This window comes from Aphelocoma coerulescens, chromosome 1A, assembly GCF_041296385.1.
Source record: "Aphelocoma coerulescens isolate FSJ_1873_10779 chromosome 1A, UR_Acoe_1.0, whole genome shotgun sequence".
In the NCBI taxonomy this organism is placed as follows: Eukaryota; Metazoa; Chordata; class Aves; order Passeriformes; family Corvidae; genus Aphelocoma; species Aphelocoma coerulescens.
This window is the reverse complement of record NC_091014.1, coordinates 68,946,585-69,523,300: the sequence shown is the minus strand read 5'-3', so window position 1 is coordinate 69,523,300 and position 576,716 is coordinate 68,946,585. Positions and strand designations below refer to the sequence as shown.

At 43.2% G+C, this 576,716-nt stretch overlaps 2 protein-coding genes and 1 long non-coding RNA gene across 5 annotated transcripts in view; 2 read left to right on the top strand and 1 right to left on the bottom strand.

Annotated features, from left to right (window-relative positions):
* LOC138104311 (uncharacterized) overlaps positions 1 to 8,827 on the top strand; it is a 14,722-nt gene extending 5,895 nt beyond the window's left edge. Inside the window, exons 2-7 of one of the 3 annotated variants that reach the window (XR_011148010.1) lie at positions 1,142 to 1,327; positions 1,500 to 1,593; positions 1,985 to 2,086; positions 2,176 to 2,359; positions 7,200 to 8,090; positions 8,728 to 8,827. This is a non-coding gene — a long non-coding RNA (uncharacterized lncRNA). Of the gene's footprint in view, positions 1 to 862; positions 883 to 1,141; positions 1,328 to 1,499; positions 1,594 to 1,984; positions 2,087 to 2,175; positions 2,360 to 3,538; positions 4,630 to 7,199; positions 8,091 to 8,727 lie in introns of those variants that run through there. The other 2 variants (XR_011148009.1, XR_011148008.1) reach the window with 2 other exon arrangements.
* Positions 8,828 to 74,776: 65,949 nt separating this feature from the next.
* CDKN1B (cyclin dependent kinase inhibitor 1B) lies at positions 74,777 to 78,883 on the top strand. Its single transcript, XM_069003422.1, has 3 exons — positions 74,777 to 75,713; positions 76,260 to 76,390; positions 77,634 to 78,883. The coding sequence occupies exons 1-2, from the start codon at positions 75,239 to 75,241 to the stop codon at positions 76,379 to 76,381; spliced, it is 597 nt and encodes a 198-aa protein (XP_068859523.1). The 5' UTR covers positions 74,777 to 75,238; the 3' UTR covers positions 76,382 to 76,390; positions 77,634 to 78,883.
* Positions 78,884 to 131,471: 52,588 nt separating this feature from the next.
* On the bottom strand, positions 131,472 to 573,580 carry LOC138104308 (potassium voltage-gated channel subfamily KQT member 1-like). Its single transcript, XM_069003421.1, has 17 exons — positions 573,504 to 573,580; positions 571,637 to 572,204; positions 554,674 to 554,764; positions 541,216 to 541,342; positions 534,563 to 534,641; positions 532,675 to 532,771; positions 527,703 to 527,843; positions 522,524 to 522,634; positions 522,126 to 522,221; positions 521,213 to 521,341; positions 519,143 to 519,305; positions 482,454 to 482,568; positions 325,259 to 325,334; positions 321,621 to 321,715; positions 320,596 to 320,636; positions 313,859 to 313,920; positions 131,472 to 133,786 (listed from the first exon to the last, which is right to left on the bottom strand). The coding sequence occupies exons 2-17, from the start codon at positions 572,017 to 572,019 to the stop codon at positions 133,631 to 133,633; spliced, it is 1,962 nt and encodes a 653-aa protein (XP_068859522.1). The 5' UTR covers positions 572,020 to 572,204; positions 573,504 to 573,580; the 3' UTR covers positions 131,472 to 133,630.
* Between the last annotated feature and the right edge of the window lie 3,136 nt (positions 573,581 to 576,716).

Below are 576,716 nucleotides of genomic sequence, written 5' to 3'. Positions count from 1 at the left end.
ACCGAGCCTCATCCTTCAGTGGAGCCGCACGAGTGATCTTTAAGGCAAATTTGGAGATGTGCAAGTGTTCACAGCACAGTACATGCATACACACGTACACGTTTATCCAAGGAAAATTTCCCCCAGCGCCGGCGTTGTCCTGTTCTACACCTCCAGCTCTTTCTCCCCTGGTGGAGGAGAAGGGTGAGAGGTCCTCCTCTGGCTGCTGCCTGCTCGGGGGGCGAGATGAAGGTTTTGACCCCCTCGGTGTGCAGGATGCTGCAGACATCAGTTGTGTGGCAGACTCAGCAGAGGGAGCCTCGCGTTCAGTCCTGGAGCAGAGCTGATGCAGCTCGGAAGGAAAGGTCGCCTGCCTTTTCCTCCCTCCCCGGGGAGCCTGCGCTTGCCGCAGGAGTGGGAATGCCTCGGCAGGATCGCACGGTTCCCTGTGTGAGTGCTTTATGCTGCCCGTGCCGTTTTATGAAGCACTCGGAGCCTGTCCCTGTGACGCTGCGCTCCCAAACGCAGCTCTCCCACAGCATCCCTGGGGCAGCTGTCATTCTGCTGGAAAAAGTGATGGAGGAGGAGGAGAACTCTGTGTGGAGTTGGTCTGCATTGTCCGAACTTGTTTGTAGTTCTGTTACTCTGAAACTGCCCAAACATCCTGCTGCCTGGCAGTGGCTCTGGTGTGTGCAGGCTGGGGAGGGAGGTGTTTCTCTTGTGTGGCAGCTCCTGAGCAGCCTCCCCGTGTTAAATATTAACCTGTTGCTGCTGATCTTCTGGGCCATTTTACTCTATCTCCAGTTCTGTTGACACACAAGGAGAATACTTGAAGTGTAATGTGAATTTTCTATGCCTGGCTGCTTCATTGTTGGTTTTTCAATTGAAAAATCAGGTTTTCAGGTAAATGAATATTTTTAAGAAAACTCCTTACTACTCATAAAATATTTTTGGTCCAAACCTAACATGTTTTAGCTTTCATCTGCAAGGCTTTCGTATTTGTGACAGTCGTGTGAAAACATTTGCTTCTCATGTTAACAGATTTTTTCCCCCCAACAACAATTAGGACTTTATTTTGGAAATGTCCTGTTTTCCAAGGAGTTTTCTGTTTGAGCAGCCTGTGTGCCCAGCCCTAGTTCAACAAAAGCTGTTCTTGTTCCAGGCCAAGAGGCAGAGGAGAGGATGGGCAGCAGTGGTGTTTTGTGGCTATGCATTGTTCAGGACAGCAATAGTTAAGAAGAAATGACTTTAAAACAGAACAAGCAAAGAACCAACTTTGGCGACAGGTGTCATGTAAAACACTTCCTGCTTTTTCATCCCAGAACTTCAGGGTCTGAGACATTTTCAGGTGGGTCTGTTTTGTTTGTTTCCATGTCCATGTCTTACCTGAGTTGAAGTAGTTCCTGTGTCCCTGGTGGGCAGGAGGTGAAGCCCCAGCCCAAGGGGGTTCATCAGACATGATGTTCCTGTGAGCTCACTTTTTGTTTTCCTCACTTCTTCCCTCTCTTTTCTCTTTGCAGTGAAGGGGGAGCCTGTCCCCTGTGGGGTCCCAAACCGAGTTTTGACACAGTCACCCTGCAACTTGAGCTAAAACCAGTTTGCCTGTTCCAATAGGTAAAGGTGAAGAAAACAACCCCTACTAGAAAATGTATTGGCCTTGCCTATGATTTTAAACACCATTTGGCATGTAATTTGATTCCCTTTCAAACAGGCCAGCTGGTAAAAGTCTGGCTCTAACAGGCACTTGAGAGGAATCTCAGCAAGTTAACATGCTTTTAACACATCCTGCTCCATCATTCATAAAGACCTGATGGAGAGCAAGCAATTGTGCTCTCTAATGGTGCTGTCTGATCTGCTGGAGCACTTTCCAGTCTCTACCACCACCCTCTCTACTGAAACAGAGAGCACTAAACCTGAGGAACAGCTCGTGAGCCTCTGTCTCATGTGCAGTTGTGACCTAACTGAACAGGACAGCTCCCACCCTAAAGAAGTACCATCCATGCAGGTGTGGCTGCTTTGATGGATAGACCTCCCTGCAGAGGTTTCACCCTTGATCAGAGCAAGGCAGTCATGACCATCGTGGGCAATTGCTGTCCTGGGAGGACAAGTAAGTACTCCAAAATGCTGATGGGAGAAAAGAGGGACCTTGAAGCCCCTGCCCCGTGTATAGTAATGCAATTTAATTTTCCCTGCAAGCACACCAGATCTCCTCAGGGGACCACAGCAGCTCTCTTAAGTTGAACCAGCTGAGCCCATGGGCTAAAATCCTCCTGGGCACTCTTGCCTGGGCTGGCAGGCGGCTCAATGCTCAGAGAGTAACTGCTTTATGGCATTCCTTCCTGGATCTGGAGAACTGGCAGGGGTTTCTCCCTCAGAACAGGTAAAGTGGGAGCACTGCGGTGGGCTGTATGGGAAACAGAGGAAATTCAGAGGGGCTGCTTGGATAAACAGGAATGAACAGCTTTTATTCCCAGAGCCCTGCTGGTGCTGTGCCCCCTTGGCAGAGGAGCTGTCTGAGGCAGGACATCTCTGCCAGACCTTCACCACCTGCTCTTCTCTGCCCTTCCACCAAGCCAGCCAACCCCAATCCCAATCCAACTAAAGATGCCTTTGAACTTCACCCATGCCAGTCCAAAAGTCAAAATAAAATTCTGTAGGGCTGACTTGCACCCTGTACTCCACCCCCATGCCCTACATATCCCCTGCACTGATGGGCAGACCCCCAGGCACTTTGGCAGGCCCTGCAGCTGTACTGCTTTGGGGTGAAGAGCACAGCAATGGGGTGGATCTGGGTCCAGGGCCATGGTGGTGTGGTCATCCAGCTCCCAAGCCCACCCATATATGGCAGTCATGTAGCTGAATTACTGCTGGAAACCCCCAAGCTGATGGGGATCAAACCATTCTCTGGGTCCTGGAAAATGTGAGGAAGTGACCAACAATTCCAGGAGGAAGACAGGGGCATTTTGAGGTGAATAGCAGTGCATACCACCAGTCCAAATCACTTTCTTTAGCCAGGCTGACTACCAAGGGTGAAGATGATGGGCTTGAACCAGGGAGACCAATCTCCCCAGCTGCCTGCAGCGAGAGCAGCCCTGCTGGGCACCCCAAGGCTGGCAGGGCTCATTTCCAGCTCTCTGCCTCACGGGAGAGTGCCTGCTGCTCTTGCTCGAGGGGTGCTCATGGTGAGCAGCCCAGCTGGCTGAGGCCCCAGCACGGTGTGGGAGGATCTCATGGCACCAGCACGGGAAGGGGGAACAGCTGTGGGGCGGGTGCCACCTCTGAGGAGTGCTGGTGGGAGGCTGAGACACGCTGAGGGTGTTTGGCCCAAAGCCTGGTGGCTGCATTAAGTGTAGCCACTGGGAGGCCATTTATCATCCCCTGTGCAACCAGCCACCCATCAGCAGCAAAACTGCTCTTTAACAGCTTCCAAACAGTGTTCCCTGCAAGCTGTGCTTGCTGTCATAACCTAAAAAACAGACAGAGGATGAAAAATCCCAAACCTAACCAAACAAAAACACAGCTTTGCAGGGATTTTGTGCTTTTCTTTTAAAATCAACAGGTGTTCCTGGTCACTCTGCAAAACCACAGGGAAAATATCTGCATACCACTGAAATGAGCAACTCCAAACCAAGCTCTGTGAAGATAATCCCATCTTTTGCTTTTGTTTGGTAGAAATGAATGGGGGGGTGGGGGAAAAAAAGGTTCAACTCTGGGTTTTCATGATGATAGAGTGGGAGCTTTCACCACCCTCCCAGTTTTGGACTGCATCTGATGCAGGCTCATGGAGACAGGGGACTGTTATTAGAGCTGCGTGAATAATCTACAGCAAGTAACTGAATGGAAGTGTTTGGCCTTTTATCAGTTTGCAAACTATCTGTGAGCCTGCCTGGATGTTCTTGAATGTGTTTGTTGTTTGAAATAATACTGCCCATAATTTCTGTGAACAATCATTTATTTGTAGCCTGCCTACGAGCATTTAGATAGTCAAAATGTCATTTCTGTTCCATGAGTGCAACCCTGAGATTCCCACCAAGAGTACCCACAGTCAGGAGTGGTAAATTCACTTTCTATAAAAACCTATTGAAATCTTCTCAGGAAATGTGAGTTCATCTGCAGTAGTTATGGGGAAAAAAAAGGAGGAAAATGCATTTAAATAAGAGGGAGGGCCTGGTAAAGTGTTAAAAAGCATTTCCTCTAATTCTTTCTATGGCCAATTGGATGATTTAAGTTTTTATGGTTTGCAGTCTGGAACCACTCAATTAGAAGTAAGTTTGCTTAGAAGATTTCTGCTTGAGCCAGACATGGTGGCCTGGTCCTGTAACTCTAAAAGTGTCTCTGCGTGGCTTAGTCCAGATCTGACCCACTTCCAGATTCCAGAAATTGTGTGCTGACACACTCAGGTCTCCAGCTGCTAAAGGACTGTTCAAAGCTCAAAAGAAGAGCTCACCATTTGGTTTCTGAGCAGGGCCATCCTGGCTGTTGGTGTATTGGGTTTGTGTGGCATGGCTTTGGTAGCAGAGGGGACTACAGGGCTGGGTTCTCTGAGAAGCTGCTGGAAACTTCCCCCAAGCCCAGCAGAGCCAATGCTGTGGGCTCCAGGATGGACCTACCACTGAGCAAGTCTGGGCCAATCAGGACTGGTGGTAATGCCTCTGGGATAATGTATTTAAGAAGAAGGAAAATAAAAGTGATTGTGTGGTTGGGGTTGTGGCCAGAGAAGAGTAGGGTGAGAACATGTGAGAGGAACACTGCAGACACCAAGAGCAGTGAGGAAGGAGGAGCAGGTGCCCCTGCAGCCCATGGAGGTCCATGGGGATGCAGAGATCCACTTGCAGCCCCTGGAGGAGCCCACACTGGAGCAGGGGGATGCCCAAAGGAGGCTGTGACCCCCTGGGAAACCTGTACTGGAGCAGGGTCCTGGCAGGGACCTGCGGACCCATGGAGAGAGGAGCCCACACTGGAGCAGGTTTGCTGGCAGGACTTGTGACCGTGTGGGGGACCCAGGCTGGAGCAGCAGTTCCTGAGGGACTGACCCTGTGGAAGGGTGATCCTCCTGGCAGCAGCTTGTGCAGGGCTGTTGCCCATGAGATGGACTCACACTGGAGGAACTCATGGAGAACTGTCTCCCATGGGAGGCACCCCATGGTGGAGCAGAGGAAGGACCCCTCTGCCTGAGCAGCAGCAGGAGCAATGTGTGATATACTGATGGTAGCATTCCCTGTCTCCCTGCAGCACTGGGGTAGGGGAGGAGGTAGAGCTGGGAAGGAGGAAGTGATAGGGGGAAGGCATTTTTTAAGGTTTTATTTAACTCCTCCACCATCCTGCTCTGACCTTGTTAGGACTCAAGGCAGTTACGATCTCCAATTCAAGCCTGTTTTGCCCGTGGTGGTATTTGGGGAGTGATTCCTCTCTGCCCTTACCTCAACCCATGAACCCCCAGTTACATTTCCTCTCCCCCGTCCAGCTGTGGAGGGGAGAGGGAAGGGGCTTTGGTGGGTGCCTGGAATCCAGCCAGGGTTGAAGCAGTACGCGGGGTGCTGGTGTCCCAGCAGGGGCTGCTGCCTGCTGTGCCCCCCAGGTCTGGGCACTGGCACGGCCGGGAGGTGACCCCGCCCAGCTCGGCACCCGCAGCTCGCCGCTGCTCCCGGCCGCGCTTTCGGGAGCAGAGAGCGTTCCCTGCCCTGGAGGGACCCGCTGTGCTGGGGTGTTTGCCATGTGCTCATGGCAGAGACAGAGCAAACATTCCACCCGCGTGCTCCATGAGCCACCCTAAGGGGGTTTATAACCATCTTGTGCTTCAAAAAATTGGTGCAAACGGCATGCCTGGAGCACACTGAGCCCGGTCATGCTGTGACCACTTGTCCAGGAGCACCCCAGGCCAGGTCTTTGACAGCCACCAAACTCTGCTAGCAGCTCTGAGAGGCGTTTCTTTGGCAGCAGTGCAGGCAGGACCAAGAAAGGTTTGCAGGTCAGGAATCCCTCTTCTCTTTGTCTTCCTCCACAGTTCATGGGTTCCCCAGCGTGGCTGGATGGTTTTGTGATAAGGACATCTTGGGGGATAAACTGCATAGGGGTAGTAAGGAAAAAATAGTTAAAGCTATAGGCAGGCATTGCAAATGGAGATTTATTTTCAGGGGAAAACCAATATTTTGCAAACAAAACAGGGCATGAATCCATTTTGGGTGTCTGTAAAACTTTCTTCTTTAATTCCTTCAACAGAGGCTTGTTGTTTATCTATTGCATTCTGAAAGAAATGTACTACAGAAAATTATTTTTTCTGCAAATATTTCTCAAATCCTGAACCCTCTGTTTCCAAACAGCTTTTCTCTGAACTATTCTATGTGGGTAGGCATTTCCAAAATATTAGATCTCTTTTGGCTCCCCAAAGAGCAGTGTGGGCTCCACCTTTCCGTTATCTTGTTACAGGCTGCTTAGAAAGCTAATGGACAGCATGTCAGTGACAGCAAAACCTAAAGTTGTGTGGGCAAAGGTGTGGGCTCGGGTTTGGGAGATGAAAGAGGCTGTGACCTCATGCAACTCTATTCTGTTTCCTTTCCCAGGCTTTGTCTTTACCACTTAAAACCATAAACATGTGGGGTTTTCTACAACAGATGAAGAAAAGAAAATTAAACTTTCTGTAATGGAAGGGGGAGAAAAAAATAACACTGTTCTTTCTTTCACTCTTCCTGCTCTCCCTCTCTGTGTCATTTTGCTGAGTACTTTCATCCTCTTTTCTTCTGTTCTACGCCTCGTTGTGACTCCTTTATTGCCCCTCTTCCTTGTTGTATTCTTCCTTCCCCAGGCAAATTCTAGTGGAGGGGAGTAATTGGAGGGAGTAAATATCTGCCCATCCAGCTTGTGGCCAGTACAGACTGAGATGAGAGTTGCACTGAAGATGAGACTTTTTTGTGGAAAATGAAAGCAACAATAAGTTTTTCTCATATTATTGACATTTTTCGGAGGGTATCGTCATTGGTAGAGTGAACTAAAGCCAGAATTTAGGCTTTGGCTGTTGAAATGTTTTGACGAAAAATTGCCAAACTCTTAATTTATTTTTCCAATTCTCCAATTAAGGAAAAAACCCCCCACGATTATTTAAAGCATCTTGCCCACACATCTCCCACAGCTCCCTCCTTCCCCTGTTGTTTTTTTTTTTTTTCTTTTTGGTCAAAGAACCAATTTTCCACTTGCACTAATTCAATACACTTGTTTTGTTTCAGAAGCCACATTGCAGTAATGCTGAGAAAGGAGTCCAGAACCAGCTGATTTATTGCTTTGCTCATGGTTGTTTGTACCCTTCTCGCTTTGCTTTACCTGTTTTTGAGCTGCATTTGGTGAGGAGTGTTTTATATGCTCAAGTACAGACAGCAATTCTGTACTCTACAATTCTGCCTTAATGCTGAGCTGCATCACCTGAGCTGTGGCTGCAGGGGTGCATTGTGAGGTCACCCCATGCCTCAGCCAGCTGATAGCTGATGGTGGAGGTTCATGTATGCATGATCTGGTTTTTTTTCCTCCTCTGGAGGAGAAAAAAATCTTTTAAAATTGTTCTCAACGAGTTAGGCTGAAAGCCAGTCTGTCATTTTGGGCTCTACATGATATGTGTGTGTGTGGAGGGTAATGGAGGGTTGGGATTGATTTAGACCTGACAAAAAATTGTGTGAAATGTTGGTAGTGAAGTCATGGAGCTCCAGACCAGTAATTAAGCTGTGGGAAGGCTTCATCCTTTCCCCTCCTGCAGAGGAAATTAATTAATGTAATTTACTTTGAAAATCTCAGGTTGTTTCTTAAGTGATAAAAGGTCTTGGGGTCATGTTTAAAGGTGAGTGCTGTGAAGGGATGTGGTGATGGGATCCAAAGCTGTTGTGAAGGACTGCAGGGGATCCTTGGCCACAGCATTTCCATGGGGGATGAAAAAGATGTTTTTAAAACCAGCATTGATTTGCACCTTAGACATGCTGCTGGTGTGCCTGTCTGTCCTTGCCTTGCTTCAGGACATCACCAGCTCACAGCACCCAGCCTGGTTCCAGGCTCTGGGCTCTGCCTCAGCCTTTAAACACATGAAGATGCACATTCTTCGAGCAAGATAAAGGATACTGGTTCTGGGGGAGGTGGGTGATCCTTTCTTGGTTGTAACCCTGAGGGATTTGGGAAGGGAGACCTGAAGTGGAGCACAGCCTGAGTGCAGGAAGTGTGAGGAGTCAGCAAGAGGGGAGTAGTGGCTCACTGCCAGAATGTCCTTAGCAACTCTTGATATTTAACAATATATTGGACAGAACCAACCTCAGGACAGACCTCTTTGCCCCAGTGGGTTGGGAACAGTGACTGAATGGGGCTGCAGACAGGTTACAGAGCTTTACCCAGGTCCTAAGGCATTAAGTCACCTTCATTTGCAGCTAGGACAATGATGCCAGTGTCATTTTGCAAAGAAAGAAATGAGCTGGCTGGTGGGGATTAGTGCACCTAGGCACACCTCGTTTGTGGGGATGCCATGGTTAGGTCACCAGGAAGGTTAAATTCCATTTTTTAGGCATGACAGAGGCTTGGCCCAAGATGCCTGAAGGGTCTGGCAGCACCCAGGACAAGGAGTTAGCAATGGAGCTGGGAAAGTGGGTGTCTGGCTGCTTCCTTGTCATTAATTAGGGACACCTGGTCACAGCAGGGCAACTCAGGCCAGGCTAGGAGAGTTAGCTGCAGAAAAAGGTTTGACTCTAACCCCTGCTAAGAATAACTGTATTTCTTTCACAGGGAATATGCAAGACTGAAGCAGATTTTTCATGAAAAGTGTTCTCCACCTTTGTAACCTTAGGGATTTGTGGCACGATCTGGAAACACAACAAGGAGAGGCTCTGGGGCTCTGGGTGCCTCTGTGCTCCTGTGACTCTGAAGCAGTATTTAAACCCTGCTCAATTCCTGGCTTTTGCAACATCATAAATTTTCTTAATATGAATCTAAATATCACAAACTTCTATCTTAAGCTGCCACTGATTAGTTAAAGATACAGTCCTGGAGCAGAGTTGAAACACATGGACAGGATGGTCAAGGCCAAGATATTCAATAGTTCTCATGGTCTGTCTCCAGACTTTCTCCTCACAGCCTGTCCCAGCATGGGCATTCTGTAAAAAGTCCCTTAGGATGTGCCCAGCATGGGAAGAATCTGGAATAATCGTTCATGTTGCAGTCTTCTACCAGATGTATTTACACCTGGAAAACAAACTTTGTTATCCTTCTGGTCACTGTCTAGGTGAGACTATGCAGGCAAGGTTTATGTGCCTGCAGTTATGTCTCCCAGACCTTCAGTTTTCAGCTGCAAAGACAAAAACCAGTGGCTGAAACGCTCCTCCTGAAGACCCTACAGATCTTGTGTGTTGGCACTTCATGATCCTAGAAATGCTGTTGAGCTTGGCAGGACTGGCCTAAAAGCAGCAGTGCCTCAGACCAGGATGGAAGTTCACTGGCCAAACAATGTGGAGGAATGCTTGACTGTGCTTTGATTTACTGTCTTGCACTGCTAGCAAAGCCAGGTGCATAAATCATAGTGATTAATACATCTGTTATATCCTCCTTTACTTCCTATTTGCAAACTGCCCAAGCAAATTTCTCAGCTGCATTTGTTATTGGGAATTTTTCACTGAGTAATTTCTGGAGATAATTCTTGTGTTTTTATCTTGTCTGGGAAGTTGTGCTGAGCCTGACATTGGAGCTGTTTTCATTAGAGACATAAATCTTTCTTTTGTTGTTTCAAAATCACATTTCCCATGCTACCATTTGCAATTACAGATATGAAACTTGCTTTCTTTGACTGCTCTTCAACATCCATTTATCACTGGCTGCTTCAGCTGCTGTTGAAATGCTGGTAAACTGTATCACCCTCATATTTGGGACCAAACACTGTACACAGAAGCATGAATTTACTTGCACAGACGTTAAAAATGTGAATGATCATCTGTGAAATTTTGGGGATGGGGCGGTGGGTAAAGAAAAAAGAAAGTGAACATTCTGTGAACTGCTTCATTCTGTACTTTAAAAGAAAATGTTGGCTACCATGGCCTTCTGGAGGGAGGAGAATCCTGAAAATATACCCTGAGAATGGTTACTAGGTCAGGAGTCTCAGGGAAAAGCGGAGGAGAAATGTTTTGGTCCTTGCCCATAACTCAGATTAGGCACTAACCTGCTCAGAGAACTTTGGGAATGCAGAAATGGAGATGTCTTGTTTCTGGGATCAGGATTCTGCTGAGAAAAAGGTTATCCAAGACAGTTTTTGTAACTGGGTGCCCAAATTCCCCTGATGTCTCATGGGCTACAGCCTCTTTGACCTTGTCTGATATAAGTGTAAGGCTTTGGGACACACTTGTGAAAGGAGAGACTGGGATGGAGAAACTGCAGGAAAACACCTTAGTTGAGGAATTTTATTGTTGCATATTTTAGTGGGGTACTAGAGGGGAAATCTCCTGACAAGCTTGAATTCTAGGGCTTTCACCTTGAATTAAGCAAAGGGTGGCAGCAGCAGTTGGTGGAATAAGAGTCTCTGAACTCAAAAGCAGGCCAATGCTTGCATGAAAAAACATTTGCAATTGTTTAGTGGAACAACGACAGCCTTAATAGTACAGCATTAGGCAGAGGGCCAAGAGGCAAAAATATTTGTAAATAGGGTTTGCTAATATTTTCCACTGGCAAACATAGCAAAAGAAGGAGGGGGGAGTTGGTGCTCTGGAGAGACAGTCAGACTGGGAGCACAGGTCCCTTTAGGTTTTTGAACAGAATCCCTCTGCAATCCACTTCCCAAATGCAAATAAGAAGTTTGTCTCTGGGTGTTTGTGGGGTTTTTATTTGTGTGTGTCTGTGTGTGTGCATAGCAGGGGGATATAAAGAAGACATGGTAAGGAGACGTTCCTCCAGCTCAGAAACAGGAGCTGTAGGATAGCAAGAAATATAGAAGGAACTTTCCTTTCCCTAAAAGGATGTCAAGGATTAATTGTGAAGCAGGCAATGCTGGGTATTTCTTCCTGGAGACCTGTCTTTGGAAGGTTCTCTCATGTGTTGGTGGTGGGAAGCTGATGGGGTGGCTGTGTCCCTACTCCAGCTCTCCTCCCTTCCCTCCACGGCTTCCTCCTGGCTGTGGCTGTGGAAGGAGTTCTCATCTTAGAGAGGCACTCTGGAGCACACTGAGATGAAGGGATTTGGGAGATCTGCAGCAGAATCCCTCAGCAACTGGGCCTGGAGAAAGTTTTCTGCCTCCCTCTGACACACAGCTCAGAGATGTGTCTTCCACAACCCCTTTTCATTTAGAAAGAAGATTCTCTGCACAGGTTCTGTCTGTTCTGTGGCTGCTGCACCTGCATGGTGAACCTGAGCTATGGGCTGTGGGCAGAGAAGCTTGTGGAAACAATTCCTCCACATTGTCATCAGGGGTGTCACCTCTGTAGAAATCAAGAGATTAATCATCCTTTGAATACAAGCTAACACAGCTCTTCCAGTTTGTGTATGGTGGCAAATAGAAGGGCTTTTCACAGGGAGTATCAAAGTGTGGGCTGAAATTTTATAAGAACATTCATTTGTCTCCATTCTGACGCTTGCTCATCAGATCTACTTTTGCACCCACCTGTTGCTCCTTGCCACAGTCAGAATAGGCTCGGCTGAGACACAACTTTACTGCAGAAAAGGACAGGCTATATATATATATTTTTTTTTTTTTTTTTAATTGCACTATCTTCTCAAATTCAACATTCTACTGTTAATGTTTCTTCTTGACCTTGAGGCACAATCATTCACCTCTTTGATCTGCACACATTTCAGTATCCAAGCAGGTGATACTTGTATCTGAACTGCACAAACTGAAGCCTTTTGAGGTTCCCTTTTGAGGCGGAGCTTATCAGAAGACTGCAATCGGTTTGGCTTCAGATTAGACAAAACTCAAGCTGCGAATAATTTGTATCTAAACAGTGAAAAAAGGAATCTTGCAACACTCACTGTTCATGTGAATCGTATAAACTCTTACAAAAACCCAAAGGTGGTTAATGATAAACCTCCTGTTAACATTTACCTGAAAAGAAAAAAGGCATCTTAAAGGTGATGAGAAGGAACTAATGGGTGTTTTACACAAATAACGCCAGCAGTTCAGCAGAACTCTCTAAATCAGGGTCTGCCATTCTTCCTTCTTCTGAAATAGTCTGACCACGTACAAATGAAAAAAGAGAAGGAAAGAAGAGTCCAAGCAAGAGCTTGCACATGTAGCAGCACCTTCAGAGGGGACTGGGAGCAGAGTAAAACCAAAATGTGTTAAGCTAAAATCACCACATGATGGTTAACAATGCCCTGCTGGCATGTTTAGGTTTTCTGTAAAATGTTTTGCACCACCAAGTCCTTACTTGCACAAGAGCTGAGAAAATGTGTGACTGTGTGGAAGAGCTTTGGGTGCCCCTCCTTTTTAAAACCAAACACTGTGCTGCATCCTCGACAGTATATGGAAGTGAGGAGAGGGTTCTTGGGGCAGTCAGACATTTAGTGAAAGTTCAGGCACAGGTTTTCACATCTCCTTTTCAACTTGTCGGCCACATGCCTGAAGACTTCATGTTTTACCTATCTGGTTGTGGGAGGATGAGCCAAACTCCCTCTCCAGTTCACTGATGTTGCACTAATTAGGTGAGCATGCAGCATCTTTGCACCTTCCCGATTTGGGAGGGGATGTGGGAGCCACGCAGGAACGAGGCAAGGTAGCTGAAACATATCTGGCCTCCACCAGCCCTCTCCTGTTCCTCCTGTTTGGTCTGGGGGCTCTGCCACTCATGTTTGCCTGCAGACTGGGGCTGCAGAAGCCTGGAACTAGATCCTGGGAGTTCAACTTGTACTGATTTAATAATACATTTAATAAATATTGAAAGAGGAAAAGGTCATGGGCTGACCCTGATGTGAAGGTTGTGCTCTTTCCAGAGAGTACAGAAAGTTGCTAACAGGGAGATTGAGAAGTAACCCCCCAGCTCACTGCTTTTGTGGCTTGTGACAGAATCCCACTAAAAACAACTTGTGATTTATTTCAGCTGCATAATAATATTACAAAGTAATAAAAATAAAGGCATATTTAATGATGTCCTTCCATTAAATGGTATGCCCTGGCTGTCTACCAATGGCTCCACAGACCTACTGGCGCCTGTGTGAAGACTCTTTCTTTCAGCGTGGGGAGAGACATTAAATACCATGATCGAGTCCTGCGTACCACCAGGTTATGCTGCACAATTCATTTCCATTAGGCAGGTCATTTTTTCCTTTCCTTGGCCATTGCTACTTCGTTATGCTAATAAATATGCTTGTGCAGTGGGACCCAATTTAAACAAAGACTTGACACAGTAACTTTGCTGGACACATCCAGAATGGGACATCTGGGGCTCATCACAGCCAAAGGTCTCTCCCCTCACCTTCTCATCTTCACAGCATATCAATGCTCTCAAGCACAGCTCTCTTCAAGTCTCCAGAATGCATTTGTTATTTTCATTATTAGCTGGAAAAAAATCAGGCAATCCCTGCTCAGAAGAGGACAGGGAGAAGGATTTTCAATTGTAAAGGAAACTGGAGAAAAAAAATGATGAGAGGAATTACTAAAGTGGGATAGAAATAATTTATTGACATCCTCCTTCTCAAAGTTTTCAGAAGCATTTTACAAACTGCATCATATCATTTTTCCAAAACACAAAATGCTGCTATCTCTTGGGCAAGAGCACTGAGGCTGTGCTTGGTGTCCTGGTGTACAATGAGATGCATGAGATGGATCCTACCCCAAGCAGCAGTTCAGCAGGGGAGGGCTGAGCAGGCAGGATTACAGCTCACCGAAGGTTCAGAGTGCCAAAAGCCAGTTTCTGGGGAAAGTGCACTTGCATGTGCTCGTTAGAATCACCATTTTCTGTCTTTTCTGAGCTATCTGGGGAAGGCTGGAAATCTCTCTCAAGCAGTCAGAGTGAGGTGAACAGCTTGTACTCCCATGTGCTGACTGGCTGCAGAAAGAAATGGAGTTGTGTGTGCTCACATCATCCCATCCCATCCCATCCCATCCCATCCCATCCCATCCCATCCCATCCCATCCCATCCCATCCCATCCCATCCCATCCCATCCCATCCCGCTGTGTCCCACCTGGACAGCACCCTGCATCCCACACTAAGGCTGCCCAAGCCGTGGGGTTGAGCTGCTTGACCAGCCTGCTCTGTTCTGAGGGGCAGCACAGCAGACAGGGAGGTGCAGGGGTACCTGGAGGTCAGAAACAGAGTGTCTGAGGATGGCTGTGCTGCACTCCCCCCACCGGAACAAACACAAATGCACGGAGGAGGGAAGCAGGGAAGAGGGCAGGCAAAGGTGGATGAGTCACACACAAAACCTCAGCAGTTTCCTGGAGCTGCTGTTGGAGTTTTGTGGTGTAGTTGTTGTGCAGTGTGGCGTTAAAGCTACCGCCAGGAATGGTAGTGCCATGAAGGTCCTTTCTGCTGTGTAAAGGGCTCGGTTCATCTCCAACTCAGGGATGGTTCCCCACAGAGTTGCCAGAACCACTTCGGTAGTGCTTGTGCTTTTCTTGAAGGTTTCCCATCCAAGGATCCAGCAATATTGACCTTGGTTAATTATTCCCAGAGGGAGCCTACATGCACAGCATCCTCCCGCATGAACCTGCACTGCCAGATGAATCCCAGCCTGTTTCAGAGGAGGAGAACAAGGAGCCTGGGGGCAGGGAGAGCAACTCTGCCCACTTGCTGAATCCCGGCTTACCCCATTCTTAAGCCTGACCTTGAGCTACCCATGTTTTTGGGCTGAAGAGGAAGTGAGTTTGGCACCTGCCACTTTTCCATTTACAAATTAGTAGCCAATGCTGAATGTGTTCTATTCATTTTTATCCTCTTCTCGTAAGATATTGTTTGTTTAGTCATAGGAACGAAGCATAAATGATTACAACAAAGTTTCTGCCAAGCGATTTTGGTGCACTCCAGAGAGAGCCCCTTCTCAAGCCAGGATTATGTCCAGTTATAGGTAGTGGAGACCTTTTTGAGAGAGGCAAAAAGATGAGTTCCTCAAAGAGTCTTCCGGCTTTTCAGGTCCTCAGCAGTGGATGAGGAGGAGGCAGAGGAGGAGAAGGAGAAGAGGAAAGGAAGGAGGGGATGAAGAAGGAGGAGAGAAATAGAAGGGGTAGGAGAAGGAGAAAGAGAGACGGTGGAAAGAGGAGAAGGAGAAGAAAAAGTGAAAAAGAATGAGGAGAAGAAGAAAGGAGGAGTAGAAGGAGGAGAAGGAGGAGAAGGAGGAGAAGGAGGAGAAGGAGGAGAAGGAGGAGAAGGAGAAGAAGGAGGAGAAGGAGAAGGAGGAGAAGGAGAAGGAGGAGAAGGAGGAGAAGGAGGAGAAGGAGAAGGAGGAGAAGGAGGAGAAGGAGGAGAAGGGAGAGCCCAGCTTTTTTCCCTTCCCACTTTGCATGTTAGTGAAATTGCAGGTCTGTCCAGTTCTTTGATAAAAACCCAAGCTCCCGAGCAGGGAGGGGGTGTGTGACTCAGGGAGATTGGCTCGCCTGGTGCAAGGCCTAACCTTTAATCTGCCTTGATCCCTCCTCCACGACCTCTTTCAAAAGCTCTTTTTCTGCACTGTAATGTTCTGCCAATCATAATTTGCATTTCTGAACGCATGAAAGAACAGTTTCCTGTCGCTGGTGGAAAAAGGGGGGCGGGGTGGGGGAGAAGTATTTAAAGTCAAAACGAGATTTTTCTTTTAAAGCCTACTAGGGGAAAACAAAAGGCGTTTCCAGTCCGGGCACGGCTCAAGAGCGGCCGCAGCCGGGAGGTGTTAACAAGCGCGGGGTTGCACCCGCGGTCCCGCTCGGCTGCTTCGCGATCGGGGCGGGTGGGAGATCCCTGGCGGAGCGCATCGCACAGCTCTGATGTCAGGGCACTCCATCCATCCATCCATCCCCGGCCCCGCCGCTCCATCACTGCCGCGGAATCGCCGGGAGGGCAGCGCGGAACGCCCCGGGCTGCAGCGCTGGAAGCTCTCCTCTCTCACCCAGCCACCGAGCGCTGGAGCAGGTCCTGGGCACCGGCGGGGAACAAAAGCTCTTTGACGGGGCTGGGATGCCAGGCCCCTGCTCGGAGGTGCCGGTGTGTGCGCAGCAGCTCCCCCCAGCACTCGGCTAATCTCTATTACATATCTACAGACAAAACAGCTACTTGGCATCGTGTGGCGGATGTCTGCAACTTCTGCCAGGACGCTGAACAGGGGCCAGGAACTTGGGTGGAGACAGGAGCCAGAAGGTCATCTGGGGTTGCTGCTCTTTGTTAGAGCTAAATAACGTTGTGAATGTATTAAGCTCCTTTCCACACACCGATTTTATTTTTTTTTAATGCCTTCAATAGTCTTTTTTTTTTTTTTCCACTGGGCTGGATTCATGTACAAATATACAAGGCAGAGCAATCTGCTCATTTGCACTTAGCATGAAACCCTGAGTTTGACTTTTTTTGAGAAAAATGAACCAATATACTCACTGCAAAGGTTTGCTCTGTGAGAACAACAACTTGGGTGCTTTGTCATTTCCTCACTTTCAGACACTGATCAGACAGTCACCTTCACAAAACTATCAGGTGATCTCATTATTGTTCCCTAAGAGAAGAAGTTGTTTTTCTTTTTTTAAATAAAGCTGAAAGTGGGCCAAAGCAAGTCGTGGCACCTGGAATTGCAAAGCTGCAGCTGGATCCCAAAGCCCTGCTGAGCACGGGCATGTTGCTGGAACCTGTGGGGACTGAAAAATGGCACGAGTACGATCTGCATTTTATACAACTGATGCTATTAAATGAGTTCTGTGGCTGCATGGATGTATCTGCTTGTTCTGACCTGTCAGATGCCAGAGTTTATAAATATATAAAAACATGAATAGAAATAGGAATAAAACTGAGTCATTCGTGTGGATCTCCTTCTTAAAACAGCCTGCAGATGATAGGAGGTTAATAGCTCAGCAATCCAAAGTGCAGTTTCTTTCCATGTCAAATTACAGGAAAACAGTTACTTACATGGAAATAGTAAACCATTTGCTATCAAGAAAATCATGTTTTCTTTTGGACACCCTGAGAAGTGCCTGGGTGGGTGAACACGTGGACTTCAGGGTTTCATGGCAAAGACTCCTCTTCCCTGCTGAGACTGATGCTCCTGTGACTTCTTCCTTTTTTTGTTCAGGTATTCTTTTACCTAAACATGTGCTGTCTATTGAATTTCACCTCTTCCCTGCTCCCCTGACTGAGGTTCACAGTCATGGGAGATGTGTTGTTAAAGTTGACATAACCAGGCTTTTTGGTGATGGGCAACAGCCCTACACTTCTCCAGACTGGACAACATAAACGTGAACTCCCCCATTCTGTTTTTCCTTCAGCCCCTGTTATTTTAACCAGTCCTTTCCATGTCAGATAGCACAAAGTAAGACAGAAAAATCACAGGCCCTTAAAAAAATGGTGCTCTCTGCAGTCACCTCTGCTGAGCCTGGCATGATGTGCTTGGGCTGAGATGCAAAAAATGCCACTGGACACCACAAAAATCCCATCATGGATGCCCTTGGCAGTCCTGGGGGAGGTCATAGCACATCTTCTGCGAGGCCCCTCTCTCAGGAAAAGCTTTGTGCTGCTTCCTTGTTATGTAAAAGGCATCACAAGCGTTATGTGTCACCCACCTGCTGCTCCAGTTCACCCTTGGAACAGGATTCCTTTGTATCAGGCCAAAAAGTGTTTGGGTCTGAGATGCAGATACATCTGTATCTCCATATGTTTATATAATGATATGAAACATCTTATTATTTCTTAGATAGTAAATGAGTGCTTTTATAGGTTTTTTCCCCCTGGAGCCTTGCTGGATGAAAGGTGTTGTTACATAAAATATTTTATTCATGGCTGTGTTTATCCAGATTGTGACACCCTTTTCCAGGGATGTTATCTAATTCTAGCATCTGAGAGAATCTTTGAATAAGATTTTGTGGTAACCACAAATAACAAAGGGAGGAAGACTGTGGAAAGGTAAAAAGGCTGATCTTGATTTGCAGCAGGTGAGCTAAAAATTCCCTGCAGTCCCTCAGTCCTACATCCCAGTCTCTTTGTGCTTCTTTGCTCTTTAATAATGGCTTTTTTTTTTTTTTTTTTTTTTTGAGGACAAGACAAATTGTCTAGCCACAAGAATTTAAACAATGCTTTTAATCTAAGTGAAGAAATGTACTGCACTGCTCGGCTGCCTTTAAAGTCTGCTATTGCAATATCTCAGCAAAAGGTGTATTTGTAGAAGAGAGAGCTGTAGCTTAATGTAGCTGCACCATAAAGTTATTTATCCCTGCTCTGCTTGATTTACAGTTCTCAATGACATCCTTGCCATTTTTTTTTTTCAACTGAGAAACCTTGAGGTGGTGCCTACAGTGGTGGAAGCAGGGGGTGATTCACAACTCCTCACCCCTGGTGCTGCCCTTATCCCTCAGCCAGACAAGCTGGTTGATGATTAATTTTAATTCTTCTTTAAATAACTGAGTTTTAAGAAAAAGGAAATTTCACTGCACCTTTTCACTCTGAAACCATGGGGAAATGCACTGAACAGCACAAATTTTCCTTGAATGGAAATAAACCTTTGCACCCTAAGGGCTGGTGGCATTTTGATGCTCTTTTTGCACAGATCAAGTGCCTGACATGAGCCTCTGCCCTGCTGGTGTCCAGCTCTGTCCTTCCTCCCTTGGCCCAAGACAGTCTTGTATACAGGGCCCCCACATCACTGGTGAGATCTTGTGTGCACATCTCTGTCAGGCCACACGAGTGGGTTGTGGAGGAGATTCCATAAAACCGTGCAAACGGACAGGGAGTGATGTCTCATTTCCCATCAGGGGACACCGTGCCAGATGCTGCTCTGGGACCCAACCCAGACCCAACACCAGCCCTGACAGACTGGTGGGAGCAAAGGGGATCAAAAAGTGTTTCCCATTAACTCCTGGAGTCCCCAGTTTCCTTGACACACCAAAATGTGCATCTTGTGGTTCACAGCCCCATGAAGAACTTGATACATGGCTTGTAAGGTCAGAAGTTTTGGCTGTTCCTGGGTGCACACATTTTCTTACCACACATTTGGGAGGGTCTGTGCACTCTGTTAGTGAAAACAGCTCTGCACACAGATATAAATCCATATATTGGAAAGCAGGGAGACAGATGGCCTCTATTACCCCGTGTAACCAAACACAGGATGCAGATGATCTGAAACAATTAGAATGGGAGTTTTCCTATCTGAATTTTAAAGAGATGTCATTCATCATGTGCTTAGTGGCATGGCTCCAGCTCCAAGGATGTATCTGAGGCAGAGATTTTAAAACATTCATAATAAAGCTTTTCTGCTCACTATAACCTTATGATTTTAAAGCATTACTTTGCTTGAGCCCTTACAACCAGAAGCAACTGATATGCATCACCCGAAATCCTGTGAGTTTCCCTTTTGTGGGGGGGTCATGAGAGTGTTCCTTCACTTCCTTCCTGCCAAAACCCACCTTAATTTTTAGGAACAGTGCAGCAAAACACTTGTGTGGGGCACTCCTTTCCAATGGCCAGCTCTCCTTGGCCCAATGGCGATGGAGTGGGGAAGGCTCCTGTTTTCAGGCCTAATTGTGTGGGAAGAATTGTTGTTGCCTGTTCCAAGCAAGCTGGGGAGAATGTTTGTTTAGCAGGTGTGTGTGTTCTGGCTTTACCCCATCTGCTGAGGCTGCTCAGCACTCTGGAATGCTCCTTGCCTGCACCGAGGGGATTACTGGGCAGGGGGAAGGTTTTTATCCTATAAACACAGCTGATCACATGGAGCCGCCACTTCTCAGCACCGCCTTATAAGACAAAAGGATAAGTTGGGAAGAGATCATCTGAAAGAGAGACCTAGAGAATCAGAATCCTGAAATCCATATTTAGTTCCTGAGCTGATTTTTTGTTTTTCAGAAGAGTTGCTTCTGAGTAACTCCTCCTGTTCAGTAGAAGTCACCGTAAAAAGAAAACCAGTGTATGTGCATGCCATGTACTATAAATCACTTCATCACACATTGAAGCATGGCCAGTCCTGGGTGAAAACCAGGCAGATGTTTAACATGCCATGGCACAGCAGCTCCCCAGAGCAGATTTCAGCGGGGCAGGAAGAATGCCACAAAACTGCAAAGAAAGGTTGAGTTAGGCGAGATGTAATTACCAACCCTGGACTATGTCCAGGACACCGGGGCAAACCCTCCTTCCTCTGCAAATTTGATTTTAACAACTTTAATTTTAAACACCTGATAGTCGTATTTCTTGCCAAGTGAACAGATTGCTGAAGGTAAGAGAGGCAGCGTTTCCTAAACAGAAAAAAAACCCCTTAAAAAATTAGGAAAGGGAAGGAAAAAAGGAACAAGAGTTTCATCCTATAAGATTAGTGACACCTCCATGGGAAACCATGAAATATCCACTGCAAAACCACATTTTCTGGGTGGTAGGTAAGCTTAACTTACAGCACCCCACAGACCAGGCCAATATTTTGTGTGTGGAAGTGATGAATTGTATAAAGTGGAACCACACAGGGGCATCAGCAGAGGGAGTCCAGGTCAGAGCAGTACAGAAACAAAACAAGAAGAACCTGCGTAAAATAAGAGGAACACTCAGCTTCTTTTCCTATTGAAATGTATTTGTGCACCAGCATTTATTGATGATTGCAAATATCCACCTCTGACAACCAAATGGTTTGACACACCAGGTTGCTTATGTGGAATTCAACTGTGCCTACAGCCCCACAACAGAACAAACAAAGCAAAACGAGCACCTGAAAGAAAACCTCTTGTATAACACAGACCCTCGGGATATCGGGAGGAACACTGCTGACCTTGGCTACCCCTGAGATTTGCCACGTGAGCAGAGGAAATCAAATCAGTTCTCACAGCGGTTTGCAAGCTTTGGAATAAGCAAGTCCTGACCCTGCTTTAGCACAGGGGGATGGAATAGGTGATTTTCTAGGTTCCCTTCCAGCCAGAAATTTCTGTGATATTAAGGCCCACTCCCAAAGCCTATAAGCCAGGATCCAAAAGATAATGGTAAAATAATAAAGCATCAACTACTGCAAGCTGGTGGGTGCTGCAGGAAGACAACGTGACCCTGCAGAAGGGTGCCCCAGAGTAGTTTGCAGAGGAGTGTCTTTAAGTAGAAGAAGCTGTACTTGCATCACCCTGAAGTAACTAGAAGCACATGGAGAATCTATTTTCCTGGCTTTTTCAACCAAGTGAAACAACCTTCTCGAGTTGCTGCTGAAAGGAATTTAATGAAATAATCTATAAGTGAGATTATTTCCATATTTGCACAAAACATAAAACAAGTGTTTGGGACTTGCTCTGTCCCATTTTCAGGCTCTGATTGTGTTGCACACATTCATCTCAGATGGAAAAAATCTGCAGCACTGATTTCTCTAATGTGTGTGCCAGTCCCACCGGGGTGTTGGATACCACTGTAAGAGCAGAGCCTGAGCTGTGGCTGCTGAGCACATGGCCCTGAGTCACACTTGAACTTCCATTCCCAAAAGGGGAAGAGGAGGGCTCAGGCAGGTGCAGCAGTACCTGTCTGTCAGCGTGCTGAGGATGCCGTGGGCTCCAGTTGCAGCCTCCTGCTGTGTAATCCTCAGACCTTGCACCAGCGCTGCCACCCTGTCCTGAATACCCTGAGTCTGAACACATCCACCATGAGAAAGTGCCACTTTGGGCTTTAAGGGACGGCCACAAAGCCCTGCAGCCAACCAAAGCCAGAGGTCAGCACGTAAACCCTCAACAGCTTTGTTGTGGGGTTGGGCTTAGCATGTCCAAGGCATTTTTTGCCCAGGGAAGGCAGCAGACCTAGGCTGTGGGGTATTGCATTTTTAATCAGCTCTGCTGCCTCATTTCAAGAATAGGAGTGTTTACATGGACTATTTAAAAAGTGTTATTATTCCAGCTTTTCTGCATACTGGCACATTGCCAGCTGCACACTCTTAGACAAGAAAGTGCAATTCACAAGTTGAACAAAATAGCAAAACATTCCATGTTCCACAGTCCCTCCAGCAGCCTGGTAACAAAACACAGAGATACTTTATCCACCCTGCCGGTGATGAAGCTCAGACACTCGTCAGAGGTTTGCTGTTATTTTTAGCCGTGACACAGAGAAAACTATAGCAGAAACCATTTTTCTTTCCCTTTCAAAACCCTCGTATGTGGAAAGGAGGCAATGGCTTTACACGGCTATTTGTCCATTACACAGCTGCTTGTCCATTTTTTCTGAGCAGAGTAAGGAAAAGCACCAGAGCAAAGCTCCAGCTGCAGTTCTCCTCTGGTGTAAATCAAGACAGTTCCACCACAGAGCAGTGGAGCTGTCGTACAGTGCACACCAGGGTGGGGTTAGGCCCTCTGATACAAGTGTAAGATACCAATTGTAAACACTGGAATGAAAACAGTATTTCCCTCTTCATTTGTGTTACTCTATATCCTCACCTCCGATATTCTGTCTCTCCTAGAACTATTAATGAGTTGGTTTTTTAATGCAAAAATGACTTTAATGAATTGGCAAGCAAAAGACATCACCTTTTCTAATTAGCAGGAAACCCTTTTCTACCCTAGCCCTGAGCTCTCAGTCACCATCACAGCTGAGATTGTCTATAAACACAGACAGGACCAATGTCCAGCCATGGTCTGCACCTTTCAGTCTCAGGACACTGAAAATCCACTCTAAGCCCATTACCTGCATTGGTATCCAAAACCTGTGTTATCGATAAAATTAACAAGTGTTTTACTAATTCCTATGACACTCCAGTGTCCCAATTGCAAAACATTTAAGGACATAATTCCTTTTAAATATAGGCCTCAGCACTGAGGTGTTTTGGCATTAATATGAAAAACAAAAATACCTTTCTTGTTTTTCCAGGACAGCAGTGCATTGAGTCATTATTTCTCCTAATAAAGGGAAGCATTCCTTTTTCACTTAAAGACTTCAGGATAACCTTGTGCATGGCCAACTTTAGGGTTTTTATGCACAGCTCATGTCACCTCAGTCAGAAAGTAATTCTGCAATTAACCTTGCTACAACCCCAAAAGGTGCATAGTGTCATTGGTCTGCTTTAAAATCACAAACACATGGAGAAACAGGGGTGTAATTTTTCTTAATTAGTGAAAATGACCACACTTCAAAAAAAGGAATAGTAGATTAGACTGTTCTAATCACAAGCAATGTTTAAAAATTAACCCAAATATACAAAAAAGCCCAGTCCTGCACCTTCATGCTACGTCCCAATAATCTGAAAAGCTTGTAACAGACTGGCCTAGACCATGAAGTCTGTTCAGAAACAGACTAAAATCTTATATCATTTGGGGGAAACCCAACTAACTCCTTTATTTATGTCTAAATAAAGAAAAAAAGAAACACAGTAAGCCCTTGCGATGTTGCCTGTAATGTATTGCTTCCACCACTTCTCATGCACACACCTGACACACACACACAAGCATGTTAATTTTTACTGCTCAAGGGAAGCCTTAGTTTGTTTAGATTTGAGACAAAAAGCAGCAGTCCATCACCTCATGTCGTTCTAAACCCCTGACATTTACAGAGCTCTTTCCAAACCAGTTCATTAAACACTGCATGCATCTTAGGGCCATATGCAGCAGTATAATTTAGAGTGTATATTTTATAGGTTTCTTTTTCTGGTTTACCCGCTGATTATTATGTGCTGTAAAATTTCAATTATTCCAACCAGTCAGGGGAATAAAAAAGGGAAATAAAAAGTAGGTGATGGAAAAGTGTGTGTTAACAAATGCCATAAAAAAGAAGCCAAAGGAACACTCAGATTTCAGTGTTATTAATGCACTTTTCTCACAGACAGATTAGCAATATGAATAAAAAGCACAAAATGACAACTAAATAATCTCCCTCATTCTTACATGTGGCAGACCTTTCAAAACACAGTGGACAAATCCGTGGATGAAATTTATCTTAGCTTTCACTGTGCAAACTCATAGACCTGGGAGGAGCAGCACAGCCCAAATTAAGGGCTGAATTTGGCCCAGCTAGTAACAGGAAAGACTTGAAGGAGACAAGAATATGCCTGCAAATTTTCCACATAACATGCAAGTTAAACAACCCAATTCTCGTGTGTGAGGCAGATGTACAGGGCTAGAATGGCTGCTGATATAAAGGGAGATGTTCCCAAATAATTTCAGCTTTGTCCATTTACATAATTTACATTGATACCCAATGCAAACACAAAATGCTGTACCTGAAAAAAAAATTATCACAGAAAGGGCTGGGAATTTGTTTTGCAGTGTGCCAAACCTGTAAAGCTGGGAAGGTGAAACTTGGTAAGCTGTCCCTGCTAAATCCAAAAAGGAGGATGTGTAAACACATGGCAATATGAAAGGGCCCAACTGTACAGGGACTTGTCCAAGCACATTATTACACACATAGTTATTTTAACTCTGTACCACTTTCTCATGCACCGTGATTTTTCATGCATGTTAACCTGTAGTCTTAGCCAATTTCTGTAGTGTCCAAACTTGTTAAGGCAGACAATTTCTCACCAAAGTGATTCCAGCCTGACCCCATGGCAATGGTGTATTTGCTGTTGTCACTGCTGCTGTCAGGAACACACCTCTGTGGGATGCCCCTAAGTGTCCACAGCCTGCACACAGAGTTTTTGAAAGCTGAGGAAGCTTGGCAGATGTTCCAATCTCTTACTGCTTTCAAGAAGTTGACTTCTTTGCAGCAGCTTGCACATTCCTTCTTACTTGCTACTTTGCTGAGTAGTAACCTGGAAAACACACCGTACTAGTTTGAAAACAAACCAGTGGGAGGCACCAAATCAGAATAACAATTTAATGGAAATTAAAGAAAAGGAAAAAAAAGTAAAAGAAAACACTGGTTCAAACTGACAGAGTCAAGATACAACCTGAGTCCCTGTTAGGCAGGGTGGTGGTAGCAGTCCTCTGAAGTGGTGATCCTGTAGTAGAAGGGGTCTGCTCTTCCTCAAAAAGTCCAGTGGTGGCTGTATAGCTCCTATCCTCTGGAAATCCAGTGGAAAGGGTTGTCTCTGGTGCTCAGTCTCAGATTATATCCACGATGGGATGCTTGGTTCCTCCCTCTGGGTGGAGCATCTCACAATAGGGTAATGAGTCATGAGGCCAAGTGTTGATTAGGCTCATTAACAGAAGATAGTCCAGAGGGAGTTATCTCTGAGTCATGCAGCAGGACAATGATGGGCCATTAACAGAAAGATAGTCTGGGGGGAGGAGGCAAGGAAACACTGCCCCACCTCATTTCCACAGCTCATGAGGATGGTAATAGAATACACTGCAACCCAGGACACAAACAGAATGAGGTGCGACACTGAGAACAGCTGCTCTTCAAGAAATCTCTCAAATCTCGTTTTTGTGTCGAAGAAATCATTTTGACTTCTCTACAGTTCCTGAATGAACACAACTAATACCTTTAGTGTGTCCCACATAAAGTTATGTAATACCAAGCAAAACAAAGGAAATGTGCTGGCTTTTATCCAGTTGAGATCAAAAGCATTTGGACCCTCTTATGCAAGATGAGCAATGCAACATTTCACTCCAGCTTTGACATCCTCTGCTGCCATGCTCTCCTGGCAGAAATAGGGCTGGGGTTTTTTCCTCTTTAAAAGTAACAAAACTTACGCTGTAAAACAACATCAGAAGAACTATGTATAGGCAGCCCTTTATTTCTGCTTACTATCTCAAACTGCAGATTCAAGGGCTGCATCGAAACTTGCTATCATTGAGTTATAACTAATTCTTTGCTCACAGATGATGAACTGTGGCTCACAGGGACAACAACATCCTTTACATTTTCATGTGTACATGAAGTTGAATCTTTGTTTCAGGTGCGAACTTAAATCATCCCTAACCATAGAAATGTGATTATAACACAGGAGTTCCCTTATGAGTTCCTTCTCTGCTTCCCAATCTTGCAGAAAAAAACCCCCAAACATACTTTTTTCAGGCCATAGAGCAGAACTAGCTGAAATGGAAGCTAGGTGAGTATTTATCTTTAGAGTTCATGGCATTTACCTGGTGTAGATTGTTTATATGCATAGCAATGAATTTGTTTCAATTTCAGTTCAGGATGATATTTAAACCTGAGCTTTCTACACAGTCAAATTGGCAACAGCTATCAGGTCCTCTCAGCATGAAGTCTCACATTAATTTCAAAGCAGAACATTACTGGCAGCATGACTGGAATTCTGTAGGCTTTAACTGCCAAGTTTGTGCAAAGAGATTCCTGCAGCCAACTTCCTTAAGGATGTGTCTGCACAGCACAGTGGTACGTGAGCTAGCCCTAAGTCAAATTTCTGGAGCAGGATGTGACCTCAAGGAGAATGCGCTGTTAACTCTGTTAACTAGGTAAAAAAGCTAATCCTGCTATTACCATAACCCTCTGTAGTCTCTTGGTGGAGCAGTAAGCAAAAATTGCCTGAATTACTGAATGTGATCCTTACTATTTATTTCTTCCATTTAAAAAGCTTCTCTATAACTAACCTTAATTTTGTTTTGGGGAAAGAAATGCATTAGGAACTATGTTTAGCAGGTGAAATTCAGAAAAGACTAAAATAGTTGGTATTCCTGTTTCTGCCTGTGGAGAATTTTAGCAGGAGCCCAGCTGCTCAGATGCCCACATGATGGAGCCTGGTTTCAAAACTGAGCAGCCAGGAGGATGCAGGTTCCCCAGAGCCATGTTCAGGTGGTGTAGCCTTCATCTAAGATGCTACACAGAGTCCGTGGGAATTGGCTGGTTTGCCTAAGGAACCCCAAAGAGCACTTGCACTGGCACAAATAAGTGAGGGTGCTGGAGCCTGTCAGAAGTAAAGCCTGGCTAGAGAAACCTGGTAGGGAAAGATTTCTGTTGCTCAAATAAACCTGCCCAAACAATTGCTTTCCTTTCCTCCCCATTTTCTCCCCAGCCATTTTGCATGGGGTCTCTGCTTCACAAGTAAGAGAGCATAACAAAAACATAGGATTTTTACCAATTTTCTCTTTGACTTTTAGCAGAGGAGGCAAGGATTTATGAATGTCTCCTAGGAGAGCCAAGGTCTAAGTGTAACAGGCAGAGGCAAGCCACAAACTTTGGAAGAGAAGAGCTGGCATGGAGCACCAATCTCGCTAGTGGCAGGGGAAAAAAAAGGGAAAAAAGGAAAAAGGCCTGCATTGGACCTACTTTTTGAATTTCAGACTCTCCCAGAAAACAGAGCAGAACCATCCTGGGTCCACATTGAAAAAGAGAGAATGGAGGTGGAATACGTCTATATAAAAGAGTTGGGAAGTAGAAGGAAAGAAGGAAAAGCCTACTTTTGTGCTGGTTGTCTCTCTGCATGAATGAGGAGTCAAAAGCAGCAGTAAAAACTCTGCTCCTTCCATTCTGGAGGCTCCAATGTCCATGAAACCCCATGGCTGGGTTCAAATACATTGGTATTTATTTGGAAGTCTAAATTAAATACACATTGCTGGATCTCAGTGTAATGCATTACAGTGTTCTTGACCAAAGCAGAACACAGATAACCAGGATCAAATCCAGCCTCAGATCCTAATCCCAAAGTGATCTTCCCTTATGGGATGGCAGAAGATGAACAAAGGGGTGGTACCATGGGGTAAGACCCTGTCTCTAGGTGTGACTTTCCCTGGCTCAGTTTTGCCTGAATTACTTCAGTTGTGCCCAGAGGGACAAGGTGACACCAGAGGGAAACACCCTAATGCCCCCTTCAGCTGGCAACGAGAAGGATCTCTGTGTGTGAGAGAAAGATTAAGAGGCCTGATCTCCAGGCCTCACCAAAAGAGTAGACTGCAAATGATCTTCCTGGCCCATCTTGCACCCTACAGTCCTTGGGGACAAGAGGACTGGTTGCTAGACTAAAGTGCTTTCTCTTATGAAAACACATGTGGGAAAGTGTTAAACTGTGCAGTGTGGTATTTTGGTTTCTACATCCCCTGATGAAATGTTTCTTGCCTGGGGAAAACAAAACGGAAGAAAAATATCCCCTGGAAATATCTGCATAATTTACTCCCACACACCTAGTGAGAGATTTACAATTGAACAGCAGCTCCCCTGAAACCATCACCATGTTGTGCTCTGAATTACACTTCTGTACTCCTACCTGCAAATTATACTGTTAATTAGTTAATGGCTGTAAAGTGCTTTGGAGAAGAAAAGAGCACTCATTAAATACCATTGTTCTGCTCTCCAGTGTGCAATGTTCCACTCTTCATTAATCTCCAACCTCTTCCCAAACCTCTTGCTAGCAATTAAGTTTCATAATCTCAAGTAGCAAATTAGTCTGAGATCAACATCACTGTTCCAAAACGTGTTTCCTGAAACTTTAGCTTCAATTACATCCTAGAAGATTTCAAGCTGGTGTCTTACATGAAATTCCCCAAACAAAATCCTTGATCTATGTCCTGAAAACCTCCCTTTGGATAAACCAAAACCTGCTTTCCTTTCCTTGTCCTTTCCTATGGACAAGGAAAATCTAATATATGGGACGAGATTTTTCAAAGACGTTCAAAACCCACTGAGAAGAGCAAACAAGGGGCAAGATGCTCAGAAGAGCTCAGCATGCAGAATACTGAGAACTAAAGCTTTTTTCTGTGTGCTGGAACCCACTCCTGGCAGCATATCCTGGTGAGAGGCATTTGAAAACTTAGCCCCTTCTGCCACCCAGCCAAATTTAAGATCGATTTGCCCTTAAAATTCCTGGATGCCTACACTGAGTATAATATCCAAGCTGAAGTTAGCAGGAGACCTGGCTGCTTTCTCTAGTTTTGGGTTTAGATGGCTGAACTGTGTTTCTTGCTGTAGGAAAAGATGGAAAAGATGCCCACAGCCAAACCTATAAGCAAGCAAAAAACCAAAAAGGAAGTGAAAAATGTCCTTTGAATTGCATGACCTGGAGCAGGAAAAGGCAGACAGCACATAAGTGGCACCTGGAGAAAAAAAACATGACTATCACCTTAAACAAGGGAAAGGGCCTGAAAAAAAGATTTCCATGGCAACAATGTCTGATGGCAAACCAGTGAAGTACAGAAGACATGTTTAATGTACAGCTGAGGTGGTATCTCTGCCCTGACTGCTTTTACCACAATTTGCTTTGCAGTTTCAGCCAAGTTGGGAGTTAAAGATGATCTGGGAAGTCACCTGATTCTTGCCTGGTATTTTCATTCCCTTTTCTTGAAGCAACTCTTGCCTGAGAAACGGTCACAGTCAACAAAAACACTGCCTTTCCTACAATGGCAAATCCCATGCAAGCAACCAGTACCTGGATTTCCCATTTCCCAGAGGCTGCCACGGGGACAGAAGAGATCAGGTTTTCACCTCCTCCTCTGGCAGGTAAGGCAGGGGCATGGCAAGATAGAGAAAATCTGGCATTTTGCAGGTTTCATAGATCAGAAGGGTATAAATATACAAAATGCATTCACATACTAATGCCTGCACCAGGAATTCTTCAATTTCTGGAAGAGCTTAAAAATAGATCTTAAAGGTCATTCAGTTCTTTCTCTCTCTCTGGATCCACAAAATTCAGCCCCTGCTCACAAGCAGTGGATAGTTTAAAAAAAAAAAATCTCAGAGAAATATTAGCAAACAGCCAGATTCTGGATTTGTTGTGCTACTGAATTCTAAAGGGCATAAAGCGTCTGGGAAGAGAGCTGAGAGGTATGAACTGGTGATTTGTCTACAGACCATGCAGACAGGCAGAATTGCTGCAGAACCTGAAGCTTCAGCTTTGTTCTTCAAGATCTCAAAGGGTGCTCCAGCCACAGCAAACACAAATCCGGGTGTGACCGGAATAATCACCACCCCATGTTATCTTTGCAGGGTTGTATCTGAGCTCCGAGCATCCCCTCCCAATCACACACCAAGTGCCTACTCTGAGAATGTCTCTTGGTGGTTTTGGTATCAAGAGCTTGTCAGGGACAGGGCAGTGTTGGCACTTAGGTAGTTCTGCACAGAAAAGTGCCACAGAAAACTCAGATACTGAGGGATGGGGCTCCCTGCTCCTAGGCAGAAGCCAAGTGTCAGTTCTGCAGCTGATAAGACTGATAACACACTTAAGCAGGAGGCCCAAAGATGGCTCCTGCATCATTTATAAATCTTATTCCCTGCCCTTAGTGGCTCTGAACCAGTGTCCTGCAAACACATGGCCCAGAGCCACAGGAAATTAAACCAAGGAGTGTCAGGTCTGGGTCACCCTTCTGGTACATGCACTGATTTCCAAATCTTGTTCTCTGGAGGTGGATGGAGCTCCAGGGTGGAAAAGAGCGTGAGACACCATCTGGGGCTGACCATGAGGTGTAGTGGGACTGCAGTGGCTCCTGGGCCCCAGCCAGGTCCCACTGGTGGTTCTGCATCCTTCTGCGTGGTTCCACCTGCTCATCCAGCGTGAGCCCTCGGCGCTCCGCTGCCCACGGGAGCAAAGCTGGCAGGGCCCCACCAGATGCTCCCTGCCCCCTGCAGGGTCCAGGAAAGGTGGAAAAGCACTTTTCCTGAGGAAAAGCCGCAGAGAGCACAAGGACAAGGATAATCCTCTAGGTGGCATCCAGAAACTCCAAACTTCGCACAAAACCCTTGCCGGGGCTGCGCACAGCCTTGTCCTTCTCCATCGGGATACTCGGCGGGGCCGGCTGTCATTATAGCTGGTAACAATCACACCTCCGATGCTTCTTCACCCCGTGCCAAGCCCTCGGCAGCTTAAACTGATCTCAGTCTCAGTCAATCAGCTCTTAGGAAATGGCAAGAGGTCTAAGGAAAGGTGCTTTACAGGAATCTCCATGTTAGAAATTTTCCTCATTTGTAGGAGGAACTGATTGAAACCAGTGAATCAGGGTAGGGAAGAAAGGGGGTATTTATCAAATAATTATGGCATTTCCTATTAGCACACTTTAATAACATACCAGAATGAAGCAGAAAAGTCCCAGTGTTGCTCTGTTAATGATTATGTCTATTCCAATGCAGCTTGTGAATCCAGTGCCTTGTCTTTAAGACTGTCTAATTCCAGGTGTTTCAAAGGAAGATAAAATGCCTGCAGAGAGGATAATTATAGAACAACCTTTCCCTGTGGAAAGTTTCCTTCTAATGTGCTTGGTTATGTCATCAATCACAAAGGTTCTAACTCCTCTAAACTTACATCATGTGTATATAATGCCTGTTGTCATTGCCATTAATTTACGGTCACATCCAGGGTGAAACCACGGCCCTATAGAGTCAGTGCAAGTTCACTGCAGCACAACCAGGATGTGGCTCCTCACTTTTTTCAGGACTCTTTTCAGGTCTGGGCTCCAAAGCTGCACTGTCACTATTCCCATGGCTCGGTCTGGGCTGTGTGGGTGTATTAAAACATCTGTAAAACAAGACCAAAATGCTTCTGAAATGCAAAGGCCTTACCGGTGGGGTCCTTTCTCAGCCCACGATTTCTGTGCCACCTAAGAGCACGCTGTCAGGTGAACTTTGTGGGTTGAGATATGAACAGGTGAATAATTAAAACAGGGTAAAATCTATTACTACTACTAATTGCAATGAGAATGAGAGAGAGAGGGAGAGAAATAAAACCCAAAAGAAACAATTAATTACCAGTACAGTTGCACCCCGCCTGCTGATTGATGCCCAGCCTGTCCCTGAGCAGTGGTCAGTGGCTCTCAGCCAACTCTCCCAATTTCTATACTGACCATGATGTTCTGTGGTGTGGAACATCCCTCTGGCCAGTGGAGGTCAGTGTCCTGGCCGTGCTCCCTCTCAGCTCCTTGTGTCCTGCTCACTGGCAGAGCATGAGACACTGAGAAGTCCTTGATTGCAGTGAGCCCTGCTCAGCACCAAGTAAAACATCCTTGTGTTATCAACGTTCTTCTCATCCTGAATCCAAACCACACCACTGTACCAGCTACTAGGGAGAAAATTAACCCTATCCCAGCCAAAACCAAGACATTATCTACCCCTTATTCCATGCCATGTAAGTCATGCCAGTTCCCACACTTTCCAATACATGATCATCTTTCCTGTCTTTTGATATATAGATATATAGATATATATAATCACAGAGGTAACATTCCCACATTCCCTCAGTCATGGACCCTACCTACACAAGTCCATTATGTTCATTTAATTCTTAGTTCATAACCTGGGGTTCCATCTGTTGTTAACAGTCTTTCAGGACAGGAAAGGTGGTGCTGAGCAGCTTAACAGTATTCCTTCTGTTAGAGATGGAAAGAAAGGTGCTGAGAGTATTTTTGTGGATTTTAGTAGCACCTTGGCTGAGATTATGGAGGGTCTGGACAAGCTGAGGTGCTCCAGGGGCACCAGAGCCCCTCTGGGTGTGAGTGTCTAAGCCAGGCTTGAGTACCTGGAGATGCTGGTGATGACCCTTGTGGTGTGTGCATGGGGGGGGGTTCACATTCTACATCAGCAGAGGAATGATGAAGGTACTGCTGTGATGGACTGATCACTGACAGTCATGGTCAGATTTGGTCACAGACAGAACCCCAGAGTGGGTCAGGTTCAAAGGGACCAGAGTGGGTCATCTGGGCCAACCTCCCTGCTCAAGCAGGGTCATCCTAGAGCACACAGACATTTATGTCATAATCAACATTATATTTTCCGGGGTTTTAGTAATCTAAAAAATTTCTTCAGAAGTAAAGTGTTTTAATTTCCATGTTGCTCTCAGCAGACTTGTGAGGCAGGTTGAAAAATGCCTTTGTGGGAAGGTAGGACTGTATTATTTACTCCATTTTTCAGGTTATGATACACATCCAGAAATGGGCAGAGGATTTGTTTGTACTGGTGGTGGGGAGGGACTCTGCCTTTGGAATTTTCATTTGGCCTGGTTGTTTTTATTCTTCTCTGTTCCTGTACTAATGTTCAAGAGCAGGAAGAGAGGGAAGAACTGGAAAAAGGCTACAGCGTTCCTTAGTTTACAAACCAGGAAGTAAACTATCATTAATGATCAGAAAGATGAAGATTTCAACCGAGAAAGGCCCAAAAATATTAATTCTATGAGACATGACTGTTGTTAAATTCAGGCAGCAGAGCCCTTTTTTCCATCTTCCTCCACCCCCAATGATAAGACTTACACCATACTTTCATATTCTATCCCTTGGTATCACCCCTGCAAAGGCAGAGGATGAAAATTTGCTTTACATCTCCCCCTTCCAAACCAGCTCTAAGCTCTTGTGGGGTAAACTGGGCATGGACTGGGGAGACCCTTTTTGCTCCATCTGTGCTGCAGGTGCTCCTGTGCTAGTCCAACATTTCAGCGTGGGGGGATGCAAAAGGGGAGCTTTCTTTTTAAAAGTCTAATGGCAATTTCAGGTGTTAAGAAAACCTGCCTCTATCTTCATTGTTACATCTTGCAAAGTGTTTTTGAGGTTGTTCCTTCGTCAAATCACAAACTATGAAACCATGTGTTTTGCTGGCAACATTTGTTTTTCTCGTAGTCTAAGCAATTTCCTATGGAAGTAGCAATGTTAGGGCTTGGGTTCGTTTCACAGAAAATTGAACTATTTGGAAACAGAATTCTGGGTTTTCTCACAGAATTTTTCCTTTTAGGAAGCTCAAATTAATAATACAGTTTCTGGCATAGCTGTGTGTAATCACATGCCTTATCTTAGGCACGTGGAGGTATTTGTGCCAAATGCTATGAATCATCTTCTTAGCCATTTCCAATCATGATCTGAGGTTTCACAAGACTTATAAAGGCAATTCATGTTTAGGCATCACCTCAACCTCAAGGTTCTGCTCTTGGCTTACAGTGTGCTTTTTACAGTGGATTACTTCCTGCGGGACCATTCCCTGAGCTAGGATTGCCATCCATGCTGAATTTCTGGAATCACTCGTGCTTTGATATCTCTCACTCTCAATTTGATGCACAGCTACTGCCTTACAGTTCATGACAGCAAGGGGATGAAGCAGGGGCTTGCAGCAGAAGGTTGTATGGATGTGTCTCTCTTCCAGCCACATACCAGTTGCTTCCTTCATGCCCTTTGATCCATTGGGATTGTCACTCTGAGATGTGATGCTGCCTTTATTGTTGGGAAAAGTAGACTAAGAAAGGAAGGGGCACCAACACAGTAGGTCTTTATAAACACCCTTTTTTCCCCCTTACTTGTGGCTGTGTAGAGTTTTGCAGCTTCTTATTTCTTACGCCAGTAAGATTTAAATGATAATTAAAAAGTACAGCGTTTGTATTCCTGAGCATTCTGTGACAACCCAGACTAAAACCCAAAGAAAAATGAAGGATGATGGCAGGTTTGGTGGGAAAGGATTGTTAACTTGAATCAAGTGTGATAAACGTGAAGAGGGACAGCTACGTTATTCTATCAGTTCTGGTGTCTGTGCAAAGCTAAGGGCTTGGATATTCTGTAGCTCATAGCCTTTATGAAGTGCCAGTGAACCAAAAGACAAATTGCTGCATGACGCCAGTGCTTTCTAATAGTGTGTGCCTTGAAAAATGGCACTGAACGAGCTCCTATTTTCAATTAACTCTCTAAGTGAAAAGATAAATGGAGACAGAAGAATCACCACTCCATTATCTATTCACCTGTTCACTGGAGATTAATTTTCAAATAGGCTTAGGAGTATTGACTATAACATAAAACCCAGATGTAAACACAGGAGAAATTAGGGGCTAGGCAATCTTTCACACTCCATTTATCGTCCTGCACTGCATTTAAAACTCAGTCACAGAAACTAGACCCTCTAAGATTTTGAGGAAATAGAACTTTTTCTTCCCCCCACCCACCCCAGAAACAGATTCCCCATTAGTTTTCATATCTGCAGTGTCCTTCACCTACTGAAACAAAACTACTTTTGCCTTCTGAAGAGTGTGTGATTTAGTTAGCCTGTAGAAAACACAGCTAAGTATATTTCTGAGCAAGTATACCCCATTTTAGGGATGGAGCAGTTACTTGGCCTTTTGCCTGTTGGCATATCCCTGAACAAATATTGAAAAAGAAAGCATATATATAAAAGAAAGAGGAAGGCTGTTGCTAGAAATTTCAAAAATACTTATGTAGAAGTAACATAGATGCTAGTGCAGGGAAAGCTGACACTGTATGGAGGAGAGGAAAAATGCATGGTCATGTGGAGAGGTGGTAAATGTAAAAGCACAGCCAGGAGCCTCTGTTTTGGAAGGGAGGTGGGAAAAGCCCTCATTGAACCTGCCCTGCATATCCTGGCAGGACAGCTGAGATCCAGGCAAACAAAGGCAAAGTTCTCTTCTGGCCATGGACACAGGGCTTTCCTGGGACTGTGAGTGTTTGAAGGGGATGTTTGTAGCTGCTCAATGCCACCTTTAAAATGAACTTTGGCTCTCAGTCCTTAAGCAGCAAAATTCAGTCACCTCTGCCTTTTGGTCAGCTTTTTCTCAAGTGACAATCAGCAAGACTACAAAATAAAGGTGTGTAAATTAATAGTGTGCTTCTGGAGAGGAGTTCTTGAGCTACATATTGTAATTCTATCTGTCTTCATTCACTTCTGTGCAGAGATGTCAAAAGTGTGAGCAGGAAATGGAAACACAGTGCTCCCGAGCTTTTGCTTTTCTTCTTCCCCTTTTTGGACAGCAGGAGCTCTAGCTGCTCTATATTCCAGGCCTTTTCTGCTGGGAAAAAAGGAATGGACACACCATGGAAGGGGGTGTGCAACCTCTTAGCCATTGCCAGACAACAAAGCATCAGAAATAGATACAACACCCAAGGAGGCCTGGGCACCTGATGCTCTTTGCCAGCTGTGCAGCTTTAGTGAGACTCTTTGGATCTCCATAATGTTTAGACTTGCAGATACCCCAAGAGCTTTCTTTACAAAACCAAGTTGTATAAATTCGGTGTTGCTGTGTCTGCAGAACTCACTGTGAACATCACACAGTAGTTTCCACCTTATTAGAATGGGTTAAATGTTAGGTTACAGTATTGAAAGTGAAGGTAAAAGTAAGAGTATTTCTAATAAAGAAACGAAAATGCAAACTATAGCTGATGTAATTTCCTTGCTGCCATTTCATACTGGTCTCCTGAGGAAACAAAAGGCCTAAGAGGTCTGGCAGTTGTCCCCTAATCACTTTTAAGCTCATGGCTCAGAAGCCACTAGCCTTGAGGAGCAATGGGAGGGAAATTTTTCCAGGCAGGCTTTGTGCCATGTTTGTCCTGCAGTGAGAGGAAGTCCACAGCTTCTGTTTGTTTCCAGTACAACAGTCAAATTTTCCCAGAGAAGCTGTGGATGGCCCATTTTTGGAAGTGTTCAAGGCCAGGCTGGACAGGGCTCAGATCAGTCTGGTATCTCTGACCATAGCAGGGGGGTTGGACTAGATGATCATCAAAGGTTCAACCTGACTCCAACTGTTCTTTTCTCCTAATCTGACAGTATTTTTGGCCCTTTTTTACCCACTCTCCCAGAGCTGGTAGGAACCTAAAGGATGTGGAAAGCCAAAGGGTTTCAGTCATTTTCTCTCAGCTGGACACCAGTGCCACCAATGTTCCACAAGTGTCAGAAGTGATGAGCCTGCTTCTTAAGGATTTGAGCCCTTTGCCTATCCTCTTGCTGAGAGAGCTGTGACACAAAGGATTAAGGCTAAAACTGTGCATGCCTTGCCTGAGCAGCTGGATGTCACTAGATTAGAATACATGACTGAGCTCTGTTTGCCTTCTGCACTGGCACCTAAATTTGGGGGCATTTCCTTTATTCAGCTGCCAGTTTTCACAAAACTTGTGAAAACATCTTTTTTTTTGGTATGTTTTTTCCCTTTACACCAAATGTGCCAAAGCTGTGAGGCGACGTTTGGCGTCAGTGAGGAGAAATTTCACTGGCTGTTCAGCTGTCATCCTGGATTTGTAAGGCCAAACTGTGCTTGGCCACAGTTACCTGTAATCACATAAATGAGCCTATCTAAACCTTATTAAATATATTTTGTACAACCTCAAGAGCTAAACAAATTTCTAGTTAAATAATAATTAAGATGCTGCATAGGGCAACCTAGGCCAGTGTTAATGCTCTGAATGAGGTTTTAAGTGATAAGGGGATAAGGATGCTTGGTGTGCACACAGCCTATAGCAACCTGATCTAAAACTCTGGGAAATGTTCTCACTGCAGTTGTTGTCCTGGAATTATGTGCCCAAAAGGGAAGGATTGGTGTTTATTACACATGTTAAAAACATGATTTCTTTGAACCCCAGGGATCTGAGTTCAAAGTTTTTGGTCAGTGTTTGTAGCTCTGTTCACACCTCTGTTTGTCTCTGCACTTAGGAGGTGGTTGTATTTTAGCAGAGTGGATGTGTTATTTCTCACATACTGTGTTTCTGCTAAAAGGGCTGTTTTCTGTGTGAGATGGAGTAAAATGGGCCATATAAACATAGGAGACAGCTTTAACCCAAGAAACACTGTAGTTTAGAGCCTGTACTGCACTCCACGATTAGGCCTTTGAGGGACTTGGGAGTGAAACTGAATTCCTCAAAGCTAGTGTGGATGGGATGGGTCGAAAAGGGAATAAAGGGAGAGAAGCACATGGTGAAGAGGTGACCTGCTGTCTTGTACAAGCTACAGACTCTGAGAGGCAGAGGACATCCTGGATGGTCACCTGAGGCTGACAGAGAGGTAGGGAGCTCACAGTGCAGATCTCATTTTGGCCAGCCAGAAGAATTACAGTTTCTGTAACATCCTTGCTATGGAAACAGCCCCAGATCTGTCAAGTTATTGGAGAAAGACCTGGTCCTCAGAGATCATAGACTCACAGAATCAGAATGTTAAGGGATGGGAGGGACCTTAAAGATCATCTAGTCACAACCCCCCTGCAGTGTGCAGGGACACCTCCCACTATCCCAGGTTGCTCAAGGCCTTATCCAACCCAGCCTTGAACTCTGACAGGGTTGGGGCAGCCACAGCTTGTCTGGGCATCCTGTCCAGGTGCATCAGGGCTGCCACTGGGAGCAGTACCAATGTCACTGGGAGAGCCTCTGCTCAATTCTGACCCTTTTCCATCAATTTTGCTTGCACCTGGGGCTGGGGTGTGCCTGCTTTTGGCCAGCAAGCTGCACCGGTGGCTGTGCTGGCTAGAGTGGGGTTCTGAGGGCTTGCTGTCTTCATGCCTCAGCACAGTGCCTGACAGGGCAGGGCTTCCCTCCTTGCATGCTGCTGTGCAAATAGGGGTGTGGGGGGTGTTTTCTCCCTTCCCCTGGAGCACCTGGCCCTGGTCACTGTGTGGGACAGGCTGCTGGGCGGGTGAGGCACCGCGCTGCTCCAGCGCTGCAATGCCGACCTTGCTGTCTCCCTGGTGGGCTGGAGTCCTGTGATATCTTTCCAGCTGGGAACATGCCCAGGACAGAGTTTTAGCACCATCCGCCACTTGAGCTGTTTGCAGCCTCGGTGTAGCATTACCAAAAATAAGGCTGTTTGAATGAAACAAGTGTTGGGAAACGAGCTGTCTCTCTCCCGCCCCCTTTATCTCTCCCCTCCGAGGGTGGCCGAGTGTGCAAGAGTGGAGGGAGGAGAGGAGCCTGGTGAGGGCTGACCAGGCACAAACTCTCCCTCTTTTTCCTCCTGTTCCTTCTCAGGGAAGCAAAAATCCTTACACCTCACAGAACAAGCTCTCTAAAAAAACCTGATTTCCTGATTTCCTCTGCCAAAAGGAGCTCTCAGGATCAGGTTCCCATCCCTTAACCCATCACCCGACACATTGAAAGAGAAGGGAATCAGGAGCCAAACACAACATTAATCAGATTAGGACCTTTCTTGGGACACCTTTGTTTTTACTTTGGTTTCCCCGTTTCAGTTACTTACCTCATCTCTCCTGAACGCCAGGGGCGGTATCCCAGACAATGGCCTGTAACATCCTTTTCACAGCGTAGATTTTCTAGTCTCCAGCCCAAATGTTTACTCCTAGGTCTGGCTAGTCCCCAGCTGAAGCAGTTAGTCCGTTGGCTGGACATCTCTTTGTACAGTTCATGCTTTCATCAGGGGCTGCAGTGAGCCTGCACTGTCAAGGGAGACAGCAGGTTTTTTTTATTCTATTTTCACATTATGAACTCTGAAACAGCTCAGCTGGGACAAGTTAAGTCTTTGAGGCATGTGCATTGCTGCAGAAGTGTCAAGGAAGATTAAAAACAGGCACAGAAGTATGATTGCTAGACTAACCCCCAGAAAATGCTAGAGGGGAGCTTTTTGTCTCGGTGCAAGGTAGATGGAGGTTAAAAACTCTGAGCAAAAGACCACCTTCATCTGCTGCCTTTTCATTTCTACATTGTGTCTTTAGGTTACAGGCTGGTTATTCATGCTTGGTAGTAAAAGTCAGAAGCCAATTTTTGCCTGTAACAGGGAAAAAAGGAAGAGCATTCAGCCAACTGTCCAGGATAGAAAACACCACGGCAGTGGTGGTGCCATCAGTTTATTAGTGCAGGTATGTGATGGAAACACTGCTGTCCCTGGGTTCCCTGTCTGGCTGAGCAGCAGAGGTGGATGAAAAGTGACATCAGCACCATTTGGTTAAGAGAGGATGGGCAGGAGAAGGGAGCAGTGGGAGGCTGGACCAGCCTGCTGGCACTTGAGTGTATTGAGGCAGAGGCAAAGCGGGGAGTGTTTCACATCATGAGCAACGAGGAGTCAAAGGCTGGGTTAGAGGATACGCAAAAGGAAAGTTTAGTCTCGCTCTCAGGAAAGATGTTCCGTCAGCTGTTGTATTGTTGACGGCTTTCCCAGGGGAAATCATAAGGATGGGATTTTTTAAAACCAAATGGGGCAAAGAACGAGAAAATTCACAGTCAAAACCAGTCCTAAACCAGCTCCTGCATGAACAACTGAGGTCCCTTCCCTTTTTTATTGACCTCTGTTGTTCCTGCTCCCCAGCTAATTCCTCCCTTTAACCTGTTTATAAAAGCAGCCACGGTGTCTCAGATGCCTGTGGACATGACATGTTGGCTCCTGCTTGTCCCTCTTCCCCTCTGCTCTGTGCTCTCCATTCTCCTTCCTTCCCTTGCTCTCTCATCCGCTCCCACCCTGCTGCCTGCCACCAGAGTCCAAACTTCTGGGGACCTCCTGCTTCTGCTTTCATCTCTCCCCCAGGTTTCTGTGAATTTCTTACTGCGGAGGACTGCAGTGTTCCCAGTCATGGGTCACTGGCCAGGAGACAGAATTTTTCATCCCTACAGCTCCATGCACCTGGCTAGGAGCAGGGGAGGCTGTGATCCATATTTTGCTTATATGAAGAAGCTGAGAGGCAGCCAAGAGAAGAGGTTTACTTGAAGTGGGACACAGGAATGGGCTGACTCAGTTCTCTGGTATCCCATCCCAAATCCTTTCCACTGGCTCGTGGTTCCCGCACTCCTGCCTGACCTATTCGTCAGGAAAGCCTGTATTGTGAGAGCACTCCCAGCATGTTAGGCAGTACAGAGGAAAAAACATGATAGAGAGGGAGATTAGACTTAGGTGTGAGGCTGGAAACTTCCCTCTGGATCAGGAATTGAAACCATTTTTGGCATTTCTTTCAACAAGAGACATGGCACTAAACAATAAACAATAAACAAGGCACAAGTAGCATTATTTACCAATTAAGGAAGTCGGAAGTCTCCATAAAACATTCCCCACATTTGAAGTAATCATGTTTTTCAATTGAATATTTTTTAAAAAAATAAAAAATTGGCACACAGCATCTTTCCTGAAATCTAGGCTAGAGGCACATATTTATTTGCAGTAGCAGCACAGACCGTACTGAATGTAACTAGGTGAGAATGCTAAACACACCCAGTTTCCTTGCTGGCCTCTGAAAACAGGGATAAATTCTTCTGCAGACAAAAGACAGATGGTGTGGGCATTGCTGAGATCCTGGCTTCCCAGAATCAGGAGGCTGTGCAAATCCGGAGGTTCAGAGTGTGAAAGATTGTCAATTAATTATTATCTTTGTTGGGATGTTGTCATGCTCTGCCAGCGGTGCTGAGGTCTGGCAGAAAGCTCAGCCCTATGGCTGGGCAGGGTATTTCTGGGATGGTCTTAATTTATCCTCCCTGGATGACTCATGTGCTATTTCTTGTGCAGAGGAAGAGCAGTCGGGCTGTTGTTGCCACAGAAGTAGGGGATGCTAAAAACGATCAGAAAGCAGGATCTTTGACAGCTCTTGTCTTCTGGAGCATTTGACTGCACTGTCAGAGCATGAATCAAGCAGCACGAAGGTGGTGAATAGGAGCAGGTGGTTAAAAGTGAAGCTGAATCAGTGGAAGGATGACTGATGGCCAGGCTGGGGAAGAAAGCAAACTGAAGATGGGCAGTGAAAGCAGAAACACAGAGGGAGAGTGGGAATAGAGCTGGGAGGTCTGGTTGTCTTGCTGGGAAACAGAGATGAGAGATCTACTTTAGCTAACTGGGAAAAAATGGCCTGGAAGAGGGAACCAGAAATACAGAAGAGATAAAACAGGACAACACTGGGAGGAGCTTATGTGCAATGGTTTGCAAGAAATACTTGTCCAAGGAGTACAGCCCCCTCAAACCTTGAAGGGAACCAGAGTTTGCTGTTCTCCTCCAGCTGACAAGTCTCAGTGAAACCTGAGGGCAGCATGTCCTATCTGTCTGTGGTACAGGGGCAACTTTCTGGCTACCTGATGCTTAGTTCAGGTGACAGAAGTGTCCTGGGCATCGGGAAACTGTTTTACTATGAGGGTGACTGAGCACTGGCACAGGTGGCCGAGAAGGGTTGTAGAGTCTCCCTTCTTGGAAACACACAAAAGTCATCTGGGCATGGTCCTGGGCAACTGGCCCTAAGTGGTTCTGCTTGAGCAAGGGTGGCTGCACCAGAAGATCTCCAGAGACGCCTTCGGACCTCAAGTAGTCTGTGACTCTGTGGTTCCTGAGGCTGTCTCATCTTCACACACTCCCCTCCTGCCTCTCTCTACAGCATGAACTGTTACACCAGCTGACCTCTCCTCCTTCCTATAGCTGGATTTGGCAGGCTGAGGTACTTGAGAGGCCTCGAGTGTTGAGGAAGACTCTCGAGAGGTCTGTAGTACAGATGGTTGAGCAAGTGCATGTGTATGATTCTAGTTGTTTCTTTGTGTGGTCAGCAGTGTTTCTGGAAGGGCTTGTTTTACTTCTGTGCTCATAGATAAAATAGCATCCAATCCTGGTAAGGGGTATATCTGGAAACACATTAATCATGGCAGCCAGATGGCCAATTTCAGTGACTCACAAGGGCTTCCCAAAAGGCTTCTTAGTGCACATCATGTGACATAAATATTCCTTTGATCCTCTCAGAAACTGTATTGTGATTTCTCCCTTGTTTGATTTGAAAAGAGCATTTGTCCCATTTCTCAGCTAGTTCAGGCTTTTGCTGCTCCTGATTTTACCGCATATTAGAATGCTGAAAATTTACACGTGGCTCCCAAAATTTGCACAGATTACAGGATGGGGAGGAGGTGGGAGAAGGAAATACATCCTTTCACCACTTCTTCTAATGCTGGAGGCTTCTTTCCAGTAAAAACATGGCATTGTCAGGTTTACTTATCTCAGGGATCTTAAACGTGTTGTGTGTGCTTCAACAGCCTGCAGGCAAGAGACCTCACTCTGCTGTGCTGGAGGGAGGCTGCTGATATTCTTGGAGCCTGATGACTGTTGCTCCACTTGAGAGCTTTTACAGCACCAAAACATTGGCTCATTTGCCACCTGCTCCCTCCCAGCCTCTAAAGGAGGGCTGTGGGCTACTGCTGTGCATCAGTTGTGTGCAACGTGACTGCTGTGGCACATCACTGTTGTTTTCTTAGTTCTTTCTGTCGGTGTCCTGAAAGCTTTTCATTACTCATCCTGGAGGGGGGAGAAACCTCAACCCTCTCTCTTCACATTCTCATGGCGAATTTTCCAGCCTGACTTTTTTTTTAAGATGCAAGCTTTGGATCCACACATGAATTTTTTTGCAGTCGTGAACAACCAGGTCAGGAAACCATGGTTTGTAAAAAAATGGGTCATTTGGGCTTCCAGGTTTGTGGCTCACTTCATTTTGCTGCCAGACTGCATAGCACTGTCTTGGCTCTGCCATGTGAGCCACGACTGCTCAGCACTTCTGGACATTTGGGCCATTTACTGGTAGGGGATTGAGAAACAGATTTAGATTCCTGATTCTAGCTCTCTAGAGAAGGTATCTTTGGTTTTTGTGCAGGACGCCTAACACCGAACAGTCCCTGCTATTTTTAACAAAATCGTAAGAATAGGTTAAAAACCTGGAGGCCCCTTTGAGGTTCTTTGGAAAATCCAGGGGCTATAAACTGAATTTTTATCTTTCTCAAAGGGATCCTTAAGTATTTTTTGCACTAAACTGTGGAAGATTAATCTCCAAGCTATTCTGCATATAATTCCCTAAGGGAGTCTGGGCTTGACAGGGCATTTTTAACCAAAGAACACCACTTTCCCTCCCAGACCATTTTGCTGGATGAGGAGATGTGCAAGGATAGAGACACCCAGCAGGTCCTAAACTCTGCCCAGATCCTTTTTCATCTCCAGAGTGGGCTGATTCCAGGCCTTTACAGGTGGCTGCTCATGAGAAATATTAAGTGTAGTGCGTAAGGGGAGGTTGGGGTGGGCAAATGGGGCCCCTGATATCCCTGGCTCAGTAGGGTATGGATATCCAGCTTAGTCAGGCTCCCTTGGATAGTCCTGGCCAGGAAGCAGCTGGAGACCCTCAGCCATACAAGGTCCTGTTTGCACTTGCTGTGATATGAGTCTAATCTGGTCATTGATGCCATCAGTGCTGTGGCCATCCCACAAGGGGGTCAGCTCACACTGGAGATCTGGCACTTGGCTGCCATGGCCCTTGGAGGTGGCTTGGTTTCCCACAGAGACTTCCAGAGAGGTGCTGGGGAATCAACACCACGGTTTGGAGTGGGCACAGGTCTGGGATCAAGCAAAGAAAGCAGAAGCACATCTCAAACTTGGGCATTACAACACAGAGGTTCAACTCTAGAGCCATAACTAAGGGGGACTTTGTTCTTCTTGTTGCTGTGGTGATCCTGTTTTTTGACTGAAGGTACTCTGTGTCTCTTCCTTATGTGTCAGTCTTCAGCCCCCCTGTCTGGGATCTCCCCTGGCTTGATCTTTGCTTCACAAACACCATATTCAAAGCTGCTGAGGTCTCAAAATAAACCACGAAAGGAAGGAGCTAATTTGCTATGGGGTTTTGGTTATCTCAGAATAGGTCAGCACTGCTGACCACCACCCATTTCCAGGTTTCCCCCCACATTGCCAGTTTCTCTCTTCTCTGCATCCCCTCCACAATTTTCTCATACTTTATGTCCTGCCTGGCCACCCTTCAGTCACCAAGTCCTGTGCAGGTGGTGTCACCCCATTCTGGCAGCGGGACAGAAGCTGGGTAGGAGTGCATCAGGGGCCAGGAGGATGCTGAGACCTGGTGCTGCTTGTTCAGACAGTCCACGGGGCAGCAGTGGGTTAGGGGAGCCAAGCTCTACCTGTTTTCATGCCTGTGTTCCCCTTGCACTGGGCTGTGTTTGGGGTGTGGAAGCCGCATAGCTGTGTTCCCACTGTGCTCCTGGGACATCTGGCTTGGCCTGGTATCAGCTCATGGAATCCCTGCAGACCACTGCAGGGATGTCTGTGTCCTTTTGTTTTTTCCTTTCCCTCTCCCTGGACATTTGCAGGTCACATAGGCTTGGTACATCATGGCTTTCCTTGTTTCAGGCTTTTGTTTCGGGAAAGATTTCACAAAGTGGCCCAGCTCCTGCCTTTGTCCCCTCTTTGGGGGACATGTACTCTTTGTAATGGGAGGATGGTGGCCCCACCATGGAGGTGTTTCCCTCCAGCATCACCATTTCCCCACATCATCCCCACCATTCTCTCTCATTGCCCATATGATTCAGTGGGGACTGGGAGGAAGGTGCTCATTGTCTCTGAAAATGGGGCGTGTTGTGAGCAGAGAGAGGGAAAGAAAACCACCAGTACTGACCTCCTCGCCCTGCTAAGCCATAGCACCACCAAATAATCAGCAGGAAAGTCCCCATTAAACTCTTGGGATCACGCAAGGATTTGTGTAGTTGGTGCAGGAAGTAAAAGGCAGAAGAGCATGTCTCAGCAGGAGACCTGGCTAGTGTGATGTAAGGACAGAACAAAAAGGAAACCCAGCCCTCCCTGGTTTTTCCTTAGAAATATGCCCATGAGTGAAAGCCTGTCATCCCCATGGCACAGCTTTTTTGCTGGGGGTGAATTCCTTTATCCTCCTGTGAGGTGGGTGCTTTGCAGTCATTGGAGCACACTTGTGTTTCCAAACCAAGCCTCTCATGTGAGACTCTGACATCCTTCACTGAACACACAGGAAAAAAAGATCCCCTTTCTTCTCACTGCCTAAGACCAGATAGGGCAGGGGTGGAAGGAGAGGTAATTCAATACCCCAATTCAACAAGTTTTTTTTTAAGTCATAAGGTATCTAAAGGCTATTTCTAAAATTCATATTTCCACATCCCTGCATGTGTGCCTTTGCCCAGTCCTGGCTCCCCTGTGACCTGCTGGGCAGTTGTGCCTGTGTCCCTCTCTGTGCCCCACATACACTGAGGGCATCTCCCCAAGTTCTGGGTCAGAACCCTTTCCACTTGTGGGTAACTGCTCTAGGACAGGCTGGAGCCTCAGAAGGAAAGAAGGAAGATAGTATCAAAGCCTGGAAGGAAAGCTAATTTTCCATTTAAAGCCATCTTCAGTCTGGAATTGTATTTAGTGTCTTATTAAATGACACTACTGAGTACTATTCTAGCACAGAGCTGCTTAGAAATAGCTTTAAAGAAAAAAAACAGGAGAATGAGTTACAGAGCCCAAGGTACAGATGTTCAGCCAGCAGAAATCATCTTTCTGACATGGGAGTCCATTGAATTGAACTCTTTTACAGCTGCTGATCTCTGAACATCTAAATTGATTTGCACAGAATTAAATAACAACAATAAATTAGAATACTTAAACAGATAGCTGGCTATCCTTTAATTACTGTTAGAAATCTGTGGTGAGCTAGAACAAGACCCCGTCACCTGAAATTGGTATCATGGCTGTGAATGCCAGTGAGAAGCCCGTGGAGGAAGCCACTGTGGACTATATTCCCTCAGTTCTAAAGAAAAGGGACCAGATTTGACAACTGCAGTGCTGGAGGCAGCGATTTGTAGGTGCTAAGTGAACACGCTCTTCATCCTGGCACAAAAAGCAACGGCTTGGGCATGTCTGCCACTGCAGCAGCAAGGACAAGGCTGGGTTTGGTATGTGCTATGGAAAAAGCTTTTGCTAAATGCAGGAAAAGCAGGGAGGAGGAATCTGTTAGCTCCTGGAGGATGAGTTTGCATGACAGAGGTGGGGTTAGGGTGGGCAGCAGCAACGGAGAGCAGAGGAAGAGGTGAGTAAAGACAGGATGGGTTTGGAGGAAGGAAAATGCATTTGGTCTTGGCTGTATTAACCCTGATTTGTCAAGGAGAAGCATATGAAGGATAGACAGAGACAGGGGGCTGGCACTAAGAGATGGAGGTGGGATGGGGAGGCCTGTGCATCTGTGGTCCATCAGCTCCAGGGGTGCAGCTAAAGCTGGGAGAGGGTGATCCTGAGGGACAGTGAGGCTCCAGGGCAGGGCCGTGCTCCTCCAGCTCCCCTTTCTGCCCTTGTGTCCATCTCCTCCAGCCCAGTGAATCACTCCTGGTGCCCCCTCTGCAGCCTTTGGCTTGGTTTCCATCACCTCTGTCACTGGCCATCCCACCATCTGGAATGGAGGTGTTTTCCCAGCAGGTCTGATGCTTTTCAGGGCGCTCTGCTTCCACACGGGGGTTCAGATCCTGGAATTGTCTAATTACTGGGGAGTGTCAGGAGCACAGATCCCTTTGAGGGTGCTGGGTCTCCCCTTCTGGGTATGCTGTGGGTACAGGGGAACAGTCTAGAGCAGCCTGAGTGATTTGTTCAAAACCTCTCCCAGTCTGAAATTGAATTAGTGGGAGATCTGTGCTTTGTTTTGGTTCTTAAGTAGAAGCAGCTGGGTTGAAGGGCTGCGGAGGGGGAATAAAAAGAAGCTACTAAATCAGCCTTACTTTTGGGCAACTGCTTGGAGATCTCCCCACAGGGCTGGGTTCCTGCTTCCCATACTCATCTACTGCCATGTCTTCCTGGGGTTTTTCTTTTTCAGTTTGAGAATGTGGGTCATTGATAGAGCAGAAGTTACAGCATGCTGGAATATGTAGGTCAGGAAAACTGTACTGAGAAAAGGAAAAAAAAAAAAATTTACAACTGCTTCCAGCAGGAAAAGGCCACACTGGGATTTGTGCTTTTGAATGGGATATCCTCTCCTGATCCAAGTGCCCTGGCTGAAATGCCCAGCAGCTTGTGGCCAAGAATAACAGGAAGATCAGAGAAGGGGGAGGGGGGAAAAGGGGAAGGCAGGGGGTCTGACCAGCTCATATGACCCTCCATTAGAGACTTATAAAAAGGGCTGGTACGAGCTCATTTTTCATGAGTTTTAATCCCTCCTGCTTATGATGCTGAGCCAAGGGCTTTCTGGAGAATCTGAGTCACAAGGCTTGCAGCTGGAAAGAGAGGATTGATAGCAGTGGCTCAGCAGGCACAACCACGTCTGGAGAGCTGGGAGGGGAGAAGCAAAGCCACCGGTTTTCAACACCACCACAGATGTCTTTGAAGGAATGGAGGAAAAGTGGGAGGAACACACCAAAAATATTAGGAAGGGGAAGACAGCAGTAGTCCTTATGTCACTGTTTCTGCTGCTCTCAGGAGCTCCCGGAGCAGAGGATTTTTACAAAGAGTGTTGTGCATGTGTGCGTGCATGCAGGAGAAGCTGGAGTTGTGATTTCACAGTAGGCTTAGCCAGAGGCATGTTTGGAAGCAAGGAGATGTCTTATGAAGTTTGGTGTCCCAGCTTGTATTTGTCTGTCTTTGGTTTTACTTAGAAATTGATGTCAAAGTTTTTGGGTTGTTGTTTGGGTTTTTTTCCATGGAGAGAGGGTTTTTTGCTGGAGCTTGACTGACTGGAGTCCTGTCCCCTGTGCTGCCAAGTCTGATATCTGAGCAGGAGAAGGGAGGAGCAAGGAGAGATGCTTTTGCCCTGGCTCAGCCTCAGCACATTCCCTCACGGTATGGGCTGGGCTTCCTTTAGGCAGGAGAGCATTAAAGCTGTTTGGAATGAAACACAAGGCGCTTTCCCAGTTCCAGTTGGGGTTTCGTGTCTTTCAGTCAGTATTTCATTAACGTGTTCCATAGCAGATGCTGATGAGGGACACGAGGTGCCTTCTGTCCTGTTACATCTCACTGCCTGCTCTTTCTGTCTGACAGTCCCAAATCTTATTTTCTACTATCCTTTTCCCAGGATAGGTGGCAAGCAAAGGCCACTGTAATAGTTAAGTCTTGTTAACTCTAACAGGAGTTGCCCGCGTGAATGACTTTACTATGGGAGTGGGAAGAACATCCCCTTGGGTGTTAACCAGAACATGTCTCTCCTCAATCCTCACTGCAGACTGATGTGTACAGCTGGTGCTCTTCTAATTCATTTTTAGTTATGAAATCTGATGAGGGGTATCTCACAGTGTGCTGGCAAAGGGCATTTACACAACGGCAGAGCCCTTTCTAGAGCCCTCTCTGCGGTGAGCATTGCTTACAGTGAATGAGTCCCTGACGGGTGGGGCACTTAGCTTCCCTGGCCATGGTGGCATTACTGTCACCTGAGCAAAGGAATATACCCAGACAAAAACAGTCTGCAGCTCTGTTCAGACATTCTCTGGTTGAATCACTCTTTTCTGCCCTTTGAAGGAATTTCAGTTCATATGGAGGAAGGAATTTCACTGTGCCATCAGAGCTGGTTAAATAAGGCAAACTCCAATCTGCAGCCTGCCTTCATTTCTCTGCAGGACCTGGGAATGCCTGTGGGTATTTCCTGCACCCTGCTATCCAGGCAAAGGGTGCCTGGGTCGGGAGGGGCTGCTGCCTCCTCTAGCAGGTCTGGGGACTGGGACACTCCAAGGGTCTGTGCTGCAGTGCAGGCACAGTCCTAACTCTGGACTATGCACAGCAGTCCCTTGGCTCTTCCCACAAACCTGGATCCTGCTCCTCATCTCCTTTCTATGCCATACCATCACAGCTGACATCTCCAAAGCATCCCGTCCTACAACTCAGCTGTGGTGCTCTTCTCATGCCAGACCTTCATACCCATCCACACCATACCACCACCATCACCTTCACCAGAGCTTCCCCTGTAACACTCCCAGCTCTGCCCTGTGGGCTGGCATGTTTGATCTCCTTCCTACTCTATTTTGCCAGTCTTGGAGCTTTTAAACAGCTCAGTTATCCCACTAAACATCCTGAATGAGCAGGCTGGTTCCTTTGCCCCTGGTTCAAAGGCAGCTGTGGCTGTGGTGCTCACTGACAGATGTTTTGGACCATCAAATATCAAGTCTCAAGAGCTCAAACAGAGCCTTTTCTCCTAGTTGCATCCCTACCTAATTAAATCCCTTTAAAATGTGGACCCAAGTCCCTTCTGAAAGTGGGACATAGGCTCCTAAATCACGGAGAGATTGTTTGGAAATGTTAACTCGTGTTAGGAGTTTGTGGCTAAATGAATCTGTCCTTACATATGGACAGAGGATTTGCCTCTCAAGTCTGTTTTGCAAGTCAGGGAGGAAAATTGACCTGAAGGTAATAGACTGACAGTGGTGTAAAGCTGAGGTAAAATGGAGTGAACATCCAAGCCTGCATCAATTTCCTTTGAGTACCTGACTGTGCACAAAAAAGCATAACAAGCAGAAATAGCACGGAGAACAAAAAAATGCAGATTCTTAAACTCTGGAGAAACTAAAGGCAATATCAGGGGGAAAAAAACGCCAAATGGTATTATCTGAACATCCTAAAAATGCATTGAAATTGAAGCCATGGTCACCAGGTAGCCTGGTGGTGTGCATTTGTATATTCATCTGCAAATACCCATCTTCCAATGCTGAATGTGAGATAAAATCATACAATGATGGTGTTGCATCCAGGCTGGACTGTTGTGATACTCCAAGCACTCTACTGGCAGATCATCCTGAAAGGCCTGATTTTGAACTCTTAATTTTACCCCAGTGTCTTTTGAATTTCAGTGGAACCAATCATGTGCTTATAAATTAACCACAAACAGTGTTAAGTGTTGGCAAACTTGGAGCTGAATCATTTCCCATAAGGAATGGAACTGGTGCATGGAAAGACATTCAAACCAGAGTTAATAACAAGGAAAAGATATTTTACATCTGCTTCTTACAAAGGTGGAAGAGTCCTACAATGCAAAGCTGTGGAGAATGAAGTTGACTTGGTTTTCCTGTGTTTCATTAAATCAGACTCCTCAGTTACCTTCCAGAGCAGCAAGGAAACACTGTAAGATCTCATGGCAGAGGCTGTCTGGTGCCTCCAGCTGTGTGACACAAGCTGTGATGTGTCACTAGTGGGTAGCTGTGAATTTCACCTTCCTGGATGACTCTTCCCAGCATTATCTGTAAGTGCCATTGTCACCTGCAGTTCTCACACACAGTTTTACTGTGTGGAAATGACACCCTCATTGCACAAGTCATGTCTCTGGGGAATCTGTGCCAGCCTTTGAATGCCATGTCTGGGATCCTGTGTGCTGGACCCAACCTCACATCCTTCCAGTGTAGTGAATACTGATTTACACTACTGTAAAAGTGGGTAAAATTGGTTCACTCATCCATCTAAGGGCAGAAAATTTTAGGAAAAAATGATAACTGCAGTCAGCCTGGAAATACCATGATGCAAACTTTCCTAGCATTTATAAACTAAGTTCCTAGTTTATCAGTGAGAATGGCTCAACCTCTGTGGGTTTAAAACCAGATTCATTTAGCAGAGTTTAGCTCAGAGGTCTACTGTTTTACACCAAGTGCTGAGGTAGATGTAACAGTGGTAGCTTTCTCCAAATACCAAAGAAATTCAGGTTTGGTCAGAGTTGTGAACAAAGCTTTGGATTGCTTTGACATAAACCAGGTTAATGGAAGTGGTCTAAGCAGTGAGTCCTTCCTGGTCGCTCTCCTTCAGGCTGGAAAACATTTGGAGCTGCTCATGGATAGGTAACTGGGCTCACCTTGGGGCTGGCAGCTTTGGCATCTCTTTAACAAGCAAGTGTCCAGTAAGTCCAGTGTCTTTAACAAGTGTCCAGATATGTAGATGATACCATTGCTGTACATCTAGCTGGACAATTTGGATGACTAAATAAAGTCAGAAAAGAGGTTTGAAGTTACTCCTGCCATCCACAGGTAAGGTGTAAGTCATGTCTACTCCTGCAGACACCTTGGGAGGCTCCTCAGGAGGTGTTTGTTAGGGGGCAGAAGATGTCAAGTGAGGAGAAACTTCCCCTGTGGTTTGTGACCCTCACCAAGAGGTCAGGGGCACCAAAACAACAGCCATGAGCCAGGCCATGGGAGAGTCAAGAGAAAGCCCACTTTTCTCTAGGTTGTTTTTTTTTTTTTGTCTCTTACTACAGAGGAAAGCTCAAAATAATACATCTTCCTCAAAGCAGCAGCCCACAGGTTCCTTCACCGCCCAGCTGGGCATACCCTTCCTCTTAAAGCTCCACTGCAAATGTCTGTCAGAGAGACCTGAAATCTCAACTCTTTCATAATTGTTTTACCCAGGAATTGTTCAATGGTGGGAATATCCTGATCTTTTTTTACAATTTTTTTGACTGCCCATGCCCTTCTCTTCCTGGCTTTCTCACCTCAGGTTGCCTCTGCCCTGCAAAAGTAAAAAATTACACCCTCAACAAGGGTAACAAGGATGTAAGAAAAAGCACTAATTTTAGGCTTCTCATCCTGCAATGAGCTCAAGATTTACCCTGTAGAGAAAGTCTCTGCAAACACTCCTGGTTTTGACAACAGCAAGACAAAAGAATTCAAATTCCCTTGTCATCAGCTATCAAAAAAGATACTTCTTTCTTTCCTTCTATTTTCCCAACTCTGAAAGGAGTGAACTTGCCAAGAAGATACAGACCCTGCTGCCTGCAGTGGAACAGGGCTGCAAGGTGGGTGAGAATGGCCTGAAGCAATCTGCACGAGTTCAGCTTGCATTTCTATCCAGGGAGGTGGGGTAAAGTCTCCTTTCACATTACTGTGATGAGATTAGAGGGGATGCAAGGTGTTAATTAACAACCACTTTAAATGATTTTGATGTTTTTACTTTACAAGGCAATGATACTGAAGCTCCTTGATCTGATATGAAAATCAGATCAAAATGGACATCTATATTTCTCTGTTGGCAGACAGAATAACAAGTTGGGAGTGTAGCTGCCAGGATGATGCCTAAATGCCATGCAAACCGAATTTTGCTTGAAAGTGAGTTCAGGCTGTTACATGCATGAGATTTTTCAGAACTGTCCTGAAACAGATTAACCCAGTTTCACTGAGAGTGGGATGGCAAAGGAGCTTGGAGGAAGGTCTGGTCCATCCATGTTATGTGTAAATGCAGTAACTGGCGGCTTGTTTGGGAGTTGAAGGGAATTCTTGGTACCCATGAAGGGAGTGGTTATGTAGTAGTTCTTATTTTCAAAACAATTACCCATCCTCTCTGCACACACAATTTGTAATGTGTATTGTATTGTTTACAACTCATCACCCAAAAGGGAGCAACTCCCTGAGGAATGGAAGCAGAGGGGGAAGGTAAGAGGAGAACACTGTAAATAACTAGGTATCTTCTCATTCCCAGTGTCTGCAAGGCTAATCCTGAGCTACTTGGGGTACTTGGGGTAGGGATCCCATGACATAAGGGGGATTTTTGCTGCAGCAAAGAAAACAGAGTTCAGATCTTTCCTTTAGTGTAAATAAATATGTGGGGGAACTTCCAGAATCAGCAGAAGCAGCAGGCATTGTGGAGCTGAGCAATTTTCTCTGTTAGGAAGATAATATCTAAATGGACTAATTATAGCTCCAGTTCAGCTTACCAGGGGAATCCCCACCATTACTTTTTAGTAGCTGCTACTGTAAAGCTTCAGGATCTGAGCCATGACCTGGCTTGATAACTTACGTTTACTACAAGCCTGTCAAACTACAAATATTTCTGTTGTTGAAAAAATCCTCCTTTGCTGACCCATCCCTTCTCTGTCCTGTATTGAGAACAGTCTGCATTGGGAGCTGACTGAAGCTCAGTTTCCACGAGCACACACCTGTGGCCTCAGGATTCACAGAAGGATCACACATATACTGATGATGTTGTGCCTCCACTTGTCACACAGAAAGCCTTGAGAGCTCCTCAGGGCACTCAGACCTTCAGGCCATGTGTATGGCAACCCATTCCATGCCTCCACTGAGCTTTTCTTGCCTTCCTCAACTCCTCTCTCGAGGGTGGATCATTTTAGTGGTGGTGCCTGAGAGCTTCCAAAGTGGAGTGAGCCACCTTGCAATCACTGGACTCAGTTGATGGAGGACTCCCTGCCCTCGTTTCACTGCCAGTATTCTCCTCTCCCTCCCTCCTCCATAGCGAGGTGCGAAAGCAGGGCAAGCCATGGGACCAAAGTGCTCAGGGCTGGGTTTGGGGATGTTGTGGGGCTGCTGAAGCACCAGTTTGACCAAGAGATGATTCCAGAGTCTCACTTATGCACCGAGATGCAGCTTTCACCATGAAAGGAAGTCTCCCATGGACAGATCCTGACCTCATGGAGAGTAGGGGCTTAACTGAGGGAGGGACTGACCACCCTTTTCCGAGCCCTCCTCAGGCCCACTGATGTTTCCTCCAGAAATCCTTTGCATGGCACTTGCCTTATATCTCCTATTTCATGATCCTGTCAGTCCCCTGGGGATCCCATAGGAATAGCAATCCCAATAATAATAATAAATGCAAGCCCAGAAGAGCCTTTTGGCAAGGCACAAGTTCTCAGACCAGTCATCTCTGTTCAGGCCTTACCCTGGTGAGTGCCTCAGTCACACACAGTGCTGTACTTTGCCCCTGTTATCACCTACTTGTAGAACAGGAGCCTAAAACCTGAAGGGAGACAACAGGGCTGGCATAGGGTTCTGTATGAACTGGTTGATATGAAGTCAGTATCCATACTGGGAATTTCCACTGGCAGAGTCACTGAGGTCCCATTGCTTGGAGGGTTACATGACAGGGGCCTCTCTGCTTGTCTGCCTTCCAAAGCTGCCCTAGTGCAGTGGACAGGGGAGGCACAAATCTCTTGTGTAGACAAGAGGAAGGAAGGCATAGTTACATGAGCATTAGATCTGGAGAGTCACCGGATCATTTTGGACAAGTCACTTGGACATCTGAGTTTCTGTTCCCTGTGAGTTAATGGGTAAACAGGACTGCCCTGCCTCCCAGGAGTGTTTTCAGGATAAATATAGCAGAGATGTGTGGGTGGCACAGCACATTTACCCTGACAACATCATTAGAAAGGCCTAAAATCCACACAAACCCTGAGTGCATCACACAGTTTAACAGCTTTCTTGTATGAATTCCAAACGACCTACCAGACACCGCTTGCTTAAACTCCTTCAATAAGTCTCTTTGGTGTTTAGATGTTGGGATTTTTTTGTTGCCATTGTTGTTATTTTGGTTGTTGGGGTATTTTTTGCTTATACCTTTGAGGAGAGGGGAAGCAGCCCAGTCAGAAGCGGAGGGTGCACTTGCACTGTCTGTGTCATTGATGCAAATATTGAAGAGCCCCGGTCTTGAGCCAGAGCCCTGAGAGCCACCACTTGTCACCAGCCTCCACCTGGACACAGAGCCCTTGACCACAGCTCTCTGGCTTTGCCCATCCAGCCAATTCCTTATCCACTGAATGGTCTACCCTTCAAATCCATGTCTGTCCAGTTTGGGGATCGGGATGTCATGTGGGACCTTGTCAGAGGCCTTAGTAAGCCTTAGGTCTAAGGAGAAGTCTACTTAGGTGACACCAGCTGGTCTTCACTTGTTGAGCAGTGCAGTCACTCCCTCAGAGAGGACCACCAGACTGGTCAGGCACAGTTTGCCCTTACTGTGGATCTGCTCCATGACCTTCCCAGGCACAGAGGTGAGGCTCTGTAGTTCCCCAGGTCTTCCTTTCTGCCATCTCTGAAAATAGGAGTGGTGTTTCCCTTCTTCCATTCATAGAATCAACAGAATATGTCAAGTTGGAAGGGACCCAGCAGGATCATTGAGTCCAACTCCCAGCCCTGCACAGGACACACCAACAATCCCACCCTGTCCCTGAGAGCATTGTCCAAACACTTATTGAACTCAGACAGGCTCACTGCTGTGACCATTCCCTTGGGAGCCTGCTCAGTGCCCCACCACCCTCTGGAGGAAAAACTCCATTCACCAGGGACTTTGCCTGACTGCCATGCCTTTTCAAATGTGGTGGAGAGTGACTTGGATCCAACATAGCCAGCTCCCTGGGGGTCCTGGGATGCATGTCATCAGGCCCCATAGACTTGTGCCTGTCCAATTTCATCAGATGGTCCTGAGCCTGCTCTTTGCTTACAGAGGGAGACCATCTGGTCCCAGCAGATGATATCAGAGCAGGGTCAGCTCAAGCAGGTTGCACAGGGCCTCATCCTGTTGGGTTTGAATACTTCAAAAGGATAAAGCCTTCTGACTTTTAGGGGGGAAAGTATAAACTTTAACTCTCAAGCAAAACAAAATCAGATCACCTGAGCTACTTACACAGTGAAGCCCTATCTTTTAAATTTACATTCAGCACAAGACCACAGTGGGTAAAACAGTTTTGATATCTGACAGGAGACTACTGAGTGAGTGTAGTCTGTTAACTGACTAGGTGGGGTGAAAATCCAGGGACAGGAAAAATAAATTTTAACTTCATCCTAGACTCAGAGAGGATGGCAGGTGGGAGGGATATTGAGGTGAGCAGCATTGCTTTCTCCCTGGATACCCACCTGGGCAAAGCAGAGCTGACCCTGTTGCTTCTCCTCACTGGCAGCTCTCTCCAGGGTTGTAGTTACACAACATGTCACGAGGAGACGAAAAACAAAGTTCTTTTTATATCTCCTCACCCATCTGTACTTCCTCTTTCTGAACCAGTACTGCAAAGAAAATTATCAGAAGCATCATGTTGGCAGTATTTTTAGTAAACAGCCAGAGACTCGTGAACTTGTTCCTCCTTGTCCTTGTCCCTTTTACAGACAACAGATTGGAGAGTTTTCTGGGCAGAATCTTTTGAGGTTCTCCTATTTCTGCCTTCCAGGCAAAACAGCTGGATTGTTACAGCAGGCCTAGAGCTGACTGGAGAGGCAAGTGCTTTTGAGGTCTAAAGAATAATTCCCCCCTTGAATGGTAATACCAGGTTAGGATTCCCAGAGTTCCAGGGATTGACTTGCTGTTGGATCATGAATGGCTCTGTACACAATAGCTGGCAAAGGAAGATGATGGAAATCCACAGGGGAATACAGAAAAAGAAAATAGAAAGTATGTTTATTAATTGGGAATGTTCCCAAGGGTTTCCAAATTGTCCTAAAATAAGCAGACGCATTCCTAAGGACAGTGCAAATGTGGGTGGCAAGATCCTCCTGCTACTGTTTGGGGAGAAATGGGGAGGGAGGTAGAAAAAAATTTGAAAAGGTATTTTCATTTGGTTCCCTGTCTTGGCTGAAGCAAGGAAACCACAATCAACTTTTAACCTGCACTGTTCCAAGAGCATTTCTGCCAAGAGCTGTGTCCTCACACTGATTTGAACTTTGCCACTGGTCTGACCCTCAGCCCCACAGAAGGGAAGAGTTGGCTGGGCCAATTCTTGCCTGGTGCTTCAGGAATACAGACTGAACTGCTCCCTGTAACCTCTCTCCTCTGTTTCATAAAATCCCTTTTTTTTCACATTTTGAGCTGTCACTTCCACAGCACCTCTGGTTTTATAATGGTACCCGTGCACCCAGCCATAAAGTTCCTGATGTGGAGGGTGGTTGCTTTCCCCCACCCCACCTTTATGTGGGAAATTTTATCTTGGTGGTCTTCATTTTCCTCCCAGTCTTTTCCTTCCTGTTCTCCAAAGTTTGGATTGACACCTACTACCTGGGACAACTTCTGCAGGGCTCTGCTCCCTCTCTCATGCCAAAACACTTGCTTTATATAAAGAAATGTAGGCCTTGGGCTGGAGGAATTTATCCAGAGAAGTTGAAGGAGAACCTTGGCTTGCATCTCCTTCTAATCTACAGTTCTCCATCCATCTCCCTGTGAAGCGAAAATTTCTTGATTTTAATATGTCAGGCTACCACTTAAAAAGCCCCATTATTTCCTCTTCCTTTTGCTCCTAGTTTTTAAGGTGCATCTTCCTGTGTTTCACCAGAGAAATTCCATGTGTCTGCATGGAATTTGTTGGTTTTATTTTGCAGAGGTAGTAGGTGTTCATAAATAATGAGCATAGTCTGGGCTAAGCTAATTTTCTGTTGTTTGCTCTAATTTTTGTGTTTCGTGTTCCCTTGTTGAATTGTTTTAAATGAAGCAAAACAAACGAAAAAGTAATTACTGAGCATTTCCCCACATTTCCCAAGCTTCCTTTCTGAGTCATTGTTTGTGTGCCCTCCTTGGGAACTTAACTCTGAACTCTTCTGCTTCCTTGCTGACACGGTCTGAAATATTTTGAAATCTGCAGGATAATTTACCCAACACACATTTCTACCCTGGCCTTGCATTTGGTATCACAGTAACTTTTAAAATGTGCTACTACTCCTTGCCACTGCCTTTTTTTTTTTTTTTTAAATCCTGCAGTTTATCAGTAAACTGATTTTCCAAGCTTACATTTACCCACCAAATCACTTTAATGACTTCATGAGTATGGGGGGAGGGATTGGTGGGGGTGATTTAATTGAATAAAGATTTGTGTCCTATTTGGCTTTTATCAGATTCACTTTGAAACGATACAGATGAGATATCTTACAACATATGGGTTTTCTTTCGTTAGTCATGTTTCATTCACAGAAAAATGGATCTTGTACCAAGTAGTTCCCATTTATGTGTGCTGTAAAATTAACTGAGTAGTCACTCTACACATAAATAAAGCATGTGCCTACGACACAAATTAAAAACACCCCCAAATACTTCATGTCCTATCTTAGCATCTCTTTTTGGCATGCCTAGCCATGAAAAGCCTTTTTAAACTTATTGGATTTGCCATGTGTCTGGTAACTCTGGTTTCTCTATACAAGCCTGGATATCTAAATGTGGCCAGAGATATCCCCCAGCCCCAATGCTCCAGAGCAGGGGAAAGAAAAACAGCTCCATCTTTCCAATGGAAGCACTGGTCCTGGGCTGTGCTGATGGATACAGCAGTAGCTGAGTGGTGCTGAGCAGGGGTTGTAGGACCCTACCAGGAGCTGGTCAGTCTGATTTTCATGGATTTTCCATTTGACCCAAAGAGACAACAAGAGGTGCAAATCCCAAGAAAAATTACTAGTGTGTAATAAAAACCATTCAAGTAAATTGGTGACTCGAGTAGGCAGAGTAATGGGATAAAGGTGGAAATGTGATGTTTGTAACCATGGCCATTTGTTTCTGAGAGCATCTGTCAGAGAGAGAAGTCCAAGAGCAGCCAGTTGCCTTTACAGGCTTTGGTCAGAAGTGTTTCATTCTGGCTGAGCTGTGAAGAGCAGGGATGGGAGTAAAGGGTCAGGTAAGGGGGGATGTGAGCCCGAGGTTCTGTCTGTACCTGATAGTCGTCCCCACTGTTACCCCTGGGCTGGGCATGCTGCCTCCTTGCCTCTGGCTTGGTACCTGGATGACAGCCAGCCCTTGAAGCTGCAGCTTGCTCTGCAGCAAGAGGGACAGGGAGCTGTGCAGGAGCACTGGGCTCTGAACAACAGCGTATGAACGAGCTGAAGAGCAGCTCAGTGGGAACAGGCAGCATGGATACATTATTAGTGTCACTGTGCATAAACACAGAGTGATGCATATGGGAAAAAGCCTCCCATGGAAACAATGGGTTGAGTGCTCACTGCTGTCACGGAGGAACAGTTGTGGGCTGTAATGCAGGAACAGGGGTCAGCCGGGGTCAAAGACCTTGACTCATTTTAGAAATGAAATCTTGTCAGAAATCAGAAATCTTCACCCTGCCCCTGTGCAAATCTGTGGTGTGCCTACCTCCACGAGCAGTTCTGCTCTTCTCAGCTTGGAAAAGACTTGTGGAAATGGGAAACGTTCAGAGAAGGATGACAAATGTGATCCAAAGTATGGGATGGCTTGCCAATATGCAAGCATTAATTAGGCTTTTTCTTGGAACCTTCCCTAATTCTTCAGCTTGGAGAGGATTGATTGAAGACATCTATGATAGATGCCAATAAAATCATGAATGTCTTGGCCACTTTCTCTTCCAGGACAAAGCAAAGAGCTGTCAAGGCAACAGTTGAGAATAAACAAAGGTGAGCAGTTTTTCCCAGTTCCCAAAGGTACATGTTTCCAGTGGAATTCCTTCTGATAATCACCCTCATTTATCTGAGGTGCTGTTATTTTTTCTAAAAATCAACAAAACTGACAAAAAAGCAACAGTCTAGAGTAAAATATGACATGGAAGGGGATCTCTCAGGTCCAAGTGTCTCAACTTCCCTCAGAAAAGTTTTCTGCTGTTAGACTTATAGTCAACAAACACATTTGGTCAATTCGCATGAGTTCAGACCCAAATGAGTTCAGACTCATCGTTTCCAAATGAGGGCTTTTCATCTGCATATCCTGGCAAATGCTATTGGAAAGCAGGAGGATCTAGTGGTCTTGTAGCAACAGCCTGGTTCCCTCAGTGGATCTTTCTGATGCTCCTTACTTAGATACCCCCAGCTCCTAAAAGGGGAGATGGAAAAGGTCCAGTAGTTAAGCCTTCCTGAGGTGGGATGTCCCAAAAATGGCTGCAGCAGTTCCACAATGACACCAATGACTCTCCCAATTCCTGCCCACTGTCAACAATTGTCATTTAATTTTTTAAGCTTTCTGAAAGCAGTGTTTAGCCCACACATCCTTCAAACACAATAAGTCTACTTCGCTACAGTGGAAAGCTGGGCATATGCTCAATTGTTTTTCTTGATACAGTATTAAAGGCTTTTATTCTGAGCACAAGTGTGGATCCACTGTGCAGCCTTGTCACAAATCCGGAGCAGAAATTGTCTTTTCTTCCTCTGCAGGAAATCTAACCGATGTGAGTGTCGAATACTTACAAGTGGGGAAAGCCTGTGAGCTTGGTCCAACACCCTTAACCCCTGGCAAAGCTTTCATTTTGCAATGTGTCTTGGAAGATAAATACTCTCATAGGAGGTAGGAAGGCAAATTAAAACAGGGGTGTTAATTTGGGGTGGGTGTGACTCTTTTGAAATGGCTGAAACTGCCCTTCCTTTCACGGAGTCTGGATTTGCTGCCTTTCCCCTCCCCATGCCTGTGGAAGAGCAGGTGTCCCACTCAGCTCAGGTGGGAGCCTGGGTGTGTGTCCTCAGCTCTCAGTCCTGCCCTTACCCTGTCTTTTTACCAAGTCAAAAACAAGCCCAGAGGAATTTTAACCTGCTGTTTTTGTTCTGTTAACAAATACCAACCACAAACCTGTTTTTCTTGCTTCCTTGATGGAGAGGGAATGACAGTATATGGAGAGGGAACTTATGTTTGTGCTTGTGGAGGTCAGGAAGGCTGGAAGGGTTAAATAGGCCTGGGTTTGAAAGCAGTGAAAAAAAAGAGCATGACAGCAAAAAATATTAAAAATAAAGCCAAAACAGGAAAAACTGGCTGCAAAGACAGACTTGGGCAAAAGCTTTTTATTGGAAGAGTCATATACACATATGGGATAAATTACAGAGAAAGGGCAGGGAAAAAAAGCCCATCTTAAATATATATTTAAAAGCAAAAGAGCAAGGGGGGGGGGGGAGAAGAAGAGACACGGGATGTTGCTAAAGAAATATGATGAGAAAGACAGTGTAGGAGCCAGCAGGAAATGGTAGCAAAAGAGCTGCTAGCAAAGGACTGGTGGGGCCAATGGTGCTCTGCTGCCCTGGTTTGTCCAAGGCTTTGTAGTATCTTTCCTGCTCGATTTTATATGGATGCACATGGAAAAGAGAAGCAAAACACCTGATCCCTCTTTGGGGGAATTCCTGTGGACTGCAGGGCAGGGGGGAGAAGTAAGAGGAAGGGAGCACAGTACTCATTGCAAAATATTCCCCTTGGCTGCCACCCAAGAATTCCTATGGGAACCTAAGGTGTTTTTGGCATGTGTGGTGCTAAAACAAACCTTATCTTGGCCACAGAAAATTAGATCAGCACTGATTATCTGCACACACTGACGAGGGCAGCTGCACCGTGACTGCTCTGGTTCGTACCTGCTCTGCTCCCCAGGTTTATCCCTGCTTCCAGCCAGGTCTCATCGTGGCTGCAGCAACACTGCTGAACTTAGCTTGTCCTTGTCTACACTTGCGGCTAATTCACATTCAGCCCTGGTTCAGCCGCTCCTGTTGCTGACACCTGTTGTCAGCAGTCGGTAATTTCTTTTTTTAGGACCAGCCTACATTGCCCTGGAGCTCAGAAAGGGCCTTAAATTAGACTTAATTCTATTCAGATGTAGTTAGCAGTATTTAATTAGCACAGTCCTAAAGCAAAAGTCAGTCTATTCCTTGGATCACTGGAGTACATTCTGGATACCTTCCATATTGCTGCAGGAGTATGACCTTTTTTTAAAATTAATTTTTTTATTTTTTATCTTTAGTCCAAGAAATGTGCTGGGGCTTTTCGAGCACTTCCAGAGTAGGGGCCACGACTTAATAGACAGATTCCTTTGCAGATGGCTTCCTGCTCGTTTGCAATTGCAAAACTCCACTGAGGCAATTACCATGATTGCAGACATGGGAATGTGACATTAGGAAAGCATTTAATGTATTCTCAGCATCTGTTACAGTGCTGCTGCAAATGGAAACCTCGGGGAGATGCCAGCACTGTGGGCAAGACTCGCTTACATTTGGCTGACTGGAAGTTCACATCCAGTCTGAACTCGACATGCAGGTACTCTCCGAAGCCCACGAACAGACACGGGCACCTCCAGAGGGTGACTCACCTATCCCAGCTGGTGTCCCAGAGAAGAGGGATGACTTGTCCTCTGATGGTGCTCCATCCTGTGGGAAAATGAGTAGTTTAGATGAGGAATCCCATTTTAGGCAGCTAAAATGAGGTGACTTGTACCCTGTCCTCTGTGATTGCTGTGATTTTCACGGACCACTGGAAACTGCCCCAGAAATGATGAGCCAATGCTATTTCACTGCCATGGACTTGTAAGCTGACAAACTAGGAGATCTTCTGCTTGCCAGAAGAGCTCAGTTTCCCACAAAGTGATGCAGGAGCTAGCAAGAAGATACTCTATGGGAATAAGGAGAAAGAGGGATGTATCAGCAGTGATGAAGACAAATCCCAGCCTTAAGATTAAAAGCCTTAGCTGTGTTATCCAAGTAGAGAACAATGCTCTGGGAACTATTTCTTTTAACTTTGCTGCTTTTTCATCCATTTTCTCCCTTATTTCTATGAAGATGCCTACACCACATGGCTAGGCCATCATCCTGCTTGAATCCATTTTTAAATGGATATTCAGAGAAGACTACTGAACTGCTTATCTTAGAGTCTCTCTGATGAAATATTTTCATTTTGCGTGACATAAGTAAATATGAGAACAAAAGAAACAGAGAGAATTAATAACATATATATTCATTTTAAAAAGACCTATGTTTCAGGCCCTGAACATGAAACAACCCCAAAAGACAAGGAGGAAGCCCCAGGCTGGGTGACCTGGGAGAGCTTGTTGGTTGGGGTGCAGGTGGGATCTGAAATGGGGGTGCTGGATGAGCTCTGTGCTGTGGGAGAGGACACAGCTGTGCTTTGATGGGATTGATTCCTTGTTTCTGGAAAGGAAGAGTTTGGGCCCCTTCATGACTGCAGGTCTTAAGAGGACAGGCTGCTGAAACAGTGCAGACTCACCCAACCGAGATGGGTCTCCCAAACAGGCTGAGAACCACAATTTAACGAGGTTTCACTTCCCTCATCCCCTCCTCCTGTGGGTTTTGGGGCTTGTGCAGAGCTGGGTGCTCCTTGCAGTTCCATGGTTTCCAGAAGAGCCTGCAGCAGGCACGGGTGGTGACTAGAGCAGGTCTTGAGAGCAGCAGATCTCAGGCCAGAGCTTCCCACCTCAGCCTTTGCTATTACTCACCTACTTGGATCCTTGCTCAAAGTGCTGCTTCAGCTCCTCACACGTCCACTCACATTGTGGAGGGCAGTGTGATGCAGCGACCTGACAGCTTGTGAAAACATCTCATTTGCTTTGGGGGATCTCCCCCTCACGTTGCATGGAAATACCAGCTGGCAGGGACCAGCCGAGGACTGGGAATCCCCTCCGTGGCTGAGCACCTGTGGCCAAGGTTCAGTGCCTACCACCTACTGACCTGTGGGCCCTGCCAACACTGCTGTTGGTGGGGTTGTGCTGTGAACCAGACCTGGGAGCTACGCTGAATATTAAACACACCCCCACTCTGTCCCTCCTTTATTGCTAGTTTAACCCAAGGCACTTCCCAGGCCTAGCTAAAACCTTGCCAAAGAGGAGCATCCACTCCACTGAGGGAGAAGGTGAAACCAGGGTGAAAACGTGCAGCTGGAAATGGTGATGGTGGAAAAAATGCAACTTTAAAGCAGATCTTAAAAGTTTTATTTTGGTGGGCTTTTTGTAAGAGTCTAGGCCTAGATTTTAAGAAGTTAGCCTGAAGCTTGGACTAATGTGATTAGTTTCATATCAGCTGTTAGGGACAAACACACTGCTTCTTTGAATTGAAAGTATCTTTGAGTACTCAAAGTACTTTAAGTACTTCTGAGCCTTTGAGTATCTCAATCTGTCTGGCAGAGGGAATCCCATCCCCTACAAACATTCTGATGGGACACTGCCACAGAAATCATCCAGCTCACCTTCCCTCTTCTCCAAACCCTCATTTCCTCTGTTGTCACAAACATTAGCATGGCTGTGTGCTGGCACAGGTTGGGGAAGCAGTCCTGTGGTTACTACTGAGTTTAGCATCTTCTTTCCTGCCTCAGAAAAGGCCACTTTTTGACCTCCCTCTTCCTCAGCAGTGAAAGTGCAACAGTTTGTAGCAGTACTGCAAAATTATCTGGATTATTCCTCCCTCACAATCCTTTTATTTTTGTTAATTTCTTTTCTTACTTTTCAGTTTCATTTTAAAGGCCTTGCTTAAAGCTGAGGTGAGAATAAGTGGCAAAGGATGGAAGCCTCTTAAATTGGCTTTGTGATATTGTAGTTCTGGAGGGGATGGTGCAGCAAATTGTATTGTTCAACCCTGCCCTGCTGGGGCCAAGAGCTCAGCTAGGGGCTGCTTTTGGCACTGGAGCCCATCCCTTTGGTGTGTGCCCATCTGCAGGACACTCCATGCTGCCCACTCCTCCTCCAGGATTTTGGAGAGCTCTGTCAGGGGCACACAGGCTTGCGACAACTCACTTATGCAACACAGGCTGTATCTGCTTGCTGCTGCCAGATTGTGGAAATCTGCAAATAATTGCAAAGTCTGCCAGTTTAATTGGATTGTGGTGTATTTGCACAGATGGGTGAAGTCTTCCAGGCCAATATTTTCCAGAGTGACTTAGCAGTCTCTCAGCTTTAAGGTACTCAATATGAGAGAACATAGAAGCAAAGGGTTTCTGCAGCTTTTTTTTAAGAGAAGTACCCCCAAACTGAAGTAATCCAAACCATCAATAACCCAGATATCCCTTGCCACAGAGACCTTGAGATGGGGGATCTTTCACAGTAGCTTGATGTAAGCCAAACTAAATTCATAAAAATAATACAAGACATCCTAACACATCGTTTGTTCAGCAGAAAAATCCAGTGTGAATGTGTATGTGTGCAGGCACTTTTACAGGAAGCATAATGAATAAATGAATATTTGTAAAACAAGAGGAGGAGGAAAAGAAAGACGTTTTATTTCATGTGCGAGTTGGCTGTTGTTGTTGTTATTTTTTTTAATGAGGCACAAAATGTTACTGTGGAACATTGTCCCTGTGTGCTCTGGCCCTTTTCCAGGCCTAGAGCTCAGTACCTACTGGGGAAAAGAAAGCCTCGTACTTGACTTTCTGAAAGATAGGCTGGTATTGCTTGTTAGAGGCTGAAAAGGAAAAGAATCAAATTACTTATTAATTAAATACAAACTCTGTAAAATTGCTCAGAAGGAACTAGCCCCCAGGGCCCAAGCTACAGATGCCCAATATCTGAGTGTACAAAAGAAAAACAGTTGATTAGCATTATCATCAGCTTTTTCTACCAAGATTTCACAGGGAGACAAGAAAGTTGTAGAAGGTGCTGCTGTTCTCTCTGAGAGGGTCCACTAAATCACCCTTGCAAAAATCTGCAATTTGTAAGAAGAAATAAATGGCTATTTTACAATATTGTTAGGAACATTCACAGAAGCGGTAGGACCAACTTAAAATCATTTCAAATAAATCAAAACATTTTTCACAGGCAGCAAAATGATGTAGTTACTTGATCTTGGTGTAACTACTTCTGAGAACGTGACCTTGGAGGTCTGCACGGCTGTAATGAAGTCAAAGTGCCCTGGTGCTAAAGTCACTCCTGAACACAGAACTTCAGTAGCTTTGAATGTAACCAAGTTGGCTTTGGAAAGTCTTCCCAAATACTTCTCCAGATCGTATGTCCAGAGCTGAAGTAAACCTTTCCTTTGTGTAGCCAAAGTGGACCTCAGCTCCTGGTGTGAGCACTTCTCACTGTTTTGCTGTGTCAATTAGCTTTTGCCTTAAAGCTCATGGTCCTGAAACCATGTTACTGCCAGGATCTTTGAATCTTTCCTTCACAGAAAAATAAGCTTCTGGTTCTTGTGGGTAAGGAGGAAGCCTCAAAAAAGCAGAAGAAATGATAAAGAGCCCCAACATTTATTTTTTTGAAAATTCAGCATTATGAAGTCCCTGAAGTGACTTTGCACCCTCAGAGCCGTTAGATCCCAACCTCCCCCTTCCCACCAGGCACCCTGAGAAGGTTTCTTGCCAACCACCTTCTAGAGCATTAGAGACAGGTTTTCAAAGATGCTTAGACACCTGAATGCCTTGGAGGAGTTGGCCCTGACTTCTCAGCAGGCTTAACCTGGCCTGGTGTGGGGCTGACCAGCCTCTTCTGTGTGCTCAGAGTTGGGGTTTTTGCTTCTAACTCTGGGGCTGAGCAAACCAACCACATCAGAGCGAGGCAATCCCAAGGCAGGGTCTAGCAAGGTCTCGCTGTTTGCTCTGAAGACTTGCAAGAAAGGGCTCCCCACTGGCCTGGGAAGCTCTGGCTGCACTCAGGTTGTTCAGTCCCCTTTGAAACGACAGGGTGCTGTAGGCTCAAAAAGACACCCACAGGGCCAGATGAGGGCTTGGGTTAATTTTTGGTAGTTTTCATTAGTTTTGAAGGGCAAAGGAATTCTGAGAGGTTGGCAATGGCTTCAGAGTGCTGGAGATCACCAGGAATAGAAGAACTTCTTTTAGGACCTTGTTACAGAGATCCAAGGAGCAATTTTTGAGTCAGACCATAGCTTTTGCTGCTTTTGTGATTTCCCACCTGTCTTTTGCAGGGGTGGGGGGGCAACAGAAGAAAAGGGGAATTGCCAGGGCCTCTCATAGTATTAGCCATGTTTCATTGTTGTCAGTAAAGCCAGTTATTAAATATAAACCGTGATATTTGCAATGCTAACTTTGCCCTTTGCAAACATTTTGAGTGGAAGTTGTTCTCAAAAAGGCTTTCAAACTAGAGATAACAAGGTGACAAATCCTTTAAAGTGATGCTTTCAGGTACTCCTCTTTGAATAGATGTCCCAGTTTAGCTGCTGGCAGCCAGAACAAAGGGAGTAACCAGGCAGCTTTAGAGACTCAGAATCACAGCAGATTAGGCCTCTGCTCAGAGAAACCTTAACTCCTTAGGAGGGAAACCCAGAACACACGCTGGTAAATAAAAGTCCTCTCTTTTTCCATCTTTCTCATCAGCCACTGAAATCATGGCCACAGTGCATTTTGCAATAGACCGGCTTCAGTGAAATAATGTTTGCTTTTTGGCTTGCCAGCTTGCTCTACTTTTTTAGGCTTGGCTGGTTTAGGTCAGCCATGAACAGGCTTAGGAGCACTGATGCAGCCCTTTGGTAACTGGGCTCAGGAGGCTCTTGGCCTGGCAGGACCATCCTGATGGGCACAGCTGGAGGGATGGTGATAGAGCACTTCTTTTTAGAAGGGCATGGAGTGATAGGACAAGGGGGAATGGCTTCACACTGACAGAGAGGAGGTTTAGATTGGATTTTAGGGAGAAATTCTTCCCTGTGAGGGTGGTGAGGCCCTGGCACAGGTTGCCCAGAGAAGGTGTGGCTGCCCCATCCCTGGAAGTGTTCCAGGCCAGGCTGGACAGGGCTTGGAGCAACCCGGGATAGTGAAAGGTGTCACTTACCATGGCGGGGGGTGGGACTGGATGGGCTTTAAGGTCCCTTCCAACCCAAGCCATTCTGTGATTCTGTGATTCTCTGAAATGCCTGTCACCTGCTTCATTACAATTTTCTCATTGCCAGATGCTTGCAGAATCCACTTTCAATCTTCCTCTGTAATAACATCCCATTACTGTAGGTTAATGCCCTGGCTTTTGCATCCTGGAGCTGTACAATTCCCTTGCTAGGTTGGTTAACACAAACAAGATGTGGTTCTGTACAAAGAGAGTGTTTCCAACAGCTAAAAGTCTAAATAGATTAGGAAGAGGGTGAGGGAAGAAATGTAGGTGCCAAGAGTTACAGCAATGTGCAGTGACATGGCCAAGGGAAGCCAGAACCAGAACTCAGATCCCAAACCCTGATAGTAATCTGTTACTTAATGCCATCATTTTGGTATGTGAGATGGGTCATCTTCCTTAAAGGGTTTAGAAAGTAGCCAGACCAGTTCCTCTGTTTATATAAGGAAGATGTTTGTAGATCTCTTGATCCTAAGGCAATTAATACAGCCCATTGGTGAAAGAAAAAAATAAAAAAGGGGAAAGAAAAGAAAAAGAAAGAAAAAAGAAAAAATAAGGAAAAATAATAAAAAGGAAAGGAAAAAGAAAAATAAAAGTAAAAAAGAGAACTGGCTGAGATTCTCATGTAAACAGCACCCAGAATGCCTAAAATTCTAACAGATGCAGATGTTTTTATGTCGGGGTACTTTTTTTGTGAGCGGCCTCTTTGTGGTCAGCTGTAAGCATCACATTTACATAGTTCTGTATTTCTGAAAAAGCCTATTGCATGAAGTTGGGAACCTACCAAATGAAAACAAAACACACCAACAAAAAATAACAAGCTCTTCCAACAATGTTCAGTAACTGACTTAGAGGTTAGTGCTGTGTTCTGGGAAAAAAAATTATCCAGGCACCATAGAATTTCATGCACTAAAAACTTTCAGCATTTCAGAGGAACATAACATACGACACAGGGTGTTTTTATTTAATGAATGGCTGTAAGAAATGGGGCCAGCATCCCTTCTCACAGATGAATGCCTTGTGCCAAGAGCGTTGCTGTACAATGTGTCATCACTCGGGAACCTAAAGAATTGTACTTGAGAAAACATTGCTACAAAATATCATCCCCTTCCCAGAAAGGTTCACTTCAGGCTTTGTAGAAAAACAGGACAACTCATTTCCACTGCACATAATTCTTCTGTTGGGAAACTTTCTTAAAGGCATAGGTGGCAGAGCAAGGGGCTGGAAAACTGTTTAATTTCATAGTGACAATAGCAGTTCCTGGTTGCTGTTGGTAATCATCTCCTGCTTTGGGCTTTTAATATTCAGAACTCTACAAACATGGAGCAGGTTAATCCTCTACACACCCTGAAAAGGGGGAGGGAGAGGGAGAGAGGGAGAAGGAAAGGGAAAGAGAAGGGGAAGGGAAAGGGAAAGGGGAAGGGGAAGGGGAAGGGGAAGGGGAAGGGGAAGGGGAAGGGGAAGAAGAGAGGAGCAATAGGGAGGGGAGGGGAGGGGAGGGGAGGGGAGGGGAGGGGAAGGGACATGGAAAGGCAAAGGAAGTTTAGTTGCCATAAGAAACCTCTAGTTAAGACTCTTATGTCAAAAATTTGCTATTCTAACAAAGTGGTGTGGGTTATGTGATGTATTGAATGGGAAGTCTTACAGACACAGAGTTAGACTGGCCTGAAAATGACTTTTTTTTTTTTTTTATGTGTTGTGTTTTCTTCCGAGAAATTAGGTCAGTTCACAGCAAGTAATCAATTTAGGCCTCACCTCTACAACAGTAGTGTTTGCTGGGATAACGCAACATAATCACTTGTGTGTGTGTTTATTTTTAGGGATTGTATATTAACATCCTCTTTCTTGTTCCTGATTTGAAAAAGGAGAAGCTGGTTACCCAGAATGGTGCATCCATCACTGCTGGCTTTAGGACACTCCTGGCTTCACCTGCTTTAAGAGCAGTTTAAGCTTGCTCCTATTTTGCACTTCAAACAAAATGAAAAACAAAGATAAAATTGTCTGAGCCATACCAGAGAAGTCTTCCCTGAGACCAAATCAGGGTATTTTGGAAGGGCTGCTCTTTTAGCAAGTCAAGGGAAGGCTGATGACAAGCAGAGAGCTCCAAAGAGAGAAGAATGAGTACTTCCAGTGCTAGTAATTCAACTTGTATCTTCTGCAGACATAACTGTTTGTGTAACCTGCCCAACAGTTATAGCACAGAGAAGGCGTTTCTGACACAGCACCCGCTTTTTAAAACAAATCCCATTAAGGACACCCCAAAGCCCATTAAGGACACCCCAAAGCCCATTAAGGACACCCCAAGCTGTACCTGCAGCCAGCACCCTCTCAAGGACTCAAAATCCCCTGGGCCGGTCCTCACACCTGAGCCCTCCCGAGGCTGCTGCAGGTGGTGACGGGGCCGGTACCCCTGGGCATGGCTGCTCCCCGCCTGCCGAGAGGGGAGCGGGAGCAGAGCCCCCCGAAGCGCCGGCAGCGGGGGTGGCAGCGGGGATGGCAGCGGGGATGGCAGCGGGGATGGCAGAGGGGATGGCAGCGGGGATGGCAGCGGGGATGGCAGGGGGGATGGCAGAGGGGATGGCAGAGGGGATGGCAGAGGGGATGGCAGAGGGGATGGCAGCGGGGATGGCAGAGGGGATGGCAGAGGGGATGGCAGAGGGGATGGCAGCGGGGATGGCAGTGGGGATGGCAGCGGGGGTGGCAGCGGGGATGGCAGAGGGGATGGCAGCGGGGATGGCAGAGGGGATGGCAGAGGGGATGGCAGCGGGGATGGCAGAGGGGATGGCAGCGGGGATGGCAGCGGGGATGGCAGAGGGGATGGCAGAGGGGATGGCAGAGGGGATGGCAGCGGGGATGGCAGAGGGGATGGCAGAGGGGATGGCAGGGGGGATGGCAGCGGGGATGGCAGAGGGGATGGCAGCGGGGATGGCAGCGGGGATGGCAGAGGGGATGGCAGGGGGGATGGCAGAGGGGATGGCAGCGGGGATGGCAGAGGGGATGGCAGAGGGGATGGCAGGGGGGATGGCAGAGGGGATGGCAGAGGGGATGGCAGGGGGGATGGCAGAGGGGATGGCAGAGGGGATGGCAGCGGGGATGGCAGAGGGGATGGCAGCGGGGATGGCAGAGGGGATGGCAGCGGGGATGGCAGAGGGGATGGCAGAGGGGATGGCAGAGGGGATGGCAGCGGGGATGGCAGAGGGGATGGCAGGGGGGATGGCAGAGGGGATGGCAGAGGGGATGGCAGCGGGGATGGCAGAGGGGATGGCAGGGGGGATGGCAGCGGGGATGGCAGCGGGGACAGCCCGGGGACAGCCCGGGCGGGCAGCGGGGAAGCTGCCAGCTGCGAGGCCAGGTCCTGACGCTGGCCTGATCTCTGTCCTTAGGCTCCCTCTAGAGTTCACAGCAAAGGAGCAAAAGGTCTCAAACGCCGCTTGCACAGGAGGGTAGCGTCTCCTCGCCCCCCTAGGCAGTGCTCTGGTCCTGGGCACTGCTGGATTGTATCCCAGGGCCTTTGTACACTCAAATGGCTCTTTCCTTCTTGACAGCCCCTGCTGCTGAACCTCACGGGGTCCTAATCCTGCCAGGAGGAAAGGGCTCCTGTTAAGTAAATGTTATATGGTGAATACTTGGGGCCTGCACCTCGAATCTCATGGCAGGCTCGCCCCACATCTCTTGAAGAAATTGGCACTTGGCCTGGGAACTGGAGAGCTGGAGAAGCAGCACTGGCTCAATAACAGCTGAGGTGGGTTAGGAACAAATCTCAAACCTCCAAATGGGTCATGCCACGTCCCTGCCTTCTTCATCCTCAACTCTGGAAGACACATCCTGTGGAGGAGCTCCAGTATTATTCCCAATTTCCCCGCTATTTGCAAGGGAATGTATAAAATCCCAAGCAACCCAGATGCTTTATGTGTGCGGTTCAGATGGGCTTTGCTGGTTCCCTGGACAGCCTTATAAAGTGCTGGGGAAGGAGGGTGGCCAAAAAGAAGACGGGAAGCTTGCCTAAGCGATTCTGGAGGAAAGAAAAACAGCGAGCAGCTTTGCCAGTGGAAAAGCCCAAACAAGAGCGAGGAGAGGGGTAATGGGAAGAGAGGGGACAGGGTGTCCAGAGCCTGTTAGAGAAGCCAGGACATTCTTCGCCCAGACCTCCCTATAAACACTCCTCCCTCCTTCCTGGTTCACTCCAAGTTTTGTTGGGCTTGGGGTTTTTTGTTGTTGTTTGTTTTCCTTTCTTTCTCTAATCCTCTCCTCCGATCTTTGGCTGGCCGCATCTCCAGCCGAAGCGGCCGCAGAGCGGGGCAGAGCCGGCTGAGGGAGGCTGGAGCTCTGCGGGGGAGGCTCAGCTCTCGCCCCCGTCCCCACCCCGCACCGCCTCCCCCGCAGCCCCACTGTTGTGCCCCTCTTTTGCAAGACGATGGCGCTCTGATCTTTCCACAGCTTCACTCCGGGACTTTCGAGTATATTTTTTTCCTGTATTTTTTTTTTTTTTCCACGCTTCACTGCTACTACGGGCGGGCGCCTGCCTCTGTCCCGATTTGCTGCAGCCATCGGGGGTGCCTGACTGTAAACAAAACACTTTAGATCATGGCAAGGTCGCTGCAGACACAGCCTTTTTTTTTTTTTTTTTTTTTTTTTCCCTTTGCAGCCGCAGCGATTTAAGGTGGATTGCCGAGATCGCCTGGAAGAGGAGGGAGGACGAGCCGAAAGAGCGGCGGGGACCAGCCCCGATCCCCAAGCATGGCCGCGGATGCTCCAGGACGCCGATGCTCCCACCCCGGGGCAGACACTCTGATTTTTTCCTTTTTAAAATTATTTTTCTCTTTAATTTTACCCCCTTTCCTGATGATTTGTCCCAGCGCGACCCCAGCGTTTCCGGCTGCGCGGGCTGGGGGCTGCGCTGCCCGCGGAAAGACGCGCAGCTACCGCGGCTGCGGGGGTATACCCCCGCCCCTTTTCCCTTTCCCCAGCCCCTCGGAAAGCAAGGCAGGGTGATAGAGGAGAAGGGATAGAGGGATAAACCAAGGGGCAGACGCTTTCTTTCATTTTTTCCATTGCTTCCCATCAGTGGCTTAAATTATTCGCGCCCCTCTTCTCCTCCCCCACCCCCCATCCCCCCTCCTCCGCCCCTTTGGATTTAATTATTCGTGCTCAATATACTTGTACAGCATCCAGGGACTCAGTCTCAGGTCCTTGTGCTAAGGGAGGTATAAACAGAACAACAGCAAAAAACCCCCAGAAGGTACTTGTCCTGCAGTAACTTGGTTTTTTTCCTTTTCCAAAGGCTTCAGATAAATCAGTGCTCTCTGTTGCACTGCCATCATGCTGCTGCTGCTTTACTCGTGGGGCACAGAAGCTATTCCAGTATTTGGAAACCGACACTCCCCACTTCTTTTTTCTCTTTCCTAGTTTGTGCTTATACTGTCATAATCCTACGCACAAGAGGGTTGCCTTTCCCTCGTGGATTAGGGAGACAAGAAGTGTCTCCCAGGGAGCAGAGAATAGGAGGTCCTCACCTAAGGGGTCAGGGGTGGGACACTCAGCAGGTTACCAGCAGGCAAGCCCCCATCATCAGGATGAGCCCTGGGCAACCTCAGACATATTCTGCACATCCCTTTGTTACAATGCCCTTGTGTGGATCAACAAAACAAGCTCAGGATCCCTCCACCTGACAGAGAAAACGAAGTGTGAAATGAAGCTTCCTTGCTGGTGGCAATGGAAGTCAAAGACAGGAAAGCCTAGAGAAATGAAGATGAAATCCTGCAAATACAGCAGATGCAGGCCCCACTTTTTCCAGCTGATGGAGTTTTATCATGGACTTGCAACTTCAAAAAAACATCTCAGGTCCTGCAAACATGTGAATATTAGCTTTAATTTTCTGCAAGTGAATTGCTAGAACTTGTGGTTTCTGAGAAGAGCTGGAAAACAATTCCAAGTATTAAAATGCCCAGCATATAAATAAAAATAACATGGCTAATATTGTATTTCAACCTTGTGGTTTTTAAACTAATCTAATTTGTATTTCTTTTTTTTTTTTTTGCTTGTACACATAATTTTTTTGAGCTCGGGTCTGATGATTCGAGATTACTCTGCTGAGTGGTATGAGCAGAAGCTGGAGGCCTTGAGTCTGATGATGGCCAGCAAAGTGCTGCCCTGGGCTTGAGCACTGTGTAAAGGTTGTGTCCTCTCTCCAGTGTGTAAAATCTCCACGTCTTCAAGGCCAAACGTGCTGACTCTCGTTTCAGCCAGTTAAACCCAATTGTGTTGACCCCTGCCTTGTTGAGATAGCTTGCTACTTGTGTAGCAAGAGATCTCAACCCCTCCTCACCCCCCAACCCCGAAACAAAGTTTGCACAGGGTTGCTCTGCTTGCAAAGGAGACCTGGCCAGATGGACTGGTGTGAAGAGCTTTCAGGGCCCTCCAAAGATTCAGGCACAGGATCTGGGCACCTGGGAACCTCATAACATTTAGTGCCTGAGAGAACCCGCAGTGTCACACAACACACTGAGGGGCCTGCCCTGCCTGCTGAGGGAATATGGCTGTGGAAAGGGGCTGGAGAAAAGGGGGCCAGAGAGGAGGGCACAATTGCTTTCATGTCCACCACACCTGCTCTAACTGAGGAAGTTGCTTAGAAAATCCCTGGCTGTGACTCTTTGCTCATCTAATCTTTTGAGTACACAAACAGATCAAACCCCAATGGTATTTTTTTTTTCTTTCCACGGGTTGCTGATATCTGAAATCTCAGCAGAGGTTATTATAGAGATATTTCTTAACCTAGTCCTTTCTCTGCCGAGAGGGCAGGAGATGATCGTCTCGGCACCAGGAGCCGCCAGCCCATCTGCACAGGCAGTGGGGTCAGGGTGCTGCGGGTCAGGGTGCTGGTCCCCGCTGCATGCCCTGGGGTGGCCATTCTGTCCATTAGCCCCGAGCTTGCCCCCAAGCCCGGACCTCGGCGGCGATGTGTCGCCAAAGCCCAACCCGGGCAAACCAGAGCGGTGGGACACTCCTGTCACAGCCCAGAATCAAAGCCAGCCGACACCATTCCTCAGGCCGCTCGGGAGAGCAGCGGGATGGGGTGGGTGTTTTTGTGGGGTGGCACAAACCCCGCGGGGCTTTGCGGAGGGCTGAGGAGAGGAGGCCCCGCGGTGCCGTCCCACCCCTCTCGTTTTCTCCTTCGCTCCCGGGCTCGGCTCACCGTGGCCGGCCGGGCTCGGTCCCGCTGGGCAGCACCCAGCTCGCCCCGTCCCGTCCCACCTTTAGAGCCGGTGGCGGCGGCGGGGCAGGGCGGGGAAGGGCCGGGCGAACGGGGCGGCGCCCGCCGCCATAACCAATGGTTCGGCCGGGCTGTTTAAATAGACTCGTCCTGTCAATCATTTTCTTCTTCGTCAGCCTCCCTTCAATCGCCATATTGGGCAACCGAGAAAAGGGCTCGTCTGCTCTTGTTTTTTTTCGTCTCACTTTTACTACGCGGCGGCGGTGCGAGCGGCAGGGGCATCATCAGCGCCATCGCCATCGGCGGCGGGCCGGCACCGCGGAGGCAGCGCCGCGCTCCGCTCCTCACCCGCCCGGGGCTCCCCGGCAGCGGCGGCTCTCGGGGCTCATCCCCGGGCCGGCGCTTATGCAAGGGCGCCTCCTCGCCCCTTCTCCGCGGGCCGAGGGCGAGCGGGGCCGAGGCGGGGCCGCAGCGCGGGGCAGCGCGGAGCGGAGGCGCGGAGCGGAGCCGCCGGGCGCCGGGCAATAAAGGGCGGCGGAGAGGCGGCGGCGGCCGCGGAGAAAGAGCAGCGAGCGCAACAACCGCCGCCTGGAGCCACACGGTGCGGGGAGATGTCAAACGTCCGCATTTCTAATGGGAGCCCTACCCTGGAGCGCATGGAGGCCAGGCAGTCGGAGTACCCGAAGCCGTCAGCGTGCAGGAACCTCTTCGGGCCGGTGAACCACGAAGAGCTCAGCAGGGAGTTCAAGAAACACCTGCAGGAGATGGAGGAGGCGTACCAGAGGAAGTGGAATTTCGATTTCCAGAATCACAGGCCGCTGGAAGGCAGGTACGAGTGGCAAGCCGTGGAGAAGGGAAGCTCGCCCGACTTCTACTTCAGACCCCCCCGGCTACGGAAAGCCGTCTGCAAGTCCGCCGGCCGCCAGAGCTTGGATGTAAACGGGAATTGCCAAACCGTGGTTTTTGTCGGTTCTCAGGGAATCTCAGAGGACACTCACTGTGTAGCTCAAAAGACTGATGTTTCAGAAAATCAGACGGACTTAGCAGAGCAGTGCACTGGCCAGAGGAAAAGACCCGCGGCCGATGGTAATGTACCCCATGGCTCTGCCCCGCGCCCCACTCGTGTCAGCGCCGGGGCTCCGGCCCTTCCGCCCCTGCCACGCGTGGCCCCACCGCAGCCCCGCCGGGCACCGGCTCGGCGTGCCCCCCCCGCCCCTTTCCCCCTAAAAAAGCCCGGGTAGTGTTTGCAGTCCCGGGGGGCCCGCCTAGAGCGGGAGCCGGTAGATGATTTGCAAGGAAGAGCCCTTAGACGCGGGTCATCCCCCTCGACCCCTCGCCGCCCCTCCGCGGGGACCCGGCCTCCTGCCCAGGTGGGAGGAGGTTCACAGCGCTCAGCAAAAGACGAATATGGATTTTAGCCGAAAAGAGGGAACTCGGATCTCCTACCTAGGGAGAAGCCCATCTCCCCACTCCCTGCTCGCTTCACGCAGCCGATACCTGACACGGGGATCCGGGAATGTTCCCCCCTCGGCTCCATCTATCCCCCCTGGATGCCGAGCAAACATCTGGAAGGAAAATATTTTAATATCTTTCCCCCCATCCCCCTCCTCGTTTTTAATTTTCCCCTCCTAGATTCCTCTCCTCAAAATAAAAGAGCCAACACAACAGAAGAAGAGGTTTCAGAAGACTCCCCCAGTGCCAGTTCAGTGGAGCAAACACCCAAGAAATCAAGCCCGGGAAGACATCAAACGTAAAGCGTTTAGGTCAGTGCCCTTTAGGGTCTGGCATTAAGATGCAAAGAAGGGAAAGAAGGGGTAACCGAGTGTCTATCCCGCGTCTCTGAGGGGGTGGGGAGGGGGCTTCGTGCCTCTGTGGGCTCGCTGAGGGGTGTTTTCTTCGAGGAAGGGTAGCTTTCCCCCGAGCGCTCGGGAATGGGTGTGTGTTGGAGGGTGGGGAGTGGGAGGCGTAGGGCTTGAAAAGAACAAAACAAGGAGCGAAGCCCAGCCTGGGCTCGGCAGCGTCAGGGGCTGGGGCAGGGGCTGTAGTGGGACTGACCCTGCCTTCCTCCGGGATGGGCACCGGGGGCAGGGAGGGCCCTTTCCTAAGGACCGTGCGGGTGGAGGGACGGAGACGCGGCTGGTGCATCATGTTAGATGCTAGAGGATTTCGGGGGCTTCCCCTGTACCCCGCCCCCGGGGCTTTTTCACCTCCAGTGTCAGCCTTGCCGTCGCATGTCGCGGCCACCTCCCACTGCGGGAGAAATAAGTCAAGAAGTTGGGTTTAAGGGGAATCCGGGCACTTTCTCAAAATCCGAGCGATGAAAGGTTGTTTTGGTTTTGTTTGGTTTGGGTTATTGTTGTTTTTTTTTTTTTTTTTTCCTCCCCCTTTTTTGTTTCTGTTGTTTTGGTTTGGTTTTAGAGGCTGGCAGGGGGAAGGGAGCGGGTTAATGGGAGGTTGGGTTGTGCAGCTTTTTTTTTTTTTTTCCCCTTCTCCCCTACCCCCTTCTTGTTGTTTTGTTTTAAGGCGAGGGCTGGGGCGGGGAGTGCTGGTAAAAATTGCGCCGGCGGTTTGGGAGCCGAGGTTAGGAGCGAGGTTTACAAAAACGATTTGCGATTGTGCAGAGAGAGATTAAGCTGTAAAGCAGAAGTTGCAACAAATTAGTCCCGCTGGGGTGAGCCGTGGCCGAGCGCGGCCATGCGAATGCCGCTACTCCCGCCCGCTTTTGGGGGTGGGGGCACGGGAGGGGCCCCCCCGCGCTGCCCGCCGAGGGATGGAGGGGCCGGGGCCGCTGCAGAGGTGTGGGGAATACGGCCCGGCCCGGCCCGGCGGGGGCGGGGGGCGGCGGGGGCCCCGCCCGGGCTGGGCCCGCCCGCCCCGGGGATGCGGTGTCGGTTTGAACCGGTTGCGCCGCGGATCGCGTTTCTTGTCGATGTTTTCTAATCGCTTTCCCCCTCCCCGTCCTTTTTTTTTTTTTTTTTTTTTTTCCCTTCATTATTCCCGTTGCAGAGCGGAGGATGTGCGCGTCCTCGTTCGTCGAGTGCGGCGGGCGGCGATGAAGCGAGGAGGATGTAAAGTTGTAGTGGGAAAGAAAAAACACATATCGCCGATCTCTGTGGGATGGAGGTCCTGTAAAAGCACTGAAAAAAAAAAAAAAGAACAGCAACAAAAAGCAAACAATAACACTAAATTTTAGGCACTCTTAAAAGACCTGCCTCTAAAAGCATTGGATGTAGCATTGTGCAATTAGGTGTTTCCTTATTTGCTTTATTGTACTACCTGTGTATATAGTTTTTACCTTATGTAGCACATAAAACTTGTTGGGAGGGGGGAGGGACTGGAAGAGGGTGACCGATTGGAACTTGCTTTCACAATCTAGCAAGCAAAGAAATCTATGAAGAGAAGCAGTGTAGGTTTTTTATTACTTAAAGATGTATTGTCCCTTTAAGTGGGTCCGCAGTGTTTTTCTTTTTAATTTTTTTTTTTATTTTTTTAGTATTTTTAAAAATGTATAATTGTGGTAACTGTTCAGAGCAGATTTTTGTCAAATTTCTTCCTACTGCATTAAGCTGAAGAGGTGGGAGCTGTGATGATTCCGTTATGTTATGTAGTAGCAAAAGTTGCCCCCCAAATCCATATAGCAAAACTGAATGCCTGTAAAAACTTGTGTAAAATCATCCCACCTGATTACATTGCCTGATTTTCTTTTTTTTTTTTTTTTTTTTTTTTACCTAATCTGGAAGGCTTTTGCTCTGAATCTGGAATATTGTTGTTTTCTGATCTGACCCACTTCCCAAAGTGCTTGTGTGTGAGGGGAAAAGGGATACTACATCTTTAAACAGTATTTCTACGTTGCCTGTGTACCTGTATGTAAAAATAAAAAAAAAAGTTTGAAGTGTACCTGTGTACATAACTCTGTAAAGACACTGAGAAATTATACTAACTTATTTATGTTAAAGATTTTTTTTTTAATCTAGAAGACAATATTTTTTCCCCATAAAGCCAAAGTGGCATGTTTTTGTGCATTTGTAAATGCTCTATTTGGTAGACTTTTTAGAGGGTTTTTTCCGTTTGGGTTTTTTTTTCTTCCTTTTTTTTTTTCTTTTTTTTTTCTTTTTCTCATAATTAATATGGCTGTGCTTAAGAGATTGCAGACTGAGCCAATTAAATTTTTTTTGTAATGTGTGGGGAAAAAAAAATCCAGATTGATATTGTTTCACATCAAGCAATCAATAAAGAAAACTGCCATATATAAGAAATATGGTCTTCATTAGTGTGTGTTTCAACCTCCCTCAGCCTGGCACAGGAGGAAATAAGACTGCAAGAAATAACAGCACTTTTCCTTTGGGTATCCATTTCTTCACGGGTCTGTGGCGCAGGTGAAAGTAAGGGATGCGGCACCCTTAGTGCAGCGATGCCATTTCTTCATGGAAGGGTGCTCAGGCATTGGAACGAGCTGCCTCGGGCAGCGGTGGAGTCCCCATCCCGGGAGGGATTTCAAAGACGTGTAGATGTGGCACTTGGGGACAGCGTTTAGTGCTGGTTAACAGTTGGATTCAAAAGAGGGCTTTTCCAACAGTAATGCTTCTGAATTCCTCTGTGATAATTTGGAATGATGGTGCCCTCCTAGTGCAAAAGAGTGGAGTTTCCTGTGTTATAACGCTTTTTGGGTTTGGGGTTTGTTTTTTTCTGAAAGAGAAGAGGTATTTCGAGGTACTTCTTGCACTTAGTCCTGTGACTCCTAAGGCTTCAAACTCGAGCCCAAAAAGCGCACCTCCTGGGCCGGGACCGGAGAGCCAGCGCATCCTCGGGATTCCCGGGATCGTCCCTCCGTCCCTCGCTCCCGGGGCCAGCGCCGGTGACCGGAGCCCCGGGACATCTTCCCCGGGCGGTCGCTCGTGGCTATCAAAGATGGCGCCTCGCACGCCCCGGTCCCGGCAGATGCTGGCGGAGGCACCGGCCCCGCTCCCCCGGCCCCGCAGCACCGCCGGGGTTGCTCAGGGCCGGGCGCCGCCGGACAGAGGCGAGGGATGGCACCGCAGGGTGGAGGAGGGGATGCCCGAGGTGCGGGGGATGGCGGGGGCTACCCGGCCCTGCCCGCCACGCCCGCCAAGGTGCGAGCGGCCCCCTCCGCCCGGGGATGCGGGGGAGCAGCGTTCTCATCCCCAGGGCTTGCGAGAAATAAGTAAACACGTAAATGAAGAGAACGGGGGCGCGGGGGGGAGCACAGCTCTCTGCGAGGCTCGCCAGGGCCTTCCCCCCTCCCCGGTGCAACGCGATCCTGTTGTTTATCCCGGCCGCACCCGGGCTCGCCCTCGCTCCGAAACCTCCCCGAGAACGCGGGGCTGTGCCGGGCTGGCGCTGGCGAGGGACGGGGAGAGGGGGCGAACCCGCGGCCGCCAGCCCCACTTCAGCGTCGGCCCCGAGTCGGCCAGGGAGGGGCCGGAGCGAGCACGGCCGGCGCTGGCGCTGCCCTTGCCCGGCTCCGCCGGCTGCGAGGGATGGCCGGACACGCTGCCGCCCGCCGCCGGCGCGCTCCGTGTCCCGGCCTCCTGCCCCACGCGCAGCGACTGCAGCCGCCCCAGCGGGGCTGCGCGCCGTGTGCGCAACTCAGTCCGCTGAACGTGGACAACACTCGCGTAGAAAAACAAAAGTAAAAAAAAAAAAAAAAGTTACGTGGTGGAGGTGTTTTTTTTGTTTTTTTTTTTTTGTTTTTTTTTTTTTTTTTGCCCCAGCACGAACAAAGTGATCTCGGTGGAAAATAAATAGCGGCGCCTTCCCGAGCCGGCCTATCCCCGCGGCCGGCGCAAGCCAAACCCCCCCGGGCGGGGGACGGGGGCAGGGCGGGGGGGGGCCGGCGCTGCAGCTCCCGGGCCGGGGAGGGAGGCGGCGGGCGGGGTCCAGCCCGCTTCTCCGTCACGTAGGGTTTGGATGTGCCCTCTGACCGCCCCCCCCGCTATTATTTTTGATATTTTTTTTGTTGCTGCTGTCGTTGTTGCCGCGGCCGGTCGATGCCGCTTCTCTCCCTGCGCGGCAGCCGAGGGCCGCCCCGGCCGCCGCTTCCACGGGGGCCGCGCCCGCCGCTATCGCAACACCGCGGGGGTAGCGCCGTGCCGCCGCCGCCTCCTCCTCCTCCCCCGGTGACCCCCGGGGCATGCGCGGGGCCGGAGCCAGCGGGGGGAGCATCCCCCGCCGCCCCACCCGCAGCGAGGGGGGCAGGGCGGCCAAGGCTCGGGCCCGCCCCGCGCCCCGTCCCTCAGGGGCTGCTTGTGGCGGCGGAGCCCGCGACCCGCACGGCCGCAGCCCCGCGGGGAACTAGAGACGGGGTCGGAACCGCGCGGCGGGGGCAAATTTTTAAATTTTTATTTCCCCCCTCCCTTTCCGCTCCTCGCCGCAACGTTTCCTCCTCGGGCGGCTGGAGGCAACCTTGCCTCGCTGCTTTCCTGCGCCTGGCAGCGCTCCCCGGGCGGGGCCGGGCAAAGGCCGCGACGGGGGAGGGGAAGGGCGGAGCGCGGCCCGGCCCGGCCCGCCCCGTCTGATGCAACCGCCCCGCGGGGTGCGCGCGCAGCCTCCGCGCTCCCCCTTTGCTTTTCCCCTCCCTCCCTCGCTCCCTCCGTCGCTCCGCGGACACACGTACGCGCAGCTGCGCGCACCCCCCGCGTGTGCACACGCACGTACCTGCGCGCACACGGCCGCGCGTCCCTGCTGTGCCGGGGCCGCTGTCGCCGCGGGGCTGCGGCGCTCCCCCGGGTGGAGCCACGGCCCGACGCGCGCCCCGCCGTGCGCCGCGCTCGGGTTCCCGTCCCGCGCCGCTCCCGGTCTGCTCACTGTGGGAGCGCGGCTTCCCCTCTCGGGGCTTCCATGCGGGGCCGTGATGCAGGAAGAGTTGGCTTTCCCTTCCATAAAACCGCGTGTTCCCGTGCCAGAGAAGAGGGATATGACCCCTTCCTTAGCAGGAATACTTTGGACGTAGATCTGACCGTTTTTCACTGGAGACGTTTGGCTGGAAGTACTAACTATGTGTCCTTAAAGTCAATATTAACACCCATTGCTTTTCAGCTGCAGAGCCAGCCTCCTCTTCCTCGCGTGGGGAAATTAGCTGGAAAACGGTGTTTTCCGACATCCATACCCATCTGTACTTCTCAGTAGCTTCAGCTGAAAAAAACCTGAATTTCAAAAGAAAACATTCCACTTCAGAAATGTCAACATGTTTTGTTTCAACATTTTACAGCATTCTTTTTAAGTTGAAAAGTAATTTACTATCCTCATTTATTTTTGTTTTTAAATACTCTCAAAAATAAAAAGGCCACAGTAGAATGACTGAAGCCAAAAGGTTATTAAGTTAAAGAATGCAAGTTGTTGGTTATATGTGGCGGTGTTTTTGCTTTGGATTTGTTCTGGTTGGTTTGTTGGGTGTTGCTGAGTGCTGGGAGAGGGGCGGGGTTGAAGACCTGACTGAGAGGGAGGTGGGACGAGAGGGGAGGGGAGAGAAGGGTAGGCGGTCGGGAGAGAATGTAAGTTCCCGAGTAGCCAGCCAATGGGCAAGGGGACAGGGACCGCCCCGGCCGGGACCGGGCATAAAATGTAGCCATTTTGTGGGGAGGTGTGTGTGTTCGGCTCTCGGGGCCGGGAGATGTACAGTCGGCTGAGCGGAATCGTTACTAATAAACAGTTTTATTTTGCTTCGACGGCTTTGTCCCCATTCAGTTGTATCTGAAAGTTAGTTACACTCTAACAGTAGCTTCAGCTGAAAAAAACCGAAAGCGAATTTCATTTTCAGAAGAAAACATTCCACTTCAGAAATGTCAACATGTTTTGTTTCAACATCTTACAGCATTTTGTCTGGTTTTTTTAAAAAACATTGAAAAGTAGTTTACTACCCTCATTTATTATTGTTATAAATACTGTCCAAAATAAAAAGGCCACAATATTGTGGCTTTAACAAAATGTGTGATCTGCAGTAAAATAATAAGATTATACTGTATGAATTGTTTTGCTCTGTCCCTAAATTAGATGTTTTCTGCTTTCATTTTGCTGGAAAAACTTTGGAGACTTTCTGTACTTTTTTAATACTGATTTTTTTGCCCCATCTCTGATGTTTCATTTACTTATGGAGCTGAAAAAAGGCATTTTTTTTTCCTGCTGGATGAGTTGTATTTGCACTTGTGGTTTGCTGTGCTTCATCCAGGCTCAGCCACCTCCTCCATCCAGGCAGCTTGTGTGCCTTTCCTCTCCCTGCTTGCTTTCTGTCTTGCCCTCATCAGTCATTGCAGGACTCAAAATTAGGCCAAAAAATAGAGGGAATGTGTTTTTCTTCTCTGTTTTTTTTTTCTTTTTAATAAAAATAATTTCCAATTCACTTCACTCAAAAAAGCAAGCAAAGGTATCTTTTCCTATAATATAAAATTAATAATGATAAGAAAAATATGAAAATAACATGTTAATATATAATGATAATATACAAAGTGCAACTGCCTAAAAACAAGCCAGCGTTGCACTCTCTGCTTCTCCCTGGAGTAAGCAAAGCTGCCACTGCTGCGGGTGAAGAGGCCTTGGAGGGTTTCAAGCTGCATCTCCCTGCTTAGAAGCAGCAGTATGGGATGTGATGGCTTCACAGGACAGGTGGAGAAGAGCAGGGTGATGCCTGTCTTTTCGTGGGACACTGCCACTGTGTGCACCTCATCCACAGAGGAGCTGTGAGATAATGGAACTTCTCTGCTTCCAGAGGGGCCAGCTTGTGTTCACACAGGTCTGTCTGCCATTGGGATGTACTCGAGTTAAACAGACACAGCTGCTTTGCCTTTTCTTTTTTGTGCTCCCACCCCGGCCAGGGGTGCAGCTCTGCATCAGTGGAGTGTCTGCCCTGTGAGATGGGGCAGCTCCTGCCCGCTCCTCACTGCTCCTGCACTCTGCTGGCACTGAGGAGTGGGATTGGGGGTAGCCTCTCTGGAATCCCGCCATTTCCCAGCTGTGCCTGGCTGTGTGTACCCTCCCCATTTTAATTAACCTGCAGATCCACAGGTTCTCCACAAGCCATGGGCAAAAGCATTTTGTTTGCTTTTGAGGATCCTGTGGGGATCTGCTCTCAGGCCTCTGGGGGCAGTTCCCTGGCTCTGTGTTTTGGAAAAGTTGCTGCTGCAGCTGACACATTGAGGGATGTCACTGGAGTGGAGGACACCAGTCCATGGCCCAGCTGGACCAGAGTGACCTGGATGGTTGCTTGTGGCAGGCTGTACTGTGCTGTGGTGTGTTTTTCCATGCTGTTCTGTGCTGTGCAGTGCTGGCAGGGGCTGCCCCGCTCCTCCCAGCAGCTTTGGCACCTGCCAGCCGGCTCTGGGTGGAAGCAGGGAGCAGCACACCTTGTGGTTCAGCGTTCCCCATCTGCAAAGACAGGCTGTGCCAGCTCAAGCTTTTATACCTGGCCATCCTACTGCGCCTGCAGCTGTTTGGAGGAGACAGCAGGCGGGAACATTAGTTTCATTCCGGTTTTATCCTTGGCCTCACATCTGAGGCTTCAAGCAAGGATTCCAGTCGTGGGCAGACACCCCATTTTGTGTGCTCCAGATGCTACTCCCACAAACACCCAGCAAGTCCTTTACATGAAGGCCAAAAATCCAACTGTTGCCTGATAAAGCCCTTCTGTCATGACTGGCTCTATCCAGAGTGAAACCGGGCACCTACAAGTGCAGAAAGGGCTCCTATCCCCTGCTACCTGGGCAGGCTGGAAAAGCTCTGCAAGCAGGTGGCTGTGTCCCAGCAAGCACAGTTGCAGCTATGGTCCTCACTTTCTTTGGGGAGAGAAGCTGGAGGTCTGGGACTGGCTGTACTGTAAATTTTTCCTGCCAGATGTGAAGCCTGAAGTTGATAACCATGAACTTGGTAACCTGGTACCCCACACCAACTTCCTTTTTTTAAACTTTTTTTTCTGGAACAAAGTGTTCCCATCTGAGCTGCTGGCTGCTGGGTGTATATATTTTATTCTAGTTCGAGACTGGGGATCCCAAGTGAGGACACATGCATATACAGATGAATAAAGATATTTATTTATTTTTATTAGTGGAAGAGAGACCTCTACTGGCTCAGCTCACAGAGCCACTCGACTGACCACAGCCGAGCTCTCTCTCACCTTCTCTTCCCTTACTTGGGAAATCTCCTCCTGCATCACAGCCATCTGCCAAGGGAAGCTAAGAAGCAACAACCTTTCATGTTTTCTCATTAAAAGATCCAGCGTGTGGGGAGTCCCTCAATTGCGATTGCTAGCACGTGAATTTGTGAGAGCCCTTGGTGTAGTAAATCAAGTAGCTTATTTCCTTTATGAGGAGATGAATCTTGGGCACTGATGCAGAGCAGAGGATTAGAGTGCTATTGGTGCTGGAGGACAAGTCAGCAGGGTGTTTTCATCCGCTCCATTGGTTTCAGTCGCCTTTTATTCTCTTTATGTTCTTCCTCCAAGCTGGTTCTGTGGCACTGCGATGAGGGTGGCTTCAGAAACCATCTCTTGTGGGTCAGGGCTCTTTAGCATCTTGCCTCTGCTATCAGGTGGATAGGTATTGACTCCTACCTGGGCCATACCTGGGGTTGATGATCAGTTGTGTGCTTCTCTTCCTGGGTTGGGGAAGAGTTAATATATAGCGTGTTTTTTCTAGCAAAGCTATCTTTATCTGAGCACAAGTAATGCAAAACAGGGCTTGGTGCTTGCAAACAGGTGGAGCTGGGTGAGCCAGTCGTGTAAGGTCTGTAGGTCCTGAGCTGCCAGTCAGGCTGAAAGCAACAGAGGCAGTAGTTCCACAAAGTTGATCAGGGGCCTGGAGCATCTCCCTTATGAGGAAAGGCTGCGGGAGCTGGGGCTGTCCAGCCTGGAGAGGAGCCCCAGCTGAGAGGGGCCCTCAGCCCTGTGTGTCCCTGTGTGCAGGGAGGGCTCCGAGCAGGGCCCAGGCTCTGCTCCGTGGGGCCCAGCAATGGCACCAGAGGAAGGGGCAGGAACTGATCCCAGGAAGTTCCACCTGGACATGAGGCAGAACTTCTTCCCTGGGCAGTGCCCGAGCCCTGAACAGAGACCAGAGAGGGTGTGGAGTCTCCTCACTGGAAATATTCCAGAACTGTCTGGACACAATCCTGTGCTGTGTGCTCTGGGATGGCCCCACTGGAGCAGGGAGGTGGCATCAGATGAGCCACTGTGGTCCCTTCCAGCCTGACCCATCCTGGGATTCTGTGATTCTCAGTACTGCTGAAATGCTGGTTTAGGCATCCCCTTCCTTCCTCATCCAGCCCACTCATTCCTGCCCCTGGCACTGCTGGTGAAGTTAGTTCAGGAACTGGAGTAGGGAATGGATCTTGCAAAGATTTCCCACCTTCCCTTCTTTGTTGTTGGTTTGTGTGTTGATATTTTTTTCTCGCCAGCTGGATCCATTTCTGGTCTCACTCCTCACGGAGCTGGCACTGAGACCTTGGCCACAGTGGGTGGGAAGGAGCAAGCTGGCTGCGCTTCCATGAAATCACAGCCTTGGAGCTGGTGTGTCTTGCTTGTTCCTTGCAGTAGAGCAAAAATTAAAGTCTTGTGTGGGACAGCTGCTGCCCATCTTATGGCTATGAGGCTTGCTGGAAGGTGCTGGGCAACCTCTGGTACTGCAGCCCAGGGCTCTGCCTTCCAGCTTTTTCCTCACGTCTCTGGCCATCAAAATCTGCTCCACAAATGACCTGAGAGCTGCTTAGCTGGGGAAACAGAGGTTGGTGTTGATAGCCTGGAGTTTCTGTGTTGTTTGCCAGGGGATCCCCATCACAGAGCTGTTCCAGAGAGATCTGCTGAGTCACAGTTGTTAATTTTTTGTGGGAAAGTGGCCTGGTGCACTGGATGCAAAGATAGAGGAACATGCAGCAGTGGTTTCTGGAGCTGTAGGCTGGTGGAGTAGGTACTCTCACTGTGCCTTTCCTGACAGATCTCTGTAGCTAAAGCACTTGCTTTGTTTCAAAAGAAAAAGTTGCTCTGCAGCCACCTTTTATATCTTTTCCTTTCACCTCTCTCATCTGTACCCCTTTTCCAGTCACTGAGTGGTGAGAGCACCCACTAATTTGCAGACATTAGTTACCTCTTCTTACCAAATTTCTTTTCTCTCTGGAGAGCGTTTTGGGTGCTGTATTCTTGGCTTGTCTGGGTCCTGCTGTCCTTGTGAGCTGCTTCATACTAAAGAAAAAAAAAGTGTATTGAGTAGAAATCTTTTGGGGAGGAGCTAGAACATTGTTCTGAGATGAGTGTCCCAGATGCTAAGTACTGAGCCTGTTTTGTTTTTGTTTCCCCTTTCCTTTCATCCTTCCTCTCTCCTTTCAGATCTTTGAGGCCCTTGTGAGAAGGAAAGCTTGACAGACCTGATCAGTTCAGGTCCTAGGATGTGAAAGTCTCCAAGACCAGCTAAGCTCACTGCAGCAGGTGAAGTCCTCTGCTGTACTCATTTAAAATCTAACTAAAAGCATACCTCTAATTTCTACACCTTACTGCATCACTCCCTCCTGATGCCATTTGCTGCTTCATCTAATCTGCATTTGTACTGGCCTGTTTGTTTGAAATTGCTCTTGGTGCCACCACATCCATAGGACCATGTCCTACCTGCCACTCTCACCTTAAAGTGTAGTTCTTGTCTGAAAACAATTATCCTGAGGGTATTTTATTTAGCTATTGTGTTCAACACAAAGAAGTAAGAGGGTCTCTGGTTCTTCTCCTGAAGAGCAGTGGAGCAGTTTGCATTGCCCTCGTTCATACCCAGTGGTTAGCAAGGGTGTTGCAGGGGGCTTTGCTGGCTGGTGGTTTACTGGGATTAAAGGAATCACTGTTGCTTCTTACAGAAACCTGCCCTGTCTTTCTAATTGCAATGGCTTGGAATGGAAGACTTGCATCAAGCTTGTGGCTTCTGTCTTTATGTTCCAGATGTTTGGTGGCTTGAACATCTCCTATCTATGAAAAATCTGAATTTCAAAATCCTGCCTTTCAGAAGGGATTGTAGAATCACAGGATGGTTTTGGTTGGAGAAGACCTTTAAAGATCATCTAGTTCAACACCCCTCCCGCAATGAGCAGGGACGTTTTCAGCTCGGTTGGGTTGCTTAGAGCCCAGTTCAACCTGGCCTCAAATGTTTCCAGGGATGGGGCTTTTGCAGCCTCTCTGGGCAACCTGTTCCACAATCATCATAAACAATTCCAGATCAAGGGGAACTGTTAAACTTACCTGTCTGGGAGACAGACAGTTTCTCAAGGACCAGTCTAAGACCAAATGGTGGAAATTGCACCAAGGAGAATCACAGACTTCCATCTTTCTGCTCTCTGTTTAAGGTATGCTTCCTGGTGCTGATTTCTCTTTGCTAGAAAAGATCCAGAAGAACCTTAAAAATAAAATGCCAAAATGAAACAGGGAACTGAACACACAGACCTTCCCTGGGCAAGAGGATGGGAGTGAGCAAGCAAACCACATGTGGAGAGTGTTAGGCATGTCACTGAATGCAACTCTGGAAGCTGCTCAGATGCTGTGGTCAGGTGGGTGGGCATTACAAACGTATCTGGGCTAGAAAAGAGAAACATTTTTTTCTAGAAAATGAAAACTATCTGGTGGACAGAGCACTGAGAGGTAATAAACATGCAGCAGAAGCCCTTTTGAGGTAAAGCTGCATCATTGTGGTGCCTTATAAGCAAGCAGCCCATCACTTCAGAGTTAGGAGGTACCAGATGTGCTCGTGGCAGTGCTGCTGAGGCAGGAAACATGAGAGACAGAGCTGCTGTATCTCGGCTTCAGACTGGGTTTGCTTCTTTCCAAACAGCCAGAGATTTCTGAGAGGGTTTTTTTTCCCAGTTCCTGGATGTCCTGCATGGGTTTTGCAAGAAGCCCCGAATGAAGGGCTTGTTGTGAGTACTTGCTTTGAGTAAGAGTGCTTTGTGCTTGCTCTTCAGTTTGTCTCTTTCCTGGCTGAAGAGTTCAGTGCAGTGAATTGCTCTTTCTGTAGATTCTGTGTGCCTTCTAAAAAAGACTAAAAATATTGTTTGGTGAAACAATGTTTTGTAACTGTGGAGAAATTATGGAGGCTAAAACTGATATACAAGTTAGTGTTTTGTCTGAGGAGATGAGAAACTGTGATTCAGAAATCCCATGGCCATTATTAGACCTTTCCCAGTACAAATCTCAGTGCTGAGGATGCTGTCGTGCCCCTGGGAAAAGCTCTGTAAACCAAAACCAGGTGCGTTCCTCTTGCCCCCCCAATGATCTGTACTTTGAACTGAGCCTGTGAACCTCTGTGGTGATGGGACTTTCATTAGGGCATTTGCTTGCAGAACCTGGGACTTGAGCAACATATGGGAAAGTAGCCACTGCTCTAGGTACACTGTAAGAAAAGGGTGGGAGAGTACAGGGAGAGACATGGGGAGACCATCTGAATTTGAAGTCTTTGATCAAATGCAAATTTTTTGAGAGGTCAGTGAACAGAAACAGGGCAGAAAAGCTGTAAGAAGCCATGATGCATGAATATTTTTGGGGTTTTTTGTTTGTTTGCATTGGTTTTGAAGGATAAGTTAAAGTTTTCTCCTATATGACACATAAAATAGCACACAGGATGATGGAGTTCTTTCAGGCTGCCAGTCTCCCTCTGTCTGGAGATAGATAATTTATTGTCATATATGACCTTTCACTAATATCTGATGGCAATTAGGGTGGCAATCTCAAAAGACCAAAAGAAACTGAGGACACCAAGATTATGCTGAAGAATCCGAACTTTTTTTTCTGCTTTTTGCACCAGCCACAAAGAATTACAGCATTTCTTTGGTCAAATGAGGGGCAAATAACCATTTTTCACTTTTTCATTAGTATCCCACCAGAGGCTGGATGTCTGTAATTTTACAGGAATACTCAGAATTGACAGATGGCCATTGGTGTTTTTTGTGGGATCTCACTGGAGGTAGGTAACACTCCATCTTTAATCTGCCCTGAAACAGATTAAAAATGACAAATGGGCCTGTCCAAAGAAAGGGTAAAAGTTTTCCTTCTTTAAGAAAATTTGCAAACAACCTATCCCCTCCATCTCTTCCCTCTTTGCTCTGCAATTGTTCTGCAGTCTGGGCCAAAGCCCTTCCAAGGACTTGCAGGAACTGTGGCCAAGGCTGGGGAGACCACTGATTCTCCACTTCCCTAGTTTGCTGCCTCTTTGAAGAGCAGCTGTTGCCTAAGTTTGAAGTGAAGTTTGAAGTGAACTTTTCTGAGCAGATGACTATCAGAGAGGGTGAGATTTTGGCTGGAGATGGACGGCAGAAAATTCCCTTCCAGAGGGGAATTGCAAGATTGAGGTTCAGCTGCTCCACCAGCCCCTTCTCACTGGGAATAGACAACAAGTGGGGATGAAGCAGAGGCACAACAGAGCTGCTGTGTGTGAATCTCCTCCTGGCCTGAAGTCCTTGGGAAGGAGGGAGCTCGCTGTCCTGTGTAGCTCCAACCCCTCAGTCTTTCTGCTGCATTTCTGAGCTGACCTGGAGCTCAGGTAAACGCAGAGTTTGAAGTCCAGGCTAACCTGCCTCCAGAGCAGGATGGAGTGCTGTGTTGCATACATTTTGTCTGTGTTACAGTGGCCTTACTGGGCAGGGTTGAGTCATTCCAGAGAAGCACCGAGTCCTGCAAATGCCCAAATGCCTTTGTATTACCCTTCTGCCCCCTTTTGTTCCTAGTGGTTTTTTCCATATCCAGTTATGTCTTTATTCTCTGCAAGATGTCCTTGTTTTCTCTACACTTCTCATCCGACCTGCCCCTGACCTCTGAATCCAAACCCAGTCATGCTGGTGGTTTGTGCTCATATTCAGGGCTATTCCCTGTTTCTCCTGAGCATCTGGTACATGCCCCAACCCTGAGTGGCTGCCTCTGGCTGTGAGGGAGGTGGCAGGTTAATGTATTAGAGACTGGAGCCAGAGCCTGACTTTTCATGTTAGGTGCTTAAAACCCAGATGTCTGTCCTTAAAACTCTGTTGTCTGTTGCCTGAATCTGAGGGTGCCTCAAGTTCCTTGGTACCTGCTTTACATGTGATGCTGCTGAGGTGTCAGGGTCAGGAGTCCTGAGCATGGCTGGCTTGGTCCCGTGAGATCCTCCTGAAGGTATCCCTCTGTCACTCCTGGGATGCTGGCACTGGGTTCAGACTTTGCAAATATTACCAGGAGGGCAAAGACTGAGAATTCAGTAAGGGAAAATGTCACTCTATAACTTAGTTTGGTGGGATAATGGCTCTGTAATACAAACTGTCAGGCAGGTGTGGGTATGGGTGTATATTGCTGTACATCACACACTTTGCTGTGCAGGACTTGCCCTTTGGAAAGTCAAACCTGGAACCTGCTGCGTGGCTTTATTGATTTTTGGGTTTGCTTTGTGCAGGGTGATTGCAGAAACAAGACTTGTTTGTGGACATCAGGCCAGTCACAGCACTGTGTTTTTATGCTGCTTTTCACAAGCACTAATAGAGAAACAAAGCAGTCTTCATGACCACTCAAATTTGTCTTGACTAAGCACACCATTGCTGAATAAAGTATGCACCTATTGTTTGCAGACAGCTGTAATCCCTCTGCAGACTTTAGGGTAATTTAATCTCTTGACATGACTGTGCAACTCCTGTTATTTTTAGGCACATACATTAAGAAAAGAAAAGGTTCATTTAATCTGAAAACATATTAGCAAGCATTCCTGGTTTCACAAATCTGAACCAGGTACCGCAGGGAATAAACTGAAAGTCATTAACAAGTGATTGCTGTTTGATGGCCAGAATGAAGCAGTTTCAGACCTTCTCCCTACCTCCTTTTGCAGATACTGCAAAGTGAATTGCTACTCTTCAAGATGATGTCAGCAAAGGTTAAAAACTCATTGCAGATTGTTCTTTGCTGATACCAGCTGTCCACAATCTGTGTGTGTCAGCCTGCTGGCCATGTGGGTGAGCTGGTGGGGATGAGGGAAAGGCCTGAAGTCCTTTTGTGTCAGTGATGGTTGCGTGTCAGTGCCCTTCCCAATGATGCCTGAGGGTGCTGAACTCACCTGGCTGCCATCCCCGGTGTTGCAGCCCAGAGGACTGTCACTGCCTGCTCTCCTCCTCCTCCTCCCAAACTCCTGAGTCACTCAGGACAAGTGACAATGGAGACTGTTAGGCTATGTGATGAAGCTGGTGGCTGTGGGCTTGTAGCTTCCAGATGCTGGAGCTGAGGCTCTAAGTCTCCTCTTTGGCACAGCAGGGAGCTCCTGTACTGCTCACCATGGTCCTTGTGCAAAGCTGTTTCCCTCCCCAGCTCTACAGGGGAGATGGGGTTACTAAAACCACTAAAATCAAAGCAGTTTCCTGAAGGAGGTGAGGATTTAGTTTCTTTCTGGGTATTCCTAGCAGCATCATCCAACGGGCACTGGGACATGTGATGGAAACTGAGGAGGATGTTGTTCAGGCCTCCACAGACTCTTCTAGGCTTAGCTTGGGTGGGAAAGTGAGGTTATGCTCAGGCTCTGCTTATAACTGTCCTCTTTGAGAATGAATGAGGGAAGGCAATGGCGAGGGACAAAGTGAGGAAAAAACCTTAAACTGTGGCATTTCATGCGGTGGACAGCTAGCAGGAGATTGTTGACTGTTTGTTGAAAAGCCTCACTGGCTGTGTTTGCTTTGGATACCACAAGTCACTGGGTCCTGGTGGGGACTGTGAGTCATGTTCCTCCTTGCAATGGAAAACACGGATTCATCGCCGTGGTGCTGCGCTCCTGGCAGGGCGGATGGCCCCTGGGGAAAACGGGAAGGTGGCACAAGGCAGGAGGCGTGGAGGCCTTCCCTCCAAAGGGTGTAGGAAAGTGTTTCTGAAATGCTTTTTTCCCTTTGGGCATCCATCCTTAGTTCTGGGGAGAGCTTTGCTGTGGCCTCGAAAAAGGAACATTCTGGAGTTCTTGTGTGTTTGTGTTGCTGTGGATACAGGGCTCTATTTTTGTGCCTCTTGCCTAAGTTTTACCTGCATCTTGCAGTGCTTTAAATGCATTTTTACGGTTTGGGGACCTGGGTAGCTCAAAGCATTGAACTTGGATCTTCTGTGGTCTGTGTGGGAGTTTTGAGAAGGTTCATCGTGACCACATTCCCTCTGCTGTCTGTTCCTTTGGCAGAACGAAACCAAGTGGTGGTTTCATCTAGTTTATAAAGGAGAGATGCCTTTGTCAGAAAGGGATGCTAGAACTCCCTTTCTTTGGCTCACAGAGAGAAGCCCTCAGTAGAAGAGAAGAATAGTGCCAGCAGCTGTTGGAGGGCCAGCATGGGGTCAGTGTGGTCCTACACTGCCAAAATACCAGCGCTAGTTCTGGCCCGGAGCACACAGAGCACACAAATCACCTATGACTCTTGGTTTTCCTTGTACCAGTCCAGATTCAACCCTTGATTTTATTCCTGCTGGAAAGGAAGCACAGACCTGCCATGGCTCCAGGTGTGGGTACAGTCTGTCACTGGCCTTGCCTAGCAGGGGAAAAGGACCTCTGTGCCAGGTGGTGGTGAGCTGTTAACTCCTTCCTTTACATCAGGGACAAGAAATTCTTTCCCTGCTCAGGGACCAATAAGTCTTTTGTTCTGCTGCACATTAACACGTGCCTTAGTGTTACCCAGTAAACGGTGGAATAATAATAATGTGGTCACAGGCCATCTGAAATGAGGCTGTGGCTGTAGCTGTCCCCATGGGCTGCCTGCCCCTGCCTCCTGTGGAAGAGCGTGGGGCTGGTAAAGAGGCTGTGTGTGGTAAGAGAACAGGTATTTAAGGAAATGGGGTTTAAATGAGAACTTAATTACTCGCTTTTGGCCTTGTATCTGAGCAAGAATAACATGAAAACCTGAAATTAAGCACTTGTTGCATTCCAATACAGGGAAGAATGCCTCCAGTATTTGAAAATAATTCGAAGATAAATAGAATTAATACTTAACATATAAAAGAGACAGCTAATGTTTTGACAGACGAGCTTTCTCCTCAGAGCCAAGAACATGCATTACCTAAAGGAGGAAAATCCTCATTTGTACTTCAGGTTGCCAGGAGTCATAATTAAAGAACAAAATTAGTTGAGGAGAGGGTGGAATGAAGAGCAAAAAAGATTGTTGTTTCTTAGATAACTGTGCAGGTGTTGCTGAAGGAGCACACACACATTTCCGTGTGGGTTTTTTTTCTTGATCTGTATCCATCAGAACATTCACTGTAGGTTTCCTTATATTAAAAATAAAAATAGAAATGTTCTGCTGAGCAAGCTGTTCTGCCATGGGTGGAGATAAGCCAGCTTGCCCTCTGTTGTGTAGTCTCTAATGTCTAATTAGGGGCGAGGTGGTTTTTCTTGCTATTTTAGTGAGTCCATCATTAGTGTTTCTTTCCTTTGTCATCCACTTGAACAAAGTGTGAGGGTTCCTACAACCTTGGATACAACTGCCCCTCTGGCACATTTGATGGAAATTTCCTGGGCTGCTGTAAAGCTCCTGGAAGGGTTAAGGGGAAGGGCAGATAACCAGTAGTATGGACCCACCCACAGGCTGTATAATTGCTCATTTCTGCAGGAAACCAGCCTGAAGTTTCACAGAGGACTGGACCCGTTTGTAGGAGATTTGTTACTCTGATATTATTAACACTGGCATTGGTTACCCAGATCTTCCCAAAAGGCAGGGAAAGGTAGATAACAGCAGTGCCATGGCCAGAGAAATGGTTAGCTGGAAAGGAGAACCTGAGGCATTTTTTGTCAGAGAAAAACAGTGTCTCTCTTAGATATATCAAACACAGTCTTCTCCACCTTGCACACCTTTCATAGCTGCAAATGTGTAAATCTTTTCTTCCAGAAAGGAATCCAGATGCTCACTTGCTTTAATTTGAGTCAAGACAAGGTGGCCACATTTTCCCTGCCTGACACATCTGCAGAAATGCCACTGAGGGATTTTGGCTTGCTGTTTTAGTTAGAGAATTACAGAAGTCCTCCCATTTTCTCCTCTTTCGAGGTTAGACCAAGAATACATTCAGCAGTCATAAGCTGTGGCATATTAATAGAAAGATTTTCTCTTAAAAATGTCCACTACTCCTAGAGGGAGATTTATACTATATAATCCACCATTTCAAAGGCTAAGGTCACCACCAAACATGTCAGCCCACCGGGATATCATAACACATAAATTACATAATCAATAGCACATGTTTTCCCCCTTTCTCTACCAATTAATGGATTTTTGAGGTAGAGAGCTTGTCTTATATTTTTCCAACCATGCTGTATGGGGAAACGCTTCAGATGGAGGATTCAGAAGGAAAAAAGCTGGTGTTTATGGTGTTCACATAAATTCTTTCTTCAGCATATGCACAGGAGCACCAGCTGTACTTCAATTCTGCTTCCTGCCTTCTGACAATTTTATTGATTCTTCACAAAAATGAATGTATGTACTACCAGAAGATACTCAGATTTTTAAGTTTCAAAATTTTAAGTTTCATCTCAGATTTGTAATGTTCTCCTCACAGAACCATCTCATTATCCTTTACCTCTTCAGTTCTTCTTGCAGATTCTGATTAGAGCATTCCTCTAATTTTGAATGGGATTAGGATAAGATAATGAGTGATTTATATCAAGTGATAGGTTGTTTCCTGCTGTTACCATGATGTTTTTGTATAAATTAGGTATTTCTTTGTCAAGGTAATGGGAGTTTTTGCCTCACTCAGCTCTTTGCACTAGTTTTTCTTCCTATTGATTTACTTACTGAAGTAGAGGTATTTGGGACTGAACTGTGAAACTCACTGTCACTTGTAAGGATAGTCCCATAATCATACTTACCAGTTCAGCTTGGCTTAATTCTTGTTTGCTTGCAAAAACCATCCAGAGCAGTGCAATATTTCATGATATTGATACCTGATCATGTCATGTGAAATTTTTAAATGTGCATAGGGAAGAGAGACAAACACAAGCTCCTTTTCCTGCTGGTTTTCTTAACTGTTCCAGGCTTGTCTTTTTCACCTTCACTTTCTGCTTAGGATTTTGTGGATATAGAGTTAGTGTTCTTAAATGAGAAAAAACTAGAGAGAAACCAAACTCCCCAAAGCAAACTGTTTGTGTTGTGTGGAGGATTTCCTGAGTCCCAGACTCAGCATGTTTCCCAGAACATCTTTCCTAAGGCAGCCAGAGGCATCAGGGGCACATTTCTCTTGGCTAGCCTCTCTCTGGAGAGATCCCTTGGAGGAAGCCCATGCTCTGGTAGGTTTTGCTCTCAGATGAGATGAGACTTAAGGAACCAGTTCCTGCTCCAGAGGGACAGTCCTGTCCTTTTGTTTTCTTGTGGCAATGGTTAACCACCGTTAATGGAAGATCTGCTGTGCAGTGCTTGGCAAATGCAGAGGCTGAGCATGTGAGAGGGCATTGCTTCTCTTCTGGGGAGTGACTGGTTGGTAGCAACTCACCTTTTGTGAGCCAGAAGCTTTTGGACAGCCCAGAGCTTGGGAAGACAGGCCCCTCATAGTTTGTCCATCGCTTCCCTGCAGCCCCTTATTCAAATGAGACATCGTCCTTCGTTCCACCATGAGCCAGGCTCTTGGTTAAAGCACACAGGTGGAGTTTTCCAACCCTAAAAACTCCCCCCTGAGCCTGCACAGACTGAGGTTTCTGGAAAGCTTATAATGTGGCTGATTTGGGGAAAATAACACAGGGGCAGCAGGAGGTCTGGTATTGATGGCACAAATGCCATATTCCTTTTCCAGTGTGTGGACCCATCACAGAATCCCCCAAACAGCTCTTTTCATACATATAGTCTGTATAACAGGGTCAAAATGTGTTTTTTTCCCTAGCCTTGTGCTGAGAAGCAACTGAGCCATTTTGCTGAAGCTTTCCCAAAAACCACTTAGCCTGGGGCAGGCAGCAAGCGTGGAAAAAATCCAGCCCAAACAGCTGAAATCTGGCAAAGTTGAACACAAACTGAAACACATTCTTCTCATGGAAAAGTGTTGGGTGACCTCTGATGTGCAGAGTTCCCTGCTCCACCTAAGTGGGACACACAGGCAAAGAGTGCAGCTCGCTCTCTGTGCTCCTCACATTGGGTCTGTGTGCTCTGAACTGCAAGTCTTACATATAAAAATGTACACCCTTCTCTGTATACATAGAGCTGCACAGCTCCCTGCTGCACAGGATTCCTGGCTCCAGATCATTGCATCACTCCCCTGATGTCATCCTGGCATATACCACCTCCAGCACTCTTCTCTGACCAGAGGAACAGTATAGTCCATGCTGGGTTTTATAGTTTTTCTTTTTCTTTTTCTTTTTCTTTTTCTTTTTCTTTTTCTTTTTCTTTTTCTTTTTCTTTTTCTTTTTCTTTTTCTTTTTCTTTTTCTTTTTCTTTTTCTTTTTCTTTCTTTTTTTCCCCTGGTTGGTTGTTGCCACTGCAGAAAATCAAAGGCAGCCTCACACATTTGTCTCTGTTTTTCATTTTGTTTTGCTACAGAAGTTGAAAAGAAAAGCTTTGGAAGGACTTTCTCTCAGCGCAAGTGAGGAAGCAGCTGTTTACCATGAAAAAAAGCCCACAAGTTTGTGCTTCCTGAGCTAGGAAATAGCTGCTGCTGCTGCCACCACTACTGTTTCTCTAGACATTTCTTGTGGCCTGGGAGATGACACTGTGGCATACAAGGCTGGAGGACAACACTGGGGTGGGGATGGGAGACCAGGCAAAGTCATATGGCTCTGACTCACTGGAAGTTATTTTTCAAAACCTTTACTGAGACCTTATGTCCAACAGTCTTTGCCAAGCCCAGTAAGAAATCTACCCTGCTATACTTTCCTTGAAAGAAGAGTGGAAGGAGCAAATGCTGTGGGAATGTTGGTCAGCAAAGCCTGTGAAACTGGTGACAAGGAAGGGACATTTTGCTGTTTCTGCAAATTTGAGAGAACAAGATCACTGCGATCCACTATCAGTGTTGGCACTCAGCTAAAATCTGTTTGTGTAGAAGACTGAGCAAGGGAGCTGGGGCAGGAGGTACAGGCCTGCACGTGGTATGTGTTGCCTAATGTCACAGAATCACGGAATACGCCGAGTTGGGAGGGACTCACAAGGATCACTGAGTGCAACTGCCAGCCCTGCACAGACACCCCAACAATCCCACCCTGTGCATCCCTGAGAGCGTTGTCCAAACACCCCTGGAGCTCTGGCAGCCTTGGGGCTGTGCCCATTCCCTGGGGAGCCTGTTCAGTGCCCCAGCACCCTCTGGGGGAAGAACCTTTCCCTGATACCCAGCCTCACCCTCCCTGACACAGCTCCAGCCGTTCCCTGGGTCCTGTCCCTGGTCCCAGAGAGCAGAGCTCAGTGCCTGCCCCTCCTCTTCCCCTCACGAGAAGCTGGAACTGCGCTGTCTCCCCTCAGTCTCCTCCAGCTGAACAGAGCAAGTGTCCTCAGCTGCTCCTCACACGCTTCCCCTCAAGGCCCTTCACCATCCTGGTGCCCTCCTTTGGACACTGGCTAATGGCTTTATGTCTTTCTTCCATTGTGGCACCCAAAACTTCACACAGTATTCGAGGTGAGGCTGTCCCAGTGCAGAGCAGAGCAGGACATTCCCTCCCTGGCCTGGCCAGCCATGCTGGGCCTGGTGCCCCCAGGACAGGGATGTCCCTCCTGGCTCCAGGGCACTGCTGCCTCATGTCCAACTGGCCATCGACTGGGACCCCCAGGTCCCTTTCCCTGGCACTGCTTTCCAGCCTCTCATTCCCAGTCTGTCTGTACATCCAGGGGTGCCCCATCCCAGGTGGAGAATCCAGCACTGTCCCTTTTGAACTTCACATGGTTGGTGATTGCCCAGCCCCGTCATTTGTGGAGGTCTCTCTGCAGGGCCCCCCTGCCATCGAGGGAGTTGACAGCTCCTCCCAGTTCCGTATCATCTGTGAACTTGCTCAGTATCCCTTCCAATCCTGCATCCAAGTCATTTATGAAGATGTTGAACGTGGGTGTCCAAGTGTGTATGGAACTGTGAAACCTGTGTCAAGGGCTGTGTAGGCATTTAAGATGTCTCCACATGTGATGTTCTTTGAGTGGCCTGCACTCAATGGTGCTCTGTGGCCCTGTGTGGGATGAGGGACCCACTCTGATGGCCAAAGACCTGTTGCCTGTAGGTTATTTTTGAGGCCATTGAAGAAGTATGCTGCTGGACAAGGTTTTGAAGGCAGGCCCCACCTGCTCTAGGCTGGTGTTTTATGCATAGTCCCTTCTGTGTTCTTTCATACATGCAAGAAGCTGGGCATGCAGTGGGGTCTGACAGAAAGGGGATATAAGCACAGGTCTCAGACATGCTCTGATTTAGTAACTCCACTACTGCCACACCTGAAAGCAGGAGATCAAAGAGAACTTTTACCTCACGTTTCTTCTGCTCTGCCCTTGGGAACTGGCTCTCCTCAGCAGATGCTCCCTGCCAGGCTCTGCAGGGGCAGTAGGTGCGTTTCACCTTCAGGTCCAGTGAAGGTGAAAACACTCACCATTTTCCTTTCAATAAGGGAGCAGTACTAGACAGGGACTGCCACAAGAGCGTCATTGATGGGCTTGGGGTTGCTGTCACTAGAGTAGCACCCAGCAGTGAAGACCACCTGGGCAGTGATGGAAATCAGCCAGGTTTGTGGGAGAATTTTGTTTTCTATACTGCTGAAAGCCCAGTACTTTTGAGTATTAATTTCCTTTCTTGCTTTGGGGGGGGGGCAAGAGGGTGAAGTGTTATATATGGAAAAGGAGCATAATGAGGTTACTTTTTTCCCCAGGAGGTCACAGTGACAAGTCCTTGAAGGACACGGAAGTTAAGTGCATGCCAAGAGAGCCCAGGAGACCAGGTTTGGAAAAACCTATCCTGTATTTTTTTTCTGGAGAAAGGGGAGAATGCAGGAAGAAAAGGCTTTTACATATAAAGTAACAAATTAGCAGGACCAGAAGATTGTCTGTAGGGCAGGAGGAAGCGGGGGGGGGGGGGGGGGGGGAGCGGCTGGTGCCTTTACAAGCTGCTCTGAACAAGGTGCCGAACTCCCTGGGAAGCTGTTTGGGGTTAGCCAGTTTTTGCAGCCGTGCCTCTGGCTCGGGATTTTGCCCTTTCCCTGTGGGCAGTTCACGCTCTCCCTCATCGTCCGGCCAGTTTACATCGCTGGTTAACTGGGAGGAGAAGTAGTTCCCTCCTTAGCTTCCCCTCCCAGAGTGGAAGTGGGAAGCTGGAGCCCTCCCTTTCTTCTCGGGGCTGGGATCCTGGACCCGTGGCTCAGGCTGAGTCCCTACAGCCGTGGATGGAGAAGTAGTCGGGGGCAAATGAGGAAGCGGTGGGTTGAGCAAAACCCTTGCGCTATAGAAATCTGTCTTCCAGAAAAGCGGGAAGGGGGCGGGGCGGGGAAGGCAGGGCACCAGCCACCCTTGCCGCAGTAGCAGCGTGTTTTCATTGTGATGCAAATCTCTTCATGTAATTTGGGTCACATTCAGGTTCACCCAGTTCTTGTGGCTGGAACTGAAACCAGCACGTTTTCACTTTTGCTCACAGCTCTCAGTGCTCTCCTCTCTCACGATCCCAGAGCTTGTTTTGCGACAAGGCTTCTGTATCCCCGGAGCGGTGCCGTTCCATGGAGGATATCGGCGACCACAGGGAGCCGGGAGGTCACCCCGCCCCTCTCCCCCTCGCAGGTGGCTCTTTGGGGGGATGTGCCCAGGCACTCACGGGCGTGCTCCGGTGCTGTGAGGTTTTGAAGAGCGGTTTCGTTCAATCAGAGTTGCTCACACCAAAACCTTGCAGGGCTGACACTCCGAGCAGCGCCTGCAAACACAGAAAGCAGCCCCACAGCACCCGGATGCAATCGCCGAGACACTGCCCTGCACCCCAGTCCGGACGGCTCTGAAAACACTGCCTTTGCTTCTGGGAGCCTGATGTACAGATTGGAACAGGAAATTTACAGCCTTCTTGCACAAAACTTGACTTCTCCTCACCCCCCCGCTTGGAGGGAGCCTGTAAATGTTTAAGTCACCTCACTGTTATCCTGTGTGGGGTCTTTGTTCCTCGCCTCCCCTGCTTAAGTTGACCTTCTCTTGCTGCACAGTCGGCATTAAATTCTGGGGCACAGGGCAAAGGCAGGGCTTGGTCACCTCTTCCCTGCCCCCCTTGGAAGGGCTGACTTTTGCTTCTGTCTGATATGGATTAGTGGGGCACCCCTCTAGTTTTGGGCCCTGGGCAGTCACCTCAGTTGCTCTCTCCTAAATCTAATTCTGTTCCGCTTTGTCCGGAATATAATGCTCCCTGGAATTCATTTTAAATGCAGAGCAGGGTCAGGGGAGGCTTCAGGGACAGCTTGGGTGCTGTTAGGACTCGGGCTGTGCTAAAGGCACTTCAGGCCCATTTTGTACAATTGGCTGTTAAGCCATAGTGGTTTTCTGAGCCGGCTGTTAGAAAATCACCTTCAGCAGGCTCGGCTCCCTGCAGCTGCTGCTGTCTCTTCTGCTACCCAGGCTCACAGGGTGGGCTCTGTGCATGGCTCCTCCTCCCATCCACGCCAGCTCAGACCTAAAAATCTATGGTGTCCATCGGTGGAGGGTCCAGCCTTTGGTACTTCTCCATCCTGATCCTGTCCCTTGTGCTTTCTGGCCTGGCTCTGACTCAGCTGACAGGAACCTGCCTGTGTTCAACACTCATCAAGCCATTTTGGTGCACTGAGTGGGGAGTGAGCACGGTGGAAGAGGCACACATCTCAAAGTCTTGCATTTCAAAATCACCTCTTGCTTAGAAAGGATCTGATCCCGCTTTAGTCTCACACTCCCATAAGGCAATCTGGTTTCCTTGCACTTCACTGCAGCTGCTTCTGGTGAGAAGTATGGCAGCTGCTCCACACTGCATAAGAGAACACTTTGGTAAAAGAGACCTAATGATTGTGCTTGGCTGAATCTGCAGAGGAAAATTAGGGAGAGGGAATGTAATTATTGGAGTTTGGCCAGGACACTGGGATAAAACACCTGCACTTGTGCCGTGACATGATCATTTGCACCAAAGGAAAGGGTACACAGTCAGTGTTAGGTCACTCTTCTGCATGCACAGCGTCATGAGGAATGTTCTACCCTCTCCATCCACGGGGAATGGGTTTTAATTCTTTGTACATGACAATTGCCTGAGCCAGCCATTTCCCTTACATAACTCATAGAAAGAGGTAGTGGTCCTCTCTACTTTTGTAGGGGCTTTGGGGAAGCTGTTGGTATGTTCTTCTGAAATAACTCTGGTTTCCTGGTCTTTGGTTTCACGTATAATCAGAGAAATAAAGGCAAAACCAGAATCTTGGATCTGTACAGCCTGAAACAGTAGGGATGGAGGAATAAGGGTTTCTTCATTACAACTGTGTTTCTTCAACCCTACCCCAGCTGAGACCCTAAGAGGTGAGGGGCTGAGTTTGGGTTTTGAGGCGGTAGTGCTCAAGATGCTGAAGTTCTAGTGGATTTGGTGTGGGACAAGATGGTGCCCTGCTCAACCTGAAACTGAAGTTAAGAGAACAGCTTCTTTGGTTTTTCTGTTGATTTGTATCATCCCTAACCCATAAGCAGTCCCAAACCCAACTGAGGGGAGAATTTTGCCTTGGTGACCATCTTTGACCTTTCACAGTTATTTTAAGATCCCTTGGAGATGAAGATTATAAGATCATCACAGAGGAAAAAAATTTTTTTGTGTTGCATTTTGGCAGTGGCTAACCTGAGGGGGTGGTGAAATCTGTAACCTAACTCATGGATGTGACTCATATCAAAGTACAGATGATAAATGCATGTAGCTTATATTGATCCCAAATTTGACATCACTTTGATCAGCTTCAGGATTAGCTGTGCCTGACAGCATTAATTCTTGGAGCTGGACTCCTTATCGAGGTGAACAATAGCATCAAATGATCTTTTATTAAGTAAAAAAAAAGAAGAAAAACTCCTCGAGGCTCACTGCCATCCCTAAGAAAACAATCAGCTTGTTTGGGATGAGCCACAGAACTGCTGTGAGAAGGAGCCACTGACTTTTTCTGATGGAGGAGGAAGTGTTGTGTTGCTCAGAGAGCATGAGGAGCCTACAGATAGTGGCACTAGCTCTTGGAAACAGCTCTACTAGTTTTTTTCTCAAACAAATTCAGAAACATGTAAGGGGATTTCCGAAGAGGAGAGTTGTGTCTGTAAAGAATAGGGGCTGCTCCAAGCAGTCTCCAAACACAGTGATCCCCAAGAGAAATTGTGCTGTTTTCTCCCAGGTATTAGTGAGATAACTATTAACCCCCACAAGAAGGTTAAGAGGAAGTTCTTATGATGCAATGTTTACAAACAGGAAAACCCCATGGACTGTCTTCTTAGTACCTAAAGAAAAGCCCAGTTCTGCTGGGGGGAGGTGAAAGGCATTCCTTAAACCAGGGAATGAACTGCGCATTCTTTCAGCTCTTCAGACCTTCAAAGGGGCATCAGGAAACCCCTCAGCCATCAGGGGAGTTGGGCTGCAGGATCCCTGTCACATGTGGACACATGGCCCCACTGCTCCACACTGTCAGCTCACAACTGGTTGATTTTATCTTTGTTCCCTCTTGGAGGAACCGTGTGTGATACCCAGAACATCCCAGAGAGTCAAGAAAGGCAAATGCCACCTTTGCCTTGAAATGTTGAGCAATAGCAGCTCGGACCTTCAACATTTCTTGGAAGCTGCTTTCAGTTTCCAGAACTGCTGCTTCTGGCTGATCTGCCATGTATCTCCGAGGCACACATCTCCTGTGCTGTGTGTAAATCTGCAGCAACGCATCCTAGATTCCTGTAAGCTCAGACATCCCCCTGCCCCCATTCGATTAATAGAAACCCCGAGTTCCTTTTTTAGCTTCCTTTGTTGACCACAACTCGCGTCAGCAGTGAAGTCCCGCCTGCCATGCTGCCTGCCAGCATGTGTGCATATGGTCTGCAGAACATGAATGCACCAAACCACTTCACAGCATTGTTGTTTTCTTTTGCCTGTTTTTTTCATTCTCTCGGTGGAAACTATTAAGGACCGAAAGCCTTTGCTAATAAAATTCACACAGCTGCTGTCGCTGCAGATGAAATCCTGACACCACAATAGGGATTTCGGGCCATGGCTGCCCCCCTTGCAGAGTGCACTGAAAGAGGACAACACATTTCGAGAGCGTGGAAAGCCCTAGCAAAGACAGGTCACTGTGTGTCTGGCCACCAGACCTGTGAGGCTGCTCTCTGCAATCGGTGCAGGTTTGCCATTTCCCCCCTCACCCCTGCCCTTCCCCCAGGCACAGCTTGGTTTGGTGAAGTCAGATTCAGATGCCAATTCTGTCCTGAAGGTGCAGGATAATAGAGTTCACCCAGGGCTCACACTTGGCCTGTCAACAGCTGGCCACTTGTCTTCCCAGCTTCCAGTTGTCTGATAATGAGATATTGTAATGAGAGTGCTGACACTTCAGTGTGGCTCTGCTAAAGGGCAAAGGTAGGGGGCAAAATGACCTCTGTTATTGCTTTTCCCTTTCTCCTAAACAGAACTGAAGGTGCTGTTTAAAGGAGCCCAGCTAAATTAATTCACAAGTCTGAGAGTGGCTCCATTTCAGGAGGAGTGGCTGGCTAGGCTACAGAAATAACATTTTATGTTGCATCCAGCCATGCCAGGCTGAATGGCCTTTGTAGGGTGGCAGACACCTCACACTGGGCAGGAGTGTTTAAAGGGCAGAAGAATGTTCAATTTCCATGGAGGTCTCTGTTTCTGAACTTCCTTCTCTTTTTCAGTACAAGCCAGTATTTCTCCATTGGTTTGTGGAGGACAAGCCACATCTGAACCAGTACCTTTTGGTGCAAATATAGCCTAAATAGCCACAATGGGGAATTGCTCTTATTCTGTCTGACTATTCAAGCCATCAACACACAGACATAAGATTTCCAAGCCATGGGGCTTTCAGTTCTTGTGTGTGATAATTTGTGCCAATTGCAATAGGGGCTGCTTGAGGTGGCTGCTTCTAGTAACAGAGTTGGGAGTGAAGGAAGGTCTTGATGGGAAAGAGAGCACTGCTGCCCTGTTTGAGGGCCAATAGAGCTTTTACAGAGCCTTCCTGAACTTTGCTTCACTATGCATGTTGTCCCAAGTGTGAGATGTATGGCTGAGCCATGAGGCAGGGCTGGATCCATCACTTAGGGGAAGAAAGAGTCTTTTAAACAGTCCTGGCTGTTTGTGTTGTTAAAAAATAAATAACTCTAGGGGAAAAAATTCCCCTCCTTCTCCTCAGTAGTGTTTCCCAATTTATTCAAAATTTTGTCCCTGAGCATTTTGCTGTGTTTGTTAGAAACCACACATTCATGAAGATACTCCTGCAAGGGTTAAGGCTTCTGCTCCTGTGGCCCAGGAACGGGATGTGCCAGAGGGGGTCTGTGGGGCTTGATCCTGCAGCTTGTGTTCACACAAAGGTCTCCATCTTGCACCTGTGCAGGGGTGCAGTGCAAACCCTCATCCCATTCAAGCACGATGTGAATGTACTTGTTCAATGCTCAGCCTTTCCCTGGGTTTGTGGGTGAAGGGGTAAAGGGAAAAGAGGACTAAGGGAAAAGAAGTCTTCATTGACTTCAGGGGGAATAGGCCTTCTGGCTTGATTGGAGACTAAATGTGAAGGTGAGTGTGAGCTGGTCCTGGCAGTGCCTGTTGCCATCTTCCATCCGTAGTAAAAGACCTCACCATGCCAGCAGCTGTTAGTTGCTTACTTATAAATAACTTATATATGTTGGCCTGATTCAGTAAAATTGGCTATTCAAAATTATAGCTCTTCAGACTTGTTGCCTTCCAGCTCTGCCCCTCCCATCACTGCTTTTTCCCTGGAGAAATGGTCCCTGTTTTCTTGTCTCGGTCTCTCTGCCCCCCCATCCTGTTCCAGCCTGGATGCAGGAGTCTTTCCTCCAGCCCCAGCTGCACCAGAGCTGCTCCTGCCCAAGCCCTGACAACCCCAGACATTTCAATTCTCAGGGGCCATATTCTGTTTTTCTGAGAGCAGAGGGCCACTCAGCTCAAAACATCTGAGGTGAGTGGAGAGATCTGCTACCTCTCTAGGCCTTGCTGACCTGTTGAAGAAGAGCACAGAAGTTTATTGCTCTTTCTTTTGAGCCTTTTAGGCACGAGCTTCAGGCTGCTGACAAAGTGCTGTTTGGCTTAGTACTAATCTGGCAGAGAGCGAGCCCCATATCTCTTATTTACAGCTGCACTCCTAATTAGTTAGCAGCAAAAATACATAATAAAATACAGCTTGTACTCAGACGAGTCCTGGCTAAAGCCAAGCTGAGATACAGTAAGGTAAAAAAACCCTCAAGACTCTAAGCCATGCTTAAGGTAAATCCCACAGAATACAGAAAATTACCTCAACCCTGGGAAAAGCAGGAATTTTAAGGTGTTCTCCATGCAGAAAGCCCTGAAAGTAACAAATCAGAGCCAAGACTAGACTAATACTCATAATGTGCACATAATGAAGCCTCTGGATATTGAACAGGCTGGAGCTTGAATCTTTCCCACTGTGGCAACTCCTGCATAAAATATATAGTTGTGATGATGAAGTCAGAGGATGTTTTGTTTTTAAAATATTACTTTCAGATGAGATGTACAACTTTTCCCATGTTTAAAAATAAGTGTGTGTGGTACACCACCTTTGGTTTTACTGCTCTTCTATCTCTTTTGCTGGGTGTTTGCTAGCAGGGCACAGAGAATGCAGAATGACCCAGATACTTGTGCATTTTAACCTCACACTTGTGTTTTGCTTGGAGACCCACAGTAGGCCTGTGCTGGTAACATCCCAGACTTGTCCTATGGCTAGAGATGTGCAATACCCACAGTGCAGGGCTGGGAGGATTCCTATCTGTTTCTACTAAATCAGCCTTCTCCCATATTGCTTGCTGTGACTTGGCTTTCAGGACATGTCAGACCTTGTTTTTGCCGACATGAAGTGCCCTCTTGTGCTTTATCCCAGAGCCTCCCTGGGAGGGTGTTCATGGATGCTGTCAGAGAGTCCTCCTTCTGCCTTCAGGGACTTTGGCCTGCCTCTCCCAGGTGGCTGTGGTGACATCTGGGCTTTTGGGGGCTCAAGCCTGGCTTTTCTCAGCACCAGAAATCAAAGCACTTGTGCATCAGCCTTAGCCAGTTTTCAAAATGGAAACTGGATGCCAGTTGTCTTAGTCCTAGATGAGTGCCCATCCTACTCGACTACTGTTGGCACTGGCTTTCTTCTCCTCTCACTTTTCCCTCTCTCTCTCCATCCCTTTGAGCTATGTGGATGTGGTGAGGGCTGTAACTCAGGGCTGTGAATCCCATCAGTCAGCAAACATTTGGAGTGTGGTGGCCTGCTTTGTGAACTCACTGAGTCCAGCTCACCAGCCTTATTTCTTCCTGAGGCCCTGCAGAATGTTGTCTAAGAGTCCTTGGGATGTGGTGATATGTTGTGGTTTCTTTTTATTTCAATTAAAAAAAAAATTATTCTGTTTTATTCAAGCATTTTCCAAAGCACAAGCAAAACAACCTTTTAAATTTCTTTTTAGCTCTCTTGTGCATGAGTGAGTAATGCTGAAAGAGGAGCTCAGGGCCAGTGCTGTGTCAGGTACTTTCTCTCAACATGAATACTGCTTGTAGATGCTCCTTGTTGCTCTCAACCAGACACATCCCCCCCTTGCTGGTGAGCCAGAAAACGTATTTAAAAACCTTCTGCTGGCTATATTATTCCTGTACCTGTTAAATGGAAGGGTTACCTTTTCATTAGAAGTGACTTTCTATGTGTCTTGAGGGATGTCTTTGCCGACGCAGAAGGCAGCAGTGGTGCCAGACCAGAATCAGACCACACACTTGTGTCTGCCTTCGTCTGACCCCAACCTGCTTTGTCAGATGAATAAACATCAACCTCAGGGGGACTCCAGTGCACCAACTTCCCCATTTTCAAGTTTTGAGGAAAGAAAAGAAAAGGTTTCTCTGTGATTTCTGATGAAATTGGCTGTGTCAAGATCAGCATAAATGCTGCTTCCTCTGTCCCCTTTTGAGGCTTAGCAGTTGCTGTGATTAGGGCAGAGCTTTCACCCCTGATCTGGAGAAGTGCACATATGAACACTGTCATAAACAATGCAAAGGTGCATGTAATTCCCTTCCCTCCAGGTGAGGCCCAAGGCAGCAGGTGTGCTGGGAGCATGAGGATGTCTGTGAGGGAAAAAAAACCCCCAAACAATCACAGAGGAAAAATACATGGAAAAATTAGAAAGTGATCAGGAGATCAATTAAATAACCAGACAGTTAGAAAAACAGAAAACCCCAAAGCAGTTTGTGTATTTTTATCTCCTTCCTTATGATAGTGATGTTGGTACTTTCCTCTCCACAGCAGTGGGGCTCTTCTCTGAGAGCTTCAGTGACAGGCGTCGCATTTGGGACAAAACTACAGCCATCAACAAGAAAGCCCAGAAATAACCTCTGCAGGCTATAAAATTTCAGAGGAAATGGAGAAAAGATGGCTCCCAGACAGGGGAATCAGGCTTGGCTGGGCTGTGCCACCCAGGGAAGACATCCATCTCCCAGTCCAGGGCTGCCTCTAGAAAGATGGATGAAAGAGGGGCAGACCTGATGTACCCATCCCATGGAGTGGCCACTCATCCTAACATGGCTGCTCCTTGAAAGGCCTGGCCTTCCCCCCTGGAGAAGCAGCAGCAGCTGGGCAAAACTGGGCAAAGGCATTTCTGCATTTTGTCAGCCTGGGACAGGGCTCGGCCCTGAAACTCTTGTCCTGGGAGCTGGTGGTGATGTGGTGTTGGTTGGAAAGGGGAGGCTTCCAGCAAGGTGTTAAAAAAAAAATTTAAAAAATGGAGAAAACTGCAAAAAATCCTGGTGAGAAAGGCTGCAGGAAGAAACCAGGGCTTCCCCTGGGGAAACTCTCTTTGGCCCTTTTAAGTCACGTGAGCATCTTTCTTGTCCACAGCCCCATGCCCTCTCCTGCAGTGCAGTGGGTCTGTTGTTCTCGAGGCTCCCCCTGACCTCTCCCTGCCCTCCTGCAGGGCACCACTCATGCACAGAGAGTCATCTGCATGGTTTTGGCCACTCTCCTTTCTGCAGTTTTCTCTTAAGCCTCTCCTTTTGATGACTGCTACCAGCACCACCTCCCCTCTCTCTTTGCAGGAGGGTCTTCAGCCACAGCCAGGGGCATCTGCAAACCAACAGCTCCTTGTCCCTCTCCTCTGCCCTGGGATTTGGACATGGAGCTGGGACATCACCCATCCAGAGGGTTTGCACAGGTCCACAGTGCTGGCATAAGCTCCAGCTGCCAGAGCCTTGCCACAGTGCTGTCTTCCCATCCCTTTCCACATCAGATAATGTCCTGAGGCTTGGAAATCTGAGTCCAAGCCATTAGTTATTGTAATCTGTTCCTGCTACAGCTGCTTCCCATCCCTGCTTCCCTCCCCTTCCCCAGTCTTTTATTTCTCCTTCCTGGCATGGGCTTAGGTGGGCATGCATGACTTACGAGTTTTAATTTCCTGTGGGAAACATGTCTCATGGCCTGCAGGTAGGTGCTTTTTTTCCACCCTCCCCTGCCTCCCCCATTAAGCTTTTCCTTAACTTTAAAGCTTTTCTGTGTCCCTAAACTGCCCCTTTTAAGATCCCAAACCCCTTTGCATCTCATTTACTCCAGGATGTTACTTGACTGGTTTCAGTGGTGTTAGTGCTCATTCACATACTGTATAAATGAGGGAAAAACCTTTTTCCTTGGTAAGTGTAAAACAGCCTGTCCATGTTGATATTTGCAGCTGGGAAACTTTCAGTACCAGTGCATCCTTGCACACAGCATTTAATGGTCTGTCTGGTATGGGAGACTCTGGATGGGGGGAAGAAAGTGAAATGAAAACTTCTAAATTCCATGCTTACCGAAGGGGCAAGGGATGGACACATGGGTGGGGTGTATGCTCTGCATGATTGTGTATGCCAGTGCCTAAAGAGGCCTATGCATATCCATACACACATAGAGACACATCTAGAAATGCCTACACATAGGTCTGAGCTTTGAAATGTGTCTCTTCCCGCCCAAATTTTTCCATCTGGGATCCCAAAAGATACTCCTTTTTCATTTCACTCCCACTCACAGATTCCCTTGGCTTTTAGGATGTAGGGTAGGACTTCATAAAATCATCCTTCCCCAGGACTCTTGTGACCCACAGGCCATTTAACCATCACTTGCAAAGAGACTCATGGCCAACACATGTCCTGCTGCTCCTGGGGTCTCTCCCAGCAGCCAGAGAGCCAAGCACATGGGTTCTCCGGGGTCTTGGTCTGTCCACCAGAGCCTGAGACTGCCCCAGCTGTGCTGACTGATTCCCTGAGCTCACCTCAGCATCATGGGGAAAGCTGTGGCAGGTCTGTGCCACAGCCTGCTCTCCTTGGGAGTGTCAAAGAGGAAATCACAGCCAGGGAAGGAGCTCTGGCAACCTGCAGGTTCGGGAGAGTCCAGTGGGGCAGCTACTGAGGTGAGAAGGGCAAGCTGGACTGATGTTTACTCCTTTTTTTTTAGGGCAGCCCTCATCCTGACATCCCATATATTTAGCTGGTTCTTTTAAGAACAGTTTGGAAATACTTGACCTAGATTGAGTAAAATGCTTGACTAGTGAAGCACAGAACTCAGTGCTTTGCATTGGGAAGAAATTTGGAGGTTTTGCTGAAAACTGAAGCTTTTTTTTCTCTCCAGTCCTTCCTTTCTCATTTATTAGCTGCCTCTGGCTTGGGTGCCTACATAGCCCCACGTAGCATTGCACAGATGCTCTCCTTGCTCAGCAGCCCCATAAAATCCTGATTTTCAAACGAGCCGAGTGTCTGAGCAGGTTCCACTGGCTTCACCTTATTATCACAGGGCTCCTGCACCAACCTACCAGTCAGACCCACCAACATCAAAGGCCTTGGGCAGATTCACAGCAGATAAAAGCCTGGCCCAGCCCTCGTGGGATACACCCATTCCCTGCCCACGTAATGCTGCTTTTCCACCTGGCTGTGGGGTGGGAGGAAGGGTGGGACCACTGCTCAGCAGGGCAGCCTCTGACCCCGTTCCCTCTCTGCTGGAGACACCCACAGCCCAAAATGCTGCCTTTGGCCTGGGCCTGGCAGTGCCCTCCCTGGCAAGAAATGCCACACACTGCAGACAGGCACAGCGGGGTCTTTTCCTGTAGCCACACAGTGCACTTTTCCAGGGACTATTTGGACAGTAGCACTTTGCCTACGGATTTGTGGGAATCCAGCACGAAGTGTCTGAAATCCTCTTTGTTTATGCCCATTTTTTAACCTGCGGGTTGGAAGAGTCCCAGTCCCTGTCTGCCTTGCATCCTCCCCATCTTCCAGGGTAATGCAACTTGTCCTGGACTGCAGTTGTTCTGGGCAAAACCTAGAGCTTTGCTCTCCTTTCCTGGGCACAGGACTCGCCTGGATGCGACCTCCTGATTGTATTGAAGTGAATTGGTTTTAAAATCCTGGATTCCACTGGGTTTCCTGTGAAATTGAATCCTGAAAGAAGGCTGCACCTTTTCAAGAAAAGGCCCTGCTGTCAGCGAAATGCAGCTCGGAATAGTGGGGCGGCATCCCTGTGTGGTGTAACAGGCTGCCTACAGGCTGGAAAGGGATGAGTTTGCACAGCTTAGCTTATATAAATTGAACAGCAAGTGCCAGCAAACTGCAGCCATACGAGAGAGCTCAAAAGGTTTGAAGTGTTGCAGAACAAAGCTACTTTTATGATTTATACACTTGCCAGACAACCATCAAATTCTTTGCTGAAACTGGAGCTTCCCTGGTAGCACCACGAGGGCTGGCCAGCCTGTGAGGAATTCTTGGCATCGGAGCAGCTGTCCCAGAGTGGTACAAAGGGCTTTGCCAGTGTGAGATGGAGCTATCAATAGGATGTCTATCAGGGCAGGCAACAAATGGGCCACTGATCTTGGCTTCCTCTGACTCTCCAGCCCCAGAGAGTGTGATAGACAGTGGTAACAACCCCTAGACAACTGTCACAACATTTCTGGGCAAGGTGTGGTAGCCCCTGAGCAACCCCTGTGCCTCATAAGGAGCTCTGGGCAGAGCTGAGGGGCCGGAGCACAGGGAGAAGCCTGCGGGGTCTGATGCCCTTGTGCAGACAGGCTTTGGTCTGGCCCTGGGGCACAGAGTGCTCAGGCAGTGGGAAGGAGCTGTCTCTATGGGGCAGGACGCTCTTGGGCCATCCTGTGGACTGTCCCCCAGGTATGTAATCCAAGGAAATGGTCTGGAAGCCAGGCTTATGTAGGATTTTGTTCATGAGGAGAGTCCTACCAGGCTTGCAGCTTCGCAGTACTTCTGAGCTCCTGCATTCCCAGTGGGGGGGATCTCAGCTGTGACCTTTCTGAGGGACTGTTCTCTCCTGTGTAAAATGGAGGTGATAGCAATTAATTACTTTACAGCCAGATGCAGCCTTTTTCATAGGGAGAACAGGAAGGGTGAGGACTCCTGGAATTTTGCGACTTGAGTGAGCTTTGGTGACTGTACCCACCTGGGTGTATGGCTTCATGAAAGGAGCTTGTGCACCAGTGCCTCCCTGAAGAGGGGTAAGAAACACTGGTTAGAGCCTTCAGCCCAAGGTCTCTTTGCTAATGCTAAGCTTGTATGCATTGAGACATTATTTATTTAGAGAACAGCTCTTATTGCTGCTGTTTTGCCAGAAAACATCCTCTGGTTTCCGCTGGCCTCTGCCCCTGCAGCATTAGAGATTATTTTCCACATTTGTTTGCACATTGCTCTCATTAACGCTTCCAGCAGAAGTCTGTGGGCACTAAGTGAGGAGACAGGGCATGAAACCAATGGCAGACAGGCAGAAGGATGTGGCATGTGAAAGCTCTGCAGGAATGTCTTTGAATACCACCATAGGAAAGGTTTTGGAGGTTTTGCAGTGGTTGTAATGCTACACAGCCGTGGTGGGGCTGTCCCATTAGAACTGTGTCCCATTAGACTCCTCGGATGAAGGGACTTCACCTCAAGTAAGGAGCTGTGTCTGCTCAAAAGATTTTACAGGGCTGACAGTATCCAGGGATCTCCTGTACCCAACAAACTGTCACTGGAGTGCACCAGACAAGTGCACAAAATAAATAGCTGATTTTACTTTGGGCATGGACTATGGTAAGCCCGGCCAGTTCCTTCCTCTGGCTTCTCCTTACAAAGTGCACGTCATCTGGGATTTCTGTACCAGCTGGAGTGACTCATTTTGCAGGAGTGTAATGGTGGTGGTGCTCTGTAGTGAATAGGGGCAGGGGGAAACCCATGCCAGAAGAGAAACATGACAGGTTATTCTGGAACCAGGTGGGGTGGGGGACTGGTCCCATTTCAATAACAGATTTTGGCTCAGACTCCCAGTGCATCCATTCTTTTTGGGTGAGGCAAAGAGGGAGGCCGGTTAACACATGGTGAAAGAACTGGTCCTTCCTGTTGGGAGCAGTTGGTTTTGCCCTGCTCATCCTGTTTATTTGCAGGAAGCTGACTTGTCTTCTTGGCTTTCTCTTCACCCAGCTAATGCAGACTGGCCATCTCTTCCATTTAAACAGATTCCAGCAGTATTTTGATGCCAGGGAAAATACTGAAATGTTGCTCTGAAAGCCACAAAGGGTTCAATTATTTCCTGGAGACGATATGAAGCCTATTGAATTGCAAGTGATGGTTATCGGCTCTCACTTGTGGAAGAAAAGGGCTGAGAGTGAGTGGACTAGAAATCATTGTGCAGGCAGCTTTTGCCTATGAAAGTCACCCAGCTCAGCTGATAAAATTAGGTTAAGCATGGAGTGCAGGATGAGAAAAGGGGGACTGAAAAACTTGGTGCTTTCTTATTGTTATCTCTTCTGGTCTGGACTGGGTCTGGGCTCCAGGGATTGAGGACTGTAAAATGGGAGCATGCTCAGCTCTGGATAGCAGGAGAGGCAGGGATGTTTCCAGGAGTCCTCTCCGCTGCTCCTCCTGGAAACCAGCAGACCCCAGTAGGGCAAAATTGCAGGAACGAGAGGGAGCTCATTAGCTGTCTGAATGTTTTATTGGGTGGAGGAGAAATGCTGTTCTGGGAGAGCAAGGGAGGAGGACACTAAGAAGTCATTTTTAGGCCACTGTTTTTTACCCCACTTGCTTATTTTCTGTAAGAACTGTCATTTTCTGAAGATGGAAAACAGGAGATGTATCAAGAGACCATCAGGGAACTGGTTTACGTGGCTGTGCCTGGTAGTAAACAGGAGGCATGTGGAAGCATGTGTGCATAATGCCTGTTGTACAGGACTGTCTTTGTGTAGGATTTCAAAATAGTTCAGAGACTTAATTGTGGTAAAAACAAGTAATCTTCAGTGCGTGGTGTGGAGGAGCTGGGAGAAAGTGCAGTTGGCTCTTTGAGACAGCCTCCCTAGCAAAGGCTGGGGAAGGAGAGTTGCAGTTATTTCACCAGTTAAAGCACCTGCATTTTGGCTATTCAGTGACAAGAAACTCAGGTTTTATATATGGACTTTGTAGACTCAGCCAAAAAAAAGCATTTGTTAGGTAGCCCAGTAACAGAGTCTGGTACAAAGGGATCGTAGCTTCTACAAAGAAGCTCAGATAAGCAACAGCTGATTCCAAAAGCATTGCCTGAGATATAGCCTTTAATCCTATTATGGCAAGCAGTGGCCTCTCCAGGTCTCTTTCAGTTTGCTGCTGCTTTGTATTTTAAACAGGCAGGATTTTCAGTTTGCTGCATGGGAAGACACTCTCTTTTTTAAGGAAAGAGGAGGAAAACAGACTTACATGGCATGTACACGTAGGTTCTTCTGCGTTGAAAGAGCTGTTGTGGTCACAGCAGGGTTAAGGAGAAAGAGGAAGGTTCCTTTGTGTGCCAATAGGTGGGGATTGGAGCTCAGTTTTCAAATTAAGAGTTACTAAGGAGAGAAAGCAATACCCTGATATAGAGTCCAATATGGTGGGAGAGTCCAAGAACAAGAGCTGCTGGCTTGGCTCAGCCTCACAGAGTTGTTCCTGCAGAGGAATGTGAGCAGGGATAGAAAACATAGCTCGCCTCTGCTCCCAGCAAGATGCTGAGGGCCAGGGAACTGCCCAGAGCACTGTCCTGGCCAGAGGGGATGAGGCACTGGTGCCAAAAGGGCTGCTTGCCACTTTCCTTCTATCTCTCTTAGCATGGTCGCAGTCCTGCAGGGGAGCCCTCAGCTTTGCTACTCAGAAACCAGCAGCATCAGGTAATCCTGGGGATTCAGGAGGGTGCCCAGGCTGTCTGGTCCCACAGCTGACTCTTCTGGCCATGTGGGTGCATGTGCTTCTCTCTCTTCAAGGTTTGCAACCTAAGATCCTGAACTGTAGTGTAAAGCACAAGTTCTCCTCTCCATCAGAGCCAGTCCTGTGGGTGTTTTGGTGTGAGAGCCCCCCAGAGTGTCTGGAGCTGCAGTGTGGATTGCTGGTGGCAGTTTGGGCTTGGGATGTAGCTTTAAGCATTTTGTTGCTCACCAAGGAAAGCGGGGCATTTCTTGATTGTGGAGATGTCCATTCATTGTTTGTCTTCCTACTTCAAGGCTTAATACAGTAAACACTGAAAATGTATCAGCTGGTCCTCCTGCTGCCTACCTCCCCACCTTCACTTCCTCCAGCTGTTTGCTTTGAGTTATTTGCTCAGGATTTGTTTTCCCTCTGATTTTACAAGTTTGCCTTGCACAGCAAAAAACCTGCTATTTTGTTCTCTCTGGTATTTGGCAGGAAAACAAAAAGAACACAAAGAAGAAAAGGATAATAATGTTTTTTTCCAGATGATTTAACACACAAGAGTTCTTTTTAGTGCTACTGTTGCTGCTGTGTCAAAGCATCTTCTTTTCTTAGGCATGCCAAGAGCTACGGTGGAGAGAAGAAAACAGGGTATCTCTTAACTGTGCTTTGCTGGGCTGGCAGTGGGCTCTGAGCTGAGACCTGCCCATCTGCCTGGTGCTCGCTTGCAAGGCTCCCTCACATGTTATTTTGATCCAGGTGATGGAATTGGACAGAGCAGCTTTTGTGCAGGGATTTGCAGAGCTCATCTCTGTGCTGTTCTACTCCAGTGGAAGTTGAAACAGGTGTGCCAGAGCCACTGTGCTCACTGCATTTTTTTTTTTTTTTTGAGGTTCATGTTCCCATGCATTATTTTGCTTCATGACACTCCTTATTTCAGGTTGGGGTAACCTTCATCTCCTCGGGACATGCAAAGTGCTTGGTAAAAGATCCCCAGCAACTTCTTCCAATTAAGTGGGAAGGACTGGTTTGACAGCAGGGTTGGTTCAGGAGGTTCAGGAGTGTAACTGAGCAGTTTGATCCTTTAATTTGGGTTGCATACTTCCTAGTTTCAGCTTGTGAGACTTGCGTCTTTCATGATATTTTTGGTTTTTTCTTCCCCCACCTGCTGAGAGCAGATGATGCACAGGGAACACTGAACGAGAAGGCAACGCAGCAAGGCCAGTGAGATCAACTCTCCTGAAGGACTCTTCTGAGGGCTAGCAGGAAGAAGCTTGAGGGTACAGGCTGTTTTCTCACCTTTCTCTCTCCAATGTTATCAGTCATTCCCTGGCCTCTCCTGTTTGCACAAGAAAAAGGAGTCCCTCACCTTACTCTTATTGCCCAGTGGGTGAAAAAGGCTCGGTCACAGAATGACAGAAGAAGCAGGAAGAGGAAAATAAACAGCTGAGTCATTGCTGCAAAAAAAAAAAAAAAATAACCAAACCAACAAAAAACCAACCAAAAACCTACAGGAAAGGGGAGGACTAGAAGGGGCTGGCCATGAAGCTTTGAGAGAAACCACAAATGCAGCAGTGGACCTTTACAGAGGCATCCTTCCATCTGCTAAAGGAAGGCTACAAGGGCTCCCACAGAGGATGTGGAGGGTACCAGGCAGCACTTGCCCAGGCACAGTGGCAGCATTCAGTGGATTCCAGCTGCTGAGAAACATGTGGAAATTACACGCTGTAAGTCAGCTAAATAAACCAGGCGGAAAAATGGCTGAGTCAGAAAAACTGGGCCATTAAGTTCAAATGTGTTATTAATTGGAAAACTGCTTAACACAGCTGGAGATCCTCTGGGTATGGGTAAACAAAAATATGATGGTGAGAGAACCAATTAAAACACTAATTAGTCCTTTTAGGAAGTTCTCCAGGTCCATTAATGATAACCCTTAATTGTGAGCTATGGAAGAGAAAACTTATCTATATTGCTGCCGCTGCCTGGAACATTAGTGCTCTGTGTGTGTGTGTGTGTGTGTGTCTTGCCTTTTTGTGTCTATACAAAAATCATTAACTCAAGAAACTGCACACTTACCAGGGGCAAGTGCAGGTTAATGAAAAATTAGAGACTTGGTCTCCCAACCCCCGCCACAGTAGTTCAACAAAGAATTACATACCGGGATATAATTTATGCAGGCCCACTTTTTGAAAGGAAGGACTACCAATTCTTCCCTCTCATTCTCACAGCAGCAGAAACAAAGCAGCAGCACTGGAGCTGAAACGGTTTGCAAGAGTTTGCATTAAGTGTTAATAACCAAGTAATTATCATACCAATAACTAATGAAAAACACAAGGTCTTGCTTCCAGAAGATTGTGTTTTGGAGAGATGGAAAGAGATCTCATGTGGTCCATTGCCCTGGCTTACAGAATACAGTTTCTAGACTGAGGAATTCAGCAATTACTGAAGTGAATGTTCACTTAATCTTGGCCTCTGCAGCTCTGCCTTCACCAATAAAAGCAACCTTGCAATGAGTAGGGTGAGGAAAAATGCTGATGTGCTTGCAAATAAGAACACCAGCCCCTCGATTTCTATGTGGAGCTGTTTTCCTGTTCAGGCACCTCTAGAAGAAAGCAGTCCCACATTTGTATCTTATTTGAATGAGTATGTGCGAAGGGCCACTTCTGCTCAGAGGCAAAAGAACATCTACAACAAACAGCAAAATTACCAGGACACCAGGAGCCCTCTTGTACATTGGTGAAACTTTTCTCAGACCATCATGTTGGCCTTCTGTGTTTTCCCAAATCTCTGATTCTTAAGTTTTCTTTTAAATACTAGGTTTTATGCTCCTGAGACAATTTAGGTTGCCATGCAAGTTGCTGAGAAGGTTTTCACTAGCTCTGATTTTCATTTGCTTCACTGGTGCGTGAGCTAAACTGCACATGGACCTTTGCATTCACCCCTTTAGTTTGCAATCTCCAGGGCAGGCAAGCAGCACCTTGCTCTAAGTAAAACAGTTATATTGTCTGGAGTCCTGCTGCTAGGAACTGGAAATGAATGCTCTGTTTATCCAATGACTGAGGCTTATTTCCCTCTTTCCATGACTGGGTGGTTGGTCCTCTGCATCCTTCTGATGCTTGGCCCCAGCTAAAACTGCACCACAAGTGCTTCAGTAGCTAAATTGTCCACTCAAAACATGAAGTCCAGAGATGCCCAGTTTTCTCATGCTGCCTGGTATCTTGAATTTTGTAAAAAGTTCTGTGGAGTCCACCAGCATAAGGATTTTACCCTGGATCTCACACATTGTACTAGTTTGAAAACAAACCAGTGGGAGGCACCAAGTCAGAATAACAATTTAATGGGGAAAATCAAAGAAAAGGGGGAAAAAAAAAAAAAAAAGAAAGACTGAAAGAAAACAGAAAACACTGGTTCAAACTGACAGAGTCAAGATACAACCTGAGTCCCTGTTAGGCAGGGTGGTGGTTGCAGTCCTCTGAAGCGGTGATCCTGTAGAATAAAAAAAAAAAGGTCTGCTCTTCCTCAGAAGGTCTGGTGGTGGCTCTGTAGGTCCTGTCCTCCAGAGATCCAGTGGAGAAGGGTTGTCTCTGGTGCTCAGTCTCAGATTATATCCACGATGGGATGCTTGGTTCCTCCCTCTGGGTGGAGCATCTCACAATGGGGTAATGAGTCATGAGGCCAAGTGTTGATTAGGCTCATTAACAGAAGATGGTCCGGAGGGAGTTATCTCTGAGTCATGCAGCAGGACAATGATGGGCCATTAACAGCAAGATAGTCTGGGGGGAGGAGGCAAGGAAACACTGCCCCACCTGATTTCCACAGCTCATGAGGATGGTAATAGAATACACTGCAACCCAGGACACACATTTTTTGAGATATTTTTGAAGACATCTTTGCATTAATGCATTTGAAAAACGCTGGAAATAAAAGGTTTTGTAACTTTCAAAGCAGAGCTATAAAGATGTATTATGCCTTTTTTTTTTTTTTAACTAGTAATTGGGCAAAAGTACTGAATCCTTAGATCTTCTTCATATCTGAAATTTTATGTTGAAACCAGGTGGGATAAATTGTCTCTCAAGAAGCATCTGTCTGTCACTGGTGGCTGAGTGCATGATTTAGAGCAGATGCCCAGCTTTTAAATAGACGGCTCAAAATAGGTGAGGCAAATCCCACCCACAGGGAAGGCTTGTGGTCAGTTGAAGCTTGTGCAAGATTATGGGAATGGGTGTTATATTTTCCATTGTTGAGATTTAAAAAAAAATACTGGGAAAATCAAATATCCAGTAACTGTAGAAAAGATAATAGCCTAGAACAACCTTGCAAACCACTGGCTCATTGAACAAAACATCATCTTACAGCTCTTGTGTGGTGGAGACTCCTCTATTTGCTTTCCTTTCGAGATGCAGCTGCAATAACAAGGCATATGTGATTTTAATGTGCAGCCATAATCTGTCAGCCCTGAGAACCAGGGAGCAGGCCCATATAAGATAACTAGCTCACCCTAACAATGATAAACATGTCAAGATACAGAAATCACTTCTTCCCTTACAAATGAGAGAAAGATGTCATGTAATTGGAGATGTCATGCTATGCTGGGATGAGCAACATTCCCACAATTAATCATACCAAATACATTATGTAGTAGTTGCTGCCTGAAGACAAAGGAGGAATAAATACTCGTGTAAACATGCCAAATATGAACTCTCCACAGATGTTTGATTGCTGCTCCATATTTAGCATGAAGCACAGCCGTACGTGGAAGATTTGCTCTATATCCAAGCAGAAGGAGAGCTTGGGAAAGGGCTTATGATGCTGCTGGAAACGTGGCTGGTGTCTTTTCTAGGGGCCTTAGGGGACTGGTTGGTAGGAGCTCCCCCATGGACACCAAAGGAAAATTTGCCATTTTCTTGAATTAGGCCTTCATCGGAGTCCTGGTTGAACAAGAAATGTTTGGCTGACAGTGCAGCAGCTTAGAAACTGAAGTTCCCAACAACACTTCCAAACAAGAACTTCGTGAATACAATGCAAAAGCCACCATGCATATTTGCTGGAATAAAAAACCAAATTAGCTTCAAACTGGGTTTGTGATTCCTCCCTGACTTGTATGTTTACTTTTCATTAATATTGATTCCTTCTGACCTTCCAGTGCCTCTTCGTCATTGTACTTACTCCCCAGTGAATAGCTTACTGGCAACAATACTAACAGCAAAAGAAAATGTTAATGATAGAAATGACTTGCATGGAGGATTTTCACCTTGTGAATAAAGATTTTTATTTAATCAGAAAACCTAATTTGGAGACTTCAGATGATGTACTGTGTGTGACCCCATATGTGGTGAAGCTGACTGGCATTGCATGAATTCTGATATCATAACAAATGCTTGACAAGCAGTGCAGAGACATATGATATATCCTGAAAACAGCTCAGACATGAGATCGATACATAAGATTAGGAAGCCATAACCTCTAGGTGACCCATATGGAAACAAGAGCAAGGCTACATTCAGTGAGTAAGATGCTGGCTTAGATCTAGCTGAAACAAAGAAGTTTTGCTCTGAATTAATGTTTGCCCTGGCTGTTTTTTAATGCTTCTCTTTGATTTCCTGGTCAGCAGCAATGTTTCCCTTCTCATGACCAGCAGTGATTTGGGAGTGTTGTTGAGGAGGGCTTCTGAAGACACTCCTCCCTTGGCATCTGCCCCGGATTCTGTGGCTGTGTTAGTCCCTTCCAGTCTTTGGCCTGGGTTTCCTTCAGCTGTGTCTCTCTGTCCTCATGAGAGGCAGCTAGGAACAGCAAAGGCTGCTCCCTCTGTTCCTGAAGTGTGTATTCCATGATGGGATGCTCCCCTAGGTGCCATGAGATCCTAGAGATCAGCATCCTGCAACACATACCCAGAGTTATGCAGCATGCACCTTGGTGTTCCTTTGCTGATTGATTTCTGCTCCTTGTGCTGGCTTGCTCAGTAAGTGAAACTCTCCTAGAAGGAAAAACTGCTTTTTGTTCCATCTTTTCCATGGGGAGCTGTTGCAGAATTAGGAGTATGGAACAGCTTACTCTGAAATAGCTGTGCCAGGAGTCCTTTGGCCTTTCTTCCAGGGTGAAATTTGGTTTTTGTTTTCTTTGTTTTTGTTTTAATACTATGGAAAAAGTCCTCTTTCCATAAGAAGCAGCTAAACACAGAAAACTTTTACAGTCCCCCCATACAACTGTAATAAAGCTTGCATGAGAGAAGAAATTGTGCTTGTTTATTTGGTGCCCTTTATACCCCCTATGGCCTAGAGCTAGCACATCTGACAGCAATGATGAGCTGTGGATATGGGAATAACAGTGCTGTGAAATCTTCCCCAAAACAACAGCATTTGTGGTCTGGTTCATAACTGCAAATGCTCTGGTGTGGTATCCACGGCATAGGAGCCGACTCCAGGCTTTAAAAACTGGTTTAAGTTTAGAGTCGTGTTGAACGTGGGAATCCATATTAGGTGTGATTCTTTGAGCAGGATCAGGCCAGCAGACAAAGTGTGATGGATGCCCCACTTCCTTGGAAGAATCCTCAGCCCCGGCTGCCGCAGCAGCTACTGTGAGCTCTGGGCATTTAAAAATCCTATCGCTAAAGATGTGGATGGAGGGCTGAGATTTTCCAGAGCCTTTAAGAAGTGCTATACGAGGCACTTAGATTCCTGTGTTATTAAGATGCTTTTGAAGCTTTTACCCAGGAGAGACTAATTTTAGGCACCCACTTTTGAGAATCTTAGCCAGAAGGGAAACAAACCACTGATAAAAGTTAGACAGAGTCTGTGTTTTGGAAACCTACCCACAGTTATTTACATGTCTGTGTAGTATCTTGTATTGGTCACTGGTTTTTTGTATGTGTATGTGTGGTTTGTTTGTGTTTTCTTGTTTTGTTTTGCTTTTTTACAGTGCACCTACCACAAACCTCAACTCAAATACACCCCAAGCACCCAGGCAGTCCCCAGCGTGTCGGGACCCCATCCAGGGAGAATGTTTTGTAGAGGAGGAGCACATACAATTCAAGCAGCAGTCTCTTGATGCACAGATGCACGATGGGGTGCCAAAGGTTACCTGGCTCAGTTCTCATCTCATGGCAAGTTCACAGCTGCTCCCTGAGTATTGAAGGTGATGTGGTGAGTGCTCAGTGTCAGAGGCACTGAAGGCAGCGAAGAAATCTGCTATTGCAGAGAAACTTGACTTTGACCCTTCCCCATAACTAAGCTTCTTTTTTTTTTTTCGTCCTTTACATTCTTTCAAGAATTGTGAGGCCCCAGAGACTTGAGGGAAAATTCATACAGCTCAGGTCATTTTACCAGTCTGTGCAGCCATTCAGTCAGTAATAAACACTCTAGCAGGGCAATGATTACTGGAATAGTAGGGGGCATTCTAGCCAGCAAGCCACATGAAAATGATAGACAGTTGCTGAAATCAAGAGAACTACAAAGCAGAAGAACAAAAGCATAAGTAAGTGAATCAGTAGGCTGGGCTCAGAGACGTGACATACCAAGTGCTGTGCCTCCTATAAATTTGGTGAGTTGATGATTTACCATAGCAGGGCTTTTCAGTAAAGAAAATTAAAACTTCAGGAGGGCTCTTCAGTTCCAAGAAACAGCACCAAGAGAAACATACCCTTTATGTCACAACAGCTGACTTGGTATTAAAAGCATTGATACCAGTGAATGAGCCTGGAAGAGGCTTCAGACTCCTATTAGGGTTTAAGAGCACCAGTGCCAGATCCTGCAGTTCTTACTCGAGCAAAGCTCCCATTGATGTGTTCTTAATCTGGAAAAAGTCAACATGGATATTTATGGAGCTGTAGTGCCTAGGGGCTCTAATAAAAACTGTGCTAGACATTGTACCTATATTTAGTAGCAGCCAGTTCATGTCTCATAGAATTTGTGGTCTGCATAGACAAGACTGATAAAGCAGATATGGAGTAGGAATTGCTGTTATTCCTGTTTTACAGATGGGAAATGAAGGTTGGAGATTGCAGGGGGATTTTCAAAGCCACATAGTGATGCTGGATATTTATTTCCTGTGAATTTTAAAGGGAACTGGACGTACAGATGCCTTGGTGGTGTCGAAAGGCTCAGCCAAACACAGGCATCCCAGTTTTGGCGGGATGACGGGAAGTCTGTGATGGATGTGTAATTAGTTTAGATCTAGACATTCCAGGCCAGTCTACTACACCAAAGACATCCATTTTTGGAAAGGGTTTGCCTCAAGTTAGGGCTGTAGAATTCTGACCTATGGACAATGGCTGCTGCCAGTGCATGGGTGTAAAACCAAAAGGGTAGAAACAAGAGTGAGAGGGAAAGGGGAATCCTCAGATCCTCAACTACTCTGAATCATCCTTTGTCTTTTGTTCAGGTGGCTGCTCCTTCTTGCCTTTTCAAAAGCCATGTGAACCCAACCAAGGCTTGGATGTGTCACATCTGGGTACCTGAGCCCAGGCTGGTGAGCTGTAGTGAACACTTTTAAGGGGAATTTGGCAGCTGTGCTTGGAGCATCTCGGTCCATAGAAACCTCACCTGTCACAGGAACTTCCAGGCCAATGACAATCACCATGTGTTGGAAAGACACCATCAGGGCTGAGAAAAGGGCTTGGAAAATTGGAAAGGGTTCAGAGAAATCTGCCTTGCATTGGGAGTCATCAGAAGCTCCATGTGTTTTACTCAAGGGAAGACTGTAAAGTGATTTGGTAGAAATGTCTGGGAGGGCAGTGACTTTTGAAAAGAAGCAAGATGATTTACTCTTAATTTATCAGACTCCTCCCTATAAGACTCTGTGACTGAAAAATGCTTTTGGACCAATTTGGTCACAAAATCTTATTTACTTTGTGAAGGATTAATTTCACCACTAGAACAGCAGATTGTCCACCACTGAAAGACTTGACAGCAAATGTGAAGCTTTTCTCCAAGCTGTGGCCTTAGCCAGGCATGATGATCGCTGCACTTTTTCAACTCACAAGTTGAGTGAAGGTTTGTTTATCTGTGAATATTGTATTTTTAAACATCTGATAAAAATAACAGCAGAATAATAATAATAGTAAAAGTCTGAGTCAGCAAAAAAGAGGATTAGGTGCATGAGTAAAAATAATGAACTACATTGGTTTGTGAATAAAGAGTCATGGAATTTTTATTTTGCCTTTTTACTGTGCATTTGGCTGCTCCAAAAGTGCCCACTGCCTTTAGTGGAAAAGCCTTCAATCCTAGACAAAAAGGAAAGACTTGTCCTTTTAATGCCTTTTTTCCCCTTGTCCCAAAGGATCATCTGGAAGATAGAAGAAGGGCAGAGTTTTTCCACAGGGAGAGAGGGAAAGAAAACCAGCATCCCTCAGATACCCATCCAGCACCCCGTGAATACCGAGGGAAAAGCAGGGACGCTGTGTGCTGTCAGTTGCTGGGTTCCCCTCCACTTGCCTCCTCCCCACCTGTCCCCAGCCCCCCTGGAAGTGGGAGATGGGATTTCAGGGAGCGGTATCCTTAGGGGGTGAGGCAGCAAGGCTGACACAGCCAGGATGAAATGTCCAGGTGCAAGGAGTGGGGACAAAAACATAAAAAAAAATAAAGAAGAAAAGATGAAAATGCTCGTGTGTGCCTGCACACAAATCAATAAAAAGTGTAATGCATCTTTCTTTAATTAAATCCCACCCTGAATTGGCCAGGCAGCCCTGACCTCTGCCCCTCCAGTTTGCTGACTGGCACAGCTGTTAGTAAATCACCTGCTGGGGTGGCTCTCCAGGGCTTTAAAGGTCATCTGTCAGCCACTGCTGGGGAGAGATAAAGAAGGAAAAGAGAACCAAAAAAGTCTGGAAAAAAAAAGGCACTTTATGAAAGCAGAGCCATTTGAGCGCTCCAGCCTTTCCAATGTTTACGTTGCTGGAACCTGGGGGTGGGGGACATTTTATTCATCCAACTCCCCTGACTCTTTTGTATGCGTTTTTCCAAATTTTTAGATACTTTTATAATCCTTTTGTTTTAAGCTTTTCTTTCCTGCAGGGAATATGAACAGCTTGAGCCTGGCTTTAGTCCTGTGGGTCCCTGTCAGTGACACCACGGTCTCTGCTGGCCTCCTTACCCTCCGTGGGCATCTCCCCTTCTCACACAGAGCAGTCAGCCTTCATACCCCTCACTCCCTGCTCCAGGTTATGCCAGGAGCAGCCAGAAGAAGCTGTGCAAGCTCAGCCTGCTCTTTCATTTCCAGGCTCCAGGTTCTCCAAAGCAGTCACTTCAAACAGGGCTGCCTGTTGAAGGCCAAAGACATGATTTCACCTACACTGGAGAGTAGGCTGGGAGCACACAGAGCAGCTTCGTTCCAGAACATGAAAGAGCATGATTGTCATAGGTGATTCCTTGCCACAAACCCCTTCTTTAGCTATTTCTGCTTGAAGGGACAAGCTGGCTTTATGCTTATTCAACACTTGCACTGTCACCTTAATCTTCAGCCTCATGCAAAATGTTGCCAGTGAAAATGATGTTATTTTTTGCAAAATGGGTACATGGGCAAGACCCAAATAATTTTGGAGCTTTTCCCCACCTGATCATCAATGAGATATTTTCAATAACTTACCATTTTAATTCAGCCCTGAACATGCAGCAACCTTCTCAGACACTGATCCATGTCAGGCAGACTGTGCAGGTTCTGCTGCAGTTGCCATTTTTTTGCTTTGGGTTCATTCATACACTAAACTCAGAGGGAAGCTCAGGGATCCGAGAACCCACTCAAAGTAGTGCCATTCACAAAATAAATCACAGTCCCTGGGCACCTCCATCGTATCTGTCTCTGTGTCCAAACTCGGGTTTTCTGTGGAATGAAAACTACTGTCTGCCGTGTAATATACAGGTTTGAAGGCCACTGGAAAATTTTTACTCCAATTCAGAGCTCCAGTAAGGTTAGTGAAACCAGGGGCTTTTTTTAAGCCTCCCAACTGCTTATTCAGACACGTGGTAAGAGAGATCAAGCCAAATTCATCTGTGGTGTAAGTCCATGACTCCGGTAGGTTCATGTCTGCATTGAATTTTGCCTGCTTTGAGCACAGACCCATCAAGTACACAACCTCTCAGTGGTCTGTGTCTGCAGAAATTTTCACTCTTTTCCCTGATTCTCTTCCCTGGAAAGGAATGACTGTAGCCTGTCAGCTGCAGCCCTTTGGACTAGTTCTGGGTTGATGCTGAAGTTTATTGCCAGCTTTTGTAATGCAATAGCCTTCCTCATCTGGAGGACTGGCTCAACTGGACTGTGGTGAGGGGAATAATATGGTAACGCAGAGGGGAGAATGCACCAGCTCAGTGAAAGGGACACACGTGGCTCTGAGGATGGAGACTGTTGCTCTCTTACTGCACTCTGCCTGTCTCCAGCCAAAGCAGCAGCTCCCTGGGAGTTGGCCAGTGGGGTTGGTGGAGTCCAAGAGTGATGACACTCATGGTGTAGCCAAACTGAAGAGTTTGGCACAGCACTGATGTGTAACAGGAGCTGTCCCTCGCTCTTCTTGGCCTCCTGACCTGCTATCAAACAAATGGAAACTTGTACTTACAATACCAACCATTAGAAATAGAAAGGAGGGAAAAATCAGTAGCTGGCAGGATCATTTGTTTAGATTGGAAGAAATGAGCTGTTTAGTGTTTCAGAAAGGGGAAAATTCTCAGCAAAGAAAACAAAGGGAATGAGGACACTGAATCAGGCAATTGTTCTTCTGCTACAGGAACAGTGCACAAGTGGTCCCCCTTCCCCCTCAAGTTGAGGATATAAACCCCAGCCCCTCCACCACAAACACTGGCTGCTTGAAGATCCTTGGTGACCAGGACGGATCTGTCTCTGTGCCAGAGATTGTGTGAGCTTCTGTCCATAAGGAGGACTGGGGTAATTTGGATCAAATCTCAGAACCAACTGGTGAAGTGTCCCAAGTCACCAAGCCTCAGGAGCAGAGTGACTTCACGTTACACTGCGGGACGATGACAGAGGGAAGCTGTAGGCACAGAGGGACCCACACACTGCCCTTGCCTGCTGTCACAGCACCCATGGTGCCAGAGATGGCTGAACCATGAGCTGGGCTGCCCTTCAGAAAACCACTGCTTGCTTGACAAAGCAGAGGCCGAGAGATGTGGCCAGAGCCCATTCCTGCCTCTTCTGCTGCTCAAGGACTCTGGATGTCTTTGGAGCAAGTGAAACTCATGTGCTTATCCTGCTGTGAGCATTTCCATCTCTCAGGGCCTGCTTTATGAAGCATTTCTTTAATCTTTTGGCAGAGAAAACACCCTTTTTGGTGAGGGTCATCTATAAGGTGTGAGCTGGCCAGAGGTCACTACATTTGAAGCACCGGGGAGGTCATTGCTTCTCTGTAAAGTGAAGTAGGTGTCAAATGCTGCTGGGCTGTTTGGCTGCATGTAACTCTGCTAACAAGAGATGTGACAACCCAAGGTACGTGGCAGTAAAGGAGAAAAGCTGCATTTTAGCTAAGCCTAAGTAATGCTCGACAGGTATTTTTGAAATGTGAATTTTCTTTCCCCTCTAAGGCTGAGGTGAGTCTCAGACAAATGCTTCAAGGCATTGTTCTTGAAAATTATGATTCTTTGGTTAAACAAAGAACAACCTTTGCGTGTCTGATTGGCCAGACAAGATACAGCAGTTTCATTAATCACAGAGTTCAAAAATTCCCTTCCCCTCACTGCTTATGTCAGGTCGGTCCTTTGCACACAGTTCCACCCACCCCAAGGGGAGATCAAACAACATAATGAAGATGAGTTAAAATTCTGTTCACAAACCCATGTGTGCCAAATCCAAGCCCTTAGACGAATGGGTGTTCAGCCAGGAATCTAAGTAGAGACACTGTACTTTTACAGAGTCATTTGGGAGCCACTGTAACCCATAATGAGGGCTAAACACAAGGTAGTAAGTGTTTTGGCAAAACAGCTCCTTGTAGGGAGGATGCTCTTTTGCTGTTTCTCTTTTTCCTGTCTGACAGGCAGGGAACACATGCACATCCCCAGCACCAGTAACATGAATCCAGTCCGGAGCTCAGGGTCCTCTGGAGGTTAGAAAAGCATGTGGGAAAAGGGATAATGACCATTAGTTAATTAGACTTTTTTTCTCTCTTTTGGTATCTAATATTTCCAGCTACCTTGGAGTGTCTCTTGACTAAGAGCAGAGGTCACTTTAAGTGAGAAGAGAGGTTTCTCTTTGGGCTGGTTGAGAGGGACTCAAACCTTTTCCTACCATGGAGGTAGCACAATACCATCTTGTCTACTTCTGCTGGCTGGGCTCTGCTGCAGCTAGAAATTATGTCTGAGAAAGATCTACCCTGGGCCCTTCACCATGCCTTTCCTTGGCCATTGCAATGATTCTAGCATGTACTCCTTCTGAGTACTAAATAATGCAGTTTTGATGTTTGGGATTCTTTACCCAGCGGCATTTTTCTCCCTAAACCATGGTTTTCTTTTTAGACACATTGTTCAGATTGTTTGAAAGAGTGCTGAATGAGCTCTGCTGTTTAGGGCTGCACGAGATACAGCACATCCTAAATGTGTTGTCACTCCAGACCCTTCAGGGCTTAGCTTGGAAACATCAGTGAGAAGAGAAAACTGCTTGAGCTACGGAGAAAAGAGGCACCAAAAGAACCCTGCACCGTAGCTGCTGAGCTGGGAATTTAGCTGTCCTGGTCCTACAGAGATTGGAGGGGCTTCCAGCACAGGTTCCTCTGGTGATACTACATCAAGGCAGCTGGATGGAAAACATCCATGGCTGCTGGACAGGCCCACTTCTGAAATGGGCAGCTGTGTCTGAGAGTCTTTTCTCACTTTTTACTCTCCAGAGATGAAGAGAGTGTTCTGGATGAGGCAGCAAATATGTGATCTGTCACCCGTATCATCTGTTCTGGGGGCACAGTTACCTTTTCTCAGGAATGAAAACCCCCAGCTGACGGAAGCTGGACATTCATCTCCCCACTGCTGCGGCCTTATCATACACAGGACTTTAATCCCACACATCACTTAAGAAATATCCTCATCAAAGATCTGAGTACACATCACTTAAGAAATATCATCATCAAAGATCTGAGTACACGTTTTTGTTTTCAGATAAGATTGGTTCATGATATTATTACTGACTGTGTAATTATGGAAATGAGAAAATAATCCCCTCGGGCTTTGTTGTAATGACTTCTGAGCATCTTGCATCATCGAAGGCAGACAGCAGACTTCAGGATGCCATGCATTATTAGAAGGAATGTGGAAAATCTTGTTTTAGTTGGTGTCGATTTCTCTGGTAAGGGAGGACACCATGTATCTTCCACAGTGAAATTGGATCAGGCAGAAAACCATGTGATCTTTTGGGAAAAAAGTAGCTCATCTTTACTTGATCTCCTGCACTCTTGTCTTTTGATGCCCTGGTAAACTGCACTCCTGACAGCTACCCCTACTGTTCCTGTGGCCTTGGGAGACCTTGACTGCCTGGGCTGTGCCTCTGTTCTGAGTCAAAAGGCAGTGTGGGACCACTGCAGACCTGGCTGCACAGTGCTGACAACTTCATGGGCCATGTCCAGTCATGGCATTGTCACTATTTCACTGGCGTGAGAGGAGGTGCTGTGGGAGTGACCTTCCTGAGTGTTCCCTGCTCAGCAGCTGCACTCCCATCCAGCAGAAATTAATAGGGTGAACACCAGTGCACCAGTGTCAGCACAAATGGAGATAAAAACACACACACGGACTTCCCTGGGAATGCTTTCTGTAATTTTGGCTTGCGATAGAGCCACCGCCGGGGGGAACACTTGGTATCACATGTTTTTACATGGGGGAACAAGCAGGACCCTGGGACTGCTGACCAGTCAGCCTCACCCTAGTGCCCAGTAAGATCATGGGACAGATCCTCCTGGAAGTTCTGTTGAATTATATGGAAGACAAGGAGGAGATTAGTGAGAGTGACCATGACTTCAGCAAGTGCAGTCATGCCTGACCAATCTATTTACCTACTACAACTGTGACAACTGAGATCATTTACCTGGACTTCTTTAAGGCCTTTGATAGACTCCCCCTTGACATCCTTAGCTCAGAATTGGAGAGGTATGGATGGAAAATTAGATGGACAAGGAATTTTCTGGATGGTTGCATCCAAAGTGTTTCAGTTTACAGATCAGTGTCAAAATGGAAACAAGTAATGAGTGATGTGCTTCAAGGGCCTGTACTGGGAAAACCACTATTTAATATCATCCTCAGTGCCCCAGCCTGCGGGATGGAGTGCCCCCTCAGCAGGTTTGCATGTGACAGCAAGCTGAGTTGGGCACGGATGGGCTTGAGGGAAGGGATGCTATCCAGAGGGACCTGGACAGACCCAGGAAGTGGGCCCATGAGAACCACATGAAGTTCAACAAGGCCAAGTGCAAGTGTATTAATATACAATTTGTTCCCTGTACCAAACAATCTTTGCTCAGAAGAAGGGTCAGGAAGTGTCACCAGGTGGTCACATCAGTGCCAATTCTGTGTACATTTCCCCCTGGGCAATAGGAAAGATTTTGCTGGATGGCAACTCCTGTCTTAGCTGTGGGTGTGGAGATTTTCTTAAGTATGGCTAATCTATGTTGCTTGAATTTTTTTACCATTAATCTCTTCATATGGTGTCAAAATGGGTGTTTCCCACCAGTCTTCTTCCTTCCTCACTGCAATTTTCCCAGGCTGCACCCTCATCTCTCTGTTTTAGCAACAGGGAGTGTTGTGGTCACAGGTTCTGCCACACTGTGGTGTCCACAGCACCAGCTGTAAAGTGGATGTATGTCCAGCACTGCTGGATTTTAAAACCTGAGAAGTTCAGGCTCTGGTCTCACTCAAGACTTGCTGGGGAAACCCTGGCTTGTGTTTAAAAAAGACATGTTTGCACACACAGATGCATACACAGTCTGGGACACATTCTGTTTTTCTGGAGGGACCACCACGTGCCTCTTTGTCCTTTCCTCCCACCCACTCATCCCTTCTGACACTCACCGTAGCTGTGACCACTCGTATTCTATTTGGCTGGATTTTCCAGGCACTTCAGAGTAGTAGGTGTTGCTATATATATAGTGCCTGAACACTTCTGTTGAGGCTGAATAGTAAGTAAAACACTGTTGCATTACTTGTTCCACCAAGTGATCAGGATATCCCTCACACAAATATCTGCAGGGTTGCAGAAGGAAGTGTCACCTTGTGTTGGCCACAGCAGCCCCTGAGCTCTTCTGCTGAAAGCTGCACTGCTCCTCTTATGAACCTCCATGGCAAAGGGGTCTCCAGGCAAATTTATTTTCTTTTAGCTGTGGCTGATGAAATGATGTTAGCCCTAATCTGGTGTCCAGTTGCCCATTTAGCTCTGGCTGGCCAGAGTCAGGGAGATTTAATGAAGGACCGTTGCAGAAGCTCACAACCCTGACTGAAAGCCAGGAGCAAGTCAATGCTCTGGCAATGATTATTTACTGTTTTTCCCATGTTACATGCTGTATTTGGTCATGTTCAGTAACTCTGTAGTAATCAGACAAGATGGAGCGGCAGCTTGTCAGCTGATTTAATTAAAACCACATTGTTTCTTTTTTTTTTATTGCCTCTTACACATCATTAATATTCTGTCTAAGACGCGCCTGCAATCTAAAGATTGGAATCAGTCTCATTGTGCTCTTTCCAAGCTTGAATTCCCAGACACACAAACCTGGGAAAGAGTTTTAAAGGGACAGGTAATAGTTAGAAACTAATTTGATTACATTGAAATGGACCACTCATTTGTCCAAATAAATGCTTATTAAGGGACCAGTCTTTCAGGTTGCTTTTTAAATGCAGTGCAGGCTTGGCTTTCATGGATATGAGTGGGAATAGAATATATTTAGGATTTCCCAGGACTCAGGTCTTTGCTCTGCAGTCTTCTGCTCATTCAAATTGTTGGTTATGCAAATATATTAAAAAGACTGGAGTAAGTAACACTGCACCCATTTTAGCTTGGTTTATTATTTAGGTCTTTAGCAACAGTGTTGTATTGTCCCTTTTCTGAAGTGCCAGGTAAGATCCGTTTTACGGTGACACTGTTAAGGAAACTCCCCAGCTGGACCATTCCCAGGGCTCCCTGGCAGTGGCACTCCCAAGGTCAGGAACTTTCTGGGACCGAAGGCCCTTCCCTGGCTCCAGGGACCAACAGGTCCCCGCCTGGCTCCCCACACATCCCCCTCACATCACACCAGGTTTGCATGGCAGAGGTGGCAGAGTCCCAGATGTCTCATTCCATAAAGCCATTTATTCCTGGGGCAGTGACACACAAACAGCCGAGCTGGTGCCTCCAAGGAGGGACCCCAGCAAAGGAACCCCTGGGGTTTTATCTCATCACAGCCTCCCCGTGGCCAGTCTCGCTCTTCCTCCCGAGTCTTTGGCTCCTGCCTCTGTCTCTGTGTCCATCCACCTCGCTGGCATCACCCATCTTCATCTCCCTTGTTGTCCAAAAGGTCCAATTCCCGGCTGCTGCTGTGTCTCAGTGTCCAGTCACCTGGCTGGCATCACCTGCCGTTGTGTTTTTGTCATCCCAAAGGTCGGCAGTTCATCCTCTTGTCCCGGACTCCCACCCAGATCTCAACCTGTACTTCAATCTGCATTTAAATCTGCATCTCAATCTGCATTTCCATCTGCAGCTTGCAAGCCCAGCTACCTGCATGTAACCCATGACACTGCACCAGATGTGTTCCTCAACAGCAGTACATCAGCCAGCATATGCACTCGATCTACAGCCAGATTACAAGGCAAAAAATAAATCTAGCATTTAAAATTATATACAGCAGTTTATTTAAACAGCGATTAACTTTCATCAACAGTGCGTGCATTTCTGTTTTCCTTAAGAAACCCTGCCACTCTCAATCACAGCTGCAGCCCTCCTGCAGCACCCTGCTACTTGGTGGCTAGAACCCAGCTTCACAGATAGTCACAGCCAATTACCATGCAGGTTTCTTACGTTAAAATTAAGGTAACTGGAGTCAACAACCGCTGCTGAATGAAGGTAAAAGCTTGAGAACATTTTGCATAACAGTCATCAGCGTAGCTGATAGCTATTACAGTGTTCTGGTGCAGTAAGCCTACGCAGATCCTATCTCTCCTGCCTGTCTGTTCCAACATGCATCTCATCTCACTGGCAACCCTTTGCTTTAATTAGCTGAAATCTTTGCTTCAGCCTTTCATATGTCAACCAGCCTGTGTACACTTCCATATTTTTAATCAGTAGCCTGTTGTCTTTACTTTGTCATTCGCACTAGCATATAAATCTGCCCTTCTTATGATCCTCACTGCTTGGTAGAAGTCAAAACATGCTGTTTAATTTTCCTGTTCACTGATTTCCATTTGTTTCATGTTCAAATGCTGGCTCCTTTCCCCCTTTCGGGCATGCTGTGAGCATTAAACTTAGTGATTAAATGCCAAAAGAACAGTTCTTTTCCCCTTCCGTGCCCACAAATGGGTCATCCTAACCCTGGCTGGGATGCTTCCCTCGACAGCGTGCCCGGTGCCTGTGTGCTCAGCCCGAATGGGGCTGGGGGGATGGGACTGCCGCGGGCTGGCAGAGTTTAGCTAACGATGGCTAAAATAAAACAGGTGCAAAACTTATGTGCTCTTCTAAGGTCGTGACTGGCTTCTTGCTGTTTCTTCTCTTTTTTTTTTTTTTTTCTCTATTTTTGTTTTTCCTCATTAACCTACTACTGCAGAATATTTCATTTCACCCACGACACAGATGAAGACACCAAGACTGAGAAATACTCGGACATGAAAGAACAAGAGGGTCACATGTGAGTGTCCACTGGCTTTCACATTTTCTGGTTCACTGGGGGGGACTCTGTGGTTGTCTGCAGAGGTCTGACAGGTGGGATGGCTGGCCCTGGCATCTGTGCCTGGGACTGATCCCCCAGCTGAGCCTGGAGCGTGCTCAGGATATCATCCAGCTTCTGGTCCATCTGCATGACCTGTTAAGGAATCAGAGAGCAGACGAGCTGTCAGATGGTTGCAAATGCTTCTGGTGACTCGCATTCCGAGGTCAAAAGCAAGGAAAAGGCCTGGCAAGGGAGCATGGGCATCTGAGAACCACCAGCTCCTGACTTTTGTCCAGCCTGCTGCTCTAGACCAGATGACACTACAAAGTCACAGGGTAAATGGCAGCAGAATGACAGGACATGGCTGGCCCAAGGACTCAACTCAACCATTTTGTCTCTCAGCCTTTTCCCAGGGTTGATGATGGTGATGCATCTTGCAAATATCTGCCCTGAAACTCCCCTTCACTCTTTGGTTTATTGTGAATGTTTTTTTCCCAGTACCTCTCCCAGCCTTCACCACCCTTGGTTGTAGGACATCATGCTTTCCATTACTGTCTTGGGAAATGAAACAGCCTCCCCTCCCTTCACACTGTAAATAGATGCCTCTGTGATACATGTTACAGTCAGAGATCCTACCAGATAGGGTGTTTATTCCCATGCATTTTTAGGATAGCCTACTAAAAACCACATAATGACACCAATGACTTCATTAAAAAAAAAAAAAAAAGAACAACCATTCTATTGGAAGACTGACATATTAATTCCTTCTATCATTTCTTTGCTTTCTAGCTGAAATTTCTCAGCTGTAGTCCCTAGGTAAATGAGTCTTTCCTAATTGTTATTATTATTATTACCACTAAGCAGGAAAAGGCAAATCTGGATTGTTAAATGGAAGCTGCACTCATGCTTCCCTGTATTTTTTTTAAAGTTCTGACCTTTTTTTAGGAGCACACAGCAGGTATTTCCCCCCGGTGCTGGTAGGGCTTGCCTTCACTGCAAATGGCTCCCACTTGCCTTAGCATCACCCAGTGGGACAGGCTGGGGGCGGGGGGCTGCTTGACTTTGCTCCAAAGGCAGAACTATGGCCAGCATCATGTAATCAGCTGGGACCACTTCTAATGATGCTTGAACACAGTGCAGCTTTGTGTTACAGATGAGCCCAAGAAAAATGAGCATTTTGAAGAACATTGAATGGTTCACTTTACAGTTATCTGCTGTGAAACTATGAGCCTCTGCAAACTGTGATCTGTCCCAGTGGGTCTAATAAACTTTGATAGCAAACCTTTTAGAGTGATATCAGATCTAAACTGAGCTTGCATTAAAATGTGAGGCAGAGAGAATGAGAGAGAGAAGGATTCCAGCCTTTTTCTGTGCAAAGATAACTTTGGAAATAGCCATTGGCAGCATGGACTGAAAGCTTAGCAGGCTGAGATTGCTTTAAAAACCAAAGCAAGGAAAATCACCTTATCTGCTTTTGCCTCTTCTGTCTCTTCTCACTCCAAGTGTTGGCTCCCGTGGGGGCCCCTCAAACCTCAAGGTACCAGGAGCTTATTCAAGTTCTATCTTTTTGGCAAACACTATTCTCTCCTAAATACAACCTGCTGGGGGAAGAAGGAGTGGAGAACCTCTCCTACAGCATAGAGGGAGAGATGTGCTGGTCTCCCTTCCATTCCTACATTTACGACTGCTAGCTTCTGGTAGAAAAGCCCTTCTCCCTGCCTCTGTTTTGGTGTGGGTCTGGGTTATCTGAGGCAGGGTTTACAACCAAGAAGGGAGTGTTTAGGACATGGGCTGGACAGCAGAGACCTTCACTACAATTTCTGCCTTCCAGGTGCATGGCCAGCACTGCCTGAGTGGTCAATCACTGACAAAAAGCATTGACATTGCTCTGTCTCAGGCACAACAGCCCCAAATACTGCTCAGCATTAACTTGGCCGAGAGTCTGCAAGTCACTAGTGGTTTAAGGGTTAAGCAGCATGGAATTAATTTAAAAACCACAGCCTTTATTTTCTCCTCCATTCTTGAAAAGCCTGTTTGGCTGATGCTGGTAATGACTCAACAGAATCTTTCTTAAGCAGAAATGTTGCTGCAGAGCACAAACTAAAGCAGAACTAATGTATTGCAATAGGATAAAAAGAGGTGTAGGCAGGGAAATGGGATCAGGCAGATGAAAGCTTTTCTGGGGCTTTCTTTTGTGAGGCTTTGTTGATTTCGATCTGCACGCTTTATCTTAGATAAGCTATGCCTGCATATTCCATATCATTTTAACTCACTGTATTTCACTGTGTTTTGCCAGCTCAGTGAAAGAATGTGACGGGGAATAATTTTATGCACTTTTCTTTCCAGGAGAAGAGGAGGGTGGAGAATATTCATTTGTAGGGATGGAAACTGAGAAATTCTTACATAGGGGAGTAGAATACACTACACTTCTGTCACACCTTCCACATGAGGATCAGTAAATATTTCCTGAGTGTCAGCAAACAAAACTGCAAAATTCTCCTGTGTCAATGGTACACACAGGAGGGTTTTCTTGATAATTTTTGAGATTAGAAGCAGGACTCTGCAAAATTAAGTGGCCCATAAGAAAATGTAATTAGTGGCAGATCTGTTCTAATCCTTAGCTTTGTATTTTATACACAGGCTCAGGCCACCCCTTTCTGGCTTCAGATGCTCTAAAGTATGCCTTACTTGTAAACAAGCAACCAGGCTGGTAAAACTTTAGTCAGAAAGACAAATTCTTAAGCACCTTGTTGAATTGGGGCTTTTTAAAGAAGGGTCAGATTTGGAGGCTGGGTAACTGTGATCGGGGAGTGGCAAAAGAAGAGCTGTGGACACTTTGCCCGAAGTCAGTAGGATGACTTGCAGGGTTAGAGGAATTTTCATGTGGGTGAAGGGTTTTTTTTTCCACAGGAGGGTCCTGATTTCAGGTTTCTCCAGATCTACCTCACAGCTCTTACTTTCCCTAAGCCCAAACAGAAGTTGCCTGTTTCGAGCAACACCCCCAAGCAAGTGCTGGGAAAGGGTTAAACTGAGCAACGTGTTTTTCAGATGAGTAAAGTGAGAAACCATCCAGAGCTGGCCGAAGAGTTTCCAGAGAGATGTGATATGGCCCTGGAAGGCTCGGTGGAGACAGGTGAGCTTGGCAGCTGTCCATGAGCAAATGGCAACAAAACTCCTGTTCTCCCACATCACAATAGCGCTCCGGAGATGATCTATAAAATTGTTAAAATGCTTTAATATCCTTTCAACTGCCCTGTAGAAAAGAGACTTGCAAAAGCAGTTTAAAATATTGCACGGTTGTTATTGGGACTGTGAGGTGAGCTGAAGGAGTGTTGAAATGTGTGTTTATTCTAACATCCCCCCGTGAAAGCAGGCTGGACTCCATGGTGACATGCAGCACTGTTAGACAAAAAAATAAAAATGCCCCACCACCAGCTCCAGCGAGGCACAGCAAGCCACAAAGTCACTCAACCCATGGAGCTCAAGGTGTCCCTCCCCTTCACCTTGAGCACCAGATTGGCTTTCAACACCTATAGGCTGTTTGAGGATACTTTTGAGCCTCTGTTTGCGAGAGCTGGTGTTGCTTAAATACCTCTTTTTACCTCAGTTGACTCCTGCTGCAGAAATGCCTTGTGGAGAAAGACCCCTGGAATGGCAGCAGGATGGAGGAGGAGGGCTGGGTGATACTGGGGATTTGCCACATGCTGGACAGATTCCTAACTGCCCTGAGAGCTTTTTTTTCCTGACATATTTTGCGCACACAGACCATGAACAAAATGCATGTGTGGAAAACTCAGTTGGACTAGCCACATGGTCTCCCCAGCTCCTGTCACATTAGGCCAGAAAAATCCCTCCCCCTAGGTTTTGTCTATCTTTTTAATATGATTTCTGGAGGCTGGGAAAGCCAGTACCAATTATGTGCACAACACACTGACTTGAACTGTTTCCAGAGAAGCAGCAGAAGGGGAGGATGGTCTGCTGGAGCACTGGAGTAAATCTGTAAACCCACAAACACACTCACATGTTGCCAAGTCAGTGAAGCTTTGTATCAAAACTTAACCCCATTCATTACATAGAGTCGCTGTCACCTCCTGGAGGCTCTGCTCTGTCCCTCCCTGGAGCAGTCCTACCCGGGCTGCTGGACACGGCTGAGCAGGGCAGCCTTGGTGCAGTTGTCTGCAGCACCTCTGGGCTGCTGGTCCCAGGGATGCAGCACGAAATGGAGGAGGGAGAGGGGGCAGCCCAAGTTGTGCCACCAATCAAAATGTCATGGAGCAAGTTCTGCTTTTGGTTGAGCTGGATTGACTTTGGCTTCCTGTTTGCCTCACTGCAGTGCAGAAAGCTGTGAGCCTGCAGGACAGCCCAAGGTGTCCTGGCAGGGGTGGAGGATGGAAGAGACCCTGTGTGGCTGAGCCCCATCCCCTGCTGACAGAGCTGCTGCATGAGTGGGGCTTTGTCCTGGGAGATAAACTGTCCAGACCTCCCCTCCTTGCCAGGCAGCCCTCATCCCACAGCAAACTGCAAACCTAAGCATGGACAGCCCAGAGCCACCAGAACCCAGTGGAGCTCAGCAAGGGCATCCCCAGGGCTTTGCCTGGTGGTGTGATATTTTCCAGCTGACACTGCAAAGTCAACCCCATCTGGGGCCATGCAAACATTATATCCCAGCCTAGGGTTTCCAAACCACCGGAGGCCTGAGCTCAGCCCACTGAACACCCCTTCTCTAGCAGTGGCCCAACTCTGTGCTCTTGGCTTTGCCACTTCCTCTGTTTCCAGCCCTTGCTGCAGCTCCTGCTCCCGAGGTAGCTCCAATGAATCAGGATCCACTCTCTGCAGCTCTGACTTAAACACACCTGCCTGGAGGGTTTTAACACCAACTGCTTGGAAAAGAGTCATTTGATAGGTAGGATTTATTTCGTATGGATAGAGGTGTGCATATGAACCTTAGTCTGCCATGAGCTATTTCTACCTGCATGTAATTGTTTCTGATACTCCCAGCTTGTTATTTGTGATAGGTCACCTAAGGTCAGTTTGTAGGAGAAAATGGTGTTAATGTAGTAAAATCAGATGTGATTTAGTTGAACTGGTGTGATCCATTTTATGGATACTTCCATTTCTGACTCACGTGACATACTGATTTAGCTTAAGCTGGTTATCCTGAAATTTGTGCCATTTTCACATGTTGACCAGGTCTGTCACATGATGTTTCTTCTCATTCCAGATGGTGGACTGATTTGATTAGATTCTGTAAAGCCCATGTTTAGCTTTATATGCACATCTGGTCTTGTAGCTTCTCTCTGCCTACAGTTACACCCAATTATTCAAACTAATTGCCTATTGTACAGTTCGAAGCCTGAATTGTTTATTTTAGGAATTGCTTTATTTTTTAGCATGTGGATTTATTGCTGCCCAGAGACTGCTGATTCTGGGAAGGAAAATCTTTTCTCTACAGCACTGCATGCAAAACTGCCTCCCTCTCACCTTGCTTGTATTGCTGGAGATATTTCACTGAGGTGAAATTCTGAATCCACTGAAACTTTTTTCCCTTCAGCAAGGCCAGGCAATGTCAGTGTTGACATAGCTTGTTGGTAGCTGTGAGGAAGCCACTGGCCACACCAGCCACAGAGACTGGGACTGGCTTGGGGAGATTTCTCTTGTGCAAGGTGTGGCTCTAGTGCAGCCTCTGAGCCCGCTCCAATGAAGTGCTTATGGATGTGTTAACTTGAAGCATGTGAAGAATCTTCCTGAGTCCACCAAATATTTAAGTGCTTTGCTGGAGTAGAGCCAGAATGGTCAACAGTTTGCAGGATTATACCTTTAGGATAAGCTTTTGGAGTCTCCTAAGTACTCATACACACATATGCCCAGAAATATATCTACACCACCATTTTTCAAGTCTCTGAGGAGCAATAATTGCCATCTATCATGATATCCTTCTTGAAAACACTTTGGCATTCATATTAGCAGAGAACTAGCAGGTCATGTCTCTTAAACAACAGGAAGGCTTTGATGAACAGGATCCCATTAACTGTCTGGTTTTGGGATGAGTTGTAACAGATTTGGAATTGGCCTCAACTCTACAATGATGCTGTAAGAAAAAAAGCCAGGTGGCACAGACACAGGGAAACACCTCACTGGGGGACATCAGTGTCCTGTAGCCAACTTCCAGCACTCCCTGGCCCAGCACAGAGCTGTGCACCCCTTGCTGGGCTCTGCTGAGGGTGCAAACAGCACAGAAGCACCAGCTCCAGACCAGGGGAGCTCTTGCCAGTAACTTCAAAGGTCTGGTAAACAGGTGCATGAGTAGAACCTAGATAAGCTCCACTGCCATGGCAGTTGTTCTGGCAGACCCAATTCTTCATGAACACCAAAAAAATATATGAACCACCAGACTGTCTTGTTTGACTTATTCCACGTACCCCTTAGCAGATGCCAGCTGTTTATTTTCATTCCATGAAACTTATCTAGATAATGCCACAATTTTCCAGGCCTCCCTTCCTTTATCCCAAACATCCCCACCCATCCTTAGGTCAGGTGTTACAACCTCCGTCGGCCTAGAGTATAGTAATCTTTATTTTAAGTATAGCTTCATTTATTTTGGTTTCCATCTACCTTTCCTGTTTCAATGGTAGCACAAAGGTCTATCCCTGTGCCCTGTGCTCCTGGGGTATTTCCTGCTGGTACCCTCTCGGTGAGCATTTTATTTTTGTATTTCCCATGCCACAGTTGCACTGATGAAGCTCCCCAGTAAGACCTGTGTCTGTGGTTGCTGTTTCTGGTGTAAGATGCTGTTTGCTTAACTGCTAAGCAACTATCACAAGTTGAGCCCTGGCTTTCTAAAGCAGGCCTGGTCAGCACACAGATCATGTGCTACTGCTTTGGGGAAGGTGTGATTTATTTTTTTAATATGAATCCTCTCTTCCTAAACAAATGAGGTTTGGCTGAAGATGTATCCGTGTGTAGACTGCCACAGCAGCTTTGGATCAAGCTGGCCAACTTCAGGCAGGTTTGCCAGAGAGTCCTTACAGATAAAAAGTTCATACAGATTTCTGGAAGTTTGGCACTTGTGCAGAAGACAGACATCCAAATTAGAGCCTCTTTGAAGGAAAGGCAGAAGAGGAAGGTGAACTGTATTATTAGACCCTGGAGAATCCACACAGGATGCCCTGACCACAGGAAAAGCTTTATTCAGCTCTTGCCCCTTATTAGCCTCAGATAATCAACCACAAAATAGAGAGTCACAGGAAACCAGGCAGCATAATTTCTACTGCTCCCAGAAGTACTGGTTTCTGGCTCAAGAAATTCAAGTGGTGCCACTCTTTGAGTGGACACTAGGGTAACTTCCCACAGCTGCCATTCCACAGCAGCAGCACTCGGCCGCTGGCTGAGCTGGACCCTTGTGAGAACTTGTCCCATTCCAGCTCTTTGCACACACACCTGTCTGTCTTTGTGTCTGCAGCCAGTGCTTTCTGACGTTTGGAATTTGTTCCCCCCAGTAGGTGAATGAGACTTTGCAGAACTCTCTGTCTCCTGAGTCACACGCATAAATGGATATTTCTATTGTTGCAGGGCGTTTTGTTCCTCACCCTCCTCCGGATCCTGCTCAGATCCTCCCTGTAATCTTGCCATCTCTCTCTGTGACATCGCTCCTCAGCCACACCCGGGATGACGCACTGCCATTTCTCAGCTCATTGCACTGTGTGGCTACAAGTCCTGCTGCAAAACCAGCGTGGAGACAAACAACAGGCAAAAATAGAGCCAGGCTGGCCTCAAAGGTGGATCTGCAGCCTCTGTGAGTCACGCTGCAATTTCACAATAAAGCCACCTTGGAACTTATGCTCCAAGATGCTGATTAATTTAATTTTTAAATCTCTAAACAATACTGGGCAGAGAGGAACAATAAGAGGGAAAAGCAGCACTGAGTATTCAGATGGTACCAAAGGAGCACTGAGAAAGAAGCGACCTTATGCCTTTCACTAGATGGGTGTGATAACTCAGCATTTTAGATGGGTGTGATGAACTTGGTGTTTGCATCTCACCTAACCCTTGGAAGAGATGGTATCAAGCCTTCTATGCTCTGATTGCTTTGCCTTCACTTTGGCTTTTTTGAGCTCAAATAAATCCCCTCTGTGAGAACAACATCTAACCACACCAGCTCATGGCTAGATATGGTTCACCAGTTCCTGCAAGGGAGAGGTCACTTTGGACTGATTCTTCTCAGCTTAGTTGCAAGAATAACTTGCTGATACTGAACCCAGTCAGAGAATTCCCTTAATCCAGCCCTGGTGACCTGACACAGATGATGGACTGCGTGTGCCAAGGTAACTTTCACACACTTTATCACAGGTGTTGATACACAACTGCCCTCCATTCACACACACACACACCCACCCACACACACCTACACACACACACATCCCTGCTTCAAATTATCAGCCCATCTTTACTTATAGGTTGGTGAGAAGGGCAAAGCAAGAGGGAGAGAGGGAGTGCTGTTATTGGGAGGAGCACAGGCATCATGGTGATGGAGATTTAGATAGAGACATGTAGGTACTAGAAGAGTTCCAGGTAGCTCTTGTAGGACTTGACCAGGAGCTCAGAAACCCAAGATCTAGTCTATAGCCCAGCCCAGCCTTTGTGCATTGAGGACAAGTCACTTCCTGGATGAGCCTTACCAATATTTGTTAACCACGTGGATCACATAATCTGTCATTTCCTGTGTTTCTGATATGAAATCACTTGAAATTGGATAGGTTTCAGTCTTGGAACAAAACAGAAGACCCAGACCAACACAAAGGTAAGAGTAATATAATTTGGAGGCTGAAATGTTGGCTATAGGAAGGAAGGAAGTTGTGTTGGAAAAAGAAGATCAGTCCCTGTTGGCAGAGGACAGGAGAAGAGAAGGTGGTGGTGGTACTTTGTCTTTCTTAGTGTTGGCTCTTTGAGGATTGACATGGACACAGTAGAACAAGGCTGGAAGTGTGGCCTGCTGCTCATGCCAGGAAGAAAAAAGTGATCAGGAAGCAAAAGGATGACTGACTGGAGGTCAGGGAGTGTCACTGGGAGGCCACTGCCTGGGTCTCTATTTTCAGCTTACACCATTTTAGCCAAACGCTGTAGCCAGAGTAAGGGTTGGTCTGTGTGCAGATTTGTGCTGCTGTCAGAAAAGCCAAGCTCACAACATGTCCTGGGCATTGTGGAGCCTGTCCTGGGCCCTCATTCTGCTGTGCCCTGTTTCAGTGAAAGCAATGCAGGAAACTTGGGAGAAGCTCACTTGTGAGGGTCTTGGGAAGTGAGAGCTGGGCCTTTGCACCATGAGCTGTCAAACAGGTTAAATGAAAACTTGTGCCCTCATTCCTTCTCTGCTCAGCATGGGACGAGTCCCTGGGGTTGCCTTTACACAACACACTCACTGAAACTCCCATGGGCTCTGAAGGTGCCACAGGACTTTGCCCAACGCTCATGAGGCGATTGGAGGGAGAAGCTGCAGAAGCACAGTGTGCTGTTACGTGTTTAAACAGCCAGGATTACAAAACACCATTGTTTCCTCATTAAAACACAGAAACCCAAAGCAAGTGAAATATTATCAGGCAGTGCTGACTGAGGGTGTAGCAGTTCTTGATTCTGACTGACTCAAACATGCTCTGCTGAACTCTTTGGTTTTAACCTGTCTGGCTTATCTGTCATTTGATGGATTTTACTGGCTTGATGGTGTAGTCCAGGCCTGGTTAACAGCACTGCCACACATATTTTTAATGAGTTCTTGAAAAAGCCATGGCAAGTGGGTAGACTCTGGACTGCCACATCCACATTTGGGGCCACAGTGACCTGGTGCTGAGGGTGTCCATCTGTCTGTTCAGTGACACCAAGCAACAGCATTTTATCCCAGACCAGCAAAACCCACAGGCATCGATGGTGCAGGAAAAACAACAATGCAGCAAGAAACAGTTCCTGACTTGAGCTGGGATAGCTGAGCACCTGGAAGGGCCTGAGCAATGTGTGGGGTGTGACAACACAAACCAGTGCATGAGCAGGCTGTAGCTGCAGTACCGTGTATGCAGGACAGCAGAAGAGGTTGCAGGGACAATGAATTTGGCTGGATGTCTTTTTCTCCTTCCCAAGCTAGAGAATTTATTATGTTCTGTAGCTAAAGAGATGTCCATGGGCATTTAAAACACTGACTGAGAACAGAAGACTGAGCAAAGCAAATTTCCCAAATCCAGAATCTCAACAGCGGCCATTTTCCATTTCTTTTGTGCTTGAAAAATAAGCAAGAATTTTGAAAAATCAGCAAGGCTACATCCCCAGGGGAGACTCAAATAATGCATTAATTAAAATGAAGAAAGGGAGGTGTCTTACTTGAACTCTGCTGAGCTGGATGGATTACCTATGAGAGCTGGCAGTGACAGGACAGCTGTGTGAAGAAGCCTGTGGCAGAAGCACCGGCGTCTTACACAAACAACAGGAGACAGGGCGGGAGATGCAAAGCCATAATTGCCAGATAGATTTCTTCCTCATGAGGCACTTGCTAAGTCAGCAGAAACCTGCCTCAATTTTCTGTTGCAAGGCACTGTGCTGTTAATTAAGGGGAAAAAAATATTCAGCTATGACTACTATCACTTTTACAGCTCTTTAGCCTTATCCTGCAGGGAATGCTGCCAGGGGAGACGAGTATATACCATATATATATATATATATATAAAAAACTTTTCTCCTCCATGTTTCTTCTTTTTCATATATCATTGCAGAGAAAAAGTACAGCAATAAAAAAGGACGTGTATTAACATGAACATGGAGGTGTAGGAATATGAGAATGGCCTGGTGAGATTTCACTGTCCCAGCATTTAGTAGAACAGTTTAAACCAGTGCTGCAGTTTAATTAAGATTTTGGGTTACTGGGTTTCTTGAGGTTCTAGAGGTGGAACTGGGAAGCCATGGAGATCTTTACGCAAATTTCTGCCACGAGGGAAAACATATATTTTTTAGGTCAGAAAGCTCAAATCCATTAATAAAAGAGGAATAAGCTAAAATTCATTAATAAAATAGTGAAAAAATTCATTTAAAAAAGTCGTTAATAAAACAAAACTTGTGACTACTGAGAACCCCACAGATTTAATTGCTTACAATAAGTAAGTAGCTACATCTACTTACGATAGAATTGTAGAAAACTTTAGGGTGGGAAAAGACCTTCAAGATCATCGAGTCCAACCTTTGATTTACTTTTACTCACCATGAGCTGTGACTTTGATCTACTGGCTCAATATAATCTATATGTCTAAGCCATATTTAAAAGTGCCCTGGGTTATTTGCTGGAGCTGCCTCCAGTCTGGATCCCAGGGCCACGGATGCCTCCTCCTCCATGCAGAAGTGACCATTTTACTGCTGGCAGATTACACAGAAGCAGAGGGAAAAAGCAAAAGCCCCAAGGAGAGAGTCTTATGCTGTGCTCCAGCTGAGGCATGGTGCACCCCATCAAAAAAAATGGGGCTCCTCACCCTTACCTCTGCCACAGTCAGCTGAAATGTCCATGGTAAGGCACAAAACTGCTTTTTTTCTAGGAATTTGAGCTAAGGTTTTAATTACTGTTAATAAGGATGTGGATTTTATGTCCTGCAAAAAGATTAAGAAAAAATTCTCCAAGCCCCCAGACTGTGCCAAGCCTGGGTAAAAGCAAATAGTTTCTTTGCCATGCAATCTAATTTTTCCCCTTTATTGTTTGCTAATGATCTGCAGAAGAGAAAAATCACTGTGAAATTATCCCCTCCCCTTTCATTTTGAAAACACTGAAAAACCTCCATTCAAATCTTTGTTTATCATTCCTGAAAAATTCATCAAAATCAATACAATTTCTTGCAGCGCAGCAGATCCTGAAGTTTTGCCTGGGAAGGGACTTCCTGGTGTAAGAGCTCCTGCCAGCTTTAATTCAGACACTTGAGACTTAGCACATGCCCAAAGCACACGTCCTGTTGGGAGCCTCGGGAGCCAGCTCACAGAGATCGTGGAGAAGTCTGGAAGACAGGAGGTTCTCTCCTTCCCGAGCTGCTGGATGTCCTGCTAGGAGCACCAGGCCACAGCACCCTCACGGGCAGGTCCAAGGTGTCCACATTTCCTCTCCCCTGGCCAGAGCTCTGTAGAGCCTGCTGCTCTTTATTGCAGGCACGGAGTGGAAGTGGCTTGATTCATAATGCTTTTGTATGATGTATTTATGGACAACCAGCTCTTTGGAAAGCTCTCCTATACCCTGTTAGCTCCAGGTGGAGTCCTGTGTACATCTGCCCCGGGTCCAGGGCCTCTCCCAGTCTGGGGAAACCCTGACCTTCCCCTCCTCTCTGATTTTGTGGCCTGTCCCTGGTGCTTGGTGTTGCCCCACTAACCAGCCTTGGGCTGTTTGGCTGCAGAGCCATCACTGCTGTTCTGGGGCTCGAGCCCTTCACCTCCATCCCCAGGTCTGGAAAGAGAGGCAGAGGGGAGCAGGACCTGTGTGCACAAGGGGGTGATAGTGAAGGCCTGCGTGTGTGGTGCCAGCCAAAATGCTGTGCCTTCCTCAGCCCTACGCAGCGTTTCCCAGGGCCTTCCCCAGGGACTCACAGGGATTACTCAGCTCACAGTGGTTTCAGTGCCATACCCTGGGTTAGAGCAGGATTTTGGACACAGCTCTATTTACCCACATTACTTGGGCATGGCCAGTGAATGTGGCAATCTGAAACACTGTTTTTGAAAGCCAGATGTGGTGCTCATGAGTGGATCTGCACTGGCAGCTGGGGAAGATTAAATCATCTTGTTAGCCACAGGGCAGCATGGTGTGGTACTTGGTATGTTAGGCAGAGCTGAGAGAGACTTTTGTAATGAAACCAAAAACTTTGCTGGCCCCCAAAGTCTGAAAAGGTTCAAGAACCTTTCAGTTCTTGAGCAGATTTATAATTTCAAGGAGGAACCTCTAAAAACACCCCGGTATGTGCACGATTTTGAGCCTGGACCCAGCCACACTTGGCACTTTGAGAGTTTTGCTTTGGGTTTTTTGCATACAAATCCAAAACACAATGTAGACTCAGCAGGGAGGAACCAATGCAGACCAAAACTGCTGAGTTTTGCACAGCTCTAATTATAATCTCTTCACAGTGCTGGTTTTATTTATTATTGTTTGTACTGTGGTAGCAGCGTGGGGCTCCAACCAGCTCTGGGGCTGCACTGTGGTAAAGGCAGGAGAGGGAGGCAGCATCCCCGGCCTCAAGAGTGTATAATCTAAATAAACAAAGATAAAGAATGAGGGAAAGACATAAAGCACGTAAGCAGAGCGATTGGGAGGAGTGTTGGCAAGACAACGCTTCTCTTTGCGTCTCTCTCACCCACACACAAAATCATGTTTATTTATCCTGTAAACCCTTTGGGGTCAGGGCCGCATTTTCCAAAATGTGTAGGGAGATGGGATGCAAGAAATGTGTGGAGAAATGAAGGTGCTGAAGGCAGCAGCAGGAGATCAGCAGCCCATGGGTCTGCCATGCCAGATTTTGGCAGCGAGGGTGGGAGCAGGAGGAAGGTGATGGGGAGGGAGGGACAGAGCAGGAGACTGACTGCCCTCCTTAGCTTGGGTCAGGTCAGAAAGCCCACTGTGACAACCTGGGACAAGTCACCAGGCCACTCCATGCTGCAGATTCCTCTAGAGTTGAGCAGAGATAAAATGGCATAATTCTTCCTTGGTGTAAACTGCTTTGAGATACTCAGGTGAAAGGTGCTAGAGGAATGCAAAGATTTATTTTTCATAAACCTCTTCACATATTCTTTTCAGTGCCAAGTCAAGGCCTGAAGCCAGGAATTTTGGAGAAACAGACTTCTCTCTAATTATATATATATATATATATGAATATAAAAATATATTTATGAAAGAGGCCAAGGTATATTTTTTCAAAATGAGGGCTTAGGTTAGATTTCCTAAATCTATATATAGGATCTTAAATGAACAACCAGATTTAAAATCAGGACACTTCATTAAAACTGAGTTCAGGAGTCTAGCTATAAGTTCTTACTTGAAAATGTTTAGCCAGAAGCTAGATGGAAGTTTCATATCTTAAAAGAAGTTTTTAATGTCTGGTTTTGTTTTTTATTTTTTTCCTGTAGGATTTAGGTGAAAGTTTGGGCCATTATTCACCATTCTGCAACTATTAATTAAAACAAACAGCTCTCTGAAGCTATTTCTCACAATGGGGAAGATTTATATCTTGAAACTGAAGCTTGTTTTTTTCACTATTTTCTACACTGCGTAAACATCCAAGGTTGTTATTGCAGCAATCACCAACACAAGCTCTCAGAGCTCCTTGCCAGGCTTGTGATATTTATTGCTTGAAAAGCCCCAGCTCCCGGAGTGAAGTGATTAGATGAGAACCTCAGCTTTCAGTTCAAAAACAAAAAGTCATTTTGAGAGAAATGGGAAACCATGAGCAGAAGGCAGAGTCAAGGGTCCAAACATCAGAAAGGCAAGCAAAAAGAGAAAACCCCACATGTATTATTATTTTTTAAAGCCTAAGGACACTTAAACCAACCTCCCCCTTATAATTTGGCAGAGGGGGGCTGACTCATGGCTTGTGGCTGCCAGGGCATGGCCGTGGCAGGGGTTACTCATCGCCTTGGAGTGCCCAGAGGTTTTTCCCCAAGGAGCTGCTCACCCTCTGCTGGGCTGCACGTGTTTGTACTGCCAGGTGCTGGGCTCCAGCCACTTCTATTTTCATGTTATCTTTTTCTTTTTCCTTTCAAACCAACTTTACTGAGGCATTTGTTTATGAAAATATCCTGCACAAGGAATTAGCACCGACTTGGCAAATAGAGACAATAGGTCAACTCCTGGTCCTTCCAATTCTGACAGGATCTCTTTAGCTTTCAAAAAAAGAAGAAAAACAGAACTATTCAAAAGTCTTGGCCGCCAAATAGTCCATAAGCCCATAACAATGTAAAGCAAATGTAAATATTATATGATGAAATGCATTTTTCAAAAAGCCCACTTTTCTCAGCAGTTAGATGGGCTTTATATACAATGGGAAGATTCATTCCTGAAGGTAACTCCAGCCCATGAAACAAACCCCTACATATCATGGTCTAAAATATCTATTTTATAGAATGCTTTTACCTTGTGAAAGCTCATTCAGCCTCCTGATTTATGAAGGCTGTACTTCTCCCTGCTCTGCTCTCCACACACCCTCTGGGGAGAGGAGAAAAATACAAAGAAACCTGGCTAACTCCAGTGTGACTAAGGGGCATTAATATTGGAAAACCCATGCAAGGAGTGCAACAAAAACACAAGCAGGATAAAAACAAGAATGTTTGTGCATGGCAAAATAGCACATGGTGAAACCTTTTGTACACAAAAGGCAGGGTGGGGATGCCCAGGTGAAGCAGGAGAGAGGAGTGTGGTCTTTTCAGCTGGCTGGAGGTACAGCCCATAGCCATGTTGCACTTCGTATGGTTTGCATTTATTAATTTATGGGGTACAACTCCCACCTCTCTTCAGGGTGCAGTCAAACCTGATTTCTTCAAATGGTGGCTTCAGGAATCAGGACAGCTATAGACCAGCAACAGATACAGCTCAGAGGAGAGATAAATCTCCTCCTGCAGGAGTGAGTAGATGCCAGAATACTCTGAGATGCCCCTCTTTACCAGAGAACCTTGCATTATGAATGTGGCTCTCTACTGGAGCTTGGGCTGTGCCTCAATAATGACCTGGTGTTGTCCTTTCTGTTTCAGACATACTTTGTGAGCTGGTGGAAGACAAATGTTGGACACACCAGTGCTGTCAGCTGCTCCAGCACTCTTCAGGAACGCCATTCTTCCTATTGCTGCTGTTAACTCAGCCACACACCCTGCCAATAAACCATAGCAAGAGCTGCCTAACAGGTCATCCTCACTGCACAAGAGGGGGCAGTTTGCCAGCACCAGACAACTTAACCACCAACCGTGGCTGTTCTGGGATAGCCAAATTCCCGAGGGTAATGGCAGCCCCTTCTGAATCGATGTCGTATCCCACTGAAGTCCTGGGGCTTCCCAAACTTTTGGAGTCACAGCTGGTGAACACAAAGGTGCAGCCTGATACAGTCCTACTGTTCTGGGCGTGCTGTTGTGGTCCAGAGTGAGCCAGCACTGGGGTGTCCACAGCTGGTGAAACCCAGGCCAAGTGTCTCTGCTCTGCCACATCTCAGCCTGGGTGAGCCGCTGAGCACTGTTTTGTCAAGGTTACAAGGCAGGGCTGAAGTGGCCTCCAGCCAAATCATCACCTACCCAGTCCTTACATCCAGAGAGATGCACAGAGGCAAACAGCTGGAACAACTGGGCACTCGCTGGAAGGGAGGACATGACAAACCAGAGACTTCTCGTTGACTTTTGCAGACAGACCAAGGGACAAAGGCAAGTATCCCACAATAACTTGGCAAATACCTCAGTACAATGCTCAAGTCTGTGGGATGTGGCTTCACAGAAGAGCTCACCACCTAACGCAGCCCAAAAAGCTTGGCACAACCATATGGTTCAACTCAAACACTGCTCCAGACTTTGGAGGCTGAAACTCAAGAATGCCAGGCCCAGAAAAATTCTGCTGCAAAGATAAAGTCAAAGCAACTCAGGCAGATTTGTACATTGAAAAGGAAACGCCCTCACCATACTGATTACTTAACGCCATTTTATTTCTTCCTTCCCCTTTGAAGAGAACTGTTGTGTGAGCAAACAGAGCCTCAGTTCTCTTGTTGAAACTCCTGACGCCAGTGATCTCCCACTTCCATGCAAAGCAAAGCTATGTGGAAGTCATAGGGTCAATTTGTTTACCTTGCCTGTGGCAAGACTTGGGTTCATCAGGTTAATTCCAGTAGTTGCTAAAAGGTCTTCAAATTTTTTTCTCTGGTGTCATATGGCTTCTGCATTTTTTTTTGTTTCAAAGCAGGGGGTAACCATGAACTGTTCAAAACACACCGAAGTAAACAACATTTTTCTGCATCAAGCTCATCCTGTGGATTAATTCATTTGCATTTCTGGCCCTTTCAAGTGAGGGGAAGTCATACAGATGTGAGCAGTCATTTAAGGATTTTAAGGGTTATGGTTCACATCATCCAAAATTGATACCAGGACTACTCATTCACAGGAAAAGGAAAGATTATGGTGGACATACTGATGTTTTGGGAAAAATAGGGGATTTTTAATAATAAAAAAATGTATTTTACAGCTGCTATTATTTGTTTAAGTTCAAAGCCTCTGGCACATCCACACTGATCTGTTGTGAATTGCTTCTTTGTTTTTGGTGGTAGAAAAGTTGATTTCATATTGCTGATTCATCTACTGGGTTTGGATTACTCTTGTTATCCTTTCAGATAATGGACCATTGAGCCTGCAAACAAGTCTGCTGTCTGGTACCATCATCTGATTTACATCAGATTTCTGAAATTGAGTAGTTCCAGTTCTTGGGGCTTGCATGTATGAAGGAAAAGTAAGAACTTCATGACAACCAGGGCAGCAAAACACTCTTTTGCTCAAGGACCAGCACATCTTAAATATTGCTAGGGTGAACTAGGCCTGTATACAGGAACGAGTTAATCCTGAGATAACTGTCAATAATTTGCCATTAGCCATGGCTATTGATTCTGCAGCCTGGCCTTAGGTGAAAATGTAAAAAACCCCACAGTGGCAATAGCAACAGAGTGCAGTGTTTTCTGGCAGGCTCTGCGAGCCCCTTCAATGCAGGAAGCAATAGATTATAAACAACTTTTATTTTAATCCCCACAGGACGCATTGTGAGAGTCCAAAAACAGGACCTGTTTTTCTCAAAGCCCTCCCGAGAAAAAAAAGGTCTTGATATCCCAATACAATATCAAAGAGATCAGCAAGGAAAGAAAAACTATCTGTTCCTGGCAAGACATCAGAACAGTTCCCACAAGTTTATAGTTGTCCAACTGATCATCAAAAAAAAAGTTTTGGTTGGGTTCAGGACGTTTTAGTGCCAAGAGGTGTTGTTGATTGTGAGACGCCTGGTATTTTCAAGTGTGCCAGCCAAAGGACTGTTGAGGGAACATAAAAGGTCCTTACTATGTGAAATGTGTTATCTCTGGGCTATTTTATGCATAAACTGGTCTTTCTGTGAGCAAAATGTTCCATGGTGTGCTCAATGCAGGCAGCTATTGTGCACACAGAAGCTTCTACTTGCACACCCTGCCATTCACCTAAAAAGTGTGCACAGATCTATTTCCTGTGAAAAACCCCTAATATCCAATTCTTAGAAGTACACAAGTCCATCAGTTTTTGCAGTGCTCACCATGAGCACATAGCAAGGGTTTATTTTCACAGATTTTTTAGGCAGGGACTTAAGGAAGCCAGCTTTTCCCTTGCACCAATGGCTGGATATGGAGTTTTTCTTTCTCTCCTTCTCTTTTCTTCACTCTCTTCCCACCTCCTGCCCGCTCCCCAGGCCAGTGACAAGGGCTGATTGAGTGGCAGTGGCCAGGGGACAGCTGCAGGCTCAGCACAGCTCTGGTCCCCCAGCAGCAAGGGCCAAATATGCAGCCACCCCAGGGTCTGTGTTTTGCTCGCAGCCATCGTGTGAGCTGGGCTGGGAGCTGGGCTTTCACACTGAATGGGGACTCAGAGCAAAGCAGCCAAAAGCAGGAAAGGGTCTTCTGGCTCTAAAGGAAACATGCATTTGGAAGGTCAGCTGCAAATGCTTCTGAGCTCCCAGACAGTCATGAGGTGAAGCTGTGCTGGGGAGGGCTCTGTGCTGAAGAGTGCTGCTGCCTGGGACAAACACAGTGTCTCTGGGAGCACAAGCACAGGGATTTTGGCAAATCTTCCTCAGTGTCAGCTTAGGCTTTGACTCAGATGATGCTGTAAGGCCATTTTCATCTTAACACACAGCCTTGCCATCCGATCTGAGTCATTTTACAGTCTGTATTCACCCTTCTTACAGACTAGCAGAGTATGTACTTCTCTAAGGTGACCAAAGTGGTCACCTGAATGCTGATCATTCCCCCAGATGGAAGGGAGGTCTGGGGGCAGCCCACTATCTTCTCAGTACCTTCCTTCCTTCCCTCTCCCCCACCTGCTCCCCTCCAACCATCCCACAAGTTGTCAGGAGAGCACCTCGGCTCCCAGAAGCACGAAGCAAATGCTGTCCTGGCAATGCACAGCTTTAATGAAACACCAGGTGGGGGCTGGCGCTTGCACATCACTCTGCAAAGCTGCTGGAGGGACTACAACACCTGGCCTAACTCTGAGGGAAGCTCATTGTCACTGCAGGGTGCCCCATGCCTTCCTATCTGTTCCCCACACACCTTAGTCGTGGTCCTTGCCCCTCCAGAGCTGGAAGCTGGTGCTAGATGATGTCTGTCCCCACAGCTGCTTTGTGCACTCCGAGCTTCTGAGCCACCACCCAGCACAACTCACCCTAAATATGTCCCAGACAAAATACTGGCAGTGCCAACATTCAAACCCTGTCACTTAAAGGTCGTGGTCCCACAGAAGCAATGTCCTTGGCGAGGCTGCAGCCCTCCTCTCTTCAGGAGAGTGGAGATTTCAGAAAAGCACAGCTCTGACAACAGGCAGTGCTTACTTGAAGGGTTGCCAGCAATTTGGTGAGTTATTAGCTTTGCAAATCTCCTCAGCCATAGCTGCCCCATCATCCTCCTCAACACAAATGTTCCTGTCATCTGTCACAGGGTCCTGCCATTTTGCTGCAGCCCAGACTGTCGAGATAGGAACTGGACTTTGGCAGGAGATCTGTGTGAGTGGGGAGTGAAAAAAAATCCCGAGGTGGAAACAAGCCAGCAGGAAAATCACACTGCACTGAGAAAGCAGAGGTGCAAAATTTCTGAAAGCAAGGGGACAAGCCCTCTTCAGTGTCTGCCCTTCCCAGAGTAAGGTGGTTTGCTGGGAAGTCAGACTGTTTGTTGTGAAAGCCAGATCCCAGTGGCCACTGCTGTTAGGCATGACAGGGAGTTTTGGAAACGGCACGAAGCAAATTCCAGCTCTCGGAGCCGAGCACGGAGTCCTGCAGATTGCCACGAATGCTGACCCTCAAAACTGATTCTAACTGTGCTTCGTCCTCAGAGATTCCACCTGCATTCCTCGTGACCAGAATCCTGGGAGGAGAAATTCAGCTGGCGATTTTCACTAAACCGTTTCCTACGTCTTTGCAAAGAATGCCTTTGCAAGGGACTTAATGAGATTTTGTTTTGCTGCACAACTTTTTTCATACATGCTAGTCATTTGAAATGGTAAATCACCAGCTCTGGATGTGCAATCCTAAAATAAAACAATAGAAGGGTTGAAAAATATTTCTGTAAGTGTTTTTCACTGAATTATACTGCTTAATGATTTCTTTTTAGTGATATAAAAGGTACTCAGAATTTTCTTCTTTCCTTTTTAAAGCTAAGTTAACACTCTAAATTTCCAGCCTTTGATTTTTTTAAAAGTCTTTTACTAAAAGTGTGTGTATTTTAACCAAACCCTTTTCTAAGGAGTTAAAAAAAAGTTAAAGTTTTTATTAAAATGGAAGAAAATTGATAAAGATAAGGGAACCCTCTCCACTCCACTGTTCCATTCATAATTGCCTTTTTATTTTAAATCAGCTCAGCAACAAGGGCAAATAAAAGCCTGAATCCCAAGCATCTGTGACTTAAACCAACAACACGGCACGACAAAGTGTGCAATTACACTAGATTTGTGCAGTTTTTAGAGAGGCAAAATCTCCTGGCCCTTTGCCACATCTTACAGGCTGGGAGAGGGCTCTGGGATGCCTTGGGGTGACTGCTGGGGGGTGCCCAACCTCCCACCCACCTCGATGGGCCCAGGCACAAGTTACTTGCCTGGCCTTTCCACTCAGGCTTTAGCAACTGGCTACAGTTTTCAACTGTTGTTCAGGATTTAAAATGACATTTTTATTTGCCTGACCAAATTCTGAATGTGCCTTAATCCTCCCCCACACCAGAGCTGTGTCCTCTGCAACAGGAATAATGTTTAGGATTCGATTCATAGGCCACCAGGCGAGTATAATCAAAGCGACTTGGCAGGGTGTGGGGGGGGAACAAAAAACAAAAGGAAAAATCCCAAACAAGCCACTCCTTCCCCCCCCCCCCTCCCCCAGCCCTTTCCTGGTACAGAACAGAGTGTCTTGTACTCCATTCAGGTGGCCTGGCTGCAATGGTTTTGTGCACAGGTACAGTGACCTGCCGCTGCTGCTGCTAAACAATCGGGGGAGGCCCTGTGATTTTGGGGATGAAATTCCCTGATGGATGTGTTTCCCTGGGTCAGCCCAGAGTGACAGCTCCTCTCTGTCCCTGTCCTGCCACGCTGTGCATGCTCTGTGTGTGTGTGTGTGTGTGTGTGTGTGTATTTCTAGGGAAGTATTAAAAAGAAAGAAAAAAAGAAAAAAAGAAACATTTTCAGGGACTGCACAGAAACGGCTGCAGGAGTTGCTAGAGCAGTGTGCATACGCTCGAGAGGAATCCCTTTCAGTTCCTCTTTTCTTCAGCTTTATTTAAAAAGGGTTTGAAGGCTGGTTTAATTACGAAAACCAGCTCTCTAGACACCAAACAAAACGGCAGCCTAGCCTAAGTTGGCACCAGGACAGATGCATATTTTGCTCCCTTCTCCATGCCAATCGGCTGTAGCTCATCCAGTATGTCAATCCAAGTTGGCTGTCTGAAATCCGAGTTTAGTGGTTTGAAAATATCCCGGTCCGGCTTTGTTTCATGTGGTAAACAGCTTGCTCAGTTTATTTCTTCAACGTTCAAAACAAAAATCAACACACACCCTTCCCCCCCCCCAAAAAAACCCCACATTACTACATATTTTGGTAATAGCCTCTCTCTGCATTTCACCCCACTGCAGGATTTCCCTTTTTCCCCTCTGTATACACTGACCATGAAACGCTGGCAAAACACACTGCTTTTGAAAAGATAGGCCCGATTCTGCCGGGCACTGAGCTCTGGTGAATGGGCTCGAAGTTAAGACGGAAACAACTGAGTTCTGCAACAAAAATCTTTGAGGCTGTTTAGCCCTTGCAGCTTTGCCAGCTCCTCTGAGCTGCCTGGCCATCTCCTGGATTCAGCTAAAATTGGATCTGGCCACCTGTGGGAGCAGGCAGGGCTCAGGGATGGTGGCTTTGCAAAGCTGGGTCTTTGTGGAGCCTGGTGGCTCCGTGGGGTTCAGCCCCCCACCCTGTAAAGGTTTGCAGGACAATGTGCATAGGGCAAGAATAGCAGGCAGTAGCAGGGAGGGTTTATCGTGATTTACCATTGATGCAAATTCCCTCCCCTCCCTTCCCCCTCTGCCATTTTAGCACAAATAAAGGGGCCCAGGCTCCCTAGTCAGCCAACAGGATCGGGACTGCCAAAAGAAAACAAACCAAGTGTGGGGAGGCTGCCCACAAAACATGGCTTAGTCAGTACTGTGGGGATGAGAAAAAACCCAATAGCCTCCCAAAGGCCAGGGATGGAGTATGGTTTCCTCGATAATTAAACTTAAGCAAGGACTCATCTCTCCAGGTTTCTTACTGCCTGTTTCCTCACAAAGGAGATTGGACATCTCTGAAAACCTGAAATTGGGTCTCACCTTGCCAGCTTTCTAAGCAGAAGCAACAGTTTTCCACAGGGTACAGCTAAACCCCAGGAGATGATTAACAAGTCACTCATCTAATTTTCACCTTTCCTGATAGCTTTGCAATTGACCCAGTGTTTACCAATACATTTACGGGTCACTGAAGAAGAAAAAAAAAGAGAGATAGAATGTGAAGGGATGAAAGAGATATATAGCTTGGGAAAAAAGGAGATTAAAAATGTCAGGGCAGCTGGAGAAATCCCTAGGAAATCAAGAAATAGCCCCAACTGTCACCTTTCTTCTTCTACCTTCCTAGTGAGGAGTTACATGGTCTTCAAACAAGGCAAGAGCATGCCACCTTTTAATTACCATACTTATATGGGTGCTTTATATGGGTACTTCATGTAGTGGAAATGCTGGGCAAATATTAACTTTGACTCTTTGGAGCCTTTGGTTTAAAACAAAGAAGCCTGGGAGGCATGGGGAAGCAAACACTGGGAGAAGAGGCTCAGTTCCAGCTTTTAACCCATCAGTGAGTCCAGCTGCAGAGGAAGATGCCACTGAGCACGGAGGAGAATTCAGCTGTGCTGAGAGCACTGCAAAGCCATATGTTCTGTCCTGCCCTGTGCCTTCTGCCCCAGTGCAACCCCTGCTTTGTGTTTACATCGAGAGGCCATAAGAACAGGACCTGAACACAGGCAGCCTCTGTCCCTCTTGGTCTGGGCTTTCCTGAATATGCTTTTCCTCTTCCAAACTGCAAGGCAGGGACACAGGACAGGCACTGCCTCTATTCCAGGGCAGTGGTGCTGTTAAACTTGGCAGGTTTGGTTAAAATCACCAGCAACAGGCAAGCAGCCCTGCCCTGCCCTACCCTGCCCTGCCTGTGTGTGCTGGGATGGAGAGGCGTGGATGCTGCATGGCTTGGGAATATGCCACCCCATTCCCTGAAAACAGAGCATTTCTGAGACTCGGGCCATTCATCCTGATGCCACACCACAGTGGGGAGAGAGGGTTTTGGGGAGCAGGAGGGGAGGGCAGCCCAAGCAGCTCTGGGAGGCACCATGCAGGCACAACCCAGGGCCCTGCCAAGCCCAGGGGAGCCGGGGCAGCACAGGCAGGGTTAATCCTGACCACAGCACACACTTCCCCTTTCCCCTCCCCGGAAAGAAAATAACATATTTCCTGTAAGGGGATGATGACTTTGCAGTGCTCCGAGCAGCTCTCCCAGTGGCCAGGGGATTTTCTAGGCTGGGAGGCTTCAAAAGCCTGTGTTTTTCCACCAAAAGGCTCTCTCAGTATCTCTTGGGTTCAATTTCAATTGCTCCAATGAGGAACACACAGGTTCATCTGGCTTCTGTACTAACCCAACAGGATAAAGGCACGGAGGGTTATGCTCCCAAAGGCATCTGCCTATTTGCAGGCATTTCTCAGGAAATGCACATCAGCACATGTAGACAGATACATGGGTGCATGGAGAAAATGCCTGCTTGCTGGATAAGTCTGGTGAGCCTTTATCTCTTGTGCAAAATGATTCATATGATAAGCTGCCTACTGAAACTCATGGGCATTTGATTTCTTCGCTGCCTCCCAGGAAAAAGAGCAGAAGCTCCTTTTAGATATTTGAGGAGGAAAGAGGAGGAAGAGGAGAGGAGAAGCAGAAGAACAAAGAAAGGAGAAAAGGAGGGTGGGCATTATTTGCTGGTGAAATCTTAGCACAGAGACTTGATGTTTTCTCACTGGAAGTGGAAATTCCATGGTCCCGCCTTTGAGAGGGGGGATGGTGAAGGCTGAAGGAGCAGACATCTGCCCTGGTGAGCAGGGGGGTTGCTGTGTCACTGCCAGGCAGCCCCACTGACCCCTCAGGTGTAGGCAGCCAGGCCTTGGAGGGTTGTCAGCAGGAGGGTGGCAATGGGAATGTGTCTCCTGGAGGACCATGAGACCCTCGGGGATACAGACCCATCTCCAGCTCAGGAACATTTTGATACCAATGGGAAGCAAAAGCAAAAGCAATTTGCTGCCCTGGGTACAGCAATGCAGCTGTGTTTAACAGAGGCACAGACATCCAGAGGACAGGGAGGATTGCCAAACCCAGGCTTTTTCTTTCTTAGCAATACCTGGCATTTTCTTTTTGTCTGGATGCTGTCCATCCAGTCTGGCCCCCTTCTCTGCTCTCAAGTTTCCCCCCAGGATTTAGATCTTAACACCTCCAAATGCAACTTGGCTTCCTTCCTAGAAGGAGCAGGCCTGTGGGAAAGGGGTTGCACAATGGCAACACCCTGGTTCAGTAGGGACAACAGACCTGCAAACCTTTTCAAGCCCAAAAGCCAGGGCGATTTCCCTTTATACTGGAGGGGCAACCCAGTGTCACTGGAGCAGCTTCCATTCCCAGAGCTGCAGGACTTGGGCTCCCTCTCTGTTTCACATCTGCACAGATGGAGAGGGCATGGTGTTCGTACTTTATGTAATAAGGTCTTATTTGCACAGTAATCTCAGCTGTGGAAAGGAAACGTCTTCTCTGGCCCAAGTTGTGAGCTGTTAAAAATCTGGCAGATCCCATGCTGGAGGTGGCTGCATTTCAGTGGTGGGAAAAGTGATTTTCATATTGTTCTGGCATGGTTCTTGTAAACTGAACTTCTGTAACACTTCTCTTTGAGATCCATGGGAGTTTTTGCCTTCTCTAGGCCTGTGGTGCAGGACCATCAGTTTGTAAAACTGACTCAGAGGAATGCTATAATGAAATTTGTTTGTCAGAGGTTTTCTTTTTGTCCTTCTGTTTCATTTCTCTTGAGATAATCAGAGTTGACTTTTGCATGTCACACTTGAATCTTTTTTCAAAACTATCTGCCCTCAACAGGACACAACTCACTTGTACAGTTATGCCAGTGAAGCATGTTTTTGATACATGTGCAGATGCAAATGACTGTTTTGTGATGACTGTCTTGTGTAAATGACAATGACTTTGCCTGCTAATGAGGTGTGCCACTGGGTGCCATTCAAAACCAGATCCTTTCCAAGGCTGAGGTGAACATTCAGCATGAAAACTTCATGAACCAACTTCAGCAGCTCTTTTTCTCTGCTCCTGCACTTGTGGGCACTTTTTTCTGCCTGTCACACTGTGGGCCCACGTAGCTGTGTGGCTACACAGGAAACGGATAGAGGAAACTGATGCAAGTTAAAGATAGTTCAGAAAACAAAAATGGTTATTATTCAGAAGGATCTATTCCCTGACCTGCTCTACTGCACGGCCCCATCAACAGTTGTGCTGGCACAGTGCAATAAGGTGGTGCAAGGGTGGAAACAAGGGGGTCAAGGCTTCCCAGAATCACAGGATGGGTCAGGATGGAAGAGACTGCAGTGGGTCATCTGGTCCCACCTCCCTGCTCCAGCAGGGACAGAGCACACAGCACAGGATTGTGTCCAGACAGTTCTGGAATATCTCCAGTGAGGAGACTCCACACCCTCTCTGGACAATCTGTTCAGTGCTTGGGCACTGCCCAGGGAAGAAGTTCTTTCTTCAGGTGGAACTTTCTGTACATCAGTTTCTGCCCATTCCTCTTGTCCTACTGCTTAGCATCTCTAAGAAGAACCTGGTGCATCCTCTGGCTCCTTCCTGCAGATACTGACAGACACTGATAAGATTGAAGCAGCTGCAGCCTGGGTTCCTTCTCAGATATTCCCAAGATTTATTTAAGATTATCTGTTTGCAGGGTCTTTTCCAAGAAAAGATCTCACCCTCAATGACTTAACAGAGGATCAGATGCAAGCATGGACTCACCTAGACACGTCTGAGGCTGCAGCTCAGGCAGTCCTCAAGGTGATGTCCTGTTCTGGGCCCTCAACACAGTCTGGCAGAACAAGGGCAAATAAAGAGCAGCCTGTTTCCTCTGGCTTTTGCTTGTACAGCTTAAACCATCAATGCCATTAGGGACAGGCTATAGTGGAGGCACACAGTAATTTCCCAGTTGGCATGTGAGATATGCTGTACAACCTTGTAAGATCTCATGGGAAAACCATTTAGTTCCATCCACGTTTTGCGCTGCATCTCGTCCCTCTTATGCAATTCCAGGGAGCAGCTGAGTTTTTGCTCGTATAATAATACTTAAAAAAGCCCAACCACCCCAAACCCAAAAAAACAAAACCCAAAGGAAATTAAACCACAAACAACTATATTCAAAAAACAAAGGGTCTGGCCGCTGCCCAAGAAAACAAGGAAATTTAAAGATAAAGCAAAGTGTCCTTATTTCACCCTGTTGTGCCTGAGGATGGCTGGGATTTCCAAAGAAGGCAAGACACGGCTTGTCCCACTCTGCCAGGGAGTGGCCAGCAAAGGCCAGGCCCTCCCAGCAGATGAGCTGGACTTATCCCCACTCCTTAATGGGAAAGTCATGCAGCAACGTTGAAACCCAGACATCGGAATCTAAAAGACCTCTCAGCCATGTGTGCGGCTGGGATGGATTAGGACTAAATGAGCCCGGACTCACTGATGGACATGGAATAGGGGCAGGCTCAAATGGGATGAGTGTCCCTCAAACCCACTGATGGGGGTGATGTTTTGAAGGAGCAAGTGGGCCCTTTTTAATTTTTATTCTTTTGTGATACCAGTTTTACTTCTATCACAGTTCTCCAGAGAAGCTAACTCTTATCATTTTTATTCATAAGTCATCATCAATTTAGCAAAATCTATTTGATTTGTTCTGGAATAATTTGAATAGCAAAGGATTTCCTCTATCCTCCTTCTGAGCCTACGTGGCCCTGGTGAATGTCTGTGCTTTAATTTATGATGAAATTAAAAGGCATAGGCAGTGGCCTGGAATGGGAAGATGTTCCAAACTGTTGGGAAACAATATACCAACCCCCACCTGTGACATCTGCATCCTTGTGAATGCTTCTTGCAGGTGCATGTCCTGGGACAGGGTAAAATGCACACATCTGATTTTGATGTTCACGTTGCTCGCTGAAATCCCATTAAACAAATGAGCTGCATATTTTTTTCTGGTCTTCTCTCAGTGTCATGTTTAGACTCTACTAATTCCCCTGTGCTCACTTGGACCCATCAATATTTTATGCCATGAAGTGAAAGACCAGCAACAAAGACAGTCCTTTCAACCCTCCTATGTCTTAAAGACTGAAATTGTTTCCAATTGGTCAGAACCTTTTGCCAACTTTTCTTTTTGATAATGCCTTTTTCTAATCTAGGAATCAGAGGTGGATCCAGGTCTTAGAGCTGACTTCATTTATAAGCACATTTCCTAAAGGTAATGGGGTGCAAAAGCTACCTTCTCCTTGCAGCTGCACTGACAGAACCAGCTGCCCTGAAATCCAAGCTTTTTGGCAGTTTCCAGGGGTGCTGGGAACCTAGAGGCCATCTCCGAGGCTCCCCCCAAGGTTGCCAGCCAAGAATACTGGGGAGCCTCAACTCCCCAGCAGGCTGGGAACATGGGGAGCTGAATTTGGCCTCCCATGTCCCAGCTGACAGCCCTAATTTCAGACCTGCTGATTATTCTGGGGTCTGGCTTTCTTTTTTGCCACGCAACACTTCCAAAGGTCTCAGTTTCATGAGTGAGGGAAATTTGATGGAAGCTTGAAAAAACTTGGCAGGATGGAAAAGCTCTTTCTCACCCATCTAAAGTCTTCTGTTTTCTCCTGGATGAGTGTAGGAGTTTTTGAGCTTATCTAAATTTTCCCACTGGAAGTGAAGACTCCTGCCCAATGAAGTAGTGAGAATAGCTTGCTTCTCTCTTATCTTTTGTTGAGCCTTCAGAAGTGGCACACAGTCTCTCTGAGCTGGATGCTGTTCAGTGAGAGGGACAAATGCTGATATCCAGGATGGGCACTCCTGTGTCCAATTCCTCCAGAGGGACTCCTTTCCTCTGCCCTTTGAAATGTCTCTATCGCCAGTTATTTAAAACTGCACCTTTTCTTACTCTGGCCCTGAGGAATCAATGCATCTGGCAGGAGACTGCAGCACTGTTTCAGAGCCATTTGTGTGAAATACTGATGTCCAGACTCCTACTAGTTCTTACCAGCTGCTAAATAAGAACACCTTTTCCAGTGAGTCCTAATTCCCTGAAGCAGTGTAGTGCTGCCCAAGCCTTTTGGAGACTGGGCCCTTGTACATATTTTTCAGTAGTCAGGGCGCAGTGCAGGAAACTGTTGGAGAATTAGTTTGAACTGGATACACACACAGGTAACACTGCTAAAAAGTGCTTCCTTGTTACAGCGGGGATACTGCAACATGCGAATCAGACAACGAGGGCCATGGAAGAGAAATATCTATGGACGGATTCTTGCTAGATGTTTCAGAGATGTTTATTTCTCCAGCCGCATGGCCGGGGCTCTGCCGAGGAACTGCTCAATCACGGGACCCGAGGGTCCTTGCCCACGCAGGGAAACACAAACCAACCAATGGGGAACGAGGCTGACCAGGGGCAGGGAAACCCCGTGCCTCCCCCCCAGGGCCCCTCTCCCAGGGCTCCATGGCAGGGGGGGAAGAGCCCCAACACTTCACCCGTTTATTTTTAACAAAAAGATATTTAAAACTTAATTTTGAAAACAACTGGATAAACATAACAAGAACAGTTTCAAAACAAAACAAGCCACCCTCCTGAGTCTTTAAATGTCCAAACAGATTCTCTGGAACATCTTAAGGCTGACAGAAAGGAGACAGGACTCTCTGGGCATGCTTTGTGGGGAAACTGAGGCAGGAGAGGGTTTCTTCCATTTGTACCTGTTGGGACGCTAAACAAAAACAGTTAATTTCTTCCCTCCCTCTTTTCATCCCCCCCTCAGCATCGGAGAGGGATTGTAGGGAAATGGAATTGTATAGGGAAGCCATGGGGAGAAAAACAGATTAGGAATAAACTGGAGATGGGGTAAATTTCGGAAAAGGTTCATATTGGGTATAGGGTAAAAGGGGAAATTAGGCTGTGGGTAGGGAGATTGCTGCGATGGATGTTGTTTATAATTTTGTGCATAATGGCTGCCTTTGACGGGAATACCTCCAGGCCCAGTAACATTCACTGCTTGTAAACCCTTCTTTCCTCGCACTATATCAAATTGAACAACTTCCCCATCTCCTACACTTTGCAGGTAATTTTTAGGGTTATTCCTTTTAATGGCAGTTCTATGGATGAATACATCTTCCCCTGTATCATCTCGTGTTATAAATCCATAGTTGTTTTTGACATTGTACCATTTCACAGTTCCTGTGATTTTCGTTGCTACAACTTCTCCTGTCACGTGCTTGCGTGTCTGTCGTGGGTGCCGGTCCCGCGTGGCTGCCGGCTCGCTGACTCCGACGTCTCGGCCGGGCCCCCGCGTTGCGGCTGCTCTGCGCTCTCTGAGCGGCGCTGCTCTGGCGCGTGTCTGGGCTCTGCGTGGCCCTGTGTTGCCATCAATGCTGGCCCCGTGGCTTGTGAGTGGTTCCGCTCCGCCAACTCCACGCTGCTTTGAGAGTGGCCCCGTTTCGGCTCGGCGCTGCACGGCGCGGCTTCTCGTGTCGCTGTGGAAACCGACGCTTCTCCCTCCACAGAGCTTTCCGAGCCATGTGCTCAGAGCGGGCTTCCATGCCAACCCCCAGTTCCTGGCTGCTCCTGGGGGCCGCCTCTCTGCTGCACATGGCCCATGGCACCCGCGGCGCCTGCGGTGTCTCTCCCTCACTCTCAGTTGAGCGGCCGGGGACCCCGAGGCAGGGATGGGGTCCGCGATAAGGCACAGGCTCCCGAGGGGGCCAGGCGCATCCAGCACAGGCACCTCTGCTGGCACGGCTGCAGTCATGCGCTCCTGGGAAGGCGGCCGCGCGGTCTCGGCCATGGGATTACGGCCATCCTCTGCTCTAGGGGTAATGGGACCATACAAATGCTCCTCAAGAGCTTCGCTGATTACAAGGGATGCACAGAGAGGTTCTATCACTAGTGCATGTTTTGTTTGATCCTTTATCTCACACAAGATCTCGGACCAAAACCACCCGTGACTAATTCCAGGAGGATCAATATCAAAAAGTAAGTCTCGAGAAATATAAAAGAAATTTTTGAAAAGCCAGTTAAAAAAATGTTGTAGATCTCCCGGAACAAATACTTTCCTGTTTTGTTGTTCAAGGATTCCTTTAACTTCAAGATACATTTCTTTCTGTGACTCAGAGAGCCACATTTCCCATGATTCTTCCATAGTCCAGAGAGAATATCCAAACCAAGGCGAGAAGAGAGAGATCTAGAGTGGTTTTTACTCATTAATTTCCTGTCCTTAGGGATCGGGGATCCTTCTGCCTGCATTCTCTGCCATTTGTTACAGCGGGGATACTGCAACACGCATATCAGACAACGAGGCCCGTGGAAAAGAAGTATATATGGACAGATTCTTGATAGATGTTTCAGAGATGTTTATTTCCCCAGCCACATGGCCGGGCTCTGCGAGGAACTGCTCAATCATGGGACCCGAGGGTCCTTGCCCGCGCAGGGGAACACAAACCAACCAATGGGGAACGAGGCTGACCAGGGGCAGGGAAACCCCGTGCCTCCCCCCCAGGGACCCTCTCCCAGGACCCCACGGCAGGGGGTAAGGGACCCTGACACTTCCTCTTCCAAGGACTTGTGTCCTTTATGCCTGTTTGCTTGATAGTTTGCAGCATGGACTTTCTCCAAGGAAGCCTCCTTCCAAGTCCAGTCTCTGTGTGGAAGCTGGCATGGAGTCCCTGCTGTGGGTGACTCAGTGGGGAGTGTGCACAGCTCCATGTTCCCAAATGTCAGCTCCTTGCCTGCCAGCAGCATCCCAACTGCACTTCCCAACAAGAGAAGGACTAACAGGGTGGGCATCTGTCTCACCCTGACATTCATCAACTGCCTGAGAGGCACAGCTCCAGTGTGTAAATGCTCTGCTTGGAGCCAGGGCTGCAGCTTGCCTGCCCTGTGGCTCTGACTCACGGCACCACCCCTGCAGCGGGGTGGTGGCTGTGAGCTCGCATGGGATTAGGCAGCACAGGTGGTACCACCTGCTGCAAAGCTGTCCTGCCCCAGCTCACTCCCCAGTGGCTCCCAGACGTGTAAGAGCCGGCTCAGTTGCTGAAGGGGAAGTGGCCAAGGGGACAATGGGCTCCTTGTAGCTGTTCAGCAGCATCACTGCCCTTGCCACTGGCTGGCATTTGGCACAGCTCCTTGGGCTGGGTGCAAATGGGGCCAGTGGTTTTGGCTGTGCCCCTCTGGAAAGGTGGCAGGATGAGTCACAGGTTTGTGTGGATCTCTAACACAGACCGGGGCTTTCTCTTTTGCCATGAGATCCACAGGGATGTGAACCACTGCAGCCTCTGTCACAGCCACTGCAGGTCAGTGGTTTATGGCTGCTGCTCTCCTTTATTCCCATGCTTTCCTTGCTGTGCTTTCCACTCGTTTGGATAAAGTACCCAACTAGGCATGTTTCCTGGAGGAGAGCCTAAAACCTCCCTAGAGCCAAGACACTGCACCCTGACGGTGCTGCTACCTTTGCCTGCAGCCTAAGGGTTTGAACCACTGGAGTCATCTATTGATAAAGCCACTGCCGATGTCCCTGTCGCTGTCACTGCTTACCACAAGACCTGCTTTGAGCAAGTAGGGTCCAGCACTGTCAGAACCTGTAGCTCTACTGTCCTTAGCATCTTCTGTGTTGGTAGATGGGAACTGTGTGTGGCATTTTTAAACAAATCCCATATGGAGGCCAATCTAAAGTCTGTGAGTCTCATTACACACCTCACCTCTCTGCCCCCTCTCCCTTACATCCCTCAAGCATACAAGAGGTAGAACCCCCAAGCCCAGACCCTCTGAACTTCACCTCTTAGCTGGCTGGCTGCACTGCAGAAGAGCCTTGGTGTTCAGAGGATTTAGGGGAGCCTTTTGTTTGTATTCTGATGCAGCTTTGTTTTTTTTTACCAGGGCCCCAATATCTCGTGCAGATAAATGCTGTATGCTCCATGGGCATGTGTTGTTTGGCTTTAACAGCCAATAAAGTGACCACAGAAATCAAAGTGGATGTGACTTCCTCTACCCCATGCCACAGAGGTCACTGCCACAGTCACCTCTCTTCTTAGGGCAGGCCACACCATGAGCTTTGACAGAAGGCCAGGTACCTGCAGACTGACCCCAAAGCAAAGCACAAAACCTGCTCTAGCACACCACTGATGTAATTTCTTGTACTGTGCCATCCCACGGTGCCAAGATTACACATGGAAAACCAAGATTAAACTCTGCTTCTTGTGGCAAGGGCCCTTTGATAACTCCAGGAGGAGGTCTGTAGGTGAAGTATGGAGTGCAAACATCCCAGACCCCAGTCCAGCTCCAGGAAACTGGGAAGAAGGACTGATAAATTTACCCATATTCATAGCTTCAAGCTTCCTCTTTAATCAAAAGAAAGTTCAAGTGACTTTCACTCTACAGCCCCCAAATGATAAGACTTTTCTAGTGGTAGCTTGTCCTCACACACTGTAGATGTGATTTGGGTATGTAGTCCAAAGAAAGCAAGGGTTTGAAACTTTTGGAGGACAATCTGTGCTCACTTAAAAATTCCAGAGTATCCAGACATGATGAGTATCCATTGTAATGCCAAAGTCAGGAGGAGCAATTGGCACCAGTTGTCAGAGTTCATCCTTCAGACAGTTCACTTGGGATCAATTTTTTTTCAGGTAAGGCAGCTGAGGAAAAAGGACCTGTGTTCCCTGCAAGTCCATTTTTAACTGCAAGGACATTCTGATCTACATATTTGTGTGAGTCTAGAGAGAGCTTCATTCTGTGGGGCTTTTGTGCAGTTTTCTTCATTTCCTGAAAGCACATCCTGCAACAAATGCTCAAAACCTAAAAACCTGATGACATTAAAGTACCGAGATTCATTTACTTCCCTGAATGTCATGCGGTGGAAAGATGAGACAGATTTTCTTGCCTCTGGCCTAGTCCTCCCTTTCTGGTCTGGAGATGTTGGTACTGCTAAAGCATCTTGGTTTGGCATTTGCTTTATCTGTTGTTTGCACAGATACTGCTCTGAATGGTACTTTATTTTTTGTGGTACCAGATGGCTGGATACTAAAGGAGGAAAGCACTAGTGGAATAGACATTTGTCTTTTCTGAAGAACAGCAAACAGAGCTCAGTGTTGACCTACAGCCTCCAACTGTCTGGTGGACTGGCTGCCCCAAGCTGCAGAATATCCATCCTTACTGGAGCCAACCTCCCAGCATTCCCATGCACTCCCACACTGGCATTCACACCTCACTGCTTGGTTCACTTCAGTGCTGATTCTTCAAATTACTCAAAAGTACCCAATGAAAAGTAATGAAAATCATAACAATGTTTTCAGCCCTTGATTGAGCTACTCAGTTTCTACAGCTGGTGTGTACAAGTTTTTGTGTGTGCTGTAGGGTTTCTAAGAGTGTCACTAAATTGACAACAAGTGTCAATCAGGGAAGCAAGAGGAGGAAGAAAAGGTTTCTGCTGTCACACAACAGGTTTAATTGAACAGGAACAATGCATGACTTTTAAATGCTCATCTCCTTAATGCTGCATTGACATATTAATGTCTCTTTAATATATTACAGTTAAAAAAGAGAGATTCCTTAAAGCTCCAGCCATCCTTCTGCTGTCTTAAAACCACAAGAAGTCAGGAAAGGGAAACTTTAAGTTATGTATCTTAATATAGTTTACGTTGCACACCTGATAGCAATCAGTTTGAAAATGTTATGCATTAGTACGTTTAAATTATCTTTTATTATTTGATCTATTTTTCATTATTCATTGTTATTAATTATTATACTTTAAAATTATTTTTTATTATTTATTTCATTAGAACCTGGGAGTCTCCTGAAATCAGCTGCCAATCCTTTCGCATCTGAAGGACCTCACTAGGACCACGTCTTTCATCAGAAGTGGCTGCCCTGGAGTGCAGCGACGGGCTGGTTGTGCAAACCCCAGTGGCTGAGGCACCCACTGAGGAGAGGTCAGTTTTCTCCTTTGCCCAAGGAATGCAGACTCACATCTCTAGTGGTGACTGCTCTCACAGCTGGGAAGGAAACTGTGCCCCCAGTGACTCCAGCTAAATGCATCTTTCATGGCTGGGAGTCATGTGCAGTAGGCTGAGTAGGAAGGCTGGGAATGACCTTCCCCTCTCAGGACAGCTCAAGGAGTTTGACACTTGGAGGGGAGAAATCTGTGTCTAGCCCTCCAGCCCCAGAAGCTGGAGTCAGACCCCCCATACTCCCCAGAGGAATGCAGGCATTGTTGAAGCAGGAGTCACGCCACCCTGTCACCCTCTGGGCTCGGAAGGAAAGCCACCCTGACCACAGTGTCTCATACAGAGCATCATTCAAGGGGCTGCTCAGTGATGGCTGAATGAATCGAGCCATTTGTGTGAAATCTGTAGAAAAATGCCACATCTGTGGTCATGATAGGGCCTAGGACTGAGGCAGGCACTGAGCAGCACAGTCCAGGGGCACTGCTGGTCACACCCTGGAGCACAGACTTAAGTACATTTGTACACTTCTGTGCACAGAGCTGTGGGTGCTGGGGATGAGTGTTGAGCGCGAGGTGCTAAAGTCTTATTTTGGGCACCTAAAGCCTCGGCTAGCTCTAGATATGCCTACAAAAAGCCCATTTACATCCACAGAAATGCCTTTGCAATGACAAGGAGAGGCTGCCAGTGCTACACTAACCAGGGCTGGGGCCAGAGGGCTCTGCATCACAGGAAGGAGGCCAAGGGCGAGGACTGGAATGACACTCCCTGCCTTCCCTGGGACACTCCCAACAGGCAGATAGAAGGCACAGAATTCTCCAGCCTGTCTCCACCTGGCTGAACACACTTGAGGGAGAGGGGACAGGGGTGACAAGTCCCTGCCCAGCACAGCAGACGTGTCTCCTTTGTGACTGCCCCACCTCCCCACCTAACACATCCCAAAACCCACAGGTAATTGATAACTTCCTATTCCAGTAACAGGATAAAACTGCTTATTTTGTGTGTGTGTGTTGCAGAGAGAAGGTTTGGTTTCACTGATACTTTTCTACTGCCGGTGTATTCACACTTGAGTAGCTTCAAAGTGCTCCTGCCTGTTCTTTTGGATGACAGAGGCCATCACAAGGTGCCCTTGGACAGCAGGTGCCAGTGGAACTGAGCAGTGACGATGACAGTGGTTCTCTGGTATGGAGGTGTCAGCCTATGTCCCTCTTCAAAGCTGCTTCCAGAAAGGAAAAAGACTGGTTATTGGTCATAGAGGACTCTCTCCCAAGGGAACAGGAGGGCACTTATGCAAACTGGACCCACTTGGTGGGGATGTTTGCTGTCTCCCTGGGGCCCAGGCTAAAGATGTGAAGATAATGAAGATAAATCTTCCCAACCCTGGGGCAGACCTCTGATTACTATTCATTACTGATATTCCAGCTGGACAACAATGGAGTTCCTACAAGAAGTCTGAGGTCAGTCAAGAGACTTCAGTACCTTGGGATGACTTGTTAAGGGATCAGGAGTGTAAAGAGTGCTCCTCTCTGTCTTCTTGTGGCAAGGAATGAGAGAAGAAACAGGAAGACCCTTTGAGCCTGGTGTCAGTGGCAGAATTTTGGGTTTTTTGATTGTAGAATAATAGTTGGAAAAGACGCCTCAGATCATGGTGTCCATGACCTGGCTTATCTCTAGCAGGTCTGGTTTTATCTCTTTCTTCCCTCAACTCTAGTTCAAAGCTCTTTCCATCAGCCCTGCTAACTCCTGCACAAAGATCCTTTCTGTCTTTAAGGCAGATGGACCCTGTCTGTCACCAGCAGAGGACATCTCACTCTAAACTACCTCAGGAGATGTCGGGCTCTTCTCCCACGTAACAAGTAACAGGACAAGAGGAAACCAGGGGAGGTTTAGATTGGATATTGGGAAAAAGCTATTCACTGAAAGGGTTGTCAAGGACTGAAAGAGTGGTCAGGCATTGGAATAAATTGCCCAGGGAGGTGGTGGAGTCACAAGAGGTGTCTGGATGTGGCACGTGGGGACATGGTTTTGGGGTGGATACGGTGGTGCTGGTTAATGGTTGGAGTAGGTGATTTTGAAGGTCTCTTCCACATCGGTGATCCTGTGGGAATACCCCAGGATTAAACCCTACTTGCTGCCAAGCACCACTTGCCCAGGAGTGCAGGCAGTAAATGCAGAGCACTGTGTTCAACCAAAATTAAGGAGCTGCTGTAGACACGCTGATATATCCAGCCACTAATATGGGATAAATTCGGTGTAATGCCTTGTAAAAATCTGTTTGTCACTTCCAGATGCTCATGCTTGTAGCTGGTTACTGAGCTTGGGGGGCTCAGATGTAAGTAATTAACGTTCTGGCCCTGTTAACTTTCCACTTTCTTCCATTCTGATGAAGCGTCCCATTGTAAAGCAGACAACAATGAAAAGCATGTCCATTTTCAAATTGTTTAAATGTATTAATCATACAGGCCAGGGTGGATTTTCATTAATCATTTTTAAAGTTGTGTATGGGGGGAGGGATTAGTTGACAGAACTGTGCAATGTCACTGCCAAAAGCCCTGACTCTTTTAGTAACTGTGTATGAAATTAGGGGGAAAAAAATCTTTAGCTTAGTGACCAGACCAAAATATATTTTTACAGCTGCCAAGGTTCTCACTGCAGATATAAACCAGAATCTAAAGGGATCCTGTGTATGTGCATGCTGCACTATGACATCCTACTTCCAACAGCACTGGCATTACTTTTGTTGGAGGCTGAGTGGTGGAAGGGGAGGGCAAGGGCTTGGCAGCAGCTGCACCCTGGCCAGCGCTGTGTTATACACCCAAACAAAATCATTTAGGGAGACAAGGTTCATGCCACGAGCTGCTGTTGTATTTCGAGTGTGTGTAATGGCTCTGGCAGGGCTGGGTTCACCCCTGTGTCCCGCAGCTGCGGGGTGGGGCTGGGCTGTGAGGAGATGCTGCTCCTGGGAGCAAGTGCAGACACAGAATTGCAGAATCACAGAGTTAACTGAGTTGGAAAAGACCTTTGAGAACATCGAGTCCAACCTGTGGCCCAACACCACCTTGTCAACTACCAGCACCACTGAGTGCCACATCCAGTCTTTCCTGCAACACGTCCAGGGACCGTGGCTCCACCGCCTCCCCGGGCAGCCCATTGCAATGCCCAATCACCCTTTCTGTGAAGAAATTCCTCCTGATGTCCAGCCTAAACCTCCCTTGGTGCAGTTTAATGCTGTGTCCTCTTGTCCTATTGCCTGGGAGCCACCGTGGTCTCTCAGCGTCTCCCTCCCCCTTCCCACCTCAGCCCAGGCACTGCAGTCACCTGAAGGGATAGGTGAGCTCTGCTGCAGTAATCACCCCTCTAGGCTGTGACATCTTTTAAGGAGCTTGTTCCGTCGCCACAGTGCCCCAAGAACAGCCCTTCCCTTGATCAGAAAATGAACAGGCAGTCAGGAGCTCAGGCACAGGATGAAACTGATTCTCAACACTCGGCTGGTGGCTGGTGCAGCTACAGGGAAACACTGCAAAATTGAAACTCAGCACAGAGAGAACTGGGCTTGTGCTTTTGCCATGTGTTCTTTTAAGTTCCCTTAGTACTTCTGTTGCATGAGCTCTGAAGATCTAATGTTATAATTCATAAGTACCGTAACGCTGTTTTCACTTAGAGATTTTCAGCAAATTTTGCAAATAAACAAATGGCTTCATGACATGTATTAAATGCAAACTGAACAAGATGAAGATATCTGAGCAAAACAAAGTACAAAATAAAGGAATAGCCACAGACTGTAAATAGCAATTCATAAATTGCAGAGAATAAATCACAATTTATAAATCACATATTATAAATCTCAATTGCCCTTCAAAATCTCCCACCCAGACTTTTGAATTTTCTGATGCTGATGGCCTAATCCATGTCCAAGTTATCACTTGGCACTTGCAATAAATTCTTAAGATGAATGCAAAAAAATTATTAGTTTGTTCTATTATGTTAGAAAATGCTGTGCAACATTTGAAACATATCCTCTCAGATGAATGGAAATCAGATGCAGCCCTGTTTTCTCACAGTCTTTTTCTCCCACTTTTAACAAAAAAGTGCAAAGAAACATGAAATGGGTCTGGAAGGGCAACTAGTTTTGTAACATTTTCCTGGAGAATGGAATAATTTGGATTTTTTTCCTTCAGACTAAATCTGAAGCACATTTGAAAAATGAGCAAGAATCATATGTCTGAAATCTTCAAGGAATATTAAGGCTAACAGGCCAAATGTCTGCCTCAGAGATGCTCTGGAGGATGCACATTGGCTAAATGATGTCCAGCCTTTGAAAACCTGGATATGCTCCAGCTTGGGGCTTGGAGAAAAGGGCCTTAAGGAGCCTCCAGTATCTGCATCTATTGTTCAACAGAACATCTCGGGCTGGGTGAAAGATGGATGCAATTTGTGAGGATCTAAACCTAAGGCAGCAGCTCCTGCCCTTATTTGCACTGCTTCAAAGGCTTCCTGTGAAGTCTGGGAGATCAAGGAAAAGCGAAAGATCAAGGAGAAGGGAATGAACTGTCTCAGCCTGACCTGCCCTTTGGCCAGGCTGTCTGGGGAGGTGGTGTGGGGGAGCTTTTAAACCATTCTGCTCCCCAACCCAGTGACCTTGGGCTCAGGAGACGCTGGGATTGCCTCTGCCTTCGTCCACATCATCAGCTGTGCCATCATATGGACCTGAGGGTTTGGGTGGCCACGTGCTGCTGCTGCTGGGCAGTTCCACTATTACCCTCCTACACACTGAAAAGGAAATGTACTTGATGGTTTTCCTCTTTTTTTACCCCCTTGGCTGGAAGAGAATGCCCAGCTATTGAAAGAAAACATAGGACAAGATGCAGGAGTAAGAAATAGCTTGGAGGGACTCAGTTCAGGTCAAGTTTATGGAAACCCACAGCTCTACCAATTTGCTAACTTGAATCAGCAACAAAAAGTCATTTGTAGCCCATGCCCCCCTCAACTCTGCAGTCTGTAAAATGTGTTTTTAATCCCAAAAAGCCTCACCACTGCTGGCAGTCCCAACTCTGCTCCTGCTGCCAGGGGAAAACTGGGGGATAAGATGCAAAGTGACTGAATGGCATAGGAAATTTTAGTGAAATATTCTGAAAAATGATTGGATGGAACACATTTCACAGATTGAGCAAGCACCTAACATTCCCATCAGGTTGGGTTTGACAATGAGAGGGTCAACTTGAGGAGTGACAGATTAAATAAGCTTATAAAGCCCTAAGAGAATTTTAGAAGGTATTATTTAGCCTTGGTGAGGACAAACAGGGAAACAAAAAAGTCAGCTCTGCTCGTGTCTCCAGACAGCCTTGCCTCCAAGAGTGCACTGTTCCTGGCTGCCTTAAATGTCTTTGGGCTGTGCTGTTCCTTGTTCCTATTTTGCTTCACAATTGTCCCCAAAGTGAAAAGTACTTCAGATAAAACAGAAAAAACTGATTAGCAAGTTGTACCAAGCGTGCAAGATCCAGCCTCCTGAAGTGAGACCAAGCCAAGAAACATAATGGAAATTTTGACTGCATTTAAAAATGGTTATTGTCACAACTTCAAAGCTACTCTTCAAGTTTTCTGCATACTTAATCTGCTTTTAGCATTTCACCAGTACACTCAAAATCTACTGCCTGTATGTCCAACCATCACCATGGATGTTGTTGGGATGTAGGGCCCAGTTATGCATTTTGAAGCACAAGTAAGCCATGCCAGTTTCCTGATACTCAGAAGTAAACAGAAGGCACAATTTTGATCCAGTAAAATTTGGTCATGAGGGTCATGAACAACTAAAAAGCTGTGCTCATGGGGAATAGGATAGGATTTGCTGGTGTACAACCACAAGAGAACATCATTAATCAGCTTTGATGGAAGATGCAAGTCTGTTACTCCAGTGGATTCCGTGGGACTAACAAAAAGCCTTTTTCTAAGATGGGGAAGGGTCACCAGCATCCTTTCTGAACACCACTGGCCCTCTAAACTAAACACACCTCTGGTCTAAAATTTTTTATGCAACTGTGGAAAAGAATGGAAATGAAGGTGCATGGCCAAAATTGCTATCCTGCCCTGGGAAAGCATTTTAAGAAAGCTCACTATCCACAGGCAACGCTTACTGGAATCCTGTCACAGAGCAGATGAAGTCTGAGCTTATGATAGCCCCAGATGTGCCAGGCCTCCTGAAAAGAAAATGTGAGAGAAGGCAGGTTCTGTTTCCACTGGGCTAGAAAGAACAAAAGTGAATCATCCTGTACAGAGCTGTGCTGCTTCTGGTACCCAAACCAGTTCACTTAAAGAGAGTGTGGCTCTCTCTGCCATCTTCTGCCACTGACAGCCCCTTTGAGTCCTCCTTAAATGAACAAGGAAATCCAGATTTCTCTTCCACAAGGTGAAAAGATAGAGCTGTTGAGGTCAGGTAGGCTGCACTTATTTTGCTATTTTATTTTATTTTGTTTTGTTTTATTTTATTTTATTTTATTGAAGGAGGGCTAGCACAGGGTGGAGGCTCTTCTGCAAGCAGAGGATGAAGGCAATGGGTGCCTGTCACAGGGCAGCACCAGCCCTGCAGCCCTGGTGGTGTTTTGTGCCATCAGAGGGAAGCCAGCGAGGTCTTGCTCCCATTTGGCCTTAGGAAGAAAGGTTTAATCACCCCCGTTTTTGCCAGCTGGGGAGGCACCAAGCCAACAGAAAATTGGGAGGGGAAGCAGGATAACCAGCTTTTAGGAGTGGGAGGGAAGAGGGGCTGCCAGGCCCTACTGTTTGTATTTCTATTTCTGTTTTAAGTTCTGTTTTGAAATAAAACACATTATTACACCTCTGCAAACTGCTGCATTTTCTAAGCCAGCCCAGAAACACGGCCTATGATCTCGTGGCAGCAAAGTCTGGGGGCACACGTAGAAATACAAAGGCAAAAGAAGACAGGCTGTGGTCTCAGCAGCTCCTTGTGCTGGCAGGAGCAAATCTCTGCATAAAAGCAAAGCTAGGAAAACATCCATCTGATATCCCTTCCAAACTGCAGCTTGACTCAGTCACAGCTCTGTTTTTCAAGCTCAGCTCCTTTGTTCCAGCCCTACTACTGCTTGTTTTTCAGATCGACTCTTTGCTGCAGGAATTTTGCTTGTAATTTCCCAGGCAGCTGGAGCTTATTAAATGTGATTTTCCAGAGCAGTATTTTACATCAGTACCCGATAATGGCTCACCTGTAAACACCCTCTCTAACGAGCACCTTTGGGCACCCCTGGCCATGGTTGGCACGGGGGGATGCCGGGTAAAAAGTTTAAGCCCCAACTTTCTTCAGTGCATTTTTCCCCTGCTCCCTAATCTCTCCTGACATAATGTTGAAAGTTATTACTTAGCTGCATAAAGAAAACCATCTGTCAATTATTTACCTGCTCACATGTGGGACCAGGTACCCAGAAGCTGTTAGTGCAAGCCAAGGCAACCACTGCCCAGCTTCTGAGAGAGCAAAAATCCACTTTTAGTCCTCTGATTCAATCATCTATGTAGGGTGAGTCAGTAAAAAACTCTGCTCTCCCTCAGAGAAAACTGAGAGTCCTCCAAATACCATTTTTGACATCCAAGTCACAGCTGAGGAGCCTTTCAACTTCTTTTGAGAGCATTTGGAAAATGAGATTGTTAGCAGCTGTAAATAAGTATTTAAGTGCACATCTTGATGAAGAGATGTGTGGAGGTTGGTTGTGCTCATCTGTGAAGTGTATCCTCATGCTGTGTAGTAAAAATGCAACACTTGAGCTCCAGTCAGCATCCAGAACAGTCCTGTCAGAAATGACAACATTTACTGCTTCTCCAGTTTCCCTGTCATGGAAACTGGGCTTTTCAGAAGCACTTGCTGGAGCCTGGTCCTGTCACCATCAGTTTAATGACAATTTCAGTTGAGCTAGACTCTGAACAGAGGACTTTGGCTATGTGTGCCTTGACTAAAATGCCCATTTTTTTGCCTTACATCCTGCAAATAACAGGAAATTGTACCAAAGATTTTGTGAGACTGCTCGAAAAGAGCATCTGGGAAAAAAGTCACTCTTGACGAAAGTCATGAACTGTAGGCAGACTTCTGCTAATGTTACTCCACGGCAGATACTTTCTGCTGTGGTTAGCAGAATCACTTGAGGTCTGTGGATTTCTTATTGGCCTCTCTGGAGCTTAAAAGGAGAAAACCAGGACTTCTTGTTTTGGGCTTGTGTGCTTGAATTTGCTGTAGCATAGCCTTCAATGGACACTGCCCCCCTGGGTCCATAGAATTGGGAAAAAGCCTGAAAGCCAGCATTTAAGAGAATCCTTGCTTAAAATCAAAATATATATTTTGGTAAACAATGATTCTGCCATTTAAAAATCTGGCTCGTGTTGTTAATGTTTTCATTGTTCTCACAATCTTTTTTTCTTCTGGTGATCTCCAAAGAGAGGCCGGCAGTTCCAAAACTGAGTTGTCTAGATGGGTCTTTACTGACACCCTGAATCCAAGCTGGGTAAAGCTGACTGGGTTGGTGGGGGTGCCTCAGCTGAGATTTACTAGAAGAAAAAAAGGCTAATTCCCAAGGAATTTATGCAATATACCAGCAGCAATATTGCCAGACCTGGGGAGGGTTAAAATGCTTGCTAATAGATAATACCAGGCAATTGTTGCTCACTTCCCTGTAGAAGGACCGAAAGCTTCAGGAAGATGTTTTTCCTCCAAGAGTCCAAACTGGATGGAATAATAGAACTGTTTCCTTGAATTATACACTCACAAATCATAGCAGTTATAACTTGAACTCCCAGAATCCCAGAAACAACGTGCTAAAGATTTTGTAGAAGATAAACTGGGATTACATTTGCTGTAAATAGCCAGCATTCATGGAGCAGTGTGTCAGCTACTGGAATAACTGTGCCTTAACTTTGCAGATGATCTGCTATTTGTGGGTGCTCCATCCTCTCCAGAATAAAAGGAAGAGGAAAACAAAGCACACTCGGTATCGGTTACAGTGAGATCAGTCAGGTCAGTGCTGAGCATTTTCAGAAATCCCAGGCAAGGGAAGCTAAACTGCTTGTTGTGCTGGCTGGACAGGAAAAATGTGGAATCTGTAGAAGCCAGAAGCAAAATGGCCAGCTTAAGGCAGCATTATCAGCAGCTGTCTTTTGGTCATAAATAGAAAGTGCTTTTTAAGGAGGTCTGTTGGGAATACTCCTACAACTAAGTGAGCCCACAGCAGCGTGCTGCTGATGACTAAGTAAATGGAGATGGAGCAGAGTTGAATGGTTCCCAAAGGAGTTGCCATATTTCTTTCCAGGATTTCTTGGACAGGACTGTATGTCTGAGCTGTTTGTGATGCCTTCATAATAAGCATGGCCCTGTGAGACCGGGTATGCACAGACTGCTCCAGTGTTGAGGGGTGCGCGGTGTGTCCAAGGCACTGGGAACCCCTCAGGCTGTCCCTGTACCCAGCACCCAGGGCCAGCCCTGACACCTGACCAGCCCTGCTGTGAAAAGCAGCATGGGGCTGGCTCTCTTTGAGCCAGCTCCTGTCCTCCCAGACAGTGCATGGGTATGGAAACACTTCTGTGTTGGGAGGTGCAACAGGATGAGTGGGAACTGTGCTGGGCCTGTTGTGTTTCATGTTAAAAACAGGATCCCTGTGCACGGGCTGCAGAGCTGAGCTAGGATGCCTTTTGCTGCTCTACAGCAGCAAAAGATGTGCACAGGGGATGTGCCAGAGAGTTGTACAAAATCTCCAGATTTTCTGAAGACAGAGACAGATAATTGGAAAAATTTGCATAAAGGATATTCCAGGATTTATAACTTCCTTTCAGCAATGTTTGAACAATTTTGCCAGCCTCCAGTGTTTCTGTTGCATACAAGATGCTGTACAGTCAATGCAGCAATGAAGAAATCACTGCTTTGCTACAACTTCAGCATAAATTTACAGCTCACAGTGACATCCAAGGATGCTGAGACCCAGCCATAGATGATAGTGTGTTCTAGATCCTCCTCTCTTTGGTTCCTAAAATCACCTCTTCCATTCAGGATATGCTTTTTCTAAACACATTTCCTTGTCAGTTTACAATTTCTATTTCAGAATGCTTCATTTTTACCTGCAGTGGGAGCAGCCTGACAGCACAGAGGACAACTGTCAGGGGCACACACGCTGCAGATGCCATTAGAGGCAAGTCAGCCCTTTCAAAGACATTTTTAAAATATCATCTCCACAGCCGGTGTGGCCATTTGTTAAAAACAAATGGCACTTGGGGAGCCTGGAAACCAGGGTCAGCCATTAGGTGGATCTAAAATATGTGTCATCTGTTTAGTGTTGTATCCCCTTACGCGCTGCCTTTTCTCAGAAGGCCGGTCCCTCGAGGCTGGGGAGATCAGAGAGAAACAGGAGACCCATCTGCAACCTGCTGATGAGCCAGTCATCAACAGATTATCTCTGCTGAGGGTGAGAGCCACGGGCTGAGTGCATCTGTGGCAGTGACAGCACCAGTGCCACAGCCATGGCAAGGACCGGCTGAGGTGACTTCTGGGGAGGGCACCTTCACACAGGCAGCAAAAGAAGGGTGGGATTGTTGGGTGAGTCACTCCAGAGTACTTGGCACTGGTATAAAATCAGTGGGCTCAGCCTGGCCCTGTGGTTTCCTTTCTTTCTGGGCAGGGATCTGCACAAGCTGGAGGAGCTGCTGGGTGGACGGGATTTGCAACCGCTTTATTTTCTCTGGGCTAAAAATACTCGGCAAACTTGGGTTTTATTTTCCATTCCTAACAGCTGAGCCCCGGTCTGGAGGGAATGAATGTGTTATCCCACTGTGAAAACATCTAAACAGGTGGAAAAGACAAGGGAGTGTAGAAAGAGAGGGTGGAGAGTCTGCTTTTAGACAGAAATCCTGTTTCCCTTCTAAAAACAGACTGACGGCCCTGTAGGTCATTTTAAAACTAAAACTCGTATTCACCTTCTCACCTATTTTCTTATGTGAAAGAGCCTTGTGTTGGAAAACACCAGGAGGAAAATAGTTATGGAGACACTCTCAAAGGAAAGAGAAAACTGTGGGCACTGTGCTGCTCTTTCAGTCAGACCCAAACATTCTGCCAATAAACCTCATTTTTCACCTGTAGCTTCTGTTGTGCCAGCTGGACTCTCCCATTCAGCTTTACCGAAGGGCTTTCTTTTATCTTCTTCTGAGAAAGCTCTTTATGAAAACTATCCTAGCTCTGAGACAGCTCTGTTGGGGCATCTCAGTGCTGCCTGGTGGTGCTGTTTCTGCAGCCACCCCCGTGCCTCAGCACAGAAAAGGCTATCAGACAGGTTGAATTGTGCTAAATGCTACGTTTCCCATTTTTTCAGTATGGAAATATTTTCCACTAAGAAGTGTGATCCTGCCTGGTAAGACTCCCTTCATCCAAATCCTGTCTGGATTGCAAGTAAGTCTGCAAAGGCAAGGGCTAATGCACTAATCCATTCTGGTACTGTATGTCTTTATAGGAGCTTTCTAGATGAGAAAAATACGAGTAAGAGTCCAGAGACTTGTGCTATAAAGAATGTAATCAATAAAGTTATTCAAAGTTTTACACAAAAGTGCTCACATGGATCATTAGGGCAGAAACTTTAATCCACTGAGCTTTAGAAATGAGGAATTTCTTAAGTAGCACCTGAGTTGTTTTTTTTTTCCCCTCTGCAAGTCTTTAGGGCTTTGTGGATTGTAAATCCTGTGAAAACACTTATTTTCAAATAAATATTGTGGAGGAAAAATGAAAAGAAGAGGGATTGTGGGACACGATGCTCTTGTGGTAACTTCTGCCACTGCCATCATTTGTGTGGCCTCTTTGGTCCAAAGCAGAGGGAAGTCTGGGGGATGGAGTAGCATGTGGGAACTACACAATAAATGAGTGAAAAGACACATCTAGCTGGTATACTCTGCTCAGGTAAGGCTGTTGTACATCTCAGCTGTGCATTTACTGCACATGTGCTATTTGCAGTGTTGTAGGCATCAGGCTGCAAGCCCATTCGAGTTGTCTGTACTAGGCCTCCACAGCAGGTCTAGTGAACATGTGAGGGTTGTCCCCCTCCACCAGGACTCCTGTGGCCTTTACAGTGAAAATTCAGGAATCCTGCTGTTGCTGGATGAGTCTGGGTGCATGACCTAGAGGTGCCTTGGACAGCCACATCAACTAAAAACTTGTGTGCTCATTAGTTTTATGCTAAGACTAAGACTAAATTAATTTCAGGGCTGCCAGAGGCTCATGGCTGGGAACAGCTGATTTTTGGGGGGCCATTTCTGCTTGTGGGTAAAAGAGAACATGGGGGAGAACTCCTCAGAGATTTCTTCTGCTCTGTATAAGCCACTGGAGCAAAAGGTGAGTGGAGTTTGCTATGATTCATTCAGACTCCACAACACTAATGGCCATTACAACGGATTCAGAACAAGAGAAAAAAAAATTTAAAAGAGCAGAGCCAGAAGAACTGGTTGGGTCACCACCAACAGAAATATTTTGACTTCATCCTGGTTACAAATAGTCACAGTTCAATATTGAAAATGTTGTCATGCGGGTACTGGTGTTCTAGAGAGCACCTGTGAATTGGAAGTCAGGGAAAAGCAGCCTGGCCAAAGTCAAACACACCAGAAGCAAGTGCCTGAGGGGGGAGAATGGAGAAAGACGACTGAAGGAGGAACACATGAGCAGGGGAAAATGATTTTGCTGCCTGATTGCTGGTTTCAAGGTTAAAGAGAAAAGATGAAATCAAAGTACCCATTAATTCTAACTGTTCAATCTAACTTAGTTTGCTAATGCTGCAAAGCCACTGGTTCACTTTTATCTAAAATTGCAAAAGCGTAATTCAAAGCCTGTTCAAAGAGAATAATGAGATAGCCTGGAAGACCATTACCTAAAACCCAGTTACAATTATATGTTATCTGTGTGGACTCAAGTTTTTATTAGCTTGCATTTGCCCTCCGGGGCATCAGACAAAGGCCATCTATTTGTCAGGCTTTGGAGGAGTGCTAAAGCCCAGCCGTTTGGCCAGGGTTGAGGGCAGAACTCCATCTCTCTTCCTGGGATTTCCTGGAGGGATGTAAGCATGCGTGACTTATGCAGTGCCTTCACCCCGTGCATGTCCTGCACCAGTGATCTGCAAATGCATGGCTGGATTCCCCTGGGCTTTGGTCTGCAGCAGGAGCCCTGCCTTGGCTATAGGACTTGCAGTCTTATCGCAGACAAATGACTAAAATTGATTTCTTTTTCAGCTGAGCAAGATTTCTGGACAGAAAAGTGGATTCAGAGCTGGAGGAAGCAGGATGGGGGACTGCTGTACCTCTGTTGGTTAAATACCCCTTGCTCTTGTGTGCTAGTGGCTGCCTGACAATCTTGTCTGAGTTGTTGTCAGAGTATGGCTCATGTAGAGGCAGAGGAAGTATGTTAAATCCAAGTAAGTTCATGATACACTGGACAGTTTGAAGCAGCTAATTCTTATTTTGCCCATCAGAAGCCCAGTCCCTCCCTCTGCAGCTGTGATTTAGTAACAGGGTACTGTTTTGCAGTCTCAGATTAGTCTGCCTTTGAGTACAAAATTAATTCCTTACATAACTCAGTTATGAAATTAATGGATTGATTGATGCTGATGATTTGATGTTATTCTGTTAAGCTGTTTTTGCCAAGGCAGAAAAATGTGTCATGATATGTTTATTTGTATGCTGCAGAGCATAAATGAAAGAGTTGATTGAACTGTTTTTTATTTAAAAAAAAAGGGATAATAATATCTTGGCTGTCAGTACTCTTTTGTATCTTTATTGTCTTTGATTCTTTATGGTCTTTACTGGCTTCAGCGGACTTTGGATCAGACAGTTGCTAATTCATCTTCAAATCTTTACACAAATGACAATGGCAAGTTCACCATGTGTGCAAATTCCTTTATCTTCTGGGAAAATGTGAAGTTTACATCATAAACCAGAGGCCTACGGTAAGTTCTGAGGCCACTTCTGTCACCTCTACAAAAGGATCATTTATCAACCATCCAATGTGTTTCCTCGCCAAACGGCCAATATGAGGAAAAGTAGGTTTGTGTGTGATGCTGTGTGTGATGTCACGTAGCTGTGGGCAAAGAGTGACTTTTAACAGACATTTTTCTAAGGAAAAAACCATCCAAGAACAACATCTTGTCTAGCAGAGAATGATGGCTAAAGGCAAAGGACAAGAGATGGAAAAGCTGTTACTTCAATGTGCAGTGGTAACATACCCCATGTGAGCAAGAAGTTCAAGGTCCCCCTTATTTAAAGTGTTTAGGACACGGAGCGATGCAGGGGTGGAGCACAGAAGGAGACAAAAATCTCTCTGCATGTTCTCTAAGACTTGAAGACAGCTCTGGAAGGAGCCTCTTGCAGAAAGAGATTTTAAGGAAAAAAAGTGGAGAAGCAACTGCTCTAGTCTGGATTTGGATCCAGGCAAAGCTTAACATCCATGGTGAATAAGGACAACGCCTTTGGCAGGTGACATGGAATGGTGTGACTGTCCTGTCACCATGCTGAGCTGAAATCTTACATGATCTAGCTGATGTGATCAAATGAATGTTTCTTCCACTTGACTGCAGCTTCTCTGAAAGTATCAAGCCCCAGTCTCTGGGGTGAATGTAGAATTTTGCTCCTCATTATTACAGATTATTATATTTCCCGTGCCAGTCACTGGAAACCTGCCTAAAAAGACATAGATCCCCATGGAGCAACAGCCAGAACCTGGATCCCAAAGCATCCCTCAAAAGGCTGCACGATGGTAAGTGCTGGGTCATTCTGAAGCACTTCCAAGCCATGACTGTTATTTTTCTCTGCTAAAAACCATTAAAAAACTCTGAGGAGTAACACAAATAACAGGGATGAAAGCCTGACCTTTGTCAGAGATCCAGACACTGGCTGCATTGTAGTTTCAGCAGTGGGCATGTGGCTGACTTAAAATCAAGGAGGCAAATAAAATAGGAGCACTCAATGCAGCCATGAAAAACTGGGATTTAACCCTTTTTCAGCCTAACCAGTTGCAGCTTGGAGTGAACAGTGACCGTGTATTTCGTAAAGGAGGAGCTGGTTTTGTTTTTGTTTTTGTTTTAACAAGAGCATTCAGATCAGCTGAGTTTGAGCCAATGCTGAAAACAGAGCTGCCAAATTTATCATTGACCAGAAGATTTGTATGGGGCCAAAGGAGGTTGGTACAGAGAGATTAGAAGCAGATTATCAGCATGCTTTTAGCTTTATCTGTTTCTAGAAGCAAATAATTAGCCTCAGACACAACCTCATCTTAAAATAAGTTCTAAAATATAAATTATTGGTGTGAAAAGACTGATAAAAGTTTTAGGAACTGTTATTTTTGCCAGAAGAAATTAATTCCCCGAGGACTTAATTTCAATCAACGTGGTTCCCATAGCTCTGCTACAAAAAGCCAATTTCAAGAAGCTCATTTAGTTCCTTATTTCAAATCCTCCCTGCAGCCTGCCTGAAGAAAAGGGGAAAAAAAAGAAACAGTTCTGATGACAGAAATGGGGTCATGCAACTTCTGGAGCTTTGTTACAAAATGGAGAAAATTGCTGGTAATGGTTTCTTTTTCTTTTTTTTTTTTTTGGAGATAAAGTGGGTTGATTGACCTTGTTTTCTGAATTGAGTGACAGGAGCAGCTCCCAGCAGGAGCACTGGGCTTATCTCATCCAGGAGAGATTGTCACCCAGGGAAATGAGTGTAATCAAGTTGAGAAAGGACATTAATTTGTGCTTGTGCCATGTGTGGTCCCAATAACTTTGGAAATGAAGGAACTGCCCATGGTTTGTCAGCACTATCCAGGTTTCCCTATGTTCTCCATGGCAGCCTGGGTGTCTGATGTCACCTCTTTCAGCTTAGACAGCCATGTGGAAAGCATTATAGGATTTTTGGCAACAATGGGGAAAGAGTGGTTGGTTTAAAACTGGTATGTTTACATGTTTTTTCAAAGCAATGAAGATTCAAGTAGTTTCCTTACGCCCTGTTCCCTTATGCTGCTTTGAAAGCCTCCATTAAAGAAATTAGGGACCTTTCTGGAGAGTAGACATAAGTCCTTTTTCATATTTGAAAAACCACAAAAATTTATTCGAAAAAAATAAGCTTAAAATAAAATATTGTCCCATATCTCAACATAGGCAAAGTGATAAAGGCAAATCAGAAATGAAAACTCTCTGTACACTGGTCTAGGCACTAGAGAGGATTTTTATAAGACAAAACTTTATGCTGCTGGTACTCTCACACTGACGAATAAGAAAGCAGACCTTGTCAGCTACATGATGGGCTCCTTGGCCAAACTTGAAAACTGCTGATTTTGCCCAGCCTCCTTCCTTCCTGGGAAAACATCTTCCATGCTGTGCCTCCAGCACTGTTAAATTCTCTTCTGCCTCCCCATTCTGGGTGTCTCCACCTGGTGAAATCCACATTTCCAGTGGAACACAAATCCTCAGGAGGCCAGTTCAGAAGGTAAGGCTGAGGTCTCCAGTGTGTCTGTGCCAGGAGACTATCCCTGACCTTCCCCTCTGTAAGGAAGAGCTGGCAAAAGGACAGACCTTGCTGCAGGGTTGGGACTGGCAGATATGGATGGAAACACTTCTGCCACTGGAGATTCACCACCAAGGCTTTTAATTTCCCATGTGACAGTGTGTCTCCCTGTCCCCCTCTGACAGCTGGGTCACGCCTGGTGACTTAGGACTTATCGAGTTCTTTCCTAGGTGGTTTTAAATCCAGGAATTCAATTGTTACCAAGAAATCCAGGACAATGCTACACAGAAAAAGGGCATCCCTCTCAATGAAATGCAAGTTAACCCCCAACTCCCTCCAAGTTACTTGATGAATAAGAAGCTGCATTTTTTCACAAGGATGTCCTGATTTCTCTGCTCTGGGCCATTGTGACACTGCTCCAGGGAAGGTGACAGTTCCATGCCTGGTGGGACATGAGGGAGGAGCAAAAGTATTTGCCCCACTGGCGGCTCCCAGTTCAAGGTGACCAGTGGCCTGTCCAGGCAGTGACTTTGGCGAGGGTGTGATGCCTGCTCGGGTGGCATGAGCTGCCTCACAGTGCCCTAAAGAGAGGGATGCCACTCTGCTCAGTGTGAAAATAAACCTGCCTTTCTTCCTTCCTTATGGCAAAAGTGTTTGTGAACCTGTGCCCGAGTCGGGGGGTGGGGGCAAAGAAAGAAAAGACACAAATGGGGCCCAGCATGTGCCAAATATATGAGCTGTTCTAAAAGTACGATGTGTCATGGGCTCATTATTCATCAGTGCTTCATCACACTGAGTTTATGGTGGCATTAAAACTGGAGAAAAAAAAAGATGTCATTTACATGAAATGCTGGAGACACTCCCTCCACCCTTTGATTCCTTCAGTAAGCTGGAAGGATGTTTGTGTGCTCATGAGAAAGTGTGCTATACAATGCCAGCCTTTATTCTCTCCTTGAATTACTCATACTGTGCAGTATGTAGCAAAAAAAAAAAAAAAAAAAAGGAAAAGAAAAAAAAAAAAAAAGAAAAAAAAGGAAAAATGTTTGGGGCTTATTTTGCTACAAAGAAATAACAGTGAAACACTGGAGGCAAGCTACAATGTGAGCGAATGCACTGATGGCTTCTGGAGTTTGTTTTTCAAGTGGCTTTTTTGAATGCTGGTATCTCTCCATGCTTTTCGCTGCAGTTGCTACTTTCCTCTGCACACAGGACAACCCAAATTCCTTCCACAGCCCCCTGAATCCTGACCTCAACAAAGGAGTGACTGTTGTCCCACTGCATGAGGTTCTGCAGGCTGTTAAATCACGGAGGTGGAGAGCACCAGGCTGGTCCTGGGGAAAGGGCTGCAAATTTGGCATCATCAGCACAAGGGATTGGGGCAAGGTGGAGAGCTCTGCATGAGAACCCAAATCTCACTGTCTAACACAGGACTTGTGAGTTCCACAGCTGACCTCCTTCCCCAGGGTTTTGGGGTTTTTTTTGAACCTTCTGGGTTGTTTTTGAACCTTCTGGGTTTTTTCTCCTGGCAAAAATGGGCATGTTTTAAAACCCAAGCCATGGCACAGAGCAAGGAGGGATATGGGAGGCTGAGGCCAGTGGCCTTGGAATGGGGCACTGTTGCCTCAGAGCCAGGGGAGCACAGCCAGAGAGGGGCAGGACACCCTTGGAAGGACATGGGAGACAGAGCAGGGGGTGCAGGGCTGTGCATTTATGCCTTGTGCTGACGTCCACCCTAAAGAATTCACATGGGTGTGTTCTCACTGAGTGTCTGGCCATCAGCTAAGGTTTAAGATGATTTGATAGCTCATTTTGGAGGCTGTTTAGTTTTCCAAAGTTAATTTCCTAATTTAGGCAAAACACCAACCTTTTTCCCCTATCGTTTTCCCATTTTTTGCTAAGAGGGGAGAGTCAACTTTTACTACCTGTGGCATTATCCAAGGTTTCTTCAAGCCCAACATAGCACAATAGATTGGACTGGCTCCAGAAGAGTTTGTTTTGTCCCATATATAATTATTACCTTGTAAACAGGATGCACCTTTAAGTTATAATTTAAATATGATAAATGGGCCAAACCCAAGAGTTTTATTATCCCAGGACACAGTTATTACCAACTTAACAGGAAACACCTGCAAGTTATTGTTAAAATTAGAGATGGCTGAAAAATGGGGAAATCATTTTTGTGGAACAAAAAAATAGAATTATTGAAATTATTGCATTCTAAAAGGTTCAAATGTATCCATTTGGGCAAAAATTTTATGTATCATTTTTATTGAAATCATGTTTTAATGTTCTCATTGGCAGAGAACCATTACAATTTTTCACTGAGAACTAGTGTTTAGATAGAGGAAGGGTATAAATGGTATTTGAAGCCATGTAAACTTAAAATCTCATCAAAACAGTGATCAGAGGTCGGGATTCAGTGAGGAGAGTGATCTCAGCAGTGGGAGGTGTGAAGGTCACTGGAGAAGGCTTTAGGAGAGCCACAGAGTGCTGGTGAAAGGTCAAGAAGTGTCTGTCAGCAGTGTGGTCACCATCTGAGAGGGCTTTCCCAGCAACTCAGTGTTGACATGTTTTTGTTTTTTTTTTTTAAAGAAAGTGCTTTATTTCAGAAAGTTCTATAAAACCATTTGACGATTTTTACTTTTAATGGCTTTGAAAGTGTTTTTGTTTTACTGGTCATCCTTCTGCTGATGTCACGAGAGATGAAACAGATGATTTTATATTAAAAATCAGGAAGGGCAAAAAAGATTCATTATTCTGTCCTCCAGATTAAAATGATCTACTGTGTAGGCTGTGTTTTAAATGCTGCTGCTACATTAATGTGCCACATTATGTACAATATGCCACATAATGTACAACCACAAGCTTGCACGTGTTTCAAATGACACCGTTGGGCTAAACCTTGCAGGGGTGACATGAAACCCTTAATGAAAACAGTTTTCCCATCTTTGAAACAAGGTGGCATTATTAGATCAAGGGATCATTACTAAATTAATTAGCATGGAAAATGCATAACGATGTGTCATTGAACAGACCATCAGCCTGAATAGATAATTGTAGAGGCAAAGTGTTTCCTTCTGGCTTTTTAGTGATACAGTTTTTAGTGCTGCAGATTTTTAAATTTAACAATACTTTTTTGTTTCAGTAGGCAAATGGGCATAGTTGGTGAGCTGTTTCATGACAAAACTTTTAGAATGATGGAATATGTCTGTAAGAGATGGTGTTGAGAGTCTGTGAGTCTCAGGAGACTTCCTTAGGCCTGGATCACTTAAACACGGGAATGGGGTCACCAAGTCAGTAGGAGGCTTTAGAAATGTTACCTGACAAACACTGTCTACTCAATCTCCCCAGACCTGATTAGGAAGAGTGTATTTTGTACATGCACTTTTCCTGTAAAATGTACTACACTCCTTTAAAGCAGCGTGCTGTTTGGATGACAACACTTCTCCTTTTTGCAGCATGAGCAGAAAGACAGAGAGCAGAAGGCCAAGCTGACTGGAAATTGTGGTAAACAAAAATGAAATTGAGTTATCGCCATCCTTTACTCCTTGACATCTTTAACCTGTCATTTCCCTTTAAATTCAGATTTGCCTTCTAAATGTGCAAAGGTGAAATGTCTTATTACTCACTTGTTATAATGATTGGCTTTTCAGTTTTGCTACAGCGAAGTGGTGAATAAGAGAAGCGACTGGAACACATGCTGCTCCTCTTTCCCCTGGTTCCATCAGACTTTCCCATTGTGCACGCACAAGGAGGAGAGGACATGACTGAGTAATCAAAATGAGTCACTTTTCTATCTTTGGTGAAATAACTCTCTGTTCAGCACTCCCCTCTGCCAAGTAGCAGGCAGCTCTTGCAAGTAGGTAATTGCCCTGCTAACACATGCCAGGGCTCAGATAAGAACCAAGCTGGGTACACGCAGAGTATTAACAAATTCTCCAAGCCCTGACTCTGCAGAATAAGATTCAGCATTTTCATCCAAGATAATATGCTCTAATTAACCAGTGCATGGTACTTTACACTAAATACAGGGCTTGAGAAGAACTTTGGGAATGGGATAATGGAGGCTTATTAGGTTAATAAAGAATCATGTGTTCCAAGGCTGACTTAAAAACACAATTAGACTTCCTTTAAAATAGGCCAAAGTATTTCAGATTTAATCAGTCCCCTGGAGGTTATTGAAATTATGAAATAGGTTTGGCAATCGATAAGTGACATCATTTATGCTGTTCAGAAAATGAAAATGCTCTAAAGAAACACCAGGAGCTTTGGTGGCTAAAAGCCACCTGAAAACAGCCTCAGAGACTGGATGCTTTTTGTCCAGCACTTGGATAGAAAACATTTTATTACAGAAGGGGGAACCAATCTCTAATATTGTGTGAGACATGTAAGATGTGTATATTCCCCCAGAGCAGGGGCTTCAGGCACTTTGATGAGCTAATGGTGTCTTACAAAATGCTTTCACAGTGCTCCTTTCTCATCAAACCTTGGGAATATCATGGAGTTTTCCCACAGGGTTCCATGGGCCAGTTTTGGGTCACCTGGTCTACAGCTCTGAGTATTTGAGTGGTCCATTGTCTGTGAAGCACCACTACAGTGGTGTCCCTACTGGCCTCCCCTTAAGCCCATGTGGCATCTATGAGACATCAGTGGGCGCCTTCAGGTGGCCACAAATGCTGGGCTGCACACATCCAGGCACAGGGAACTGATTTCAAAGCTCTGTGCTAGATCTGCATGACTTCCTTGGGGTGCTGGTGGATGAGGGGCTGGACACGAGTCAGCAATGTGCACTTGCAGCCCAGAAAAGCCAATCCTGTCCTGGGATGCATGAAAAAAAGCAGGATCCTGTCCCTCTGCCCTGCTCAGATGAGATCACCCCTCCCTGCAGAGCTGCCTCCAACCCTGGGGGCCCAGCACAGGAAGGACGTGGAGCTGCTGCAGCCAGTCCAGGGCAGGGACACCGGGATGGTGAGAGGGATGGAGCAGCTCTGCTGGGAGGAAAGGCTGAGAGAACTGGGATTGCTGTGCCTGGAGAAGGGAAGGGAATCTTTGGGGTGACACAACTGTGGCCTTCCAGTGCCTGAAGGGAGCCTGCCAAAAAATGGAGAGAGACTCTTGGCAAGGGCCTGGAGTGACAGGACAAGGGGCAATGGCCTCACACCGACAGAGAGCAGGTTTAGATTGGATATCAGGAAGAAATTGTTCCCTGTGAGGGTGGGGAGGCCCTGGCACAGGTTGCCCAGAGAAGCTGTGGCTGCCCCATCCCTGGAAGTGTCCAAGGCCAGGCTGGATGGGGCTTGGAGCAGTCTGGTCCAGTGGGAGGTGTCCCTGCCCTTGGCAGGGGGTGGGACTGGATGGGCTTTAAGGCACAAACTCTTGGAGCTCTCAATCCCATAGAATGGTGGGAATTTATCTTCTCTTTTTCTCAGCAATTTTCTCTCAACAACTGCTCTCAGCAACCTGAAACAGTTGCTGGGTTGGTCTGACATTTGTCATTGCTGTCTGAATCCCTCCTTGAGCCTTTTGTTGTGAATGTATAACACAGTAACACACACAACATTAGCTGCATTTCTACTTTTTTTTTTCTTTTTTTTTTGAGGGGGTGATTTTTCTTACATATGCAGCCTGAAATGTATTTGCTCTGCCAGCAATCTGTGCCATTATTCCTGCTTTTTATCAATTCAAATTTTTCTTAGCTGATTACGTAGCAACTGATGAGCCAAACACCCCAGGGCCTGATCATTAGGCAAAAATCCTCACCTGAAATCAAAGGGAGTTTCAGCCTAAAGGGTGGGACTGTCTGTCATGAATATTGAAAAACATCATCAAAATGGATCATGCCATCATGTATGTGTAATCAGAACAGCCAAATGTGTTCTAACCTTTCTAGTGGAAATAATATTTAAAAAGAAGAATACCGGAAGGGTGGGAACACATCTGAGGAAAGAGTCTGCAAGTAAAATTTAGCTCATGTGACTGGTTTGGTACATTAACAGGGGATTATTTCTAGTACTGGTGCTGGCAGAATTTACTCTTTCCTCTGCAGATCTTCTCAGATTAATTTGAATTTTCTCACATTTAAAAAAATCAAATATTCATCCAACTTTTTTCAGTTTTTCTCTACTCACCACCCATCTTCCTCCATCTCAGCTGTCCCATAACTAATACATGAAAGACTGGAACTCTCAATAGCTGCAAAAAAATATTTTAAAACACTTCAGCCTGTCAAGGCACAAACTGTTCTCCTCCTCCTCCAGCTATTCAGTGAGAATCACTGTATTTCATTGCTGTCTCCTCTAAAAAATGTCAAAGAGAGTTAAGTACATAGGACAAATCCAGGCTTCTAGGAGGACTCCCACATACTTTGCACTGAACTCAAATTTCAGAGCCTACCATAAAATACAGCTCTTTAGACTCCGTTCAGTGCCAGCCCCTCCAGCCAAGAGATATGCAGGAAATATGTGCAGGACTGGCACCAGCTCCTGAATGCCAGGTGAGTGTTATCTGTGCATCTCTTCTTATCCCAGGATGTGACAGAGGTCTGAACAAAGCTGTCCTTGGCCAGGATAGGCCATTAGGAAAAAATATTTCCTGCCTTCTATGCAATTTCTGGAATTGTGTGCAGAATTTTCAGGCCAGTAAGAGTTATGTTTAACCACGCAGTGCGACACTGCTCTATACTGGCTGCACAGAATAATTAAAATAACAAAGCCCATAGCTGTAGTTTGTTTGCCTCAAATCACATTAGAGTACAAGGAGATAAGAAAGCCAGTCTTCCTTTCATGTTCTGGAAGTCTGCTTCCTGCTTCCATGCAGATGCACTCTAGGACACAGCAGGTTAGGTGCGTTTGGAAGTGCATCTGTCAGCCACTTTGTTCACGCTACACTTGGGTGATATTTGCCTGGAGCAGGGCTGACTCCACCAGGCTTCTGCTGTTTTTCAAGGCACCAGCTGATGGTCAATCTGCTACTAATTTGTCCCAAAAAGGCGAAAGGAAGAATTTATCTTCTTCAGTGGCTTAAACACAGTTTCAGCCCAAATGGTGGGCACATGCAATTCAGCACACATTTCTCCAGTGGGATGCTGCTCCCTTTCCCTTTGAGAAGAGCAGGCACATTGTCAAAACAGGAGAATCCAGGAGAGCTGATGGAAATGCAGTTCTGGGTACCCCAGTGATGCCACAGCTGTTCACATGCTGTGCCACCAGCACATGGGTGGCTAATGTGCAGGGTGACTTGGGTCTTACAAGATTTTACCCTTTTCCTGTCTGTAATTCTTCATCCTGACTTTTTCCAACTGTGGCCAAGTCAAACACCCCTAAAATGTGAGATGGCTGCATTTAGCAAAGCCACATGCAGCAACTTCTTAGAGATGCCACAAGCCTTTTGTCCCCTCTCCATTGCATGGCTGCACTTGAAACCCTCTTTGTTCTTGCAAAGGCTCAGCTCTGCACATCTGCAGCTGTGCAGAGCCCCACCAGGAAAGGAATACATTTACAGCAAGTGTAAGGATAAATATTTACCAGAATTCATCTGTAACAGCACAACAGGAAAACTATTTAAAAACAACAACAACAACAACAATAAAGAAAGCAGCCAAGAAATAAAGGAGCAGTTAATCCCATTGCCTGGACTGATCTATTTTTACACCAGTAATAACAAAGAGATTGGCAATGAATTGCACTTACTATCTTCAGCACAATAGCACTGAGGACCCATGTTCAAGAATGTCTGTCCCTGACATTGCTGGGTTTTATATCAAAAACTGAAGCATTGCTTTTTTATAGCCTATAATGCCAGTGTTCACAAAATATCCAAGTGCTCAGGTTTCACTCCCACTGAAGGGAATTTAAAGGCTCCTGCTGACTTATGTGGGAGTTGGACCAGGCCCCATAGCAACTGCTTATGCCCAAATGCAACCTATTGCTGCTGCAAGTAGGGGCAAGCCTTAGGTTTGCATGATGATGATTCTATTTTAAATTTTGTGTAGGGAACACACACACACACACACACATATATACATATATATATATATATTATTGTTTGTTTTTCAGAATTCCTTTTATCTCTAAGTGTTATGATAACCTTTTATTAGGCTCTAAGCTGGGTATCTGCAGGTTCAGGGAGGAGTGAGTGCTTCTAGTGCCTCTGCCTAGGAATAGATCTGGGATTTATGGATGCTTTTGTTTGGGTTGTAACAGGCTTGGGAAGAACAAAGGAGTAATTGCTCCCTGGTTAGAGCCACTTTTCTGAAACTTCTCTGTGGAGGGCAAGGTCTCCAGGAAGCAGGTGCCTCCCAGGAGGGAGGAACAGGAGTCAGCACACAAACCTCAGAAGGAGCTGCAGAGAGAAGTCCTAAGGAGGATGGAATAGGAAATGGACATACAACTGTAGGGAAATATCATGCTGGAGCTACAAGAATCTCATTGCAAGACTCAGACAACGTAATTCATGTAAATCTGGGGTGACCTGAAATCTTGAGAAGACACTGGTGTAATACATGAGGAACAGTAGCCAACGATGGGGGAAGAGCAACAGAGAGTGAATAAGAAGGGTGTCTAAATTTACCCAGATCAGTACAGCCTTAATGTTTCTTTTAAGTAAACAAAAGTGCATCACAGGACTTTTTCAAGTTTTAAAGATGATTCTTTTAAAGATGGAGAATGATACAAGAAAGAGAGGAGGAGGCATAATGCAGCACAGAAAATCAAATGGCCACCAAGCACGTCCTCTGTTTCCAGCAGCAGATGTTTGTGGGAGAGTATAAAGCCGAGGTTGTGTTATTCATTTCCTTGTTTGGCCTCAGTAATCGTCTCTTCAGGGGCTTCCTGAGGTGGATGCACAGCATGGACAGTCATGTCCTCCCGGGCCAGCCTTCCGGCATGCATGTGACCAGTGTCTCCTGGAACCTCTTGGAATATCACCCTCCTCACTGCCCCGTGGCAAGACACTCTGCAAAGTTACTCTGTGCTGCCCAATAAAACAGGGAGCACTTCTTTCCCTCCATCCTGCTAATGCCACTTTTTGTGCCCTGTCACTTTGTTGTAACACTTAGTGGCCACTAATGGAACTGCTGTCTCTATCTCCCCACTTACGAATTTGGAGACATCTCCTACATCTCTCCCCTCAATCGTGTCTTTTCCAGATCATCTTGATTTATCTTATTTATGGTAAATTCTTCCTTTTCTCTGTAAACTAAAATGATGTTCCCAAGGACAAACAGGCAAAATTAATACCCAAATGTATTTCTGGTTTCAAGAAAGTGTCCATGTGAGCTGGGCTTAAAAGCATCTATGGGGAATCATAGCACGCACATTTGAAAATCCCAAATTCAATCTTTGGGTTTTTATGGAGAGACCTATAAGACGTGCATTCTTAAAAAAATATAGATAATGATTTTAAAATTAGGTGTTTAAAAATAATCCACTGGCTGCTGAACAATCACAACTGTTTTACTGTTTGGAGCATCATTGTTAATTTACGTAAAGAAGGCAGATAATTCAAATAAGGGGAAGACCACTCCTTGCTCAACCTTTACAGCTGATCCAGTGTCCCAGCCCTGTTTTCATTCAACTGTCTAAATAGTCATCTAAACTATTGACCGGATGCAGTGTGGAAATAAACTCTTGAAATAAACAGGCTTCTATATTTATACACATTCTGTTGTGCTTGTGCTGGGGCTGATCAAGAAGACGTGTGTTCCTGGAAATCAAATCGTTCTGCACAGAAATGAAGATTAAAATGAAAGAAAAAGACAATCCAGTGTTGAATCAGTGGACAAAGCCACATCTCAGTGAGTTTCCCTGTTCTCAGGGGCTAAGTTGGCATATAATACTTTCTCTGTTGTGGCCATTTTAATTATGTATTTTGATTGAGCACACGGGTGCTCTGATGAAGGACACAGCCATATCAGAGTTGGTGAGCAGCACACCTGGTATCTCTGGCATTTATTTAGGTGTAAGTCAGCTACCTGAGTCACACCAACGGGGGGAGGCCAGTTCTCAGGTGATTTTTTACAACTGTTTGGTTTAGCTTTCCATAAAAATAGAGAGGAGCAATGGAAACAAAGTTTCAATCACTGTTATTCAGAATTTTATCAGCATTATACAATTTTTAATCACGGTTTATCATTTCAGAGCAATAAGAAAACACTGAGCAGAAGGCTTATTGCCCACTAAACCTTATCTCAAACAGAAAGTCCTGGCAAGGCACAAATCATCCAAGGCAAGTTCTGCTGGCATGAGAGTTATAATATCCAGATTAAGTCAGTAGATATACCTGAGAAGGTATGAAAAAAGCACTATAATTTTAAGGCTATTGCTGGTATCTTGACAACGTTATAAATGAGATCCCATCTCATTTTGTGCAGCAACGTGACCTTATTTACTTCAGCAACAGTTGCATGAAAATTATTGCAGAGTAGAAACTGAGTCAGTGCTAATGGAAAAGAACAGTATTCCCCAAATTTAAGGTTATGCAACCACGTGGCAATGCAGACCAATCAGAAACAGAGAGCTCTGAAGAAACACAAAAGAGTAGGACACAAAGTTTGTGCAAATTATTTATAAAGGGAGTTTTTTTCCCTTAATGAAGTGATGTACCATTAGCTGATGTTCTTACCTAGAAGGTGCATGAACACATTCTCAGCATTGAGAAAAGAGAATAGCTTTGCCCTCTTGGATTGCAGACAGCAAAGCACAGGAAAAAAAGATATTGTGTGTCTGAACATGGGAAATATGAGGCAAAACACACAGAGAAGTAAGTAAGGTGTTATTGTCTATACAGCTATATTTAGCACTGAGGACTGGTTAAAAGAGAGAAGACGAAAGATACCCAAACTCCTTTAGAGGTCAGCTGATTCAGCACCAAGCTCTAGGGACCTCTCAAGAAAAATAAGGAAAACATCCCCAGACAAAGAAAATTCAGTGAAATCCAGCCTTGGACACATGCTAAATAACAGCACTGCCTGGAGAGAAGAAGGTTTTGGGGAGAAATGAGAAAGGCCATAATTCCTAGGCCTTTATTTCCACAGGGTCCCAAACTTTGAAGTGTACTTTAACTAAACCTCAGATCGCTCTCAGATGGTTTCTCTCAAGGACGAGCACAAGTTAAAAGAGAACAGGAAAACATAAACAAGTTGTAAGTCACATGTAAATAACAACAAGCGGCGCTCCTGAAGGAATGGCTGCGGATTTCAGGGAGACATGGACTCATGCAGGATGTGAGTAACTCCCAGAGACTTCCCACTATCTTTCAGTGGGCTCCCACTGACGTTGCTGGTATCCTGTGGCGAGAGAATAGGACCAATATTTTTAGATGTGTGTGCTGGCTGTTCTCTGGAGCCCTCACAGAGCCGGGGTATTTTTAGTGGTTCATTATACGAAGTGGAGGAGTCTTTGCGTCGTGTTGTGTCACACGCAGCGTGTGAACTTCCTGTCCCTGCTCCTCCATGCCTTTGATCCTGCCCATCCAGCCACCATCCAGCAGAGCTGACACATCAGCCATGGCCATTTTTTCCTTAATAGGACTTCCCAGGTGGGCAGAAATGTGCCAAACAGGGCAGGGTGCCACTGCACTGACACGACAGCACTGCAGAGGGACCAGTCAGAGCAATGCCAGAGATACTGTGGGTATTTCAACCCTTTGCCTGTCAATATTCTCTATTCCATGTCACTGTATCCTAAGCATATTTTGCAGCTGTAGTAATGTCACCTTGCCATGTACAGCTGCCTGTGCTATGGTGTACATGACAGTTTGCTAGATTGATGACAAGGCCTGATGCACATTTAGAACTCATAATTGAGTGGATCATGACAAGTTGATCTAGAGAGATCACTTCTGGTGGTTTTTTTTTTTTGGTGTATATTTATAGGAAAGAAGTTCAGTTTTCCTTTGTAAAGTTTCTTTGACTTTCCTGTTATGATTGTTATTCAAAATAACTAAAAAACGATGTTCTACTAAATCTATGTTTTTCTTACTGCCTTCCTTTTCATCAGTGAATCCTTAATAGGTGGTGTCAGTAACACATGCTAGCTCCTGGAAAATCCAAATGAAATTATACAATGCCTCATGACAGACACACTGTTCCCCATTCCTCACTGCTATACACCCAATCCATCATGACAGCTGTTTGAGACCCACAATGCCAGTTTCATATGTGAATTTCCTAGGAAAAATAACACAGTACTCCGTTTAACTTTGAAAACATGGGAGTAGCTAGATTCTTATTCCCCAGTATTTTGAGAATGGTTATATCAGTTTAGCTTTATGCATGTCAACAGAATTTGCAAAACACTTGCATTTGAGAGAATCACACAATGTATTTTGATGTATTTTCATCACAATTTTCTGTACTGACTCTTCAGACTTTCAGTAGTTTATGAAGCAACATGACTATTCTCTGAGAGCCATTATCTTTTTGTCTTTTTCTCTCCATCTCTCAGCTTGATTACTTGCTTCCTTCCTTTTTATTTTAATTTTTTTCCCTTAATTTTGTGTATGTGCACATTCGTTGCACCACAAATTTCTGTTAGTGAAAGAAATTCCAGGCCTCAGTAACACTTGGATGGGAGATCTCCAGGCAGTGTTGAGATTTTTGTCAGAAAGTTACATCAGGGACTTCACAGGTCACATATTGGAATGGTGCTGGCCCAGCATGTTTGTAGGGACAGAATATTGCAAGAGAGCGGTGGCTTTATTTTCAACTGCTTTGCACAATCTTTACCTCAGCATGACAGTGAGAAGTGGGAGCCAGAAGAGAGGAGCAAGATAAGGCTTTTGAGAAGAAATTCTGCTGCTCCTGTCCTAGGCCTCTCTGTGCAGGGTTATTGGCACATGCCACAGCTCAAAGGGTGGCTGCTGAGACTATGAATGACAGGGCTTCCCTGCCAAGGGTGCTGGCCCTTCACAAAATAAAAGAACCAAAGTTTTCAACTGCCTTTTTTTCCCCCAAAGAATTGAAATCCAATGAGAGTGGATTTCAAGCTCTCCTAAAATCTCCTGCAGCCTCTCTAAGGGCACCCAGAGAGTACAGAGGCCCTGGTTGCCACCTCATTTTTTAAAAAAATACTGGGCTCCCCAAATGCTGTGGGGTGCACAGGAGCTGTCTGTTGTGAGGCCTTTTTCCTCCTTTGGGTTGATTCCCAGGGGAATGTCTGAAGTGCCCTAACCTGACATTTTCCTCACAGTTTCTGTGTATCTGTGCACACACGTGCATTCATATATTTGTACACATGAAGGTGGACACACGCAAACCCTTCAGGCAAGAAAGGAGAGACAAGTTGTTGACTACAGAAGAAATTCTATCATTATATGTAAGGTAAAACTGAGTGGCTTAGTCAGGATATTTATTGTTATTTTTGCTCTGCTTTGGTAGGTGGCAACCCCAATGAAAGGGAGGAAGAAAAACCAGAGTTGGGCACCAGCCAGTGATGGGAATGGAAACATTCCTCTGCTCCTTCCAAATGTGATCTCCAGACCAGCCTTGCTTCATGCTGCTCCTTCAGGCAGCGATACTTTGGAAAGATTTCACAGCTCCAACTGTTTTCTCTATGCTCAGGAGAGATTCCTGGTCCCAGGAATGTTTTAACTGAGATTCATGCTTGGCTATTCAGGTCACTGCTTTCTCTTCCGGCCCACACAGGCCAAAATGCATCTATATAAGCACAAAGTGTCCAAAATCAACACAGTACTTTTCACTTGAACACACCCATGGCACGTGGCTCCCTCAAAGTACAGGATACAATGCCAAGCAGTAGATTTGTACATTTGCCTGACATGAACTTAGCATGATTTATAAAAAAAGAGGCAACGGGCCGGTTGTGTGCCCAAGCAAATCTGGCTTGGCAGAAACTATCATTCCAAAGAAGGAACTCAAGGAAATCAAACTCTCCCTCTGGTCTTGAGAAAGGACTTATCTAATGTAGGAAGTGTTCTCGAAATATTTAATTTGTATTAAGAATTACAATGTATTTCTTTCTGAATTCAAGTAACCCTCTATCTCCTTTGCTGGAAGAATAAAATAAATTTCCTTCTGCTGTTTTGACTTTATGGTTTAAGGGGTTTAGGGACACCTTGAAGCTCAACAGCATTTAAATGATTAAAACACCTTCAGTTTTAGAAAGACCCAGATACCTCTAGAGACAGATTTAACCAATGCACAAATTTTCAGGGATTGTGTTCCCACATATTCTCATCCTGCCTGCAACTCTTTGTATGTCATAAAAAACAACAGCTTTTCCCACAGCTGATCTTGCAAAACAGGAGGAGGAGGACTTTCCCTAAACTTGGGAAAACAATGAAAAAATAAAGCTCCAGAGCGAAGAAATTGATGTAGCTGTCTTAAACTATCTCCACTGGTGCATCATTGTCATTGTCACCACTGTCACAACTCCCCCTTCTCTTTGCCAGAGGGAGGTGCTGCCCATGAGCCTTCCCACCCAAGAACCACCAACATGTCTTAACTACAGCAAAGGAATGCTCTGACTGCTATTTGACAGGAATCACATTTTTTTCCCCCCACTTTTAAAATCTATATCCACGTTCTAGCGTTGTATTTCTTTCCAACAATATTTATCTCCACATATTTGGGTAAAAGTTAGCAATAGTTCTGGGACAAGAAAGTCACTATATTTGAGAAATCAGTATTGGCAGAAAAAAAAAAATCACATATTTTTCTCCTTTTGTTCAGGGCAAAGTTACTCTGACCTCTAGATAGCCCAAACTGCAAATGCATCTGTGTGCATCACTGTAAGTAAACAAACTTCCCCCAGGAGGCAGAAGAATATTTATGTGCTGCAAAAGGCTTAATGAATCTCCTCCTGAAGGACATGTTGCTCACTGTGTATCTTCCCAGTTGCATTAATTACAAGTAGTAATTATGCCTGGTACAGGTAAAGGCAGGTGATTCACATGATGGGCCAGTGTAAAAGGTGCCTCACGGAGGACAAAAGTCAAAACAATGCAGAAGTTGAAAATATTTTTCCATAGGCTTCTCCCCCCCCTTCAGAATCAATGAAATTGTTACACTGACATTTTAGGACAACTGTCACTTGCCTCAGCATCTTCAATTCACTCGATATTCCTAACAAGATGCATTGACACAGCCTTAATGCTGGGCTTCAAATTCATATACCAGAGCAGACTACCAGACAGAAGGAAAATGTTAAGTTTCAACTCAAGTTTGAGATATAGAAGGGGAAGTGTGAGTACTGGTGAAATCTGAGTAACTGTAGGGGCAAGTACTGTTCTTGAATTCCACTTAGTTCCACTTAATTGTTTCTTTTTTTTTTTTTTTTTTTTTTTTTAACCACACATCCACACCAGCTGCCACATCTGCTCCAGTTGTGGTACCAGGACAATATGGAGTAGCTCCAGGCCAGGTTAGAGCTGCACATTTAAGTCCCTTTCAGTATTTTGGGTAGCTTTAGGGGAAAGCAATAAAGCCACCCAATGACACATAAAGCAGAGCCCAGCATGAGTGAACAGGACCATCTATCCCCATTTCCCTCACACACCTCACTTTGCATTAACAACTTATTTAATGTAAGGTTGCATTTTGAAGTTTTTTTAGTAGAGAAGAAGTTGGGTTTTTTTTCTCCAAGTTTTCAGCCACTTCCCATTAGTTTCTGTTCAGTCTGTGTAATTCTGTCTTATAACAAGTGGCCTAGCAAGTCATGGCATCAGAGTTTTCCTTATGGCAGCAATCAGTGATCCATAACCACTGTGCTTGCTGCTGGGGAAACACTCACTTGTCCTAAACATTTTACACACCCAAGATTAGTGAAGTGTAAAAGGAAACAAGAACACCCTCATTATGGATTGGAAATAAAAAATGGAGAGTTATTCAGAGCTTTTCCCAAGTTCAGACAGAGGCCTGAATCACAGCTTCAGCTCCCTTAATGCCAGACCCACACTCCAGTCACCAAAACTACACTTCTGTCAGTAAACCTTCAGATGTGCTGATTCCTTCTCCGGCACAGGCAGCTTCCAGATGCTTCCAGCCTGAACGATAAACTAAGTCAATTTTCTTGCTAGGTAAGGATGCAGATTATGTCTGAGCCTTCATAATTTTAGAAGTCTATTTTGGTAACTTTGATTTGCTGATTCTTTTAGAAGCAAATAATGAAGTAGGAATCTCAGAAGACATGATCTGGTGGCAGCAGTAATGCCAGATATTCCAAGCCTGCACCCTGCTTGTTCCTACGCCCTGAACTGTGCCAGGAAAAATCTTGCATGTGAAGAAGGCCAGGGAATTTGGTACATCCTCCCAAAACCAAGTTGTTTTGTTTTGCATAATTTAAAAATAAGGGAATTTATTCTCGTAGATGCAGAAATGAGAAGTGTTACACTGGAAAACCTGAAGCCACATGGCTGCTGAGCAGTCTCTGCTCTGGAATCTGTGATTCAGATGTGAAATTGTAGGAAATTTCATTTAATACTTCTGTTATATGTCCTGACCAACACCATACCCACAAAAGATAAGTGAATATGCATCTTGTAAATGAGTCACCTTTAATGAAATACACAGCCTGAATACCCCTCATCCTGCTCCCCACGTTTCGTTGGGCTTCATCTTAAAATGAGCTGAGAATATTTCCATGCAACAAAACATCTATGAGGGACCATGTTTTACTTATGATCCCAAGAGAAAATGTACTATTACCATGCTAATTTGGAGAAGAGGATGCCAGATGGCTGGAACAGACTGCAGAACCTACCTGAAGTTAGGAGGGCTCTACATCCTGTGTAGGATGTGCAACATAAAAAAATTAAAACAAAAAGAAAGAGAAAAAAAATGCTAAGTCTATAGTAGCCTAGGGGTGCTTTATCAGTCATGCAGTGCATGTGAGTAAAATATTGCTAATTAATAAGGGTCAAGACGTGCTTAAGGAGGAAGAAAGAAGAATATGTCTGGTATGGAAGCTAACACAGCCCACTCAGCAAGCATCCACACTTCAAGCCTGAAGCAAATCCTAGTACTGCTGATAAAAAACCCCATGAGAGCTGCCAGAGGTCTTGTTCTAAGAGACAAATCTAAGAAAGAAAATACAATAGCACACTGCCTGTTACATGTAAGAATATCCAGATCCATCTATATGTAACATCCTGTATCTCACAGCATCCAGAAAGAGACAATGAAAGAGTTTGCTTTTCCCTATTTCATTTTCCTGGTGAGCTATGGCTGAAGGTTGCAACCACGTTGTCAGAGCACTTGATACACCCTGGTTTTGTTAATTTGTCTACATTACCATTTTGGATCTGTTTATGTATATCTAAACTAACTTGCAATGGTGCATTCAACGTTAGCCACAAACATGGCATTTCCTTTGATCAAGTTGGCAACTGCTGTTCTCATTTGCTGCCCTTTATTTCTTGTACAACTGGAAGGAGGGAATGGCCTTTGCTCCTTTTCCTCCCACATGTTATGTTTGGTCTGATGGACACTCTCCAGTGACTCTTTTCCAGGCTGAATAGTCCCAGTCTCCTCAATCTAGAGTTGTACAGAAACCTCATGTGCTTCTGACCATTCCTGCTCCCCAGGCATGCCTCCTTTCTAGCTCTGTTATAGCCTTTCTGGAGCTGCACGCAGAGATCCACAGAGTGGGGTCACCAGGGATTTATGCTGCAGTAAAACACAATATACCTTCTCCTCACTTTTCATTTCTCTCCCAGTAATTCCCAAATGCCCTTTCCACTGCTGGCCTCAGAGAACGGTAGGAAAGGACTCCAAGATCTGTCCTTTGCGAGTGCTACCTGCTCCTGCAGGGCCTTCCCAGCAGAGAGATTCTTAGGTTCTTTCTCCTCTTACTTATTCCTTTGCATTTACTGACTCTGACCTCTGTCTATTTTTTTACCACCCTGTCGGCTGAAGCTCTTCACAATCATTACAGTTTTGATACCTTGAATAATTTTGCAGCAACAGAGGACTGCCATTTCTGAAATGCTAAATACTTCTAAAGGGCTGGCTTTTGTTGCCACTGCTCACAGGTCCCATTAACACTTTGGTCTTACATGTCTGTCCCATGAAGGGTGTGTTCAATCAACCTTTACACAATGCAGAGAAGGAACACATACACAAACCCCAAACATGATGGCAGAAGAACATGTCTGCACTGTTGGAAGGGGTTTGTCTACTGTACCTCAAGTCTGTGTGAAATGAAATCAAAACCATAAAAGAGCCAGTGGTGCAAGTCAATTACATCAGAAGCATCAGTGAACTCCAGAGATCTCTTTCTCTGCCTGCCACAAATGTTCAGAGTAGCCTGGTGTCTCCAGAGCCTCCAGGGCATTGCTTTGGTCCACTCACGCAGAATTGCTGTCCCAAACTGAAGTTAATAAGGATTTATCCCCCCAATATAATAATCCTCCTTAATCTGTAAGCCTGGTTGCTGGGCTGGTCGTGTGCCTTATCCACTGTGTCAGAAGATAAACCTTTAACTCCATAACTGTGGCAATCCTTCAGTGATCCCACGCAGAACACACGGCAGAGGAGCTGTGTATGGTGTCTGCCTCTGACTCCTTTCTGCAGTTAAAGTACATGAGAATCACTCTCAGTTTTTGAAGCAGCCCCCCTTTCTTATCTTCCCGACCACTGCTTGCAACATCTGTCAGTGCTTATTTAGGAGGGCCCTAAGACACAAAGAGCACCAGGACAATTACTCTGAGCTCTGTACTCCATTGTCAGGATGCTCTTGTCTTGGCTTGGAAAAAATATGTTCAATGGGAATAAGATAAAGCCATGTGAAATTTTTTATGGTTTAGAAAGTATATGTTGGCAAAGGCTTGCCTCTAACAAATGGTGTTTCTTTCTTAAATAACGTCAGGGGAAAACCCCACCATAACTCTTTTTAACTATTGTAAGACAAGAAACCGCTCTACCCAAGTAACATATGGCATTTTTCTCATTTCAACCTGCACTATGTCTCTTTGGCAGACTTCAAAATGTCCTCATAGTCACAGGGGGACAACTCTGACAGATACAGAGCTCAGGAAAGTTAAATGAAAATTTTCCAATCGTTTCAATGGGAATCTTGGCAGAAGAGGGAAAAGGATAAGACAATGGAATTTCAGCTGATGGGAATAGACAATCCTTCTGCTGCCACAGAAAGCCTAATGAATCTGCTGACAGTTGTTGAAAGATGCATTTCCTTCATTATTTTTTTGTTGAATACCTGTATGTTTAGGGACAGTTCTGTTCTCATGCCTACTTAGTGTTGAGAAAAACAAAGGAAGGGCAACTTTCTTCCCTTCCAAACTGAAAGAAAATTCAATGCAAAACTTTTATTTTCATTTTTGAAAGCAGCTCATGAAAAGTAGCAACTAGAAGCACAAGTAAAAGCAAGCAATTACTGTTGAGTATCACAAGAGCCCCAGCCCTGCAGGCATTTATGTGGCAAGTTCTGGGACTGCCTGCTGAAATAAGCACAGCTGACAGAGTTACACACCTGAAGCACATCTTTACACAGAAATATCTGCTCAACCTGGGTGCCAATGCACGTGTTTTCACAGAAGGTTCTAAGGCTCCACTAAATCCCACTGAAGTTGATGGAAAGGGTACAGGAGCTCATAGGAATCAAATCAAAAGGGAGCATATTGTGCCTTCAACCCAAGTCTGCTTTAGCAAATGTAACTTGGGTATCTCTCCCACTACAAAGCCATGTCCAGTGTGCCTTTGCTCTTTAAGGATCAGATTTTCCTTTCATCAGACCCACAGCTCTTCCCTTCTTACAGACAAAAACCCACGAAAGGAAAAAACACTGCAACTCACAACTTCATGCTGAAAACTTATGCAGAGTAGAAGAAGCAAAACAGCTCACAATTACGATTGCTCAGTAGGTATAAAATAATTCCTCCTCCTCTCCTTCCTCCAACACTCCCATGAACTAGAGAGAAGCACAAACAGCACAGTGTAGTTTAGATGAAAATATTACCAGTTGAATTAAATATATGAGATACCAAACGACTTCACTTGCCCAGCTGGTTAATTGACTGTAAGGGAGACTTGCTCTGTTTGTGGCCAGGGCAGAATTCTGCTCAGTTGTCATCTGGGTGGCTGTGAAAACCCTGTGTGTACCCTTCGTGACTGACTGGGATGTTCTATGTGGCAGACCAGTTTGAGAAACTGTTGTGCACCTAAAACTCAAAAGGAAGAATTGCTTGTGCTTATGGATGAGAATTTAGAGAAAAAATTTAATTTCCACTAACTAGAATAGTCTGAAATATGCTGTTGATGTGCCCATAATAACTGTAATAATCCTCCCTGATAAAGGCCCCAGAATACATTTCACTGTTACACCATGAGACATGCAACTATTCTGTGGAATGACTGACAATTTAAATAATTTCCCAAAATAGTGTCAAGTGTGGAAGTAACTGATTGCACGGTTCCACAGAAATGCATGTGTAGAAAAATCATGCCAAATTTTGAGAAATTAATTAAACAGCAATTTTACTAAGTGACTGCATGAAACAATAATTCCACGAAATTACTGGAAATTTTAGTCATTTTGTAGATGACTAATTTTGCAATGGAAATAGAGCCTACTGATGAGCTTGGAAGTGAATTTAATGCCCAAGAAAATGAAGGATTAACTAGCAATCACTACTCTCCGGATTCACTCCTTAGCACTTTGAACTCCTCAGCCCCAGCTCTACAATCCATCTGTCTCTTGTCCTGAGCTGTCCCTCCCAGGGTAACTGTTGGCTTCCTGGGGAGATGATTTTATGTTGGATGGCCCAAGGAACTGTAAGAACAGCTGGCTCGGGACTGAGAGTGATGCGGCTCCTTGGCTGCCTCTGCTAATCTGACCCAAATGGATCTGCAGCTTGAAAAATCAGCAGAATGCCCAAATGCCAAAAATTCTGCAACTAAACATGCAGGCAATCCCCAGGTTTGTGGGAATGTGCGGGTGTTGGAGCCTGGGGTGTGCATGTGCATGCCCACAGCAAATCCACACCCACAGTGACTGCCATTAATCACCCTGGGATATCTACTCCTGGCCCATCAGGATGCATCCAAGGAGCAAATTCTTGGTTTCAGAGTGCATTAAATTCATAGGCATTTAAAAAAAAAAGATAATTGTGTTTCTTGAGCCCCAACCACCCCACAATGGATTTTCTCTTCTGTGGTGTTAAACTGAAGGTTAGGCTGAAGATGATGGCCCAGCTGTAAACTGTGTGGGACAGGGATCATCTTTTTTGCACATGCACACAACATACAGAAACCAGCTTATGACAAATGGCAGAGCCTTGGCCAATGCCTTTTCCAGGAGAAGGGGTCTTTATTCTCCTGGCCTTCCCACTTGCCCTGTCTCCAGCCATGACATCAGCTGAGGTCTCTTTTGCCAGCTTGCTTCCTTCCATCCATTGATGGCATTATGAGGAAAACACAGAACATCTGGTGATCACCTGAGAATGTTTCTATTAGAGGTTCTGATTCTTGCTAGCAGGCTTTAGAAAATGAATACACACATCTGAAAATGAAAATACACATTGGCATCCACTGCACAACACTTCTGCAGCAGCCCAAAGGCACCAGAAGCTACTTAGTGGGGCAAAAATGCAAAAGGATGCTCTGAATCTTCCTTATGCAGAGTGTTAAATTCTGCATTGCCCTAACTCCTCATCACTTTCTTCGTCTGCAGCTGTGAGGAAAGCTCCCACCAGAGCACAGAGCTGCCTATGGGAACGGGCCATGGTTTATGGTAACAGGAGCCATCAAAGTGGTCATCTCTTTGGCTGAAAGGAAATGTTTGCTTGCTGTCTCAGTTGTTTTTTGTTTTATTACAGCCCAAACACCAGGGAAATTACCTGTATATTGTTACCTGCCTAGGTAGAATGAATAATCAAAGGGAGTTGTACAAGAAAGGCTGGAAGGGTTATTTATGGTCCATAAGCTCCACTTCTCAAATGAAATGACTGGTGATTGTCTCTTCTGTCAGACAGTCTCACCTCCCAGTTTCATGTGAGAAATCCTCAAGGGATCAGCTGGAAGAGGGACCCTGAATCTCCCCTGACTGAGAACATCTTCATATGGGGGAGTCTCTCATCTGACTCCATAACTAGGGAAAAAAGAATCAGGCACCATGTATAAATTCACAGAAGTTTTCTTTCAACAGAAGATATCTGAGATTCCCAAAATCATCCCTCTCCTCTTGCTTAGACCTTTGCTCCTTAGCCTGCATTCATGTTTCACGGAAGAAAAGTCCTTTTATTGTGAGACCAAGCTCCCAGGTACCCAGATCCTACCAGAACTGTGTTTTTCAGTTCCTATCACTGTACTGAGTAAAAATAAAAATAAAAAAACCTAAAAAAATTGGAGACCATCTACAATCAATTTCCTGTACAGAAAGTAAAATAATTAATCCTTAAGAGATCTGATTTTGTTCTCCAAACACAGGTAAGACTTGGTGGCCTTTCTGAAGCAAACCCATGCTTAAATTGTCTGAAACATTCAAAAGTAGAACATGAGTGCTATAAAAGGCCTTCAAAAGATTTGTTTTTATGGAGAGGACAATTTAGGGTTAGGGGAGACTGCCTTAATGAAAATGCAGTGGATAACACACCTCAAGCACGAACTAAACCAAAGCTTATTAACCTTTGGGTTGCTCTAGGAGCTGGACTTTGATGATCCTAGTGGGTCCCTTCCAACTCAGGATATCCTATGATTCTATGAAATCCACTTCTATTCTTTTCAGTCAGAATAATGTTTTAAAATGTTGGGTATCACCTCCACACACAAACAGGCGTGCACAGATTTGTAGATTTTGTAGAATAATAAATAGCACATAGATTTATAGGTGAATTTCTGCGTGCAGTGCAGAAGGTGCCAAACAAAGAGAACTTTTGTCTGCTGACGTTTGCACATCGACCTGGACAGGAAATAATGAAGATACAGCTGAGGCAGTAAAGGAGCAATTTCTTCAGAGCAAATTTACTCAACATCTAGAAAAATGAATAACACAACACGGAACCAACTGAAAACAGTCTCAACCTTTGTTGCTTCCCAACGGCCATGACACTATTTGGAAACCTCCTGTGAAACATACACAAGGACTGGCATCATTTCTTGGGTTTGCTGCTTACTTTTTCCAAAAAAGGGACCTTCAGACCTGTGCACCTGGAGGACACCATATACAGTAAAATAATAATAATAAAAAGGAAACTACTCAGAAATACTTCTTTGCCTCCAACCCTAACAAGACTTCTTTGGGGATGTAAAAATTCTGTAATACTGAACAGATGTTAAGGTAACTCAAATACAATACCCAGAATCCCTTTTCCAGCCTGTTATTTTATAATTTATCAAAATGTTTAAATGCTCCTTCACTTGGCTATTAAAAAAAATATTATTAAATGAAAGTAAGACTCTTGAGAAGGCTTTGAGCTTTAATGCATTTCACAGAACACCCAGTCAGAGAGGAATGAAGGTGCAAAAACCCTGCCAAGGGCTCAGTGAATGGATAAAGTGTTAGAGGTGATGTGTGTTTTTAGAAGATTTTAGACAGTATAATTTCAAAATTAGGAAAAAAAGTCTCATTCAGGTAAGATGTTCATGGGATGAAATGAGTGGGAAAGGGCGGATGCTCAGCTTGGGCTTCTTGAGGTCATCTATTCAGCCTGGAAGTTTCTGTTTAGTAGACATGATTCTCTTCTTTAAATGCTAAATATTAGCCTATATCTAGCACAGTAAATGAGTTTACATTCTCACTTGTACACATATCAGAGTCCTCATGCACAAAATTTTGTCTTGCACAAAAGCAAGGACATGAGTCCAAAAGCAAGAGTCCAAAAGCAAGAGTCCGTTCTCCTGTACCAACAAAATCAGCTAAAAGTTGATAGAGCTACACCCATCTAACCCTGACTCAGAGGGAAATCAGAAACTCTAGAAAGGAATGTGCTCAAATCCATATTCTATATTTGAAAATTTGGAAGACTGGTGAGGAAGGAGCAAAGCCAAGACCTAGATGTGAGTTTGGCAAGTGTTAAAAATCCCAACTCAAACCACTCAGGAGCTTTGGACACTTAAGTTCCACTTCCAAATTGGCTGCTGGGCCTTGAGCACATCTTGAATCTGGGGTGGATAAGTAAATCACAGCACCAAGAGGATTTATTTTTACCTTCTCTTATATGCAGTGAGATTGTTTTTATATTCATTCATTTTTGATACCTGCCTTGCTTACAGGATTTACAGATGTCTGTTTCTTGGAAACTCCTTTTGCTCCATTGCTGTTTTCCTTCTAGCCAGCAGGGAATGCTGGTGTATGGAAGTAACTCTCTCCCTGTCATAGGCAGAAATGTCTCTTCCTCAGTTAGGAAAGCATAGAAAACATTCCCTGCACAATCTGGAAGAGGTTTGTTTCTGGAACAGTGCTGTTCAAACAAAAGGCCGAGCTGGCTTTCAAAGGCAGAGTACTCTTACCTTAGTCCACCCTGCTTTGCTAGTGCTTCGAGCAGCCTTAAAGCAGGATGCCCTATTTTACCTATTTTTCCTATTTTAGTGCTTGCTCCTAAGGCTTCAGCCAAGAAGGACCTCATGCTGCAGTCGTAGAAAGCCCAGCTTGTCTCCAGGCTGGAAGAAATTCTGATCCTTGATCTGCCAGCCTCTATTCTTAAATAAGTGAATGCTCCAATGGTCTCTCAGAGCTTGATGTGATATGACAAAAGAAAAGGTATTTATGTTCCATGGCTATTTTCCCTTGTCAGATCCAGTGAGGATAACATACAGATGTACTCCAAGCCTTTCAGTATTCTCAAGAGAGAAAGCCCCTTTGGCAGGCATCCCCCCTTTTTCAATAAACATAAGGTTTTCCTCAGTTTTGATTTATAGCACTGAACATGTCTCTTTTCCATTCTGCAGTTGATGATACTGAAAGATGGAAGTAGTGTCATAAAAACCCCCAAAGCCTTGTTTTCAAAACCTGCACATATTTAAATTTTTGAAGCAGAGGATATTTGGGAGCAAATTCTCCAAAGTAACTGAACTCCAAGATAAATTTCCATGGGGACATTCTCCACTTTGCACTCCAAACCCACAATCTCCAAGGAATAAGTTGCTCCCCACTTACTGTGCCCCTTAAGAATATAAAATGGAAATGTCTGCCAAAGGAGGGAGGAAAGGAGGGTGATTCCATTCCTGTTCTGCAATTGCAAACATGCTGGGATGAATTGGTTGAGACCAGCTCTCTAGAGAAGGATTTGAGACTACTGGTTCGTGTAAAATTGGATATGAGCTGGCAATGTGTGTTTGCAGCCCAGAAATCCTGTGACGCATCCAAAGCAGTGAGGGCAGCAGGGGAGGGCGGGAATCCTGCCCCTCTGCCCTGCTCAGATGAGATCACCCCTCCCTGCAGAGCTGCCTCCAACCCTGGGGGCCCAGCACAGGAAGGACGTGGAGCTGCTGCAGCAAGTCCAGGGCAGGGACACCGGGATGGTGAGAGGGATGGAGCAGCTCTGCTGGGAGGAAAGGCTGAGAGAAGTGGGATTGTTCAGCCTGGAGAAGAGAAGGCTCCAGGGTGACCTAATTGTGGCCTTTCAATAGTTAAAGGGGGCTTATAAGGAAGATGGGGAGAGACTTTCTACCAAGGGCTATAATCATAGCTTCATGGAAGTTGGAAAAGACCTTTGAGATTATCAAGTCCAGGCTTTGACCAAACAACTTGTCAACTCAACCATAGCACTGAGTCCAGTCATTCCTTGGACACCACCAGGGATGGAGACTCCACCACCTCCCTGGGCAGCCCCTTGCGATGCCTGACCACCCTTTCAGTGAAGAAATTCTTCCTGATGTCCAACCTGAACCTCCCCTGGTGCAGTTTGATGCTGTTTCCTCTTGCCCGGTCACTCCTCACATTATCTGTGAAGGAAGCCAGAGCACTGAAAGAGCAGTTTATGACAAGACAGAGCTGTTTATCAGTTTGTGACACAGGCTACCAGGATACACACTGTCCTGACTTTCCATCCCCTGCTTTTTCTCCCCTCTGAGCCTCCATCCTTTTACTAACAGCCCTCCCTGGGACTTCTGGAGCCCTTTCCCTGCCACAGCTACGGGAGAATGACTTTCCTAGGTGCAGGCTACCTTCCTCTTCTTTGTGCAGGCTGCCCACAAGTAATGGGAAATCTGTAAGTTCTAGATATAAAGGGCTCCCAGGAGCTAAGGCTGGAGTTCCTCCTGCCACAGAGAAGCTCCTGAATCAAAAGAACAAAAAAAGTGTTGTGGGGTTTTTTTTGTTTGTTTTGTTTGTGGATTTTTTTTCTTTTTTTCTTTTTTTCTTTTTTTTTTTGATTTCTCTCTCTGAATAGGCCACATTTGCACAGACAAGCAGTGACCCAGAAAGAATGCTTTCATTGCTACTGCATATTGCTGTTTTTAAACACTAAGCTCCTATCCTGATGGAGGTAGCTAGGCAGAGATAATTCCAAAGAGCAGTTCCTGTGAAACTGCAGCCTTAACTTTTACAACAGGATACTGGGGAAAGAAGTGTTATTTTTAGAGTCCTGGTTTATCTGGGAAATTTCAGCCTGCAGTTGAAATATTACTTTCGTGATCCATACACATGGATTTTTATGAATGGTTCTTGAGGGATCCTTTTTGCTTCCAAGCCAGTCTTTGGTGACATTTAAAGTTATAATAGCAGCCCTGTGAGCAGTAACCTGGTCCAAGAGCCCTTTAGATCCATGAGCAGATGTGCAGCTTCCATGGGCAGCTCTTCCATTCACCAAGCTGTGCAGACTCTGCACAAAAAAACTCTCATGGACAAAGCTGCACAAGCCACCACGTCAGCTGGGCTGTTTGGGCTGCTCCTCTGCTGTTCCATGGCCTCCCAGAGCAGAGCAGAGCATTTGCCATGGCTGTGGAGAGCGCTCCTCTCAGAGATCACAGGCCTCCCTGGTGCAGCTGAAACACTGCAGAGGCTTTGCACCCCAACACTCCCCTGCCCTCAGGAAAATGAGCTTTATCAAACAACTGGGCCCCCAGTGTCTGTCTCTCAGGGGGAAACACCTGAAAAATTCACTCTTTTATGCCAGGATATCAGTCCATGGTGTGACCTGCACACCCCCACCAGGGCCACTCTGAGAGCCCCCTGTGAGGCTTCCAGCAGTGGCACTCTCCCTACATCTTTTTTCTCTTGCCTCCTTTTTTCTTTGTTTACTTTCCAGGAATTGTCTGAAGTGTTTCCAGTCTGCCTTTACCCAGCTTCAGTTCTGATCTTTCTTTTTTTTCTTCTTTCTTTCTTTACTTTTTTTTTCCCCCTGGGCAGCCTCAGTTGAACCTTGTGGCAGCTGAGCAGCAAAGTCTGCTGACTTGCAGCATCCCTGGGGAGCTGATTCAGTCACTCTCTGTCTGTGGGTCTCTTCAAAGGGTTTCAGCTCAGCGCTGCAGCGAACTGGCAGCTTGCTCTGCTTTTAAATACATCATGGAACGAACTGAATGTCAGAGCAGGAGAGCTGGGAGGGTGGGGAGCAGAGGGCTGGAGTCCTGAGGGAACTGGTGCAGGAGAGGAGGGGAAGGACCTGAAAAATATTCTGGCAAAATCCACAGATATACCACAGGGAAAGACCCAAGGTGGGAGTGCAACCTGTGAGGTATTGAGATTTTATGAATTTTATAATGAAATAGAGGAACTATAAAATTTTCTTTTCAGTTGACTTGAAATGTATTGTTCTGCTTTTGGAAGTTTATCCCTTTAAAGCCCTCCTTTCCCTTGCTTTTAATGAAATACGGTTTGATTTTTTTTTAAAGGCCATCTTGGCGTAAAATAAAGTTTAACTGCAGGATGGTTGATACACAACATTTCAGCTTTCCATAAGCAACATATTTTTGAAAATATTGAACTGCTCTTTCTTGATACTTTCAAAACCCTTCCCTACTTACTTTTGCTGGGACAGATCCCTAAGTTAAAGTGGATTAATGAGCTGTTTTAATTTCTCCAGAACTCTGGGGCTGGATTTACTCTCTAGGGAATGCTGGAGCCATGTGGTGCTGTCAGCTCTCGTGTGGAAGAGCAGACTCATGGCTCAGCCATCACCCTGGGACTCAGGAGGCCTCAGCAGAGCTTCTGGTTCTTCCAACTGCCTTCACGTCAGTCTTCACCCAAGGCCAAATTCTTGAAGACACTTTGGCAAGCTATTTTTTATTTTAAAAGGTGCCCAAATAGGCTGGGCATCTAACACACGCATTGACGTGATTTCCTGATAATTACAGCCAGCAGAAGCCCTGGGGGGATGCAGGATGGCAGAGCTGCCCTTGCATTTCTTTGCTGGGTCCTGCTGTGCTCCATTCAGGGTGAAAAGCCACCCAGAGAGGACACCCAGAGATGCTGCTGGACTCTGGGTCTGGCACTCAGATCCGTAAGACACAAATCTAATCTGTTCCTGATTACCTCGTAACAATTAATTGCTACATGGCAAACTGGCAACCCAGCACACTAATTAAGATGATAGCATAGAAAAAAAAAGTGAATGCGGAAGGTATTACATAATTCAGAAATATTCTGGGGAAATGAGTGCAAAGCAGAGCTAAGGAAAGGCTAGAACACCAGAGCAAGTTGTCTGTCAGCCTCCCTGCAATCTATATTCCAGCCAAACTCTCCTCATTCCCCCTGAGACACTGCACGCCTGGGTCACACTGCGGCACAGATGGTTAATCCATCAGAACAAGTTTTAAATCCAGACAGTTCTGGGATGGTCTTTTCCTAACTTAAAAATCAAAGGTGGTAGCTGCTCTGAAGGAAGGCACTTCCACTGTCACCACACAGACAGGGGAGATGAGGAAAGTGTCAGAAGAGAGATTTGTCCCTCATTACACTCTGAAGCACCACAGGGGAGAGACTGTCGCACAGTGTCACAATTAATTTTTTCTCTTTTCTGCCCTTGCTTTCTTGGTTGTATCCCACACCTTTGTAAGAGGTTGTCAGCCCCTCAGAGCAGGAGGCACCATTGCAATCAGAGGTACAACCATGGGTACAGCCATATCCAAGCTGCCCTAGAGCTGCCCCACTCTGATGCAGGTGGAACAGCAGTGGCGTGAAATTCAGGGAGCACTAGATACAAAGGTTTGCAAGAGGAAGAGGCACTGGCTCTTGGACAAGGTCACAAATTAAATTAAATTAAAGCTAAATTCAGCTCAGATGCTGTAATCATATCTCCAGGTTCCACCTGAGATGTAGCTGTGTGCACTTCACTGATACCCTGGGTTACCCTACACATGCACTACTTATATACAGATTGCATTAATTCCTTGCTCAAACTGATAGTCTGACTTCTGCACTGGTACTGAGACTCCTCTATGGTTCCTGGGAATGACATATTAAATTATTAAACATGGCTGATCTCTGAGCAACTGCACTTTTCAGAGCTGACACAATGTATGCTCTCTTTGTGCAAAACTACCCTATCCAGTCAGTTACACTCACTTGGAATTACCTCCATCGTTAAGGCCTTTAATAATATTTTTTGATCAATAATAGTACCCAAGATGCTAAAAGCTCCCTCCTTTGTAAATGAAATCACATCTTTCTTAAGGCAAGAACTTGAATGTGAGTCTCCTACACCACAGGGAGATGCTGCACCAATTTCTCCCTGCTCGGGCACAAGGCTCAATGTCAGGGCAGGGGCTAACCCAGAGATGCCTTTGCCACCTCTGCCAGGGCAGATCTTGCTCTCTTGAGCTGAAATCCTTCCCTGCACCAAAGTTGCTGCCAATGACAAATTCCAATGAAAGATCATGTTTGTGGCAAGGCAGTGTTTTGTTGAGCATAACATCTTTTGCAGAGAAATTCTTTAGCTGCTCCTGCCTACTCACTGCCCAGCTCTGCGGTCCCCTGTCTCTGCAGGGGGAAATATGGGTAGGCAATGAATTCCCTCCTCTTTTCCTCTTGCAACCCTTGCAACCTGCAGGTACCTGTATGGACTCACAGAGTCCACCCTTCTAAACTCCCATGGTGCTGCAAAAAAACCTCAAGATGTGAATTTTTTAGTGGAGTTTCCTGCAAAAAAATGAAGAACGGATCCTTGGAAGGTGTATCCTGGGTGTACACAGGAGTTCTGTATAGCTTGAGAGTTCCTAAAATAAATGCCTCTGTGCACAGTCCCTGTGAAATTGTCATCTGTAGAAAGCCTCTCAGATCAGACACTTGTACAGACACGTGTTTTCCTAGCTGGTACTGCATCTGTTTGCCCAGTTCTGTAAAGCACAGAATTGTCAAGGTTGGAAGAGGTTTTAAGATCATCAAGTCGAATCTCCAGCCTTGGTGATGGATAAGGAGGTGAATTTAGTTTTCAGACTGGTAACCTTTCACAGGCAGCCAGTTCTCACTTAAAAGGTTCAGAAACTCCCCTCTGGTAAAATGCTTGTAAAAAATGAAGCATCTCTGCTCTGACAGGGGAGTGGACCATGCTGTCTTATGAAGTGCAGTTTTTTAAGTCCAAAAAGAATTGGGAGAAGAGGGTATGTATGAAAAAAAGGATTCTGACTGCTAAGGAATCATCTGCATGTGAACAATAAAAATAAGCAAGTACTGCTCATTTTGGAACTGGGAGGTGCAAGCCTGAGGGTTGTTTGTGCATCAACTTGTCATGGTGGCTTTACAAGTGTGTGCCTGCCTGTTTATTCATGGCTGCAGCGAGAACAGCCTGCTTTCCACCCAGTCTGTACTGTAAGCAAGAAATATAACTTGCAGATAAGTAGTGTTGTGGGGAGACAAAACACCCATCAAAAAACTGTGGGAACTTTGGTGTCTTTTTAAAACGTGTTTTGATGGGGAAAGACTAGTATAACAACAAAGCCATCTCACTGGTAACAGGAGTTCACATTTCTCCTAATTTCATTAATGATTTAATTCTGAAAGGAAGAAAGGCTGGCAGAGTTCATTTGGTTGTAATTAGAGGGGTGAAGTAATAGGTGACTAGGGTTTGCAAATCACTCATGTTGTTTTGAGAAACCAGTGTACAAAAATATTGTTTTGCTTACGATTCGCTTTCTTAAAAAAAAAAAGGAAAAGAAAAGAAAATCTTTTCCAGGTATGTTTCCTAGCTTAAATGAAGCTTGTGATAGGTGCTGGGGTAAAAGTAGAAATCCAGGGGGACTAGCAATAATAATTTTGAAATTGTTTTTCCCTGTCTTGAATTTATGTTCAGACTTCATGAGCTCTTTACAGTGCATGTCTTCAGCGCCTCTTACCACAACACGCTCTTCTCAAATACAGGCTTGTAAAACTCACAAGGGGACAGGCAGTCACCCACTTAACGATCTTCTTTAGTGTGGTTTTTCACACCACATGAGCTGAGAGCTGGGTTTCAGGACGAGAGAAGTGTTTGTTTTGCTGTTTTGTTGCATTTGCCCAAGCGAAAAAAAAAAGGCAGATGAAATCTGGATTCATTGCAATGATGCCAAAGAAGGCCATAAAGCGATTTTTACTAGAGTTCAGCTCTTGGTCAATGAGATTCATGTTTGCATATCTATGAGTGAGCCGTGGGGGTCCTGCAGCAGGTGTTGTGTGGGGAAAGACTCAGCACCACCATGGCACCTGTGCCCATAAAGCCATCACCCACCACGGATTGGTTGGGTTGGGAAGGGTTAATGGCACAACCACCCTCTCCCCTCTTTGGGGCAACAACTGCCAGTGCCACACTTCCCTCCTGCCCCTCCCCAGCCCTGCTCCCAGACAATGGAGAGGTCTGGCTGCAGCTGCGAGGATGTCAGGCTGAGCACCTGTGGCCAAACAGGCACAGCTGCCGCAGAGCTGAGCACCTGTGGGCCAAACATGCCCGGCTGAGCGTGCCAGGGCTGAGCTCTTCTTGTGCAAGCTCTGCACACCCCACTGCCCGTGCCTGGGAATGATGCAAGTCAAGAGATGGGGCCACTGGAGGTGGGGGAAACAGGGGTTGCCAGAGCCCCATTATCTGATTTTACTCGAATGCCCTGCAAAGTCTTTGTGTGCAGAGGGAGTTTCCTGGAGCTGTGCAAGGTATGGAGGAAACCACTTCTATGCCTGAAGAACTAAGTGCCTGCTGAGGAACTTCCTCATGAGGGGGAGAGGAGGGGCAGGCACTGAGCTCTGCTCTCTGTGACCAAGGACAGGACCCAGGGAACGGCTGGAGCTGTGTCAGGGAGGGTCAGGCTGGGTATCAGGGAAAGGTTCTTCCCCCAGAGGGTGCTGGGGCACTGAACAGGCTCCCCAGGGAATGGGCACGGCCCCAAGGCTGCCAGAGCTCCAGGGGTGTTTGGACAACGCTCTCAGGGATGCACAGGGTGGGATTGTTGGGATGTCAGCGCAGGGCCAGAGGTTGGACTCGATGATCCTTTTGGGTCCCTCCCAACTCAGGATATTCCGTGTGTGTGTGTGAAGGCCCCTTCAGAGACCTCTTCCCGCATGTTGCCATGAATACCCAGACACTTGCATGTGTCTGACTGCTTCTAGGGCTGTGCTCAGTGTTCCCACTTCTGACCAGCCAAAACAGGTAATCACCTTCAGAACAGTTTATTCTGTCAGCTTTTTTTTGGTTTTTAGGGATGCTTGGAAATATCCAGGGAACAGGCTGGAGGCCTGCCAGTATTCCTGTGGACCCTGTGATGTCTTGCTGGGTATGACAAAAGTTAGGGTCTTTTGAGCTCCAGCAAACAGGCAGAGACAAGGAATGGGATGGATGAATTGTCTTGGTGACTGCATATGTCCCATGAGTGTCGAGTGGACAGTGCAGGACTGTCTGGTTTTGTACTGTCACTTCAGACTCTTAAATAAGTTCGACTATCTGACCAGGGCAGAAACATGAGCACAGCTATCCTTTTTTCCTGGTGGGAAATTGACTGTGGGGCTTCTACATGTTCAAGTCAACCTGAAAATGAAAATATTTGCTGCAAGTTTGTTCCATTTATTTATTTATTTAATATTTCCAGTCCATGAAGCTGTTTTCTTCGTGAATTTTTTAATATATTCAAAACAAAAGAAATTAAGAACCTGAACTTAATATGTCAAGGTGCTTTTGGAGGGTCTGTGTTTACTATGTTCTCCGCATGGCAGTGCAGATCAGCTCAATTCAGTAAGAACTGGTGGCTTTTGGGAAGCTGTCACTTGTGAAAAACAAACACCCAAACCAGTTGTTTTTCCCCCAAACTAGTCAACAACACAAGGAAAAATCATTATTCAGCCCATGTACCCATACACTGATATGAACAAAACTTCCAAAAAGGAGAGCCTTTGCCAGTTTATGGGAACTACTAAAAGGGTGTTGAGTTTTTTATGCTCACTGGGAAATGGACAGAGGCCACCAAACTCATTTCACAAAGGCTGCTACAAATCCTGCAGTCAGTAAAAACCTTCAGTCATCCACGGCCGGATTTGAGCTGGCAACTGCTGTATCCCTTCAGCACTCAGCCCCTCCTCCCCCATTTTTATGGTCAGCAGGTGTGTGTGTAGGAGAGACTGTGGTCTCCCATTTAATTTGTTGCTGCTGATTTACGGCATAATATTAGTTAGGCAGGCTTCATAAAGCTGGGGGCCAGAAGGGACAGCTCGATCATCTGCCCTGTCCTCCTGTCTAGCACAGCCCATTAAGTTTCACCCGGACACCAGTATATTAAGCTCACAAATGAAATTGAGACTACAGCACTTTTAAGTACACAGGGGATTAAACCATGTGCCACAGATGGAAACAGGAGAAATGAAAAGTCATCGCTGCTCAAGAGCTCTGCAGTCTCAAGGAAGAAGAGAGTTGAGAGAAGCCCAGCTGATACCAGCAGACAAACCCATCCCTGGCTTGGAGAAAGAGGGGAGAGTCCCCAGATAAAAAGCAACGAGGCAAGAAAATCTAGTCTGAGATCAGAACAACAGCCAGAAACTTGTGCCAACCTGATCTGTGAACAAATCATATCTTAAATCCAGATATGGTGATAGGCAGAGCCCTGGGTATGACAAGAAGGAACTGCAGCAGGAGTAGAGGATAAAACCCTCTCTGCCATCACATTCTCTTTCCTTCTCCCTTCAAGCTTCTGAGGAACACCAAAGCAGGGGTGGGGGGGGGGGGAAGGCAAAAGGTTGCCTTTATGGATAATGTTAGAATTGCCTCTTATACAGGTTTATAAGGGCACTTGGAAACATTGGGCACGTGATGCTGAGGAGTGATGAGTGTAATGTCATCTCACCATGAGAAGTTACAGCATGGGGAAAACCAACCCTCGGGACAAGCCGTGACACCAGGGCAGCTCTCCTGAGCCTTAACCTTCCTGACTAGGAAACAACTGACTAATGAGGAACACACATGGAATTAATTTACTGTCAGACCAGGGGCAAAAATGATAGTTTTGTTTTATTCCATCAGAGCAAAAGCATCACTGGAGAAAAGTCGGCCTGAGCTCCACAGTTTCCAAGGAATTAAGAATGGGAAAAAAGAGAAGCATTGGAAGCAAATATAAAATTCAAACAATATTTGGTGGACTTTAGCAACTTGTTGCTTGCAACAAGTTTTAGAGAGAAAACACACAATATCTTCCCTGGAATTATTAGGTGAAATATTATGGCTTTTTAATGGGTCAAAATCCTCAGTCATCATCTCCTTTCCAATTTTATTCTTCTGTCTGTTTCAGCACTGTCTGTTGCTGCCCAACAGCATGGTGTGACTTCATTTGTGCAACTCATTTTGCTCATTTAAATGGTATTTCTCCAGCAAAAAAAAATTGCATGTGTACTTGGGGTTTCTTTTTGGTTCAGATGAAGGCTTTGTCTTTGCAGAGTGAGAGAGTCTGTCTGTCTATCTTTGCACTCACCTTGTGCTTTCTGAAGTTCATCCATGTCCTATTATTGAATCTGATTCAAGGGGGACTTCAAGAAGTAAAACCACAAATAGGGCATGTATTGGTTAAGGATATTCCAGAGATCAGCTTGTCCACTGCCCCTGAATGACAGAGCAAGTAATTTTTTCCACTGATATTTCCAGGTTTCCCCTTCTGGTTGTTTTCTGAACATCATGGTTTTAAGGAGTAAAATTATCTCCTCTCATTGTGTATCTGACATATTTCTCTTTAGCTGCACTAACTTCTGGAAAAAATACACTCTTGTGGACACCATCATCAACTCCTATTCTGAATAACTACAGGGGAAAAAAACCTTTGTTATTAAAGAAAAAAAAAAAACAAAAGAAGGAAACAGGAACATCAGAAAATACTGGCCTAAACTGAAGATTTTATAAGATTCTGGATATAAGACCAAGTTTTCTTGTGCAATGATGTCACCTGCACATACAATGTGATTGGTAAAGCCTCTTTTGATAAAGCCCCTCTTGCACCAAACTCTCTCTTGATGTTTTTCTAAGCACCAAAGAGACTTTGGGCTCCCTCCACAAGCAATGGGAGGGAGGGAAAAATTAAGAGCTGTGGGGAGAGGCTGGAAGGGAAAACAAGGAAATGATGAAGGTTGTTTTAATAAACCAAAAGAGAGAAGGATGCAAAGTGCTGGAAAATATGTCTAGAAGGAAAAAGTGTAGAAGTGGAAAGGAAAGAGGAAATTCAGCAAAATATGTAAAAGTCAGAGATCAGCAAGCCAGGTTTTCAGCTGGGGTAAGCCAGTCAAACTCCATTAAAGTGAGTGGAGCTGAAATGAGTCCCAGCAATTGGGACTCTATCCCATTCTGTTCCATCAAAGAAATAAAGAACAGGAAATTTACTTTATAGAGAAGCTAGAACTCATGAATTAAGTGTAATTTAGCTGGTTCCCAGAAAAAAAAATCAGCAAGAACCCTGCTAAGGCCTGCTGTTCTATAAATACTATCTGATTAGGCTAGTTCTATTTCAGAAAGCCTGGTGTTCATACACTCAGGGTGGATCCTGGGGATGCCCAAGAAGATCCAAATGTGATGCCTGGGGTCCTGGATGTGTCCAAGTAAAACAGGGAATAACTAAAGGTGGACTGGGATTTGCCCACTGCATCTACACGTTCAAAACAGGTCACCCAACTTTCCCTGAGCCTTCATATTGGTATCACTCAGTCCTCGAGTTTATCACAGCAAGCCGAGAAGGCAGCAGATCCCAGCCTCTTGTTAGCAATTGCCAGACCACCAGAAAGATCTAGAGAGCTGCTGGCCCAGCTTTGGAGGACAGGGCTATTTGATTTGACACAGAATGAATAATAAATCAAACAACTCCCTGCCCCATAATTAAACCTCATGGAAGGCTGCCCTTCTTGAAAAGCTGGACTAGTCAAGGCTAAAGGCAGACGTGTCTTGTGGGGTGGCAGGGAGGACTCCAGAGCTCCCCTCCCACCCTCAGTCTCTCCCTGCTGCACTGTGGCAGCCCTCCATCCATCTGGAAACACTCTGGAGTTCGGAGGAAGCTTGAGAGCAGCAATGTGCAGTGATCCCTCTCCCAGCCTGGGGAGCTGTGCCAGGGACCAAGTTCAAGACCTGGACAATGCCCTGCTTGGCCAGTTGATTGGATAGAAAAATTAATTTACAGCCACATTATGGAGGAGGGCCCAGATTCCACAGAACACTGAAGTCCCTGGAAGCTTAGCTGAGAGATCAGCAGTGCTGCTGCAGCAGCTGAGATTTCCACTTGTTGCAAACAGAGATGAAACGGGATGGTCACGTACACAGGGAGCCCAAGGGGACCTGCACCTCACACTGGGTGATGCTGGCTGCAGGCACCAGCCAGGAACAGGGTCTGGCTTTTCACCATGACCACAGGGAAGGTCAGGTCCTCCTGCCCATTCAGGTGGTGGGTGTTTAAACTGGAGGAAACACGGAGATGCTCAGAGCTGCAGTGCATTGTACCTGAGTGCAACGCGTGGAAGTGCTTTCTCCTTTGTGTCAAACACCAGAATGGGTGCAAGCAGATCTTCTCCTGGAGGCTAAGAGCAGCTTCCCCAGCTGCTGGAGAAGAGCCAGGATTTCTCCCAGGCCAGCAGATTGCCTGGTGCTATCAGCTACCACATCTCCATTTCAGTGTCTCCCTGACTCTGCTGTGTCAATACATTTAGACAGTGGAAGGATTTACATTTACAGTGGAAGGATTGCTGAATTGCTGTGCTCAGGAAAAGGCCTGCACCAGTCTGGAGAGAGGGAAACCATCCAGCACTGGTTTTAAAACTTGTGCAGCAGACTGTGACACCCAGCCCTCCCTGCAGGGGCTGTGGCTGCTGAGATGTGCAGTACTGGGAGCAGCAGGAGAGGAAGATGCTGAAGACTCTTCCCTAAAGCAAGGGGAGATGTTAAGGGTTTCCCAGGGGAAAACAAGATCTGTTTCAACAACAACAACAACCAAGTGGGATTTTTAAGAAGTTTAACACAGATCACAGGCCTATTTATACTGTGGCCAATGAGTATTTCTGAAAAACTTTCAAAAGCTCTATTTCACATTTTTACTTGAATTCTCTACTACCTTACAGAGAGAATTCAACTTTTGGCAGTAAAACAAAGCACAATAAATGTTGCAAATTTAATCTGACTTCCCAAGTTTTGGGATAAAAGAAGAGGTTTTGAATCTGGTAAAAAAGGCCCAATGCATTCTTGTCTCTGAGTGAGTGGCTACTAAGAATAGATCTTGACTACCTGCCCCATTCATTGCCCTCAAAACACGGGGAGCCATCTCTTGCAAAAGGTGTGCCAAGCCTGTTCAAAGGAAGTGGCTCGTGAAATAAAACTTTACAGCTAAAAAGCTAAAAATAAAACTTCACTTCTTCTCAAGAGTCTGGCTTAACAGCCCCCTCTGTTATTCTTCTTATTCTGATGATTCTTCCTGTTATTTGTACAGCTGAGCCAAAGTTTCCAGGCAATTCACGAAGTTACTCAGAGAGCTCAAGTGGGACATGAGGTATTACAAAATGTAATTCTGACTCTGGTTTACACTACAGTTTCATTTACACCCATTTTTATAATCTCTTTACATTCAAAGAGGTATGAGGGGACTTTTTTTTGGTAACATTATCAGAGGTATTCTACATGTACCATCACATTATTATTATTATTATTAATTTGATTATAATATCTCCTAATCAAGTTTTGGGGTTTTCCAAGAAGAATTCAATGCTTGGTAAAATTCTCACAGAAATCAAGGGAATATTAAAAAGAATTGTTTTGCCCACTCCCATTAGATTTAATACTTATTCTACTACATGAAAGAAAACTGGAAGAGTGATAGAGTGCAAATTAGGTTACTCAAAACAGGTTCTTTCTGGAGTTCATATGCAGGAATGCTGTCAACTTTTGTAGCCTTGTAAAAAATAAAAAGAGTTCTCAATGATAGTGATTCATTTTATAATTCATTAATCCTATTTCCCTCAGGTAAAGGTAAGATTATTAAAAGTCTTTTCAGTACAAAGGCAAGGTATTTCTCCTACAGAAGCTGTAAGGGTTTTATAACCGCAGTTTTTTAGTTAGTAGTGTAGTTACAAAATTAATCCAATCATTTTCTCCATACCCATAACCACCCCAAACCTGCTTTCAGTTGACCAGACTATCATTTATTCTCTTGCCTTTCCCAACAATTAGGAGTAACACAGGAAGATAATATTTAATGTAATGAGATTTTATATATACACTTGTAAATAAAATAATTCCATGCTGTGGAAGGTATTTTTATACTTGAACACCACACTAGTATTTTTTAAAAAACCCCTTTATTATAGATTAAAAGGAGAGTTATTTGGAACTGAGTAATGCTTTGTTTTCCATTCAATCTTCATACGCATCCTTTTATTTCTCTGCCTTCTCTGTCCTCCTCCCTCTCCACCTTTTCTTAGCTGGTGCAAATGTACACGAGAAACTCTTTTAATAAAAGCTCATGCAGATTTTTCAAACTTTTCTTTTCACAGGGATAGCTCAGGTCCAAGGAGCATGCCTGCACATGTGGGGATTTTGTTTCAAGACACAGTATGAGAGAATTTTTGAAGGTAGTCATAGGCTGGATTGAGCTCACCCCATATAATGCACTAACATTTTTTGTTGTATGGGATGACATCACCTAAAATTGGCTTTTGATACCAGGAGCAGGGCTGGTTCAGAGCATGCTGAAAGCAGTAGGAGTCTCTCTACTGACTGCAATGCACTTATGATCAAGTCCTTTCATACCATCTGCAGAAGGCAATTTCAAGGCATTCCTTTCATTTAAAAACCTCACAGACCCTCTGGTGCACAGCTAGGCTTTAAGAAGCTGCCTGCATCCAGTGGGGCTGCCAGCCTACCTGCTTCCTGTGTGTTCCAGAGCCCTGAAAATTGCCCTCAGTGTTTGTTTGGGTCAAAAAGATCATAATACTCATTGTACCATCTTGACAGCTGAATGCAGAGACCCCTTGAATCAATAAAGTACTGCTGATGTGCCAGGGGCTAAAAAGCCTTTGCTTCACTTTGACTTTTTATTCCTACCAAATTGCCATTCACATTCCAGAAAAATTAAATATCCTTCTGTTTAGGTGCCAGCAACTGATGGGAGCAGTAAAAGAAGTTAATTGAAAGCTACTGGCTGCAATACTCAGGCAAGATTAATAAAAAAAACCCCAAAACCCAATAAAACCTAAAAGAAAGAAAAAGTCATGGTTTCCTATAAGTTCTGCTGCTGTGACACAAAGTTACTTAAGACTATAAAATACAGAATATTCATAGAAACTTCATGTTCTATTTTGGAGAGTTCTGTTGCATGGGCTCCTTCTTGCACTCAGATGACCATTTTGACTTGGCAGCAGTCTGTGTGAGCCCCAGTTTGCATCAGGTGGCTCCCTGCACCAGTCACTGTCCCCACCCCTCTGTCTCGCTCCAACCAGCACAAGGTGTCGCCCACCCCTACCCACAGACAGCTCTTCCCTCCCAGGCATTCCTGCTTGTAGAGCAGCCCACAGACCTCCCTGGGGGAAAAGGAGGCAGAACCAGGCCCAGAGGTGTGCACAACCTCCACCTGAGCTCGGGCAGATGAGGAGGGAGAGAAGGGGCTGCAGCTGGGGACCCGTGGCTGCTGCCAGCACTGATGCTCCCTGCAGCTGGTACATGGGATAGAGGTGCTGGTGTAGGCCATAGTGCCCCAGGGAAAAATGGGAAGCATAGGGGAAGCAGGAGGGAGAAACTCACGGGGGAGAAGGAAGCATAAAGCCCCTCTAGCCCCTGCTCAGGAAAATGTGAGCTGTGGGGACTGTAAAGTGCCAGGAGCAGCAGGATGTGGGCAGCTGCTGTGTCCTTGTGAGGCACGTCTGAAGCTGGGTGGGCATAGCCAACTCCAGCATCCAGCCCCCAATCCTGCAGCCTACTAAGCTCAAAGTTGAACCTAAGAGAGCACTATGTCCACTAGCAAATGTGTACAGGATCAGGTTCAAAGTATGCAATTTTACTGGAAACCAAGTTAACCTGCACGTGGGGAATAGGAGCAGGCAAGACAGCAGGATGAGAAGGCAAAGCAGATGGGACCCACACTTGTGTCCACAGCTATGAAGTTCTGTGACTGCTTCCAGGCCTCTCACTACCTTTACTGGCTGCTGGTGTGACCCAGGGCTAAGGAAGGTGTGGCTGCTGGTGTGATCCTTCCTGCTGCAGGAGCCTCCTCCTGCCTCTGCTCCATGCTTTTACCTCTAAATGCAACCCCTCGTGGCAAAGGGGTCACACAGACCACGGAAACAAACATAACTTCTAAACCAAAAAGGAATTTTAGCATGGATACTATTCCTTTCTTGTACTTCACTAAAAGCAAACTCAGGTGGACTTGATGCCTCCTTCTGCTCCACATGTATTTGAGGTTTCCCTGTAAGGTCTGCCTTATAGATTGTTCCACGCAGATCCTGCTTCTCCGAGCCTGCCTTTGATGCTAATCAGCATCAAAGCTGTCTGAGAAGAGCTCCAGAAATGCTGCAGGAGGAAGTCATGCTCTGGGTTTTCAACTCCTTTCACTTGCTAGTTTTGCCTGCAGAAATTGCAATTGGCCACATACATACACTCATTCCTTCTTTGACCAGAGCCAAACTCTCACCTCAGCAGCTTCCTGCAGTCGTGAAACCTGTAATCTAATTACACACCCTCTGAGAAAATGGTTCCTTTCATCAGTTGTGAATAGGCTATTTTTTGGTCTCATTGTCTCCTTTTCCCAATATTTTTAGACAGAATCCCATTCTGAGCAAATAACTTAAAAGCCCCAGATCAACTCATCGCTTACAATATATACACAGACTGAAGACAGATTTCCCTCTTTCTCCTCTGGGGCTTTTCTTTTTCATTGGCAAATTCAACACTGACATTTAGTTTCTCCTGGCAGAATCTGCTGTCTGCTGGGTGAATTGTGCTCGTACAATCTGGTCTTCATAAGAGCTTTTTTCTCTCTCTTTTTTTTTTTTTTTTTTTTTTTTTTTTGGTTTCCTATTAATTCAATACTTGGCTGACTAAACAGAGTCGAAGCAGGTACCTGGCACAGGATGGACTGATCTCACTTCTACGTACTCTGCTTTTAGAATTCAAGACATCTCTGTCATCAGAGCTTAGGCTTGCCTTTTTGTTTTATTATTTTTTTTTATATATATATCTAAAAGAATTAAAGCCTAGAAAATTTAGTTCCTGGTATGACAGCAAATAATCAGGCAAAGCTGGTTCTGCTGTTTGGGTAGATGAGCATGATCTCCAAAACACCTCAGAGGTCACTGTAACTTCCTTGTGTAATAGATGAGTTTTCTAACAGGTTCTACCCACAAGAGTTGCCAGAAGACCTGCAGTTTCCAGTAAGAATCAGAGATCTTTTGTCTCCAAGGAAGGTCAGGGCAAAGAGATTTGACACCAAAATCTTCTCAGGTCTCCAAAGGAGCTTTTTTTTTATTTTACTCATGGCAAAAGCTGTTAAAACCATGTACTAAAGTACTAAGGGCACATATCCATGAGACACCAGTGGCAGACACCCAACTTGCTGCATAATTCCATTTAAAAGTTACTATGAATATCGATCGAGCTGTGTTCCTATAGCTCCAAGAGTCCAAGACTATTTGAATGGCCCTTCCAGGATGTGCATTGAAATGTCCAAAATGGCACTAAGAGTTAAGAGGGATAAGCTTCCATTATAAGGTAAATTCAGGTGTGAACTTACAGCAACTCTGGTGCACATGTGGCAGCTTGTTTGGCTGTCCATACCTTAAATTATTGAAGATCAGTCTAGTTAAGTGAAGGACTTTCCCAAAAAAGCAAAGACAAGCTGCATCCTTTATACAGAATCAGCAGCCACCATGGCTTTGTACAATGATCTAAAAAGCTCATTTACAAACAAACTAGAAGATTGTATCTTAATTCAATGTAACTCTTAAAAAAAGGGTTTTTAAAAATAAGTTATTTTAGTTAGAATAATGATTTAGTTTTAATAATAAGTTACTTTAGTTAGAAGAATGAGTTAGTTACTCATTCAAGTACACTGCTACTCCCCTTTTTGACCTCTGCAAATCCTAAGGTCTGGATGGAATATTCTTCGGGGTTATGCGACACAAAACAGCTTATTTTCAAGTTGGATTTCTTAAGAGGAAAGGAGGAGAGGAAAAAGGAATTGACCATCTGTGACAACAGAAAAGAGAACCTCTACGGATTTACTTCTTTTTAGAAATCAAGATGCAAGGGCTGGAGGAGATCTTTGTAGTCCCCAAACCTGGTCCTAGTCCCCAACACATGGAATAAAGGGTATTACAGCAGCTGAAAGAACAGGGGAGAACAGAAGGACAGAGCACAAGGATGAGAACAGCAGGCAGGCAGGTGATAGTGACAGATTCGTTCCATGGGAAGTAGGAATGTAACTTTGTACAGAAAGGACAGCATGTATCTTAAAATGAAGAAACAATGGTGCAGGACATCACTGAAGGAATAACCAAATCCTGGTCTCACCATGGCTGGAATGGGGGTTGTGACCAAACAGTTTTTGCTGTTCCCCAAAAACACATCTAATGATAAAAGCCATTGGTAATCCTGCACATTAACAGAGAGAGAGAACATGGATAAATAGAGACAAAACTCTAATTTTCTCATTTCAAATGGAAAAAAAAAAATGGCCTACGGATGCATTTTGTTATGAATAAAGATCTGTGGAATGCCAGTCCAGACAGAAACATTTCTGAGCGGTGTACATTGCTGAGACACTGTAACTTTGAAGAAATATGTCAGAGAACAAATTCTACCAATAATGTTAGAGACGAGAGGTTCCTGTCAGGGCTTCCTGACGGGTTTTTTTCACGCTTGTGGAGCCAGCAAAAGGAGATGTGGTCTTTGAACTGGGTTTGGAAGGTACTTGAGGAAATGACAGACTGTTCAGAAAAGTAACCTTAGCTAGAATGCTCATGGCTCAATCCACCTAAACTCAGGAGACTGGGAAACCAACAAAAACTATAAATAATAAAGGACAAAACTCAATGAACTTAGGGCAACAGTGACACAAATTGGTGTGAGAATTTCTAGGATTTGAATGTGGAGGAAACTTAGACTATCTTAGAATTAAGGGACACAAATTTATCTGGAAAACTTGTATCCGACTGGTGTTTGAAGAAGGATTTCACAGCTAATCCGATCTCAAAACAGGATTGCAAAAATAATGAGATCCTCCTAATATGGGAAAAGGATATATTTTCAGAAAAGATCTGTCAAGGAAAACTCAGTCTTACAGCTGCAGATTTGTAAGGCTACCATGACAATTGCCCAGCCAACTTCTTCCAGAAAATTCAACTGTCTTAAAGTGAATTGAGTGAATTAAGCCCTTAAGTGGCAAAGGGCTCCTCAGGCATATAAATGGAACAGAGGAAAGGGAAAGTAAGTATAAAACAGAACAAGAACTTTGCCATATTTTTCAGTAAGCACAGTTGCACAGCCTGCAGTGCCAAAAGCAGGAGGGGGAATGGAGCACAAACGCAGACTGTAAAGCACGTGCACGTATTTTCTAAATTTGCACGTTTGCTGTGCTCGTCCTTTCCATGTGGTGTATTGGATCCAGCAGTGGGTTAAAGCCTTGTCTTGGGCAGAGACACAAGAAGTTTGGAGATACTCGGATCTCCTTGTTTTTCTTGGAATGGGACAAATCTTCAGGACTGCATAGCACATAACCTGACAGAAAACACTCCTCTTCAGAGACAGAGGCAGCACCATCCATTTGGCATTAACTTTCAACAGTGTGTCCCTAGAGCATGGATGAAAGGAGTCCCCTGAAAAACAAGGAGGAGGAGAAGCAGAGAGGAGCTAAACAAGCTCAGGCAGAGAGCCTGACACTGTGAAGGTTTTCAAGGCTGAAGCACAAAGACCTTTCCAAGACAGTTTCTCACCTGGGAACTCTGCTTCTTTACCAGATGACCAGCAAATATAAATCCATAGGAAAAAAGTTATCTGGCCCATCTACAACATCATTCTGATCTGTCTTGAGAGAATCTGCACCAATTTGGGTGTCTCCAGTGGGGCCATGGAAGTAACACACTGTTGTATGGCTGGGGGCAAGAGAAAGATGTGTCTCTGTCACAAATGCAAAATAGGGATTTCCATGTTGGAGGTGGAAGCAAAAACATTCCCGTGCTGTAGTGAGAGGATTAGCTTTTGGACTGATCTCTTCAATTATTTTCATGAATGGTCTTGGCACAATAATAGGAATGCACAGGAACACATTCATCAAACTTTTTGATGAGAATTTGGGATATTGCCAGTGCAGCAAAGGATCAAACTGTCATACATTAGGAACTGAACTATTAGAATAAAAGAAGTGTAGTAGGTCATGCACTTATGAACTAACAATAACAGTTTCTGGAAAAAGCTGGGCATTCTGCAGTTGGAAAAGTTCAGGGGAAAAAAAGCTCAGGGAAGCTTGAAAATGCTGGTCAGTACAGAATGATTAGAGTCAGGGTGTGAGGCAGCTATGAAAAAGATTGGTGTAATCCCTTGATAACTATTTCCACTCAAAACAGGAAAGTGTTCATATCACCAGAGATGGCAGGAACAACTTTTCCTGGAAAACTTTGAACTGTTCTATTCACTCATGCCTAAAACAGAGGAATTCAAAGTGGGACAAACATACAGACTCTTCAGTGATGCAGATTTCATGTCATGGTGAACTGAGTCCCATTTGGTCTCGCACATTTCTTGTGTTCATGCAGCCGTGTGGCAAACCACAAGAGAGGAAAAAACCTTTAGAGGCAGAGATTACCCTCGTAAGATTTGAGGATGCAGTTCTTTTAGAACAGGTGATACTTGAAAGTCATGTTATTTATTTCCTTTTTAGGACTTTAAATACAAACATGGATTTTTATGGATATTTAGCTCTCATTATTTTAGTAGAAACTTCAGGAGTTCAAACTGCCATTTTTCCAAACCTGCTCAGCAGTTAAAACCATGGGCTATCCAAGAGCTGAAACACCGTCAAGAAACTGAAACCAGCTGGGTTTCCAGAGGTGCCCTGTATCTCCCAGGTTTTGTCTTTAGATGGAGATGGAGGACTGGAAAGGACTGACACTCTGGTCACCTCGGATAGCTGGGTTAAGAGTGCCTTTATGAAAATTGGACTTTTTGTTACTACTACAGCCACAGTGGGAACTCGTGGATACCACTTTTTTAACAAAATTGGTGCTTTCATGGATCATCTGGGTTAATAAAAGCATCAATAGTCCTTAGGCAAGGCTCACATGATGTCTTGTCTTCAAATGACATAGTCTTAAAATGACGCAGAGTAACACGTGCACAGATCACAGGCACCGGGGAGGCTGAGCACCACAGCAGAGAACAGGGCAGGGAGACCTTGTCCTTACAGAAGAAAGGCGAGGATTTCTGCCAGGGCTTTTTTAGTTGTCTTCAGAAAAAGTGTAGAAAACTGATGCCCAGATTCCTGTAAGGAATTATGTGTTTCAAACCCTTTGGTTGGCCCAAGCTGTCAAGTCAAGGCCTGTTCAGGCTGGATTCACACACCCCAGATCTGCCTCCCCATGAAGACCTAATCAGGAGTCATTGCTGTCTTTGAAAACACAGATCTGTTTGGGGGGAGTCCTTCTTTCATAAAACACGATGGTGTTTGAAGGGTTGAGCAAGAATTGGCAGGTTTGGGATAGGTGCCCCTTCAACCCACTGCTTTGGAGAAGAGTTGGGCACTGCCTCCCTCCATGCAAGAACAAGGGGGCATGAAATGAAACAAAATAATGAAATGAAATGAAATGAAATGAAATGAAATGAAATGAAATAATTAAATGAACTGGAATGATGTGTTTGCAGCACAGAAAGAGCACTCCAGGTCACACCCAGAGTGGGACTCATTGCCACAACTCACTCTTGGGGCCAGAATTTAGCACAGGTTCAAAAGGTGATTTGACAAAGGCATGGAAGAGAGCTCCAGGAAGAGCTTTGCTTCCAAAAGCTTGTCTTTCTTGGGAAATTCCCTGGGACATATTGCTGCAGGCTGGGAAAATGCTGTGGGGAATTTCACTGCCTGTTTGCCATGCACTGACTGTCTCCTCCAGGCACCTGTTTGGGGACAGGTCAGTGGCCTATTTGAATCTTTGATGTGACCTAGAACTACCCTTCCCATGTCCCTTCAGAGCATAATTAAACTAACTCATCACAAAGAAAACAGTAAACTCTCTTTCTCGCTCTTATCTTAAACTCCTTTTCCTTCCTCGAAAAAAATCAGTCTGTATGGATGAATACGAACTTCAGGCAACCAATAACATCAACAAGTTGATAAAAAACTTATAATAACAATTCATATGAATAAATCAGTCACTTCTAATGATGTCTAAATTCTTCAAGGAGATCCACAGCTGCAAAAATTTAGACACATTTTCCCCCGTAAAAGTAGGTTCCTACAGGCAGTCTCCTAATTCCAATATTTAAGCATATGCCTTTTATTCAGAGGCAGCAAGAACCCAACTGTTTCTATTTTTTCCTTTTCTTCTGTGCAGTAACTGGTCAGTTGCAATCTGTATTAATAAAGTCTGCTCTGTACTAAAAGGTCTGGATGATTCTTGTTCCCTTAAGGATATCCTGTAGTTAAATAAATGGCTTATGTTCCTCAAAATAGGACAACATAGAGATGTAAAAGTCTGGGTGATAATTTCTAACCTGGAGCAGGAAAAAAAGAAAGAATAGTAGTTAGATTGCAGAAAAAAGTTAGATGTCTTTTTTCCCCTCAAACCTGTTGATGACTCAGCTGTTTTCCTCTCAAGTTATGAAATAAAGCTGTTGCTTTAACACTGATTAGTTGTGTACAACTGGATCTCTTTAGCCAGATTGCCTGTGTGAATGTATTCATGGAAAATAAACCACTCCTACAGATGAAATATATGTTTATAGGCTTGATTTTATCTTCATGCTTCATAAATAGCATACCATGTGGACAAGCACTGACAAGATAAAACAAGTGTCCCTAAAAAGGTTTGGCCTGGGAAAAGTCTGCTTCTGAATTTCAAAGCTACTTCCAGTCAGGGCACTGGACACAGATGCAGCACCAGCCACACTTCCCAGACCACCACTGACCAACCATGAAAACTGAAATTCTAAGACAGTGCAACTCCAGTGTGAGCACTCGAGCAAATGCTCACTGCAAATGCTGACAGCAAGCTGGAGATGCCAGCTCTTGGGTAACTACTGAAAGTCTGGCTGCAGACTTTCAAAACATAAGCAGAGACCATATGAAAATGCAGCCCAATTTATGGGTTTTCAATGCTTGGAATGGTAGCTCTCTATATGAACATCAGCAGTGAGCAGCTGGAATGTCCTTCTCTTCAGAGACACTTCGGAGGGGCAGTGATGTAGAGAATAAAGAAAACCAGTCTGCCTTGCTTATAGATGCTCTGTTAATTTTTTCCCCTGCTTGTTTGTGTATTTCCTACTTTCAGGCTGTAACTTGTAAGCACCAAACTGCTCTGAGATATGGACTTTGAGCTGCAGTAGTTACCCTGCATTTGGTGCTCCATTCAATGTCTCTGCCATTTATTGCAGCATCCAGTGGAGATTTCTGTGCAGCACCTGCAATCCAGGCTGGCAAAAGCCTCGGGTGCTGGACTACGTTGGGGTATGTCGGCTTTTGAGACAAAACTTCAGGAGGAAACACTCCGGAGTGGGTGTCTCCTCTGAAGGGAAAAGGGCCTCCCCTTTTTCTCTGTCAATGGGACAAATGGGTCATAAGAAGTGAAAGTGGGAAAAACCCCCAAACTCTTTATTAACACACAAACAAAACAGGGTAAAACAGGATAAAAAAACCCCCTCAAAATACAACAAATTCTCGGAGAGGGAACAGACCCCCGGGTTCAGACCAGCCGGGGCCACCCCGCGGGCCTGCCGGGGCCACCCTCGCAGGCTCCCCGGACGGGCGAGGAGGGAAGGGAGGCAGTGAGGCCAGGGGAAGGAAAGGGGAAAAAGAACAAGAAAAAAAAACCATGAAAAAAAAACCACCAAGAAAAAAAAAACTCTGCCATGTTAAAGGCAGAGCGTCCTTGGGCACCGAGCAGATGGCTAAGGAATAAAAAAACTTCACAACGCCACCCCAGGAGAGGAAGCAGAGCCCACACGTTTTCTAAAAGGGTTTTCTCGTAGCACAGAGAACACTTTGAGCCCTTCTTGTGGTCGCTGCTGCAGGTATTCAGCATGGCAGGGTGAGCCCGGGCCTGCCTGAGACCAGCTAGAGCACTGCTGTCCAAACAATAGGCACAGTAATGCTGGAGATCAGATCCATCACCCGGTGCTGGGACAGCCCAGCCCTGCTTGGACACGGACACCACGCAGGTTGCTGAAATCTGAGAAGAAACATCTGGCTCGCAAGCCTTCCCTCACTCTTTTCTACAGTGAAAGAAACCCCCAGCCACTCCAAACCCACACCCCTTCAGCAGCCTACGAAGTGTCCGATAATTGTCTGCCTTTTCAAAATTAGCGAAGTACCGCTTGGTTGTGATAAAGCTCATTTCAAACCTGCTCCTCAGGAAATGCCACTACTAAATTCCAGGCAATTCTTCAGGTGAACTCACTTAGCAACACATTTGTTCTCACTTAGAGAAACACATTTGTTCCAGGTGCTTTCTTGGCAGAACCTGACATTTGTGTCTGTTTATTCTTCCCTCTGTCTCCCAAACTCCCTGTGGGTTTTGCTGTTCTGTAATTGTCCAGGTTGTCCTGTCTCCTCCGCATGTAAGAGATGGCTGGGGAGGGAAGGAGCTTTAATGAAAGGAGCATGGATCAGAGCCACAAAATGAATCTAAATAGGGCCCTTGTTGTCTTATTTTGCAGCTGACCCACATGCATCATAAAACACACTCCTCCATAATCCCATTAAAAATATTTTGAGTCTCAAATACTCCACCTGTTTTAAATGGAATTAATTCCTTTGTCTGTGTGCTTTGTTTATTAATTAACATTGTGCAGGGAACTAGATAAAGCAAAAAGGACAATGTGATATGTTCTTCCAAGTCTTGCAGTCTCAGTAGACGGGCAAAGAGCAGAAACAAATAAAATAAAATGCTGGAAATTATGGTCAGAGCTTCCAAAGTAACTTAGACACCTGTGTACCTGATTTTAAAAGGAAAACTGTATTGTATTCGGTCATTTTCTAGGAGTGGGGATGGGATGACTGGCAAGTGCTGAAAATTAGGTGCCTATAGGAAGTCTTGAGCACAACCACTAAAAACAAATGTGCCCAAAACACCTGACTGCTTTTAAAAGCTTGATATTGGAATTTTTAATTTCTTTCTACATAGCTTGAGCTTCTTTTACCAGTTTGATAGGTGTTCATTGTATTTTTATTAGATGGGCTGGGATCTGTGGAGCTCTTAAGAGAAATAAGCATCATGCAGAAGCAGTTTTTATTAAACATTAGCTTCCTCTCAACCAAAAGTGAATATTAAAAAAGTTTACAGGCTGTTTTTTTTTTCCACCTCTGAGTTGGAAGAGACCTTTGGCAGTGGCCAAAGAGTCCAATAAAAAGGGACTTGCCACAGAACACAAAAGAAAACCAAGAGAGAAATCCAGAGAGGAGAATAATATGGTTTTATCAATAATGAGAGTAGGATTTTATATTTGGGATCTCGAAGCCTGACCCACTGGCTTTGCCTCTTATCTGCTGTACGTTTTATTGTACCTCTTACCTTACTTACCACTGACTCACTTCAGTGCAACCTCTCTCTCCAGGTTACAGTTGTATCAGATTAGGACATCTGCTTGATATTCATAGCAAGGTTTTATTAATAAAGTGCTTTCCTGAGTGGAACTCAAGTCAACAAGGTAATTGTATCTAGAAAGAAAATACTGTGTTTCTTCCTTCTGTTACTAATTTAGTTAATTCGTACTGTGGACAGAACCTGATGTGTGAAAACCCCTTTCCTCCCACAGTTTTGCACGACTGATGAAGGCAGAGCTTTGCTTTAAAAAAGAAGCAATAATACAAATCCCTTTTCAGGCTTTCATCTCTCAGAGCACTGTAAAAACACATCCCATCTACTCCTTTAAAAGGGAGATGTGACTATCCTGTCCTACGTAAAAACTGGAAAACCACAGGACCATTTTAGAACACGGGCCCTTTCTAATGACATTTTTTTCTTTGCTTATTTTAGAAATCCTGTAAAAACAAACCAAACAAACAAACCACAAAACCCCCCAGCCAAAACAAACCCCAAACCCCACAACAAATGGATATTTCAAGAGAGATCAATTTAGAGGAGAAGTCTACATTCCCTCTTAGCCTGCTCTTGCAGAGGCTGTGTGAGCAAACACATGCTGAGCATGCTGGAAGATCCTGGCGTTTCTAACGTTGAAGACACAGGAAGAGATGATACCCCAAAGAAACTCAAAGGAAAAAAGTCTTACAGATACCTTTGAGACTCTCACTCTGTGAAATACAACATTTAAGGAAGCACATAACCATTGGAAAAAGAGTATTTTGCAGTTTAAGTAGAAACTGTTCAATGCCGTGAAAGAAGTCCTATGATCATTGCAGTCAATAATGGTTTGCAGCTTCACAGAACGGTTGTCTCCTTAATCCTGTACTAGGAAGCTGATTTTCAGGGCTAGGACCACACAGGAATGTGCTCTGTGACTAACTGTCTACAGGCAAGCCAGAGACTCTTCTTCAAAAATCTGGATTCCTAAACTAAATAATCAGAGCTGTCTGCCTGTAAAAATGGTTTGCTTTCCTGAAGGGCTGACCAGTCAGAAGTTCCTGCTAATGTTTTAAAAGCCCAGGCCTTCTTCCTTTAGCAACCTTGATGTAAAATTAGAAAGCTAACTTTAGACACCAGGCTTAGGAAATGCTGGTGGCCTGTAAATGTGATTACAGGTCAGACAGTGCAATTAAAGTTCCCAGGAAGTAATCAGTATTTAATCTCTCTCTCTCTCTCTCTCGATATACTCACACACCCATATATCCCTGACTTCCACCCCCAGCCCTGGGACCATGAAACCCATCTGTCTTCCCTTAACTCTGGCCCATTCTTTCTGAATGAAGTGACCTACCTAAGCACACTTCCTGCTGATGTACTTGCCTTGAAATTGGAAAATAAATGGTATGTGCTGCTATTGTGCCCATCCTTAGTTACCTCACTGAGAAGTTCCCCACCCATCTTGGCACTGTCTTTTTGAGACGGAAGCACAAAATTGTGACCACATAGGGTAAAGGTGGTGCCCCAACAAAGCCACAAGGACTCTAAATTTAAGCCTGCCATAAAAGCTTTGAAAATGATGACACACAAAGAAGGAGAAACTATGGGGAATGAAACACCTTAATTTTGAAAAACCACAATGATCCACCCAGCACTTTTAGAGCTTTCAGCTCTGAGGCATGAATTAACCACAGGCAGAGTTTTTAACCTACCAAACACAGGCACTCATTCTTCGCAACTTTGCAGCTGCTTAAAATGGGATGGATGTGTCTTACAGACTTAAAAAGACAACTCTCAACATGTCTGTGTCTGTTTAAAGAAACCAACAACACACACTCACAGTCCAGTAGGCTGGGATTCCCAGAGATGAACTGGTGACCCCTCATTTTGGAATGGAAAATTCAGGATATTGTACTTGTACCTGGCTTTAAAAGTCCAGGGCATCCTTGTTCTGCAAAAAAAGTGCTCTGCACTACTTCATCTTGAGCTTGGGTCACCCCCAAAAAGGCATCTGAAGTAAGCAGTGTGAAAATTTTGGTCTGGAATTTGTGATTTCAAAACTCTTGTGGGCTGGCCATGTTCCATCCACATAAAGGTGCTGACATTGTATTTAACTGTGACCATAATTAAATCTATTTATTGCATCATTCGGTATTAATTGGTATTAATTAGTTAATTACTGTTATTAATTAGGTGCTTGCTGGGCTTCACTTTCATTTGAATAACACTCTTTAGTGGACATGGAATGGTGTGAGGTGTCTTCTCAAACATGACACTATCCAGAGCCAGTGGTGAGTGGAAAACTCTTCTGTGCATTAAGCTAAGCCCTTCCCTGAATCAGGGGAATGCTGATGAGTGTTTCCCCTGAAGGTATGTTTTGGGGGAAACCCTGAGTGCTGCTGAATGTGAATATCAAATTAAATTGAAAACAAACCCTGCCCCCTGGGACCTACTGCCCCTCAAAGCCCAATCAGTGCTTTTCTTGGAGTGATGCTGTGTTTTAAGGTTTGGGTTTGTTTTTTTGGATTTTCTTTGCACGTGCTCAAAAGACAGGGTGAAATTATAGGAATACAGGGATGGAGGAAATTCGAACAGAAATAAAACATGTGACAGGGCCAAGGCACAGTTTATAGCCTTCTGCAGGTTACTGCACTTGCTCTCTCAGCCAGAATTTGCCAAGAACCCTAAGGTGTGTCTTTCCTGAAAAAATTTAGTAAGAGTCTACTGCCCAGAGCTGTAAGACGGATTTAAAAAACAGAGCCTGGAATTGCCCTGAAATTTCTTGTCAACATTAAATCTGTGTCCCTCGGAACTCTGAATTCCAAATTTGAGGTGATTCCAGTAGCATTGCCAGAAGAGCAGCTTCAGACTGAGATCAAGGTTTTACTGAATCAAACATGGGAAGCTCCAGTTCGATAGTTTTAAAGATTTTTTTCTGTGTGCACTTGTATACATGCATGTGCAAGCAAGTGTTTTAAAGCAGATGATATCCAGAAACCACATTTACTAGGGGCACATGATGTTTCCCCATCAGTCACTCTGACAACAAACTCAGGACTTCCAATCCATTACAATCTCAAGACATCACCAATTCACTTAAACTACTTTAAAATGCACAGTAAAATAATGTTTTTTGTAGAAATGAGAAGTTGGGGATATGATGCAGCAGTGGAAAAGGTTGAAGGAGTCTTGTGGTTGCAATTAGCCCACTGCACTTAATGGAATCTGTCAAACTGTAGAGGAGAAAGTGAGTCCAACCCTGCCGGAGCCAGAGATACACTTCTGAAAAAATGGACAGGAGCATTCTTCTTACTGGGAACTCATTGCTTGAGATAGCAAAGATGAAGGGTTATTTTGCTTCCTTTCAAATTTGGGCCACTGTTGCTTCTCTAAGGAATGGCTCCCCAGGAGAGGCTGGTGACAGTGGGTGTCACAGAGAGGCAAAGCCACCATGCCTTCCATGGGAGTGCAGTTTGTCTCTGCCCACTGCTCTGCCTCGAGGGCTCCCTTCCCAGGAGGAGGAAAGAAGGAGCTACAGGAGGGCAGAATGCCTGGCCTTAAAAGGAGATTTCCAGGATGGAAATGTTGTGCACAGCCTGACTTTTCTGGTTGCTAAATGAAGGGGAAAATATACAAACAGGCAAGCACACTCACACAGATGTTCTGCAGGGAACCTTTACACACTCCTCTCCTCTGGAAACATATTACCACTCTTCCCCTTTCACTTACAGAAAAGTCCTCATTTTTATGATTTCAATAAAGAATTATATTCTGAGACCAAACTGCTGAGTCCTCTCTGGTAAGGGGGGGCTAAATCTTCTCCATCATGCTGTGGATGGACTGTTTTTCCTCTGTGCACTTTCTAAATGCGGGGTGTACCATTAAGAGGCCTGTCTGCAGACAGAAGGGCAATAATCTGACTGGAGCCAGTCAGTCCATGACCTCAAGTGCACCATTTGAAAACTACACCTCAAGCCTTGCCCTCATTCTTACTCCACCCTCTGCAGAGCAAATCACACCACTCCAGTTTCATAACTCTGGGAGGCTACTCACCCACTCTGGTTATAATGCTGTCAGCAGCTTTTGGGAGAACCCAGCTAGATAGGAACAGCTTTAAGACAAAAATCTTTCTTCTGACTTTTCTTTTAGTAATACCTTGAGTGCTCCTTGCTGTTCACATCGCCCTTTCCTAGCTTGCCAGCATGTCTGAATGAGTTTGCATGGTGTTTATAAAGAACAGCATTATGACTAACATACTTTCACAGGTCACAGAACAACTTATATCAATCCAGCTAATTAGCTCTTTTCTGTGGTATTTTTTTTGTACATGAAATATTTATTCAGTTTTCTTATCTACTGGAATTTGTGATGTGCAGACAAAGGCATACCACAAAGCAATTCGTTACGAAAACCACAAGACACTGATCTTTATTTGTTCACAAAAACAGTCAAAATGAATTTATCCTAAGGGATAAAAGAGGCAGGGAGAGCAAACTGAAAGATGAAGATAAGGCAGTCTGAAAGACGACGGAGCAAAGCTTTGCCCAACATCTAGATCTGGCACCTCACCCTACAGACAGTCAGCTGAATTTTTCTACTTTCAGCCACTTTTTTTTGTGTTTTAGGCTGACTCCTGTCCAGTTCCTACCAGCTCAGAGAAGCCAGAGCCTGCCTGGTGACACAGCTCCTCCTGTCAGGTACATCTCTGTGGGGTTGGAGGGGCTTTGCTGTGTCATAGCCCCTCAAGATGTTGGCAGGGGGTCAGGAATCAGGGAATGTAACCCGTGGCAGGACCATGGAGCTGGCAGGTCATCCAGCTCATCCTTTGCCCAAGGCAGGTCTCCTGCAGCCCTGTCCTTCCTGGTACATGCTTTCCAAGCCTATCCTTAAAGGTCTCTACAACTCTCCAGATAATCTAATCCAGGTCTTCATTTTTCTCTGCCTTTAGAAAGTGAAGAGTACTTTAACTGCATATTTCTTGCTCCAGTTTATCTTATCTACCATGCAAATGGAGCATGGAGCATCCCTTCTCTCCTTTTAGCTGTCTTTTATGTACTTGTGGGATCATGCTCCTCCTTCAGTCTTCCGTTTTCAGACTAAATTACCAGAGATGAGTCACTTTTCTTTGTAGGCCATTTCTCTAAAACCTTTGATCATACCCTCTACTCTCCTCTTGCTTCCTCCAGTACGACAAACTACTACACCAAGGACATCACCTGACCCCTTATCTAAAGGTTTATGAATGCCAGGAGAAATAAAGAGGAAGATTTTACTAGTCCCAGACTTTCCTCAAAATAGTTTTTTTTACCTTTCCTTGCAGACAGGACTTCTACTGCTTTTGAAAAACCTTTTGCCAGAAGGTCTGATGCTGCATCCAGATCTTGCAAATAAGACTTTATTATTTTGTTCTTCCTCTGGTTTGCCATTTATCTCAGTGGAATTTCCACCTGCTTCTTCCAGGTGCTGCCAGCACAGATTCATAGGAGTTCTATTAACTTTAAAAGTGCAAGTTAACGTCATTCTAAAAAGCCTCTTGTTTTCATCTTACTGCCATCAGCCCAAAAAAAGCAGCAGTCCTCTTTTCAGCAGCCCATTAAAACTTATTAAAATACATGCCTGAAAAAATAGGTAAATTAACTCCACAAACCTAACCTGCTGTGACAGTGTCCTTCCTTCCTTCCTTCCTTCCTTCCTTCCTTCCTTCCTTCCTTCCTTCCTTCCTTCCTTCCTTCCTTCCTTCCTTCCTTCCTTCCTTCCTTCCTTCCTTCCTTCCTTCCTTCCTTCCTTCCTTCCTTCCTTCCTTCCTTCCTTCCTTCCTTCCTTCCTTCCTTCCTTCCTTCCTTCCTTCCTTCCTTCCTTCCTTCCTTCCTTCCTTCCTTCCTTCCTTCCTTCCTTCCTTCCTTCCTTCCTCCCTCCCTCCCTCCCTCCCTCCCTCCCTCCTTCCCTTCCTCCCTCCCTCCCTCCCTTCCTTCCTTCCTCCTTCCCTGCCTTCCTTCCTCCCTCCCTTCCTCCCTTCCTCCCTCCCTTCCTCCCTTCCTCCCTTCCCTTCCCTCCCTTCCCTCCCTTCCTTCCCTCCCTCCCTCCCTTCCTCTCTTCCTTCTTTTTTTCCTTTACAATAGCTCAATGAGGAAAATTAATGCTCCAGACTTATCTTGAGGCAAAGCTTTACTGCTAAACCCAGCCAATACAGGCTAAATGTTTTTAAGTAACCTTACTCTCTTTACTTTTCTCACATATAGACAGGCACTGCCTATGGGTCACCCAGCAGGACATTTACAAAAAAGCAGCTTGTATGTCTCTAGTTTGCAAAGGACAAATAAGAACCACTGATTCCCTAAGCAGCATTTCTGATAAGAGTAGCTGATTAAGTGAAATGCAGATGGAATAACAGACTGCCATCTGCCTTCCTGTTTTAATTTTTGTGGTAAATTCTGAGAGCCTGTATCTCTCATTTATGCATATACACACTCATGAATCTTAGCTGCAGGGCAAATGGGGAGTACATGAGCATTATTAATTTGATTAAAAAAAAACCAAAACAAAACATGAAAAAAAATTCCTTGTGTTATTTTTGAAGGGACCTTTATCTTTTGTTTGAACTTCAAACAGAGCTAATGCCAAGTAACCCAACCTTAATTTACCATGAAAGGCACTAATATCCAGTCCTTCACAGAAATGATCCACAATCAGCATTCCCTGCAGGATCTTTGCCACAGTCAGTGGAGATTTTTTGTTGCTGTTTCCTACTTCTGAATGTGCTTTACAATCAATTATTCATCCCGTGTCCTCTACCTCCAGAGCCTTTCATCATTATCTCTGAAAAGGGAATCAGGATGAAAACCATAATTGCTGCAATTTCATTAATTTATGACTGTCATTCCCTTCTGTGACTTGACCAAAAGAGCACCTCACTCATCGCTGGATTGCTCAGACCATTTGTAACTTCTAAAAAATTATTGCTACCTAACAGTGCCCTGTTAAGTTCAGGTTTATCAGGAAAGGGGAAAAAGAGCCCAGGGCGGCCCCTGGGTTTAGTCCCAGCACTGGTGCAAAAGCTGCCAGGTGGTGACTCTTGGTCATGCTGTTGTCCAGCTTCCCACCTGCACTGAATTTAGCTCCTTCATCAGCTCTGGTCTGGACTAGGAACCTTCCTCTGGGAATAGCTGGGATCTGGGGAGCAGGGAATCAACTGTCCACAACTGAATCATGACAGATCTGTTTGGTCTCCCTTTATCCCCATCACTGCCTGTGCTCTGGTTTGCAGAACTGCATAGCTACCTCTTAGCTGTAAACAAGAGGAAGCCTTCTTGTGGAAAGAAATAATATGAAGAATATTCTATCTTATATTTCAAAATATTTCAATCTTAACATTTCAAAATTATGGAGACTAATTTTTTTTTTTTTTAATGCCTGAAGTATAGTGTACTGAGATCCTTTGGCCAGAAGATAACAAATTTTATTAAAAACAGAAAGAAAAATGTGTCTATTGATGTAATTTTAAAGCTAAGAAGTGATTTGACACAGCAATAGGGAATCTTTGACAGTTACACCAATTTCCCCATTAAAAGGAGAAAAAGACCACAACTGAAAGCCATGCAAGCTCCTCGTGCAATGGCACCCAGCAAAGTGCCAGCTGAGGATGAGTAAGAAGTCTGGAGCTGGATGGAATGCCAAGTACAAGCTCAGTTGAGGGGAAAGAACATCTCTCCTTCTGCAAGAGAGCAAAAGCCCATTATGGCTTTTCATCTTCAACTCCCCAGTGTACCCTCGACTACAGACCAAACTGCACAATTTTTGATTGGATGGCAAATTCAGCAGCTCCTGTCTCAGGCTGTTCCCTTTGCTGTGTCCAGTGCACAAAGGTCTGCCCTGGCCACTGCTGTGGGTGGGTGTAGCCTGGTGACAAGATGAGGAAAGGAGGCTCGGGCTTGCAGTGCTGTTTAAACACCAGCTTTAACTGTATCTGGTTGCTGAGATGCACAATGCTCTTAAAAACTGGAAACAGAGACTGGCTGCTCAAACAGGAGCTGCAGGAGCCTGCTGACAATTTCATCTGGTGACAGCAGCTGGTTTCAAAGCAGATTAGTCACTGCTATTGAAAATATTAATTAAGGACTCGCTCTTTCTGCCTGCAGATCACAAAGGTTTACTGGTGGTCCCACCTAAACTGACCAGGCTGGTTTAACCATCCAGTTCCAGCCATTTTCCAATGTCCTCTGGACCCGATTTACCACCAATTTCTTTTCTGCAGCAAGTTGCAGAAAGGAATACGACTCTTAAGGTTGGATTTTGCCAAGAAAACTACGCTAAGGAAGAGCTACATCATACTTTAACTAAGATTTCCATCCAGTTCTAATTAGGCTGCATAAAAACGTCTCCAAACATATTTAACTTGTATGCAGTGGCATAACATTCAAGGCTTAAAATTTTAATTTATGGGTTTGGGTGGGTGCCTGATACTTCTAATGTTTAATGAATCTGTCCTCACTTGGCAATTTGCCATTGGTGATCACAGGGTTTGTGTATGCCCCTAGGTATTTATATCTGCAAAATTGATAGTGTGTGAAATGTCTTATATTTGACAAAACATGGCTGTTTTATTTTCTTCTGAAATGACATAATTACTCCTGCAGGATATGTGGTCAGTTGAAGATTTGCAATTTTTCATATTAAAGAGTTCTATATATTATTTCTGAAAGGCAATGTTTTATTTTTGTGAAGGATTCAGAGTCTGTTTAGTTAGAAGCTGCATTTTGTTTAAGTCTCACACTGGAAGCTCTCTGGGACAGGGGCTATCTTTGTGTTGTAACACAATTGAAACAATAACTTTAAAAACCTCTGTAAAAAGGGATTTTCCATTAATTGTGTAGATGGTGGTTTGCTAAAAATACACACAGAAATTAAAGTGGCACAAAAGCTAGTAAGAGTAAACACAAAAAAAATCTCTTAGTCTAAGTCCAGAAAGAAAGGAACAAGAGACAACAAAAAGCTCATGGATGTTAATAAAAAAAAGAAAAGGAAAATCCTTTGTTATTCAAGCAGGACTTTTAAAATATCTTTATTTTTTCCTTTCAAATACCACCACTGACATATTTAAGTAAAATTTCCACTCCCTTGCTAATAATGACTGCAAAACTCCAGTGCTAAAAAAAGACAGGAAAACAAAATCAGGAAGGCAATCCTATATGAAAATAAAACCAACCTAAAGCCCACTGGATACAGTCTGAGGGTTCAGCGCTGGTACAACAATCAGTCTTTTGAAGGTCTCTCAACTCAGCTACAGTTAAGGAAAATGATGGTGTTGTCAGCCCCTCTGAACTGCTCTGGCTTTTGTAGATGTGCCACCATACAAATTCAAATTTGGGTGTCTTCCCAGGTCCATCCAGCTCTGAAGTAAACTTGCTGTGTCCCTTCTACCACAGTGGCACTGACAAATGCAGCGAATCCGAGAGTCACTCCTTCCTCTCTGACGCGCCACTTCCTGAGCGTGATACAGCCCTGGATATTTTTAACAGCTTTCTTCTCCTCTATAGCTCCTGTTCTCCAGGGATGCTCCCTCTGGCTGAAGGATGGTCAGATTTGCTCAGAGCCCAGGAGTCCTTCTGCAGGGTCAGTTTGGGGAAGCACTGCTCCTGATGTGAAACTCCAGTGAGGAAACAACTCCCTGGGCTCACACCCTGGCATAAGAGTTTCGCCACAGAAACCGGGCAACATCTGTCAGCTCAGATCAGGGGTGATAACACGTTTTCCTGTGGAGTAGGGCTTTTATGGAGGATGTTTGGTTTGTTAAGATGGAGACAGAAACTTTTGAAAACCCAGGCAAGCTTTTGGGCCAGCTTGTTTTCCTGTTAGTTTGCTGCTCATTGCTGCTGCTCTCCTCCTGGCCTAACCTGCTGCATCATTTGCTATCTCTGTTCTTAGAGGTTGTTCTTAAATTTCTATTCAGAAGTTTTCAATTTTTGCTATGACTCGCAGCAATTTTATCTCCCAAAAAGTGTTTTCTTTCCCTGATGCAAACCTGTCTGCTCCACTCTACCTTTAGCCTCCTTTGAGCATTTCTTTGTGTCAACCTTAAATGTATTTGTGGTCCCAGATCACAGTTTATCCTTGGAACTCTCCAGCTCAGAATAACTGAAATTAAGATTGTGACTTTAACTCATAATATCTATCCATTGAAGTCAATATTCTGAATTAATTTGGCCTCTTTACCCCAGAAATCTCCCTTCTTACAAGGGATCAAGTATCTGAGTTAATCATCACAGAGGTGATGGGGATTTTTTTGCCTCACAGCTGTACCTTACTTCTTTGGCCCACTGGGCCAGTTTAGTTATCTTGGCTAAGAGTGACCCATTTTGGCCGTGAAGATGGGCTGCAGAAATTGTACACCATTTTCAGCCTCTGAGAGAGTTTGACATCTTGAGCAGAGCTCAGAGGTACCGACAACACACACAGAAGGGGAAAACTGCTGGTGTTTCTGTCTGTTTTTGTTGACTTAATAAATGATTTAAAATGTCAAGGCTTTTTTGTCAGATCAAAATTTCACCTCAATAATTATGTGCAAGAAGAACATGAGAGAAAGAAATTGTATAAACAGACATGCCTGGCATTAGAGCTTGAACGAATCCCTCAGTATGTCTCCAAAATCACAAGCAGACAGAAAAACACACATACACACATGCATGTGTGGACACACAGAGACTTCTTCAGGCCCCAACTCTCACACACATTTGTTTGGGGTTGTAGGGGTCTCAGAAAATCCAACAAACCCAAATGAGATTACAGCAAAGAGATTCACATTTCTAAGCTACTGTTTTCCTAGAGTAGTATATTCACATTCTGAATCAAGATGCTTTCCATCCCCAGGGTCTGTTGGGTGGGTGGGTGGAGCGGGGAGGAAGGGGAGGGCAAAAAAGAGTAAAAGCAGTGAAGACTCCAGTAGTACTCATTTAGTTTGATTAACTGAGTGATACTTAAATTATGATGTACATTGATACATATTTCTGTGCAAGTTAGACCCAAGAAAGGACACTGGAATAAGGATTATTTATTAATTCTACTGTAAAGAGTGGCTGCATGTTTGTGTGTCTCATTAAGTCCTCTGACATAAAATAACTGGTGTTCCTGGAATATTTCAGTTTAGTAAAGAGGTTTCAATGCTGAGCACAGCTTTTTTTTCCTCCCCTTTTTTCTCTTCCCTCCCCCTTCTTTCTCTTTGAGTCTGAGGCTAGGAAAAAACCTCAGTGATTAGCTTCGTTGCCGGCAACAAGCCTGATTCTTTAATGTAGCTGCTCTGCTCCTCAGCTTTGTTTTCATTATTATTTGCATTGTGCAGCAGATGACTAAGAGATAGTCAAAAGATCAAAGGTTTCCTTTGATGGTTTCTATCACGGATCCCTGCTGTATTAAAAAGGATCTCAGGTCAGGACATTCTTGTTCACACGCAGATCTGAACAAGGGGCTGCACGGGGTGATCAAACTGGATGAAGGCTGAACACATCCATCAAAGGGCTGCCCACATTGGCCCAAACAGAAGAGGAGGTTCTACCTCCACAACCATGACATTAGCTAGTGACAGATGTCTCCCTGTGGCTGCTGCTTTGATGTGTCCGGACTCAGAAGAAGCAGAGAACACGGAGGGGTTGTGCTTTCCACATTACTCTAGAACCGTTTCACAGAATACAATACAATACAATAAAATAAATAAATAAAATAGTATTTCATAACAACTGATTTCTAACAGCAAGGTATTTGCTCTTCACAGAAGAACACAGACAACCCAGCTTGCAGACCCAAGCCATGCCTATGTCAGATCTTTCTCACACATTGCATTTAATCTTGCAAACATTTAGTAAACAACAACCGAGTCACTGCAGCCCCTCTGTGAAGGGAAGCACCTTCATGCATAGGAGGGAGAAGGAGATACTGAGGCCAAAACCAAGACCTAGTCTCTGAAAAGTGGGCTGGTGCAGCTTGGTCACATCCATGTTTCAAACTCCTAGCTGCAGGCTAAAATGATTTTGGGTGTTTCTTTGCGTCTGTGACAGAGGGTGGTGACATTTTTATGCCATCTAGTATATATCAGGTGAAGAGTGCTTTTGCAATTTTGTCAAAACCCCTGCTCTAGGCTTGCTCCTGGGTTTTCCACCACACCACCAATAGTGCCATTCTCCTGCACTAAAGAGACATTTACTTGGAAAGGGTGTCCAAACAACCTACATCCATTTCCTGAGTAAAACAGAAAAAAAGCAATGACAAACCCCCACTTTTTATGCCAGGCAATTTTTGTTTACATTAGGACTCTTGCCAGGGTAAGTGCTGTCATGTCTCTAAAGAATATTAATCTACCATTAAAATATTTCAGTGTGGACTTACCCTAAATTTCACAGACATCTCCAGCTGTCGTTCACTGCAACAACAGCTCAGTTGCACCTCAAGGGGAAGGATTCAGCTCTGAAAATGTCACGTGAAGAGAGGTTTCTAACCTGAAGTAAGTATTGAAACCACCTGCCTCACATCAGCAGTGAGCTCAGGGCACTTCCATGGCTCCCACAGAATTCCCACTGAGCAGTGGAAATTTTGTCTAGCCCATCTGTTTTACAATGCTGCAGAGAGAGTTCTCCTGCATGACATCAAAAATTAAGCAAAATGAATCCCACCATAATACACGATGGCTTTCTATTGGGCAGCTGATGCCAGAGCTGGGATTTTAGAAGGAATCTTGCAAGGCTTGTGGTTTTGAATTACTTCAGCACCTCTCAGTCAATTTAGATAATCCTAAATTTGTCTCTTTATTAGAAATCATCTGGGCTGATTTCACGTTTCAAGCAGCATCTATCTTTGAGATGGCTCGTTCAGTTGGGTTACATTCTGTGCCTTTAAAAAAACAACCCCCAAAACAACCCTTCCCTGATGCCCTCCTTGAGGTAGTCAGCAGATTCAAAACTAGAAGTACATGAAAATTGAAGGGGAACTTTAAATACAAAGCCCATTGCTGAGCAGCTTTGTAGCAGTGTGTACAAGATAGTGTGTGTCCCTAAAAAGTGAAAAAGGAACCTTCTCCTTTTGTCATCAGAGCAGCTTCTCCTGATGAACAAAGAGGGATACAAATGGGCAGGAACCTCATGATCTGAGTGTGCTTATGAAGCAATAGGAAAATTCCACTCCTGGTCTACAGTTTAAGGGAGCCTTTTTGCTAATAATCATATTACCTGTAAGAACCCCAGAGTTACTTGATTTAAATTCCAGAAACTTGACAGACTTACAGCCCAGATTTTAGCTGTCCTCCTCCTCTCTGCTGAGAAATTACCTGACATCATAACATGGTTTTTCTCTCTTCTCAGAACATCAAATATCCAGTTCCAGTAACAGAGGGTTATTTCTCTGTCAGTTCAGTCTTCAGCTCGTGGAGAAATAGAGCGGATTCTGTCTTGTTACTAGTGCACTTCTGATACACTGCCTTGTCTCCCAAAACCATCACTTTATTTCATGTTAGTTATGAACCATGTTTTGAAACACATCTCCACAGTGGTGAATGTTTATGCTACAGTTTTAGTGGTGGTAGTGTGAATACCTGTAAAGTGGAAAACCCTCCCAAATTTGGTCTTAAGGACACATTTCTAAAGCACGGTTTATTGTAGTGCTATTCATTTTTTCGTCTAAAATGGGACCCTTTGCTTGATGACTAAATCTACTGGAAATTTTCAGATCAATATTCCCTATTTACTGATGATTAGGGAGAGCAGGAAGGCCTGTGTGCAGGGTTCTGGTAAAGCGTTCTCATGAGCTGCTTTTTTTTGTTGTTGAATGTAGGCGCCGGAGTTACACCGCTGCTTGCAGAGAGAATGCCTGGCAAAAACGTGAGGGCAAAAGCACATTTGTGTATGCACAGGCCATATCCCAGCCTGTCAACGACTTGAAATAACATGCAAATAGGTGCCAGTACATCTATCATTCTGTTTATTGTCTTTACTCACTTTCAGTTTGACTTCTCATACAATTCTGGCTCTAAGCAGTTGATAAACACCATTGGACTACTGGATTTTGTTTCCCACCAACATCACGTCTTTATCTTTTGGAAAGGTTGATGAAATACAAACAGTATAAGAAAAACTTTACTGGCAAGGGCCTCTGTGTCCTGCTTCACCACAGCAATGTACTGTGGGTGCTTTGTATCTGTTGCATAGTTTGTTTGAGTGACACTCTGACAAATGGTCTTTTTAGCACTGAAACTTAAACAAGGAGTGGATTGAGTAAAATCACAACCTGGACTGACTCAAAATGACATATCAGGAACATTTTTCAGTGGTCAGTTTCCTGATGGTTGAATTAACTGCAGTTTTATCTTGCTCTGTATTGGCTGCTTTACCTCACTTTCACCAAATTGCTTTCTTATCGTCATAAACACCACTGAATTACTGTAAACTGCCTAAGTGGCAGAGCCCTGCTCTCCAGCCCATGGGTGCAATCACTGGGTTTCCCTCTCTCAGTTGTCCATTGTATTTGAAATCATCTCAAGAGAACCAAGCCGACAGAACAATATTGCCCGAACTGTCACACACAGTTGACAGTTCTATTGTCATACATCTGGACAGGAATTTTGTGGGCAAACACGTGCCAGACAGATACACAGCAGAAAAACAGCTTTGCTCAAGCTTCTGTCAGGTGTAGTTGGGTTATAAAAACAACCACTTTTCCATGCATTTCCTTTCATTTTGTAGTAGCCAAGATGACATCCAAAGGAGGCTGAAGGGAAGGCACTGAGACTGGCATGGATGGGTCACAAGTCCCTCTTCTGAGGGTGAGAAGTCTCACTGAGGAGAGGTGTGAGAGGCCAGGATATAATATTCTGCAAGCTAGGGATGAACTGTATACATTAATCATTTTTTATTTCAAAGGCACCTGGTCAAGATTCACCGAAAGATTTCACTGATCAGCAATATTAGGAGAAAAAAACCCCAAAGATCAGAATGAGGAGCCCAAAGTCAGCCCTGCAGCTTCTGAGAAATGTAAGGGAAAGTCTGATTTTTGAAAGTCTGAAGTTGCTAACCTTTCCTCCTTAACTTCTTTATGGGAAGAAGCAGGGTCCTTCTGCTCAGGAGAGAGAAAAACAGTGTCTAAAATTTATCTTGTGTTTTCAGTAGCTAAGAGTCACTATTACACTCACTTTGTGACCAGTGCATGTCACTGGGTCACAAGAACTAAACCCAATTGCAGCTGCTGGAACACAGAGAAAGACAGGTGAGTCAAGACAGACTGGAAAGTGGTCTGGGATCTGATCCCACCTCATGCTCCTGAGCTCATCAAAATCTTTTTTTGAAAATTCCAGGTTTTCCCAAATTGTCCCTTTCAAAGACAAAGCAAGAGCCACAAAGTGTAACCAGAAGACAAAATTTTTGTGTAGATCAGAAGCTTCCATATTTCAGGAAATGGCAGTTTGTGTCCTCAGCTTCAATTAATTTCACTTGGCTTTAGCTGAAACACCATTTTTCCCCCTTTCCCTTGTTGCAGAAAATCAGGAAAACATGTCTCCATAGGAAAAGATCCATTTTGCTTCTGTCAATAATACATTGGGAGCTGGCAGGAATGTCTGAGCAGGTGTGTGTGGGTATGATTGGTAAGCAGCTTACAAGCAGCTATCATTAAATGTGTAATAATAGCACAGTGCCAGCAGAATGAGACAAGTAGAGCAGTCAAGGATACAGGATTTATAGACTACTGCTCTATGCACCATCCTTAACTCTGCTTTCTAGGCTGGCTCTCCAACAATCTCATGTTTGTACTGCCTGTTCTGTCATATGGCATCCACATTTTCCTAGGACCTGAAAATACAAAGTCATCTTTGTATAAGCACACAATTTACCTGCTCTGGTTCAAGGAGGTTTAACAGCATTTTTGAAGACAGTTTTCTTTATGAGGCTTTCTGAGCTGTCCCTTATCATCCTTTGATATAGAGAGAAAAGAGTTGGTATCTCCTTATTATGTGATTTTAGGATTCAGGCACTTCATTGAGCTTCCTCCCTTTCCAGAGAGGACAAGCAACAAGCTAAGAAAGTCATCATAGTTTTATATCTATTTATATCTATTTCCTTTCATGGAAGTGTCATTTTTGCTGGAGGAGCCTGTGCACCCCTCTAGTGAGGTCTGCACTGAGAAATCAGGGACAGCGACCACAATACTGTTTTCAAAGGTGACTTAAAAGCAAAATAATGTTCATGCTATGAGAGTTAAAAAACAAAAAGGAAAAAAAAAGGAAAAAGGCATGATCCAGCTACCCCAGTGGCAGCACACTGGGGGCAGTATCTTCAGAAAACTTCTCAGATATACTCAGTGGGGGTCAAACCACCACAGCCACCTGAATTCATCCTCTTATTTAACATGACAGAAACTGGACTGGATGCAGAACAAAGAAAAGTGCTTGGGCCTTACTGTAGGTCATTCCTGAAATTACCGTGGGTCACACACCTTGCAAGATAAAAAGTGACTGCTGATAATCAGAAAGGGTAGAAATAGTGGTACTGTACAATTTTTAGGCTCCAGTAATGTGAAAGGGAATTTTTAATTCTTCTCCTTTTCCTTTCCCCTTCTGGAAAGCTGCGTGCCTGGATGGTGTAGATGGGGTGGAAGATTAAAAACAATGAGCAATCTATAGCAGTTAATCTGCCCGACTGGGAGGGCCTGAGGCTGTCCTGGACAGTTGGGATTCATGTCAGCTGCCCGGTTTAGGGTTGCAGCAGGACCACAAAAGGTTGCCTGATTGGAAGTGTGTGGACTGAAGGCTCACCACAGCAAAGCAGATGGGGCTGCAGGGCTGTAGGGAGGGGTTCCAGGCAGACCCAGAAGAGACACAGTACGTGAAAAGCCACGGGGGTTACTGCAGAAAGTAACACAGCTCAAGGGATCCCAAGTGTTTAAATGATTTCTGGATTATTGCAATGGCTGAACGAGTATTTTGTGACTTGAAACATCCAGTGCTGCGATGCTCATCTCAGGCTTTGGGTAAAATTCTCCCCAAAATAAAAGGACCATGCTAATCCATATCACTTGGACCTGCCCATCTGCCTCTGACAGCCAGACTCTCTAGAGCTTCTTTGGCTAAACCCAGGGTTATCAGGTTAAGCCCCTTAAAAACAGCTTTTGTTAAAGGAAAAGGAGAAGATCCGGCAGGTCCTAAGAGGATAGCTGTGTTTTGGGCAGAAGTTCCAAGCATCAGAAGAGTTTATTTTCTCAATTCTGCCTATGGGGCAGCCTCCAGTTTAACCACATCTCTGGCAGCCCTAGATAACTTATGAGATCATACCCATCCCTTGGACAGCACAGCTGGGCTCTCTGGACAGGAATACAGTGATAATTCATGTCTTTGACACCAAAAAATGCCTATGTGCATTATTAGCTGAATTAGTGTCCCATGGAACTCTTTCTTCATGGCATTTCTTTGGCCTATGTTTATTATATCAGTGCACATGTAAATTCATAGACTTTTGTGGGTTTAGAGCATTTTTTTTTTTAAGATGGCTCTTACAATTGTCTTCAGAATGATAGCTAATTATTTCTCTCATCTCACAAGTAAAATAGCCCGTGATTTATCTACATTTTCAGAATGAGCCAGGGAAAAACTGAAAAACTTTTGCTGGAATAAATTAAAAAACGGTACAGTGAGATTATTACTTCCGTTCATCCATCCAGAACATCCTGAGAGGATGACTAAAGGTCTTGGTAGCCCATTAATTTAAAACACTGCCAACTTTCTCAGTGCAAACATATATATGAATACAGAGGGAAAAAAAAAAGAAGAGAGAAAGATGAGTGAATGACTTCTTGCATATTCCTTATGGTAAGGGTGGGATTTTGTGCTGGGGCAGTATTTCATCTGCTTGTGAGGATCCCATGAGAAACAAAAAAATGTACCTGAAGGGTGAACTCTGGCACAGCTGCACAGCTTCTTGGGTTTTCAGCATATAGGGTTCAGAAATCAAAAAATGAAAAACTCTGTGACTCCTCAGCCTTACTGTAGACCACAAGCCAAAGCAAAATTAACTTAAAGGACTCAAAAGGTTCTACCCAAGGTTTTTAAAACACTGGGAATATTTTCATGTTTGTAGAGGTTGTGGGCACCTACCTGGTGACTTTCTGGTTAAATGAATTATTCCATATAAATAGCCCAGTTTAAAACTTAAAATGCCAGCCAAATGCTATGTGACCAACCTAATTTTAAAGTCCATTTGTAATAACCTGCAATTAATCAACTAGTTTTTTAATTAAGAAATGAACTTAACAGTGATTACTGATTTATAAGCACTCTAATTCATAGCCAACACATTTTCATTTTGTTTGCCTGGATTTACACTAGAGGTCAATTAATCCTGATGAGATTAAAGTCTTGGTAATTTTGAGAAACAGCATCTGTATGAGATCATGCAGTTTAGCTTTAATGCATCTTAATCCACTTTCATGCCCCTAGTTAATTTGCATTAATTTTCCTCAGGGTCCGTGTAGGTAAACACCAAACACAATTTTAGAAGTATTTAGGCAGGATCCCTGATTTATCCCGGTTTTCCTGGCAGGAGTGTGTGGGGGTGCCACAGGATCAGTGAATGCCTCACTCTCCAGTCGGGAGAAAGGCAGAGGAGGGAGATCTCTGTGTCTGGTTTTGGCAGAGGAGAGGAGCTGTGTTTTCACTGTCCTGCCTTTTATTTGCAACTACCATTTTTTTCTCCTTGCAGCTGAAGCCCCTAACAAAAGGCAAAGAATAAAATGAGACAAAAAAGCATCTGCTCTAAATGGAATTGGGCCAGTCCAGTCAAGTTTAAAGACTCTGAATCATTTGAGGGGTATGAGACTGGCAATTTACTAATGACTACAACTTATTAAAAAGGCATGAAAAGCTCCCTAATTACATATTTGGATGCTAAGTAGCCATTCTCAGCTTCACGACAGCATGACTTTCCCTTCCAGTCTTGTCCCAGACCACACATTAAAAAGAAAACAGGCATCATAAAGGCTCAGGCGTTTTAGGTGCTAGAAACTAAAATATTGTAAAAGACTTAACCAGACTTTTACTTGAGGCTTTAGGCTACTTTCTGGCTTAACTCTTATTGGAGGTTGAAAAATTTTGGTCATCTTATAATAGATGCATTTATAAATAAATTACCATATATCCCAAATCTTTCAAAAACAACACAGCACATTAATCCCAACCACCTTTTTTTTTCTGCTCTACCAGGCTAATTTCACTGGAATCATTAGTTTTAAACATCTAGTACACTGTAAACAAATCCTGAAAAGCTTATGGACAGAAAGCCAGATATTCAAAAGATTGGAAGTGCTACATTTAGTGCAAAAGTTCTGTGGGGCTCAGCACAGGGAAATCTATTTACAATTCCTATTATACAAATTGCTCAGTGCCTTTATTTGCTGCATAGCATCCAAAGCCAGCATTAAATATAAAATTGTTCATTTCCTGATGAGTGATGAGTGTTTTGTTTTGTTTTAATAATGTATTGACCTACAGTCGGAATGCTCCACAAACATTCTTGACTTTATCTGCAGGAGACACCCTCCAAACATGCTATGATTGTTGTTATCCCAGCTTTCCAGGATTCACCCTCTTCCCTCTGGGTCCATGAAGCAAAGCCACTTTTCTGGACACGATGGGTTCAGGGGGTGTGTGCTGCACGAGGCTGCACATCACACAAAGTCCAGCCCAGGCTTTGCAGTGTGTGACAAAATCTCTTCTCAGCAGAGGTGCAAACCTGCCCTTTTTGGATATTCCCACCCCAGGCAGAAGCACAGGGACCCTCCATGCAGGACACTCATTTTCCCCGTTTCACAGGAAAGGAAGGGAGTACAGAGAGTAGCACTATTGTCAGACAAGGAGAATCGATTCAGTGCCTTGCTTCTGGTTGCAAAATTTGAAATCCAAAAGCTCCCCACCAAGCAAGCACGCAGTGAAAATCAACAGCTGTTGATTTTGTTTGACTTTTGTTGTCTGCAACAAACATTTAAATATAATGTCTGTGTAAAGCCCAGCAAAACAAAGCCGATCCTGTATTTTTACATCAACAGCTCTACAGCTGTGTGAGTACTCAACATACACCTACTTCTTTTGCAAAACAACAGTCAGATAACTGTAAATTCATCTGAAAGCTACTAATCCCCTATGTAAAGTTCATGAAAGTCTTGTTCTGCTCTTTGGATGGACTTATGCAGACAGGTGGTACATTTTCAAGGAAGAGAGACAAAATTTCAGTGTCTAATTGCTCCTACGAGTAGCACCCAAATCACCACCAGTATTTCACCACAAAACGCTGTGCATGAGACACATCTCCTGTAGGAGCTGAAAAGTGCTGGCTTTTTTAAAACTACAGTGGTGAGTGCCTAAATTATTCATAGGCCGTAAGAACTCAGCTCTCCTGCCAGTGCAATTCCATTCCTAAAGAGGGTGACACCGACAGGGCTCTTTGCTGCAGCATCACTCACCATTCAAGCCTCACAACAAATGCAGAACCAGGCACACTTAAGCCCTGAGGTGAGGCTGCAAGTGCAATTTGAGCCACGGTGGCTGCACCTTACTTCATTTACAGGAAAAAAGGACTGGCAAGGACTTTCTGAGGAAGCGAGTTTTTCCTTGAAATAGCAGCGGCCACATTATATTAAAAAAAAAAAAAATAGAAAAAAGTAATACAATATTGAGAAAGGGTTACTCTACACAGAAATAAAATCCCTTGCAGCTTTTCCCACAGAAACAACTACAGAGCTGGAAAAGAAAGGGTAGGTGGGTAAGAGGCAGGTGGTGCTCCTAACTTTGTCACAACAGCAGTCACTGAAGTTGAGGCATTTTGCACAGCCCCAGAAAATCCAGATCTTGTCAGTCATGGAATTCACGGGACACAGAGGTGGAGCAATGAAATGGGGTGAGTTCCAGCTTCGTGCCTCTGAGTAGAGAGGGGAGAGATAAAAAAGCCAAAGTCATTCACATATGGCCAGGCACAATCTGAAGACCACACTCATTTTCTGGAGCATTCTTCAATAAACTTGGACAAAAGCCATGTACTATTAAACCAACAGAGGCATAAACACCAGGCTCTCTGTCAGCTGATAGAAGGACAATGGAGAAATAATAGTACAACTCACAAGTGTTGGAGGGAAAAAGGCTAAAGATTATAAAGGTATTTTTATTCTTGGCTGACACTTCTATCAACCCAAGCCAAAAATCACAAGAAAAAGAATAGCTGCTTTCCTTTATCCACATAAAAGGATTCTGTGCTGAGCAGCACTTAAGAAAAATGATCAGATTGTGATTATATAACCCTAGCATGAACTTGGTGACCAGTATAGTCATGTCAAATTAGGATGCATTATTCAAGCAGCAGGGAAGGATGAAAGTGTTTACCATCAGATATAAACCCCCTGCATTTCCCTTTCTTCAAACCTGTTCTCTTCTTTTTCCTTTGCTGGCTATGTTGGTGGGCTGGCTCACTCACTATACCAGCTCTTCTTCAAAAACACAGAAATTATCAGTAACAGATGCTGATGGTAACTGAAAAGAAAAAGAAAGACATCCACTCATTATTTCTCCCCTCTGCCTTTACCAGAAGCTTCCTTCTTCTCCCCCTGGTTTATTTCTTGCTCCTCTTGTTTCCAGATCTTTGCCCATTCTTTCTTCTTTTCCATCAGACCAGGGTCCCTATTCTGATTTTTTTTTGCTGGGGCCCCTTCACCTGACCCCATTCTCACTTTCTTTGTCATCTTGCCTTTAACTTCTTTTCATAAAAAGGTGTAGGATTCTGCCCATCAATGTTTAGACCACAACTTGTCACTTTTCTTTTTTTTTTTTTTAATCAGATTTTAGAAAATGAAAAGGCAAAAAAATGAAAGAAATAAACACTGCATGGGTAAAACATAAGATGAGGCTGAAGCAGCCATAAGCAATGTAAGTTTTTAGATGCAGTTTAACTATATCTAATTAGTATAATGCAAAATTAAGTTCTATTATTCAGGTATATTTTGTGCACAGTCATTCTTACTCTCTGAAAATTCCCAACCATATCATGACCATAGCAAGTTTAATATTTTTGACCCCTTAACAGCTTTGAAAGTCATCAAAAGCCAAACTTAACTGCCCAAGTCTCACAAAAACCAGAGTGCCAAAGCCAGGGCTGGTATTGCTAAACTGACCACCACAGAACTTATTTACATCCCAGATTAATTTAATTTATGCAGTTTCTACTCTCCATCTGGAAGTCACAATAAAGGATTTGGAAAAATCAGTTAAATATTTTCAGCACTATTTAATTCCTCTATCAAGACAGTGTAGACTGTCTCTTTCATTTTCTTAACCAGTCATCAACAATGGAGCATAGAAGGGAGAGTTGATACCTGGATACCATGCCTTGATACCATGGAGCTACATGTGGGCATTCAAACACATACAGGGAGAAAAATTCCTTTTCACTCTTCCTTTTTTTCATAAGAACTTGTCAGTAGAAATGGGTCAAGCCTTGGTTAAATATGTTTCTCCAGTAACACGATTACTTGATTCTGAAAGTGCAACAAAAGACTTTCCATAGCACAGACCAGGTCCCTGGATGCTTCTGAAAGATTCACTGGCTTACCATTGATATATGATAGAAGTCATACAAAATACTGCATCCCTCTTGAGGATAGGTGGTGAGGTGAACTGATCACCATCATTATCATGGACATGAAGCCATAGACCTGTTAAGAGCGTTGCAGTATAACCATAGCTTTTCATCTCAAATAATCTTGCCTTTTACACTAATCCATCCAGAAATCAGAACCACCAAAATGGAAGACTATTGTTGGGATGAAATAGAATTAATTCTTCCTCTCGTCTGCACCAATTCTGGCAGTTCCCTGAGTGCCTGGCTTCTCCCACTGCACTTTCAAAGGCAAGAAATGGCTGCTTTGGGGGATGAATTTGAGCACTCAGCTTGGGTTCCTGTTCCACATCGCTCTGGGAGGGGGCATCCATCCCCCTCCTTGGGCTCTGGCAGGGCCCTCAGCTCCTCACTCCACACACCCTCCGTGCCATGGCCTCACCACCCTCACAGTGAAAAATTTCTTCCCAACATCTCCTTCAGTTTGAGCCATTTCACCTTGTCCCCTTAGGATACTGAAAGGCTGCTAGAAGAGAAGGAAATGCTGGAACATTTAATATTCCAGCACACCCTTCTCTTTGGAGCAGCAGTGGTAGAAACCAGCAACTGTTCTTCAGCCTGGAAGCAGCCTGTCATCTGCTTGGAAGACATTCCTTGTCCCTGAATGCTTTTGGGATGTTTCTCATTGATCCCACAGAAGGTCATTGTGCAGCCAGCAGCACACAGGACACTTGTGGTGCAATTGGTCCTTCGGAGGGAAAGCACAGCCCAGGACAGACAGAACCAATGCAGCTCCAAGGAGAGAGCCTGAGTGTTTTTGGCTGCAGAGGTAGCCCCTTATTGGCCAGGTCTAAAGCGAACCTTACTCACAAGCTCACCCTTCTCCCTCCCACCTCTCTTTTTCTTCCTTTTTCTTTTTCTTTTTTTTTTTTTTTTTTTTTTTTTTGGTACTTGCAATGCAGTTCTTGGCACCCCCTGACATTCCAGCTGAGCAGCACCTCACTAAGGTATTACCTGATTACACTGAGCACTTTCACATGTGGAATTTTGCACATCCAGCACTCAGCCAGTGACAGTAACAAATAGGGTATTAATTAACACCACAGTGATTAAAGACTCGGATCCCGACATCTGTAATGAATGTTCCAAAGATAGTGTCCGTGCATGGGGGATCTGTAAATCAGGGCATTTGCAAAATGAGCTCTGCTCTTTCTCAGCTCATTGCCATTCTCCGGGTGCTAACGAGGGGAACAAGGCAGAGCTGAAGCACTTGAATAAACCCTCACTTTTTCAGAGGACTTAATGAATCATGAGCAGACCATTCTATCATGTGTTTTGCAGCACGTTGATGAAGCCCTTTACTTACCCCACAGTGTATGAAAGTCACAGTGCATCAGAAGGAACCCAATCAGTTACATGAGAATTGGTTTTATTTCCTGCAACATCCAATTTGATTATCTCATTATGTTTCAACCCACTTTTTCTAACCTAGCAATTTGCTTCTAGATCATTTCATTCTTCCTTTTTGCTCACTGTTAAAAAACAGTGACTGGTCAGATGGAAATTCCTTCTCCAGTAGGCCTTAAGTCAAAGATGAAGTTGATTAAAATGTCATATATGTAATAAAAAATACTGGCATTCAGTCAAAACCTGACAAATTAGTTATGGCTTGTCTAATCCACATTCAGCTATAAAACATGATTTACCAAATACCCTCACCTAACAAAGGATATTGGGTTTCTTACTGAATTTCCTCTATTTGACACTCTCATAACATGCAAACATATATGGATTTAATTTTTTTCATTTCCTTCCGGATGGAATATTTCAACCTGTTAATATATACACAAATCCTGGTAATCCTGAAAACTGTTTAGGCTTTATTTTTCTTTCAAATTATATTTTCTCCAGTTTTCTTTATGTTACATCCATCCTTGTGCATGGATTTACAAGAGCAGGCAAATGATGAAAATGAGTTTTTCAAAGAAAATAGTGGAAATAGGCAGAAAACCAAGATTGTAAAAAGATATATTTTAATCAAAGTTGTTAGCTACCTAATGAGTCTTAAAATTATCTGGAGAAATAGCTAAAATAGACTCCTCACCATGCCAATAAAGGTTAAGTTGGCAATGGCTGGGGAGAATTGCAGAGAGTCACTTCAGAAACCTTTTATCCCTGGTGTTTCCACCAGGCAAGGGCTGTATGAATCCTGGAACTGTCACCCTGTGGAAGCACAAGTGCCTTTGCATCTGTTTAGGGACACTTTTGGATTTGTGTCCTCTGTACAATGGAGATGTGAAATTCAATCTGTGACATTAATGGGATCAAATGGTGATGCTTAATCCTGTGGAATCGTTTGAACACTCTCTTCAACCTTCATGGCCCTTGCTAAGGTCCTGACCTTTATCTTCTCACAATAAAGTTTCCTAACCAAAGGCATCTTGTTTCTCTCTTTAGGTATTATAATAAACCAGATACATATTAGTTTCCCTGTCAGGTGATGTCAGAACCAAGAATGTGTGACAAGCCAAAAGTGTCTCTTTTACTCAGAAATTAGGGTCTTTTTTTAGTGCTACCAATTTTCAAAGGAAAAAATAGCAAGTATACATCACTATTTTTCAAGATTAAGCATGCCTGAAAACAGGTTTTTTTTCTCTCAGGACACCCTGTGTGACGAACTGTATTCCTGAAAACACGTTCTTTTGTACAAAATAGATAAAACCACAGTATTTGAAGTGGTTATTTGGAGAAAACTCATGGCACTCGTGCACTTGGGCTAATATAAGAAAGAAAGCAATGAAAATGGGTGTTTGCATCTTTCTGATGGGGCCCAAAGACAATGGAAGGGATTATGAGTTAACAATTCAACTGTACCTAAACAATAGGTTTGTTAAGGAAGTTGACTAAAGTTTAAGACAACTCCTCCAAAAGTCTCTTCCACAGGCAGATGTTTAATGAATGGAAAACTGCCTGGCACAAAATAACCATGGAGGAAGTCATGGGCCAGGGAAGAAAGGGGGTGAGAAGCACAGGGGTTTCCTGTAGGAGGGCAGAGAGTCCAGATCAGCCAAGGCACCTCAGAGAAATCACCCTCAGCTGCAAATACCTATTTTTGGGAAGCAATAGCACAGAGGATGTTCTGCCAAGGAAGTCCTGCAAAGCCAAGCAAAGAACCAGTGCTAACAACCCAAGGTGCTTCAGGGAACTGTTGGCACAGGCCTGTCCTTGGTACCCCTTGGGCCAAAGAATGAGGACTTTGAACTGCGAGCTGTGAGGACAAGGCAGCCGAGGAGCCATGGGAAGTAATGCACCAAGGGAGATTTGGGAGGAGCTCATTTCTTTGATTTTGATGCCAACAGACCTCAGAAATTCTTGCCTGTCCCAGGGAGAAGAAATGGCTTCAGGAGGCAGATTGTCTATTTGAGAGACACCAACTGCTGCCAGGTTCTGAGTCCCTACCTACACCAATAAATCCTAATTTGAGAATGGAAAACATAACCTGGCACACGTATGCTCGGCAGATCCATCACTCCCAGTTTAGCATACGGAGTCCTGGGACCCAGCAGCAGGGGCCAGGAAAGGGAGTTGTGCCAGCTCTGCACCCACAGTGACTCACCAGCTCCTCAGCACAAATAAATCAGCTGTCAGTGCCTCTCCCTGCCTTGGGCCACATACTGCCAAGGATTTCTTTCCTATGTCCCTTCTCTATTCCATGGCAATGTTAGCATGTTTTTCAATGCTTCTGCTCCATTTGGTGCTTCTTTTATATATTCTCCAACACTTTCCTTCTCTACCACCATCCACTCCTCATTTTCCCAGCTGCCATTCTGCTCATCCAGACTCAATCTATCCCTGCTACTGCCAGCTCTGCAGATATTTTTCTCAGAGGACATCCAAAATACACACAGCCCTTCTGAAAAAGTTATTCTCTCTTTTTATTTGGGTCTTTTTCTGACATCTCTCTTTTTTTTCTGAGGTGCTATGTCTAATCAATGCCAAGTGACTGCCATGACAAAAAAATTATCCCATCTTAGAATCTGAGCCATTTCAGGACAAAAACGAAATAAGAAAGAAAATATCTTGAGGTCCCCAAGAGTCAGACCAGACCAAGAGCTTATACAGAAACCTCATTTTTGTGCTGTGTGGGCTTTGTTCCTTAAACTCCATGGGACAAACTCCCTGATGTGGATGAAACAGAGCATCTCATGATTGGCAGGTCACAGCATCCTCTCCAAGGCTGCTGCACACCCACAGAAAGCTGTCAAGTCACCTCTGAGAGGCAGCCCCACCAACATCTTAGATTTAGGCCAGGGTTTCCCAGCTGTGGGTCACGACCCCACATAGGCCAGGGTCAACACAGGGTTCACACGGGGCCACAAAGAGTTGGAGAAAGCTAAAGAAATATTTAAGCTTAAGGATTTGTATTCAGGGTATTTTTCCCAGTTGGTGGGGGGAAGGGAAAGAGTGGAGCTGCACACAAACAGATGACCCAAGGAGGCTGATTTCTGCAGAAATCCTAACTTGAAATATTGGGAATTCCACACTGGAGAGAAAGAAAGTGGTTCTGTGGCTCATGTACTTTGTCTATGCACTTTTTTTTTTTTTTAATGTATTAGTTTGAAACTAGCCAGAAGTCTGGAAAGGTTTCAGTAACCTTAGAAGACAGACTAGCAAACAAATACAAGAGACATCAGCATGAGCATCCTTGTAATAGTACCTGGCTTTCATCAGAAGAATTTGAAAGGGTTCTCAACAGTGAAAGCACTTATACATCCCATGGAGTAAAAGGAGGTTTTCATTATCCCCATTTTACAGAGGAGAACCTGGCTAGGTGACTTGCTCAATGTCATGCAGAAGTTCTGTGGCAGAATTAAAAGCTGAGTCCAAAACTGAATCCTTATTTAAGTTAATGCCCTTGTCACAGCACTACTCTGTGCTCAGATTCCCCCCTCCCCAAAATGCATTTTCAATCAAATGGATATCAGCAGCACCTATAGTAATTAGAACTTGTGCAATCACAGGAGCATTGCAACAGACCTCAGGGTCATGAAAGGTGTGAGAGGGATGAATCCAATGACTGGATTTTTTTGATCTTACACAAATAACACAGATAGAGTCATAGACAGTGATTTGCCAATATGGTTTCATCCCTAAGGGAAATACTTGCAAAATCTTGCCCACACTTGATTACGAAGATCAAATTTGATGGCTGCTTTTGTCCTTCAGGAGCAGGATGGGAGTCAAACAAACAACATTGTCACACAGCAGTTAAGCTGCTGAAGGTCTTCCCTGCATGAGCCACCCTGCAGCCCCTTGGCTGGTTGCTGGAGCTTTGGACAACCTGGACCAGTCTGAAGTGTGGGAAGTGCCACAGTGTGGGACAATCTCACAGCAGCGAAGCCAAGCTGGGCTCACGAGCAGCTGCAGCACTGCCCTCGTCCATGAGAAGACAAACCCTCTTCCACAGCTTTGCTGAAATTCAGTGAACTGCTGTGGCAGCCAGACTGACCCGTGGGGGAACAGGTCACCATGGCCACAACCCCCTGGAGCAGGGACAACCAGCACCAGGAGCCTGCACTGATGACATTTTACAAGTCAAGATACTTCTAGTTAGCTGATTGGCACTGGTTCATTAACCCAGCTGCTGGCACAATCCTGCTTTCTCGTGTAGATAAGAACTTGGCCTCACCCATTACAGACTGATTTGTTAGCTGGGAAAAGATCATTTATTGCTTTCACATCATTGCTTCAGCTATCCTTGGATAAACTGGCTGTGCAATTGAATGGTTGATAGCTTTCTGCTTGCAGTATTTTCTTTATATCTGTATTCCATATACTTCCCTATTAACTTTTTTCCCCCCTCATTTGCTTTGAAATATTTTAAAAGATGAAAACTTGTAGTAATTTTCTGTGTCATTTTCTAGCGAGGGAATCAATCTTACACATACCTTTGCATGTAAGAATAAGCCCATTACAAATTAACAGATTCTTCCACTGTTTTCTCCCTTGAGTTTGGGAAGCTTATCTGTTTACAATCATCACCTCTGTCTCTGCAGGGGAAGGTTGGGAAGCCTGGGACTTTCAAGAAAATATTTATGCATGTGCTGAGTGGGGTGGAGTAGGAATGGATACACACTGGGAACATTCTGATTCCAGAGCTCTTAGAAAACTGCTAATAGGATGATGAAAGCTTGATTTCAGAGATCTGTTACACTCCACCAGCCTATTTTGCAAGGTTCCTTTGTGCATGGCAATTATTAAGTTCCATCAAAATACTCATAAAATTTTCACCTGCTAGGAGCAAAATCACTTTTCATTGCCGAGACAAATACAATGATGAAGATGTTTAAAAATCTCTGCCTAGAGACACTCTGGATTCCCTTGGTGTCTGAGATCTCCTACCCTTGTAGGCAGGACCCAGGCTGTATTGAAGGCATGTGCCTTCTGGAAAAAAGCCTGAGGTGTCCTGGGGCATCTTAAATGGCACTACAAGCTGTTGTTTCCATGGTAACCAAATCCCCCATCTGTATTTTTTCTTTTTTTTTTTTTTTAATAACAGAATGAAAAATATTATGGCTTTTAATTTCATTGTTGTAGGTACTTGTGTGCCTGTACATTTATAAACAACATTAGGGCACTGCACAGCAGCAGCAGCTTGAATAAAAATGATGGCAAGGCAAGAAGGCTTGCCTGGCAAGAGGGAAACTCACAGGACCTCTTAACCGTTCATTTTCCAAGATCTGGATTTTTTTAAACATGAAAGTTTGCTTAGAATGTGTAATATCAAGATCTAGGTGTTTGAAAAAGACTTAATGTTGAACTTGGAGCTAATTGTTTGTTCTGGAAAGTGCTAGTAATACATATATATAACCATAGATATAATTTGATATATTTTTATATATACATTACATATATTTCAGTATGACAGCAGAATCAGCTGAGTTGCACTCCTCTTCTGGAAGGGGGAGGATGGCTAAGCACAAGCTCACAGTTTCTGTTAAATATCATACCTAGGTAGTCAAGCCAGGGAAAATACAGCACAGGAATACAGAGCCAGCAGGGACTAAAAGTGACACTTCCAGCTCATGCCACTCTCTCTCCTCTGTGACTAAGTAGGAAATCGTCTTTATTTTCCTTCACCCGGAAGGAAAGGGCAACTCAACTATCTTTGCTGGAGTCTAAATGGGATCTAAGAAGATGAGGGGTCAGTTCTCCAGGTGGACTGGTAGTTTTCTGTGCTCCCTCACTACCTGATCCAGGAGTTGGGCCAAGGAGCAGGATCCTGATGGAATCCTAGCCTCAGTGAAATCAAGGCAAAAGTCTTATAAGGTGGAAGTGTCAAAGGTAATCTCAAGTTGTTTGAACAATGGAAGGGTCTCCAATCTCAAGTATGTTATGGAATATAAGATTTCTGCAGCTGTAAACAGAAGGAATAAAGAGTAGATGTACCACTCATCAGAACATGGTTGGTTTTTTTAAAGGTTTGACAGCCTTATTTCTGCAAAGAGCAGAGCTAATACAATTATAAACACTGAAAAGAAAGGCCTCCTGAACTATTCTAGCCAAAGCCACATGTTTAAAATACATTACAATGGGGGTAGACTCAACCAGCAATTATCTGGATCTGGGCAATAAATAAATACTGATCCCCCTAATTATGGATCCATGATAGAACTCATGGAAGGAACATAAATACCATGTCTGGAGCTAATTAATGCTCAAAAATTAAGGAACAACAGAAAGATAAACAGAATGAGATCATCTTCAAGTACTGTAAGGTTCTAAATTGTGGTGTATTCCCTAGGCAGGGTTGAAAATGGTGACAAATCTAAATCAGTTTTCCTGGGAATAGCAAGTTTTTTGAAGGGCATATGAAACACATATTGCATAAACATCCCTGATACCTAATTCCAAGGAGCTCAATGCCAGGTATGGTGATTTAAAACCGTTCAGCTCCTCCATGTCAGCGGAATTCTCATAAACACTGGCATGCCCAATATATTGACTGTGTGATTTCATATAAACCCACGATTATCCCTGTGCTCCCAATCCATAAACAAGAGTTATATAAATGGCACAATTTCATGCAGTGCTTTTATCTGAAGCAGCTGCCAGCTGTGCCTTTACTCACACCAGCACATCTATCAACAGCTCCAAGCCTTTTCAAACACAAGACTTGCACTACAGAAAATACGACTACTTGAAACCTAAAATTATCTCTGTCTTCGCAGCTGTGTCCGTGGGTTGGTGTGAGCTGGTGCTGGCCCTGTGTCCTGTACTGGGGAGCACTCACTGGTGGGGCACCGTGGTGACAGCACAGCTGCCAAAGGCACTGGCCACGTCAGGTACTTCTTGTCACCAGTTGTCTCTGTCAGCACTGAGCGTGGCTCTGGTGAACAACATTCAGTTGTCACCTCACCGCTGCTCATTCCCAGGACAGGAGCTGAGAGACACAGGTGGCCTTTGTCCACAGTTATCTGTACCATCTCTGCAAAGGACAGCATCCAGAGGTCAGCAAAGTCCCAGGAAAGTCTGCCCCTGACTCCAGGGACTCTTTGGTTGGTCTGCAGTCACTCCTGCCAGATCCTGCTGCTGGAATTGCCAACAAGGATGCCACGTGTGAAGGTGGTTCCCACACCCTGCTGCACACCGGCACAACAGGAAACCAGGTGAGAATGTGACTGATTAATAATAATTCATTGCAGGCAGATGACTCCAGGCCTTGCTTTTCCTCATTTTGAATCTGACAGCTACCAGGCACTGATGCTTGAAGGTTTGTCCATTCACTTTCAAACACTCCAAACGTGCCCTCTGCTCGCCACACCCCCTTGCTTTTCCTCTTACTGTATGTCCCCTGGTTACAGTTAATTTCTAAGTGGAGACAAGCCCAATTACTACAGATTGCTGTAATATTCAAACTGGCTCCATGGTGAATTCTTGAAGTTGCTAATAAAAAATGCTAAGCCAAGTAATAAAATCTTGTTTAATTCGAGTAACCTAAGCTCAAAACACAGAGAAGGGAGATTCCTCTCTCTCTCCTCCATAAAACTGTGCCAGAGTTGTACTATCAAGGCAGATAAAGAGAACATATTTCACTCCCTATGTCTTTACTCCATTAGGACTGTTCTTCTCTTGGTGAGAAAGCACAAGTGTACCTTCAATACCACTGAAATACAGCCATGTGTCAGCAGAAGAAACTCTGGTTCATGCTGCTGTCTCAGAACAACTGTATCTGCTTAAAAATGTTCCAGAGAGCTTGCAATAGAGCAAGAAATTATTTGTCTATGAAAAAACCCTAATGATAAAAATGAAACCAAAGAGCTTTTGCTTTTATAATTAAAAAAGGAAATTCATTTTCCAACAGTCAAATTCATTTTCCAAATTTGTGGATGATGAAACCACAAAAAGGATCTACCACAGAAGTTAGGCAAACATCAATAACAGTTAATACAAAAATATCTATTCTTGTAAAGAAAAGGCAATAAAACACAGAGGAGCTGGTTGTCCATTAAAACTATTTCATAAGCTGTTCTTCAGACCTTGTCCGTGTCTTGTTTCCATGCCTGTTAGAGACTTAGAAAGGAATTTGCAGTGAAGTTCCAGAGAGTTAAAGCAAAAAAGCCTTAGTGGCAGCTACGGCTGTGGGATAATCTTGCAGGTAGTGCGTGGTCTGTCTTGTTTTTGCCAAGGCAGAACTGGCACATAACAGACAAGGGAACTGGGTTAGCCGTGGGGAAAACCTGGAAGTCATACAGTACTTAAAAGCTTCCTTGAATTTTGCTATTTTATCTTGCATGGGTAAAGCCATAGCTGGTGTAAATCACCTCCTCAGGGAGAAGAGCACGTATCACATTGTACTTCAGCCTCCTGTAGAGTCAAGCTCTTGCAGCAGAAAAAAATCAAAGCATGCTTGACAACTCATTCTGCCACAGAGTTCCAGTGTACTACGTCAACTGATCTTCCTGTGCCTTGGTTTCCCCTTTGAAATATTCAGAGGGCACTATACACAAAATTACAAATTAACTCCAGGAGTAAAACCAGGAACAGCATATCTTGGGATTTTTGACACTACCTGACTAAGGCAAGAAAAGCAGGTGAGACTGGTATAAATCATCAGGATCAGTGACTAGAAGTGGGCCTTGGAAAGGGCTTTCTTCCTCAGGCAGAAATGCCATTTGCACAGCAGTTTTGCCTTGACTACTTTTCTTTGGGGCTTTGCATAGCTGGGCTATTGCATTCCTGGTCCTGGCTCTCTTCCACAGCAGAAACAGTTGATCACGCATAATTTGCAAGAGTACATCGTGGTTTAGTCTTCCTGTCTACCAGGGACAGTGTTTGGCAAGCAGTAAGCTCTGGAGGTGAGGCTCCCTGGACTGTGTGAGTGTGCACACGTGCCCAAAGGAGAAGGGGCTTCAGAAAACGTCAGCTCCTGGGAGTAACTTCTGGAAAGATTTCCAGGACTTGGAATCCGTCATGATTAAAACCAGTTGTTCGCTTTCTTATCTTCTGTCAAACTTGAGAAGTGTAATGACAGCTCTTAAAGATCGCACTCTCCGAGGATTGGGAATGCTCAGAGTGGCACGTGAGCCAGAGAGAGTGAGGGAGATAAAAGAAAATCAGGGGTGAAAGTTCCCTTCTGCATGTCACAGAAATATAGGCATGCTTGGCTTTGCCTCCCCGCTAATGATATAAAAACGTATCATCCCCAAATGTTTTTGGCTTTAGAGTGAAAGTCTGAAAGGCGTCTACTGGTATTGATATCACAAACATTGCTCTGTGCTCCAAAATGAACTCTTTTGGTTCCTACTGTGAAATGTCAGCTTGGAAAATAGGAGCTCTCTGTTGTGGCAGCCTCTGATTGTCATATGTGTACACGCATCACACGCACACAAACAAATCTGTTTAGGGATGGCCTCCAAAGCAGGGTCTTTGGGAAGGTTACTGCTGCACCATATGTAGCACTTTGATTTATAGTTATATTTTTCACAGCATGACACACATTGTTGGTGAGCTGCGGCTGTGATAAAATCGTGGAGGTGTAAAGTTACACTGGCTGGATGGTGAGGAGCAGGCAGGGAGGGTGTAATGCGAGTCGAGAGCTGCTCTCCAAATGAATGAACTTGTATTGTGGATCTGGTTACAGCCGGCACACTGCCTTAATCCATCAACAGCAAGTTCACTTACAAACCAGCCTTTGTTTTTAATCCATGAGCCTTTGGGGATTCACTATAATCAAATGGCCAATCACAGGAACACATAAGAGGGGAAAAAAAGGATTGCTACAGTGAAGTTTACTCTCAGCCACAAACTCTCCCTCAACCCCCCCCAGGTAATGCAGATAACAGTATAATGCACAGCATTAAGCTTACAGGCATTAAAACTCCCCCAGGTTGGAAGCTAAGGCATGGCAAACCAGATCTCGTTACTTTCTGGGCGTGCTTCTCCGAGGCTGGGGCAGGCTTTGATTTCAAACCACGTGTGCTCGCAGCACAGACACAGCCTGGTGATGGAAGACAGCCACAGGGATTGTGAGTGCTGCGGCTCACTTGGAGTTTTCTCCTGTTCTGGACGAATGAAAAGAACGTCCTGGATCTTGCAACCAAAATGTGTCAAGCTGAAATAACATATGTTCCTTGGCAAGGGTCTGACATTAAGCCTTGGGGTGTGTCTATGTATATATAAACAAATGCTTTTCTTTAAAAATGTGTGTGTGTGTTTTATTCTTTCTCCGTTTATCATAAAACATAAACAAAGAGCAACCTTTAGGCTACTTTTCCCTGCAGGAGACTAAGCCAAACATCTTCTGCTGCGCAACAGCCCACATTAGGATGGCAGACACATCCATGAGGATGGAAACGGGGACAGACCATACTTCCCATGTTAGCACGGTAATATTTTGGTTTCTACTCCAAGGCCATAACTCTGGGCTACCTGGGCCACCCTGCCGAGCTCCTGTCCCCACAGTCCCCCAGGATGGACCCAGAAGACAAGGATGACTCGGTGCCATATGGCTGAGCTCCCCAATGAGAGTGTGTGTGCTGGGGGGGGCACAGGGTGGCAGGGAAAGGTGGCAGGACACGCACGCCACGCCATTAAAGGAGTGACAGATGGTGATGAAAGTGCCATAAAACCCAGGCACTGACAGCTCAGGGCCAGCTCTGCAGCAGCTGCTGAGGTATCACGTTGTAAACAGCCCCCCGCCAGGGCACCCGCCTTGCAGCGCCTGTCACAGGAGCTGTCACCCCTCACAAACCTGCCCTGTCCTCCCACAGACCCACCCCACCCAGGGCTCCCTCACCGTGGGGTGAAAGGTGGGTGAAGGAGACGGCAGCAAGGGGCTCATGGTGGGATTGGGAGAAACCCTTTTTGCACACTGGGCAACCTGAGATGAGAACAGAGGTAGGGAGACAAACACAAAGCCCCCTGTGCCAGAGCTTGGTGGCACCAAGCAGCCACTGCACATTTCTGGGCACTTGTCCCCAGCCTGGTCTCCCAGCCCCACAGGTTTCATACCCAGGTGGGCAGCTCCTTCCTAGATAAGCCCTCATCACTCAGCTGTTCAGCTGCTGTGAGCTCCCAGCCTCCTCTAGAGTCTTCCAACAGACCATGGAATCTCTCTTTAGGAATCTCTCATTCCCATCATGGCAAAGAAAGAAACACTCAGCATCTCCTCTACATGTAAACTCTGGATGACTAGAAATCTGGAAACAAGCTCTCTGCTCTTAGAGAACTCTTCCTTCAAACCGTAAGGAAGGTGAGACACCACAGCCTCTTCTCAGGAAAGGCAATACTGGAGAACAATGCTCATGGGAGTTCAGCTGAAATCTCCTTTCTTTTAATCACTTTTCCCCCTTTATATATATATTTACACACACACAGAGAACTACAGTGCTGCCCTGCTTGACCAAACACAGACCATGGGAGCACTGCAGGACTATTTCATTTCCCTCTGAGTGTGCTGGGGGTGTCAATTTAACTGTGAGATCATCCCAGCATCCCAACTGCATAACTTGAAGTACCTCTGTGCCTAATTTGCTTTGTTTTCAGTTTTAGGAGAGGATGCAGAAGGGTCCCTCTTGTCACTTACAGCCTGAAGGGCCTGTGGCAGGTGCCCCTGGCTACCCCGGCTTGAGCCCTGCTGACAACAGATACCCAGAGAGTGCCTGCTTTCCTCTCTGCACTGGGAAAGGAACAGGGAGACTCCTCACTGTGGAAATACTGCACAAGAGGCAGCACAGTCTGCTGGAAAAATTTAGCTGGACCACTTGTCATATGAAAAGCTCTGTTCTCACCCAAATAAAAACTTAAAAATGTGCTGACTTCAAAAGAAATTGCAAGATATTACGTTTTTCAATTTTTTTTTTCAGGGAGTTTTTTTTTTTTTTTACTGGCTGAGCTTTGATTTGTCCTCTTTTTTTATTCTTTCATGACACAGTAGGAATAATTTACTAATACCATGCCATTAAAATAGTTCTATAAGTTTGTTTGAAGGCTTTTTTTTTCTGAAGTAGGCTTTACTATGTCATGTCAAGGAAAACATCTTGTCCCCTTTTCTTGACTCATTTGATGTAACAAACAGGCTTGAGATGTAGCTCAAAGCACAGCTTTGGTGGGGGGGGAACCTGTCAGGTGCTGTCCACTGATACATTTTAATGCAGTTTTATTCTGCCCTGCTCTCTCCTTCCTATTCTGCTCCTTACCTGTGCTGGAGCTCCCGAAAAGTCCTTTCACCCTGGTGTGCCCTTCCTTTCCTTACACTTACCTCATCTGGACTCCATAGAAATTAGCAGTTTATTCCAGCTTCCCTTTGGAGGGAACTGTACATGGCAAGCCTGGGGTTATTTTCTGTTTGCACCAGAGGCAATTTAGCTGTGGTGAAGCCCAGTCCAAGGAAATGTCTTTTTTAGCAGCACCACTGAGCCCCTGCAAATCTCCTTGTGGCTGTTCCTTAGAAAGCATCCACCCTTTGGCCTTGCTCATTTAGAGCCACTTGTGCTGTAGGTCATTCTGCCCAAAGACACACCCATGGTTTCCTCACCACGGAGTCTCCTGAAATCTGTTTGATTTTGAGTCCCTACTCTTTTATTTCTGTGCCTTTCAAACTTTGCCAGTAATATGGACCACTATTTCTTCTTTGTGTGGGTGTGGACTTCTGTGTAAAGAATTTAAGTCTTCTGACTAAATACTTGCTACTCACCACTAGCTTCTGTGGCTACTCTCTAAAAGTCATCCATGGAGCCACAGATCACAAGCTGCAAACCACTGTTCTGTGGTACTTCGGTACATACGTCTATACTTAGCTATGAAAATGGTACTTCTTTAGGAAAACACAGATAATCAGGCTGCAAAGTTACAAAATATTCCCTGTTTTCAGCATCTCTACTCCTGAACCGTGGTGTCAGTACAAGAATCTGCTTCCTTGAAAATAAACGTAAGAGAAAGATCATCTGGGTGCTGAGGAGTGTTTCCAACATGACCTCTGCACACTTCAATACAAGAAGACTTTGTGGAAAGCAGAGTGATTCGCCTTCCCTTTCCCCTCATCCTGCCTCCTATAAGTGTGCTCATTTTCCCTCTAGACTGATTTAGGCCTCACAACAGCAAAGGAGGAATGAGAAAAATTGTCATCACCACCATTAGGATATTGGCAGTAGTCTGTCACCTACTAGAAAGTAAGACTGAAGCTCCCTGGTGGCAGTGAAAAGAATGGTGACAGTGCAGGCAGACAGAAAGTCCCCAAGGGCTCCCTGCCATGCCCCTGGAGATGCCATGGGCTGACCTGATGGAGAGCAGCTCTGCAGAGAAGGACCTGGGGCACCAAGGTGTTCCTGAGCCAGCAGTGTGTCCTTGTGCCAAGAAGGCCAATGGAATCTGGGGGTGCATCAGGACAGGACACCTGCTGCAGTGCCAGCAGGTCAGGGAGTGATCCTGCCCCTCTGCTCAGCCCTGTGAGGCACATCTGGAGAGCTGTGGCCAGGTCTGGGATCACCAGGACAGGAGGGCCATGGAGCTCCTGGAGCAGGGCCAGCAGAGGCTGCAAAGATGAAGGACCTGGAGCATCTCCCTTATGAGGAAAGGCTGAGGGAGCTGGGGCTGTTCAGCCTGGAGAGGAGCCCCAGCTGAGAGGGGCCCTCAGCCCTGTGTGTCCCTGTGTGCAGGGAGGGCTCCGAGCAGGGCCCAGCCATGGCACCAGAGGAACGGGCAGGAACTGATGCCCAGGAATAACTTCTTTACTGTGGGGGTGTCAGAGTATTGGAACTGCTGTCCAGAGAGGCCATGGGGTCTCCTTACCTGGAGATATTCAACACCCACCTGCACCTGATCCTGTGCAACCTGCTCCAGGTGATCCTGCTCGAGCAGGGGAATCTGGGTGATCCACAGAGGACCCTTCCAACCCCCCCATCCTGTGATTCTGCGGATTCAGACACCCGGCAGAGTAACACTGAAGACTGATTTGGTATCCTAAAGGATACATGAATATGTTTACTAGAGGCTTGGACTTACAAACGAATTTACAAACTTCCTTTAGAGATTTTGGCTCTTTTTGATGAATTATTTTCTTGTGTTACTGATTTTTTTTGTTATTTGATTTTGTACTGTATGCTCATCCATTGACTGAACATGGATTGACAAGCTAGGTTAAGAACACACACAAATATTTGGCATTACGGTTACGTATCATCACCAAGCCTAATGGAAAGCTGGTAACTACACAAACCTCTAGTTCCTTGTGCATAGAAAACCAAGCTCAGCTTGACAAAGAACTAATATTTTGCTAAGGTAAGAAAGTTGAAATCAGATAGTGTTGTTTTATTACCTTATTATTGACACACATGGACTGCTAGAATGTTTTAGCAGTGATCCAGCCCAGCAATCCATTACTCATACAGTCCCTGTCTGTAAACTCAGGCCCTTAAATGGCTGAACTATTCTTAGCCTTATGTGGTGAATACACAGGAATGTTCATGGACAGAATATTAAGGACAGAAGATGGCCCTAACAGTGCTTGGCAAAGGGAGATGGGATTTATGGAAAGTTTCCTTTGATGCTGTTGACTCCTAACTACTGCCTTCTGATGCTGCCCCAACATACAAAATTAGCTTTAAACTTGCATTCCAGAGGAATGACAAGGAATAAAAAGGAAAATGGATTTCAGTTAAAGCCTATGGAACTAGATTCAAGCCCAGGACCTAGCCAGGTTTAAAACCAGGCTGGATCTTTTTAGCTGGAAATTCCCTGACTGAGAAACCCTCCAGCCACTTCCTAAACAGTATCCTTCCTCTCCATCTGCTTTGTAGGCAATACAACAAACCTGGTCCAAGTGCTGTTTGTGGCTGGCATAATTGCCACAAAGATGCTTTAGAACTGCAGCCATATTACATTGAAATCTGACTTGGGGCATTCTCCTTTCAAAAATGCTCAGTGAACAAAGGAATCCTCTAAAGTCCTGCCCTACAGTTGTGCTTGTTTGTTATCACCAAAGCAAGAGAGAAGCTTAGCCAAGCAAGATAAACACACTATTTAAGAAAAAGAAAAGGGAGGGGAGGGATGACTTCTACAGCTGTCCTAAAAAACTAATCCATATGTTAATTTATATTGCCTAACAGCCATGAGAAGGGACTGAACTGCAATTGCACGAGTGTATTTTTTGGGGATGGATGGCAGGTAGAAGGATGTTGTAGAGCTTTGTGACTACCAGACTGCATATCTCTAACAGAATATTATTTGTTTTCATGTTGAGAATGAGTCTTTCCTGAACTGGCTCGTTAAACCACTGTGATTCTCACTGCAGTGAATCAAACTATGCCTTTTGCAAGGCAGAGATGAAGGACGGCTGGGCCTGTGAGGGAGGGACTTGACCCGTTCTTTGGAGCCTTCTGGGCAGGACAGAGCAGCTGCTAAAATAGCACCACAAAAATGTGTGATACTTCGAGGGCAGAACCTCAGGACTCCCCTCTCAAACAAACCCAACCTGCCAAGCGAAAACACCTCATGCAGTGAAAGAGGGAGGGAGGGAGGGAAGGCTCGTTTCTGTCCTGGGATCAGGTGTAGGAACCAGCAGCCACCACTGCTGGGAGGTGGAACCGGGGCTCTTCAGCAGCCACGGCAAACTGGGGGTTTCTTACAGCTCTCGAGCCCCGGAGCAAGACGTCGGGTGCTGGTTTGGGAGTGACACAGAGGGGATGCTGCCACCTACTGAAATCAGGATTTTTAGCACTTGGGTTTCCCGACTGGGCTCCCGTCAGCCGCAGTCTAAGGATACTGCAGCATCGGTATGGTATTCATCAGATTGAACAGCTCTTCGTCCTCCCTAATTATTTTCAGGAACTGAAAACAGCATTGTAAAAAACTCTACCAATCCAAACCTCAGGACCCCAAAACAAGCAATAGTCTACCATCAAATGGTATTATTGTAAAGCTATTAATTTGAGAAGTGAAACCTTGCTGTGAGGGTGCATTTAAGCCCGGGCAGACTTTTAAGCTAGATCAGAATTTTAGATCTGCTCGGGTTCTATTGACAAAACAAAAAAATTTGCAAAATTATTTTAGTGGCAGCAACTTCACTCTGCTATTTTATTCCAGACTAACTTATTTAGTGTTGGACCAATAGCCTTGAACTACGAATTTGAAATTAATTATTCTACGGACTGGGGGGGGGGGGGGGGGGCTTAAAAAATCTTGAATAAAAAAGCTGAGTTTAGCTTTTAATCACGCACTCTCTCTTTTCTGTTTATAGGATAAACACAACTCTTTCATGGTGGTAAAAGAAAATCCCCATCTCTCGTATCAATGAACATGCATCATAATGCCAGGCTAGAGAACAGCACTTTCTCTTTTCAGCAGGTGGAAGAAGTACCCCAAAGTCCTGTATCCAGATATTGATTAGTGTTGCTGTGCTGCCACCCAGCTATGCAGAGTCACTTCACTGGCAGCTGCTTATCAGCAAGGACTGAAGTGGTCCCTACATTTCCCTTAACTACTGACTGGAATAGTGAATGCCTGCAAACCCCAGGGGGGAGGCTGGCTCAGAACGCTCCAGGAACACAGTGACATAACACTCACCCCACGGGCTCTAAACCAAATTTACCAGAAGTATTCATTAACAACCAAAGCCATAAATAACAACAACAAAACTAAGCAACTCAGAATCATCTCAGGCAGCTTCCACAGCAGATCTGACCAACTCTGGATGCTGTTTCTGCTGACCCACCAGTAATTTTATTGCTGCAGAGGCAACACAGTGTGTCAGGCCATGATAGATTTGGTCTTTTCTGACATCCAGCTGTTTGCTGTTTGTGTTGGCTGCTGCTGAAGTCCTGGAGATAATACAGGTGTTCTGTGCTGCTTGAGCTGACTGTGCTGGAGAGAAATCTGGGCAAGCACGGGGTGAGGATTTGTCTGCCTTGGTGAGTGAGAGCAGGCAGTCTGATGGAAGGAGAAAAAGGTCAAACAGGCTTCTTTGTGGTCCACCTCAAAATTAATGGAGGCCTATTGAATCAGGCTCCCCCTCATTAAAAAGAGTGGACAATAGAGAAATAGAGATCTCTGTGAGCTGCTTGGTTGGGTTTTATCCCATTTTTGCAGGTCAGTTGGATGACTCGTACTCCTGCACCTACAGTGAACATCTAATCACATCCCCAAAACTATGACTGTGTTTGCAGTCATGTGTTTTGCAAGTTTAAAGCTAGCACTCATGCCTAGTTCACAACCCAGAGCCATCCTCAATCTGCAGATTGATGCAAACTGAGGTGTTGACCAACTGACCATTACTACACCTGAAGATGAAGCAATTTGTCCAAAGCTGCAGTTACGTCTAGGGAAGAGCCTCAGTCAGGAGACAGGTCACAGGTGCTTCCCAATCTGAGCAGAATGTTTGGATAACCAGCCAGAGCAGCCAGGACAGTTCCTGGTGAGCACCAGCTCAGGTGAGTGCTATCTGTCTCCAGTATCAAGGAAGAAATACAAGCTACTCCTACGTGTCTGTTTTTATAAAAATGCTCGACAAATATCGTGAGCAAATAAACAGCTGCCTCTGAGCTATTTACAGTGCTGTTAACCAGCTTTTAGGCTTCAAAATTGATCACCAGAGTCAACAGAGGGTTGAACAAACATATCCATGGTTGAGTATTTGTATTTGAGATTAGGTACACATATACAAGTGTGAAGGCATGTGTTCAGCCAAACTATAGAGGAACTGAGCCCAGACCATAAATGGCATTTTAGGCAAAAAGCAATCAAATTATTCATGCAGCCAACACATACTCATCCTTATCTCCTTGCAACTCAGCTGAATACTTATTTGGAACCCTTGTCAACACTTTATATTAAAGTTTGTACCTGATCTTTTCTTTAATGAGTTGCTTTTGGTTTTTCCATTTTGAATTCTTTCTTCCCTGCCAATGTCTAAAGCCTCAGTATCCTTTAAAAGGAGTAGTTTGATAGCAAAGGTTCCCTCCACACCCCTGGGAAAACGAGGAAACAGACAGTGCACATCCTTGCTGGAGCTCCACTTGGGAGCATAGCACTAGGAAAAAAAATTCACTGAGGCCCGTTTCTATTTCAGACTTAATTTTTCCTACTGCAAGTAAATTAAACCCCAAAAGTGCTCCAGGGTCTGAATCTGTGCCTGCAGCAGTGGTATGTGTGAGCAGGGAGATGTACCCAGATGGGTGGATACTACAACTATTCAGGAGGGACCTGGATAAACAACAGAGCCAGAAATAACCCAGTGGTAAACTCAAATCAAGGCAAACAGTTTGGCTTTTGCCAAAAGGTGTTTATCTTTTTTAACAGTCTTTTTTCCCCAAACCTTCAGGGAGCTATGACAACCTGAGATCTGCTCTTTTCACAGTGCATCAGTGAACTGAAATACCAGGAGAATATCAATTATTGCAGTATTTGGGCTTTACAAATCACTCCCCTGAGGCATTTAATAAAAACTTTGGAAACAAATCTGTCCAAATGTGAGAGAATTTGTGCACCTCTTGGCATGTATCTTTGGGGAAAAAACCCCAGTAAATTGTATTACACAGTCATGGAACATGGCACTGCAGAGGGAACATCTGCCCTCAGGGAAAAGCTTGACTCCAAGCAGTGGTTGGCAGGGTAGAGGCTCCATCAATTCAGGTTCCCAAACCTGGACTGCAGGGAGGAGCTGCTCAGGGGCAGAGCGCAGGTTTTAGGTGCTGGTGGGGGAACTCGTAGTTCCTGAGTCCATCCTACTTCCAAAAAAATTTTTAAAAGTGCCTCATTTTCTACTAGTCTAGTACCTTTAGTCTGCACTAAATCTTCATGGGATGAAAAAGGAGATTAAATCCAACATCATTCTTCTGCTCTGTATAAGAGATTTGAGGTGCAGGGGTTCGTGTCCTGAATAACAAGCGACTTTACTAGAGGCTGACTTTTAACAATGCCACATTTTTATACCAAAAAAAAACCCAACCCAAGCTGCATGCACTGTAGCTACACACCCTGATACCCTGTTTCACTCTGGCTCTGTCTTAACAGGGTTTTAAAGCCATTTCACCTGAGTGCCTGCTGATTACCATGCTGAGTTTTTTAAACCAATCCATTGAATTTGCTTCCTTTCTGTGTCCTCAGTGCCCATTCACCTATAGAAATATAGAGACAAACAAGGCCACAGGTGCAGAAAATTGGGCCTTTCCTGCTGTTTATTACAATGTTGACCTTGGCGATTTGTTGAGGGGGTGGAGGGAGAAGGAAAGAAGAAATACATGCTTTGCAATGGGATTCTGCTAGAATCCTATCTTACTTTCCTCATGAAGTTAAAAAAAAAAAAAGCCTTCTACCTGGCAACAAACACAGACATTGAATTATTAGAAGGTGAAGTGGGGACAGGGCCATTTCTTTGGCATCTCTGAAGGGATTTTGGATGAATTGCTGCTGACCAGAAAGCCTGCTCTTCCTTCAGCCCCGCTCACTCTCTGCAGTTTGCCTTCTGGTTATTCTGGGGCATGAGAATTTGCCTTTGTGGTCACCCAGCTGCCTGGTCAGTGTCACATGAGCATTGGAGGGCACAGCCACCTGCTTGGTGTGTCAAGGAGGTGCCTTGTGCTGAGCAGGGAATCTTGGAGAGGTCTCCTCTTACAAAGGCACAGCCCCCACCCAAAACTGGGCGGCCTTGCACCAGAGGCTGCACTGCCAAGGGAGCCCTGGCTCCCCTCCAGGAGCAGAGTGGGGTCCCCAGAGGAAGGGGGCTTTGTCCACAAGAAGAGTTCAGAGCTTTCTTGATGTAAACTGGCAGTAGTGAGTGGGTCAGGTGTTAAAAATGGCACTGCTAGCTGGATGGATGGGGAGGGTGGGTGGGTGAATGCCACCCAGGGCTTACCTGGGGTCACCTGAATGCTGAGGCAGTGCAGCACATGGGGCTGCAGCAGGAGAGGGGTGTGCTGGAGTCTGGGTGTATGTAAGGGTTCAGCCTCCTTGCCTGTCTGTGAAGGTGTTTGCACCAATTTCTGTGGCTGGATCTCAGTGGATGGATATGTGAATACATCCAGTAAGGGTGAGACCCTCACTCAAAGACCTCACAGTCGTGTTAAAAATCAGGGACCACAGATGGGAGAAAAGACGTGTTATGCCCAAGATGAACAATGTGGATTTGATGTGCAGAGAGTATAAACTGCATGTTAGGGGTGATCTTTCTCACCTGGAAACTGAACTAATTTCTACTGAGCACCAGTTCAGTGCCTTAATTGGATGCCTGATGAAAGGGAAGTGCTTGTCCTCAAGATCATGCAGATTTAACCTGAGATGAGCGAGGTTTTTTGGGTGCTTAGGCCCTTTGGAAGCCAAGGTGCATCTGGTCAGACTGGTCTGGAGGTCAAGCTCGTGCTTGGGTCAGTGAAAGAGGCACTCTGTGTTGTGCTGTACATCTCAGCACAGAGCTGACCTGCAGAGAGCAACCTGCTCCCCCAGAGCCTGCCCTGGATTTCACTGCCCTGCTTTCACAGGCACAACAGAGGGACACCTTTTATGTGCTTGCTTAGGAATATCGACGGGGGCTCACTTATTCTGTTGGAAAGTGGGTGCCAAATACAAAACCTCTCTGAGAAACCCGATCTGCAGGTCCTGATCCAAAGCACTTTGCAGCACTTTTGTTGCCCAACACGACTGAGAGGGTCTGGAGAGCAGCTTGTGCAAGCCTTGCCTAAGCCTGGGCTTTGGGGAGCAGGGATGGCCATGTCATGACTATGATGATCTCAGCTCTTGAGTCACAGACAGAGAATTCTCACTGGTTACTACTTGATATTAAATTTTATCAGTGATAGTCAGGAGAGGTTCGAAGTGTGGTCCTGCATTTCATGGAGTTTTTTTCCTCTCAGCACTGTATTTCTCTGCCATGATTATTCACATGGCCTTGGGCCTGATGCTTTACTCCTTTACTCTCCCGCCTGTGCCTGCAGCACAGCCATTCCACAGAAATACTTGTCTCTGCCTTTGCCTTCAATAAATGCCACCAAAAACTGTAGGTAACAAACTCAGTTAACACAGCCAAGGACAGCTGGCCCAGCAGAGGAAGGGCTTTCAGCAGGTTGAACTCCCTCCTGATAACATAGAGACCTTCCTCTCTGGGCACTATAGATAGGTTTGATCTATAATTTTTAAGGTACTGTGCAGCCACAGATAAATATCTGTGAGAAATTTTCATTTCTATAAGTTTCCTTTTTCTGACATATGACTGGAAATACAGGTCCTGGAATTTTAAGACTTAGGATGTCAATATGCCATAGTTGGTGTTAATTACCACTTTCTGCCTTGCCTGGCTTAGACACACTCACCTATTAGCAGTTGTGTTTAAACAACAATAAAGTACACACGAGTTGTAAGAGTTCCCCTCCACCCCTCGTGGTCACTTTGATGAGCTAAGCAAAAAACACAGCTTGCTTTGTCTGAGTTAGGAATTCAGGTTGTATTAGTTAACAAACCTCAGGTATGAAAATGAAGCAAGTCTTTTCTGCAATATAGACAGGACTTGATGTTAAGTCCCAAAATGAAATTCATCTTAGCCATTTTTCATGTAAACTCAGCTTTCTGTATTTCTCGTTTTCATTTATTCCATTTTCCGCCTTGGAATAATTACTGTAAGTGAAAAAGCATGTCAAAACCCCCAGTTATTACAAAAAAAGCACGCTGGAACTCTCATTCTAGAATTCATCACTTCATAAAACTGTACATTATAAGACTGGCCATTCTGGGCCAAACATGTGCTCCATGTAACCCAGTATCCTGTTTGGTACCATGATTAATAGGGGAAAGTGGAGAAGAAGATAAAAAATGATCTTTTCCCCTGCTGTTCTCTCCCACCTTCTAGTAATCAGTGGCTTACAGACACAAAATGTGTGGTAATAACATGAATATAATGCTTAAAAAAATCAAACTTTAATTACTATTTACTTATAATAAGTTACTTAATCTGATTTTATCACAGTATCTGCTTTTTAAAATTATGTTTAATTTTTAGAAGCAAATGTGTATCTTTATGCCAGGTTCAGAGAATGAAGCTAGAAATATTCCATTCAGATTGTGATACCCAGGAAGAAAGAGGGTTCGGCTGGAAAAGAAGCTTTAACTGAAGACATGGTCTGCCAAGGTGAAGGGAGCTGTGAATTTTCTCCCATCCTGTTCTATAGAAACTACCTGGAAAGCAGATTTTAATTTTGTCTTCCTTTTCCCCCTCTGCATTGATTCACATTCTTTATTCTCCTTCCTTCTTTCTCTTTGTATTTTTTATTCCCACTGCCTCTTTTCTCAGCTACATCTTAGGAGAATGGAAATAAACCCCCAGTTTAAAACTTCAGACCTATAGGTACACGTCTGCTTAGAAAACCTGCAGGGATTCCCCCCACCTCAAGCCCTTTTTAAACAAACACATCTATTTAGACAGTTTGTTTCTCTATCAATCTGTGAAAAGTTAATACAGTTTTGTGTCATTTTTGTTATGGAAACAGCCCTGTAAAAATACCATATGGTCCACCGAGGCCTGCCCTTGTAACCCCAATAAAGACAAATCACCCTAGAACTTATCATGGTAAGTTCAAATATGTAGCTAATGTAATCTCAAAAATCCTTCACAGAAAGAAAACAAACGAGCTCCTTTTAAACCCCTGACTTGTTGCTCTTGACTTCAGCTATTTGTTCAATATTTCAACAACACTAAACAAATGTGCCGGAAATACTTATCATTTCTGAGTCACCCCCTTGCTATCCCACACTCCAGACTCTTCAAATTAGGGACTATCTTAAAAGATGAATGTGATCTATTCTCTTTGTTACTTTGGTTTCAGTATTGTCTTCAGCATATCCCTGGAGAGTCTTCTATTATCAATCTGCCTAATTCTGGCTAATCTTTCTGGATAATTCATTTCCCATCTCCCTGTCACAGGCTGGTTTGGCTGCTCTGTTCAGTACCTTTCCTAACTCTGAAACATTAGCATTACTAATGGCAGACAACAGTGTATTTAATATCCAGCTTATGCCCCACGTTAAGGTAGATTTTTCTCTGATTTATAATCTGTACAGAACTATCAATTAAGTTTAAACTGTGTTGCAGCAGAGCATTACCTTCCTACACCTCCTCTGTAATAGATGGCAATTAATTGGCACTTCATTGTTGATTTATGCATACTTATTTCAGACAACCAGAATCTGCCCTAATTCCTTGTGACCTATCATAAAACATAACAAGGAGCTTTAAGCAAAATGCCTGTTCTCTGAAGTCACACTAAATAGAAGTACTCTGGGTGTTGTGGATATCATAGGAAATGTGATCAAACTGTGTCATTTTATTATTTATCAACAGTATTTCACTAATGAGCATCTAGAACGATCTTCATGTCATGGGACACAGTAGAAAGCAGCTTGATTTCCACACTAAACTCTCATTTCAATCTAACTGCTCTTTCAGAGATGCACAAGAGTTCAGTTCTGAGAGTGAGCAGCAGTTTTTGTGCCTCTCTTTCTGAGACATCTGCATGATGTCTGATTTTTAGAACATGTTTTTTTTCCTGTCAAGGAGTTCTGACATAGAAATGTCAAAATGAAGAGTGGCAAAAGTAAAATAATTTCTTTTGAGTAATTTCAGTCTTCATGGCTCCTGTGTCTTCTTGAAGTGTGGGTGAATGGGAAAGAAAACCAGTGTTGTACATGGTATTTTCAGGGACATGATCTAGGTCACTGACACATCCTTTTTATTTTTTAATTCTGCTCTTGGAGTGGATTGGTAACAGTGGAAGTCAAGAGCAGCAACAACAAGCTACACCTTGCTCTTCCTGATGACTCCTGCCTCCATTTTATTCTTGTCTTTTCCCTTGCAACTCTTCAACTGCTGGATTTGTGTCAGCGAGAAAAAATCACACAAATGCAGCACCATTTGTATGAAAAATGAGCGTGCTTCTTTTTCCTTCATTTCCAGCATTGCACTAGGACCACAAATGGCAGAAAAACAACTTTGAAATGCGCCTGACAATTTGTTCTGTGTGTGCTTCTACTCTCGCCCTTAAGAAAGAAAGCAGTGCCAGATGATTGAGCTAATAAATGCCAATTTTAGAAAGGACTATTTGGGATCAGCTCATATGTAAACAGTTCTAAAAGCTGAGGGTAAATCAGAGGACTGGCTACATATATATAAATAAATCTCTGTTTACTTTTACTCAGAGGTATTGGACAAGTAAAAGATCAGAGTTCACTGCAATGCCATGAAGGAACCATAGGTTGAAAGTTTCGGTCTCAGAGGATTTTGGGATTATTCCCAAGTAGCCTGAATGCCACCCAGCTGTCCCCACACCTCCACTGTGTTACCTGTGCAAAAATCACACCCATATTGACCTTCAATATGAGAAAAGGCTGTGCCAAAGACTGAGGCAGGGACTGGTGAGGTTGCTAATTCTGCTTTTGTTTGTTCTTGGAGCTGTTCTGCGAGGAGCTCTTTAGGCTCTGATGCAGCCCAGACTCCCAACCTTAATGTGTTAAATACATTGTCCACTTTGGATTGTTCACTTAGCTGCAGCAAATGCCTTGTATTTTTTCCTGTCTGAGTACAATTAAAATTGCAGGATATTTGCCAGACAGGCTGAGACTCTTTCACCACTCTCGGCATCCCTTTGCAGTATTGTGAAGAATGATCAATCAAATCGCTCAGTCTCACCTATAAACAATGTATTTTAGCTGTCCTGCCAGGTTTGTTTGAGGCAATTTAACACCCAGACTCATGCAGAGAGCTATCCTGCTCTCTGTGCCAGCCTGCACTTCCATTCACAAAGAAAAATTGGGGTAGCCTGAATGAATTTATCAGTGAGCTAAATTTGGCATATGATAACAAATAAAACCAAGCTATAAAAAGAAGAAATGGCTACTCAAGAATAGGAAAATGCCTACATTCCTCTCTTGTATGGCTTCACATGCAAGTCTTAATGATTTTTTAATCTCATTATATTTCTTATGCAGAGGAATACCTGAGAACAACAAACATGCAGCCTTTGTGCAATCTAACTCTAATTTTTAAGAGCTGATATACTGCTGATTATATTCCAGGGAGTTTCTTGAGCAGTGATTTTTTACAGAGCCTCTTGGCATTCACTTCATTTATGGATCCAAGAATGCCTACCTAGTGTAAATATGTCCTGGGCACAGAAAATAAATGGACAAATAAATAAAGAAGGAAAAAATCATTTGTGCAGAGGCCAGAATAACAATATGCTTCATAATGATATCAGTTTCAGAAGTTTCTTTCCCAGTAAGTTCATACTCAGCTTTCTGTACAATTATATTTTTTACCTTGTGTAAGAGAAAAAGGCCTTAATTATACTATATACATCTCTTCTAGATTGTAAGAAATAGAAGCAAAACAAATACAATTTATATTTTAGCAATATCATCTAGAGTAGATAAAACTTTTTTAAAAAACATTATATGCTCTAACTTGCACTATTTTTCCTCACCTTATTTATATCTCCTGGCTTTCAGGATGAAATCTGAAAGATAACTTTGTCCTGCCAGGTTTTGTTTGACAAGTACACATCTTAGTCAAAAAATACTGGAACCCATTTTCTGTTGGCACTGAATTGCAGCTGCATTATTCAGTGTAGTTCCTGCCCTGTTCTCTTCTCAGTATCCATTCCTTTGCTCACCACTTGGCCAGTGCTGTTTCTATTAAATTAGAAGCGCTTTTAGCTTCTCTGAAACTGAAACCTCTGGTGCTATAAAGCAGCGTGTCTGTGTATGACAACAAGCACAGGAGGGGCCCTATCACTTGAAAGTTTGTTTTACTGTAACAACCCCCAAGAGATTACAGAATTGGATTCAGCCTAAAGTCACTGTTAGGCGCTTTATGAAAAGTTCATCTAAAAAACCATATGAAATTGGCAATTTTTTTGGGGGAAAAAAAAGTTGTCTGGACAATTTAGTCACATAAACTTTCATTCTAAAAAGTGCAAATCATTAACTCAGTGTCTTCTTACAGATCCCCATGCCAGTGAGCTTGTCCCAGAATATTTTTGTGTCTGCGTGCATTTGCACTTTCAACACATTCTTTTGGTTCTCTGCATACCCCTCTCTGTGTCCTGTCTCTGTCTTCTGAAAACTACCTGAGCCAAACAGTGGAGAAATTGAGAGCAGGGTTTTTCCCCCTTACATTTTTTGGAAACTCTAATTTTAGCACTTGCATATGTGAATTTATGTGACCCAGAACTACACCTGTACTTCAGCAAGAAACTAAATCATATGATTTGTTCTGCCAGAGAAAGTACAATTCACCAACACAGTTCAGACAGAAAATCCTTCAGAGGGAGTGCACAGGTTTTATGTTATCTGCCAAGTAATACACACATCTGAGGAAACCACATGAACAACTTGTTTGTGCTCTGGAAACCCGAGGAGTTTCTTCTGTTTTGTAAAAAGCAGATTTTCATGTATATGGCTGATTTGTTAAGACCAAATCCCCCATGACATGGCTGCAACACCTGAGTACCGAGGGAAGCTTAAGACCCTTCCCCAGCTTCCTCTTCCATTATACACTTTCAGTATGGGCTGCTCTCTTATCTCTTGAGAGCTCCTCTGTCTCTGGTATCACCTTATTTATTTACTGATTTCTTACAGCAGGGCACTCTGATAACTTTCCATGCAGATGATTTGTGCGACATCGACCCGCTGGTCACAACTGAGAGCACCGCTGCAGCAGTGAGTACATACACAGACTGAAAGAAGGATCCACTTCTGAGGAAGTATCCCAGTGCACACTTTTGGCAGGAATAAAAATTCTGACCCTGCAAAGCCTTTCATTTGACAAGTGCCCCCCAAGCCTGTGAGAACTGTGCCCACAGCCAGGCTACAGGCGTGGGGTTGCTGCAAGTCCAAGTCCATTCTGAAGTCCTCAGCAGGGACAGGTGAAGCAGCTCCATTTTGAGGTCCTGTTGTGGAAACATCTCAGACATTCCTGTGTTTGTGACCGTGTTTACAGCCTGATGGAAGTGTATCTGCTGGACATACCAGAGTGCTGCTGAAGGAAACAGCTTGCTGTGCACTTCCCATGCCTCCCACCACTCCTGCTGGCCCCCAGGGATGTGCCACCTGTGTGCTGTCTGGTATTTTATCCTCCTGGTTGGTCTTCTCTTGAATCTTTATGCCGTAATGCCACAGAGCTAAATTTGAGGCAGCAGAGAAGCTGACAGCAAAACCATCCCAGGGGAGAAAGGAGTAGGTGGATATGGAGAGAGGGGAGAGGAGCTCCACAGGAGTGCCTATCTCTCATTCCCAAACCTGAATGTTATGAGCTACACCATATTTCTTCAGTTGTAAAAAAAAAAAAAAAAAAAAACCAACAAAAAACCAACAACTTTATAAACAAGGGCTGAGCTTCAGGTAAAATGCCTTCTTTCCCTGCCAGCTGGAAGGAGAAGGTAATTTGGAGGTAAGATAAGGAAGTGATAATCTGCTGCTTGTATATGATTCACTTAGTAGCACAACTACTACTTTCTTTAATAAAGAAAAAGCCCACATGTAAATACCATTCCCTCTGCCTAACGATTTCATATACTATTTGTTTGCCTTTTTTTTTTTTTTTTTCTTTTTTAACAACTCCCTTTTCTGCTCCTTGAGCTGTGCAGTAAATGCCACCGCTAATGAGATAATACCAGTGTGTTTGGGAGCAGACTGACCCTGCTGTTTTCAAGCAGTTTCAGCTCTCGACAGTCAGGAGCCTGCCTAATGTTTTGTGGCTGCCTCTGGTCACTGACAGGGTACAAACTGCCTTATCTCCCAGTGGGAGGGAGCTCATTGCCAAACCCACGGCTACTTGACTGGGGAGGCGTCTGCAGCCATTCACACACATGGCCTGAGCCAAACGCAGGGCTCCAAACAAATACCCCAAAATAGCTCTGCTCTGAATGGGCTTCAATTTTTCTCTGCATGTCAGCAGATGACATGCATTGTCACAACTGCTGGGTAGGATTCGGGAGGCTCAGTTAAGCATATTACAGTCAAACTCCCATTGTTCAGCATTTCTGCAGCTTGGGCACTTTCTCAAATATCCCCCTTTGCTTTTTGCAAAGCCCTTTCAATGACCCTTTTTGTGTGAATGTAGAGCTCAGCTCACAAATCAATTGTTCTATTTTTATTTCCAATATTACGCTTCCTTCCAGAGCGCTCAGAGGATGATGCCGTGCATTTTGTCACCGGCTCTGGCCAATATCCCCAAGAACTCCCTCACTGGGCAGGAAAACAGGATTAGCAGGGAAGTGGAGAAAGCAACAGGAGTTCAAGCAATGGTAGCCCTCTCACCATTAGGGCTGCTGGTGTAGAGCTGGGCAATGGATTTTCACCATACTGGAGTAATGTCCCAGCTGACCATGGGATGTCACACAGACGAGCCCAGGGGAACTTGTGGCTTGTGGAAGGAGGGAGGGGACCCTGCTGCCCTGCACTTCCCAGGAAGACCAGTTCATCCAGAGCCCATCCAGCTCTGCCCACACTTGGCAAGGCTTGGCTGTGACTTCCCAACCCTGTGACCCACCACGCGTGAGCAGCGTGACTCAAATGCCAAATTTCTTTCCAGGATCTCCAATTCACAAGACCTTCTAGAGCACTGGACAAAGTCTCAGGGACATGTTGCCCCTCCTCCCATCTGGCTGCTTCTGGTGCTGCTCAGCTCCTCAGCTCTTTCTGGGAACAGAGTGTCCCTCAGAGAGGATGGGGACCTTCAGCACGAGCAAGGATGGCTCCTACAAGATGATCCTACTCCTTTTTGCATTTTACCTCATGTTAGTGGAGTGTCTTGCTGCAGACCTGGGCTCAGGTGTACTGCTGCTGTACAATGAAGGAATATACTACCAGAAATGGCAAGTTCCTCCTGACCTGTGTATAAGGGAGATACTGTCATTACAGACAAACACTCAATTTTCATATATATCAGACCACAGACAGCACTGTGTTATTTATGGATGAAGTCTGTTCCTGAAGGAGCATCCTGCTTCCATTTAGCTCACCTGCAGATATACATTATTAGCCATGGATATACACTGATCACATGTACAAGGATTTCTAATCTCTTACTCGGAAAGCCTGAATTACAAAATTGTACCTTACCTAATTAATTTCCTCCCTTGCTTCATCAATTTGCCTTTGCAGGAGCTGAATACCGGCTATGTTCACTGCTCCAGCAACTGGAAACCAGTTATGAATGGAAACATTTATTATGAAAGGAACAAAACAAAACAAGAACAAAAACAACATGGGAATCCCGTGAGGTTTAACAAGACCAGGTGCTGGTGCTGCACCTGGGTCAGGACAACCCTCAGAGCAATCCAGGCTGGGGATGAGCAGATGGAGCAGCCCTGGGAGAAGGAACTGGGGGTACTGGTGGTGACAGCTGGACGTGGCCCATCTCAGAGACCCCCCCATGCCCTGGGCTGGGAAAGGGGGGATTCTGCCCCTCTGCCCTGCTCAGGTGAGACTGCCCCTGCAGAGCTGCCTCCAGCAGCACAGGAAGGACAGGGAGCTGCTGGAGCCAGTCCAGAGCAAGGACACCAAGAGGATCAGAGGGATGGAGCAGCTCTGCTGGGAGGAAAGGCTGAGAGAATTGGGATTGTTCAGCCTGGAGAAGGGAAGGCTTTGGGGTGACCTCAGTGTGGCCTTGCAGTGCCTGAAGGGAGCCCACAGGAAAGATGGAGAGAGACTCTTGACAAGGGCCTGGAGTGACAGGGCAAGGGGCAATGGCTTCACACTGACAGAGAGCAGGTTTAGATTGGATATGAGAAAGAAATTCTTCCCTGTGAGGGTGGTGAGGCCCTGGCAGAGGTTGCCCAGAGAAACTGTGGCTGCCCCATCCCTGGAAGTGTTCCAGGCCAGGTTGGATGTGGCTTGGAGCAACCTGGGATAGTGGAAGGTGTCCCTGCCCATGGCATTGGAGTTGAAACTGGATAAGCTTTAAGGTCCTTTCCAACCTAGACCACTCTATGATTCTATGACTCTGTGAGGATAAATAAGTGAGTGAAAGACCACAGGATGCAGTGTGTGGGGCAGGGCACTGGTGTGAAGGACAGGGGCAGTGCAGGACCAAATCACTGCTCCAGTGCTGACCCCCGTTTGTCTGGGCACCAGTCACTTGTGTTGGTAGAAAAGTGTCCTGTGCAGGGAGCTTGCTGAAGGGATACTGATTTTTAAAAAGCCATCAATTTATTTCAAAGGTTTTCTTTTTTCTCCATCTTGTACCAAAATTAGGTCGTTCCCCTACACAAAAGTAAGTAGAAAATACCACAAGGTGTGATACGGCAGAATGACTTTTTCATTATGACTGGCAAGGAGGAGTCTTCACTACTCTCCAAAGGTGCAGCAGCACCAGCTTATGAGATGATTGCACCCTACGAGAAAATAGCAGCCTGCTCACAAACGTGTCTTCCTGTTTAAAAAATTCAAGCAAACCACTCGCACAAATAGCTTTTAAATCAGATTTATGTGAACAGAATGACAAGTTTACGTCAAATCTCGAGTCAGAGCTTATCACAAATACACAGGAGGGATTAAAAAAAGAAATCCATCAGTAGAATCAAAGCTGAATTAACATAATGGCACAGTCCTAAATAAATGTACTTCACAATACATTCTTTGAAAGAGAGAGAGAGAGCAAGAGAGAATGCAAACTACGCATTTAGTGTGTGCTTAAGCAACTGTAACAGCATAGTGAGAGCTTGTATTTTTTCTGGCACGGCCCTCTGTCATAATCCCATTGCATACTTTCAAATGTATTTTTAAATTGCTCAGCTTCTGTCAACAGATTCATTCAGGGCTGTGTTATTCAAAAGGTGAATGCAAAATTCACAGAGCTCACAACATCCACTCTGACCGACACACCCATAACGAAGGATCACTAAACCACCCCTTTCCACATGAAAGTAAAATTAGAAATCAGAGATATCAGAAAAGGAAGACAGTCCCTGAATTTAGCTCCAGCATGCCAGGATGATGCCAAATATAATTCAAGACTAATTTCCATTAAAAAGGTACTGACCAAAAAAAAATGTTAAAAGTGTTTACCTTGCCTGACTTTGCATGGGTAAACATTCCTGCATCCAATGTAAGGGCTATATTTAGAAATGTATCCTCACCAGGAAACTAAGTAGGCTTCAGTGAAACCAAAACAGTCTAGGGCTTTACTCTGAGGCAGATGAAGTCAATAGGGACCCCACCCAGACCCAGAAAGTGCAGCCTCTCTCACCCAGCGTGGGCAAATCCCCCCTCCCAGGCTGCCCAGGGAGAGCAGGGCTGCTGGAGCCATGGGAAGCCACACCAATTACTGAAAAAGGAACAGCACTATTGAAAAAATGTTATACAAGCAGTGGTAAACCTCAGTGGCCTGGGTTTGAGACAACAGAAAATCCCTTTGACAAGTAGTAAACAGACTAAAAATAGGACTTGGTCCTTTTTAAAGTCAGCCTAAAATAAATCTCTTTGCTTTTTGTATCCTGTTTTGCAGTTTCACATGAAGGTGCCCAGCAGTCCTTTGCCAGCAGTAAAAACGAGCAAGGTCTTATTCCCCAGCCTGTCCTGGAGCATAATGCAAGCACAGAAAATCACAGGACTATCAAGCAAGGACCACATCTCAAGAGCAAAATTCCAGCCTGTGAGGAGTGGCTTCATCTCACAGTGAGATTCAAATGTACCAAATGTATTTGGGAAAAGAAAAATACTGACTTCAATGTCCTGAGCAACAAGGACCAAGAGGATAAGGAATAATCAGACTGCAATGTTCTTGCAGTTTGTCCAGACATATTCAGAACCATTTCCACCTGGTTAAAGACTGACCTCCCCTCCAGGTCTCAGCTGTCACTGGGAGGACATCATCCTCTGCTGATAAGAGAAGGAAGGTGTATCTCTTTTTACACCAGGCACAAGGATTGGATGGATCCCCTCTCCTTTGTGCATGAGCTCGATATCAAGACACCCTTAGCAGCCAGTGGAGATAACCAAGTACTTCCAGAGGAAAGAGCACCTGTGTCAGACACGTGCTCTAGGATGAATTATACAGGAAGAATTATTTTCTTCTACATTTCCAATGCAGGGAGTTAGCTCAGACCTAAATTTATATTTGATAAATTATATCCTAGGCTGGCTTGCTCCAGTAGCCAATGCCATCTGTACAATCACCATCATTTATTTTATCACCTATGTTTCTTAGGTGCTCAGAGTATGTACGACATCAACACCTGTCCTGTAGTGATTGTGGAAGCCTCGGCCAGTCACTCCCCTGGATCTTCTGGGGGAAGATGTGGAAATATAAATCCTGTAATTCTGGTGAGAGTTTCATTTTGACTTCCACAACACGTGATTCTGTGATCACAATCTTCTAATTTAGTAACTGACTATCCCCAAAGTATGCTTGTATTTCATTGCTGTATCTCTTGCACAGCTATAGCTACAGTGAACTCATATCTAAAGTCTGATGTGTTCTTTAGTTTTCAGCTCATTAAGGTTCACTTCAGCTTTTCTACGTAAAAAAAAAACCAAAAGAAAAAAAAGAGAAAAAAAGAAGCAATGTTTCCATGGTCATGAAAGCAGTAGATGGGGGGATAAAAAGTCTTTGAACATCTGACACAGTAGTTTGTTTTTTTAATATTCTCCTTGTGAGTAAATTTAAAAGAGAAATACACTGTTCATAGGAGCTTCTTTTTAAGTGTAGGTAATTATGAAACTAACCAATTTTGCAATGTGTAATCATACATTTTGAATAGACAACAGAATTACCACAAAAGCCAAGATGGGGGCTCTGAGCAACCTGATCTAGTTGAAGATGTCCCTGCTTGTTGCAGGGAGGCTGGGCTGGATGACCTTTAAATGTCCCTCCCAAGCCAAACCATTCTGTGACTCTATGACGCACAGCAGCAGAATTTGGGCACCTGACTATATTATCATAACCAAATCTATGTGCTCTTGATGGTAAAATATTTTGTCTGACCCCTGCAGAACTCATGGCCTGGATGAGCTGAACTCCTTGTTCACCCCAGATGGTTTTTCACTGCCATTGTTCTGATGGGGATGTTGAGGGACTTGTCTGTGGAATAAAAGGTGAGGGACAGAAGCAGCAGAGGCAGAAGCAGCACCGTCTGCTGCCGCTGCCTTTCTGAAGGACCAGTGGAGTGGAACTTTTGCCATGTATTTTTCCTTCTAAAGAAATAAGGAAGGGCCCATGCTGAGATATCTGAAGGTATATCTTTTGGTAGGGCACCATACTAGCCCTGAAATTGTTTCAGCGTTCCTCCTCATCTAGCAATTACTGAAGCACAAACATATAATCATGGGAAATGCTATAATTAACCATAAATCTCTGCTTCCAATCAAAAGGGCTCTGAGCTTTCATTTCAGCCTGAAAGACTGGAACAAGAGCACAACTATTAGAGAATCTACCTTTGAATCAATTCCTGTCAGTGTGCTGGCATTGCTTTTTTTTGGTCTAACCCACAAATTTGTACCAGTATGGTTAGCCAAAAACTGTACATTATTTACCAACATCAGCACTAAAACTCAAGGATCTGGCAGTGCTCCATCTTGGAACTAAAGAGCTGATACTGTGCCCTTACTTCAAGAAACATCACAACTATGCCTGAAATTACTGCTCCTGCAAACTACACATACAAGAACTTGAGATGAAACAAAATTTTCTTACAGCTTTTTACCATTTTATCCATTAAAATGTCCTGGATTTGTGAGAAACTCAGTATTCCCAAACACAAGGCCTGATGTTGCACAGCATTTCACAGCTCTGCTCCCCCCGAGTATCTACTGAGGATGCCTTAAAGCCCCACTTCACCATAGCCTATGAACAATTAAATATTTTGAAGGCAACAGAGCAGTAACAGTATTGCTTTTTGCTTCATGTTTTAGCACAGGAGAAATGCTGATTGTATTTGCATTTATATATATATATGCACATATATGTGGTTTTGCTATAACTAAAGTGGAAAGCCTTGAAACTTAGGATGAAATTGGGCTGCTTTTAAAGTACCTAAAAAACCTTATTTAGCTTACACTGCAGTTTTCTGGCATCACAGACAAGGTCCTGGGGGGGATTGCTGGGGCTGGAAAACAGGAGTGCAAAAAGAGGTGGTGGAAGAGAAACTGGAGCATGATGAAGTGACTGTCGAAGTCAGCAAGTGTGAGGAGCCTGCCAGTGGTGCATTCTTCCCTCTAAGTGTGCTAAAATCCAGTAGAGATCACAGGGAAAGGGGGAAATGTCTGAACTTCCACAAGTGCCCACGTAAGGCATACACTGCTCGTACATCAGGCAGAGAACTGACTGCACTGAAAGGGGAGGGATAGCTAAAACATCTTCTTCTAAATCCTATCAAAATATCCCTCTGACACTAAAATGCAGGGATTCTACTGCCAAAAACCCCAAGCAAAATAAAAACAAATGCAGATTGCAGCTTGCCTCCTGATAGCACATGCTGTTCTGGAGCATCAGGCTCAGAAAAACCTACTGCACTGAACTCATCTGGAGAGCATGCCAGTAATTCCAGGGACTGAGGCTTCCAGGGAGTCACAGTTAAGGTTCTGCTGGTTTATGCCAGGACTCCTCATTTTCTGTGTTTTCAGGGGGGTGAGTTTTGCTGAGCAAGGCATTTTAGTAAGACATGAGAAACCACTGGGCAATTTTAACTCTCTGTTAACAAAGATGTTTTTGGTCAGTGATTGAGCTTATGGAGGATTTGCTTTAACTGTGTCAGAGTGTGTGTTGGAAAGGAGCTGAAAAGGGGAAGCTGCATTTCTGAGAGAAACTCTCTCAAGCTGAAGCACTGCAGAACACTAGAGATTGAACTGTTTGTTAAAGATAATAAACAGAAGAGTTGAGGGGCAGTAACTGCAACTTCAGGTTTCTGTACCTGTCCACCCTTCCTGCCATTCCTCTTTCTGGAGGAGGAGAAATCCATGGAGAGAGGACTCCAGCACCACCTGGACCTCAGTTTTAGACACAGAAATCTTAGATATTCACAGTGACCTGAGGATAGCTGGATGTTTCCTGAGCAGGATACTTCCAGATACCACATCCCTCAGATCCTCATAAGCCACACACAAGGGTCTGATTCTTTAGAGAAGCCTAAAGGATTGCTGGATAAATATGTGCAACCTGGTTAATGATTTTGTTCAAATGGCTGAAAGTGAGGGGGTTTTTTTAGTAGGGTATTGTCCTCCTTGTCCTCTGATACAAAAAGCCCAAGCCAGCAATTTTTAAACACCAAGGGTTGTTTTGATTGTGCTGGCCTGGTTCCAGTTTTGGGAGATTCTTTAGCTACACACAAACTCTGTGGAGCTTCTGTACCCTTCAACAAGTTTTCACACCCATTGTTCTGTTGTTCAGAGACAGCTCTCAGTTACAGAGTGTGAATTCAGGGTACCTTGTCTTTGGCAGGCTTATCCTGACCTTAAGAGAAGTTTTAGTCTCGTGGCATTTAAAGGGTTCTGGTTTGTGTTGTGGGGCACTTTTTTGCAAAGGAAAACAGGGTTTAGCATCTGGCATGGTAACAAGATGACTCACAGAGAGGTGATGGCATTGTTAGTGGACAGTTATAAGGGATGAGCTGGCCACAGCAGAAATTTCTTTCTAAATCCATCACGCAGTGGTTAGACTGAGGCTCTGAGGCATGAAGAGGCATGGGGCATATGTCTGGTTCTGAGAAAATGCTAAATAATGTCTTCTAGCTACTCATAAAGCACCTAATCCTGCAAACCTCTTCCACTTGATAGTCTATGTAGCACTGACTTCTGCAGATGTGAGTATGTTTATTTAGGGAAATGAAAACAGCCTTAACCTGCCTTTGATTTTATTTCTTGTTTTGTTTCATTGCATAACACCTTCTATCTATAAAAGCATACAACTAATCATCTAAATGGGTTATTAATAGTCTGATTTTTTTTTTTAAAGATCATTTAATTATGCTTCCAAGCACAAGAGTCTGCTTCTCAGGACCACACAATTCAGCCTCACTGCTATGCCCTAACCAAGACAGAGACCCACATTACAGAAATGAACTCATCAGCTACCAAGGCACAGGAACTGAAAGTGGTCTCGTGTAAAATGTCACGAGATTTCTCACAACTGGGCATATGGAAATTAAAAAAAAAAAAAAGAAAAGCAACTACAGCAATATACACACACTGAATGAATCAGAAAATTAACTAGAAATGGAACCTGGCTTCCTACAGAGAGCATATACACTATATCTGTATATATTTATAGCTACAAATGTAGAATATATATTTAGCAAAACTGAGTCTTACCAGAAGAAAGTGCTGACAGTCACCTCAACTTGAGATGTCTATTAAAAACTCAGAGAGAGAGAGAAAGAAAGCACTGTTCTGATGAAGGACTGAGCATAACAGTTCTAAGCTGCTTTTGCCATGCTGTCCCTGAGGTTAAGATCCTGGCTTTACAGGTATTTATAGTGTTGTTTTGCTGTCTTGAAAAATGTTACTCTTCTCTGGGTGATTCTGAGTATTTTTCACATAAACCAGCCACGTGGACAGACAATCAGAAAAAAAAAAAAAAAAAAAAAAGAAGGGATGCATCCGATTTGATGTCAGCTCTGTGAAAGGTGAGTGTCAAATTTAAACCCAGTCATCTGAGAGGTACCTCAAAGGCAGAGCCACTTTCTCCACTTCTGGATAAACCCAACAGCATTTCCAAGGAAATTCTCTAGCTCTGGGAGTTCTGACAGTTTGCACAGAAACCCTGAACAGCTGGTTGTAGAACCTCAGCCCCATCAGCTCTGATCTCAGCCAGGTGAGAGCCTGGCTCCAGGCCCATGTGGATTCCTACAAATGGAAACTGCTCTGTATTAGCTATTTCTCTGAAGCACATTGAAATAGCTGGAAATGGTATTCAGCAGTTTTAAATAACTGTAGTTTTTCAGGCTGATAACATCTATCTCACACACACACACAGAAGTTATAGCACCCACTCATCCCAAAATCTCACTCTTTTGGTTACATCACTGAGATCTAAAGAATTAGCTCTATGCATGTCAAAAGGCTAAACAGTAATTTTGCAAATATACCTGCTCTCCCTCCACCCTTTGAAAACACAACATTTTCCAGGAGCTGCCATATTCAGTACCCAGTTAAATTTCAAGTTGCTTCCTTCAGCGAGGGTCGGGAGTAGTGAAAATGTTCACATGCAACAGCAAAATTTTCCCCAAGCTTCGGAGTTTGCCTTGGGGAAGTGCAATGATTATTTTTTCCCCCTACGTATAAGGGACACTTCTGAAAACTTGTGGCCAAAGAGATTTGTTACTATGATCAAAGCTGAATCTGTCCATTTTGACAGCTTTACTGAGCAGAATGCAGCTTGCTGCAAGCAAGAGGTTTTATGAGTGAAGTTAGAATCTCACAAAGCATGTCTTTATGCAGCCCATAAAGGAAAAAATCCAAACTAAAACACTCCACTGATACTAAATGCACCCATAAAGCCTTATGCTGCTTGTTGCATGCCCTGAAGATCAGAGAAAATATAAAAATCAACAGCTGGAAGGCATCCTGCCTTCCTGCACAGGTCCCCATCCTACATAAATGTGGTCAGGCAAGGGACTAAGGTGGTGTTGGAATAGACCCCCTGGAAAACATGGAAGATACTGCTGGAAGGTAATTCTGTTGTTTGCAGTAGCCATTTGTGCTCCCTGCCTGCCCCCTCCTCGGAGAGCAAACAACAGGTGCAGCACAGGGGTTGGCTGAGCTGTGGCCCCTCCAGGAGCTGGGGGGTCCCTTGAGAATGAGGAACAAAGTTTTCAATTTTCAGTGGAAAACATGAGCAGAGCTGCCAGGAATCAGCAGAGAGGCTTCTCATGTTGCACTCAGTTACATTGAGATCTGTCCCTGGAAAGCAGGGATGCAGAGGAGCCCAGATCTTTGCACAAAAAATCCACCCTAAAGCTTTACCACTAAAGCTGTTTCAATGTTGATGCTTTGGAGACATTTCCCCCCTTCCTGTGCTGTTTCCCAGAGCTGGAAGATCAAAAAGTACAGTAAGTTTGCAAAGGATGTTTGTTCAAATCCTCTCAAAGGGATCCACACACATAATATTGCCACATTACTGAATACTGGACCTGAAGCCCTTCTTTTTTTTGTCCATCTGTATAAATCTGGTTGAAAACAGATTGCCTTTTTATCATCTTTTAATTCAGACACTTGCTCTGACAGACCATGGAAAGTTCCTATTTTTGCCTTTCGATGCCATCCTCGTTGTGCATTGGGGACCAAGAGGAATCTTCAGAACAAATGTGTTGTGGAAGGAAGTGAATGACAGCACTGCTCAGAGATTGATATTTTCCAAGAGAAAAAAGGAAAAAAAAAAGGAAAACAAGACAAAAAATCTCCTATACAGCCAACTAAAAAGACAAGCTCAGAGTATTCTTAGGCAGAAACTATGAATGGAGGGGAAGCCCATTCAGAACGAAGAAATCCAGGTCAGAAGAGATCTCCTCTCCTCTCCTCTCCTCTCCTCTCCTCTCCTCTCCTCTCCTCTCCTCTCCTCTCCTCTCCTCTCCTCTCCTCTCCTCTCCTCTCCTCTCCTCTCCTCTCCTCTCCTCTCCTCTCCTCTCCTCTCCTCTCCTCTCCTCTCCTCTCCTCTCCTCTCCTCTCCTCTCCTCTCCTCTCCTCTCCTCTCCTCTCCTCTCCTCTCCTCTCCTCTCCTCTCCTCTCCTCTCCTCTCCTCTCCTCTCCTCTCCTCTCCTCTCCTCTCCTCTCCTCTCCTCTCCTCTCCTCTCCTCCCCTCTCTCCTCCCAATGTCTTTAAATGACAAAATCATGTGCAAGCCAGAGTCTGCAGGAGAGTACACCTGCGTTGCCATAAACTTGTAACTAAGTGCAGAGAATTTCCTGCTTTGCTCCTGTCATTTATCAGCTGAAGAGCACATGGGAGGCTTGTTTCCCTTCCTCCCAGTCCTATGTGGGATTTGGTTGAGGTATGTACAAAATTTTCCGGGCTCTTTACACCAGAAGTCTTTGACCAAATGCCCGCTAACTCCCTTAATATAAAATTATTCCCCTTCCTATAGATATTTTGAATTTTCTGAGGTTTTTCCCTGCCTGTTCCCAGAGCTTCTGGAGATTGCCTGTCATCTGGGAAAGACTGGCATGGACTCATCTGCCAGGAGAGGTATTAAGCAACTCTAGAACTGCAGGGACTGTAATTTTTAAACAGGATTGTGTTCAAAAATCTCTGGAGGTTTTCAGTGGAACATTATTTTTCTTTCCATACTGGATGATTGCAATAGAAATACAAAGTTCCCACACATGCACAAATAAAATCATCAGCTTTGTACCTCCTCCTGAGCCTGCATGAAATGACACATTTTGTGGGAAGCACATGAAAGAAGATTTCAGCATTGATTCTTGATGTGAATTCAGTAGTTGAATGAAAAGAGCTGAGAGTTGACACCTTTGCTGAGCTGTCAAAAAAAACCCCAACAAAACACAGCCCAACCACAAAAATTAAGCCTTCCCCTGTTCTGGTCTGTGTCTTCATATCACTGTTAAAAATCCATTTGAAACCCAGCCTTTTTAATCAAAGAGCAAGATGAATAATAATAGTAAATCTAAACCTACTCCAAACCACCAAAAAATGAACAGAGAAACCACCACCACCACGCCCATATGTTTACCCCAAAAGGGGAAAGTGGCAAAAGGGATTTAGTAACTACTGTTGATATGAGAGGCAACCTGCTCAAATACTATTTCAGCTGCATGCAGCTCCAAAAGAGAATAAAAGAGGGAATGAAAGAGAAAAAAAAGAGGGAATAATCTACTAAATAGGATGTTAAATAATACACATTAATCAAACCCTGTAATAGCTTCACACAGAGACATGCAGTCTGACAAGAAGGCCCTTTTAAGCAAGTAAAAACGTAGGGAAAAAAAAAATCAAAAGATCTGCTGCATGTTTTTTTCCAGTTTATTTCTCCCCTCTTTTCTTCTCTGAGCTAACAATTTTTAAGAGGCCAAAAATATTCCAAGTGAAATGTCACCATTCTTACAAGCTTGAATAAACTATTTATTAGCAGTAGACTAAGTACTCTGAAGAAATTTATTTGCCCTGGCAATAATATTTATAAATGTCCTCTGAAATATTATGACATTGTAGCAGCAGCAGTGTTGCAGTTTGCCTGTGAGGATTCAGTTCCAATCAGCACAAGTGCATTTAGAGGGGGAAATATTTCTGCAGTGGAGTGTGCACGCAGCCCTTGGGGGAAGATGAAAAGCCCGTGAGCACAATCTTTTCTTTGACACTGGCAATAAATAAATATAGAAGCAATAAATAAATAAATCATTCAGTTCCAGCAACCCATTTACGGTGCCCATCAACTGAGTGCGTGCTGCTCGTCCCAGAGAGGTCTAAATGCAGTGGCTGGAACAGGGAGCTGAGATCCTCAGCCACAGCCCCTCGAGGCTCCCCGAGGGGAACACAGGTCCCCATTGAGCCAGGGACACACGGGCTGCTCTTTACGGGGCTTTTTCTGACCAAAGCACCACAACAGAAACCCAGCTATTAGGTATTCCAAACAGAACTGCTATTTTGAGAACAACAAACTTCATTAATGCCTTGGGGGGGAAGAGGGTGGAGAGGGTTGAGAAGTAAAACGCATGTGTGCACACAAAGGTGTAAAATTTAGACCATTTAAATGCTAATAAATACTGTGTTTGAGCACTCATTCCCCCAAGTGACAGAGAAGACAAAATCTATTTGGCTTTGCACTACAAAGCTGTTTTAGAAAACAGCTCAAGTTGGTGATATTTGTCCTCCAACACAGGACAGACAAGAAAAAAAGGAAAGAAAAAAAAAGAAATAAAACAGATGATTTATTCTAAAACTGGATATTACTCCCTCAGGTGAGGGTGGCAGTTTTGAGCACAGAGGGAAACATGAATCAAGGACTTCAGGGTTAGTTTTCTTGAGCATTTCAATTCAAGCCTTACTTGATCTGTTGGTTTTTTTTTTTAGTAAACAAGTCAACACACACACAACAAAAGATCGTTCCCCCCCCCAGTACCAGGTATATCACAGGGAAAAGTCAATAAAACCTGCAGATATCAGAAAACAGCTTCTTGTATGTCCATCTTTATTTCCACCAAGGAAACAGCAGAACTAGCAGGGGCACAAACACAAATGTCTCCTCGGGATTCAAACACAGAAGCCCTCATTTGTAAGACCAACAGATGTCATGTAGAACACAACATCTACCTAAACCACTGAAAGACTGACACAACGGTACGAAAAGCCCCCAAATCCCAGCACTGTGGTGCTCTACCATAGGCTGTCACACTGATGCAGCAGACTTCAGTGCATGGTTTTAAGTTTCCTAGATGTCCTTAATTTTTCACCTGGGTTTGTTTTTTTTCCTAACTGACCCCTAGTTCTTTGCACACCAAATTTGAATGTGCTCAAGGCAGAAAACCCTGCTGAGATGTGGTCAGGAGCAGGTCCTAACAATGTGCAAGGCACAGGGCGTGTCACGATTTTCATCTTGACAAGAACATCGAGCCTGAGCTCATCTAGGGAGTGGTCCTGGACAAGAACCTCCACAAACTTGGCCCGGGTTTCCTGTTTATAACCGAATAAGGTGTCTTTTTGCCTAGTTTGCAAAACAAGCACGGCACTACCCACTGCTGATCCTTAACTTCTGCTTCCCAGAAAGACTTGTCACAGTGCACAGCCATCTGTTCTTCTGAGGGTATTTGTCAGGCTCATGGGAGTGTAAGGAGGTGGACATAGAAGGATTTTTTTTTTCTCCCTGAAAATAATGACCCAGGAGACAGACATTCAGAACTGTGGGACTGCCTACAAAATTTCCTTGGGATTCTCCTTATGTGTCTCCTTGCCTTTCAGCACTTGTGCTGCAGCCCTGTGAGCATCCAGGATTTTCTCTGTGTAGGTCTAGGCGACATAACCTCGATTTAGACTACGGGACATCCCTGTGAGCTGAGGAAAGCCCTGGCTGCAGAGGAGGTGTGTGACGAGCCAGTAAACCATGCCATGGCACGTTCCTGCAGCCCAGCTGTGTGCTGGGGGGAAATGGGGAGCAGACAGGACATGCAGGACATGCAGGACATGCAGGACATGCAGGACATGCAGGACATGCTTCCCAGCGTGGCTCCACACAGCAGCACACCCCCACCTGCAGTGCAGCACCACGGCCTTTCTCCTGAGGCTTGCTGTCAGACACAGATGTCAGTGGTCGTGATTCAGAGATCAGACCAAATCCAGTACCTGAAGCTCAAATCAACCCCAGAAATGATCAAGACTCAGCCCAGGTGGGTGAACTCGAGGTGAGGATTCAAGAATCCAGCTCAGTATGTGTGGGACTTGAGAGGCCTCTGCTCAGGCCACACCGAGGGACAGTCAACAAAGCAGCAAAGATCTATTTGCTCTGGAAAACAACAGGCTAAATAAATTTTGCTAAATAAATTTCAACAGATCAATAGGATTCCCTTCCCAGCTTTTTCTCCAAGAGATTATATTTTTCTTCCTTTCTTCTTACTCTTCCTTCCTGCCCCCATGGGTGTTACCTCGCTGCCTGATCTTTGTGTAGGGGCTGGGTGCAGCTCAGAGGTCCACGTGTGCCGTGACAATGACAGAGCGAGAAAGACTCAGAAACGGAGGCTGACACATTAAAAGGTGCAGTACAAGATATATTTTGTTCCTTGCTGACTCCAGCGTGGTCCACTCTGCCTGCTTATTCTAGTTAAATGCACATGTCAACATATAAAAAGTTATTTCAGACTGCAGCATTTGGTTCCCCGAGCCAAACCAAATGAACACAGGAATAGCAACAGTACACACGCCAAGGAAAATGAGCTTTTTTTTTTCCTCCTACTGTGACATTTTTGAAGGCAGCCAATTATACATTAAAAACACCATGAATGAGCAGTGTAATTCTGGAGCCATAACTTAAAGTGAAGTATTCCTTTAAGTATGAAATTAATATAATCATGACATTTTAACAGTTTTTCATGGTCCTGCATTCTTCTACAAGGACTCACTCTAAGTAAACCTATATGCTATATAAAAAGACCACAATAATCTTTTCCCACTAGTAAAATTGCTACTCTTATGAGTGTTACATATATAGGAGTTTTTACATACATAAACATAGTGTGGTCACTTGTGGGATCTATAGATTACATTGGGGGCATATTAAGGGAGTAATGCGTGCGCCAAATTTGTTGGCGTGTTTTATAGTGTCTAGATTTTTCTATCCTGTGCTATTTTGTACATTTCCTGCCCTGACATAAATGACCTCATTAACAAGAAATTCTAATAAGTATACAGAGTTGCTATTTTTTTTTTTTTATTTCAAGCCCTGAACTTTGCTGGCTACAGCTTATTTTTATTTTGTGACCTCCCTTTGTATGTATAGTCTTGGAGGAGGAGAAAGAGGAGGAAAAAAATAATAAAATGAACCAAAATTCTGCTCACACAAGGGAGTTTTCTGCTGAATGACATAACCTGTACTCCAGTCCGAGCTATGGTCAGTCTGCCCAACCAGCCAGTAAAATTAAGTAAATGCAGCGAAGATATTTTGGGGATTGAAATTTGCCTTCCAAATACAAGCAGTGGGTTTTTGCCTTCCAAGCCAAAGAAGGAAATCACACAGCAGCATATGGAGTACTCTATTCCCCACATATTAAAGCTGTGTTAGCTTTACAGCAGTTCCTGTCACCATTCAGTATCTTACCCCCCAAGCAGATATGTTTTACCACAGGATCAGAAGTCTATTTTTGCAATCCCACTCAGGGTAAAACTCATTGGGACTCCAGGATCTGACCCCCTTGCAGTGATCCCTGCAGTAACAGCCCCTCTAGCTGGGGCTAGAAATAAATTTGTTCTCAACATCAGATATACAGTTTTCTTTTGGAGTTTTTTCCCTCTGGATAGTGAGTTCAGAATGTGCTACAGTAGGAGAGCTGAGAGTACCTAGCAAAAGCTCCTGTCAGAAATAATAGCAATATTCAGTACTTCTAGAGCAACCTAAGTTCTTTTTAGACTCTAAAAAATGGAGGCTGGAATGCATAAAATGTAAAAAATAGCCAAAAAAACCCCAGTGTAGATGCAAAAACTACAAAACATCAATCAGAGCTCTATATGTTTACTGCACACCCAGTTAACACACACAATACACCCAAAAAATGCTGCCTAAGGCACAACCATGCAAGGCTGCAGGACCAGACTCCAGTGACACCTGGTCTGAAGCAGATTCTGAGCTCAGGCTTCAAAGCCCTCTAAGAAAATCGAATCTGTTTGCAACTTCCACATCCAGCAAGAACGACTTCTTGTTTCACCTCCATCCTTTTCCTCTGTCAAGCTACCATTTCCCAAGCTCCTGCTCCTGCCCTGGCCTCACCTCCCAGCCATTTCCCCCCATGCTGCAGTGACGCTGCTACCCTGGGGCAGCTGCCCACTAATTTAATGATGAGGGTGAATGGAGAGGTCAGAGCTAAGGGGGGGCACAGAAATGCATGTCCTGAGGGCACTACTGTGGCCTTGCCTACCCAGCCCTTCATTTCTGAAGATGGATATCCCATTTATATGGTAATCATACTTATAAATTCGGCTTTATGGTGAGCATACTTTTTGGATATAGTCCTGCCCTTGGAAAAATGATTTCTAACTGGCTTGCCTGGACTAATTTCAGGTATGTGCAGTGGTGCTGGGAAAAGACTGCTGGGCTTCAGTTCCTGGGCACTCATCAAGAACCGTCCTCTTTCTACAGTACTACAGAAATTTGAAATCAAAGTGGAGAAAGCAGCTATTTCTCCTCTTTGACTGCAAATCCTGAGGCCAGCTGAGTACTGCACAAAGGTGTAAATGCTGTCTGCATGGCACCCACTCAATCGTGGTACGAGTTCCAGGCTCAGCCTGTCACGGGCAACACTTGCTGCTGGTGGCTTCAGAAACTCTGCAGATACCTACGGTGACAAGTCGTGCAAAGCTGCCCAGCCCTTGGAAGGCAGTAACAAAACTGACATTAACAGGCAGCTCGTGGTAAGGCTGAGGAGAAAAGTTAAAGACGTTGATGTGTTTTGAGCTGCTGTGAAAGAACGTGGGCTTCTGCTGCCTCCTAGGGTATGTCCTGATGGCAGAGCTCGGGAGAGACCTGAACTCCTGCTAACCTTCCCCAGGGCAGGGCAGCTGGCAATGGGCTTATGGGGACAGAGAGGCCAGGGTGCTCTAGTTCTGAGCATTGGCTTAGCCTTTCAGCTGCTTTTTCTGCCTCCCCTGGACCCTGGGTAGGGATATATACCAGAGTCTGCAGCAGCTACTTAGGGTCAGTACAACTGGAGTGCCTTAAAAAGCCTAATGTTTTAAATACACACTGCATTTCATGTTCATCTATGTTCATCTTTCTTTTGGGAGTTTTGAGGCTTCAGCGTTTCTGCTTTTCATAGGTATCTCCACAGCAAGGGCTAGAAATAAGCAATTTTAAGAATTCTCACTGTTGAGGAACACATCTGGTACAGGGAACTGGGCTCACAAGCTGCAGGTTGAGCTGTAGGTTGAAATGCAGGTTGAGATCTGGGTGGGAGCCTGGGACAAGAGGATGAACTGCCGACCTTTGGGATGACAAAAACACAAAGGCAGGTGGTGCCAGCCAGGTGACTGGACACTGAGACACAGCAGCAGCTGGGAATTGCTGACCTTTTGGACAACAAGGGAGATGAAGATGGGTGATGCCAGCGAGGTGGATGGACACAGAGATGGGGGCAGGAGCCAAAGACTCGGGAGGAAGAGCGAGACTGGCCACGGGGAGGCTGTGATGAGATAAAACCCCAGGGGTTCCTTTGCTGGGGTCCCTCCTTGGAGGCACCAGCTCGGCTGTTTGTGTGTCACTGCCCCAGGAATAAATGGCTTTATGGAATGAGACATCTGGGACTCTGCCACCTCTGCCATGCAAACCTGGTGTGATGTGAGGGGGATGTGTGGGGAGCCAGGCGGGGACCTGTTGGTCCCTGGAGCCAGGGAAGGGCCTTCGGTCCCAGAAAGTTCCTGACCTTGGGAGTGCCACTGCCAGGGAGCCCTGGGAATGGTCCAGCTGGGGAGTTTCCTTAATGTCCCATAATGGCATGATTCCAAATACAGAAGCCTTAAAAACATGCAGGTAGCAGGGTAGCAGCAATACTATGTGATAGTATTGCTGATAGTCTTTGCAATCTCTGCTCCTGAAGAGGAAAGGCAGCTGTGTGAGCCAGATCCTGAATCCAGATGGAGATCTGGTCAGACACTTAACCTGACGTGGCACCAACAGCCTGGCCCTGTACTAACCCACATTTCAAATGACACTGTTTTGACCGTATTCCACACCTGTAACAGTTGCTTTACATGCTTTGCTGTATCCTTCACCTCTTGAAAAACAGCCCTTTTAAAGTCACTTACAGCCTCCTATTTTTGTTAGCGTTTTTCAGAAGAGAAAATGTGACTGGATTTTCAGTATTTCTAGTCGTCAGGTTTTGAAAACACTGACGGCCAAGACACTGCCATGTTCCACATGTGTCATTCAACCGTGGGATGCAGGTCTAGAAACAAATACAGATCTGCCAGTTTGGTCCTTAATGATGACTCCTAAACCAGAGCAGGCAGGGGAGATTTTATCTCTATCTACAATTACCTGAAAGGAGGCTGCAGCCAGGTGGGGGTCGGGCTTTGCTCCCAGGGAACAAGGAACAGGACAGGAGGAAATGGCCTCAAGCTGTGCCAGGGAAGGTTCAGGTTGGACATCAGGGAGAATTTCCTCATGCAAAGGGTGCTCAGGCATTGGCAGGGGCTGCCCAGGGAGGTGGTGGAGTCCCCATCCCTGGAGGTGCCCCAGAAGGCTTGGACAGGGCACACAGTGGCTAATGTGTATTTTACTCAAACACCCCAGAACACCCAAACTTCTCAACAGGAAAAATATGAATATAATTTATCTACATTATTTACTAGTAGGAAAAGTAATTATGCTGTAGAAGTATGTATTACTGACTTTTTTTCTACTCCATAAAAGTTAAAGCTATTCACTGAAAAGGACAAGCTGGTGGTAAATACAGGGAAAAAAAGAGTTTTTCAGTTTTTCTTCCCCTCACCTCATAAGCCTTTATATGAACTCCTTTATATGAATTTACTGTTGAGTGAAAGTTCTCTTCCCTGGATGCAGCCAATACATCAGGGAATGTTGTCATAGTACTGCAGTGTGTCTTGGCGGGTTTTTTCTCATTTTTGTTTTTCTTTTCTTATACAGAGTGCTGTCATCCTGTAACTTGCCTTGTACAGCACTATTCTTCACACTGCTTCTTGAATATAATCCATTGCAAACACCCAGAGACCAGTTATAGCAAATTAGGCTTGAATTAGTCCATCCCTCAGCTGCCATCAGTGGATGAATAGCTCCAGGATTAAACAGATGCTTGCTCTGACTCAGCACCACAGTTCTTGCATGAAACAGAAATCCAACTGGTAGTCTGGGAACTATTTGAATAATATAGATCTGGGCTTTTTTCAGTGTACTTTCCACGATCAAGAGGAATTAGAGGTCAATATTACATGGCATTCAAATAACATTAAAATTGCCCTACAATTACTGATCTGAAAAATGTGGTGGGTGAAATACCTGCAGTAATTCTGAGGTAAGGAATACTAGAGGAAAATAAATTATTTTCCTAAAAGAAAATTTATCTATGTTCTCTGTGAATTCTTCTGTAATGCAATCATACAAATTACTTAGGAATGAACCTGTTCAACTGAAGTGCTCAGAAAATCAAGAGTATTTCACCCCAATTCTCATTTTCAGAAAGTTGCTCTGAAGTGGAAAACTGGAAGCACTTTCCTTTGTTACATGATTTAAAACACATGAATGTGACACTTTCTCAAAAAATGTTCCATTGGAAACAAATTGTCATTTTCAGATGGAGAACCATTCCAAAGAAATATTCTCAACCTGTCTGTAGGAAGGGCACCACTTGCAGTGCACAGCCATAACCAACAAAGAACAACTACAAAATCTATTTTGGAAAAAAGCTTTCTAAATTAAATTGTTCAACATCTGAAACAACTGGAGGTTGCACAAAGTGTTCAAATAACTTCTTTTTGCACCAGAAAATAGCAATTTTTAAAACACTGCTCATAAGAAAAGACAGGCTTAATGAATTTACAATTTTTTTTTTAAAGAGGATTGTTAAAATACTCCCTTTTCACATTGCTAATTAAAGGCATTTTGTTTTGGGGCCAAAGATCATGTAGAACATTATGTTTCTTTAGAATAAACTACTAAAAACTACAAAAAGCAGAAGTGAAATACTTAGAGCTGATCTGATATCTGTTATTCTTTGGATGCTCAGGTCAAAGCTCTTCATGGAAGGATCTGACATTTTGGAAAAAAAAAGGTCAAAATCTCCCAAATACTCAAAAAATATTTTTTTTCACCCAATAATAGTAAATAAATTACCTTACTGCATCATAAACAACAGAACCAGCAGAGCTGGTGATTCCTATCCATTTGTGGCTGGACTTTCTGGCACCTGAGAAAAGCCACACTCACACTGCAGTCAGTTCTGGGAGCAGGGGGATTTCCAGAGTGTCTGTTCTCTACCCAGGCACTGATTTTCTCTGAAACTTGCAGGAAATCACCATCTCCAAGCTCATGACTTTCCTCAGTGCTGGTTAAAGCCAGTTGTGATGCTGGGAAGGTTTTGATGGAGAACCAAGGGCATGGACAGGGCCCCTCATCCACAGCCTTTTTGGTCAGCGCTGCTATTTCCAGGACCTTTCCCCTTCAGGTTAAACAGCTGGCTGCAGCAATATGGGTTAGATTCCCAATGTTCTAACAGTTCCTTTCCAAGGGCTGTGGTATTTCCCAGCAACCCTAAGTCACTCTGGTGTTTCTCCCTCCTTCAGTGCTCACAGTTAATCTGTGTGCTCTTCTCCAGGAGCACTTGTGCTTCTTCTGCAAGTGACTCTCCTTCTTTCTTACTAAAGGGAAGTTTTGAACCCAGCTGATTCCAGCTGCTCTGCCACATCTGGCTGTCAAGCCCCTGCCTGCCCCCTGCCCTGCATGCTCCAAGGTGTCCTGGGCGGTGTTGGATGGGGGGTTTTGCTCCCACCAGTGCAGTTTCAGCCAAGAGAGCAGAGAAGCAACAAGACTGCACCAAGTGCCTAATCAGAGCAATCCTTGAGACTGCTCTAAATGAGATCAAACTGCTGGGCTGGATCCCAGTCAGTGCAAGCCCTGGGGAGCAGACACTGCCATCTGCATGCTCATTTACTGGGCTTTGGAATTATTTAGTGTTTGATTTATGGTGGTGAATTGCATCCTGGCAAACGTTCACTGTGCGAAACTCTCTGTTCCCTCACCCATTAAAAATCAGGGCCTGATCCATGTGAAAGCTTCCTGATGAGTTCACTAAGTTTTGGATCAGGCCTCTGGGTCCCAATGGCAGATAATATTCCATTCCTGTCCAATTTTCTTGCTCAAATTTAGAAAAAGCTCAAGTGTTTTCCATCAATGTTTTTATGTTTACTTTTGGGAGAATCCTCACAGTGGGTCAGGTTACTGTGATATAGAAAGGATGACCCACTCTAACATATAAATTTTCCAAAGGATCTCAGCCTGAGGCAGGCATCTGCCTCAGAGAATTTCAGCCCAGATGGTTGGAGTTTGGCAAAGCTGTAAGGAACTGAAAATAGAGCTCTGTAATGGAAAGTGGTGTAGAACCTTAATAATAGGAGGGTGCTACCAAGTACCACATATGATAAAGCTCCACAACAAAAAATGTAAGGGAAGCATTGAGGGAGGATTCTTTCCATTATGCCTCAGAATATATGATCTCTCTCTTCTCCTACTTGAAAGGGTATCAGAGCTAGCTCTTATTTTTGCCTGATCCTCCAGAAATTACTATCAAAACCAGGCAGCTCAAACCCAGCCTTTCCCTCTCAACTGTATTAAACAAGGTTTATCTGAGAAGCATAAACCCATCCCAGACAGTCAGAAGAAGTCAGGGCTGCAATGGTTCCTCTCTGCACTGAGGAGTCAGTAGTAGACTAGAAAAACTGTGTGACTGAGATCGAAGCAATTAAATTTTCATTACTTGGTTTGCAGATTAAAAGTCCACCTTGATGTTTCAGTACAAGAACACAATTTCAGTTCTACAATACCCAGCATACCACAAAGATTCCCTTAGTTGTAACAGGTGAAAAACATGATTTCACTCAGATTGGTTCTGAAATGTTTGAATCCCTATTTCTGCTTTCTCTCCTCTCTGTCAATTCACTCCTGACAAGCAGGATGTGAACACAGGAGCTGGAATCTTGCTAAAGCCATTTAAGAAACTTGCTGCCATTTACACCTGTGTAAATCCTGAGTAACTTCACTGGTGTAAATGGAAGCACAATTTGGCTTGAGGCATCAAGGCTTTCATTTTTGGTTAGTTTTGTTTTGTTTTAATTCAGCAACAGATTAAAAATAAAACTAATGACATCATGCTCATGGCACAGAGTCAATGGATTTATGCTGGACTGCTCCAGAGTAAATGAGATAAGGCTTTGACTTCAGAAAACCCACACAACACCCATTTGCAAACAGCCTGCTGAAAAGCTTTCTGCTGTGGAATGACTCTGTCTTTAAGGAACTGGGGGCAAACAACCCACAAACACCTTGGTGCCAAAACATGGTTTGGTTAACAAAGGGGTTTATTTCAGACATATTCTTGAAACCTCAAAAGTGCAGCATGCTTATATTGCAACTGACTCATTGTGGACCAATTTTTGGCTTTTTTTTTCTTTTTTGTTCCTTTTTTTTTAATGTATTTCAGTTATGCCCATCACCCCACTCACAAATTAGGGGTTTAGAATGGAAATTCTTACCAGCCCTTCAAGCTGGTGGTGCTTGCAGGCACTGCCATGATAAATAATTTACTATTTAATGACTCCTGGTGTAATCACAGCAGGAATCAAATTCACCAACATCCATCTCTCCGTTGTTACCACTCTTCTCTGAGACCATCTTTTTAGCTCCCAACTCAAAAGTTTAAATTGGTAAAGAGAGAGTTTACCACCACAACCCAACCTCTACATTTGTTTATGTTGGATGACATTTTTATCCTGGCTCTCATTACTCAGATGGATAAAACTCAGAAGGGTTCTGCTTTGCTGCCCTGTTTTCTCTTAGTGTTCCTGCATTTTTTAAATGCTACCAAATGGTTGCTTTTGGCTCTCAGCATTATCACATGTTGTCTATAAGTATGGAAATAGTTATGGTAATATGGACGTAAATCATAACTGTAAATACCACATAAAAAAGACTGCCATATAATTATAAAAATACCTAATAGATTTCTTTTTCAAAGACAACACAGCTGTCCTTTCTAACCTTTCATTTGCAGATTCTTTTCTCTCCTGTTTTTATTTATAGGTTGCCGTGCAGTTTGACATAGCACACCATGATTTTTCTTTCTAATTTTGAAAAGAAAAGGAAAAGAAAGAATACTCATTTCATCATAAAGAAGCATTAGTTTACAATTTTGAAGAGAAACTAACGCCAGCTCTAGAACATCATCTTGGAACCAATCTCCCTCTTAATACATTTCAAAAGGATCTGTCAATGGCTACATACCACAAAATAAAATTAAACCCTGCCATGGAACCAAAGGAGGGGTCGGCCAAATGGCACACATCACGTGTTGGGAAAGAAGCCCCATTCTTCCTCTAAACATCCCAGTGGATTTTTTTGTGAAAAGAACCACACTAGGTTATTACACTGGCCACAACAAAATAAGAATTTTATGCCCTACTCAAGGAAAAACAGGCTGAAAAGTGTTCCAGGCAAACTCTCACTATGCAATGTGCCATGTCAGTGAGAGGAGCGAAGCCTTGCACAGCATCGACGTTGCCAAAAAGGGGTTCAGATTTTTTTGCCTGAGAGCTGCCACCATGCATTTTACCTGTTTCTAGCCAGCTTTGCAGTGCTTAAAGGCAAAAAAGAGTACATTTTTTTCTGTGTTCTGCTGGAGTCTCATGGTGCTTCATCATCCAAAGACAAGATGAGGTTCTTACCTCTTCCCTGTTACTTCAAACTCCCAGAAGGAGCCTGTTTGGTCACAGAAGAGAGGCTGCAGGCAGTGCTCTCATGCCACATGAATGGAAGACTGTTATCTTTGCATCTTTGAAACATTTTTGCCTCAAAGCTTCTACCTCTCACCAAGCAACCCCTTCAGAGACCTGCGCCTCTGCCTTTCTGTACAGCAAAAGCGAGGTTTCAACTGAAACAACAGCAAAGCTCTCCAGGGAATGGAGTTCATCTTAACCATCAGAAATGTGTGCCTCTCTCTCCCCTGCTTTGCAAGAAGAGCAGTTATGGCTTTATGTAGAACAACACACAGCTCTCAATGGGTTTGTCACACTCTGATTCCCCTCTGGAGAGACAGCTAAAACAAATGAACTGCAAAATGCTGCTGGGAAAGGTCAGTCTGGACCAGAGGTGTGCTCATGGCTTATTGATGCAGCTTATTTAAGCAGATAAAATGCTCAAAGCCACACTGCATTTTTATCAGTCTGCACTAACTGGCCTTTGTCCAAAAATGTGTCGTTTTATCAGATGTGTCACTCTTTTGGGAGGCTGCCATCACTAGACTGGGTGACTGAATGTTAAAATAATTTCTCCAGGGGAAAGAGGTTGATCCCAAAGGTTTTCTAGTTCCAACAGGGAGATCATTTTTCACCACCAGCTGGAGCCTGGTGTCAGACATGCCCTTGCTGCATTTATTCTCCTCAGAGATTGAAACTCAGTTTGTCCTTCCTGATTCCAATATTGTTTCACATTTGGGCACATAGCAGCTACTACACAGTGAATTGTTAGGGCATGAGAGCCCATGAGACATGGGAAAATCATTTAGGGGAAGCAGTTTGACAGCAGGATGCAGTAGTTTCTATTGTCCCCTTAAAACAGAGATAGCTGGGAAGCTTAGCTTTGTATTTATTATGTAAACATGTATTTTAGCCTGATGTGCCAAAAAGATGCAAACACAAAAAGAACCCCAAACAAACCAAAAACCCCAAACTTATGTCACCAAAACCCTGAGCAAACAAACACAACAAATATTTGCCCTTTTTCTGCACCTCATCTATTTTCTTAGCAGGGATATGAGACTGAAGCCCTGTACACCTGAAGGAATGATAATTTGTACTAAAAGATGAAATACCCTGGGTTCTCTCTGCATCTGGCATTTTATTTTCCACTTGCAGTTTGGTCTGAGAACAAAAACGAAGCTGCAATGATTGACTCATCTTACGAAAACATCATGACACATTTTTATTGTTTTCTACGTGTTTTCTCCACAGCAATAAGTGGAGAGAGAGAGCAATCATCAGTTCCCATGCAAAATTTAAAGCACCAAGTTTAATTCTTCAAACAAAAGGGCAGCTTGGTCTTGCTCATCAATGCTTTGAGCTTGCACTGACTTTATTTAGATCACGCCTAAATTAAAGGCAGAACACAAGCAGGTATCTGCAACAGAGATCAATCACTGCAGCATTTCCTGCATCTCCTGTAACATTCCTCTTCTTATACCAAGATGCCTCTGCAGCACTCTAAGTCAGGCTTTGAAATAAAACTGATCAAATCCACAGCACATTGTGCTAAAGCTGGACCAAGGCCAGACACACTAAAAACTTTCTCACCTCTCTTCTTCATAAATATGGAGCAGCCAGGAGACCATGAACTGCTGCTTCCAGAGGTATTTACAGTACCAGCAGTATTTCTCACTCAAAGCACTCCAGCTATTATCACAGATACTTTTATTGCTAAATTTTCAATCTGTATTGGGGATTTCTCTTTATCTGCACATTCAAGAAATCTGAATGAAGTCTTGGTATGAATTTACAGAATACACAGAGCAATTTATCTCTTTTGAAGTGAGTAAGGCAATCTGAATGAAAGCCATTTTCACTTTGAACAGCTGTGTCTGCACAAGGGACCAATCCACTTTAAAAGTTAGCCCAGATGATGTCTTTATCTGAGGCTGATTCTTTGACACAGTGCAAGAAAGCTAAAAATCAAAGAAAATTGGTCCTTTGACAGTGCAGTGTCACATATTTCCTATGTTTCCCTAGCAATGATGATTAAAAATTAGGCAAGAGATTGTATTAGTTTAATGTCAATTTCTGCTTTTTGGCAAGATGCACAGTTCTTAAGAATTATGAGAAGTTTCCTTCCTCTTTCCTTCTTGCCTCACTTCCCCAGAAAAAAGTGAAAAGAGTATTTGCATGACAAATTTGAGTGAGACAAGGATACAAACAGGCAATGGATACACCAAATTCAAATGGACTTTTGTCTCAGCCACATCACACCTCCCACCAAAGCCACTGTACTGCTCCTGCCCACACAAAGTGCCCCGTGGAGGGACACCAGCCTTTAGAGGTGGGTAAGAGAGCTGACTGCTAGAGAAATAGAGTCTGAGTTTTGAGCAAACTTGTATTTTTGTTATTACTTGAGTGGAAAAAGCTCTGGAGAATGTTGGAAGAGGTCTAAGACAATAGAGCCTCACTGAACTGTGGCCTTTGGGCACACCTTTAAGTAACTCTAATTAATAACAAATATTCCTGGAGAGAAGACAGGGAGGGAGGGGCAGAAAATGTGCAAAGGTAACTGCACAAGGGGAAAAATGCAGTAAACATTAAAGAATATCAGGATTTGTAACTGGGATGTCAACTGCTCCTTGTCACAAAGATTCCTGACACTAAGATTTCTGTTTAATTCACTAATTCCTGTGTGACAAACACCAGCCAGTTCACAGCACTTGTATACAAGGTGTGTGATTTGACTTCAACATGAAAGCAGCTCCTTTTATAATCTAGAACCAAAACTGCATAGCAGGTAAATGGTTAATGCTGAGCAATATGCACATGATACTTCATCAACTCCCTCACCAAAATTAGGATATTATTCTTTATTATGGAGCCCTGTAATTCTAAAGTAAATCATGCCAAGATACTATCTTGCAGGTCTCTAGATCAGATATCATTGCTCAGAAAAAAAAAAAGCAAGCTTTCATGCACTTACCTTATCCTCCAGCCGGATCAGTCTGGCTCCTATACTGTAGTATCCTTTGTCTACCCCTTTTTCTAAAGAAAGAGAATAAAAATGGGACATTCATTAGGTGGAGAATAAATTCAAACTAAGAATTATATCTGTGGTATTTTAAGCAAAAAAGAAAAGAAGCTGGTAATAGTAGGGTACCATAAAATGCATGAATGTAACAAGAAAGAATGAAACAGAAGTGAAAGAGCATGGCTGGAGAGAAGGGAATTACTTTGTCAGACTGACAAGATTTAGTTGGTCTGAAGGGCAGCCTGGACCTTGGTAGAGGCAATCTGTGGACATGAAGGACTAGAGGTGGAGTCTGGAGTAACCTGTTTAATTATCTGAGTGAACTGTATGTAGTTAGATGGAATGGGCAGGGTACCTGGGCACACCTCCAGTTTTGAGTATCACTGGCCTGAGCAAGGTAAACTTGCTATATATAAAGGAATCAGAACAGTTTTCCACTGAGGTTGCAGGTCTAGGAGGCAGCACTATCCAGGGGTTCAAGGGCTGGAGTGGCAGAGATTGATCCATCTGTCTATAAATCCATCCATCCATCCATCCATCCATCCATCCATCCATCCATCCATCCATCCATCCATCCATCCATCCATCGCCTCTCTGCAAAGGAGTGACACTGGGAAAAGCTCTTGCATCCTCATTTTCCCTCCTACTCTTTATGAGACCTGGTTAGTAAAGCCCACATTCCAAAGTTACACATTCCACTGCAAATGGTGGGATTGGGATCCAGGAGTGAAAGCTGTGGAAAATGGGGTCTTATCCTTTCTGTTCCTGGGATCTATTGCTAAGGAATGCCATAGTTTGAGGGTGTTATTGCACAGGCAATGAAGCACAAAGCCACACATATTCTGAGTTGGGAAAAAGCATCCACAAGTTAAAAACCACGGCCTGATACTGAAATATCTTAGAAGCTGATGTCAATGGAAGTTGGACAATTTTTCTACTAAACTATATTTCCAATACTGGGATGGAGTAATCACTCCTGGATTTTTTCACACATCGCTCCATTTTTATGAGTGATTAAGGTTTGGTTTTTAAAGCTGTCTAAGTCAATTTCGCTTAGGGCATGAGCAAGGCTTGATGGAAGGTCGGCTGAGATATGAATTTACACTGCATCAGAGCTCACAGTGAGTGCCTGTGTGTGTGCTCCTCCTGCAGGAACTCGCCTTCCTGGATTTCTCAGGGAGTGGTACTTGCTTTACCATATACATTTGCTAATGGGATATGTTTAGGGATCGATTTGCAGCAAAGTTCACCTCAAGATAACTTGTGCTGCATGCACCACAACCCGAGAGGAAGAGAAGCAAAAGCAATACTGGCAAGCACACTTTGGGCTTTCCTTCTCCTCCACACATCACCCAGAACATTTGAAAGGTCCTGCACCCTTGGCCCCTCTTTGCAAGCTTAGAAAAGAGAAGTGTTTCCCCAGAGCACCTGCAGGAGCAAATAAAGTCAGGAAAGAAAATGTGGGACAGAGAATAAATGACACAGCTTGGCTCATACATGTGTGCAATTCATCATTCACAACCTCAGAAACGTGTTAAAATATAAGTGTCTGAGGCTCAAGTTTATCTCTGTGTTCATCTCTGCCTAAAATGAGGTAACTGGCCCTGCTGTCTACTTTCTAGTTAGGAAATCTGTACATCTTTCCAAGTATATATCAGAAAAAATCATGACTTTAAGGATTTCTAATTTGGGATGTGGTTTGAACAGCAGTGGGCAGGTAGTGTTTTTGTTTAGGTCTAACACCAAAAAGATTTTTGTTTTTCTAAATAATAAAAGAATAATTTCCTCACCAGCTCTAATCCCATCCTTCAGATAATCACCAAGACATCCCAAACCTAACTAAAAGTGTTTCCTATTTTAGTTATTCCTGAAAGTTGTGTGGATGAGAAAACAAGAAAACAGGAAGCAGATAAGCAGTAAGAAGTGGTATTGTGGTAAGTGGCACTGCTAGAAGATGTGGAAAATCAGGAGTGGGAGGAATGATGCACATGGAGGGAGCTGTGTCTCATGCAGCCCTTTGCTGGCATGCAGACTGTGCTAGTCACAAAATGCTGTGATCTTCCCCAATTTCTTATCAGCCTCCATGGGAAGGGCATCCAGGCCTATTTTACAAGTTTTCCTTCTAATAAAGACCATCTTTAAAAGCAAACGTGGTGTGTGCACAGCTCACCGAACACTGGGGTAAGTGGGGTGGCCACAAGTTCAGATAAAGTCACTCGAGTACATTGGATTTCTATTGCATGTTTGTTGTTTCTCTCAAGTCTCTTATAGGTAGATGATTTTAGACTTCCTATATAATTAGATTATTCGTTCTTACAGAGTTGAAAAGATTGCATGGCCAACTATAAACCTGAAATGTCTAAATTCCTCCAGGCTTCGCTTTGCAATCCAAAATAACTTTCCTTTAGTATTGAGTTTTTGCTCTTTGTGTTGGGCTGCAATAAAACAGAGACCAGCTAAGCAATCCTGTAACACTTCTGGGAAAGGCACAGAGGGAAAGGGTACATGGCATGGTCATGATGAAAGGAAACACAATTACTTATAACTGGATGAAAATACATACGGAAAAAATTTAACTCAGAAATAAAAAAAATATTGGAAAGATCTTGTGTCACATGGTTGGTATGATACAAACCCATTATTTATATACTTAGATTTGAATCAGAGAAAACACTAGTAAATAAACAACGGGCATTCTAATCCAGGAGACTGAATAGTTATTAATACCGATAAATAATATTAATATATATTTATTAATACAGACATTTATTCCCTGAGTATACATACTATTCTGCTTTCAAAACAACACAATCCTGCATTCATTTCATAATATTTTCACAAAGCTGACCCATCTGTTTTCCTAGTGAAGAACAGGAGATGCCTCTTGTAAAAAAAAAAAAAGAAAGGAAAAAAAAAAAACAGCCAACAAAAACCCCCCAAAACTTTCTTAGGTTTGCTTTACACCAGTTCAACAGATGATAGCTCTTGGAAGCACGTGAAATAAATAACATATACTGATATAAGAAGGAGGAAGAAAGCAAATCAAAGGAGGAATGGCACAATAATCTTATTTTTTCACACAGTTAATGTGCTCCATCTCATCAGCATATACCAAACTTTAAAGAAAATCAATTTTTTTCCTTTGCTTAGGAAAAAGTACTTATGAGGAGCTTTAGGACAGTGAATGAATTGCAGAGAGATGGTCTGAAAATGGAAAAAGCAAGAAACGACCCTTCTTTATAGAGCAAGAGTCCCTCCTTGATTTTCACACAGCTAGAGGGGAGCTAATTCAAAAATATTCAAATTTATCTGAAAGCCATCGGTTTCTTTTACGCAGAAAATGAGGAATTTGACCATTGTGACACCAAGAATATTCCAGATTGCTGAAGACATCTCAAAACCTTTGTAAATGGTATCTCAGAAAGCAGACCAGCCCAGGAGACACCGCTGCCTTCTTTTGGCTAACTTGGTGCAAATGCAGCCTTCTGGACCTGTGTTTGCTTCAGCTCTGCCAAAGCTCCGTGCAGGGATAAGTGTGATGAGCTTATGGCAAGATCTGGATTCTTAGGTTTGTAAACTGTGTGTGCTGCTGAAAAAGAAGGTCAGGATTGCCCCTTTAAACCCATAAAATGGCAAATAACAAATTGCCTCAGTCATGGTGACTTTTGGTTGGAGTCTCTTTTCTTGTCTGTCAGAGCCTTTTACAGCTGATTGGTAGAAGAAATTAAAAAAAGATAAGGCATAGTCCTGGATCAGGCACTTGTGGTTTCCTTAGGACAGCCTAAAAAGTAAACTGCTAAAATATTTTCATCTCCAGGAGGGGTGGGATAAATCAGTTCCTTCAGAAATATGTGTATCTCTCATTTCAAATATTAATTGACTTAAAAAAGATAAAAGTTAAGCTGATCATATTTATTATGCCTTAAATGATACAGTGACCCAATTTCTTCTTAACAGATGGGAAGGGAAAAGTATCAGAAAACGTAGGTGGGACTTAATGAAAAAAAAAAGCAAACAATGGAACTGTCAAAATTTTGTAAGAAAGCCCTTTTCTTCAGACATTCCCATCCGTGTCATGCAGAACCAAGAGGTTCAGATAAACTGCTGATAAACATCAGCTTTTTGAGTACTTTTCTGAACCCAACACTGGATCTTTTGTTTTACCTTGGTATTATTCTTCACCTTTGCCCCTGAAAAGCTACAGTAAGTCTCAAAAATTGCATTCAAAAGCAGTTAACTCCATCGTGCACAGTGAAGGTCAAGTATGACACTCTCTTTATTTGTGTTGTTGTATGTGTCTACTTCGTTGATTCCACAGATTTAATTAATATGTTCTTTGCCTCTACATCAACACTCTCCATTATTAAGGCATGTGTTTATTACACCAGGAATCTGTTTCATCTGACAAAATGGTGTCCCCTGGAACACTGGGACAGGCTTCCAATGAAACCCAGACAGAATCTTCTGAGTATACTCCTAAAAGTGGAGTTATTCCCATGTATAAAAGTGGGGTCCAGGTCCTTGGAAAATTGATTCATTATCTTAGTGTTTTTAAATCCACTCCTGCTTTTAGGAGTTTTAAAGAAATGTAGGAGATGCCAAGACCAAAACAAGCAAAAAAGGGAGAATTCCTCACAGTATGCACACGTGAGGGTGAAATGATGAGAATACTTTGCAGAGAATATGGCAGATGTTGTAAGTTTAAAGGGGTAATTAGGCAAGTTGGTTGAGGACAAACCATTTTGGACACTACACACACTGAAACCTTGTCAGGAAGCCTCTGATATGCAACAGGCAGAAAGTTGATGGGAAGGTTGGAGGCTTTTTTACACATTTCCCAAAGAACCTTGCTCTTGGCTCCATCAGAGTCAGGACAGCTCTGACCCAGCATGGCTTTTATTCTCTTCTCGTATCCTTATCTTGTTTTAACACAGCTTTTAGTGCTTTTTATCTCGCAGAAACTAACTTGAAAAATAACAATAATTGCTTCCAGTGAATTCACATTCTGGGTCTTACATGACATCATTCACTTTTGAAAGGTAATAATACTATAGACAGGCTGCAATTACTTTATATAATATTATCAAAGTCCACAACAGGGTTTCAATAACAGCCTGATCCAAACCCACTGAGGTCACTGGAAAGATTCCCATTCATTTCAACGGGCTTGGAATCAGACCTTAAGATTCTTTGAATGGGAGTGTAATAAAACAAGGAAAAAAATAAAAGGAGCTGGACAGGAAAATTCTTTTCATGTTTTTCTCCTTGGCAGTTTAATTTTCTTTGCATTGTCATTTATTTTTTGCTTGTCATCAGTACAGAAATAATACAGTCTGGGGGAAACACCCATATTGTTAAAAATGAGTGTTTTAGCAATGCCTGGAAAAGTATTATATTGAAAATCCATGTTCAGTGTAGAATAAGCCATGCATTCAGAGGGAAACTCAGGGATAACCCTTTTTCTAGAGGAGAAGGATGATGCAGAAATCTGTTTTCACCCCAAACAAATATTGCTCATCACTGTTCACCACTTGGAAAATCCTGGGAGTAAAGGCAGGTTGGATAACACCAGGAGTAATTGCAAACTAGGTTTAGTTCTGCAGAGCATTTCTCTGGAACCACTTATCGCATTTTTGGATATCTGGAAGGCTTAGATAAAATGATTACTAGATCAAATAACTTCTGGTTTTGGTCTTGCAAACCCCTAACTGAGCTCACCAGCTTCTGCATCCCTAGCCACCATTCTACCTTTTCCAGTCAGTTCCTTGGTACTTCAGATTCTTTCCAACACTTGCTCAAAGCCACAGGCCCACCTAAGACCCTCCCAGTGGTTTCTATGACCCTTTTGACTCAAGATTTGGTGAGACCAAACTTCCTGAACATCTTCAGCTTCTTGTACCTCTCAGAACATTATTTCACAATGAGTTTCTGATTATTCATCTCCTCTGAAACCAGAAACTGTTTGATAAAACGTGCTTCTAAGACTGGTCTTCTTGAGCACAAATTGCAGTTCCAATTCGGTAATGCTATACTTGAAATAAGTAATACATTTTTGGAGGTAAGGGATGTTTTTCTATAAATTTAGCTTGCACATTGTGGAATGAATCCCCATGTATAAATATTTATAGAAGTATTCAAGCTGACAGATTCTTTTCCTGTGGTCCAAAACCAGCTACAGGGAAAAAGGATTGTCCTACTGAGCCTTCTGCAGCAATCAGATGTTGAAAATGTGTTTTGAATGATATTCCTTGCCCTGATAATATTAACCACTGACAACTTGCCATTTTTTAGAGGCTCTGAAATTACTTTGTCACCCTCAATCGTGCTCCAAGTCACTTGGGGATATGAGTCTTGAGTTCAGAAAGGAAGAAACCTTTCTAAGTGGAATCAACATATATTGTAATCCCAGACCAAAAGATTTAGAAAGAATATTTTCGCGGAAGAATTTCCCTCAGGATATTTCCATCTCATCATGTACTAATATACATCTCAACATTTATTCTTAATTTCCATTTATTCCACTACCACCTGAATGAAAGGTATTTATCTTTACACAGGCATTCCAGGGCTTTTTAACAGAATTACATTCATGTATAATTGGCTGGATTATAAATCCACACTACAGTAGCCAAGGGTATTTTCCCAAAATTATGAAGATAATAATTTTGCATAAAATGCAGTCACTATACCTGGGAGGAAAAGACCTGGCTTTCCCAAGGATTGGTCCAACCTGAGAAGCAAACAGAGAATTACCAGCAGAGCAATTACCAAGCAACTTAAACTCTGTTGCTAAGCACGGGAGCATAATTTACATGAGAATTTACAGTAGCTCTAAACCCAAACCAAAACAAGCAAAAACATGAGACCAGCATGACTTTCTGCACACACAGTCAACAGTTTAGCTCTTTAGAGTTTTTCCTCCAAAATCAAACCATATTATTATTGTTATTTTCTTGAGTACTAATATTTCTCAGACTTTCAAGTTGTAACTAAAACATAGTTCTCCCGTGTCCTATGTAATCTAATAACAAAGACTATACAAACAGAATGACTTCTTAATAACATTTGCAACTATTCCTAGAGCCTCATGCAGGCGGATTTAATATCTATATATGTTGACACAGTAGATTCCATTCAATAGGATTTTTTTTTTTTTCATTTCATTTAAGGGCTGGGGGAGTTCATTCTGGTGTCCCTGTCCACAGCATTAATTTGTAAAGAGAAAAGCACTTTGTGCTGAAACAGAAGAGAATAGTTTTGTGGCAAAATATTTCAGCTGCAAACCCCAAACTTGGAGAAAGCGTGTGCATGGAGGAATGCGGGCAGGGAAAAGTTCCAGACAGTGCAGCACAGGCAAACCAGATTTCTCTCAGTTGTGGAGAACCACAGAATGGAAACAGAAAGGTAAATCATTATTTGAAAAGTTTTCCTTTTCTAAGAAGAGGATATAAAAGCTTGGATCACACTATAAACTTCACAGCATGCACCTTAATTTCTTTTAATTCCACTTGGAGAAAAAGGAGAGGAGAATAAAGGATAATTGTAAACTTGGTCATAAAAAGGGTTAAAAATGGCTCCAAGTTAAATCCTCCAGATATTGTGCTCCCTGTTGTGCTTGCAATTTTGGACAATTACTGTTCATTAAGTACACATCTCTCCTAAAGCCAGCTGGCACTAGAGAAATCAGATATTTCATGAGGTAGACAGGGCCTACCTTCTTTGAAGTTCTTTTATGCGAACCATCATGTTGAGGTGTCCTTGGGAGTACTGCTCAATCACGTCACGGACATCGTAGGGCTTCTGAGCTTGCTGGGAAAGGAGGCAGGCAGCACGTTGAAAGGTGAGTATTGGTCAAACTGGATTTTTATTTCAGGCAGGCATTCATTCTGGTTTTTTATCTTCCAGAGCTTATTTGCCTGCCATTTTGCAACAGTTGTCGTAATGAATAAAAAGTATGCAGCCATTGTGGGAGTGAATGAATATTTGTTGTGGAGATGGAGCCAAATGATTCCCATTACTGTCAGTTAGAGTCATGTCTTCATGTTACTCCATACTGAGCAAAATATTAGCCCTTCCCAGTGTATTTGGGAAACACGAACCCAGGATGGATAATTTATCTGGGACTCTCATGTGCAGTATCTCCTGGCTCATTCCAAAGCCATCTGTTAATCATAATGTCGGGGGACTGAACCCCAGGGATTGGCCCAACTCAGAACACTTGGACCCAGAATCAAATGTCTCTTAAGACCAAAGATGTCTGGTGACAGAAATATTGCTGCTTGAGGAACAGGGAGGACAGATGCTCTGCATAAGTCAGGGGACTGCCGCACGTGGGTTTTGTTTGTGGTCCTTTGTCTTTCATGATACCTTCAAGATCAGAAATAAAAGGTGCAATTCAAATAAAAAAGGACAGATAAAAAATGCAAGAGAGTGAAAAAACTGCCACCTGCCCAGCTTTATTCCCATCCTAAGGAGAACCCAAATGCTTCTGCCAAGCTTTGGTTTCTTGCTGCAACTACTGTGGCTGAATTTTGAAACAGGTCTAGGGAATTTGCATAAAGTGATGTGGTTATAAAAGGTGAAATTTTAGCAAGTAAAATCAATGTGTCTGTGGAGGTTTAAACACAAATCACAGCCTTTTGGAAAGACCAGCATTTTGAGAACCCTTATGGTAAATGTGGGGCAAGATGTCTCCCTTTTTGGCTCTGACTCAAGAAAAGAAGGGGGGACAAAAAAGCAAAGGTGAACTGCAAATCTAGTAATTGGGAATTACTGAAAACAGCTCATTAGTCATCTTGTTGTCTGTTTGCACTCTGTCACAGCCTCAGCCAGAGCCATTAGCATGCACCACTGCACACATGCATTGAACACCTACAGTATGTGCTGGAGTCATGCTTGGAAGGCAGCCACACGATCCTAGAAATTTCAAATGAAAGCATGGAACTGGAATGGAAACAAATCCTGTGAAATGACTGAAGAAGCGAGAGCTCTTCGTGACAAAATGCCTCCCCTGCACTCAGCACTTACCTGCACCAACACTTCCAGAAGAGTTGTGGCTTTGGAGCTGTGTGTGTGCATTTGAGTGCATTTGGGAGCAGAGGCTTTATGGGGGAGGGAGGGTTCAGCTTTCAGTTTATCGTTTGGTTTTTTGGGGTTTTTTCCCCCTTCCCCAGCTCCACATTTTGCAGACGCTGACACATCACTATTTCTGGCCAGAAAAGCAGCCTATTGTCTTCACCCAGAGAAGCAGTGCCAGTATCACTCTTTAGATGGACTAGTGGGGGGTGCCTGGAGAGCATTTTGGCTAAATCCTGTATCCTTTCCTTTGGACACTCTCTATTTAAACACCATGCATGGCACAGAGCCCGGATGTGCTGGGGAGTCTTCCCCTCCCCTCTCCCCCATGGGCTACTATGTGCATAATTAATTCTACTCATTCCCAGTGAAATTTCTTTACCCCCTCAAAAGAATTCCTCTGTCTGTTATCCATTTCACCAAACCACCAGCTCCGAATCCTGTAGCTGCAAAGTGCTGGACACTGCAATCTGCCTGAGTCCTCTCTGAAGCTGAGTAAAAATATCCCTCCAGCTTTCACCATTCTTCCCTCCTATTTTTCCATAAAGCTTTGGATCTGGGCATCTTATGCCCTGCCAAACTTTGGCACAATCCCCTGCCATGTTTTTATTAGGAAATGCTAGAACGATACAACTGAAGCCAGGAGATAATGGGCTTCCAGGGAGGTGTGGTAAATGCAGAACTTGAACAACTCCTTCAACTTTCATTCTGCTCATAATCCCAAATCCTGGCCACTTGAGCTCAGTATTCCACAGTCAGCATGCAAAACTAAATAATATTACCCAGCTTTGAACTCCCAAAATCTAATTAGCATGGGGAGTCCTATAAACTGTATTTCATGGCCCCAAGAAAGGAAGAAAATAAAGATTATTCCTTCTTCTTCTTTTTCCCTCTCACTGACTCACAGAATTCTCTCCATAGATTGATGAAATTCAGTTTTTAAGGTTTGGCATGACTGCTACGGCCTGACAGCTCCAGAACATTAGGTCTCTGGGGGTTTGAAATATCCTAATTTTTAACCTAACTCATTTATAAACTGATTTTATTTTCCAGAACTGGTGTCTCTATTTTCTTTTACTATTTTTTTTTTTTAAATTTCCCATCGTGTTTATCTCTCTGGTATATTTACAATGTAATCCTGCTCTCCCATTTTTTGCTGAGTTTAACAAACTGACTTCTCCTAGACTTCTTTCAAAAGGTAGGGTTATCTGAAGATAGATGCCTGCATGGGATTAGGAAATATATAAGCTATTCTGTCTGCCCTAATTCAGAGTCTTCTGAGTGCTGGGAGCTTATCTCAGACTTCTATCCCTTGCATTTAAGTGCTCAGCTCTAATCAAACTTGCCTTAAATGTAAGTTTTTGATTTATTTTTTTAAAACCTCTTCAAAAGGATTATGAAAGGCCATTAACTTGCAGTGGATCCTCTTGGACAAAAAAGCATGAACCTTAAGATAGAAATAACGAGGGCTTTGAAAATCAGTCCAGAAGTTAATTTTTCATTTCCATAGCATTTCTAGCCCATGGATGATGAGAATGATGATATCAGGATCACATTCCATTGAAGTTTTATCATAAGAAGTTTCACTAAACAGGCAAAATGAAACAGTATTTTCAATGCTGCACATTTAGTTTGAGCACTTTTTAACCTGATTGAGAAAATTAACTGAACACTTCATAAAGACAGCAAATTTCCCGAAGGCAGATGCTCCACAATTTTACAAAATATGGCCTGTGAAGTCCCTTTCTGGGAAATACATTTGGAAATGTGGGTCACACCTGTGAAAGCAACTTTGCACCCATAGTACTCATCAGTGAGGCCTATTGATCTGTCAGCCATACATAGCATGGGACTGAACATTCCCTAATTGATCAGATGATTGATAACATTCTTGTTATGATCAGCATTTTTGCAGACACCCGTAGAGAGGTGTTTTCACCTCAACAGCAGGGTTTTCTTCACTTCTGCTAGTGCATGAGTAAGTATTGGTGAGTATAGTAAACACACAGAACCCCAAAAAACAAGTGCAGTAAGAAAAGAGAAGTAAAAAATAACGATGCTGACTTCACAAAGTCAGGGGTTTGTGTCACACTACACCCATGGATCATTGATAATTTTGCCCACACCATTAAAAAATCCACAAAAGGTGTGAGACCAAGAACTTGACCAATACCTTTGACTTATTACACCACATTCACCGAGACAAGTCCACTCTGAGAGCACCTGCAATGTCACGCAAGCTCACGAGCTGCACTTGTGATTAATCCTGCTGCTTACCTGAAATTTTCTTCTGGCCACAAAATACTGCATTCTCCTGATGACTTTCACAGCTGTTCTGTGTGCTTCAGTCAGTCTGCCAAGGAACACAAACACAGACAGACATCAGCTGGGGGAGGGCAGGAAGGAGGAAAAATGTCTTAATGGAAGATGTTGACTCCAAGCACCAAAATCTACAACTACGTTTTATCTTTACAATGCAAAACTGCAGCGTAGCACACTGTGTGTGCATTAATGCTTTGTTCTGCTGCTTTGCCTTCCTGCAAATTGTGGTTCTGAGTACTCAAAACTGATAAGTGAGACAATGAAAGCAGGTGTACAAAGATAATTCATGTGGAGGGGATTAGACAGGATTACTGTCAATGCACACAACTGGCATCAGTTTGAAGAATGCGAAACGTTTTTTAGAACCATGAGTACATTCCTTATTTTGCATTTACTGAGTGTTTGCCCATGAGCTCTATTGCACAGAAATTAAGTCCTTTAAAAAAGTACTTTGAGCTCTCTAAGAAGGAAAGAAAAATCCAAGTGTCACATCCTAAAAAAAAGTAAATTAAAATGAACACCACATACCCTCTCAGCACATGTGGGTGTGCGTGTCCGTACGGGTATTCAAACACAGAACTGGACATTTTTAAACTCAGCTGTATCATTTCACCCAGAGGATCCTGCATTTACAGAACATTAATTGTGCCACTTGGATGGCATTTAATGACCACACCTCTTCTTTACAGTGAATTTTGGCAGGGTAGGGAGGAAGCAGGAACATGGTAATTATAAGAATGAGTATTTTCTTTAAGGACTGACTCCTTCCCCATGGACTCCTTTATTCACTCAAAATGAGTGAACAAAAGAAAACAAAATTTTCTTTCCAAGGAAGCTGCATTGTTGGGAAATCTATGTTCTATATGGACATCATCCTTGGCATGTGATGATAACCCTGGCAAAACTTTCCAGCAAGATTCTTAAGTCTCCTGAAAACACAGTCTGCTGCTTCTTCCCAGTGTGTCTGGCTGGGAAAAAGGAAGTATTGGCTTGACCACCTACTTGGGTGCCACAGTTTAGAGACAAAGTCTAAAAAGTGGAAAGGTTACAGTGGGTTATTTCAAAGTGAAGGAAATAAAGGCTAAACAAGCCAGAACTGTGTTTTAAGAATTAACAAAATTATTCATTTTTATAATTATTCTTTGGGAAAAATAGTGCTTGTCACAGAATCATAGGATATGCTGAGTTGGAAGGGACCCATCAGGATCACTGAGTCCAACCCCTGGCCCTGTACCCCAACAATCCCATCCTGTGCCTGAGAGCTTTTGCTTGGGTGAGATACCACAGGCTTTTAAAATAAGATTCCAGTAGCTTTTTCTTGCTCTTTCTATGTCAGGTCCCAGAAGAATATTAAATACATGCACAAACAGGTGTCTGTCCTACCTATATGCTCATATTTCATCTATCTGTGTATATCCATGCACATACCCATATAAATACACTCACACATGCAAACACACAGAGACAAGGCAGGGTGAGCACGACCAAAGAGCCACCTTTGCTGCACACCATCAGCAGCACTGCTGAGGAGGAACCTTTACATTCATGTAAGCCCATCAAAGGGATTTCAGAAATGTCACTGATGGGCTACCAGTAGTTTAGCCTGCAGGACCTTTATTATGGTGAAAGAAAAAGCTCTCAGCTTGACATTCAGGGCCCCAGCTGAGTTCCTGTGGCTGCTGACTAGAACAGAGGCGACATTCTGGTTGCAAATGGCACAGACTTGATAGAGAGGTCTTTGTCAGCCCTTACAACTATTTTTTTTTTTTTTTTTTAATTACCAGAAAAGAATCACAATTTAAGGTTTAGGGGTTAGCCTACCTCCCTCGTTAAGATAAAGACTTGTTAAGATAAAGCAGTTAAGATAAAAACTTGAAATCATCCCCTAGAAATAAATGATGTGAGACTTCATATATATACTTGAGGGATTTTTTATTAGGCTGATCCACATGAGGCGGTCCAGTCACTGTTTAAACAAGCTTAAATAGACAAGCTTAAAGAAGTCAGAGATGGAACCAAACCAAGGCTGTACTTTCCTCCTAATTCCCCTCCTTCTGCAGAAATCGGGGCTACAGAACTTTTTACAGTTTGTTATCAAGCTAAAATGTTCAAAACCATGAGACTGAACTCTTGGAACTTGATGTACAGTTGAACAGGCCTCATTTTCAGAGAGAAAAGTCATTTATTTGTGAAATACAGCTAAGAAGGTCACCCAACTATCATTCCAAAGCACTTGATACCAATTGGCAAAACTCACACCAATCTCTTTGGGAGCAAATTCTGAAATAAAAGTGACTGCTCAGATTTGATGGTCATTAATGTTAAACTAAGAGTCAGAAATGTGTGAAACCTGACTTTGATGGAAAAATAGTGTGAAAAGGTGCAAATCCATAGAGTGAGACATGGACAAGTCATCCTAATTGCCCCAAAAAATCCCCAGGGAGCACAGCAGCTCCAGGTGATAGAGAGCAGCTCCAGATGAGATAAATTCCTGCTCTGTACAGCAAGCAGAGCTATCCTCCTGGTGGGGTGTTGAGGCAGTGTGGCCGTGGTCCTAAATATTTTTTTGAGATTTTAGCTGATTTTCATAGGTTTTTGACCACTAATGTCCATAATGGATAATTACAGCTACTACTGACCAGGTTACATTTATCCCTGGATGTAGCCCAACATATTTACCCTGCTAAACCTTCTATTTTATCCCAATCCCCCTGGATTAGGCAAAACTCTTTCAGCCTTGAAGGTGTCAGTCTGTCACGTGCCAGAAACATCCACCAGGAGAGAACTAAAGGACAGAGATGCTCTAGGCCCTGCTTTGGTAATTCTCAATAGGAGCACAGCACCACTTCTGGATCTTCTGGATATTTTGGGATATGCAGATGATGAGACAACAGCCTGAGGGGGGGTGTGATGGATACCACACTTGCACAGTCTTTCCATGTGGCATTTTCTAGGGACACGAGACAGAAAGGACAGATCTGCATAGGGATTGTGGTTTCTGCGTCCCTCAGGGGTGAGGATTTAACTCCTTTCATAGCTTGGCTCCCAAACAGCAGGCCCTGAGCACTTGCTCTAAGCAGGAACAGGGGTGGGTGGGTGCCAAACTGAGCAGCCAAACTCTCCTGCCTCTGTGCACCAGAGGGCAGTGGCACGCACACACACACACACACACACACACACACACACACACACACACACACACGGAGATGCTTTCTAGCACTTCAAAAATTTAATTTTAAAAAATTTACCCAGAAATGCAAGCTTAAGCTCTAGACCTCATAAGGATGAAGTCCACCACACTGAGGTGGGGTGGGTGGTAAGTACTGGGAGGATTGTTTTGTCTGTATGTTATGCTCAAAGGAATATAATTAGAGTTTTATTGACACACAGTTAAATGCTTTTCCATCTTTTAACCTAAACAACAGGAAATAAGGTTTTGTCAAAACCCTCCCCTAAAACGCTTTCTAAAGGAGAACAAAATGACATTTGAACAGAAGTGATCTGGCTTTTGGAAAGTTATAAGCACATAAATTAATAATTGAAGCTTGCAACATCTGTAACTATAATGGATACCATGAAATGTCTACTGAAATAACATATCCTTGGATCCATAAATGGTACTGACATCATCTCTAACTGTGTCTTCAATAGGACCCAAGCCTATTGAAGCCAAGCAGCGTGAGTTCCTTACCTCTCTGCTCAAGGGTTTCTCAGCAGGATGCTCAATTTTAAAAGGGCTCAAACCTATCCTTAATTACAACGAGTCATTCCTAGTTTGGCTCCTGGGCCGTCACTGTGGTAGGGCAGGGAGGAAGGGGAGCGGGTGGTGGTCCTGGATCATGGATGTTCACACAGTCCCTGCCCTGGTGGGATGCTCAGAATCACCTGGCAGCTACCCTGGAAGGGCTGGGGAAGGGGACCCCTCTTGGCTGGCTCAGCCTCCCCTCTGCAGGTTCTGCCTGTGCCTGTGTGGGTGCAGAGCCTGGTGGGACAGCTGTGTGCCCAAGTGCCACTGCAGCCTGGGTTTGCTCCTCTGCTCAGGGCTCAGGCAGCACTGAAAGGCATCACTTTCAGCTAAAACACTTGGATGCATTCAAGACTGGCTTTTTTTTCTTTTTTTAACTGCAGGAAGGCGGTAGCTTAAGCCAAAGAAGCCAAACATTTTCTTTTTTGTTGAAAATAATTGAACCAGAGGGGGAAATAGAGATGATGACATCCAAAGCAACTGCAGAAACTATCCCACAGGGATGTTTTTATAACCTTCCTTTGATATAGCATTCTGTCTGTTAAAAGCTGATGTTGGCCAGTTCAGATGTACTCTTTTTCTTCTTCTGTACGGAGCCTGATAACTTCCAGCTTAATGTGCTTTGGAGCAGTCAGGGGATATTTTAAGCAAAAAAGAGATGCCTAAATGGACCCTAAAGCCAGGCAGAGTTACAACTACTGCAGGCCACGCTGAGGCACAGCTCAAGTCTCCAGACAAGCCTGCTATCAGTGGGATGCACTTTTCAGTCCAGCAGCATTTTGTAATTGTTAGAGTTGACTTGGGTGTAGGAATCGGGGACGGACTTTGCCCAGGCTGTGCTGCAGGGTGGCTGCAGATAGTGGAACTAACAGACTGGTTTTCCTGACGTTTATTCAGGTGTCATGAATTAGAGGAGTTATTCAGTGTAACATCATGAGCTGTGGAAAATAAAGGCCACTTCAGTAAGGTCAGTTATAGCTCTCTGTGCCAGTTTGCCAAACGGGTTTGAGGCTACACGCTCACAGTGCCTGAGTTACTGCTGAGCTTCATTCATTTGTCAGGTTCTGGTTGCTTAGAGAAAACACATACAGAGTCACACTAACTCTGGTTTAATACCAGTCCCTGGATGATGTGGTAACTCCTCCCCAGAGTAACATACAGCATCATCTGCTCCGGAGTTGTCCACTTGGCATTAGTTTCTAAGCCAGCACAAACAGGGACTAGATCAATGATGGCAAGTGAAATGTTCAGAAGTTATTTGAGAACTCAGCCCTCCATCTGCCTTTTTGTTTTCCCATCACATTTGATTATTCACTTTCCAGCTCTGTTTCTGGGAAGAACACTGATTCCTAGTCCGAACTTTAATTTCTTTCCATGTACAATTGTCTCAAATGGGCTGATATTTTATTAGGTAAAATTTAAAGGAAATCTTATTTGCACTGAAAGCAAAGGACAAGAAGGGTGGGAAAAGAGAAACCAGAAAGAAGATAAAATTAGAGAGCTTCTCACAGGCAGATGCAGCTGTTGGTCCACAAGAAGTCACACACACAGTGTGGACCTTCTCTTGCTGAAGAAAAGTGGTGGAGAGACATGGTTCTCATCACAAGGGAAAGGAGCTTATGTAATGTGGTTTTAAAACTGAGCGAAGCTGCAATGTCCAAATTTTAAAAAAATCACCTTCCCTATAAATGAAAATATTATTTCCTTCAGCTAAGCCAAGCCAGACAAAATGCCTTGAGCCTTTTAAACCACATGAGTTAAGAGAAGGTCGCAGCTTGAGTCTGACATGCAAACACCTGGAACTGTCAGGCAATGATTCTGGTTCCAGAGCTCATCCCAAGCCAGGAGCAGCAGAGAAGTACAACATAAATATAATATGAGAGGTTTCCAGTCTTGTAACATTTCATCAAAGCCTTGTAAAGAACAGATACTTCTGGAGCATTTCCACCACTTACACCATGGAAATTATATAAGATGCCATTTGCACTGAAACCTGAGGGAACATTTCAGAAAGTGTTGGCACAACTTTACTTTTCCCTTTATTCCTATCACAACTCCACCTTAAACCTACCTCATCTCTATTCTAACCATATCCTTACCTGAACCTTTTCAAGCCCATGTTTGGCTCAAAGCTACAAATAAATTAGGATTGGCTCCTCTCAAAACAGAGCAGCCTGGAGGCCTATTTGGCTTCACCACACTGCTGACAGCCTCAGTTTGTGAAGGAATGCTGCAGACTCTGCAAATCTCTCCTCTGCAGGTACAGTCCCAGGTAGGAAAGAGTACAGAAGTGAGAGAGTACAGAGAGCAGAGTTTGTGAGGGGCTGCTTTCTGGGATCTGGTTATTTTGCTGAAGATTTTGTGGCATTTTCTGTCTTCACCCACCCACCCATCCCACACACACTGCTGCCTCTGAATTTGTTCCAGAACACAGCTGCCTCTACTTCTACCTGCCCCTCTAACCTGACCTTCCCTGAAGTGAATGGGAAAGAAAGCAGATTTCCTACAGCAGGGAATTTAGGGGCAGGGAAGACAGTACAGGGACAGGGCAACAGCTCTGAGGGAAACTGCCAGAAGAGGAAGAACTAGAACATCATTTAGAGGGAACAACAGGCCAGCCAATATATTGGCAAAGGAAGCACCATTGGGAGAAGCAGCAGCACAGGGTGATTGCTTCATGTTGTCCAGGAGCAGAATAAAGTTAGTAAAAAGCGCCTGAAAATGATCAGAGGTAGATGTAACCTGCTCACTGAATGTGATTTTATGAAGAAGAAAAGCCCTGAACTTGGAGTTGTTTTTCTCAACCACAGACAGTTGGAGTTTTCAGTTACAAGTTTGTTCTGTAATATTACAAAGTGGGTTTATTGAGAAAGTGGGAGAAAAGCACTGTGTTAGTCCCCTGCTAATTAAAATGCATAATTAAAATGAGTAATTAAGCTTACTACAGAATGCTCTTGTGTCTGGGAGCCCAACTGCCCTTGAACAACAACTCATCTGCTGAACTGTCTCTGAGAACTAAAGTAGCCATTGGATATTGTGGTTACATCTTTCCTCTATTTTTTGTTGGCAGCAAAATAAAAGTTCCTGGTCTCTTTTCTGCCATTTTATTTCTTCCATTCTTTCTGCAATGTCAGAACAAACAAGATGATGTCATAGGGATGTCTTTTCAGTGGGGAAATGAAAACACAGAAAGATTTTCTTTTTTCTTTTTCTTTTCTAAGCAAACAGCTTCTAGAAATTGCCACAATAACTTCCTGTGTTAGCGCTGACCATCACTACTGCTGGTCCCAGGATAGGTGAAATGCTTCTGTCTCCATGCCAGTTCTCATTTGCTTAGAAACTCCATCAAGCCACAAACCCCTTCTTGGGATGTGGACAGATAATGACACATTTTTATCCCACATATTACAACACTCACTGATCCTAACAGCTAAGTATTTGTTTTTAACTTCTTGCTGCTCAAAACTTGGTCTTCATGAGTTCATCTTTTAAAAAACACCTACAGACCATCTAGCTGGTAAAAGACACTGCAGAGACAGCCATCACCAAGCCCAAACAACTTCCCAGAGATGCCTTTCTGGAATCTGAATAGCCTTCCCATCTGTGCAGCACAGGAATGGGACAGCCTACTTCCACAGGTTCTGGTTTGCTCACTAAAAAAATGCCACAACCAAAATTAATGAACTTTAATACTTCATTTTCCTCTTCGCTGTATTCAGCATTTATGGGAACAACGTGGTGTTGTTAATATACACCAATGACTAAGCGCTGTATTTATGCCTCAATGATTTTCTGTCATGAGAATATAATGCCTGGCAAAGACTGATTCTCTGAAATACCAGTTTGTTTGGGGTCATTAATCTTAATTCCTATCTTGCCTGAATAGGAACTGGATAACAGTCAAGTCAGGGAATAGTTCTGAGAATTAAAACTTCAATGGCTTTTGGGCTGCCCAAGGCTTTACATTTCTCTTAAAAAATTCGTAATTAATTAATCTGCACCAAGTACTAGGGAGAGACCCTGTGGAATTAAGGAAAATGCTCCTTGTGGCTTTAAAAAACAAAAACCAGTGGCTTTTGGCAGGATCTTTCCTTAGTAGTTCTTGTGATTTAGTAGTTGCAGCAGGGCTATGGAAACACAACTCCTGGGTTCTTGAACTGATTGATTTAACTGGCCTCTGTGTTTCTGGGCGATCTTGTTCAAGTTCTTTTACCTGGCTGTGCTCTAGTTTATATGTCTATAAAATAGGTGTAAAACCTGTCTAAGTCATGGAGGTGTCACGGGGATTTTAAGGCATTTAGCAGTCCCAAATGAAGTTGTATTTTATTTATAGAATGACTCAGCAGAAAAAGAAAGAAAAAGAGTAGTGACGATATGTTTATCCCTTAATGGTGGTAAGAAGCAAGGGATACTGTTCTGCAGGCTTGGGATAAACTGCCATGTCACTGACCCCTGAGCAGAGGCTGTTTTCCAAAGCATTCTCCCCTCTCCACCTTCCCTGCTCCTCCTCTTCTGAGCACCTGAACAATCCCTGTAGGAATTAGTTCCCTGTTCACCAGATACTCAGCAATGCAAGACACCCACAGCATCTGAAGCCAAACAGGACCATTCGATCATAAATGTGACCTGCTCAACAGCGCAGGGGATTGCATTTCACACAGCTGCCCTTGCCCTGAGCCAAAAACCTTGTGTAGCACTAAAGTAACTTTCCAGAAAGGCATCTGGCCTTGATAGAAAGACCTTTATATACTGTTAAAAAGTGCCTTATTTTTTATTTAAATTTGTCAGTATTCAGCTTCTAGGCTCCTCTCTCCAACTGGAGTAGCAAAGCAGTTTTAGCCTTTTCCAGCCCTGTCTTTATTCCAGGCACCTTCAGGGGTGCCAGATGCACTGCCCATGGCCTGGCAGGGAGACCAAGCTCTGGTGTAGGGAAGAGAGAGTACAGTACTGCTCTCTGTGGAATTGCAAGGGGAGACTGAAATCCTACAACTTTTTTTTTTTTCATTATTTTTCTGCCTGTGGTTTAAATCATGCTACCAATAATTTCAGAGATTCATAATAGAAATGCTTAGACTGGCTAGAATGGAGAATGAATGGGAAGGTCTGTGTGTGGAAGTGTTAGAAAGGAGCACAAAAAGCCCTGTGAGGATGGCAGGTGCTAGACCATGAACATCACAGTACAATTATGAACAGCTTTGGAAAATACCCAATTCAGGAACACAAAGGAACAGGTTCAGTCTGGAACTGAAAAAAGGCCACTAAGAGGTAATGGTAGGACAATACAGAACAGGGCTGGACTCTTAAGACACGCTGGTAAGGAGACAGAGTAGAGGAAACAAATCCTAATCATTCCCAGAGGTGGCAGAGAACAGAGGAAACAAAAGATTCTGGTCACTGTCAGCTCCCAAAGGCAAAAAAGGTTTGGTGGCACCTGGGATCCTGAGGAGATCCCAGCATGAAGATTCAGTAGAGCATTACATGGACTTCCACAAAATGGCATGAAATCCTGAGCATCCTACCTGGATGCAGATGTATTTGTGAGTAGCTGGTTATGGGATGTGAATCACTGAAATGACTAATTTTTTGTATCGAGCCTTGGGACACAACAACCAGTTTATACCAGCAGAAAAGACCCTTGAAAACTGGTTCTCAAACTGATCTCCTATTTGATCACCTGCAAATTCACCTTTTAAGGGTCTTCTCAAACCCACAGATATTCTCACAAGGTCCTTGCAAACTTCCATCACAACCCATTTTGAGCTCCAACGCCAGTTTCTACAAACCCACGTGCCAAGAAAGGATATTGCTTTGCCACTGGAGGAACTGCCATTTCAAAACCAGACAAAAAAATCACATATCTTTAGAAAAAAAAAAAATTTAGTGTGCATGAACTCTTTTGCAGACAACAGTGATCATACTCATAGAACCTCACAGGGAACTTTACGTGACCACAGACACGTATTATTTTTCCACCCTTTAATTCATGTAAGAACATGCATAAAAATCCTACAGGTCTCACTTGCCTAATACTGAAAATATGCAGCGCTTATCAATAGTTTACTATAGAAATAAATATCTTGCTAAGAGCTGCAAGCATCACTTGTGAAAACAATCACTGAAACCAGAAGTTTTGCTGAGCTACTTATTTCAAGAGATTTCAGTTGCTCATTGAGAAACTGCTTTCTGTTCAAAGGTTGTGCATTTTTTCTGTACTTTCAGGAAAAGATGCTATCTCTTGGTGTTTTTATTTTTCTGGCAGACCTTCAGCTCAGCCAGTGGATGAACAGAAGGAAAGTGTTCATATACCGATTGCTTGTGTCTTGCTATTAAAGAACAGGAAAAATTCTGTTTTCAATGTAAGTGAGGAAATCTGTGCCTTCATGCTCTGGGGAATTCTGATTTTCCTGTCTTTGTTTCCATCCTAACACAAAGGAAAAATACTTTAAAAGTCATTATGAAACAAAAGATTCTGAAAGTATTTGAGCCTGAAATGATAATACGCTTCAATTTGCCCTCCTCCATTTTAAATACACTTTTGATTCCAAAAAAGAAATATTTTATCCTCATATAAAATAAATATATTTTATCTGGTTTATGCCCTTCCTCCTCCCTGTAACTGGGACTCTTCTCTGCAGACATATCCTACACTGCATCATCTGGTGCAGAATGAAGACCACATGTCTCAGAGAAGATGTAAACTGGTTTATGGGATACTATAAAAGAATGGCATATCCATGCTATGAATCCCATGAAACAGCAAATCATCCTGGGAAGACTCAGTTCAAGTATTGGAACGGACTTTGACAATTTTCCACTAATAACAGTGTCCTGAATTCTGCCTGCATCGAGTGAGTTTTGTTTTCATTCCTTCTGTTACAAAATGAAATTAACAAAACTTCCTCTGCCCGTCAAAGTTTACTTATGGAAAAACTCCGTTTTAAAGTGGTCTTTTCCCTCCCCTTCGAAGGATCATCAGCTCTTTGTCCACTGAAAGTTACTAGCAAACGAAAATCTGATTGGAGCAAAAGATAGCCATTTACTATTGAGTGCACATGAGGTGATCTAATTAACAGGACAATGGCTATTAGTGCTTCAAAGTCTCAACCTTTTGGGTTTTTATTTTTCTGTGTGTGTTTTGTTTGGGTTTTTTTAATTGGGCCTTGAGGTTGCCAGTACTGCAATCAAAAGTGTTTCTAAATAATTATGCACTCATTTAGGTGGCTAACCACCTGAACTGCTGTAATTAGAACACTTGATACAAACAATTAATTATGTTAGCACTGCTGAAGGCTGTTTTAAGATCTAGATACAGAAATATGTTCAAACAAAGAAAACCCCAAAAACAAGGGGACCTTTATTTCATTTGACACATGCCCACTGATCGTTCTCTGAACAACAGTCTGAGAACTTCTCTTGGAAGCCCTGTAAGAATGAAATAAAAAGTGGGAATGATGCTATCAAGAGTTCCACTGAAATGCAATTATTTTTTTTTATCCAAGGAACCAGACATACAGACATTGCCTCAAATCAGCTTTATCTTCTCCTTGAGCAACTAGCTTTAATCTGGATCTGAAGGAACTTACTGCAGAGATGAGGCAGCAGCTCAAGTATTCACATACTCAAGCCCAAAATTTCAGTGCTCCAAAATGTGAAATAGGTCATGATCATTTGTCCATTTGCAGCTGAAATAAGAACATGCTTCTTCTCCTTTAATTCAATTCTCTTACACAGAAGTTTCCCAGCATTCTGCTGTCCTCCAACAAGTCCTCCCAGCACTGAGCTGGCTTAATAATGAATTACAGGTGTAGTTTTCTAAAAGTTCACAAACCTATAAACTTCAACCCCGTTCCAAAGGAGCTTGACACAATTTATCTTTCTGCTTGGCTATTATGCAAAAAGAAACTATGCAAAATCTCAGGTTTGGCATGGATTCGAAACAAAACCACTTGAAAGGCTGCAATTTAAAGTGAATTTTCTTTGACAATTTCAGTTTGCCCAAACCTGAAACTCAAAGCAAACCTCAGGGCAGAAGTGCAAACCAGAACAGATAGAAATCAACAGACGTTTACACAACACTCCATGAATCAAAGGTACCTAACTTCACATGACATCAAGCAGAGGCTGACAAACCAGGAATCAGACAGGAACATTTTTGAACATGATCTACTTCACATTTAACAAAATAATTCATTTCTCCTATTACCAGTCTTCTCATAATCTCAAGTTTTAAGCTCTTCTCCTAACCTTAAAATTCCTATTATTATCACTTCAATCTTTCTCAAATTTTCAAGCCTCATGCTGTGAGAACTAGGGGGGAAATAAAGCCATCTTATTCTACCCAAACACATCTTTAGATGTGTTCTCTGTAGAATAATCACCTGTGTCTGATGAACTGCCGAACCAGTTGAGTCTGAGTGATAGCTGATAATTTCCCTGAATTATAAAGTGTACAAAGTGTCACAAATATAATCAAGATAATTGATAATGGACACTTAAAACTATGAAGACTCTTGAAAATGCACAGGAAGTTTTAAAAAATACCTTATCTCTGTGTGTTGCTTTTCAGATACCTCATGGTGTGTTTTGAAAATGCAGTTTCCATTCCTGGCAGCCGTAAAGTTAAACCCTGAAAGTGTTTACACACCTCTCCTACACCTTCCAAAATAGCTCTGTAATGGAAGTACCTAGGGAATGGGGAACTAGTTGACTTTCCAAATGACTGAGGAAAAATACTTGCATAGGCCAAGATCTGTTCAGAATTAATGAAGGGCTTGATTCTGCAAACCCACATCCAAGTAATTCTGTACATGAGTTATTTCCCTGAGCGCAGAGGCTGTGGAGAGCTACCAAACTATATTCAAAATTAAAGTCTGCAACATGGCAGCCTGATTATGCAATTAAAAGTGATATTGAGGCAGTGTTCTTCAGTTATTCATCCTATGTCTGCATGATTTTATTATGTATTTTCATATCGTTCACAAGAAAATTGGGCATTTTGGAGACAGCCACATATGTGTATAAAACTCCACATTTAATATACTTCCATGAGTTAAGCTCTTTGGTAACCTTCAGAAAATAATTAAACTTGCATTAAAGTATATGCAAAGTTCTAGGTTGTGAGCATAAATATGGATAAATACAAACCTGATTTATAAGCTCAAAATAATCTCTCAAGAGTGATTTAGCCATAATTTTAATAGCATGAAAATGACTAATTTAAGGTCAGGAGTAATTTAGTTTTGACTGACTTGGCAATCCTTTGTTCTCTGGGTCATGTAAGTGTTGAGTAAATTATAAACCTGTAATTCTATCCTGAGGTCAAGGGACTTCAGAATTGATTTGATATATTGGTCTCCTGGAAAGTTCTTCCAAGGCCAGTACCCCCTAAACTATGTTTATGAGTTGACTGCATTAATAACTGAGAGAGTCATATAATATTAGCAGAGGTGAAATTAACCCTTAAAAAGAAGAGTATGTTGAAATGTGGGATTTTTCAATGAGAGACAGGAAAACCAGATATATCTGTGAGAAGTCAAGTTTCTACAGAGTATTGAAAAAAACCCAAAACAAACATGATTGAAAAAGGGTGTAGATGTTTGACTTCAGGAACAAAATCAGACTGACTGATCTCATGAACATTACCTGGGAAAATCCTGCATTTGTGAAGCAAAACTATTACATTTCTATCTTATTAGGGGCAAAAATAAATAAGCCATCAACTACTCTGACAGATTATGCCAGAAGCATAAATACATTAAAAAAGAAAGCAACTGCTGGTTTAATGCAGGCTTTGCTGTATCCCGTAACACTTGCTATTGAAAATCTGAGATGGGGTGTAAAGTGAGATGTTTTCCATTCAAGAATTTAAGTGTGCATTACAGCAGCACTTCTTAATTTTGAACCTTTTAATGTTTCCAAATGAAAGCCATCGCACTGCTAAAGAAATGCACTGTAAAGCCCAGACAAAGAGCCTGGACTATTCTTTCATCATCAGGCAAACATTAAAGTTAATGGTCCTCAAAGTGTTTAGGGTTATTTCATTTGCCTGATGTCACAGTCCTGAACTTATTAGTAAGAGGTGTATTCAGATTACTCTGTTCAGTTCTGATTTAAAAGAAACTCAACAGTAATCACAATCTGAAATCTTGAAATCCTTAAGAGTAACCTGGTGTTAACCTTGAGCACTCCTGTGAAAAATCAGAATTAGGCTCCCCCCACCTCCAAGACTGTAGATTTCATATGAATATGAATATCTCCTGTTAGCTATGAATGTTTCTCCTGGACAGTCCTTGGATATCTCCTTCCACTGCTTTCAAATTCCTAGCAAGAGCACTAAATTAACTTTTACTGTATAAAAATCCAACAGTTGGTTAGATTAATGATCAATAAACACACACCCAGGTTAAAGAAATATCAGCATCAGAATTAAAATTGCTCAGGCTCTTCCAATAATGGGTTACAGCATTTGACCTGGTCACACAGTAAGAATCACTCTGAAAAGAGACATTATAATGCTGACACTACTTCCTACAGGAAGTACTACAGTACTACTACAGGACCTGGGAAGGTCCTGTCCCTGGTCCCAGAGAGCAGAGCTCAGTGCCTGCCCCTCCTCTTCCCCTCACGAGAAGCTGGAACTGCGCTGTCTCCCCTCAGTCTCCTCCAGCTGAACAGAGCAAGTGTCCTCAGCTGCTCCTCACACGCTTCCCCTCAAGGCCCTTCACCATCCTGGTGCCCTCCTTTGGACACTGGCTAATGGCTTTATGTCTTTCTTCCATTGTGGCACCCAAAACTTCACACAGTATTCGAGGTGAGGCTGTCCCAGTGCAGAGCAGAGCAGGACATTCCCTCCCTGGCCTGGCCAGCCATGCTGGGCCTGGTGCCCCCAGGACAGGGATGTCCCTCCTGGCTCCAGGGCACTGCTGCCTCATGTCCAACTGGCCATCGACTGGGACCCCCAGGTCCCTTTCCCTGGCACTGCTTTCCAGCCTCTCATTCCCAGTCTGTCTGTACATCCAGGGGTGCCCCATCCCAGGTGGAGAATCCAGCACTGTCCCTTTTGAACTTCACATGGTTGGTGATTGCCCAGCCCCGTCATTTGTGGAGGTCTCTCTGCAGGGCCCCCCTGCCATCGAGGGAGTTGACAGCTCCTCCCAGTTTAGTGTCATCAGAAAACTGATTTAGTATTCCCTAGGGTGCTGTGTCCAGGTCATTAATGAGGATGTTTGTAGAGGGATTCCTTGTGGAATATAGGATACCCCAGGAGAGCTTGGGCATCCCAGGGCTGTTGTAGAAGTACCCCTGATGGGGCCTCAGGCTGAAGATAGGCTTGCAAGGCACCTGCTAGCTGGCGGCCTTGAACAGCCTTGGGAAAAGGTATACACTGGTCAGCTCCCCCGCTGCTTAGAGGCTTTCTCATGGGAAAGGGGCGTGAACTTTGGAAAAAGTATAACTTGGTGTAAGTGAACAATAAAACTGGAGCACGATGCTCAAATTGTATCGGTGTTCGTGTCGTGACTCTGGCTGGATTCTCCTGCTCCCAGGACCCCCCCGCCACATGTGGTGCCCGAACAGGGACCTGAGTGAGTTTTGCTTCAGGCAGGTTCGCTTAAATGCCGTAAGACTCCAAATTTCATCGTATCGGTGTGGTAGAAACAGGGGAACCAGAGCGGGTGGCCCCAAAGCCGAGTAAAGCCGGGGGTCCGGTCTTGTAGCAGAATAGAAAGCCAGAGGATAAGTCCCAAAGCCGAGTAAAGCCAGGGGCTAAACCTCAAAGCCGAGTGGCTGGAGACCGTATTTTCGCGCAGCCGAGCGGGTGCCTGCAGCACAGAAGCTATGGACTATGGGGCAGGACCTCGACTCCTATCTAGTATTCTCTCTATGAGAGGCAAGATTGTGAAAGACCGAGATCTGAAAGCCCTCGTCATGTGGGCCCAGGAACATGCATTATTGAGTTACACTTCGCTTTTGTTTTCAACCGAAGCGTGGGGGGAAGTTGGATATAAATTGTGGCTGTCCACGATTGAGGGAGGAAAGGAAGCTAAAGAAGCTAAAGCTCTCGGCTTAACCTGGAAGGCAGTAACTGTCACTCTTGAAGAGAAGAAAGCAGAGAGGACAGTGGCCGCGGCCGCCATAGAGGCTTTAGAGAGTGGCAGCTCAAGGTGTAGCGGCTCCGGGAAAGGAACAGACGGGGGTCTTATGAAGCAGAGGCCAGAGACCAGAGCGGAGTCCAGGGTAGCACGGTTCTTCGGGCTGGCCATGAAAAGACCGATTAAAGGCACAGCAGCACCTGTCCGCTCACTGCAGGAGTTGCTGGACTCAGCAAGGAAGAAAGTTATTCCTCCGACGGCCGAGAGAGAAATGGCTGCGAACGTGGAAGCAGAGCCGCCTGATTCAGGGGGCGGGGCACAGGTGGGCCAAGGAGAAACAGGCGGTCCTGGTGCCCGGCCAAAAGCGGTGGCAGAAACCAGAGGTCCTAAAGCCTGGCTGAAAGCGGCAGAGCGCAACCCCCCTCTGCCGGACAGCGGAGCAACGTCTGGCAGCGAAGCAGCTTCTGCGGTTTCGTCACCTGCAGAGCCAGAGCCAGCCAGAGCTGCCAGGGGTCAGCCCCAAGAGGGGGAGAAGCACCCAGAAATGATGCAAGAAGTAATCAAAAAGCTTGCTGACTTATCTACACGGCAAGACGCGCTAGATTCCAAAGCTTGTGATGTTACGCCATCAGCACCATGGCGTCCCGTGGCCCCACCGGTCAAGTTAGCACTCAGAGCTCCTACGTTCCCGTCAGGAGAATCAAGCACAGTGACTACAGCCCCTCCCTTCTTGTGAGGGGAGGTGCAGCCGTCATTTCCATCAGTCCCGATGGAGAGGACTGACCCATTGCAAAGGAGATGGAATGGAGTTATCCGTGATGCAATCATTGAGGGTGATTGGCAAGCAGTGAATGCCCTCGCTTGCCCTGTACAGATACAAGGGGACACTGCAAAGTGGGAACCCCATGACTGGAAGATCTTGCAGCAAGCCAAGCAAACAGTCACCACGCATGGCTTGCGGTCTGAAGCTACATGAAGCATTCTGCAATTTATCTTTACAGCAGATGTCCTGTGTCCGAATGATTGCATCAGCATTGCACAACTGTTATTAACCCCTTCTCAGTTCCTGCTCTGGGAGTGAACATGGAAACAGCTAGCACAAGAAGAAGCTAGCAAACACCAAGGTGACACACAAGACCCACTGTATGCACTCCAAGCTGACATGCTAACTGGGAGCGGCGCTTACGGGGCGACAGTAACACAGCTGACCATGCCCGTAGTCATTCATCAGTTGTCACAGACTCTTGCCCACAAAGCCTTGTTGTCAGTACCTGAAAAGAAGAAGTCTCCCCCGTATGCAGCAGTCCAACAGGGGCTGTCAGAACCATATGGTCAGTTCATCGACCGTTTGTCAGCAGCTTTAAAGGATGCAACTGAGCTCTCTGAAGAGCTTCAAGAGCAAATGTTCCGAACACTTGCCTTTGAAAATGCTAATAGGCAAACTAAGACAATTCTTGCCACGCTGCCCCAAGGAGCAGGTGTAGAGAGATGCTCGTACATGCTAGCCGTGCAGAACAGTCATCTCAAACAGCTGCTTTTACTGCAACACTGCAGAATGTCCTGCAACAACAGGGACGAGTCATTGCTGCAGCACTGACCAGAGGGGTGCCCAGCAAGTGGTGCCGTGCTACGCATGCAGGACCCCGAAGCGAGAAGGCGCAGTCAGCATCAGCTCCTGAGGAAAGTGACGCCACTACCATAACAGCTGGAACTCTGGGACCTCCGTCCCGAGAAGCCTTGGGAGAGGCTGCAGACGTGGCTGACTGAGGGAGCTGAGGACTTGCCAGATCCACCACTCTCCGTAGCAGGAGAAATAGCGAGACCCTGGGGCGAATGTAACAGCTGCCGTAGGTGGTTGCTAGTGACTTGTGGTGGGTGTCGGGGAACTCTCTCCAAAGGCAAAACCAAGAAGGAGAGTTGCATAAATTTTTAGGTATGACATCAGACACAGAAATAGAGTAGGGAATTAGTTTTTTGACTGTCTTGAGACAGGAGCATTAGCGGGCATTTTCAATCAGCTGTCCACCCATTTAGATCAAGTGAAGGCAGTCAATTTGGCTAGCATCTATGTTTTTACCTGGTGCTCCAGCAGCCAGGGCTCACACAATTTTGCAAAAACTTGCTTGCTGGGAGAGGGATAAGTTAAACATAACTTTACAGATGCTTGATGAGTTAAGCGTAGATGTTACTAGTGTTAGACATACAATATTACAAAATCGAGCAGCCAGTGATTTTCTACTACTAGCTCACGGCCACGGCTGTGAAGAGTTCCAAGGTATGTGCTGTATGAATCTTTCTGACCACTCTGTCCCAATTCACAAGCACCCCTCTGACCTCCAGAGGGGCCTACACAGCCTTCAGGAGACAGACGACCCTAATGGAGATTGGCTTAAGGGTCTGGGTATCACCAGATGGCTGTGTACCTTGGTAGTAGAAGGCTGCCGATTGCTATTTGTAGTTATATTAGGTTTAATAATACTTGGGTGTATTTTTTTTTGCCTTAAAGCGGGGCTGCGAAAAATCATTGACCAGACCTGGGTTGCCAAAAAAGAAAACGGGGGATGTGTAGAGGGATTCCTTGTGGAATATAGGATACCCCAGGAGAGCTTGGGCATCCCAGGGCTGTTGCAGAAATACCCCTGACGGGGCCTCAGGCTGAAAACAGGCTTGCAAGGCACCTGCTAGCTGGCGGCCTTGAACAGCCTTGGGAAAAGGTATACACTGGTCAGCTCCCCTGATGCTTAGAGGCTTTCTCATGGGAAAGGGGTGTGAACTTTGGAAAAAGTGTAACTTGGTGTAAGTGAACAATAAAACTGGAGCACGATGCTCAAATTGTATCGGTGTTCGTATCGTGACTCCGGCTGGATTCTCCTGCTCCCGGGATTCCCCCCCCTCTATAGATGTTGAAGAGCCCAACACTGATGATGGAGCCCTGCAGAACCCCAGCAGTGACCAGTGCCAGCATGGTGTCACCCTAATCACTGTCACCCTTTGAGTCCAACCTATGAGCCTATTGCTTACCCATCATGTAACAAACACAGTTATCCAGCTGTGCACTGGACAGTTTCTCCGGAAGAATCCTGTGAGAAACAGCATCAAAAGCTTTGCTGAAGTCCAAAAAGATTCATCTCCTGGCTTTCCTGGATCAGCCAGATGTGTTATCCTGTCACAGAAGGAAATCAGGTTTGATAAGCCGAACTTTGCCTCATGAAGCCATGCTGGCTGTGACCAATGACTGTGATGTGGTCCAGGTGTTTTTCAATACCTGCCAGAATTATCTGTTCCGTGATTTTCCCAGGCACTGAAGTGAGACTGATGCAGCTCTGTGAATTGGCTCAGAGCTGTATCACAGGATGATGGGCAGAGCAGGGAGGGGAGGGATGTGCAGCAGGAGCAGGACCTGCCCATCAGTCATGGAGAGCTTTGTGTTGGCTCAGCCTCAGCCTGACTTGCTCCTTCAGCTCAGTGACTCCACGTGCTACAACAGGCATTTGACAGCTTGTGAAAAAATAGGTGAAGCCTGGCAGGTTTGAGAACCAAGTGCTGTAACTGCATCTGGCAGGGGAGGAGGGAAAATTAGCAGTGAAAACAGCCCGTGCTGATTTGAGAATGCGGGCACTTGAATTGGCTGGCTGTGAGCTCGCTTACATAAGTTTTATTTACATTATATGCAAGGTAGAACTCATCTCCTTATGCTGAGCTCAGGGCACTGGCACATTCCTTGCCAAGGGTCAGAGGGAGTTTAGCTCAGGTTTAGGCTTTAACAACATCAGCAGAAGGGTGAGGGCTTGAAGCAAGGACTCAAATTTGGGTTTAACTTGCATTACAAACTTCTCCCCAAATACTCTGTGAGTAGCAACCTCTGACTGTTCACTGTGAAAAGGAGTAAATTTGAATGGATGATGTGTGGAACAGAAGATTTAGTGACTAAAGGCTGCCCTCTGTAACACACAGAGTTCCTACAGTTGCAGTTACTGTTTTGTTTTCTAACCTCCATCAAAAGCGTCTTCTTAATTCTATATTTGAGTTTCTTGGTGTATCAGTACTACAAAATAAAATCTCAGTTTGCAAACATTTACCAGCTCTATTTTAAATAAAAGCTGTTTCCTGGGAGATTCTGTAAGAAACTTCCCTCCGCCCTCATTTTAGATAATATATACTGTATGGAGGGTATATGTTGTGTTGTATATTTTCTATAAAAAACATTACATTTTTAACTTCCTTGAGACCATGTATATAAATATTTGTACATGAAATTATAACATAGGCTTTGAAATTTATGCCATAAATTTCTGTTAATGTTCTAAAAATATTTGTTCAGGCAAATGAAATTGCAGTAAAATATTTTACTACAGATCAGTCAAAGGTTCTCAAAAATTTATCTTCCTAAAAAACAATCTTTCAAGCTATAAAACAGAGTTCCATTTCAGATATCAAAAAGGCAAATTTAACCAGCTTGATTTGATTAATACCAAGCAGTTTAACATTTTTGAAAACACTGAGAACTAAGGTGAAATAAAGTCAAGTTGTAAGCATTTTCTCTTATTACATATATGTTTTAATTTTGTTTTCTAGAAACTTATACTGTTAGAGGCAAATGGCAGTGGATGGGGGATTACAGGCATATTTCCTACTGCAATTAGCACTAACGAGAGCTGGATGTGTTGCCCAGCACACAAAGCTCCAAGTATACAAATTGTTAATAAATCTGACTCCTCACAAGCCAGAAAATTAATGCTGCATTCAGAACGATGTGTGGTCCCAGATATACGTCTGAACATGCTCCTTGGGGTGTCCCAACACCTCAGTCAGGAGCTCAGCTCCACCTGGAGACTCCCAATGGGTTTTTACCACCCACAGTGGAAGCTCCTGGGCAGTGAGGGAGAGCCCTGTTCTGCACCACCATTTCTGCTCACACAACAGTCCCTTTAATGGCAGCAGCTTTCCCTCAGAAAGGTTCCAAACAGCCCCCAAATCACAGGCACAGTATCAAGAGTTTTCCTGCGTGTCTTCATGGAAAGCTGTTTCCCCTTCTCTAAATCCCCACCCAAAGACCACCATCGGGTGAGCTGGAGTTCCCAGGAGCTCACAGCTTTCCCACAAGCTCAGCAGAGCTGCAGACACCTCTGAGCCCACCTCACACCTCACCCCCAGCATTCTGGCCAACCCCAGCTCCTGTGGGAGAGGCTCCTCACCGCACTCTGCAGCTTCTCTCCCCACCCGGCTCACGTTGCCTGGCCCCGACCACCTGCAAATGGCAGCAGCCAAAGCTCGTTCCCTGCGCTGCCTTCTCTGCAGGAATCCCACACCTCCGGATGCCAACAGCCCTCGGGGTGCCCGTGCTGCACACACTGAGCAGCTGCCCAGCGCCGAGGGGCTGTTTTCAGGTGATGGGTGCCAAGGGAACAGCACAGAGAGATTCATGGGCTGTGGGCACAGACTCAGCTTTAGGAATTTACACCAGCAAATTTTAATCCCCATGAATCTTTTAGATGTGCCCAAATACTTCTTCCCCTTGCAGCATTAGTGTGTTGCCCAGCAGATGGAAATACTTTTTCCTCCTCTCTTTCACACGTCAGCAGCAAGCAGCAACTCCTTGGGCTTGTGTCAATTTTACAATTCTTTTTTTTTTTTTTTTTTTTTTTTTTTTACGGGGGGAAGGGCATATTTTTGTTCTTCTTTTCAGATTTAACACAATTTTCTTGTAGTTCATGTCTCGCCTCTAAAGACAGCAGTCTTGTGGTCATCTCAGCTGTTGTTGAAAACAAAAGAAACAACACCAGTAGTCACACCCAGATCTCTAGAACCAGATCTCTACATAAAGTTTGCTGTTTTCCATTGCAATGGATTCTGGTAAGACAGGACAGAGGAAGAATTTGTTATATAACAGTATGTGTGTGTATCTCCTTTGGGGCTGGCCCACAGAACAGTTTTACAACTAAAGTTTTGAATCAAGGATAGGATGGCACTGTGTCATTACTGCTCAGGTTTATTTTTGTTTTTTGAACAACAGCAAATGCATTCCAGAAATAAAAATCATTGATAAAATTTTAAAAAATAATGTCAGGGTGGCAGCATCAACCAAGAAAGTTTAGGAAATGCCATGTTAGGTTCCTTCACAAACTCAGTTGAAACCTCTATGCATTAGCATTATATTAGGATTGCTGGAGTCTTCAAAATGAGTGAAAATATATTCAGATATTATCTTCTGCACTATACTCAGCAGAGAATGGAGACAGTTTGCAGTACAATGTATTCATTACTACAGTCTCCTTTACCTGACTTATCTTGACCTTTGCAATAAAGTTCAGGTGACTGCAGTTTTTATATGGGCTTTTTGTTTCGTTTGGGTGGTTTGTTTTGGTTTTTTTTAATGTAAAGAAAATGCCATGCAGTAAAAATAGCATCCCAGTAAGGAAGCCTCAGTTCTTGTATTCATTTAAAATCTGGGTCACTGCACAAACATTAAAATAATCCTAAACCAAACAGACAGCCCATGCTTACAGCTAAAGAAAGGTGGTGGAGAAATTAAGTGCCTGGGTTGAACTACCAGAGGTGAGAGACTGAAACACCTGAAGATGGACTGGCCATGTAATTCAGCCACTAACCAGCTTCAGCTGTGAAAGAAGAACTGAGGCCACCACAGGTGTGCCTTTCTTCACACATGAGAGCAGACTCTGAGTCAGCAACACGAAATTGAGAACTTTGTTTGTCAAAGCTCTGAACTAAAGTGCACACGACCAACTCTGTGTAGGAGGAATTTTTTCCAAATTGGAAGTTAGGCTAGGCTTAGATGTCTGTGCAGCTTTCCCAGTGATATTGGCTACTGTGCATTCCTCAGAGGCCTTACTTTTGTCCAAGAAGCTGATTGCAAACTCAGTGAAGAACTAAAGAAGTCGCAATGAACAGATGACACAATGCCCCACTATATAAAAACCCCAAAAGCATTGAACAAAAAACTTAGTACAAAAGCTTTTTATTCATGTAACATAACTGTAGATGTTTTTTACACCTGGAAAATCAGAAAGCTCAAATCAGTGTTCACAGAGAAACCTAATTTCAGGTTTTTTTGGTTTTTTTAAACATACTTGTGCTCATAGTTTGCAAACTTAAGCCATGGAGCCTAACAGAGGTGGCTTTGTGTCAGAAATGTAGAATACAAACTTTTAACTCAGACATTAACTCAGATCCACTGCAGCAAATCAGGATGGGAGATAGACACAAAAGCTAAAAGTTTAATGAAAAAATGCAACAAAACAACAAAACCCTACTGCTGAAACTTCTGACTTTTGTGCCTTTCACTTCATGACCATAAGGTTTCACTGGAAGAGTGTTTGCATTGAATATATTTTCTTTGCATTCTTTTTGGAGATGGATTCACATGAGAATTGTGTCTTTGTTTCCTGGGATTTCATCTGCTGCCACTGCTTGTTGCTCATCTGAAGCCATCATCGCCCTCTGTGTGAGCCTTTCACAAATGGCTCTTGTGGACACAATTCAGGGCTTCAGGTGAGGAACAGTTACAAGAGTAAGATTAACTCTTCAGATGAAAAGGTCTCCTTTTCATTCAAACTTCCTTGATAATAAAGAATGAGAGAGAGTGGGAAAAAAATAAAAGAGGGAACAGAATACATAGCAGTAACAGAAGTGTTCCTAAAGAAAAAGTTGCTCTGAACTTTTTCTTCAGAAGAGTCCCTGCCTACATGGGAAGGGTGCTGGGTTGACAGAATGGGTAACATGAACTCCCTCAGAATTAGATGATGTTCTGCCAAAGCTATAAAAAAAGTGTGAGAATGAAGTGGCTTAGTCACCCCTAAAATCACAATCATACACTCATCCAGGTTGGAAGAGCAGTTCGATTCCTAGTTAGCTCAGGGCTAATGTCAAAGTAAGGTCAGGTTGCTCAGGTTTTGAGAATCTTTGGTACAGAATCTCCAGTTACGAGGTAATAATAACCCCAGAGGCCCATCAGGCTGGCAAGATGTATTCCAATATCACATAAAGGAACTGGGATCAGCTTTGTGGCATGATAATCACCAGCACACTACACAGAAATACAAGTAAGGACAACACTACAATTGCAAATGTTTAAGAAAAATTCAGTCACCATATGAGAGGTTTACGGAAAGGATTTTGGAAGGGCAGCAGAAAGACCAGCTTCTTTCCCAAAACCTACCAATGAACTGTTGCATGACCTCAGGCGAAATCACTTCAGTGCTCCATCCTTCTGCTTCCCTCCCCACTGGGTCTATTTAGACTGGGAGTGCTTTAGGGACAGGGACTGTCTCTCCCTGTCTATTTACACAGTGTCTCGCACAGCCAGCCCCTGATCCTGCACGGACCTACAGCTGTTATTGCATTACAGAAAAATAACTACAGTGACAAGGAAGATGTAACCAAATTAGGCAAATGCGAGAGGGATTAAATTTACTCGTGAGAAGCTTTGCTGGTTTTTTTGTTGAAGAGTTTATTATGACAGCAGATTTTAATGCACAGTTAGAGCAGGCAAAACCAGCAATGAAAACGCTTGGAGGGGAAGAGCTGCAGAAACTGAAGGCTAAAGATCAGCTTTGGGTCTCTTAATGGAACCTACAGTTAATCTGTTAGAGCTCATTTTTGTTGCATGCGATATAGCACGTTTTCATTTCCCTATTTTCAAAATGGGAAGATGTTTAAATGACTTTAGAGACAGAAAACAGATTAACAGTGATTGCACTTGTGCAATTAGTGAAAATTTCACCCAGTTGTCCCTCATAATGATACCAATAACTTGTTTCATATTCTTATCTTCAAGGGTATCCTCTTTATTTTCCAAGTTTCAATGAGACAGCTGTAATGACTTTTCAGTATTACCCTGAATTTCTTTCAAATTCATTTTAATCCTGTGTGAACTACCCATTTCTGAAGTCCATGAGAATATTACTGTAGACTCCAGCAGAATTTTTAGCTCTTTCCAAGAAATGCTTCTAAGAAGAAGGAAGAATATACCAATGCCTGATGAATCATTCATTTTTTTTTTTTTTAATGTCAAGGAAAAAGCAGTCTCAGGAGGAGGTAGCAGTAGTAAGCAAATAGATTAAGCAGCCTTGTTAGAATTATTTTTACTTTCTTCCTAAAATACACTTTAGGATGATATGACTTCATATACAAACTAATATCACTTAAAATGAGAGATAAAGAATTATTTTTTGGTATTTCTCTATGGGGACCATTTTTGGAAACACCTGATACCTGAGGCAGTCTATTCCATTTCAAAGGCAAGTGTTTGCTCTTTAGCAGTACCCTCTGCTAATGGATGCAAACCTAGCAAGGCAGCAAAATCACTTTGATCTCCCTTTCAAAATGTTTTTGGAATTTATCCATTGCCAGGGAATGAGTTTCTTCTCCTAGAAAGCACTGAACACTTGTATTAATTATACCCCTTGATCAACAAAGTTGAATCTTAACATTTTAGACATACAATATGATTTGTATCAATACAAAAGTGCCTTCACCATCTAAATAGTCCAAAGATTTCTAGGTCCTTTTCTATTCCAGAAATAGAAGTGAAAATACTTCAGCCCCAAACATTTGTCACTTCTATCTCAGTGTAAGTTTTATAAGCAAGAAACTGTGCAGAAACTGCACAATTACAGTGCATACAATCAAAAAAAATGATACTATACATTGTGTCAAGAGTTACCAAAATGTTTTTTTATTTTTGTGCAATGAAGTGGATGTCAGTGGATGTTATAAATGCTGGATACCTGTACCTTTTAGTACTATTAGATGATTTACCCATGGACACAGTCCTGCATACCTGCAGATAAAAATAACTGGAACATGGAGGAGTTCAAGTCTGAAATGGACTTTGGGCCATTACAGTTTGATCAGGAAGTTTATAACTCTTGCTATATGGAATTCTTAAGTCTTAGGGAAACAAACTAAAAAAATACCCCCCTATCTGGAATTTGTTTGCTTAGTATTTTTTTCATTAGAACCAATTATTTGTCTTGTACTGCTGTTTTGCCTCAGCCAGAACTGAAGAGCTGTATTCAATGAGCACTTTATGTTTGTGAGATCTCTTGGAATAAGTATTTTTCCCACAGAGGCTATCTAGTACACTGGATCGTTGAGGACTTAATAAAAGAACAAAAGTCATAAGGAACAATGGAAATTTCACAGGCAATTCACAGCCCTTGCACTCAACTTGCACTAAAACACCCGTTGAAAAGCCAGTGTATTAAAGAAATCACAGCCCACAAGGCAGAACACTGAATATGAGCTCTGCAGTCTGGTCTCCTGGTTTTGTATATTTTACAGAGGTCAAACTGAGCCTAAAAGCAAGTGCACAAAATGAAGCATTGGACCATTGGACTAGCAGTTTAAAAGGTGAGAATTTAGTTATGTTTTATCTTTATTTTGGTTTCTAGTCTTAAAACTGTTGTTATTGGCTGGTAAGCCATGTATAAAAACAAACACTCACCCAAGAGAAATATTAATAATAATAAATACAAGATTGCACAATAATTTGATTAACCCAATAAATTAACAAACCATAATAATCCAGTACACTGGGTATAATTACTTAAAAAGAAAGCAGAATAATTCAATTATGTATTTTAAACACCACCAGATATATGACCAAGTCATACAATATAAATCAAGATGAAGATCTTACTTTCCATGTTCTTCATTCAGACTTTGATAATCACATCATGCAAATGCAAAGTTTGACTTCAGATCAGAATATTGCTGAAAAGAGCAGATACTGATTCCTGACTGAGGTCCCCTTTGAAATATCACACAGCCTTTCTATCCTTGATGAATGATTTGGATGATATTTAAAATACATTTTATTATTTGACCTAGACAGATGAAATCACATTTATTCAACCTGGAATGAATTTAACTTATGGGTCTTCTCAAAGGTGTAAGCCACCCAAGCTCTGGCCAAAAGACTGGTAGAAGCAAATCAGCCCATGGCTTAATTTTGAATCAATACTCACCTTTGAGCTATAAAACATATTGACTGTGTTTGATGTGAATATTTAAGGAATTTGTGTTTGGGGAAAAAATGGCAAAATGAGCTTTCAACACTGAGACTGTAAAAAAAAAAAAAAGGAATATTAATAAGACAACACTATATTTCTTACTGTTTTGGAAGGAAAGAGGAGGTAGAAAAAGAAACCTTAAGATGCAGTATTTGCTTTTTTTACGTGAATAGACCTGACATTTCTCAGAGAGTGGCTGAGCACCTCCTTCAAAATGCACAGAGTCCCCCAGCACCAACACATGTTGGCTTCCACTGCAGAATGCCTTCCTATGACACTGCAGAGACACTTGACTTCCTCCTGGGGAAGTGCAGCTTTCTTCCCTAACAATGGCCCAACTGGTTTTCATAACGGAGACAAACGCTCCCTGCTGTGAATTGTAATAGAAAAACATGTCAAACAACCAACAATAAAAAGAAGCACAGCCAAAAGACTGGCTTTTCCTGTTTTTATGTGCAGCACAGAGGAAACCAAGCACGTGAACTGCACTTGGCTCCTTACAAGTCAAAATATCATTTATTTTAAATGAGAAGAGGAAAAAATGCAACTCATTTCTGACCCTTTTTTCACTCTGAAGTGCAGACATGAAAACTGAACCCATTAGCACTTAGTTGCCAGAGGTTATAATGAAACCTCTGAATGTGAAAGTCATATGCTTTGTTAAAAAAAAAGAAAGAAAAAAAAAAGGAATGGCTTTTCAGTTAGGGTTTTTCCACCCTTTTAAAAGCTGTTATAGTATGAGTGATAAGGACATCCAGCTGCCATTCTGATGACCCCGTGGTATTTTCTAGTTTTATGTTCTCTGCTTTGGCTGACAAAAGGTCACTTGCTTAAACTCCCCTTCTCTTTCATCCCACTGTGTCTTTGCTTTCTCCTGCCCTGCATGCTTCTCTTCACTGCCTTACTTCCCCCCCCAACTAAGTTTTAATAGCCTACTGGTTTTATTTTGATGTATCCAGTTAATTAGTTTGGTGAAATTCCCTTTCTTGCTGTCCTTCTCATCTGCTTAAACTGGGAGATGCCAGAAATGAGGTTCTTTTCAGTGAGCATGGATGAGTCTAAAAATTATTATTTAATATTAGATCTCAGTTTGGGTTAAATTGTGCAGAAAATGGTCAAAGAGATCACATTCACCCATTGCCATGGCTGAAGACAGCCCAGGTTTATGGTACAGCCCTGATAATGGTTGATGAGCAGGTAAGAAAGTGTCATTTGGAGTCTGAACAGCTGCTTACAGTGCCGAGAGCCATTCTGATAGGAGTGAACTTCTGACAGTCTTGCTTTGACAGAGTGAACACTGCAGCTTGTTAGTGCTTTTCCTCAAGCAGAGATCTCATCTGTTCTGTTTTTCTGTTCCTCTTGTTTGCTGCCTGTAGCAGACTCCTGGAAGGAAACACTGGGGCATGTGCCTGGCACACTGAGCTTCACATGCAGCAGACCCCCAGTATCTAATCTGTAGGTTTTTCTAGGAACACCAGTGCACAGAGAGGAAACCTGACACCTCCACGTCTCAGAACACTTCACTGAACACGCCTAGACTGACTCCACAGTGTATATTTGGGTGCATCTGACTCATTAAACCTAAATATCAATATTGGCTTGAGATCTGAGGAATTCTAAGCCACAGGTGCTGGGAAGGTGAGCAAGTGTCCCTGTGTACCTCTTCTATTTTTCCTAAAGTATCCACATCACTGGCAGGTGATGAGGCTGGATGGACTCTTTATTCAGTATGTTCTCAGGTGGGAATCCTGCTGGTGAGAGATGGTGATGGGAGGGCTGAATCCTCCCAGGGGCCTCTGATGTTCAGCTTTTCCACGTGGTACTTTTTGTTAGCTGTGATTCTAACTGCAACGAGCCCATTGCTGCTTGATTTTAAACCAAGCATTTCAAAAGGGCAAAATTAACAGACTTCTTCTCATGTTGCTGTTTATGTACTACATTTTAACATGCCCTTGCTCCATATATAAAGCCAGCACCTCACACCTGGAAGTTATGGTGATATTAATCTTGAACCCTGAATCTCCCAGAGCCTAAGAAGGTTCCTCACGCCCTCTCATGGTGGATGCCTGTGCTTTGGGAGCAGAAGGCACTGGACTCCGTCTCTGTTTATAAAAGTGACATTCTAGACAAGCACAAATTGTGAGATTAGGAACAATAGATTAGAGAATGCAAGATGTTTGTTACTGTTTAATAAGGATGATTAGACTGCGAGGGGAATGGGAGAGGTCACGGAAACAGCTAGAGAGGAGTCACAACGAGAGGCCTCCAATGTGTGGTTATCAGGAAGCCTGCTTCCACCCTGCTCTGGTTTCTGTTAACAAGACCCCAGCTTGGAGCCCATCTGAAGACTCTGAAATACAAATGCATTAAGGTACATTAGCTACTATGGCTATAAAGAACCTTAGAGTCATGACATTATCAGATACATGGGACAAAGAACAGATTCTCAGAGCAGCCAGAGAGAGCAAACAATTAATTACAAGAATAGCCTGCCCACATGTTGTTCTTCCCAGACCTGAGCCAGACACAAAACCTTCAAAAGGCATAAATTAGATTTTAAGATGCTCCTAACCAAGGGAGATGCCGAAACTCACTTCCATTTGATGAAGAATTAAGTATTCTACGAAGCACATTCATACACTGTCTGTGCATGGTGTGGAGAAAAAAGAAATAGTTCACTTGGAAGCATAATGATGATCACAATCTCTGTGGCATCGCAGAAGATCCAGGAAAAGAAGTGGATACTGGAGGATCTCTTGAGCCAATGTACTCAGACTGGGGTGGGAAAGGGTAGGAAATGGGCAAAGAATAAAGCACAAGTTTTAGATGGCTGAAATTTTCTTTCCCCTCAAGTCACAGCTGTCAAATAGCCCATATGGAATCTTAGAATTGTTGTGATATCTAGGACAAGATTTTTTGCATCATTAGGTCAAATGTTAAAGACTGCTAAAATTCTGAATGTTCTCACAGTTATATTGGTCGGTATTAACTACCTGTTTGTTCACTCACCAGATTTCTGACCTTTAGAATGAAAAAGAACCAGACCCTGTATTTCTGAGGGTTTATATCATATCAGAGAGGCAATGAGTGATATGTTGTAATGGTTGGAGAGTCTCCAGCTGCCACTATTGAAGAGAGAGAGCAGTTTTTTCCAGGTAGGAATTAAGACATTTTTTTTTTCCTAGTGACTGTCAGTCCTTATTACCACATTTTATTGAACTGGGGCCAAACATGTGAGCTGTTGGAAATGGTATCAGTCAGAAGGATGTTGTCATCCATACCATAAAGTTTAGGTTGCAGTTTTTTAATTCAGTGAATAGATGTAAATAAACATCCCCCTGTAAAGGAGTGGAAAGAAGCAGCTGGCTGGGTTGCATTACACTTGAGACTAGAAAAGGAAATTCAGTGAAAATAAAGAACTGGTTAGCTTGTGTTGTCTGTTTTTGTATTTCAACAAAGAAAAACTGACACTTAGGAATTTTTAAAAATATATCAGACTTTGAACAGTTTAGTATTTGTTTAGGATTTGATAATTTAGAATCTTAAAGCTAAAGGTAGTAGGGGTGTTTACTAATTCAGGTTGCCCAGGAGTCCCTTTGTGCCAGAACTTGCCAGCAATGCCCATGTCAGAGTTGAAATTAGCACAGAATTGGTGTGGCCTGTACAGGTGAGTGTCTCCTACTGTACACAACCAGTGTCACATTCACCATTGCTGGACAAAATAAAGACACTTAACCTCCTGAGAAGCTGGCCTGTGCAAGGCACGACGAGCTCTGGCTACTGAACTGCAGCACTGAGGCTCTTGGCAGTAATTACATTTTGATTCATGTTTGCAGAGATTTTTCTTTCCCATCCTACGCTTGAACTACTTCACTGAACTTCTGCATAGTGTGAAAATGAACCTACAAAGGAACAAAGGAAAGAGACAGCTCCTAGAGACAAGTACACCACGTGGAGTCACTTCCTCAGGCCCAGACCTGCTCACCTCCAGCTCCACGACCATCAGTGTCTTCACTGCCTTCAACAGCACTTTTTGCAACCCTGGACTGATGTTTGATGGGCAGCATTGGAACTGTAAATTCCCTCCTTTTGAGCTAACATAAATAAATAATTAAGATTAAAATTACCCGGTCTATTCATAAAGATTTCCCTCATTTTTATGACGTACCTTTTCCACGTGAATGTCTTAAGCACAGAATAGCTCTGATGATTAAAACTGCAATGAGGAGCATCATTCCAGTGGGTATAACTAGCTCTGTCAAGAGACATGTTTGTCAAATATTGAAAAGTGTATCAAATATTTACAAGATATTTTATTTTTTTTTTCAAAAGCCATGTTGAATATGTGGCCTTATGTTACTGCATATCTACCCTATTTGTATTACTGCTTATTTAAAATCTTGGTGTGTCATAGTTGTGGTTCTCTAGCAATCTGACCACTGTAGTTACACTGCCTGTACTTTGTTTCTTTTCACAGCAGAACCACAGAAAAAAATGTTTATAATTGACTGTGCAGTGACACACAGTCGCCACATCTTTGTTTTATTTTGCATGAGTTATCTGCACTCTGTACTATTTCCTGTTATGTGTATGGCTGCATTCTCCTGTTTTCAGCTCGGATCTGCTCCAAATAGGCAGAATCTGTTGATATCTGTGCCTACAGCCCAGAAACAGTCTGTAGTTCAGCAAAGCACTCAAGAACAAAAATAACCTCTTTGTTACTCAGCAAAGCAATTTATTTCAGTATGCAGGTGAGCATTGTGGTAAAAGTGGATGGAATGATTATTATGTGGTGCTAAAATCGTGGTGAATCGCATTTCTTGCCCAGGCAATGGAGGAATTAAAGAATGACCCTGCAGATTCAGCTATAGTGAAACTGTTGGTGAAAACTTAGAAAGGAAGCAGAGTCGTTTTCTCAGCTCTGTTTTCCTCTATTCTCCACAATAAACTGCGGTGGCAAACACAATGGAAGGAAAACGTGTCTGTAACCCAGAACACCTTTTTGTGTGTTCAAATGCACAGACACACTTATGTTTCAGCTGTGTTTATAAACTGGCATTTTCCTGCATTAGTAGTAAACCAAGTGACTGTAAATGCATATTTTGCTTATTTAAACCAGTCCCTTATGAACCATCTATATTTAAAAATAGAATCCTTGTATTTAATGTCACATCCCAGCAAAAATGTGAATGCATTAGAACCATGCCTTTCAGTATTGTTAAAATTTATTTCCACCACAGATTTCCCCTCTGTTTGCTCTTGCAGTCTTCTGGCCTTTGAAAGGAAGGAGGGTAAGCCTCCCTTTCCCATCACTTTCCGTGTGGTTCGTGCTTCTTCAGAGTAGATCCAGAAACGAGCAAAGAGGAATCTGAAATTTTTATTGCTGTGAGTCATCACCAGAGGGGTTCTGCGATGCAAAGGTACTTGGAGGGATGTAAGTGAAGAGAGGAGGCTTGAGCCTGATGGAACAGAGAGCAGCTACCTAGCCTGGAGAGAAGCAGAGCATGCAAAAAAAGAGTTGTGTTCTGTAAGGAAAAATAAGCAAGATTAGGAAAGGCATGAAAGGCCAGAAGAGATGTTATTTAGGTGCTTTGCTCTTGAAGTTGAAGGAGTTGGCACTGAAGCGTGCAGGAAAGCAGAAGCAAGAATTTCAAGTGTTTATCACGTGGTTCAAGGCATGAAGGGACTGTGAGCAATTTGAGGAGCAAGGAGCAATGTGAAGTACCAATATGTCACAATATTAGACAACAGCAGTGAGACCACTTCAGAACAAGGAGTCTACTTTCTGGACATCTAACTATACCAAAAAACCCCCATCCTCCAAGGGCTTCTCATATCTCTGGATGGAAAGGATTGTTGGGATGCATCAAGGAATATCTACAAGACTTACCCTTCTTCAGTTGCCACCTTAATGAAATATTTCGGTGGGATCCTGTCCACTGTTATACTGAATATTGTTATGGGACCTGGGGCCTCTGCAGCAGGGTCCAGCAAATCATTTCAGCCAGGGGACATGAGGAATTTGTGTCCTCCAGCAAAGCATTTACACACACACATTCTGACATTTGCAGCACAAGGGTTATTGTTGATGACAGAGAGTAGGAGAGGAAGGGAGGGAAACAACTCTCTGCACAATGCAAGCCAGAAAATTTATGGAATGAAAACTCAGATACATCCCAGAAACATGAGAGAAGATCAGATTAATCTAGTCTTTTCTCTGCAATTTTTTTTTAGTTTACATTTTGGGACATAATTTATTCCTTGGGCTAAGGACACTGACTTAATAACTTGAGATAAAATACTGCATTTAGACTCACCTATGAATGGGCAGAATATATTTTATATTACTTATTCCAACATAATAGTAATCTCAAATGTATCTTTTCACTGCTCTTATGATGTTGTTATTATTTTTATATTTATGTTATTATTTTTATAGCAGGTGCTTCACAAAAATATTTAATATGCCTATTGGTCATTAAACTTGGATTTCAGTATTTTAGTATGGCAGGATACAACAGCATGCTTTTAACACCTTGATGGATAAGAATATACCTAATGTGTAGTAAAATCTGTAGTTTTCAGTAAACATATAATAGCTGTGAAGTTATAATTCTTGTTCCTCTTTATTTCTTACTATTCCCATGAAATTAAATGTTACTGGAGGTTAATGTTTGCTACTGAAAAAAAATGGAATCAATACAACCTAGGACAGTTTACTATAAAACTTGAATATTTTCCAAAATGTTTTTTTTTTGCAAGGGAAGCAGGGAAAATGAAGAAAAAGAAGAGGTGGGAAATTATTTAACTAGCTCTAGACCTAGATTTACAATTTTTAATTTCATTTTTTTTAAATTATGTCCTCCCTCAAAGCACATTTCTCATTTTATTTTGATGAGCAGCTCAGACAACTATTCACAAAGTCCTGGTATTGCTGGTAGAAAACCCAGAAGAGGTAAAGTTTATGCTCTAACACATATTACTGGAGAGTGCAATGAGCTCATCTAAGCCCACGTGGGTCACCTCATAATTAGTGCAAGGCATTATTGTAAGGGTTAGCAGATCACAGCCTGATACCCCAGAGCTCAGTCTGTTTATTGGATCTTGCCCTGAGCCCCGAGGGAATCCACAGCGACTTCTCCCCTCAGCTGCAGACTTTGTGGAGTCTCTGTAGCCTGGGAGTTTGGTAAACCCAAGACTCCCAAGATCCTTGGAAAACTCTGTTTTGCTTTGGTTTTTTTTTGGCAACAACAGCACAAAGTGTGATCACCGCTGTAGCTTGTGGCGTGACCTCTCTGCCATACTGAAAAGGCCATTTTTCGACTGTAGAGGAGCAGGCTTTAAAAATAATTATTTCAGAGGTAAAGAGAGCACTGATCAAGAAGTAGGAGCAAGAGTATTTCATTTACAGAAAGGCAAGCTCTTCCCCCACACCCCCCTGCCAGAGCCAGTGACCTGTTCAGCCCCTGTCATTGCAGTCCTGGGCCCCTGCTTTGCTCTGCCAAAACCCCTCTCTTCTGACCCGTGACACCCTTGGCTCTTCCAGTCCTGGGGCTCCCAAAAGGCTCTGCCAGGAGCTCCTTTCTGCCGTGCCCTGAGCTCCCTGTGTTGCTCTTCCCGAGCTCCTGATCCCTGTGCACTCCTGGGCCCCTCCATCCTCTGTAAATAAGCCCCTGTCCTGACCTGCAGCAACCCTTCCCATTAGGAACCAGGGTCTCCTCCGAGCAGAGCCTGCCAGTCATTCCAGACCACTGCCTAGGGGGGTTGGGGGGATTTTTCCTCCTATTTCTGCTGTATGTGCGGGAAGGTGGGGAGGGAGAAGGAAAAGGCTGTTTTTAAAGCTTAATAGAATCAATGAAGAATTTAAAGAATACAGTTTATAACATGTTATGAAAACAAAGGCTTTGCCCTGGTTCACTGCAGCAAAATCACATGAAATTACACTTTTCTCCTTGTGGGAATACAACATGGATTGAAACAGAAGGAAGGAGCACATAGGAAAGGATTAGTCAGAAGCAATCAAAGATCCTGATAGGCAAAAGAAAAACATAAATGTCTTTGTGTGCAGTTGGAGATGTAGCCCTGCACAGCTCAGCCCTGCTCCCTTGTAGCAATCCCTGCTGATTTCCCATATTCAGCAGTTTTGCTCTCCCCTATCTTTTTGTATCCTTGCCCACGTGGGCCATAACCCATCAAATCTGGTGTGCTGAGTCTCTCTGAGCTCAAGTGGATGGGTTCACATGCCTAGAGTTACTCACGTGTGGCAAGGCAGGCAAATTCGAGGATTCAAAATTCGAGGATTCAAACCATGAAGCATTTGAGATAGAGATTCTTAATTTTTGCCTGTAGAGCTTCATTCAAAAAGGTGCATCTACAGCAATACTATCTTGAATTGTATTAAAGTACAAGATGACAAACCTTTAATGTAAAATCTACTACTAGTAACAAGGTATCTTCTGTTTCTTTCTTCTAAGGCTTTTGTAAATTCTTGCCCTGCAATCTTAAAATCTTAGTGTTCCCAGTCTGGATTTCCCCCCCCCCATCTGATCAGTATCAGCATTTAAAATATTTATTTTGTGTTAATTTCTTACAGCAGTAACATCCTCTTTCCTTGGTTCTGAAACAATGTGGGTTGAATACTCCCTGACTCTTCTACCCACTCCCAATGTGCTCCAGGCTTTTGGTTTCTTCACATCACTAGGAACATTTCTTTGCTGATAGTTGTTTTTTTTTAAATCTTTAACTGTGCACATTTAGGAAAAGACATGAAAGCAGTAACTTTCTGTGAATTGTTTCAGATTCATTAAATGTTTGTACTTCCCAGATTTATGTCAAGACCAGAGGTTGAAATTACTCTGATGCATTCACTGATTGGTTTATTTGGTGACTTGCTGGAAGCATCATCTCCTAGTTCATATAAAATCTGCCAGTCATTAGAGACAAAAATGTTTATTCAGAAATTTTAAGGATTTTTAGGATAGCTCTGTAGTTTACAACATGATGCACTGGGTGGAAAGTAATTTTAGACATGTAGGGATCTTGCTGGGCTGAGCCAAAAAAGGAAAAGTGTTTCATGTCTGTGAAATTACTTTAAAAAATAAAATTTACATATATTTCTAAGTAAAAATTTAAGTCAACATGTTCATGTTAGTACTGATAAAACTATTTAATAAAAAACTTCTTTTGGGTTTAATTTGGCCAAAAGAAATGAATTCTACCTGATTTCAAGAACAATGCATGTATAACCAAAACTCCATGTAATCGAAATATCTAATCAGACATTGCTACAGGGGATCTTCCCTCTGCTTAGACCACGATTCTATTTTTGCCTTAGGTTCACTTTGAGTTCTAACTACAATATGGGAAAAAGAGTTGTTGGGTGTTTTGATCGGGCTTTTTTTAGCTAAATATGTCCCCTGAGCAGTTTGCATTGGGTTTTAGAAGGAAAACAGAACTGATTAAAAAATCTTCCTCTTTAAATGTATTGAAGGTGGGGGGAAATGGACTCATTAAAAGAATTGGAATCCTTTATTTCATAAAGCCCTAAAAAAGTTAAATGCAGAGACAGGCATGACACACATGACAATGCATTGTAAATGAATTCCATGAAAAAGGCCTACTTAAATTAAGTGTTTACCACATCTTAAAGAATATTCAGAAATGGCAAGATGGCAAGAGAGATGGCAGATGTCAGAGCAGCTAGGAGATATTTATGGTATATGTTGTGAAACACAATCCTTCATATTCCAAGGTTTAGGTCTTCCTTTTCCAGCAGGACAGGGTACCAAGGATGTGAGCTAGAGCAGAAGAGACAAGAAGCAATTAAGTACAGCCAGCTAAGATACCTCTAGGAGTGGATGCTGTCCCTTCCACCCCAAACCCAGCAGCTCCAGGTGTATTTGACAACTTCCTGGGTCCAGTGCCAGCGATCCTGGCCCGGGGTTGTACCAAATCCTTGCAGTGTGAGGTAAGGAATTGCAGTTCCTCACCTTCCCTCCTCTGTTCCTCCTCTATCATCAGGTTCTGCCTGACCCATAGTTTGTAAACCAAAGGAAATTAATCGAGCTTAACCCTGCTCTTACTCAGCTGGTTTTCATGAGAGCTTTATTTTAGAAAACTCTCCCTCTAGGCACCAGTCCTCCTTCTCAAGGTGATCCTATAAGCCAGATGCTGACTTGATTTCCACAACACCTGGTGAAACAGCCCTACTTCACTCCTGCTGCAGGAACAGCAGCAGATCCACAGGTCCAAGCAGGCCCCGGAGAGGGGCAGTGCCCACTGGGAGCTGCAGGTTCTGCAGGCTGTACTCCTACATCACCAAAGACAAGACCCTAAGTGACTTAAACTACTTTATGCAGGTTTGATGCATTTCAAAGACCCCAGAAACTTGGTGAATGCAGGGCCTCAGTGTGAAAAACACAAGTGTCTCACCCAAGGGAAAACAATAAAGATGTGCTGCTATTACAGGTGCATCTGAAGGAGAGACGTGGCTTGACAGTCGTCCATCACACCACCAACCTAACAAGGCCTTCAATCCATCTGGCATTGCCCTCCAAAAGCACAGTGAGAATGTAGGTGCAGAAAGGTGCAGGTTGGGTTTTAAACAAGCTCCTGTTGTCTTTACTTGCCTCCCCAGGGTTTGTAGTGGCCCTAGCACAAACCTTATTGAGCACAACCAACACGGGAGGATGGGGGAAGGGAGGGGTAGAAGCAGTCATGGTAGGGATTGTGTGACTAAAATAAGGTATTGAATTTCTGGGTTTCACAATGAAACACTCCAGGACAAATGAGGTGCTGAAGCAGGATTTATAATTCATTGAGTAATAGGATTTTGTACTGTTTAGCAGGATTAGGCATGTTAAAGAAAGACCTATTTATTTCAGTCTGACAATGGATGAGAAAAGTGTATAGTGCTCTTCGTTGTTATTTTAAGCAATTTACAGGATTACTCAGTAGTGGAGGCCCTGTGCTGCCCTATCTGCAATGTGTCACAGTAATGGTGATATTTGGATAATTGCAGTTTTCTCTATACAGTTTCAGAGTCCCAGCAGTTGAAGGATCAAAGGTGTGAAGGTTGGTGGAGGGGAGGAGGGAGGGAGAGGAGGGATGTCAGGGGAGAAACAGTAGAAACCAATTAAAACACTCCCTTATTAGGCCCATGACCTCAGTGACCTCAGCCTGCCAAGCCTTTGGGACAGCGTGTTCTGTGACTTAATGGTTTTTTTCAGGGGTTTTATGCTAAAGTGCTGACTGTGCTTTCTCCAACGATGTCTGCCATTGACATGGGGACCGAAACCTCTCTTGCAAAGTGGTTGGAGGGGAAAATTGTTTTTCACTAACACTCAGGATGAGATTTCCTGTTACAGACATTATTTTGTTCCCTCCTACTCCTTTCTTAAAAAGAAAAAAAGAAAGAAAGCAAACAAATAAGATGTACAGCTTTCTGACTTTTCCTTTCTTAATATTTGACAGTTTTTCATGCAGTTGTTTATTTCTGTTGGCCAATGTGGAAATAAAACTATCAGCACATCCAAGCAAAGGTTTCAGAGCAAAAGGCCTGTGCAGAGCAAGTGAGACTTTTCCCAGCAGTGTTTATTCTTAAGCAAACGTATGAAACAGCAGCTTCTGTCAGGAAAAGTGCTCAGGTCAGGGAAGAGAAGCTGAAAGCCAGATTATTCCTTGGGAATCTGAAATGCATCTTAGTTAAACCAGTATTATTCCTTCACAACCAAGTTTTTAATTGTGACCACTTTCTGAATTTAAAACATCTAAGGCAGTTTTAAAAACTCAAATCCTTTCTCTCCAGAAAGTCAGATGGCCAAACTCCACTGCCAGTTAAGTTAAAGAATTCCTGTGGAAATCGGAAGAGGTTGCATAATGCCCAGCTCTAGGCAATTTTAACCCCGAAAATAAGCCCTGGTGGCATGATCACATCTCTCTCAAAACCCTTGAGCTCTGCTCTGAGAAACAGAATGTCCATGTTTCTTCTGGAAACCCCATTATTGCTGAAGAAATTGGAAAACTAGGTGCCTAAACTGGGATGAATTTCTGCTGGACACTGCATTACAAATATAATACGCAGAAAATGAAAACCTGCTTTTTATTCTTCCTAGTAGATGGAACATGATGCTCTTTAGAACAGGAAAAAAATGGGTAATGGAAAACAACAAGAATCTTTAAAATCTTTGTCACAGACTCATTTGCTGGTGTTCTCAGCATTAACTACTGGCACTTCCTCTGCTTTCAGAACAGGGTGACAACTGAGGTGAGCACCTACCTCATTTCCCTTCCTACCTAAAGGAAGAGCAAAACCTAGTAAAAAACCTCTGAAGAACAGAGTAAATTTTGTACATGTACCTATTTTAAGTAGCACCTGCAGAAGGCTGTTACATTCTCATGGTCTCCACAGAAAGAACTGAATTATCATGATGTCAGGAACTTTCTGGTCTTATGGCAACAATAACCAAAACCTGCAAGTTTTGTTCTTCTCACAATTTGAAAGCAGATATTAAATATTTGACAATGCTAATCATCACATGGCAGAATTAATTAGGAAACAATCTCTTGAAAATTGCCCATTAGTGCAGGCAGAGACAGAACAGAGGGGGGTTAATAATCTAACAAAATGGTCATTAGCAGCAGTTTAAATACTGTGATTTGACTGGATTCTTGCTAGAATCCAAACCAGCATGTTACCCAGCAACGAATAATAAAAATGGGGTCATAAAAATATATTCATGCAATCTGGCAACAAACACTAATCCAAAAGACAGGACAAATTATTTTGGACCACAGCATTGTGGATGGTGAGGATCATATTTTCTGCTCAGAAAATGTTTAGCTGAGATGTGAACCCCTTTTTGCAACCAGAATTATACCTCAGGGAATTCCTGGGAGGTGAATGTGCCAGGTTTTAGAGGTAGTCTGTATGCTGACCATGACATAAAGAAGTATGTAAAATATTGCAGATAAAAAGCAATTTGGGCACTGATGGATGTGCTTGTTTACAGGCACGAGATCAGAGCTCTGAGGTAGCTAAGGAACCTTCACTCTTGGGACCTCATGGACAGTCTCACAATACTCCATGATTTTCTCACAACCCCAAGCCAATGGCAGCAAGGGATTATGTAGGAATTGTTGGAAGTCCAGCTCCCAGGGCTCATGAAGAATTTGCGTGTGTGATTCAAAGTTTGGAATAAAATGTGGAAGAATTGAAAATTAATCATAATAATGCAGCGTTTTGTGATTTTTGTGGTTTCTGGCTTGCAGTTTTGGCATGTCTTGGAATGGCAATACTGGATGAACTCTTGGCTGCACTGCTCACTAGATACAATAAGAGGTCTGTAAGTGAATTATCAGAGGAAGAAGACCTGCAATTATTAACTTATCTATTGTTTTTGTACAACAACTTCAAACTGCATTTAGAATCCAAACTAAAAAACAGCCCCACCATGTCATATTTCTTCAAAGGGTACAGTTAAAATGTCACTTTAGAAGTCATAGTATGAGATTAGATTTTTAGACTTTAGGTTTTTAATATATTTCAACATGTAAAATACTATTAGTACCCTATGCTTGATGTTCTGAGAAGCATCCACCTGTCACACTGTTTTATACTGACTCATTCTGACCAGTGAGTATAAGTGGCTAGTGAGAAGACAACCAAATCCATCAAAATGATGTTTAAAAATAACCCTAAACAATTATTCACTATAGCCCCATTTGTGCTGTCAGTGGTTGGTGCTCAAAAGTAGACTGGAAGGTCACATCTGAGATGTATTTTCTATGTCTCGTTGTTAGGAACAGCAATTATCGACAACACAGACGTGTTCCATCACCTACAAAGTAATGTAAGAATTCTGTGAGATGTGCTTTGAGGAGGATTAAGGTCATTTTAAGTCAAGGACCTCATCAGAAATGAGCTGATGTCTGCATGCTAGGAAACTGCACTGGGAATTTATCCACTCACAGTCTTTCCAGTCATTGACTTTTATACTATTATACCCGGAGCCATGTTTTAACACACTGATTCTTTAACTTGAATTATATTACAATACTTTGGATTGCTCCTTTATTTAAAGACATTATTTTAGTAGCACCCAGCATGTGAGTGATGTTGGCAGGATTTGGCCAGCTGTCCAAAGAAAAGATTCTACTATTCTTATGGAGTGTGAGATAAGGTTTCTCAGTAGTACCTTGAAGTAATCCATGAACAATTCTTGAGCTCAGTGAAGCCCAGTACCAAACCCTTCTTTTATAATGATAAATCAATAATGAAATAGGTGGCAAAAAACCTGAAGAATGACTGCAAATGTTTCAATTAGTTCTGCTTGGATATTGCAACACTCATATTCCTCTGAGCCACCAGTTCCCAAGGATTAGCTCTGATAGATACAATTTGCAGTACTTGTTCACAATATTTCCTAAAAAACCTGGTGTTTCAGTTCTGCAAACTCAAAACACCTCGGTCTATACAGTCCCAGCAAATTCATTACAAACCAAAATCGACTGCAAGGCAGCATGAGAGTAGAATGCTGGTTCAAATGCTTTAGATTTAAGAAGCAAACTAGGAAAGGCTTTTGAAAAGTACATCAAACATGTCTTAGAACAAAAACAGAATGTATTTTAAACGAGGATATTAGGCAGGCACTTGTTACTAAATAGTTACTAAAAATACAAGGTGTAGAATATTAACTTTCCACTGCTGTTACAAGTGATTTAAAGGCTGACACTGTCCAAAGGATGTGTAAATTTTCCCTCCTGCTACTGGAAAAGGAATGAAAGTAACATGGCCATGGTAAAAGAGCAGAGTCATGTGTGTGCAGTTTGCCATGACAACGCGGGAACACGTCCCACAGGCTCCACAGCAGAGCTGAGAGTTCTGCCACAGATGCAGCGGAATTTTATCTTGTTCAAATACTGCCATGTCCACAAAACCCCAATAGGGACAGGCTCAGTTCTGTGATGCCCCCAAAGCCTTAATTCTGTTGGAGTCCAGGCTGGGCCGGTATCAGTTTGGGAGGTAATTAACGTCATGAGAGTGGGCAGCTCTGGGATTGCAACAATCTACTCAGGAGTCAATCCCTTCTCTGGGAAAGAGCTAATATTTACTCTTTTCTATCATTTATCTGACTTGCACTCTTTGGTTTTCCATCATGTCTAACACAATGACACCTTGGTGTCCAGAAACACAAATGATAAGTAAAATTATCCCCAGTGAAGGACATGTATTTATTATGGGTTTTTTTCCACTGGTTACAGTGCAGAATTTGTTTATTAGAGAACATGTCAGTACCCATGCACAGCTGAAACAGCACATATTCCAAAACCCAGTGACCTGTTTGTTCTTTCCACCCCTTGGAAACCTGAAGAAGGATATTGTCTCTAATGGCAGATGACCCACAGCTTCCAGATGTCAAGTTTCTTTAAAATGTCAGCTGAGGTACTCAACATCATCAGTCATTTTTAAAAATGGTAGTCCTCTTCCCTGGGATGCTGGCTGTAGATGAGTCCACCCAGGAAGAAATCTGATTCCCTGTTTAAATTAAACACATTGTGTTTCTGCAGCAATGACAGTGGATACTGGACTGACCTTCCTAAATGTAACAAATGCTTGTCCGTTTAGTTAAATGTAATGCTTTGACCTTCCTTCTTCTTTCCCCACAGGAATCGTGATTTGTTATTAGCCAACCAAGAGATATTTCTGTCATACAGCATTTAAAGACAAAGATTTAAAGAAAACTTTGTGGTTTTGATATGCGCTTTTTTTTTTTTTTTTTTCAAAGGAGGAAGTTCAATTTCACCTACTACTTCGAGGAAAAATACTGTACAATTGCATGATGGCAGATGTAAGTAACCATTTAAAAGAATTCAGTATCAAAATTTGTACCAAAATGAAGGCATTAAATCCAGGAAATAAAAAGAGTATGGTTAAAAGGGATAACTATCTTTTTATTGTTTCTGATTTATTCCTAACTCTGATTGCATTCTCTTTTTTTCCAAAATGGAAAATCACTTGTATAATTCTGGCCTATATTTCCTGAGGATGAATATAAAGAGAGATTCATTTTTACTACTTTTCACAAGGTATTTAATCTGGCTAAGGATCTAATACTTTCCCTAAAATATTTATATGCACATGAGCCTTCACATAAGCATAACTGTACCACCATAAAAATGCCTTGTACCGCTAAAGTGGAGATTCCCTGACATGTGTGTGAACATGCACATCTCTTCAAACCTACACGAGGGTTGTTTATACTCAATTACTCCATCAGCCAAGTTAAACTGCTGGGCTGTATGAATTGGGACCACTGTTTCCTCCAGTTTCATGCTATCTAATGAAATAGTCACGAGAGTGAGAGAATTAATTCGTATGTAACTTCTCAGTGCCTGTTCTGAGCACTGCCCCTCCAGATTATTTTTACATGTGTGGCACTGCACTGAATACACACCCCCCTACTACTGGGCTGCTTTTCATTGCAGACTTTAAGCACGAATGTTGTTGCATTAAATTCAATTTCTAGAGCTGTGGACATGAATGTTGCCAGGGTGAAAGTGCCAAGCTAACCAACAACATGTGACAGAGGTTAGTCCCACTGCAGAGTGCAGATCTGTCAGTGAATGGGATTCGGGAACCTGTGCAGAATGGAAATTTGAATTTCCTATTGCAATATTGGAAAGTTCTGCTGAGGAAACAGCTATCAGGAATAGAAAGATGGTGAATGAAATGCTCTATTATTTTTCCCCCAAGACTTCTAGACCCTTTTTCTCACCCAACTGTTCAATAATAATTTTTAGAGCTATATTTATCAGAAATGACAATTAGCATGTTGTACCCCTTGTTCACCCACAGTAGCAGTAAACTACTACTTTAAATGCAGCAAGAAGTTTGGGGGTTATTTCTTGTTGTTGTGCTTGGCTTTTTTTTACTGGTTAGGGGTATCTTTTCTAACGATTCTCTGTGTTTAAATAAAGCAATTAGATATGTGCAAACTGAGTCTTTTGCCAGCTCTATTTTCTGCGTGTGTTTGGTTTGGAATACAGAGCTGGGGTATGACTCTGGAAACTTGCAGGAGACATTTAAACTCCCGTTGTAGCACTAAGAGTTGTTCCACAGCAGCCTCCACCACTGCCCTGTTGATGTGAAAACAAGGATGGACACAACAAGGGATACAGTGGGTGTGTAGTTCTGCTCTCCAAAACCAGCCACAGAATCTTTCTACCTTAGCTCCTAATCCTAAAGGATGCCTTTGTGCCTAGGAGCAAACTCAAACAGGACATCAGCTCTACACCTGAGTACCACCTTCTTTTGACTGGGTTGGGCAAAACTAGAAACTTTCAGCAGGCTGCTTTTTACTTGGAATAGCAGGGTCTGTGTCTCTGTCATCTGTTCCACAGTCTGGGTGTCAGAGTGAACCAGTTGGGTTTGCCCAGCCTGTGCTGGCACAGGGAACTGTTGCAAAATGATTAGAGGATCAGGGACATGGATCATTGATAAAGGGAACAAATCAATAACTGTACAAGCAAAAGCCTGCAAGCAAAGGTTAGTGTGAGAAACTGCCTGCAGGAGAAAGCACCTTGTGTGAGAAACAAGCCTGAGAACAAAAAGGGAGTTTTGAGGATGTGCAGCTGTGCAGATAAGATGTACTGACCAGGAGAAGGGAGGGTGAACTCTGAATTCTTTAATCATAACATAACTAGTAGAAGCTTGCCAATGTAGTCTAATTAGGTAGAAGCAGAAATACGCTTTGATAGGTTTAAGCCAATTAAGAGTTAACAAGCTGGTATATTATATAAGTGCCTCTGGATTGCTAATAAACGGAGCTTGCTTTTATCAATCATATTGGTTGTTCTGCAATGTCTTCCCCTGCCGTAGTCCATGAACTTTTTCAACAGGGAACCAGTTGGGTTTGCCCAGCCTGCTGACCCAGCACAGGGCTGGTTGGTGTACTTGGCTGTGTTGCTCTGGAGATGTGGCCAGGTTTCATGTTGGAGTGAACACAGGAAGACACTTCTTTGTCATCTAAAGCCATTTAAAGCTCGTTGGACACAAGTCTCCCTGCAGCCTCTTGGCCCTAAACCATTCCTTCTCTGGTGCTTAAATGTCCAAAACAAAGCCAGACGATCCATCCTCCAAACCTGTCTTGTTCCATGTGAGCACATTTTTCTGATAAGGTAAATTACAGAACAAAGGGAAAAGCACTGCTTCAGCCCTCCCTCCCCCCTTTAATTATCAGTGGCTGGAGACACAATTAATTTTGGAATTAAGACTGTCTGCTTTCATAAAAACATATCCTTCCTTGTCTGGCTACACTTGGGGTTTTTTTTCCCAAGCAATGTTAGTAATTATCTTCTGGGCCGCCTCTCCGTTGTCAATGGGCTGTCTGTGTGCCCCTCTGCTTCTGCAGTGTTTACAACAACTGGTTGTTTGTGACACAATGTGGCACAGCCAGGGAGAAAAAAAACAACCCCAAAATGCTTCATCAGGGCTGCAGAGGCTGATATGATGGAGTAATTACAGATGTCATACAACCTGATAGCATCTCTGAAACACAGGGCCTCCTAATGAGAATGATAAAACTTAGAGCGATTGTTTCGAGTCTTGAACGTGGTATAATTATGGAAAACAAACCCCCAGTTCTGAGGTAACTAAAGCCCTGACTAAAAGGCTCGTGGATTTCACAAGCTTCAAACAAGTCTTAGAAAATGCCACCATGACCCACTCTGCATGATCCTAAGGGAAGGCACTCAGGAAGAAGATGATTGAGGAAAGGTGACACGGACAAGGATAAAAATGCACACGTAAGAAATGGCAGGGATTTCCTGCTGATAAAATGTGTTCACAACTGTGGAGATTGGAGTTCTTCTCATAAAGTCTCTGCCCAGACTGGAAGAAATGACACCTAAGGCAGGTGGGGGTAGGATAATTTTGCCTTCAAGTGGTCCTTGATCTTCCCTCGAGAGTGCCCCAGGGCTGACTGTCACTGTAGCCTAGACTTTACAATAAGATCCAAAAACGAAGGCTGGGACTGGAATCATAATTGTCCAAGTAAATTAGAGGTGTGTTGTAAATTGCAACATGAGATAGGCTTAGACCAGGATGCTGTCGATGAAAATACAATAACCCAGTACCTTTGGTCAGCCAACCAATTTCTCTCTGATTTTAATCTCAGAAATGCCCTTGCTATGTTCTAGCCCTGCCTCTCTGAATTGCAAGCCTTAGGGGCAGTCTTTTACCTTTGGATCTAGACAGAGGGAGGAACATTTTCAGAAGAAATACAAATAAAAATCACATCTTACACCAGGAACTGAAGCAATGCAGATCTCAAAATGATAATTCCACTTCTCCTAGCAAATGAGCACTTGGCTGGCTTAGGAATCCCATAAATTTCTGGGCCAGGGATCCTGCCAGCCAGCACATGCTGTTACCAGACTACAACACCAGAATATCGTTCCTCAGTTTCACTTTCTGATATGGTGATTAAGTATAGTCCCCTTGCCTGTAAAACAAAACTTCTAGAAACACCGGCTCATTCAATGCTTCTCATGATTTTACGATCCTATTTTGCGTCCTTTTTGTTTCCTCATATTTGAATTTCTAGCAGGCCTAATGATACAGGATTCTTTGCTCCATTTTAAATTTTTGAGTTTCCCCTCTCTTTCTTTTAAATCCCTATGTGCTTGTGGATAACCCAAAGGCAAGTTAAAAGCAGAGAGGAATTTGGTAATGTAAATGTAGCTACTGTCCTCCTTCAGAAAAAACAGATTGCTTACACCGTGGCCAACATCTTTCAAGATAATTTTATTTTTCCTAACAGTTACAGTTCTATTCTAATCTGCCAAAAGCCCCACTGTCACAGATGAAACAATGTCTTTTTTGTTGTTTATCTAGTGGAATGCATTCTTTGTGTTTTTCTTTCATTTTTATTTTATACTTTAGCATCTTAACTATCAAGTGTAAGGCTTGATTAAACAAGATACCACTCAGTTTTCATGTAGGGTTTGGGCTACTCTGGTTAATGGAAGTCATTTCCAGGTATACCAAAGGTTTTAGTAGCAGCAGCCAAATGACCATCCACCACAGTAATAAACATTTTAAATACTTGATTTTTTATTTTTTTCAATAAAGTGATGGAGTAACTGTAAAAGCCAAAATCAGCAAGCAGGAAGAAGGGATCAGCATGTTATACTTAGAAGGCCTAAGAAACACATAAAATTAGAAGGACATTTGCCTTCCATAAGGTATTGCATATAAAGGACATGCAAAAAGGTGGAAGAATTTGATGTTTCCATCAAGAATTGTTAGGTCAAGGACTCCATTCAGAAGCTGTCCAACAGGAACATCTGAAACAGGTTGTTTCATCCAGTACCCTGCTGAATGGGGTTCTCTGACCAAAGGAAGGTCCCACCTCCTTCAACCCCCTTTTCCACAGCACTGCTCCTCTCTCCAAAAGCTGTGCTCCCGCAGTTGGTCCTTGTCCAGTTTACAAGTTACCCTTTAAGTAATGCAGGGCCCTTCTGGAGCCCCCAGCACAGGATCCACTTGAGTGGGTCCAGAGGAGATCATGAAGAGGATCAGGGGCACCTCTGCCATGAGGACAGGCTGAGAGAATTGGGAATGTTAAGGCCGGAGAAGAGCGCACTCTGGGCAGACCTGACTTTGCCTTCCAGTTCTAAAGGCGGCCAACAGGAAAGAGGGGGAGGGACAGGGAGTGTAGTGATAGGACAGGGGTAGGAGTGAGATGAAAGAGGGTAGATCAGACATTGGGAAGAAATTCCCTGCTGTGAGGGTAGTGAGGCCCTGGCACAGGTTGCCTGGGGAAGCTGTGGCTGCCCCATCCCTGAAAGTGTCCAAGATCAGGCTGGATGGGGCTTGGAGCAACCTTGGATAGTGGAAGGTGTCCCTGACCATGGCAGAGGGTCGGAATGAGATGATTTCTAGGGTCCCTCCCAAGACAAACCACTTTGGATTCCATGATTTTATGATTTTGTTCTATGGCCTGTGTGGAGTCCATTTCCACTTGACAATTTACCAATAGCTTGGCATTTTAGCAATTATTCAAATCAAAGGAAAGAAAGTGTAACTTCTCAGTAAAGGAGAATGCACAAAGGTGGAACAAAAATGACACAAAAAGAAAGTAAATAATTCAGTCTTCCTGCCTCTCTAAAAACTGAACAATGTCATGAGAAATCTCACAAAGTTTCTTTATAAAAGGCATCATTTTCTGTAATTTTTTCACACATTGAATTTAAGGTTAATTTTTGAGGCCAGGGAGCCACTTGGCTGCTGCTACTAAAACCTTCAGCTATACCTGGAAACCACTTCCATTAACCAGAATAGCCCAACCCCTATATAAAACCTGAGCGGTGTCGTTTAATCAAGCCTTACACTTCGTACTTAAGAAACTAAAGTGTAAAATAAAAATACAATAAAAGCACAAAAAAATGCAGGCCAGAAAAGGATTATTTTACCTAATGAAAACAGGCCTGCTGAAAATACAACATCTTCTATTGAATCACACCTCAAAATAAATGGAGGCTTATAAATGCCAAGCTGAAACAGAGTAATGTCTTGCCTTAAAAGCAGGGTTTAATTTACCCAGGAGAGAACAAACAGTTGGGCAGATTCCTTCTGAACTGAAGATAAGCTCTCACTGCTTTAGGCTGTCTTCCAGGCTACGTAGCAGAGCAAAGGAAAACAATCAGGGAAAAAGTGTAATTTCATAAAAGTATCCGACCCTGTACCTGTAGTAACAAGATGTCACATCTAGTTGGCAAAGATGTTCCTTCTGATGAATGAAATACAACACAACCACTCCTTCCATATGGCAAAATGATTTGTTCTCTGTTATTCCAGTTGTATACTGATGTAACTCACTGCTCTGACAGATTCTTGGCAGCAGGGTTGAAAAAAGGTGATCAAGTTCAATGATAAGTACCTGTCAAACAAAGGACACTGATTTGCCTGGCTATGTGGGATGTAAATTCCCAGCCTACAAGAGAGGAAAATGCTCCTTCCGCATCAGGTCCCACGCAGTGAGGAGTTACCTGGGCACAGGAGAGATTCTCTGTGACTGGAGGGAATATCTACACATAACAGGTTTCTGGGATTTGCACATGGAAGTCAGCTCAAGGAATGGAGGGCAAGGCCAGGGAAAGAGTCCTGCTTTGGCTCCAGTGGTGTAGGAAAGGATGGAAGAACTGTTGCTGTGCTTCATCTGCAGGTCCAAGCTGCAGCCTCTGAGCCTCCAATACATGGAGAACAAAGAGCAAAGCAATGCGGGGTTTACAAAACTCAGGGAGATGACACAATTATTAAGGCTAGGAAAGAATTCAGGGCCACATGTGATTGCACCAGAGGTGAAGGAAAATCTCACTGCAATCCTTGAAGCAGCAGCTTGGCCAGGGCAGCAGGATTAACACCTGCAGGGTCTGCAAACACATCATCAGAATTTTAAGAACCAAAGTGCTCAGCACTTTGTTTTCATGTCTTCTCAAACTCTGTGAGCCAACAGCAGAGTTTTGAATAAATGAAGTTTACCTACACTGTCTTCTAGAAGACCAATACATAAGAGCTGCAGTAGTTCATCCTGGATGTTACCAAAGGAGTTTCAGTTCAGGTCAATCCTTTTAACTGGTAACTTTTGGCATTCAACCAAATAGTTGTGACTTAATAGGATCTGCAAGCTAAAATTAAAATCTTGCATGCCTGTCTGTTTCAGTTCTTATCCCACACTTCCTCCCTGGGCAAAATGCTTCAGTTCAGAGCCTCGGAGGCAGAAAAGAGACACTGCATAAGCTCAGCAAACTCAGAGCTTTGGAGATGCAGGGAAGACATGATAGAGCATATTCCTGAATCCAGCAAAAAGAACTTTAGAGGGACCATAGCGCTGAAAGTCCAATTTAGAACACTTTTTTTGAGACATTTCATTCCCTTACTTCAAATAACAAAAGGGATTCTGATACCTGCTCAACCAAGGGATTAGAAATAATGAACAACTGCTGTGTTTGTATGTTATTTTAGCTGCATGGAAAGGAAACAATTTACGTTATGTAGCTTAGGCCAGCACTTATAAAAAATTACTTATATGTGCTGTAACTACTGAGGACAACTCTGAAAGACATTAGCAGCAATAATTTCAATCACAGATCAACTGTGAATTTTTCCTTCGCTTTTTTATTTACATTCCTTTTCCTCTTCCAGGCTTTTTCTTCCCTTCATCTTTTTTTCCGCCTCACATTTCTATTCAAACAAGTCGGCCAAATGCTTTAAACAATAAAATGTGTAGCAAATTCAGTATCTGGCAGCTCCTTGTCCTTTTGCACACTGAACATACACTGTGTTTTCTACTGCAGCCTCAAGGCTTTGCAGACTTGGGAGTCACTGTGCTTTTGTATACCAATAAAAATAAATATACATGTATTTTAAAAAGGATGCAGTTGCTCTCAGAAGAGCTTATAACCAAAATAGTTTCCTGCTTTATACTTTGCAGTAAACAAAGCAGAGATCAGAGTTACAAACTGAGAAATGCTGAGACTGATGTTCCCAAAAATTTGCTGTCAAATATCTCTTAAGTGTATATGTAACATTTATTATTCCTGTGAACACTGCATAAGGAAAAGTTCAGCAAATTTGTTAGAAATTCTTATTTTAAGATGATTTAAGACTTCATAAGCCTCTGTTGATAACAAAACAATTGGGGTAAGATAATAAATTTCTACCCTTGATTACTTTTCTGCTTTAGTGGGGTGCTCCCACTGTGACCTGCACCAAACATTTATCTGCAAGAGAGAGGATCAGAGGCAAACAGGCTGAGTGATTAAAGCTGATGTCTCCTTTCTCCAGACACGTGCATGGGCTTAATCAACCCGACGCCAGCAGTCTCCCTCTTCCCATCTGAGCCTGACAGTTCCCACCCCTGTCCAGGTCTGTGGGAGGATGGAGGTGTGGGGTGGAGCGAGCAGGGAGAGCTGCCTGAGGCTGATCCCTGCCTCTGCCTCTGTCCCACACCCTGCAGTGCACACAGAGTGTCCATGAACAGGATGGGATTGCTCCTGAGAGCCCAGGCGTGCACAGAGTGAGGCTTGCTCTGCTTTTTGCCCCAGACGAGAATGGCAATGCTTTCAGCATTAACGAGCCTGCCTCTCTGAAGTGTTGAGTCGTCCATCTCCACATCCTACACCAGTCAGACAGGAAACATATTGTAGCAAAGGAGGTGCTTTGAGAATTTCCCAATTCAGCTTACACACCCTGACCTACCAGGATTTTTTAAAGGAACACCTATTAGGCTTGCTATATGAAAACAGTGACCGTTCCAGGCCAGGATTTTCCTCAGGGGCAGGAGCCAAACAAAAGCCTGTAATTCAATCTCCAGCATCCACTCTCCCCCACGAAAAATGCCAGCAATGCTGCAGTTTGAAATTCAGGAAGAAAACCTGTTGGTATAATAAATGTCCCTGGGCTCAACTTGTCCTCGCTGAGGGTAATATTGGGTTCTCCCCTACATAAAAACATCCCAAGAGGATGAAATGCTAGGACAGTAAGTATTATGTTTTAAGAGGAGGAGAGGCAGACCTGCCAGCTGTCTTAAACTGAAACCCAGGAAAAATCCCATTTCTTCCCCCTATCCCTATATAATTTGGTATTTCAAGGTCCAAATGAGGAATCACATTTATGCACAGGATGCAAAGAAAGGCACTGAAGAAAATGCATGACTGTGGAACACTTTAAGTAGCTCAGGTAATCTAGAATCAAACTCAAAAAATCTAGTTTCAGATTTCTAAGTTTACAAAAAATTCCGAGTGTGAGAGTGAGAGATGACTAAAATAATTACAACAGTAAAAAAAATTCCAATTGTGTAGCTGAAATGAAAACCCATTCCTTTACAAATTCCTTCAATCTGCTACAGTTCTATGATAAAAATTGTAATAAAATACTGAATGAGAAAAGTTCTTTTCAAACAGATCTTTAATAAGCTGTAAATAACTGGAAGTTTCCCTTTCATTTGGTGGGAGAATATGGTTATTTGAATGGCATCTATTCTCAGCCATAAAACATAAGGAAGATCCTTAATTCAGGAAAAGCAGGATAAAGAAGGCTCCTGAGAATTCTAGACCTTCCCAAAAATCCAGATATAGAAAAGATCAGTGACTCAAACATAAGGGAGGAAAGAGAAGAACAACAGGAGGTGTCTTGACCCCAGTGTTTAAATAGTGGTCATATAGAAAGTGGCAGATGGACAATCCTGTCCTAACAAAATGTTCCTTAAAATTCTCTCTATTAAGATTTTTTTTTACTAAAAATTTTAAGGCTAATGGGACAAAATTATCAGTATCTTTTTAACTGTTTCTTTTTGGAGTGCTGCTGCTTTTTCTCATACTTAGAGAAATATGCTTGCCAAAAGATGCCATTTTTAATGAAATATTATCATCACCCATGACAGCTGAGTGATGGATCTTCCAGCAGTCTGGAGAAAGCAGGAGGTCATAGCATTTCACCTAAAATACTCTGAATTCCAAGTGATTCTGTATGTGAATAGCAAATACAGCCAGATATACACATAGCACAAAGTCTGCCAGGTTTCTTTTAAATCTTTTCAACATTAAGCGAATTTTGAAGAATTAAAATGAGGAAAAAAAAACCCCACATAAAAATAGGGAAATCAAGCTTTCCCTTCTTCTTAAGTCTCAGTTGACAGCTGAGTCCTACAATTAACAAACTTCTATTTCTGCCTGATCCTGCCATTGAGTAACAGTCCTGGGTTTGAGACACTGGAATCTGTTACCCATAAAATGACATTGGTCCAATTCAGAATTGCCTGAACTGGATCAGATGGGAAAGCACAAGCACAAAAAATAAAGCAAGAGAGCTCCAAGTTTCCACTGATGTTTTCAATAATTAGAAGAACAGAAAGCTACATTTTGAAAAACAAACAAAATCATTTCTGTTTAAAGAATGATGCTGTCACCTTGCTAACAGCCTTTCAAGAAATTAATCATGTGCAGGGAAGGAGAGATTATTTTCTTTCTAGTCAAGAACTGGTGAGTCACCACTGCTGGGGCTGCCAAGATGCAATCACTACACTCATCCTTCTGCTTTCTTTAAGATTTATTTCCACAGGAACATCACGCATTTAACAGACCTACTGCCTTTTGCACCTGAGACACCTTTTTACCTACTGTTCCCTTTTCTGGCTGTCAGCTCTTTTTGTAACAGGCTCAAAAGACAGTGTGGAAAAGGCAGAGTCCCTTCTCTGGATCCTCCCAACCCTTTCTCTGTGGAATGAAGGCAGTTTTGCTCAGATCTGCATCACCCCATGTCAGCCAGGATTTATGTTTGGCATGTCTGAAAGCTTTCTTGGCTATGAAAATCCATCTTTAAAAAGAACAAACAAAAAGCCGGGAGAAAGAAAGCTCACTGAGCAGTAGAAACTACCCAAGTAAAACAGGCTGAAGGCTGAGGTATGTGATTTAATTGGGGATGTATTTAGGCTAGAAGGAAATGCCACTGATAAGAAGTTAAGGACTAAATGGACAATGTCTTCTAAGGGATTTCAAATTCTTTGATGGGCCTATAAGACAGAAGTCTCCTTACAGTCTCTGCTGCAACCAGAGTTAATCATGGATTTATATATGTGGAGAAAAGGCTTGATAATTATCTGTAATAAGCCTAAATTGGAGAGAGACAACCTGAGGTCAGAGAAGTTATTAGTCTGCCACAGAGAACTTGTAATGAAGCCAGAAAATGATGTGTGTGTAAGAAACCTCAAACCCACCTCCCCCTCCTTCCCAATAGGAGGTAGCCCTACCTTCATCACCCTCACTTCCTTGCTGACTTGCACAAATCAAAGCTTTCCCCTTTCACAGTATCTGTTAAATTTACTTCCACCTTTCCATACGGAATCCAGATTTAACAATCGCTCCATTAACGATGCTGTCACACACACACAAGGAGTCAGCTGAAAAGGCAGCTGGTTTCTGGAACACAGGAATTATTCAGGATATCACCATGTTCTGAAGATGGAGATGGTCTTCCTTGTACAGGAAAAAAAGGGTATTTGCAGGCCAACAGCAACTCCTCATCCAGGCAAGCAGCCAGGATTTACCTGGTTGAGTCTCTGCAGCTCTGCCAGAGTATGGAGGTCACAGTCTGGGAGAGTTCCAGCTGTGATGTAAAAGGGCTAGAAAAGCTCTGGAGGTAGTGGATTGAATGCCAGTTTTCTGTTGTCTTGTCAAAAACATGAGGTATCTACAAATGAACAAATTATTCACCCTGGGGTTCTCTAACTTAATTTGGTGTATGCATGTTAAATCAAATTAAAAATCTTGCCTTTCCAAAAAGTTACTTTACTGCATTTCCAAAGGTGCAGCTTGATCAGCTGACTCTGATTTCACCAGAGACCTAGACTGTACAGAGAGTGCCTGCCAAACCTGCACATGCACACACAGAAGTGTTTAAGTGCCTGCTCTAAAAGGAGAGAGAGAAAAAAAAAGTCCAGTCTTCCTGGCTGAAAATGTTTGATACTCTCCACATTCTGAAACAGAGAAGTAACAGGCAGTTTTCAAGGGAGAAATTTAAACAAAAATAGTGGTGACAGAGCAGGGCTCCCAGGCAGGGCTGTAAACCATTCTTACAACCCAGGGGAGCATGTGCAGGAACTGTCCTGCTGCCCATCACCATTTACAGTGCTGGGTGCTCACACCACACTCTGATTTTGGTAGTGGTCATGCAAAATTTGGAAGTGCCAAGGCTTAGGTGAGCTCTGAACACTCAAAGCAATACTAGGAACGGATTCTTACTCTTGCCCAAAATAAAGTAACTCGAGGAGGCAGAGCTCTGTGCAATGCTGGACTTGGGGCTGTTTATGCTGGGAACTGGGCTTCCCCTGCACATCCAGCACTTCAGGGAAGAACCAGGTATGGTCCCCATGGCTGGCTCAGCCCTTTTTGTCTGCCCTGCATCTGCTCACAAGGGCTTTAATGATTGCCAACTGCAAGGACTGGTTTTGCTAGAAAGCACAGAGGAGTGGAGTATAAAGCTTCCTTTTGCAGATTCCCACTAATTGCTTTCCAGAGTTTTCCTGTCCAAAGGGAAAAGTGGTGCTTCTCTCTTTCCCTTTCAGTGAAGGCTACAATTTCAATTTGAGTTATGACTGGGATAAAACCTATCTTTAAATAAGCAGGTGAGTAGAAATGGCTGAAGAGCCTGGGTTTATGGATCAAAAGCTTCAGAGTCAGGAGACTGCAGTAATGTGTGCTTCCATTAGAAACACGTGTGCTGAATTTTAGGCAAAATACTCTTGTTTCCAATACCACCAGATACTAGAAATCCACCATCCATATTTAGGTCATTAAGTTAAATAAACACACTTGCTACAGACATCATTCCTAACACGAAAGAAATACTTTTTGGTCACCTACAAGCCCAAGATTTCATTTTCATGTGGCTAGCTGCTCAAGTAACATCTTTTCCCTTCTGAAAACATTTAGGTCTGTGTAAAGTCTTCATCTGAGACTCATGCTAAATGTTGATTTTATCTGTGACTAAGAAATTGTACCAAGGCTTGTACAAATCTATTTCTAAGCCTTGCAATTCTCAGGAGTGATTGCATTTTAAATGCAGTCAATTAAAGACCTTTCACCTTTCTTGTGAAAGATGTGGCAAAAATGAGAAACAAAAATCAATTATCTGTTCAACCTTTGATTCAGAAGAACCACATTGCAGGTGTGCTCTGCTGCATTTTTGACTGACTTTTTGGGTCTTTTTTGATGGAGGAGATGCTAGTTGGATTACAAAGCACTTAACACATTTGCAAAGATGTCTGGGTATTTTAGTGCCAGGAACCACCACCAGATTTTTACCATGCTTAACCTAAGTATATAAATTGCTGCTCCTGATTTTTTTACTGCATCTGTAGTTCAAAACTCACCTGAATAATTCCAGTGCTGGGATGCACTTCTAACTCTCAATTGCAGCAATGGAGCAAGCACAACCCAAAAAAGGATGTTTCAACAAAAAAAATCTGTGCCAAATAATGACCAGGCTTAGCTTTATTTAGCTCATGGTACATCATAAGGCACAGCCAGTGGCACAGTAGTGATGTTACAGGAGGAAACTCTCTCCCTAAGTTCTTTTGGTGCAATGATTTTCTTTCCTTTAATTTACCAATGGCTACATAAGAAAAGAGGAAAGAAAAGCAACAAGAAGTGTTTTACAGCTGAGTGAGAATGGAAAACCTTAATTTCCATCATTGTGTTCTGGAAAAGGTATGTACAAACAACCACCAGGTTTGTGGTAAATGCCCAATAGCACTGATAGCAAGAGAGAGTCATTACTGCTAATCTGAACCAGAAATGCCAAAAACCAGCACCTCCCAAAAATGAGAAAGGAATAAAAATTACAGATGAATTACAGAGCTTATCTGCCTCTGTGCTTTATACACAGTTCTCACATTTAATTCAGAAAAAAAGTCAAAGTACAGCTGGTGGGTCAAGTCTCTGACCTCACTTAAATCTTTGAGATAATCTTGTGATTATGGCATTTCCTTCTGACTGTTCTAATTTGTGAGTTATGATATCATGATTTTCCTGCTATAAGCTGTTCTTTCAAAACATACATTTGGATTGACAATAATATATAAAGTATCTCCATGTGTCCCCCAAAATAAAGATAAATCAGGAGAATATTCTATGGGGTATATCTTACTATTAAAAATACATTTATTGGCTTCTAGATAATATCCTAGGTATGGGAACATTAAGGAAACTATGGGGCTGTTCTGATGGCTACAAGAGAGCCATTCATTACTTTTGTTGCATGAATTTCTCCTGGTCAAACCTGGTACCAGTTCACAGTGGCTACGGAACCCACCCAATTTCCAAAATAAGCACAATCTCCTCCACAGCACCTGAGCAAATCTGAATGGCTCCTGTTAACTGCTGATTTTCTTCATTTTGTAAATGATCACTGCTTCAGAAATCCTGGAGTGAGCCACAGAATAATCAATATTTGGAAGGGATGCACAGAGATCATCTAGTCCAGGCTCCTGTTCAAAGCACAGCCATCCTAGGCCAGAAAACCCAGGCCTTGGTCTTATCAAGTTGTGCATCTCTCTAAGGATGGAGATTCCCCACTCTTCCACCACCAGCTGTCCCAGTACCCCATCCCCAAAACATTTCTCTGTATCTGCCCAGCATTTCCCATTGCCCAGCCTGGATCTGTTGCTCCCCTGTTCTGTCACTGGGATGGAGTTTTTTCTGCACCCTCCCATCAGGGGGTTGCAGACAGCAGCAATGTTTCCCCTGAGCCTTCCCTTTTTACTCCCCAGTGCCATGGATATGGCAGGTACCCCAGTCCTAAATATCTTGGTGATACTCTGCCAGACAGATGGAACAGCTGCAGATTAAAATGCCACATGAAAAAAATGCATTTGAATCTGGTTAAGTATAAAATAAATAAAAATTTCCAAGTACTAATGAGAAGTTATTTCTCAGAGGAAAAGGGTGTCTGATGCGCCCTCAAGGCTCTCACACCTTTCAGAAGCACTTGTGCATCACAAGGGTTTCTGTGGCACATCTGGATCTTGGAATGTAGTGGTTTGGACATGGAAGCACCTTTCAAAATGCATCATTATTCAGTGTTACACAGCAGAAAGCACAAGCTGTAGTGCTTACAGTGAGCTCAGGAAAAACAACACACCCTTCCTCCACCTGAGCAGGGAACTGAGCCCCACAGACCATGCAGGCAAACCTTCCTCCAGCATCAGATCAGGGAAAACAGCATTAGCTGCCAGTGGAGAATTCATAACCAACCAAAGGGACACATCCTAACCCAGCAGGAGCTTCTCTTTTACAGGATGGTTTTTATTTATCAAATACAAAACAGGGATTCATAGAGATATAACAGTGGATAGACAGCTGTCCAATAATCATATTAGAGACATGCAGAGAAAACCTATAAAAACCCAGTTATTTGCTATTGCTGGTACTCTCTCTCTAGCCCAACCTTCACCAACACAGCTCAACCACACAATAACACAGCTCAATCACATCAAAGCTTCTAAATATGCAACCCTGCATCAGATCTCAGCAATTAACAGCAATTTGAGCTACCTCTTAATGGCCCAGGTATTGCTCTCCATCAAAACACCAAATATCTATTACATTTCCATTAATAATGATCTAATTTTTGTTATAGATAGGAATTAACTTCCTACAAAACCTCATAGATAAACACACTTCCCTTAAATTATTAACATTTAGTAGTTGTGTTGTTGAAGACCTTGGGAGTTCCCCACATTAAGCTCTCAATTTAAAAACAAACAAACCAGTCAAACAATCCCTAGCAACAGAGAAACTATCCCTGGCTTATCCTAAAATAAAACTGCAGTTCTGAAATTTAAACCAGATTTTTTGTTTCTGTGGAATGGAGACAAAATGGTGCTTATTAGCAGTTTGGTCACTTGTTTTGATGTTGCCAGCATCTCCCCAGGACATGAATAACTAACAGTGGGACACTCAGAAAGACTTGGATTGCTTCCAATATTTCTGTGCTTCAGTAATGCCTGGAGCCTTTCCGATATCAAAAATTATCATTATTATATTCCTGTCTTCCTCCTAGGTAATTGATCTTCTGACTCTAACAAAATGATCACAGCTGCTTAATTAGTCTCAGATTTCAGGAAAAAGAGCTTGATCAGTATTAATGCACTTTAATAGGCACTTCCAAGATCACCTCCAACATGGTGTAATTTGTCAGCTGCTCCATGATCACTCACATCAGCCTTTTCAGACAGACTCAACATTTGATTTTAAAATCCTCCTCTAAATATGCATTTTAATGAAACTGTCTGAGCTGTTTATTTATTCATTATCACTGATTCAGAATTAAAGAATTCAGAATTTAAAATGTTGAGGTCAAAAGACCATGTATTCCTTCCTACAGAAATTCAAGCAGAATTTATTTTCTCTAGCCACACAACATGGACACAAAAATACCTCGAACAGAGTACCTTTATACAGTTTTGGCCAATGACTTTAGGTCATTAAGAGCTAGCTCACATTACTGTTAATTCCAAGCTACAGAGAAATGTTATGTATTTAAGAAGCTTAAATTCTTATTAGCTCAGTCTTTGACAATTTAGCAATAATTTGGTCAATTATTGCATGGGGTTTTAATGCCTTTAATGATACCATACTCTTAATGAAAAATCATGTAATCCAGTTGAACTGCAAGTTCAATTTTTCCTGACGAGGGTCACAATTCAGCACCATTCTCCATTTTTTTTTTCTCTTTATCAAAGATAGTCCAGCTATACAACTCCCAAAGCATCTACTTTTCATAGAGTGCAGATTTCCTAGGGAATGGAATGTGAAGTATTTAGAGGTTTCCTGCACATCGAAGTATGATAAGAATTTCTAGTCTCACTGCTGGAAAGCAGAGAGCGTTCAAACAAAAAAAAAAGTATTATGTAAAATAAGTGTTACTTCTAGGGGCCTGTTCTGCTGTTATCAACAAGGATGCACCTTCTTTGATAAAGTGTGGTTCCAGCACTACAACAGAGCAAGTCCTCTAGATTAGAACCATGAAATCACAGATTCACAGGATGGTTTAGGTTGGAGGGGACCTCAAAGACCATCCCGTTTCACCCCTGGCCACAGCAGGGACACCTTCCACTATCCCAGGTTGCTCCAAGCCCTGTCCAACCCTGAGCCCCTGAGGCCAGGTTGGACTAGGTAACCCTACACCTGTCCCACAGCCCCAAAACAGCCTCACTGAACTGCACTGTGCAGCATCACCCCACAGGCTGCAACAGAAGAGACCTCTGGAGCAGATTTTCCAGTCCCACCTCTCAGACTGGATGGAGTTGCTTGGGCCTTGCTCACTTGAGCTACGAGTATTTCTTGGGATGGAGATTACACACCTCACACAACCTCCAGATACCTCTCCCAGCCCTTCATTGCTCTCATGGGAAGAACTTTTCCCTTCCAAATATTTGCAAATCCCCTTGGCTGCAAGTACTGTCTGCTGTCCACCTCCAAGAAGTGTTTGGCCCTACCCACACTGTGAATTCTCTTAGTGTTCTGAACAACTGCTGGTCAGCAGCAAAAGTGACCATTATGTATCTAACACTGTTTACCAAGACAATCACCACACATGTGCATTATAAAATGGGATATTCAGTGGTATTTGCACTCTGGTCATGAACCCAGATGCTGCAAACCATGAACAACCTGATATCACTGGATACAGGCACGACTCAGACTGAAAGATCATTCCCCTTAAATCCAGTTTCTCAAAGGACTATTTTTAATGCAACAATTCTGTGAAATTAGCTCAGGAAAAAAGTTACTCAAAATTTAACTTTGTTTGACACAGGAGTACACTGAGGTCATACCCAGACCTCTATAAACATGTGACTGCTTGAGGGGTATGAACAGTAAGAAATGGGAGTTTCCACAATAATTGAATACTGACAAAACCATTTATGATGAACATCAGCTGTACAGACAGACACAGGAACGTGGCTTTTGCACTCCTCAGAAGAGGAACTGCCACTGGACCAGTATGAACACAAAACTAAAGCTTCAGAGCAAGGGATGCCAGACTCACTGCCAGCTTCACTTTAGTGGATCTTCAGTCCCTTCCATTAATGTTTGCTTTTTTCAGGATATATGACTTCAGATAGATGTCATTTAGCTTTTTCACTTAACAGATGTATTCCTATCAATCCAGCAACGTCTTGTTTTGTGTATGCAGTAATGAGAGGTCAGGAGTGCACTATAGAACAGATCCCTCAGGTCAGGAGGCCTTGAACAAAGGCAAATATTGCTAAAGGCAACATCCCCTTAACTGCTAAGTGAGGGGAACTAGAAAAACACCACATTGTCTTCATCAGAACACTTTTGCCTCCAACAGCTGGAACTTTTCAACAGAACTATTACTGGAAGAGAGTGGCACAGTAATGTTTTTATCAGTTTACATGGACAGCTACTCGTACAAGCCAGGATCAGGCTGTTGTAGGTGTGCTGGCAAGAGATTAGTGGGAGCAGCTGGAATCTGGAAAATACACTCCTGTGGCCAGCTGTTTGAGGCAGACATTTTGGGCTTTTTAGCTGGTCTATGACAAATTTGCTTCTTTTTGTTTAAGTAAACAGTGGCTTCTGTCACAGTATTAAAAAATCCCCAAATTATATAAGGTCTGACAGTTAATTTAATTAAGCAACACCTGGCTTTGATGAATGGCTAAAGGAGTTTATCTTCAGGAATGCTTCATTGCCCTAGAAGCAAAAAAGAAAAGAACATTGGCTTTTTTTCTGATTCTATCCAATAAGTTCTCTGGGGAATGAAGGTATCTTGCTGTCTCCTACAGCATATGCAACTTCCTTAGGAATTTAGTTTTATACTTAGTTCTGATCACCAGGTGTTTTCCAGAGAATTATAAATCAGGCAGCCAAGCAGCAGTAACAAAATCAAGATAACATTTATATATAAGAATTATTGCCTTTGAAACACTGGAGCCACAGCAAATTTCAGCCCAAGAGCACACAAAGCAGGCAAGGTTGTGGTCTCCTCATCTGCAGCGCTACAGAGATCATGCTTTTACCTTCTTGTACCCATCAGAAGGTCCCACAAACATCTTGCACATTTCCATCACAACTCTCAGAGTTGTAAGTCTACATCTCTACCCCTAAACTCTCCCAAAAGCGATGCTGAAGATCCATTTTGATTGCATCATCTGAAAACCCAACCCATCACCGAAGGTGTGCTCTTCTTGCAATGTGTGATTGTGTGAGGACTCTGGGATGAGCTTGGCAGTGGAAATCAGTCCATTCAGCTCCATCAGGCTAGGCATGACTGACCATCTTTCTGCAGTCAGCATCAAGGACTCCTTCTGTGCCAAGACCTCAGTATTTAACTGTGGTTAAGGTACTGCATTAATTACTGCTTTGTGCCATAGGTGAAATTTGACACTTTAAGATCACACTCTTTTGCAGAAAAACCCTTTATGGTCTACTGGAGGTTGCCCAAAATTTTTGTCTTACCCTCATCAGAGATTAAATCTCAAAACCACATACATGATATGCAGGAAAAAGGCTAGCAGCTTAACGAGTTTATGTTCCCAGATTGCCACTAGGATGGATGTGCAGCGTGACTTCAGCATAACCTTTTCCAAAGTAAGCCATGACACTGAACTCAGAACCCTCAGTGAGATCAGAGGGAAGGAAAACAGCACAGGACTCCTCTTGCTTTCTTCAGCAGTGCTGAATGCAGTTTGCTGGATGTGGCAGGAATTTTAGCAGGACAGTCCTGAGAGCCCTTGTAAAAGGCTCTGAACTACTGGCCCTTGAGGAATCTCAGCACCCCAAAAAATTAAAGGAGCAGCCAAAACACCACGATACAGCAACCATAGTTCAAGACTGAATTGCAAAATATAAACTTCAGACTACATTCATATCACCTGGTGGAGGTGATTAATTTAGGTATCACAGCAACCAAGATTTAGGCACTCAGCCCTAGCAGGACATTTCAAAGAAATGCTCAAAACAGTCTGGAGCCATTTCATCACCTCTGGCAGACATTACCCAGTCATCTTCCACAGGGGCTGAGCTCCCTCACTTGATAGTGATGGGAATACTTTGGAATACCTCTTATTGATCTGCTTTCCTGCACAACAAACACCTACTTCAAACACCGTCTGATTGTCACAACTCCTTAAAATTACATAAATCCATTTGATTATGGTAGGAGAGCTGCTGCCAGTATTTCAGCAAGTCCTGAAGATGACCAGCACTGGTACTTGTGCCAGTTCTAGCACGGTGGCTGGGAATGCCACAGGAAAGCTTTGCTCCCCTCCCATTTCCCACAATCCAGGGCACAGGTTGGTGCTGAGATGTTTGTGAAGGGGACCACAATCTACACAGCAGAGCCACTGCAGAAATGTGACCCAGCAGTGCCTGAGCTGCTAAAATTGCTGCCACATCCAGCATGTGACAGGAATGACACCTGGTTTTGTCAAGTAACATCCATCCATCCTGGAGGGGAAGGTTTTACAAAGGAAAGGCACAAAATCATGTCCAGCACAGACACAGGAGTGGAATTCTTACAGATTTGTCATGTCTTGAATACTGACATATCACCTAAGCACCAAGTGGGTGGAAGTTTCCTCCACTGTCTCTTTGGAGACACTCAAATATGAGCCATGGGAGTTGAATTTAATCCAACTGGCCCAAGTCCAGCTGTGACAGCAGCAGCTTCATCCACTGCCACTGCAGACATCAAAATCACCTCTTTATTTAACTTCAGGTGCATAAAGATTTGTTTGTGCCTACCCCCCTTTGGAAAAAGATAAGACCCTCTGCATGAAAAGCACAACCAACCAACAAACCCCCCCCCCCAAACAAATATAAAAACAACACCTCCCCAATCTGCTCTTCTATTTTTTAAAACCTTTAACTATAAACAAACACCAGAAAGTTTGTTGTGTTTCTGTGATCTTGAGAAGCAATGTCTATGTTCCAGAGTGTTTTCCCAAGCATTTGTATTGTAAAGATGTTTCCTTTGAATACTCACAGAGAGATCAGAAGGGCTGCTCCAGCATTCCCATGGGAAAGTTTAAACTTGTGAAATAAATGTTTTCATTGGCTGTGCTAAATCACAGTTTAACTCTTTTTTTTTTTTTTTTAACCAAGAGCAACCCACATTATTACTGCTGCTTTGTCAAAAATATATGACTTCAAGAGAGGAAAAATGGAATTGCTCCTAAGGGTTTACAGCTAATGGCTGAGGGACATACAGCAGCATTGTTATTTGTTCACAGATGGATAACTCAAAATGCTAGCAGTGGTTCAATGTTTAAACAAACAACTTCTAGAAGTAATTGACTGTTCAATCACTTTTACTTCTGGATAGTATCAACTCTCTCATTTCCAGTTTTTCTGCCTTTCTTCACAGGCCCTGCTGGTACTGGATTTGTTCTTCCCCTTAGAAGTCCTAAGGCACTTGTATCCATTATCATCAGTCAGAATAATCATGTTTCATGGTTTTGATGGCAACCTATATTATCATATTAAAGTATTATCACCATTTGTAAAAAACAGTTCTTATTCATGTTTTACTTAGAAAAAAACCATTATATTGCCTGAAAAGCCAACCCGTTTTTTAGCCCTGGGTCATAAGAAAATTAAAGTGATTGTAAAATCAGCATAATTTTACATCTTTGTTGGCTTTTCATCTTAGCATATCTGAGATGGACTTTTATAACCAATCTGACAGAGGAGCAATGATCACAATCAGGCTTTGTTCTAACAAACTTAATGAAAACAGAAGCAACAAAGAAGATAAAAAAGGGGGCCCCCATCAGCAGTGCCCCACAGACAGGAAAGACTGCAATATAAACTCCTATTTTATTAGACACCAGAGAATTGAAGCCCACAAGAGGCTCTGTAAATATCTCAGCTGTGGGAAAAGCTTCAATTGGAACTTGGATTTTACTGGACATCAGAGAGTCCAGCCATGAAACTCAAATCGATAGGAAACCAAGCTTCATTAGCTGCACTCCTCACAGACAATATGTTAGTAAATAGGTATTTATCAGAGATTTGGTCCCCTGTTCATGCCCTCTGCTGTGTACCTGCATATGTCAGTAGATGCTGCCAGCACACACTCAGCCTGCAGGAGATACTGTCTGTCTGCAAGAACAAAGTACTGCAAACCAGGAAACTTTGGCACTTTTCCTAACTCCTTCACCAGGCTCCAGTGTGTGATCTCAGGAAAAAATCAAAACATTCCCATGGGTCAGGCTTCCTCTACCCATATATATTTATCTTTATACAGCACTTTGTGATTCCCAGCTAGAAGGTGCTCCATGAAAGCAAGGAAGTTTGGAAGTGCTACTAATATTGCTCATTTTCCTACACACCGCACCTGACTCGGTACTAAAAGGTTAGTTGTTATTTCTATAGTAATTTAATTTCTTCAGTTATAGAAGTCCTCTCTCAAATAAAAAACAAAACAATCATTTCTGAACCACTCTCTCCAACCCCAGTGAGAGGACCCGCCCACTCAAAATGCAATGCAGTTTTACAGGCTATAAAAGCATAACAACGTTTTAAAGGTCACATAGAGATCTTTTACTATAAGGGCAGAAAATTATACAAGAGACAGATTTTTGAAAATAACTCTGTTAAAAAAAAGTATTTTCAGAATTTTTTTCTTCTGCTGAGGCAGCTGTCCAAGAGGAACAAATTCTACATCTCAAGAATCACTTAAAGCAAAGGCTTTACCCTGCCAATCAAGGCTATGAGACTCGAACCCTTTTAAAATTAGTGCCATCTCAAAACTCTAAAACAGCAGGTCTTGGATACCTTATAGCATCTCTTTGTGCTAAAGACTCTTTTCCTAAAGGCCAATTTTGAAATCAAAGCACTCTCTTTTTTCCAGGGAGCCAACACAAAGAAGGCAGAGGGGTTATTTGATCCCAGCCACCCAGCGCAGGGAGGCTGCAGAGCACAGCAGTGGAGTGGAGCTGCAAGCCCAGCCAAGGGAGGAGGACAGCAAGGGACTCTCGTGGCCAGCAGGGCCACAGTGTGTGCTGCCTGTGAGAGGTCATCCCAGGATACACGGGGAAGCCTGTGCACACTGCTCTGCTGGGAGAGGGATGTCTGCAGCACTGACACACGGTTTTCCATGGAAAGGGTGTGGCCAGGGATAACACCATGTTTCTTAAGTTAGCTCACTGCCTCTCAGCAGAGCCCTTTCAGAAAGTGGGAAGAGGCAGGAAGAGGAAAGTAGCTGTCTTGTTCCTCTGTCTCTTCCTGTGTCCTTTCCAACCCCCCCCCCCCCCCGTTCCACTATCATCATAACACCAATTTCTAAGCTGCAGCAAGCAAGAAGTCAGGAAATAGGCTCATAGGCACGTCCACTCTGTCTGTCTCTTCTCCAGGCACCGTGGATGGAAGCTCATAATTAACAGGAAGTGTTTCAGTGTTATGACTAGGCCAGAAAAAGCAAGGGTTTACCTAAAGTAACACTGGCAAAGCCACTATTAATACAGTACATAGTCCTTTAATGAGGTAATCTCTGCACCATCAGAGCCCTTCTCTGTGTGCCCCCAGACTGACATCTGACCTCAGCAGCCACCAGAGGGGAAGACAAAGAGTCCATGACAACGTGGCTAATAACACACAAACCCCTCTGCTTGTGCTGGACTTTTACTGACAAAGGCTACAGCACAGCTGACTTCCACCCCGGGAGCTACAACAGCAAGCCAAGCACAACCTAGACACGGCCCGAATGGGTGTTATGACAGAGTCGTGGCACTGAAGAATGGCTTTAACAGCCCATCAGAATTATCCTTTCTGGCAGTGGTAATGTATCTGCCCAGCTCCAGGCCCATGTTATGATTGGGTATTGTTGGCCATTTGGGAACTGCCCATCATTACCGTGTGAACAAAAGCCACAGGTCTTTCCATTGCACTGGGCAAGCGCCCTGCCCACCGATGGCCCTTTGTATAAAACTGATAATTGATGTGTTGAAATGTCCCCAAAGCCCTTCATTATATTTTACTGTGTAGGGCCAGTGGATAATAAGAGGAGAATGCCAGCAAAACCCAAGTGTTCTGCTGAGGCAGCAAGTGCTAATGCAATTTTTTACCACAATATATAAATAACCCCCCAAGTTCCTCTCGTAAGCGTATGTGGTAAAAGGAGCATGCAAAGCTTTTATCACGCAACTCTTGTGTTGCTTTAGAATAGTTAATCAAATAAAAGCTTCCAGGGCTCTGACTAATGAAAATCTGCACCCTACATTTGCTTTGGCAGTTGGACACCAATATTATGTTACTGAAGCAATGGAGCTTTAATACAAAAATGAGCAAACTGAGGGAATTGTGCTAAGAGAAGAAAGATGAGAGGAACAAGATGGTGTTAAATTCCCACAACATCATTAGAGAGATCCACTGTTTTGCCCTTCTTTTCAGGAAGGTCTCCAGATCTCTGTAACAATATGAGAACATCTATGTGGAAATAAACACAGCACAAAAGTGTTTATAAACTAACATTTCATCTCCACCTCATCCAGCTGTGTCTGCCTTTACAAAAGCTTGCTGTGGACTGAAGGAAAACCCTCAGCTGCCTCCCTCCATCACACCTATGCTCTCCATGCTGTGCCTGAATTTTAACATCCATTGTAAATATTCAAACTTCCTTTCTTCATTGAGAAGTTTTGATATTTCCAACACACATCAGTATAACTTCACTGCTGCTTATGTAAAATAAAGCTTTTTTATTTCTTCATCTCACAATTTTAAGGTGATTTTGGATAGCAGGAAAACCAGAAAAAAAAAATTCATGGACAGTTTCTGGAGACCAAGGAAATTTTTACTTGCATTTCTCTTGCTATCAACATTCATGTATTTCTGTAATTTTTAAACAAAAGCATCTCATTTAAATTTATTGAGCTGACACAAAACACATTGTCAATCAATCTCAACACTAAAATGCATTTCCCATTGCCAGTTCAGATCCCATTATCTTAGGCTTTCTGTATCTCCCATAATAAATTCCAGTTGTGTAATTCCATGATGACTTGCACAAGACCAACCATGATATGTTACAAACAAGATTGGTTAAAGAGAAACTGTTATTTTATGTCAGAAATAGCCCTCTGGTCAGCTCAGGCTTCAGGAAACAAAGGCAGCTTAGATTTCAGGCCTTGGAGGGAAATGTGCTGCTTGGAAAAAGCAGGTATATTAAGTTGTTTTAAAACTAAATGTTCGCAATGCATTCAACTAAATTCTAATGGGCACCAAACTGACCTGAAACAATATACTGCAATTTGGATTTCCTGCTGTGTTTTGGCAAAATTTCAGGCTCTCACATGGAAAAAGTAGATTTTGTAGACACTGGATTTTCCACCAGACAATGGCTCTCCAACAGGTCCTGTCAGTAATTGAAATTACTCAATATTTTAGTGTATACAAGACCCTTTCCCCTCCCTCACTCCTCCTGCCCTGCCTACACACACAAAAAGGGGCCAAACCAGCAAATGGGAAGGGTAAAAGAAATTTAAATTACGCCAGACACCACTTGGCTTCCTTGGATTTCTCAGTTCTATTTTCAGGGCCCCCAATAATTTCTTCCTCCAGTTAACTCATTAATGAGCAGACACAGACAATCCCTCATCACATCAGGCTGGGGCTCCAGGGAAATTTGCCAATCATTCATCCAGAATCCATTCTTCTTCTGGAAATGCTTTCTTCTTTTCTGGACATCTCACAAAGGCTGTCCCTGGTTAGCTTGAAAAGTGGGAATACCACTGGCCATGAAGAAACATGATTGATGAGCTGATCAATGTCAGTTTGCCATTAACCTTTGCTTGATGGGAGTTGAGAGAATCTGGCCTTGGCCAGCTCACAAAGCAGGAACTAGACTCAGTCCAGCTCATTCATATGTGTAAACCCCACAGAAACCAAGAATATGACAACACACACCTCTAAACTATTAATTCTTTTACCCTTTTTTTATTTTCATGGGGCATCAGAAGCTCGGCTTCCCAACCAGTAAGAGAGCCTTGAAAAGCGGAGGCAAATGCAAATGTCACTGCAAAGTTCAGTTCCTGCATCCACTGATGACAGGAAATCTCCAGAAGAACCCCCTCCTAGATCACTGGCTTTAAATCCAGGAGACAATCTGCAGCAGTGGAATTAACTCCTCACAAATAACAGGTGGAAGGGTGGGAGCAGTTTGGCACACAGAGGTTAAGGTACAGAAAAATGAAATTATACTTCTCTTTCTCTTTGCCTCCCCTATCTCCACTTCCATACAGAGGTTTAAAGCAACTTTTGGCCCAGAAACAGCAGAGAAAAAGGAGGTTCACTTTTCACATCACCAAAAAACATACCAATAGCAACAATTTAAAAATGACAAAAATCAAAACAGCTGCAACTCTCATGTTCAAAGAACCAACCAGCATCCCCTTAAGTGAAATCCTTAAGCTTTACCCAGATGTCCATTATACAGCAGGTGACTCAGAAGGGGCTGCAAGCCAAAGTTTCAGCTTGGTGGCAAACAGAGCATAACAACAAACAGCTAAAATCCAGTTCAATCCGTCAAGAAATTCTTTACCTCCTCAAAAGTGAGGTTCATGCTTTATCTCAAATTAACTTTATACATTCTTCTAAACTTCTTTTTCTTCAATACCCTCAGAAGACTTCATATCCAGCTTGCCTAGCCCAAGGGAGAAACATCCTAGGCCAAAGAATTAATATGAAAATATTATGGTTGAGTAGCTCAGTTTCCAAGTGACATAAATTGGCAGTAGCTGTTGAGATTGTTGGAAAATTTAATAAAAAATAAAGTTTTATTGTGCCAAAAAACCCTTATGCCTGGAATCGTATAACACTGTCCCACTGATACCAGTACACAGAAACCAGAAAAGCAGAGAAAATGAGCAAATTCTGCCCAAGGGTTCTAAAAATGTCACTGATTTGAAGTGTTTTGGTTACTGAGCACCCACTCCCAAAACATGCTCTGTAAATCTGCATATTCCTAAAGGTTGTGAAGCTTCACAAGGGTGCATTACAAGACAGATTTGTGCTTCTGAAAGAACTTGACTTTAAGCACAGCCTTGCCTAAAGATGAATATTCAGAAACGTGGCAGAAAGCAAAATTTCCTATAGTGTTTATTTTTTGGAAGTGCAGGGTGGCTACGCTAAAAACAGACACACAAAGGATAAACAGCAGAGTGGAGATGCTTCTGCCAACACTTCCCCCTCATGGTGGCTTCCCCACCAAATGTCTGACAGGCTTTGAAATAATAATAATAATAATAATAATAATAATAATAATAATAATAATAATAATAATAATAATAATAATAATAATAATAATAATAATAATTTTTAAAAATAAGATTAATATCCACTGGAACAAAAACTAGACAATTGTGAAATAGGAACACAAAAATAGCTAAACCAGAGAAAGAAAAGCAAAAAAATATTCTCTATAGCTACTCTATTCTTGCTCCATTCATGGGTTTAATGAAATTGCTGACTTTAAGTACCAGTAAACTCTCTTGTTTTATTTTTTGGGGGTTTGTTTTGTTTGTTTGTCTGTATTGTCTGTTTTTGGTGGGGGTTTTTTGTTTTGTTTTGGTTGGTTGGTTCTTTATTGGAAGTGGGGGGCTGTATTGCTTGTTGCTATGTTTTCTTTCAGAGATTCCAGTTTCAACACTTGCTAGGAACCTGAGATGCAGCATTAAAATAAATGGGAATGTGATCATGAGAGTTAAAGAATATTGATTGGGACATCATAGCTACTGGGAATTATCTTCTAAGACAGAGACAAATAATAAAAGCACCTCTGGTAAGGGAATAATGTGGTGTCAAAGCAAAGCCTTCAGAAATGAGGAACACCCATTAAAAATACTCATTTTCATACAACCCCAGGCAAATGTTCTACTGAAAAATGCTGAGTGATTCTGCAATTAAAGACTGGGTTACACACACGAGGTTGAACATACAGTGAACCTCCAGCCTCTGAATTATGGTATTTGAACCACTGGTGTCCTTTTAATGCCACTTTTAATATGTAATAATTCCACATTTTTCATCTTTGTGCATTTGTAAAGCACACACAAATAACTTCAGTTTGATGGAACTGCCCAGATTTACTGCAGCAATAAAAAGTTAAGAGTCTATGCAGTAGAGAGAGATCTGGAAGAGTTTCAAACTAAAAGAATTTGTTCACTTCATGCAAGAGAATGGGTCTCTGCAAAATTAGGAAACCCCATTGGGGTTGGAGGCCCATTTTGGTATGGAAAAAGGCTCTTTCAGAAATGCAGCATTTTTATGTGTTTGTGCAGTCCTGACTACAGTGGAGACTGGAGTACAGCACACCAACGCTAAAGAAAATAAGAATTACAGAAAAACAGAACAGAAGCAATTAATCATGTCTGACTTGAGTATGTTTTGTATTACACAGTGTACTCCAGAGATAGAGTGCTTTCACTTCAAATACTGCATTTCTGAACAAGATGCTCAAAAGAAATGCACAGCATTTTCAAACACGTAGGTACAGTAACAAAGCTGTGGCAATTATGACAAGCTGAGAATCCTGGGAGGACACATTCCATCAACTCCACAAAAGAATCAAGCACAGACAATTGATTTCTCTCATTTGAGTCTCTGCAGAGCCTCCACAATGTGACAGCTTATCTGAAAACAGAACCAAAAATGGGTTCAGAGAACACTTCTCATAGAAGTGACTTGAATGAAAAGGAAATCATAGTAAGGACATCACCAAAAATACTCAGTGAAATGGAGAAAATCTTTCAGGTGGCTCTGAATGATTGACTTCAATCAATCAGTGCTGAAGTGGAATATATAGAAATTCCCTCAGAATTCCTTGTTTGCTTTCACTCCCAGTGTGCAAGCACAATTCCCAGGGACACAGACTGGAGGTGTCAGGTCCTTATGACACGACTGTGTTGTTTCAGTGAGCAGCAAAAGAAACTTCTGCTCAGTGTCAGCAGCTTCAGCCCTGACATTAATTAATAAAGGGAACCCAACACCCTCCTTTTGTTTTACAAAATGTGTGCAACAAGAAGGGCTCTGCCGTGTTTTCAAAGGAACTGACACCCTAGATAAGGTTTCATCTGTGTGCTGGTCACCCAGATCACACAACATGGATTGGAAGGCTGCAGGATGTGGCAAGAAAAGAAGCAGTTTTAGCTCAGAAGTGCTGTCAGGTTAAGAGACTGAGTTTACTTCCACAGAATAATCAGGTGCTTGATTCAGCCCTCGTGGTACTGAAAATGTCCCACCAAGTTTCATTTATGTCCTCAACAAGCCAACAAAACAAAACATTACATAAAGGGGAGCTCAATTCAGAAGAAAGACATCTTCTATTTAAAAAAAAAAACCAAAAACAACAAACAAAAAAACCCCCACCACTGTTCTTCAGTGAAAACAGGCTCTCTTAGGGACTTAACACAAGACCTTTCCAAGGCCTTTTCCCCTCCTTGTTGGTTCCACCTTGAAGAGGAGCAGTCGTACAAGAGGGACACGAACATCATTCCCTGTGCATTCAAACGTAAAAACCCAACTTATTAAAAAAATATACACTTGGAAAGGACACACCATTTTTTTTTATTCCCACATTTTGCCAAAATGAAACAGCAGCCAAGTGAAAGGAAAACGCTCCCATGACAATTCGACCTTTTCACTGCCTCTGTAAAAACCATGTTTGAGGGCACCTGCCTGGGCCAGAGTGATTCACACTGAGGCAGGAGGGTGAATTGTCCCAACTCCTTTGCCATCTGGCTGAGCAGACTGGGAGGTGTGAGAGATTCTGCAGGCCATCCCTGCTGGACTAGCTTGGGAGAGTGACCAAAGGCACCACAGCAGGACAAACTGCTGTGAACCTGCAGCCAGCAATTTCTGTACAGGATAAAGGATGAAATCTGCTTTTGATTGCAGCAGAGGCAAAAATCTGGGTGGGGAGGAGAACCATCTGCTTTCCAAGTGTAATGCCAGAGCTGCAAATGAGGCTCCAACACCCCTGTACTCTGAGGGGCACAGCAGGGTTAGAGATGAGACTGATGTGAGCAGTTGCCATGCCCAGTTCCCAGAGACTCCGTTTGCCACCTCATTTTGGTTTGGTTTGTATTCCTGCCCTTCCTGGTGTCCTCTGAATTGACCATCAATGACAGCAGATGTGGAATTAGGCAAATAAAGCAGAAAAAACGTTTCCTTCTTAATTTGCAGAATGTATTTTTCATCCAAATGCAAATAATTTTATTTGGTTAACAAATGATCTAATGCAGCAATTTGGTGCTGTAATTTTTCAAGTTGATTATGGTTGGCCATGGCTGTGCCCTGCAAACATCCCAGGTTCATGTGTAATTACTGGATTGAATTAATCCTTTAGGAAACAGGAAGCTTGGTTCTACTACATTTCTTACATATTTTGAGAAAAGGCTGGTTTTTTCCTATGAGTTTTTTTTTAAAAGCTATCCACAATTTTCTTGTTGCTTCTTTTAATTAATGACATCATTACTACTCCCTAAATAACTAAAATACAAACACCCAGACTCCAGAAGATTATAATCTCTTCCTTTCTTCCAAAACAAGGTCTTGTGTTTTGGTCCTTCCAGGCCATCAAGCTCTTTTTGCCACAGTTCTTTGGTAAAATACCACAAGTACCACCATGACTCAGCTAGCAAACAATCCATGGAAAAAACCAAACAACACCTTCTGTCTCTGAGGCCTGACACTCCTTGAATTAGGATCTGTAAGGGAAAGTAGTTCTCTTCAGGCCATGTCATGCATTTATAGTATTGGTATATATGTCATGCATATATAGGTATTGTTATTAAAAATTAATTCATAATATTATTCCAGGGAGACATGAATTGGTGGAACATTGATAATGGATATACCCATGGTGAATTTCAGATTATTTCAGTGACCAGTAACTGAAGGAAATATTAAACAGTCCATTGTGGAGAACAACATTTAGCACAGTATAATGCTATTGAACAAATTTATCCCTGAAACAAATTTAACTCTGATGTTAGCCTCAGTTCATTTGCAGAGCTGGGAGACACAGAAGCTGATGTCAGTACAAGAATCTAGATCCTGAAATCTTTTTTTTTTGGTTGCTGAGATCAACTAATTTGGCAGATGTAACTGGTAAGTATACACTGAAAAATTAAATACAGAAATACAGGCAACAGTCACAAGACACTATTGAAATGTGTTTCCTAATGCCATTTCAAATATGATTCATGAAAGAAAAACAAATAAACACAGCACACGCATTGAATCAATAAAAGTAGCTATGGCATTTCTTGAGGGTTTTTTTTTCCTAAATCACTGGTGAGAACATCATAAACCTTCTTTGATTCATTTGAGACCATCATTCATGGCAGGACTCAAAAAGTAGCAAATCATTCCCAGAGGGAAACCCCCCTGTACGTCTTTCTATAAAATTTTGCATTTTGTTTTCTGTCTTCATGCAAGAGAAAACCAAAAGCAGAATTTATTGCTAATATGATGACAGAAGTTTTTCAAAGACTGCTACCCTTTAATTAAATTTCAACTTTTTTGCCGGCACTAGATATTTTCCTAACATAAAAGTGTCCTAATTTTGTTTCAAGAAGCCCTAATTGCAACACCATATTGCGTAGTACTGCAGCTGACATGAAGTAAGTGTTCTACCAAAACTAGATCTTAAATAGCCTGGTTAAAAATATTTTGCCACCAAAGAACTCAATTTTCAGTGTATTTTTTGACAGTATTTGGCAACAGATATACTGGATGGGGGAGATAATATAAATACTGGGCACTAAAAATGAGGATATTGTAAATAGTTACATTTTCAAGAGCCTGGATTGAACCATACTATTTTTAAAGCCTATGTATTTAGAGGTTTTCCTATCTGTTAGATTTACTAAAAAGATCTAAAAAACCCACCAAATCAAACAAATAAAAAACCACAAACAAACCAAAAGCCTAAAATAATCCTATATTCCTCCTTCAATCTATAAGTAGAGAGTTTTCTTCTTTCATCACTTAAAAAATAATAATAATAATAAGCTTCAAAGGATATATAAAGGCAGGTATTGTACACCAAACATGCAGACATGCAAAAGCCCAGGTTGGACACAAACCACGAGCCTGAGCTTCAGCAAGGAGGTTGATTTCCCCACTTTGGCCATACTGAGACTGCACAGTGGGCATGATTTATTCGTGGGATTTAGTTATCACTTCCTTCGTGTTCCTGCTTTGGAGCTCTCATGGTTACAGATGGAAAAGGAGCTCCAGTCCAGAGAGAGAGAGCTGGTCTGAAATGGTGCAGCAAAAAATATGCGTGTTCTTACTTGGCTGGGGCAACAGGAGAAAGGCCAAAGTATACATTTCTAGTAGTGTTTGAATTAATAACTCTGAGAAAACCCCCAGTGAGGTTGCTAGGAGGGGAAACCAACACCAGAATTCAGAGGGTTTAAGGGGGCAAACCAATGAATGGAATTCTTTCCCATTTCCTAGAGTACGTAAAGCTGAGGGAGAGGAAATCAACATAGCAAGATCCCAGCTAAGAGCAGAGAAGTGGGGACATGGATGGTTTGATCTGTGGCTGTTCTCTGCAGCGCCAGGGGAAGAAAACACATGGAGGAACAGCCAGCAGGCGTGGATGTCAGCCTCCACCTTCCCATTCAGAACAGCTCAATGGCCCCACAACTCTGAGAAACACCCCTTTAAACAGCAATCTACCCTCTCAAAAAAAGATAATGTTTCACCAGCCCAGACAAAAAGTGCCTATTTCCCTGCTCACCTGTCACTGTGCAGCTTTAAAATAAAAAGCCAAGCCCTCCCCACACGGAGACCCACAAAGCAGAAGTGCATATTGTGCACACGTGTCAGGGAGAGGTGGCAGGGCTGCCAGATGTTTGGGTCCAGATCAGTAACCAGACACCACACAGCCCTGAATAACAGGTAAAGAACCCTTCTCCCCTACAATGACATTTGCTTCCTTGGGAGACGACAGATCAGCTCAGCTTCAGTGAAAGTGATTCATCACTTTATAATGACAAACCAGAAACCTCAGGAGGAACACACCACCCTCCCTCTTCTTTGATTTCCCAGGGGTGAAGAACAAAGTAGCATCAATTAATCATTAATTACAAAGATCTTCTCACATGTAGGATGGTAAATTATTGTGCTTTGCTAACAATAGTTAATTTGTTTCTGAGCAAGACTTCTGAAATATTTCAGTATTTTTTCTTCATGTTATATACAAAGATTGGAGAGATTAATTGTCCAGATGTTTCCTTGGGTTTTGTTCTCTCTTTCTCACATAATAAAAATCTTTCAGCACACTTTTTTTCCTAATAAACCCACAGTCCATCTGTTATACTTTGCTGGAGACATAAAACAGCACTACATGTGTGTTACAATCATTCTAAAAAGTAAATCTTCACCATTTTCTTTTACAAATAAGGTGAAAGATTCCATTTTTATTTGTTAGGTAATGTCTTGATAAGTTGCCCTTTGCCCTAAAACAAAGCTCTGTTCACTAATACCTTCACCTTTGCTTCTAATGTCACCGGGTAAAATACCCAAATTCTGAGTCAGGCCATCAAGTATTCCTGTCTCTTTCACAGCAGAAAAACTCTGGAAAAATACAGCAGAGCAAGTCTTTAACAGCTCCCTCCAGTTTAAATACAGCACAACTGCTTTAGAACAGTTTAGAACTACTCAGTCTAAGGCTGTCATGAGTGAAGTGAATAATGATAGTGTGCATTTTTATTTCTGTATGTGTTACAAGAAGCATTTGTTCTATAAACTGAGCAAGTGAAAACACAGATTAAAGTGTAGGAAGTGTCAGAACCCACTTCCTAGATTGCTGCTGCAAAACGACAGTCCTGAAGCAGAACTGATAAGGAATTCTTTAGCTGTAGCCATGCAAAATTGGCAGTTTTCAAGCTTGGTTTCCAAACATACTTTTGGGAAGCAAAGTTTCAAAGCCGCTGTTGACTTAATGATTTTTAGTTTAGTTGATACTACAAAAAAAAGTCTCAAAAATCTTTCTCATCTAGTCCTTCAAAGTCCCACTCCAAAAAAAAACCCAGCAGGAGAATATTGAATAAAACAGTAAGGGAAGACGATGTCAAGAAGACATCAGCAGATGGGTTATAGTTACAACTTCCACAGATTTGAAGGAAAACTCTATGTAACAACAACATTCTGACGAGGTAGGTGAGACTTGAAGTGGGGTCTAGTACTTGTTGGAGATTTCAGAGTCTTGAAGGTTTCCTAAGCATCAAAGAGGTTTTGCACAGGGCTAAATCCAAACTGGTGCCAGTTTGCAAGAGAACCGATGAATTCTTCTCAAAGGGCATTTCAGGGTGTCCTCAAGTCTTGCAGGAAGACATAAAAGATTTCCAGCTACTTGATTTTTCTTATTTTCTGCCCTTTAAAATGCAGGGACCTGGGCTTTTTCTTCAAATGGGAAATGCCAGCTTTCCCCATCCATGAGGAATATGGTACTTTTCCTAAAACAAACCACTCACAGCTAAGTAAAACCAACCATCTGCATTAATTAGTAAAAAACCTCAAAGGATAATTTGTTTAAATGTTTACATAAACACTATTTCATGTGTGCCAAAAAGAGCATAGAAACACAGCTAACATTAAGAAACACTTCAAAGGGTAGGCAATGAATAATCTATTTACATTTTTATCATAGTTAAAAGACCAAGAGATTGCTTACATTGACATATACCTTAACTTTCAAAACAACATCTCATTCAAAAATATTCATCCCAGCATCATCTGCATCCTCTGAGAACCCAGGTGCTCTTCTCTACCAAGTTATAAAACTGAGATTTTTTCGCATCTCAAGATAAACAAATAGTGGCATTGTAGTCATTTAGCAGTATCCTGAGTTTCATTACTGCCACTGCTCTACACCAGCTGCTTTCAGTCTCAACACAATGACAAAAATGTACTTCCAGGCAATAAGGAAGACCTGAAATTACTTAAATATAGCCAGCATTTAACTCATGAATACCAGTTACAATAGGATTTTAACAACCAATTCTAAGACGCCACTGTTTTAAGTAAAAAGTGATTTAGTTCAGTCAAGAACACTCAAATCCACAGCCATTATTGTCAAAGATGAAACAGGGAGGTATTATAACGGCTCCTTGGTTTTCTAGCTGCTGCCTGGAGAAACCTGGAGTCTGCAGACTATTTATAAGAGGCTAGGAAATGTCCTAAATGAAAGTAAATTCATCTGTGCTGTGCACATTTGTGACATTTCTAAAGAGGTTTGCATACTCACTGGAGAATGTTTCGGATGTTTAAGTAAAAACATGCTGAAAACCCAGTACTCCTGTCACCATTCTCTGGGAATCTGGTGGTAACCAGCTCTTGCAAAGTGAGAGCACTGTTTCAGAAGGGCATTTGTTTTCCTGGAAAGGCGTGGGAGAAGCATAAGGAACAAGGCAGGAGAAGAGAGAAGAAGACCTTTCTTCCTTTTTGCGAGAGACCAAAATTCCAGTGTAGCTCAAGCTGGTTCTCCTCTTGGAGAGCTGTCTTTGGACTCATCATGGCCTCTTTCAAAAGGCAAAGTCAGCATGCGGTATCCATTCAAGACAATGCCACAAAGCAAACACTGCAACTTGATATGGGATGCCAGGCTGGCCATGACCACTTTGTGGCACTCAGCATTTTTAATCAACACCCCCAGTTCTCATTTTCCTCAAGGCTGAGTAATTATTGCACATTCAGACATGACAAACAAACAAGGGAAAAACCCCCAACCAACCAACCAACCCAAAGACCTGGCCCAAAGGTTTCAGTGAGCTATGCAATTTTCTTTAAGTAACAAAGACTACAGCTCACCCCCTCTCTTATGAGTGTAAGCTACTTAGTATGTCAGCCAGCATGTGCTGAAATCATGAGGAAAGAAGGAAGAAAGGAAAGTCCTTCTCTGATAAATGCATTCAAAATTACAAAGTCACCTGCTAAAGTCTCTACAGCTGCCAGAGTTCCTAGGTGGGCACAGAAATCTTCATTTAAGTTTACTGACACAAGTTCAGCGTTTTTACATTAGCGTAGAAATTACACTGTGTAAATGCTCACCAGAAAAAAACAATGGAAGGCTTGACATTGCCACCTTTGTAACCTTACCTTGCCTTTGGTGTGTCTGAAGGGATGCTGTAACATGAGCTTTTTAATAACACTTAATAAATATTTAGGGCCATCCGTTATAAATGGTGGGTGCCACATGCAGAGCTGGGTGGGGTCGTTCTTTACAGCCACTCACCATCTGCTATCCCTGAGGAAAGTGATCTCCTGAGCCTGGCTTTGCTGCTGTGGTATCATATTTCCTTCCTCTGCCCCCATTCACTTGCACCAGGAGTCAGGTAGATTCACCTGTCTGTGTGCCCTGCAGGACCATGTTCTGCAGCTGCTTCCATCCCCAGCACGTAATAGACTCTGTTACATTATTCTACTGCATTTAATGGGCAGAGTGTGAGCAGAGGAAGGAACAATATCCACGGGTAAGTGTTCGAAGGGTCAAACTAGAGAGTGAATCCCATGCCCTTCTCTCAGCTGCCACTGCTGTAAGGAGGCTACAAAACCTTTACCTGACAAAGACTGCTGGGTCAGCAGTGATTGGAATTCAGTCACCACTGCATTTCTGCTTTCCTTTTGGGTGCCAGAGCATCCAATTTCACAGAAGAGGCACAACAAGGTGCTGCACCTGGCCTCAGATCTCTGAGAGTGAGGAGAAGAGCAAATGACCTCTCCGCGTATGACCCATATGTAAAGCTGGTCACCTCCTCCCCTTAATTTGAGCTACATCCCACCACGGAAACCACCTGGTTCATGGACAGTGTCCCTCAGAAAGGCTCAATTCCTGCCTCCTGTCCCCCATGTTCTCCTTCCCATTGTAACAATTCCTTATCTTTAGGGTTTTATGTCAGCCAAGAGACACAGCCACTGCAGGTGATCTCAATCCACAGATCTTTCCTGGGGTCCATATGTCTGTATTGACTTGTCTGTCTGTCTCCTATCAAACAGACTCTTTAATAGCTACATTTTGGTTCAGTAGAGGCCTTAACTTAAAGGTCCCTTTCCCTGTCAGCTTCAAAACTTATAATGGATTCAAAGTTTTGAGGAGAAAATAATAACAGACCAAAGACAGTGATCTCACCTAAGACCTACTGCCCTAGGAAGGCACACTAAAAGATAATTATATCTATACCCTGGATATATTAACCTAGGTATGTGTGTTCTGTTCTCCTTAAGTTTTTTTATGCTACTTTTCAAAAAAAAAAAAAGAGAAAATGTTTCATTTTAATATATACACAAATAAAATCATTCCCTAGACAGCAGGTTTCTTAATGGCTTTATTAAAGAAAGAGAGAGCAAAAGAAAATGTATCAGACTAGAGTCTCTTCTAAACTATGAGAAAAAGCTTAAACCTTAAAGAGATAAAATGTTCAGGTATCAAGGTATCTCAATTCCCTATTTAAATAATAAGAAAACTAACAAAGTGATATCTAAAAGCTGTATCATTGTTGTTCCCAGTATTTTTTTCTCACTAAGTCATACCATGTTCCCTCTTAGGTTCTGAACTTTCAAACATTTAAGCAGTGTCTAATTTTATCTGCCTGAGAGGTTCCAGTGAAATCCCTGAAGCCATTCACAGGAGCAAATCTATGGATGTGGTTGGGTGCCTGCAAGATGAGGCTTAGATAATGAGCATTTTATGGCAGCAATTTTGTGCTGTTTATTTGGACTGCTCAGCCACCAGCATACTTCTGGGCACTGCACGATGTTCATCTGAATATTTATTAAAAAGATACTGGGAACCAGCATCTGGATCACCAGGAAATTTTAATTAAAGTATAAACACAAGGCTTGGAGAAGTGTCACACCAGTCACATTGCTTATGGTGCCTTGTCTGCATGGCTAATCATTTCTGGGCTGACTTAATCTGACTTCTTTGTGCAGTATCAGTCCCTAAACAATACCAGCAAAAAAAGACTAGCATATATTAGTGGAAGCTTATACTGCACACACAACCTCCCTGTGAACAATTCAGTGTACATTCGATGTGTCACTGGTGTATCATCATTCTTGTGGGGTTGAGGATCAGAGCAAAGGAATTTTTCATATCAGTGCAGGTTTCATAGAATCACAGAATGGCATGGGTTGGAAGGGACCTCCAAGATCATCTAATTCCAACCCCCTCCCATGGCAGGGACACCTTCCACTAGACCAGCCTGCTCCAAGCCCTGTCCAACCTGGCCTTGGACACTTCCAGGGATGGGGTAGCCCTTGCCTACATATTTTTATAGTGAATTAAAAACAAAGAATAGTAATTTGACATTTTTTCTTACAGATAAAATACTTTCAGAGGAAAACTTCTTGTGGTCATAAACAGAAGCTGCAAGGAATTACCAGACCCCACAGAAAGGCTGCCTGTTGAATTCAATTACTTGATTGCCACCAAATTCCATGGGGCAAGGTATCACATTAAAACCAGGTAATGCAACATGCTTAACTTTGCTTTGTATCTTACAGAAGAAGCAACACAATCAAGCGGTGGGGGGGTGAAGAAAGGAAATGATTGCTGCTCTGTGCAATATAACCATGCAGGCACCTAGATGAGATAACAAAATTCACAGTGCACAGAAGAACAGAGCAATGCTGAGTTGAAGCTGGGATCTCTAAGTGTCTGTCCCACTATGAAAGGACTTTGAAGTGCTTACATTTGTGGGGGACAAAGTGCTGCAAAACAAAGCATCAGAAATGCTGGAAGCTACCTGACAAAGGATCCCTTTTGCTGAAGCAGCAGAAGAGACAGTGGGAATATTTGCCACTGAAATTCCACCACGTGGATGCAGAAGAAGTCTCCCATTGGAAATGAAGACAGGGCACACATGGGAAACAGAGAGGCCGCTGATGAGGGGAAAAAAGTGCTGAGCCACTGCTGTTTTAGCTGGAGCTCTGACAGCAGAATTGTCCCTGGGAAGTTTGGCTGCTGTTTTTGCTATCTTTATTCAGAGCCAACAGGAACTGAGTATATTGTATATTCAGGGTAAGAGCTACGTGATCCATGAGGGTGAATGATGCACCACGGACACTGTGCTGATTCCTCTTTTCACAGGAGTGGAAAGGGCAGTGAGAGAAGGGCTGTAGGAGTGTCCACAGATATTAATTGCCTTCCCTATCCTCTGCTGGCAGCACACAATTGTGGTCAATCAATTTTTACTCCATTTCTGCAGTTTTGCTGGACTCATACACAGAACACAATGATGATGGAAACTGCTAGGGATGCTTTGACTGCATACAGGAGTTTTACTCGGATCCCTTCAACATTCTGTGCTTTCTTGATAAAATTAGACAGCAGAAAAAGAATTGGCAAGAAAGGAGAGTCATGCACGGCAGAAACTAAAGAACAGTTATTGCAACTGTTATGGGCTTTCTCCATGCTACCATGGGGTGCTCAGAGAATCTCCTACACATTCCTTATTGCAGCAGGCTTCTTGCATAACTGAACTCAAAGGGAATTTCTGTCTTGCTTTGACCAAGATTTTTAGGTTTTATTTTATCCAGTCTATTGTGGGTGTTATAGATAAAAGAAAACACAAAAGAAAACCTCTACTGCCTTAAAGAATCCAGTAGAAAGCACAAATATGCATTAATACACATGCCCAGTAATAGTACAGATGTTTACAGCATTCATGCCCATGTTCTGATGCATCTTATGAGAGAGGAAAGCCAGGAATGCATCCAAGCCACTGGACACTGGTTTGATGTAGTGCACAGCATGACTGGTTTTCCCATTCTCCAGTATCAGGAAAAGAGGGAGGAACTCCAAACAGCACCTCCTTCCTTCTCCTGTGTCTTGCCTGATCTGAAAATGAACCATCTTCTTTCCAGTCTTTTACACTTCTAGAAAAGTGACAAAACTGAACCATGAAGATGAAAGAAAAGGATAACTCCCTGACACACTGAAGCTTAAATCTTGTCTTTAAAACATCAGGAATGGAATGGCTTGGAAGGACTAGAGCATCCAAGGATTTTAGGTAATCAAACCAATACCTACTTAAATCTATTGAAACCACCACCCAAAACAAATCATGGCCTAAGCTGGAATATGAGAATCCAAAGGGTTGTTCAGCACAAGCTTTTAAGCATTTTGAAACACCTGAAAGAAAAAAAAAAACTTTAGTAGGTGTCTCCTTTGCAATATTCCCTCCCTTCTAAATTACTATAAACCAGGAGGAGGGAGAAAGACTAATTTGGACTGGATTTGATTAATAGCACCCTCAGCTTGCTGCCTGTAACTGATTCCTACCTGCTGCTCATAAAATGGAGCTGCACTATCAGGATGTTTTCTAAAGCCTTTCCATTGACTTATATAAATACAGTAATAAATGAGATGGGATTTAAAAGAACCATGTTTTAAACAGAGAGGCGAGAGATTGGTGAGAAGAGTTATTAAAGCACGATTGAAAAGATAACTGACAATAATATAAAAATAACCTCTGATGTAATTTGCATAGCAACTGTTTACTCTTTTTAATTTTTGCATAAATGGATTTTACAAAAAAAACCCACCCAACTCCAATCAAAGTCATAGGAAATCCATCAGCACCTCCTAGTTTTCAGCCTCTCTCTCACTATTCTTTAATTTTTGAGGGAGTATGGATTTCACGGGCAAAGATAGAGGGATGGGAAGAAACAGAGTTCACTTTTACTCCTTTTTTTACTAAATTCAACTGTTTGCACTACTCCCTAGCTACACAATTTAATAAAACTACAATGGCTAAAATGCACATTAATGTTGTAGTGGAACAGGTCTATTCTACTTTAAAAGAAAAGCAAGCCTGACAGTAAACTCCAGCGTCAAGTTTCAAAACAAATGGAGACTTATCTAGCTGTGTAAAAGAAGTATGTATATAACAACACATAAATTAAAAATAGACACTCAGGCAAACATATATTCAAACTTTATTTACATTATATAAGTTCAATATTCACCAGAAAGCACAGATATGATGTAAATAAGCAGCAGTTATTAGGAGGTACTGTAAGTGCTCATGGAATGCAGGACACTGTATTATTTCCTGATGCTTTAAATGAGGTTTATTTAAAACAATCTGTTGTTTAATGAGTATTTTACTCTGTAGAGATGTATCAGCATTCTGATTTGTTGACTGCTCTTTTCAGTCAAGGAAGGAGTTGAGCCAAGGAAAAGCACAGCATTCCCTATTTATGTGTTCACACAAAGGAAATGCTTCCTAATGCTGAGTCAGCACATCAGGCAGAAACACAAATAATGATCATTAAACCTCAGAGAAGCAACATTTAGAGCCAGAGAAGTTTACTAAACCAGCCACAAGATCAACCTGTGTCAATTCTTATTTGGGATTTAGAAAGTTGGGAAAACTACCGGCACTGCTGACAGGTTCAGCACTAACAGAGCACTTGGATTCTGTCCATGGCCATGGAAAAACACTCTGGAAAAAAAAACAATTTCTCTGAAGGCATCAGGAAATTCCACTAGCAGGCACTGACTCAGGTAGTACAAGTCCATCACTCAGAGAACACTTGGAGCTTGATTCAGGAATTGATGGTTTAGAGGGACAGGACTTTTCCTTATGGATCCCAGGGTCAATCTTGTGAAAACAAAACCCACACATTGGCAGTCAGTTTGTCTGCCCTGCTTATTCTCTCCCAGAATTTTGGACCTGAAACTGCTCTGTGCTTTCCCACACAAACAGTGGAAACATGGGCAAGGTGCAGAGGAAGCAGAAGCTTGAACAGCACCCAAAAGAACTCACTTTACTCTAAGCAGTCCTCAGACAACAGCAGAAAATGAATTATCAAGCTGATTGAGGGAAGTGCATCATGTAACATGGTCGTATTTCCCCATTCCACTCAGGCATGCAACAGCTGTCTGCCTTCCACTCTCCTAAGCAGGTAACCAAGAAAATTTGTGAAAAAATTCACAGCTAAGAGCCTGAAACAAAGCTTTTCTTCTGTCACTAGCATGTTACAATCAACTTCTTTCTAAATAAACATTCAAGGTCTGAAATTAAAGTTATTGTTATGATGTCACTTGAATATACCACAAGCCAAAGGAGACACATAACTAGAATTTGAACAGACCTGTAATTTTTTATGGTAATATTGCATCTGTCTTAGTTAAAGTTTTAAGCATAAACTAACTTTCCAAAATGATTGCTTTTATCCAAATATTAGAGAATTTGGCCTGAAAATAAAAATAGTTACTTTCTGTTCTGTTACACACCTCACGAAGAAGGAAGCTGGACTGAAATGCTTTGTTTTGGTTAAAGTGCCAGCTCTGTTCCACTCTGCTCACACCTTATACTCAAAGCACAGGGGGTTCATGCTTGTGGTATTGTGACATGTAAAAACATGATACAGGCTTTGCAAAACGCTCTGTCTTCAGGTCTGTGAATGGTGGATACTTCCTTACAAACTCCCAAAGACCCTGATGACACCATCATACATCATTAAAAACCTGACACAGCTCTTATTCCTCAACAAATTTAGTTTTATTTCTGGGGGGAAAGGAAAATGCCATCTGGGTCAGACTTGGCTCAGAGTGATGGGTGAACAGAACTGGCAACCTGAGCCTTGGACAGTTCCAGCAGTGAGAACTCAGAGAATAAAAATGAGTGTCCTGAAATGGTTCCAGGTCAAGCAAGGTTTAAGCTGGCATGGAAATATGAGAGAGAAGTATGAAAGTGTGTATGAAAGTGCTGTCTTGAAGAATAAAAGCTGAAAATGGCCAGCTGGACAGAGAACTAATATTGAACACAGTATGAAATGACTCTGTATTAATAAGTAATGAAAAGTATCTTGGATATTTAGCATGTGTTTAAAAAATTAGTTCTTCCTGAGGACTGTAAGTGCTAAAACAAATTAGCATTTCCCAGTTCATAAGCTAGGCACACGAACAGCAGACTGTTTCCAGAGCCTGGCACACGCAGAAGTTATAGTATTACAAATTCCTAACTTACCTAATGTCTTCAGTGTATTTATGTCTTGGTTGTATCAGCAGGGTAATTATCCCTGCCTTAGTAAAGGCACTGCTTAAGGAATCCTGGCATGCACTTCTTCAGTAATAAGCACTTCATTTTGTCAATGACTTCACTTAAAAACTCTTAGCTTTCCAAGATCTGATTATTTTTACAGAGCATGAAAATTAACAACTCTACCTCATATAAATTCTTTTATCTGCTTGGAAAAAAGTGCTGGTCCAAACTGCTGCACCATTTACATGTTCAGGCTTGGCTTCAGCTGCCAGTGGTTTGCATATTTGGCCTCGTGATATTTTTACTGCACTTTTCTTTGTCAGTGCCAACTGTGAGCTGTTTTCTTTGGTCAGCTGGGTACTGGAGCCAACAAATCCCCCCTCCTCTGGTACCAGTGAGATAGCTGTCAGTCAGAGAGGCTTGGCATGCTCAAGACTCTGCTCCCCCACCCAAGACTCCAGAAAAATAAAAGATACAGAAACAGACCCATAAATCATAAGAAGAAAGAAAACATTTGTATTACACTGGGAGCCCAACAACACCGCTGAACCTCAGAATCTGGCAGCTGTTATGGTATCACAGAATTGTCAGAGCCCATAAACGTTCACACTGGACTGCAACTTGGCACAAAGTGATGCCACTTGACTGATCCACATCTTATTCCAAACTCTGTTTCTCATTCAGAGGCAGTGATGGCATACAGCACTCTCTATTCATAGCAGATTTGGGAGGTTTGTGCCACTGCTACAGCAAACTCCATTGTTTGTAACTGTGAAGGTTTCTGAACTTGATGAGGTTATGTTCTGAAGTAAAAGTGACCTTAGGGATCACTATTCCCCAGACTTCTGATATGCAGGATTTATTCCAAACTCAGAAGTGGCAGATGACTGGTTTTTCCTGCCTTTCTCTGCCAACAGACCAATTGGGCCACAGCAGTTTAAAAAATCTCTAAAAGCTGTGGGAAGCCTTGCTTTTTTTTTTTCCTTCCAGTTTTTGTCCAGAGACTGAAGATGTTTTCCTTTTCCCCTTCCTTCCTCTTTATTCTTTTCTCTATCAGATAAAGGAAAATTTTCAAATCAAAGATAACCTTGCCCAAAGGCATCAACGTTCACAAGCCTGCACAAGGGCCCTCAGGTCCAACATGCTGTCATCAGGTCTGGCATTCCACCCTGAGAGCTGGGATATGGGGAAAAATACAAATTGCTGATGCTGTTCCAAACAATATCCTGGATTCTAAGAGGTCCAACACTTCCAGCTACCTTCTACTACACTGATCCATTCTGTCAGCTTGGCACCTTTCTGTGGTATTATCTTAAATGCACCTGAAAACAAAACTAAAGGTTCTGCTGCCCCGTGTGATTGAAGCATTCAATGTTCCAAGTGCTCCTTGCTGTTCTCTAGCAAGAAGCCAAAACCAGATCATTAAATAAGGTGTCAGCACATCTGAAGGTTGAGGTCAGAGGCAGATCTGCAAAATATCCAGCATTTACAGTGAAGGTGAAGCCATTTTGAGTGGGCAAACTGAATTCAGGTCATATCCCAGTGAGTTTTAGTTTAGGATTTTATTGTACATTGTTCACCATTACACTGATGCTTTAAAATACTCCCTCTTAAATCAAGTATGTGGAGGGAAAAAGGTCTGCAGCTGAAAAAGAACAGCACTCTGCTTTTCCCAGGACATCTTACTATAGCATTTGGTGGCCTTAGGAGGTGGAAGCAGCAGGAAATTAATATCATTGGATATCACTGGAAGTGTCAGCTGAGGTGTGGAGGTATTGAAGGAAATACCCAAAATACACAGAAAAATCTAAGGTGTTGCTGTTTGGCACAGAAGGATGTTCCCTAGAAAGCAAAGAGAGACCTAGCTGTGCTGAGAAGAACTCTGCCTCTGTGATAACTTCAACAGTCCAACCAGCTCAGGATGAAGAGAGAATCAATCCCAACATAAAAAAAGCCTGGAATGAGAGATAAGGCTTAAGGAACAACATCAGCAAAACATTTAGAAAGAAAAATCCCCACACCGTGATGTAAATCACAAAGTGGCAAGTGAGCAGTTAAACCATGGCTGGATGATGAGACCATTGACCACAAGCTTTTAGTTATTTGGAGCACGTAACTGAAGCCTTCAATTCATGTCAGTGCCGTGAAGTGGGTGCAGCAATATTAACAAATGCATTAATTAAGCTTGGATAAGCTTTCATTACACGGAATAAAATAGATTTACTATTATTCAGTAAATCCATATCACACATTTGCAGCCCTTCATGGATTTACCTTGGGACTTCCAAAAACAAGGTACTGACTGATAGACTTTATGGCAGTAGAAAATCTGGAGGCTGGTTCAAAAAAACCCCAGAACATATTGAGCTATGAGCTTTCTAATCTGTGCACATATTTGGAGTTCAAAGATGTCTAAATAAAAATTAGACATCTTTGAATCTCTTATTAAATTCTGAATATGCCTGAAGCAAGAAACCTTGGGCACAGATGAGATGGGACATGGTAAAAAGTGCTAATAAGTGAAAGGAAGGTGGGTGTCAGGGAGGGTAACTGATTTTTTTGTTTTGTTTTGGTTTTGGTTTTTTTTGGTTTTTTTTCCAATTTTAAGCATTTGGGTTCAGGTTCTGATTGAGCAAAAGTAGGATTTGTCTTTGTCAGTAAAGGGAGTGTACAATAGTCCAGTTACATGCATATATATAAAGAGAAGAAAGCCTCTCCCATTAGAGCATCTGACTCTGTGCTACAATCTTAAGGACTTTGCAATGGACAGAAGGCTCATGCTGAACTTTCTATTTCCCTTCTTTTAGAGGTTTCAACACCTATTCTTTATTTTTGCAAATTAATAATAAGAGTTTAGCTAGAGGTTAGCTTACTCATTAATGTTGAGCCTGGGGCCTGAATTTTATAAACAGCTAAGCCCTTTGCCTGCTAACATACAAGGTCAGCACATTTTTGTTGTGGAATATGATCTAAATGGATTAAAAAGAGTAAGACTTGCCTTTATGAACCCTTTATAAACCACCAATACATAACAATAATCTTTTCATACATTGAAATCTCAGTAGAGGTTTTGTAACACCACTGTGCACTCGTGATAATGCTTCACCGTGGCCACAAACACCCCTAACAATCTTTAATTACACATCCTCCATATCTTTCAGTACACTTTAAAATTAAATGTATTTCATTTGAAATTGCTATCTCGTGTTGAGGTTCAGAACATAACTCAGACTGTGCAAAATGAATCTTTTCTCCATTTATCAGAAGTTTTGAAACTATTGAAGAAACAAAGAGTAACATATTGAACAGCTTGCCCAGAATAGTGTCTGACTCAGAAACATGCATGTGATATATGAAAGGAGTACCAGAAACTTAAATACAGCACTAAAATTCTTCCTCTTAGAACTCAGTGAGCATATTACTAAAAGTTAATTTCTTTCTTCCAAACAAGGAAAAGCCATGCTCCACCACAAAATGTGTGACATCAGAGCTGACCTATGTGTGAGGATGCAGCCACCCAGAGCAGGGAGGGGATGTGGCCCTTTTGTGCAAAGGTAGGAGCTTACTCTGCTTACTCTGGCTTTTCTTATATGAGAAAAAAAGAGTTTGTCTTTCATCCCAGCCAATCGTGATTGGATACTGTCATTAGGAGTAACTCCTATCTGGAGCTCTGGAGAATGATTGACTGACAGCCAGAAAGGGAGATTTGAAGCAAGTTAACCATATGTTCAGAAGACAAAAGAGATTTATCATCTGTCTCCCCAAAGGAGGCCAAACTAAGGTTATTGAGTCTGCACAGAAAGTCAAATAATCACAGTGACATCAAAACTGACTTGGTACAAAAGACACAGACAGCTATGCTGGTTAATGACTAAATGAAGAACGATGTTACACATAAAACACTTATAAGAAACTATATCTAGTTGTGTAAGCAAAAAAGGATCAGAAGCTGAAATACAGACACAAGTGTTCTAATGGCAAATCCAAATTTCTAGATTGAGAGATTTTATTTCTAAAGTCAGCTTCATGTCGTGGCAGCTGAAACAATACTTCCTTGCTAAATCATGATTTTCAGCAAGCAAAAGACAACAAAGAAATACAGAGCTGACCGGGCTAATTCCATCTTCTAAGTTGAAATGAATCAAACACGACACATGGAGCATAAACAGCACAAAGAATATTGGTCAGCTGGTTTCTTTTTAAAGAAATTTCGCTTTTTTTAAATTTGTCCCCCTAAACTGCACCCCTCCCCCCAACCAACCAAACAAAAAACAACTAAAACACCCCTCACCCTGCAACATTTATTATTAACTTATGACAGAGAAATAATTTTACTAAACAAATGAATTTCTACATTAAAAACTGGTGACTAATGATTTCCCTGCCAGGACACATGTTCTTAACTAAGAGCCCAGTGGGCACCAGTGAATAAACATCTGATACCTCTCCACTGAGACGAGGGGGGAAAAGGAAGGCTAACAGAGCTGACAACAACATTCTCACCCACAAGAAAATGAGACCGGATAGACTTCATGTTTTGACTTCCAGGAGAGGAAGAAAAAAACACTACTTCCCAACACAAAGGAAAAATAAAACATACATTTGTACATACATATATATTTAGGTGTGGAAACTGCAGGTAATGAGATGTGCATTCCCACATCCTTCAAGGGACTTATTTGTCTGACCTTGAACTGTTAGAGTTTGCCCCTGCTTAGCCAAAAGAGGCAGGAAGTCTTCTGGCCTTAATATTTTCTTTGTGGATATTTTCGTGCACATTTCAGGAAGAAACAGCAATGCAGAAACAGTTTCAGTGTGGCAGAAAACTTGCTGGAAGTTTTTCAGCCCTTTCTGCAGGTAGCCAACAATTCATCATGCAGTAGGTAGGGGTGCAATGAAAAACCACAATAAACCTGGAATACCAGAACTGAGCTAGAGATTTGGATCAGTGAACACCTAGCAGGCAAAAAGCAAGATGCTGTTGGCTCCTACCAGAGTTTTTTCAAGTGCAGAGTGAGTTTGATTCAGTGTTACTTAAAAACAGTTTCCAGCCAAGAATTTACCAGGTGTCCGAGGATGCAATGAAAACTGTCAAAATGTAATAAAAAAAAAGCTGAAGAGTCAAATGTTAGGTGATGGCTAAACACAAAAAGGAGGAGCTGTTCAGCAATGGATTGGAGTGCAGAACGCGAGAGTGGAGAAAACACAGCCGACTTTTTTCTTTAAAACAGAAAAAACCTCGAGTTCAGACTGGTTTATTTCAACCATTTCTATTAGACAAACTCCTACATGGCTTTGGAACTGGACAATCTACCTTTTTCTGGGTCATCATGATGAGAATCCTCCAGCACGTTACCTGGTAACACTTTTAAAATGAAGGAAAAGAAACAGCCTAAGAGCAGCCCTACATAAAACTCAGATATTGCTGGGTCACCCGTGTTTGCTTCTGACACCTGAGGGTGACAGCAATGTGCTCCTGTGGGTGGGTGGCTCTGCAACCCCAGGAAAAAGTAAGATCTGGTAATGCTATGAGGAAACTGAGTTCTCTCAAATCCTCAAATTCCCCTTTAGTCTTCTGTGCTCAGAGCACTAAAAATAAGGAGGTCAAACACAACTGGCAAGGGCAGTTCAAATGCCATATTTAACAGATGTCATTTTTTGATAAATTGTATAATATGCTTAGAACTGAATTTCAAAACATTCATCTCAAAAGTAGATGATTGATAATTTCTAAAAAGAAAATGTGGTATCCGATAAAAAGCAGGAAAAAATCCCTTTACATTTCAAAATGTGTGCAAAAGACAGCTACAATCCCAATTAACAATACTTGTTTAGTAGTAGTGTTGTCCCACCCTCTACCTGGTTAGGGCTTCAGAAATGTCCCCTCTCCTAAGGCAGCAAGCTTTACACAAATGCCATTTCTGATATAAATCCTGTCTCAGCCTCCTCTCAGAGCACTTCAGTACAGTCTGAGAGCATCTCCTAGAGACAGAAAGTTTACATGAGATTTCTCCTAAATCCATGTTGCTATAGTAAATGCCCTAGTTTAAATCTTGCCTGTCAGGGAAATGGTGTATAAATGTACATAGTGTCTATGGTATATCAGTTCCTACCTCCTGACACAAGTTTTGTGTAAATTCTCAAACCCTCACAGTCATTGTCAAGCTTCCCTTTCCTTCCCCAGGCAGGAGAACAAGTTCCTCACAGGTCCTATTGTCCAGCTTTCTGATCATCTTCATTGCTCTCAGTTAGAATCTCTTTTTCTTTTTAAACACTGTTACCCCAAACTGAACACAGTGCTCCCTCCCACTGAGGCTTTGTGGGATTACTTTGTATTCCTTGAAAGTTGCATTCCTGTTTATACATCCCAAGGTGCTATTTGCTCTCTTGAGAAAAGAAAGTGCTGCCTAATCCTCTGTGTTGGTTGTGAAATAACATCTGAACCCTTTTCTGTAAAGCTGCTGCAGTCCCCCACCCTTTGCTTATGCACTTTACCATTCCTGCATTTGAGCCTAAGGAAACTTCTTGCTAATAATTTTCTCTTTTGTTTTATTTTGTGTTGCAGGGGGAATTTTGCTTGATAATTTTCCTCACTTTTCAGGATAATTCCATCTTAGCTCAGCCTGCCCTCCCCACAGCAACCTACTCTCAAAGGGTGATTCCCCCAGCACTTTTGCAGACCCACACAGCCAAACCCTCCTCCTCTGAGTCACATTTCCCCAGCTCATCTACGTCACAGGAGACGGTGTCGTGTCAAAGCAGGGCTAAATCAGGAGAAGGTTCCATTTTTCCTTGTTGAAAGCAAACCACTGGCTCTTTTCCTGAAGAGCTGAGCTCTTCCTCGGGTGGCTCTGAAATAGTTTGAATTCAGAGAGCTGTTTGCCCTCACTGATGTAAAAGCCACTCACCATTGCTGCTCTTGGCACACTGGGCACCAGGAGAGAGGCCCCTGGGGCAAAGTCCTGACTCATTTTTCTGGATGCTGATTCCTATTGGTTCACTGTTGCTTTTGGAATAGGACAGTTCAGCCTTGAATGAAAGTTTTTTCCAGCACTAGAACTAATTAGCACTGACAGGGAGGGACAATGGATTTGTTATCACTGACATGCATTTCTAACTGTATTGCCTCAATTAAACTGCTGTCATACACAACACTACAGGAAAGTGGCCTGAATTTCAGGGAACTCATGTGAAGACCTGGTAGAGTTATTTCAGACCTGATGGAAATGTAATGAAAGAAATGCAGTGTAATATACAGAACTGATGGCAGAAATTTGGATGAGATTCACATTGCACTTTTTACTCAGCAAAGGCCTAGAGCATACATAAGAAAATGATGGATTTATTTTTCCAGGAGATAAAATAAATAGGTAATTTATTATTCCAGTGCTAGTACTAGTATTTTAAAGAGGTCACCCTCTCTCCATATATATGGTCACACAAATGAATATATACTTATCTGCTGGAAGCCTTTTCTGAAGTATTCTCAATAAAAACAAGAACCTCTAAGAATGACAAATGTTTGAGCAGTCACATACTGACATAGCATAACTGCTCTGCATTCCTTTGCCCATTTGCAACAGAGTCAAAACGTTTCAGAATTAAAAATCTAAGAAAATAAAATTCAGTCACTTTTTAAAAGAAGCCAAGTGTGCTATTGCAAAGTAACTGCAACTGTGGAAATACATTTCTGAATTCCATGCTCAAATAAAACACTGAATGCCCAGGAAACACTACTGTTTTTCAAATTAAAGGAGTAGGGGTATGAAAGGCAAACCCACAGTTCAGCAGTGCCATGATATCACGCTTACAATAAAAACTATTACTGTAGTATGAAAGCTGTAATAAAAACAGCCACCTCTAATAGCAAAACCTGAATTCTAGCTTCATTTCTAAAGCTGGAAATCTCTATCTCCATAAACAGCACAAAGAATCCCTGGACAGAGTGTTCCTATCTAGTACTTGACCATAAAGTTTCATTTTTCAAACATCTTCCCATTTGCTCCAGGGTTACTCCACTTTAATGACAGAGCTGTCACATGCACTCAGCTGGCCACAAAGACCTTTCATTTTGGTGACAGAAAAGATGAAATCATAGCATATTTTTGAACAAATATGTATGGAGACACACTTTTGTTTTGTGAAACCAGATTTTTTTTTGCAAGGCAGCAAATCATAGAGTACCCCAGTCAAATTGCAGATAATTCACTGCTTGTCCAGGAGCCAGACAAAAAATACAAGTAATGTAAAAAAAATTTAAGCAAGCTGAAGAAAAAGAGGGTTTAATTATTCACAACAGCTCTCCTCAAAATCCACTGTATTAATCAGCATTTTGTGTGCCATAAATGCTAGCAGGAAACAGAGTTCAAAATGGAGGGCACTGGTATTAAAAATGAGTTTAAACTTCAAATCGCCCTCATAACCAGGAACCTTCACCTTGCATAGTGCATTGTTTTAAGAAAAGTTAATTGAATGAAATTAAAAAACCCTGAACATATTTAAAATGCAAAAGTCAAGATAAATCCACTTAAGTTGTTAAATCCAGAGTTACAAATGTTTAAAGTGCATCAGCCAAGTGTGCGAGTTGGTAAAAGCTTGGGTGCCTATTTGAATCGGCTTAAAATGAAAATTCAATTTCTTCTCTTCAGGGAAGAAAAAGAAAAGTAACTTAAAATTTAGACAGATATAGCAGGAAAAAAATAAACCATCACTTTTCTCTCTAGACACAGGTCCCCCTTTGATCCAGCTGGCATGCTGGCTACATTCATATATTGGTATGTGACTTAACTGTGCCACAAATTAATTTAACATCAAATTGCTACAGTTGAGAGTTGGCTCAAATCACGATTACCTTAATTCAAACAACCTCAATCTGACATTTTCTATACCACTAATAAACTTAATTCTCAACCATTTTGACTTAAATAGCACATATTTGAAATTATTAATCTAGTATGAAAATAACCTTAAGTGAAGGAGCAGTCCATGGCCCTGACCTTTGGGAATTAATTTTGATTTGCATACTCAGTTTTAAAATTGCCATATTGCAGCAGAGCTTTGAAGGCAGAGCTCAGACTCTTTGTTCAGACCTGTTCTCCATTCTCCCTTTTGCAAACATAGAATTCTACCGGAGAATTTAACAGCAAAATCCCAGAAAACATCACAGTTAAGTTGATTGCACCATCCCAAGTCTCTCTCTTTTTGTGCATTTAGAGTATGAGGCAGTCTTAATTCCCCAGTCATGTGTCTCAATGCAATGTTTTTCAAAAGAAAGACTGGCCAAGTTACATGGATATATGGGGATTGATTTTTTTAAAAGGATTTAGGACTGCTAATTGTGAAAGACTGAATTACTCCCAGCTTGGAAGAAAGAATACAGACTTTGTCTGGAGTTCTGCAATGCCAGAAGTTTGGACCAATCACAAAATGAATAAAAGAACAATTTAAAGAAATCTTTAACATCTTTCTTACAAGAGGAAGGTGAACTCCTGAAACTTCGTTCACTTTGTTTTAGCCTTAAATTCTCCGGTAGAATTCTATGTTTGCAAAAGGGAGAATGGAGAACAGGTCTGAACAAAGAGTTCTGCCTTCAAAGTTCTGCTGCAATATGGCAATTTTAAAACTGAGTATGCAAATCAAAATTAACTAAACTGAAATTTCATCTACACTCATTTGGAAAAGGCTGTTCTGGACACCTTTGTCCTTTTGAGCCCTTGATGTCCTGAATTCCAGCTCCTGTATTTCCTTTGTTCCCTGACTCCTACCAACTGCTCCCTACCATGGCTTTCCACACCTAGGGATGTGCAAAGTAAAATCATTTTTAAGGATTAAGCACAGTAAATGTCCCAGTCAACAACTCAAGAGGACTTGTGCACAGATGATCTGATCTGTCAGGCACATTCACTCACACAGGTCATTATTTACTCCTGCATTTCAAGCAAATATTTCTTCTTTATTGGAGCTGGGTTTTGGGACAGCATAAGGCTAAACAATAAAAAGTGCTAGCAGAAGAAGCCAAGAAAATAGCAACTCTAACTATTGTAAGAATGTGCAATCTTAGTTGGAATAAAATGAAGAAAGAATGAGGGTGGTGGGGGGGGTGACCTGCACCATATGATTGCCAGCTGGGAGAGAGAATCAACCCAGAACAGTCTGTTGGAAAACAGCTTCCAACAACCCTGTTGGATTGAATTTAAAGTTATTTATTTGAGGTACACTTAACCTAGGAAATGACTGCAATATCAAGAAAGGCCTCCTTTGGGAAAATTCTTCCTTTACCCCCAAACTGATGTGATTCTATTATATCAGAAGCATTTGTAAGAAGTGACACAGATGAGTAATTGCAGCAAGTGTCAAGTGTGGGTTTTGGTATGACCACTATGAACTGAATGTAATCTCATTTCACTCCTACTGCTGTGTAATATGCTCCCAGCCTTGATTAGTGCTCCCTGAGTGACCTGCTTCAGCATTCATGACATTTCTAGAATATTGATTCACTTCCGAATGTTTGAGTTAGCTTTTGCCCATTTGACTTAAAAATACCTGCATCACTTGTGTGCAAATCCTTTAAATAGTTTTTCCTCCTCATGAACAGATTTAAAACATTTTCAAAAGGAAAACACACTCCTCCCCAACTCCTCCTCACTATTCTGTTTTCTCATGACTGATTTTAAGTATTCATCAATTTTTTTTTCCTGAAACCAGGTCCTACAGCAGGAATGTTTTGATCTGTCAAATCAAAAGCAGGTTCTTCTTTTTTCTCTTTCTGGAGGAAGATGAGTAGGCTGTCCACCCTTTGGAAAACTCATCTTTAGCATTTTTATTGTAGATAATTATTCTGGATTGAGTCTGGCTGAAAATAAATGTATTCTTCTACATCAGAGATTAACCCAAAGGTTAATTTTATTCAAAAAATTTATTTTATTAAACTTTATTCAAAAGTCAATGACTTTCCACATTATATAAGCTCAGTACCACCACATTTTTCATATTCTAAGTAGATTAACAATAACTAAATCAACAGTACAACAATAACTCAAATTGCTTCAACTTTACACTTGATTTTCCTGCATCTAAAAGCAGGTAAAAAGCAAAGACTCACTCTCAAAATACAAAAGGGAGTGTATATAAAATGATTAAAAAGTTCTATTCCACATATGTGTAAATCTCTGAGAGCCTCATGCATTATTCAGTAGATGAAAGAGTAGGAAGAACCTGGAAAAGGCCAGGGAAAAGTGTTATTACTGCTCTGCTTTGTAAAATTAACTATTTCAAGCTGCTTAACCTTAGCTCAGAACATTGTGTTGGATTGGTGCTCTTATAAAGAGGAATCTGCTGCAAATTAAAATCTTGTCTGCTGCTTTTGAAAATGAAAAACTTGAGAATACTTATAAAGTGGAGCCACCTTCTTTCCCCTTTTACTGATTTGAAAATGAGTCACATTTCAAATGCTTATTCCCATGTGTCATCCAGAGAAGACCACCCAAAGTTACTGCATTTTGAGCAAACTTTCAGTTCTCCAAACCTGCAGTAGCCCCCTGCCCTCTTCCCCTCCTGACCTCATCTATTTGGCTCTCAAACACAAGTGTTAAGCAGGACAAAGACCCACAAGCCCCAGCTTCTTTAAAAACACAAAAGGAAAGGGAAAAACAAGCCCCTATAATCTCAAGGTGCGTTTATTAAAACAGATTGGTAAGAAAGATAAGAATTTCCACTAAAACCAGAACATGCCCCCCTAGTCTTACCCCAAAAGTCCAGCATCACAAGCCCTGGTACAATGACAGAGGCCACAGGTTTCCACCTTAGCTGATCTCAACAGGTGGTGTAACTCTGATACAGTGACATTTTCAATTAACACTCATCATCAGGTGACAAGGGAATTAAATTTTAAATAATAATTGAATAATTTAATAATTAAATACTAATGCTTGAGCACTTGCAAAACTGCAGTCACTTCTTATTCCTGGACTACTGCTCATCTAGAAATATGTACATGACAACCAGCTGATTAAGAAGGGTTAGGCTTTGTAAAAAAATAAAACAACCCCAAACCAAGTAAAACGTCACATTCCATTATATTGTGGGTTTGTTTCCAATAAATGCCTACATTGTATTCCCAAACCTGCTCAGACCAAATAAAAGATTTGTTTATATTTCCTGCTTTCCCACTAGGACATACACTGAACTACCAGTAAATTCATCAAAAGCCATTTCCTCCCTTTGTTGAGTTTTCTCCTCGACTCAGGTTTTCCCATTTGCTTGCATTCTGGGATAGGAGCTGAAAACAAACTTGGTGCTTGAGAACTGTTGCACACAGAAAACCCCTTAAAACATAGAAAGAAGCACTGGTTGATAATTCCTGAATTGAATGTTAATTGATTTGTCTGATAATATTCTGCTTCCATCTAATACATTTGTCATGTTTATACCAGCCTTCTAGTCCTAAACATCGTTCCTGCTAAACTAAGAAACAAAGCTGTGGGCATTTTGTTCCTTTAAAGATTTAGCAGATGGCAATTTAAAAGGTTTTTTGATCTGGTACATTCTGTTGCCCTGATGTGGGATTATTAAAGTTGTTTGTTCCCTCCTGTGCCTGTTTGTGTCTTACACAATACAGAAGAAAGCAGCATATCCCTCCTGACACCTTTCCACGTCATTCACAGAAATCTGATTGAAATTACACCTGCTACAAAGCATAAATGATGATGGCAACAGGTATTTCCTCATGAGATAATTTTTGAAATTATGGGTATGTGGGACAGGGGTACCCTCACTTGCAGCTAAACCATTCCTTCCTACCCTGGCTGTGGCTCACACAGAAAACTGCACAAAATGGGGAAAATTTCAGAAAACAGCTCCATTAGCAACATCAAACATTTTCACCCAGTTAATAATTACATTATATATAATGTACTTACATAGTTAATAACTTGGGTTATTTAATCTATCTCTGTATAACACATTTAGGCAAGACTGGTATGAGTATCATAAGCCATTCTCCCCTGATATGCTTCATGTGCTGGTTCACACACACACCTTCACTGTTGATAGTTCCTGCTGTGAGCATAACTAGTTTATCTGTTGCCTAAGTATTTTCAGTTTTTATCAATCTAATCCAAAATATGCCTGGTACTGAGTGGGGGGGAAGACAGAGTGTGTGTTTATATACATATATATATATAAAACCATATATATATATTCATTTGTTGCAACATTTAATTTATGAATCATAAGTGATGACTCACAAAAATTGAGCATTGACTATAAACTATTATCACCAACAAAAATGATAATATAACATGAGTGCTTAAAATAAAACCAGGTGTATTTCAATCATTGCCTACAGAGAGTACCACCACTCATTTAGACTGGACTACTGGAAGGTGACTTAGTAACAATTACTAATGAAAATTCAATGCAAAAAATCAAAAACCTAAATATTATCAAATATCTATCTGCTGGTCCTATTGTCAATTCATTTGTTCTTGAAAATAAAATTGGATTCATGTGACCAAACTTCTGTGGGTGTCTCCACTGGCCAGGAGCTGTGGCCAGGCCAATTTATTACGTTTTTCCAGCCCCATCACTTTGCTGGCCAGAGAAAACAGCCTGAGATACTGCTTTGAAAAATGGAGAAGTGTGTTGGATGCTCATGCTTTCAGAGAGGACACTTTTCCACTTCAGGTTTTCCTTCCCAGCTCCCTTGAGGAGGCCTGAAGAGGGTTTAGCTCCTGTGCCATCCCTCGCCATCTGACAATCTCCCCGTGTCGTGGCAGTCCTGTGCTTAGGGGACCCTCTGCAGCTCTGCCTGTGGGAGAAGGGGCCCTTTGACCCTGTGGGACAGAGGTGGATTTGCAGGTCTTGGTCTTCAGGGACTTTAAACTCATTTCCACAGCTGGTTTGCTGTGGAACCAGCTCTGTTGGCAAAAAAAAAATTGTCTCTGAAGTGCAGGGTGTGATTGATGGCTCTCAGTTTCAGCTTCTTGCCCCACTCTCCCTCCCCTCACACCACAGCACTCTCTGTAGGTGATTTTAAAGCACTCCAGGAGCTGCATTTTTTTTTTCAGTCACAGGAGAAGGTGCTGGCCAAAACGTTTTTATCATTCCTGCCTCACAAATTCTGTATTTAACTTCCAGGTGGGAGAAGAGGAGCTTTGCTGATTCACATCCAAACAGAATGATAACATCCAAGGAACTTTTCACACTTCCCAAAAACCACTTTCCAGAGCTCCTCAGAAATGCCAAGCAATTGCCTAACAATGTAACGCCAGGAATGCCATATCAAATCTGTGGCCTTGCAGACATAATAAAAGCTCTTTTAAATGGACAGCACTATTCATTCATAAAACCTACTGAAAATACAGAGAACTTAAAAACCACTGAACAGCATTTTCCACACTTGTTTATCCTGAATCACTTCCATTGTTTTTTCCCAAGAAGGTCACACACTACCATGACCTCAGAATTCAGTGTAAAACTGACATTTTAATATAGGCTGAATGGGATAAATTAACTATACATGAAATGTAATGGACTGAAAGTACTCCAAAGAGGACAATGCTTGAATTATTTAACAACTTATTAGACAGTGTTTTAACATTTTAAGGCTGCTGTAGATAATGCCTTATCAAGTAATGATGTATCTTTGTAGAAGTCTGTATTTCCCTATTACTGTCTCTCTAAAAGCAAATTACAACAGTACTCATTTGGCAACTGATTCATAGATTATAAACTTAGGTTAGATCAGAGAGGTGAAAACTACTTTCATGAGAGAAACTGAAACCTGAAATCAAGGGGGTTTTTAAATATTATCATAAATTTTAAAGCGATAGTAACAGATAACCATGACATTTCAAGTTGATAGCATATTTTCACTTTTTTGGTGAAAGAACCTGTGTTTGGCAAGTTTGGTTGTGATGAGATTAGAGAATTTGCTGCTCTAATTTAAACAATGTATTTTACCAAAAAGCAACTGTAAGCGGGGCTCCCATGGAAATGTATTCTTCCAAATGGAAGTTCAGAACCCTCACACTTCTTTTTAAAGGACGTATTTACTATCATTGCAAAATATATAGCACATCCTCAGTGTGTGCTTACTGTCTCAGAATTCATAAAAAATGGTGTTATTGTTTTGTTTTGAAGTTTATATTATAGTTTTCAAAGCACAGACACCTGCAACTTTCTGAAAACAAGACTGTTACGATGCACCTCAAGTTAAAATCTTATAATTAATGCAACCAAAATATTTAAATGATTCCATCTGTCTTGCCTTAAAACAAACAAAAAGTTTGGTTTCCTTACTCTAAATGGTTTCCTAACTCTACTTGATTTATCATAAATTGGTGAGTCCAACCCTCCAACCACACACATTGCATCAAAAACAATGTAATAGAATTAGCTATTACAGGAGATCTCAATAACTATTTCAAGCTCCACTTTGTTTCTGAACTATTTCCTCTAACTGCACATTTGTTCTTGCTTCTATTACCCTGAAGTGGACAGGGGAAAGAGGGAGGAAAGAGATCATCTCAGAAGAAAAACTTCCAGAGTTTCCTGGTGATTTTCAACTTCCTCCTCAAGTAGCTGATTCAAAAATTGGAAGAGCTGTTTTGCTATGTAAGAGCCCAAGTGTACAACCCTGAGCCAGAAATGGATCAGAAAAATAAATCCTTTATTATAATACTAATATTTTACTTGGTTCTTTCTGGATTTTTTTCATGTAAATTAGTGAAAAGTTTTCTCTTGGTATCTCAAAGCTGGTGAGTTACATAAAAAGAACATTTCCACATTTGTTGGAAAGTGACTTCCAAGTTAAACTAGTAAATTAAAAAGCTAGCTCAGCCTTTCTCATTCAGGAACTGCAGGGTATCGCCTGAGTGGGGAGTGAAACATCAATCATTACTTACACTTAGGAAGGAATGCCAAGCTTAGCACAGAGGAATCTCTTCAGCCCTTCAATTTATTTATATTTTTGCAGTAAAATGGTCAAGCTTTCCTGAATTCACTCACAGAGAAGTAGTAGTAAGATGAATGTGAGAATGCCTGCAAAGGGAACTCATGAAGGTTAGCTTATCCTGAGGTCAGAATTAGCAGACTCTGAAATTTGGTAGAAATTACAAGTACAACTCAGTAGAGGTGATTTGTACCTTGAAACACACAAAAAAAAAAAAAAAAAAAAAAAAGGCAGAGTTTGGAAATTAATTCTCTGTGTCTCTGTGTTTCAACCAGAATATTAATCCTATCATTACTTAACATCACTGTAATTAACTCCATATGCAGGCACTACCCAGGAAAGATCCTTGGGGAGCAGGGGGAAAAGAAACATTCAGTGCAGTAGCACCTCATCTTTGGAGAAGATAGCTGAGTGTTATTGCAAAATAAACAATATTAATTGCTGCTATGCAAAAAACTCTGTGCAGTTTACTTCTCAAAATATGAGCAGTGCTCTTAAAGGTTTTTTGCCCTCAACTAGATGTTACAAGTTTTTCTAGCCTTTAGAACTGAACTTTTAGCAAGCTGATCTGCAGTCACAGAACACTTGCAATCCAGAAGAAAAGTTGCACTTCCTCTTGAACACCGATTTCTACAAACCCTGAGCTTCCATTTCTGCACAATTTACAAATCAGCCTCTGAACAAATCAACCACACCAACCTAAGGAAGAATACTCTGAGGTTTATTTTATGTTCCAATACACATTTTAGGCCTTCCTAATCACAGATCTGACAGTCTGATTACCAAAACCAGTGTGAGCACACAAGGGATGCACTCTGTGCAAACACTGCACACCAATCCCACCCCAACAAAACACCACCTCCCATCCACTTTCATACGGATCAGCCAACTGCATGGTTAAACTTTTCTCTAATTTCCTCACAAGTCACCATATTCATCCCCAAATCAACAGCCGGGTTCTTGAGATACAATATAAAACAGACTTCTTTTTTCCCGTTAAATTGTCTTTGTTTTCCTCATGATTGCCATTTGCTTTAAACCACAATGATCTCCTGTAGTGGTCCAGTCCCAGTTTTAATTTTTACTCACAACCTGTGGAGAATAAAATATACCACTGTAAGCATCCCTCCTTCTTAGCCAGCCCTCATATAGAAGACAGATAATAAAATCTTTATAAAGAGTATTCTTTTCCATAGCAACATGTGATAACAATACCCTGGATGTTTATCCACACAGTTACACCTTTCTGATTGTTGAACCAGGACTAGGAGGAAGGGCTTTGACAGCTGTTTTTTTGCTACTTCTCAGAACTAGTATTAGACTAAAAGTTCCAGGTGCAGTGCTGATGGAATGTATTATAAACATTGTATACAGACATGGTTTAACTTGGCGAAAGCCAGGAGAACTGGAGCAAAACAACATTTGCATCCATGAGACACCACTTATCATTCAGTTGTCGTCTGCTGTGTGAAAATAGAGTGACAAACACTGCTGGGGACACAGAGTGTGTGATTAGCACAGACAGATCTTTCCCAGACTTTACCACTGCTAAAATAAAATAGTATGCCACAAGTAATGTTTTTGAAGGAGCACAAACTTTTACACCAATGTTGTGCACCTGACCCAGTGTTCTAAAGCAGCATCACTGTCTTGAAAAATGCTGAGGAAACATTTCCTTGGGCTTTCCCTCAGCATTATAAATGTTCAGCTAAACTTCAGGCCACAAATAGGTTAAACTGAAAATTCAATCACTTCCAGTGATGAAGATGTAAGGAAAAGTATTCTACATCCCACTACAGTGTATTTACCTTAGCAAGTAGGGCAGCAAAAAAGAATTAACTTTGTAAAGAGATTTTCTGCAGGGGAACTGACAGGTATTATGGACATGTTGGGGTTTTATCTCTGGCTAGATCTAGTCTAGATTTGTGGGCTAAAGGATGCTAGGATGCATATTCCTGTTTAACTTCAGGAAACAAATCCTGAATGCATGCTCAGAAAGTGCTGTAATGATGTAATATTTTTAAAGAATTATCATGCTTAAGCACCTACTCACTAGTAGCTGATTCCTTAATCTGGTTACAGAGATCCCATCTGTGTCCACTGATTGTGTTATTGTCCTAAGATGTGTAGGGAATTATAGCTAAGGCAGTGGCCAATTATCTTTAAATTCACTCACTCTGTGGGACAGGTAAGCAAAGCTGCAATAAGGGAGTGAAATACCAGATAGAAATAATATTCTTCCTCCTAGACTTTCATGTGTCCCTGAAATGGCAGGAAAATGCACCACAGATTCTCAAAAGCCCTCATACTTTCTGATGAGGGCTGGCAACCCATTGCTCCAACTAAGGTCAATAGCAGAAGCAAACCAAGGATCCAGTCTGCTTCCCAGGTAGGAACATCATGGCCAGAGTACAAACCTTTCTGCAACAGGAAATAAAGGATTGCATTTAACCCGTTAGACTATACTGCACCTGGGAGCAAGCAGAAATTTGGCAAGGAAGGATAAAAAAGCCTAGTAAAAAGCTGCATGTAAAAAACAGGAATCTATTCCATAATAAGGAATAGTGGTCGTTAAATTAGCCCAGGCAAACTTCTTAATTGTTTGATGAACTGAGAATAAAATCTATCATTTTCATGAAGTGAGTACTCGCCAGATAGAAATGGTGGAGAACAGCTAACTTCTGACCAAGGAGTGAGACAAAGTCAGTGACAATTGAAATATCAAGATGAATGTGCCAGCTGACTTGGTTTAGTTATCATCCCAACTGACAAGGACAGCGAGGGGGGAAAAATCCTCCTCATCATAATCCAGTCTTTATTGAAACAGCCAATCTCAGCATGCCATTGTCCCCAGCCTCATGATATTCACTCCCCACAAAAGGACCATGAAATTACAGAAAGGGGTTTGCAGCTCTTCAGGAGCAGGTAGCAGAAAAGATAAACCTACAAGCCTTTTATCTGCAAAAGCTTCTATTTTAATCGGGTCCAGGTCACAAAAGAGAGTGGTTTCAATCAAATGTTCTTTACCAATGAGGTGCCACACAGCTCAACTGAAATGGCAGAGACCAAAAACTAAAACACTTTTTCTTTGGAATAACAAAAATGTGTTTATCAAGTTATCTGGGAAAACTCACATGGTGCTATTTGTTTTTGTACCCTACGCTGATATTCTGGTATTTTCAGATCCAGAGATACTTTCAGTGCCTGCTGATTTAACAGTGAAGGTGTGCTTAGTCACGAGGCACTGTGTACCTCCTGTAACCCCTATTTCTATTTCAGAAGCTTAAGTAATTTTTTTTAAATCTCCATCAATTTTTCCTTGCTTGCTGTCATTTACTGAAAACTGCTGATAGAAGTAAGAATCTCTCTGACCAGTTTATCAGAAGTTTATTTAATGGTGGAAAGAGTGATACCAGGAGACACTTCTTAGAAAAAAAAAATCTGTAAAATTCTGTCATAAATAAATTAATATTTTAATCAAAAAATGGAGTCTAACAGCAAAAGAAGCTCCTTTTTTTCTGTATTCTGACTCTGAACCAAAACAAATACTAATGTAATAATGCTACATCAAACACTGTAATGAATTTACACTGGTGAAGTCTTGGCTGTCTGATGACAGCACTCCCCCAGTGAATAAGTGCACAGTGCATTGTCCCCTCTAGAGCTCAACTTCAAAGCCCTGGAAAATCTCCTTTGAGTTTTGAACCTTCCAGATCAAAGCCTTGGAGTTCATTTATACTTTTAGGCTCAGATGAAGGCAGGCAGTAAGACAGCCGTGATTTAGAGGATAAATCACTTCAGAACAATGTCTATGAGCATTCTCTATGGCATTACACTTGAAATTAGGTTTAGAAAGTGATACCACACAGACACAAATGCAGTTTTAGGAAAACTGAGGCAAAAAACCCCATTCTTTTTAAACTTCCCCAGTGACACTTACCTTTTGATTTTGCAAGTTTGTTTACAAAATAATCCCCCACATAAGTCTTGATAGCTCACATCCATGAGAATTTATACATAGCTGGGATTTAACCTATCTGTTCACTGCATTAGAGAAAAATAAAGACTTCAGTGTCTAAAAAAATCCCACACAGATATCTGAAAAAATAAGCCTCCCCTCATCAGACAAACAAACACTCTCTGGAGCAAGCCTGTGGTTTGATCTGCATGCAAGCTACATCAAAGCCTTGTCCAACCCTGCTGCATATGAATCATTGAAAAGGACAAAAACAACCCCTACAGCAACCCTGATCACACTGAATAATGAAATCATGAGTTTAGATACATTATCCATATTTATTCCAATATTTATAGACTCCTTGGGTGTGCTTAAACATAGGAAAGCAATAATCAGCCCAGCACAGTATCCATGCTCCAAAGCACTCCCATGGCTGATGAAAGGAAGTGGTTTAAGGCCTTGGCTACTTCTCTTGACCGATTGTATAAAAGACTGAAGCCCAGGGCAGCTTGGGCCATGGAAGATCCCCTGGAAGTGAGCAGAGCTGAGCAGCTCAGCCACAGCACATCTTCCACTGCTGCCCCTCTGCTCTTGCAGTGCTCAAGGTCCCTGTGCACCTTCAGAAGGCAAACTATGCAGGGACATGCCTGATTCTTGAGACACCATTTCTTTTTCACACCTAGAAGTGCTTTTCTTTTATAAGCACACTGAATAGTGTGTCCTAATGGGCACTGAGCTACGGGGAAGAGCAAATCTCCAGTCTGAAGAGTGGACTGGGACTTCATTTTGTAGAAGACACATCATCTATTTTAAAGGCCTACTTTTTAAAAAATGCTTACTTCTAACTGTAAACAGATTTACAAAATCAGTGAAAAAAGAATTTTACTTCTCTAGGTCCTCCTTGAGATCGTTTGTAAACCATCTGCACAGAGCTGAAAAATTTCAAATGGAAACTTTTAAGATCTCAACAACCAACAGTCAAAAGGTTTTCTGAGTTTGGATAAGAGTTTGGCTTGGAATCATGTACAAGCAATTGCTCAGGGTGTATTTGGGAAAAGACTCTGGGAGAGCCTGGAGGGAACTCTGAAGAGATAACCCAACAAATACAATTGAGCCCTGACATTTTACATAGTGGTTTTAACTAATTAAACTTCTAGCCTATAAAATGATTTAATTATGTTCAAGCATTATATTCAATTAATACCTTTTTGTTTCTTCTTACTGTCAGTGAGGTCAAATACAACCAACTGATTTGCACCTTCAAGCAATAAGGGTAAAATGCTCAGCTTGTTTGTACAAGTTCTGACCAGCTGCTCAATATAGAGAAATGCTGCTGTATTCAGAAAAAAAACCCCAAAACATGATTTGCTTCCTGCCAAATAAAAACAAGACCTGAAAGGAGCCAAGGGACAGCTGAATGGAAAAACATTCATTTCCTTACTGGTCCCCTATTAAGCATTGCAAGCTGTTGGACAAAAACAGTGCACACCATTTGCCTCCATGTAAACAAGACAGGGACTTACAGAGATGTCACCTTTTGATGTGACCAACAGAAACCCTGGAAACTGCTGATGCTGCTGAACTGGAAAGTTTGGGGCAATTTTTGCCCTATGTTTGAATTGTATGAGTTACCCTAAGCAAAGAACCTACCCTTCCCTTTAGGAAGCTGCCTTGGGAAGTCTCTTATTTCCAACTGCAGTAGTGTGTTTACTCCATAGGAATGAACTCCTTCCCTGCCTTCAACCTGTAGAAATACATATCCTGGCACAGAGTGGGATTTTAGGAATGTTGACTGAATGCACACAGATTGAAGCAGAGTTAAGCCATCCTTAACTCACAGGTATCAATCCAAGTCCTACTAACAGCTGACGTTAAATACTGGGACAAGACATTAGTTTTTTTGAGGAAATCAACCAATGCCAATCTATGGTAAGTGGTCTCTTGTCCCACCTGTTCTCTAATTAAGCATGAACACTTTGAGTCCACTTGGCTTATCAGTCTTTGTACGGCTCTGACTTTATCTGGGGGTTTTCTTTTTTTCTTGCTTTTTGAGGTTTATGTTTCGGATGCAGGAATTCTGCCAGGATGCAGAAGGATTTATAAAGCAAATGCAGCACACAAGGCAAGACAACCACTAGCTGTGGATAGCTTGGGTAGCCACTGGAAAATGGCTTTTACATGTTCCTGCTTCACTCTCTAAGGAGTCCCATTTGCAGAACACACTGGAGCCAAGCAGCCAGGAGATTACAGACACACAGGTGACAAGCTCTGAGTAACACTAAATATTTCAACTTTTAGCTAAATCACCTGGATCTGTAGCTTGGCTAAGTGAAGACAGAGTCAGTAACACAGAGATGGGGAGTCCAAGAAGTAGCACTGATCCAGGAACATCTAAAAATTAAACAATTCTTAACAAAGCAAACACAGAACACAACTTCCCTGATGTCTTTTATTTTCACACTTACAGTTCCTGTGCAGGGGAACAACTTCTGCTGGATAGCACCGAAGCAAAAGCCAAATCAGCTTGGTTCAACCCTGAGTTTGTTCAACCTTCCATAATTACACAACCTGGAATTTGAAACTGCCTAGAAGAATCCTGCTCCTCACCAACACAGAATAAGGAGAAATGAAAGGAGACAAAAAAGAAAGAGAGCCTTCTCTACAGTTGCCTACTTGGGTTTCCTTGCAGGGAAGCTACACATCCATGCCTGTGGACAGCAACTAATGTTAGAATATTTTCCTACCAAATGTTTAGATCTTAACCAATTTCTCTCAATTAAAATTGTGGGTTAAATATTTAAATATGTTACTTTGAAGTCATCTAAACGTGGATAACAAAATCTGTCCATCATCTATTAGGTCACAATCTCACAAATTACAGAAAAAGGAAGAATTATTTATTTATGCATACTTGATTACTAAATGCTGTAGCACGCTGAGGAATTTGATGGAGAAAGACCATTGACAGACCATTTGCCAAATGTTTATTTACAGGGAAATAAAAAACTCCAAAACATCAACAAAGAAACAACCGAAACAAAAAAACCCCTATGGAATATGGTTTGAGGGCATAAAAAAACCATGACATATATATTAATCTGTAGTTAATTCAGAATAAGTGGGAATGAAGGCACATTGCAATTGTAGCTATGCAGAGGCTTTTATTGCTCAGAGGGTCATGGGAGTGCAAAATAATGCTACAACTTCAGCACAAACTACAGCCCAAGAGTAATTTTTAACTCTCATAATGATAAACAATTACTCAAAAGTTTACCAGGAACCTCAGAATGTTTTTCTGTCTAAAATCAGGGGGTTTAATCAAGTGCTAAAACAGCATTGCATTTGTTGACAGTTTATCTACTAGAAATGGTGGAGGCCAAAGTAGTTCAAAAGAGATGGAGAGCTGCCCTACCCTTTCCCTTCTGTTATGTCAAGAAGGATGGGGAAAAGGGATATTATGTGGAAGGTTTTAAAGGGAAAACATCTGAAGCAGACAAAACTCCATCTGCTGAAAGGCAACATAACAACAGAAACAACAACAGATAAATTACCAAGCACAGGATGTATCTAGGACTCAGAGATTCTGAGGCAGCATTTTATGGCATTGTTTGGGCATAAAATGCTGAATGTATAAGGTCAAAAAAGAGATTGTAAAGAAACCTTTGAAATCTTTCCACAGATTTTTAGACACTCGGCCTTTCACACACAAATAAATATAAAATATTGCTTTGTTTTTTTAGGCATCATAAAGTTAGACTAGTCCCATGTCTGATGGTTAATTGGGAAATACCAACCCAAAAGTTCCGAGGCAAAATATTATGACTTGTTTGTAAGTCCAAAACCAAAAGATGAAACCAGAAATGTGAATAATATTACACTACACTCCTGAGAAGTTCACGACTAGGCCAGCGATGCCTATTTATTGGTTACAAAGTAGACAGTGGGAGAGTAAATGGGATTATGATTTTAAAACTGACTCTGTGACTTCAGAGCAACTGGATACATTCCTGAAGGATTCAGAACTCCTGGGAGGACCTTTGCATCTGTAGACTTTGCCTTGCTTTGATTATGATCTTCTCTAAGCATCGGTTACTGCCCACAGATGCCCACAGAGGCTGGACAGGCTTGTTGCCTCTATCAGCATTGCCACTGGTCTGTTCCCAGGATGTTGCCCCACACAGGAGCCCCACGCAGCTCCCTGGGGCACAGACTCCACTTACACACATTTCTGGGCTGGGTTTTGCTCTCCCTGCTGTACATACCTTGTTCCATGTGACAGAACTGGCAGTGCTGCACTACTTAAAGATGCTGACACCTGACACACGAGTGCTGTTCTTACTGGGATTAACATTTAGGTGAGAAAATCTCCATATTAACATTATTGTACATACAGCTCCACTTTAAAAATATTTTCCAGCTGGCAAAGTCAGTCAGGTATGATGTGACCTGTCTGTGTGTAAGTACTGGAGCTGCTTGAGACACTATTCCACATCTGAAATGTTAGCACAGGGCTTCAGGCAGGAGAAAAGACTGGCTAGGGACTTGGACTTGCACCCCTCAGAAATCGCAGCCAGGAGCCAGGTGGGATACTTTGCTGTCTCAAATGACAGCAGATACTTACACTGGGGTAACCAAATCCCACCCTGAAAGAGACAAGTGCAGAAGTTCAACATGCAAACAGCCTTCTCGTGCACCTACTCCATACACAAGTCAGGAAACTGCAGCCAGGCAATTAAAGAATGCATTCCTAATTGCTACCAACTTGAAATAAGCAGCAAACCGAAACAAAGTGGTTTTTTTCCAAGGTATCACTTTGCCAGGAAAATAGACTTTTTTTTTTAAATTTTTGCTAGGATGTTTCATATTTCATTAAATATGTCACTAAGGGATTCTAAACTATTTAATGTATTCTGAAGCACATGAAAAGAAAATCTGTTACTTAATTATCAACCAGCTCTAATCATTGTGCTTATGTGTGCAGGGACTGAATTGATATCACACAGACAATTATCAATCTGGCCTGTCCTGGTTTCCAAACACAAGCCTCTTCAAATATGTGTCTTCAATGTGGTCTTTGTAATGAATATGACTTATCTTTATGGCATCAATAGTGTTCTGTTTACTTCATGGACAAGTTAAGTCATGACCCTGTCTGCTCCAGACTGTCAGTGGGAATGAGACCTGAAATATTAAATATCAAGAAGTACAGCTCTGTGCATAAAAATCCTCCTTGAACTCTAAAGACAAAACCCAGACTGCAGAGCTGCTGAGATCAGCTGCTGGTGAGTCATCCCCACATAGTCAGGCCTTTTTTTACAGTTTGGTCATGTATAGACAACATGAGAAAGAAAATATCAATACTGGACTGTGCAATTAGAGTATTTTATGTATCTTATTAATGAAAATAAAAAAGAATGTAACATAAATACACATACACAGGTGTGTATAAATACACACAGTTGTTTTCACTGCTGAATCCTGCCTTGGGACACAGTCCTTAATATGGGCCTTTGAAAACCTTGTAAACATGTCCAATCTTTTTCCTATTTCAAGTCTGTAATTTCCCCTCCATTGCTTTGCACACTGTCACCATCCTTACTAGTTCTGGGTGTCCATGGTGCAGGATATTCAAAAACTCTGGGCACATGGCTACTGCAGACAGCCTGAGAGATGTCTGTGGAGCCAATGTGGATGCACCTACCGATTCTTGGAATCCCATGACAGCCAGAAGTGGGAAAAGAGTTCCCTCCATGCCAGGGCTGTGCCTGCCATCACAGAAACACCTGGAGCATTATCAGTGACTTACACAGGAGAAGAGGCAAATTTTCCTCCTGTCTTGGGGTGACTTTATGATGCCCTATCACCACTCTATGCCCAGACATGAACCCTGTGCCTTTCTGTGCCTTTAAACTGGGTGGGAGAGAAGAAAAAAAAAGCCAGATGAACTTTTCAAAGCAGTTTTGTGCTCCAAGGTCACTCTACTCCTCTGCGTGCTCCTACAGCAGCAAGAGCAGAGAAAGCACCCTTTTTTTTTTTTATTTTTCCCGAGTTTTTTCAGCTTCTTCTCAGGAGAGAGACAGAGAGTTAAAATTCTTTGCTGTTCAGCCAACTTGCTAGCTGAGTCAAGAACTTTCCTTGGACTGTTCTGGTCCGGTCCGGATCACCAGCACTGGCCACGGCCTGGAGGGGCCACACTCCAGCTGCGGAGAGAAAACAGCCACACCTACAGAAGGACTTTGAATTTTACCAGGTTCTCTCCACAGTGAGAGGTTTTATTATTTAGCATTATTCTGTTCCCATGTGTTTGTTAAATAAATAGTTTTTCACTTTCCTCTGAGGAAATTTTTTTTCACGAACCCGGTGGGGGAGGCATGGCTGTAACTTGCCTTCTATCAGAGGACGTTCAAATTTGGATGTTCTTCTGCATTTGTCTCAAACTGGGACACCTCCCATTAGCAAGAAAAGAGGAAAATGTAGCATAAAATATCTGCAGAGGATGGGTTTGGATTGCAGGAACATTTACCACCAGTTATATTCCAAGAGTCTTTCACAGTCAAACTGCTTCACCTTTGCAACACGGCCACTACACAGGTTTTATAAAACATCTTTTTCATGTTAATACACATTTCCATTTGTCTATAAGCAGGAACAGAAGCAGAGACAGTGGAGAGCTGAGCTCTGAAAGGCCAGCCCCAAAGGCTGATGAGGAGTGCATGTCTGCATCCCCCAGGAGGCTGGTGTCACACACACACAAGTGTGCAAACAAGTAAAGAAAATAAATTCATGTCTGACTGCAAAATGTTCCCATAAATTTCCCATGCAGCAGCACTTCTGTGATTAATCCTGACACAAAGCACAACATTTAGCTGCCTAAAACCAAACATATCTGCTAACACTAGGACTCATGAAACAATGTCTTTGTTTAGAGCTGCCCCTGTGCTGATTATCTGCACTCTAACAAGGGCTCCGTTTTACACTGGAAGCCTTTTCCTCCGTGGAAGACAACTCCTTGGAGTGTCTCTCCACTACCTGACTGCCAGTTTTCATTACACCTCGAGGAATTTAATAAATTTCAGACTTCTGCTTCAGAAAATGAGACTGAACTTGGCCAAGGGGTTCAAAAGTTATTGGTGAAGACAAAGGGAGAAAGAGCGGGAGGAAGGGAGGAGACTGGCAAAACCAGAGACACAGGGGATGATCTCATAACCTTCCTCTCCTTGGGAAACCATGAAAATGTGATCGGCACAGCTCAACCATGACATGTTAGAGCTGGATTAGAGTAATGCCTTTTTCTCATGCCTTCACATGACACAAATATGGAATATTCATTTAAGCAATAACTTATTATACATCTTCTGGAAAAACTATGAAATAACTGTTAGGAGCTAGAATACACAGACATGGGCTGCAGAGCACAGACCCACAAACTCTCACCTTGCAGACCATCTCTGTCAACTCAACCAACACAAACAGAAACCAACTCTGCTCTCTTATATGCACAGGATCAATGGAATGGTGAGTGATCCTTGCAGAGAAGAAGATCAAAGAGTTGAAAAGCATAAAAAAGGCCGGTGTGACTGCATAAACTGTTTTTTTTCAAACCCCTGTAATGTAGTCACACCAAAACAGATTGTCTTGAGATGTGTGACTAGGGATTATGACCCTTCAAAAATTCCAAAATCCTGTGGGTGGAGATCAAATTATTATTAGTATCATCATCATCATCATCATTTCCCATTTCAACTACACTACAACTTAAAATATACTATGTATGTGCATTTCTATGTGTGCATCATATGAAAAAATGCTTTTCTCAGCCAGAAAACAAACATAAACAGGCATAAAACATTAAAAGTTTGTAGAAAACACTTCTTCCACATAGCAATACAAATGGATAGTTTCAACCTAAATGAAAACATTTTGCAGAACTGTGAACATTTTAAAAAATGAAAAGGAGAGTGTCTCACCACTCTAGGTTTTGTTCCATATACCATCTCTAATTATGCAGGCATAGTCAAGGGCAGATTGTCAAAAAAGCTGACGAACAACAAAAAGAAACTCAGCACAGATAACTGGAGTCAGAAAAAGTTAAATCTTGCACTTCCATGCTTGGTGAACAGAAAAGAACAGATTGCATAATGTTGGGTGCTGATCACGTCTGAAAATCTGGCTTAAATAAATATATGAGAGAAAAAAGTAAGAAAGCCAAGACACCTCTATTTTCCTCAAGCCAGGTTTTGAAGCCTAAATTTAAGAGAAGAATTATTACATGGGGATGTTGAGGTACTGCAGACAGTTGTCAGTAAATCATAGGCCACATATTAATACTAGAGCTGAGTTTTGGGTTTAGGTAAACACATGCACAAACTCATGTACCTTTAAATATTTTATCAAAGGAACAATTTACATTTCCAAGCATAACGCTGTCATAATTTTAGACACATTATACCTAAGAAAGAAGGGAATGTTTTGTGTACAAGGTCTGCTGTCTTTCATACTTAAAATCAAATTCATTATTGCCATTTCTAGAGTTTAATAAAGCATATTACAATAAATATTCCTTTCAGTAGCTTTCATTCTCCTAAGAACTATAAAAAACACCCTCCAAAATGCAAACAAACCTTGAAACACCATTCACCTGAAGGTGTAATCACTTGGTTAGTAATTTTAATTATAGGATACAAGATGTTTTACAGAGTCAGGGGACACAAATTAAAGCAGAGAAGCTCAATGCACCGATTATTCCTTTGGTGTCTGAGCGCCCTCTGCATCTTTTGAGGTGCACATTGATTTAAAGGTCTGCTTTAAACAGACTCCCAACTCCTTTTTTCTCTTGCCAACCACTCCCAGGCATGACTTTTCTTTCTCTGTTTTGAGGAGCAGTGGAAAGTAGGGAAACATCTTGTTGCTTTACTTGGGAATGACAAAGGTCAGTCCCAGTCAGGGCATGGTGCAAGAGAGTGGAAGGATGAGTTTTAATTCTCTCCTTAGCCAAAAAAGTGACACCTGTGAAGTGACCTGGTGAGGGTTTGTGGCACTGTTACATGGCAATGGCTGAATTTCACCTTCAAACTCTCACACTGAATGGCCAAGTCTAGACCTGGGCAGGACAGAGCTACAGGACAGACAGAGCTTTCACTTCAACACACAAACAGAAGCTGGCTGTGCCCTCGAGCTGCTGGCTGTTTTTTGCTCCTACAGCATTTTTCAAATCTCATTGTGTGAGAACAACTACTAGCTGGTAGTAGTCAGAAGGTTTGGCAATTTTCTTTTCTTTTTTCTTTTGCAAGACAATTACCTACATTGAGTAACTTTCTACATTAGAAATGGTTAGAACAGCTGAAAAGTACCTGCAATATATATTGCTTACAAAATATTTCAGCAGTCAGTGAAGTGTCCATACAAGAGTTGGGAGGGGGAGTTGTGCTGTCTGAACAGCCCTACTCCAGGGCTGCTTCTACTTAACAGTATTGCAGCAACTGCAGTTTCAGAAGCATTGACACACAGACAGGGAGGAAAGATCATCTGACAGTGACAACAGAGTAAATCCAATGGGAACAGGCTCAGTTTTGAGCTGGCCTTACAGGGACACTGATAATGTGAGGCTTTGAGCATGCAGGGCTTCCCCAAAGTTCAAGGAAAAAGAAAGACGAGGGTGTTGGGATCACAGAGAAAACTTCCGTGGCCAGTAGAACAAATGGACAGCTGGGCTAATTTTGATCTATGCCTCATTGAACTCTACACCAATTTTTAACTACATAGTTTACTCCAGGATGTGAAGCCTCCTGTTGCAGAGACTGAGGAAAATAAAGTTCCTCTGAGCTGCTTAGGATGATGCTTTTTCTACTCTGAGATGTACCCATAGCATACATACACTGCCTGTCCTCCCCCATCATCACCTCTGGAACAGAGCTTCCAAAAACATGTTTTTCAGGGGTTTAGTGAGAAACCATCATGAGCTGAAAACAAAAATCCCTAAAGGGCAGGTTCCCAGCTGCTGTGATATGGGAAGTTTCTCAGCCTCGAGAAGAATTCTCTGATAAAAATGAGGATGGGAGCCTTTTAACCCCATACCTGCTTTGTCATTTACTGAATATGTAATGGGAGACCCAGGTTCAGCTGCCTGCCCTGCCGACTATGATGGAGAAACTTGCAACTCAGTTTCCCACAGTCATACAGAATAACAGTCCCTGCCGAGAAAAAAAAAGAAATCCCACGTTTTTCTAGCCAACAGCCCCACTCTGCACCTTCTCCAGTGTTCCAGAATTCTCTTTCCCTTTGAGCCAATCTAATTTATGTATTAAAAGCCAAGATACATTAAAGATTCACTCTTTCCTGCAGCATAGCCTGCCAATCACCTGGCAAGGAGATACCAGCACCATCATTAACTGAACGACAAAATGTTACATCTTTTTCACTGACTACGTGAAAAATAAGAATCCTTTGGGTAAACCTTGACATAATCTTCACAACCCAACATTTACGTAAAGTCATGGGGCAATTAGAGAACTGGGTGAAAAAATACACATGGCAGGCTATCATTAAATTATTTACAGTGAAATTGCAGCAGATCAGGTGCACAGCAGAAATGTTATCCAACTTTTGCCCTTCCAGATTGGCTTTGGACACTTCCTTCAGCAGCAGCGGGTGCTCTGCAGCTGTTGAGCTGCTGGTGGATCTGGGTCACAGCCCTGCTGAGGAAACAGAGCAGGGTTTGGATTCAGATCAAGTACTGCTGCAAACTGGGGCACACTCTTGGGAAAGGGGACTGGCTGGAACAACCACAATTAAAACCCTTACACTGAGCTGCTTGGACCAGTGAGGAGATAAAGGCCTGATTCTGCTGTGCCCCACTGGACAAAAGCACCTCAGTTCTCCCTGTCTTCCCTCCCTCCTGTCCTGTATCTCTCTTTTGATGTGGTGGGCCCTATTTTGAACCTCATTATGAGCTCTTTGAAGCAAGAACCATATTTTCCTATATGTTCATAAAGCACAGAGTACAGCTGAACTTGCAGGGATGTTTCCAATAACAGTTCAGTCATTCAGATAATGTTCTCTCAGAATGACTGAGAGTGGTGCCAGCCATGTGTTGAGCAATGCTCTCTCTCTACCACTAAATAAGGAACCCAGAGGTTGCATGAAGTCAACTACCCAGAAAGCCCACAACAATCAAACTTGGTTTGTTGGCTCCAGGGAGGCAAAGATCGGACATCTGCACTATTCATATCGAAAAACAGCCTCCTCCTGTTTTATCTTAGAGTGCCTGTGGTCCACTTATGTTGCCACATATCAAAAGGGCAATAAACAGCACAGCTTAGTGATTTTATTACTGCAGCATGTTATGGTGGGAGTTAACAAATAGGTAATAAGATAGGCTTCCAGTTGTAGTTTTTAGGGTACTGTTACATGCAACTCAGAGCAATGGTGACCCAAGAAACATTACTAAACACATTTGCACTTTTTATTGTTGTGCTTACAGGGAGATTTATGTAGGCTTTTTACAAACCTAAAATGGTTGTGATAATTTATGGCCACAAGATATTGCTTATAGAAAATTTTTGAGACTTCTAAGCACAGACTGCCAAAAACTATAAAATCTAGCTCTGAAACCTTGAAGTAAAGAGCAATAGGCTATTCAGTTTGTGTGTTAAACCACATCTGTGTGCAACATACAGTAGAGTACTTTAATGCTAAATTATTCCAAGATGAACAACCTGCACAAAAAAACCCCCAAACACTCTCCCCCTCAAAAGAAACTCCCCACCCAAAACATTCCTTTCCAAACTTCTGCATCTCATGCTTTAGGCCACATTGCATAAAGACCCATAAAGTTATTGATTTAATAAATCCACTCCTTATTGGACACCCAGCCCTCAAAATGCCTGATTTTCAGCAAGTATTATGGCAAGGCAGTAGCCTTTCCCAATTTTAAGGCAACAACTCTGTTTCAGTCCTGAGCCACTCTTTCCACCATACAAGAAAATCAGTCTCACAAGGGGTAGCTGAGGCCTGGGAACTGAGATACAACACTTTAGTGAACCATAAATGAGCTAGATTGACAGGACTTTTTAATGACAACATTCTTAAAAACATTAAAATGGTATGTAAAAGCTGCATTTTAATTTTGATCCTCCTAAACAACATCAGCAAAAGGCCAATAAAGATTTATGGCTTCATAACAAAATAAAGTGGATGTATGTCATCTTGTCCTGCTACTTGCAGAGACAAGGAGGGAGGTCAATGAGAAAATGTTTATTATTCTATTTTGTACTAAGAAAAATAAATAAAATCACAGTTAATCAGATGAACTATTTCTAAATTACAACATGTAATAAGGGATGGCAGACATTATAGTGAAAAAAAATTCCCCTAATTTATTTTTACTCTGGTGGTCAGCAGAGCAGGGACAGTGGAAAACAGAGCGTAGCAAAGGGTGGCATTCCAGCCTCATTCCTACCTTAATAGGCTTGGTGGGGCCCCCTGTTTGCAACTGGCAAAACTCCAGAAATTACCCCACAATATCTGTCTTAGCAGGCTCAGCAGGAGATCCTGCAAACAGCCTTCACCCACTGAAAGCCTTAATTTCAGCTGTCCCTGCCAGAACTGGGATATTTTCAGCATACAACCCAGGAGCACACCAGCTAAGCAACCAGCAGCTCTCTAGAGAAAATACCATTTTGGAACTCTTCCACTTGACTCTTTATTGCAGAAATGCATCTTTTTCCCTTAGAAAAGGGTAAAAATTAATTTTTTTACAGGATGGGTGATTGTATGCCTGTATACAAAGTGTTTTCTCATGCAGAGCCCACTCTTCTAAAAGTTTTAGAATTAGTAAATTAACAAAAAACCTGCTCAATAAGCTGTTTTTTTTTAATCAATCTACAAAAAGCAGACTTGACAAGAATTTAAAAAAATCCCAAAACAACTTAAGTTGATGCATCAATAGTTACCTTTCCCTAGGTTGTCAAATATTATGAATGCTTAGTTTGAGAATAAGGTGGTGTGACATCACTTCTTTGTGACAGAACCAAATTCCAGGAAGAATAATGTAATTATTGCTTCTGGATATCAGTTTTAAGTGGAAATTAGAGGTTTTTTGGTTATGCAGAGTAGATGACCCACTATAAAACCACTGTGTTTACTCTTTTTACACAGCTTTCAGCCATCATAAAAATCTTTCTTGACCTTCATGGCTCCCAGTTTTCAACCTGGAAGATTGCTTATTCTAAAAACAGGTAAGATATTATAAATTAAAGCAGAGAATGTGACTTTTCAAAGTAGAACAGACATGAAGGACTTACTGTCTACCACAGTGTTTCAGCAAAACACTGTCATGCTGAACACAAAAATAAGTTGTTATCAGTCATAAACTGAAAGTTCATTCCTAGAAATCAAGATTTCCTCACGTGGAATACATTGTAAATGAAAAGAGAAGAGAAAAAGGCTGTGAGTGATCCATGTGGACTCTCAGGGTCACTAACATATAAAAGAAAAAACCCCACAGATCATTACCCTTACTAAATATTCAATATCATTTAATTCAGCTAAGTTGCTGAACTGACTGTATTTTGAAAGGGTAGAAAAAGAAATAAAGTCTTCCCAGGAGGGAATAAAGCAGTGAGCTGTTACATACGAATAAGTACAAAGTTAAGTATGTTCATGACATTGTGTAAGTAATTATTTGATGGTTAGTTAATTAAATTAAAAACCAGCTTTAATTCTGTATAGAACCAGAGCTTTTATATATTAAACACTTATATAAACTGCAATCAATTTCATTTCAAACTTTTGGGTTTACTGAGCCTGCTCTTTGTATCCCTAAGAAATTCAAATGCAAGGACCACATTTGAACATATGCCCTTGCTGAGCAAAAATGAAACAAACTGTAAGATCCTTGTCTGACAACTCTCTGAGGAAGCAGCTGAAACTTTAGATATCATTTTATTCCTAGACATGACCACTTTGAAACAGGCCAGGTGTGAGCAGCAACGAAAGCGCTGCTTCACTCAGCAAAACTGGTATCTGTACATAAACTACTAACACGGTGTTGTTTTGGCTGTTGAACTCCATGGGTGTAGAAATTCCTTCCTCTGAAGTAAACAGAAGAAGCTTGGCGTGTGGTAAACTCAATCCAATCCAATCCAATCCAATCCAATCCAATCCAATCCCATCCCATCCAATCCAATCCAATCCAATCCAATCCAATCCAATCCAATCCAATCCAATGGAATGGAGTTATCCTGGAGCACTCTAGGCGATGCCATCCCCCCAGCAGCAGTGACGTGGGCGCTGTGTCCAGCCTGTTTGCTCAATGACAACAGCTTGCCTCAGCTCTGCTTTCCCTGATTGTGTTTTATCAGTAAAACCCCTGTGAAAAAGGCTCTTCTGTAAGCACTGAGAAGCCAACACCTGGCACAGTGAAACCAGCAGAGAAAATATGGAATAAAGCAGAGGCACACTTTTAATAAAGGTTTGTGTATCCAGCCCACCAGTAGTGCCCCTATGTCAGAGAATGGAAACCTCAGCTGGCAGATCCCAGCACTTACACTCCTCTGAGGGGTGTGGACACAGTGCAAATGGGAGAGAGGACAGCTTCTGGCCTCCCAATCCCATAACTTGAAGGGCAAAATCAGGGGAACCTGGGGCAGGCCCAAGTGCTACAGTATGGGGGGAGCGGGGCAATGCTCAGTTACAGCCTCTCTCTAAGCACAGCAGCACCACTTCCCAGATGTCTTCCTGTTCCACGGGGCAGTGTAGTCAGAATGAAAAGCACTTGGCTTGGGATGCTGCTCAGATGCTCTGGTGGAACTGTGAGTATCTGACTTCTCCTGTTACCAGACTGCCACAGGGTCCACCCCTCTGCCAGGATGGTGCTTGTTTTCTGAAGTCTTGGGACTCATCACTGACTCCACATGTTCAAAGAGCATGGAAAAATGTCTGGTTTTGTTGTTTGGGTTTTTTTTCTTCCCTCCAGATCTACACTAAAATGTACTTATTCCCTTTCAGTTGCATCACTATGGTCTGTGGTTTTATCATCACAGCTCCTACTGTGATAATGTTCTGCCTACACTTAGATTTCTTACTGTTGTCAGCGACAGGCACCCATCCAGCTGTGCAATCCACCACTCCCTCAGGTGATATTAAACAAACTCCTCAGAGGCTGAATCCAGAAGGCTGCACCCCAAAATGAGCACCAAACCCCAGGCTGTGACCCCCTCAATCTGTGTTCTCACCTCGATGGACCATGGAGCTGATATTCCCCTGTGACAGCCTTGGGAGGGCCCAGGGAGGGAACCCTGTCTGCTCTTGTGTCAGTGTGCAGATGAGCTTTTTAATCATATAACTTATAAATGTTTGCCAGCAATATCTGCTAATTGGCTGGAAGTCACCCTCCAAAATTTTAAGAGGCAAATTGTCTTAATATTTAAGGCAAAATACCAACTGTGGCAGCAGGGAGAAATCTTGCAAGCAGAAAGTCTGTTTTCTTTAAATTTGACTTCAGCTCTGGGAACTACATAATTCCTTCTCAAGCCCCCCAGAGCGGCTCCAACCTCTTTCCTGCTCAGACAAAGCTAATGAGCACATTTAAAGCTTGAGCTTTACCTAGTCCTGGTGCTTGAAAATGCGGAATATGTAAAACTCCCCCAACAAACCCAGGTTCCAGTGCTGAGAAGGCTCAGCCTCCTAATCCCACTGTGTTCAAAAGAAAGTTGCTTTGTTTACATGAATTTAGCTTTCAGAGTTTTTCCCCAACAATCTGGACAAATTTAAATCAGTAGAACATTCAGGCAAAGTTACAGATTTCAGTGCACAGAGAGCTTAATGTACAGCACCTCCTAACACACAACAGACCTTCTTTAAACTCCAAACAAAGGCTGGAGGTTGTTTTGTAAAAAGAAAAATCACTGCAATAGGTCAAGATTTTCTGGATAATGGGAGTCTCAACAGAATATGCAGCCACAGCTGCCCTGTCTGAGGGCAAGTGATGCTTGAGATATCACCAGACACTGTACAAAACCAAGAGGGATGACAGAGAGGAGGTTGCTGGGCTGTAGCCGAGCAGCAGAGAGATTAAGTGTAGCCAGGACACTTAAATCTAGGCAAATAATTTCCAAACTCATAAGTCATAAGGTATCCCAGTGTTCTAGGCAGCTAAGGCAACTAGAAATGCAAGCAGAATATATAATTTTCTTGTACCCCAACAGCAAATAGAAGCACTGAGAGAGCGGCAGCTCTTGCTGTCACTGACTTCCAAGTAAGCCAGATCCTTATTTCCTGAAGGATTTGTGCCTTTATTTCTCAGCATGATGTCTGTGCAAATGTGCTCTTCTTCCTTCCCTCCTCCCCCATCCCAGCTTCCCCATGTTCCACTTATATTTTTATTTGGAGTACAAAAAACACCCAGCAGCAGGATAAGGGCGAAGGAAGGGGGTGGGGAGAGGGAATTACAATGGAAAGCCCCTCTGGACTACATTCTGTAATCAAATAACTGCAGGTTCTGCTCCAGGCCAGCCCATTTTTCCTCTGGCTGTCGGCTATTCCGCCCTGCAGAAAAGGGCTCTTATTGTGCTCTGCACAGGTGCATAGAAAGGCTCCTAAAGAGAACTCCCTATGAACACAAGGCATAAACAAACTCAAGTGTGGTCTTCTCTTCAAGAAAATAATTCAGCCAATGTGAAACTCCCCCCTTGTAATAAATTAGCTCCTAAGAGTATTCAAAAGCTGACCTCTGACCTCCTCCTGTATTATTCTCATGACCACCAGTGGGAGAGGAGGTCAAGTTGGTCAGTTCTTCTCACCAGTCACTGATGCCTCTTTAGCAAAGGAGGGGTGGGGGAGGAGGGAAAAGAGAAAGAAGAAGAGAGGGAGGGGGGAGAAAAATCAAATTTGCTTCTCCATTGAAACATGGGCTTAGTAAGTAAACCAGGAGGCCCAAGCCTTCCCCGGCAGGCGTCCAATTTTACAACACATTTGTAAGTGTGCTGCTGTCTAAATATCCTGAACACGGGGAAATTCCACACCAGGGCTACAGCCAGGGGCCGGCCCTGCGCCGCCAGCTGCCACGGGATCCTTCCCTCTGCACAGCCAGCCCATGGAGAGCCCAGGGAAAGGTCACAACTGCTTTGGCCGCCTCACTCACACACACCAGGCTCCTCTCCTCGTTGGAAGCTAAGAAGAAGGTTTGGGTACTAAAAATGGAATAATTTGTTAAGTGGCACATTCCACCTACCTGTGGCTGGCACATGTTGAGTTCATTCATACTCACAAGACATTCCTTGCCAATCTCTTCCAACATTTTTCACTTAGTGGGCAGTAATTTTCACACAATGGTATTGTGTCAGATAACCTTTGTCAATAAAACCACAAATTCATTTGCTTCCCATGTCACATCAGTTTCACAGGAAACCCCTCTTTTGATAGTCTGGATAGTTACAGGACTCCTGGTAAATGGAGTTCTCTGGAAAGTATTCCAGCTATCTGTAGCTGACCAGAACTTGATTTATTTTACCAGCATATACATCAGGCTGGGCTGTGAAAAGAACCCACTTTTATTTTTATTTGGAGTACAAAAGCTGCTCTGTAGTTTCAGTACCTCCCATTGCCTGGATACTTCTCTGTCACCTCTGCACTTTGCATTGCTGAGAGGGAAGACTGAGACTTTCAGCAGAGAAATACATTGAATATTTCCCTTGTCAGAAGGATATTAATCTCAAAGTCCATTTCATTACCTCTCAGCAAAGAAGAGCATTTTTATCTCTGCATTCATCAGCACATAATACTTCTACTTTGCAAATCATCTCCACTGTATCCAAGCTCCTTCCTGTCGCTCCATGATAAAGTCTTCCAAGTCACTGCTTTGCAATTACTCTATAACACTATACACAAGTGAACATTTTCCCATTAATTAAATCTAAATTGTATAATTCTGTTATATTTTAAATGATAGTATAGTTAACTGGAGATGAGAGCTGAACATATAAAAGGTAAGAGAAAAAAAAGGCAACACATCTCTATGCAGACAGAATGAATATGTTTTTTTCCCAATTATTGTTAAAGTCATAATAAAATTTATAAGGGAAATCATATTCTTGGGACAGAAAACCCCAACCCAGCATGGCATCTTTTAGTTCAGTTTTAAGTTGCACAAATTTTGTAATGAGTTAATGTTGTTTAAACAATTTTTTTTACTCTTGTTTTATACTCCACAGTTCTTCCCAGTTTTGTACAATATCACTGTAGAAGACTAATTTATAACCTTTCCTCCGGGAACTATATGAATTTTGTGATTTAGCTACTGAAGTGTACAATACATACCCTTCTGATGAAATTTTTCTTTTATTAAATTAAAGCGACTTTTATCTTTTATCTTAGCAAATCAAACAAGTAGATCAAACAATTTGGAATTAAATATTGTAGTCATTCTAACATTAAATACTACATCTATTATCCATTAGCTTTCCAATCTTGATTTCTATTTCTGTCTGTATGGAAACAATGCAAGAACATAAATAGATGCTGTTGACTCCGACATGTGACTCATCCCAAACCAAACGGGTGCATTTTCCGAGAGAGCAAAGAAAACCTGATAGAAACACCACACAACCAGCTGCTCTAAATGACCCAAGTTGTGGTGGCAATCAATTACTCTGAAAAAGAAAACACGAATCACAGTAGAGTCCATAACCACAGAATTTCCTGCTTCACTAAGGTGACAAATGGTAGGACCTAAGCTGTCAGTTTAATTGCAAGAATCTGAACAGTTCAGAATAAAACTGCAGCTGAGATATTGAAACAGCTAAGTATTCCAGGGCAAGGCTACTGGTGATCTCACACTTGCTTAATGATCTGAGTAAAAACAAGCAGCATGATCAGGTCTCACTGGATAATTCACAAGCAAAGACCATCATAAGCGGCCGTGCTTATCTCATGTTATCAAATAATACAGATTTTAAAATTTAATGAAGCCTGACATACCTAGGTTAGTTCCCTACTCAATAATTTACCGTCAGATTTCCTATAGCTTTTCCCCAGGAGCACAGGCCTGTTTTCACCATCTTTACCCACACAGGAGGACTATTGGTTCAAGCTGAGTGACTGAAAAATGAGAGAACTGATGCAAAGGGCTTGGAGGAGGCTGCAAACTACAACATATTTCTCCTACACTTCAACTCCAGCCAGATACCTGAGGTGCTGAAAGCCTTCAGGACAATGTCTTTTACCAGCTGGCACAGCACAGCATCAAATTGCTGCACACAAGTCAGAATCTGGAATCATACACAGACTTTGATGGGCTGTAGGCTGACTGGAAAAGCTTCTCTGTATTCACCCCTAATAAACTTACTAGGGAGAGGTACTAAATTTCATACAGCTTCATGTAGGGATTCCTCCACTGTTTCATGATAATAGATATTAATCATGAGATCTGTGAGGCCATTAACATCCATTAATGTCACTGTAAGGCAGAGAGTGCCCTAACAGGACTCTCCTCTCACAGCCCACCCTGTGGCCTTCTGTGGGAGCAGTGTAAGCCTAAAGCCAGGGTGGAACTGAGATGTTGTTTAACTTGTTCATCAGGGATTGTAGGAGGGGTTGATGCATCCTCAGTAGTTCACTGATGGTACAAAGCTGGGAGGAGCAGCTGATAGCCCCGAGGGCTGTGTAGCCCTTCAGAGAGACACAGCTTGGAGAGATGGGCAGAGAGGAACCATCTGACATTCAACAAGAGCAAATGCAGGTCCTGCACCTGGGCAGGAACAGCCCTGGGCACTTGTACAGGCTGGGGACTGATCTGTCCATGAGCCAGCAGTGCCCTGGGGGACAACAGGGCCAATGGAATCTGGGGTGCATCAGGACAGGACACCTGCTGCAGTGCCAGCAGGTCAGGGAGTGATCCTGCCCCTCTGCTCAGCCCTGTGAGGCACATCTGGAGAGCTGTGGCCAGGTCTGGGATCACCAGGACAGGAGGGCCATGGAGCTCCTGGAGCAGGGCCAGCAGAGGCTGCAAAGATGAAGGACCTGGAGCATCTCCCTTATGAGGAAAGGCTGAGGGAGCTGGGGCTGTCCAGCCTGGAGAGGAGCCCCAGCTGAGAGGGGCCCTCAGCCCTGTGTGTCCCTGTGTGCAGGGAGGGCTCAGAGCAGGGATCAGGCTCTGCTCCGTGGGGCCCAGCCATGGCACAAGAGGAACGGGCAGGAACTGATGCCCAGGAAGTTCCACCTGGACATGAAGCAGAACTTTTTCCCTGGGCAGTGACTGAGCCCTGAACAGAGACCAGAGAGGGTGTGGAGTCTCCTCACTGGAGATATTCCAGACCCCTCTGGACACAATCCTGTGCTGTGTGCTCTGGGATGGCCCCACTGGAGCAGGGAGCTGGGACCATCTGTCCCACTGTGCTCCCTTCCAGTCTGACCCATCCTGGGATTCTGAGATTATGACTACCTGATAGTTATGATTAACTATCCTTTCCTCTCTCACTCCACGCCATACCTGCTCAGCAAATATTGCCTGATGCATAAAGAAAAAGCAATAGTAAAAATGCAAATAAAATTACATACATTGTCATCCATTAAATTACAAGGTAGAACTGTTGCCCATTCTCACACATGCACATAATGTCATCATCTGTGAATACATCACACATCAGAAAAGGAGTCAATTAATAAGAAAATGGAGGTCAAGAGTGCTGATAAATACACAGAAAGTTCAGGGCAGGAAAAGCCAAAGTTCTCTGATATTTATAAGATTTTTGTCAATACAAGTGGAACAAAACTTGCCTGCACTGATACAAAGAGCTCTCTGGAAGTGGAGAGGCCTGAACCCAAAGAGCTGCCAGGCAGCCTCTCCAGCAGCCCAGTATCTTGGGTCTGGGTTCAGAACATTTGCTCTCTTCAGCTCTACCACCAGCACCTTGCTGCTTTCAGAGAGTTGTTAGCTTTACTAAGTACCTTTAAAAAAACCCCCAAAATTGCATCTAGAATGAAAAAACATCAGATACATTCCTGTAATGTTTTGAAAACATTTAAAAGCAGACCTGAATTCAGACTCAGGTTATTCTTGGCTAATGGTGCAGTATTTGGGGGCAGGGGAAAGACACCAAAAAGCAACACAATAAAAAAGGGTGTGCAGTTGAGCTGGTTGAGAGTCAAGCAGAATAAACTCAGCCATGTGGGGTAAGAGGGGCACCAATCCTCTCTAAACTTTGCTCAAACCTTACAATGAAATTGGAGCAGCACAGGGGGATTTCACCCTACCTATTCCCCATGTATTTCTTCCATGTTCAGCATACAACAGATTTGATCTGGGGGGGCTGGCAGGTGTCAGAAATACAGATGCAAGTCCTCAACACCCTGCACTCCCTCTGTTGTGTCACAGGAAGCAAAGAGGATGAAAAAACTGCTTAGGCACAACTTGCCCAATTCTGAGGGTCATTTCTTCTTCCACACTACAAATTATTTATTTCAGAGAACAGAATTCCTTATGAATCCTTCTACAGATTGCTCTGTTCATAACTAAAGGAGAAATCTTTAATGCCATTTAATTTCCTATATGTTCAAATATTTGGTAAACTGAATCTTCATGTGTTTCAGAGACTCCTTAAAAATTCTGAATGGCATTGCCCTGGAAGTAAAAACTGAAACACTCTACAAGTTAAATAACTTTCAAAATTCCATTTAGTTTTCATGACAGATGTGCGATAATTTGTGCCTTGTATTTAAATTAGGATTAAAAGTATTTTATCTTAATCTGTTTGTAGAAAATAAACTCACACAAAAAACCCCATTCACTCCCTTTCTGGATAATCCATTGTAACTTCAGCAAACTGTTATTTTATGAAGTCTAGCTGTATGTGATTAATAAGCACATTAAATTGAATCACTGGAAGTTTCCATATACTGAGAAAATAACTCAGCATGTTTTAAAATTGTAGCAAGATTTTTAAAACTTTTTAGATTGGCACTGTTGAACTCCTATGGTTTTAGAGAACACGACCTGCTTTTACCTCCATAATGAGACCAATTCAGTAAAAACAGGGAAGTCTACCTGAAAGTGATTCAACACTAAACTGTGTTATACACTCTAGAGTAAAAATACATTGACCTAAATGTAAATTTTTCATCATTTTCAGGTTAAGTATTTTGGTAGTGATTTTCAAAATGAAGAAATGAACATTACAAATTTTAAGTGATGCCATGGAATGACTCCTCATCTCTGACAAACTACTTGCCAAATTCAGCCCAAATCTGGGCATACTTTTGGTTGCCCTGAAGGTGTAAGGGCTTTTTATTCAGTTTTCTAAGAGAGCAGTCCTGATTACTTAGAGGCTGAGGAGCAGATGTTTTCCAAACCATTAAATTTTGGAAGATTTTTGTTTTGGAATCACCCAAAATTGGAATAAAATCTCCAAAAGTGGACACAGCTGGAAGAAAAAAAAAATCAGAATATTCTTTTTTATAGTTAACTGAGATTTAGTTCTTGAACTAGATCAAATCATTTAACAAAAGGATACTGCTAAATTCTTTTAAGTATTAGCATTAAATGAGCCGTGTAGAAAAACAAAGTTAATATATGAATTAGGTATTCCAGATTTAGGGCTTATAAAATGGGTAAGAAAGGAAAAATGAAGAGATCTGCCTGAGTTAAGGCTGCTGTAAGGCACAGCTGGACCATGCCATGTTTCCATAATAAACCCAATGTCTCCTTTCTGCTCACTAACAAATGGCAAATACCATTTATCCAACGGGCAAATAAAAACAAAGATCCATTTCTCAAAATTACACATTCACTCCTTTTCAGGAAAAACAAAAGCATTAACTCCTTCTGAAATCTCCATCATCCTCAGCTTTACCAGCATGCAAAAATAACAATTTCCTGGGTTTATAAGCAGTTTGCCAACAGCCTTTGCAACAGGGAACCGGGGCAAATATTTTCTGCTTTGAAGTAGCAGGGAAGGCCTGAACTGTCCTTGTTTATGAATGAGTTTAGGATCCAGTGAACTAGAAAACAACTGTGCCGTAACAATCTGAACTAGAAAAGACAAAAATGCTCTATTCTGGCTGACTGTACCCTCTCTCTAATTTTATGCAGTGTTTAACTGCAAATATCTCTGTTACAATTAAGTATAAAAGCTGGTTTATTTTCTGAACTTCATAGCATTTTTACACATGGGGTTTTTTTCCCCCCACTACAGAGTTGTTCTTTTTAGAAGTGTTTGTAGGCAATTGGTTTTAAAAGGGCTCCAGGGGGCTTTTCCCTACTGTGTTAAGCTGTTTTGATATTCTTTTACAAGCACAGTCTTAAAGTTGTTCTCCCAGATGCATTGTCATACTAATCAGCTTTATGAGGTTCAAGGTCGCCATTCAACATTAATTATTCATTGTACAATTCACATCTGGGGATGATGCTGAAAATGGCAAATCATGTGAGCGTGGAAAAACACATTCATCGAGCCTCTTCCCTGTATTCCTTCAGATCAGAAGGAATAAGAAATCAGAAGGAAAAAAAAAAAGTGCTAAGTATGGTACTGTGGAAATCATGCATAAAGATCACCTCCAGGAATACCTAAGGCTCTCCTGACTTTATACAGATGTCTCCAGTGACCTTAAAATTAACTACAACAGAACAAAGGCAGGTTGTGGGCATTGGTATCAAAACAGTCCTGTGTCCAAGTTAAGGCAGCCATAATGAAATCACAAAGAACAAACTAGATATTTAAAATGCATTGATTTACAAAGTCAAAATGCTTGAGAGAAAAAAAACCTATCTGTGAATGAAAATTTGTAGCATGGGAAGAGAGTATAAATATCTCACATTTACAGTAGTCCTTGTATATGTTTTAAATCTGTGCAGTGTCAATTTTAGAAAGGTTTTTTTCTTCTTCTTTAGGCAAGCCAAGACTTGTCACACTTTGACAGTGGCAGGAATGATGTCATCAGCAAAAAATAAGCCTTTTTTTAAAGGGCTTTTAGATTTTGGCAAACTGGTGTGGGCAAGCTGCTCCAACAGATTCTGCCTGCTCTCTGCTCTGCTGTACTCATTCCTTAACTTATTAAGGATTCAAGAACAGTTGAGGCTTTGAAACAGTGCAGAAGCACAGCCAAAAACTCCTATTATAAGTCTAATTATTCTCAGTTCCCTCCATACACATTCTAACAAACATAGCACTTCTCTGTGTACAATATACTGGCTTAACCGAACCTTTTTTAATGATAGTACCATATTAAAGACCTTCTGTTTTCTTTTCTGGTGTCCTGCTTTACAGTTAAAATACAAAATACTTGCTGCCTCCACTCAATCACACTTCTGCAATTACTTGGTGTCTCCTGATAGTACTTGAGCAATTATTTTTATCTGTAGCTGGAACACTTTTCTTCCCTCTGCATCTTAATTTCTTGGTTTGTTTAGAGAAAACATGCTAAACTGATTTCAAAAATATGGTTTACAAAGTGCAGGTCACTGCCAGATGTTATTTAATACTTTCAGGCTGATGCTGTGTGTCCAGAAAAGTGGGCCCTGTGCTGATTCTCTTGTCAATAACAACTGAGCTGACAAGTGGATCTGATTCAATGCAAATATTCAAATTGATACCTTAATTCTGGCACAAAAGCCTTGTTTAGGTTCTTTTCACAAGCAAGTTATATTTTAAAACGTTATCAAGTCCTAAATGTTTGCAGTCACACACGTGTGCATCAATAACCATGTGCATTTACAAAACCTTTTTTGGTTATCAAGTACACTCTATTTTTTTGTATTAATGTTTTTTTATGATCGCTTGGGAAAAACTAAAGCAAGTTTGAACTACCCACCTTATGCTGCCTGCATGCTATGTTTGTTTTTTTAACAATTGAATGCTTACAGCACAGAATTTCATTGCCAGCAAAATAGGCAGGCAAATATAAATACATTGCTGAAATAAACCAATTTTTATTTCCAGGTCTGTTTTATGCAGGAATGAAGCATATGAAACACAGTTTCTCTGAGTGGACATAGAGTAACAGTTTTAAAAAATTAAAATAATTCAGAATGTGAAATGTTATGTCTTTTAATATCATTGTAAATCATTAAAAAAAAAAATCTACATTTTTAACTTTTTCATCATTTCATCAATGTAGTTCATTTTGACTGTAAATTAAAGTATGGTACTCTCCACCCCCTGAAATATAGACACTTTCCAAATTCTGTCTTAGAAGGTATGTAGATAGGCTGACAGAGAGCAAATTTGAGAGATCAGCTGCCATTTTCTGGTTTTCTTTTCCTGTTTACAAGTTCTGTCATTTGCTACATGGCACCTGTTAGGAACAGTGCCATCTCTGTTATTCTCAACAAGAAGACAGAGCTTGCAATTTGAGCCAACACAGGTCAGTTCTGGCTGCACCAGCCTGTACTGGAAGGAAAATGGCACTGATGGCTCTGAAGTGCAGGACAGTGACAGTGGCTTCATTTCAGGAGACCACATCTCTGCCTCCAGGCCTCCCACTGCTTTTCACTTCCCAGCTTTAACAAAACCTGTGCCTCCTTCACTCCCAGAGTCACACACCAGCCTGGGGACAGTTCCTAGCCCTTCAGCACTGGGGATCAGTTTCCCTGACATTAAATCGGGAAGGAAAAAGGAAGCATTAAGTTTTAGCCTTGTTGGAATTCTCTTGTTGAGAATCTCTGCTCATGCAGTCCCTGAGTAAAAGTGGTTCATTTAAAAAAAGCAAACAAAACAAAGCTTGCAAAATTTTCTGCATTTTTGTTCATTCGGAGTTTATACCAGACTATGGCATGACCAATGTGCAACTTAACCTTTCAAGTTCGGTGCTTCAGTTTTCCCTTTGATTTCTGTTGACATAAAAGGCATTAAGTGTCTGACTTCAAAGAACAGCCAATGTGGATATTTGTTGTTCAGCATGGTGGTCTTTGCTGAAATGGGCTGCTTCTTTTGTGTTTCTATTTTTTCTGTAGCTGACTTACTAAATAAACATTCTGTTCTTAGCCTCCCTGTCTCACCATTCACCCCTACAAAAAATTATACAGCCTCATATAAGTTACTCTGGTAGCAAAGTGTAATATATCCCTAGAATACTTTCCATTTCTGTAAAAATGTGAAATCACAGTGCTTCCAAAATTATCTGTAGTCACATCAAACACTATTTTGAGAAATTACCAATAATTAAGACATTCTAGTTGCACCAGCAATTTTACTCTCAAACTTCAGAGGAAATGGAAAACACATAAGAAGGCTAATTTCCTTTCTGAATTTTACACTGGGGACTACCTCTCTAGAAATTAAAAGTGGCTCAGTTATTCTCCAGTCTAATTCAATTCTATTTTTACCATGGTGATTTTCTTCTGTATTTATCATCCCCATATTAATTGGGGAAATTAATATTATGTATGCCCTAAATTAATGCATTTAGGGCATACATTTCTAAAATATTTTTCCCTTGAGCAAAGCAAGGAATAAAAAGGCAGAAACCACTTGTTTGCAAAGCCTGAGGTACAAAGCAGCTCCTCAGAGTGCTGTGGGCATGAGCTGTCACTGTTTCACACGCTGGACCAGCTGCTCCAAATGAATGCAGCACTCCCAAACTTAATAGAGATGTATTAATTTATGCTGGTTGAGAATCTGGGACAGATTTTTGGATCACCAAACACACAACAAGAAACAACTCCTCTGCAATAATTCTGGATGGAACGCTCTGGCCTGTGTTCAGGCTGAGTGTGGCTCATGGATTATAAATAGGATTCCTCATGGCTCCCTTCCACAAAAATGGAGATAAAGCACACCCAGAGCACAACCTACATCAGGTACTTGGGTCACAGTTTAGAAGTGACATCATGATGCTGCACTGCAACCAAAGTGTGTTTTATCAGAGCTCCATCTCAAACATTCCTAAGGGACAGTCCACAGGTGTACAAAGACTCTGGTGGCATTACTGGAGATCCAGGACATATTCCTGATGCTGTTGGTGCCTGTTTTCCCACCATGCACACACAGCACTGTGTTGGAAAGCTGGCAGCAATGTGCATTCACCCACACTGACAGTTCGAGTGGATAATGCCACTTGTTCTGATTGCAAATTTCTGAGAAGCTTATGCTGAGGAATATGAGTTTTTTTTCACAATTCTCACCAGAAAAAAACACAATGCCATGAAATCCCATAGATCTTCTGGAAAAGGAGCAGATAGGATTTTCAAAAAGTTGAAGATGGGGCAAACCTTTTTCCAGTTCATCCCACTTGTGAGCACACATTCTACTGCTGAGGAAACACAACAAGTCCTAGAAGACTTCACTGGAGAGTCTGGAGGCTGCTGCAGCACAAATAGTTTGGCAAAACCTTCTCTTCCTTCTCCCACCTGGGTGCCCAGCACAGCTACTTCCCAGTTCTGATAGGTTCTTGCTGGCCTTGCACCAGCAGCTGCAGCTCCTCCTGCCTGCTGCTGGCACTGGAAGCAACAGGAAAAACAGGTATGGCCACAGTGCAGCTGACCTGTGCACTACAGGCTTGGAGTTTTGGCAGAGGGGCAAAGTGAGACCACAGGACTCCAGCAGGATGTGAAAGCACTGTTTGGTGCTGCCTATATCTGTAGAAGTATTGGCAGATTTCAGCAGAGAAAACAAAAAGGAAAAAAAAGTAAATGTTGTGGACAGCAAAGGCCAGCATTCCATGTCACTGCAGCACCCTCAAGGCATTGGGGCCGTTGCTTTTATAAATGAATTTTGAATTTCCCACAAGACTACTTAAGGAATCTGAAGGGCCATGTGAAAAGAAAAAAAATTGCTCTTCATGTGCTGGTATGGCCCTCTCTGGCAGGAATGTTACTGGGATGATGTAGGACAAATGGAGACCAGGATAGTGCAAGAGATGACATTGCACAGGTGCAGTTACTTTTATTGCAGCAGTTTTAGACTGATTTGCACGCAGAAGGAAAAGATACAGGCCCACTTGGGAGAATCAGAAAGGAAGCCAACTGCCTTATGATTAATTTTTTTTTTTTTTACACAGCTGAATGGCTGTCTCCTCACAGTGAGGAAAAAGAGGGGAGAAAAAAAGAAAGGAACCCAAAGAACATTGTGCATGGGGGATAAATGTGGCCCTGTTTCACAGTCTCTGAGAGGTGGGAAGGCCCCGAGGACTTCACTCCCTTTCCAGTCCTTTCACTGGGTGAACTATACAGCACACATCCCCTCTTTATGCACCTTTCCACCTGCAAAATGGAATGGCATCAACAAGCTCTTCTGTAAAGTGTTTTGAGACCTCCTGGTAAAAAAACCCCCAGCAACCACCCCTGCCTCTCCCTCCCCACCCTCCAAAAAAATTCACCACCACCACCTAAAATTAATTTCTTCATTTGAGTTTCATGAGAACAGTGGTTGTAAACTTCCTGGCAGTATCACACTGAACAGTCTTTGCAGCTGCTTGTGATATTGTGATTCTACCTCGTCAAGGTGCACTAAAGTAACAACTTGCTTTTTGCACAGCTTTTCTGATTTTTCACCAATAGAGCTCGAAGCACTTTACAGAGGAGGCTGTAATGGAAATAACATCACCTGACTCTTCACATGCTCAGGCTAAGCAAAAAATTGGTGTCAAACTAAGGAAGAGAACCCAGAAACTCAGAGTCCTTTTTTTTTTTTGTACTCTAACCAGGAAAGGAAATACTTTTCAAATAGAAAATTAACCTGACTTTTTCCCTACTCCCCTTTAGAAAACAAGGCAGTAAAACAAGCTTGTGTTTAGCCAGGGGAACTTTTATCTGCTCCAAGTCAGTTTTACAGCAGTATTTGCTATCTGCAACAGATCCATAAAAAGATAATACTCTACATCATGGCCTGTATTGCTTTTACTGTTTGTTGAATTTTAAATGTCATATCTGTATGCACAATAGCACAGTAGAGAAGAAGAAAAACAGATTGAAATTTAGACAGGTGAAGAGAATTCCTACCTACTACCCATACAGAGTAGGGCACATTAGCAATAAACACAAGGTGGAAACACAAGTTCACATTCCAGTGGAGACATGCCTTACATATGAAATGCAGTGGTCTCTGTAGAGCATTTGGGCAATCTATTACATGAATAAACGTAGAGATTTTAAACATGTGTGCAGGTAAACCTGTATCATTCACTCCAAAGGACAAACATTCTCATCTCTGGCCTTTGGAAACAGGAGACAAAGGGAAACTGGGGTCTTGTTCTTCTTTCACCCTTCTCTGCCACTGTCACTTCAGTAGAGTGATCGAGAGAAATACAGAAAATACACACTCTAGGACCAAAACCTTCCCTTCCCCCACTCCTTTTATTTTCTGCTCGAGACTTTTCATCAGTTTGTACAGAATTGTACAAAGTGAGTTGGTTTATTGAGTAACAGCACAACTGTTTGAATTATTGAAGGAAGTGAAAAGTCACCAAAACAAACACATCCAGTCTGCTAATTTTACTCGCAGTTTCTGAAGTGACATAATGCAGCTTCTTTTTAAAGCTTTCTTGGAAAAACAGCAATTTCCTGTGTTTATTTTTTCTTCTTATTTCAGAAAAGTCTCTCTGATTTGTGGCAGCAGATATGATCTACATGATAGAAAGTTTTTTACCAGCACGGGGTTTTCACTTATATGATCAATGGAGAAATAAAACCCTTTTAGTATCACAGCCTTCCTAGATTTTTAAAGAAATATTATCATGGGCCTTTCAAATTATTGTAATTAATGGTTTTAAAAATATTAATCTTAATGTTTAATTACTAGGAGCATTATATAAGAACTTATGATCTACTTTATGCCTTAAGTTCTGCCTTAAACTTGATCCATTTTATTCTGCTGAGCAGAATGGAAACTCATCTGGTATTTGTTATCTTGCATGAACTGTGACAATCTGTAGTAAGGCTTTTCTGTGTTTTTAAATTACAATAGCAGTGAGAATAGAACTTTTACATGCTCATCCTATTGATAAAAGGTATTTAATGGACAGCATTAAGCCAAGTGGACGAGATTGTAGGAGACATTCAGTGTGCTTTTTTACTGCTTTGACTTTAAGTCAAAACATGCATATTTATAAATGAAAGAGCTTTTTTAATGGGCTTTTTTTTTTTTTAATGGGCTTTCAGACGAGGGGTATGGCCATTGTCTGGTAAAAAGACATTTTGGTGACAAATTTTAAATAAACTGCAACAATCAAGTTGCAAGCAATGGGGAGAAAAGAAAGTAGGCGACAGTAGATATTAAAACCCCCATCAAGTTGCATGAGCTTGCTAAAAGCACAATTTCGTGACAAAGTATGGAAGGAGAGAAAAAGAAATAGTCTCAGTAAAAAGTTGTCCTCCCATATGAACCATCCCAAAAAAACAGTATCTTTCAGCCACATCATGAATCATGAAACACAGAATCACAGAACATCCCAAGTTGGAAGGGACCCCTAGAGATTCTATCTTTTCCTTCTCTGTGATATGTAAACCCTACCAACACTGAGTGAGGATAACAGACCAGTTAATTGCTCATATTTAGTACACACACCCAGTTTTATGACATAAGGAAGACTGTGCTTGCACCCTTCTCAGACAGACCCACCATCCTACTTACATCTCTTTCCCCTACCTACACACTCACTGAAAAGAGCATCACTATGAAAATCCTCACGTTTCTGAAGTTTTTTCCCAAAATTCACATGAGCTTGAAAGAGAAAAAGCTCATAACCAGGTAATTTGAAAAGCTGAGTGCATAAAAGAAGCTTTCTTATGCTTATTTGCCACTAGCAAGAAACCAGAAATAGGGATTCTACACACAGCACTCCAGTTCCCACAAGAAACTTCACATTTTTTTCCCTTTTTTGTTTATAAAGTTAACTTGAGTGTCACCTACTCAAGCAAAAACAAACTGTTAATTTATTGCAGGGATCAAGCAACATAAATGTGCAGATGCTGCACTTGCCACCCACAGACTTCTGACACACACACACAGGTAAACTCCCATTAAACCAGTAGCTCCTGTTCAGGGAGCACCACAGTGCTGACAGATTTACAGTAAATAACAAAGCCCACAATCACTACATAAAGCCTGTCAGGAAAATGGGGTCAAATTCTAACAATAAAGTCTTCAGGGAGGAAAATTCTCCTTTGATATGAATGCTACTTATTCTAAAGCCTTCCAATGCCTATGGTTTCTGTGACGGCTAAATATAGAGTGTAATTTATTTCATGGATTGTTTGGCTCCCTGCATTATGAACAGACTCATAGCCAGCTCCTGACCATTTTTGCAGGGAAGTTCACTCTCCTCTTTCTGGAGAAAATGCAAGGAAGTCATGCCTGGAATTATTTGTTACCATCGTGGGGCTGCGGAGTCAAACTGTCTCCTCCACAAATTCTCTGTGGAAGCCTCTCCTGTTGCCACAGCTTTGTACCCTCTCCTCAGAGAAGCACTCCTGGGAGCCACTCTGGGAACACTCTGCTTCCACACAAAGGCAGCAGAGTCAGAATGAATGTAAATGCAAACTATGCCACGAAAGCTTTACAAATCTTCAGACCCCAATATATCCTGCAAAGCTGCATGCAAACACCTTGCTGTGCTTGAGATCACTTGAAATCCATCCCACCGTAACACAAGGAAAATCCTGTGCCCAGGAAAAAAACCATGAATAAGAAATCCACACACACACACTGGGGCTTCAACCCAAAGCAACAATTTGAGCTTCCACACAGACACACTGAACTACAGCAAACACAAACTGGTGGTGACAGTGGTTGGATGTCTGGTGAAATGTGGGAGCTGGAGAGATTTGTACTTTAAAGAGAAGTTAACACTGCACATTGTTTTCTAATAGCTTCTGCTTCTAGACTCATGCAATACCTCTGGTTTTAATACCAGCCATCTGTACTAAACTAAAAATGTATCAAAGCTGCACCTCCTTAAGACAGAGAAAAAAAATGAATTATGGAGCTGGTCACAGCCCAATGTCCTTTGTTCCTTATAAGAAACACAGGTGTCTGTCACTAGAAAGACAGCCAAGCTATAACACTTTGGTTGCTGATGCAAAAAGAAAATCATTTTCTGCAGTCAGATTAGAAAATATTAAATCAGATACCTTTAAAACACCTTTAAAACCAGATGTGTCAATTTATATTTGCAAGGGTTAAAAGAAAGACATAGTAGGGGTTCTGACACATTTCAGACTTCTACTTGAATGAACAGAGATTGTTCCTGCCTATTGCTTATTAGCCTAAAAGTTGTTGGACTTACAGGGCAGAGGTGGGAGAAAGAGGAATCCTATCTCTGCAGAACCTACGGTCTCGAACTAAAAATAAACCCATCTCTCCCTTTTCCCTGAAACCCCTTTCTGCTTTTGTTTGTTTGTTCTGGATTATATCAGTCTCTTTTTCATGCTGGTGAATCATGTCTCTGTCACAGCTGATTCCATTTATCTATCCTGGGAGAAAACAAAAGCTAAAAATAACCCTTTTGGGGTTTCTGGTGGGTTTTGCATGAGAAGGGACTGAATATGTTCATTCCAAGCTTGTGTGTCAAAGTTTGGCTTTATCTTTGCCAGGGTTGATTTAACTAGTACCAGTTAGAAAAAAAAAAAAAAAGAAAAGAAAAATAAAGCTTTTTGCTGTCCATAAAATTCCAAGTTGGCTAAAATTTAACAACATCTGCAGCAAATAAAAAAGAAAACTTTTTTACCATCCAAGTCAGTATTAGAGTATTTTATTTGCAAGAGGGAGCTTTTTCCCAAAAGTAATTTGCCATTTCTTGTAATGAACAGCAATGAAATACACAGGTTCTGACAGGCTGGAGTATTTCTATTTAAAAGGCTTTTTTTTCCTACTTGGAATGATTTTAACTGTATAAAAATGATCATTAAATTTAGAGTATCATCACAACCAATAACGAGACTCAGAGTAAAAGGGGCATTGAGTCTAGGCTAGGCTGTAAATCTTGCAAGGACATTTATTTCTGTGATGTCCAGTTGTTTGTTCTCCCACGTGTGTCAGACATACCTGACCATCCCACTGTGAACCAGGCCCAGGAGAAGCATTTCAGTGTCTGTGGCTTCTTCTACAAAGTGCATGACCTGGGAAAGGTTGTATTCTTCTACCCCATCTTCTAGGAACTTGGTGGTTAAAGTGAAAAGAACAAGGGACTTTAACAATATCAAATAACTGTTGCCATAAAAGGGAAAGAAAGCATCAGCATGACTGAAAATATATATATATTATTTTTTTTTTTTAAGTGTAGATTTTTAAATATATTTGGGGAATGCCATAGAAAGATGTAACATTAAAGAAATGGTGGTATGCTTAAAATTACAGTCTAATTTTCCTTTTCAAAGCTAACAACATTGCTGACTGTGACATACACGGTCATTTGCCAGGAGAAAGCAGTTAAGCTCTAAGGAGTCCAGCAAGAAACACAGATTGCCTTGCACCAAAATGGTCCAGAGATAACAGACACCTCTCTAGGAGTCATTGAAAGGTGGTATTTAAAAAAAAGAATGCCATGTTGAAGATTATACCTCAGTTAAGGTACTACTGCAAGTTTTCAGATTTGTTTTCCCTCTACTTCCAGATCTTTCAAAAAGCCCAGGCTGAAAATCACAGGCAATGGAGGGCAGCAAATCAAGGATACCAAGTGAGACCTTAGGAAGACGTCCCAGGGTGGGCACACTTGGAGTTCTACAAATTAAATCCCCAGAGCTCTCTGAAAACATCTAAAGGCCGTGTCCTAAAGTGGGAAGGGATTTCTGGAAACAGGATTCACCAAACAACAGAAAGTTACTTCTGTCAGTCACTTGGCAGAACTGCCCATGATATCACCACATTCCAGGCTCCTTAGGCTGACTGAGCTGGCAGCATTTAAGTTCATGAACTCTGGTCTCCCAGAGCCACTCCCAGCACACTTATCCTGATGGGGCCACGTTGAGATTTTCAAGCGTTCCAAACCTCACCTCAAAGTGATTGTGGGCTTCTCCCTATTCTTCCTGCCACCCCAGGAACCTGACTCGTCCATCGTCTCTGTTACAAAGTAGGAAGCATTTGCTTTTCCAATGGATACAGTGGGGATGCAGTGACTACAGCTTCACCAAGGTGTGGCTCTTCAGCTGCAAGCCACTGTGTATTACCAGATCAAAATTAATAGCAGAGGAAGAGGAAGAACAAAGTGTTACCTTGGACAGACAATAGGAGAAAAATGTTGATGGAATATATTATTTTATGAACATACCCAAGTCACTTTTACACAGATTTAAAGTGTACTTGTTTAGCAAAGGAAAAAAAAAAGATGCAATTTTCCATACCATTTCTTCAGACATGTTTGCTTTGGGTGAAGAAAAAAATTGCTGTTGCATCAGTGAATATAATGAGGCAAAATATGATCTTACTGACATGAAACAGCTTACCTTATGAAACATCTACAAGACTGATCTACAAACCTACTCTGCAAAATCTGCAAACAGCTACTGAGAACAGGAAACACTCATTTTTACCTCCAAAGGCCTAGCTAAGTTAGAAAGGCTGATACTCAGAAGTTTTCTTTCCAAATAATTGTACCCGATCTGCAAGTTCTTTGTGTTTAATGTGGCACTATTGTCCTGCCATTTTTCAGCATGTACCCATGTTTCAGCTGGAAACTTGTGCAGAAGCTCTGTGGAGGAGGTGTAGAGGAACCCATCCAGAGTTTAGGGTTTGGAACAAACACAGCAAGTTCACAGTCATAACATCAGAAGCACAGATCTCCCATACTAACACTGCATTCAGTTTTCAAAATTAAAAATGTCTCTGTGCAGTTACACACACAAATTCTAATTAGCAGCAAAAGTAAAGCCTGACACGGTAACACATCTCCGTGCCAACACTTCTCTGCAGATTTGGGATGTGCACAATGCAATCAGCAAATACAGGATTTTCCCCTGTAAGAAACAGGATTTTCCTCTGTTGTACTGGTCATAGCCAGTACAATATGATGTCATTAAAAAAAAAAATCCCAAATGTCCTTTTTCATCCCTGAAGAATGACACAGGTGGGACTGGAGAATTTACTGTTGCTGGGGTATAGCAGGAAGTACAGGAGGAAATTAAGAGTTTTTATTTCTACCTGGCCTCTAAAAATACCTATTTACTGCATGAGTAATGGGTTCTTCTTCCACTCCTGAAATCACTAGCATCCCAAAAATGAGTGCTTGTCATCCTGCAGCCTCTATCCCAGTGGGAAGAGCTGGCACAAAGAAAGCAGTAACAGGGCCAGGTGGCAAGTCCAAGTGGGCTGTGAAAAAGTGAGGACCTGCCCAGACCTTTTAAGATCCAAAAAAAACTGTGGCAGAGCAAAACTCCATCTTAAAGCTGTGTAGACAATAAAAAGGAATTCAAGAAGAAGAAAGTTAATACCTTCTGAGGCGGGACTGAAGTTGCTGTGGAAAAAACAGCTCTGCCACTACTGCTTAAAAAGAGAGGTGTGGGGAAAGAGGAATATTTAAAGTCTAATAATCATGTGGATTACTTCTTGTCACTCAGTGCATTGGTGAATGGTCTTCTCCCTAACCCCTGCCCCTCCTACTGCACACATTCTATTCCTTAGCCTGGCTCCTTGTCCAGTCAGTCCTGGCACATCCCTATTTCTTCACTCTGCCTTTGAACTGTGTTTCCATTTTGGCCAAATGTCTGATTTAACACTGTGCAATGGGACTTTTTCATTCTGATTCTTTCTCTTTAAAATGTATGAATTTATAAAATAGTCTTGTTCTCCCATACAGATAAATCTGGCACAGGACATTGTAGCTGAATGTATTATTTTGTTCCTTCTTTGTCTGCCACTCCCTGGGTGGATATAAAGGTATTTCCCTTGAATTCTGCACTGTACATAAACATCTGCTGATGCTGGAGCAAAAATACATCAAGATGCTTTGAGATACATGCTTCAAATACAACTGCTGATTTTCACATTACTGTCCTGAAACAGAACGTTATAAACATGGAATAAGAAAATCTCTCCTACTACAGTTCACAACCTTAGTGTGTCATCTCAGTAGCATCCATTAATCAGTGCATTGTGACCCAGCTACAGACAGACAAACAGAAGCCTTACCATACCATTAAGGTGCCCATACATAAAGTGAAAGAAGAGGGCCAAGAGGTTTAAAAATTAAAGTTAAGGAGAGTAGCTCCATGAAACTTGAAAGCCTACATGGAAAAAAAATCTTATTTTCAGAATAAGTAATTGTCACAAGATAATTAAGGATTTCTTTTCAACTTTAATACTCTCAGCTACTTCTATAAGGTCTTTTGAAGGCATTTAACCAGATAAGTGATCTGTATAATATCTAGTGCTGAGAAAAGGGGAAAAGTAGAAGAAGAGAGGCAGCAGGGCAGAGGGAAGAGCCAGACAAATCTTTGGAGGCAGCACAGCCTTAGATCACTTCAAATTGATTGTGAAACCACAACCCTAAAAGAAAGAAACAGTCAGGATTTCTGTGATAGATCAGGGAGATAACAGAGAAAGGATTTGGTGAAACAAAGTGAATCACTTGGTGAGAGGCATCTACTCTCAGCTTTGAGAGTCATGACTGCAGGTTTTTGGTTTAAATATTGCTTCTACTTTTTGATGTGACTTTTTTTTTTAATAAGTACATCAAATTGCCAGCAATTCAAGAGCTTTTGAAGACTCCCCAATCAGACAGGTCTTTTATTGACAGGAACCAGTGTTCTTGAGCCACACCTTCCAAAAAACTAGACCTAGAGAAAGCTTCATGTATCAGCTTTTCTTCTGAAGGATAAAAAGGAAATGAAAAGACTCCTTCTGATTCATCCTTCTCATGGGAGCTCTGCAAGAAACCTGTGTGAGTTCAAAAAAACCCAATAAACACCCCCCACCAAAAGAAAATAGGCACATCTGTGGCTTTTTATTATTCTTTGTCCAGAGGCCTAACTTTCAATTGTCTTTACTATAATTCACCTGTAATTGCATTCCCTACTCCTTTTGTTTATTGAGACTCAAAAGAATGTTCCTAAAATCCTCTTTTGTTACCACCTAGTAACTAGCTGATTTTTTACAGCTCATTTCGCTCCCTTCTCTATTCCCATTTTAGTCCTCTTGCATCATGTTTCTTAATCCAATTCTAAAAAGAAAAAGCAGCAATATTAAAGAGTGTTCAGAAGTTACACTGTCCTGTGTTTTACTTCAGTGGCTATCAGTGTTAAATAAAAATCCCATAGGAAGAGGAAGCTTCTGCTCCAAAGGCAGTGTGTTTTTGTTGTACTTCTAAAAGCATTTGACATGACCCTAGAATGAGCACGGTAAGTTTGGGCATAGGTAGAGAAGAAACATTAAGCCCTGTGACAGACTTGCAAGAATTGACATTCTCCCTTTAGCATGTGCAGGTAGGTTCATTGTAAAGCTAAAAATCTCACTAATTAGCTCAGGCTTTTTTCTTCAAGGAACTTAAAGAACCAAGTGAAGATACAGAATGCCTATAAGAGCATTTCTTCGTGTAGGAAAAGAAAAACAGCACCTCCCCCCCCCCCCCCCCCCCCCCGAGTCAAATTTCCAGTCAGGTGGCCACATGTTTAGTTCACAAAGTTCACATCTCATTTTTGCTGGCAAATCAACAACAAATTTCTGCCCTTCTACGGTCATTCGCTTGAATTTTTGCCAATGAGTCAAAGCATTTTTCCCCCAAAAGAAAACACCTTGCTGGCATCCTTTACTACTCCCCCAAAAATACTTTCAGCACAACATTACAGGCGTACTTTTGACAACTGTGCTCTTGGAAGGCAGCATTCTCTGGAGCAGTCAGACAATAAAAGGTTTACTGTTCTAAAGACGTGCTACTGACTAAGAACAGACAGGCATCAACAAGAACTTGAAGATAAACGTTCATTTCTTGTCTTTATAATCATAAAAGTTTTTACTGTCTATAGGTACAAGTCTGGATAAACAGTCATTTAGCTTTGTAACTCCCAGCACCACATTTTTTTATACATCAGCTTTTCAAAGTTCTCTTGACTTTGATCTACAAACAGAAAACTAGAAAAATTTTATAACACTTTTTCACGCTAGACTTCTCGTCTTGTTGTCTCAAACTAACAATTCCTTTAGAAAGCAGGGTTAAATTTTGTCTACATCAAACATTCTTGTAGATGATTGACACCAACAAAAATAAGAGTCATGTTACTGTTAAAAAATAAAATTATAACAGCCCTATAGCTATGATTAATACCAGAACAATTTTTACCATCCTTTGCTGTTAAAGACACTTTGCTCCATAGATACTTTGCAAAATGGCATGTGCAAAAGAGGAATGAAGATGGGATTTTGCAGAAAATGCAGTTTGGCAGAACATTACAACAAACATGGCAAGCATTAAGTAGTGTTCAAGCCCTGTGTTTACATTTCCATAATAACATGAAGGAAATTCAGATAAGGTCTGTTAGTTTGTTACTCAAAACTAAGGGGCAGATTTTAGGACAGGCAAGACTGAACTAGACTATCAGCAGAATATCTCAGTGATAGAAAAATATAGGTTCACAGATCTCCTCAGCATCTCCAAGGATTACAAAGTACAGATACTCCAATAATATCAAGGAGAAATTACAAGACCCAAAACCTGTTTCCCATTCGTGATTTGGACCTTTTGGGTTGTGTCTGATCGAAAGGGTGTTCTCCCACAGGCTGCTGTGCAGTGTTCCCTATCCTACATGACCCTCAGATCCTGCAAACAGTGACTGCTATGAGACAGTTCCTGGGCTGCAGCTCAGCCCCTCAGCACAAGCTCATGTGTAAACACCAGGGTTTACAGCCCATTTAATAATTTGGGTTCAGAGAACCCACGGAGAAAGTTAATCCACTGTACTTGGAGAATGAGCCAGGCTAATGTCCCATGTCACAGAGTTCCTCAGATTTCTCCCTGCCTCCGTGGACTTCCACTGCTGGTTTCAGCAGCATGACTGCAGACTTCACCTGCCAGAGCACAGCTGGGTGTTAGCCCAAAACAGGCCAGCTGTGTTTAAACAAAAGCACTCAAATGAGAGTTCTCAGGGTAAACGGAAAGACCTTGGACTTAAATTGTTTCCTCCACTTTCCTACCCCCCAATAAACTGAGGCAGTTTAAAACAGGTTGATAAGGAAGCCATGGCCACAAGTGGGAAGAATATTTCTTTAATAAAGATGGGGTCACCCACCTGAACTGTCAGACAATTCTGCACTATCTCTTTGCTGTCCAAACAAGAATAATGAAACCAAAGAACAGGCTGAAAGCCATTGCCCAGGGAAAAGTACAGTTGTTGTCAAACTTTGATACTGATATTTACCTTGCTCAGACAGTGCTAGGAGAAAAAAGACACATAGAGGAGAAGCAGTGAGGGGAACAGTGACGTCATGAATAGCAAGTTCTGTAATGGGCTCATGCCCCTTCTATTTGAGAAAGAGATAAGCACTTTCTGAACAAGGAACAGGCAAAGATAAGATTAAATAACCTCCAGCTCTTCATTAGCTCATGCATTAAAGCATCAATGCTGAAACTGGGGATTTTGGAAATGCTCATTATTAGTGCTCAGCTGATACAACTGAAAAGAAAGGATGACTGTGTGATACTATGAGGGGTTTTTTTCCTCAATTGCAATAATTTTGTTGTATAATAACTTGTCTGAGATAAATACTGAATGGATAAAGTAAGAGCATATATATAGGGTTTGTAGTTGCAGTTTAGTTGCAGAAGCCTGAGATATGGGCTGTGGCAAAGTCTTTAATCCAAACGTCAGAAGTAAGGGTCATGTTTTGAGCACTAGAGGACTCAAAAAGTTTTACAAGATGCTTATTAAAAATACCCAAATAAGTTTTGTAAAGTTTTACATTAATCTGTGGGATATTTGTTTCTTGCATCAATTAAACCAGCTGGTAAAATCTACTAAACTGTGGCTAGGTGTTTATCTGTTGAAGGGGAAGAAATCTGCTCTTGCGAACAAACACTGAAATTTTATTTTACCCTAGGCCACCCACAGTGTGTTTACTCATCACACACAGAGACTTGCTGTAAAGTAAGCAGGAGGATAATTCTGACTTAATTTTCAGGGTTTAATACTACGCATGAGTGATAAAATTAAATTTAGGCTCTGAGTAAATATGCAGGGGTTCAAGCACACCGGTTGGTTAAGGGCTTTCACAACCGGGCAAACAAACAACAAAAGAAATCTAAGAAGGTGTAATGTGATATCACAGGAAAGAGAGACCTCTGTGAGCCAGAGGACAGACACATTTCACAGAAATCCAATAGCTACCTACGTGGTTATAGCTCTAAACCTACATGCTTCTATCTCGAAACCTCTGTTTAATCAGCTACATACAGGGCTGACTGTAAATTTGAAGGGAATGGGATGCCCCCTTTATCCTGGTTATCAATTACATCCAGCAGGGAGCTGCTGTGAGGTCACTGGGAAGATGTGTTGATAACAAAAGATAAAGATTTCTCTCCAAGTTCTGCAGATGTTAGACATTCTTCCTGGGAAAATTCTAAGGCCATCTGAGGACACAAACTCAGTTTCTTGACCAGCTGAAGGCAGAACTCAGATGCTTGATCACTGAAATAGAAGTCAGAGCTCAATCGAGGCTCCTCAGTACAGTAAGCAAAGTCAGATTTTGTTGTCCAGGGCTTTTGTCCACACACACCTCTCCCACCCAACAAAGGGGAGAGGAAACTGCAGGGATTGATGACAGGAGGAGGTGGCTATGGATTATGAAAGGAGCTGAGAAGAGCCCAGGCGAGCTCTGAAGTTGCCAGCAAGATGTGCAGGTAGCTCTGAGTGAGAGTGAGGGGCCCTCGAATCTTCATCCAGACAGGTGCTGCTTTCCCTACTTCCATTCCCCCATCTTTTCAGGCACAAGCTCCCCAGCTCCCGCCCACTTCTCTACCACAGACGACAGACCCTGCCCTCCCCACTTCACACTGCACTAGTCAATCCCCCATCCAAAGGAATTAATATTATTCCTGTGCCTCAGGAGCTGCAGGGGGAAAAGGGACAAGCAGGAGAAGACAGAACAGGCCCAACCCATTCGTGGTGCTGAGACAAAGTTTGGCACAAAGCAATTCTCCCTCACTTACAGAGCAGTGCTGTATAGAAAGAGCAGGGGTAATTAGCTTAATAAATTGTACCTTATTTTACTTAGAGCTGACCTTGGGGTTCCCTGCAAGAGGGGACAGACAACGGGTTTGCAGTCAAAACCCTCAAGGTACCACAGCCCTTCCTTGGCTAGCAAGTTCCCCTTGCCCAGTGCTTGTTAAACACTAACAGACTTGTTTTCTAAATTAAAATTTAATCAGGGCTTGGCAGGTGGATAACATGAGACTGATAGAAGCCTTTCACTCAAGGTTACACAGAAAAAATTATGCACAGAAATCAAATTGAAACTTTTCTTACATAAAAAAAACCCCAAACCAACAACAGTTCATTGTCAACATGAGAAAGAATGTGAACTTCCACCAACTACAAAATTTGGAGATGAAGTATGAAATTTACAGCAGCCACAGTCTCAAAGGACTAAGAGAAGAACTAAACACAGGAAGAGCACATGTTTTTTTATCTGAAATGCCTGGTAAATGCTGCAAGTTTCACACATTTCAGATTAGAAGCAATTTATATATTTGCTTATAACAAAATAGCTAAGTAAGCACAAGAACATGTGGAAAATAATTTATATTGTATTATTGGATTTGGATTACTGCAAGGACAAGTCACAGAACCCACTGGAGGGGATCCTTCAGTGGCAACTGCTGGAGTAAGAGAAATCAGCATAAGAACAGCTTCATTAGCTCTTAGAGCTTTGTTTTCAAGCATATTTTTATACTAATGAGCACCACACATACTGTAGACAGCTGACTAAATAAAAAAAATAAAAAAAAAAGACTATAAAGACTATCTATTCTTGCCAGTCCCTGGATGCAGGCAGCCTGACTGACTAAAGCAGGGGAGATAAGTATCAGTGAGTTATGAAAAATGCCATTACAGCAGGCCAGGAGCAAACAGGCAGAGCACTGGGAGGAACAGAGCTCAATATAGCGTGCAATGACTGTAAGCTTCAGTGCCCACATACTAAGCTTTCTGTACTGTAATGGTCTGATAAATTCATTTTGACCCAGAGACCAGAGATAAATTGTCTTAGCAATACAAACAAACAGCTAAGCAATTAGGGCAAAGTTTTTTGAGAATGTGGTGATAACATCTAGCAGCATTGTTGGGTGAGGGGGAAAAGCAGCCCTGGAGATAGGGGGTTTAATCTGGAGTAAAAGAGAGAGTATAATGGCTTCTCCAAATTGCAGAGCACTAAAAGAAAAAGCAGACAAGCAACTGGCACTGGTATTTGTCTGGCATCTATTTCAGTGTATCCAACCTGAAAAGCAACTTTCATTGTCCCATTTGGAGTTCATCAAGTTTGGCCTATAAAAAGATTTTACATGTGCAGCTGTGAAAGTGTCAGAGCTGAGAAACCCATGAGGCACCATCAGGTTTTATAGAATTGCCATCGTTTAAATTTCCTGAAAGTAATTTATTAAAATAGAGTTTTCAAGCACACAGATTAATGCAGTAGTCAAATGACCAAAGCAGCAATTCCATCTGTCAGTTTTCACATATCAGCCCTATTTAGGCACAGACACATTAGCTGCAAAGCAGAACACTGGCTGCAACCATTCTGTTACCTCCCAGGTAGAGAAATAGGAGTAATTAATATTTAACCCAAACTGTGTGTTGGTTTATCAATGAGTATTTGGGAATTATTTGAAATCTAAATAATTAAATATGCTATTTTATATCTATAGTGAAACAGCAAGAATCCATTCCTTCAGTTTTGGTAGAGCTACCCAAGAAAACAGTCATGAGAAGATATAAGATGATCTCTCAATACTAACTTTTGTTGTGAACATCTTGTACACAATGAGAGAGTTTTAATAGAGATGCCAGCTCATTGCAAAGCATCTAAATTTTATTTTAGACACAAAGAAATACAGATGAGATACATTCACATTGCACTTTTGCTGCAGCTGAATGACCAGTGGTCTGCGTTCACTGAAGAATGAGAATTGGAATTGTTTTTAAACACACAATGAAGATGTAAATGGCATTTTCTTTACTAAAGAACTTCTTTTTCCTTTGTAAGATTTTTCTTTTAAGTGTATTTTAGGAAAAAAATTAAAAAAAAATCAGTAAGACACGAACATTCATGAGAGATATTTTTGGAGCTGCCATAAACAATCCGTAGCCTTAATTCCATCCCATGGAACAGACGCAGCCCCAGTAACTCAGCCATTGCATAGGAATTCCAATATCCTTTAATGCACTGAAAGCAAATGTGTCTTGCTTCATTGTGTACTATGTTGCACTACACAAAAGTCTAAAAAGGCCACCTGAATGAAATGAAAAATTATTTATATTTCAATAAGGAAAAGCACTTGACCAGTAAATACAGAATAAGACTCTATAGAGATTAGCAACTAAGGCAAGACTGCAGCACCCCTTGATAAACACCAAATTAACACTTAAAAAACACAGAAAAAAGTTTTCCTTCTTTTATCTCAGGGTAAGTGGACAGTCTACCTGCTTCCTGGGTAGAAATACAGCCCTAACTCCAGATTCCATTGTTTGTTTAAATTCCACCGTGAAACATCATAACCAAATGATGCAATTTCGATTTGTGATCACTCTGTTATTGTTCAGGTTATTTTGAAAGTTTCAAAGTAGATTCTCATAACATTGTTAATGATGAAATACTAAAGAAATCACCCATAAATCACATTTTCTAACTACACAACTGTTCCTGACATCTGTAATAAAATTTTATTTCCTATCTTTTTTTGTCCTCTCATGCACCCACCACAACTTGTCAATTAACCACACTGAGCTCTCTTAACTTTCACTTCCAGTTTCTGTATTTTTTTCCCTGCTTGATGCTGCCTCAGAAATAATGTCTGTAGGACCAGTGTGTTAGACTGGCATGTCACCTCTTCAGAAAGTAGGCTGTGAGGATTCAGAGTGATTCTCTCGAGTGGAAGGCAGGATTCTGGCTTGCAGGGCTGCTCTCCATGCCCAGAAGGACAGCAGGATAACAGCAGATAAATATTATTAAGGTAAAATTAAAGCTTCCTGACTTAGAAAGAACGATAAGTTTTTATCTCAGCTCTGCCCTCCACAAGTCTTAGCAAAAAAATGGTGTTTTCATGCCTTCAAGCCTTTCTCCATACTTTTTTGACCCTAATTGCTTCTACAGTCCCTGTTATGCTTTTGGTTGGTATGAGAGAGGGGCTGCCCAGGGAAGCAGCCAAGCAAGGAAAAAGGAAGGACAAGTGGTATATGCAATTTCTAAAGTATTTTTGTGTTGAATGCTGCCAATACAAAACACACCCTGTGGTTTATGGATGGAGCTGGACCACCACAGCAATGACCCATGTGTTTAGGCTGCAGACACCATGGATTCCTATCCCTGCTCCTCCTTTCCCTCAGTTTATTTTACATAAACAGACAATGAACACAACCAAGTGCCTGTGACCAGAACAGGCACAGGCATGGTTCAGCCACATCCAATTTAGTCTCACAGAAAAAGTGCTAAAGCAAACCCACCAGATCAGGGGTAACAGCAAACATGTGCTTGGTTGTTTCTACATAAGGGACAAAGGCACACTTCTCTGTGTATCATGCTTTTCCCACCAAGGTTTTTATCCTCCCCTCCCCAGAACACAAGGGCTACACCGGGCACACTTTTATTTTGCCTGTCATTGAAAAGGTGGGGTGATCTGGTACGAAGGGTGCCACTGTCACCCTCAGCAAAGAACATGCTTTCATGTAATGTTTTCCCAAACTTCCACCACAGGTGCATGTAGAGGGACTTACAATATTGTCACGTGTCATGGAGCTTGGCAATTATAATGGAGTTATAATAATAATATTTAACTAAAACCTTGACAAATTTGGACTTCCAAACAAAGCCTCGATAATGTGATGCCCCCTTCCCTGGCTTTCTCCTCCCACTACACACAAGAGGTGCCAGTACTGGAGACCAGGAATCCAATCCAGCTCCTTGCACCCCCTTCAAAAACAAAGTTGCCCTTTTTCTATTCTCTGACTTGCTACTGACATAAATCATTTCTGTGTAAAGCAAAGCCACAAAAGTGAGTCTTTAATTTGATCTGGAAACAGATGCATTCTTTGTGAACTATTTCTTACCCAAGGCAGATATTTGCAGCCATATATCCCACATTCACTTCACACCCCTGCCATGAAAAATTCTATTCACACTTTAAAATTCTGTGAAATTATTAGAAAAATCATTAGGAAAGAAAATCAATTATAGGGAATGTTTTAAAGACGCTTCTGCTTCCTAAGCAACTTTTTATTTCACTTTATGTCAAGATCTGGAAATTTTGCTGCATAGAGGTTTACATGATAATATGCATTCAGTTATATTTTGAGAGCCTTCAGTGGGCTGTTACAATAGTGTGTTTTCCAGAAAAGGAAGTCTAACCACCACACCAAGCTGAGCCTTTGGGGCTTGGCTAAATTTCTCATTAAACTGATGTTTAAGTATAGTAGGGGTTTTCCTTAGTGTGGCAACTTGCCAGTTTAACATCGGGGAAATTCAGATGCAGATAAATTAGGTTTATAAGTAAGCTTGCTGAAACGACAAATGGGATTTGGAAAGCTGAAACTGGAGTTTCTGTTTCTCCTATGTTATAGGGCACTGCCCTCCACTGGCCAAATGTCCTCACTTTAAAATAAAACAGCAAAAATTCACTGTGACTCCAGAATAAAACCCCCAAAATACCTCCAAACCCCCTCAGAATCAGTGTCAAATTCTTATAAAAGGTTATTGCATAATGGCACCAATTCATACTAATGCCAGCCTTGCTTTCATATTACACGGTAATAAAAATACTTTGGGTGCTGAAATAAATCCCAAGGCAGCCCTTTTAAAGAGCTCCAAATTAGAAGTGACAAGACAAAAATGGGTAGTGCTAAAAAGTGTAATTTAACACAAGACCATATAGTGGTAAAAAGCATAGAACCAGATTAGCAATTACTACTCTGTTAAATTTTCACTATTTTACCTTTTTTTTTTTTCTGTTCAGAAATGACAGATGCTCACAAACATCTCTTTGAAGCAATTAATGATGTTTCTGAGTGCCATGCTGAGGACAGAACTAGTTGCATCAGTAATATCTGTATTAGATCTACTTGAGAGTGGGGATCTGTATGTGTCAAAAGCCAACAGACAATGAGAAACCTGGAAACAAGATGGATATAGATTTATGCCCTCCACTCATGTCACTGTGGGGCACCCCAGGAACACCATTTTAGTAATAAAAGTGTTGTTAATGAGTTTATAGTAGATTCAATTATCCTACACAAAATCACTATCTAATTACTAGACTAGATTATATATTATATTCAGTGGGATAGAGCTGCTGGTGAGAAGGTGAACTGTTTCTTTAATAAGATTAAAAGCAATAAGCTATAGGAGGAAGTTGTGATAAAAATATGAAGATAAATGGAGCTGGCAGAGATAGACCAAAACCATAGAAAGACTGAACCATATGCTTGGTGTTACAAGTTGCAGTAGATTTTCAAGCAGAGACAAAGAAGGACAAAAACAATTCTTAATACCCTGATAAAACCTTCACTACCATCTACAGATAGTGGAAGGCTGGAAGTCAGAAGATGGGTTTAGCATCCCTTTTTTCAAGTACTTAACAATGACCATGTTTTTTGAGCACATCTAATGTAAGCTTTAAGGCCTTGCATAGGTTTTACCATTTGTCCCACTCACTTTGTATAAAATTTCTGTGTTAGTGGGCAATGAAGGAAATTAGTCATATTTCATACCTGCCAATCATATGATAACCTATTTCCCCTAGAAAAAAAACCCAACCAAAAAAAAATAGAGAAACAAAAACAACACTCTTCTTAAACTTCTTTTAAAGAGAAAAGCTACATTCCAAGACGAACCATGAAGCATCCTCCTTTGAATAAAGATTTGATTTTCCACCCCACTAAACAGCAGTGCTAAGGGTACCCCCCCAGTCTCTGCAGAACCCAGCTCTGGTGAGGTGGGGAAGAGCTTTGGTCTGTTCTTCCAGGCAGCCTGGAGCGAGCACAAACACCAACAAACAAAAATAACCCAACCCCCTGGCTTCATGAGGCCTCAATCCTCACAGAAGGTCCTGCTTGCCACTGGAGATTAATTTGGGATGCTCTTTTTGTATCAGGATTCACCAGTGATGACCCAGAGCAAGCCATTCAGTCACCCTCACCCTCGGAGTCTCAGTTTCCTCTGTTACAAGAGGTTTGTTTTGCATCCATTGCCTCACCTCAGGTCTATCTTTCCCCCCTCCTCGGGGTTCCTTGGGTTGTTTAATAACCACGTGCTAATGCCAGGTTGTCCTGCTAATCACTTTGTAGGTGAAATCTCCCTTGTACAATCTAAGAGCCAGTTTTGTGCTATAAGCTTGAAATAAAAAACTGGAGGAGGTGGGAACAGTGGATATCAATCAGGTTGCTTCTACATTCAGATCTCTGTGCTTTTGTTACACTATTTCAAGACCTCAGATTGAAGCAGAGAGCTGTTCTCACAGCCACAGCACACACACATACACAGGAATCCAACACAAGCACCTTCATGCTTTCTAAACGTCTGCAAAGAACTGTTTTAGCCAGGCCTGGATTAAACCGATGGTTCCTAAGCACAGCTTAACTCTGCTGTGGACAGAGCCTTGGAAAGAAGAGCAACTGCTGGTCTTGCTGTCAGCCCATGAGAAATAATTAAGCCCCACTTTCCCTGTGGGGAACAGGTGGAGCTCTCAGTTCCCTGGCAGCCTGTTCCAGCTGCAGAGTTTGTGCTCAGCTGTCCCCTGAGGGCAGCTACCACTGACCATGGGCACTGTGTGTGGATCTCACCTGCCAGAGGTTTGCTCCCGGTGCTGCAGCAGCACTGCCCTGCTCCCCACCAGGGACTGGCTGACATTTACCTTTGGGTGACCTCAGGGAGCCACAAAATGCACACTCAACCACAGTTGCTTAACCATGCTGACATAGAATTTCTAACTTTTGCTTTTCCTTACAGTGGAAAGAGCTTTAGACACCACAGCTTTAAACCACAGAGCTCTGAAAAACAAAAACAGGATGTCTGCCTCTAAAGCTGCTGCTGTGTATATTTTTCCTGAGACTGTGCTATCTGTGACCAGGTTGGTGTAATCTTTCAGTGCAGTCTATTGGCCAAATTCGCTCTTTCCTGATGGAAGGTTAACTCTGGGGTGTATGACAGAAAATGTTGTCGTGGCCAAGGGTTCATGTCATCACAATCTGCATAAAAATAGAACCAGCTGGAGATAAAAAAAAAAAAGTAAAATACCAAGTCTTAAAGTTATTGTTGTCCCCTTTACTCTTGCAAAACTCCAGTGATGCACTGATGGAGTCCCCTCCTGACTGTTCATCAGAGAATTTGAAATATTAGGTGAGTAATTACATCAGGCAATGAGGCAGTCCAAACATTTATTGCTAAAAATAGAACTACTCATCAACTGAGTGAAATTAACATATTTATTTAGTCTTTCAGAATTGATTAATCTCTAACAACATTATTCTTACTCAACTTTGGATACCTCAGAAGCAGCCATTATAAACCAACAGAGCTCTACTCAGGTCAGCAGCATGTGGGAATTTTGGCCCTGAGGGAAGGGACCAGAGATACTCAGCAAGAACTTCAGGCAGCCACAGAGTTAAAAACTGAATGTGATGCTTCTGTCCCCTGGCTCAGGAGCTGTTCACATTTATGCAGGGATCACCACAAACAAACATTGTCCCAGCTATCCAAGGGATCCAAAGCAGCTGTGTTTCTACAGAAAGGTCTCTCAAGCTACATTTTCAAGCTTGCTGCTTGATTTTACTGACAGCTTCTACCCTGGTGCTTGCTTGGCAAAACCCACCTGAGTTACAGTGACATTAATGTGATACACACATGTGCAGGTTGATGTGACAGAGGTTTGTCTAAGGCAACAAGGCTCAAGGGTAGGAACTCTGTTCTCCTGGGATATCATCTGCCCTTCCTACACAGTGAAGGGAATTTGCAAGAGAGTGTGGCCTAAAGCAAAGCTTATGTCACCAGAGAGAATCTCTCCTATCATGCATCCAGCAGAGCAGACTACACAAGCATGTATTGTTCACATTATAGAAAACAACCCTCAAACATTACAGTTATAGACCTGGCACCATGTTTAATAATCAACACAGGAAGCTTAAAAAATGACCAGTTACGGACTTTGAAATAAAGGTTTACTGCAGGAATGATTTTGTAGCTTAAAACACTTGCTGAAGGCAAACAAAACTTGAGCTTTTGGCAGCTCCACATAGTCAAACTTGAGTTCACAAAGTGCCTCACGTGAAACTGTCATCATTGTGGTATCCTGGCATGAACTGATATGTAAAAGCCAAGTTTTCACTTATTTTGCAAGTTAGGAAGGCCCACTGTGTGTTTATATATACACACACCCCCCCCTTTGGCTGAATTCTACTCTTGGAAGCGTTTCTGTCTAATCATTGACTGCTTGTATGACTCTAGGATGAAGATTTGTTGGCCTAATTCAGAGACAAGCAGAAGCCATGCTGTTTTGGAAAGCTCACACACCCAAGCAAGTGCAGCACACATGAAGACTTACCTGCTTACACTTCTGCCAAAAGACAAGATAAATAATTACACTGAGTATATCTAATACTGATGTGCATATCAGGCAAATACAGTGTTAGTATCTGTTTGCATTGGATTTGGGAGTTTAAACCTGGATCCATACATACAACATGTTCTGTGCTTCTCTAATATAAAGTTCATGGTTTAAATAATGAGACACTACGCGTTTCTGCTCAAGAATCAGGACAACTCTTAACATGAATGCATCCTACTAGGTAGAAATGCAGACATAGAGAATGAGATGATCAGTGATAGAGGTGAAAACTGCTATGCTCAATTTAGAAGCAGAAAACTACATGAAATGATGTTTGGACTTTGTTGTTACATGGCACCTTTATAGTATATCTGTAATTTCTGGCCTTTTGTCTTCTATACCTCTGAAGTTTCTTAAAAATATTCAGAAGCTATAATTTATACACATGTTTTTTATCATGGGGCCTAGAACATCAAAATCATTAATTTAGCAATATTCAGTTGCAAGATCATTCTGTTTCTATGCACCTGACATCCACATCAAGAGGAATTAATGATTTCATAGTATATTACTTCAAACTGTGTAGCACATTACTTTAAATCTCTCCATACTTTAATTTATTTTTTCATTTCTGCATTTGATTATCTTTCTGTAGGTCCTATTTGTATTTCCCCCCCATAAGGGAAAAATGCATTTAAACACCAATAGGAGCTAAAAATGCAGGTACAGTTTGCACTACACAACATAACACACACCACCATCATTTTTCATGCACTAAATAGCAGAAATAAGATTAGAACTTGGGGGGGGGGGGGGTGTTTCTCAAATGCAAAACCCTTTGCTTGCACTGTGCTGATTAAAAAGAAGAAAAAAGACCAGTTTGATAGAACAATTTAGAATTCTCTGATTTGAAAGCAAGGCCAATATTACATGCTGGGAAAATACATGGACCAGGATATCTGGCATGAAAGCACAACATAGTTACTACAGGTGTAGCAGACACATCATCTGTACGAGGCCCCTGGACAGAAAGTAAACATAGGGTGTGAAAGAAACCATCTTAAAGGCAATCTCCGCATAGAATGGAATGGCATTGCTTTCAAATTCATCCTGAACACCACTGTGGATATTTTTCCCTATCTGAAGGCAAGCAACAATTTTTCTTTTCTTTTCTTTTTTTTCCCAACCTCAGATATTTACTGAAGGGTTTTTTCCAGTGACAAGCCCATATTTTCTCTTGCAAGGGTGATCCCAGGTGAGTTTTTCACCAACATTACCATAACGTCCAAACACCAGCTAGACTTTCATGAGTCTGCTAACTTGGGAGATCTCCTCACCAGCATTATTTGTATTGGTTTCTGATGGAAGATAAAACATTGCTATGGTACCTGAATGCTCTGGTTCATCCTGGCCTTGCTCTGTGTTTTAATGCTTTGCTGTACATTTGAAATTTACTCCAGAATCCCCATGCTCAAAACTGGACATGTCCATTACAGGACAAAAGATCCTACCAAAGCACAATATAGAGTTGTCCTGCATGATTATTACATTTATTTCTAGAAATATTTGCTAATCCAAGTAAAAGCAACAATTCAACAACTGCAGTGAACTCCCTGGTAACGGGGATTTTCTGTCCTGGACAATAATTTCACTTTCATATTTGTGGAACATCATTTCCTTAAAAGTGTGCTTGCTTTATAAAAATATCACATGAGGCAGCCTTTCTATTTTCAGGCTGTATCTATAAATGACTACTTCATTTAGGTTTCCAAACAATTCATATTAGGACTGCTTTAGAGCTTAAACTGATGGAGAATTCTACAAGTATAGAACTGCCTGTAAAGCTCCATCTCAGGAACTGTGTCAGCTGCCTTAAAAAGTGGAACAAAAAAGACACCAGGACTGCAAGCCACCCATCACAGAGCAGTGCTGCTTTTCCAAGTGTCTGGCTACTTCCACCAAACTTCAGGCTAAACTTGCATTTGGTAGGAAATGTTCACATTTAGTTAAATAAGATCAAACTCCAAATCACTTCAAGTGCAGCCAGCCAGCCAAAGAATAACTCTTACTCAGTGACTACTAATGAGCATTTATGTGATCAATTAAGGAGTTGTTGTTCACTCACTGTGCCACGTCAGATGCTGGTGGCAGTGGTGACTCCTCGGGTACCAGGTCGATGTCATCAGTGAAGCTGTTGGCCCGTGACATGTCTTGGGTGGGCCCTTCCAACCATCTTCTCACTGCACAAATAATTTAAAGAAATCATTAATACATTAGGGAGACAAATCTACAAGCTCTTAGCATGCCATATACATAGTTCAAACACAAGGAACCTACACAAAGAGCCTCTTACAAGAGAGGTTTGTCTTCTTGAGGGCTGTCTCCTGTGAACAGAAATTCACCACATCTGCAATATCAATGTAGGCATGACAGTACAAACAATCAGACTTCCTCACTCAACACCATTTGATATGTGTGCTTTAATACCTTTAAAACTATTCTTGAAAATGCTGTTATCATACAAACAGAATACTTGGAAGCTAAGTGCTCTTCAGTCACTACAGTCACCAGTGTTCCAAATTTCTCCCATGAGCCAGGAAGCCTCAGGTGCTTGGACACAGTTGGCTCTGCAGGATAACCATGGTGGGTCCAAGCTGTACTGGAGTTTAGCTCATGTTCCAAGTGTTCCAAAGGTACAAATTCCATTACAGATTTGGGAAACATATAATGGCCAATTCATGAAGGAGTTCACTAAGACACTGCAAAATTCAGAGAAGAGGAGTTTGCTTTTACCCTGTAAGTGGTAAAAGCTAATGTTTTATAAAGATCTACCCTCAAAACTCATTTCCACCCAATATAGGGCTGACTTCACCATAAATGTGCAGTGTACAGGTACCTGCCTAAGTTCAGCTGCATCAATATTCAAAAGCTATTTCTGCCACAAGTTTTCTTCAATACCTTTTCCTACATTAACTTTGTTCAAAAGCTATAAAGTATATCTAGCTTAAGTTGCTGTGATCTAAAAGAGGAAATTCATTCTTGATTCCTGGTGATCCTAACAGTTTCTAAGGAAGCTACCTATAAATTTTAATTCTGATCATCCTTGGAAGATTGGCACACGAGCTGGCAGAGTCTAACCTGGAAAATGGATATGATGAAACATACAAATTCAATGGAGGAAAAAAAGTGTTTGTGGGTGTGGGTGAATCACTAAAATCAAGCATCAAAACAAGTAAAGACTAAATAGTGTCACTTGCATATGCTGTGGTAACAACCCACATGACAGAAATAAGTAACCTTGCCTCCTAGAAAATTAAATTGATGAAATTTAATCTGTTTAATTATTCTGTTAATTCCAAACCAACACTTTGGCTGGACTGCAATCAAGGTAAATAGTAAAAAGCTTACAACACCAGAGCTTACTATTGGAAGAGCCATAACCCAAATGGCAAGGAGTGAAAATGAAGTCTATGGAATGGAATTATCAAGTAGCACAATTGAACACTGACAAAGAACATAAGATTACAAAGCTGTTTTACTTACATCTGCTGCATTTAATCACAAATAAACTGTGTTTCCAGGGGAAACCCAAATCTTCCAGGCACCAGGAGCACGAACTTCTGTGCTATCATAGCACTACTGAGACACTTTGGCTGTTCTAGAGGAGCTTTATTTTGTGAGACTTGACAGTGCTGCATTTGTCCTGATAAGACATTTTTCCTGTGAGAGAAGTATGTGGCCTCATTTCCAGACAAAGTCTTGAAACACACAGGTCCAGTATTTGAAGTATGGCTTTGGGAAGCACCAATCTCTGAACAAGTAACATGGCACATGATCACATCTACAAAATTCAGCTGGGGGAGTTTTGGCTCCAGCTACAGTAAGGTTTTCCTCATAGGAAGTTACCAAAACTTGGGAGTGGGCCAAGGCAGAGTTAAATTGCTGTGCCCATATAAGGCACACCAGATTAAAAGGAAAACTGTGCATTGCTATCAATTCCTACTCCACAATGAACTGCTGAAAGGGTCAGAGCAGGGCCTAGTTAATTCATGGCAGTTTGCCTCCTTCAGAGCACAGCATGGATACTAAAGTTACTGTGATGCATTTGCCATGAGAAGTCTTGGGATGATACTTTAGTCCTGTCATTTTAGTGCTCTGGTTCTTATTGCTTTATCAGACACCTCTCTGACTCATCACACCGCTGTTTGCAACCTGCATCCAGGCACTCCTAAAAATCCCCAAAACCCCTAATTGTTTACATTAGGCTTGCTAACTCCTTTCCTGAGAAGTGTTCCCCACTGCAATGTGCTCCACAGCACGGTGGTTCTGAGCAAAGGGGGCCAACAGCAGGAGCTGGTTCTGAAACCTTTGCTTCCTCATGATTCCCGTGTGCTGTGCTGAGCAGCTCTGCCGTTCCTGCAGGGTGCACCTGGAGCCTGCTCTCTGACCAGGGCCCTTCTGCTGGGACATGTGGAACCTCATCCTGGGATTTAACTGCCTCTGCTTGGTTACCTACACAACCAGGACAAGCTTCTGTTGTGTCTTTATGTAAGGCAAAAGCACTCAGGTCTTCCCTTCAGTGAGGACTGCTGTGATTGTCTGTGGCAGTCTCATTCCACAAGGAGGGCACATTTCATTCCTGCGAGCATTTTGAAAAAGGCAATGATGTGATTATGTATTCTATGCAAACAGGAGCTGTGCAACACATACTCCATAGCTGATTTTATCAGCTGAATGGAACTTGTGTACTTAACTCCATAAAATTAAGTATTTGGGCCACGTCTCAGAGATTGCCTCACTGCTTCCCCTCTGCCCTCCCATGCTTCCATAGTCAGATCCATGGACAGAATGATTTTTGCCATTTTGGTTGCAGACTAGATTTATCTCAAAAGCATTAAATGAAGAAAAGAGCTGCTCACGGAAGTGCTGCTCTAATATATCAAGCTAAAGCAGAAATCACAGCTCTGAGGCTCATCATATCTGGGTGGTGATATTATGAGACTGCCTACTACTCTCAGAGCCACTTGACTCAATTCAAAGTATTAGTTTTGTGAAGTATTAAAGCCATCACCAGAGAATACTTGTTTTATCCATGCAACCCTAATAAAAGTTGTTTAATACTGATTTCCCTTTATCCTTTTATCACTCATTAATTCTATGTGTTTCTGCTTTAAAATATTAACACATGAATAACATTTTCTGGTCTCTAAACGTATGCTAATGGTAAATGCATGTTATACATGGTATTTTGTAAATATTTCTGTCCTTTAAGTGACTGTCAGAATTGTGAGCAGTTATCTTCTTATTCAAAACACTTTGGAACCAACTCAGTTTTTGAAGTTAACTCACTTTCCTTGAACTTTCAAAACTCATTTAGACAGCAATGTTCAGTCATAAATCAAAATTCCCAAAAATCACACTAAAAGGAACAATTTTTTTTTTATGTCAAGAAGCCATAAGCTCCTGAGCAGTAAAGTAATTCATAATAATCATTCCTGATAGTGCTTTCACTTGGAGGAAATGTGGAGCATTATAATACATTCAACACATGGCAGTGATGTTTTCCAGAAATAAAACTCAAAGTTGTAAGGCCCAGCTACTACAGATGGTAGTTTGTAGCAGCTGCAGTTCAAGCCAGAACAACTCTGTCTTCCCTCTCTATATTTATTTTCATAAGATTTCCTTGTCCAAACTGACTTTATGGGAATAAATGCCCTACATTTGATGCTGCAGAGTAGTGTTAAGCATGGGAGGCAAGGAAATTCGAAGAGGAAAAAAAAAGAGGCACCGTCCCTCCTTTCCATGTGTTACTACTCAGAGTATGAAGAAGCTGTACCTGTTTCATCATAAAATTTATAATATTTAATGAGCTTGAAAAGTTGGAAGCAGCAAATTGAAAATACAGAATAGTATCTACCACAGTACAACAAATTCCAGTGAACACCACAGACCCAGGGATCCCTGGAACAGATCAACACATTAAATCAAATAGCAAAAAGAAAGCCAAGTTTCATATACCTTTAAATTTCTAAAATGGTGAAATCATAATATAAACACATCAAAACATAATCCAGAGATATTTTTTGTAATGCTGTTTGGCTTTAGCTAACTGTAGATTCCTTATCTATGTTACACTAACTTCTGTGTTTGTGTTATGGGGAAAAGGCAAGCTCCTGAATTATAAATGTGACAGAAAACAGGACTGTACTGTCATGGTCATTCCCCAACAGGCAATGCCCAGCAACAGCAGGACAAAATAACAAGGAAGATTTTGCACTATTCTCCTCTCAGATAAAGAATGTGGAAAAAAAAGAAAAAGCAGGTCTCTTTCAGTGCCACTGTCTCATCATCACTTGCAGATCAGAAGCTGTTCAAACCCTCTCTCTCATAATGCCAGGCTGCACTGCTCAGTATCAGCAATACGTAGGACATAAACATGATTTCGTATGTAAGGCTGCACCTTGACAGAAAATCCCTTGGATAACTACACTTCCTTTATCCACAGGGATGAACTGCCTGTGAGATCACTCTGTTATGTCTTGTCTTCTTCCCTGTGGCAGGAATTTGTATCATCTCACTTAAAAATACTGCATTTGTAAAGCTGTATAGAGGCAAACTGGTTTGGGGCCTAGCCTGGGACATCTCCAAATCCTTACTTTCCTGAGAAAAATAAAGGCAAGTTAACAGCTTATGAAAGCCCAGAGGCCTGGAAGTGTCTGACACCTGAATACCAGCTTGCTTTTAAAAGCCCTCTTCAACTTGCTTTTATTATCATTCATCTCAGCAGGCAAAGGGCATTCGAGCTCCTCTGAGGAGTCACATTGGAATAATACAGCAAAACATAATAAGCATGGACTGAATAATTTCTTTATCAAAGTTATGTTATAAGAACTTTACTGTGTGAAGGAAGCTCCAGTGGTGTCAGGAGTGTACTCAGTGTTACTCTAAATAAGATATTGTTACTTTAGTTTCACGTAAAACTGTTAAAAATCTGAGCATCTGAAGCTGTGATTTTTAAATCCTTACTATGCACTCAAATGTGAGCCATCTGCAAATGCCACACAGTCACACTGTCCCTTACACAACTCTTAGAGCTACAAGTGCCCAGCACAGTTAAAAAAGCTCGAGCTACTTTCTGTACCTAAATTTAGGCAGCTAAATTTATTATCACCATTCGAGATGTGGCTGATTCGAGTTCAGGACAATGCACAAGAATTGCATTTTGCCCCAAAAAATCCTGCAGAATCACACCAAAATTAATTAAGCAGTGGTTTGCCAGCAGAAGAGAAATAAAAGTGCATCTGAAAAGGTGAATTGAGGAATAAGAATAAATTTGTATTTGCTGCAGACATGTTGCTAACTCTGTGCAAAAAGTGCCGAGCACTCTTCCTGCTGTAGTTACAGATTGAGCTGCAAGTGTTTTAGATAAACTTCAACATCTGGTTTCCTGTGTATCTGATTTGAAACAATCAGCACTCAAAATGCACTAATGCTGCCTTTATTTGTTGTACATTCTTTTGTTTAGATAAGCCTGCAGGCCAAATTACACACTGCCTTACACCCCTGGAACTCAATCACTCCTGTAGGGCTGATGGGACAGCACGGGGATGTAAATGAATACCAACACATTACTGAAAATCACAAGGGCATGTAGCACTGGAAAAAGGCATGTAGTGCTGGAAAACACGCAGAGAGAAACAATTAAACATACTCTTGAATGCACATGAGTATGTGTTATCTACCCAGCTGCCTGAACATCCTTTTCAGACCTAGCAAATGAGAAGAATGTAATGCTCACCAAAAAAAAAACAGAAAAAAATCCACAAACCAACCCAACAAAAAAACCCCAACAAACCCCAAACATTTTCTACAGCATCATAAATATGTCTACTTTAGAAGACATATTTCAAAACCAACTTCTTTAAATGCAGCATATCTGCCTAAAAAATTCAGCTGCATATTTTGTATGAAATAACTTGTAGAGTGAGCAAGTGTCCATGCTGCTGAACCTGTGCAAGGCTTGGCACTCACTGACAATCAGGTTTGTTGACAGACTCAGAAAGTGGTCAGGGACCAACTGCACAAAGAGCTGCAAGGATCTCCTCATACACAGATAGGACCTGTCAGAAGGCAACTGGGGATTAATGGAGCCCAGGAGAGAAGCCCTGCAGTGCTGGTGCCCCTCACTATCTGCTCAGATACCGAGCTGTGATCTCCACTGGGCTCAGCCCAGCCTCTTTCAGACCCACTAAGCACGGATTTTCCTTGCCAGTTTAATCTGAACAACATTTTTAAATGTCTATTGACTGTGCTGTGATAAAAGCATTCACAGAAACAAGGAACTAAGTGACAAAAGAAAAGCTACCAATCTAGATACTTGAACTTGTATATTTCTGGTTGTATTATAACCAGGATTGGTTTACAGTTTTCATCATGGGAATGACTCACAATAAAAGGGATGAGGCTTGGAGCAACCTGGGCTAGTCAAAGGTGTCCCTGCCCATGGCAGGGGGTGGAACTGGATGACCTTTAAAGTCCCTTCCAACCCAAAGCATTTGGGATCTTCTAGTCTGTTCAGCTGAGTAAGGTGGAGGGCAAAAGATTTGTTGTAAGAACTAAAGGCTTTAAGGGCATTTCCATATGCATAGGAAAAGATCTGTGGCTGGCAGAGTTCCATTTACTCCTGAAATGCCACATCCTATCCCTTCTCCTGTGAGAGGAAGAAAGCCAGAGGGGGAAGCAACCAGGCAGTTAGACCACATACAATCTACAGCCATGCAGTAAATATTCATATTATTGCCCAACATGCACTATAGAGTCATGGTTTGGCTTGGAAGGGCCCCAAAACAAGGAGGGCAGGCAAACAGGCAGCCTATAACTGAATCCTAGAGGGGTTTCTCATTCTCAACCCAAATCACAGAAATCTCCCATCTCTAAAATACAGGGTGGCCTTTGTTTTAACATTTCCTCAATCTGGGCTCTGTTCCTGAAAAGAAGTACTGGTTTTTTTTTTTGTTGTTATGAAAGCTGTTTCTTCTAAAGATACACAAAAAAAGTGGACTTGCAAACCCATTCAAGTCTGTGTGGCTGTTATGGAGGGTATTAGTGGGTAAAGTCTGGCAAACAGGTTGGAAAACACATTTTCCTCGTTGGCTGGGGAAGCAAAGCATCAGAGATTCCCAAAGAGTGAATTGCACAGTAGATACATTAATTAATTAGCTATTAAATTGTGCCTCATGGCAGCAGCAGGAGGATTATGACAGCAGGAAAAACAGAAATCAGCTGCTTTTCATGATCACCTGAGGCCCAAATGCTGCCACAGCTGGTCCAGGAGGGATGTGACCAGGACACCTTTGGGAAAGCATCTAATAAGACAAGTGGCATTCAAATGATGTCAAGAGAGCAAAGTTTTTCAGTATTCTACAGCAAACTATTTTGACAAGCATTTCTTTATCCTCTTAAGACTTACTCTGTTTCTTTTGCTTATCTAACACAATCTTTGTGCCCACAAGTATTTTTAACATGTTTTTGAACTGGAGATACCATCTACACCTTGAGAATATGTTCAGAGATCAGCTCTCCAAGGCCAAATTCAAGTCACCAATACTAGTGCATTTAACTTTTAAAGGCTGGAAAGATTTGACTGTTCATTTAGTTATTCTGAAGAACGAAATGTACAGCAATAACAGTGAAGAAAGTAAGACAAAAATAGCTTTGAAAGGGATCCTTCTTCACTGCTCGCCTTTCTTTTTTTTTAAAAGGACAAGAAGAACTTGACCTTAAACTGAAACAATTAATAGTCAGTGAAATGTAATTTGGCAGCTTGTTAGCTCCACAGCGAGAGCTCTTAACACATACAAACTCTTAGAATTACACATAGGGAATGTATCATGTAATATAAATATATAGAGTTACATTCCATTATGGGATTCAGAACTGCCATTATAGTAAAAGTATTTATTTTAACAAGGAAGTACAGTTTTAGTGTGGCTATTAAAGAAAATAAACCCGTCTGAAAACATTTTTATTTTTCATGCCTGTTAATGGTCAAAGCATACAAATTGCAGTGACAGTAAAAACAGAAACATCTTCTGAATTGTTGTCAATGTTTTGACTCACAAGAACAAAAAACCCAATTACTGTAATTACAGTGAAATATGCCACAATTATTTGCTGGTCTTATGCAGTTCTTGCCCTCCCACAATTGAACCCTTGTAGAACAATTTCCCTATTTACTAGTGTTAATCATGAATTCAATACCAACAATATTGTTACCAACCTGCCTGTTCAGAAAAAAAAAATCTGTAAATTAAAGTAAATCTTAATAGTAGAGGAAATAATTTCTGTGTTTGTCCTTAATGCCAAAACAAGTTCAACAAAATAATCTGTAGCTGTTGACTGCACTAAATTAAAACTATTCCAAACTAAAGCTTCAGCTGTTATTTCATACATTCCAGGTGTAAAGAAACAACATTTTATAGGAGTATTCTCTACTTCGAATATATTTGCTCCAAATACTTGTTAAATCTTGAATGTAAAAATATTTTAGGTAGGGCAGTAATTTGAGTAAGAGTCTAAGTTGCAACTGCTAAAAAGAGAATTAAAAGTAGCCATTGTTATGTGTACCAATACCATGAACATTTTGACAGATCTTCAGATCATAGAATTCAAACTGAAACATAAGCACAACCCCTCCTCACAGTAAGTTATCTTCCTAAAAATGCTGCAAATTAACTGATCACATTTTATTTAAAATTAAATTCATGGGGTCTTCAATTCTGTACTTCAGAGCTCAGTCAGGATGTGCATTCTTTATTAATTCCAACTTCTCCATATTTCTTATTCAGAACTTCCACTAGAAAATATTTATAATTAAAGAGCTTTAAAAATACTCTAAAGAAGTTGTTAAGCTTTTGCTGCTACAACTAAAATTCAAATGTTTTGAAACTCAGATTCTGAGAAGACCTCTTCTACACTCCCAGTAGTAACCAAAAAGTTTGTATGACAAGGGAATGGTGATATTTAAAACTGAGACACAACCCTAAGGTGGAACACACCCTCAAAGGCCTAAAGTCTCTCTTTATTGATGACAGTGTAGAAATAAATTTGAATGTGCCCTGCAGCTCTTGGGACTGAGGGTGACCTCTGGCAGCAGGCCATGACTTTTCTGTGACAGTGAGAACCACAGAGATGTCACGAGACAAAGCTCTTCTCTCCCTCCACCAAGGGACCTGCATGAAGAGGCTTAAAAAGTTCACTCTCAAATACACCCTGCACTTGTCAGTGTGAGTGACCCCAGTGCATCTGCAGGGGACACATCCTCAGAGGAGGTGAGTAAGGAAGCCCTGAGAAGCAGGGAAGTGGGAGATCACTGCTAGTGCTGAGATTGCTGAGTACAACAGTCAGTGCAGTACAGACTGGCTGTAGGTTCTGACACTCCCAGAGAGAAATCTGGATGAATGCTGAATTTCTGGAGTGACTTGACTGAGATCAGCATCTTCAGGGAAAGGAGATACAGTGCAAATTACAGCAGATGTGTGTTTTCTTACCCTATCAGTCCCATTACAAGGCTTTGGTTCCATCCAAGCTTTTTTAAACCACGTTACTGAGGACTGAGACACAAATTCATCTTTGCTATGTATGAAAATAACACGGCTCAATTCTTGTTCTTAGTGCTATTAATCCTATTATTTATCACACTCATCATTCCCTTTTTAATATAAACACACCATTACAGACATGGAACCCTAACAGAGCCATCAGGGGAAAACCCAGCTTCATGATACCATCTCGATTTCCAACCAAACATTTTAATTTTAACAGCAACAAAAAAAGTGTCATTTGTTTTCTAATCCATCCATCCAAATCCATTTGTTTCCTAACCAACATCCAACATTAATAGTTTCAAACACATTGTCAAGATGACAGAAATTGCAAATGTGTTCAGGACAATCTGCTTTGTGTCACTGACCAACCAAAGATGCTCTGCTATGTGTTGGCAGGCTAACCCTTGCAGAATATTCCCTTCCATCTTCTGTGGCATGAAAGATTCAGATACCACTCCTTGTCTTAATTCGGTTGGAGAATCCAAACAGTGACTTCCAAGTTCCATCTTGTCCTATCATACAATCATATGATAACTGGAATAAAAGTTTCTCTAGAATAACTTCATTAGAGCACTTGGATATTTTTCTTTTTTGCTTGTAAAAACTAACAGAAAATTGTTAAGTTGCTCTTTTTAAGTAAACCAACAAATACATTCATATCTGAAACAAGAGATCACTCAAGACCGAGCTTCTTTTTGTCCAGCAAACCAAATATTTAAGACTTCTCAAGTGCTCATTTAGTAGTGGTTTGAAATAACCATTTCACTTCCTCTATTAAATGTGGACAAAATAATAATTCACTATATATGCCCATCTATATTTTTCTGTAAGTGTATTTAGGGGATAGCAGGATTCCCTGGCCACCCAGATGCAGAATACAAGCCATCCCAGGATGGTATGTACCACTACTGAGACAAAACCCACCTAGATTGGCCTAATATCAGATAACAACACAGCAGGACAAAGAACTGCTTTATGCACTGCCTTGTCTCCAGCTGAGGTGAAGAGCAGATGCACAAGGGCAGGACAAATACACAGTGCTGGCTTCACACAGAACATCCTATGGGCTGCAGCTGGGGCACTTTCCAAGACTGAGGTGGTATCCAAGGATTCTTGATGGGCCTCCTGACACAATAAATTTGTTCACGTGGTGTTAAGAAAACACCACAATTTGTTTACACTGATTTTAGTGCAGATATGAATGTGCACTTGCCCAGTGAACAGAAAATTCATGCAGTAGCCTCCAACGTTGTTAATATTGCTACAGGGGGAAAACATGCAACACCAGTGAAGCAGCATGTCACAGCCCTAGAAAGGTAGGATATAAGCAAAATTAATTTAATTCAAATAAAGTCCCAGAGGAAGGTGTTACAGACTCTGGAAATAACGAAGGCATAGCCCAAGAGGTAAGTTACTGCTCTGGGGAGGATAATGCAAAGACTCCTATTACAATCCTAAAGCATGGAGACCCAGGCTTGTCACTGCCATTCAAACTCTTGGCAGCACAGAGGGTACCAAATGTTTCACCCAAGGATTGGAGAGATTTGGTTTCAGATCAATAGGGAGAAATTAATGCCTTGTTCCCTACCTCCCCTCACCCCTTCCTTTCCACTGATGCTCACATGCAGTTATTTCCTTATTCTGAGCACTATGTTTTGCTGTTGGGGACACCTCCTAAATCTCCCCCAAACGGGTGCCTTATGAGCTGGCTTTGCTATAAATGCTTTCGTGCTCCCTTATCCAGATTTGGATACAGCCCTTTCCCCATCTGAGAGTCAGATTTAGATGTGTTGAAGTTACAAGTGACTGGAGCACTTGGTGGGTGTAAAGCACTGACCATTTCTGGCTTTGCAAAGATGATGATGATGATGATGATGATGATGATGATGATGATGGGGTTTGCTTGCATGGCACAGGATCTCCTCCTTGATGCCCTACCTCTCCCAGCACAGCTTCTTCAGACAGCTGGCAGACAAGTTAACAAGATAAACATTGGAAAAATCTGATAATTCCATCTCGTATAGAGAAAAACTGCTTGGCCCAGGCACAGCAGCAGCTGAAGGCAGGGAGGGAAAGGGAAGACTGTGGATGTGTCACTGCACCCAGGGAAATGGGAACACACAAAAACCCATTCAATGCTGGGAGGGCAGATGTGGAGGTAAAAGAGGCAGCACAAGAGAGCATCAGGAGTCTCCTTAAGAAGCCTTATTCTGAATTAAATTCTTTCAAATAGTAAGCAATAAACCTGTTCAAATTAATTTTTTTACTAGAAATTACTACTGAAACAGCCTTTACTGACTCCAACTTAAATTGCCTTGCTTTCCAATTACAAGAGAAGTCCAGGAAGGATTTCAATCCTCTTTCCACTACAGCCAGTTTGCCTCCAAGACTGGCATACACTAACACATTAATTTATGTAGCAAAGAACATCTTTACCCCTTCAAAGAGAATTAAAAAGAAGATGACAGCAAATAATGTAAATTGAAGGTCTTTGCCAGGCAGAAACCCCATAAAGCCATCACTACCTTACCCAAGTAGATCTCTAGCAGCTAAAAGTGACTTTGCTTATCTGGCCTACCAACAGATCTGTGTTATCAATGTGATTCTACCTCACTAGAAACAGTGCAACCACAGAACTTCTGGAGATGCCATTTCTCCAGGAGAAAAAACAAAATCAAAAAAGCAACAAAATCCTATTTAACACACTTTGCTGTGGTCAGGCAGGCTTAAGTGTATTTTTTTGTATGCTTTCTGCTCCCAGGCTTTTTAAATTTACCCCTGTAAGCCTTCAGCTGCTGGACCCCTGCATATACCAAAATCCAGTGCACACTCTGTCCTCTGTCTTTTACAAGGTTATAGGAAAAGGAGCCAATCTGAGCCCTTCACATAAACAGCAAGAGAAACTTGCAGACTTTATCTAGGGCTGCCCTTGGTCCAGGACAGCTCATTCAGCACAAACTAATCTACGATGGATCCAGGTCAACCTGACCTGAAAGGATCTTAATTGGGTTAGCACAACCAGCTCTAGATATCCCATTGCCATGATTTGATTCACCCCATTCCAAACAGTACGAAAAAGCCACCAGCAACAAACACTGGAATTATGCTGCTTAAGGTTTGTTGGTTTTTTTACAACTGGAATCAAGTTCTGAGAACTCAGCATAATATAAGAGTTAAAGGAACACAAATAGACCCAAAGGGTCAGAGCATGGTTGCAGTTTACATACTCATGAGGCAGGTCCAGGACCAGGCTGTGTGAAAGCCAGAATTCCATGAATTAGTTATCAGAATTGTATTACAGATGCTCTCCTCATAATTCACCTTACCCAAAGGGGAAAAAATATTCTTCTCCTTTGACATGGACATTAAGTCCATGTCAGACCACAGCAAGAATGAGAGGGAGGAAATCCAGGAGGGTTTTTTTCTGCTTGATGGTGGATTATCACTGTTACAGATGAAAAAGACAAAAATAACACATAATTAAAATAATACACTATTTTAAAAGCCATCAGCATTGCCTTATATTCCCAAGCTGGCTACTTTCTGTTTTGGGTAGAACTAATCACACCTGTAATTTTTTCATAACACAAAACAGGAGGTGCCACAAAGGAGTTTTATCCACATGACAATGGAAGGGAAAGTAGAACTCCCTAATAAAGGGGGCAAAGCAGAGAAGAAGGGCTATCCTGGAAGTTCAGCAACCTCCCCCACCTCTATGGGCCTTACCCCAGAGAAATTCCCACAGAAATTCTGGCCAGGACTACTGGGATATTCACTGCAAAGTTCTCTGAGTAGAACACTAAGAAGAGCGAGCTTTTTTCCAGAGACAGTTAATCACTCATGGTTTCCAAAGTGGTTCTTTTAAAAATATAAATGCTCTCCTGCAAGTGAACACAATTTATATAGAAAAAAAATATATTTGAGTTTTGCCAACTTCCCTTGTAAAAAGGAACGCATTGTGTACACAAAACATTGCTTAAATGCATGTTATTTTTCCATGTATCTCCGAGTGGATTTTTAACATGGCTTCCATTTTATCAAGTATTACTATCCAAGTCAGTCTTGAGTTTTATTTAACAGAAAATTCAGCTAAAAGCAGGTATCATAAGCTATTTACTATAAAAATCCAACTCCCTAACTCTGCAGGAAAGACTAAGACTTTTAAGCAAAACCACTCCTAGGTAATAGGCAGAAGCTTTTTACAGCCTCAAAATTTACTCATAATTCAACATTGCATTCTATCAAAAAAGTAACAAGGTCAAATTGCTTCATCAGTTGTAGTCAAGCAATGCTAAACAGCTCAGAATTTGGCCCAATTTTAATCAATACAAACAAACAGTCTCACTCACTTGGAGATTTATTAACTCTGATCAATAGATTTCATACGACAGCTGCACAAGATCAACCAACGATGCAACCTATACAGAACACTGCAAATATTTGCTCATTGGGAAATTACTGTTGTTTCCTCTTCTCTTTCCAAAAGATAACAGTATTGCAAAACATGATTTAGCCAAGTATTCCAGTGCTAAAGGTGCACCAGTTGTATGTACACAGCAGATTACTGGACACTCCAGAATTGAAGGGGAATGAGTTCCAGATGTTTTCTACTGATTAAATTCAGACCAAGCAAGGTTAAGCAAATGACAAGCAGCTGCTTTTCTTTTTTGCCATAGTCATGACAAATCCCCTTAGAGTTCTGACTCTAACTGGCAGACACTGGGTGCAGCACCTTTTTTCCCTGGGTTTTCATGGTGAACAGAGACTGTGAACAGCCTCCCTAGCAACTAATTGTTCTCACCCCCAGTCTGACAGGTTTTATGTAGATAAAAGTTAAAAGGAAGAAGCTCAAAAATAAAAACAAACAAATATTCTTTGAAATACCCCAGTGATGTAAACCCTAAATCACAGCTCCTCTCACTGCACATACTGCTGTCTACTGAAGTAAGTCAAAGTAGAACAAAAGAAATATTAAGGTGTCACTAAACCAGGCCATGGCTCAGTGCAACACAGGCATCACCTTTATGACCCATCACTTCATTTCAAACAGGGCAGAAACATTTTTTACCATGTATAGAGGCTGAAACAAAGCTTTACTTCTTAGGCTTGTCTCCTATTTATCCTCAGCCATTCAGAGGTTTTTTCACACCTGATAGGATTAAACTGAAATAAAGACATTGTGTGTGTGTGTCCTTAAGCAAACTGACAGGTCAGATTTTCCATCCCAGCATTTACTCTGAGCGGGGCAAGGAAGCATTTCCAAAGCACAGAACTTCCAAATTCCTTCCAAGGCAAATATTCCCATGGAGTTGTGGTTGGGAAAATCTGGAAAGAACAGCATGCATGCCTGTATATCAAAATTATTTCCCAAGCACTGTCTTTGACTGCAAAGAGCATGCTGTGTAAAGAGACACACGAAGCACAGTAAATGGTTTAGAAGTGGCTACACCTGGCTACTTCAACAGGGAGCAAAACCAAAAAAAAGGGAACACTCAGTCTTTTCTTCTCTGTTTTTCAGCTAATGGTCAGTATATAAGGACACAGCCCTGCCCCCAAAGAACTAGTGTTTATTTTGCTTCTAATTATGGAATCTTTTCAGCATTCCCAGCTGACACACAACTGAAATAAGCAAAATACATGCTTTTCAAGACATTAATTCACTTAGATTAAAAGTATATTTTAAGGAGTAGTAAAAGTATATTTACTACTCCACCATCCACGTAAAACCAGTTTAAAAGGCCATAATTTTTTAGACACGATGCCCTGATCTCCCACAATAATGTTTTGTCATTTCCGTAAGAAAAAAACCCAAATTTTTGTGGCTAAAAAGTAGCTTTCCATTCTAGATTAAATCACATCATCTTTTCCCCACAGAGCATTTACTACATCTCCTGCAAAAATCAGCTTTCCTTGCAAAAGGTGCCATCCCTGATTACCACTCCTCCTTGTTTATGCTAAGGATAAACAACTGTGCAGGCCCATGTTTAATCCTGCATTGACTTATTGTGTTCTCCACTTCTGTAATGCTGTGTCAGTCTGAAAACACTTCATAAAGAGTCAGGACTCAGAGCATCTCCGTGACAGAGACAAGACTTATGTTCATGTAGCAGATGATGCAACCGAAGCACAGTGAGTTAACTGTCTGCCCGAGGTCACCCTGAGAATCAGTAACAGAATCCAGGAATCCAGCCCTCCCTCCTCAGCACGGCATGAGCCTTGGACAGCCAGCCCCAACACCAACACAAGGATTCCAGCAGGGCCTGCTGTGACATGCTGGGGTTTTGTCACTGCCTTCGATCCTCACTTTAACCCATTTCATTTGTGGAAAAGGGTTTGAGACAAAAGCTGACAATTCTGGGCTTTTTTTTACAAAACCAGTACACACACACACAAAAAAAGGGAAGAAATGCAAAAAGTTGTCCTTATTCCCATTTATAAGAACCTGCTTCTCACCTTCAGTAAAAAGGCCCCATGTTGGCTCAAAAATGCCTTCACTTCCATGGAGTCACCAGGGAACTGCAATGAACCTCACAGTCCACAGCACTACAGCTGCGTGCGTGTCACCACCACTCTAAATGCTGGCTGGGATTCCCTCTCTCCCTGTTTCCTTTTTCTCATCCACTGGATTGCATGGACATGTGCCTTGCAGTTTGAAATTTAATTACTGCAGTTTGAAGTTTGGGCTTTGGCACATTAGAAATGGCACAATGTTCCATTTTCACACTGTTGCTACCTCCCTGAAACTTAGCAAAAAGATGGAATTCTTAAGAAGCCATAGTGAGAGAAATCCAAACTGTGTAGCACATCCTTATCTGTATTTTTAAGAGCACATTTCAGAGACTGTTTTCCCAGACTACCTTAAGTTATATATTAGCTCCCCATTCCCAATGGCACAAGCTGCAGGACAATTTTTAATATTAAAGTAACTTGACTAATTAGAAAAATCATGGTATTAACCAGGGTTCCCTGCCCTCCATAAAGAAGGAAAGCTCAAATCCCAATTTCCCCTCTTTTCCTACTCTCTCTGCCTTTGCTTCCCCAAAATGATTTGGTCCACCTGACCCCAGGCAGGGCAAGTGCAGCAAAGCTGTCTCAGCTCCCTGGAGCCCAACACATCCCTCAGCACCAGAATGGAGTTATTTTTTCCACACTGTGGGGTCATGTCCCATAAACAGCTGGTTAATAGACTGGAGATCAGGTCAAGCAGCTGCTGGATATCAAAAGTGTGGGGACAGATCACTGCAGGGAATTTGTGATCCAGGATTAGGGGGGAGACAGGGCAGGAGCATCCCTACCTTGGGGAAGGCTCCCAGGCTGCCTTCCAGAGTGCTCTCAGCCACTTCTATGGAATAGAATAAAAATCCCACTCTAACCCATGGCCTGGCCCCTCGATGGGTTTATCTGACAGCACCCAAGGCAGAAACCTCTCTAAATGCATTTGTCATTTCAACAGCAAACCCCTGGTAAATGTTTTGTGAAGTATCATATTCCAGCAAGTTTTCATCCACTGTACAGGAGCCTAAGACAGCTTTCTAGGCTATAATCCAGGCCCTATGTTCATGCACACACAGGGAGGATACAGGAAAGGGTGACTTAAATCAGTATGAAAATTGTCTTCTGCTTATCTCCTACTTAAAACGCACATTGCCACATCAGAGGAAAAACAAAACCCACTTGATCTGACATGATTGCTCATGACTAATTCATGTTCCCTGTTATTTATTTCCTTCCTACTGACTGGTTTGATTGTGGGTGGGTTTTTTTCTTTTATTTTTCCTTCTTAAATTCCTCCTTCCCTTGGAGCCAAGCTCCAAAATTGAATATATCTGGGGATTGTTCTCGCAGATAAGGTGAGGGGAGAGAAAGCTGTTGATGGACAGGGGCTCAGTGCTTTCCTTCACAAGGGAAGGTCATCCTCTCTCAGGACCCACTCCTGAAATCCAGATCCAAAACTGAAAACACCTCATGACTGCTCCTGACAGAGGAAGATTGTACCTCTACTTGTCCCAAGTACCTTTAGTGCTTATATCCCTCTTTACTTACTGCTTTACATATTCATATTAGTTAAAACCACCACCCTATAGGCTCCTCATACAGACATCTGACACCACACCCTGATTCACCTCCTCAGGTGCTCTGCTCCCCTGTCCTGCCTGGCTCTGTGGCACATCTTGAGATATGCTAAAACTCTACGCTCAGATGAACACAAGGTACTCCCCCAAACTCCTGGGAGATACCCTCACTGCTGGGCCTGGAGAGACACCCTGGGACTGCCTCTGCCTCCTCTCACCAGCTCCCTCCAGCAGCAGAGCCCAGGAGACCCCAGGAAGCCAAAGCCTCTTTCCACAGCAGGACCTGCCTCACCCTCACTGACCACACCTGGGGCTGCCTTAGCCCCATCATCATCATCCTCATTGACCCCACCTAGGGCCACCCCAGCCCATCAGGAAGGGGGTCAAAGCAAGCACATCCCCCCTCCCCTGCCCACAGCCCCAGCTCTGCACACAGGGTAAAGGGGAGGGACACAAAAAACGGTATTTAGAGCATGGTCCTTTCTCAAAACATCCTTTTCTTTCTTTTTAACACCCTTGTCTAGTAGAGACATTTACATTGTCACACACACAACTACTTGCACGTGGGGAATAGCTATATTTCATGTGTCTTATCTATTTTCACTTAGATCTATTTTCTCTTAAGCCTATTTAGATGTAGACACATTTACATATGCATGAATTAACCACTACATCTCATATCTATTCAGCCTTATCTCAATTTACACTTCTGTGTTTACATTTATGTATCTATTTAGACTGGGTCAGTTTACACTTCTCTTTAGACTGTATATTAACACATTATATATATGTATAATGCATAATATATATATTAATATTTATATAATATATAGTATATATATATATTTCTTATTGCACAGAAATAGTTTTCGACCAGATATGTTTAGAGTTAAATATTTATACTTCCATCTAATTACGTATCAGCCTGTTTAGATTTAGATATCTCTATACACTTATATATAACCTCTGTTGAGATTACATATATCAGCTACTTTTACCCTGCAGTGCAAAGCAAATGTAGATGGTTCCAGCTGGACAGAAATTTTGTATTTTAAATCATCATCCTGCATCTCAGCAGCCTCCTGTTAGGGCTGTTAGTGGCTCTCAGGTTCCTTCTGATCATTCCCTAACTCCTCAGCTGTTTGCTTTGCAGGCCCAGAGAGCTAAAACCCACCTGACTTGTGCATCTGCTCCAGTCCTTTCTCTTCTGTTCTAACTTTATTTGCTTCTCACTGAATCATTAGCTAATAGCTACACTACACAATTTGTAGTGTCAATTTTAGCACATTCAGTGTTAATTTGCAGGAGAAAGAAAAAAAATTAACTGTTTCCTGACACCATGACTGCGTTTACACTTCACGGCCGGTAACTGGGCCAAAATTTCATTCTGCAAAGATTTTCATCTCAAGTTTAGGCTGTTAAGGAAAAGCTCACAATTTACCCAGATCATTCTCATCTTTCCTAAGCTTTGGAAAAGCTGAAGCCTGGGATATTCATGGGAATTCACTAAGGAGCTCCTGTGTCTCCCAAGTTATTCTGTGCTGGATTAGCCCTGCTGGTAAATTTGCAGGACCTGAGGGATGAGGCGTCTCTGACTGCTCTGTCCAGACCTTCCCTGACCTGCCCCTGATTTAGCTGTGACAGCAATTTCTCTAACTGAGCAGGTGTCTGTATCTGGTTTTACTTCTGTTTATCTTTGTGCTGCACAACCATGCCTCCCTATCTGCAGCAGTTATTTTAGTAGGATGAGATATTTACAACCAAATAATGACAGAGTTTACAGAAATACAGGCTGGGCAGAATATCAGAGGCCTTGAGAAGTGGAAACACAGGATGCAGTGTGTGAGTACAGGCAGGAGATAAGAGATGGGGCACAGGCTTGGCACTGGAGACCCCACAGCTATAAACAATTCACTAATGGTCAGTTAAAATAAAAAGCAGTCCTGAAGCAGGACAGAACTGGTTGTAAGGGTAACAGAGAACAAATAAATTCTATTTCACACACATAAAATGCAACATAACATGGTAATTTCAGATGAAACCTGGAGCTGCACAGCAATGAGGAAATATGTCAGAGGGTGTTAGGAAACATTTGTAAGTGACCCCAAGTGGATCCCAGGAGAGAAAGGAGAAACTGTCACCACAAACATCATATTCCTCCCTGTTAAGGACATGAGATTTCAACAAGTCATTGTGTGCTTCCCCTCTTCCTCCTGCAGCAAATTATATCCAGGAACTGGAGGAGCACAAATACCAGCAAAACAGGCAGAAATTTAAAAGCAAATTCTACAGTTTTAATTGAATTTTTACTATAGTTGCTAAAACACATTGAATCTGATTCTCTTTTGTAACAATTAGATCTGGACTAATTCAGTCAAGATTTCAGTTACTGTAGCACTAAATTGTAGTTCTACTTTTATAATGTGTACTCACCCTTTCTTACACAGAACACTGAGTATAACACTTCTTAACCTACTTTCTACCATACCTCATCTATTAACTCTGACTTTCCATTCTCGAAAAACCTTTTTTCATTTCTCTCTTTTTCCCTAGGCCAGCTAAGCCAATGGTTTCATGGTACTGTCCAACCTCCTGGACCAAGGCTACAGAAGACCTCTCTGAGTAATAGGTTCTTCCAATGCAGATGTCAGGAAAACCTCACAAGGGCCTGTATTTAGTGAGAAGATTATGCTGATTCCTCAAACATAACAAAGGAGAAATCCAGTTGCTGACTTCATCATCAAGAGTAGATTTCTAGGGTCTTGGATTTTCTTCCTTTCTTCTCTTGCCCAGAGCCTCACACAGCAAGACTACGTATATTCTGGATCCCAGAGTAAAAAGTATCAGGGCTGCATCAGTACTGTGAAAGAGATTACCAAAAACTTCACAGTTTATCAGGTCAATTTATAATCTTACTTTAAAAAGCTGCCTCTGTTTCATTATTAATCAATATGTTGACTCAAATACAATCTATTTGCTTCTCTCATTTTCTACATTTTTGATGTTTTGACAGTTATCTGAAATATTCATTTTGGCAACAAAATATCTATGCTGGGGTATGCCCTCCTTTTCAACTCACAGTTATTATTTTTTCCCCCACTGCTGTGCTGATAGTGTCTAGAAAAAGTCTGAGGGAGCTGCAAACACCTTCCCTTACTCTGCACTGCCGTGGTCTCTGCGAACATCTGGTACAAAGTCCATGCTCAAGTCTGGTGTGACCAGTGATCCAAACCCTGCTCTTAAATCAGGCACAACAGGGAGTTGAATAAATGCAGAACAAAGATAAATTTTTAAACCTCAAAAGCTGCCAGATTTAATCAGAAGTAAGAGTGGGCTTGGCAGAGTTAGTTGTTTTCTTCCTGCACCTCCCTCACCCTATCCCCACCCCCAGTCCTCTCATCCACTTTGGCCATACAAGATAAACCACAGAATTCACTGGAAGTTCTCACTCAGGGCAGCCAGGGCTGAACGAGTAACAACTGAAAACCTTCTGGTAAAGAGGTGTTTCCAGGATTCTTACACATGGGCAAGTACCATTAGTACAAATCCTGAACTGACAGACAAATGGAGAAGTTAAACAGCTCTACACTGACCACAGATTCTCACTGCAAAGCCACCACCATCTGCTAAACCCACCTTCTGAAGAGCATGACATTTGTCAGAAGCGTGGTATCTGGATACCTTCTCATGCTAATTTGGTGCACACCTTTATATTTATGATTTTCAGACTTACTGACAGCTATGCAGACCCTCAAAAGCTTTGGTGTTTGCTTGATTCTGTTAATTTTGGCCACGTGTCTTTTCTCACCTTTCTCTCAGCTTGTCAGCACTGGAATCTCTGAATCCACTTCACTTAAAATGTTTGCTTCTTTCTATGTACTGCAGACTGTAATTCATCTGCACCAATAAGGGAAAGCAGCCCCTTTTCCCAGTGGGAAATGCAACCAGTCTCTGGGAACAATGAGCCCATTTCCAGATAGGTGAATGCTGGAATGTCAGCATCCAAACTGGCCTTACAGACAGAATATATCAACATTAACACAACTGCACATTTTATATGAGAGGGATGACAAAGGTGAAGGGGTCAGAGAAGACTGCAGTGCTCTCCCCTCTCCTGGTAAAAAGTTACTCTTGTGCAGTTTTGCTTTAAACTGTGCATACATCAGCATACAAGAAACTCCAAAAAGCAAACAGAAAAGCACAGTGATAAATAGGGAATTTTATTTTTAGCCCAGCAGAGATTTATCACTATGAGAGTCTTGTGACTTTGACAAATCTAACAATAATGAGTTGTGTATACAACCTACAACAGCTGACAGAGAATAATGTATCCCATCTGCTGGAGCTGTCTCAGGAGGCTGACCTTCAAGGTCTAAGAACTTTCAAATTTCTATGATTTTTTTTCCTCCCTAATAAAAAGCACAATGAAGCAGCTATTTGGTTCATTTTGTGAAGGATGTCTTGTGCTAAATAGCTGGTATTTGAAGAGAAAACTCAAAATGCATGTAGAAAATTCCATTTACACCAAAATGCCGTTTCCCTTCTGCATGGATCAGTCTCTGTGACCTGCCACTCACTCTTGCTCTTCTAACTAACTACAATCTTCATACTTGAGTGCCTTCTTTAAACCCTACAGGAACATTAAAGATGTCAGGGGGCTTGCATATGTCTTGTCATCCTGATAACAGATCCTGCTGCAGAGGAGTAGGTACAATGATAGGCAAAAGTACAGGTAAAGATTAATTTCAGGACTACAGAGAATACTTAGGGATATAATCTCAGGTGAGGATGGAATCACTGAGGGTTTCAAATCACTACATGAAAATATTAAATCAGACACTCTGGTATGAAATAGTTCCTTAGTTGAAGCAATAGACACCCATGAAAAAAAGCCTGCACTGGAGGGCCACAAAGATGCTCCAAGGGCTGGAGAACCTCTCCTGTAGAGACAGGCTGGGAGAGATGGGGTTGCTTAGGCTGGAGAAGAGAAGGCTCTGGGGAAATCTCATTGCAGCCTTCCAGCACCTAAAGGGAGTTTGTAAAAACACTGCAGAGGGACTTTTTACACGGGCAAACAGCGACAGGACAAGGGGAATGGTTTTAAACTAAAAGAGGAGGTATTTAGATTACATGTGTCATACATGAAATCCCTATTTGTGCTTGGTCTTTGCATATTAAGTGCTTTAATTAATTTGAGCTTAATATTTTTAAATTGAATGTTAAAATCAATCCATCAGTCCAGGTACACTAATCAAGTTTTTATGGTCTTTCTGTGTTTACTGTATACTTTTACAAGTGTTTTAAGATGTGTTGGATGTATTTTTTATGTTTTACTTGTATCTTGGTTTCAAGGCAGATTTTAAAAAACCCCAGTTGCAACAAACAGCCCAGCCCCCCATAAGCACATGACCCTTATCTCAACTGATATCACCCCTCTGACCAGGAGGAGCCATTGGTGGACAGAGGTGGTCTGTCAAGGGGAAAACACCAACCGCCTTGAACCAGGGGGGTGGACTGTGGGCGGACTGTGGGCGGAGCAAAAGCTATAAAAGTGTAAGAGAAGACACGCCCACTCTCTTTTTCCCTTCCTCTCCAGCTTGCTAAGGCAGTGCTGGAGAAGCCTACCCCTTTCTAGGGGCTTTTAGAAATAGATTTCTTTTTGACCAGCCTAAACTGCAAGTTTATTTTTTTTCTCTACCTGAGGTTCAGAGCTGTCTTAAGCCTAAAGTTCCTGAATCCCTGCGCTCCTGGGGCATATCTCTCGAGCCATCTGGATCCCAAATTTTTATATTTTGTTAGTTTTTTTTTTTTTTTTTTTTTTTTTTGCAATTTTTCAATTTTTCTGTTTTAATAAATTGTTTTAATTTCTACAAAGAGTTGTCTCATTCCTCACAACTCTTTTGGGGGATCGTCCGGGAGTCTATTTTTGCCCTAAAATCCAGGTATTTTGGTTAATTTTACTATTTTTGAATTTTTGCGATTTTTTTGGTTTTTTTCTCCTTGGATTTTCTGGGCTCCCACAAGGATTACTGCAGCAGAGAAAGGACACCTCCGGTGGAGAAAGACTTGTGGTAAGGCTTGAACCCTTCTTAAAGGGAACTTAGTTAGGGACTTACCCTTTTTAAGGGCTATTAGTTTTTGGGGAACCTCCGAGTGGAATTCCTTTTGTGAGAGAGTGTGTGGGGGGGTTGGCCGCCCCCAGTGTGTGTGTGAGTGTGCTTGAAAGGGTTCATTTTTAAGGGCACCACGAGGGATCACCCCTTTAGAGACACAGAGGGGAAGATCGAGTGTGGTGATCAGCCTTTCTGGGGGGAGGTTTCCACGTTTTAGGGGTGTGCGCAGCCCCAAATTCATTTTTATTAGTGTCTCAGTCTTCTCGGGTCTAGAACTGAGGAGAAACCTAATTTTAAACCCCTCTCTTTTCCTTTTCGCCGCGTGGTCGGCGGCCATTTTGAAATTTCGGGTTTCCACGTGGTCGGCCGCCATTTTGAAATTTCGCGCTGCCGCGTGGTCGGCGGCCATTTTGAAATTTCGGGTTTCCACGTGGTCGGCCGCCATTTTGAAATTTCGGGCCGCCACGTGGTCGGCCGCCATTTTGTGTCCTTTTAATTTGAACTGCACCCCTTTGCTGTTCTAAGTGCATGTGGGAACTTGTTTTAGCTGCACTCTTGTGGTCAGTGCTATCTAGCACCTTTATACTTCCTGTTAGTTTGGAGTGTTTGGGTTATTGGATTGTAGTTGTAATTTGCTTTATCTGCTTTAATCATAAGACACTACTTTGATATTTTGAATTACTGTTTGTGTTATTCATTATAATCTTTTTCCTTTAATTTGGTTATAAATATTTTAAATTTATCTCTCCTTTGCTAATAAAGACAACTCCTGTTTCTTAAGTATTATATGTATAAAGCTATCTAAATTTCAGTTATACTTTAAACAATTTAAATATTCACTAATTATTCTTTTTATAATTAAAACTAATATTTTCTTGCAACATATTTGTTTCTCACCAGCCTACCATATTTAATTTTCCCACAGATTCGCCATCATTCATTCCCTTATATATCTACTAACCTTGCTTGCTTTTCTCTACATTAGTTGTATTGTATTTTATGCTTATAACTTTATTATCATTTTTTTATTGTGATAGTGTATTGAATTTAGGTTATTTTGTAACATTATTTCCTTATGCAATATTTTAAATGTTTTATATAATACAATACTTTGGTTTATTTAATTAGAAAAAAAAAAAAAAAAAAAAAAAAAAAATTTTTCTTCTGCACTAGCTACTTGTTTGCTTCCCAGTAACAAAATGGGACAAGCGAATAGCAAAAAGAAAGACCTAATGAAGAAATACAAAATTTTCCCAGAAAGCCCGTTAGGACAAATGCTCCTAAAGTGGGAAGAAAATCTTTTAACTAAAGAAAAAGACCAGTGTCAAATGATCAGGTACTGTGTTTTTAAGTGGCCAAAACATAAAATTAACAAAGATGGTCTCAAATGGCCCAAGTATGGGTCTTCTGAAAAATGGCTTTGTGAGGCTTTGCATTCTTATGTACATTACAAAGCTCCAAAACATTCTGATGAATTAGACTATGCTAAAATTTGGTTAAATTATTGGCAAAAACAAAATGAAGACCAAAGAAAAAAATTAGAATTGGAAGAGGAAACTAAATCTAATTCAATTGGACTTAATAAAAATTCAAACCAAATTTTTTCCATTGCAGAAGAACACAAACAGAAAGAAAAACAAAAACCTAAATTAAATAAACCAAAGTGGGACCCCCTAGACTACCTTCCTCCAGTAACTCCTCCAGAAAGGAGGGTCCAAATTGAACAAGAAAGGGTCCTTCCTTCATCAAGCCACCCAATCGAAAGGGACTCAGAAAATGAGAATGAAAGTGAAAAAGAAAATTCTGTTCCTTCCTGCTCTCACAAAAAGACAACCGGACAAAGGATTTCTTCTAGCCAGGATGGCCCAGCATCTTGCACTAGAAAGAAATCATTTAAAACACCTGACTGTCCCACCTGCCTTAGCACTCCCCATGAGTCTAAAATTTTACCTCTTAGGGAGGTACCCATGGGAAATGCTCAAGGAGGAATTGGTTATGTAGTTGTACCTCTAGCTTCATCTGAGGTACGGGAATTTAAAAAAGAAATGAAAAGCCTGATGGCTGACCCCATTGGTCTAGCTGACCAATTTGATCAATTCCTCGGCCCTAATATTTATAATTGGGGAGAGATACAATCCATCCTTCACTCCTTATTCACCATTGAGGAAAGAAAATTGATTAGAGCTGCAGGAGTGACAGTCTGGGACAGAGAAAATAATTCTAATCAAGGCCCAATTGGAGAACAAAAATTACCACTGACAGACCCTGAATGGAACCCAAATTCAGAAGAGGGCAGGAGGAACATGAAGGACTACAGAAATTTAATTATAAAAGGGATTAGAGAAGCTGTTCCTCGAGTTAATAATATGAAAAAAGCATTTTGTGGGGAACAGGAAAAGGATGAGTCCCCAACAGCTTGGATGGCTCGGTTAAGGAATAACATTCAACTTTATTCTGTCATTGACTTAGACACTGAGGGAGGCAAAACTATGCTAAAGGTACACTTTGTGCTTCACTCCTGGCCTGACATCAGGAAAAAATTGGAAAAATTGGAAAAATGGCCAGAGAAGGAACTAGATGAATTACTGGAGGAAGCCCAAAAAGTCTTTGTTAGGAGGGATGAAGAGAGGATGAAGGCTAAAAGCCGAATAATGAATAACAGTACTAATGCTCCAATCCACAACCCTCCTACACAAAGAACTTCCCAAAGGGGCATCCCACAACAGCAAACCCAAATCTGCTCTCAGCAACAGCCACAGGTTTGTGTTTGCAATAAACAATCTACCCCAATTGTTCAAAGACCTGAGAGGTTAATTTGCACATACTGTAATAAACCAGGCCACGGGCAGTGGTACTGTTTTAAAAAGCAGAGAGATCAAGGAGTCCTTCAAATGGAGGGACAAATTTTGAACAACTGAAGGGGTCAGGGGCTTTATTCTCTGGGGCAAAAACATCTTAAAGAGCCCTTGATAAAATTAGAAGCTGGACCCCAGAGACAACAAGTGGAGTTTTTAGTGGACACAGGTGCTGAAAGAACCTGTGTCACTAAAACACCTCCAGGATGTTTTATTTCTCAAGATACATTAGATATATATGGTGCTAATGGTGAAAGCTTTGCTGTGCCTGTAATTAAAAATGTAACCCTTTCCATACAAGGACGTACCCATACAGGGGATGTGCTATACCTACCTCAAGCTGGGATCAATCTTTTAGGACGTGACTTCCAAATACCTCTGAGGGTTGGGGTGGTACCGCAGGGTGGAAAAATGACCATTAAATTGTTTGTTTTATCTTTAGTAGATGAGCAACACATTGACCCGGTGGTGTGGGCCAAACCTGGCAACAGGGGAAAAATGGACATCACACCTCTAACAATTGAGTTGCTCCCAAATAGCCAGCCAGTACGTGTACCACAATATCCCCTCTCCAAGGACAAAAGAAAGGGCCTAAAGCCTGTTATCATGGACTTATTACAAGATGGAATTCTTGAGACCTGCAAATCCAGTTACAACACTCCAATTTTGGCTGTCCAGAAACCAGATAAGTCATTCCGGCTTGTACAAGATCTGCGTGAGGTCAATAAGAGAGTCCAAACCAGGTACCCACTGGTGCAGGACCCCTATACACTCCTGAGTCGGGTACCCCCAGCACATGCCTGGTTCTCTGTTATTGACCTTAAAGATGCTTTCTGGTCATGTCCTCTAGATTCTCATTGCAGAGACATCTTTGCATTTACCTGGGAGGATCCGGACACTGGACGGAAGCAGCAGCTGCGCTGGACTCGCCTGCCTCAAGGGTACACCGAGGCACCCACACTCTTTGGCCAAGCGCTAGAAGATTTGCTAAGTTCCTTTTCTCCACCCGAAGGGATTCAGGTAACTCAGTACGTAGACGACCTGCTCCTCTCTGGGGAACAGGAGTCTACGGTAAGAACTGCTACAATTCAGTTACTGAATTTTCTAGGGAGGAACGGGCTGAGGGTGTCAAAACCTAAATTACAATTTGTGCTACAGGAGGTGAAGTATTTGGGACATCTAATTGGCCATGGCACAAAAAAACTCAGTGCTGAAAGAGTAGAAGGAATCCTAAATCTACCACCTCCAACTTCAAAACGAGAAATCCGGCAATTATTAGGCCTATTTGGATACTGCAGACTGTGGATTGATCAGTATTCACAATCTGCCAAATTTTTATATGAAAAACTAATAGAAGAAGAACCTTTTAATTGGACTAATTCAGACACACAAAAATTACAAAATCTGAAAGAGAAATTAACAAAAGCACCTGTTTTAAGCCTTCCTTCACTAGAAAAACCCTTCGATCTATTTGTTAATGTGGAGAAGGGAATTGCCTATGGCGTCTTGACCCAGGAGTGGGGAGGAGTCAGGAAGCCAGTGGCTTTTCTTTCCAAATTACTGGATCCAGTGTCCAGAGGATGGCCCGTCTGCATCCAGTCCATCGCCGCAGCAGCTGTTCTGGTCTCGGAGAGTCAAAAACTCATTTTTGGTGGAGACTTGACAGTGCATACACCACACTCAATCAAAACCATTTTAGCTCACAGGGCTGCAGAGTGGTTAACTGATCCAAGAATAGTCAAATATGAAGCCATTCTCATGCACTCAGACCACCTGAGGTTAGTTGTGTGTACACACCAAAATCCAGCTCAATTTCTTTATGGGACCCCATCAGAAAAAGAAATTGAACACAATTGCATTGAAATAATTGACATCCAAACAAAAGTCAGAGAGGACCTGGTGGACTGTCCTCTCAATGAAGGGGAAATCCTCTTCATTGACGGGTCATCTCGAGTGGTGGATGGAAAACGATGCTCTGGCTATTCAGTGGTCGATGGACACCAAATGTGTGTGCTAGAAAAGGGCAGATTGCCACCGACCTGGTCAGCTCAGGTCTGTGAGCTCTATGCCCTAGAAAAAGCACTCCACCGACTAGCAGGAAGCATCGGGACCATTTACACTGACTCCAGATACGCTTATGGCGTAGTCCACACCTTTGGAAAAATCTGGTCCGAAAGGGGGTTCCTAAACACCAAAGGGAAAGATATCCTACATAAGGAATTGATCCTAAAAATTCTAAAAGCACTGCAACTGCCTCAGGTGATCTCAGTGGTGCATATTCCAGGTCATCAATCGGGAACCACAAAAGAAGCTCGAGGGAACAACCTAGCAGACTTGGCAGCAAAAGAAGCAGCAGTGGAAGAAGAGGTAAAAGTGATGGAAGTAAACCAACTTCCAACTAACACCACCACATCTGACACTATTCCACAAACTAACATTTTACCCACGCCCATTTTTACTGATCAGGAAAAACAGAAATTAGTTTTAATTGGTGCCAATGAGGATTCTCAAGGCCGCTGGTATTTACCAGATAAACGCCAAATTTTAAACAAAAATTTAACCCGAGAAATTCTACAAAATATCCACCAAAGCAATCATTGGGGTTCAAAGGCTCTGGCGGATCACTATCTCAGAACCTTTGGATGCACTGGTGTTTATGAAATAGCCAACCAAATAACCCGGGACTGTGTAATCTGTCAAAAAGTTAACAAAAAGGTAATGAAAAAGAACACTGGCGGAGGAATTGAATTAGCAATCAGGCCTTTCCAAAACATTCAAATTGACTTTACAGAAATGCCTCCTGTCCAGAGGTGGAAATACCTATTGGTAATCGTTGATCACCTTACCCACTGGGTGGAAGCTATTCCAACTGTCAATGCAACAGCCCAGACAGTGAGTAAGGTGATCCTCGAGCAAATTATCCCCCGTTATGGGATAGTCCACCGCATAGATTCAGATCGAGGTACTCATTTTACCTCCCAAATTGTACAACAATTGGCTCAGCAATTAGGAACAAATTGGAGATTACACACCCCGTGGCATCCACAGAGCTCTGGGAGAGTGGAACGGATGAACCAGACAATCAAGAACACCCTCACAAAATTAATGCTGGAAACAAAATGGACCTGGGTAAAATGCCTTCCACTTGCTCTTCTTAGAATTAGGACACAGCCAAGATCTGATTTGGGTTGTTCACCATATGAGATGTTGTATGGATTACCCTACCTTGCTACACCACAAGAGTTGAATGTGAAAGAGTGTGGAAACACCAATGTACAACAATATGTACAGATAATTGCCAAAAATCTAGAGTTGCTAAGGGAAAGAGGTTTTCTACCACAAACTCCCCCACTTGATTTTAATTTACATCACATCAATCCAGGTGACTGGGTGTTAATAAAATCCTGGAAAGAAAAGTCATTAACCCCATCCTGGGAAGGTCCATTTCAGGTCCAGCTAACCACTGAAACAGCTGTCCGGACATTTGAAAAGGGCTGGACGCATGTCAAGAGGGTGAAGGGTCCAGTAACACCACCAATTGAAGAGAAGAAACCTCCAGACAAACCATCAAACTAAACACCCTGTTTGAAAGCTCCACTCAGCATCCCTCACTCCAAGTTAATAAAATCCTGTACTCCCAGTTCTTCCCCAGTTATACCTCAGTAATAAGTGCTAGCTACAAGTTGTTAAACTAAGTTGAAAATATTTTGCTGTTAATTCTGTTCTTTGTTATTCCCTTTTACAGATTCTGCCTTCACACAACCATATTGTCACATCAACTGTATAGTAAGGCTCCATTTGAAGCCAGCATTCTCTTCCAATAACAGTCCAATCAGACTCCAAAATTATGGGCACGATAACTCTAATCTTTGACAAGGCCAACCCTAAAATAACCATGAGTTTCCAGAAGCCTGAGGTCACTGAAGAACCATCTGAAGGTGAGATGCCTAAAGAAAGGACGAAAGAAGCAAAGATGACAACCCCCACCAGCAGAGGCAACCCAAATGCTGACAGCTCCTCTCGGGTATGCCAAAAGGGGAAAGTGAGCAACATCCTGCTACTGAGTGTCATCTGTCTCTGGGTCCTCTGGCCTCCCTTTACACAAGCAGCCGACAGCCGCTGTAACAGATGTTACAAGACTGTGTACCAGGCAGAAGGAGGCTCATTTCAAATTCGACACTTTTTCCGAGCACATACTTATGTTAATCCATCTTGTTACAACATAACAAGGTTGAGTATCTGCTCAGAAAAAGGTCACAAGTACTGGATTGGCAAAAACATTGGCACCCAAATACATAAGCAGAAGGGAGAGTGCCCCTCCCAAGACGATTGGCTCTGTTTCAATTTTAGATACATAACCAAGACAGAAGATTTGTTAAAAAGAAAGACCTATGACACTGACCTGATCCAAGAGGTGGTCATAGAAGAAAAGGAAAAACAAAAAGAAAACAATCCTTTGATGTCAAGGAAAAACTTGTTTATTGACCTGGCAGAAAGGATTGGACAACAGCTAAATTTAACAAATTGCTGGGTGTGCGGAGGAACTTTAGAATCGGAGAGTTGGCCTTGGCGGGGAGTCAGTCTTGGACCCCCCGATTTACTCCGACTGAGTAATCTCTCCCCCACAACCAGACATGACAATGAAACCTGGCTGCTAAGCAATACTGTTATTGGAGAAGAATGCATCTGGAGGAAAGGAAGAAAATTTTTAGAAGAAGTTGGTGAGACAATATGCAAAAGGTACCTGGTAACTGATGGGCAAAAACATTGGTGGATACCTCAAGAACCAGATGTATTCTGGTCTGCAGAAAAGGTTAAAAACAAAAATTGCATTTTGAATCCTGTTAAAAAACTCTGGCAGTGCTGGGATCAAGGAAATCCATATTCTGTCCTGCCACAAATTTCCAAGTACTGGATTACAGCAGCAAGTATACAACCCCACTTCTGGGAAGCACCACAAGACCTCTACTGGATCTGTGGTAACCGAGCTTATTCCAACTTACCACCTCGCTGGAAAGGGAGCTGCACTCTTGGAGCCATTCAACCAAACTTCTTCCTACTTGCTGAAAACGCTGGAGCCCACCTTGGAATCTCCCTTTATGATGAACTTTTCCGTACTAAGAGACATGTAATAGGAGGGACCCAGAGATGGGGAGAAGAAGAGTGGCCACCTGAGAGGATCCTAGAGACTTATGGACCTGCAACATGGGCACAGGATGGGAGCTGGGGGTACCGAACTCCCATCTACATGCTAAACCGGATCATCAGACTGCAAGCACTAATTGAGGTAATCACTAATGAGACCTCTCTTGCTCTTGAACTACTTAACACACAGCAAGGGCAAACTCGAGCAGCCGTGTACCAAAATAGGCTGGCACTGGACTATTTACTAGCTGAAGAAGGTGGAGTATGCGGCAAGTTTAACACCTCAGACTGCTGCATCCATATTGATGATCACGGCGAAGCCATCACCAAGATTACCCAAAACATCAGGAAACTAGCCCATGTTCCAGTGCAGAAATGGCAGCCCTTGATCACTTCTGAATGGTGGGAAAATATTTTCCAAGGACAATGGTGGAAGAAAGCTTTAATTATTGTTGGACTTTCCCTTACAGGACTTATTTTTCTCCCTTGTTTAATCCCTTGTTTCATCCGTCTAATCACCACTGTCGTCCAAAGCATGCCACTGATCCAGGATCTTCAAGGACAACAGCAGCGTCCACCATTCGCTCAAAAGATTATGCATGTCAATAATAGTAACAATAAGAAAACTAGAAAGGAGAGAAAAATTGCCCAGCAAGTGTGGGACAGTTTTAAAGAGCTTGAATCTATCCCTGAAGAGTTATCCACCTCCACTTAAATGCAAAGACCAAAGATGTGAACATAAGAGAAAAAGGGGGGACTTGTCATACATGAAATCCCTATTTGTGCTTGGTCTTTGCATATTAAGTGCTTTAATTAATTTGAGCTTAATATTTTTAAATTGAATGTTAAAATCAATCCATCAGTCCAGGTACACTAATCAAGTTTTTATGGTCTTTCTGTGTTTACTGTATACTTTTACAAGTGTTTTAAGATGTGTTGGATGTATTTTTTATGTTTTACTTGTATCTTGGTTTCAAGGCAGATTTTAAAAAACCCCAGTTGCAACAAACAGCCCAGCCCCCCATAAGCACATGACCCTTATCTCAACTAATATCACCCCTCTGACCAGGAGGAGCCATTGGTGGACAGAGGTGGTCTGTCAAGGGGAAAACACCAACCGCCTTGAACCAGGGGGGTGGACTGTGGGTGGGCTGTGGGCGGACTGTGGGCGGAGCAAAAGCTATAAAAGTGTAAGAGAAGACACGCCCACTCTCTTTTTCCCTTCCTCTCCAGCTTGCTAAGGCAGTGCTGGAGAAGCCTACCCCTTTCTAGGGGCTTTTAGAAATAGATTTCTTTTTGACCAGCCTAAACTGCAAGTTTATTTTTTTTCTCTACCTGAGGTTCAGAGCTGTCTTAAGCCTAAAGTTCCTGAATCCCTGCGCTCCTGGGGCATATCTCTCAAGCCATCTGGATCCCAAATTTTTATATTTTGTTAGTTTTTTTTTTTTTTTTTTTTTTTCAATTTTTCAATTTTTCTGTTTTAATAAATTGTTTTAATTTCTACAAAGAGTTGTCTCATTCCTCACAACATGCTAGGTAGAAATTCTGCCCTCTGAGGGTGCTGAGGCCCTGGCACAGGCTGCCCAGAGAAGCTGTGGCTGCCCCATCCCTGGAAGTGTCCAAGGCCAGGCTGGATGGGGCTTAGAGCAACCTGGGATAGTGGAAGGTGTCCCTGCCCATGGCAGGGGGTGGGACTGGATGATCTTCAAGATTCTTTCCAACCCAAACCATTCTGGGATTCTTTCATCCTTCAGGTCCCTTCCAACCCAACCCATTCTCTGCAATGCCATTCTATGACTCGGCATCACAGTTATTTTCTAGAACTTTCTAAATCTCTATGTTTGTTTTAGTTTTTCCTTTTAATTTTTTTTTTCTAAATAGCTTCATTTCGAGAGGTTTGCTTTCCAGCAAGGAAATTATTATTGTAGAAGACTTTTGGCCTTTCCCTTTCTGTAAGGATGGACAAGTTCTTAGTGCTACAGGTCACTTTGCATCAGTCACACCCAAAACCTCATGCACAGTGCAGACATTAGCAGTAATTTTTCTTTTATGTTATCAAGTGTTTGTTTCAAAACCCCACCATTTTTGGTGAATAAATGTCTTGTTTCTATATTATGCACTATCCAATTACATGGGGGTTTTTTATTCCACATACACACAAACCTCTCAGAAACCTTAATGCTGATCTTCTCTGTTTTATAAGGTTTCCCTTTTCTCAAACCTTCTTCACAGAAATAAAGGAAAGCATTTTTTCCCACCTTGGGAAGATCTGCCTCCTAAGCAAGGTTTGAGCAAGCCAAGAGTAAGCTGGGTGGATGTGGATACATGAACAAAAGTTATTAGAAAAATTCTATTTGCATGAGAAAAGGTGTGTTCACATAATGTCCATTCCTGAAATAAGGCAAATGTCTCCTTTTTCAAGGATACTTGAACTACTTTCTATCTATTTCTGCTCAAAACAAGGAATTTTATCAGTGGGGCTGTTACTGTGTTGCCTGCTCTTGACAGGCATTTATTTCAGGCCTTCCTACAGTCCCTCTCTCACATCTGACTGGAGCAGCAAAGAGCTGGTTTAAAGCAGCAGCTCTGCTCCTCCTAGGTCAGGCCTATAAAAGTGATCTAATTCAACCTTGCAGTTTGCCATCATCTGCAAAACATCCAGCCCCCACCAGCAATGAATAAAATATTCCACTATAGCAGCACTCAAATAGAAGCTGGCATGGCCCCTTTCAATTACCTTTTTTGAATTATGATTCTCTCTTGCCTTTTCTACTTTCAGCTTTTTTGACAGGAAAAAAATGCCCCCATTTACAGGCTTGAAGCCCAGTACTTCCACTTCCCAGGAATAGAAACCTATTAATTCTGGCAAGGAGAACTTCACTGAGAGAAATCAGGTTTAAACTTTTGAGAGGTGTCAAGAATGTTCAGTCAATTGAGCAATTGAGTCTGCCAGCTACATTCCTGGAAGCTTTGCAACAGAAGGAATGAATCAGTAAAATCAAATTGAGTGTGATTTAACCCTGACACTGGCTAAGGCAAAAAGTAACAGAAAATGAAAAATAGATAAAATTTAATTGGTAAGGGAATAATATGCATGGCTGTCTCTCGGAATAAGAGTAAATTAGGCCAGCTATAATAAAAGTACAAGAAGAAAACATCTTCAGAAAAAGTGGGGAAAATTCTTTCATTTTCCTGTCAGGCAGGAAAAGATGCAGGCTTGTCTTATCACTCTCTTTCCTAGGACACAGAGCTTTGCTCAGATTAACTATGGCCATTGAGAGAACACACCCTTAGTGAACAAACATGCACTGGCAGAGTCCTGAGTACAGCCAGCAGAGTCCCCAACATCTTAGTGGCCTCCAGGACTGCTACCAGTTGCACAACACTTTGCTGCTTCCATCCATCACATCACAATTCCAAAACACATTCAGCAAAATCTGCTGTCACAGGGTCAGCGAGGGAAGCTGCTCCAGTCCAATAAACATGGTGAGAATGAACACAATATTCTGAGATGTGCAGTTAAAGCAAAAACTTTGTTTATAAATATCATACCCTTCATGCCCTCTCCCAGAACCCTAAAAGCACTGGAAATGCCAAACAGCAGTTAAAACAAAGCAACCTGACCTCAAAGTGACAGGTAAGAGATTCACACAAGATTGTAACAAGGAAGAGCAGGAGGGGCAATGAAAACTCTCCCTCAGGAGAACCCTGCCTTCCACATTGGCACTTCACAGCTGTAGGTTGCATGCAAGGTCTTGAAGGTCTGTCCAAATCCCTGTGGGAGCCAGATGTTCCTATCCCTTACAGATGTTGCCCCACCACAGCACAGCTCCCAGGTTCCTGCTATTCCACATCCCACTGCTCCAGAGTGGAGGACACAGGTGGCACTGACAATCCACCAACTCTGGAAATTCAGGGCAAGCCAGTGGAACTCCTACCTTTGATTGTGTCCAGTTCAGAAGGCACCACACGTTCCCTTGGGGGGCAAAAACACCTGAAGTACTTTTTATTGAAGAAACCTTCATGTCAAGACCACAGCCACACTCTGTCCAGGGTGACACTTTCTGTCAGCTTCAATGTCATGTGAGAGCAGCAGTTTTGTACTGAGCTAGTGCTCAGGTTTATCAAAGACAGAGGAAGGCCTAACCCAAAGCCCCCCAGAGCACACCTTAAATTATTGCCAGCGTCTCTGGATGCCTCAGAAGCCTTGGCAAGGCTTCAGTGCCTCCAGGTATGGAACAGAACTCGGGCTATGAGCAAACATTCTCCCCTTTAGCTCAAGATGTAGCAGATCCAGAACAGATTCCCAACCCCATCAGACAAAGGAAATCCATGCAATAGTGGAAAAATAATTAGCTTTCCAGAAAACCATCTTTTATAGTAAACAATATCATTTCACACGGACTTTTCCATTACAAACTTAATTTTAAAAAAAGGATTTTGCAAACAAAGCAAGTATCTTAACTCAGCATGAAATTCAGACAGTTTCCATGTTGAAATACAACCATCACTTATATAAACACACAATATTTTAAATGAAGCAAGAGAAAAAAACCCACTTATCAAAACCTCTTAGTTGATGTAGGCATAAAAATAGTTTTTTCTTATCACAATTTGTTTGCACAATCTTTAAGAGGGTGCTGTAAAAAAAAGTAGAAATATTTCTCCTGGTTTATTTTTCCTTCCTTCAGAGGCAAAAGCAGTTAAAGTTTAAAGGTAGGGTAGATCTGAGGAAGTTTTCCATCTACCTCTGAAATAATTCAAAACAGAAAAATGAACAATATATCCAACATCTTAATTGATGGTGAACAAAGAAAGCTCTTTTGATATTCTCACCATATGAATTAAAGACTTCCTTTAATTTGTGTCCCCCTATTTTTGTTATGCAATCATCCTTGGTTGGAGGCGTCTTGATTTACTGATTTGCTTAGAATTGTTTTTTCATACAGCTTTTCCCTTCATCACATCAATTCTTTGTAAGATTGTCTCTTGAAAAATGATAAACTAAGCCTAATTAAATTACCTCTGGGTTCATCAATGTAGAAAGACACATCTTTTTTGTCCTCTTGTTCATCAATGTGATTGTAAGTGATCTGGGGAACAGACAAGGAATTTTCTCCTGGGTTTATTACAGGTGCAGAATCATTCCCACAGCCCAGCTTCCCTTTTCTTCTGTATCTTCTGGCCTGTGAGAGTAGGAATGGAATGATATCAGAAGATGCTCTCAAACACAGACAAATGCATGTGTGCTTCACTATACAGTGAATTCACTTGAGGTCGTACATTTTTTATTTAAAGATTGGAACTGAAATTCAGGAAAAGGGTTGCAACCTTTGTTTATGGTTTTAAAGTGTCTGATTCTAAATTATCAACTAAAATCTGGTAGGAATTTGATTCTCAGAAGGCAGCTAGAACATTACAAAAAATCAAGTCTTTAGTAAAATTTCTCAAATTGGGACTGCAGCTCAAGCCATACAGAATTCTAATGACTTTAGTATCTATCACCTTGTCTGGAACATCTTTCTAAAGCTCTAATTAAACATAACCAGAGACTTTGAACTGTGAATTAGGCCCTGTGCAGCCTCTTCAACTAAAGAAAACTTCACCTTTTGCCAAAAAGGCTAAATAAGGCACCTCAGGAGAAGAAAAATCCTTCCTCCAGCCTCCAAACACTTCTCCTGATTTTTGAAGCCTAAGGACAGCCTAATAAACACCCTGCAGTTGGTACTTAGAAAAATGAAGATTGGATCAACACAAAGAGCTGCAGAGTCAATAAATTCACAAGGCTACTTGATCTAAGTCCAAGCCAATTCTTACTTTGTTATGGTCTACAATCAGACTTTTGGAATTCCTTTTTCTGTTCAGCTCTGCAGCAGTTAAACAAATGCATGTTCAAAATTAAATGGGGAAAAAATGGTAGAAATGGGTATTTATTGCAGACAGTAGATGCACTGACATGCATCGAAATACTTCTAAAAGCAAAGATTCCAGGCTTTTGTAGCAGGAAACAAAACCAGGAATCCTCTGGAGAACGAAATACTACAACATGCACAAAATGATCAATATATATTTGAGTCCTTAAAATAGGAAGTTACAGACCAAGAAAGAACAAGAGAAGAGGATCCTTTGGTAAGAGGTGAAAGAACCATTACTATGCTTAAATGAGGGCTCGCCGGGCTCAGGGAGGTTCAGATAAATAATATATTATGGAAATCCCTCTCACTAGAGAAAACAGAGGGAAAAATACCTTTTTTTCTATCTCTCCAAACATGGATTGCTTGCTGTTCAGCAACACATACAGGAGTCTTAACTTCAGCTTTACCCCTTTCCTCCTGGTTTTTCTGTCTCCAGCTGTGACATAGCAAGGTCACACTGCTCTAGCACCAAAACACAGGCATGCACACAGATCAGGCTGTTTCAGCATCCTCCATGTGCCAAGGGGGAATTGCACAGCCCTTTTGCCCTGGGAAACAGGCACCAGTGGGATGCTACTGCCTAAAGGTAATCCTTGACCATCATTTGGGAAACACTGGGTCCCTGAGCTCGACCTGCTGCAGACCTCTGCCTGCTGGAAAGCTTGGCACTGACACCACAGAACTGTGTTTGGGCAATGTCACCTTTGTAACCAGACACTGTTCCACTTTCCTGCGCCCACAGCTCGGGGATTTGTCTTCATTTCTAAAGAGATAAAAGCAGCATGGAGTACTTCAGAGAAGAGAAGCTGCTGTCAGCCATAGGTTAAATGTGAATATAAATTTTTAAACTGGCTTTCTCCTTCTTCCTGTATGAAGTACTTTGAAAAATGAATGCAAAATGGCAAAGTGGCACCATTGCTTTGAGAAAGTAGGAGACTCCAAAGGGGATAAAACAATGGAGAGTTGGTACCTGTCTGACCAACAAGGCAAATTTAGTTAGAAGACATTTGTTCCTCAAGAATATTTTAAGGAAAACAAAACTAATCGTGCTGTGGCAGGAGGAAAACAACCGTATTTCGGGTGTCCAGATTGCTCAGGCGCTTCCCGAGGCTCCTGGCAAGTTAATTATAATTCAAAGTGAAAAGCAAGCAGAGAGCGAACCCTGCCAGTGCCGTCACCTGTTTTCTCAGACCAGGACTAGATGGCGCTGGAGACTTTTTGGGATTTTGCACGGGAGCTGTCACATAGATCTTCCAGGTGGCTGTGGAGGTGCAGGATTGCTCAGCTGCGTAGCAGCGCCACAGGGTCTGTAAAGAAACCCAAAGAACCTCAGTGGAGGAGCAGTCACTGGGTTCCTGCACGGCAAATTTTGCAGCAAATCCAACTGACAACAAACCCTCAGTCCAGGTAAACACCATTCCTGACAAAATACAGCCGCAGTGGATGCAGTTTGCACCAGGACATGAACACACATCACACAGAAATCTTCAGTGTGCTCTTGGAGTGCTCCTGCCACGAGCTGGGATCAAACCCTGCCCACAGGAAAAATAAATAAATAAATCCAACTCAACCCTCATAAAAGTGAATCTCCCTCTGAATGCTGCAGTTTCCTTTTTATGCACTGTGCCACATTGAATGTTTGTGCACTGTACTATTTAATTCTTTATATTATTGTATGGAATGTTACGCTGGGAGATTTTTCAAAAAACAGGTGTGGTTTTTTCATGTATTTGTACACACATTCATCACCTCAGGATCTGGCAGATGCACAGGACCTAAAAGAATATGAAAAGGAACTTATGAATTAAATATTATAATGAAGGGGGTTTTTTTTAATATTTCACTACATATACTCACTGCATCCAGTTAGTGTCATTATGCCTATGAATATCAGGTATAGTGCAGCTTCCAAAAAGGGAGAGGCAATTATCTCATTTTCTCTACTGACTGACGTGGATCAAAATGGCAAACTGGTTAAACACAAGTTATAGATCTATAATAAATTTAGGAATGGGGATTCCCAGTACTTGAACTTCCAGGCCACGCTCTCTCTCCAATAAACTCTGAGTTATTTTACTGTTGTGGCCTTACCTGAATTAGGGAAGCTGCAGCTGGGATTTGTCTGTTGAAATGCTTCTGACGTTGCTTCTGCTGTACCTTCAGGGCAAAACCAGACCCCAGAATACCCTAAATACAACCAAAATTACTAGTCAGACTTGTATATGACTTCACATACCTAAATCAAATACTCAGCATATGGAATAAACAGACATTTAATAAAAGACTTTATAAAATTAATTTTCCAATGCCTACAGTGACAGAGTTCTATTTATTCCAACAAAACAATCTGAAACTGAGCAGATCAACAGCGGAATCGTGTCACTTCAATGAACAGCATGTGTTTATTGCTGTGGTCCACAGGTTACAGGAGCCAGAGGCATTCACAGAGGTGGACACACCTTTAATGAAGGGATTCGAGTTCTACTTACGGCTGGCAGGGCAAAGAAGGAGATGGCAAATACTGAGAAGCAGGAAGCTATTGTCTTCCCAATCCACGTCTGGGGAACTTTGTCTCCATAGCCGATTGTTGTGACTGTTACCTAGGCCAGAAACAAACACCTGTTTCAGTGCAATGGGGCACATTTATCTCTCCAAAAAGCACGAAAAAAGAAGAATGAAAGGGGGAAAAAATCAGCAAAGTATCATGAGACAGGAGTGAATCAACAGTATTTGGATGTGGGGATAAGGAAACCTGTGCTGACAGGAGTGAAAAGGGACAGAACTCACCCATCCCAGCTGAATCCTCACGGCAAGAGGAGGAACACACAACCACTCCAGGATGAGTTATCTCCCAAAGTCAACCTGCCAGTAGAGCTAGACCTGAACACAGCTGGGCCCTGTGCTTAGCTTTCTTCCTTCCCCACAAACACAGGACCTGGCCACCCAAAATTGTGTTTAAGCCACAAGGTGCTTGAACTTGGATCTGATCACTGCTTATCAGGGCCAGGTACTCTCTAAGGGACAAGGGGCCCACAGCCAAGAGAGACAACAGAGCCAGCAGGGCAGCACCTCTCCAGACAGGCCCCAGTCCCTTCCAAGCAAAACAGAAGCAGAAAGTGCAGCCAGGCCCACCCAAGAGCCTGGATTATTATGCAGCAGCACAACAGTGAGGCAGGTCTGGCAGCAAGCCACAGGTCAGGATTAGGATGGAGAGCAGTGGTCAGCACGTGAGTCCACAGGGAGGGGGCAATAGCAGGGCATCATCCCATGGGTGGAAATCAGGATCAGGGGAGTCCATCAGCTGCAGCTGAGCTAGAGTCAATCTCTCCTGTGCTTAAATATTGCCCCTGGGTGTGCATGGAGCATCACCAGTGGGGTCGTGCTGGGCAGGGTCATTAGGCCAATTAGTGCCCTCAGGTCTGGGATCTGTAGGGACTTGGCTCTACAGGGACTTGCTGTGGAGGTGGCAGGCCAGCCCTGAAAAGCCCCAGAGGTAGGAGGACCTAAGCGGGACAGAGGTTTGGGGCTATTCCTGAAGAGCCCCAGCAGGATGGAAGAAAATTCATTATGAGCCAGCGGTCAGGAAGGACCTGGTGCAGGGGGAAAACAGGGTCCAGGTGGAGGCTGGTCCATCAGAAAGGTTTGTGATGTAACAAGGACCCCCTGCTTCCCAACGGAATCAGCTGATCCCAAAGCAGGAACCCACAGCAAGCCACGGGAATCACACCAGACAGGCACCATGGTCATAGCAGGACCATGGTCTGAAACAGACACCCCGGGCCATGGGAGCGTTGGGTTTTCAGCATCCTCAGAGCTCTGTTGCTGCCATAAAATGGTGTGAGAAACGTGGCTTGGACCCATGAGAAGTGAAAAGCTTCTGGTGAGGAACAGAAGAGTTCTGTCATCAATACTAACCGCTGGGGAGAACTGTAAATAGAAAAAATGTACTTTTATTTGGAAGCACCAGCCCCAAACCTAGTTCCCCTCCCTTGACTTCGCCTTGAATGGTAGCAGAAACACAGCCAAAACAGACTTAAAAGAATATGCAAATTTACACTGACTATAAAGAGGCTGCCTTTTATGGAAAAATTTGCTGACAAATGCTTAGATGTTATGCAAAAATAGTCTCCTAAGAAGAAACTATCAAGCAATAAAGGCATGGGAAGAATATATTTCCTCCTACTCTCAGAGCTGGAAGAAAGATTTGCAGGGAAAAATATCACCAACTACTACCAAACTTAGCTTTTCCAAGTTCCAAAAAAATAGTCAGATTTGTGTTTATTCATCACGAATTTTCCACTTGATGAAGACCACTTTGTAGTATCTATATCCTTGAATGAATATTGTTCTTTGGATCTGCAAACTGCTTTCAGCAGGAGCTCTGCCTTGCCAGGTGTTTGTCCAGATTTAATGTGGCTGGTCAAGTGACTCAGGTGCTGTGTGCTACCAGCAGGACAAACACTTGAGTTTGCCAGTCCCCAAAATTCAACTTTGAAATGCAGCATCTGTTACTGGGCAGTGGAGGAAGTTAAAGTTCTGTTTCTTTAACAGCACTTCAGCTCCTCAGTGCACCCAGATGATCCCTCAAAGTCTGTGATTTTTCCTTCCTTTTCCCCTCTCTTTTCTTATGAAAGGCTTCTTGGTTTTTTGGGGGTGTTTTTTTTGGTTATTTTTTTTCTAAGTTCTCCAGCACACAGGACTTAAAACCAAACTTCAGTAATGTTGAGCTGCATTAGTGTTACTATGGAAGACAGCATGAAAGCTGTAACCACAGAAAAAATGAATTTTCCACCTCCACAGCAGGCACTTGGCTGGCAGACTCCTGCAGGTGCCTGAACATGTCTCAGAAGGTTTTTCTCTGGCTACCTTAAGAGGGTTTCTTCTCAGTAATCTAATTAGCACTTTGAATACATGGAAAGGATTATAAGTAATGTAATTCTCTGGCTTTCTTAATCACAGCAGAACTTTTTTTCTACTTTTACATCCCAAAGTTATCAGTATTTCTGAGCAGAGAATGTTGAATAACTGGGCTCTGGAAAATGACACCTCCTGTAACACGGATTTACGATGGCACATTCCAGCTGTGTGCACAGGCTCTAACACAGGCTCTGAACACACACATGTACGCCTCAAAAAGGGAAGAACCCTGATTTAGTAGCAGTCAACAGGGCTGCTCAGATGTTTTAAGACAGGCAGGTGTCCTCAGGTATGAGGAGTCAGAACTACATACCTCAAAAAACACACTAACTATAAAGGGGTTCAAACTGCTACCTCTGGCATGGAAATTTACTGCTGGAAATTCTGAGCAGTTGATCCCAAGTACCTGTGCCAGTTAACACCAATTTACTGGAGCAAGTATTTTACTCCGGCCCAGTGGTACAGAATAGCTGAGTTTGCAGCAACATCAATAAGCATTACAAGCAGCAAGAGGCAAGCAGGGAGGGCCAACAGAAGAGAAGCCTCCTATGTGCTCTTCTCTCCTCAAGGAAAAAATCCCCAAAAGGGACAGGGAAACTGCTGTGACATGGGTTGCAATTCTGGCAGACTGACCATGCTGTTGGAAGTGGTTTTACACGTGCCCTACATGCTACAGCTTCTGAGAATGGCTTCATGTAAAACACACAAAGTCTTTGGTATGTCTTCACAGTTTAACCTGTTTGCCTGCCAAACCTAGGAGAAAAAACCTTGCATTTAACTGAAGCAGGTGAATGTAGTTAGCATTTAATTCCAACTCTCATTCATTCTTTATTTTCCCTTTTCTCCGTATTTAAACCTTTCAGGTCATTTGTATCAAGTTCAGCAAGCTTGCACTTTCTCCCCAAACCAAAACGTTGCCCATAATAGACTCTGTGGTTTTTTCAGACATGTAAGACTTTCAGATACTTGTTACCAAGATTTTTTTTTCCAATGGCTCAGTTTTGAAAGGCAAAAGTAAAAATCAAATTTCACTCCCTAGTAACTCCACATCTGTGTTTCTATGTTCTATGTAGGAGATTTGAAAAGAAAAAGAAACTGATTCACTTTGTCCTTTGTTCCTGTTCCCAGCTGTGAACTGCACCTGCACCGTGACTCACTAAATGCTGAGGAGGCCTAGATGCCTGAAAAGCTTAAACAACAATTTGAACAGTGTTCCTCACACAGCCAGAGAAAGAGGAGCTGATTTTATCTTGCTGCTACACAAAGCAAGTCAAGTTTTGGAAAATAACAAAACCCACTGAACACTTTGCATGTCCCATCCACACACTTTGAAACACAGATTCCAAGTCATCTATCCCAACAAGGTAATGTGCATTTTAAACTTCTCTGTTGGTCTTCATGACTCCTTTTAAATTCCTGAAGTCCAAAATACTCTTGTATAAACACACCCTGACTTTTTTAACGTTAATTCTTTTACTCTTTACTCATATCAATGCCATAGCTTCTAGAGCTTAAAAGTATTTTGTAATTCATACCTAAATATTCAATGGAACTAATGAAGCAAGCTCTGGAAAACTAGAGAAAATAAAAATAGAAATAAAAATAGAAATAGAAATAAAAATAAAAATAAGTAGAAAAAGTACACTGGGTTCACATGGAATTTTTTATCACATGCAGGAATAAGCCATGCATGAGAACTGGATGCTACAAGTGATCCACTGGTGTTTGAGATGAACTGCTGAAAGAATGGAAGAATAAGTGACAATAAGAGTCCTGGTTTGTTCCCTTAAAGCTGGCATGGGGTATCTTCCAATTACACCCTGATTGTTTTCCTTTCAAAATGCAGCACAATCTGTGCTTCTGAGACACTCATTATTTCCCACCATTAGCTACAGGTTGCCTCACACCTATAACCGTGAGGTTTTATATTCTTAAAAAGTTATCCCATGTCCATTGAGGACTTTCACAAGTGATTGCTCTATGGGCTGGTTCATGGTTTCATTGCTTCCCAGCACCTTAGATCATCAGGTCCATCTGGCCATTGTGTGGATTTTTCTCTTTTCACTAGATTCTTCTGGGTTTGTATTGTTTTTAGCACAGCCATAGGTGATGCTCTGCAGATGAAATGAATACTTGACAACCTAGTGAAAGGAATTTAGTGTTCAAAATATTTTTATAGCAAACCACTTAAAGAGTGATGACTGAGGGTACATGTAATATAGTCTGTATTTCTGTGCACTTCACTGAATTAGAGGCTTATCCAGCATCTAAGTTAAAGATAAAAACCAAAAAAACAGGAACCTGTAACTTGCATCAAGGTCTGAATTACTACTAAGAGTGTGAGTTTTACACAAAAAGATCAAAAAAACAGAGTCATCAACCCAACTTTCACATATAGTATCCTTTTAAGTTATGCACCTTTTGCAGGTAACTAAGCAGAGTTTAAAGGAAGTGGTACAGGTTTTGAAGGGAATTTCTACTCTTTTTGAGAGGTGGACTTTCCATATCTGTAAACATTCAGTGTCCTTTGCTAAGAACTTGCTAACCTGCTTTCACAATAAAATTTAATACCCCAAGAATTTAATTGTATTTATTATATTCTTTCTTGTATTCCTCCTAAGACGTTGTCAAGCTTCCCTACAGAAATACATTCTGCAAAGAAAGAAATGCCAGATTTTTCTAAAAATATCACAGCTTGAACAAAAAACCTTATGCCCTGTTGGCACACACATTTTGTTGGCGAGGACTTACCACACCCCACCAAAGGGCATCAGCATAGTTGGAGAAACCTGTCTTTCCATCCTCATCAACTGCATCCTTCTCGGCAAGATAAACAAAGTAGGATGAAAAAATTAATCCCAAGAATCCAATGTACAGCGTGGTTATGAGTTCCTTTTAAAAGAGAAAGCAAACAAGCATATAAGGTTTTCATCATATACATATATTATATATATATATATTCTATCATTGTCAAACATTGCAAATATCTGTGGGGGTTTTTGCACCACAGTAGAAAAATCAGTATGTTATATTTCAGGTACAAAATCTGCCTCCAGTAAAACAGCTAAAACATTGACTCAGGTTTTATTCATACCATGCTAAATGGGTCAAAAAGCCATCATTTATCCAAGATCCTTGGGGCAGCTAAATGTAGAGTAGGACATCTTTCCTAATCATGGAATGGGAATCATTCCACTTAACTGTCTACTCAAAACACTAATTGTCTAAACATTTTTAAAATAGCAAAGCAGCTTTAGAAATGCCCTTGCTGAACTGCACACAGAAGTAACAGGCATGTCTTGTGATTAGGGCCATATCCGAGGAATGAACCTGTGTATCTGATGTTTAGATTGCTCAAGACTGAATAGTGATGCCTCAACAGTTTCATGTTAAGATAAAATCTTAAGATAAAATATGTCAGGTTTTTGGTCCTGAAAAACAAGGCTGGGGCAGAGTTTTGTGAGGGCATGGTACAGTCCTTGTGAATATACCATTTTCTCTAAAGATTTTTGGGCAAGAAAGTTGTGTCTGACGTGCTATGACTTAGATAAGTCACCTGCTGTGACTTAGATTCTCACAGTCTCCAGGAAAAAAGAAAGTGCTGGTGCATTTAAAAATGTATGGTGTCACAAATGCAAAAACACATAAAGCTTTTAAAAGCAGTGCTAAATGAGACATCCACCTGCCCCCCAGGGAAATCCAATAACTAGTTATGAGGGAAAACAGCTTCTTTTAATTACTTAAAGTTTAGATGCATTACTCCTTTATTTTCTTTGCACATATTTGGCCATCTTTATCATGAAAAATTGTTGTGCTACATCTTGATTGGCATCTTCCTTAAGCTCTTAACAGTCGTTTCTCTTTCCTTGGATCCCAGCCAATAAGGGAATAAAAGCATTGCCATATGATACATTTAAAATTAAAACCTGAATAGGAAGGATTGCCCTTACTTTTAAAGTATGTCAGGTTTTCACAGATTTTCTGCAATACTCTACCCACGTTTCTTAAACTGTTTGTAAGGGAAGGTTCGATTTTATCATCAAACTTACTTCAGATTTTCTTCCTTCCTTCCTTCCTTCCTTCCTTCCTTCCTTCCTTCCTTCCTTCCTTCCTTCCTTCCTTCCGAATTCCTTCCGAATTCCTTCCTTCCTTCCGAATTCCTTCCTTCCGAATTCCTTCCTTCCTTCCTTCCTTCCTCTCTCCATCCCCCCCCTCTTTCTTTCTTTCTTTCTTTCTTTCTTTCTTTCTTTCTCTTTCTTTCTTTCTCTTTCTTTCTTTCTTTCTTTCTTTCTTTCTTTCTTTCTTTCTTTCTTTCTTTCTTTCTCTCTCTTTCTTTCTTTCTTTCTTTCTCTTTCTTTCTTTCTTTCTTTCCTTTTCTTTCTTTCTTTTCTTTCTTTCTTTCTTTCTTTCTTTCTCTCTCTTTCTCTCTTTCTCTCTTTCTCTCTTTCTCTCTTTCTCTCTCTCTTTCTTTCTCTCTTTCTCTCTTTCTTTCTCTCTTTCTCTCTTTTCTTTTCCCTATAAGAGCTTCCTGGGGAAAGGTAACCCTGGTATCAAGTACCAACATTCAGCAGCAGGAACTATAAATATCCCTCACTCTCCTAGAGCACTAATTAAAATCTAGGTTCAGGAAATCTTTAACTAATCTTGGCACAAAGAAAAATGGGTGTTTTTCCTCTAATCGTTTAATGATAACCTAAATAATGAATTTTGATAATATTTCATCTTGCCCATGGGCAAGCCTTTTAATTTAAGCCTTAACATTTTGCAGGCCTGTTTGCTAAACAAGGCAGCTGATAAAGGAAATAAGCCCTGGGGTTTCAGTAGTTTCTCTGCTGGTCACCTTCATTTTCTCATCTTTATCTCATGACAATGCTGCACTGTGTACTTGTAGATATGACCTGCTTTGAAAAGCTCCTTGTGTTAACATACACAATTGACTGTTTGTGGCTGATAATTGGAATAATTCTTGTTTAAGTGCTGGCTGTTTGCAAAGCAGGCAGGAAAATATCAGTCTTATGAAATCCTTTCAAAGTGGCAGAAATATCAACACAACTACTGAGGTTATTTCACCACTGGCACCTCTCAGCTCCAGTACTGCTCATCTAAAGATAGAATTCTTTTAAAGTAAAGGCCAGATGAAAATGCAGCTGCCTTGGACTTACTCTAAATGTCACCAATTCATGTTCCATGTATATAGAGAGACTATATTTAATTATTAAGAATAATGGCAGCAATCTCATGCCTACTGGATTTAAGGGAGTCAGAAGCTTTTAAAATAACACATGCTTCAAGAGACATGATCACAAAACAAAGAGCATTCTGCAGGCATCAGGCCCTAAAATGACACATTTATGTGGGTTTTATTAGGTAAGAGCTTAAGAATAAAGAGTGCTGCCTAAAACAAGTGGCTCTTTGCAGCAGGGACTTTCAGATACACACACACGTGGGGAAACAGCAAGAACAACAAATGCACAAAGGTGCATTTGAATACTGAGAGAGTTGAGTCAGCACATTTTTTAAACTCAGCCAGATCTCCATTTTCAGTTGAAATAAGGACCACACAGTACAAAGTTCAGCACTTGGAAAAAATACAAGAATTCTTCCTGTCCTAAGAGCAGTAGAAGACCTCACAAAGCAAGGTGAGGAAGGAGTAAAACCAACCTAGAGGCTTACAAGCTGCAGCTAGAGTTGCTAACTAAGCTTTTCAGCAAGCTGCAGGACTTCTCCATGGCTTTCCACCACCACATGTGATACTGACTCATGTTTTGTTGTCTTTGGCAAGAAATGCTGGTATATAAGCTCAACCTGCTGAAAATAGAAGAGCATCCCAGCCAAACCAGGCATGAGTGAGCTAATAGAGATATATGTAAAATTCCAAAACACATGGAAATCGTTGGTGACAACTTTAGTAAGCTCTTCTGGGGCCATGGAGATACAAGTGCTTGCTATTTTCACAGGGCACCAAGATGTGAATTTATTTTCTCACATTGCTTAAGGGTTTAGGGGCCCATTTTTTCTGAAAGAGTATCAAACAGAAAAAAAAAAATAGATGAGGACTTTGTACTCTGCCAGTGAAGAAAAAGCAGCTGAGGTGTTTTTGTTTTGGTTTTGTTTTTTTATTTTTAAACAAATATTTCTTTCAGACTCTGGACAGGAATAAAGGTTCCATTTTTCCTTCCGTTTGGTACCGTGTTAGGGTTTCAGCTGCACTTGTCCAATGTCAATATAGAACTGTGTGCTTGGTACTTTTTTCCTTAATGTATTAGTGGGTGATCTGCTTGGATAAGTACTACAGATCTGTGGAGTTTTATTTATCACCATAATCACATCTTTGGATAAGCAGAACTTCAGGAGTGTTTACTCATAAATTCACTTTTCCAAGGATTTTTTTTTCCTTTTAAATCATTGAACTTATGCTTGTGACACGTAAGATTTAAGTGTTGTATTTTGGAGATAGTATTTCCTGATTCTTGACTAAAACTCTGAACACCCATAGGAAAAAATGTTCTCAAACAGCTCTGTCTGTAAGGGTAGGAAATGTTGAGAAAGTTATTTGGATATCAGCTCTGCCCTAGCAAGATACCCAGGCAAAGCAAGCATAATAAATGAAGACCACACAGACTTGGAGCATTAAAAGTCATCCTGTTGTACAGTATGAAAGGGGGCTTTATCCCACAGTACTTTGGTGTGCATCACTTCTGCACAGCCATCATGACATAAAAGTTCCTACTGTACTGGGGGAAAAAAACCAAAAGGAAGAAAATTAACTTTTGGTATCAAATTAATTGTTTGGATTAAGTGCATCCCACTCTCTGTCCCAGAAAACCAGTTTTCTGAATACAAAATTAAAAGATGTCTGTGTGGAAATCTGTAACTGTTTGTCAATATGTGGAGAACACATCTACACTCACAAGAATGAGTTAACCACCCTTACAAGTGTGATGTGGAGATTGACAGCAGAGTATTAGCCCTCCACAGTGTGGCATGAGATGCAAGATTTAAAGGCTAATGATATAAATTTCTGTTACATTGATAAAGCTAATCATAAAGAGATTCCATGAAGACTCAAAAAGAAGCCTTCAGTTAGAAATATTTCAAAGTCTGCAGAAAAACTTTTAAACTATTCCTGCTTAATGAGCTTTCACACAGAAAAATTGTTTCAAAGTTTTAGCAGACATGAAACTATATATAGCCAGGTTTGCCTCTGTGAGCACACCCTTGAAAAAATAACTTTTCCTACAAAGGATCATAACATAGTCCATATTTTTTTATTTAAAGAAAAAATTAGAAAACTCTGTATTCAAGGAGAACAAAACAGAATCGTTTAAATAATTGACTTCTTCTAGCAAGGCTTTTCCACCAGTGGTTGGTTTTCCACAGAGCAACCAAGTTAGGAACACATCTTCTGTGGAGATAGTGGAGAGTATTTGTAATATGAAAGGCAGCCCACAAAGCTGCATTTAATAAATGGCATTGAGGGATAACACCAAAGGGTACAACAGTTAATTAAAAACCCAAACACTGGTGTTTATACCCTGTCAGCCACCGCCCTAGCAAAGAATAGTTTCCCATTTTAAAAGGAGAAAGAAACACACAATGGACTTTTAGAGCATTTCTTTCTCTTGCAATGTAACAGTTCATTTAAACCAGGGTATGATCTGAAGCACACAGAGAGAATTTACTGAAGTCAACAAAATGCAGGGGATGTTTAAAGGCCAGGTACCTGTCGATGGATGAAAACCACTGACCCCAGGAGTCTCCAGGTGCCCCCCTGGCGGTCAACGTGAAGCATCCGAAGGATCTGGAGAAAGCGGATCCCTCTGTAAGGAAAGTGAAGCATTAAAATAAACACAATAAATCAGTAAAAATGCTTGAGGACAATACTGCCTCCTACACCCACAACTGATTATATCCACTAACACTCTGCCATGTTAAAGAACTGTGATAGTACTGCCCTGCCCAGGCTTGAGGCATCTCCATGTTTAGATCACATTTCATTACAGTCAAATTTGTTCAGTAATACTGACTATTAAAACAATTATTTAATGGAAAAACAAACAAAATCAGAGGAAACTTGTGTATTTTATATGATTCTGATTCTCAAATGCCTCCTTTCCAAGGAAAACCAATGCTTCAAACTTTGCTAACATAAATATGAGCAAACTTTTTTCTCTATTTGCCAAAAGCAGAATATGAATCAAACATGGCATTACTGAAATCCTTGTTGTGTGAGTTATTGAAATCTATCTGATTTATAGAAGATATATAGAAATATATAGAGTCCTATGTGTTTTTAAGAGAATAACTGAATCAATCATAAGCTCCAAATATTTTCAACTAATGAAAAACAGTTATCAGTATGGTTCTTCAGCATAATTTTATTCTATGGCAATATTTGACAATGAATTTTGTTTGCCTACAGTCATCTTACTGTCATATCCCTGAAACAAACCAGTGAAGAGCAGGAAAGGATGGATGCTGAATTCATCTACCTGAAAAATTTTCACTGGAAGTATTTTTAGCTCTTTTTAGCAATCCTTAAAATTTTGTTGTGAGTGTAGGTTTTGCTTTTTAATTCAGACTTACCTGACCCTGCTGGTTTTTCAGAGGAGCAATGATAACACTGCAGGGATGTGGGTTAAGGTTCTGAAGTGTAGGACTTTGGAGCTTAACACTGGGAAAGGCTGCACTGAGCCCAAAACCCACTGGGTTCACATATAAACACATAAAGGGCCTTTTCATTGAAGTCCTTCCTACACTTGTAGCTAAATTAAAAATCCCCAACCTTTGGAATTTTCACATGCACCTTCCTCTTTTCCTGTATGAGCTGATAATCACATTCCTGCTGCCTGTGTGGAGTATTTACCCTCAGGTAAGGATGAATGTTCTATGGTAGGAGTTATCTTAAAAACACTGTACATGTAGTTCTCCTCAGTGTTTGTCTACACAGCCGGACAGTTTAGACAGTACTGGCCATTCCCACTTCCCAGTGATTCCACTGCACTGGGAAGTGGAGGCTTGTGACAGAACATCCAGCACATCTTGGAAGTTAGGTTAGGAGTGGGAAGTACACCTACTGCTCATCATTCTCTTCTTCTATTTACCTACTTTACCTCCCAAAACAAGCCTGCAGTACTTGATGCAAGCTGAACAAACACTGTGGACATCAAATGTTTCTGGTTCATGTACAGTGTGAGTTACTCGTGCCAAACAAATCCACCAAAGCATAATTACTCTTTAAACAAAGTAATTACTCATACTGAAAAAGCACCGAGTTAAGTGCTGTCTGGATTACTTCTTAAATAAACCCACGTTCTGTAATACTCTCTTGTCTCAGAGAGAGAGTTGTTTGATGTTTTAAATAGGACACAACATTTCGTTTTTTCCACTTGGCTTCAGCATTCCCACCATTTTTCATTTGTTCCTGCACTCCTTTCCCAATCAGTGACCAAGCACAACAGCACCCAGTCCTCCACTGCCCAGTGCTTCAGTAGAGTAACTTTTCCTGCATTATGAAAATCAGACATGCAGCTAAATTGGGAATTAGGCAATCAGGTATACATCTGATAACCTCTGTGGTAGTGAAGAGCTGCAGCCACAGGAGAACATACCTTATTGCCGAGGTGGCAAACACCTGCCCATTAGATCCTATGCTCAGAACAATAATTGAGGCTAGCACCACAATCAGATCTGTTAAAAACAAACAAACAAACAATCAATCAAAAGAAGAATGTATTGATTTTTGGTTTTAGATGTCAGCACTGAAAAACGCAACAAATACAGAGTAAGGAAAGCACTTCAAAAAAAGAAATTGTTAGCTGAAATTTGGTGGGCATGTTAAGTCTATGTAAGAGTTTCACATAAAAACCTCAGTGGCTACAGTTTCTTCCAGGATGAATTCAGTAACAGAGGTTTCAGAGAGACTGACGGATCAGGCAGCTTGCCACAAAAAATGCAAAGGCATTTGTACGCCCTAGAAATGAATCCTTATTTTGGCTCAAGGCTTCTCATGTAAGAGGAAATGCAAGGGTTTGCTTCACTCAATAATGAAATCCACAAAGTCAAGTATCATGCATACAGACCAACATACACTTGGTTTAAAAGTTGTATCAAAGCTGTAAAGCCAAGCTTTCAAAGTTGAGGGAACTGTCAGAACAAAGGCTGTCTAGAAAAAATCAGAACTGTTAGTTTACTTTGTGTTACTGTCTTTATTTGTACAAAAAAATAATTGTTTCCAGAGTTCTTTTTTTTGTTTTGTTTCCACAACTCTGCAGTTTACACAGTTCCAGCTTTATACAATGCAAATGACAGATTGAGTTCACAGTGCCAGCATCCCTTTTTTTCTCTCATCCCAGTACAGTGACCATGTCCATTTCTTTTAATTATTGAACCTTGCTGTAACATTATTCTGAGAAGATATTTTTTTAATTTCCTCACCAGCATTTCTGTGGTAAACCTCTTTGAGGCGTCTAAATGCTTCCCTTTCAGATTCTAACCAAAAAATAAAGGATACTATTATAAATGGGTAGCAAATGGAGACAGAACGAGGAAAACTTTTGGTAAACTTTCCTTTGCCAGTTTGAAACAGGCAGTACTTTATTCTTCAGAGCACTTCCAAACACCAGCCCTGCTGACTTCACTTGTAGCTGTGAGGGCTCAGAACCTCTGCAACCCGACTTCAAAGTCTTCCTTTGGACATCCAGAAAATGAGGCCCATTTGTGAAAACTTTATTTAACTGACTTTCCATGGGATGCCTGGGCAAGGGGCAGGATGGGATCCAACCTGGGCAGCAACAACAGTTTCCTTCAGCAAGGTTAACTTGCTTTTTCCTCTCCTTTAAGCATTCTCCTGCCTCATTCACAACCATGCAGTTGCTGCAACAAATATTGCAGAAGTTCTACAACCAACAGTATCCTCCACTCTCTGAGTTGAATTAATTAGTATCAGTCTGATTTTTGCTGTAAAAGCTGGATTCCTCCCCAAAGGAAAGCACTCACTAAGTTTAAAGACTGTACTACAATAATTGTGCATGAATGAAAATGAAAATGAAAATGAAAATGAAAATGAAAATGAAAATGAAAATGAAAATGAAAATGAAAATGAAAATGAAAATGAAAATGAAAACGAAAATGAATAAAGGGAGGGATGAGGCAACAGAAAGAGCTTCCATTTGGGATTAATCTTAGCTTTTGAATGCCTCACTTTCCAATTTTTTATGCTGTTCCTTTATCATGTGTGAACATATATCTGTAAACATCGGAATTTAGGATGGGTTTTCTTCCCATCACATCATAACACAGATCTTTGCCCCCTAGCAAATGATGCATCATGTCTTTGCTAAATTGTCAGACACACACATATCCATCTGATGGCAGGTACTGAAGGTGGAAAAGACTGAGCTCAGAAAATGAGTTTCAACCAGGTAGTGAGACATTTTTTCATTTGTACTTTCGCTTTTCTGAAAGTGTTCTTCATGGTAGAGATATTTCTTTTTTTTTTTTTTTCTTTTTCTCCAAACCTGTTCTTCTACCTCTGCTTCTCCTCTGTTCCTAGTTTTCATCCCAGTTTCCAGCACTTAGACTTCCCTCATTAATCCCAGTTTACTGGTCCAAACAGCCCTATTTTACATTCTAGGTCATCAGCATATCCTGCCCTTTCACTGCCACCTTTTAATCCCACATATTTCAAGCCCCTGCTGATTTTCCTTCAAGCTCCTGCTTGCTTGTCAGACTCTTCAAACATTCCTCTCCCAGATCCTGGCATCAGAATCCACCTCCTGTCTTCTTACTGAGCCTGTGTGACCCAGAACATTCCTTCTGCCCCAGCCTGGGCTTTTCCATGTGCCCTGGGCAGATGCAGGAAGAGCACTATAAAACCAAACCCAGCAGATTTTCCACTTCCAGCCCCAGCACTGCTGCTCAGAGGAAACTGCAACTTGAATTGTGCAGGCTCACTGCAGACTGAATCCCTGAGGAAAAGAAGAGCATCCTCTAGCAGGGTGTTTGAACCCTAAACAAGCTGCCAGTTTTTCAGAGGCTTGTTCATTGGATTGGAATTCAGTTCCAGTGACAAACAAAAAGCTATTTTCTCATTAAATTTCTGCTTCAAAGTGTGAAATTGCTAGTGATTCTCCATAAGAAATCATCAGAGTTGCCTTTTTCAGGAACAGTTTAAACATTTTGCATGAAATGTCTCCACAAGACTCAAACTGCAGCAGGCACTGGCATGGAAAGCTTCAGGAAAAAGGGCCAACATTTGTTTACATGACTTTTTTAACTCTAACAAGCATTAGTGTTTAGACTAGCATTACACTGGTATTTATGGTAGTTTTCAAAAAGTAAAGTGTCAGGAAGTTTGTTAATTTAAAAAAAAGAAAGTAATTCCAAATATCACCTATCACATATCTCACCTGAGTACAGCTTTTTTTTTCTTTTGAGGAAATTGCTGATGTGTTTCTAATGTTCCCATAAATTGACTTTCTAGTATTCAATTCTCAGCTTTTTTATTAAAAGCAATTAATTCATTTTAAATTTAAAGCAGTAAGAATATTTGTATTTTATTTTTGTATTTTATTGCTGTACTACTTTACAGCATGTAAATGGGTCTCAGCTTAAAGCTGTGTTTTAAGAAAGGTCTCACCATTGTTTCTGCTGCCTTGGTAAATGAGCACCACACACTAAACGTGCTCCTTCTGGAAACTAGGGAATGAAGAAGCATGGAGAAACAAAGGGATTTTTCTAGGGATTCTTGAGCTGGGAATCAGTTCAATATTAATGTCTTCTGACAGGTTGTTATTGTCCTTTCTCACATACATGTTATCATCTACAATCTGTCTGCAAAGTAGAGAAATATTAGGCTAACTTTAGAAAATCAACTTAAAAGTAATTTAAAGATTTGATTTAATAGGTAGGAGAGTTGGATCATTTTCCATTTTAGCTAAAATGCTAAAAGACCATTCAAAAAATTATGTGCTCTATCTTAACACTCTCCTTTCCCAGTTATTCAAGTTGCATGTTAACATATGAGTTCATGCAGCATGGAATCCAGTAATATTTTAAAAGTTTATAAATGAAAGTAGTAATTAGGCTTGACTACTAAATCTCTTTCTGTAATAAGCACCAAAGTGATTTTTATTTACAGCTAGAGAGGGAAGGGAAGGTTTGGGAAGGGAAGGTAAGGGAAGGGAAGGTTTGGGAAGGGAAGGTTTGGGAAGGGAAGGTTTGGGAAGGGAAGGTTTGGGAAGGTTTGGGAAGGGAAGGTTTGGGAAGGGAAGGTTTGGGAAGGGAAGGGAAGGTTTGGGAAGGGAAGGTTTGGGAAGGTTTGGGAAGGTTTGGGAAGGTTTGGGAAGGGAAGGGAAGGTTTGGGAAGGGAAGGTTTGGGAAGGGAAGGGAAGGTTTGGGAAGGGAAGGTTTGGGAAGGGAAGGTTTGGGAAGGTTTGGGAAGGTTTGGGAAGGTTTGGGAAGGGAAGGGAAGGGAAGGTTTGGGAAGGGAAGGGAAGGGAAGGTTTGGGAAGGGAAGGGAAGGTTTGGGAAGGGAAGGTTTGGGAAGGGAAGGTTTGGGAAGGGAAGGTTTGGGAAGGGAAGGTTTGGGAAGGGAAGGTTTGGGAAGGTTTGGGAAGGTTTGGGAAGGTTTGGGAAGGTTTGGGAAGGTTTGGGAAGGTTAGGGAAGGGAAGGGAAGGGAAGGGAAGGGAAGGGAAGGGAAGGGAAGGGAAGGGAAGGGAAGGGAAGGGAAGGGAAGGGAAGGGAAGGGAAGGGAAGGGAAGGGAAGGGAAGGGAAGGGAAGGGAAGGGAAGGGAAGGGAAGGGAAGGGAAGGTTTGGGAAGGGAAGGGAAGGTTTGGGAAGGGAAGGTTTGGGAAGGGAAGGTTTGGGAAGGGAAGGGAAGGTTTGGGAAGGGAAGGTTTGGGAAGGGAAGGGAAGGTTTGGGAAGGTTTGGGAAGGTTTGGGAAGGTTTGGGAAGGTTTGGGAAGGTTTGGGAAGGGAAGGGAAGGGAAGGGAAGGGAAGGGAAGGGAAGGGAAGGGAAGGGAAGGGAAGGGAAGGGAAGGGAAGGGAAGGGAAGGGAAGGGAAGGGAAGGGAAGGGAAGGGAAGGGAAGGGAAGGGAAGGGAAGGGAAGGGAAGGTTTGGGAAGGGAAGGGAAGGTTTGGGAAGGGAAGGGAAGGTTTGGGAAGGGAAGGTTTGGGAAGGTTTGGGAAGGTTTGGGAAGGTTTGGGAAGGGAAGGTTTGGGAAGGTTTGGGAAGGGAAGGTTTGGGAAGGGAAGGTTTGGGAAGGGAAGGGAAGGTTTGGGAAGGGAAGGTTTGGGAAGGGAAGGTTTGGGAAGGGAAGGTTTGGGAAGGGAAGGGAAGGGAAGGTTTGGGAAGGGAAGGTTTGGGAAGGGAAGGTTTGGGAAGGTTTGGGAAGGTTTGGGAAGGTTTGGGAAGGTTTGGGAAGGGAAGGTTTGGGAAGGGAAGGTTTGGGAAGGGAAGGTTTGGGAAGGGAAGGTTTGGGAAGGTTTGGGAAGGTTTGGGAAGGTTTGGGAAGGTTTGGGAAGGGAAGGTTTGGGAAGGGAAGGTTTGGGAAGGGAAGGTTTGGGAAGGGAAGGGAAGGGAAGGGAAGGGAAGGGAAGGGAAGGGAAGGGAAGGGAAGGGAAGGGAAGGGAAGGTTTGGGAAGGTTTGGGAAGGGAAGGTTTGGGAAGGTTTGGGAAGGGAAGGGAAGGGAAGGTTTGGGAAGGGAAGGGAAGGTTTGGGAAGGTTTGGGAAGGTTTGGGAAGGTTTGGGAAGGGAAGGTTTGGGAAGGGAAGGTTTGGGAAGGGAAGGGAAGGTTTGGGAAGGGAAGGGAAGGGAAGGGAAGGTTTGGGAAGGGAAGGGAAGGTTTGGGAAGGGAAGGGAAGGGAAGGGAAGGGAAGGTTTGGGAAGGGAAGGGAAGGGAAGGTTTGGGAAGGGAAGGGAAGGTTTGGGAAGGGAAGGTTTGGGAAGGGAAGGTTTGGGAAGGGAAGGTTTGGGAAGGGAAGGTTTGGGAAGGGAAGGTTTGGGAAGGTTTGGGAAGGTTTGGGAAGGTTTGGGAAGGTTTGGGAAGGTTTGGGAAGGTTTGGGAAGGGAAGGGAAGGTTTGGGAAGGTTTGGGAAGGGAAGGTTTGGGAAGGGAAGGGAAGGGAAGGGAAGGGAAGGGAAGGGAAGGGAAGGGAAGGGAAGGGAAGGGAAGGGAAGGGAAGGGAAGGGAAGGGAAGGGAAGGGAAGGGAAGGGAAGGGAAGGGAAGGGAAGGGAAGGGAAGGGAAGGGAAGAACTTAAAGAAATTCAAGACTGTTACCCAAGTGGAACTTTCTAAGAATTAATCCAAATTTTATGAACAAAAACCCAGAGAAGAAATATCCCTGCTCTCAAAGAAATTTTAGATTTTTTTTCTGATTTTAAAATAAAGACTTTTGTATTAATGAAGAAATAAAATGAATGCATTATGTTTTTCATTCAGGTTTAATCCTTTCATTTCTTTTTCTAGTGTCTGTATTTTATTCATGTTGATTCGAAAATGATAGGATGAGTCAGTAGGATTCAATCATTCACAGCAAAGGTATTTCCCAAATTTAGCTTGTTCTTTGAACAGTGCAGACACTGTTCCATCTGCATTTGATATGGAAAATCAAACCTTGATTTCCAGTGTATTATATTCTTAGGGGAATTTCAAAGGTTAAATAAAGTACTGATACCTGTGAGTGCACAACCAGCTGTAGCCATTCTTAGGTTTTCTTAACAAAACTCACTGTGTCTCCCCCAAGGGCTCCAATACAAACATGAATATTTACTGTGGTAGAAGCACAATACCAGCAGAGAGAACCACTTGAAACTACAGTTCAATGAGACTATCATTTTCTCTAACATACCCACCTAAGAAGCACTTCTCAACTGAGAGAGAAATCAAGAACATGATGAGGAGTAAAAATGGTACCTTATAGGCCTCATGGTTAGGTCACAAAACTAGATCAGCTCTAGAGGCAGACGAAGAATTTGTTTGTACCCCAGGAAGGATTTTGTGTTCAAAATCTTAACAATTTTCTGCAATTACCCAAGATTTATTCATTTCTTCACTTTACAATCCTGCCTCTCTAAGGCTGATGCCTCCCTTAGCCATATTTTAAGTGTTCAGTTCTAGCAACCCAAAAGAAGAGAAATCACAAAGCAGATAAATGTTGAGGGGCAGGTGTAGCTCACAACTGCAGTAAGGCCCCTGCAGAAGTTGAAATTTTTATTTACAACAAAGAGGTGGGGCTGCAAAAGAGTTTAAGTCTTACCAATGATGGATATTGGCTTCCTGGCAAACCGGATTCTTCCCTGGAAGCCAACATATTTACTCCTGCAGCCTGCAGACCACAGCCGGACCAGGTACTCAGCACCAAAAAACACCACCAGAACTATTTCCTAACAGAGGGAAAGGGAGAAGAGATCAGAGTTGAGTTTTTTTCATTAAGAGTCAGAGTACAGTTTGCCTATCTAATTTATTCATAGGACTAATACAGGTGAGCTTGTTAAGACAAATGATGCAATAAAAAGGATTTTGTCTAATCTGTTCACTTTTTATATGTATATGCCAGGCAGTAAATAAAAGGGAGAGATAATCAGTTCCTGAATGTGATTTGCATGAATAAATGGATGGTTTAAGCTCCATTCCTTCAGTATCTCATAGGGAAAAACACAGTATTATTCTTCTTCTGTTTCTTTCCAAAACTTAAAATTTTAAAAAAATAAGGACTAGTGGGAGGCTACAAGTATATCACTCCTAAAACTTACAAGCATATGAAGCATTTCTAGATGATGAGAAAGAATTTATGAACATAAAACCAGAAAGTAAGGTCAACTTTTGTACAGAATCACAGAACACATCAAGTTGGAAGGGACCCATGGAGATCACCAGGTGGGATGATCCTTTCAGGGCCACCTGAAACCAAACTGTGTGACTGAAGGTGTCATCCAGGAGATCACTCAGGCATTCCCTGGGGAACCCATTCCAGTGACCAAGCACACTCTCAGGGAAGAACCATTTCCTCATGTCCCCTCTGAATGTCCCCTGGTGCAGGTTCATTCCCTTTCCTCGAGTCCCTGGCCACCAGAGAGAGGAGATCAGAGCCTCCTGCTCTGCCTGCCTTGAGGAAGCTGCCACTGCAATAGGTCACTCCTCAAGCTCCTCTTCTCCAAGCTGGACAAACCCCCACACCTCAGACACTTCCTCCCAAGCCTTGCCCTCCAGGCCTTTCTCCACCTTGGTTGCCCTCCTCTGGACACACTCTCATGTTCTGATGTCGTTCTTCTGTTGAGACACCCAAAACTGCCCCCGGACTCGAGGTGGGGCTGCAGCAGTGCAGAGCAGGGTGGGGCAATCCCCTCCTTCCACCCTGTGCACCCCAGGACACAGGTGACCCTTTTTGCTGCCAGGGCACACTGGTGACTCACTTTGAACTTGCCATCAAAACCCCCACACCTCTTTCTGTAGGGCTGCTCTCCAGCCTCTTGTCCCACAATGTGTACGTATAACCAAAACAGGGGGAGAATAAAGTACTTGCTTTTGTAAATTTTCATACTGTTGGTGATTTCCCAGCTCTCTGGTCTATCCAGACCTCTCTGTGAGGCCTCTGTACCCTCAGGGGAGTTCACAGCTCTCCCCAGTCCAGTACTGCTGTCAAACTAACTCAATGTGTATTCGATTTCTGAGTCTAGATCATTTTAAAAAATACTGGAGAGCACTGTCTGTAAAGTTGAGCCCTGGAGTCCCCCCAGTGACTGAGTGCCAGGCTGATGTAACCCTGTTTACTGCCAACTCTTTGTGCCCATTTCTCACCCAGTGTACCATGGGCTTGTTGAGCATTTATCCAGAGGGATTCCGTGCAGACAGGACCAAAAGCTTTGCTGAAATCCAAAAAACCCCATATTTTCTGACTTTCCTTAGTCAACTATGGATAAATTTGAGTTGTTTAAGCAGGACTTTCCCCCATGAACTCGTGCTGGCTGTAACCAATGGCTGTGTTGTCTCTCAAGTGTTTTTCAGTAACTCCCAAAACAACCTTCTCCATAATTTCACCAGGCACTGCAGTGAGACTGACATGTCTGTATCACCAGGGACTTCCCTCTTGTCCTTGAAGACTGGGATAATGCTTGCCAGCTTTCAGTTTGCTGGAACCTCTCCAGACTCCCAACACCATTGAAAAATAAATGGAGTGAGGTCCCACAATGACATCTGCCAGGTCTTTCAGTATGCTAGAATGCATCCCACCACGCCCCACGATTTATGCACATCCAGCTGTATCAGCAAGTCTCAAACAAAATCAAGGTGGACTGAAATTTTATCATCCCCCCAGTCATGGTATCCCAACAGAACTCCAGACTTCCCAGGGCCCATCGTTGTTGAAGGCAGAGGTGAAAAGGACATTAAATGCCTCTGCTTTGTCCACATGGCTATTTTTGAGGTGACCAATCTCATCAAGCCATGTTCCAATGCTATTTCTGATTCCCCTTTTGCTATGAACATATTTTTAGAAGTCCTTTTTATTGTCCTTCCCAGTACTGGCCTGCCTGAACTCCAATTGAGCTTTTGCTGCACTAATTTTCTCCTTACCTTGGGGACAGAATCTCCTCTCGTGTCACCTGTCCTCCCATATACTCCCCTTTCCTGCCTAAGTTCTACAAGATCCCTGCTCAGCCAAGCTGCTCTTCTGCCCTGCTTTGCTTGACTTCCAACCCTTTGGAATTGCCTGCTCCTGTGCTCTTAGGAGAAGGCTCTGAGAAGGAGAAGGTGGCCAGCATTCAGAGTCCCCAATACCTCCAAAAGCAGATTCCCAAGAGACTTTACAAACCAGCCCCTACTGCTCTCCACACATCCAGGATCAAACTTTTGCTGACAGTTTCTCTTCTATCACCAACTTTTGAAACTCAGCTCCTTCAAGGTCACAGTGACCAAGACACAACCACCACCCACCACTTTGCCCACAAATCCCTCTCAAACAACAAATCTAGGAGGGCACCTTTCCTACTCAACCACCTGCACCAAGAAGTTATCTTCAACATGCTCAGAAAGCTGCTGTATGACATTCCTGTATGAGTCCTCTGTATGACATTCCCAGTTGATATCTAGGAAGACAAAATCACCCATAAAGATTGGTGACTGTGGTGAGCTGTATATCCAGCATGTAAATAAATGAATTATCAGTATTTTAATACTGCACCCCTTTACAGCACTGCATTGTGAAGCACTCATACATGACCAAGGATATGTGTACTTTGAAATACTTCTCAAGAAAGCAGATGAGTAAAGATCACAATGGGGGCATTCACTGAGATCTTTGTTCCTCCCTTCCTTGTTTTCCTCTCTCTTGCAGTGTGGTAGCACAACCCAAGCACGGCTTCTAGGCTTTGCTCCAACCCAAACTGTATCCAGTAATTCAGAGTCACCAAACACCTACTACATGAGTTACAGCTTTGGAAAATGTTTGCATTTTAACTTCAACGTGCTTGCAATCTGCATCTGGGGAATTCTAAAGCACCCAAAAAGCAAAACACGCTTAAATGAAAATTTTCACTGAATGACAATACTAACTGGATTTTAAAACTGACATTCTGAATGGCTTAAGAGAGACCAAAATATTTCAAAGCTGAAAAAAAGATAAGAAAAAACTCTACACTAATACGCAAAAATCCACGTCAATTTTAATCTTTAACCAAGTTAGGTTAACACTTCTGTATTCAATTCTGCCTCCTTGATTGCCTGGGATGAGAACCAAGAAAATATGCACAGTCTTCCTCTTTTTTTGCATGGTACTTTCAGCCTGACTAAAACCAAGGATTAGTACAAAACTAAGAAATCTTACAGCCATTTTCAAGGCAGAAGCACAAGGAAATACACAGCAAATTAACTCCCCAAGTTTCATTTTTTAGTGTATGTCTTATCTAGAGAACCCACAACTAATTCTAAGTTTGCATTCTGTTTGCAATCTAAGCAGAAATATTTATTCAAGTATAACAGTCAAATCAAAGCCCAAAAACAATCTCCAAACAAAACAACTCTTGCATTTCTGGAATCTTGCAAAATACTCTCTCACTTATTAAATTGTCTAGATTTTTAGCAGGTTCCTGTTAGCTCAGTAGCATTTTGTTTTTCTTCTTAGGAATCGCTTATTTCCACCAAGGGAAGCAGACCACTGTTTATGGCAGTGGAAGAATCATTTTCATGGACCTGCATATTACAAACACTGGGTCACTTAGGTGAAAAGTTGTGTAGAAAGGAGACAAGTAGAGAAGTGCCAAGGAAGCAAAAACTTCTTAGATTTTCCTTGATTATCCTCTGAGGGCACTTTTAAAAGGTGAAATTAAAACTACATCTGGCCTGAGGATATCTTATTCTCAGAAGCCCTCTTGGTTATGTCCAGAAAACCCTGATGAAGTCAATAAGGTTGCACAGTCCATGGAAAGGAAAAATAAATTGTTGTCATGAAGGAGGAAAAGCAGGAACTTCCATCTTCAACAAATTTGACATTAATTACTAATCACAGTTCATTTTGTCTTGGACAGGTGTCCACATTACCAAAAACCACAGCCATTAACACATTTGTTGGCAGCCTCAGAAAGGCCAAAGACCAAAAAAGCATGGAAACTGGACGAGCAGCACAGCACTGCAGGTGGTCCCTCAAAAAACCAAGGAAGACTATGACATTTACACTCTTGTTGTGTGTACTCCTAATGCAAGATAGGAGACATCCATTTCCAGAGCTGCCAAGGCTGTTCAAGCTTCACCTCACTAAATTCACCTTCAAAAAACAGCCCTAACTTCCCTCCTTTTCCTCTTCTACACATAAACACTTTTCAGAGCCTTAAATTTATTGCCTCTCATTTACCTTCTGGTGAAGGGAAAAAACAACAACCCAGCAATTTTCTGGAAAGTCGGGAAAAAGTACTAATTCTCACTGAAATGGTAACAAATGATGGTGAGAACTTGTGGACAAAATATGAACCAGAACAAAATCAGCAAAAAAACAATCTGCAAACTAAATTCACATCCATCTGTGTGTCAGTTTGAGATCTTTCTCCAGCTTTCTGCAATTTTCCAGAACTCTTGCTTTCAAAATGGGATTACAGTTACAAGGAACCCACAGAGCCTTTTGATTTAGGCTCCCAGCAGTGTTTTTCCACTTCTCCTGGAAGTGGTCAAGGAAGAAATGCATGATGAAGGATTCTGAGCAGATCCTGGAAACCTGGAAAGCAGTTTTGCATCAACAGAAAGCCAGGGATGAACTCTTCTAATGAAACTGAAATAAAAAATAACAAGTGGGAACAAACCATTACTTCATAAAAATAAGAGCCATATCAGACTTGATTCTTCACACTCACATTGTCACAGTCTCTTCCTGTTCTGATCATGGCAACTCAAATTGCCACAGGAATACCAACAAAAGAATTTAATTACAGATTTTAAACTGAGTATGTGCTATCTAACACCTCTGCTAAAGTCAGTAGCAGCATTCCATTACTCTGTGTTTCTCCCTCATCTGGGAAAAAGACCCAAAGCACACCTATAACAGTCCTTGTCCTCAAATTAATTTCATCTTGGAAGTATTTTTAGTTTTCTGAAGTCTAGCCACTGCATAAGTCGTCCCTCCCCACCTCAAATTAATAATAAAATAATACATAGTCATGTTCATGCTGTTATTAGTAGAATTTCATTTTATTAATTTAATGAAAAAAATGCAAAAATAAGCTTAAAGGGAAATACGTATACAAATAGCTTCCACCCATATCTAATTCAATCAGTCAAATAAAAAACCCTTGTGGAAAAGCCATCAGCTTTTTATCCAAGAATGTCATTGACAACCAAATAAAAAATGCTCACATTAACACAGAAACCCAACACTTTTACACAGGTATGTGTGTGTGTGTGTGTAAATTAAATATATAACCTGGAATTTATAATCTATCCCAGTTTGGTTATGGATAACTGCACTGGAGAAGCAGGAGAGGGAAGTTCGCTGGAGTGATTAAAGTGCACACATGAAAAAGAAGGGTATTTTCTCAGCTGCAGCTGTGTTTTAGGTGGAGAGCACACACAAGGCTCTCTTCACTTTTTTTATTGGAATATTTAGGTGCTGGGGTAAAAGGAGGAAGTGGGATGGCTAAATGAATAGTGTGTGCTCACGGAGATTCAATCAAGGAATGGCAGCTCCAGACAATGAAGCCTCAGAAAGAGGCATAAAGGTTTAATAGTCCAAATGTTTGCACACGTGTACTTATGCCCCAGATTTAATCTGATAACCTGTCTTCAAGGTTTTCCAGTCCTTACAGTTGAAAATGTCCATTTAGTGACCTGTTTAGTTTAATAGCTACTCAAATGCTATGAAAACCTACTGATACTGAAAATATTTATTTTCTACCATCATGCTGGCTCTTACAAAGATGACAGACATCCTGTGTGAAAATAGAATACCCAACACAGAGAAGAAAAATGCCAAATGCTGCTAAGTGTCCTATAGTACCATTAACTTACTCACACTTACAACTTTTAGGTGAAACCAATGCACTCAAACTTTAGAAGTCAGTTGTTTGGATACAAATGGATTTAACATTTCCTAAAAGAATAAAAAACAAAACATTTCCATGCACACCTGATAAATAAGATGAATTTGCTGACTTCCTACTAGGAGCATGCCTGTCTTTCATTTTATTGCTCTTTGCTGTTTCCTGCATGGAATGAAGCCGTACACTCACGAGGGAAGCACATGGTGCTCCCTCTGTAACAGCCACATTCAAGTGAGCTGGGTGACTCACAGAGGAAGAGTTATTTTTTAATCCTATTTAAGCAGGTAACAACTTTTCTCCAAAGAAAATCAACTACAGCCCCAACTATTTTTGAGCAGGACTTTTTTTCTCAATTGCTTAATTCTGAAAAAACACCACTAAGGCAAATATAATCAAATAGAGAATGAAGGAGATTCAGTAGGTTAGTGCCTGGAATTCTTAACTTCACAGAAGCCTTCCAGCTCCCCCCAGCATGTCCCTGAAGGGACCCTCTCTGGTAGAAGGGGAAGGGTTTAGCTTTGCTCCTGGAGTGGAATCTATCCAACATGCATATGCACTTCAGAATTTTAAATAATTATTTCTATGTTTCTTAACCTTTTGATTTGAGAGGGTATCAATATTTTGAGGAGAGGAACTGAAAAAAATCTGCATGTGTCTCTCCACCTTCCCCTCACTGCCAAGAGACTTTCTCAAGTCTCTTGGCCACATTCTGAAACCCCTTTGCACAGAGAACTCCACAGAGCCCCAGTGAGTCAAAGCTGACTAAGGGAATTACGAGTTGGCCCGTCGTTAATTAGTCTCAGCCTTACTTACTGCACACAGATTTCTATTTCAGACATCTGCAAAGCACACAGCAATCATTCATTATGTTCTGTGGTGCATTAGGCACAAGGTAATTTAACCCACAAGAATAATTGAATTATAATTCACATTGAGAAGCTTGAGAGTTGCATTTGATTCCAGAAAAACAATGGCAACTCAGCAAGATCACTCAGCAGACAACTTGAGCTTATGGAATGTGTTGAAAGACTCATGGACTCATTTTTTTTCCTAATATGTTTAATGTATGAAACAATATTCCATCTCTATTTTAATAGTGCTTTGTATTGTAATAATATAATATTCCTGATCTATTTTTTCATCTTCCCACAGACCAACAAGAAGCTCAGAAAGAAACAGGGATTCTCCTCCTTGCTTTCTCTCTCAGAAGTTTACAAGAGTAAAAGAATACAGCAAATGCTTATGAGCCATAAGGTTCTTTTTATTCATGTGTATTCTGCACTTGTGGAGTCTGGGTCTCCCATAGTGTAGAGGAATTAATGTATTTTCTCCTGAGGCAGTTTGCCTGTCAGTGTCTTTATGTGACTGGACACCTCACGAACACCTGCAGTCACCCAGGAAATACACACTGCCCAAATATCACGAAATCCCACGAATTATTATGGGATACCCTGTAAGAAATCCATTATCAGCTGTAAGAAATGATGTGATGAGGCCACCAGGAAGACTACCTGTGAATTTCATGTATTGCACTACCAAAGTGCAATCACTTTATCAAACAGAGCTGCGGAAGGCCCAAAGTGTTCATGCTATATGGCAAAGACCAGATTTAGAATTATAAACTGGCACAAAGGCAGGAAATAGATAAAAAAATCCTCCTTTTCAACTTTCTAACCCTGACTGCTTTGACAGCATGGAGAAAATGCCCTCAAGCATATTAGAATACACTCACTTCACCATAAATCACAGAGACCACTCAATTAACCTTTTTGCAACCTTGTTTCTCCTCTGCTACAGCTTGGAGGTGACCCAGAACTTGATGACCTGACTACACAGCTTAGATGGGAGATGAGGCAAAAGTAGAGACAAACAAAAAGCAACAAGAGAGCTCCTCCACTGCAGACGTGTGGTCTCCTTTCAAAACCCTCACTTTGAAAATGGTGTTATTCCAAAGAGAAAAGCCACACTGATGTCCAGTTCAGAACCAGAGCAGTTAAACAGTGACATGCCTTAGCTGGCTTAAGTAAGCCAATTATCACTTGGCACTCTGAAGTTTGAGTACTTTGGACAGCCTTGCCTATATTTAGAGCAGGAGGATGTGTGTGTTCATGGCATGTGATGCAGAAAAAAATCATATAAACCCCAAACTGAGCAGTGACTTTGGGAAAGCCACGTAACAACAAGGACCCATCTGCAGCCAAAAACATCTTCTACAAGATCCTCCTCTTAAGGCCTGACTCCTAAATACAGCCACAATGTGAGTCTCTGGCCTGAAAAACTTAAGCAGCAGCTGGTGTGGGAACTTCTAACTTCACATCTCAGCCTCTTCTCCAACAGAATTTGCCAACATAGAAGTGTTAATCCATGCTAAACGTAGTCACTACAGGAGAATTTGCAGCAACCAAGAGGGCAGTAAGGGCTAACAATAGAGGCAACAAGTGAGGACTCTGAAAATAGAGTCTTTGAGGGAATTGTGTACCCTCTGGTGCAGCAGTGCTGTGAACTACAGGTGCTCACGTGTTTGGGAGAGATGGTGGTGCTTCTTCCAGCAAAGAAATCCCTCGGAGGAAAGCAGATGCATAAAGTCTGTCTCCAAAAGGAAGAGGTACCACAGGGCCTGAACTCATCCAGAAAAACCACTGGAATCTGGGATCCAGCCCTGCTGAAACAGGAAAGGTGATGGAAGCTGGAACACTAGCACTATCCTTGCTTGTGGCTCTGCTTGTAGGATATCAAGTGCCCTTCAAAGTCTTAACCAGCAAGCCTGAGAAAACTGCCGGAGAATGTGAGCAGAACATGGTGACCCCTGGTGAAAGCCAAAGAAGAGACTCAGAAGCACTTCAGCTATTTTAATATAGAATAGTTTTTTTAAAAAGTCTCCTATTTTTTTTTCATTGAAAACAGACTGACAGAGACACAACACTGAAATAACCAAGCATTGGGTCCAATCCAGAGGATCAATTTTGTCATTTTGCCATTTAGCCAAACACAGTTTTGTCATTACCATTTAGCCAGAAAATGCTGCACTGATCCACATTTGGATTATGTGCTCTGAATCGGAAAGCATGTTGAGATAAGCACTATCTACAATCCCTCCTTCATTCCAGTGCAATAGCCACATTACCTCCTCCATGGCACACAATTAAAACTAAATTAACAAAGTTGAATCAATGGGATTTATAGCAAAACCATTCTATTTTTTCCAAGTCAAGAATACACTTGGCATGCTTAAATTTAAAAGGTAATTAACATCAAGATACTAAATCAGAGAAAACTTTTCCCTTACTCCTGTAACACTGTCATTATACAAATTGATTAATTACTCTGCTGTTACTCACAGTGTGTAAAAACATCATGTATATGATGAAAATAATATTTTGTTCTTGCTTTTAGACTGGCACAATTAGTGAAAGTCATCCCACAAGCTAAGAAGCTCTGTTGTTGCACGGTCTTTTTCAATTAAATAAGAATAAAAATCAGTCTTTTACAAACTACCATGGTGACCTCTCCTGGTAGAAAAATATATGACCTCTAACCATGAAAACAGATAAATCCTCAAAGGAGGAAGTACACCTGGCCCACTTTATAGCTTATTTTTTCATGCCATATCCTGAAAGATCCAGATGCCATTTACAAACCAAAACTGACACACAAACTAGTAGATCATCAAGAAAACATTACAGCGTCTTGCTGTAGAGGGAAAAGCCTAATTAAGAGGCTTTGGCAACTTTTAAAAATACTTTTTCAACAGAATCATCATAGAACCAGATAAAATTATAACTGTCTTATTAGAGAACTAAAACTTGATACAAAATGGGAGGATAAAATGTTACCTAAAGCTGGGGCAACTGGGGATGAAACTCAGCTGTAACTCAGGATCGTCCTGAGTGTTGCAAACACTTCATTCACAACTGTGCCTTGTTCCACTGTGCATGTTTCCCCACACACTGTACAAGAACTTCTCATGCACCAGATCCTAAGTACTGCTGGACAGACCAGTGAGAAATCTTCCACTGGTACAGCTACAGATACCAAACAAGGCTGGGGAAGCTACAGATTCATTTTCATACCACACTGCAGGCACAATCTGAACAAAAATCAACAGTACATGCATTAAAGCTTTGTGCATTGTTAAATAACATGTACTTTGTCATTCTGATCCATTTTTAACACTGTTGGAACCTCCAGGCTTCTCTCTGTAAGTATGAAAGATTCAGGAAGAGCTGCGTTCTTCATTACCCATTCTGTCGGTGTTTACCAATACACGTCATTGTGCCAATGCCACTGTCACTCCCCTCAGCTGCTGGCTTGCTAAATAGTCAGAGGAGGGAAAGAAATCCAATCAGGGATTAACAGAGCTCATACAATCTGTATATATGAAAAAATGTAATTAGAGTATGTCAGACAGAGCTAGGAAAAACTCTTCTAAGAGTGACAGTGAACACACAAAATACTTGGTGGTATGAGAACAAAAACTTCCTTCAAATGCCAACGTTTCAAGTTCAAGACAAGCAATTTCACCAGTCCTACTATCACGGAAGTAAACTGATTTTACCACAGTGATGATCAGAGGGAGATTGGCATATCATCTTCCCTTTGTAAGTGCCAAGAACAGAAGCTTCCTTTGAGCCCAAGCAAGAGCATCGAAGAAAACAATTATGGCAGAAGGGAGGCACAGCATCAGCCTGTACCAGAAGCTGTGGCTATGCAATGTTTTCAATCATCTCAAAGACAACAGTTTGGCCTTCACACTGAAACACGGGGCTAAAAGTCATATTCCTTTCCTCCAGAATTCACTTGAACTGTCAGAGACTTGAGAACATATGCTAAGGGAATCGGGGGAGGAATGTAAACATTTGGGGCTTTTTTTACTCTAAGTTCTAGCAACTGCTTCTTCAGTCCCCTTTTTCCATTCAAGCTAAGAACACTCTGATATTGTCTCTCTGGTATATTCACAGAGCTTGTCTGAATTGGTTTCACACCTGACAAGAAATTATCACGGATCATCCAGATGTCTTAAGAACATTAACATAATTACCCCTTTGAAACACAAGACTCTGGTGTCTCAGGACACATCTATAGCTACATCTGTTACCAATGTCTCATCTTTACTCCAGTGACCCATATTATCCAAAATTGTATTTGGCACACCATCTCACCCTCCCTAAGAAAATACAAAAACATTTCAATGTCTTCAAGTACCAAATGCTATCCCTCTTGTCAGGCAACTTTCAACAGGACATTTTTGAAACTGATCCTTCCCAATTGCTAATCTACCTCAATATAATGAAAAGTTGTTTTTTCACAAGTGGGAAAATACCATGAGCATCACACGCCAGCATTTATTTGCTGCTGAGGGCTATGCAATTACAGGGACCTTCACTCAGGAGACAAACAAACCAATTTCATTTTGAACTTGATCCAGTAGATGCTTTGGCCCAGTTTTGTTTCTCACCACACTGGCAGTGTCCTCTGTTCCCACTTTCAAGAGCGCAGGAAGAATGCACAGGCACAGGTTTCCATATTTTTGAGGGAGAAAACTCTGGTTCCATGAACAGTCAGCTGTGGTATGAAGTAGACCAGAGTCAGATCCTCCCAGGAGTAAAGAGAACAGCGATCTCCACACTTCTGGGGGGTGAACGCTTTCCTGGCTCAAATGGGACACCCAGCTGGAAATTCCTTCAGGTGACGGTGGGAAGAAGTGCTCCAAGCAGGAGTCCAACCATTTAGCTCCTGGTAAAAAGAAGTCTCCCAACTCTATGAAAAAGAACTGATTTAATTAGCTCTAAAACCAGTCTTTTGTAATTGAAAGGAATTTATTTCAAACCAAACCAAGTTTTAAGACAAATGCATTCGAGGCAAGTGACTCTACAGTAGCCAGGAGAACAGCTACGCTCTGTGCTGGCCGTTTCTAGGAAGGAAACTAAGGAAAAAGCAGGAGGAAAAACTCCAGAGAGGCATCCTCCAGAGTAAGGCTGTGACACAAGGAGACCAAGAAATTGTTCCATTGAGTGTGGATGACTCATTTGTTAGATGATAACAACACCTAAAAATAGCTGGCAGTGCTATGTGAGCACTCTGAGAGCCACACATCTGTCTCCATCTCGTTACTCTTTGTCCAACAATGTGTCTGTGCATGCACTTTCCATCTGCACAGAAACAATCAGCTGAGCCAGGATCACTGCTCCCAGTGACGGCTCACCACATCTCAGGGAACAGGAGAGGACCACACATGATTGGCAGAACACTGCACTTTGTTTGACACTGAGTGTGGCTTAAAGGCCAAGCAACATTTGTTACAGGATTAACTTTAATCAAGGTATCAGAATAACTCTGGGATCTAATGATGGCTCAGTCAACTGCACACAAAAGCTGCACATGCTAATGTAGCCTAAGCCATAGGAAAACAAAGAAGTAACTGATTTTTATTTTCAAACCAGATGGAAAAACAAATCCTATCACGTTAAAGGCCACCACTTAGGAAAAGGAAACTACAATAAGAATACTGAAATCATCACACACTGAGATCAGAGGATTTGAGTGGCTAAAATACAAATATTGCAAGGAACCGTTTGAAGGTTATTTAGGCTAGTTTTATCAAGGATGTTTAATCTCCATTTTTCACTCTCCAAAGGTGAATAGAGGCAGGTGAGAACAGAGGAGGGACATTGTCTAGCATCTTCATGAAAGTTATTTGTACTTTTGATTCCCCACAAGCAAGCACCAACTTCAAACCCAAATCACTGGTGACAGCAGTGTGATAGGAGCTCTTCCTTCCTGTTCTGTATGGCAGCAAACCAGGCTGACAGAAATCACTCACCTCTGAAAAGCAACGTTCTTGGCCAACTTTTTACCATAAGACTTAGAAAATAGACATTTTAAAAAATCATTCCTATAGAATATCCTGTTCCATGCTGCCTAAGATTGATGAACACCAGTTGTCCACTGTAAGAGATACACTTCGGGAAAAGCAAGTTTATAAAAACTGATAATCTAAAAAGTGGCCTCATAGTTCAAGGATCTAGAAAATAATCGTCCCTATTAAACTGTGACCTTTCTTTAATGAAAGCAGCCACTCTTTAAATGTCCTGGTAGCATGCCTTGCATGAGGATTTTTAACACTTATCTCCCTCGGTCAGCAAAAGCAATTTAGGTTTAGTCAAACTTATCAGTTCTTCCCAAAAAAGTTCACTCACCATCCAGAAAAGGGTTCCAATGGCAAACTCAGAATAATGCTCTATAGTAGACAGCACACTGAATAATAAACAAATCAGCACCAGGAGAAATCTGTAAAAAGAAAACAGTGTTTAGTGACTTGTCAAGTTGAACTGTAAATCTAGATCTAGTTTTTTCTCTCTCTCATTCACATAACTTTTTTCATCACAAATACTTTGTGTTTAATCAGTTAATTCTTCCAAGTCAAATGAGTACCATCATTTTGCTTTCATTCAGCTTTCAGACCATGGAATAAAAATGACAGGAAGGCTGAACACAGTAAAATCAATAGGCAAATTTCACATAATCAAGTTTATTTCTCAGGGAAGCTTGTCATCGTGAATGTTTCATGTTTCACTGACTGCTGCACAACTTAACGAAGACACAAACTACACTCAATGGGTTTTGGTAGCTTTTACATGAAAATTATCAGTGGAAAAGCTTATCAGGAAGGGGGAAAACTCATGTACAACCTAGAGACCAGTGACAAGATGAACTTCTTTGGAGTTTATCCACAGTCTCACTCCAGTGGGCACTTTTATCAGTGTTCCAGAAGAACAGATGAAAGGCACCTCATCAAGTCCACACCTGACACAAGCCCAGGAGTTTGGTCACTAAGCTTGAGGGCAGAGCCCCTGGTTAGTGGTTCCTGGACAAGCTACAGAACAGATGTACAGGAATCTCATAAAACTCGACAGGAACAAACCTTAAGTCCTGCACAAAGTGTGGGGAAGAAGACTAAAACATGTCCCCTTGACCTCCCTTTCCCAGGCTCAGCTCCTGTCCCTAACTCCCAGCTCCTGTCCCTCCCTCCCTCACACATGCCCAAGCAGCAAAGAGGGATGGGGAATGTGGGGTTGCAGTCAGACTACAACACTTTGTCTCTCCTGCTCCTCCTCCTGCTCCTCCTCCTGCTCCTCCTCCTGCTCCTCCTCCTGCTCCTCCTCCTGCTCCTCCTCCTGCTCCTCCTCCTGCTCCTCCTCCTGCTCCTCCTCCTGCTCCTCCTCCTGCTCCTCCTGCTCCTCCTCCTCCTGCTCCTCCTCCTCCTGCTCCTCCTCCTCCTGCTCCTCCCCCTCCCACTCCATAGTGGGCCTTTTCACAAGCTGCAGTCCTTCGGGATAAACCTTCTCCAGGGGCTGCGGGGAATATCTGCTCTGGAACCTGGAGCTCCTCGTCCCCTCCCCCCCCCACTCCTCTCACATTGGTGCTCAGAGGTTCTTCCTCACTCCTGCTTTTCCCTCTCTTCTCACAGCCCATGCTGTGCTTTTGGGCTTACCTCAGGAACTTTTCCACCTAAGGCTGGGGCCTCAGCAGTACATGTGTGCACACAGATATAAAGGAGCACACAATACAGAATCCCAGAATTATTTAGGTTGGAAAAGGTCTCAAAGACCATTGAGTCAAAACATCAACCCAACACTTCCAAGTCCACCGTGAAACCCTAAGTGCCACATCTACACATTTTTCAAATACTTCCAAGGATGGTGATTCTACCACTTCCCTGGGCAACCTGTTGCATTTATTTACTCAAAAATGCACTTCATATTTATATATGTATCTAGAGAGAGAGAGAGAAAGACAAACACAGATACAGGTTTGGCACTTGCAAAAAACTGCTTGGATGTGGAATACCCCAAAAACATGTTTGTTTCAGATGGAGGGTAGGCTGAGCCAATATTCTTTATGCAGAATGTTCAAACCACAACTAGAACCAGGGAAAATGGGAGAATGCTGATATCTATGGGGCCCTTCAGCTTTCGTTTTTCTCTTTTTAGAGTGCCTCAGAGTTTTAGACTGCCTTGGGATCCCCAGAAACATTGAACAGGGGATAATGAACACTGAAAACAATTCTCTGGCATGTTTGGTGCGGTCATTCATACACCATAAGTATGTGCTAACACAGGCAAGGAGAGACAGTTGTTTCTCAGCTGCCACATAGACAACAGCTGACCTCTTCAAGCCTAAAACTGGATTTGAAGATGTAAAGAAAGAAAAAAAGTCCTGCTTTCTTTCAGCTAGCTCTGGAAGGACTCTGACACTATTTAACAACAAGTGGAGATTTGAGAAGATCAGGGCCACCACTAATAAACAGATTTCTTCAGCAGTGGTTAGAGGTCTACATGTGCAACTGTCTCTGAATTTCTTCAATGGTGACCTATCCTGAGCCACAATAAAAGGGAAAAGGGATCCAGACAACACATCTTAGTCAAGGGTAACAGCACCTCTAGCTTGGGACAGATCTTAGCCACACTCTCATGATTTATGAGTTCCACAACCCTTTACTCAATCCTGCTACTCCTTTTGCTTCAACACGCACAAATTGCCAAATCTATTATTCACCAGTTTTACTCCCATCCCCAAATGTTTATCTCTGAAAACAGTGCTATGTTATAGGGGATACAGAGACCTTTCCAAGGCATAATAAAGATGATTTATTGCTTCAATGAGCTGCTGCACTGCCCAAAGATAAACCAGCAGAGGGGACAGAACCCGGCATTCCTGGAGAGTGATGCTCCAAAAGGGAAATAAGAGCAAAGCCTTGAGGAGAGATACTGAACCACAAGCCAGCCTTTGGCAAATGGAAAAGAACACATCAATAAGGGGTTCAGAGCATAAGGGTATTGCCAGTGTCCAACACTAGAAGAGTCTAGGCTTGGGAAACTGCAGAACTTCTGCCTTTTCTTAACACAGCAGCACTGCTTTCCATGTAAAGAAAATGCAGGTGTAAAAGTAAGGTCAGCAGGGTCATAAGAACCTCTTTTTCTTATCCATTTAATATGAGATCAGTACTGAGTACCCCCCTCTGTTGGATGCTGTGCTCCACCAGGGAGTTTCTTTATCCAGACACCTTTTACTTCCAATTAGCAATCCCAGTGATGAGTATATGGAGAAAGACACAAAAAACCCAGCATACCAAACAACTCCAGCAGAGATGTAGCAAGCACTTCTCCAAACTAGTCAGTCTGTTGGTTCTCATCTTTTTCTCTGACACTGTTGTTCTACTCCTGCCATTGTTACACAATTTAATCGGCAAAATGCATGTACAAAGAGATGGTCACTTCTTCTGAGTACAGACTCCTAGGTGCTTCCAGATCCCTGCCATTTCAATTATCTCCTTTCAAAATACCTTTGTCTTCTTTTACTGCACTCACTAGTAATACATAAAAATCCAGGGGAAATTCACATTCTAAATATTTTCTACCAAGACCCTGAGGATGACAGTGCACTTTACACCTTTTCCACTCTAAGAGAAGCAAAGAGAAAAACCAATATTCTTACATATGTAGATATTATCACTACGTCTTCAACCCCATCTCCTTTTAGGCTTCAGAAAAAGCAACTAAAAAAAAGAGGCTTACCAAAAAATCAAGAAAAAAATCATCCACAGTGCCAAGCTGTAGATGCATAAGGATGTAAAAGAGAGGACAATTGGTGCCTGTTTCTTACTAAGGGACCCCAAACTGCCAACACAGCCTGCAGGTCTTGTAACTTCGAGCTAATTGTTGCTTCTCTCCTGGTTTTATGTATTGAGACTCTCTCTTTTTCCATTTCCAAATCACACATTAAAACCACTCAAAGGACCCTTTAAATGCTCTTAATTTATGGCACTATATCCTCTGGCCAGTGAGTGTCACTCCTTCCCAATGAATAGCAAGGGCAGCTCACATGAGCTGAGTACAGATTCAGTTGCAGTGGGGACAAAGTCCAAGACAAGCACAGATTAATGAGTGAGAGCATCAAGAACAGCAACAACCACAAAAGAACAAAACAAAACAAAAAAAAACACACAAAAAACCCCAATCAACCAACCAAAAAAGACCCCAAACATTAAAAGAACCCCCCAAAAGAAAAAGAAAGCAAGCTCATTCACCTAGTCAATCAGTAAGCCATGAACTGATAGTGAAGATGTGTTCCCAATAATTTCTCATCACAGCAAAGAGGCACAGAAACAATAGATGTAGAAAAGAGGGCTGCAATGATTTGTATGGAATTAGACACGTGCTGCAGATCTGGTTCTCCTGCACAGCTCAGCAGCAAATTGTGGTGGTAGCATTCCTGCGAGGAGTTTGTCACTGGAGAAAGATGTGTTTCATTAAGCAAAAAAGTTCTCTTTTTGAGTCCACCATGGCTGAAAGACACAGCCCTTAAGTGCCCTTAGTTGAAAATCCTAAATCAATCTCAGCGATTTTCCCCTTTTATGTGATGAGAAGACCATACTTATTTTCCAGCCAGGCAATTTATGTGGAGAGAAGAAGTGTTAATAGACATTAAAAGTGGTTCTAGTTACCCAGACAATTGTATGTTAAGGCCCTGTGGGCACAGATCTCAGTGTGTCTCAGACCCTCAGGGTTTGATCCAGCCAGATTAAAGCGAGTGCATGTAGGCTGCCGTGTCTTGGAGCAACACATCCACAGGGAGCAGCTCAGGAGACCTCCAGCACAAGAGCTGTGCAAACGTGTCAGATGTTAAACAGGATTATCTCCATTTTATTCCTTCCATGAATAATGGGAAGTAAAAAAAAATTGTCCAGCCAGCATATACAGCATTACCTATGACACAGAAAATCCAAAACACAGAAACAAATATGTTTTTCTAGTGTGTGTAAGTGCAATAAAAAGCTGTCTGTTCAGTACTACAAACAAACCAACCCACGCTCTCAGTTTTACTGCTCAGAAATGCACTCAATGTGATATTCTTCTGCTGGCTTCCTCCAGGCTCTCTGGCAGTCTTTACTGTCCAGTTTTGAGTCCCAGAAGATGGTACACAAGGTGCTTTGAACCAAGACCTTCCCAATACCAAGAACTCCTTTTCTGATACCAACTCCCCAAAATGCTGGAAACGTCCCCCAGTGGTGGTGCTTTAGATTTCTAACACATCCAGTCTTCCTTTTCCCATGTAATCCCAAACAGACCTGGGACACACTAATAACCCTGCTGCGGGCAGGCTGTAATTTCCGTGAGGACACAGCAACCTGCTGAAGTGAGAGGGAATGGAGGAACCTCATTACTACTCCTCACAACCAACGTGAAAGTAGATCTGCCTATCTTTTCCTTGAATTGCTGTGAAATTCAATTTGAGACAGATAAGGGATGGTTTCTGGTATTCTCAGCCAGAGTCAGATAGACTTAAGAAGGTAAAAATAACAGGAGTGTGTCAAGGTAGATACAAAACCAAATACAAGTCCAGAGGGGTTCTGTTTCAGGCAGTGATCTCACAGTACATAATTGCCCAACAGAGGTAGCAGTTCATGGATGGACCACCTCAGTGTGAAGAAGGTGGGACTGCTTTCCCCTTGGATATGTGTGTCTGGAGGGGGACGCAGGACAGGGCTGGAGTTGAGAGCCTTGAGGGGCTATTCAGGACCCCTGGTTTACACAGCAGCCCCACAGACAGGGTTTAGCCACTGCTGGTGGTGCCCCTGTGTGTGCTTGCAGCAGTTTATGCTCAGTGCCCACCACAGGCTGCTGGAAAGAAGCCACAGGTGGAGTTTGGTTTGTAGGTGGTATCTGAGTTATGACAAAAGTGTTGCAGATAAGTAGTGAAAACAAAGGTCAAGTCCTCCCTGTGTCCCAAGTAAATCCACTCCCAGAGAAACCAACAATCCTTTTGCACCTTTTTCTCTAACACAGTGGAGCAGCATCTCCTTCCCCCTCTGCTGTGCCTGAGCCAGCAGTCAGTGCATGCTGCCTTCACAGCTTTCTTTAAGTTACTGTCACTGTCACTGAGCTACACACCACAGTGCAGGTCAGCTTCGACAAGTCCACCCTTAAACAGCTCAATTAATTGCCAACTGATTTGCAGAATCCAACAAGCTACAGCTCTCTTGCCTCTCAGACAATCAGAAAAGCTCCTTGTGGACTGCTCCTAACAGCCTCTGGAATGCTAAACATAGCCTCTAACCAGTGACCTTTCTAAACACACTGGAGGAAAAAAGCTTGGATGAGCGCCAAATTCCCTGTAAAGAGCTGGCTGCATTGTGCCACAGGCAAACCTTCAACAGAGCTCCTCACTGAATACCTCTGGGTTTGTGTCAAGGTCTCACTGCAGGTGTTGGTTTGAAGAACAAGCTGTTCCTCTAAAGGCAATGGCAAAGTCTACCAGTGCTAACTCATCAACAAGTGCCAAACAGATCCTGGGTCTCCCTAAATATTTCTGATTAGATTTCTGGGATACCTATAGGTAGGGCAAGTGCATGGGTGTGTGTTTCATACTGTTGATTTGGGGTGAAGCTATTTAAAGCTTGTCATGTGGGAATTTCCCTTTCCCCACCAGCTCCAGCCTGGCTTCCTCATATTGCCCCTGTTGTCCATACTCTCTCCTGCAAAGGACAACTCTCTGTGCTGCAAAGGTGAGGAAACAGGATGATTGTTTACTTGCTTTCAGGGAGTTATTTACATCCACAGAAAACAGTTTCACCTGCTGGCAGCTGTTCAGTTCCTCAAGGGAGGAAGTTAATAAGGCAGAGACATAAATAATTACCAACTGGTAGAGTTGGTCTACTCTTTCCTATCCTAAAGGAGCTGAAGTTCTACTTTCTAGTACTTTGTCCTCTTTCATTCTTTCTGTGATTCTAGAGGATGTTGAGCCACAATTTGAGCTGTTACTTCAGCAAATACATTTTTCCTTTTCTGCCATAGAGCTACTAAAAATAGCAAAGTATTTCCTCTCAAAACACCTGGCTTTCTTTTCCTTCATTTTTTTTTCACTTTTCTGAAGACAGAAACTTATTCCCAATCACCTATTTGCAGACTGTTCCTCATTCTCTCTTTGAGCAGAAAAATAATATTTTACTATCAGAGAAAAGAGGAATATCTGAGAACCTCCCCTTTGGTTTCAGATTCTCACGTAACACCATTCACACTTACACAAGATGAAGTGTTATGCTTTCCCAAGAGACATCTTGTTAATGTAAACTAAATTTTAGTATTTCTTGACTTCTCCTCAGCTCCTTAAGCCTCAGGCATACACAAAAATACAACTGCTTTCTCATCAATGCTTTTAGACCATCATCCTTAAATCTGTCCCATGTGTTAACCAGCTTAAAGAAGCAGTCCTGTTGCACTGGACTATTGATCAACCAGGATTAAAGGCTACAAATTAGTGCTTCTCTATGTCCTGGTCCTCCTAAACATCGCTTCCTTCTGGAGAGTAGCTAGTGCAACTGGAAACATATTTCTGTTGCTATTGTAGCCAGGAACAAATTCTGTCTAATAGATTTATTGACCATGAGTATATTTCACTGAAGCCTTCGAACACTGGGAACTAGGAGGTTAACACTGAGAACAAAATGATGGCAAGCTCTTTCTCCAGGGTGAACCTTTTCAAGGTCATGCTCTAACATACTTATTTTCCATGGAAGACAAGCTTAATGGAAGTTCTTAAAGGAGGAGTAGTCATAATTCCTCCTTTTAAGTTTTGCAGCAAATAATTCCATTTCTAGCAAAAACTGTGCATGTTGGGCTTTGTGTTTATCTCCTGCAGATAAGTGTACTTGAAGTGCTGATATATGAGATGCTTATGGGAATGTTATCCCTTGAACAACAAAAAAAAGGGATGGGTGGGGAGGGGACAAACTTGTAAATTCACAGACAGAGATACGCTCCCTGGCAACCAAGTACAAAACAGTAGCTCTGTGGCCTTTTGGGCTTTACCAAACTTCATTGACTCTGCAAAGTTTTGTTTAGAGAAAAAAACACTTAAAAAAAAATATGAGCTCTATAATGAAAGCAAATCAACAAAACTTATTATGGAAAAGCTATCGAAACCTATGCTCTGTAGTACTGAGAGGCCTGGACCGTGGGTTGCTGATGATTTTAACACAACCATATGTGTCCTGCTCCTTCCTCAAACCTGAGCTACCATGCCTCACTTCACTCTCTGAAAGCCCTCCAGGTAGATAATTGCAAATGGCTTCTATATGTCTCCAGCTGAAATTACACAGAAACCCTGCCTTTTAGATTCCTTATATAATCCTTTATTCTGTCTGCTGTTTGCTCCAGAAGATTTGAGCAACCTGATTTAGTAGAAGGTGTCCCTGACCATTGCAGGGGGTGGAACTCAATGATCTGTAAGGTCCCTTCCAACCTAAACTGTTCCATGAGTCTAAGATATGAAGCCAAAATGTTCTGGCCTTCTATCACAGTAGGGGAGAAGAAATTCAGTTGTTTTAGCTGGACTTAGAAAAACACATTGAATTGAGGCTAATATGTCCAAGTAAATCTATGTGCAACTACACCCACTTGGGCTTCAGCTTTTTTCTGGATGACAGACTACAGAGTTGTCTAAAGGAGACCAACCACTTTAAGTCAGCCTGTTGTTAGGGACAATAAATGAGTTCAGAGAACAGAAAGTTCTGTGAGGGGCTCCAGCAGCATGGGCTGCTTTCTATTTTAACTGGTCATTTTGTGGCAGGAAAACTAAGGAGAACATTTCTGGTTTTCCATAGTATAAAAGTGCAAGATGTTCTCATTCTTGAGTGCATGAAGCACTACACTTCCTTCTAAATGGGACTATAGTGTCTTACACTGAATAGCCATGTGCCTCTGGAAAACATTCTTGATGGTCTGAATAAAACCTCACTCCTGGTCCTTACATATTTTTGTTATCCAAAGGAGTTTCTAAGTCATGAAGAGAAGGTTGTCCTTGTGCCTTTGTAGGCAAGTTTTGATGTCCCTCAGTTCTCTCATAAATCTATTTCCAGGCTCCTGAGGTTTGATGTTTCTTTGGAAGGTCTTGTGCTTATACATATGTGATCATACACAAATTAGAGTTGGTTGGAAATTTTGGTAAAGGAACAATTTTTCTGCTGAAAATACCAATCTGTTAAAATTAGAAATAGTCTGGGAATGCGTTGGTTTCAGCAGAACCGGAGAAGGAGACCAGACAGGTTTTAATGGAAACCTGCCTAGCTTTGGACTCTACTAACAGGGAACATGCCTGGCAGAGAATGTGGCCATATCAGCCTTTCTTTTTCCTGCCTCAGAATAAAATATTTTCAGAGATTTGAAGCCCTCAAACAAAGAAAAATTCTACCTATCACATGGATATACTGAGGATATCTGTTTTCAGCTATCTCTTCTGGGTTACACCCAGAAATGCCCAATAGCCCCATTGCACATAACATGAAGTTGCCTTCCCGGCTCCAATCAGAAATAACAAGTCATTATTTCTACAACACCAAGGGAATTTAAAATTTCACTTACAAATAGACTCACCTGCATATGCGAAATTCATCACAAACAGGCTTGGATCAACAGCTAAAACTGATGCTGTTCAAACCACAGCATGAGCCACACATCCTACAAAAACATCTCCCACTTGAAAACAGCTTTCTGCATCAACTGACCCAAGCTGCTGTATGCTATTTATAAAACATCCACAGTTCCCATTAGTAATAAGCACTTCACATTTCCAAAACATTGACAGCCTTATCTGCTGTTCTTTGAAGAGCACTAAGATTTGGATTTTGCTTTTTCTACAAGTTTATCTGGTACTAGTTCAGAACTGACAAATTGCATTCATGCATTTCTTAAAATCACCAGGAGCACTGATCTTACTGAAACCTTCTATTCAGTGCCCTGCCTTTCCAGGGATTTAAGTTCCTTGATTCCACTGAGTACCTGTATCTTCCACTGACATCTGTGCTTCTGTGTACCTCTTGCTCTTTTTTTATCTTTGTATGCCTTGCAATCTTCCATTCTGACCCTATAGCTAAGACTTTCTAGAACAGACATAATCAGTTCTTTAAACACTGACAAAACCAGCCCATCATCATGACTTCAGTGTTGATAAATCTGATACTTTTATCACCAACCTTGACTGTGACACAAAAGTCAGTAGGTTTTGGTGTGTGTTTTATGACACACTTCCAAAGGAACAGGAAATTCCAACCACTATTTAAAACGCAACACCAGCCTCCTCATACTACCCACATTAAATAATGTTTCTTGGGTTCAGAAGCAGAAAAGGGAGAGAACAAATGCATATAATGATGTTGTGGAAATGAATCCACTAAGTTAATGCCAGCTTGACTGTCAGGGAGACAATTGAAACACTTTTCTTCTTGAATTTGGTACCATGTGGCATCCACAAGTTAATGAGCAATTATAACATTAACACTGAGGAATATCTTTTTATTTTGCTGGTTTCTGTAAGAACAGAGGGTTTTTTTCCCCAAAAGTACAACCAAATTCCATCAATAGCACCATATCAATGTCAGGCTACAGTATTTGTTTTCACTACAGAAACAACATTAGCCTGTGGGGACAGATGTTAATGTGTATTCATTGCTCAAATTATTACAAAATTGAGCTTCTAGAACAAGATGGATTGGATTTCTTACAGAAATGATGGAAAAAGTCATCAATAACTTCAAAAAATGAAAATAAAATTTACTCATGCTGTGGCTTTGTGCCCTGTGGTTAGGTGACTCTGTGCCTAATACAAAGTACTCCCAGATCCAAGTTCTTCCTCAGGAGCTTTTGTAACATCTCTCTCCTGAAAAGACTCCCTGGTGCCAAACAATCTAAAGGAGCTCAAAGTGAAGTGTTTTCATCTTTGGGGTTATTAATTTCTCTCTCCTCAAGACAAATGTCTATTTTAGCCAAACAAGAAAAGACACAGCGTATCTCATCCCCTGTCCATGTTAGCTGGAACTTGCCAACTGGCTCAAAAGTTTTTGTTAAGGCCCTTCCAGACAGACATGCTCAGACAGTGTGGTTGCAGAAACCTCATTTCCTTAGCAAGAGAGATTAAAAATTAATAACTACCCCCATGTATTTTTCGAACAACCAAATCCTGGAACTTTATAGAACCCTAATGACAATTTTAATATCAGTGCACCTCCATTAGCAACTTCAGCTATTCCACCATCTCATCCAGCTGAGCATGCAACCCTAAGCAGTAAGAGGAACATCCCACTCGAATGAATAAGGAGTTCTTGAGTTTCTTCCCTTCAGTACTGCTTGTCTTTTGGTACCTGAAGTTTGTTACCAGAGACATCTGCTTAGTACCTCTCACTAGTTAGTACACAGATGAAAAGTAGCTACTATAGTTCTAAACTGAAAACTTTGTCAGTGAAATTTCTATATAAAATTCCAAATAGGTAACTGTTATGCTGGCAAGAAACACCCTGAACCTAATAATAATAATAATAACAACAACAATAATAATATTAAGCCTTACTCTTATGAAAGCACACCATGTCCAGAACTGAGCTGTGACATCAAGGTGAAAGCCAGAATCTCAAAAGCAGCCATGTGCTTATAATTACTCTGAACTTTAGCTGCTTGTGTTGGTCATATTACAATCACATCATTGGAAAAAGCAAAATATCTGCTTGCATTCTAGAGATAATTGTGGAAAGGACAGAAACGGGAATTTGACAGTCCCTTTGAGATAAACAGTTATAAATAATGGGTTATACACTCCATTTCCAGATAAAAACAGGAGCTGGAGAACACTGTGCTAACTTATTTCAGTTCACTAAAAAGCTGCTACACTCAAAGAATCAAAATATATGCAGGCAAGTGCCCCATTAAAAGGAACCACTAGAACCTTACATTTTTTGCCTTTTAAAGTTCTTTACATCAGCAGCAGTTGTATGCCAAACAAAAACAAGAGTATCAGCCAGAATGGTGGCTCTGAATTTCTGCAACTTCATTTAACAGAACACGACTAGAGCATTTCTTACATGAAGTTGGAGGAAGTAAAAAAACCTGAGAAAGCAAAGTCTGAAGAGAAACAATAATAGGAAAAAATTGCAATTTTTAATCTGTCCAAATAATCTGAATTCACTTGTTTATGCATTACTCACAGTGACACAGACATTGGTACACAGAACCTTTTCTAAAGGAAAAATACCTCCACTGGCCAGCCCCCTCTTCTATAAATGTGTTTTTGATCTTTTGTACTTTCCTCACAAAGTTTTAAGTCCATGACATTATTGATGTTGTTCACATTTTTGTAAGGATCACGCACTCTTAATGATTCATCAGTAATTGTTCAGTTGAGATTTTTCCACCAAGCTGCCAGGAACAGGTAAACATGTGTGTGTGTGCACATGTGCTTCACTCTGAAGGAGCTGTGGGAGCTGGTCCTGAGGAGGAGGGGGTAACAAAGTAAATCTTTGGCATGTTTTCATGTAAAACTGAGCCCACACCGCAGCTCTCTGGTGGGGGAAAAAAAGAAAAGGAAAAAAAGAAAAAGAACTTTACCTCATTACATTCCAGTCTTGGCCAACTGTGTTAGCACTGGTTGCAGCCCCATTAGACCACTTGCTGACATGCTGCAACTCCTTAAGGTCCCCAAAGCTCCTCATTTCCTGCTGATCTAGATTCCTGCCATTACAGGAAGCTGATGAAGCGTAGGAGGGCTCCAGTGAGTGCCAGAAGCAACACGAGTTGTGCAGCAGAAATGTGTGTCCAGAAGAGAAGAAGGGAAGGTGACAGAGGGGCAACAAGACCTTTTGGTATTGGTAAGCCACTATGCCAGTTCTTGGGAAACCATACCCTAGAGAAGACATTTTCCTTGTCTGTGCCACGCAATTCCCAGAGACAGGCAGCATCCCCCAGGAATGATTCGGAGCAACAGCCATTACCCTCTCTGAGTCACCATTTGGAGGAGTTGTTTGCCCAGAAATCTCAAGGCAGCCTGCAGAGCAGACTTTGTTGCTACCCAAACTCTGCATTTATGAAATGTTTTGCAGTCAAGCCAGGTGGTCTGCAGTACTTGCCAGATGATTTGCAACGTTCCTTTACGATTATTGTGCACAATTTTACCTGACATTTAACAAGTGATTTTGATCCACTAGGAGAACAATAGTGGGTCGGTGTTTCAAGGTGCTTATTGTGCTTTACTAACCTGACTGAAGACCATCCACTCGTTCCCACTGGGGTAGGTTTTTGCTGGTGTCAGAAGCTGAACGGGCTATCCAAGTGTAACTCCAAGTTTAACTATCCAAGGACAACTACAGCTGGCAGGAGCAAGCTGAGTGCTGAAGGTGGATGAGGGGAGCAGAACTAGTGCTGGCTCGCTAGCCATGAGCTGTTAGATTAGCTCACCTCATCCCATAAGAGGTTATGGGATACAAAGGCTGGTCTAACTTTTGAATGACAGACAGCAAGGTCTAACACTCATTTAACAAGTGGCCAAACCAGCTCAGAGTCACCTGGAACAGCTGCAAGTTCTCATTTAAGCTTTTGCAGTGTTATACAGCAAGAAAATGGCAGGCCTGAGAACACAATTAAGAGTCCCTCGCAGGGGCCTCCCTCTTGCCTTGGACTTGCCTCCCTTCCCAGCCAGCCTGTGGTTTCTCCAGTGCCTGACAGCAGCCCTTCCAGCTGTGCTGACTCCAGGGGTGATGTGACATCCATTTGCTAAGAACTGGCCTGGGACCAACAGCTCCTTTTGTATCTCCCCACAGCCATCACTGCTTCTTCTTCACTATTGACTTGGACAAAATTCAAATTAGTTGCCTATGGGTGAAAGGTTCCTTGTCCCATCCTGAATTCCACGCTCCCGCTTCTCCCTAGTTTCCAGCTGTCATCTCCTACCCCTCTTCCGTTCAGTGGCTCTCTGAGCTTCTTGACCATTTTCAGCTGTCCCCTCTGTGCCTTTATCCAGCTTTCTGACCTCCAGAACCTGCCTGTCCTCTTTCCTTTGTCCCTCCTGCTTAAGTCAGATTCTCTTTGCTCTTGAGCTACACTGATCTTGTATTGTTTTCCTCCAGTTTCAGCATCACTGGCACCAGTCTCAGCTTCCACCACAAACCAACCTGGACCTCAGTGTCTCAGTCCCAGGTTCTCCTTTCTCCCTCTTTCACCACACTCAATGTTAGCTGGTTGTCCTGCTCCCTCACTTCTTAGTCCAAGGGAACTCAGGTTCCTTCTTAGTTTAACTGAAAAATTCAGCTACCCAGCCAACAGCAGCTGAAAAGACCAAAATTAGCAGTCACTGCATGCTCCAGAGAAATGGAAAAGATAGGACAAGATGTTTGGACTGCAGTGATAAAAGCTACAGGGTGTAACTGAGGGGCAAAATACTATGGATCCTGGGCACACTCAGGGGTTTCCGGCCTGGAACCCGCGCTGCGACATCGCCTCGGGCTGACACAAGGTGGCCTCTGTGGCTCACAGAACAGGACGTGTGACAGACAGACAGGTGGGCACAGCATTCCAGCCTACGATGGAGCCATTCCAGTAGTCACTAAATGGATGTAGGCTTCAGAAGTATATCCATCACCTAAGTAAGATTCCACCTGCAATTAAATGATTTAAATGTGTAGGTTTGCCAAGTAACATCATTGCTGTAAATAACTCATCACTAATACATGTTGTATTTCTCTTTCAAGGGACAAAATATGAGGGTTATACCCTAATACCTGACATTTGGATGTGATTTAAGCAAGTGCACAGCTGAGTTTAGAAATGAATCCAAGCCAGGCACATGCTTCTTTTTCTGGACTGAGGATCACACAGCAAATAGCTGGATTCTACCACAGGTGATCTCCAACACCCCAAGGCTCCTACACAGCCACAGGAATTGCTTGGTTAGGATCAATACGCTGCCAGTTCATGGAGCAGCTGCTTCCCAAGTCCTCAGCTCTTGCTAAGTGAGATCCTCTATTGGGGATTTTAGCAGTGAAGTATTTCAATCCTTCCAGTAAAGTGGAACAATATCTCAGTGAGAAGGTTTTCAAGACTGGGAGGAGGGATTCTCAAGTAAACCCACTCACCCATTCCAACATTTTGTTTTGAAACCATAATTTCAACCTACACTAAAACTCCAATAACTCCACTAAAACAATACAAATTTTAGGTTTAATTAGGCAAAAATAATTCCCTTTTCTAACACTGTAATAAAGGTCCTTAAGAACTTGAGCTTATTCCCTGAAAAGAAACTTCCTACAAATATTATGGGAGATGAGATTATCTTGGTAATTTCAGAATGAGAAGAGGTCACCTCCTGAAGCACTTGCTGTTCCCTCGCCTTGCCTGATTTCGGAAAGTCAGGTTCTTTCTAGCAGAACTGACTCCAGATCAGAACAGACTCCAGTCCCTCTTGGACAGAAAGTTCCCCCAAGTTTGTACATGAGTTGTGTGATCTTTGTGGCACATGAAGGACAGAAGGGACAGAGCACATCCAGCTCTTCCAGGCTACACAGATATCAGCCATGTACTTGAAAGTTTGGATTTGTTAGGAAAACAGTCATCAGCATCAGATCAGCTGCACTCAAGCTACCTCCAAACCCACACATAAAACATGGGAAGCTTTTTAAAAATAAATTACAGGTTGTTCTAATTATAAAATTAAGTGTATTTTAGATTAGTAGTTTATTTTTTTAACAATGTTTCCCTGTAATGATATATCATCTTATAAGGCATGTTCTTTCCAAAACAGAAACATGTTATTTAAATGAACACATCATGTAGTTATTGGGATAATTATTAGCACAAATATCCTTGAGACAAAATGCTTGCCAAAAGCTGTTTCAAATGTTTCCATTTTAGCAGCCTCAAAGACAAGTAACTTTTAAAAGCACTCAATTTACATTCTCTTTCATGTAAGTTAGGAATCCTTAAAAAAAAGATTGCTGTTGGCATTACCAATATTTTCTCCAATTTTCTGGTACTGAGGGGCTGTATGGATTTATATTTTTTATTTTATCTTAATGCCTATTTCAGAATAAAAAAGTGCATATGAAAGGTCAACCTTAATTGGGGATAAAAGCAACACAGATGATGAAACAAATGCATTTTAGCAAGATTAGTAGTCTCAAATAGGCTTAAATTATGACTATTCATATATTTAAATCTACACAAATCACATCTGTTTAGTCCTTAAGAATAAAGCATGCTATAAGCACAGTCCTTGAAAGAGGCCCTATCTTTTTACTCGGAGAAATTTCATGAATCAAAAAATCCTTTCAAAAATCCCTATATAATGTTGAGGGGGGAAAGGCAGCAAGTATTAATGAGACTATCTATTTTATGCCAAATAGAAGCATTAGGATTCATCCTTAGAATTATCATCTATTTCTCTGGGCAGTTCCTGACTGCAGCCACTGATAATGGTTTTTTTTTCCAAAATGCAGTCAGGCCATAGTTCATCTCAGACAAACTGAGTAATTTCAACACTCTGCATTTCTTTAGGAAATATGCTAATTTTATAATAAAAGCAAGGCCTTTTGGTTCAGCTGGCCAGTAAAACTTGCTCTGGTCTCAGTGAGAGCACAACTGGATCCTTTCTACAGCTAAGATGACAAATTATCTTTCTGTTAAGCAGCATTCAGAACAGTAATTGAGGTCTTGCTAAGCTTGACAGATACCATAAGCAACTCAAAGGAAACAGTAACAGCTGGATTAATATATTAACCACTGCTTTACAAGGGCAAATGGAAGCCTTAATTTCCTCCTTGCATGTACTATATACATGGTATAATGAAAAACATTTTGCTAAGTTTGTACTCATTTCACATTCACTACTATAAATCAATTCAAATTAGTAATGTTATATGTTTGTCTAACAAATGACTTGTTTTGGCACTTCAGCATGAGCAAAACAAACTTACAAGAGCAGGATGTGTCTGATCACAGCTAGACTTACATCTGCTAAAAACTGCAGTGTCTGAAGCTGGAACAGTGTAAAGCAGCTCAATCAGCAATCAGAACTGCCAGGAGAGTAAGGGACTTGCCCTCAGAAATACCAAATCTACATGTACATCCTTGAAAACAAAGATCATTTGAAGAATAAAAAGCCTTCTCTGGAAATGATAATGGATATAGTAGCTGATCCTTTGAGGAACTGGCTTTTCCACTGCCTTCAGGGGATTACTCATGCAGCAGGTTTTGAGCCTAGAAGCTCAGGTACTGATTCCCAGCTGATTAAATGGGCAGTTTCAGGTTTTTCTTACACCAAAGATCATGCAAAAATCTAGGTACTTACACAGCAAAATGATAGATAAAACACTTCCACCCACTGGGCCTCTCCAGGAAGTTGTAGACCTGCCCCTGTGTGCTGGTTTTGGTCAGATATTGGCTCTGGAAGCACTCCATGGTCCGGGCCCTGCCACCTCCACTGTCCGAGCAGGCTGCAGCCTTTGTGCCTTCCCCAGGGCTCTGGGGAATCCCAGGTCCCTTATCCATGGAGGGGTCTGGATTCTGTGCCACAGGAGAGTACTGCATGGTGCTTAGGTTCCCCCTGACTTCCAGCAATGCTGCAGATTTGCTACTTCCACTCAGAGTGCTCATCTGGAGAGTGGAGCCTTGATCCTCCCCACGGTGCTCACACACGGGGTACCCAGCAGTTTCTCCACCACCACAGGACATCCTGCAAGAACACACAGGTATTGCTGCCTCTGATCAATATTTAAAGTCATGAAGGAGGGATTGGATGTCTTCCCTGCCCAGGGTTCTCCAGCAGCTGATAAGATGACTTTGTGCTGTTATCACGGAGCTTCTCTGTTGACACAAGTGTGAGCTGCCAGCCTGTCACCTGCTGTCACTCACAGCCTCTGAAATTAAATCAGAAAAATGTATGAGGCAGTGACACGTGCTTGACATCAGAAGGAACAGGAGTCTGGAAAAGGAAAGAGGCTGAGACTTCTGGAGGAAGGAAAGAAAATTAAGTTTCAAAATGACATTGTTAAGAAGGAAGCCTAGAACTATTTAAACAGTGCAACACTCGTACAGCAGCAGAGTCTTGAGAGCTGATCCTACCAGATTACTTTAAGCTGAGCAGTTCTTGAAAGGTCCCGATTAGAGATGGAAGTGTTGCCCAAAACACACCTGAATGAGGCTTTGAATTTCAACACCTACACCTCAGGAGAACTTATCCAGACTGGCAACATTAAAGGAAGAATTTAAGACTTAAATAAATTATTTCAGTCACCTCACGGGACCCTGAACAACTTTTCTCAAGTGTAAAAAGGAGGATGTCATTAATGATAACTGATACTGGGAGGTTAATATTGCTACAAGGGAAAAGATCAAAGACTCCTGGCCTGATCCCCAATTTTCTTCAAGCCCTTTAATATTTACAGCTAATTTTGCTACTCTCAAACAAGTACCTAGACAAAACAGAATAGACAATAGGGTTCTTCTAGCTCAGTATGTATTTCATGAAGCAGACTTAAATTGTTGCTAATACAGAGCAGCAATTTCTTAGCAGCAATATTAATAATTTTGTGAGACTGATAGCAGATGTCTTTTTTTGTACTGCCTTATTTCTTACACACCACATTTCGAGTTACTTTAGCCTCAGCAGAATATTTTAGAGAGACAATTTCAGCCTTCAGCCCCCTTATTGAAATTAAGGCTATGTTTTGCTGTGGCTTAAAGCTCCTCATGTGTAGTGAACAAACTCCCATTGCAGTACATCTGAACAGAGCCCTCCAAGTTATTCCACAAAATACTTACATGCATACATTTCAACATGACTTTTTGTTCTGGGCTCATTTCTTAACACTGCTCATGGAAAGGTGAGCATCAGTTCACATTTCTGCATCAGTCCTAGAGCAAAGAGAGACCTACGTCCCTTCCCTCAGCAGCTCTCTTAATGAACAGCTGGAGGGTGCAAACACACATTAAAGCAACAAAGCCCTTCGTCCAAGCCAGGCTGCAGCAGGTCCCTAAGAAGCACCTCTAAGAACATTCATTCACTTTGGGGTGCTGAGGCTGCCTGGGCAAGGCTGTCTATGCAGAGCTGCAAACACAGCTCCCTGGAACACCTTTCCTGGGCTGCTCCATCCAGACACGGGATCCCACAGACACGGCACAGAAAAACCTGAAACCAGCTGGCAAACAGCACCTACTTTCTCCAGGCGGATCCCTCTCCTGGCGGCTGCTCCACACCGCAGGCTCCCTGGAAAGGTGCAGGACAGGAGCTGCTGCCTGGCTCTGCCCACAGCTCCCCAAGTCCCACCCTGAGGAAGGCAGGGGCCCTCCCTTTGGGCTGCCTTATATGGCTGCCCTTGCAAAAGGCACAGAAAGAACCGGGAACAGTTTGGATGATTTCAGAGAGAAGTTACTTCTGTCTCTTCCTGCTGTCAAAACCAGCGATCACAAGCAACAGCTTAACTTCCCTCCCAGTCTTTTTCTTATCTGCAGACACTTCATTGCAATGCATTAAAAGCAGCATTTCCTTACTGCACATCTTTAAACACTGAATTAGGTGATGCCTACAGCAAGCTGGAGGCTCTGCATCCTTCTTTCATACAGGGAACAGCAGCTTCAGTTGTACAGGAATTTTTCCACCAAAGTTCTGGCAAAGCGAAAAGCAGCACTTCATCGTTACATCAAGTAATGGAAATTTTTTTTGTATTAATTTGGGAGGAAGAGAATCCCAAGCATAACCATTCCAACATCAAACTCCCCATTTTATTGTTGACCTTTCTAACCAAGAAGAAGAAAGTGAATACTGCTGTTTCTCTCCTTTCCTCCCTCTTGTAACAGAAATCAGACTGTTGTCTGCAATGCCAGCATTCCAAACATAAGCTTCCCACTTGTCCACAGCCAGGAGTTTGAGAATGGAACAAAGGTACCCCTTTCACCCTATGGTTATCATCAGTGGAGGAATGCTGTCATTGCACATAGTCTTCAATTTTTATCATAATTGTTCATGGGGCTAAGTTATCTCTTTCCTTGGAAAGATTATTCCAGAAAGTTATTTCCTAGTTTCCCAGTTATATTTCCATACCACTGCAAAAACCCCAAACCAAAAACCCAAAAAGTTCCTTTCTTTTTTCTTGACACATGATCTAAAAGCCAGCCCATCCAGAACATTTTCCTTGGATGCTGTGTTGCTCAGTTTACCCTGTGCACAGAATGGAATACAATATTCCACACACTACTGCAGGGGAGTGGTCATTGAGAACTGATACCTGACTGGAGCCACAAAAATCCTTCACCAGGTTTTTGCTTCTTCCTGAAATGCTTTCTGCATCAATTACTACTTTTATACTCTCTGCTCTATCAACTTTTCCAGACAGTAATTTGTTAATGAAAAAAATGCCACCTCTCCTCACCTCTGACCTCTCCTGAATACAATTACTCAAGCTCTACAAAACTAGCTGAAGTATGGAGGGGAAAAAAGAATTTAAAAACCCCTAACAAACCAAACAAAAACCACCAACCAACCAAGAAGTAATTTTCTTGGATATTTTAAGGTTAAAAATAAGTTTCCTTTGAGTAGCACCCAGCTTTACTGCAAATACAAAAACTCAACATAATAGCAGCAGGTTTGGAACCCCAACAGAAGTAGAAACCAGAGCACCTGACTCCTATTTCTTACTCAGGGAAAAGATGATTTAATGATAAGATTTTAAAAGACTGAGCTGTAGAAGACATGAACTCATTCCTTCACACACCCCCAAAAGCACACATCTTTGGGTCAAAATCTCAAAAGGCAATTAGTCACCTAACTAATTTATGACTTACATCAAATGCATGATTTCAGGGATTTCTAAATACTGAAGTGTTCACTGGTAACTAGAGATGCACACAACACCCTGCCACTGTGTATCTACAGAATTGTGGCTTCTGTGGCGGGGCTCACTTCATGTGTTTAATTTTGGTGGGCCTGATGCCACCCCCATGCTCAGAGAGCACATCTTCCTCACCCTGACAGCACTGCATTTAGGATTAGACTTGGGAATTTATAACCAAAAGCCCAGGATGGGAAGGCACAGAGAAATGTCTGGCTCTGAGATGCATTTTTGATCCCCTTCTTGAGGAGGAGGCACTTCTCAAAGACAAACCTAAACACAGCACCACTGGCACCACACATCACTGTCTCCTCCAGGGGCTGTGTTTTAGAAAGAAAGTGTTAATGAGTCATGCAAGAAACAGATAATATGGAACACTAGTGCTAGAAAATATCTTGACGGGTAAATAACAGATGAGACTTGAAAAACATTCCCGCGCCCCTCAGTCCATCCCAGATTCCATTCTCCGGACGTAAGCTCTCTGCATCAGTGCTCTTGAACATCTGCTCTGGATCTGTGAGCTCCAGCACTGCCAGCACTGATACCCAGGAGCTGGACACTGCTGAGTGCCACAGAGCCCTCTGGGTTAGCTATGGAATCTTCTCTTAACAATGATCACATCGGGGCACAAATCCAGTGAGTTGTGGGGCTCCAGCTGCTGGTGCCCAGAGCGCCTTTAAGGGGGCAAAATGCCAGCCCTTGCTTTCTGCTTCAGCTTCCCAGCCTGGTGGGCTCTTACAAGGTACTGTAAACAAAGGTCATTAAGGATCATGAAATGGGGCTTCAGCTCCAAGTTCACTTATCAGTACGCCCTGTACTTTTTATTTTTGAACTTTAGGTTGAAAAATGGAGCCATAGTTGTCGTGCAAATCTGTTACACAGCTCAGTTGTCTGCAGACCACTTGGCAGCCCATTTAACGTGCACCATTATTCTCCTTCACAAGGATATGCTGAAAGTAAACTAAGATTATCATGACTTGTACACTGTGGTATTGGAAAGATGGTGCAAGTCCAGATTGAGACACTGGGCTTTCACTCTCTCCAAAAGTTTGCCAAGTGAAATCTATTGTAGCATTTTACCACACAGGGAAAGATATGACATGATAAATTGCCTTTTATGAGTGCTGGCAGTACTTCATTATTTTTGTATTAACATAGATAGTCTACAAGGCTGACTGCTTGACCCAGAGTAGTGTCTAAGAATTCCATAAATCTCTCATTTCCATGATGGAATTCCTGTAAGAAATTAACTTGACCCCTGAACTTATGAAGGTTTTTTGCCTGTCTGTTCAAACTGAAACTAAAATATTTTATTGGAAAAATGAAACAGAAGATGCAAGTTCTTCAAGAAATGCCTGAACTTTGTAACAGCTGTGATGCAAAGAAAGTGTCAATCTCATAGTATGATGCATATCATACATGTATAGAACTTAAAATAAATCCCACAATAAGATCTAAACTATGGTCATTATGCTGACTCTAATAAATTCTATCTGCCTGCTGGAAATAAAAAATAAAAAAGTCAATTAATTCACATGATCA

What these genes read in the sequence shown, in the direction of transcription:
- LOC138104308 (XM_069003421.1), bottom strand. Translation starts at nt 572,019, where the DNA reads ATGTCCTGTGGTGGTGGAGAAACTGCTGGGTACCCCGTGTGTGAGCAC. An exon ending in GTCCTGGTCTGAGAAAACAG is followed by an intron (nt 519,306 to 521,212) that starts GTGACGGCACTG and finishes CTACTCTCACAG; the next exon opens with GCCAGAAGATACAGAAGAAA. An exon ending in CTACATTGATGAACCCAGAG is followed by an intron (nt 482,569 to 519,142) that starts GTAATTTAATTA and finishes TTATTTGTGCAG; the next exon opens with TGAGAAGATGGTTGGAAGGG.
- CDKN1B (XM_069003422.1), top strand. Translation starts at nt 75,239, where the DNA reads ATGTCAAACGTCCGCATTTCTAATGGGAGCCCTACCCTGGAGCGCATG. An exon ending in GAAAAGACCCGCGGCCGATG is followed by an intron (nt 75,714 to 76,259) that starts GTAATGTACCCC and finishes TTCCCCTCCTAG; the next exon opens with ATTCCTCTCCTCAAAATAAA.